A 428,079-nucleotide genomic window follows, 5' to 3' on the forward strand; every position below is an offset into this window, starting at 1 on the left:
ACAATAACTGGGGTCACCGGGGTGGCTCAGTTGGTTAAGCCTCCGACTTGGCTCAGATCATGATATTACGGTTCCTGCGTTGGAGCCCCACATAGGACTCTTGTGCTGACAGCTCAGAGCCTGGAGCCTGCTTGGGATTCTGTGTTTCCCTTTCTCTCTGCCCCTCCCCCGCTCGCACTTTCTCAAAAATAAATGAACATTAACAAAAATTTTTTAAAAAGTTAACAGTAACTGAATGGAGGGTACTTTCCTAAGAGCTCTACCTGCCGTATCTCATTGAAGCTTCACACTCCTTTGACGCACTTAGATTAACTCTATTTGAGAGGTAGAACCGAGTAACAGAGATCCTAAATCACTTGCCCAAAGTTTTGCGGCTATAAAGAGTAGGGTTCTCAACTCCAGAATCCGTGCTCTTAAGAACTAGGTTATCCTGATTGTACAATTTGTGTTTCTTCACTTATTGAACAAAATGGCACATAACTTGTTCTAATTTTAAAAGTGGGCGCATTAAGTTTTTCACGATACTTTATCCAAAAAACAAAATTGTATCCCTTTGATGGATCTACTCGATTCGTTGTTTTTGATCGCCACATCAGAGAGAAAGGAAATTAATTTTGAAGCCTACGCTGCGTTTTTCCAGTGAGCGGACTTCTTTTGTCCCATATCGGGTGGTCTTCAGGCGAAAATACAAAACAAATCGAGAAAACACACTGACCGCAGCCAGAAGACCCGGGGCGGCTCGGCGTCGGGTGCTGGATTTGCCGGGGATTCAGGGCTCCGGGCTCTGAGGCGCATTGACGGTGGGCGTGACGGGAAGGACCTCGGGCCATTCCCGGAGCGCTATGCAAATGACATGTAAATCAGCGCGTGTGAGCCGCTGCCGGCCGTCCGAGTCCGATCCCGAGCACCGAGCTCTCAGTTCTCGCACACACGCGCATTCGCTCTTCGCTCTCGCACTTGCTTTCTCGCCGGCCGCTCACCCCCTGTCCCATCCGGCCCGCCCAGGACGCGCCTCGTCGTCTCCCCGGCTGCCGGGTCGGCTGCCCGCGGCTGAGCGAGCTCGGGGCCCGCGCCGCGCGACTGCAGCGGGGCGCCCTCGCCAAGCGCGGTGCCTTGGCTACCCGGCCGCCTTCGCCGCGCGGGTGAGTGAGCCCGCCCCGTGCTTTTGTCCCGGCGCGGCCCCTGGGAGTCAGTCTCTGAGGGTGGAGTTCGGGGGTCGGGACCCTTGTTGGGAAGCCTGTCCCTGACTCCCCAGTTGTAGAGGGGCTCCTACGTGCAGCAAGGAGGATTTTTTTTTCGGGGCGAGGGGGAGCAGCGTAAGGGAACGACCGCAGTGATTCTGGACAGCCGGGAGTTTTCTTTTGCGGAGTGAGGTCCTGGGGAACAGTGATACGGTAGTCTGGACAGGCGTCTTTCGAAAGGGGGGTGCCTTTGCTTTTAGGTGTGCTAATCGCTGAAGCCCTCAAGGAAGAAGGGTGTGGGCTCATCTGCCAGTTCCCAGGGTGCCACGTGAAGGTCCTCCCAGCCCAAACGTGAGTCTGGGAAGGTGAGGCAGTAGAGGCAGCCGCGGGGTCCCAGGCAAAATTGGCGCTTCGGGCATTGCGGTCTTGCTTTCTCTCTCCCAGCTACTTACTCAAACTCCTCCCCTCCCTCTTCCTCGTTAGCTTCTCCTGGGGTTCTGTGGTTGAAGGACCCTTGTTTGCAGATCATTGCGGTTAGAGAGTTTTGGATAACTAATTCCCAGGACGCGTTAGATGTCAGTGGTTGAGGTAGAACTCTTCCTTGGAACTTGTGACTACTAGCACCCTTCAAGACCCAAAGGACTGTTTTTAGGGGTGATACTACAGATGGGAAGATGGACTGATGGGGAGAGGTTTACTAGGCCTTCTTTGGTTAGGGGACATGCCCTGTGTATCATAACCTGAAGGAGAAAGACCCAGGCCTTCGGGACCTAAAGAAGGGTAAAAGTAGCTATTTCAGTCCAGGGAATTGGGTCGGGGTGTGGAGTACAGTTGGGCAGTGGGCATGGTGCCAGGCCCCAGGCCACTGTTTTTCACTTTCCCTCCTCTCCCCAGGTGCCGAGAGCAGTATGTGAAATGTCCCCATCCCCCTCACCCTCCCCTCCCCCCTCCAGGCTTTAGGTGCTTGCCCTAGAACTGCATTCCTCTTCCAAGTGGGGGTATGGTTTCTTCCCAGACAAGGTAAAATCCTTTAGGTCAAAGTGAACAACTTGTTAATAAATTATCTCCAAATGGGGGGCTTGAGAGGACCATTGGGGAAGGCTTGGCACTTCAAAGCATCAGGTATCCACAATGCAAGTCTCTGGGGGAAGTGTAGGTGCTTGTTCTAACCTTATTGGGTCCCTAAAGGGCATTTCGGGTTCTAGTAAAATAAAGTTTTTGTTTTATCACTTTCTTTCCCTGTCTTTTCTTTTCCCTTAAATTCTTGACCTCCTTCCCTTCTCTCTTCTGTGAGCCTTTGTCTCTTCCCCACACTCCAGGGTCTGTGGAGTCTGATGCTGTGGCACCACAGTGCCCTAGGCCAGCTTGGAATGTTCCCTCCTGGTGAGGTTCCCCCTTTGTCTCCCACCCTCAGTGGACCAGGGTCTTTGAGCCAGAGCAGGTAGGGGTCTGGGGAGTTGGTTCTAGGTGGGGAGTGACTGGACAGTGGATGCTGGATTGGGTAGTGGGTACTCTGGAGGTGTCTTTTTCCTCATTCACTGATGATGCAAAATGATGCTCATTCTCACACACCAGTAGGCATGAGCCTGGAGAACGACCCCACAGTGGTGAAGGATTTGTGCTGGTCCAGCCTCCTTCATTTGGTTTCTTTTGTGCAATAGCTAGCTAACTGAGGAGGGGGCTAGCTGGGGGCTTATAATAGTTTTTCTTTGTGTGAGGTTTGCTGACCCCCTCAGCAAGAGACTGTTTTCCCAGGGGCCAACAAGATGTGGGAGGAGTCTTGATCCTGGCTAGGGGTCTTCACCAGTCTCAGAGGAATAGATCATGAACACTCTGGGGTCATCATGTACTCAGTGTCCACAAGAATGACTCCTAGATTTTTTTCCCCCAAAATATGAGTCAAGTCTTTGAAACTAGTTGGTTTTTTGGCTCTTGGCCTTTTAAGGGGCTCAGAAGGCAGCCCAGAATGTAGGTAGGGGTCCAGGTAACCCATGAACACGTGAAGTTTTATTTAGTATCTTTCTGGAAACAGCACTTCTTGGTATTCTGGAAGTACACACCAAGCCCACTTGGAAGCCTGACTGCCTTTACCCCAATTCAGACCAACACAAGCAGGTTGGAAAATTATTCATTCTCGAAAGCATCCCATCTATCCTTTCTGAAATGTAGAATTTAGAGAACAAACCTTAGAAAATAACTTTTCCCCACAGAAGATGTTGTCTTTGCCTATCTTGACTGTTGTGTCACTTTTCTCTGACCAACAGAAGGTGCACCCAGAGAAGCCTAGATAGGACCATTTGTGTGGGAAATGTACAGGTGGACACTTGGGTGGCATGTAGGCTCAGACTCAAGCAACCATCCAGCATTAATCCAGAGTGAGGACGTCAACATGTCACTGGGATAGGTTCCCATGCCATGTGACTTTTGCCCCCTTTCCCTTCACTCCTCCATCTTCTTGCCCCACAAGCACAGAAAGTGAATGTGCTGGGCTAGGGTCTGCTGAGCCAGCCACTCACCTCTCCCACCTGTGCCATTCTGCAGATGAATTCCTGTCTCCTTATTGAGTTTTGGCTTCGTATCTTTCCATGTGTTTTAAGTCATTGTATCAAGAAAATGCAATTCTTACAATCTCAAGGTCAGCAGACCTCAGTGTTTGTCACTACACTCGGGCAGATGCATCCATCCTGTCTTGTACGCACCTGCTGAGGCTCTTGTAAAATGGACAGTGACAGCCAGCGCAGTGGGGCTGGGGCAGGAAGAGGACCAGTAAGAATAGGTCTCTGTTTGCAGCTAATGGGGATAAGGCTGAATTTCCAGATGGTCACACCACCTTATTTTCATTGTCCTCCTGCCCACTGTCCCTTGGTGTCTGAGGGTGAATGCCCACAATGGGCACCTCGCTAGGAAGCTGTGGGCATGTTTATGTAGATCCAGCTTCTTAGATTTCCCACCATTGTCCCTATCCCCCCCACCGTTGGTACTTCTGTCCCCTTCCTCCCCTCCTCTCTTCGTCTCCTGGGCCCAGAGTGCAGAGCCCTCTGGAGACAAAAAGGATGATGAGAGATTCCTCTTTAGATCTCTTTACCCCCACCTCTACTCTGGGCCCCCAGATCTCATGCTAATTTGTTAATCTGGGATCTTATGAGTTATTTCTCATAATCTTGTGGGAACCAAACTCTTATGTTATGGATTTTCATAGTTGAGGATGCTTTTTATTTCTTTATTTTCAGGACTGAGATTTCTAGTACAGAGTAGCTCTCCTTCAGATTTCTGGCAGGAGGAAGCAGCACAAGGGTAGAATGTGAACTTTGGCTTTAAACTTGGGTTCAGAGCCATCCTGTTCCCTTACTGGCTCTGGTTCTTGACCATGGTATTTAACCTTGGTGAGTGACTTCAGTTTCCTCATCTGACAACGAGGGTAGTTATAAAAATTAAATGAATATATGAATATAAGAGGCACAAAAGAAGGAATAACTGTTACCATGCAAATTGAGTAGTGTTCTCTTTATAGAATGACCTATACCTCAGCCAACAAACATTAATTACTGGACCTGCCCTCCATCTGGCCCTGTAGAGGTTTATGAAACAAAGGTAGTATGCCCAAGAGACTTTGGGTCTATTTGGGGGAAAAGCTAACATTTACGGAGAAATTAGAAAACAGACAAGTTCTGTGGCACAGACTCAATCAGGGGAATTAAGGGTGGCCAAAAATTCAGGGCTGGAGTGGTCAGGAAAGGCCTCAAAGATGATGAGGTAGGAGGGTGGGCATGAGCAGACCCTGAAGGGAGGGTGGGTACTGACCAGGAGAGAGGAAGGTGGGATTACTTGGCTCTAGTGTCTAGTGTCTGAAAGCTCCAGCCTCTCCTTTGTGGGAAGCTGGTGCCACACCTTTGACCCTGCGGTGAGCTTTCAGCCATGCAGGCCTGCTTGTTCTGAGATGTCTTTGGGGGATGGTTTTCATTCCAGGCTTGTTTTCCCTCTGCTGCCCAGAATATTCCTGGAAAATTTTTGTTTTAATTTTATACTGAATCAAAAATGATGAGAGGCAAATCCACAGCCACAGTGAAAGCCCAGACCCATGAAAGACTTTTGGGTTCCCAGGGCTTTGTGTTATTTCCTTGTGATTCATTTATTGTAGCTCATTTCCTGGTTCTGGAATGGCAGGCATTGGGGTTGGGGAGACCAGTCCACCTGATCCCTGCATTATATTGAGGTGGAAACCCTGGCCTAAGAGGCCAAGCAATTGGGTGGCAGAACTGGAAGCAGCCAGTGTTCTTATCACCCCAATCTGATGGAGGATGGTGATGGGGTGAGAGGGCCTGATCTAGGCAGTGGATAGGAGTGGATGCAGTTTGGTTCCATCATCTCCACCTGGTTTTCCAGGGTCTAGAAGGCCACCTTCCTTGGTCTAAGACTTGGTAATGGGGTGAATTGAAGTGTTCAGCAAAAGATTCTAAGGGATTTCCCATCTGCTGCTCTATAAGAAGGCACTTTCCACTCATCTACCTATTTTTTGCAGTTATGTCTTTATGGTTAGGTATAACCATTCTAATTTTTCTCCTGAACTTTATGCATTTTTCAACGTTTTTTTTTTTTTTTATTTTTTTTATTTTTGGGACAGAGAGAGACAGAGCATGAACGGGGGAGGAGCAGAGAGAGAGGGAGACACAGAATCGGAAACAGGCTCCAGGCTCCGAGCCATCGGCCCAGAGCCTGACGCGGGGCTCGAACTCACGGACCGCGAGATCGTGACCTGGCTGAAGTCGGACGCTTAACCGACTGCGCCACCCAGGCGCCCCAGAACTTTATGCATTTTTCAAGCTGAGTGCTAAGCCTAGTCATAGAACATGCCTACAGTGGACCTATTCCTACCCTCCCCCATTAACCAGGTTAAATTACTATTTGATATTTTCATATTAGTGTCAACAGAGTGATCATTTCTGTAGCCACTTGGTTGCTAACCTTGTGGAAATGAATATGTAAATAAGGAGGCAACAGGTTGTTTCAGAGTGCCTGGAAGTTGCCTCTTACTACCAAAAGCTACTGTCTTCACAATAGGGCCTCATGGTGGGCATGATAAAATTAATGCAATTGCTACTTACTTTACCCCATGGCATTTCAACCAGTGGTGTTTTGGGGAGTTCTAAGGGTTTTTGTTGTGATTGGACAGCCACCTAGGGCCCCTTCTGATCATAGATGAACGCAGCCACTCAGGCCCTCCTCCTATGGGCCCTCTAGTTTTCCCAGACAGAGAATCCCTTGGTTTTATTTTCATATTGTTATTGCTGCTAACCAGACCTTCGCTAACTCACACTTGGAGTATTAACTACAGCCTCTCTGTGGCACAAATACATTTCACACTTGATAAAAAAGCCTGGCCTGACTGCCTCACTCCACCTTCAGAAACTTTCAGTGGCTCCCCACATCTTACAGTACAACCTTAACCTGAAGTTCAGCGGCTTCCATAATCTGATCTCAAAACCAGAGAGACTGATTCACTTATTGTCCTTGAAGCCAATGTATACGCTTTCTTCTCTGCTTTTGACTATGACTTAATCCTCTTCTGCAATATTCTTCACTTGCCTCTTTGAGTAACATGTCCTATCCTTAAATATTTGCTCAGGGAATTAATTAAGTTCCCAATACCTGTCAGGTGCTGCCAAGCTGACGTCTTTAGCTTCAAGTTCTTGTTTTTGTTCCAACTTCTGTTGCAGTTAGTCTCTGCAAAATTCTTTTGGTGGTGATACATCATTTATTATTATGGAATGTTTTTATCTTTTGTTTTCATTTTTTTTTCATGGTAAATTTTAGATCTATAACTATATTGAAAAAACTTCAAAGGGAGGACATGCCTAATGCCTTTATTTTCTCATGGTGGTTGTTCCAGAACTAGCTGATAACAAAATCCCTTTGGGAGCCTTGTTTGCAAAATAATGCATGCCTCCCCTGTGGAGTCAGGGAATCTTTGTTTTTCCAGAGCTTCCCAAGTGTTTCTTGTGTCAGCCAGATTTGGGAATCAGTTTAGGTCAATTTTTCATTGTATAATTATTTCTTTGATTTATATATTAGGAAGGATTCTTTAAAATTAATAGAAACCAACTCAGGCTAGCTGATGAGGAAAAGAAACGTAATAATAGTTGTGTGGTAAAAGGAGATGACATTGCATATTTTCTTGATTCCAAGTTACCATAGGCTGTAAGACACTTTATAGTTTCTTAGGAATAAAGCACGTCCTTTAATATACACAATTTTAGAAATTTTCTAAATTACAATATGCCTTCATTCATAAAACTGTCACTTTCTTCATCATTATCACGATGAAAATACTGACTGAGCTCCTTCTGAATTGTGTTGGTCTATTTCAGTTACACATGATTTCAAGATGAAATGCTGTTTTTCATAATCTGTGCTCATGAGTTTTCAATGTTCACTCCTTAAATCCTGGGTTAACTTCTTGGTCATGACATATACGTATAGTTTTTAAAAAATACCCTGTTGGCTTTGATTTGCTAATATTTTATTGGGTTTATTGCATTTATGGTCATAAGTGAGAAGCATAGCTATAGTCTTTTCTGTCCTTGGCCAGTTGCATATGTGACCACAATTTTAACATCTTAACCCCTTCAGGATTAACAGAATAATTCTGAGGAATGTTAAATTATACCAGAATTTTATCTACACTTTCTTTAGGTAAAACTCACAGGTTTTTCTATCTATACTTTCTTTAGGTCAAACTTACAGGTTTTATTAGAAGTAAATAATGTTGCTAAAAGTTACATATCTTCTGACAGTTAACCAGCAGCTTTGAAAAACTTATTGTTCAATACCCAAATGATCATGTGTTGCACATGATCAGTTCACATTTTCCTAGCTTTGAAAAATCTATACTTTATTCTGATAAATTTGGCAGTTCTTACTGCTGTTTGATTCCACTGCTTGACAGGTGGTAAGCATTATTTTAGGTATGCAGTAACTTTTCTTTTCAATGCTGCATCATGATGAAATCTCTTTAGAGACATCTTTTTTTCTTTTTCATTTAAAAAAATTTGAGGTATAATTTACATGCAATAAAATTCACTCATTCACTCATTGTGCAGTTCTGAATTTTGACACATATATAGTCATATAAGCACCATCACAGTCAAAGTGCAGGAAGTTCCATTTCCCAGAAAATTGCCTTTTGTATTTCTTAAAATTTTTTTTTTATTTTTCGAGAGAGGGAGAAAGCATGTGAGTTGGGAAGAGGGGCAGAGAAAGAGAGAGAGAGAGAGAGAGAGAGAGAGAGAGAGAGAGAGAATCTTAAGCAGGCTCCACACTCAGTGCAGAGCCCCACCTGGGGCTCGATCCCACCATCATCCTGGGATCATGACCTGAGCTGAAACCAAGAGTTGGATGCCCAACTGACTGAGCCACCCAGGCACCCCACCTTGTATACTTTTGTAGTCCAACTGGATGTTGAGTTGTTCTGAGGAGACTCAAGGAGCCACTGATCTTTTTTCTGTCCCTGTGGTTTTGCCTTCTTCAGAATGTCATTTAAATGGAGTCGCATGATATGTAGCCTTTTTAGTTTGCCTTCTTTTACTTAGCACAATGTGTTTGAGATTCATCCATGTTGTTGGGTGTATCAGTAGGTTGCTCCTTGTTGTTGCTGACTTTTATTTCATTGTGTGGATGTACCACAAGAGATTTATTCACCAACTGAAGGACATTGGGTTGTTTCCAGTTTGGGGTGATAATGAATAATTCACTATAAATATTGGTACACAGGTTTTTATGTGAACATAGATTTTCATTTCCCTTGGGTGTTTACCTAGGAGTGGGATTGCTGGTAGCATGGTAAGTGTATTCTAATAAAATGTCAAACTTTTTTCCAAAGTGGCTGTACCATTTTGCGTTCCCACTAACAATGTGCGAGGGTTATAGTTTCCACATCCTTGTCAGCACTTAGTATTTGTCAGATTTTAAACATTTTATTTATTTTTTTTTTTTTATTTTTTATTTTCAACGTTTTTTTATTTATTTTTGGGACAGAGAGAGACAGAGCATGAACGGGGGAGGGGCAGAGAGAGAGGGAGACACAGAATCGGAAACAGGCTCCAGGCTCCGAGCCATCAGCCCAGAGCCTGACGCGGGGCTCGAACTCACGGACGGCGAGATCGTGACCTGGATGAAGTCGGACGCTTAACCGACTGCGCCACCCAGGCGCCCCTAGATTTTAAACATTTTAGATATTCTAATAGGTATAGTTTTTTCATTGTGGTTTTAATTTGCATTTCCTTAATGATGTTGAATATCTTTGTTATTTGGCTTATTCTTTGTTATTTGTCTTTTTTGATGAAGTGTCTATTTAAATCTTTTGCCTACATTTTATTGGATTGTTTCCTTATGGTTGAGATTTGAGATATAATTCTTTTATATTCTGAACATGAGTCTTTTATCAGGTACATGTTGGGCAAATATTTTCTCATTGTGTATGGCTTGTCTCTTCATTCTCTTAACAATGTCTGCTATTGCTGAGTAGAAGATTTTAATTGTAATGAAGTCTAATTTATCAATTTTTAAAAATGTATTCTTTTGGCATTGTATCCAAGAACTATTTACCTAATTCAAGGTCATTAAGACTTCAATATTGTATTTGATTTTAAGTTTTTATTTTAATTCCAGTTAGTTAACATACAGTGTTATATTAGTTTCACATATACAGTATAGTGACTCAACAATTCCATACATCATTCAGTGCTCATTACAAGTACACTCTTTAATCACCATCACCTATTTCACTCAACCCCCCAACTCCCCTCAGGTAACCATCAGTTTATTCTTTATAGGTAAGAGTCTGTTTCCTGGTTTGTCTCTCTCTCTCTTTTTCCCTTTGCTTGTTTGTTTTGTTTCTTGAATTCCACATATGAGTGAAATCATATGGTATTTGTCTTTCTCTGACTGACTTATTTCCCATAGCATTATACTCTGTAGCTGTATCCATGTTGTTGCACATGGCAAGATTTTATTCTTTTTTATGGCTGAATAATATTCCACTGTGTCTGTATACCACATCTTCTTTATCCATTCATCAGTCAGTGAACACTGGGCTGCTTCCATATCTTGGCTATTGTAAATAATGCTGCTATAAACATAGGGGTGCATGTATCACTTTGAATTAGTGTTTTTGTATTCTTTGGGTGAATACCTACTATTTACTAGTAAATACCTAGTAGTGCAGTCGTGGGATCAGAAGGTAATTCTATTTTTAGCTTTTTGAGGAACCTCCATACTGTTTTCCACAGTGGCTGCACCAGTTTGCATTCCCACCAACTGTGCACAAGTGTTCCTTTTTCTTCACATCCTCGCCAACACCTGTTACTTCTTATGCTGTTGATTTTAACCATTCTGACAGGTGGAGGTGATACCTACTTGTAGTTTCATTTGCATTTCCTTGAGGATAAATGTTGATGAGCATATTTTCCTGTGTCTTTTGGCCATCTGGATGTCTCCTTTGGAGAAATGTCTTTTCATGTCTTCTCATTTTTTTAATTGGATTCTTTGTTTTCTGGATGTTGAGTTGTATAAGTTCTTCATACATTTTGGATGTTAGCCCTTCATTGGATATCTTATTTGCAAATATATTCTCCCATTCTGTAGGTTGCCTTTTAGTTTTGTTGATTTGTTTCCTTTGCTGTGCAGAAGCTTCTTATTTTGAAGTAGTCCCGATGGTTTATTTTTGCTTTTGTTTCCCTTGCCTCAGGCATCGTATCTAGAAAAAAATTGCTGTGGCTGATGTCAAAAAGGTTATTGCCTGTTTTCTAGGATTTTTGTGTCTTCAGGTCTAACATTTAGGTCTTTAATCCATTTTGTATTTATTTAGGTGTGTGGTGAAAGTGGTTCAGTTTCTTTCTTTTGCATGTTTCTGTCCAATTTTCCTAATACCATTTTTTGAAGAGAGTGTCCTTTTTCCATTGGCTTTCTTTCCTGCTTTGTTGAAGATTAATTGACCGTATAGTTATGGGTTTATTTCTGGGTTTTCTGTTCTGTTACATTGATCTATGTGTCTGTTTTTTGTGCCAGTAGCATACTGTTTTGATTACTACGGCTTTGTAATATAATTTGAAGTCCAAAATTATGGTGCCTCCAGTTTTGTTTTTCTTTTTTTAAGATTGCTTTTGCTATTTGGGGTCTTCTGTGGTTCCATACAAATATTAGGATTGTTTGTTATAGTTCCTTGAAAATGCTGGTGGTATTTTGATAGAGATTGAATTAAATGTGTAGATTGCTTTGGGGACTGTGGACATTTTGACAATATTTGTTCTTCCAATCCATGAACATCGAATATCTTTTTATTTCTTTGTGTCATCTTGAATTTCTTTCATCAGTGTTTTATAGTTTTCTGAGTACAAGTCTTTCACCTCTTTAAGTTTATTCCCAGATATTTTCTTGGTTTTGGTGCAGTTGAAGTGGGGTTGTTTTCTTAATTTTTCTTTCTGCTGCTTCAATATTGGTGTATAGAAATGCAACAGATTTCTGTACATTGATTTTGTATCCTGTGGCTTTACTGAATTTATTTATCAGTTCTAACAGTTTTTTGGTGGTCTTTAAGGTTTTCTGTTCTATATATGGCATCATGTAATCTGCAAATATTGAAAGTTTTACTTCTTCCTTACTGATTTGTATGTCTTTTATTTCTTTGGGTTGTCTGATTGCTGTCTAGGACTTCTGGTACTATGTTGAATAAAAGTGGTGAGAGTGGGCATCTTTGTCTTGTCCCTGATCTTAGGGGAACAGCTCTCAGTTTTTCCCCATTAGAGATGATGTTAGCTGTGGATTTTTAACATACGGCCTTTATTATGTTGAGATATGTTCCCTCTAAACCTACTTGTTGAGGACTTTTATTGTGAATGGATGTTGTACTTTGTCAAATGCTTTTTCTGTGCCTATTGAAATGATCATATGTTTCTTACTTTCTATTACTGGTGTGATCTATCACATTGATTGATTTGTGAATATTGAACCCCCCTTGCATCCCGTAAATCCCACTTGATTGTGGTGAATGATTTTTTTTTTTAATGTATTGTTGGATTCGATTTGCTAGTATTTTGATGAGGATTTTTGCATCTATGTTCATGAAGTTATTGGCCTGTAGTTCTCTTTTTTAGTGGTGTTTTTATTTGGTTTTGGTATCAGAGTAAGGCAGGCCTCATAGAATGAATTTGGAAGTTTTCCTTCCTTTTCTATTTTTGGAATAGTTTGAGAAGAATAGGTATTAACTCTTGTTTAGATGTTTGCTAGAATTTGCCTGTGGAACCATATGGCCCTAGACTTTTGTTTTTGGGGAATTTTTGACTACTGATTCAGTTTCTTTGCTGGTTCAATCTGTTCAATTTTTCTATTTCTTCCTATTTCAGTTTTGGTAGTTTATATGTGTCTAGGAATTTCCCATTTCTTCTAGCTTATCCAATTTATTGGCATATAGTTTTTCTTATAATTGTTTGTATTTCTGTGGTGTTGGTTGTTATTTCTCTTCTGTCACTTGTGATTTTATTTATTTGGGTTCTTTCTCTTTTTTTCATGTTAAGTCTGGCTAAATGTTTATCAATTTTATTGATTTAAAAAAACAGATCCTGGTTTCATTGATCTGTTCTTTTACTTTTTTTTTTTTTTTTTTGGTTTCTATATCATTTATATCTGCTCTAATCTTTATTATATCCTTTTTTTCTGCCGGTTTTAGGCATTGTTTGTTCTTTCTGTAGCTCCTTTAGGTGTAAGTTTAGGTTGTTTATTTGTGATTTTTCTTGCTTCTTGAGGTAGGCCTGTATTGCTGTATACTTCCCTCTTTGGACCACTTTTGCTACATTCCAAAGATTTTGGACCATTGTGTTTTCATTTTCGTCTGTTTTCATGTACTTTTTAATTTCTTCTTTTATTTTCTGGTTGACTCATTCATTATTTAGTAGAGTGTGTTTTAGCTTCCATGTATTTGTGGTTTTTCCAAACTTTTTCTTGTGGTTGACTTCAAGTTTCATTGCACTGTGGTCAGAAAAGATGCATGGTATGACTTCGATCTTCTTGAATTTGTTGAGGCTTGCTTTGTGAACTAATATGTGATCTACTCTGGAGATGTTCTGTGTGTACTTGAAAAGAATGTGTATTGTGCTGTTTTAGGATGGAATGTTCTGAATATATCTGTTAAATCCATGTGTTTCAGTGTGTCATTCCAAACTGCTGTTCCCGTTGATTTTCTGTTTAAATGGTCTGTCCATTGATGTAAGTGGGGTATTAAAGTCTGCTACTATTATTATATTATTATCAATTGACGAATTCCTTTTATATTTGTTATTAACTGTCTTATGTATTTGGGCGCTCCATGTTGAGTGCATAAATATTCACAATTTTTCTATCTTCTTGTTGGATTATCCCCTTTATTATTATGTAGTGTTCTTCTTTGTCTCTTGCTGCAGTCTTTGTTTTAAAGTCTATTTTGTCTATGGGGTACCTGGGTGACTCAGTTAGTTAAGCATTCTACTTCAGCTCAGGTCATGATCTCACGGTTTGTGGGTTCAAGCCACATGTCAGGCTTTTTGCTGACAGCTCAGAGCCTGGATCTTGCTTCAGATTCTGTGTCTCCCTCTCTCTCTGCCCCTCTCCCACTTGCATTCTGTCTCTGTCTCTCTCTCAAAAATAAATAAACATTAAAAAAAAAAACTTAAGTCTGTTTTGTCTGATGTAAGTATTGCTACTCTGACTTTTTTTTTGACATCCATTTGTACGATACATGTTTCTCCATCCCCTCACTTTCAATCTGCAGGTGCCTGTGGGTTTAAAATGAGTCTCTTGTAGGCAGCAAATGGATGAGTCTTCTTTTTTTATCCATTCTGTCACCCTATATTTTTTGATTAGAGCATTTAGTCCATTTACATTCAGAGTGATTATTGAAAGATATAAATTTATTGCCATGTTAGTATTTATTTTGTGATTATTTTTGAAGATTTTCTCTGATCCTTTCTTGTCTTTCTCTCTTTCATGTTTTACTGATTTCCTTTACTGATATACAGTAAAACCTTGGTTTGTGAGCATAATTCTTTCCAGAAACACGCTTGTAATCTAAAGCACTTGGATATCAAAGCGAATTTCCCCATAAGAAGTAATGGAGACTCACATGATTTGTTCCGCAACCCAAAAATATTCATATAAAAATGATTAAAATACTGCAATATAATACAAAATAATAAAGAAAAAATAAACAAATTAACCTGTACTTACCTTTGAAAACCTTCGTGGCTGGTGTGAGGGAGAAAAGAGAGAGGAAGGTTATTGTGTAGGATGACTTTCACTATCACTAATGGAATCACTGCTATCTGTTGGCTCAATGGAATCTTTTCCTTTTCGTGCAACTTTAACAAGGAACTTATCCAGTGACACTTGCTTTTGCCTCCTTTTGAGGATTTCACGGAAATGTGACATTGCATGGATGATCACCACAATCTTGCAGCGCACACAAGAGAGAACCATTGGCTCAGTTGTGATCATGTGATGTTGTTATCACGTACTACTCATATTTCAAGACATAACTCATTTATCAAGTTAAAATTTATTAGAAATGTTTGCTTGTCTTGCAGAACACTCACAGAACAAGTTACTTGCAATCCAAAGTTTTATTGTATTTGAATTTCTTTGTTTTTATTCTTTGCATATTTATTAGTGGTTCTTGATATATGGTTAACATTAGGTTTATATATAACCTCTTCTGCATATAGCAGTCTATGTTAAATTGATGTGTGTTTAAAGTTGAACCCATTCTTTACTCCTCTCCTCATATTTTAGGTATATGTTGTTATATCCTTTTATTTTGTGAATTCTTTGATCTTTTACAGAAATATTCACTTTTACTGGTTTTGTGTTTCCTATCTTTATACTGTCACTTTTGTTTTTCCCTTCCACTCAAAGAGCCCCCTTAATATTTCTTGCAAGGCTGGTTTAGTTCATGAACTCCTTTAGTATTTGTTTGGGAAACTCTTTATGTCTCCTATTTTGAATGATAGCCTTTTTGGGTGGAGTATTCTTGGCTGCAGATTTTTCTCATTCATCACATTGTATATATCATGCCACTCCCTTCTGGCTTGCAAAGTTTCTGCTGAAAAATCTACTAGACTTAGGAGTTTTCCCTTGTAAGTTATTGTTTCCTTTTGTGTTGTGGCTTAAAAATTTTTTTCTTTATCACTTTATTTTACCAATTTAATTACAATATGTCTTGCTGTGGGCCTGCTTTTGTTGATTTTGATGGGAGTTTTCTCTGCCTCCTGGATCTGGATATCTGTTTCCTTCCCAAAATTAGGGAAGTTTTCAGCTATTATTTCTCCAATAAATTTTATGCCCCCTTATCTCTCTTTCCTCCTTCTTGGACTCCTATAATATGAATGTTATTAATGTTTAATGGAGTAACTGATTTCCCTATGTCTATTCTTATTTTGCACAATTCTTTTCTCTGTCTTTTGTTCAGCTTGATTACTTTCCATTACTGTGTCTTCTAGGTCACTAATTCATTCCTCTGCTTCTTCCATACTGCTGTTCATTCCATCAAGTGTGTTTCTCATTTCATTTATTGAGCCCTTTATCTGTGCTGTTATCCCTTACTTCTGTGTTAAGGCTGTCACTCATGTCTTCCACTCTTTTCTTAAGTCCAGTGAATATCTTTATGATCATTACTTTATTACTTTATTTATTTGGAGAGCATGAATGGGGGAGAGGAGCAGAGGAAAAGAGAGAGAAAGAATCCCAAGCAGGCTCCACACTGGGCATGAAGCCCAAAGTAGGGCTCGATCCCACAACCCTTGGATGATGACCTGAGCTGAAATCAAGAGTTGGATGCTCAACTGATCTGAGCCACCCAGGCACCCCTATGATCATTACGTTAAGTTCTCTATCAAGCATATTACTTATACTTGTTTCCCTTAGATCTCTGGCTATGTTCTTGTCCTGTTCTTTCATTTGTGATCAACTTCTCTATCTTCTCATTTTGTCTAAGTCTCTGTGCCTAATTTATATTAGGAATATCAGCTATGTCTCCTGTTCATGAGGGTAATGGCCTTATGAAGAAGAGGTCCTATAGTGCCCTGCCATAAGGTGTCCCCTGTGCTCCAGGGCCTGGCACTTTTGGGAATATCGCTAGTTTGTGTGGTATGTGCTCTGTTTTGTCATGGCCACTTTATCCTTCAGGACAGTCATCTGCAGAAGCTATCTTTGCCTGTTATGGGCAATGTTTGGTCCCTGCCCTGAATGTGGCACATTTTAACTACGTGTGCTCTGGTCTGTGTTTGAAATGAGACACTGCCACTGCCACCAGAACCAAGCCTTTGTAGAATCCCTGTGTCAGGAGACACGGTGTGGGTAGGTGTTTGGGTAGGTCTTCTGGGGGAGGGTGCCCTCTGTGCTGGTACTGAGGCAAGAGTGACTGGGAAGGGCGGTTCACCTGGAGTTCAGAGGGAGGATACAGGGCCTGGTGTAAGCAACTTAGGTAGTATGTGTCAGTGCTGCACTGGTTCCTGCAGGTGGCTCTGTATTTATGCTGAGGGGCAGGACAGGGAAATGGTGCCAACTAGTTGCTTTGTTCCCAGGTAGGTTTCTCTGTGAACACTGCCTTTCTGGAACTATGCTCTGAAATGAGCGAATAACCTCCCCACTGTGTGCCCAAGGCGTTCTTCAGATTGCTGTTTCCATGCTGTATGTCCTCAGGTTGTTTGCCTGACTTTTCTCCAAAAGCAGCACAATGCCCTTCCGGCTCTATCCCAGCCATGCCCGCTGACCTTTAAAACTCTAGGCTTAAAACCTTGAAGCCCTGCTGGTTTCAAGAACTCACATTTGACCCCTCTCACTTTCCAAGCCAATTGCCATGGGGATTCATTTTCCCTGTGTACTCCCCTGTGTGCCAGTCTGTCTTTCACTCTTCTTTGTGAGTGTGACTCCCTCCCCACTGCAGCAGCCATGATCCATTTCTCTTCCAAACATGTCTCTGCACTTCCTACCCTTCTCAATGTGGCCTCTTCTCTACCTTTGGTTGTGGAGTTTGTTCTGCCAGTCTTCAGATCAATTTTTGGGGTATTTAAGATGATTTTATAATTATCTAGTTGTATTTGTGGGACGAGGTGAGCCTCGTGTCCTCCTACTCCGCTGCCATCTTCTGATCTCTCCCTCCAGTGGTTTCTTTACCACTGCCACCAGAACCGAGTCTTTGTAAAACTCCTGTGTCAGGAGACATGGTGTGGGTGGGTGTTTGGGTAGGTCTTCTGGGGGAGGATGCCCACTATGCTGGGACTGAGGCAAGAGTGACTGGGAAGGGTGGTTCTTCTGGAGTGCAGAGGAGGGTTACAGGGCCTGTGGAAGCAACTTAGGTAGTGTGTGTCAGTACTTCACTGGCTCCTGCAAGGGTGGGCGAACTTATTCTATAAATAGCTGACGGTAAATATTTTCAACTCTGCAGGCCATGACACCTCTGTCACAAGTATTGATTTATGCTATTGTAGCAGGAAAGCAGCCATAGATAATATGTAAATGAATGGTCATGGCTGTGTTTCAATAAAACTTTGTTTATAAAAAATAGACAGCAGGCTGGATTTGGCCATAGTTTGCCTACCCCTGCCTTAGTTAATGGTGAATTGCATTGACTGATTTTCAAATTTTGAACCAGCCTTGTGATCTCTAGATAAACTCCACTTAGTTTAGAGCATCTGGTCGGTACCTGGCCTGGTCTTTGTTTCTTAGCCTGTGTTGTCACTGAGCTGGGCACTTCTCAGGAAGAGGGCCTCAATAGGATCACCTCTCATCTCCCATAAAGCATATATTGGGTGGCTCTAAACCATTAATGGCTGGATAGAAACAACTATGCACGTCAGTGGTGCCTCTGCCAAACTCCCTTTACAGTTATGTCAGGGGCCCAGAGGAAATGGAAGTTGTGTGGAGGAGTAGGGCCCAAGTGCTGTCACTGCAGGTACAGACTCATCTCTCATTTTGGAGGAAACATGACCTAAGTTTGGTCTGTGGGGCAGTGCTTCCTAATTACTCTCCTTTTCCTGAGGGATGTGGTTGGCACAGTGGCTGCCAGACCCGGGAACTCAGGCATCCAGATGCCGGTCCATTGCTGTTGTTCCAAGAGGGCTTGACTAATCCCCTTTCCTGGGCCATGGTCTCCTGCAAAGGGGTGTTTCTATGTGTGTGAGAGGTGGAGTAGGAGGGTCTGGCCCACCTGGCTTCTGAATGTGAACACTCCAGACCTACATGCCTGTGGTCAGCTCTGTGTTGACCACATAGTGCTGTGGTGCGCAGGGTGCACCAGACAGATATTGTGCAGGCATATTGTAGAGTCCATCTCAGCTACTTTTATTTTTATTTTTTTTTTATTTAAAAAATTTTTTTTAATGTTTATTTATTTTTGAGACAGAGAGAGACAGAACATGAACGGGGGAGGGGCAGAGAGAGAGGGAGACACAGAATCGGAAGCAGGCTCCAGGCTCTGAGCCATCAGCCCAGAGCCCGACGCGGGGCTTGAACTCACAGAACGTGAGATCGTGACCTAAGCTGAAGTCGGATGCTTAACCGACTGAGCCACCCAGCCGCCCCATCAGCTACTTTTCTTAATTGGTCAGGAGAGCTGGATGTGTGCTGGATGGGAAGAGTCTGGGCTTTGCAACTAACAGACACGGATTTGAATCCCAGCTCAACAACTTATTAGACAGGTGGCCCCAGGAAATTATTTAGCTATGCTGAACTTTCATTTACTCATTTTTAACATGGAGATGCTCACAACATCCCAACATTGTGAGGTTTATAAGAGGCTCCTCACTCTCTCTCCTGTGCTGGGGTAGATATAAAGCAGGATATTCTTTAAAGGATATAAAGCAGGGAATGTGGGCAAGTCTATGGAGAAATGTAAAACAAATTGCAAACATGATGGGAAAATCCACCAGAAGACTAGAGTGTGGAGAGAGAGTGTCAGTCTCCCTCCTCAGATATTTCTGGACTGGAGGGTGGGTAGGGATGACTCAGGAGCCAAGTCTCCGATTTTGCTCTGGAGCAAGGAGGGGCTAACTGCCAGGTCTGGGTGATGCCCTGGATTATTTGGTTCTTCTGCCTTTCTTTATTCAGCCTAACTCACTGGCATGGCAGTGAGATAGTGGGACTGTGCCAGACTCTGGTCAATGGAACCAATTGCAAAATTGCCTGGGATCTGATGGTGCCAGGTCCCTAGGACCTGGTGACAATAGAAGCCCTCCTTTATACATGTATAGCCTCTCACTGCTGGCAGAACAGGTTCACACCATCCTTGCAACCACCCAGTGAGGGAAGGGTGAGGAGAGAGAGCCCTCTCCAAATGCCCTCAGAACCTTCCCACCTTTTTGTGTGCTCTGGGGTCTTTGCATTCTTCCTTTCTTGCAGAAAGTCAGTGAACTAAGAAAAATGCTGCTTCCAGGTCTAGTTTGCACACCTTCTGGAGGAATCATACCAGGGCATTTACTAAAGAGAGCTCATAAAACTTTTTTGGGTTTACAAATTAGATAAGGTTCCAAATTTGTTACTCTGAGATAACTTTATATTGTTGTGCCTGAAAACACCATTAAAACACAGATCTGCTTACAACACCCCTGTTTTAAAAAACAATGTTGCTTCTCTTCTACATAAAAGATACCATTTCTTTTTTAAAATTTATTTATATATATTTTTAATTTTATTTTTTTTAATTTACATCCAAATTAGTTAGCATGTAGTGCAACAATGATAAAAGATAACATTTCTAACTGTTCAGCCTGGCATGCAGAATAGGCTGCAGTTTAGACTCCTGCCACGTAAGATAGTTGGAGTTACCACTGAGTGGCTGTAAGTACTTTTCATTTGATAATGCTTTCAAGTTTGCCTAATGTTTTCGCACATTTTGCACTCAATCTTTGTCAATCATTTGGAATTATTCCTGTTCCCATTTTATGGCTGGTGAACGTTTAGGAGAATTAAAAACAACTTGCCCAATTTCACATGGCCAGCAAGAGTCATGACTCTAAGCAGAGGGCATAAAAGAACAGTCACTTGCCACTTTCTAGCTGTGTGACCTTTCAACAGGTTTCTTTATCTCTAAAGTGGGGATAAGACAGATACGTCATAATGTTTTTGTGAGGGTAAAACCAGACGATACAAGTGAAGTGCTTGACATAGTGCCTGCTGTATACTAAGGGCTCAGGAAATGTTAGGTGTTATTATGGTACTCTCTTTTAACTGTTATGCACTTAATGTTTCCAGTTTTTATCCCACAGTTGTAACATTGCTATAATTATCTTTGTGAAAATGGTTTATTTTTTTCTGTTGGGTCATTTCCTTGGATTATATTCCAAAAGCAGCATTACCGTGTCGAAAGGCATGATCCTCTTGGTTTGCCTTTGTTCCATGTTGCCCAATAGCCTTTTAGTGGGATGATTCCCATTTAACAGGCCATTACTAGACCCATGAGAGTGAGCTATCTCCCATGGGTGGTACTTCTCAGAGGGCCCATCAGTCAATCTTCACAAGGGTTGAAAACAGATCCTAGACTGGTTGGAGCCAAACCTTATAAAATAGGTTGCCCCTGCAAGACACAGCAAGACACAGACCAAGCTGGTCAGCAAACTGTGCTGAAAACCCTGGGTATGGCTGGCCTCTTACTGGCTTTCTTCCGGGATCTGTGGGAGGTCTTTGCATAAGCACTGCAGGTAGATATGAAGGAGTGGGGGAGGCAGGAGCTGCTTCTGAGCTGTGGGCCTGGAAATGCAGGGAGAAAGGCTGCGTATCTGTGGACCATGGGTGGCTCCAGACTTTTTATATAAGAGGGTATACAGTTTCTTAGTATTGCCATAACAAAAGTACCACAAACTGGGAGGCTTAAAACAACAAATTTATTCTTTCATAGCTATGGAGGCTAGAAGTCTGAAATAAAGTGTCAGCAGGGCCATGTTCCCTCTTAAGACTCTAGAAAAGAAGACTTCCTTGACTCTCTTAACTTCTGATGGTGTGCTGGCAATCCTTGTCATTCCTAGGCATTCTTTGGCTTGTGCATGCATCATCTAATTTCTGCCACCATCTTCATATGGCCTTCTCTCTGGGTCTGTATCCAATTTTACTCTTGAAAGATGCCAGGCATTGGATTAGGACACACCATCATCCAGTATGACTCACCTTAGCTTGATTACATCTGCAAAGACCCTGTTTCCAAATAAGGTCACAGGGAGGTGGTGGAGTTGAGTTCAACATGACTTTTTGGAGGTCACAGCGCAACCCACAACAGAGGAGTTAAGAAGAGAAAATGGAAAATACCCATATTCCATATCACAGACTGCACTGTGGAGGGGGTTCTGATGAGATGTTAAGGGAGTGGTAGTAACACTGGTGGGAATGCTGGCAGTTGTCCATGGCCAGTGCTGCTTCTGTTCTTGGATCCCTCCCCGCCTTCCCACTGAAGATTGGTTTCAGACTATGTCTGGTGACTGCTGTGGGGGATCAGGGGCATCTGGCTGGGGTGATGCAGCCAAGGGAGAAAGAACTTAGTTACTAAGTGAACATGGTTCTCAAGGAGCTGGTAGACAGAAGGACTAAGAGCACAGGACTGGGCAGAAATGGAATCATGTTAAGTCTTAGACCAGCTGGAACATCATGGCTTCAGCTTCCTCACTGAAAAATAAGGGGACTTGGAGGGTCCTTCTCCTTTGGCATCACATCATTTTTTTAATTAATTTTTTTTAATGTTTATTTGTTCTTAGACAGAGACAGAGCACAAGTGGGGAGGGGCAGAGAGGGAGACACAGAATCTGAAGCAGGCTCCAGGCTCTGAGCTGACAGCACAGAGCCCAACATGGAGCTCAAACCCACAAACTATGAGATCATGAACTGAGCGGAAGTCAGAAGCTCAAGCAACTGAGCCACCCAGGTGCCCTGGCATCACATCATTCTTACTTGAGAGTTGACATTTTAGAGAAGCCCAAGCTCCTTCACCCTGAGGATTGTTGTGAGATCTGTTTAGGCGATAGGGTGTGAACAGCTGACACGGGAGGGGTGCTTGGCTGGGGACAACCAGAGGAGGCCTGGTATTTCCCAGCCCAGGCCTCCAACAGGACTTTTTTCAAGTCACCTTCCCCATGGCCGCTTTCCTGGCCCCTCTCTCTAAAATTTCACCCCCACCCCTAATATTTCATGTCCCCTCCTGGCTTTTATTTTTCTCCTTGCACTTAACCCCTGTCCAGCATGATTTGTATTTTGCCTATTTGTCTCACTCATTGTTTTCTCTACTAGATGGCAAGCTCCTGGAGGGCAGGAATTTTTATGTAATGCCGTAACAGTGACCATCACACACTGGACACTCAACACATGTCTGTTGAATGTTGAATAAATGGAGATATTGTAAACTTGATAGATGGGATAAAATTGTAAAAGGGATATCATCTTGGAAGGGTGTCACTCTTTGTTGGCTCCAGGCCCCCAGCCTAGACTGCTCAGGGCCCTGCCATGAGTAGCTCCTGCTTTTGAATCCATTTACTGGTATCACAACATTTATCCATTACTGGTAGCAAAACACCCCCAATGTTAGCAGCATAAAATAGCATTCGTTTTATGGAGTTGTGTGGGTCAGGAATTTGACCAGGACACGGTGGGGATGGCTTGGGAAGATGTGAATGGCTCTGGTGCCTCAAATGGCTAGGAGCTGGTATCATCTGGAGGCGGTTTCACTTACAGTCTGGTGCCCAGGCTGAGGCACATGGAGCCAGAGCGCCCACCTGTGGCCTCTCCTTGTGGCTTGGGCTTCCTCACAGCACAGTGACTGGGTTTGAAGATGAGTGTCCCCAGAAGGAGATTTAGAAAATGAGCATTCCATGAGAGCCAGGTGGAAGCTGTCTGGTCTTTTATTACCCGACCTCAGAAGTCACATAGTGTCCCTTTCACCATATTCTTTTGGTGAAAGCAGTCACAAGCCTGCCCAAATTTGAAGGGGAGGGAACACAGATTCTGCCTACCTCAATGGGAGGAGTGTCAGAGATTTTGAGGCCATGTTTTAAAACTGCTACAGGGAGGGGCACGTGGGTGGCTCAGTCTGTTCAGTGTCTGACTCTAGATTCTGGCTCAGGTCATAATCTTGTGCTTTGTGGGATTGAGCCCCACGTGGGGCTCTGCGTTGACAGTGCGCAGCCTGCTTAGGATTCTCCCTCCCTCTGTCTCTGCCCCTCCCCTGCTTGCATTCTCTCTCTCAAAAATAAATAAATAAATAAATGTTTAAAACTTCTACAGATATTGTACTACAGTCTCATCGGCCTCAATCTGGAGTGAGCGTTGAGCAAAATTTCTGCCACCTTCGGACCAGAGCTTACTGTGAATTATGACTATTCTTCGATCTCACCCTTTCACTAATTGAGTTTCTTCAGGACTCTAATAGAGTCCTGTCGTTTTACCTTTTTTGCAGCCCATAGCAGATTATCTGGCACATTATAAGCACTTAGCAAGTGAGTTAGTGAATAATGAATGAACAAAGGGAGTAGGTGCTTTCTGTGCTGCATAGCTCTGTTGAGTATCTGCAGGAGCCTTGGATCTTGTGTCTTTCTGGGCCAAAGTTTTTTGTTTGTTTGTTTGTTTTTTAATTTTCTAGTTAAATTCCAGTTAGTCAACATACAGTGTAATATTAGTTTCAGTTATACAATTTAATGGCTCAACACCCGGCGCTCATCACAAGTGCACACCTTAATCCCCATCATCTATTTAACCCGTCTCTCCTGCCCACCTCTCTTCTGGGAGCCATCAGTTTGTTCTCTGTAGTTGAGAGTCTGTTTCTTGGTTTTCTCTCTCTTTTTTTTCCCCCATGATTGTTTTGCTTCTTAAATTCCACATATGAGTGAAGTCATGTGGTATTTGTCTTTCTCTGACTTATTTCACTTAGCACAATACTTTCTAGCTCCATCCGTGATGTTATGTTGCACGTGGCAAGATTTCATTCTTTTTTATAGCTGATGAATATTCCATTATATATACCACTTTTTCTTTATCCATTTGTCAATCCATGGACACTTGGGCTCTGTCCACAATTTGGTTATTGTTGATAATGCTGTCATAAACAGTGGGGTGCATGTGCCCCTTCAAATTACCATTTTTGTATTCTTTGGGTAAATACCTAGTAGTGCAATTATTGGATTGTAGAGTAGTTCTATTTTTAAGTTTTAGAGGAACTTCCATACTGTTTTCCATACTGGCTGTACCAGTTTGGTTCCCACCAACAATGTAAGAGGGTTCCCTTTCTCCTCACTCTTGCCAAACCTGTGGTTTTTTGTGTTGTTAATTTTAGGCATTCTGACAGGTGTGAGGTGATATCTCATTGTAGTTTTGGTTTGTATTTCCCTGATGATGAGTGATGTTGAGCATCTTTTCATGTGTCTGTTAAGGCCAAAAGTTTTCTGCAGCTTCTGGTCATCTGTGGAACTGCTCAGACCTGTGGCTTGGCCTCTGGCCACCCAGGAATAGATTTCTAGTGAGGAGGAAGGGGTGTGGAAATGAGAGGTGTCTGTTGTGTCAGGGGTTAAGCAGTAGTCTGATTTGACTGTAGGGCAGATTTGCATTTCTGTAGGACAATAGTAGAATAAAGCTAGAATGCCACCGCCTTGTTGCAGGCTGAGTGTTTAGAGGTCATAAGTTGATGGGGAGTAAGGCAGCACAGTTCACATACTAAAAACTGTGAACCAGGAATTTGATCTGGATGTGACATTCAGGATGGATTGGAGGTAGCAGATAGCAGTGCTAAGAAGGACGGTGAGTGTGCAATCCATGTATGAGACCACGGCCTGGCCCTGGCTAGAGATTGCAGGAGAGTGAGCAAGGGGAGGGACATGAGTGATTGCAAAGTTAGCAGGTATTGGAGACCATGTGAGTAGTGACAGAAAAGAGAGAGTAAGCAATGATACCACAATCTTATTTTATGGGTGCAGTTTTCTATACTTTTATTGCGAAAAATTTCAAGTGTCCAGCAAAGTTGAAACAAATTTATAGTGAATACCTATATCCCCTCCACATTTTGCTATAATATTTGCATTATCATCCACCTGTGTCTACCTATTTACATCTGCCCATCCCTCTACCATCCATCAGACCATCTTGTTTTTGTGACACATTTCAAAATTAGTTGCAGACATTAGTACATCTCCCTCTAAATATTTAAGCATGTATACCATCAATTCGCATTCAATAGTTGTTTACATTTTTCTTTTGAGGTGAAATTTACATATAGTAAAATGCACACTTCTTCAGCCCACCATTGTATGACTTTTGACAAAAGCATGCACCTATGCAACCCAGGTCCCTTCAAATATGGACATTACCAGCATCCCAGAAAGTTCCTTCATATCCCTTCCCAACCAGCCTCTGTCCCCACTCTCTAGAAGCAACTGCTGTTCTGATTTTTAAATCATATGTTTATTGTACCTTTCCTAGAACTTCATATAAATGGGATCATACAGTATGTACTCTTTGGTTTGCAGTTTCTTTCATGGCATAATGTTTATGAGATTTCATCCACATTGTCATGTGCATGAGTAGCTTGTTCCTTTGATTTCTGAGTGGTAGTCCATTATATGGCTATACCGTATTTTGTTTCTTCATTCATCTGTCAGTGAGCACTGAGCTGTTTCCAGTTTGGGCTATTCTGAATAAAGAAGCTATGAACATTCTTGTACAGGTCTTTTTTTTAGTGGACACGTGTTTTCATTTCTCTTGGGTAAATACCTAGAGGAGAGTATCTCTGGGCCATACAATAGGTCTAGGCTTAGTTTTATAAGAAATGGCTAAAGTGGTTGTACCATTTTTACACTTCATCAACAGCTTATAAGAGTCTGATTGCTCCAAATCCTCATCATTATTTGGTGTCGTCAGTCTTTTTAATTTTAGCCACTTATTTGGTAGAATGCAGTGTCCCAAACATGGTTGTAATTTACATTTTCCTAATACATAACTATATTAAGCACTTTTTCATGTGCTTATTGATAGTCCTTGTATCTTTCTTTCTGAAATGTTATTCCAATATTTTGCCCACTTAAAAACCGTGTTGTCTTTTTATTATTGGGTTGTAGAAGGTCCTTCTTTATTCTGAATACCAGTTCTTTGTCAGTTATGTGATTCATAAATCTTTTTCCTAATTGTGGCCTGCCTATTCATTTTCTTAATGGTGTCTTGATGAACAGAAGGTTTAAATTTTGATGAGGTCTGATTTGTCGTTGTTTTTGGTAAGGCTGTTTTTTTCTGTGTCCTCAGAAACTTTTGTTTACTCCCTTACCATATAGGCCATCTTACACAAGCTTTATAGCTTTAATTTTTAATGTGTAGATCTGTCACCCATCTCCAATTAATTTTTGGGTAAGATGTGAAATGGGGATCAGGATTCTTTTCCTCTTAAGGATATTCAGTTGCTTCTGCCCCATTTGTTGGAAAGTACTTTCTTTTTTGTTAGGTTCTGTGTTTATCCTCACTTTGCACATGAGGAAACTGAGAGGTAGATTAAGTAATTTGTTCATAGGCCCTAGGGTTGGTAGAGGCAGATTTAGGATTCACATCCAGAGCCTGTATTTTTAATCATGGTACTCTATATCTTCTCATACTGAAGACTCCAAGGCTTTCGATCCGAGGCAGTGCACTGGAAGGCAATGGCAGAAAACCGAGGAGGGGAGGCTCAGTTTGGGGCTGAGTTGGGGACCCTGTGGGATACCTGAGTGGGCACATGGGGGAGACAGCAGAAAAAGAAGGGAGGCATTTGCATTATCAAGCTGGGGAGGAGGGAGGCAGGTTGTGCTCAAAGGGGACATGATTAAGCCCAGCCTGAACTAAACCGCTTTTTGTTTGGTATCAGGGGATTGGTATCTCGTCACATCCACCCTGGTCTTGAAGATTCTTTGAAGCAGGCAAGATCCAGTTAGTAGATCTTTTGAATCTAGATGGTAAGGGTGACATGAGCAAGAGTTGTAAAGCTGGAGAAGAGAGAGAGATTAAGTGAGGCGGGGAGAATCCTCAAGCATCTTGATCAGAGTGCCTGCACCGGTCCAGACCAACCTGGTTGCAGGCCCTGCTGCTGCTCCCTCACTATGTGAGCTCACACATTTTGCTGAATTTCTGAGCCTCCTTGTCAGTACCAGGAATATAGTAGGCCCTTGGGGAAGCTTGCTGAATGAACAAGTGACCTCCAAAGACACAGAATTCTCCAACTTAAATTGCACAATTCAGTAGTTTTAGAACACGTGGCCCAAAAGTCAAAGCCAGAAGGAAGGATTGTGACCTGGAGCCGATCTCTAAATATTCAGGGTGGCACAAGAGGTCATCCACATAGCCGGCACTGAGCCAACATGGCCTTAAAGACTCTCCTGGGAAGGACCCCTACTGATGGTCCAGATTCTGCATGGGGTCCCCCGGGCCTGGAGCTCTGGCACAGGCAAAGGGGGGTGCTCTGGCTCAGGGCAGAGAGCTCCCCAGCAGTGAGAAAGAGCGCACCCCTGCCTGCAGGAAGGATGGCACCTTCCACTGTGTTGTTGCCCAGGGAATCACAGAAACCCATATCTGTCTCTGGTTTTGATGAACATGTCCTGCCAGATCTAGCTGCACTTCTAGAAAAGCCCGTTTAAATGAAGTTTGTATGATTAATGGTTTGAGTCCAGTCTACTCCACATATGAACAGGAAGCAGAGTCAATCAGGTATTCATTGAGTGCTTACTGGGGTCCAGACCCCATGTTTGGTAAGATCACTGCCCCTGTCTCCAGGAGCTTGTGATCTGGTTAGGGAGAAGACATGCTCACAAAGAGGTATGTGGTGAATGCCCATTGTAAATGGCCAAACACGTGGAATGGTGAGAAGCCAGCTTGGGCGGAGTATGAATAAATGCATTCTACCTGGGTTGCCAAACAGTGACAGACACTCAGGCCCTTCAGCACTTCCAACCCCACCGTCTCCTTCCTTCCAGTAGTGCTAACATTTGAGTGCCTGCAGGGAGGGCGGCACTTTAATGGCTGAACTCATTTGCCCCTTATGATGATCCTATGAGGTGAGCTCTGTTACGGTCCTATAGCTGGAAGCAGTGGTGCCAGGGTGTGAACCCAGCAGTCTTGCTCCAGAGCCTATAGTGTTAGGCCTGCAGGGCCCAGCTGGTTAGTATTTTATGGTGTTCCTCCTTCAAATATAGATCAAGAAGGAGGACATTTCTTTCATGATCTTAACATGTAATCACATCATATCCAACCAGTTTTTAACTAAATATGGCCTCCTGTACATTTTGCCCTGGCATCAGTTCAGCTAAAATATTATTAATTTCAGAAGCGGAGGCAGCAAGACTAAACCACTATGTTTATGGACCTATTTAGACTGTCTCAGGGCACAGCTTTGAGGACTGGAGCATGCTGTGAGTGAATATTTTAACAATCCATGGCAAGATTACAGCATCTTGGGCTCAGACACAAGAATTATTCTCAGACAGGGCTTTTTTCAGTGCCATAAATTTAACCAGCTGGAATTCTTTTCCATCCTATTCAACCTCCTGAAGTCAAGAATTTTGCCTTTTATTGGGAAATCTGCATTTCATTGTATAGATAGAACATTATGTCCTTGGCTCAGTGGGTCGCCAAGAGAAGCTGAGACTCGGTTTTATTGCAGGCGCTGAGTGTCCTAAGGGCTCACATACCAGCAAGTCTGTTTCAAGCATGAGAGGTCAGAGACATAGCAGTGCTCTGATCAAAGGATGTGAGAGGCATATTGTCCACCACAGGGCAGTCTAAGCCTCATGCACAAGGGTGTGGGAAGGGCCACGAGTTGAGAAGAGAGGGTACTGTTGCTCAGGGGCGTGGCTTCCACCACGCCTCTGGTTAGGATCCCCGTGCTAGGCCTGCCAGGGGATGGGTGCTGCCCCGCCCTCCACGACAGGACTGCAGAGCTGGAGGAGGGTGTGTTATCCAGTGTGCCGGAAGTCATCGTCCACACCACTAATGTCCTTCAAAATGGTCCTCTTTGGAGAGTCTGTATTACCACCTCTGACTCTAGTGATGCTGCCATTGTTCAAAATGTCTTTGGAGTTTCAGCTTTAGAATTGCGTTTAAGGCTTAGGATAGTACCTTCTTCCTTATGAGGGAGAGTTTTGCTTTTTATTGAGCTGCATCTGAAAATACTGAAAACCCCATCGCTTAATTTATATATGCGTATGAACTTATTGCTTCTATCACCTACAGGAAATGACTGGTAATAATTTGATGCATACACCTTACCAAAACCCAACAATATCCTTCACTTAAACTTTTGTCAAGCTATTAAGTAGTTAATTTAATTTTTACTTACCTCTAGTGAAATTGGGCATGCTTCTGTGGTTTTTGGCTATTTGTGAATTGTCTGTTTTTGTCCTTGGCTCATTTTTCCATTAAACTATTTGTCTTTTTCGTCTCAAGTTATAGAAGCTCTTTATATGATAGTGATATTTGGACAGTCCTTTTAATGTCTTGTATTATGGCATGGTTTCATCTTTTGAACCTGGATTAGATTTTTAGAAATGGCTGCCACGTGACATGATTGATTCAGGCTGAATTGACTTCAGCGATGTTATTTTAGTAACCATATGTTTGGAAGAATTTAAGGCTGTCATGGATTTGGAGTCTGAAGTAATCAGGAATAGACTGTGTTGGAGGTATGACGAGGATGAGTAATTGATCGACTGTTTGAAACAGCTGATGAAAACTTAAAGCATACACGCTTTAAACATTTTAACTTCAAAAGTAACATTAAACATTTCACTGTTGCCGAACTTTCACTATGGGGCAGTGAGCCCCCCAGTGGGAGTGTGTGTTACCTTTGTTGGATACACCGTGTCTGTAACACATTTTCTATACTTTCCAGTTGGAATCTTTTTAGAGCGGAATGGAGCTTAGATACTTTCAGAGCAATTGGAATGTAGAACCTTCTAGATTTTTATAATTTTTCTTTCAGATTTTTATAGTTGTTGCATCCACACCTAATTCAACAGTTTTATAAGCATTTCATCTCTCATTTTTCACAGAAACATCTTTTATATTCACATTTTAATTACTTTATATACTACTTAAATTATATATACATTTGGTTATATAATTTTAATAATGAATACAATTGGCACAAAGGGTCTTGGGGACAAACCAGCTCACTTTTGCAAACGGTTTCCCTGGAGGGGGCACAAGTGTGCAGGTAGATTAGAGAATTAGGGAATAAATAGACTACTAGCCCTGAGCATTTAGCATGATGTGGTATTAGTCAGTCTCTTATAGAGAGTAATGAAAAGTGTTGGCTACAAGGGTGATTCTGGTAAGCAGAAGTTATTTAAAAAGCCTTCTATTCTAGCTGACATTTATTGTCTACTATGCCCAGTTGGCTAAGTGCTCTGTACGCATTATTTCATTTAATCCTTACAGCATCTGATGAGGTGCAAGTACTATTATCTCTATTTTATAGATGAAAAAACCAAGGGAGAGAGAAATTTTACAATGTACACAAAGTTACACAGCTAGCAAATGGCAGAGCCAGGATTTGAAACTAAGCAGAAGCTGTACTCTAAACTGCTATAGAAATAACCTCATAGTAAAAACTGGGAAAGATAGATATAAAATCTGTGTGCGCACATGAATAATTAGTTATAGGATTTAGGATTAGTTATAGGATTAGTTATAGGGATTGAGGTTTAACAGGCCTGTCCCATGTTTTGACTGTTGAAAGGACTATGCTCTTTGACCTTTCCATACATTGTCTTCTAAGGGATGCCTGTTTAGTTGGAGGGGACAGAAGAGTTTGTGGCACACAGTGGGTGATCATGACATGTTAATTTAATCTGATTCTGGACTCTCCAGCCAGAATTTCCAGTAATTATGTTGCCAAGCCTATCAGAATGGCAAGCCTCTAATCAGTGGATTAGAGGTTGTGTTGGTTTTGTCTGAAGACCTGCATCAAATACCTGAAGGTTTTGGGAAAGGCAAATCTGAAGCTTCATATTTTCATAAGGAAGGACACATGAATTAACGTAAGGTTGAGTCTAGGCCTCAACCAGATGCCATTTATTCACCCACTGCTGTATAGTCTAGAGTTTCTTTTGCATTCTAGGGACCCAGATCAAAACAATATACAACCCTCAAGGAACTCATGGAGGTGATGGGCTCCAGGCTCCGAGCACAGAGCCCAATGCGGGGCTAGAACTCATGAACAGTGAGATCAGACCTGAGCTAAAGTCAGACGCTTAACCAACTGAGCCACCCAGGTGCCCCCATATGAGAATTTCTTAAACAAGATAGGCAGAGGGAACTCTGGGAGAACCACAAGATAGGTTACACAGACAACAAGTAAGGTTGTTTCTGGAGCTCAAGTGGGAAGAAGTTTGTCCAAGTTGGTGGAGCAGCAGGTACAGAGGGGAGGTGTGTGGTGTGTGGGTCACAGGGGATGTGTGAGGATGTGGGTGATACTAGGTGAAGCTATGCTGGGCTAAGGTCACATCACACCATTCTAGAGAAGTTGGGCCTCATCCTGAAAAACTGTAGAGAACCATGGAAAGATCTTACATGGGGAAGTGCCATGACCAGATTTGCTTTATAGAATGATCCTTTGGTTGAAGTGGAAAATGACTTGGGAAGTGGTGCCGGTGTGCTAGGTTTAAGGCAGAGAGACTAAGTAGGTTGTTGGAGTAATCCAAGTGAAAAGTGAGGCCCCAGTCAAAAGCAGTTGTAGAGGTGGGTGTTGTGGAGGATAGGCAATAAATAAAGTCCTGGTTTGAGCAACAAAAGCCCTGGATTTAGGTCAAGAGGACAGGGTTTTTAGCTAAGACTCTGCTGCTAATAAGCCAATATCTCAGCCTTTCTGAGTCTTAGTATTTGGATGGGACTGATATCCCCTGCCCAGCCCACCTCCTGGGATCCAATGAGGTCATTAGAAGAAGATTTAAAGGAAGCAGCTTGAAGCCAACTTGGCTGGAAAAGAAGTTTCAGTGGGGAGAAGCATTTTGGTGAACTGAGGGCTATGGCTATCTCAGGCTGTCCAGAGAATTACAAAAGAAGCCGAAGGAGTGGGTGAAAAGTTAGAGCCCGTCCACATTTCTGGGCAACCAGTTCCAGGTTTCTTTTCCTTAGTACTCAGTCCTCTCCTACTCTGGAGACCTCTTAGTTCTTCCAAGTTCCACTCTGCATTTTGCAGTTATGCCATCTTCAGGGCCAAGGCCAGTACCACAGGATCTGGGCACCATTGCAAGTGATAAAAATAAGCTTCACACAATTAGATCCCCAGAGCTCTAGCAGCCACAAGAAAACCACTGAGCCTCAGGGCACTGGCTGAGAAGGGCCCAGAATCCAACACCAGTAGGGACCCAAAAGTTCTTGGTGCCTCTGTCTGCATTCTGCCCATGGCTTAGAGTTGTCAGGCCATATGTCCCAGAAGCACAGATGACAGAATTGAGGTGGGAGGGGGAAATGAATATATACAGGCCAGGGTGACAGTCCCAGCATAGGCTGTTTTAGGCTGGTCTTGTCTCGGTGTTGAAAACTTGGGGCCATATCCCACAACACACAATTTCTGTACACCAAAGAACAGGCATCCTCATATTGCAATAATGAGAACAGTATGGGTTTTCGGAGGACTAGCCAAATTCACGCTGCAGCCTGTGTGACTTTGAGAAATCACTGACTTTCTCTAAGCCTGTTTCTGTTACTGAAAAATGAGAATAACATTGCCTGCTTTGCATGACTAGTTATTGTGAAGATTAAATGGGTGTGTACAATGTATTGTCATGCATACAGAAGGTCCCCATTAAGTAGGAGCTGTTATTGTTATTATCAGCAGGTGCTTGATAAATATTTGAATGGGTAGCATAGCTAAATGTAGCCAGGAAAACCGGCTGTGTTAGGATAGACTTGGCAGAAAGCAAAAACAAAAATAAGTACTCATACCAAGTAACCTCCTGGTGGTTATAGCACTGAGGTTGAAGTGCCTCATCTCCTCCTACCTGGTGTATTAGCGAGACCCATCCTGAGAAGATCCCAGAGGTTACACAGATGTGGGAGTCATAGTGGTATATTACAGAGGAAAACATTCCAATTGAAAGCTAAGTCTCTCCCGACATACACAGGCAAAGAAGAGTTCCCTTTTAGGTCAAAGGGAAGGAGAACTACTTCAGTGTGGTGGGTTCTTTATTTATTGGTTCCAGACTAAGTTATGTTTCTTTATTTGTCTACAACTGTATAAGGACAACATCATCGATACTGGAGATTCAGGTGTCCATGCCCCAGTGTACCAAGCTCTGTCCAAAAAGATGGGCTTATAGTTTTGAGATACAATACATCACAATATTTACTGCTTCCTCTTTCCATCTGATTTTTCTACCCGAAATTTTTACGTTTGAATGAATGAGAAAGGTTATATTCATCTCTTAAGTGCTTGCGAAAGTCTCTGAAAAGCTTAGATGTCAAAGGAGAAGTTCCCAAATCTCCAGGGTGGGTGGTGGCAGAGAGCAGGATTGGGTCTCTTTGCCTTTGTCACCATGCTTATCTTTTGAACAGAGAGCCTTTAGTGAGGTGACAGTGCCTCTGTAGCCCCAGAGAACAAAGATCGGCATTCACAAGTGCTCCCCTCCTCCTTTTTTAAAGTTTCATTTTGGGGACACATGCAACTTTGAGAAGGAGGGGCAGATTGATAATTTGCATTTGTTACATTTTGAAAACTATCTCTGCTCTAAACTCGTATCTCTATGGACAAAACAAAAGGAGAGAGAAAACAAAAAGTGGGCATAACCAGCCTCAGATATGAAGTCATCATCTCTGTGGACCATAAAAATGAGAAATGCAAAAAGGTGATCAGGGACTGAAGCTTGCTATGCTGTGGGTTGGAGGGAGGTGGTGGCTGAGATTTTGGCAGCTGTGAAATAGAGCGATCAAAAGTGTTCTGCAGGCATTGAGAAACCAGAGTCAAATGTGAAGGCAGGGGCTAAAGGAAAGCTCACCAAGTTATGAAAGAAGCCTGGGTATGGGAGGGAAGGAGGACTGTTAGTCTTCTGGTTGAGACTACAATAATCAGAAGTTCGGGGCTGAGGAAAGCAAGGAACAAGCACATGGGCTTGCTTCCAGGGACTGAGCCCCCTGTGTGTTGGCTCTATGACTGTGGCTGCCGTGTTCCGGTGGGGATGTAACACCTAACCTGCTTCTACATTGGAGCCCTGGAGGGTCAAGGAGAAATGGGTGAGGAGCAAGGGGGACAAAATGACAAAAGGAGAAGAACAAACTCAAAAGGAGCTTGCGACACCAAAATAGCAAATGACAAGTCAAGAAATACAGGTCATAGAATCAACTGTAAGAATAGAAAATTGTCCCAGATGCAATTCATTTTATAGAATAGTGTGAAAAAGACTTTGTAGTAAGTAGGATGTACCCCTCCAAAAAAGGCATTCTTTCTGTTGAAAAAAAAAAAAAAGGAATTATGGAAAACATAAACAAAACAAGACTGGATAGATATAAAAATTAAAATGTAGAAATAAAAAATGGAGTTATTGAAATAAAGATGTAATAGATAGGCATTACTGACGCCTACCTACCACTGAAGCATGAGTTACCAAATTGGAAAATAGCACAGAGAAACTTACCCTGCCTGTAGCACAGAAATGTAAATGTGTGAAAAATATGAAAGAACAGTTCAGAGATATGAAAGGTGAACTGACAGGCTTTAACATTTTTAAAAAAAAAAAATTTTTTTTTAACGTTTATTTACTTTTGAGACAGAGAGAGACACAGCATGAACGGGGGAGGGGCAGAGAGAGAGGGAAGCACAGAATCGGAAGCAGGCTCCAGGCTCTGAGCCATCAGCCCAGAGCCTGACGTGGGGCTCGAACTCGCGGACCGCGAGATCGTGACCTGAGCCGAAGTCGGACGCTCAACCGACTGAGCCACCCAGGCGCCCCTAACATTTTTTAATAAAAGTTATTGAGAGAACAGAGAGAATGAAAGAGAAGCAACATTTAAATACATGGCTAATAATTTTCTAGATTTGAGTAACAATATGAGTTCTTAGATCAAAGATGTCTCCTAATACACTGAAGGTTAAATAAAAGCGAATCCACAACTAGACGCATTGTAGTGAAAATGTAGAACATCAAGGGGGGCAGGAGGGAAGACCAACCAGTGTATGAGTCTGCTCAGGCTGCTATAACACAACACTATAGACCAGGTGGCCTAAACAACAGCAATTTATTTCTATTTCTTATACTTCTGGAGGCAGGGAAGCCTTAGCTCAAAACTGATTTGGTGTATGGTGAGAGCTCTCTTCCAGGCTGTCTTCTCACTTTGTCCTCACACAAGAGCAAGCTCTCCCCTGTTTCTTCTTTTAAGGACACAAACCCTACCCGATTGGGGCCCCATTCTTATGACCTCATTTAACCTCAGTTACCTCCATTAAAATCTGTGTCTCCAGATGCAGTCACATTGAGGGTTTGGGTTTCAACATATGAGTTTCAGAGAGACACAAACATGCAGTCCATAACAACTACAAATCAGAGTTAAGATATAAATTATGTATAAAGAAATGACACATTGTCACATTTCAGCAGCAGCATAAAATGTTAAGACAGTAGAAACAAATTCTTCCTAGCCTCAACAATCAGACAACAAAAATAAATAAAAGGTATCCACATTGGCAGAGAAGAAGACAAACTTTCAATCTTTGCAGATGACCTGATAGTCTACATGGAAAACCCAAAAGACTCCACCCAGAAACTACTAGAACTGATGCATGAATTCAGCAAAGTCACAGGATATAAAATCAATATACAGAAATCAGTTGCATTTTTATACACCAATAATGAAGCCATAGAAAGAGAAATCAAGGAATCGATCCCATTTACAATTGCACCAAAAACCACAAGATACTTCGGAATAAACCTAACCAAAGAGGTGAAAGATCTGTATGCTGAAAACTATAGAAAGCTTATGAAAGAAATTGAAGAGGACACAAAGAAATGGAAAAACATTCCATGCTGGGACACCTGGATGACTCAGTCAGTTAAGTGTTTGACTTCAGCTCCAGTCATGATCTCACAGCTCATGAGTTTGAGCCCCATGTTGGGCTCTGTGCTGACAGCTCGGAGCCTGGAGTCTGCTTCAGTTTCTGTATGTGTGTGTCTCTCCCTCTGCCCTTCCTCTGCTTGTGCTTTGTCTCTCTCTCTCTCTCTCTAAAATAAATAAACATTAAAAAAATTAAAAAGAAAAATATTCCATATTCATGGATTGGAAGAAAAAATATTGTTAAAATGTCTATACTACCCAAAGCTATCTACACATTAAAAGCAGTCTCTATCAAAATAACATTAGCATTCTTCACAGCGCTAGAACAAACAATCCTAAAATCAGTATGGAACCAGAAAAGACCCCAAACAGCCAAAGTAATGTTAAAAGAGAAAACCAAAGCTGGAGGCATCACAATTCTGGACTTCAAGCTGTATTACAAAGCTGTAATCATCCTGACAGTATGGTACTGCACAAAAACAGGCACACAGACCAATGGAGCAGAACAGAAAACACAGAAATGGACCCAAAACTGTACGGCCAACTAATCTTAAAGCAGGAAAGAGCATCCAATGGGAAAAAGACAGTCTCTTCAGCAAATGGTGTTGGGAAAACTGGACAGCGACATGCAGAAGAAAGAAACTGGACCACTTTCTTAGGCAATGCACAAAAGTAAATTCAAAATGGATAGAAGACCTAAATGTGAGACAGGAAGCCATCAAAATCCTAGAGGAGAAAACAGGCATCAACTTCTTTGACCTCAGCCGCAGCAGCTTCTTACTAGACATGTCTCCAGAGGCAAGGGAAATAAAAGCAAAAATGAACTATTGGGACTTCATCAAGATAAGAAGTTCTGTGATGGGTAGTTGGGTGACTAGGTTATTTAGGATAATTTCACTTGTATGTTTGGAAGTCAGTTTTCTGTCTCCTGGATGCCTTAGTTCTCTTTCAAGTTGCCTTTAATCTTCCACATTGTGTTCTAGTGCTGTTCACATGGTAGTCTAGGTTTCCAAATGGAGCCAGAGAGCAAGCCTCACTGTGCAAACACTTTTCAAGCATCTGCTTGTGATAAATTTACTAATGTCCCGTTGGCCAAAGTGAGTCACCTGGCCAAGCCCAGATTCAAAGGGTGGAGAAATAGACTCTACCCTTCGATAAGAGGAAAAGAATTTGTGGCTGCTTTTCGAATCTATCACAGTTCACTCCTTGGCCACAAATTATTCACATTTTCCCACATGCAAAATGTGCTAATCTTCATCCCAGGCTTTCTGTCTCATTCTACTTACAGCATCAGGCTGGAAGCCTGTGACCTCATGATTTTCTTACATCAGGATGTGAATGAGGCTCCTCAGATGTAGTTCTTTGGGTAAGGCTCCTCTTGATCCAGAGATCTGTGAATTTAAAATGACAAGTCATCTGCTTCCCACACACCTAACATACAATGGTGAGGCAGGTTAACTGAATAGACACTTCCCTTCAAAAATGGAAGAACAAGAGATACATAGAAATCACTAGTCTAGAATTCCCTTGGGCAGATATTGCCAGGTCACCCTACTCCAGGGCAATGAATAACTCTTGCTTAGGGCTCTGTTCTGCTTCCTGGGGTTATCCTCCTAGTCCGTTGTTCTCCTGAGGCTCTTGACCTCCATTCTCTAGCCCCTTGTTTTCCCCTCACCCCCAGAAGTCTTTCCTTTATTTCCATAAGAAATGACCATGGTAACAGTTCAGTAGCTTTCTCACTTGACTTCTTGCCCATAGATAGTTGAGAGTCCCGAGACCTCTTTGTTGTTCAGCCAACCTGAGTCCCCCTAGTCCGAGCTGATGGTACTTTAGCAAATATAGTTTTCTTTAAAACATTTTGGGCTTTCTGTTTAATAGACTATAGTCCACCTCACTCAACAAAAGCCACACTCACAATTATTTTTTTCTCTAGACTTATTCACTGAAATTTGGCTTTAGGTTTCTGTCATGCCCTTAAGATTCTTTTTAGTCTAGTTGAGAAAGTATACTAGGCATTTCCTTAAATCCATCAACGGTCTTAACAAATGGCTATGCCCTTGTTTTGCTCTTTGTCCTAAGGTTTCCTTTTACTATGAGAATCATTTACTTGAAGACTATTTAAATATGAGGAGACTGGAGACAGGAGACAATTTTATTTTCCAACACAGCAGGTCCTGGGCCTTCTGTATTCTATCTAAATTCTGGCTGCAAACTGAACATTTCCTTCTTTAGCTCATCTCTTGTCTTGCTATAATTTGTCATATGCAGTTAAGAGCACCTAACGCTTTCCAAATTCTATCTGGAGATATACTTAGCTGTAACTGGAAATCCAGTAAGTTCATTTTTTTTCCCCCTTTCAAGTTACTGTAGGCTTCAGTTTTACCAATTGTTCTGTCTCTATATAACATGAGTCATCATTTTCCAAGCCTGTTGTAGCAGTTTTCTTTCTTTCTTTCTTTCTTTCTTTCTTTCTTTCTTTCTTTCTTTCTTTCTTTCTTTCTTTCTTTCTTTCTTTCTTTCTTTCTTTCTTCAGCTTTGCAAACTATTTCCTTACTGGTCTTCTAGCTACTGCCCTGTTTCAAAGCCAGGGCACCCCTCTCTTACTTTCTATAAACTATTCCAAAACTTAGAGACTTAAAACATGGCCATTTTTGTTTATATCACTGTTCTCTAGGTTGGCTAGGTGGTCTTTCTGGTCTGGGCCAGCAGTTGATGTATCAGTTATAGACTGTAAAGCTATTCTTTAATGAAAATTTATGACCTTAAATGCATTATTGAAATTTTTAAATATGAAAAATAAGTTAAATATTGTGTCATTTAAAGTTGTATTTTGCTGTGTATAAAGGAGAACAAGAAGTAACAAGGAGTTTGGAGTTAAAGAGTCCAAGGCAGGTGTGGAGGTTCCATGATGCCATCAGGGCCTCTAGATCTTCTAAGTTCCCATTGATCTCAACTTAGCTTTCATACTCATACTGCTGCCTCATAGTGAAAAGATGACTGCTTTACTTTCAGCTTTGTATCTGCATTCCAAGCATGATGGAAAAAAGGACAGGTTGTAAAAGAGGCATGTATCAGCTGGGTCTGGTCTCTTGAATTAAAGAACTTTCCTGGAAGCCCTACCCTGTGACTTCCACTTAATATATCAGTGGTAAGAACTATGACATACACTAGTTCTTAGCTGCAGGGGAGTCTGGGAAGCATAATTTGTCTGTTTTTTTAGCTTGGCATGTTGCCTTCCTAAACTAAATGGGAGCTATGTTAGTAAGAAAAAATGGAGAATAAATATTGTGTAGGCAACTATTATTGTTCATACGTGCCCATCTTAAGAAGCTAGACAAGAAACTAAACCTTTAGGAAAATAGAAGGAAGGAAACAAATGAAGACACATGAAATGAAACAGAAAACAATTTTGAGAATAAAAAAAAGTTATAAAATAGATAAATCCCTAGTAAGACTCCCCCTCCCAAAAGCCACAGACAATATTTTGAATAAAAGGGAAATCTAACTGCAGATAAGAAATAAATAATAAAAATCAGAAGACAATACTCTGAAGAATTTTATGCCAAAATTTGGATTGGGAAAAGACATAGAGAGTTTTCTAGGTAAATATAATTTGTCATAACTACTTCAAAAGATATAGAAAACTCCAATAAAGGAAAAATCATTAAAGAACTTAAACTAATAACCCAAAAACTTCCTACCCACATAATACCAGGCTTAGATGGTTTTCATCTGTACTTTATTTAAAAAAATTTTTTAAATTTTTTTGAGAGAGAGAGAGAGAGAGAGAGAGAGAGAGAGAGAGTGTGAGCAGGGGAGGGGCAGAGAGAGAGAGGGAGACACAGAATCCGAAGCAGGCTCCAGGCTCTGAGCTGTCACCACAGAGCCTGATGTGGGGCTCAGACCCATGTACTGTGAGATCATAACCTGAGCCGAAGTCGGACACTTAACTGACTGAGCCACCCAGGCGCCCCTGTACTTTGTTCGACTTACAAGAAGTAGATAATCCTAATACTGAAAACTATTGAAGACAATAGAAAATTAAGACAAGTGATCTACTTTTACAATGATAATATGACCTAAATACCCAAACCAGACAAGAAGAATACAAGAAAGGAAAATAATAGACCAATCCCATTTATAAACATAGATGCTTATGTAATATTTTCCAATCTATTTCAAATATTACATTTTGACTGAGTAGAGTTTATGCAAGAAATTAAGGATGATCCAACATGAGAAGATATCTTAATGTAATAAAGCATATTAATGTAATAAAGCATATTAACAGGTCAGTAATACCTACAATTTATAAAATACAGATGAAGCAATTGTCAGAATTTAGTGTTTATTCATGATTAAAACAGACTTTTCAGGAAAGTAAGAATAGAAGAGATTTTTCCTTGACTTGATAAAAAGCAAGTATCAAAATATTATAGCAAAAACTATCCTTAACAATAAGACTATAGGCTGTCTTTCAGTAAAGACATGAAAAAGAGAAAGATGCCCTTTCTCATCATTTATATTCAGCATTTTGCGGGAAATTCTAACCAATCCAGTAAGATAAGGAGAATTATGTGAATGTTGGAAAGAAAGACAAAATGTTTTCATTTGCATACAATATGATTTTCCTGTTGTGTTTTTTTTTTATGTCTGTTTATTTTTGAGAGAGAGAGAGAGAGAGAGACAGAGCATGAGCAGGGGAGGAGTAGAGAGAGAGGGAGACACAGAATGCAAAGCAGGCTCCAGGCTTTGAGCTGTCAACACAGAGCCCAACGTGGGGCTAGAACTCATGACGTGGGTCATGAACCATGAGATAATGACCTGACCAAAGTTGGACACTTAACTGACTAAACCACCTAGGCACCCCTCCTGGGGTTTTTAAGTAGAAATTATACAATAAGAGTTTGCCAGTTTCCCTAGACACAAAATCAACATATCAAAAATTTATCCCTCAGTAATAACCAACTAGAAAAATCAATAAAGGAGCCCATTTTCAATAATAGTAAAAGCCTCAAGATATCTACAAGTACTCCTAACTAAAAAAATGTACCAGAATATTTTTGTAGAAAATTACAGTTACCGAGAGGACCAAAAAAAAAAAAAAAAAAAAAGCCTTAATAAATGGAGAAAATGGCTGTGTACATAAACTGAAAAACTTATTATAAAGATGCCAATTCTCCCCAAATTAATTTATAATATAAATGCACTTCCAAGTATGGATGAGGATATGGAGCAACAGACTCATTCACTGCTGAAGGGAATGTAAATCAGTACAACAGCTTTAGGAAACAATTTGGTTACATCTTTTAACCCAGAAATTCCAGCCCTAGATGGAGAATCTTTCTTATATGCAATCGGAGACCTGCATTAAAATGTTTATTGCAACCAAAAGAAGATAGGAAAACTGTCTAAATGTCCATCAGTAGGAGAATGATAACAGTGGTGTACTCATAGAATGAAATACTATACATATTATGTATAGCAACAAAAAGAACTATAGTTGTATCTCATAACAGATTAATCACAAGAACAATGTTGAATGAAAAAAGCAAGATATAGAAGGATATGAATAGAATAAAAATAGTATTTACATAAATTTTAGAGTCTGGAAAATAATAAAATACAGTGTTTATGCTTATATTGTCTTTTTTAATGAATCGATAGAAACATGCCTGGGAATGATAAACAGGGAGTTTATGATGGCGATTATCTCTGGGGAGAAAGGAAAGGGTGTGAAAATGGGAAGAGAGGGTTTGCAAAGAGCCTTAAGTGTATCTTATATTCTTTTTATTAAAGATCTGTTTGTCTCTATGTTAGAAATCTTTCACCATTAAATGATGTTTTATCCTAAATGAAATGAGGTGTTCTGGATTGAATCCTGGAACAGAAGAAGGACATTAGTGGAAAAACGGGTGATATCCAAATAAAGTCGGGCGTTTAGTAAATAGTAATGTACCAGTGTTGGTTTTATAGTTTTGACAAATGTACTCTGGTAATGTGAGATATTAACATTAGAGGAAATTGGTTAAAGGAACTCTCTGTATCATCTTAGCAATTTTTCTAAAAATCTGTTTCCAAATAGAACATTTATTTTTAAAAGTGGGGATGGATTTTATTTTTTTTAAATGACCCTCACAGCTATTTCCCCTGATTCCTTCCCTTCCCACTCTCTATCCTGACCTCTGTTTCTGTGAATTCACTCTTGATAAGGTCCCAGAGGTCATCCTGGGTTTAATGTTTCTGGCCTGCTTGTGTTCTGTACATCTATAGCTCTACTTAGAACACTCTGAGAGGGCAAAACTGGTCTCCTTGTGAAGTCTGCTTTATTTCCATTTAATGGGTTGTTTGGTAGTCACCCAAGGTTTAGAGATCTTGGAGCCAGAAGGGGCCCTGAAAGAATACTCTATCTAGCCTCTTTCTATGCAGAGGTAAGGCAGAAGAGTTATTTCAAAAGGAACACCTGGAGGCCAGAGAGGCTGAGGAACTCAGTAAGCAGGGATGATTGGAACCCAGAAGTTTTTCCCTCCTAGAATCATCTTTGTTTACACCTCATTGCCCCTCATAATAAAGACAAAGGATGTTGAACAGCCTCCTTATTTGCTTGTTTTGAAAACCAGAGGAAAAGAGTTATGTGTCACCCACAGATGATTTAGGTGACTGTAGACTCTGAAACAGAACAGGTCAAGGTCAGGTTGGCACAACTTTTTATCTCTTTGTTATGAACCTTCTTAGGATTAGAGAATTCCTACCCCTGAGGGCAGAGTGGGCTGGGTGGTGAGGGAACTAAGAGTTGTAGAATGCATCTGTGGCCTCCATCCTTATCGGAACCCTTTGGATAGATGTAATTGCCCCCATTTTATAGATGAGGTAAGGCTTAGAAAGGGTACAGGCTTAGAATAGCTAAGGGACTTTCTCAAAGTCACCAAACTAGTAAGAGGTAGGCCTATTGTGATATGAGTTTGTGCATGGTTTCTGGAAGTAACTTCTAAAACCTTTGTAATTTCTTAAGTGATAAGAGTTATAAGGGCATCCTTTGTTCTCATCTCCTGAAATAGCTCTAGACCATAAAGATGAAATGGGTGATTTTTTTTTTTTGTTATTACAACAAGCCCCTTTTAATCACACCCAAATTTATGTTAACAGAGTGATTTTTGGCAAGCCCTTAGATAACCATAGGAAGGGGGCTGGTTGCCAGAGGAACCAACCAGGTTATTAGAGGGTTAGAACTTTCAGTTGAACTTCCTGACCTCTGGGGAGGGGAGAAGAGCTGGAGATAGACTTAAATCATCAATGGCCAATGATATATTCAATCATGCCTATGTAATGAAAACTCATAAAAGGCTTTATGAAAATCCATAAAACCCCAAAAGGATGGGGTTTGGGGAGCTTCCAGGATGGTGAACATCCAAATGCCAGGAGGGTGATGCATCCCAGACTCCATGGGTACAGAAGCTCCTGTGCTTGGGACCCTTCCAGACCTCACCCTATGTATCTCTTCCTCTGGCTGTTCATTCATGTCCTTTAGTAACCCTTGTAATAAACCATTTATCCAGTAAGTAAAATGTTTCCTTGAGTTCTGTGAGCTTTCCTAGCCAATAATCAAACCCGAAGAGGGAGTTGTGGGGACCTCTGATTTATAGCCAGTCAGTCAGAAGTACAGGTAACAGCCTGGACTCGCAGTCAGCATCTGGAATGGTGGCAGTCTATGGGATCTGGTGCTATCTCCAGGCAGATAGTGTCAGAATCAAGTTAAATTGTAGGACACCCAGCTAGCATCTGAGAATTGATGACGAGGGAAAAACCTACATACATTTGGTGACCAGCAGTGAAATAGTGTTGTCATAAGGTACAGAAAAACTAAGGAGCATTCTCCCTTTACACTTATATTATAGGAAGCCAGGGCTGGCTCTAAGAACTCATAATTAAGGAAGACCCCTCTGAAGGCAGAGAGAATAAATTCCCCCGAGCTGACTGCTGCTCTTGGAACATCTGGGGCTAGGAATGATGTAGAACATGAGCCAAGGCATTACAACAGCTTGGAATAGGCTGAGAAGAACTTGCGGGGGGGCGGGGGGGGGGTGGTGTGCAGGGTGGGAGGGGGATGGGCATCAGGCCTGCCAGGGCTGCAAGCCACTGCAAACTCTTCCCTCTGGAAAAGAAGTCACAAGGGTCAGCTCACTCCTCCCACCCCTAATTCCACCATCCCATCCCAGCTGCAGGGCCCATGTCTGCTGGTCTGCCCAGGGAGGCCTCTCTGAAACCAAGAGCCTCACTCTGTGGTTGACGTAAAGAGGCTCATGTGACTGAAGAGGACTCCTCAGGGCTTGATTGAGGTGATGTGAGTGAAAGTAAACTGTAAATCACTACATAAATGTGGTTTTTGGCTGAACAGAGTGGAAACCTGGGAGGTTTGTGGGGGCAAGGGAGGAAAAGTGCCTCTTGAGAGAGGTCTCCTAGAAGAATATGAGATTAGTTGAGGTTCAGTGAATTCCTTTGTTGCTAACTCAGGAAGCATATTTGAAGGGATAAGCTCCCTCACTTAGAGCAGAGCATCCCAGACTTGTCGCCATAGTGACAGTGCTCATACAAGAGGCTTAAATCCCAGAAAACACCAGGTCATAAGGATTCCTTTGGAGCCATGATTCTCCAGTAGAGGACTCAGCTATTGTGTGCTATCAAGGCAAGAGGCAGTGAGTTTGAATAGCTTCCCTTCCTTCCTGTTTCTTGCTGTGGGGCTTTTGTTTTGGTCTTTTTCTCTGGATTGATGTGGCCTTTGGAAAGGGGTGCATCCCTGCAGATGGACCTGGTCTTCATTAAAACCTATGTCAGAAGCTGGAGGCACTAACAATGAACTGTCTAAAAAAGAAATTAAGAAAACAATCCCATTTACAATAACATCAAAAATAGTAAAATACTTAGGAATAAATTTAACCAAGGAGGTAAAAGCCCTGTATACTGAAAACTATAAGATATTGATGAAAGAAACTGAAGAGGACACAAATAAATGGAAAGATAGCCTGTGTTCATGGATTGGAAGAATTACTGCTGTTAAAATATCAGTACTACCCAAAGCAATCTACAGATTCAATGCAGTCTCTATCAAAATTCCAATGGCGTTTTTTCACAGAAATAGAAAAAAGCAGTTCTAAAATTTGTATGAAACCACAAAAGACCCCAACTAGCCAAAGGAATCTTGAGAAAGAAAAACAGAGCTGGAAGCATCACACTTCCTGATCTTGAAGTACGTTACAAAGGTAGAGCATTTAAAACAGTGTTGTTCTGGGGCACCTTGATGCTCCGTTGTTAAGCCTCTGACTTCGGCTCAGGTCATGACCTCACAGTTTGTGAGTTTGAGCCCCGCGTCGGGCTCTGTGCTGACAGCTGGGAGCCTGGAGACTGCTTCAGATTCTGTGTCTCGTTCTCTCTTTGCCCCTCCTCCATTCACACTCTGTCTCTCTCAAAAATAAATAAACATTAAAAAAATTTTAAAAAACAGTGTTGTTCTGGCATAAAAACAGACACATAGATCAACAGAACAGAATAGAGAGCCCAGAAATAAATCCAGGCACATAGGGACAACTAATCTTTGACAAGGGGTCCAACAGTATGCAATGAGGAACAGAAAGTCTCCTCAATAAATGGTTCTGGGAAAACTGGATATCCACATGTAAAACAATGAAATTGTGTTGTATCTTACACCATACACAAAAAGCAAATCAAAATGGATTAAAGACTTAAACTTAAGACCTGAAACTATAAAACTCCTAGAAGAAAACATAGGAAAAAGCTCCTTGACATTGGTTTTGGCAATGATTTTTGGATGTGACACCCAAAACTCAGGAAACAAAAGTAAAAATAAACCAGTGGGATTACATCAAATTAAAAAGTTTTGTACCGTAGGGGCGCCTGGGTGGCTCAGTCGGTTGAACGACTGACTTCAGCTCAGGTCATGATCTTGCAGTTTGTGAGTTTGAGCCCCATGTTGGGCTCTGTGCTGATGGCTTAGAGCCTGGAGCCTGCCTTGGATTCTGTATCTCCCTCTCTCTGCCCCTTCCCCACTCATGCTCTGTCTCTCTCTCTCAAAAGTGAATAAATGTTAAAAAAAAATTTTTTTTAAGTTTTGTACCATAAAGGAAGCCATCAACAAAATGTAAAGGCAACCTACTGAATGGGAGAAAATATTTTCAAACCATATATCTAATTAGGGACTAATTATCTTAAATATATATGGAACTCATACAACTCAGTAACACCCACCCCCAAATAATCCAATTAAAAGGTGAGCAAAGAACCTGAGTAGACATTTTTTCTTCTAATAGAAGACAGCCAAATGGTCAACAGTATATGAAGAGGTACTCAGCATCACTAATCATCAGAGAAATGCAAATCAAAACCACAATGAGGTATCACCTCATACCTGTTAGGATAGCTATTATAAAAAAATACAAGAAGTAACAAATGCTGGTGAGGGTATGGAGGAAGAGGAACCTGTGTACACTGTTGCTGGGAATGTAATTTGGTATAACCATTATGGAAAACAGTATGGCAATTCCTCAAAAAATTAAAAATAGAATTACCATATGATCTAGCAGGTCCACTTATGGGTATATATCTAAAGAAAATGGAATCAGTATCTGGAAGAGATACCTGCATTTCTATTTATTGCAGCATTATTCACAATAGCTAAGATATGGAAACAACCTAAGTGTTGGTTGATGGATGAATAGATAAAGCAAATGTAACGCACACACACACACACACACACACACATACACATACACATACGAATGTTAGCTATTAAAAAGAAAGAAATCCTGCCATTTGACAACATGGGTGAAACTGGAGGATAAATCAGCCAGACAGAAAAATACATGTACTGTATCATCTCACTTATATGTGGAATCTTAAAAAGCCAAACTCACAGAACCAGAGTGGAATGTCAGGGGCTAGAGGTAGGACCTAGGTGGGAAAATAGGAGATGTTGGTCAAAGCATACAAACTTTCAGTTATGAGATGAATAAGTTCTGGAGACCTAATATACTGCCTAATAATACTGCATTGTATACTTGAAATTTGCTAAGAGGGTACATCTGAAGTGTCCTCACCACACACACACACACACACACACACACACACACACACACTAATTACATGAAGTGATGGGATGTGTTCATTGATTGTGACAATTCTTTCACAACGTATACATATATAAAATCATCACATAGTACACACTAAGGAGGAGGAGGAGAATGAGGAGGAAGAGAAGGAACAGTTAGATGTGTCTGTTTTTCAGACCCTTTTCTTTCTTGGGAATACTGTGAACTTATCATTTTGGGACTGAACAGAGTTCTCTAAAAGCCAGTCACCTTGCCTTTTGCCTCTTAGAACATAGATTTATTTGCAGTAGGCTACAAATACTCTCCTTATCCCACTAGCTCAGAAAGTCCAGCTGTTACTACCTCACAGGGGAAGTATAACAGACCCTTACAACCAGGCTGACTTGTAGGCTATGGCTACTTGCCACTGGTTACTTGGCTTGTCTGGTCTCTTTAAACTACACCCCAATTTGCAAGGACTTATTAAGAGACATGATTGCTTTTTTTCTAATCTGTCTGGTTTCGTCTGTCTGGCTGATTGTTCCTTCCAAACTTAATGGCTCCCAGCCCCTTTGACATTGATCTGGCCTTCTGCAGCTCTGCTTTGATAATCTGGTTTCTAGACTTGGATCTGCTTTGACCCTTGGAACACTGAGACTTAAGCTATTGAGTTACTGGTAGAGGGGTGGTGAGGGGTGTCTAGATTCTGTCACTCATCCTGGTCTCAGGTCTCCCTGATGAGCCATGTTCCACTCCCACAGCAGTATAGCCAAAGACTGTACTTCAAGCCTCACCAAACTCTTTGTCTTCAGTGTCAGAGTCTGTAGGTCCTACACTTCCAGAACCAATGTAGTGTTTGGCCTAGCAGCACATTGGGAGCTAGCCAAATCTGTACTAGACGTGGTCCTACCTTAAGACACTTGTGGTCTGGTGATTGAGGTGACACAAGAATGTGAGCTCCTCAAAGGGAGGATATTTGCCTGTTTTGCTTTGTCTATTAGTGTATTCCCTGTGCTAAAAACAGTAACTGGTATTTAAGTGTTTGATAATAATGTGCTGAATAAATGAATGACTAGATAAAACTTCCACATACAATGTCAGAAGAGAGAAAGAAGTACAAGGGAGTTTCAGAAGGATGAGATGTTGATAGAGAAAGCCAACAGACAAGTTGGTCTTTTTTTAAAGTTTATTTGTTTATCTTGAGAGAGAGACAGAGAGTGCATGTGTACTGGGGAGGGTCAGAGAGAGAGGGAGAGAGAGAGAATCCCAAGCAAGCTCTGCACTGACAGTGCAGTGACAACGCAGGGCTCCAACTCGCAAACAGTGACATCATGAACTGAACTGAAATCAAGAGTTGGATGCTTAACCGACTGAACCACCCAGGTGCCCCCAAGTTGATCTTTTCTATTGATACTGACTGTATAGTTCTTTGGAATTCATTGAGATATATCTTATGGCCTCTTGAAGGTTAATTTTTGAAAATTTTTCCTATATGCTTGCAAAGAATATAGGCATACTTCCAAGATATTATAGGTTCAGTTCCAATCCACTGCAATAAAGCAAGTCAAATGAATTTTTAGGTTTCCCAGTGCATATAAATATTATGTTTACACTATACTATAGTCTGTTTAGGGTGTAATAGCATTATGTCTAAAGAAAACAATGTACATACCTTAACTAAAAAATGCTAACCATCATCTGAACTTTCAGTGCATTGTAATTTTTTTTGCTGGCCAAAGGTCTTGCCTCAATTATGATGGCTGCTGACCAGTAAGGGTAGTGGTTGCTGAAGGTTGGGGTGGCTGTGGCAATTTCTTAAAGTGAGACAACAATGAAGTTCGCTGCCTTGATTGACTTTTCTTTCACAATTTCTCTGTAGCATGCAATGCTATTTGATAACATTTTACCTACAGTAAAGCTTCTTTAAAATTGGAGTCAACCTAAAAAAAAAAATTGGAGTCAATCTTCTCAAACCCTGCTGCTGCTTCAACTAAATATTCTCATTCCTTTGTTGTCATTTCAACAAGTGTAGATTTCATCTCAAAAAACCCGCTTTATTTGCTCAAGCATAAGGAGCAGTTTATCACCTGTTAAAGTTTTATTGTGAGACTGCAGCAATTCAGCCTGAGCTCCACTTCTCATTCTAGTTCCCTTGCTATTTTCCACCACATCTGCAGTTACTTCCTACACTGGAGTCTTGAACCCTCAAAATCAACTGAGGACTGGAATCAACTTCTCCCGATCTCCTGTTAATATTGCTATTTTGGCCTCATTTTGTGAATCACAGATGTTCTTAATGGCACCTAGAAAGGTGAATCTTTCCATAAAAATTTTAACTTACTTTCCCCGGATGCATCCGAGTAATCACTATCTATGGCAGCTATAGCATTATAAAATGTATTTCTTAAATAATAAGACTTGAAAGTTGAAATTACTTCTTTTTAAAAATATTTGAAGATTGGCCACCATTCTTTTATTTTTTTAATTTTTAAATTTTTTCCATATGTGTTTTACTCACACCATGATAGCTCGTAATACAGTTTGATCTAAAATTTGGAGGTAGATTTTTTTCACCATGATAAGTGTACTCTTTAATCTCCATCATCTGTGTCACCCATCCCGGCCCCCCCTCCCCCGACTACCCTCTGGTAACCATCGGTTTGTTCTCTACAGTTAAGAGTCTGTTTCTTGGTTTGTCTCTCTCTCTCTCTTTTTCCTTTGCTCATTTGTTTTGTTTCTTAAATTACACATGTGAATGAGATCATATGGTATTTTTCTTTCTCTGATTTATTTCACTTAGCGTTACACTCTCTAGCTCTATTTATATTTTTGCAAATGGCAAAATTTCATTCTTTTTTATGGCTAAATAACATTCCATTATATATATATATATATATATATATATATATATATATATATATATATATATATTACACTCCACATCTTCTTTATCCATTCATCTATCGATGGACACTTGGGTTGCTTCTGTAGTTTGGCTATTTTTAAATAATGGGGCAATAAACATAGGGCATTTGTTCCTTTGATTTAGTGTTTTTGTATTTTTTTTAGGTAAATACCCAGTAGTGTCATTACTGGATTATAGGGTAGTTCTATTTTTAATTTTCTGAGGAACCTCCATACTATTTTCCACAATAGCTGCACCAGTTTGCATTTCCACCAGCAGTGCAAAAGGGTTCCTTATTCTCCACATCCTTGCCAATACCTGTTGTTTCTTGTGTTGATTTTAGGCATTCTGACAGGTGTGAGGTGCTATGTCATTGTAATTTTGACTTACAATTTCCCAATGTAAGTTTGATTTACATTGTAAATTTGATTTTCATTGATGATAAGTGATGATAAACATCTTTTCATGTGTTTGTTGGCCATCTGAATGTTTTTTTTGGAGAAATGTCTGTTCATGTCTTCTGCCCATTTTAAAATTGTATTATTGTTTTTGGGGTGTTGAGTTTTATAAGTTCTTTATACATTTTGGATAATAACCCTTTATCAGATATGTCATTTACAAATATCTTCTCCCAGTTCATAGATTGCCTTTTAGTTTTGTCTGTTTTCTATGCTGTGGAGAAACTTTATTTTGATGTAGTCCCAATAGTTTGTTTTTGCTTTTCCATCTCTTGCCTCAGGAGACATATCTAGAAAAGTGTTGCTATAGCCGATGTCAGAGAAATTACTGCCTATGCCCTATTCAAGGATTTTTATGGTTTCAGGTCTCACATTTAGGTTTTTAATCCAGTTTATTTTTGTGTATGGTGAAAGAAAGTGGTTCAATTTCATTCTTTTGCATGTACTGCCCAGTTTTCCCAGCACCATTTGTCGAACAGACTTTTCACCCCTCCTTTGTCAAAGATTAATTGACCATATAATTGTGAGTTTTTTTCTGGGTTTTCTGTTCTATTCCAGTGATCTATGTGTGTATTTTTATGCCAGTGTCATACTGTTTTAATTACTACCGCTTTGAATATAACTTGAAGTCTGGAATTGTGATACCTCTAGTTTTGTTTTTCTTTTTCAAGATTGCTTTAGCTATTTGGGGTCTTTTGTAATTCCATACCCATTTTAGGAGTGTTTTTTCTTTTTTTTTAAAGTTCATTTATTTTTGAGAGAGAGAGAGTGTGTGAGTGAGTGGGGGAGGGGCTGGGGAAGAAGGGGGACAGAGGATCAAAGCAGGCTCTGCGCTGACAACAGTGAGCCCATGCGGGGCCAAACTCACAAACTATGAAATCATGACCTGAGCCGAAGTTGGATACTCAACTGACTGAGCCATCCAGGTGCTCCAGTATTTGTGAAAAATACTGTTGTTATTTTGATAGGAATTGCACTGAATGTGTAGATATTTGTTCTCCCAATCCATGAGCGTTCAATGTTTTTCCATTTCATTGTATCATCTTCAATTTCTGTTATCAGTGTTTTATAGTTTTCAGAGTACAGACCTCTTTGGTTAAGTTTATTCCTAGATATTTTATTGTTTTGGGTGGAATTGTAAGTGGGGTTTACATAATTTCTCTTTCTGCTGCTTTATTATTAGTGTATAGGAATGCAACATATTTCTGTACATTGATTTTGTATCCTGCGACTTTACTGAATTCATTTATCAGTTCTAATAGTTTTTTTTGGTGGAGTTTTTAGGGTTTTCTGTATACAGTATCATGTCCCCCACAAATTCTGAGAGTTTTGCTTCTTCCTTACCAATTTAGATGCCTTTTCTTTATTTCTTTATGTTGTCTGATTGCTGTGGCTAGCACTTGCAGTACTATGCTGAATAAAAGTGGTGAGAGTGGACATCCTTGTCTTGCTCCTGACCTTGGGGGAAAAGCTTTCAGTTTTTCACCATTGAATATGATGTTGGCTGTGGATTCTTCCTCCTCCTCCTCCTCTTCTTCTTCTTCTTCTTCTTCTTCTTCTTCTTCTTCTTCTTCTTCTTCTTCATGTTTATTTTTGAGGGGAGAAGTGCAGAGAGAGAGGGAGAGAGAGAATCCTAAGCAGGCTCCATGCTGTCAGCGCAGAGCCTGATGTGGGGCTCGAACTCACAAACCGTGAGATCATGACCTGAGCCGAAATGAGGAGCCAGATGCTAAGCCACCCAGGAACCCCATCTGTGGGTTTTTCAAATAAGGCCTTTTTTATGTTATGGTATGTTCCCTCTAAACCTACTTTGTTGAGGGTTTTATATCATGAATGGATGTGGTACTTTGTCAAATGCTTTTTCTACATCTTTTGAAATAATCATATACTTTTATCCTTTCTCTTATTGATATGTATCATATTGATTATTTTGCAAATACTGAACCACCCTTGCATCACAGGAATAAATCCCAGTTGATCATGGGTATGATTTTTTAATGTATTTATTTATTTATTTTTTAAAATTCAAGTTAGTTAACATACAATGTAGTATTGGTTTTAGGAGTAGAACCCGGCGATTCATCACTTACACATAACACCCAGTGCTCATCCCAACAAGTGTCTCCTTAATGCCCATCACCCATTTGGCCCATCTCCCCACCTTACCTCCAGCAACCCTCAGTTTGTTCTCTGTATTTGTCTCTTGTGGTTTGCCCTCTCTCTGTCTTTATCTTATTTTTCCTTCCCTTCCCCTATGTTCATCTATTGTGTTTCTTAAATTTCACACGAGTGAAATTATATATTTGTTTTCTCTGGCTGACTTATTTCACTTAGCATAATATACTCTAGTTCCATCCATGTTGTTGTAAATGGCAAAAGTTCATTATTTTTGATTGCTGAGTAATATTCCATTGTGTATTTATACCACATCTTCTTCATTCATCAGTTGATGAACATTTGGGCTCTTTTCAAAATTTGACTATTGTTGATAGAGCTGCTATAAACTTTGGGGTGCATGTCCACTTTTGAATTAGTATCTTTGTATCCTTTGGATAAATACCTAATAGTGCAATTTTTGGGTCATAGGGTATCTCTATTAAAAAATTTTTTTTAATGTTTGTTTATTTTTGAGAGATAGAGCATGAGCAGGGGAGGGGGAGATACAGACAGGGAGACACAGAATCTGAAACAGGCTCTAGGCTCTGAGCTGTCAGCACAGAGCCCGACACGAGGCTTGAATCCACCAACCATGAGATCATGACCTGAGCCAAAGTCGGATGCTTACCCGACTGAGCCACCCAGGCACCCCTAGGGTAGCTCTATTTTTAATTTTTTGCAGAATCTCCATACTGTTTTCCAGAGTGGTTGTACCAGTTTGCATTCCCACCAGCAGTGCAAAAGAGATCCTCTTTCTCTGAATCCTTGCCAACATCTGTTGTTTCTTGAGTTGTTAATTTTAACCATTTTGACAGGTATGAGGTGGTATCTCATTGTGGTTTTGATTTGTATTTCCCTGATGATGAGTGATGTTGAGCATCTTTTCATGTGTCTATTAGCCATCTGGATGCCTTCTTTGGAAAAGTGTCTATTCATGCCTTCTGCCCATTTCTTCACTGGATTATTTGTTTTTTGGGTGTTGAGTTTGATAAATTTTTTATAGATTTTGGATACTAACCCTTTATTCAATATGTCATTTGCAAATATCTTCTCCCATTTTGTCAGTTGCCTTTTAGTTTTGTTGATTGTTTCCTTTGCCGTGCAGAAGCTTTTTATCTTGATGAGGTCCCAATAGTTCATTTTTGCTTTTATTTCCCTTGCCTTTGAAGACATGTTTAGTAAGAAGTTGCTGTGGCCGAGGTCAAAGAAGTTGATGCCTGTTTTCTCCTCTAGGATTTTGATGGCTTCCTGTCTCACATTTAGGTCTTCTATCCATTTTGAATTTACTTTTGTGCATTGCCTAAGAAGGTGGTCCAGTTTCTTTCTTCTGCATGTCGCTGTCCAGTTTTCCCAACACCATTTGCTGAAGAGACTGTCTTTTTCCCATTGGATGCTCTTTCCTGCTTTAAGATTAGTTGGCCGTACAGTTTTGGGTCCATTTCTGTGTTTTCTGTTCTGCTCCATTGGTCTGTGTGCCTGTTTTTGTGCAGTACCATACTGTCAGGATGATTACAGCTTTGTAATACAGCTTGAAGTCCAGAATTGTGATGCCTCCAGCTTTGGTTTTCTCTTTCAACATTACTTCGGCTGTTTGGGGTCTTTTCTGGTTCCATACCAATTTTAGGATTGTTTGTTCTAGTGCTGTGAAGAATGCTAATATTATTTGATAGAGACTGCTCTGAATGTATAGGTTGCTTTGGGTAGCATAGACATTTTAACAACATTTGTTCTTCCAATCCATGAGCATGGAATATCTTTCTATTTCTTTGTGTCCTCTTCAATTTCTTTCATAAGCTTTCTATAGTTTCCAGCACACAGATCTTTTACCTCTTCGGTTAGGATTATTTCTAGGCATCTTATGGTTTTTGGTACAATTGTAAATGGGATCAATTCCTTGATTTCTCTGTTGCTTCATTATTGGTATATAGAAATGCAACTGATTTCTGTGCATTGATTTTATATCCTGAGACTTTGCTGAATTCATGTATCAGTTCTAGTAGTTTTTGGGTGGAGTCTTTTGGGTTTTCCATGTAGACTATCATGTCATCTGCCAAGATTGAAGGTTTGACTTCTTCTTTGCCAATTTGGATGCCTTTATTTATTTTTGTTGTCTGATTGCTGAGGCTAGAATTTCCAATACTATGTCAGACAACTGTGGTGAGAATGTCTGGACATCCCTGTCATGTTCCTGACTTTAGGGGGAAAGCTCTCAGTTTTTCCCCATTTATGATGATATTAGCTGTGGGTCTTTTACATATGGCCTTTATGATGTTGAGGAATGTTTCTCCTGTCCCTACCTTCTTGAAGGTTTTTATCAAGAACATATGCTGTATTTTGCCAAATGCTTTTTCTGCATCTATTGAGAGATTCATTTGGTTCTTATCCTTTCTTTTATTAATATGGTGTATCATGTTGATTCACTAATATTGAACCAGCCCTGCAGCCCAGGAATAAATTCCACTTGATCATGGGAAATAATTATTTTAATGTACTGTTGAATTTGATTTGCTAGTATCTTTTTGAGAATTTGTGCATTTAGATACATCAGGGATATTAGCCTATAATTCTCCTTTTAAGTGGGGTCTTTGTCTAGTTTTGGAATCAAGGTAATTCTGGCTTCATAGAATGAGTTTGGAAGCTTTCCTTCCATTTCAGTTTTTGGGAACAATTTGAGAAGAATAGGTTTAACTCTTCTTTAAACATCTGGTAGAATTCTCCTGGGAAGCCATCTGGCCCAGGATTCTTGTTTTTTGGGAGATTTTGGAGAACTGATTCAATTTATTTGCTGGTTATAGGTCTGTTCAAATCTCCTATTTTTTCCCGTTTCATTTTGGTAGTATGTGAGTTTTTTAGGAATCTTCCCATTTCTTCTAGATTGCCCAGTTTGTTGGCAAAAAATTTTTCATAGTGTTCTCTTATAATTGTTTGTGTTTCTGTGGTGTTGGTTGTGATCTCTCCTCTTCTCATTCATGATTTTATCTATTTGGGTCCTCTCTCTTTTCTTTTTGAGAAGTCTGGCTAGGGGTTATTCAATATTGTTTATTCTTTCAAAAAAACAGCTTTAAATTTCATTGATGTGTTCCACTGGGTTCTTTTGTTTCTGTATTGTTAATTTCTGCTTTTTTTGTTATTTCCCTTCCTTTACTGGCTTTAGGCTTTATTTGCTGCTCCTATTCTAGCTCCTTTAGGTGTAAGGTGAGGTGGTGTACTTGGGACCTTTCTTACTTCTTGAAATAGGTCTGAATTGCAATGTGTTTTCCTCTTAGGACAGCCTTTGCTGCATCCCAAAGGGTTTGGACTGTTGTCTTTTCAGTTGCATTTGCTTCCACGTATTTTTTTATTTCTTCTTTTATTTCCTGGTTAACTCATTCATTCTTTACTAGGATGTTCTTTAACCTCCATGTATTTGAGGGCTTTCCAATTTTTTTCTTGTGGTTGATTTAAAATTTCATAGCATTGTGATCTAAAAATATGCATGGTATGATCTTGATATTTTTGTCTGTTGAGAGCTGATTTGTGACCCACTATGTGATCTGTTCTGGAGAATGTTCCATGTGCACTCAAGAAGAATGTGTATTTTTCTGCCTTAGGATGAAATGTTCTGAATAACCTGTTAAGGCCATCTGGTCCAGTATGTCACTCAAAGCCATTGTTTCCTTGTTGATTTTTCTGCTTAGATGATCTATTTCCTGTAAATGGGTATTAAAGTCTCCTACTATTATGGTATTATTATCAATGAGTTTCTTTATGTTTGTGATTAATTGATTTATATATTTGAGTTCTTTCAAGTTGGGGGCATAAATATTTACAATTGTTAGACCTTTGATGGGTAGACCCCTTAATTGTGATATAATGCCCTTCTTCATCTCTTGCTATAGTCTTTGTTTTAAAATCTAGTTTGTTTGATATAAGTATGGCTATTCCAGCTTTTTTTTTGTTTTGACTTCCATTAGCATGATAGGTAGTTCTCCATCCCCTCACTTTCAATATGCAGATGTCTTTAGGTCTAAAATGAGTCTGTTGTAGGCAGCATATAGATGGATCTTGGTTGTTGTTGTTTTTTTTTATCGATTCTGATACCTTGTGTTGTTTGATCTGAACATTTAGTCCATTTACATTCACGATAATAATTGAAAGATATAAATTTAATGTCATTGTGTTACCTGTAGAATTGGTGTTGCTGGTGATTTTCTCTGGTCCTTTGTAGTCTTTGTTGCTTTGGTCTTTTTTTTTCCCCCTTCACTTAGAATTCCCCCTTAAAATTTCTTGCAGGGCTGGTTTAGTGGTCACAAACTCCTTCAGTTTTTGTTTGTCTGGGAAATTTTTCATCTCTGCTTCTATTCTGAATGATAGCCTTGCTGCATAAAGGATTCTTGGCTGCATATTTTTCCTGTTCAGCATAGTGAAAATTTCCTGACACCCTCTTCTGGCCTGCCAAGTTTCAGTGGACAGGTCTGCTACAAACCTTACATATCTACCCTTATAAACCTTTTGTCCCTACCTGCTTTCAGAATTCTCTCTTTATTTTTATATTTTGCAAGTTTCACTATGATACATTGTGGTGTTGACCTGTTTTTGTTGATTTTAAAGGGACTTCTCTGTGCCTCTTGGACTTGAATGCCTGTTTTCTTCCCCAGATTAGGGAAGTTCTCAGCTATAATTTGTTCAAATAAACCTCCTGCCCCTTCGTCCCACTCTTCTTCTGGGACTCCTATAATATGGATATTGTTTCATATCATGAAATCACTTAGTTCTGTAAGCCTCCCTTCACGATTTAGTAATTTCCTTTCCCTCTTTTTTTTTTTTAGATTGGTTATTTTCCACGATTTTATCTTATATTTCACCTATTCTGTCCTCTGCTTCTTCAGTCCTCATTATCACTGTATCCAGTTTGTTTTACATCTCAGTTATAGCATTTTTTATTTCATCCTGGCTAGTTCTTAGGTCTTTGATCTCTGCAGCAAGGGTTTCTCTGGTGTCTTCTATCCTTTATTCAAGCCCAGCTAATAGTCTTATGACTGTTGTTCTAAATTCTTGTTCAGGCATATTGCTTATTTCTGTTTTGGGCAAGTCCCTGGCTGTGATGTCTTCTTGACCTTTCGTTTGGGGGAAATTCCTCCATCTTGTCATTTTGGCTACATTTCTGTCTTTTGCATGTTTTAAAAGCTTATTATGCTCCCTGCACCTGAGAGTACTGCTATATTAAGAAAGGGTCATACACTGTCCAGAGCTTGGCACTTCAGGAAGTGTTTTTGGTGTATGCTGTGTTCACTCTGCTGTTACGTTTTGGCTGCTCTTTCCCATGGTCAGCCCTCTGCAGAGCTCCTCCTTGCTTGCAGTGGTGGAATGTTTGGACCTTTCACTAGGTGTGCTTTGATTTCTTTGTTGAAGTGACCCTGGAAAAAAAGGAGGTGGAGCCTGATCCCAAAGCAAGAGAAAAGGAAAGGGGACCAAAAAAAAAAAAAATCAAACAGAGAATCAAAAAACTATAAGGCAGATTCTAAAGAAAAAGAAAGGAAAAAGAAGAAGAAAAAAGAACTGTAGGTGTCATTTTGAAGCCCTGGATTTTCAGTGCACTTGGTGGATGGGGGATGGTGGCTGTGCTGATCTGGAGGAGAGGTCCACTGCTTTGGCTCAGAGTCAGTCTTGCCCCAAAAAATAAACAGTTGCCAGGCATGGGGGTGCTGGGGTCTGGTGTTAAGTGGTTCCTACCTTCACTGGAGGCCACTGTGTTGCTCTCTGAAGTCCCACCATGTTGGTGTTGGGGGGAAAATGGCACCACTCCAATCTTTGATCCCCAGACTGGGGATCTCACATCCCCTTGCTGTTCAGGCAGCCCTCACAGAATAGTGAGACCAGTCAACTTGCCCTGTCCCACAACTCTCCTGAGGTTTTCTCTGGCGTGTGGCTGGGATTCAAAACCCACAGTCTTAAAGGACCCAGCACCATGTGGATCCACTCCCCTCCTTTGGAGTAGAGCCTCTCCATGCTGTGTAAAGTTCTCTGTCCCTGCGTAATAGTCCCATGCCTGCACAGTGCGTGGAATCTGTAGTGTGCCACCCTTAAAGGCAGCAAAGGTTTTATATTCACTCTAGGTACGCCTCTGTCCCCTGATGATGAAAGGCCTTTGGCTGGCACCTGCAGGGTATTTCGTCCTTGGGAGGCAATAAGCCCTCTTCCAAAAGTACTCTGGGATGGGGAATGTTCTCTCCCAGTGTGCCCTGGAGATGTCTACACCACCCTATACACTCCCGGCTAGCTGCCCCCTCCCTGCCCAGGAGTGCATGCCATAGCTCTGCTCCCAAGAAAGTCATGCACTTCCAAAACCTCAGAATTTGAGCTTCAAACACTATTTTCAAAAAAGAGCTGGGACACTCAGTACTCCTCACTACCCAGTCCATGGGCCAGAGAGGTTTTCTGCTTGTGCTAACTCAATGTTGTACTTTCTCAACCCCTCTCTCTTTCTCTTCCTTTTGTCTCTCCACGAAAAGGGTTCCCTCCTCTCTTTTTCTCTTCCCCAATTCATTTCTATGAACCTCGCACCTGCCAAGCTGTCTCCCTCCAACTGTGGAGATCCTTCTGCCAATCTACAGATTGATTTCCTGGGTGTTCCGAGTGATCTGACCTCAATACAGCTGTGTTTGAGGGACAAGGAAAGCCCAGGGTCCCCCTACTTCTCTGTCATCTTAACTCCTCCCCCTTTTAAATGGATTGTTGAATTCTGCTTGCTAGTATTTTGTTGAAGATTTTTGCTTCTGTGTTAATGAGAGGTAATTGGCCCTATAGTTCTCTTTATTTGTGGTGTCTTTATTTGGTTTTGGTATCAGGGTGATACTGACCTCACAGAATGAATTTGAAAGTTTTCCTTCTTCTTCTGTTTTTTGGAATAGTTTGAGAGAATAGGTATTAACTCTTCTTTAAATTTTTTTTTAATGTTTATTTATTTTTGAGAGAGAGAGAACCAGAGCATGAGTGGAGGAGGGAGGACAGAGAGGGAGACACAGAATCCGAAGTAGGCTCCAGGCTCCCAACTGTCAGAACAGAGCCGGACAGGGCTCAAACCCACAAGCAGTGAGGTCATGACCTGAGCCAAAGTCAGATGCTCAGCCGACCGGGCCACCCAGGTGCCCAGGTAGTAACTCTTCTTTAAATGTTTTGTAGAATTCATCTGTGAAGCCATGTCGTTCTGGACTTCACAGTTTTTTTTGGAGTTTATTGATTACTGATTCAATTTCATTGCTGATAATTGGTCTGTTCAAATTATCTATTTCTTCCTGATTTAGTTTTGGTAGTTTATATGTTTCTAGGAATTTATGTATTTCCTCTAAGTTGTGCCATTTGTTGGCATATAGGGGTTTTTTTGGCAAATAGGTTTTTATAACATTCTGTTACAGTTGTTTGTATTTTTATGGCATTGGTTGTTTGAAATTACTTCTTGATCCATGGGCTACAGAATGCATGTTGTGTTAACAGCCACGAAAACAACATTAACCTGATTGCACGTCTCCATCAGACCTTTTTTTCTGAGTAGTAGGTCTCAACAGTGGGCTTGAAATATTCAGTAAACCATGCACTAAACAGATGTTCTGTTATTCATGCTTTGTTGTTGCATTTGTAGAGAACAGGGAGAGTAGATTTAGCACAATTTTTGAGAACCCTAGTATTTTCAGAATGGTGAATGAGCATTGGCTTTAACTTCAGATTATCAGCTGCATTAGCCCCTAACAAGAGAGCCTAACCTTTGAGACTTTGAAGCCAGGCATTAACTTCTCTCTAGCTATGCCAGTCCTAGATGGCATCTTCTTCCTATAGGAGGTTGTTTAACGTATATTGAAAATCTCTTGTTTAGTGTAGCTGCCTTAATGAGCTATCTTAGCTAGGTCTTCAGGATAACTTGTTGCAGCTTCCATGTCAGTATTTGCTGCTTCACCTTGCACTTTTTTGTTATGGAGATGGCTTCTTTCCTTAAACTTCATGAACCTACCTCTGCTAGCTTCCAACTTTTCCTCTGCAGCTTTCTCACCTCTCTTAGCCTTCATAGAGTTGAAGAGAGTTAGAGCTTTGCTCTGGATTAGGCTTTGGCTTAAGGGAATGTTATGGCTGGTTTGATCTTCCATCCAGACCACTCAAACTTTATTATCAGCAATAGGCTGTTTTGCTTTCTTATCATTCTTGTGTTTACTGGAGTAGCACATTTAATTTCCTTCAAGAACTTTTCCTTTGCATTCATGATTTGGCTAACTGCTTGGTACAAGAGGCCTAGCTTTTGGCCTGTCTCAGCTTTCAACATGCCTTCCTCATTAGGCTTAATCATTTCTAGCTTTGATTTAAAGTGAGAGACATATGACTCTTCCTTTTCACTTAGACACTTAGAGGCCAGAGGAGGGTTATTAACTGGCCTCATTTCAATATTACTGTGTCTCAGGGAATAGAGAGGCCTGAAGAGAGGGGAAAGAAACAGGAGAATGGCTGGTCAATGGAGCGGTCAGAATATCCACAACATTTATCAGTTAAGTTTGCCATCTTATATGGATGTGGTTTGTGGCACCCCTTATACAATTACAACATCAAAACTTATACAGTAGTAACATCAAAGATAACCATAAGAAATAATAATAAAAGTTTGAAATATTGTGAGAATTACCAAATATGACACAGAGATGCAAGTGAGCAAATTCTGTTGGAAAAATGGTGTCCTCAGACTTGCTCAATGCAGGGTTGCTACAAACCTTCAATTGTGAAAAATACAGTATCTGTTAAGTGCAATAAAGCAAAGCACAATAAAATTAGCAGCCATGTGTATGCTTGCAATGCATGTTTTATAATTATTGGGTATAAAATTCTACATATGTCTTTTTAGATCAAGCTTTGTTGTTCATGGTAACAAACTTGAGAGCTTTTATGCAAATAATTGTGGGATTGAATTGAATTGTGTAGAATTCTAATTCTGAGCTGTTGTATTTACATTACATTTACTGGACTCTTCCTAAAACCAATGCTTGGGATATCTTCTATGTTTTTATCTCATTCCTCTTATCATTTTGAAATGGTTCTCTTGTCTAATTACATTAAAGTCTATTTTGTCTGGCATTAATTTTGCTATTTCAGCTCTCTTATGGTTAGTTTTTGCCTGGCATATTTTCTCATTATTTCCATTCATTTCTTTCAACTTCTTTGTGTGTTATATTCATCTGGTAAAAAGCCTATAATAGTTATGTGAGTGGGTGAGTGTATGTACCTTTTAACTGGTGAATTTGGTCCAGTTACATTTATTGTTATTTCTGGTACAATTCAAGTTGAAATGAAATAAGTGCACAGGAATGGAGAAATTGTTGATGGCTATGATGGGATACAATCTAACTCCACAGTGTAGTAGAAGATACCTAATAAATGTCAGCTTTCTTTTGCAGGTCCTTTCTCCAATCTCTCCCTAATGGTATTTGGAGAATTTATGTTGATTTTTTTCTCGGTACTCTTTGAATGAAAATGCTGTGTCTTCTTCATGATATTCTTAGCCTCCCTAAACTCCAGCATCTTGACCATCTACGTGATACATAAAAGAACTGGGCTGATTGCAGGGGGTAAAGAGGGAGTGGGTGGAAAGGAAATTGTGGCAGGTGTTGATGACTCACTGAAAACATTTAAGTGGAAAGGAAGTCTAGAAATAGGTTGGTAGCTAGGAGAGCAGTAGGTCTAATTGTGGGTCTTTTTCAAGAAAGGATGTCTGGAGGCAGAAAGAAGGGAACTGACAGAATGTGAATGGTTGAAGATATTAAGGGATCAAGGACTAATCTATCACTTAGTCTCTTTAGAACAAGTAGCAGGGGGAGAGAAATGTATAACAAGAAATGTTTTTACAGGGTGTACTATAAAAATATATATCTCTACTAAATTACTAGTGTAAAATGCATAAAGATAAGCAATATGATTTTTAAAATGTAGAGTCTCATACTCCCTTACCAACTCTTAACAAACATTAATTAAAAAATGAACAAACATTTAGTTAAGACAACTAAATTTTTTTTTCCCTACTCTGTCTCAGCACTAAAAAGAACTTTCAATGTCATTGAATCCATTTTCCCACCTAAAGTAGAAGACTTTACAGCATTCCTGACAGCTCTCTGGGAAATTTGGAACACTTGTGGTTTTAGGAAATCCCACCACCTCAAATGGGAAGCATCTGCCTTTGTGCAGAGGTGTGATGATAATGAAGCTCTTTCTTTATTCAGTAGCGATCTGCCTAAATGTAACCATCTCTCTCTTGACCAACTATATGATGAATGTAATTCCATTACATGTTGAAGACTCTACCGTGTATCTGTCCCCTCATACTCATCTTGTAACAACACCTGAGACCTTTCTCATGAGAGGACCTCTGGATCACTCAAAAGGCTTCTACCTTTTTTAGCAGGTTATCTCAGTTTTTTGCATTCTGATTACAGCAGTTGATCAGAACCATTAGTGGAAACTAAATTCTGTCAGGTGCTTCCCACCCCCCCTCCCCATCTAATGAAGTGATTATGTAGTTTTCCTTCTTCAATCAATTGATAAAATAAATTTATTTATTTTCAAATGTTGAACCAGCTGTACATTTCCATGGTAAACCCCACATTATAAGGATGTGTTATCTCATACTACTGAATTTATCAGCATTTTGTTGAGGATTTTTGGCCTGTAGTTTTCTTGTAATATCTTTGTCTAATTTTCATATCAAGTAATGTTGGCCTCATAAAATTTGTTTAATTCAGGTTATCTATTTCTTTTTAATTTTTTAAAATTTATTTATCCTTGAGAGAGAGAGAGAGAGAGAGAGAGAGAGAGAGGGAGAGAAAGAGTGCACATGTGAGCAGGGAAAGGGCAGAGAGAGAGGAAGATAGAGAATCCCAAGCAGGCTCCACACTGTCAGCATGGAACCCGATGCAGGACTCAAACCCACAAACCGTGAGATCATGACCTGAGCTGAAATCAAGAGTTGGACACTTAACCGATTGAGACACCCAAGAACCCCACTATTTCTTTTTGGTTAATTTCTAGTATTTGTGCCTTTCAAGGAATTTGTCTATTTAATCTAAGTTGTTGAATTTATGGGCATAGAATCATTCATAATGTTTACTTTCTTTTTAATGTCTGTAGGCTCTGTAGTAATATCCCCTCCTTCATTTCTGACAATTACAATTTTTCTTTCTTTTTTTTCCCCTGAAAACCTGGCTACAGGCTCAAATTTTATTGATATCTTCAAAAACTTTTTTTCTCAGGTTTTTCAAAAGCTTTATTACTTGTTTTCTTTTTAATTTCAATTATTTGTGCTTTTATATTTATTATTTCCTTCCTTCTGATCAGTTTGGATTTAAATTCCTCTTCTTTTTCTAGTTTTCTAAAGTGGAAGTTTGGATCATTGGTTTGAGGTTTTTCTCTTTTTCTAATATAAGTTTAATGGTATAAATTTCCTTGTACACTTAATCTGCTTTAGCTGCATCCCCCAAATTTTGGGACATTGTGTTTTCATATCATTCTATGTAAAATATTATCCAGTATCCCAGGACTTCGTCTTTTATCTATGGGTTATTTAGAAGTGTGTTGTTTAGTCTCCAGAAATTTACAGAATTTTCCAGGTATCTTTATGTTATTAACTTCTAGTTTGATTTTATTATGATTATAGAACATCTGTACATGATTTTACTTTTTAAATATTGATTCAGGTTTGTTTGGTGGCCCAGAATATAGTCTATCTTGGCGAATGTTTTATGTGCACTTGAAAATAATATATATCTTGCCTTGTTGGGTGTAGTGTCAATTCAGTTAAGTTAGTTGATAGTGGTGTTCAGACCTTCTATAACCTTACTTATTTCTGTATACTTGTTTTATCAATTACTGATGGAGTACAAGATATCTTACTGATGGTGCTGAAGGAAAGAGAACAAAAAGTAATTATAAAGGAAATGTTATAACTCAAACTGGTAGAAGGATAGAGATTATATATATTATTTACTCTGTGTTCAATATTTGATTATAAGTGTTGAAAACTGACTCTGTTAAGTGTTCTCATCTTGTTCCTGTCTTTATCCTTTCATGTATTTTGTTAATTCCTATAGATAAAATGTGATTTATGGTTATTAGTCTTACAGATAAAAATGTTCCAAGTCCTCTCATTGCTTTGAGCTCTCTCCTGGGTTCCAACCTCCCCTCCACTGTGTATTCTAGGATGCCTAACCCCCCCCCCCCCCCCCCCCGCAGTTGCTGGTATTGTCTGGTAGTGTTGCCATTGGACTTTAGTGACCTAGGAGTTTACAGGTCACATCCTTCTCACATAAAACAGAATATAAGTAGGACTTGTGGAGAGTTCTCCAAGCTGAGAATTTCAGGACAGTTTTCCTAGAGGCGGTTCACTAAGAAATCCACAAGAATCACATGATGGCCTTCGTCTTTGCAGGGAAGACACATGTGTCCCTGAGAGTGTTATATGTTTCCAGGCACTCAGAAGTCTTCTCAGTGGTTCTTAAAGTTTCTCACATGGAATAATCCCCAAAACATATTAAATGAAAAAAATCAAAGTATAGAATAATGTGTATAATATGCTATCATCTGTATTTAAGACAAAATGGGGATAAAAATAGATATGTATTTTTATAACATATCCCAAGAAGACATTGATGACATGCCTGACTCTGAGGAAGGGAAGCTGGAGCTTGGTACCTAGGAGAAGGAGCAAGTAGAGGACCTTTCGCTCTATACCCTTTTGTGTCTTCTGAGTTTTGAACCATATAATTGCATTGGCTATTCAAAGAGGAAAACAAGTTAAAAAAAATCCTTCTAGGATGGTTTATCAAACTTGATACTTAGATTGGCCCTGATAATTTACTCTTTTCCCTCATTTCTCCTTGCTTAAGTCTTCCTTCTTCATGCCCTCCATGTCTGATCATTTGCCTGCAAGAGACATGTTGCAACATGCTCCTCCTTCTCAGAGTGTACTAGAAACTACACAGGGATGAGGTAGTGTTACTTCTTGTGACTGATTGCCATTTTTAATCCCAAACTTTCTAGACCAGAGGTTCTCAAACTTGAGCCTGCATCAGATTCATCTCGAGTGCTTGTTAAAACATTGGTTCCTGGGCCAGAGTTTCTGATTCACCAAGTCTGAGGTGTTTCTAACAAGTTCCCAGGTGATGCTAATTGGAGACCACTCTTTGAGAACCAGTGCTCTGGACTAAAATTGTTTCTTCTGTGATGTGTTGTCCAGGTTTGGTGCCCCAGCTGTGTCCTAAGAAATAAAAAAACAGGAGAGGTTTGTCCCTTTCCAAAGGCATATGTGTAGCTCACCACTGTCCATCTGTCTGTCTAGCCAACAGTGCCTGTCAGGCTCTATCCCCTTCATAAGCTGATATGCATGTCACCACTAGCAGGACTGACCCTATCAGAAGCCTGCATCCCCCTTCATCTGGGCTCGCCAGAGAGGACATTCGTACAGTCATTGCTGTCATCTCCCCATGAAGACTTAACTGATATTCTTGTAATCAAGAGTCATGCTAATTTCTGATTCACCTTCCAGTGCTTCTCAACAGAGGCACTATTAGCATTTTTGATGAGACAGTTCTTCATAATGAGAATTCTGTTTAATGTGGGATATTCAGCATCCTTGGCTCCCTTCCCTGTCCTTGGTTATCATGGTGATCTGTAATCCCACCACACATCCCAGTGCACCCCTCCTCCAGCCTTCCCCTCCCCACTGTCCCTGGAGAACAGGATGAGAGCAGCACAGCTTTCTTCTGAAAAACACTGTCTTGTATTAAGCCATCAGTGAACCCCCTTATCAAACCACATTGCCTTAGCTCCCTGCAAAAATCCTGAGTCGTGTTTTAATATTTTCCTGGTTTTCATTAAATGTTGATATTAAAAAGTGACTGAATGGTGAATCCTTCTTTTGGAAAACTGTATGGGTGGAATTGTCTACCCGTGATGTGCAGTCCCCTCTCTATAGAGAAATGCACTGGAGGGTCCCTGTTTCCTGCTGAAGTGGCTTTGCACCCTCACCTGCCAAGGAGAAAAATGTGACCCATTCCATTTCCCTTTTTTTTTTTTTAACCATGAGTGTCAGGGAACTCTTTTGCACCTGTAATGCTTAATAGGGATGCAAAATTAGTGTAGAAAACCATTTTGCCTATATTATCAGCTTTTATACATTTTTAATTTTTAAACATTCAGTAGATTAATTTTGCATTTTCTTGTGGGTGACTTCAGAAGCAGACCTTGGTGCAGGTTGAGTTGTGAAGGATTATAGCCAAGGATTATAGTTGCCTAACTAGCTGGGCAGAAGAATCCTGTGGTGGAACATCCTGGCCTCACGTGGACACCAGCTAGGCCGTGGGCTTGAGACACAGGAGGAGCAGCAGGCAAGGGGGCTCTTCTTGCTGGCAGCATGTGAAGGTGTCGCTGGTGAGACTGAAATGCCAGGTGTGCTCAAGCTGGAAGTGAAGTAAGGGTCAAGGAACAGAGAGCCGCAGGTATCCCTGAGCCCTCACCAAGGTGGGAGAATCATTGAGGTGAGTAGTGGCAGAGGGACCAAACTTGCCAGGTCAAGAGAAATTCTGCCAGGACTGACTGGGTTAGCCCATGAGAGCTGCAGAAACCATCACTTACGGGAACACCATCCTGATTTGGCTCCCACTTGATCCTGTGGCCAAACAGGATACAGATGGGGTACAGACGGGGCTGGGTACAGATGGGGCTGGCACTCTGGGGTCAGCCTTCTGCCGAAGCTCCGTGTCCGGGTGGAAAAGAGCATCTATCTGGGGGACCGTAGCAGGGCAGAGATTCCACCTCATCCCGCCTCTCCTCTGAGGGTCCAGTTCCTTCCAGTTCCTCTTCAAAGTATGCCTCAAAGTGTCAGGGGACCACCACGCCAAACTGGGGTGTCCACCCTCTAGATCTCCTGTGTGAGTTGGGTGTATAAGGCCTTTCCGTCCAGAAGTCTCTTGGTTGAAATTCCGTCGTGAGAGCTTGATTCCCTTCGGGTTTACAAACTCTTCATTACAGATTAATACACCTTCTGGGAAGGCAGCAAATAATTTGCACATTTGAAAGAATGGATTTATTACTTTAAGTATTTGAGATGTGCTGCTGGAGGGAAACAAGCTTTTTTTTTTTTTTTTTTTGAAGTTTATTTTTGAGAGAGAGATAGAGAGCACAAGCAGGGGGAGGGCCAGAGAGAAGGAGAGACAGAACCCCAAGCAGGCTCCGCACCATCAGTGCAGAGCCTGATGTAGGGCTTGAACTCATGAACTGTGAGATCATGACGTGAGCTGAGATCAAGAGTCAGATGCTCAACTGACTGCACCACCCAGGCATCCCAAAACAGAAACTTCTAAAGGGAGGAGATGGGGTGAGGTTTAGGAACCCTTGCAGGCTAAGGGTGGGCCCCGTGGGCTGCTTTGGTGTGGGTTCTGGGGGAGCAGAGGTGTGGGCTGAGCTCTGGACAGTGAGGGGGAGTCACTGGTTTCTGAGAACAGTCCTCTCCCAGGTGTGAGTATTGTCTCCCTGTCCTGTGAGCTCCTCCTTACCCTGGCCTTGTCACCGAAGCCAGGCCCCTGATCGCCCACGTACCAGCTCTTTCCAGAGGGCCCAACAGCCACTACCTGCTCTGTGGCCTTCCTCCCTCACCCCTGCCAGGGCCTCTCCCCTGACCCTGTGACTTCACCCCAGCTCTGCCCTCCTCAGTTCTCCTGAATTCTGTCCTCTGTGGAGGAAGGAAGCACCCAGTTCTGGTTCTCCTTGTAACTATTCGTCCTGAACTTTCAACCCATAACCCCCCACACTTGGGAATAAAAGCACCTATTGTCCTTGGGACATTTCCACACAGCCTCTCTGAGTGATGTGCTCCTCCTCCCAGCTGCTCCTACTCCCTTGTGCACGTGTGTCCCTGACTTAGCTTGCCTTTCCTCCTTCCCACCAGGCACCGGCCAGGAGGCTTCCAGTGGGCTGCCCCTGCTGCCATCCGAAATACTTCAGGAGCTTCTTGGCTAAGGGCCCCACGAGCCCACAGGGAGGCAGATCTCCAGGACGTCTTGCCCTGTGCTCCCAGCCCAGTTGCCACAACAAACAGCAGAGGAGACATTGGTGAGTGGGCAGGGTTCAGACTGTGCCGTTGACCATTCCTCCCCAGCCTACCCTGAGGAGATGACAGAGAGGGGATCTGGGCAGCCAGGGCAGAATAGTGCCCGCAAGGTGAGATGACACCTGGTCAGGTGCCCAGACAGCTGGGGGTGAAGCCAGCATGCCTTACTGAGCATTATCTGTTGACCCTGGCTTAGCTGGTCAGAATTCTATCTAGAACTGGTGGAGTTGGTGGGAACTGTCATTGAAGCCAGCCAGGAAACAAGATTCGGTATCTGCTGGGTGCCCTGGTTTCTGCTAGAAACTGTTATGCTGCCAAACTGGTGCTCCGTCCTTCCAAATTGTCCACAGACTTCTTCCTCCTGCTACTCCAGGAAGGTGCTCTGGTTAACTGCATTTGGTTTCGATTTTCCCTTTGACTCTCTGGTTCCTTAGCAAGAAGCCATCATTGGGGGTGGAGCACAGCTCAGATTCTGTGTTAATTGTGGAACGCATCTGTTCCAGGTCCTGACCAAGAGCTCCCACTGGCCCTGCTTCACAGACATGATCATTGTCACTCTGGTCAGTGGGAAATCCCGTTGAGAGTAGGTGTAGAGTGAGTCTGCTCAACAAAAATGGTGCCTTTGTGGGCAGCTATACAATGGTCAGTATTATCAATAATATTTCAAAAGTCTGGGTGATCTTTTGGGATATCATATGTGAAAGTTAGGGGTCGGGGTCCATTGCTTTCGTAGCTTTAACTGGTGAGGAAGATGGGTTTCCTTCTGCTACCCTCTTCCCTCTTCTTGGGGTCTTGTGATTACAGTACTTGAGGGGTCCTCAGCCAGTGTCAGCCTGGGAAGTGGTCTGTTGACTCTCACTGTGAAGGAGGCTGATGGGGTCCTAACCAATTCGGTGAAGCAAAGCAAGTGAGAAGGAGGAGGGGGAAAGAGCAATCCGTGAAAAGAAGCATAGCCTGTGATTTTATAACACTGATTATTTCCCCCAAGGTTCTAAGGCTGCTTTGAAGTGTGGTTCCATCACTGAAGTGGGAGAATAGCTTCTTTCTTAAAAATTATTTTTACTTTATTTTTAAAAGATTTTTATTTTTTAAATGTTTATTTACTTATTTTTGAGAGAGAGAGAGACACACACAGAGCGAGAGCAAGCAGGGGACGGGCAGACAGAGAGAGAATCCCAAGCAGACTCCGTGTGAGTCTGCAGAGCCCAGTGTGGGGCTTGAACTCACAAATGGTGAGATCATGTCCTGAGCCAAAATCAAGAGTTGAACACTTAACCAACCGAGCCACCCAGGTGCTCCGACTTCAGCTCAGGTCACGATCTCATGGTTTGTGGGTTCCTGCCCCACGTCAGGCTCTGTGCTGACAACTCAAAGCCTGGAGCCTACTTCAGATTCTGTGTCTCCCTCTCTCTCTCTGCCCATCCCCCGTCATGCTCGCTCTCTCTCTCTCTCTCTCTCTCTCTAAAAAATAAACATTAAAAAGAGAGAGAGAGAGAGAGAATACTCATAGGCTGCTTTAGCAGACAAAACTAAATACATGGGTTCTGTCCTTTTGTTAAAAAAAAAAATCTTGTAATTTTAAAGCAATTTTTAAAAAGTGATTATGAGGTTGGACTCTAAAGTGGCTGATGAAGGGAGAAAGCAGTGTCTTACTACTGCCTGAAGGAAAGTACAGAATGTATGGCTGAGATGGGGGGCATTATTTTCGGATTCAGGGAAGGCTGGATCAAAGTGAGCACTGTGTATGCATGAGCATTGCTCCCTTGAGAGGCGAACCCTAAGGCACTCTGACATTGTGAAGCAGCAGAAGCAGAAGATCAAAGGATGGAAAAATTAATGCAAGTCCTTTATTTTGAAGGCAGGTTTGCCTTGGCTATAATCAGGATGAAGGTAGAGGCTCGGGTGCTGGGGAGAGGGCTGTGTAAGAAGCCCTTTCTGTGGAGTTACCCATTTTATGCTCAAGGCAGGGAAATTTGCAAGGAGAAAAAGAGGACAAATTTTCATTGGAAAAGCTAGAGCAGATGGGACTGTGGAAATCATCCAGTACTCTTTTCCTGGCACTGATGAGGAAAGGGGGCCCCTGAAGGAGAGCTGCAGCGACACACCTGGTTGGTGCAGAGTCAGGCTGGAACTTGGTGCTCTTCTCTGGAGTCCCTTCAAGTCTGAGCTGATGGGCTGCTCACAGATGATTCGGGCACCTTTAGCAAGATGCAAATGTTTCTTGACAGACTTCTTAGAAGGGCAAGTAACCTTTAGTTTCCTCTATACATTTTTTTCAGAGATGCCTGTGGAAAATCTCTTTTCTGAATTCCACACTCTTTTTTTTCCAACTTTTTTTTTTTTTTTTTAAATTTATTTTTGGGACAGAGAGAGACAGACAGAGCATGAACGGGGGAGGTGCAGAGACAGGGAGACACAGAATCGGAAACAGGCTCCAGGCTCCGAGCCATCAGCCCAGAGCCCGACGCGGGGCTCGAACTCACGGACTGCCAGATCATGACCTGGCTGAAGTCGGACGCTTAACCGACTGCGCCACCCAGGCGCCCCTGAATTCCACACTCTTTTTTTCAACATTTTTTTTTTTTATTTTTTTTTATTTTTTATTTTTTTGGGACAGAGAGAGACAGAGCATGAACGGGGGAGGGGCAGAGAGAGAGGGAGACACAGAATCGGAAACAGGCTCCAGGCTCCGAGCCATCGGCCCAGAGCCTGACGCGGGGCTCGAACTCACGGACCGCGAGATCGTGACCTGGCTGAAGTCGGACGCTTAACCGACTGCGCCACCCAGGCGCCCCTCCACACTCTTAATGAAGACATTCATTCTGCTTTTGATAAAATAAACTTTGAACAATGAACTATGGTGCTATATTACATCAAAATGTATTTACCTAGGCTTCATTGTAATTCTTCTTTTATACTGAAAGCACATGTAATTTAGAGAGCTTTATGTTGCTTGATATATAACTTGTAATTAAATGTAGGGTTTGGTCATATTTCTTTAAAAGTTGGGCATTAGGGTCTTGATTAATACTGTAACATCCCTTATACTATGGTTTCTATGAGAAAGTCAGCCTTCTTCCTAAGAAAAGGACGTAATCTATGTCAGTCTGGTTAACAATGATTTGATTAATGTATCAGACATACATTCATTCATTCATTCATTCATTCATCATATAGTCCTTGAGTGATGAAGCAGGCAAAGTGCTTGCTCTCGGGAGGTTTTCCTTCTAGTGAGAGAGGAAGACATTAATGTCTGTCGTTGATTTTAAAGTGCAGTGAAGAAAAGTAGTACAGGGTAAGGGGATGGGAGGATTGGGACAGGGTTATTTTTCATAGGATCATCGAGTGGTCAGGGAGGGTCTCTTTGCCAAGGTGAGATGTCAGCAGAGGACAGAGTGAAGTGAGCGAGTGAGTCCTGAGATCTGGAGGAAGAACTCTATTCAAGGCAGAGAGACTGGCCACTGCTAAGGCCTTGAGGCAAGAGTGAACTTGATGTGGCCAGAGGAGCAGCAGGCAGGCCAGCCAGCTATAGAGTGGAGGGTGAGGCCCAGTGTGATAGCAGGTGAGCTTGGAGCAATAGGCAGGGCCGGGTGAGGTAGGGCCTTACAGGCCGTGGTAGAAGTTTGGATTTTAGTCTGTAGGTAACGGGTGGTCATTGGAGCATGCTGAGTAGGGGAGTGACATGTCCAACTGCTGAATGGAGAACTGACTGGGGAAGCAGTGTGGAAACAGGGAGGCAGTTAGACCGCTGCAAGGGTCTAGGGTCATGATGCTGGTGGCTTGGATGGCTGGTGGCATGGGATTGGTGACATGTGATCAGAATGGAGGCAGAACCAGAACAAAGGTAGGCAGGTGGATGATGGAGCCTTTGGTCTGGGTGGGAAGTGCTGCAGGAGGAGCACATTTGATGGGAGAAAGTTGAGAGTTCTTGTTACATCTTGTTAGATAAACCAGTGGGGATGTGGAGTAGGCAATTGGATGTAAAATTTTGGAGATTGGCAGAGAGGTTAGAATGGGAGATGGGTTTGGCAATCTCTGGCCTCTCACCACATATAAAGCCATGGGACTGGAGTTGATCCCCCGGGGGGTGAGTAGGCCATCACTTAGAGACCAGGAAGAGAGGGGAGGGTAGGAGGAAAGAGAGGAGAGTGCAACACCCCATCCAGAGAGAAGAGTGTCTCTCCAGATGGACGAGGTGACTGTGCCAGTGCAGTCGAAAGCATTAAATATATTACCAGCCTGAGAATAGTGTCCTCTAGATGATTGCCTGGGTTTTTATGTGCTTGTGGGCCTTGTCTCCCCCATTAGACTGGGAACTCACCAAAGTCAGGGATTATTTCACTGTTCTCCTGCTTGCACTTGGAGCCACTTAAAGCTATGGCTAAACCACCTACTGAGTGGACACTTACTTGTAGAAGCTGCTTAGAGAGTCATCCATCAACGGGACTGTGGGAACAGTGTTGATGAGGAAGGGGCAGAACGAGTCCTGCTCTTGGCAAAGAGGCCAGTGATATCCCAATTCTGAGTACAAGGAGTTGGGTGGCAAAGAAGACAGATGGGAAGAGCAGGAAGGAAGCAGGACTGTCAGATTCCTGATTTGGGGAGCGATCCGCCCCTTAAATGTAGTCATATAGCTCCCTCATGAGGAAGGGGGCCCTGAAAAGTCAGGAACTCTTTGAATGGCTGTTGATTGATGCAGCAGTTGGATTCTTTACCTCTGTCTCTGCAAAATAGGTGCATCTATCTATCTATCTATCTATCTATCTATCTATCTATCTATCTATCTTTCTGTGGCTTAAGAAGGATGGAGGAGCCCGTAATGACTTCCCTTGGAGGTACCTGATTCAGAACCAGCAGTTCGGGTCCTGACAAAGAGCAGAGTCCCAATGGGACCTGAGTCTGGACAGGAGTTCTGTGGTGGTGCTCGGGGGCTGTCATGGCCTCTTCTGTTGACTGGGTTCCATCGATCTGTATCTGTGGGGAGTAACTGGGCCTGAAAGTCTGGCCATCTCTGACTGGGGGTAGTGTCTGGGGTAGACCAGCCTCAAAGATCCCTAAGGGCTGGGCACATTAGGAGTTAATCTGTATAAGGAGAGAGATGAGTTTCCCGGCCATCAGGAGTCTGGGATAATAACTGGATTCTGTCCTGTTTCTTGTTTCTTACATAGACATAATGAAACCAGAGGACTCATAGGATCATAGGAAAGCATAGGAATAGTTTCCGCTGGGACACCGTGAGAGCTTTGAAGAGATGGGAGGCCATCTTGATGAGACAGGACCAGAAGTTGAGAGTCCTCGACAGCATAAAGGAGACCCTGCTTGTGGAATGAGGGCAGATCCTTGGCCCTCCAGAGTTTAAGCTGGTAATAAGCCTGCAAGCCAAGGGTCCATCCCCTGGAGTTACCCTGGGAACCTAATAACTAAATTTTTCCAGGCGATCCTGATCATGGGGCTTGATAAAGCCCAAGCCTGCTGCTAAAACTACGTTAAGATAAAAGCTCTTTTTATTAATTTGATACCCATTAAAACCATCACAGATTAATTAATTTTCAAAAGAAAGAAAACTATGCCACAATTCTGCAAGTAACTTATGTCCAGATGTTGACATCTTGGGACAGCCTGTCATGCTTAAAAATATTGTAAGAAATCTTTAGACAGTAAAACCTAAAAATAAAACCCCCAAAATTAAAAAGAAGAATAAGGGAAAAGCATTGTAGTTCAAGAGATTTATTGGTTTATTTATTTTTGAAAAGAATATAAAGTTAACAACTTAATACCAGATTCCAAGACCTAGGTATCCCCACTTTTGTAGTGGGGAGGGAAGGTAATTATAAAATGCAAGAAAGCACCCAAGGGAGAAAACTATAAAAGTCACTGGAGGCTTAGCTGACTAGCCAGTGGTTTCTACAAGCTAGAGTTAGTGAAGCGCATGAACCCTTGATGTGAACAAGTGGTGCAGGGGGCATGGGGAAGAGATCGTGTTTGATTAATTCATGGTGCCTGAGGAAGATTTGGAACCACTGACAACTTCCATATCTACCAGCCTCCCATTAAGCCACCTGGGGTGAATTGAAATTGTAGTGGATGAGTTGAAATTGTATTCATAACATTATCCCTGACTGTGTTCTTTTCTCAGTGCCTGGGGTGAGTCTGGAGCACATTCATAGCAGTATTTCTGCCTTGTTGCCCCATTCATACAGCTGCCTGCTCAGATCTCAGCTTGCTCTGGGTTGCAGCTAGAGCGGTTCTGGGCCAGATTTCCAGGACGACATCCGCGGTGTTCTTACCTCTTCTTCTGAACTAGCCAGCTCGCGTCCCGCTGACCTCCAGCCGTGCCATATCCCTTGGGTCAGGCATCCCCCACCTTTTGTGGGGCGATATGGTTGTTATGGAGAGGCCCACCTAGTGCTCTCAGTGGAGGGTGAGGAGAGAGTGACAAGCATCCTGGGATGGTGGCAGGACTTGCAGTTTCCTTGCCCACAAATGGAATGCAGGTAGAAGCTTGTCCAAAAGTTTATACAACACAAGCCCAGGGTCTGATACTGCGGGCGAGCATCTGGATTTAGGAGGGCCTGCTTGGTCAGGTGGGAGAAGTGAGTGACATGGGAGGAGAAACCGTGGTCTGTGCATTCCAGACACGGGAACTCAAAAGGGAGGTCTTCCCGCTCAACAGATGTTTCCCCTCTTTCAAACCAAAGCCTTGGAAGGACCTCAAATGAAGGGAACTTTAGATGAAAATCAAGAAGATGAAAATCAATAAAAATAGATAAGGAAAAAGCAATAAAAATATTTTTCACTTACAATTTTTTTTATTTTTATTTTTATTTATTTATTTTTAAAAAAAAATTTTTTTTTCAACGTTTTTTATTTATTTTTGGGACAGAGAGAGACAGAGCATGAACGGGGGAGGGGCAGAGAGAGAGGGAGACACAGAATCGGAAACAGGCTCCAGGCTCCGAGCCATCGGCCCAGAGCCTGACGCGGGGCTCGAACTCACGGACCGCGAGATCGTGACCTGGCTGAAGTCGGACGCTCAACCGACTGCGCCACCTAGGCGCCCCTACAATTTTTTTTTGAAGCAACTAAACATGGACAGAATGTGATGGGGTTGATGAGAGTCTAAGATAAAGACTATAGGGAGAGTGTGTTTTGCTACCTTTTCTTTAGGTTATGGTTAATAACCATGGAGGGTCTGAGATTTCACCTGTGTGCAAACTAATGAGTTAGCTACGGTGTCATGGGACCTGTGGGTTAGGCATAAATGACTTTTTGATTCACAATGGTAACAGTGGCCTGGGTACCACCATTTTCTCACACTGGATCTTTGAGCTTCAGTCCCAACAGGGTGATGCAGAGGGCCACGTGGCACCTGTGCACATGGGAGAGAGAAATCTTGAGCTCAGGGAACTCAAATCTTGTATAATGGACAGTAAGTGTACGTATGCTTTGCTCCAAAGGCGTACACGATCTCGCTTGTTTACGACATAGGTATTCTTGAAAAGATAGTCTGGAACAAGGTCACTCCATGCTTCTACTTGGAAGATGTGCAGAACTGAGAAAGAACCATGGAGAATGGCTCCCACATGCTGCATCGATAGGAAAGGAAGCTGGTGTTACCACCTCCTTGTTACTCACCAGGCAGTGAGCAGGAGACCTCATTCTTTACCTCATCAGAGCTCAGAGGTGGTAGTGTTGTTATATCAGTAAGGAGCTGGTGAGTAATGGGACTGAGACATCCAGCTGCAGGACTTATGTAGGTATTACATACTTCTTATATGCGAAGCATCGTGTTAAAAAATAGCTAGAGCTTAGTCAGATGTTTATTGGCTCACAGTTCTACGGGCTGTCCATGCATTGTGTAATTCTCATAACTAAGATTATCAGGTGCTGCTGAGGAAACTGTGGGGGACACTGAGGCACAGTGAGTTGACGGGGCTAGGATTCAAACCTGCATGTTTAACCACTCTACTCCTCTGTTCTTTCTTCAGCCCTCAGGGTCACACAGGGAAGGTCATGGTGAAACTAGCATATGCACTGAAGATGTGGAAGGGTTTGGAAACCATGCCGCGTAGGAATAGTGGAAGGGCCAAGGGTGTTTCGTCTACAGAAGGATAAAGGATAAATGGTGACTGTCTTCAAATATTTGTAGGCATGTCTTGTAGCAGAGTAGAGTTTACTCTTCATGACCCCGGGGAGCAGAATGGGGTCCAGTTAGGAGGCATATCATCCCTCAGCCTGCAATGGAATAGGCTGCTTGTGAGTGTGGGAACTTCTCGAAGGATTTTCTGGGAGATTGCCTTTTGGGATGCCGTGGGTGGGATCTGTCAATGGCCCCTCAGTAAGCACCTCTGTTTCTATTCTTTACAGGAGCTAGGTGATGGAGGAGGAGGTTTCTAGTGAGATATTCTAGACCTTTCCTAAGAGAGCAGGCCCAGCTGAACACAGTGACCCAAACTCCCTCCCCTGCCATCCCTTTCTGTCCCCTTTCTAAGAATTCTCTACTGTCAGGCATGCCCAGAGGGAGTTCCTGCATGGATGAGGCTGTGTCCTAAATGGGGACTCCAGCCCACCGTAAGGGGCTGGAGAAGTCCATCTCAGCTGTAGGCCTGCTCTGTCTCATGAAAGGACCCACCAGGATCTTGGCTCAGTCCTGCCTCTAACTCTGATGGGTTTGGTTCCATCCCTCTCTGAGCCTGTAATCACCAGCCTCCCACCAGGCTCTAGCAAGTAGCCTCACACACACCAGACCCACTGTTGCCCAGTTTGGAACAGAACAGGATTCCTATACTGTATCTGTGGTTCTGTGATTCACCTTTTCTTTGTCAACAGCCCATGCTTTAAAAAGCAAGTGGGAACAAGTGGTTGGATCCAGTACTCCTCTGTAAGGACCTGGCTGTGACCCAGTGGTCACTCTCTGGTCTTGGGCAGCTCCGGTCCTGAGCGGAGCAGGTCTGGTTCAAGTGCAGGTCCAGGGAGGAACTTGGGGAGATGGTGAGGAATGAATGGTGGCAACTGCTTTAATGGCATCTGTTGCACTCAGCCAGAAATGTCTTCTTTTGGAAGCTAAAGACTCCCTCAATATGGTCTCAATTAGCCTGTGCATATCTTTAAAATAATTACATTTTCATCAAAGCGTTTTTGAGAGTGATGTTTAGCCCAGTGTAAAGGGCATGATCAGGATTTGATCCTGAAATAATGTCTCTGCTATCCCAGATGTCAGGAGTAACTAAAAATATACTCATAACTCAGAGGAATTCTTGGTTTATTGGACCCATCTCCTCTTCCTCTTAACCTCCCTCCAGAAAGTGAGAGGGTGATGAAGTGAGCCAAAATTCTTTAATTATCCAGTCTGCTGACATTATTTTATCTGCATCACTGATATTAAATTTGTACAGCATTCCATTTCAGTCACAGAGCTAGGAGCAGCCTCTGCAAATGCGGGCCTTTGTCCTTCTGCTGGTTGTGGCCAATGTTCTGCTTTCCAGTCCACCCCACCCTCCCTCAGACTTCCGAAATTCCAGAGCTTTCTGTGGCACCGGAAATTATCTGTCTGTGGAATGTCCATACTTCAGGAAAGTCCCTGAACTGTGTATCCCAATTCTGCTTCCCCCAACTCATCTTGGCCATTTGTGGTTAGGTTTTGGCATGCGCCTATCATTGGAGAAAGCTGGGTTTGGCGGGAGCATTTCATCGTGTTTCTATTATTGACATCAACGCAATTTCATCGCTTCCTATCATTGACATCCATGGAGAAGGAAGGGAAAGTGTGGCTCGTTTTTTTTTTTCTTCTTCTTCTTCTTCCTTCATGTACAAATTTAATTTTCCCTGTTATATCCTTAACTTCTCTGGCCAGTCAGATGCATCTTTGGTTTCAGTTTGGTTCCCTGGGCTGTGACCTTTCCATCTGACTTCATGGTAACACATTCAGCTGGTTTACTTAGCACCTGGTTGATGCTACTCTTACTGCTACAACCAGGTCACATTTATTGAGGGCTGCTGGATGCCAAGCACTCGCTGAGGGCTCCAGTCCTCACAGCCTCTTGAGGCAAGTACTATTACCATCCTCTCCATTGTACAAGTGAGGACACAGAGATTCAAGAATTGGCTGAAGATCCTGCAGCAGGGCTAGGGTTGGAAGCCAGGCAGCTGGCTGACTTCACCGCCCCTCCCCCGCACCCCGCCCCACTAACTGCCTCCAGGCCCTCCGCTGTGCACGAAACCAGTGTCCCCACTAACCCTCCAGGAAGTGTTCCTGTCTTTCTAAAACCCTGTCCTCAGCAAATGTTTAATGAGAACTGAGTGTGCGGGCCACTCTGCCATGGAGATGCAAAGATCTACAGACGTGATTCCCACCCTCCCCCCACAACCTCTCAGGCACTGTGGCCAGACAGAGCCTGAGCTCTGCTAAGCAGGGGCCATATTTTCTGTCAGCTTATCCCTGGTGCCGCCATCAGCAGAAATGCCTGGTAGCACTTACCTGGGCCCACACTGCTTGTGGTGAGCCCTCACAAACATTTCCCTGACCAGAGCCAGCACTGTGGCTGGACCAGACCTTGTGGTCCTTATTACAAGATAAGACCTTAGCAACAAGCATCAGGGAACTTGGAAAAGACAGGGGTTATTACTTATATATGAGTCCTAGAGGGTACATGGCATGCCTGGGGCCACACAGCGAGGTCATGGGGAGAGAGCAAGAGCTGTCTTGGGGTTCTGCTTTTCTGGGGCCAAAGGTGGGGGCCTAGGGTCTCCCAGGATCACTCTTTATTGGTAAATTTAAAACCTAAGAGTGGGAATTAAAGTGTGGGAAGGGAAAGGTCAAAGGACCAGTGGTTTAAGTCAACCACAGCTCTCTAAAAAGCGAACTTGGAGGGTGGGGCGACTTGGCTCTTCATCTAGCATGTAGCTGGCGGCGTGCTTGTTTGAGATGGATGTCTTTGAAGTGGATGCCTCAGTAACCAAAAGCTTAACGTCAGGACCTTACATTACAGTCAGAAAAGCTGTCGGGTGCTTTTGCCAACGGTGCCTTTGTGGCATTCACTGCTGTTTCCAGGGTCGGTTAAGTATCTGACTTCTGCTCAGGTCATGATCTCTTGGTCTGTGAGTTTGAGGCCCACGTCAGGCTCTGCACTAGCAGCTCAGAGCCTGGAGCCTGCTTCAGATTTTGTGTCTCCCTCTCTCTCTGCCCCTCCCCCACTTATGCTCTGTGTCTGTCTCTCTCTCTCAATAATAAGTAAACATTTAAAAAATAAATAAGTAAACATTTAAAAAAGTGATGAACAAACTACCAATTAAACAAAGCTGTGGACATTTTTACAAATGAGTGAGAGAATATTTTAATTACCAAAAAGGTAATTAGATTGAAGGATGGCCTGTTAAACTATATACATTGAGTGTATGCAAAACCATGCACCATCCTTGTTTTCATATTTTCACAGATTCGTGGGAACTTGGTCCTGGATAGGTGCCTGTGACCCCATGTTATAGATCCTGCTAGATCTAGGCCTCAGAGCAGTGGGACTTTGAGATTAGAGTAGGACTCAGCTGCATGGAAAAGACTGCCCATGCCATTCCAGAACTACCTGTACTGGCAACATTGTATAGGAGAGGGCGGAAGGCCTTTAGGTTTTGCTTGATAACAACAGTGGTCTTGAACTTCATGACTCCTTCCAGTTGGATCCTTTCCCGTCTTGTTCAACACTTGCCTCACTTCCCAAGCCTTGCCTAACTTGGTTGGATATCTAAGCGCACATCCCTCCAAACTGTGCAGGAATCCCTAGACCTGGCCCTTGCTTAAGGCCTGGCACTAGATCAAGGAGCTCAAGCTCAAACTGGAGCTGAAGAAGGAGAGAAAAATATTTAGGGGGCCATGAGCCAGCCCAGGTAGTAGGCTGACATGAATCAAGAGGACCCAGATGCAAAAGCCATAAAAATTTTTCATGCACTTTGACTCAGTAATTGAAATTCTTAAAATATATCTTGGGGAAATAATCTGGACTGAAGGAAAAGTTATATGCATGAAACTGTGACTTGTGAGGTCATCTGTTTTTAGTGAAATTGGAAGCAACCTAAATGGTAAATAACAGGGGCACGACTGAGTAAATTATGGTTCATCCACTTGGCAGAATATTGCAAAGTCATTAAAAATGAGACTTATAAAGAGTGTTCCATAACCAGGAAAAAGTTTGTGGCTTAGCCTGAAGAAAAGTATGAAAATGAAGGCATTGATACTATATAAATATAATTAAAAAAATTTTTTTTAAGGTTTATTCATTTCTCAGAGACAGTGTGAGTGGGGGAGGGGCAGACAGAGAGAGAGAGAGAGAGAGAGAGAGAGAGAGAGAGAATCTGAAACAGGCTTCAGGCTCCAAGCTGTCAGCACAAATCCTGATGCGGGGCTTGAACTCATGGGCCATGAGATCATGACCTGAGCCGAAGTCGGACGCTTAACTGACTGAGCCACCCAGGTGCCCCTATATGAATATAATTTTGATTTGAAAGGCACATATATAGAAAAAAACCCAGGAGAAATGTACATAAAAAATAGTTTTTGCGTCAGGAAAAAAGTCATCTGTAACCCTTTCCACAGCTAGACTTTAGCAGATACTGTTTATGAACAATGACAAAAGAGTCTGGAAGAGGGGGACTGGAGTGAGTTCAAAGTTCATGCAGGGAGTCAGCAATCAAGACACTGTCTAGAAGAGGGGGAAGGACACATATGAGAACATGTTCAAATATAACCCAGTGTGTGAAATAACATAACCGTTTCCTGAACTGAAGGCAGGTGAAGCATGAATAGGGTGAATGTGGCCAAGGAAGACGTCTGTGAAGTCACGTCTCACATGTAGACTAGGAAGACTGTGGAAGGATGGGAGTGGCCACACATTCATCCTGGTTCCCCTAGACAGTCCCGGCAAAAGGATTAATAGGATCCCTTTTCATTGTCAAAAGAGTCCTGGTTTGGATAATCTGTCACATGGTCACCTTAGATGTTGAAAAGGAAGGAGAAGGCCACTCTAGGTTGATGATAATTGTTCTGCTGGTCACCTCAAGCACTTAAGAGTGAATGGATTAAGATTCCCTGATGCTGAAGTGGGCCCAGCCTGATGGAGAGGTGGCTCAGGTGAATACTGCCCCACTTCCTGTTTAGTTGAAGGCTAATCAGGGTGGTTATTCCCAAGCTTCCCCACCTGTAGCTGGAATTTGTATTTCCCTCTGGCCAGGAACTCCTCTCTCCTTGATTCCTTCTTCACCCATCCCACAGATCTGGTGCATGACTATTAAAATTTTCAGTGAGCAGAAGCAGTACAAGTAGATAATTTGCCAGCCGAGCCTTCCCTTGTTTGTGTACCTGGGAGCATTTCTCCTCAGAGAAGTTCTTTACTTTTATTTTTTTTTATTTATTTTTTTTTTTAGAAGTTCTTTACTTTTAATAGAAAAGCTCATGTATGGCTAGTGCAGAAATAAGTTCAAATGGCAGAAGATGATAACTTTAAGCAGATCGGGGCTTGGCCTGGGGTGGGCTCTGTTTACCTCTTGGTGTCTACCCTCTGTTCTGTTGCCTCTGTCAAGGCAGGCTTATGGGGAAGCCCGTTGCTGTGCAGAGCACCAAGCTGACCAGCTGCGATTCAGCCTGGAAGCCAAGCCTAGGTTTGGGTTGCAGGAAAAATGGGGTTGGGTTGTGGAGGAGGCCTCCTCCCCTGTGCCCACAGGAGAACTAGTGTGACCCTGAGTGCCCCAAGATGCCTGCCTGCAACAGAAGAGGCAAAGGACCTTCTTTAGGCAGCATCTCTTACAGACAGTCTCAGCCCAGAGGTGTTCCAGACCACAGAGGAGCCAGACAGATGCCCTCACTTTGTACATAAACAAACAGATAAATGCTTTGGGGATTGCCTAAGTGAAGAAATAGCTGGGCCTTTTGTGAATCTTTTGTCCTGCTGTTTGGTTGAGGAATACAAGTGGTGAGTGTGGGGACAAGCTCCCTTTGACTGTTTTTGGACTTAAGCCCGAAGTTACCTTTTAGCACATGAATACTATTTTAACTCTCCGGTTAAGACATAAGGGGAAAGAAAAACATGGCCTCACTTGAGAGAGAGAGGTTTGCTTTGGAGGCCAGGATATATATACTTGACAGGAACCTTCCGAGGTCAGCTAAGAGAGGACCCCTGAGCAAGCAGGTGTTCATGCCAAATCCCAGCTCCCTGGAGTGGCCTGGTGGGAGAACCTGACCTTTCCGTGGGGGAGAAAGTACCATTGTGAAGACTTAAACTGAAACCGGTGTAAACAAGACGGCGCTGATCTTTCTCTCGTTTCATTTTATCTATGCCACAGGGAGCAGGTCCCATTAAAAGGAAAGTCCGATTTTTCTCTTGGGCCCAGAAACCAAGAGGGACAAGCCATTAGAGAGGTAGCACCCAGCCCTGACCGATAGCTGTGAGGCAGAGCAAAGTTGATGGCAAGGGTTCTTGAGTATCTCATGTCTTGAATCTCCCCACATCAGGTCCTGGGCTCTGGGAAGTCCTAGGGACTGCTTTCTCCAAGAAAAGTGACACGGCACACCGGGTAATGCTGAAACACCAGACTAAGAGCAAAAACTGATTCTCTGCATTACACGTTAATGGTAAGAGTTCCAGATGACAGCAGTTTGTTAAATGTTCTATAACTATGAGAAATGGAGGTTAGTAATTAGAAGTGCACTCGTAACTGAGTGGCTATATTTGGTATGGATAAGCACGCAGCAAGCTCTGTTTTGGGCCTAATCAGCCATGGCTGGAGAGGCCTAGCTGGTTGGTGGCTGTGCCCACTGGATAGAAGCTTACCTGAGGTGCTTAGAAGAAAATGCTCTAACAACTAGAATGGGTGTTTGCAGGGAGGCAGAGAGCATACTTCTCTTCAGAGTCCTGTGCCAATCTTGTTCCTGTGGGGCAGAGAACATTTAACACCCAGCAGATGTTGGGGCCATGTTCCCCTCTAGGCTGATGCTGAGAAACTGCTGCTTTTGTGTCGGCGGAGTGTCCCACACAGGGTGTAGATTGTTGGGTCCAGGAGTGGAAAGCCATGAAGGGTTTTAGGGCCTGTGAACAGGCCATTGCCTCACTAGCTATTTTGTTTCCAACCCCACTTTCCTAGTCCCTGTGGTTCTATTGTCTTTTGCTAATCTGGCCTCTTCAATAGGATTCCAGACCCTATGTCCTCGAGGTCCCCCAGCTAATACTTGGTGGTGGCCTGTTGATCTTCCTGTTGCCTTGCACTTCCTTCCCTGGTAGCTGATGTGGGGAAGGGCTTTCCCCCTGCATGTGAGTGTCCCTGTTCCTGAGAGAGGGTTGGCAGAGAGAGATGCTCTCTCCTCCCCACTGAGAGACAGTTGAGCTGAAACCTCTGAGCAGAGGTTCCTCTCTCCGGAAGGTCAGTTACAGTTTGCTATGTTCCTGCTGACACACTGCCAGTGCAAACCTGAGATTGGGGTTCAGAGAGGCCCAGGCCTGGCAAACACCAGTGCCAGACCCGAGGATGCCCCATCCACCTGTGTTGCTCAGACTACAGATTGAACTCTTCACCCAGAACTCTCCACCTCGATGGGGAAGGAAAGGCAGGGCAGGGGTGGGGAGGACAGCCAGGGTGTGAGGGAGGGAGATCATGGGAGCAAATGGAGGCCACTGGCAGTGAGTCAGAAGGAAGGCGTGTGTTCTCACTCTTCCCGCAGTGTTTATGTCACCATATTGGGAGGATGTAGTGTCTAACACGCTGTGTTGAACCTCTCATCTTATTTATGCTTGTGGTGGTCATTACAGGTGCTCAGAAACACACAGCGGTGTGTATGTGGACAGGCTATGTGCATTTTAACCCTTAAGTGGGGGTTCTTCTCTGTTGGGAGCACAAACTTGATGAACCTGGCTTGGTTGGCCCAGATGATCAACATGTGGCCCTGATAACATAAATGTTCTAAGTAGTCAAGAGGGAGTTGATTGTGTCAGTGTGTCTTTGTCCAGCCATGGAACAGGCTTTATAAGACAAACATCCGGGGCCTAAGAAGTTGGGATCTGGAAGAAGATTCTTATAGATGTGAACCACAGGAATGAATGAACTTCTGGAATTTCCTTGCTGAGAAGGGTGTGCATGCTTGTGGCTGTGGCTTTTGGCTACTGTATATACGTTCTGCTTCCTGGTGCACAAGACTTACCTAATTACTAGCAGACTAGCTCATCACTTCAGAACCAGAAGTGACTAGCTACTGTCACACAAGTTCCCTTAACACGCTCATCCAGGTCCCTGAGGAATAGTTAAGGGTAGCTTGTCTGAGCTGCTGTCCGCAGACCAAAGTATGTGAGGACCCCACAGGTGCTTGGCTCACAAGAGGCAGACAAGGTGTGAACATCATATTATAAATTATGTTCATCTGTATATACAGATAATACACATCCAGGAGAAATGTTAGAGGTCTTCTAACCCCAGAGAGGTTAGGACACTTTTCCAGGAGCCACTGTTAGCAGGTCCTGTCCCTGAAATTTGGTGGCTCTAGCCTTATGCCAGCCCTTCTCTCCGGATTTTGGTTTTCTTAACTATAAACTGAGAAGGTGACCAAATGTCCCCCTGTGTCTGGGACTGTGTGCAATCTAGTGGCAGAACCAGGACAAGACACGAGGACCTTGGACTCCAGCTACCTCCCAGGTCCTTCCCATGGCATCTTTAAACACTGTGTGACACTGTTACCAAGGGTCTGAACCTTGGTGCCAGAGACCTGGGTTCAAAGCCAACTGATAAGAAGTAGCTGTTATTGTTAGTTCTGCGACCTTGGATGTATTGCTCAACTCCTGAGTCTTCTCTTCAAAATGAAAATAATATCCATCTTACAGAGTTGCTTTGAAAATGGAAGTTAACTAGGTAAAACCCTCACTATGGTAGCTGGCCCCCAGGATGCATTCAATTAAATAGGTTATTTTTGTTTGTAACAGTAGATAGTGTGCATCACTTCATTTGTCCGGACCTGAGGTTTCCTTTCTGTGAAACAGTAGTTTTGGACTGGACCCGTGCTTCTCTGACTTTGCCGTCCCCAAGGGAAGTGGAGAAAGAACATGTGCTCAGCGATAGGGGCTTGGGGCGTAGTCTGAAGAAGCTTATGGAAAGCATCACATTTCTTTGAAGTCCTAGATTTATTTGTAAATCCACTTATCATTGTCATTTTATACAATAATGTGAATGCATTATTGCTTTTATTGTTTTAATATAAAAATGCTTTCCCCACATCTTTGAGTATAGTTGATGTTCTGGGATGAGATGGCCTTGAGCATCCCCAGAGGGCACAGAGCGATACGCCCGTGGGGTTGGAGGTGGGATTGTATCATTTCCAAGATCCCTCCCAGCTCCGGCATCCCATGTTCCTGGGGTAAGTGGTACCTAGGAATCCTGAAGGAACCTCAGATGGGCAGGCTCCCCTATACCCCTGCCCCTAGTGGGACAGGGCAGTGTGAGGTAGGGGTGGAAGCAGCAGAAGGGAGGGAGAAGATGCAGTCTCTGGAAGTGAAAGACGAAGAAGGCTGGAGGAGCAGGGCTGTGTCTGAGCCTGTGTTTTGGCCCGTGGGCTGATAAACCTGGCCGGTTTGCGTTGGCAGCCCTCCACCACCCCAGGTAAGTTGCAAGAAACACTAAGCCATTGTTTCTCATCTCCAGCTGGAAGCTGTCCAGGGCATGGGCCCTCATATCATGGAAGGGTGGGTGAGGGCAAGGGGTGAACTGCATGTGGAAACATAGGGCTTGCCACACTGTCAAAGCATCCTCCTGGCAGTGCTGATGTAGCATCCAAGGGCAAGGTCTGCGGTTGTGCCCAGCCAATGGGAGGAGAGTGGAGGCGAGCCTGGAAAAGAGCAGCAGGCTTTGGGGGAGAACACAGATTTCTGGCCTGTGAATGGGAAGAGAGAGCATCTGGGCAGGGGTGTGGAAGACAGATGTGCATGGACTCTCTCAGGCATGAGGGATTGAAATGAAGTCACCTATTTGTTTAGGACAAGTATAGGGGCTTTCCCTGGGCAAGGGATTGACTGCATTAGTCAAATTTGTACCCATCAGGTAGCATTCCAATAAATCTAAGAGAATATCACAAAAGTTGTTACACTGGAAATGTCCTGTTGGGCATGGTATTTATTATAATAATAAGATTTAACATATCTAGATGAATTCTTCCTGAGCACGTTACCAAATAGAGCTAGGATTTGGCGTTAAGAAGGATTGGATTCCGCTTCTGCTTTGTTATGACCTCAGGCAAGTCACTCTGTCTTAGAGCCTCAGATTTCCTATCAATAAATGGGGTTATAATATATTTCAATATATTGTGACGTTCTGGATTGGGAAATCATTTTGTAAGTTATCAATAGCATAATGTTAATTTGTGTAAGTTTATTTTTGAGAGTGAGAGAGTACATGCATGCTTGAGCAGGGGAGGGGCAGAGAGAGAGAAAGAGAGAGAGAGAGAGAGAGAGAGAGAGAGAGAGAGAGAGAATGAATCCCAAGCAGGCTCCTGGCTGTCAACGTGGAGCCCAGTGTGGGGCTTGATCTCATGAACCATGAGACCTGACCTGAGCTGAAATCAGGAGTTGGATGTTTAACCAACTGAGCCACCCAGGCGCCCCTAATGTTAATTTCAAATAAAAACCCTTTTGGCAGCATTAACAAAGAGGATTGCTATCTTCTAGGCCCTCCACAACCTTGTCTTAATGAGTTTAAAGATTGTGACTCTCTAAACTTCTCTTGATTCAAATCATCCTTTGTAACTCAAAAACATCCCTTTTTCAGATGACTTTCCTTGCTCTTAGACATGGATTATCATCTCCCCACTTTAGTTTAGCTCTGTACTGCAGGGCTCACCTGCCCAGATGGCCCTGGACTGTTCTCTGTGCCATGCAAACCTCAGAGATCCTTGTACCTGTCTTTGAAGATACATTGGTTCACTCTGGGACCCAGTTACTTCATCTGTAAAATAAGGGGAAAAGGTGGTTGGACTAGATGATTTAGGTCCTCTTCCAGCCCTCGTGTTCTGTGATCCAGCCATATTCCAGAGTGCTTACAGTAAGTCAGAATTTGGGAAGATGAGAGCAATGCATATTGCCTAGCCGATGACAACTGATAAAAATAAATCAATATTCAAATGTGCATTAGTAATCTCTTTGCAAGAGGGCAATATTTGCAGCAATATTTAAAATAAATTAGAACATCTAAATTAAGTGTGATCTCTTATTCTTCATAATAATTGTTTCATCAATTGATAAATAATTATCAATTATTTGATAATTATGAAATATTTATATTTGAGGGAGGGATTGCTGTGTGTGAGGCATTGTTAGAAGTACTTTGCATATTATAGTTACAAAGTATTGGGTATTCCAAGTATATACTCCGTGTTAGATACTTGAAGTCACTTCTAATCTCTTTAGAGCCCTACAAAACAGGTTTACAGAGAAATTGAGGTTTAGAGAGATTAAGTAAATTGCCCAAGGTCATTTAGCTACTAAGTGGCAGAGGCAGGTTCAAGTCCGGGCATTTTTGTCTGACTACACGTCCTGTGATGACCTGTGATGAGACCCCTCACTGGAGTCCATTGGCTGGCTGTCACTACCTAGCTTGCTCTTAAACTGCCCATCTGTTGTTACCCATGTCTTAGGACTGGTGGTTATGGCAGCTGTGTTTTTGATTCAGTGTGGGAATTGGTCCTTTCTGTCTAGCTGAGGCAGCCGGCCTAAAAACTGTGTGGGGAAAACCCCACTGGAATTAGCACACTCCCTCCTCTGGCGTGTTGGAGACACCCAGCCTTGGCTCCCTCCTCATTCTGCTTCCCTTGCACCTGCCCTCTGGTCTCCATGCTAGTCAAGGGTGGCAGGAACACTAGAAATCCCTAACAGTTTGCCAGGCCTTTGGCTTCAGCCAGAGGAGACACGATGTGTTGGTGGGAGTAATTGGAAAACAGCTGTACACTCGAATTTAGCGTTGGGGCCCATGGGAGCTGACGCATCAGGTTGGCTCGTGCCTCATTTTCCTATGCTGTGTCACAAGGGAGAGGATTTGCAAGAGAAGTGTCCCCAGGCCTCTAAGTAAGGAGAGCTTGCATGAAGCACGCACATGCTAGAACCAGATGCACTGCCCTGGGCCCCAGGAGGTCCAGCAGGGGCTGTGGACAGCTTGTGGCTAGAGATGAGCTTCAAACCCTGCCCTGGTTCTTAGCAGCATGCCACATCCCCACAGCCCCTCCTGCTGGTGGGGCTTCCTGCTGCTGCCCTTGTCCTTGGAAGACACTGTTCTAGCCCAATGCCTGAGGCTCTCGCACCAAAAGGCGGGGATCCCACAAAGTGGCCCTCCTCATTCTGTCTCCTCAGATCGGTCTGTCCTCAAATCAGCCTGACGTTAGTCCAACCACAGAGCTATTTTCCCAGGAGAAACAGGCCTGGGGATGCTGGCAGCTCCCCTAAACCGTGAGGAGAGGAGCAGGGACTGCGTTCAGCAGCCAGGCCTAGGCAGGCTATGCTCACCCTCATGTATATCTGTGTTCTTAGAATCTACAGGCCCTCCCAGCACAGCGTCCTCTAGGCCTGTCCCTTCAGATCTCTGTCACACCGCTGCTGCCTGCAGAAAGCAGAGAGGTAACGTGTGCTTTAGGCTGACTCAGAAAGAAGGGGTGGGGCATGCCAGTCTGGAGCTCAATCAGCTGTTCAGAGCCCCCTCTAGGGCAAGGAGCGGTCAGCAACATCATGAGGTTCACTTCCTTCCTGGGCCTTCTTTTTCAGAGCTTTTCTGGACTTCTCTGAAGATCAGGAGAGGAGGCGAGGGGCACACTCATGGCACAGAGTGGTGACCTCTCCTTTACTCCCTCCCCCTCTCCTTTCTAGATCTTCCTTCATCCCTCTGACACTAAGTTACTAAACGTTGGCTGAACTGGGGCAGGAGAGTGAGAGAAGAATAAAGCAATAGAAAGCAAAGTAATATGTTTCATTTACTTTATAAGTGAATGAAAATACTCTGCCCCATTGATTTTGCTGTTAATATATGCCACTCTAAGGGACTAAATGAGGTAAGTCATCTTAAGCACTCCAGTAGTACTCTTGACACATAGTAAGTGCTCACTAAATAGTAGCTATTATTGGTTCTCTCTTTTTCTCCTCTCCTCCCCACCTGGGGTTTCCTCCCAGCTTTTTCAACCCCAGTTTCTTTCTGGACAGACCTCCTAAAACCAGAGGCTCAACTTGGGAGCTGGCCAGAGGCCAGCAGAGCTGGAATAACCATAGAGTGCCCGTTCTTAGCACTGGCCCAGTCTCTGTCCTCCTCATGGCAGTGCTGATGTCTCATAGGTGTGCCTTGATGACTGGTGTGCCTGCCTGATTCAGCTGTCCAGCCTGTGAGGCCCTGTGTGGTGGGCTGGGAACAGAAGCTTCTTTCTTCCTCTCCTGGTATCCTGCATCATGTTCCTGCTCTGGGCTTGGCTCCCTCTGCTGTACCTTTTCCCACCTGTCCAGGTGCCCCGTGGAAGGCTGGCAGCAGTCCAGAAGACACAGGTGCACTAGGGCAGGAAGTGTCCAGAGAGGCCCATCAGGCCACACAGAGAGAAGACCACAGGGAGAGAAGGGAAGTGACTTTCTTAAGATGCTGGTTAAGGTGCAGCCACAGTGAGAACCAGAGTTGCTGACTGCCTCTTTGGTGCCGTTTTACCCTCCAGTGATGCCTCCTGGTTTCTCCTGTGGCCCCTTTCACGGCCGAGGCTGCTTCTATCCTCCGAGCTCCTGAAAGAAATCTTAAAACAACAACAATGATGTTAACCACAGCAGCTGCCATGGATTGAGCACTTCTTCTCTGTCAGAGACGGGGCTGGGGCTGCTTTTCAAACACACTGCCGATCCCCACGGCAGCCCTGCAGAGAATGGGGTCTTAGTAGGAACCTGTTTTACAGATAAGTAAACTAAGACTTTCAGAGGTTTTCACTTGGCTCGAAGCCACACAGTTTAGCGGTGGTGAATGCAACATCTGACTGTAGAGCACTCTGTTTTCCTCTGTGGGGCATCCTAGGGACAGAAGCCTGTGCCTGTTCCCTGAGGTGATTCTCTGGGCTCCCGTGGTCTTAGGGTGATAGGGCTGCCCCTACATGAGCATCACAACTCTCATCTCTTTAGGAAACTGGGCACAATTGGTATGGCTTAACAGAATGGAGGGAGGAGGCATGGTGTTTGAGAAGGGGGTGGTTGGATCAACACACTTGTGACCTCAGACTTACTTTTGTAGCAATAATACCTGATAATAGAATGAACACACATTGGGATTGTTGCTAGATTGTGACAGAAATGTGTCTTTTGCTAATTTAGTTATGATCAGGGTCTCTGGTTCTGGCTTTGATATATTTTTTGTTTTGCATGTGACTTCTATTGCAAAAAGTTTCTCTCAGCCTGTTCTCATTAAATCCCAAATTAAGCAAGAATCCCAACAGGAAGAGAACAGCTCCAGGAGACCAGGCCTCGCTCGTTCACACTGTGTATGTGGTTGGGTGTGTTTATTTGATTTGATCTGTGTGTGTGCATGTGTGTGTGTGCGTGTGTGTGTCTGTCCGCTTTTAAGAAAATTTAAAAATAACTTTCTGCCAAAGATGTGGGCACTCAGAGTAGTGTTGCTGAGCCGACATCCTCCTCCCGCCCGTGGTCTGCTGCTCTGCTGATGTGGCCAGGCTGACGTGGGCAGCTCATCTGCCTGTGGACACCCAGCCCTCCTTTAATGTGCTTTTCAAGAGGAAAGACCCAGGAAGCCCAAGGAAGGGGACAGACTGCCTGGTGGCTCAGGGAAGAACTCCGCCATGGGGGACACAGTGGGCTGGCTTTGAGTACTCTCACTTGGGAAGCTGAGGACCTGGATCCAAGTCACCTGGAAATGCCGGCAGGACACCCCAGCAGGAAACTCAGAAGGTCTATCCAAGACAGGACATCATCATGCCTGTTTCACACACTGGAAGACTGAGAAGCAGAGTAGGAAAGATACACGAGTTACATGCCTGGTTTAAAGACAGATTAGCACCCATGTGTCTGGAACCAAGTACCTGTGGGCTCCAGAGGGTAGATTTTTTTTTTTTTATTGTTGTGATCTGTTCACCCATTTCTTTTCCTACATCCTCTCTCTAATGTTCTCGAGATTCCATGCAATAAAGTTAAGTGCTGTCATAGCTTGGAGGAGATTTTTAAAATTCTTTTTTAGCTCAAATTTCTATTCATTCATATATTCCACAGGTATTTATTGAGAATGTATCATATTGTAGGCACTGGGGACATGGTAGTTAGTGAATCACGGGGCCTGTGACCTGGTGGAGTTTGTGTTCTAGTGGGGGAGACAGATGTTAGTCCTATACATGCACAACTACGTGACTGTTAACTATGGTCTGTGGGACAAAGAGGACATAAGGGATTTGATGCATGCTGCTCATGCTAACATGGGGCCCAACCTAATCATGGGGCCAGAGATCTGTGTCCAGTGTTTCCAATCAGCCCTTTTGCACTTGGACAGTTGTTTTGATTTTGCTTTCGAGCCTCAGTACTGGAATTTAACAGTTGTTCTTTTAAGTTTCCTCTCAAGCTCTGGTCCATTTTGCTGACTTTTCAGGGCTGTATTTAACAGCCAGCATGTCAGCTGTTCCTACTTGCTTAGTGTAACCCACAGGACTGATGGACACGCCTCCCATGTTTTTGTCCACACCATTGTCCTTGGTTCTGTCCAGTTCAAAACGAGTTTCCATTCTTGTTGCCACCACCAGAGACCTCCATCTAAGACTTAGAACCAGATTCACTCTGTTCCTCAGTGGTGAACAGCATTGTGTTTTGGATTTATTTCTTCCTTTATTAGCCATAAAGTATTAAGATATTTGCCATGTCTTCCAGAGGTCTGGGGTTTATTTATATTCAGTCTTGGCCAAGGACTTAATTGACTTAAGGGTATTCTCTTCATCAGTATCTGTCTCAACTTCAAATCTCTCTGGGGCACATTTGTTCAACCGTTGTCTTTGGAAGAAAAGGTAGAATCAAATTAGATATTGTTTCACCATCTTCCCACCCATTCTTCAAAGCCACACTCTACTATTCCTGTAAAACCACTTTTCCCTTTCCAGTTGTGCATTTTTAGGAGGGTAGACATGAGAGCACATGGTGATGGGCAGAACAAGGGGCTGGGTTAAAGCAACAGTTCTCAAGTGTGCCCGCGGGGGATCTTTGGGATCCCCAAGACTCCTTCAGGGGCCCAGAGGTCTAAATCATCTTTGTAATAAGATGGCATTTGCCTTTTTCACCCTCTTTCTCTCTCAAGTGGAGTTTTCCAGCAGCTTCAAATACTATGATATCATAGAAGGCTGGATGTGGAAGCAGATATGAAAATCTAGTGCTGTCTTCTGTTAGCCAGACATTAAAGAAATTTGCAAAAATGAACAATTCTTCTTACTAAACTTTTATTTTGGAAAGTAATTTATTTTTATTAAAAAAATTTTTTTAATGTTTATTTATTTTTGAAGGAGAGAGAGACAGAGCATGAGCAGGGGAGGGGCAGAGAGAGAGGGAGACACAGAATCTGAAGTAGGCTCCAGGCTCTGAGCTGTCAGCACAGAGCCTGATGTGGGGTTCGAACTCACCAACCATGAGATCATGACCTGAGCTGAAGTCAGATGCCCAACTGACTGAACCACTCAGGCGCCCCAATATATTATTTCTTTTAAAAGTGTTATTTATGTTAACGTATAATGGGCTTCTTATTGATGTTTTGAATGAATTAGTATTTATTAGTTTTGATTTTGAATGCTGTAAACACTGTCAACAATAACTCATAAACAAAAGCTCTTTGGGAACCTCACTAAGTTTTAAGGCTCTGAGACCAAAGAGTTTGAGAACTGCTGAGCTAGAGGGTAAGGGGTCACCTAAGTGTTACAGGAATCCCAGTTACTCAAGGATCGGACAGGGCCCAATGGAAAAGCTTAAAGTCATGTCATTGCTGATTGAGACATCTGCAGTTTGTCCCATGGCGTGAGTTGCATAGGATGAGAGATCCCTTTGGAACTATGGAAATCCTCTCCCCTGGAGGAGAAGGACTGGGTGCGGCATCACCTTGCTACCATGTATTAGAGGCATGCACCAAGGACCGGTCCTGCAGCTCCACAGGGGTCAGGATGCGCCTTGCTAGGTCCTGTGCACGACTTGAACCCTCGGAGTCTGGCTCACATCTCAGCCCAGATTCCTTAAGATAATTGCAGCACGGGGTTCCCCATCCATCTGTTCCCTGGGCTTGCCTCTCACTACAGGGACCGTATGCAGGGCTTCTCTAGCTTAAGGAGTAAAGAACTGGTCTCAGGAGGCACATGTCCCACGAGTCCTGTATGGTAATCCCATGCCAGATGTGCCAAGGGGTGAATGACAGTCCAGGCAGGTTGTGGATCTGGACAGTCCAGGCAGGTTGTGGATCGCCCCTCCAAGGGCTCAGCTCTCTGCTTGACAGCCTCCCCCCTTCCCTCCACACTGAGATTGGAATCGGCAGCTCTGAATGAGTAAAAACCTGTGAGCTTCCTCTCCTGGACTCCCTGGGACTCCACTGAGAGCCTCTACAGCTGGCGGCCAGGGGTTTCAAAGGTCACCCCAGCTGGGTGGATTAGAACAACAGATCTCCCTGACTGAGCGGAGTTGGCTGCCCCGGCGGAAGGCAAGTTGCAACATCTGTGAGCAGAGTCAGGCACACGCCCCTTAGCTTTTCAGTCTAGCCCTGGGCTCCACAGCGTCCCTGGCTCTCCGTCACCGCCTTCCTTCTCAGACGGACCTTGGACAGGAATCTCTGCAGTCCACTGGTAAAGCGTGGCTGCCCGTGCAGCCCGACTCATGGGAGAGCTGCCCGGGGAAGAGGCCACGGTAAGGCATGTCAGTTCTCTGGTGTATGGCCCTGCCCCACCGCTTGCTTCTGTGGGTCACAGCAAGTCCACCTGGCACAGCCTGCAGCCAAGGAGAAGCTCACTCCGGTATTAGAAGCGATTAGGGAATTGGTCAGGATTTGAGTGCACAGCAGAGAGAAGATTAAGGTTTGGGGGGGGGGGGGCAGGGCGGGGGAGGAAAGCTGTCGTTGCCTGGGGCCCTTGCACCTGGGTGGTTTGCTGCCCCCACTGCGTGCCAGGACTGGAGGGCGGGTTCACGGCCGGCTGCCAGGCTTCCAGTGCACAGCCTGCTGGGAGCCTGGCCCTATAGGGAAGGTATGGTATTTCCAGGATGCCTTGCTGCTAGCTCAGGTGCCTAGAGACCACAGTCATTTAAAATGTATGTACTTTGGGTAGAGAAGAGGACAGCTGGTTTCTCTAAACTTGTTCTGCTGTATCACTTGGTCCCTAATTTGTAAACTTTTCTTCGGAGTCTTTTTGCCTCAGAGTTCACTCTCTTTGGGCCATAGTTGAAAATGTTCTTTTCTGGGTTCAAGAGACAATTTAGAGTGCTTTTGATCAAATTGAAGTCAAGTTAACTTAGTGCTGCTTTGGATGATTAATTATGTTACTCGTAAAAACCTTATTTGGAGGTGAGCTTTGGCCCGAGCATTAGGGAGGCGGGGGGCTGTTCTCGCTCTCTTTGACCCCCCTCCTCCATTTTTTTCTCTTCTTAATTCTCTGTCCTTTGATCTGCATTTAACTGGTATTGAACGAATCTCTGAGCTGGGGTGTGTTTCCAGCAATTGAGCACTGCGTGCCAGTAGAGAAATTATTGCAGAGTTAGCCAGCTCCTCTGGTATTCTCAACTGGAACGTGGTCATCAGGCTGCAAGAGAGATTAGGAGGGAATAAGAATGGTATGGTTTGATTTATTATTATTATTATCATTTTAAAGGTTTTTTTTAAGTAATCTCTATACCCAATGGGGGGCTTGAACTCACAACCCCGAGATCAAGAGTCTCATGCTCCACTGACTGAGCCTGCCAGGCACCCTTGATTTATGATTATTTTTTGATAGAACATTCCAAATATGTCAGTACCCATTACTTCTCAATGTAGACAGATTCTGTTTATGCTGCTGATGCCAGTGGGTGGGGTGATGGGCTGAGCGAAGCTGTTTGGTGTGTCTGGCCAGCCTGGGACTGGACTCCAGTCCTGCTCCCCTAATAGTTAAGTAACCACCCCACCCCCTACCACCACCTTATGGGGGACTGGATGTCTCCTGGCTATATTGACTTGCCTGTTCCTTTTCTAACCATGAAGCCAGACCTCCCCTACATATAGATGACTTTTATCCTCTGTGCTCTTGGAGCCAAGCACTTTCCCAGTGATGATAGCATCCAGGGCCTTCAGGAGATTTAGAGGGATCTCAGAAGATCTTGGTTCAGGACAGTTTGTAGAGAGGGTCCTGAGCCTGATGTCACCACTCTTCGTTTCCAGCTGCCCAGAAAGCATAAGGGGGACAGTCTTGTGTCTTCCAAAGCCAGACCTAAGAGCAGAAGGGGAGGCACATTCCCTGTCCCCTGTCCTCTGTGTGGTTCCTAAGCTTCTGCTACTACATCTCCCTTTACTGGGGACAGTAGGAAACATCTCATCTGGGTCATGGGGCCCTCTAGGAGGCCTGCAAGGTATGACTGAGGTCAGACTTGGGTTTGGTTTCTACCTCTTAGCTCTATGACCTTGGACAAGCTTTATTGGCTTTCTGAGCTTGCCTCCTCCTTTGTGAAAGGAGCATAGTCAGAACTGCCTTGTAAGACTATGGGGACTGCCCATTCTGTGGCAGTGCTGGAACAGACGTGACGCTGCTGAGGGAGGCTGCGGTGGTCCTGGAGCCCTCCTTCCCTGCCTCCTCACAGAGTGCTGCCGTCTACTTCCTACTACCGGTCACAGTAATCCTGCTCAGATACTTTTGCCCTGAAGGTCACCGGGCTGGCCTGGGCTCCTTGCTGTTCTCAGTGGAGAGGGTTGGTGTCCTGCAGGGTCGGGAGAGTGGTTTCCCTTTGGGACCTGGATGATGGCAATGGTGATTAGCTACCACTGATTGAACCCCTTTCATGCTGTTCTGTGTGTTTTATATGTGCTCTCACTCAAATCCCATTCTCCCTGTGACACTCTGAGGCTGATGTTATCACAGCCATTTTACAGAAAAGGAAACTGAGGCCGAGAGACTTGAAGTACCTTACAGTTCACAGCTGGAAAGTAACAGTGCCCCTGGATTTGTGGCAGGGTCTGATCCTCATGAAACCTATGCCCTCCCCTACCACCTCCCCCTGCTGGCAACAGAGTGTATCTGTCCCCTCCTCAGTGGTATCAGAGGAGGGCACAGCGAGCAGTGTCCCCTCTAGGGGATGGTCCTAGGTAGCTGTGCAGGACTTAAGAACCCCATTCCTTCCCTACCACCGTGTAACCACACTTGCCACGCACATGTCATTGTTCATTGCTGTATCCCAAGCACCTCACTTGGCACATGGTTGATGTTCAAGAGATATATTTTACTTGACTGAATGAATATATCCTGACTTTTGCCATTAAAATATCACAATTACTTTGAAATTGTTGTGTGAACATATACAAACACGATGATATAAATATGGCAAAATGTTCTTTGTTGAATCTACATGATGGGTATTTGAGGTGCTTGTTTTCGCATTCTTTCAACTTTTGTGTATGTTTGAAATTTTCCATAGTAAAACTTATTTTGAGTTTAAAATTCCTATATCATTCAATTCCTATCATTATCTTCCTTGTAAATATACACTCACATAACCCCCTGATATTCCACTGTGTTTAACCAGTTCCCACTGTTGAATATTTAACTGGGTCTTTCTTTCTATTTCTACTCTACAGGATAATTTTTCTATTTCTTCTGCTATAAATAATGTGATTAGCCTTCTTAGATATAAATTTTGTGCTGTGTCTCTGATTCTTGCCTAATAATACATTTTCTAAATGGAGGCTTTCTGGGAGGAGAGATAGACTTTTTTTTTTTTTTTTTTCCCCAGAATCTCTCTGCCAAATTGCTTTCTGGAGAGATCACACCAATTTACATTCCCCCCAGGAGGGTGTGAGTGAAACACCTTACCACAGTCTTCCCGGCACTTCATGTTATCTTGTTTTTTAAATGCCTGTTTGGTCAGTTTTTGAAAAAGAAGATAGGTTGTTCTTAATTTGCACTCTTGCATTCTTACTGAGACCAGGCAGTATCCATTTGTTCAGTGGTCATTCGGTGTCTTCAGTGAGCCACCCACATCATAGCCTCTGCCCGTTTATCTGCTGGGCTGTTTTCTTCTCAGATGTAAAGTATTCCAGTCCTTTGTTTTTGTTGCAAACAATTGTTCCCAGACTATCATCCATCTTCTAATGTTGTTGATGGTATGTTTTTTGTTTGTTTTTAATTTATATTCAAGTCAGTTAATGTACAGTATAGTCTTGCCTTCAGGAGTAGAACCCAGTGATTCATCTCTTATGTATGACACCCAGTGCTCATCCTGAAAAGTGCCCTCCTTAATGCCCGTCACCCATTTAACCCATCCTCCCACCGACTTCCCCTCCAGCAACCCTCAGTTTATTCTCTGTACTTAAGAATCTCTTATGGTTTGCCTCCCTCTCTTTTTTTAATCTTATTTTTCCTTCCCTTCCCCTATGTTCATCTGTTGAGGTTCTCAAATTCCACATATGAGTGAAATCATATATCTGTCTTTCTCTGTTTCACTTAGCATACTACACTATAGTTCCATCCATGTTGTTGCAAACGGCAAGATTTCATTGTTTTTCATTGCTGAGTAATATTCCATTATATATATAAACCACACCTTCTTTACCCATTTATCAGTTGCTGGACATTTGTTTGACATGCAGAAAAATCTTAATTTTATGTGATATGCTAACGGCTGTCTGCTTTTTCACTTGTTACCCCAACCTCAGACCCTGTTTCCACCAGCCAACTGACTGCTTACAGGAGGCAAGAGAGCCAGTGGTTAAGAGTAGGAGCTCTGGCACCAGACTCCTGGGTTCAAATGCCAGTTCTGGCCCCTACTAAACGCCATGACCTTGGGCAAATTTCTTAATCTCATTGTGCCTCAGTTTCTAATCTATAAAATGGGGATGATAAGATTATCTGCCTCATAGTGTTGTGAGGAGCAAATGAGTTGTTATTTAAAAGTGATTAGCATAGTTCCTGATAGATAGTGCTACATAAGTTTTGCTTCTACTGTTATCTACTGCCGTGAGCCTGTGAATCTTACCATTTGGAAAGGATTTTGTTTACAAAGTTAATACCTTTTCAGCAAAAGAGAAAGCTAGGTTTGTCAAGCAGGGGATGTGCCCTGTCACAAACAAACCTAAGTCTTTGTTACTTTAACTTGAGCTTCAGAAGACACATGCCTACTTTATTGTTGTTAAATGTTGTCAAACTTACACTAACTAATTACATGCCCCAGATACCGCTGTTCCATGGCAAGTCAGATGTGGTCCCCAACCTTGAGTTGTTCCAGCCTGGTGAGGCTCCCACCTGGACTTGGAACCTTGAGCAGGGATACTTAAGACGTTATTCCACCTGGTGCCCTTGGGTATCCAGTGACTTTGACTGGGGTCTGACCGCCCAGCTTCTTCTCAGCTGCTGCTTGTTCTCCCAGCCTTGTCCTCCAGTCTTTCCTGTGCATTTGGGGAACTCCTCCTCCCCCATCTTTCCCACAAATCCCTTCTTTACTTATGAGAACCCCTGAGTCTCTTTCTGTTGCTTCCCACCACGATCTAAGATTCACACCTGTTACCAATTCCACTAAGGAAGTCCCTTTGTTCCTGCTAACATGCCAGTCCCCATCTACATCCTGTCCTGTCCCACCTGGGCCCTGTGCCAGGAGCCGGGAGCCTGAGGTATTCTTGCCAGTGATGCCATCATTTTGCTTTGTCTCTTTGGGCTAGTGACTTACCCTCTCTGGGCTCAGTTATAAACAGAAGAATTTGCCTGAATAATCTTAGAATGTTCCCTTCCCTAATGTTCTGTGACCTTCGAGGCTTTCCACGATCTAGTCCCTAGATGTGGGATGTCCTCCCTAGATGTGCTTCCTTCTCTCCATTCATCTGTTCACTTTCACCTCACTTCACCTCGGCCGGGATTCTTGCTGTTTTAACCCCAACTCTTTCCTTTCTGGGAATATGGATCCTGTTTTTCTTTAGCCTGTGAACTCTCATAGTTCACGCAAAAGCAGCTTTTACTTTCTGCCATGAGTGCCTGATGTACTTGTTGATCCTGAAGGCCAATGACTATTAACTACTGATTTTAGCTGTCAGTTGTAGAAATGCTGAGATCAGCTGGTCTCTCCATTCTTATCCTACCTGCCCCTTTCCTAGAAGTTCTCCATTGGGTTCTGAGGAGGCTAGCATGTGGTCCTGGTGCTGGTGTCTGGGCCAGGCTGGGACTTACCCTGGCAGCCTTGCGTGTGGAGCACACAGAGCTTCTCATTCCCAGAGAGGAGCTCTAACAGACCCTGATGTAACGGGGTGCCTGTTCCCCACAGAACCCACGACACAGGGGCCCCACCAGCACACTGGGAATGCTCGCCATGCATAGGGATGAGGGCTTATACTTTGTCTCATCTGACCTGGTCTTCCTTCCTGTTTGCAGACCATGGGGGATGTGAAGCTGGCTGCCTCAACACAGGTTTCCAAAACCTCCATCAGTGTGGATCACTCGAGAGTCGGTTCCATGCCCCTGACCGAGGCCCCTGCTTTCATTGTGCCCCCTCGGAACCTCTGCATCAGAGAAGGAGCCACCGCCAAGTTTGAAGGGAGGGTAAGAAGCATGGCTGGAGGGTAGGCTGGAGAAGAGATGGGCAAGGTCATCACTGCTTCTCGAGCCCTTTCCTCAGCAGGCTGGATCTGGCGGAAGGCCTGGTTTTCTTTGGACCCACACATAAAGTGAATATATTTCAGTTTGACCGACTTCTTTTGTTTATGATTGACTTTGGTCTGTGTCGGACAGCTCGAGGGTGGGAAGTGGCACTGAGGTGTTTTGCTGTTAATGTAGGTCATTACATTATGTGCTGCCTAATTATAGAAGATGACATGGGCTGGTGGCAGGAACCATACAGCTTGGGTTTAAATATGTGTCCTCAAATCTGGACAGTTGAGAACCGACTGTAGCTTTTCTTTCACTTTCTTCTTCAAAGGAGTATTTCATTAACTAGCCCTCTCATGTGTCATCTTGGCACATCCAGAATAGTGGGGTGGAAGATAAGACCCCTTATCAGTTTGGTCCCCTTGTGCTAATTAATATTGGTCTCTTGCTCTTCCTGGGCCTCCATTTCTTCTGCAAATGGGTGTGATAATTCCTTGCCCACCTTGTACTAGAAAGGAGAAGAAGATGAGGACATTGAAGAGTAGCTGTGAGAGTCCTGAGGTTATTATGCCTGAGTGAAGGGACCTGTGGTGAGCTGCTGGCTCAGGCCTCCAGGACGTCAAATTATCCACCTGACATGGAGATGCATGTGCAAGTCAGGAATGTTTGCAAGTAATATTTGTCCTGGGATTAAACGTGGGGAATCTACCCCAGGAAACACTTTAGAGGCTAGAAGGCTTTGATTGAGCAAAAGACAGCTGAGGTGATGAGAAATTCATAGGTTGCATTATAAATCTACAATTTAAGAGCAGGCTCCTATGTGCTTGTGGGAAGGATGGGGTCAAGTGCATCACCGTCCCAGATGACACCGGACCTTGCCTTTGTTTAAGCACTAGGTCTGGCTTTGTGCAGGATGGCCCTCACCATCTTTGTGCAGGGTGCCCTGGGATGGACGCTTTTCATGGGCCCTGTGGTTAAGACTGTTTGCCAGTGAATCTGACCTTCCCCCTGAAGAAGATCGTGGGGGAATGTTGGTGATGCTGCTGAGGGTTCTGTTTCTTCTTTCTGGGCCCCTGCTGGAATGAGAGATCTTTTCTGTTGCCCTGACTGTGGGCCCTGCATCCCCACAGCTGGCAGGAAAGAAACAACAGAAGAATCCCTGGGGATTTAGAAATGGCTTAAAGCCATGAAAAGGAGTGACATACTGATTCACGCTGCAATGTGGATGCACATTGAGAAGATTATGCTAAGTGAGACAAGCCAGGCACAAAAAAAGACCACATGGTGAATGTCCTCGTGGGTATGAGATGTCCAGAATAGGCAAACCTATCATAGATCTGTGGTCGTTGGGGGTCAGGGGGGAGTGGGGAGGGACTGCTAATAGGTAGAGGGTTTCTGTTGGAGATGATGGAGGTGTTCTAGAATTAGATCATGATGGTGGCTGTTCCACTTTGTGAATGTGTTCTAAAACACTGACTTTATACTTAAAAATCAAAACATAAAAAATGAACTTGAAAAATAGCTTAGCAAACTGATCTCACCTCCAGTACCTACACTCCTGCCCAACTGCCTCTGAGAGACGAACTCCTCCTCAAATTCAGGCAGACATGGAGAGGAAGAGAGGACTTAGCTTCCTTTATACGTGGTGGTGCTTCTGCTTCCTTTGCTGCCTTTGAAAGCCATGAAGGAACCGGGCCCTTGAGTTACTTGATTTGGAACCTTTGTGGAATGAGTGCTGACCCAGGAATCGGCACACTGAGTTCTTTGTTGCTTGGTCATCGTTCGGTTGGCTTTATACATTCTGTGGACCTGGTGGCTTTCCAGGTGGCTTTCATACATTCTGTGGACCAGATAGGTTTCCCTATCTGAGAAGAAACAACTAGCCTACATGAGTGTGAAGAAAATGAGTTGAGGAAGAAAATGGTAAAACCACTTCATAAAGTTAACAAGTGTAGGAATACAGTAGTATTTTTTTAAATGAGGTGAAATTCATGCATCATAAATTTAACCATCATAAAGTAAACAATTCAGTGGATTTAATGCATTCACATTGTAGACCTGCAGTATTCTTGTAGTATAGCATTCTCTATTTGAAATTTTTATTTTGCTAATGTTTATGAAACTTGACTTTCTTTTTATTAAAAAATTTTTTTTATGTTTATTTTTGAGAGAGAGAAAGAGAGTGAGTGTGAGCAGGGGAGGGGCGGAGAGAGAGGGAGACACAGAATCGGAAGCAGGCTCCAGGCTGTCAGCAGAAAGCCTGATGCAGGGCTTGAACCCACAAACTGTGAGATCATAACCTGAGCCGGAGCCACACACTTAACCGACTGAGCCACCCAGGCACCCCGAAAGTTGACTTTCTATATTACATGTGGATTATATGTCAAAATGAATGTATTCCTTAAAAGTCAGCCTGCACAGCTACTTTACCCCTTCCAACCTGCCTGGAATGAACACAGAACAACACCTTGCAGGCATGTGATGGATAGTGGACACAGAAGGAAGACAATTCCAGAGAGATCTTAGATGGAGTGTCTGGCTCCATCTGAGAGCTTGCATATGGAAAGGCAGAGGGAGAGGCTGTCATAGAAAGCACTCTGAAACTAACATGCTGCAAGTGTGTGTAATCTCCATAGCAAAGGGCACAGAGGGATGTTTTGCATCAAGGAAGAACCAACTCAAAAGATTACAGAATGAGGATGCTGGTTGTTTTGCTAGCAGAGATGGGAATAGGGAGTGTTACTGACCTGATGCTCTCAGAGAAGGAAGAGGTAAGGTGGTGTGGGCCTGGAGTGGCGTTGGGCTTTGAGCAGGAGTTGCTAGTTATAAAAGACTGAGCAGGGTTACCCACTGAGTGTAGTCAGTGGTTCTCTGCCTCCAGGGCATGTTACTCTGCTGCAGCCACTAGACCCTGCCTGCAGCGGACCTTTCCCTCCAGGAGCTAGGGTGCATCCTGTTCTAGGTGCCCATTCTGCACAAACCGGTCCTGGTGTCTGTCACAGCCGCCTCGGGAATCTCTGCTCTTCAGTATCTGGGCTCTGGCAGAATCTCTTATGAGTGAGTGACTTTTTAAAATTAAGCTTCTTCTCAGGTCCAGGCTGGTGCCCATCGCAGCAGGCATGAACCCCCCCTCTCGTAGTGGCAGTCCCTAAGAGCTCCATCCACTCCCCTCTTTAAAGTTGCCACCACCAGCTCGAGTCCTAAAGCCTGGCATGGAAAGTGCCACGATGTCCCAGCTTCTTCAGCTCAGGGCACAAGGACCCTCCCATCACTTCAGGGAAACACTGTGGACACCAGGATGTGAGAAAGTTATAAAGGTTTGCTTCCTGCTGCCTTCTGAAGCTGGTAATTAGAAGTTGGTTCAAGCTTGTACTTTTTGGTCGTATTCCTGAAAGAGAGAAATTTGTTGCTACCCTGCCCTCACTTCCTTATTATACCTATATTTAGGCCAAGGATTTAATGAATGCTTTCCTCCAATAAAGCCCCTCTTTCTATTAAGAAGATTTGGTTGACATGAAGGTAGGACCATAGGTGCTCCTGGGGCTTATATCTTTCTGAGAAGCTCCAAACTATGAGATGTTCAGCTCTGTAGGTCTCAGTACCTCCCATCCATCAGGGCTTTTGCTCTTTATTATGGCTGACCCATTACCAATTCCCTTTGCCCTTGATCTTTTCTACTCTAGAAGCTACTGTAGAGGCTTCCTTTGCAGATAGAGGTGGCTCAGTGACACATTCTGGCTGAAGTTGGCTAGGAAACTTCTGGGAAAGCTCTTGCTTTTCATTCTTTTTTTTTTTTAACAGGTTTATTTTATTATTATTCTTATTTTGAGAGAGAGGTGCATATGTCCACACCAGAGCAGGAGAGGGGCAGAGGAAGAGGGAGAGAGAATCCCAAGCAGGCTCCATGCCCAGTGCAGAACCCAAAGTGGGGCTTGATTTCATGACCATGAGATCATGACCTGAGCCAAAAATCAAGAATCGGATACTTAACCAACTGAGCCAGCCAGGTGCCCTATTATTATTATTATTATTATTATTATTATTATTATCATTATTAGTTTGCTTTTCTGATTAAAAAAAATCACTGGTGCTCTCATGTTCCACCCCTTCTCTGCCTCCTGCCTTGAATGCAAGTATGATGCCTGATGCTCAGCAGCCATATTGAAACCATGAGGCAACAAATCAGAACACTGAGGATTGGTTGGGTTGGGCATAGGATGGGGATACAGCGGTGGGGGAGCATAATGACCAGCAACTAAGAGACAAAATGTCCTAAGGCTTAAACACTTTATTAGATAGGATCTTTGACTGTGGTTATTCACACAAGAAATTTTACAGAAACATATTCCTAACTGATAAACACCCAATGATGCATGTGGAGATACTCTGTCTTTAACTGATGGGAATAAATAAGGAAGAAGACATAGCACAGAGAAGAACTAAAAAACTCCTTCAGATCAGACAGAGAAAGACAAATAGTGTATGATCTCTCTTACATGTGGAATCTAAAAAAAAGAAAAAAAAAACCCCAAACTCATAGATACAGAGAACAGATTGGTGGTTGCCAGAGGTGGGGGTGGGGTGTGGGCAAAATGGGTAAAGGCAGAAATGTACAAAGTTACAGTTATAAAATAAATAAGTCATGGAGATGTCACGTACAGCATGGTGACTATAGTTAACAGTACTGTATTGTATATTTAAAAGTTGCTAAGAGAGTAGATCTTAAAAGTTCTCATCACAAGAAAAAAAAATTATAACCGTGTGTCATGATGGATGTTAACTAGATTTACTGTGGTGATCATTTCACAGTATATACTTGTATCCAACCATTGGGTTGTATACCTGAAACTAACGTAATATTGTAGGTCAATTATATTGCAATAAAAAAGGGATAAAAAACTTCTTTAGATCCTTACCAAATCGACCAGTAGTGATGAGAGTACCTTATTCTGAGTTGAAGGTGGCCCTGCAGTTAACAGCATTCTAGAAGAATTCATTCTTTCCTGACTGTAGCCTTTGGCCTGAACTGACAGGGTCTAGGATCTATGAGAGGAAGTCAGTCATATGGATTTAGGAGGTAAGTTAATATCATTTAACTGTTAATGACATTTTCTATAATATCTAGAAAACCACTATTCAATCAGGGTCTATTGAGTAGGCCAAACCTGCCTACCTTTTAAAAAATTTTCTTGGCTCTGTCAACTGGAGACTATATTTTCAGAAACTCGTAAAGCTTTGGATCTCTATCTCTTCAGTACTACCTTTAGATCCAGGCAGTGAGCCCACATTCTAGAAACCCCGGCTCCTTCATCTGGCTGTACCCTCACCTCACAGCAGGGCATCTGTCTGCCCCAGGGATGTGCCCACTGGAGCCACACCATCCCCCATGTTCTGAGCACCCAGGCACCCAGGGTTCTCTACCCAATGACCCTGACCCCACTCCAATGCCTGTGTAGACCTCTTCCCGTGAGAAGGCCTGCTGGGCCTGAATGGGGTGGTCAAGGGGAAGCTGCTTGCTTGGGGGAACAAGTCCGTAGACAAAACTCAGATGTGGGGCTCTGTTGTCTGCCCACATGCATGGGGGACCCCCACAGCACAGGCTGCCGGGAGGGTGAGAACAGTAGTATCCTGGACTGTGCTGCTGGTGATGAACCTCTCCGGGACCCCAGGCGCGGGGGCCTCCTTGGGCAGATAGCCAGGGCCCCACCAGTGCCAGGGGCTGACGGGAACCCTTCCAGCTGTCCTGTTGCCCATACAGGCAGCTGAAGTGCCGATGGACTGCTTCCCCCAGCACAGAGTCACATATGAAAGGAGCAAGCTGGTGGGGAAATACACTGAAATTACTGGAGATTTCTTCCCCTTCGCCCTGGAATTCATTCTTACCAGAAAAAGCAAACATGGTGATAAGCCCTGGCTGTGCCGTGAATCAAATGAGCTGATACTTCAGTGCCTCTTGAGAAGTCCGGCCCAAGTGAGGCTTTTATCCAAACTGAGGGTCTCTGTGTTTACTGAAGTGGGCTTCCAAATGAAGAGCCAGCCTGGCCTCATCAAGGCATGTTTATATTTAAGTCATGGAGGGTGGAGGAAGGGAACGGAGAAGACCTGACCCACAAAAGCATGAATAATTCCTCAGTTTTCCACTTTAGCAATGGTAGTATCCAGCCCACATTAACTTCTTCCCAGTTTACTTCTTTTGGGTTTTTTTTTTAATTCATTTTTTTTGAATGTTTATTTTTGAGAGAGAGAGAGAGAGAGAGAGAGAGCATGCGCATGAGTGGGGGAGGGGCAGAGAGAGAGGGAGACACAGAATCTGAAGCAGACTCCAGGCTCCGAGCTGTCAGCACAGAGCCCGACACGGGGCTCGAACTCACGAGCTGTGAGATCATGACCTGAGCCGAAGTCGGACGCTCAATTGACTGAGCCACCCAGACGCCCCCCCTTTTTTTTTAATTTAAATTTTAGTTAACATACAGTGCAGTATTGGTTTCGGGAGTGTAATTCAGTGATTTATCACTTACATACAACACCAAGTGCCCTCCTTATACCCATCACCCATCTAGCCCATGCCCCACCCACATCCCTCCATCAATCCTGTTTCTTCTCTTTTTACGGTTAAGAGTCCCTTGTGGTTTGTTTCCCTCTTTTCTTCCCCCCCCCGCTTCCTATATGTTCAACTGCTTTGTTTTTAAATTCCACGTTTCCACATGTGAGTGAAATCGTGTAGTATTTGCTTTTCTCTGATTGACTTATTTCACTGGGCGTAATACCTTCTAGTTCCATCCACATCACTGCAAATGGCAAGGTTTCATTCTTTTTTTTTTTTTAATGTTTGTTTATTTTCGAAAGAGAGAGAGAGTGTGAGCAGGGGAGGGGCAGAGAGAGAGGGAGACACAGAAACCGAAGCAGGGTCCAGGCTCTGAGCTATCAGAACAGAGCCTGATGCGGGGCTCGAACTCACGAACTGTGAGATCATGACCTGAGCCAAAGTCAGATGCTTAACCGACTGAACCACCCAGGAACCCCAAGACTTCATTCTTTGTGATGGCTGAGTAATATTCTATTGTGTATGTGTACACACACACACACACACACGCACACTACATCTTCTTTATCCATTCATCAGTCAATGGACATTTGGGCTCTCTCCATAGTTTGGCTATTGTTGATAGTGCTGCTATAGACATCGGGGTGCATGTTCTCATGCGAATCTGTATCTTTGTATCCTTTGGGTAAATACCTGATAGAATCATTGCTGGATTGTAGTTCACTTCTAACTCAGAAGTGCTTAACCACTTTGAGAAATTTGAGGGAAGTACCTGATTTGTTCTGTGCTTTCTGTCCTTAGGAATCTTGATGTAGTTCTGGAGACAAATGTGTATATATAAAACAGTAGGATATGACAGTGTATAATTAGAGGCTTGAAATAGTTCAACAAATTGCCCGTACTGTAGGAATTGAGAGGAGATTAAGGCAAAGTTTGCAGTGGCTTGGAAACCTGTTTCCCACTTTCTGACCCCTGGGCTTCCAGTTTGTCCTTCCACAGTGCAGGTCTGACCGTGCACCCCCTGCTGTGTGTCCCTGAGCCTTGTGTACAGCTCTTCAGCACTGCCTTAAAGGCCTTTGCCACCAGCTCCTAGGTCTCCAGCACTGTCCTGCTCTCCTCCCTTCCTCCTCCTAACATAGCCAGCCCTAGCCCTGCTCACCCAGCCCACAGCACACATAACGGGGACTTCATTCTGCTTTCACTTTTATGGAGAAAGGATAAATAAGGAAAATATTTTATCTTCCCTGTCAATCTGGGGTTAGGAATGGGGCAGAGTGTGAAAGGAAGGGAGGTAGCATTTGTTGATACCCTGTGGGGCATGTAAAATGTCAGCCCCATTTTTTTTTTTATAGAGGAAGAACTGGGGCCTCAGAGCAATTATAAAACTTGTTACGGTGATGTCAGTAAGTTATGGAGGCAGTACTTTTGGGTCTAAATATGGCATTTCTCATACTATATGATGCCATCCCTGTCACACGTCTCATCTGGTTTTTTGAACTCAGTGACTGTTTCTTATTCATCTTTGTGCCCCAGGAGTAACACAGTGCCTGGCACATGATAGGTGCTCAGTAAATGTTTGGTTCCCCCAAGAACCAAGTTGGTGGGGCCTAAGACTCTAGACTTCTTGCCAACTCAAGTTCATAGGGATTTTGTCTTATGTTTCTTACAGGGTCTTATCTCCCCTTATCCCATCCCAGTCCCTGTCTGGCCCTTCTAGACCCCTCACTGTTCACCCACACCCCTGCGTCCCTGCTCCTTTCCTTTCCTCAGGCCGTGCCTCTATCAAGAATGCCCTTTCTTGGGGTACCTGGGTGGCTCAGCCAGTTAAGTGTCAGACTCTTGGTTTCAGCTCAGGTCAGAATTTCACAGTTTGTGGGTTCTAGCCCTGCTGTGTCAGACTCTGCCCTGACAATGTGGAGCCTGCTTGGGATTCTCTGTTTCCCTCTCTCTGCCCCTCCGCCACTCGCTCTCTCACTCTCTCTCAAAATAAATAAACATTAAAAAAAATACCCTTTCTTCTCTTCTCCATCTCATCCAGAATAGGAGTCCAAATTAAATTCTGCCTCCTTCAGGCTACTCTCCTTAAGTATGCTTTCTTTGTAAAGCATTTTATTAGAGTACAGAAGAACCATGGTCATAGGATGTGGAATATTCCCAATAATCACATAAAATCATTCGTGAGTAATAACCACAGGAAAGAGTTGTCTTCTTTGGCCTTTTAAAAATGTATTATTTGTTAATCATATTTCTGCTTATAACCTTGTTATAGAGAAAAAAAATTGTTTAATTGTTAAACTGTGAAAAATTCAAACAATGTAAGCAAGTTCCTTGCCTTGACCCTTACTTCTGTTCTCCAGAGGTAATCACTGTCAACAATTAGGGCATCCTTCCAGAAATGTTCTATGCACATAGAAGCGTGTATCTGCATTTGCTTTTATATTTACCAATGGGCCCATGTATGCATACCTATCTGCAACTTGGTCTTTTGACTTCACATCTTTTGGCATTTATTTTTCACATTAATACATAGATCTACCTCATAGATCTAAACATGAACTTTCTAATACTCACTTGCTCCCTCTCTGAATTTCTGTAATGCTCACATGTATGATTCATCTTTACCTTTATCAATTTACAGTTTTATCAGTTATTGTTTATTGTCTTTTGTTTCCTCAGTGAGAATGAGTTGCCCAAGGTCTAGAGCGATATTATCCAGTAGGGTGGCCACTAGCCACATGTGGCTATTTCAGTTTAGGTTAAGATTAATTAAAATTAAATAAAATTTAAAATTCAGTTCCTCAGCCACTGCAATCACATTTTAAGTGCTCAGTATGCACACAGAGCTACTAGCTACTTTGTTGGGCCACACAGATTATTGAACATTTCTGTCATTGCAGAAAGTGCTGTTCGACAGGGCTGGTCGAGACCACTCTTACATTTAATTCAGTTCCCATAAACCAGAGACCCAGAGCCAGAAGAGATCTTAAAAATAGTTGTTCCTAAATGAATAAATAAATAAAAATAGTTGTTCCATTTACATTAGAGATAAGACATTAAATTCTTGAGCATTTTTTTAGGGCATAAGATTCATTCGAAGAAAAATGTAATCTCTTCATGAAAGAATCTCTGTCTTCCATTTTCATTGAAGAAGGGTAATCTTACTATCCAGCAGACTTGAACATGCTCCCAAAGGTTCCCTGGCTGTCCATTTCAGGTGGCTCAGAAATTCTCAGGGCAAGGAGGCTGGCAGAGGGCTGCCTGGGTGTTACCGAGTTCCTGTAGTGTTCCACGGAAAGGCAGCAGAATGGGGCAAGTACGCTCAAACTACCGTTGTCAGCACATAGCCACTTCTGGTTCAAAATGTCAGAACTGAACAGACTTACTGACTTCTCCTCCCCCCAAATATGCCATTGAAATGAACAGGGTTAAAAAGAGAATGAATTCTGAGCCGTACTGAGAACAGGGGTGGGAATGTGAGTGGGTGAGGGATTTTCTTGGGATTGCATGGAAGGCTGTATCAGCACCTCCCGCCATAGCAGATGAGTGGTGAGGCTTCAGCAGTGAGAGCCACGCATGTGAAGTAAAACCATGCAGAGATTAGGAGTGGGCTGTAGGACAGAGGTCAGGGTGACTAAAGGATGTTTTACTTAATATCCATACAGAGAAAACTAAAGTTCTTAGTATGGATATTAGGATCTCAGAAGAATGTCTTTTTACTTTGCCTGCAGGTGAAATGGTTGGATGGGCTGTCTGTCTAGTTGCTCTGTGCCCGAACTTTCTAAGTAAAGCCTGCCAGTAGGTGTGCCCCACTCAGGAGCACTGAGCTCACAGGCCCCTCATCTGGGGAGACAGGACTATACCCAAGGAATGGAAAACCCACACCAGCTACCTACATTTGGAAACTAGTTCTTCAGTTATAGATTGTGAACAGTTCATTCATGGCCACCAGATGTTTGAAGAAAATATTTATACAATAGAATATTGTTATCAAAAAAAATTGCCCGGTTTTTAAAATCAACCCATAGACAAAGCTCAAAAGTGTTAGTTATAGTCACAGAATAGGAAGTAAACTCCGTGAGCTCTGCAAAGCCAAAAGTAAAGGGATCATGAGTGGTAAAATAGGGGCAGGAGAAGAGAGGAAGAGAAAACTCTAAGGACACTAATGTTCTCATCTGGCATTACTTCTTATCTGAGAAGTGAGGAGATACCATCTAAAGCAGATGGATCAAAAAATAAGTTTGAGGCGTGCCTAGGTAGCTCAGTCAGTTAAGCGACTGACTTTGGCTGAGGTCATGATCTCGTGGTTTGTGAGTTTGAGCCCCATGTCGGGCTCTGTGCTGACAGCTCAGAGCCTGGAGTCTGCTTCAGATTCTGTGTCTCCCTCTTTCTCTGCCCCTCCCCCACTTGTGCTCTGTCTCTCTTTCAAAAATAAATAAACATTAAAAAAAAACAAAAAAAATAAGTTTGAGTATATGACTTAAAACCATAATACCAGAGGTAAAAAGTGGTCAGCCAGTTGGCCATATTCGGCACACAGACCTTTTGTGTTTGGCCAGCTGTGTTCTCAAAAACTTTGAGCTAAGATTTACAAATGGAAAGCTTACACATCTAATTCATTTCTGAATGGCTTTGTTCAAAAAGTAAGCTTTGGCAATGCTTCCACGTAGCAGCATTTGGGCAGTGGGTGTTACCGCCTGCATCCAAGGGTGTCTTTGCCAGGTTGCTACAGTCCTCCCCATCCCTAGCCATGTCCTAGCACATGGACAAGAGTCTGTTGCCAGTTGTGACTTTGCCTTTTCCCTAGCCACATTCGTGTTAATAGTGGGAGAGCAAAAGGTAGGCAGGGAGGGGCCCTCATGACACTTCTTGTCCACCCACTCCCTGTGCTTGTGTGTTCTGACCAGACTCCATAGGCATTTGAGTTTGTGATCTTGTCATCAATGTCCAATAGAAGATCTAACAGTCAAAACAAGACTGGCAAGGGGGAGGCAGTGTAAGTCAGTGAAATTCCTCATCATTCAGAGTGGGAATTCACTAAATGCTACCTAAATTCCTTAATCAAGAAATAGACACAGGATACTATCTAGAATTACAGATAAGAATGATAATAGAAAGATGATTTCAGTGCTTATATCTGGAAAGTGATAGTATTGCAGGGAGGGGAAAGAGCGAAGGGGAAAGAAAACTTTTTGCCCTCAACTTTCACCTTTTATCTGTGTTCATATTGCTTGAATTTTTAAACAATAGATAGGAATTACTTCTGAAGTTTCTAAAAACTACAATGAAATTGCCTAGGTATATCTATCTGAGCTCAGTGTCCAGATTCCACTTAATAAATGGTCATAGATGAATACACAATTTATATCAAAAGAAACAGGTAGGGGTGTCTGGGTGGCTCAGTCAGTTAAGCATCTGACTTCAGCTTAGGTCCTCATCTCACAGCTTGTGGGTTCAAGCCCTGCATTGGGCTCTGTGCTGACAGTTCAGAACCTGGAGCCTGCTTCAGATTCTGTGTCTCCCTCTCTCTCTGCCCCTCTCCCACTCACACTCTGTCTCTCTCTCTCTCAAAAATAAGTAAACAGGGGCGCCTGGGTGGCGCAGTCGGTTGAGCGTCCGACTTCAGCCAGGTCACGATCTCGCGGTCCGTGAGTTCGAGCCCCGCGTCAGGCTCTGGGCTGATGGCTCGGAGCCTGGAGCCTGTTTTGGATTCTGTGTCTCCCTCTCTCTCTGCCCCTCCCCCGTTCATGCTCTGTCTCTCTCTGTCCCCAAAATAAATAAAAAACGTTGAAAAAAAATTAAAAAAAAAAAATAAGTAAACATTTTTTATTTATTAAAAAAATTTTTTAAATTTAATGTTTATTTTTTTGAAGTGGAGGGAGGGGCAGAGAGAGACAGAGACAACAGAATCTGAAGCAAGCTCCAGGGTCGGAGCTGTTAGCACAGAGCCTAACGCAGGGCTTGAAATCACGAGCCATGAGATCATGACCTGAGTCAAAGTCGGATGCTTAACTGATGGAGGCACCCAAGTGCCCCAAAAATAAATAAACATTTGAAAACAATTTAAAAAATCGTGTCTTTATTTTTTAAATTTCACAGTGGTAGTTTACCTATCAAGGAGAAATAGAGAAGGCTGGTGCTATCTGGATGCATCTGTCTCCTTACTAAGGAGGCTTTTAGACACCTATTATTTTAACATGTTTCCAATTATCTTGACTTGAAATGGAAGCAAGATTCTGTGGCAAAATGAGCCATGAGAGATGAAGAGACCAAATTAGGCTCTTCTTACTCTGTGTGCTCACGGTGGCCCAAAGGGCAAGGTATGAAGTGCCAGGTTTGGCATTCATCAGTGCAGAGGCATAGGAGACATCAGTGTGGCCTGGCATAGATAGTTTCTGCAGGACCCAAGATGTTCACATTCCTTATAACATGCAACTTCCTTCCAACTTTAAATTAATAACTGAGATGCTACTTTTTAAAAAGTTGGCAAACATGAGTTGAGTTTCTTCTGTGCCCTGGACACCAGGACTACACAGAAAAATAGAATGTGATCCCCATGATCAGCAGTCTTGCAACTAATGGATTATCAATTTTGGTTACAGAAAATTAGACTTCTCCTCTCTGAAGCCTCTTCCAGCTCACTGTGTTCTTTTCCATTGCCACGTTCTAAAAGGGCTATATTCTGCACTCTGCAATTTAGAATGTAATTAGATGATTAACATAACATGTTTGGAAAGAACACTGGACTTGGGTTCTCATTTCCATGAAGTTGCCTTAAAACTTTGAACAAACCACTCAACCTCCCTGAGTCTCAGATCCCTTCGTATCAGATCACAAGTTTGGTGTCCATTAGGCCCTTTGCGATCTGAAATTCAATTATTTATATACTGTCATGTGTGTTCCCTACTTCATATATCAATTTTTAAAAAACACACCTCAATCCCACCTCCTGGTAAGTGCCGAGTAAAGAAGGATTATTTGTTTGGCCTCTGGATTTTCTGAATTTTAATCACTTACATCATTAAAGTAATGTTCCACTTTTATTTATGGTAGACTTCAAGTGTTTGGAGTTGATTCATTTAACTAATGTTTATTGAGCACTTTACTATGAGTCAGGGACTGTGTTAGTTTAGAACAGGAAGGGTTTAAGGAGGCTAGACCCTCATTTGTGAAGATTATAGTGTTTGGGATCTACAAATCAGATTGGGAGTTGGACCAAATAATCTTGACAGTTGTTCCCATCTTTAACATTTTATTATTTTATTCCATTCCAACAACTTGGTTTGGAGTTTTCTTTATATTTTGTTTTGATCATGTCTTATTTTTTAGTTAAGATATAATGACATATAGCATATTAGTTTCAGGTACACAACATAATGATTCAATATTTGTGTATATTGCAAAATGATCACTACAGTAGGATTAGTTAACATCCATCACCATAAATAGTTACAACATTCCTTTTCTTGTGATGAGAACTTCTAAGATCCACTCTTCCTAACAACTTTCAAATATATAATATGGTATTATTAACTATGGTCACCATTCTATACATTACCTCCCATAACTTACTTATTTTATAACTGGAAGTTTGCCTTCACCCATTTCACCCACCTCCCACCCCCTGCCTCTGGCAACCACCAGTCTGTCCTCTGTACCTGTGAACTCGTTTTTAGATTCTACATATAAGTGAGATCAAATGGTATTTGTCTTTCTCTGCCTGACTTACTTCACTTAGCATAATGCCTTCAGGGTCTGTCTATGTTTTCACAAATGACAGGATTTCCTTTTTCATAGCTGGATGATATTCTCATATATGAGAATATATATATATATATATATATATATATATATATATATATATGTATGTGTATACACACACACACACACACACACACACACACATATAATATCTTCCCACTAGAGTCTGGACCCCACAAGAGTGCTGTCCAGATTCTACTCTGCTGCTACCAGGGAGCCCATCCTGCTTCTGGCCAGTTATTGTCTCCTCCCTTCTGAAGTCACCGGAGGTTTTCTCACATTGTCTATCTTTGGCTTTATGTGCTTGTCACTGGAATGAGAGCCCCTTGAGGGTGATTTCCTACTCGTTTTGGTGCTCTCCACAGGATCTAGGATGGTGCTCTGCCCATGGTAGGTTTTCAGGTTTCAGTAAGGCCTGAGTAGATTGTGGCTAACAAGGATGGATTTAAAATTTTTTTTTCAACATTTTTTATTTATTTTTGGGACAGAGAGAGACAGAGCATGAACGGGGGAGGGGCAGAGAGAGAGGGAGACACAGAATCAGAAGCAGGCTCCAGGCTCTGAGCCATCAGCCCAGAGCCCGACGCAGGGCTCAAACTCACGGACCGCGAGATCGTGACCTGGCTGAAGTCGGACGCTTAACCGACTGTGCCACCCAGGCGCCCCTAACAAGGATGGATTTAAATACACTGGGGCACTATAGTCACCTTGGTGATGCCCAGATGCCATCCTTTGCAACATCTTTGCTTGGCGATTTGCTGGTTATCATGGGGAGCTGGCTTCTCTTAGGACCAGGGTGACAGTAGGAGGGCTGGGCTGGCATTCAGGTGCCTGGGTCTTTACTTCTAAGTCTCTCTGGCCCCTGAGCTTTAGTTTCCTCATCTATGAATGAGGAGATAAGACCAAATGACTCTCATGCTTCTTCCTGCTGTAATAGTCCATGATTCCATCAAAATAAAATTTAAATGAGGTTTTAGGGTAGAGACCTAGTGGTTTCACTAGTGTGTCCGGTGTTCCATGAAGCTTTGACACTCAGGAAGGACGACTCCAATGGCTGGTATACAGATTAATTTAGTTCAGCAAACAGTAGTTATAGGTAGGATGTATACCTGGGATAAAAACATGACAGAGAGGACCAAGAGTCTTTCCCTACATTCAAGGGATTCACATTCTCAAATCGCTGAGGCTGTGAATCTGCCCCTCCATGCCCACTCCACACACACCAGCCTTGAATGCTGGGATGCTGTCTGGGAAGGTAAGAAGTGAATTCTGATGTTGCATGTCAGACCTGAGAGCTCCTTCAAGTTTGAGCTCTGTGCCCTGCCCCTGCTCAAGAGCACATTGAAATGAAAGGGAGGGTGTGGGGGCTCAGTGACAGTGATTAGACACCTGTATCCTCCTGACAGAGCTGTCTGAGTGGTGGTAAGGTTGATGCCTCATTTTTTTCTCATCTGGTGGCGCACTGAGTCCCTGAGTGACTCCTAAGAGGTGCAGGTCCATCCCTCTCAGAAGACTCCAGCAGGGTTTAGGGCAGGCCAAGGCAGCATGAGTAAGGTGGGGCCTGTTGGGTGCTGGTGTTTGAGATGGCAGGCACAGGCTTGGGAGGCAGGGCTGCCTGTGAAATGTGAAGGACTTGGCAAGCTCAGCCCCAAACCCTGGGAAGGCTGACAGGGGAGTAAAAAATGAGACTGGGAGAGTTGGAGCCAGGAAGGCAAGGAAAAGCAAATCAAATCTGGATCCTGATTTAAAAGGCATTAGGCTGAGCAGAGCCGGGCACCTGAACATACTTTCCACAGCCTGTCATGCAGGGCTTGCATCATCCGTGAGCAGCGAGGGGAGGTTGAGGCCGTGGGGACTGGTTCCCCCGGCTGCAGCCCCCACAAGCAGGCCACTCAGAGGCAGACGCCACTCCACGGAATACCAGAGGGCAGGGTGACCTGCCAAGGTTAAGTCCAGGAAGGAGGGGACACACTGGTCTCTGGAAGTGGTGAACATAATGGCCCAGTGCCGGTCAGCCACACACACATATAACCGGTGCTGGCACTTGACTAATGACTTACTTGGGGCAAAGCTCTTTTATAATGAAGTCAGGTCAGCCACCACTACACTTCTACCTGCTCATTTCCAGCAGCCAAGGTATGGCTATTGGAAGCTTGGGGTGAAATCTGGACATCTAGGTGCCTGAGTCATTGATGGAGACACTGTGTAGAGTGGTTTCTTACAAGAGGTCCATCAGAACCCACTGGGGCACTTGAAGTCTCCCACACCTTATCCCAAGGGGGTGAGACCAAGCAATTTTTATCTGAACACATTCACATCCCATACAGGTTATTCTTTAAGCCGCCAAAGGGAGACCATTGGAAGCAAAGGTCATGACCTCAGGCTTTGCTTCATGTTGGGGAGCATGTGGGAATGGCCAAAGCAGTGGAAAAGGAGGTACAGTCTTCCTTCTGGGAATGATGTATCTGACAATTGAGAAGGTGTTCTCTCTCTTTTTTTAAAAAAATGTTTATTTATTTTTGAGACAGAAAGAGCACAAGCTGGGGAGCTGCAAAGAGAGAAGGAGACATCCGAAAAGGCAGGCTCTGCGCTGACAGCAGAGGGCCTGATGTGGGCCTCGAACTCACGAACCATGAGATCATGATCTGAACTGAAGTCAGATAGATGCTCAACCAACTGAGCCACCCAGGCTCTCTGAGAAGATGTTCTCTTAATTGATGGGCTGCTCAAGCACATGGTTGACTCATATAGATCAGTGGTTCTCACTGTACCTGCTTATCCACATGTATATACATTTAGTACATAAGCAGATACAGAGCATATCTGTGCCTTATACATAAAAAGGAAGATTTTTGCCTCTCCTCCCTAAACCCGATTTCACCCCCCTGGGGTGTATCCTCATACAAGATTAAGTTTTATAATGGTTAGAATCTTCGACTGGGATGGAGTTAAGGGATCAGAAAAGAGCAAAGGGAAAATATGGGGTAAGAATAGCACACAGAAATGAGTGCTCTACAGTTTGTGTAGTTGCAAAAGATGGGCTACTAATATGACTATAAGCTTCCTAAAAATCATGGTCAGGCGCAAGAACCATTTTGTCCTCAAAAAGTAAACCAGTTTCAGGGTGCATGTGTGGCTTAGTCGGCTAAGCATCTGACTCTTGATTTCAGCTCAGGTCATGATCTCATGGTTCGTGAATTCAGGCCCCATGTTGAGCTCTGCACTGGCAATGCAGAGCCTGCTTGGGGTTCTCTTTCTCCCTCTCTCTTTGCCCCTCCCTCCCTCCCTCTCTCTTGCTCTCTCTCAAAATAAATAAATAAGCATTTTAAAAAAAAAGTAAACTGGTTGCTCAGGAGGTGCCATCACAGGACATAAGTAGTAGGGGGGTCTCAAGATGGTGTGTGCCTATGGATATGTACGTACTTATCCTTGTGCAAATAAGGGGATCGATCTAGATTTTTAAAGCAGTGAGAGATGCTATTTGGGCAGAAGAATAGAGGACCCTGGCTCTGTCACAGTCCTCTCTCCTGTGATTCTCTCCTAAAACTCACCATGGTCATCTGCCCTGCCTTTTCCCAAACTGGCTCACCTGTTTTTCTTCACCTCATCTCCTTTGTGGCCCTGAGATCTCTCTGTTCTACATTCCTTCATGCTCCCTGAACCTCTCAGTGCCCCCAGTCAGGTGAGAGGTGTGGCCTCCAGAGGTAGAAGTTGGGGGGGGGGTGCGGTAAGTAGACAGAACTCCCGCTGTGGCTGAAGGCCATCAGTGCCTCTGGGAGGCCTAGTTCACCTTGACTTCTTCTTCAGGAAGAAGTGGCCAGCCCTGTGCTCATAAGCATGTGCTTGCCAAGGCTCAAATGGTCATAAAATGTCAGGGCAGGACACAGAGACCTCTGTGCATACCTTGTGCAGTGGGGCCGTGGGAGGAGTAGAAAGACCATGGGCTTTGCAGCCAGGACATCTGGGTTTGAATTTCTTCTACTTAGTTCTCTAAGCTTCACAGATGAGCTGGGAATAATAATTCCCATTTCACAGCATGATTGGGAGGGAGGGTTGATACAATAGAAGTGTGCCAGCACATGGTAGTTGCCTAATAAAATGATAGGCATTATATCAGTAATATGATCAGGATCACTGGTCTGCCATAACACCACTCTAAAAGTCTTGTTCTAAGAATGTTTTAAAGTAAAAATATAATATGCTATTTAAGAACATTTAGAAAAGCAAAAGTAGAAAAAAGCTTAAAACTACTTACTCATCGTTCCACCTTGCTATATTATAATTTTGTTTGATGGTTCTTGTGTTCCTTTGTTAAGCTGGGGGTTTCTTTTGTTGTCAAGGTAGGGATAACTATAGGATTTATAGGGGCAGGTGCCAGACTTGATTTTGAATTCAGTCCCATCTTTTTGTAGCTGTAACCTTGGGTAATTTGCTTAGTTACTCTGGAAGTCACTTTCCTATCTGTAAATAGGAATACTACTACCCATATGGTGGCATTGTTTAAAGAAAGTATATTTGCTGCATATGTCATATAAATAAGTGCTTAATCACTGATAGTCATAATTAAAATCATTCATACTGTTTTGTATCCTGCTTTTTCAACCCAACACTTCGTTCTTCAAATCACTGTCAACATAATTTTAATGGTTAATATTCCATTAAATTCGACGTACTACCATTTACTGAGACATTTCTCTACTGGTGGTTATTTAGATTATTTTTAATATTTCCTTTTACAAATTAAATTCTGATGAACATCGTTATATGAGGCTTTCAATGCCATATCCTGGGTTAGCTTAGTTTATAGTAGGGGGATTCGTGGAAGAAAGGCTTTGGGCATTTTTAAGTTCAAATGCTTTCCATTAGGCTAGTCTTCAGCTGGCACTGGCATCAGTGAGGGATGAGACAGCCCCAGTCTTTAGGACCCATCTGCTCCTGCATCTGTGTTGTGCACACTCTGTCCTCGTGGCATGCCCTTCTACCAGCATCTTCCTGCCTCACCTCTCAGTCTGGTTCTTCCCCGTCTCTGCCACACTTCTCTCCGAGCCAGAATCCTTCATTGGGCCTCAGTCTGCAACTGTCCTCTGGCATCACCTCCTGGTGCTGGCTTCCCAGTCCTGGTTAATTTATCAATTTATTAATTTATATCGTTAATTTATTCAGTCACAAAAGAAGGACATGGTGCTCAATTATGCTCTCAAGAATACTCCTGTGGGAGTTGGGGAAGGGGCACTGGTGAAAAATCTTGTCAAAAGACTAGGTGGTATTGGAATAGCTTTTTGATATCTGGAACCTTCTTGCCTGTGATCCTATTACTCCCCTGAAAGGCTACAGTGGAAAAAGCATGAATTTAGAGACCTTGTACAAATAACTTACTTACCTGCTTTGACCTTCATTTTCCTTACCTGTAAAATTAGCATAGTAATGCGGACCTTCCAGGGCTATTGGGAGGATTAAGTGAAATGATGTGCACAGTGAGGTCAAATGTCCATGCCCTCCATCCTGTGTAGCAGGAGGAAGAGTGGAAGGCCTTGGAAGGCCTGTGCTGTGGTCTTTGTGACCCTGCAAAAGTGTTAGAACCCCAGCCTGACCTGCTTGTATGTTGCTTAGGAGAGGAGCTGAGAAGTGACAGGAAAAAGGTTTTGTGTGCAGTTCATGAGTTAAGAGAATATCACTTAATTGTGGGCTTGATGGAAAACATTATGTGAAGTTGGTTTAGATCTTTCCAGAGGTCTGCCAGCAACCTCAGAAGTGGAGCCTTATTGAAAACAGCTGGGGAGGAGGTTGGCGCCCAGCCTCTCCCTGCTTTTCCATGCCCCAGAGCTGTCTTGCTCTGTGGACAGAGCTCAGCCCCAGGACTCTGCCAAGGGCCCTGGCAGCCTCAGCTGGGGACAGGCGGTGGCTCTGCCCAGCTGCAGACTCCAGCTTAAAGGTTGAAACCAGTTAAACCACAGAGGATTTGGCTAGGACTGCCAGTTAGTATTTCTTTCAGGGCTTGGAGTTAACCACTGACTTGAGTCCTTGCAGGATGAGTTAACTATTGTGAGGTTCTCCAGGCAGAGGCGAGGGCTGCCTGCTGGGCGAGTGGCACATGGACTCCATTGTCCTTTGAAGTCCTCTGAGCTGTCCTGCTGGGCTCCAGCTAGGGAATGAGGACGCTGTTCCAGGCACCCATGTGGAAGCCACCCCGCCCACCGCTGTGAAGGGCCTTCCATGGAGCACGCTGCCTGCTCTGCTACAGCCAGAGCCCATTTGGTCTCATTCCAAATGGTCATCAGCCATGCTGACTTCAGCCAAATTTTCATAAAGGATGGTGTGTCATTCTCTCAGCCTTCCTTTCTGAGGGGACTCACAGCTAGTCTCTTTCTTTATTTAGTCTCATCAAAATGTGCTCCTAGCAAATTTGAACCTAAGTTGTTCAACTTTTTTGGTGCTTTGAAAGTAGAATATATTCATTGTAAAAGTAAAAATTGAAAATACGGAAAACATGGAAAAGCAAATAATCCCACCACTAGAGATAATAGCTTTTACATTTTTGTAGATTTCCTGCTAATTTTTTTCTTTTATAACAGGAAGAAAGTATGTGATTATTAAATGACATCTTATCCATATTAAAAAACTATAGTTTGTAAGCTCCCTTTTTACTTTTTAATGAACATTTTCGTACATGCCTCAAGATTATAATTTTTAGCAATGTATATAGTATTTTACCTTCTTGTTGTATTGTAATTATTTTATTTTGTTTTATTTTATTTTATTATTTTTTTAACATTTATTTATTTTTGGGACAGAGAGAGACAGAGCATGAACGGGGGAGGGGCAGAGAGAGAGGGAGACACAGAATCAGAAGCAGGCTCCAGGCTCTGAGCCATCAGCCCAGAGCCTGACGTGGGGCTCGATCTCACGGACCACGAGATCGTGACCTGAGCTGAAGTCGGACGCTTAACCGACTGAGCCACCCAGGCGCCCCATGTATTGTAATTATTTTAAATAGACTGTATTAGGCTTTGGATTTCTAGTATTTAATCTTTTAAATAACTTAAACTTACATCCATTTTCCAGGACATCTTTGATAATTCCTAAGGCAGATAATAGACTTAGTGAATCTTGTTAAGTCTTTTGATAGCTATTTCCAAACTGTTAAGGTAGCCATATGCAATCAGCATGACTATGCTAATCTTATAAGAAAGAAAAATGAAGATCAGATTATTACCCTCACATCAGTAACATTTAAAAATTTAACTTTCCCCGACTCTCATAAGTATTAGTAATCACTTTAATTATTAACACACTTTAATCAAAGATATTACATTTTATTTTACATTTGCTTGCTGCCTTTAAATTAAACATTTCTTTGTATATTTGGCTGCCTCATGAACTTCTTGGTAATATCCTTTACTTTTCCCATTATGTGTTCTTTTTATTTAGACATATAGACATTTTATATATGGAGGATCTCCACCTTTGTATTCTGTATATAATTTAGATATTTTTAGTTTGATTACCTTTTAATTCTGGTCATGGCTTTACTTTTGTACAAAGGTTTAAATTTATGTAGTGACATATCTTAAAATTTTTTTTCAATATATGAAGTTTATTGTCAAATTGGTTTCCATACAACACCCAGTGCTCATCCCAAAAGGTGCCCTCCTCAATACCCATCACCCACCCTCCCCTCCCTCCCACCCCCCCTCAACCCTCAGTTTGTTCTCAGTTTTTAAGAGTCTCTTATGCTTTGGCTCTCTTCCACTCTAACCTCTTTTTTTTTTTTTTCCTTCCCCTACCCCATGGGTTTCTGTTAAGTTTCTCAGGATCCACATAAGAGTGAAACCATATGGCATCTGCCTTTCTCTGTATGGCTTATTTCACTTAGCATCACACTCTCCAGTTCCATCCATGTTGCTACAAAGGGCCATATTTCATTCTTTCTCATTGCCACGTAGTACTCCATTGTGTATATAAACCACAATTTCTTTATCCATTCATCAGTTGATGGACATTTAGGCTCTTTCCATAATTTGGCTATTGTTGAGAGTGCTGCTATAAACATTGGGGTGCAAGTGCCCCTATGCATCAGTACTCCTGTATCCCTTGGGTAAATTCCTAGCAGTGCTATTGCTGGGTCATAGGGTAGGTCTATTTTTAATTTTTTGAGGAACCTCCACACTGTTTTCCAGAGTGGCTGCACCAATTTGCATTCCCACCAACAGTGCAAGAGGGTTCCCATTTCTCCACATCCTCTCCAGCATCTGTAGTCTCCTGACTTGTTCATTTTGGCCACTCTGACTGGCGTGAGGTGATATTTGAGTGTGGTTTTGATTTCTATTTCCCTGATGAGGAGTGATGTTGAGCATTCTTAAATTTTTTTTTAACGTTTATTCATTGTTTTGAGAGACAGAGAGAGCCAGAGCATGAGTGGAGGAGGGGCAGAGAGAGAGGGAGACACAGAATCTGAAGCAGGCTCCAGGCTCTGAGCTGTCAGCACAGAGCCCAACGCGGGGCTCGAACCCACAAACTGTGAGATCATGACCTGAGCTGAAGTCAGACGCTTAACTGACTGAGCCACCCAGGCACCCTTGTAGTTACATATCTTTATGGGTTCTGCCGTTAGTGTCAAGCTTGGGATCTCTAAGATTATATCTGCATTTCTTTTCTTTTTTTTTTACTTTTAATATTTTATTTCAACCAAAATGGATGTTTCTATGTATAGTGTGAGGCAGGGATCTGACTAAGATTTTTTTCAAGTGATCCATATTTAATAATCCAATTTTTCCCATTAATTTGAAGCCACTTTTATCATATACTAAAGTCTCATGTATAAACTTTGTTTTAGGATTTTCTGGACTATTTTACTAACCACTATGTATACTCTTGTATCAGAACCAAAATGGTTTTTATTATTATAGCTTTTTAACATTTCCATATCTAATAGCATAATCCCACTGAGTACTTTGAAACCAAGGGCAAAGTACTTTTCATTATTGATTCAAAACATACGTTGTTTAGAAAGTTTTGAAACTGTCATTATATGGGAACTTTGCACTTACTAAGTTTATTCCTAGATGAAGTGTGTGTGTGTGTGTGTGTGTGTGTGTGTGTGTGTGTGTACTTTTTCTAACTGGTAATAGTTACTACACATGAAAACAGTCTTACTTTTTGAGTAGTTAGTTTATAACAGAATAAAGCCAATATCAGAGATATATGTGTAGACTTTAATGCTTTTATTATTGAACAAAAAAATACTAAAAATTAATGAACCATGCTTTCAACTCATAAAATCAAAGAATAGAACAAACTGAAGAAAAACAGAAGCAAGATATTTATACAGAAGAAGTAAGTTCATTGTGAAGTAGGAAAATGATATTAATTAATAAATTTAAGGACTATTCTTGGCAATATGACATAGGTAAACCTAACCAGGCCAACCAAAGAAAAACACAAAATGTAGAAATGAGACTCTAACCACTGATCTGGAGTTGACAAAAAATGACATTTTCATGTTTAACTTTGATAATACACTTGAAAATCTTGAAAGAAACAGATTTTTCGAAGAAAATAGGAGCTGCCAAAATCGACTAAAAAAGAAATTGAAAACGTGAAAAGTTTTGTGGAAGAAACTGGAAAGGTTGAGGAAATACATCCTGAAAAGATGCTAGACCAGATAGTTTCGTGAGTGAGTTTATGAAACCCTTCAAGGAATGCGTCATTCTAAGCTCTGTATTTGTAGCACAAAGGTTATTTATGTTGCAAATGGAATATTTCTTTCATGTCCTCTCTCACCTTAATGCATTCAGTTCCATTAAATTCTTAGAAAACTGGGACTTGGGTTGGAAGGTATCCCTGACTGACAACATCCCAGCCAGATGGTTCTTTAGCCTCCTTATGGACGCTTGTGCAGGTGGGGATCTACCATGTTACATTTATGTTATCCCTCCTTGTATGAGCCTAAATCTGCCTGCCTACATGATGGACCCATATATCCCTGTTCTGTCCTCTGGAGCTGCACAACACAGAGAGTCTGTTAGATAAGAGCTCTTCATATATTAAAAACAGATACGCTCTTATTTGGTGTGTTTTATTTCAGGCTAAGTATATCTACTTCCATCAGTTAATCTCTATGTTCCTTCAGTAAATTTCTGTTGAACACCTGCAAGGTGCCAGCAGGGCAGTGACCACTTTGCAGATCATGAGCCCCTTCATCAGTGTCCCATTAATGTGTGGCACCTGTATCTGGTGGTCAGGCTGAATGGGACTGCCTTCTCCTTATTTGGACACTGTGCTTTGTTAGTGGCTTGAGAGTGAGTAACATTTAGGAGACTTTGGCCCAGCTCCTTTTACACGTGAGCTACCTCCACCTCAGATTTTGCCTAGTTGAGGATTTAGAACCTTCACATGACTTGTTCTCTTTTCATTTCTATTTATTTGGACCTTTGGTCCTTTAGAATGTTGATTCTGTTAGCTAACATGTTATGCTCTGCAGCTCTCTGGGGGCCAGTATTGATGCCAACTTCAGTTCTCCTGAGCAGACTTGTGTAATCTTCGTTCAAGTAATTAATAAAAATGTTGATGCAAGGGAGAAATATGGAGTCCTGGGACCTACCAAAGAGACTGTGTCATTAATTTAAAAATACATATTATTGATCACCTAGTGTGTGCCAAGCAGAGTGCTAGCAGTTGGTGATTCATCGGTGAACCAAACCATTATAGTTCTTTCTGGGGGCAGCAGATACAGCCTATTGCTGGGACAGATGAGAGTAACCATGCATAGAATGAATGATACAGTGTGATAAGACCCTGAAGGAAGAACACACAGTGCCATGAGAACATAACAGCATGACCTCATTTGGGAAATCAAGAAAGGTGTCTCTGAAATGACACTTGAGCTGGGAGAGAAGAGAGATCAGCCAACCATCCATCCACTCAGTAGTGGATTTAGTAGTCATGCTGGGTATGGAGAGAACTTCAAAAGAGGTGTAATGTCTAGTTCCCCCTCTTGAGTAACTCACAGTCTTACAAGGAGTGGTGCCAAATGTGCCTGGAATAAACAAAATCATAACCTGTGTTAGTGGTAAAGGTGCTGTCATCCCAGATTGTTATGAGCCATTCTGACTTAAAGTATTCTCACTTTTTCCAGTAAAGTCATCCAGCTATCCTTGGAGTTCCAATATTTTGATGTTGAAACTTTTATAACACCGACTCCTTCTTGCACCTGGAGGCTGCCCATAAATCACTTGTCAGATAATGCGTCCTGATTCTATGGAAAATATGGTCACCGTGCTTGCTGTGGGGCAGAAAGAAATATGAAAGGTGATGTAATGGCAATTGGTTGCCCCAGATTTTCTGAGATAGGCCTGATTTTAAACGGTCTGTTTTGAGATCAGATAAATGTCTGCTGGCTTTAAAAATGTAATCCCTTTAGATAATAGTGTAGGTGCAGGAAGTTGGGAGGTGGGGGAGATCAGAGGGGGCTGGATAGTTGGAGAGGCTTTCTAGAGAGGGAGGGAGTGGTCCTAGGGGAGTGGCAGAGGGGAGGGATGGAGCATCTTGGACTTTCTCCTCACTTGGTTCTACTAGCCGTGCACATTGCTAGGGTGTCTGTCGTATTCACCTAGCAGTGTATGGTGTGTGCTTTTGAAAGGGCAAAATTAGGAGGGTAAAGCTGATGTGTGACACATCCTATATGCAAATATAAAAACTATAGTTATCTCCTTTTGCAAATGGGAGATAACAGAGAATTGGTTGTATTAACATTTAGCTCTGACTTTGGGATATTTTTCTGGGCTTTATAAATAATTACTACCTACTGAGAGACGGAGTCTGTATCAGATTGGATACTGTCCCCAGTATCCAATCTGCAGGTGTGTTTGGAGAACTAGGCCCTCTTGTGGCCAGGGGTCAGGAGTAGCAGTGGTCTGAGCCCTGAGTGCTGTTAGGGGTCTTTGACTTAGAGCAGGCCTTGGTGAGTCGCGCAAGTCAGACTTCCCTGTGTTCCATGGGTCTTCCCCTCAGATGACCCAGCAGGGCAGTCAGAGCCGAGAATTCTCTCTGCCATGGCCCGCATTCGTGGCTTGCACCCTGGTGGCAGATCCTGCCAGGGGCAGCAAAATCAGTTCAAAAGAAGCTGAGTGAGGGCCAAAGCAACATTGGTTTTTTCCATTTCTCCTTGTCCAGCAAAAAGAAGGAAAAAAATACCGACTTTGGAAATGGGACCCTGGCCCTGGACCCAGCTGTGAGGCTCTTAAAACAGAAAACGGCTTTGGAATAAACAGTGCTCTCATGCTTGCATCCTGCAGCTCTCTGGGGGCCAGGAGTTCTGGGGCCCCAGGCGTGCCCATTCCTTCTAGGCTGTAGACTGGCCTGGCTCCCCTCTGTCTCCGGGGCAGGAACCCCCTGACTTGTTCAGGCTGCAGCAGGCTTGGTGGAGGGGGCAGGGAGTGTTACAGGAATTCCCAGAGTCTGGGGGCTCCCTGAGAAGGTGAGTGGTGTGGGTAGAAGGAGCTAAGCTTTTCTGGAATAACGTGGGCTCTCTAAGGACATAACAAGTTTACAGATCCTTTTCCCATACCCAACCTGAAGATGACCTTTTTTAACAAACAACAGAAAGTATGAACCAAGCAATTTCTCAGGAGCCCCCAGGACCACTCCCAACAGTCGGCTTCCCCCCAAAACATCCCATCAGCACATTCTTCCCTAGAACCTGCTTCTCCTGCCACTTCCTGCCACTCCCCAGGGGACCAACCCCACCCATCTTTACCTCTTCCCCACCCCTCTCGTCAGGCCTGGAGGTGACTATGGCTGACTTGCTTCATTCAGTAAAGGCCTTATGTAGGGTGACCCTGGTGCCTGCCAGCGTGTCTAACAGCTGCTTGGACTGCACCTGGAATTCTCTCAGCTGGTTTGCCTCAGCAGTTACCTACACTGAGGTGGGGGCAAGCCCAGCCTACAGACTCCTTAACCCATGTTAGTAACAAGAGCTTTTACGTAACGGTGGCACTGTTTTTATTTGTTCCAGTTCTCTGTGACAAGAAAAGGAGAGCAGATGCTCCAGCTTTCTGTAGATGTCTGTTCACCATCCTTCTTGGATTAGGGATGTTCTAGGGGTTGGGGAAAAAGGCCTATTTGGGCTGCAGCACCCCCTGCATAGCAAACCTTTGAGCTTCTCTTACAGTAATCTTGGAAATGGACTGGCTGTGAATCCCTCTCTAACAGCTGGGGGTTGTTTAGGCCAAAGCAGGATCCACTGACCCTGTTCACCGGCTCTGGGGGTGTAGGAGGCACCTAGACTTCTAGGCAATGACTATAGCTGCTATTTGCAGGGCTGGCCTCCTCTGGGGACGAACATACTTGGTACCAGCTCAGCTGGGCCCCAGTCCCTCTGGATCCCTGAGGATCACATAGGCGAAAGGGACATTGGCAGGTTGGGGGAGGGGGAGAAAGTTTGAATTTTGTTTTGACTAAATAACTGGGCAGCATTTCCCCTCCATTTTTTCTAGATGCTTCTTCAGAAATAAATTTCAGTGGCTTGGACTGGGAAGTCTAAATCTGCTGTAAATGAGTGTTTTGAACTAGGATTCAAACCCCTCTGATATTCCCCTGCCCCCAACACGCCCCCAACACACACCCAGTGAAGCACCACATGCACAGGCATGCTCACAGTAGGACCTCGTTTGAGGGTCTTGGCAGTTGTGTCTTCTCTCTTTCCTGTGTCCCCTGGAGTCCTGCCCTGAAATTCCTGAGCTTGTGTAAGAACTTCACCGCGGACTAGATCAAGCCAAAATAGCTGCCCTGGTTATACCGGAACTGTCTGTGGAGGGACATTCAGAGAACTGGAGGGAGCCCCAGGGCTCTGCTGGCCTGCACCTGCACTGCCCCGCCTGGGATCCTCCTTGGTTCAGGAGTCACCTCTGCTGGCCCATCCCAGCATGGGGTCCCTGAGGGGCTGCCAGAAGGATCAGCAGAGCTACTGGGGACCATCTGGCTTCTGGTAAAGCTTGAATGGCTTATTCTAGGGACCCAGCCCTTTCAGTCGCCTAGCCCAGCTCCCTTGGAGCACAGCACTGTGTTGAGAGGTGGCCTGGGATTCCTGCTGTAGTAACCACAATGATCCTCCCTCTCTACATGCTCCCACAGTCCTCCACACAAGCCTCTCTCAGGGCGCTGTCTATGCTCTGACAGGTTGCACACCCCTGTCATCCAGCACACCGGGAGCCACTCCTGGCTGGAGAACTTGCTGTATTCATCTTACTGCCTGGCCCAGAGAGAAAGCCTATGTGGGTAAGGACAGAGTGAGGCAGAACTAGGCAGGGACCAGGTCGTGCAGGGCCTTGTGAGCCATAGTGACTGGATTTTATTCTAGTGCAATAAGAAGCCATTGGAAAATTTTTAAATAGAGAAGTAACTTTGGTCTCAATTACATTTTTTAAACTTTTATTTCTTGATTTTAATACTTAAAGCTATTGTGTTACAGGCAATGTAGTGTTTGGCAAAGGGATACACCTATAGGTATTTGAAACAAAACAATTCAGAAATAAGTCTACATACATATGACTCATTGATTTTTTTTTTTTATTGTGTAAAATATACATAGCATAAAGTTGACCATTTTAACCATGCTTAAATGTCCCATTCAGCGGCATTAAGTGCATTCACACTGCTGTGCAACTGTCCCCACCACCCATTCTCCCAAACTTTTTTCATCTTAGAAACCTGAAACTCTATACCTATTAATAATAATTCCGCATGCCCCCTCCTCCTACCCCCAGCAACCACCGTTGTGTTTTCTGACTACTCTGGGTACCTCCTAAAAGTAGAATCAAGCAGTATTTGTTCTTTAGTGACTGGCTTACTTCATTCAGCCTGATGCCTTCAGGGTTCATTCATTGTATTGTGTATCAGAATTTCCTTCCTTTCTAGGGCTGAATAATATTCCATCCTATGTGTGTACCACCTTTTGTTTTATGCATTCATCTATTGATGGAAACCAGGGTTGCTGCCTTCTTTTGTCTATTGTGAATAATGCTGCTACGAACGTGGTTGTGCAAATAACCATTCAAGTCCTGGTTTTCAGTTCTTTAGGGTTTATACTCACAAGTGGAATTGCTGAATTATATGGTAGTTATATTTTTAATTTTTTGAGGACCCTCCATACTTTTTTTCCATAGCAGCTATGCCATTTTACATTCCCCCCAACAGTGCGCATCCCCCCACAATATTCCCCCCAACATTCCCCCCAACAGTGCACAGGGCTCCAGTTTCTCCTTGCCAACACTTGTTATTTTCTGTGTTTTTTTTTATAATGGCCATCCTTAAAATGTGCTTTTATAAAAAAGAAAATGGAAACTTGTAAAATTATGGCAACATAAACAAAAGCAGATGAGAGAAGTCAACAGGCTGATGGACAATGGAAAGTGAATAGATGACTGACTGGCTTTGGCTTCAGCATTTTGTGTTGTGCAGTGCCTGTGGTTAGGGGAATGGACAACAAGAAAAATAAGCTAGGTTGTGCCAGAAAATTCCTAAAGGGCTGAGGAATTGGAGGCATCAAGTACTTTCAAAGCCTGGGTTGTGCAGTGAAGCTGAAAACTGGAGGGTTGATTAAAAGTCTAATAAGAATCAATTAGGCCTGGATCCCCTCCCCTCCTGTGCTCTGTGCACCAGACCACTACTCCTTCTCTACACTCTGAAAGACCAAAGGTTCTCTATGGAGAGACTGAACCTGACCAACTCTCAACTCCTGGACACAAGGCCCAGCTGAAGCCAGAGGTCTATGGGCAAGTCAGTATACTAAATAAGAGCCTCATGGCCTTCCCTCATTCCCAGTGCTAAATGCTGGTAGACAGATGTAATTACCATGTCCCCATCACCACCATCAAAGCAGCAAATGGGAAGATTCTTCTTTGTGGAAACAGATCATCTCGAGAGAGAATTTCCACAAAAATTGACAGTTGAGGGTTTTTACCACTTTACTGGGAGGCCCAACAAGTTGCCAAGGCCCCACCTGTGTGCATGGAGCTTTTTAATTTCTTCACTTATACATATGAACATCAGTGGAGGATCATCAGATGTTCAAGGGAAGCCTCTGTTAGGAAAGAGACAAAAAGAACCAAGAAAGGAACCAGATAGAAATAGAGGCCACAAAAAACAGAAGACTTTGAAGAAATTTAATCTCACCTTAGAGATAAGATGTTGCTTCCATTAAACAAGAAGAGGCTATTATTCAAAACAGCTTTGAAAAACTGAAAAAGAAAGAGTTTTTTGAAGTTAATGATAGCCAAAATAATAACTTCAATAGACTGGAAAATAAAATTGAGCGTATCTCCTGGAGAAAACAAAAATAAGGAAGAAGGAAATAAGTGAGAAAAAAAAAAAAGAAATGTAGAGGGTCAACTAATTGGGCTAATATCCAACTCATAAGAGTTCTAGAAAAAGAACATTTAAAAAAAACACAGTGGAGCCAGAATTGTCAAAACACAAATTCCTAAAAATCGAAAGACAAAGTTTACCAATAATGAGGAGACTATTACCAAAGATCCAATATGAGTGAACAGAGAAGGCACCCACACAGGGCCGCCTGGGTGGCTGAGATTGTTAAGTGTCAGACTTAGGCTCAGCTCATGATCTCCCAGTTTGTGATTTTGAGCCCTGCATCAGGCTTTTTGCTGTCAGCACAGAGGGTGTTTGGGATCCTCTATCCCCCTCTCTCTTTGCTCCTCCTTCTCTCTCTCTCTCTCTCTCAAAAGTAAGTAAACATTTTTAAAAAGAGAGAAAGCACCCACACAAAGGCAAATCTTCATGACATTTTAGACTGTCAGAGATAAAAGGGAAGATTCTAAAAGTTTAGAAGTAAAACATGCACACGTGCGCGTGCACAGCACATCAGAGATGAGCGATCGGTGTGGCACCGTACCTGTCAGTAGCGACACTGAATGCCAGCGACATTGCTTTCAAATGCCATGAAATAATACCTTCAAAATGTTGAAGAAAAAATTTTTTTCCATTTAGAATTCCATTCCTAGATGAACTGTAAGTTGAGCATAAAGTTAGAATATTGACACTCAAAAATGCCAGCTTTAAAAATTGTAACCTTCTATGCATTCATTCTTAAGAAACCACTGGAAGAGGATATATTCAGTCAAAATGTTGATAGACACCAGGAAATGTCCAAGAGATGGGGAAGGACCACTATCCATCAGGCTTAGAAAGCATCCAGTTTAGATTGGAGGAGGACAAAATATTCCAGGAAGGATATCTCCAAAGGAGAACAAAATCAAAGCAAGTGGTGAATTAATTATCTGATGTGTTTGATCATTACTGAGAAGAAGTTTATAGTTCTCCTAAGAAGTTGAGGTTCTTAAAAAAGCTAAGAAAAACAAAAGTATGGCAGTTATTAACCCTAGAAAAAATGAAAAGTTCAAAACATTTAATTGTAATATACTCTGCAACTGGACAGTGAGCAAAGTTGAAATGAAAAAGTACTATACATTGACATAAAAAATGTGTGATGTTATTATTGGAGGTTAGGGGAGGTGTTTAAGGGGGAGGGGGATTTGAGAGCTAAAAGCTCAGATTCCATACAGAGAAGTTAGGAAATAATCCCTAAGATTAAAAAGAATAAAGTAGTAGTTATGTATGGCTGTTGTTTAGAAATATGGGAGAAAATACCAGAAGAAATGGCAGCAAGAGTTGAAGATGATTCTCTAAAGGAGGTAGAAATTGGGGGTGGGAGGGGTGGAGCAGAGGCTTGCTTTTTTGTTGTTGTTGTTGTTGTTATGACTTCTAGTACCAACCGATATTTTGGTCATGTACATGTATTGTCTTGGTAACAATAAAACCATTAAAAAAAAAACATGTTTGGGGAAAAAAAAAAAAAGCAAAACATGTTTGATCGTGTTTTTCTGCCCTACAGGCAGTCAGACACTGACATTGAACAAGGAGCAACTTTGGACTCCTTACCCGGCATGATTCTCTATGCAGATCAGGATACTTTGGGGCAACTGGGGCCTGGAGAGGACATTCTGCCATAAAGTAGCAAGCTCCTATGTCTGCTCTCTGCCCCTTGTACCGGGTGTTTTCTGACAGTATCGCAGAGACACTCTCCTGGCCATATTGATGCAGACAGCCTGAAAGGTCCACTTTCAAAACCCCACCTGCTCCCTCCCTTCCTCACAGCCTGCCAGCTGGGAGAATCCAGGCAGAATGCACGCTTTGTGTGGTAACGTGTATGTGGAGCAGGTGTTGGGTCACAGGGGCAGCCTGGAGAGACTAAAAATTGGAAATCAAGCCAAGGGGACCGAGTCAAGAGGTTTTGGGGTTGTTGGGACCCTCGGCTCGTTTTTGCCCACCTCTGCTTTTAAACGGAATACTTCATATTCTCAGAGGGTCCTCATCATACAGAACCTTTCCGGTATGACCTGTGGCCAGTTTTAGAGTCTTGTGGTATCTGGGCTCTGCTCTTTGAGGGGCAAGGAGGCATTGCCAAATGGTCTGCGTATTGTTTGGGGAGCAGTCCCGAGATGCATCTGTTCTGCCAGTGAGGTATGTCTGTCTCTCCTTCCAGGTCCAGCCACGACTGGCTAGAAACTCCAGATTTATTACCCCAGATTTATTTCCTTTCTGACACTCACCCATGCCCTTGAAATTCCAGGCCTGCATTAGTCAGTGAGGCAGAAATCAGGGGATAGTCTCTGTCTCCAGGGTCCACGTGGTGTTACAGGAGTGGAATGGTGGTGCAGTCAAAAGTACAGACTGCGTGTTTGTTGTGAGATGTGTTCTGTGATGCTACATAAGAACAGTGATCGCTTCTCAAGTAAATATAATAAGTCCATTCAACTAAAGCAGAAGCTGTTCTCAAAGTATTAGGTTTTTATCTAATTGAGAGTGTAACACCTTGAGGGTGTCTTTAAGGATGTGAGTTGTATAGGACGAAGCCCAGCAAGCCTGGAGGTTTACAAGTATGCATGTTTCTTAGGGCATTTTCACACTGTCAATAAAGCTGGGAGCTGAATGGGTTCTGGGGTACCTTACTATGAAGAATTATTTACTCTGAGGAGAAGAGAGAGATCTAACTTGTAGACTTTCTTAATGTGCTTATCTCATTTGATCATTAACTTTTCCATGCAAGTGGATACTGGTATCATCCCATCGTACAGCTGTGTAAACTGAGGGCCACATAAGTTAAATAACTTGGCCCAGGTTAGGCAGCTGGTAATCGGTGCAGGCAGCATTCATACACAGATGTGTCTGATTCCAGAGACTGTATGCCTTCCCAAATTAGGACTCTTGTTTGCAAGTGACAGAAACCACCTCTACCTGGGCTAAGCAAAAGAGATCAGTTGTCTTATACAACTGAGTGAATCCTGAGTCCAACACAGTTCAGTCAGGCAAGGTCTCCATCTCTTTTCTTCACTGTGCGTGTAATGTCTTATTCAGCAGGTGACTTCCTCTTCTTGGGTGGGGGCAAGAACACAGGGGCGGGGATGGGAGAAGAGGATAGCTGTAGATAGCTTCAGGCTTGCATCTTCCCAGCTTGAGATCTCTGTGAAAAGAGACAGCTTTGGTTTCCCTTTATTCTTACTTAAAACTGCAGTGAAGAGCTCTGATTGGCTGGCTTGGATCATCTGTCCATTTTTGGAGCCCAGGCACATTGGCCAGGAGGCAGCTGACTGACTGGTGTTCCCACCATGTGGTAGGCAGAGGGGCATGGGGTGTGCGGCTTACACTGGGGAAGGTGGGCAGGAGATCTTGAGCAAGTCAAACAAAACCAAGCCACAGCACATATTTGTTAAAATCTCTGCAATGCCACATGCCTCCTGTTAATATTTTAATATGTCTGAGAGCATATCTCAACCCAGTAGCAGAAATGGAGAGCTCCTGGGCCAGCCTCATCAGCTGGAGAGGCCATGTCCTTGAAAGTCATCATGAGAACGAGTAAACCGAGAACCCCAGGGCTTTGTGAAGAGAGGCTACTGGTAGGGCTTAATAATCCTGCAGCCACCCCGGAGCAACTGGGAGTTTAAACAGAAGGACACTTGCTGTCATAAGGAAACTATGAAGTTACGGGAACTAGGAGAGCAAATATGTAAGGAGTCCTGATTACACTTAGGATTTTGTTTCTTTGTTGGACTGCTTCAGGTGTTTTTAGGTGTTTGTATCATTAAAAGGGAATCAAATAAAAAAAAGTTGCATGCATTGGTAAGCTTGATTTAGATAAAGGAAAATAGATTTTTTTTTTTTGAAAGATTCTGAAGGGCCTGGGGTGTAACCCAAGGCTGCCAAGACATCGCCTGCCTTGTGCTCTGAGTGGGATGAAACATGAAGTTCTCAGACAAGGTGCCCATGTCTTGGGCCATGGAACTTGCCATAAAAAGTGGAAGTGGCTGATCACAGAGGGAGACTTTCGGCATCTGTCCCTGAAGACATATGTGGCATTTGCTGAGCCACTTTGAGGAATGGTTCTTTACATTCTGATTTTATTTCTCATGGAACCACTTTTGCCCTCACTGTGTCACCTTGGACTAGGGGCAGGGTGTGCCAGCAATTTCAGCTTTTCACTAACTGCTGTTTTTGGCTAGTCTGATCTCTTCCTGATGGATTCTGTGTGTTCAGTTAAGGCTTTTGACTTTTGGCAACGGGATTATTCAAAGTGTCTGCCTGTCTATAGGGCTGTGTGCCAGTTGCTAACACAGACACAGACCCCCAAGCTTGGTCATGCCATGCCCGTGGCTCACCCTTCACTCTTCACCCTCATAATACATCCATGATGTCAGTTTTATAGACATTTTTTGTGGTTGAATTTGTTTGGGGTGTTAATGTTTTCACTCTCCTTTCTGTGCATCATATGCATTTATTTATTATCTGAGTGAGCTTATACTTGGAGTTGGAACAGAGGATTCCTCTTCAACCAGTTCCTCGGCACCATTGGTTTATTTCCCGTTATTTTTTAGTTTTCAAATCACCAGCCCTGACCAAGTAATTTATCATAGGGGAACTTGTTTGTTATGTAAGAAACAGCCTTGAAATAGGGTAAGAAGTTCAGAATCTTGTGTTGCAGGCAGTCAGGGAATTATAAGCCGGTAGACAGTCATGTTGCAGAGTCTGTATTGTCCTGCTCAGGGGAGAAACTTCCGCCTAACAGGTTTCTGAAATGTCCATCTGCTGGGCTCAGCCATTCCCAGCATTGATTCAGTGACTCAATGAGATTCCAATGGATAGTCTTGGGTAACCCCTCGAGTCTACTGTTCCCAGCCCCGAAGTTTTTTAGCTCACGGCTCATGGTTTCTTTGTCTACCTACCTTCTCAGCTCTCTAGCATCCCACTGGATGGCCTGTTTTCACCCTGGCCTCAGTGCAATCCTGGTTTCTCTCCTCTTGGTCTCCCTCCGTCTCCAATAGGGGCGGACTCTCAGATACATCTCTTGCCCGACCTGGCTGATAACATCAGCCTTCAGTTGTGTGGGCTTGCAGTGTGCATGTGGAGACAGGCCTGACCAGAAACAAAGGACTTGCAGGAGATCATCAAAAACAGCAAAATCACCCTCTGTCTACCACTCCCCAAGCTAAGAAGACAGACATGTTGCCCCGAGTCTTGCCAGGGTTGTGGAGACAGGGAGCTTATCGCTCCTCTGGGCTTAGGCTGTGGTAGGCCATGGTAGCCTGTCCTGAGCACCTTGGAATAGACTGAAAGCCCTTCACACATGGCAGAGAAAAATCAAGTCTTAGTGCCTTTAAGAATGTTTCATTTTTGGTCATTAAGTAAATTTCAAAACAGCACCAGCTTTTGAAAAAATGTCTCTCGAGTATAACAGGTGGGTGTAACATAGCAGCTGAGCAACTGCCCGCTTTCTCCTCATCTCCCAACACTTACAGAACGAGCCCCCATTCCCTCTACAGGCCTTTTGAGGACATAAAGGTTCGTGAGGACGTTTTATGGAACTGGAGCACAGTTTTACTATTTTAAATTATTATAGGGGTTATGGTTATTCTATCTTTATTTTTATGACAAGTTGTTGGTTATGCTCTTGATTTATTTGATCCCAGGCTTTTGTTCAAGAACACAACCTCCAATTAAATGTGGTTACTGTGGCAAAAATATGATTCTCCTTAGAATGACCCTCTGTGGGGCTGTTTCCAAAAACTCATTATGGTAAAAAGGCAAGGCTAGCTGTTCATGTTCGTGAGCATGTCTCCTTGTGGTCACTTGGTTTTCCTGTATGGAGGATTAGAGGGTAGGAAGGCTGTGGGCTGGACCCAGAGGAGACTAGAGGGAGAGACAGGAAGCTAAGTGGGTCACTATTCAGAAACATACTATCTCACAAATGGCCTTAGGTATCAGGAGCTGTTTTCTCTTCTGTGAAAGAAGGAATACAACCTGAAGAGGCTAGGTAGCTAAACCAGTCCCAGGACTCAGGCCTCAGGTCTCAAGCTGCCCTCCCTGTATCACACTGAATGTCCTGGGGGGTGTCTTGGGCACACGTATGGCACTAATCCAGTCTGTCTTAGACTGTTCACATTGCCATAACAGAAATACCATAGACTTGGTGGCTTAAACAATAGAAATTTATTTCTTATAGTTCTAGTGGCTGGGAAGTTCAGGATCAAGGCACCACTAGATTCAGTGTCTGGTGAAAGCTTGCTTCCTTGCTCTTGCTGTGTCCTCACATGATGGAAGAGGTGAGGGAGCTTTTCACTATCCCTTTTCTAAGGGCACTAATCCCATTCATGAAGGCTTCAATTTCAGGACCTAATGACCTCCCAAGGGCCCTATCCTAATACTATCACATTGGCAGTTAAATTTCAACTTATGAATTTTGGAGGAACACAAGCATTTACTCTATAGCACTGCCTGATTGTTACTCTGGGGGGACACCCAAGACTTGTTTTTGGCCTGGCCATATCTTTTATGAACTCTTTGACTTTTTCTCAAAGTGGAGAGCAGATATTACTTTAATGAGAGATTCAGGGTCTATTCGAGAAAGAAAAGACACGTATCAGTGCTTTAGGTTCTACAGTATTTGTCCTACCAAAAACATGAATTTACAATGAGGAATAGAGAGATCTCCACTTAATGTGCCATTTACTGACTAATCATCTACTTCTTTGGGCCTCTTTCCTCAGCCCTTTGGACTTAATAATATGATTGGCTTTGTGTGCTGTGTCACTGATACTCTTGGAGCCCTACCCAGACCCCCTTCACCAGGCCAGTATACCCATTCCCAGCCACTGTGTTGGCTAAGGGTTCACAGATGGGATTCCCTAAGCCCTTATTTTGGGTTCTGCTTCTGGATACCCCAACCCAAGACACTTCGCTCTTAGTGTTGCAAGAATGAAATGAGATTCTGTATGTGAAGGCCTTCTAAAAACTGAAGTATCAGTGGGTGTTTAGTGTGACCTGGGACCAAACTGCAAAATTTCTAGCTGTGGGTTCTTGGCTGAAGGTTCATGATGAAGGCAGATAAGGCACCCAGGGAAGGCAGGGCTGTTGTCTTGTATCCCAAAGGTGTGAACCCAGGCTTCTCTCTTTTTCCTACCCAGGAGTCCAGGATAGTGGACAGACAGTAAAAATGGGTTTACATAAAGCTGATTGTCTTTAAGTAATGTTAGGTAGTGGTGGAAGGTTTTTCTCGTATTAGGAAGATAAGAATTGGAGTTGCAAATCATTTAGACCTTGGAACTGAGCAAGGTCCCAGAAATCCTTGTGTGTGCTTCAGGTGCAAGGTGCTACAAAAGTCCTACTGCAAACTGCAACTTTCTAAGAGGTGCCAGTTTCAGCATATTTAAAAATTCCTGGATATTTATTTCAACAGGACATTTCAGGGGTAAATTGGCAGAGGAGGAGAGGGTGGTGTAGAAAGCAAGAGGAACATTGAAAGAGGGAGCTGGGTCCCTGAGGTCTAGAATACTTGCAAAGTCCCAGTTAATCATTGATGCCCCAGGGCCTGATGGGCCACCAGAGGTGGCCTGGCTGCAGGGGGCCAGAGTACTTGCTAATGGAATGCTAGCGATGCCTTTGGTGCAGTTAATGATTTATCTCCTCCCATTACAGTATTCTGCACTCCCTTTCTGTGACACTGTCAGGAGGCTGTCTAATCATCTTCTGGAGGTTAGGCTGGCTGTGTCTAACAGAGTGGAGGAGAAGACCATGGTGGTTTGCAAAATCACTATAGTACTTCCAACGGGCTGGGCTTCCTTTTGTAGGAAAGAGTGTCTTTCATTAGTTGTTTCCTAAAAATATGTTTTAACAAAGTAATTGTTGTCTGATGTTCCTTTGTATGAACCTTTGTGCCAAGATAGCGTCACAGGATGATGCGATTTTATATGGGTACACAACACTTATCACCATCAAAGTTGCATAATGTTTATTTGCAGAGTGCTTTTATTTCCATTGCTAGATTTAAGTACCTTGAGGGCCTTGACAGATTAATGAATGTTTATGTATTCGTTATACATAGTAATATAAAAAGAATACATATATTCATTTAAAATTTTTTTTCTACTTCACAAAGGCCAGCTATGTTACTTGCAGAAATACCAGAAAATACTCAGTAAAGAAAAAGAGGAGAGACCCAGAGATAACCACTGTTAACACTTTGTTTCATATTATAATAGATGTCAGACCTTATCTGTCCAAGTGAATGTGGCCCCCTTCAGCACCATCAACCTTACAATAGGACTTGAGGGGCACCTGGGTGGCTCAGTTGGTTGAGAGTCTGACTGTTGTTTTTGGCTCTGGTCATGATCTCACTGTTTCTGGGTTTGAGCCCCAAGTCAGGCTTTGGGCTGGCAGTGCAAAGACTGCTTGAGATTCTCTCTCTCTCTTTCTCTGCCCCTCCCCTACTCTCATTCGCTGTCACTTTCAAAATAAATAAGCTTTAAAAAAAAGAAAAGGACAGGGGTGGCTCAGTCAGTTAAGCATCCAACTTTGGCTCAGGTCATGATCTCATGGTTCGTGAGTTCGAGCCCCGCGTCGGGCTCTGTGCTGACAGCTCAGAGCTCTGGAGCCTGCTTCGGATTCTCTGTCTCCCTCTCTCAGTGCCCCTCCCTTGCTCTCTCTCTCTCTCTCTCTCTTAAAATTAAAAACATTAAAAAAATTAAAAAACAAAAGATAGGACGTGTTTTGGTGAAGCTGCAGTGTCTTCAGACATTGTTTTCTGCTTCGGGGGGAAGTGACTTCAGAATCTGAGCATTCCCTCACAGATACTCAGTCTCCGTCATGAATATGGTTTAGATTTCAATGAGAGAGGGATTTTTTGTTTCCAGAAATTATAGATAAGATGGGTAGGATTGATTTGAAGTTTTGATTTTGTTTTTTTGTTTTTTTTGCGTTTTTCATGGAGGCCAGACTACATATTAGGGAGGATGGGGAGGCAAGCCTCGTGAGGTTCATAAAGTGGCATTGAAGGGATGACTATGGAATAACCAGAGAGGGGATTATTCACGTTGGGGCTTTTTTCTCTGTGATTCCAGGCTTCCTTTCCTAGGAAGACATTTGCATGCTGGCTGCTGAGAAATGGGTTTGAGGATGAATTGATGGCTGGATGCCTGGGAATGGAAACGAGCACAGTCCAAAGACAGCTCCTGAAGCTGTTAGCATGTTTGTTTCTGCATTGGCGTGCTTAGGGGAGTCGCTGTGTTTGGATGCCGATGTGCAATGCATGTACCTGCTTTCCCCCTCTCTCCTTTGTACCGATATAGCATCTCTCTGACCTTGCTGGGGATGTGAGGAGGATTATTGCTATAGGTCATTGAAAGCTCTCTTTGTAAATGCAGTTTGGGGTCATCCAGCAGATTGTGGTTTTGTCCCATCCATGTCCATTCTCTTTTGTCTTGCAGTGGATACATGGGTAGGGAAAAAAAAAAAAAAAGCTGTTGCTACCACCAGTTTATAATGCAAACATTTTCTTTCTCGGGAGATTTTTGTGATGTTTTCCATGCATTTTCCAGTGCTAAAATCCCTTAATTCTGGGTCCAAGGCTGTGCATCGATGGGCCGGTCTGAATCCTGTTCCTCCAAAGATGAGTCCATTCTGAAGAGCCTGTTGAGTTTCAGGGGTTGGAGGGCCCTTGGGGAAACTTCTTTCTCTGAAACTCAAGGTGATTTCTTTTCTTGGAATTTGTCCCTCTTAATCTTCCCATCTATGGGGAAACATCTCTCTCTGAACAAGTTACTATAAGGCTACAGGTACTTAGGAAAGTGCTTACCACTTGGCACTCAATAGATGTTGGCGGCTGTTATTAGAGACAGCCGTCTAGAGCTGCACAGCTCCATGAACACATCAAGCAGAAACACATGTGTTGTTGTAACTTTTCTAGTACCGCATTAAGAAAGTGAAAAGAAGCAAGTAACATTCATTTTAACAATGTATTTTACTTAACATGTCAAAAATACTATATTTTCTATGTGTAATCAACATTTTTAAATGATCAAGGTAATTTTCCATTCTTTTGTTCGCACTAAGTCTTCAAAACTGGAGTGTAATTCACACTTATGGTGTAGCTCAATTAGGACTAGCCCTGTTTGGAGTGCTCCGTTGCCATGTGTGGCTACCATGGCTTCCATCCCGGGTGACTCCAGTCTAGAACCTTGCCACTCAGGGTGAGTTCTGAAGACCAGAAGCATCAGCACCATCTGAGACCTTGTCTGAACTGAAGAATCTCTGGCTCCACCCCAGACCTAGAGAAGCAGAATCTGCATTTAACAAGTGATTTATTTGAATATCCAAATGGGAAGCCCTGGTCCAGAATGCCCAGGCTTAGTCCCCACCCCCTGAAATTTTGATTTAATCTATCCAAGGTAGGAGCTGGGCACTAGTATTTTTTTAAAGCTTCCCCTGGTGATTCTAATATGTAGCCAGGCTTGAGTCACTTGCATAGTGGGCTCTGGAGCCAGGATGCCTGGCTCTGCCCCTTTCTACCTTTGAGGCCTCGGAAAATCTACCGAAAGACTCTCTGTGTCTAAGTTTCTTCATGCCGTGAAAGTAGTATCTGCTCCAAGGGATGTTATGAGGATTAAGTGGTTAATACGTGCAAAAGCACCCAGAACAACACCAGGCACATAAGAAGCACTCCTTAAGTATAAGCTCTCACCCTTTCTTCTTTTCCTTGAAGGTCCGGGGTTACCCAGAGCCCCAGGTGACGTGGCACCGAAATGGGCAACCCATCACCGGTGGGGGCCGCTTCCTGCTAGATTGCGGTATCCGGGGGACTTTCAGCCTTGTGATTCATGCTGTCCGTGAGGACGACAAGGGAAAGTATACCTGTGAAGCCACCAATGATAGTGGTGCCCGCCAGGTGACAGTGGAGTTGACTGTAGAAGGTGAGTTTCAGGAAGCGAGAATCGTGGTGGAGATGAGCTGTCAGTCTCCCCAAGGCCTGCAGCTCCTGCTTCTGCCCTTCTCGGGCAGAAGAGAAACCCACAAGGGAAAGCGTGCTGAGCTCTGAACTCAGGACCTTTTAGTCTAATGGGGGAAATGTGGTTCCTGAGAACAAGGGAGGCATCCCAGGAGACACGGTCAACCTCACATCACCTCACTTGCCTGCTCTAGCCTTCCTATGGCTTCCCCTCACACTGTGACTGAGACCAGACTGGCCCCACCTCGCTCTCCAGACTCATCAACCACTCCTGGCCAGGCTCCCTCCACTGTGGTCAAGCTGTCACCTCCCTGCTCCCCACCACCCTTCCTTCAGCAAGCCTCAGAGCCTTCCCCTGCCGTTCCCTGTCCTCCTTCAGGTCTCTGTTTCCAGGTCCCCTCCTTAGAGGACCCTTTCTGACCACCCTAACCCCAGAACTCTCCGTCTTCCCACTCCCCCTGAACCTCTAACTAGAAATGCTAGGAAGAGAAGGACTTTATATTGTCTTTGCTGTATCTCTAGCATCTAGAAAACCTCCTGGCATAGGATAGGTACTGAAATATTTGGAGAATGAATGAGCAGTGTTTCTTATCATCATTATAAAGTAATACTTGCTCATTTATAAAAATTTTGTAAAACTCAGAAAAATATATAGGAGATAAACATACCAATATGTTAACACTAATTATTTTGTCTTCCTTTTCCCCTCTGTACTTAAAAAATTCTATCAACTTTATTAACTGTAAAACTTCCAGGAAAAGCATTGACCATAAGTAAAACTGTTTCTTTTGCTGCTAGTGTATCCCCCACATGCTGAAGCCCCTCCACTGAGGAGAACATTTCCAGTTCAGGCCACTGGCTGCTGCTTAAAGGCCTGATGTCTGAAAGGACATGGGGGTTTGTCAGACCCTCAGAGTTATGACGAGGCTCCCTTGACCTCAGCTTATAAGCCTTTCCAGGGCTTATAAACCAGAAGGTCAGACTCACTTTCTCCTCTCTCAGGAGACAGTCTTCCCAACCTGGTTTTGAGGGACACTGTATGAGAGGATTAAGGTAGCCAGGGAAGGTTCCAGAGGGGGTGAGGTGCACCCGGGCCAATGTTTTCCCTGCTTCCCTACATCATTGAAAGACAGGCTGTTTCACAGAACAGAATGTGCATAGTTTGGATGCTTTCCCCAAATTATTTAACTGAGTGACTCATTCCTTTTAATGACCTTCAAGTGCCTGTGGGCTGGAGCATTCCAAATGGAAAGTGGCACCTGATCAGAGTCTCTGAGTGGCCCTCATCTTGGACAGTTCTGGTGCTGTGCTTTCCCCTACATTATGCACTTTTTCAATATCCATAAATAAAAATTACTTTCCCCCCTTGTATTGGTCAACTCAAGCTGCCATAACAAAATACCATAGACTATCTGGCTTAAATAATAGAAATGTATTTTCTCACAGTTCTGGAGGGTGTGTTTGGTTTCTGATGAGAGCTCTCTTCCTAGCTTGCAGATGGCCATTGTGTCCTCATATGGCAGAGAGAGAGCACCAGTGTCTCTTCCTCTTCTTATAAGGGCAACAGCTCTACTGGATTAGGGCCCCACCCTTATGACCTCATTGAACCTTTATCACCTCTGTGGCCCTTTCTCCAAATACAGTCACACTGAGGGGTAGGACTTCAACATATGAATTTGGGTAGACACAAAAGTTCAGTCTATAATACTCCTTTTCTGACTTTCTGTTTATTGCCAGGGAAATGGGGATTTATGAGTCAGAGATCCAAGGTTCTGGTCCCAGCTTTCACCAATCATATGTGTGACTTTAAACCTCTGGACCTCTGTTCCTACAGAATAACGGGTTTAAATTCAGTGATCTCTATATCCTGGGCTAGCCTTTGTTTTCTGTGATCCATTTTAAAGGAATGGAGTTGGTTAGGCACGCAGAGGAGGTACCTAAAACCCAAGTAATATGAAACCTTTTTTTTCAACTCCCACTTTTGAGGAGGTTAGAGCTGATGATCTACTAAAATTTTTTCCTGCATAATTGAGATGTGGGCAACAGAAAGGAAACAAGACAGGAGAGCTACAGAGGAAGGAGAGAAGACTAAGGCTCTCAATCCTGTCCCCTCCCATTTGGTTTTAATTTGGGGAGACTTAGGCTCAGACCACTTGAGACGTTTTAGGTTCTAATCCTAGGAGAGAGAATGGCCTAAAAGCTGCAGTGTCTTTAAATGTGAATGGCCGTGTATGCATTCTGCTTCTGCATCAAAGGGCCATTTCAGCTGTGGCTTAGGACCACCCTATAGATCATGGGCCTGGTGGGGAATGGAAATTCTTACAAAGGGGATCTAGCAGCCACCTGCCTTCTCACCAACTCTGTGCTAGGCTTCTTACTTGGAAAGATCAGAGGTCCTGGAATTAAGAGTAGAATTCATATGTGAAGACTCTTGACCCCCTAGTGGTCAGACTCAGAAGGCAGCGTTGTTAAATGGTCTTGGAATTTAGTTCCACTCATTTCTAACTATGGGGAATTTCTCCTTTTGGAGCCTTATTTCCTTTTCTGTACACTGGAATTAACAGCTACCCCACAGAGCTGTGTAAGGATCAGTGTAGCATTGGAAAATAGTAGGTACTGGGTAAATGTAGCCTTGTGATATTTGAACCCAGTATCAACATCCTGAGCACTACTGCCAGAGAGAAATCCTTGCATGGAGAATAGATGAATATGCTCTCTCGTCTGATTGCCTGTTTGGTCACCAGGCCAGGAAACATACAACATCCTCCATGAGCACAGATGCCTTAACGATAGGACCATTCATACAATGACCTTATGTAGTGGAATGCAGCCCCAGTGTGAGCCCTGGAAAGGCTCTCCGCAGCCAGTCCTGACACGCACCCACCTCCAGGGGGTTGGTCACAGAGACTTGCCACAGAGCAAAGAAGAGACACAGTTCCTGCCCTCTGGGATCTTTCCTTCTAGTTGCGGGGCCACAGGCCTGTTCTCCAGCACAGCTGTCCATAGAAATATAATGCGAGCCATGTATAGAATCTTAAGTTTTCTAAGCCATGTATAGAATCTTAAGTAGCCACATTAAAAAAAAGAGGTGGATTCACGCCAGTCAGAGTGGCCAAAATGAACAAATCAGGAGACTATAGATGCTGGCGAGGATGTGGAGAAACAGGAACCCTCTTGCACTGTTGGTGGGAATGCAAATTGGTTCAGCCACTCTGGGAAACAGTGTGGAGGTTCCTCAGAAAATTAAAAATAGACCTACCCTGTGACCCAGCAATAGCACTGCTAGGAATTTACCCAAGGGATACAGGAGTACTGATGCATAGGGGCACTTGTACCCCAATGTTTATAGCAGCACTCTCAACAATAGCCAAATTATGGAAAGAGCCTAAATGTCCACCAACTGATGAATGGATAAAGAAATTGTGGTTTATATACACAATGGAGAACTACGTGGCAATGAGAAAGAATGAAATATGGCTGTTTGTAGCAATGTGGATGGAACTGGAGAGTGTGATGCTAAGTGAAATAAGCCATACAGAGAAAGACAGATACCATATGGTTTCACTCTTATGTGGATCCTGAGAAACTTAACAGAAACCCATGGGGGAGGGGAAGGAAAAAAAAAAAAAGAGGTTGGAGTGGAAGAGAGCCAAAGCATAAGAGACTCTTAAAAACTGAGAACAAACTGAGGGTTGATGGGGGGTGGGAGGGAGGTGAGGGTGGGGGATGGGTATTGAGGAGGGCACCTTTTGGGATGAGCACTGGGTGTTGTATGGAAACCAAGTTGACAATAAACTTCATATATTGAAAAAATAAAAATAAATAAATAAATAAATAAAAGAGGTGAAGATAATTTTCATAAAATATTTTCCTTAACCCAATATATCCAAGATACTAACATTTCAGCATATAACTAGTATAAAATTATTAATGAGATATTTTACAGTCTTCAGCCTTTGGGGTATATTTTACACTTACAGCACATCTTGATTCAGATTAATTGTATTTCAAGAGCTCAATAGCCACATATGGCTAATGCCTATCGTTGGACAGCACAGCTCCAGAAGCTCCCATTTAAATAGGGATAAACAAGGCTTAGCAGGAAAAAAAAAAAAAAAAAAAAAAGGAAAGAAAGCCCACCTTATATGAATAAGGTGGTGAGTAGTCCTGGGCAATGACATCCACAGAGTGAGTCTAGAACTTGGGGTGGAGTGAGGGGTTATGCTGAAATGACAGAGGTGCCCCATACTTGGTGGTTTGAGTTTTGTGTTCCAGGGACCAAGGATTCACTTAGCTCATTTCAAGTAATAAAGGGTTCATTTTAAGACTTGAGCTCAGGAGCCCAGGGTAAGCCAAACTGGCAGGCCCAGAGGAAATCCAGGCCTCAGGATGGCCTATACTCACCTTACAGGATTGTTTGGTGCAAATGCAGGGACACACGAATCCCCCTAGGAAACTTGTTAAAAATGCAGGTTCTGATTCCATGGGTCTGGAGTGGGAGCCTGAGTGTCTGCCGTTGTAACCAGTCCCAGAGGATGCCCATGCTGCTGGTCCGCGGATCACACTTTGAGTAGCAAAGAAGGATTCAATTACCGATGTGATATCTTTAGCCTAATACAGTAATTCTCAAATGTGAGCGTGTATCAGAATCACCTGAAGGATGTTTCTGAAACCACAAAATGCTAGGCCTGCCCCAGAGTTTCTGATTTAGGAGGTTGGGATGGGCTCAAGAATTTTCACTTATAACAGTTTTCTTAATTTTTTTTTTTTCAACGTTTTTTATTTATTTTTGGGACAGAGAGAGACAGAGCATGAACGGGGGAGGGGCAGAGAGAGAGGGAGACGCAGAATTGGAAACAGGCTCCAGGCTCCGAGCCATCAGCCCAGAGCCTGACGCGGGGCTCGAACTCACAGACCGCGAGATCGTGACCTGGCTGAAGTCGGACGCTTAACCGACTGCGCCACCCAGGCGCCCCGAACCACAAAATGCTAGGCCTGCCCCAGAGTTTCTGATTTAGGAGGTTGGGATGGGCTCAAGAATTTTCACTTATAACAGTTTTCTTGGTGATGCTGATGCTGCTGATACTGCTGCATACTGGGACCAATACTTTGAGAACCAGTGGGCTGCTGCTTATACCTATGGTTAGGGTACTCCAGAGAGACGGAATAGATTGTACATATATACGTGGAAAGAGATTCATTACAAGAAATTGGCTCACGTGATTGTGGAGGCTGACAAGTCCCAAGATGTGCAGTCAGCAAGCTGAAGACCCAGGGGAGCCAACCCTGTAGTTCCAATCCAAGTCCAAAGGCCTGAGAACCAGGGGAGTTGATGGTGTCATTTTAGTGCAAAGGCCAGCAGGCTCAAAACCCAGAAGAGTTGATATTTCAGATGGAGTCAACAACAGAGGAAGAACCCATGTCCCAGGTCAAAGGTAGTCAGGCAGGAGGAATGCCTCCTTATTTGAGGGAGGGTCAGCCTTGTCATTCTATTCAGATCTTCAACTGATTAGATGAGGCCCACCCACATTGGAGATGGCAACTGTTTTACTCAGGCTACTGATTTCAATGTTGATCTCATCCAAAAACACCCTCACACAAACATCCAGAATAGTGTTTGACCAAATATCTAGGCAAGCTTTGTCTCAGTAAATTGACAAACAAAATTAACCATCACACCTACTAAGTACTTTATTAGAATATTCCTGAATTATTTCATGGAATCTGATTAACATATTTCTCTTTTTTAAGCTATTCATTAGGAATATCAGCTAAGTAACACAAAGCTTCTATGAGAGTTAGCAGTGGTATATGATATGGTCTGGAAAGGCAGAATGGGAACATGTGCACATAGGTTGTGAGAAAGCAGCCACAAAGCCAAGAAAAGACATGCAGAGACCAGGTATAACATAACCAGAGCTAATTCTCAAACCATCCTTCCTCCATGTTGCTGGCAAGATTAGGATTGGTCATCCTTGGGACAGGTGCCACCATGTTCCAACCTGCACTGGTACAGGGCAGGTAATGGGTATAGAACATGGCTGCAGGTGGTTGTCACTTTTGCAGGCCTGTGGTCATGGCAGGTGTCACTAGGGTGTGGCTTATACTCTGCCAGTGTGATTACAAATGGAGCCTTCTTTGACTTTCGAAAGAGTCCCAGTGTAGATAATAAATTACATGGTTATCCTAGCCACGATTGACGTGTCCGGTGCAATGGGCAGTGAGAAAGCTATAAAGGTAATGTTGAGAAATAAAGGGTTATTTTAGGAGAAGAGGAGTAGCAAGAGCAGTAGTTTCAGAGGACATAGATAAAGTTTACTTTCGTCTCTGAAACATACATTCCAGTCCATTGACCACTCTGCATTAGAATGCAGTGAACAGTTTTGGGGCGCCTGGGTGGCTCAGTCAGCTAGCTAGGCATTCGACTCTTGATTTCGGCCCAGGTCGTGATCCCAGGATCGTGGGATCGAGCGCCGCGGAGCTCCTTGCTGAGCATTGAGCCTGTCTAGGATTCTCTCTCTCCCTCTGCCCCCCTCCCATGTGCATCTGCTCTCTCTCTAAAATAATTTTTTAAAAATGCAAGGAACAATTTTTTAAAGTAAATTTTAAAATAACGAATACGTGTTCACTGGGGAATAGATTTGGCCAGGAGCTCCCTCCTTTTGGGGAGTTTTCTTTGAAATAAATAGGAAGGTAAAAAACCTAGCTTCCCCCCTCTTTTTTGGACCCAGCCTTGGCCATCACTCTTTCTTCTCTCTCTGTTAGGTGCCCCATCCTTCGTGCAGATTCCTCCTCCTCTGCCTCCTTCCACTGCCCTGTGCACCACTCTGCTCCTGTCTGTGTTAGGCACTGGAGACAGAGCAGAGCAGTTCAGACAGAGTAGCTGCCTCCTTGGAGTTATTGGGAAAGAGAGACTATAACTAAGTAACAAATATAACTTTGGCAGTAGAATTAAGAGCTCCCTGACCATGTGTAAGAAAGAGGGCCAGGTAGCGGGCTGCCTGGAATGTGACGGCGGGACAAAGAGTGACCTCATGTCCTGGGATTTAAGGGAGAAGAGTGGCCCTGGGAACTCAGAGCTAACCGAAGGGTGCGGGAGCTCAAGTGTGTATTCCCATTTCCCCGTCTGTCGTTACTTGAGGGCTTCTTCCTGACGTGGACTCTCTATCCCTCTGGCTTGGCCTCTATGTGATCCAAATCTGGTCCTGAGACCATAAATAAAGCACCGAAAAATTGTGGGAGTATTTGCAGACATATTTTAGAGTGGGAAATAGTGAGACAGTTAGTGGGGTCAGCAGAGAGAGGATACGTCTGGAGAGGCAGGCAGGACTTAGACCCTGGTGACGGAAAGCCACTGGAGGGTATCAAGGAAGAAAATAACACGATTTGATTTGGGCAAAATATCTCACTGAAGGGTGTGTGGGGGTGGGGTGGGGGAGGGTGGGCGGGGTGCAGGATGCCATTGGTTTCCTGTCTTTAAGCATCGATTTTCTGGAAATTGAGAAAACAGTTGTTTCCATTTCCCCATAGAAAGCATCTTCCAGATCCAAACTGGAGAGATCAGTGTGCTGGATCTTTTAATGGCACGCCGGCCAATGAAATGATAGAAAGCCCCTCCCCTCTGCCCCTCACCTCCACTTTGCTTGTTTAGCACTTGTTCCTTTATCCCAGAAAGATACGGATTTTCCTCAGTTCCTCCCTAATCCACACCACTGGCTGGCTCAGTGGGTGCTAAGGGCTGTAGGGGTTTGCTTTGCCTTTTAGTTGCCCCTCTTCCAAACAAGGCTTGTGTTCCTGTGGTCTGCCCGGCTTTCCTCTTCCAGAAGGTCGGCCTCCTGCTCACCTCCTACCCAAGCACACTTCCCACTTGCCCCAGCCTCCCCGGCGCTGCAGCCTCCACTCTCTATACCCCCATGAAACCCCTGTCCCGCAAGCCAAGGCCCCCTGACAGTGTGGGAGAGAGAGGGTCAGGCGGCAAGCTGCTGGGAGTTTGGCAGCAGAGGGGACAGTGACCCCATGTCATGGGACCTAAGGGAGAAGAGTGGCCCTCGTGACTGCTACTCCAGCTATACTGGCACCACTGACACCCGCTTTCCTGGGGGATTTTGAATTTGTAGGAAATGCTCCTGTGCCACATTTTTTTTGCCACTACCCTTTTTTAGGGACAGATTTCTCAGATCCCCTTTATTTTCACATTGGATTAGATTGATGACATTATGGATTTTGAGCCCATGTCTGTTTACAGCAGCTGAGTCTTAAATCCTTGTATTCCTCAAGAATGCCTGTTGTGCCTCTCCTTGTGTGTGTGTTTGCCTGTGTGTGCTCTTATTTCTTTTGTACTATTTTTTTTATATCTACATTTCCCACCTACCTAAAGATCTGTAATCATATTTCCCATTGACATTCTGTATAAACTCAGTTTATAACACTCCCTGATGCCCCTTCCTTTTTTGTAGGAGCATATGCCCTATCTAGGGGTGCCTGGGTGGCTCAGTCGGTTAAGCGTTCAACTTTGGTTTACATCATGATCTCACAGTTCATGAATTGAAGCCCTGTGTCGGGCTCTGTGCTGACAGCTCAGAGCCTGGAGCCTGCTTGGGATTCTGTGTCTCCCTCTCTCTCTTCTCTTTCCCTGTTTGCTCTGTCTCTTTCTGTCTCTCAAAAATAAGTAAAAAACATTAAAATCCAGCAGCACTTGGGTGGCTCAGTCGGTTAAGCCTCCGACTTTGGCTCAGGTCATGATCGTGCCATTCCCAAGTTCGAGCCCCACATCAGACTGTGTGCTGACAGCTCAGAGCCTGGAGCCTGTTTCAGATTCTGTGTCTCCCTCTCTCTCTGCCCCTCCCCCATTCACGTTCTGTCTCTCTCTCTCAAAAATAAATAAACATTAAAAATTATTTTTTAAATTTCAGCCAGGATTTTAAAAGCTCTGAGTTTTTGTCCGTTTCTGTCTCATCAAAGTTAACAATAAAAATGTGTTAGAAATGAACATTGTTCTTTCTGCCCCACAGATCTCTTGGTAGTGAAACAGTTGTGTGTCAAGATGGCCTTGGCAGAAGCCTCACTTACTTGCTATATGGAAGAGCCACATGCAAATCATTTGGTCTCCTTTCTGCTCCTGAAGGGTGACCCCAAACCCCCTTCACCTTGACTCCCTTTCCTCCTTTATTTTCACCCTCCCCTCTCCTTTCCCCTCTTTCCCCCTCCACAGTATTGCTAGTGCCCCTGACTGGCCCGGCTTTGTCCCTGCTGACATTGCCCCCTTTCACGGGTCTCACTTCTCCCCATCTCCGACCTGTCCCCAGCCCTTAGCCAGCAGTCCACGGCTCTCATCAGACTGTATTGAATGTGCTGACTTTGTGCTGGGCTCTCAGGGCAGCAAGAGAGTTCGGTATTGCTCTCAAGAGACTGACTTTCTTGACCTCACATTTCATTATTATATTGCAGTTATGATTCAACATGTGGGTGTATTTATGAGGTGCTGACTTTGTGCGGTGCCATGTGGGAGACAGAGTACTTTGTCGGACCCTTTCTGCAGGAAGTTGGTTGGTCAGATAGGACCTAGGCTCATTAAAAGCTAAGTCAAAGCAGAACTCCAGCCAAGGCAGCACGGGTTTATTCGCCCAATAATCGGCACATGGGCTTTGTAAACTCAGAGGAGAATGAGACCCCTGGAGGCTGAAATAGTCTGCGGTGTCTTCTTGGAGGACAGACTTGGGCGAGTCCTGGAGGAACGAGTCAGATTTAGGCACAGATTGGGATTCCGAAGATGAGGACGGGAGGAAAGGGGAGAGAGTTAGTGACACCATACACACAAGCACGTACACCACACACACACACACACAAGCACATGCACACACACACATACACAGTCTTGTGTTTTTCATTTTCTCTACCCCAGTGCTCTGTAACCTGTCTTGCTTTATTATCTTCCTTTAAGGTCATTTCATGCCTTTTTTTTTTTTTTTTGTATATAACATGTCTGTTCTGCCATTTATCCTAACACTACCTTTCTTTAGGCTATATTAGCATTTTTCTTTTTATTTTTTTCTCTCTTTATTGAGAAATAATTCTTTCTTCAACTCTTTTATTTTTCAGTTGTCCACCTGTTTACCTGTGTCCTTTCATTTTCCTGGACTGCTCGTACAGTGCTTTTCTACATCATTTGCTTTTAAATCCAAATATGCCCATGAGTCGGTGTGACCTCATCGTGTCTTCTAGTGCACCTGAGCATTTACATACTGAAATAGTCATGGTTGGACATTTACATATTGAAATCGGTATCATTATAATTTATTTTCCCTTAATATTTTAGTTGGGGCTTTATATTTATTTTCTTCTTGAGATGAAATATGGGAGTTAGCAGTAAACTTTGATTCAGGATGGCACAGGGGGCATTACTAAATATCTGTTATAAAAAATGGGCATTTTTTTCTGATAAAAACCACTGTTTGAGGGCACTTGGGTGGCCGAGTCAGGTCAGCATCCGACTCTTGATTTTGGCTCAGGTCATGATCTCATGGTTTGTGAGTTGAGCCCAGTGTTGGGCTTTGCACTGACAGCGTGGAGCCTGCCTGGGATTCTCTCTCTCCCTCTCTCTCTGCCCCTCGCCTCGTCTGTAAGTGAATAAATAGATAACTTCAAAACAACAACAACAACACTGTTGTAAGCAGTCCTTAAAATCCACTCTGACGTTGCCTGCAAAGTAGGGCATCTACTCCCTGGTTTGCCTAGAACAATCCTGGTTTACTTTTGTTGTCCTGGCAGAATTATTACTTATGTCACTTCCAGTGCAGAGAGTCCCTGTCTGGGTGATAGTTAAATCATCACGTATTTTGGAAGCATCACTTCTCCTTGCCATCTTGATCACATTACTCCCCTTGTCGGTAGCATTCTCTGTCTCAACCCGGTCTTTATGTGTCCTTTAACAAAAAAACCCTCGTTCCCTCCACTGTTGAACTTTTCACTCCTAAAACCTGCCAGCGTTCTCTTTTACTCGTCCTTGAAAAATCTAAGAGAACTGGTTCAATATTTTCAGTGCCTTGGCCTTTTCTTCCCCCCTCACTAACTCGATCCTGTCTTCACCAGTTCTCTTAACCTACTCTTCTATTTTTGGCATTTCCATCCTAATCCCCTTTCCACTTATTTTCTTCCCTAGCCTTACTGTTCTGCCAGATTTTCATACTTTCACAAAATTAATTTTGCCTTATCTGACAACTTGCAACTTCAAATTTTTGCCTATAAATAGACCTTGTTGGTTATTTTAGCCCACATTCTCTTTTGGTTTTGATGTCCACTCTCCAGTGTTAACTCACATTAAAATAAGCACTCCGTTCCATTTCTAGCTGCCTGCTTGGTGTGTTACCTTTGGATCATACCATAAACTGCTCTCACCCTGATATAAAAGTTCCTCCAGACAGCATTCTTTTGCTGTTCTTTTAGGCAGTGCCATATTTTTGCTCTATTTTTTTAAAGTAATACAGGAATTTTAGCCTTTGGATTAAGATGTTTAGCTCCCGAGAGTCTTAAAAATGCTTAGTCTATTTTTTTTATTGTGGTTAAAATACACATCAATTTACCATTTTCATCATTTAAAGTGAATTCAGTGGCAGTAAGTACATTCACCATATTGTGCTACTATCACCACCATCTAGTTTTCATTTTTTTTAATGTTTATTTATTCTTGAGAGAGAGAGAGAGCAGGGGAGGAGCAGAGAGAGAGAGAGAGACAGATTCCAAAGCAGGCTCCAGGCTTTGAGCTGCAGCTCAGAGCACGACACGGGGCTGGAACTCATGAGCTGTGAGATCATGACCTGAGCCAAAGTCGGATGCTCAACCAACTGAGCCACCCAGGCACCCCACCACCATCTAGTTTTAAAACTATTCATCATCCTGAACAGAGACCCCCCCCCCCGGCATCCCCACTGAGCAGTTACTCCCATCTGCCTCCCCCAGGCCCTGGAGAGCCACTAATGTGCATTGTCCCCATCCATTTGCCTCTTCTGAACATTTCATATAAATGGAATCACATATATTTTTTTGAGTCTGGCTTTTTTCACTTGGCGAATTTCCCCAGAGTTCATCCGTGTAGTAACATGTAGCAGTACTTTAGTCCTCTGTATGGCTGAATAATATTCCATTATAGGAATAGACCACATTTTGCATATCCATTCATCAGATAATCAGTCTAATTTTTATCAAATCTTTGCTCCGAGATGAAATGAGTGATACAGTAGCCTGATGAGGGCAGTGAATGGTACATTGATATTTTTCAGAGGGCGTCTCAGCGATTGGGTATGTGGCTAATACCATGGTGCTTAGCCGATAGTAGTCTTCTGTTGGGGTAGCAGAATCTTTTTCCTTTTTTGTCTTTCTTTCTCCATCTGCCCCTTCTTTTTTTCCCCCCTTATTTTTGGTAACTAGATTACATTTTGTTTTTTCTTTACCATTATATTTATAGGTTTCAAAAAATACAGCTGAATAAATTACTCATAGTTCTCCCACCCAAAAATAATTACTATTAATAATATTTTGATGTATTTTCTTCTGGTTGTTTTCCTGTGCTTGGATGCTTTATTTTTTCCTAGTTAAGATCACATTGAGTTCATAATATTGTAGGATGCTCTCTCTCTCTCTCTCTCTTTTTTTTTTTCCATAAAGTTCATTTATTTTACAAGAATTTGAATCCTACAAGGATTTGGGCACTGTTCTGGATACTTCTGATGAATGAATAAGAAGTTCTGGTGGGGAGGGGCGCCTGGGTCACTCAGTTGGTTAAGTGTCTGACTTTGGCTCAGGTCATGACCTCACAGTCTATGGGTTCGAGCCCCACATGGGGCTCTGTGCTGACAGCTCAGAGCCTGGAGCCTCCTTCGGACTCTGTGTCTCCCTCTCTCTTTCCTTCCTCCACTCATACTCCGTCTCTCACTGTCTCAAAAATAAATAAACATTAAAAAAATTAAAAAAGAAGAAGTTCTGGTGGGGATATGGTTTGGGAGTCATCAGCTTATAAATGATATCTAAAACTTCCTGTGGTGGGGGGGGGGTAGGGAGGGAGAATCAGCAGTGCAGAACTAGGACCCACTCAGCCATGCGGGCCCTCCCACGTGCAAAGGTGGAACAGAGAAGGTGGTTGACGAAGAGTAGGCACCTGGCAAAAGCCAGAGGGTCTGGAGGAGCATGTACTTGGGAGTGGAATAGCCCCATGTCAAATGCTGTTGAGCACCTGAGTGATGGGGGACAGAATTATCCATTGCGTCTGGCAAGACAGTAGTCAGGATGAGTTCATTAGAGTACAGAGGATCACAGCCCACCCAAGTGAAGTATGCCGAAGAGCAAATGATAAAATACTGCAATGTATTTCTGCATGTTTCATATATTCTTAAACATAATTTTATGGCAGAATAAGATGTTCAGTTGTACACTTTACTTAACCACTTATTATCTTCCTACTGTGTGACATTTATAGTTTCTAATTTTTACTGTTACCAAGAAGACTGAAATGAAAAGCTTTGTAAACTTTCTTTTCTACTTTTAGCATCACTTCCTTTGATTTGGAGGCACAGAAAGGAAGGTGCTGGTCTAAGACCAGAGTCTCTTTAGAGCTTATGATTCTTATTCGCTCTAATACTTTCAAAAAGGACTGAATGGTTTGCCCTTCCTCCAAAGGTGTCTGAGGGGCCCCAGCATCTTGATTGCAATTGTCAGTTGGGTCCTCCCTGAACAAGTTTCTCCTTTTATCTGCTTAGAAGTTCTTTTAACCTTGAATAGACTATTGAATGGCAAGAACCAAACCGACATTATGGAATGAAAACTATACACAATTCACTGAATAGTTGTGTTAAACAGAAATACATGTACAATAATTGACAATCCACTGGAACCATAACTTACATGAGATACTGGTGTTAGCTGTTAATCCTTTTCCACGAAGGTTCATTCATCCGTAAACCTGATACGGCCAAGGGAAATACGCAGTCTCCATTCCCGTGTTCCTGTGCCTTCCTACAGATGTGATCGGTGCTAGAATTTAAGGAAGTTTACCCCTCTTCCAGTAAACATCCTACAGATTTCCCATTGCAGCTGCCTGCTGATATTCAGGGAATGACTTCCACACCTTCTATGTGTGCCTTGGGCAGGGTTTTATAAACATTCCCAGGTTGTGGCAAAAAGAGAACAACTTCCAGGCTGATCACTGTCTCAGAAATGTCCTCCTTTCCCAAATCTCCATATTCCTGAAAAACACCCCACCACTTTAAGGTCACTTCCTGGTCACATTAGGAGTTGTCCCTCCCCAGTAGCAGCTGCCTGACTGGGTTTGCTATTTAACTGCTTCCTCTCCACCTTACCCAGGACCTGTAGTATCCACGGTGCTGCTGATGCAGATTCTGGTGAGGTGCTGGCGGCAATGTTGATTGTATCAAATGTGAATAGATCTAGTGCGAGAGATGCGTGTGCATCTCCTTCCCTTCCACAGGCTCATCTTCTGGAGAGGCCTTGGATCGCCAAAGATAATCCCCTAAGTAGAAGGTCCAGTGGCATGGGATAGTTTAGCAGAATGGTTGAGTGTTCTACAACAGGCACACCCGGATGCATTTCTGCACTATTACTGGCTCTGTGACTTGGGCGAGCAACTTAACTTTTCTAAATCTCTTTTTTCTCGTCTGTTTAAAACATAGAAGGATAATGTAGTACCAGCCTCCTTAAATGATGTTATATCAAGTGCCCACCATAGTGCCTGGCCCAGGACAGGCTCAGTCGGGGTGAACTGTTTCTGTCAGTATCCCATCCCCACTCCTGTTGTTGACTCTTCTGACTTTCATTGCTCTGAGTTGGTGGCTCAGACCCGACTCTTCAAGCCTCTCTCTCTTTGTTTTCTACTTGCAGGGACCTTTGTGAAGAAGCACAGTCAGCCTGTTGTTTCCAAAACCTTGGGGTAAGTTGTGGAATATTCAAACCAAGGGAAGGGCCAGATTGGCTTTTCCTGCTGATCTGGCAGAACCAGGTCTAGGGTGTGAGTATTCTTAGACATCCTGGGCTATAATAACTTAACACAGGAGCCTACAGGGATGTGAGGTGGCCCTCACACAATGCCTGTGGATAGCCCCTTTGACTGGTTCAACTGCTAAATGCTGAGGAAGAAGTGGCCATAGTCTGCAGGGATCACTGACAATCAAGGCAATAGTCAGAAGATGTAAGTAAGCAGACCTAGAAGAGGCAATCAATATGTGACACCTCTTATGGAAAGTAAACCTGTATTGGTAAAGATAAGTAACAGTTGCTGCTATAACAGACAAGCCCCTAAACTTTAATGGTTTAATGCAGGGAAAGTTGATTTTTTTTTTTACTCAAGCAAAGTCCACTTAGATATTCTTGAACAGGTGGAAAACCTTGCCATCATCTTTCAGGGACCCAGGCTCCTCCCTTCTTATGGTTCCATCATCTCTTGGCCTTGGAGCTTCTCTTGGGTCTTCTGCATCCAGAGAGAGAGTGTGGAGAATCTCACAGGAGGTTTTTGTGGGTTGAGCTGAGAGGTGGCAAACGTCACTTCTGCTTGCAGTCTGTTGGCCAGAACCCAGGCTTTTGGCCAGAGCTCAGTAGAATTCAGGTATACCTTACTTCAAGGGAGGCTCTTATATGAAGTCTGGTTGGATGTTCAGGAGGTAGAAGACATAGGCTTTGGTGCCACAGACGTTTCCAGAGGGTACATGAGAAATGTGTTTGAGGCACGGAATTGGGAAGGTTGCCCTTTGCTGGTATCTGACCCAACTTAAGTGACGTGGGTGGAGGGCAGAGAGAATATCTGAATTGCTACTGCACTCTGCTGATTTCTTTCCAGGGACAGATTTGCAGCCCCTGCGGTGGAGACCCGTCCCAGCATCTGGGGAGAGTGCCCACCGAAGTTTGCTACCAAGCTGGGCCGAGCCGTAGTCAAAGAGGGACAGATGGGACGGTTCTCCTGCAAGATCACTGGCCGGCCTCAACCCCAGGTCACGTGGCTCAAGGTGAGGTTTTATCTGCCCCAACTCTGGCCCAGGCCTGGGGACCCTGAATGTGGAGGGTTAGACCCTTGGACCGACAGGAGTCTGTCTTTCCAATCAGTTCCTTCTGTTTCAACTCTAGTCATTCTCTAGGGTTCTCTGTAGGTCAGTAGTCATGCTTCTTCTTGCCCCTATTTGGACACTCTGCCTCTGTTACTCAGCCATCAATGTCCTATAATCCATATACTCCCCAAATAGCATTAAACTTCTGAGTCAGTGCAGACATGACCATGTCAAGAGAGTGGAATTTGAAGTCATGAGACTAGGTTTCAAGCCACAGCTCCGTCATTTGTGAAACATGTGATGCTGGGCAAGTCATTTGTCTCTTGGAACCCTGGTCTCCTTATCTGTGAGGCAGAGATGATCCCACCTATCTCAAAATACTGTCTGGAGTGTTTCATTCAGGGCTGGACAAGGTGAAGGCAGAGCAGAGGAGAGGGGGATCAGGGCCTTGAGGAGATGTGGGGAACATTTGGGGTCAAGACCTACGAGAGTCGCTTTCATAGATGGAACTCCTGGATGAAAATGAGTGATGGGATACTTTTAGCTATTTCCTAATTCTCCTGGACTGACCCTGGAAAAAGAATAAAGGAGAGGGAGGCAAAGCAGAACCAAAGTGAGGAATGTAGGATGTCCTAGGCTCCTTTGGAACTAGGGCTCCTTTGGAACAACTTCCATATGCCTGCTCTAAGCTGGACCTGATGCCGCACCACACACATAGACCTCAAGTCAGGGCCCTTGGATTGTCCAAGGACTCCTCTCTGAGCACGTTGACAGAGCCCAGAGCAAAGGGTTCTGCCTGTGCCTGGCATCTGTCCCCCCGGGATTGGCAGGAGGTAGGATAGTGCCAAAAGGTAAACAGGTTTCTCTGACCAAACTACCCTCTGCCCATCCACAGGGAGATGTTCCCCTGAAGCCAAGTGCCCGTGTATCTATGTCTGAGAAGAATGGGGTACAAGTTCTGGAAATCCATGAGGTCAGCCGAGATGATGTGGGAGTGTACACGTGCATGGTGGTGAATGGGTCGGGGAAGGCCTCCATGTCGGCCGAGCTTTCTATCCAAGGTATCGACTGGTGGGCGGGCCAGTGCAGAAGGCCCCTCCTAGAAGGAGCTGCTGTTCATTACAGATCTGTGTGACACTGACCCGCCCACATACCCATGCCTTCCCTAGGGGCGAGATCTTGAACTTAGTCACTGCACTGTGCCCCACGCCTGTGTCTGCAGCCTTTTCTTCTTGCTCAGACTCCTTTTTGTATCTCTAATTGCCACTGGAAAAGTCAACGTTGCTCATGTCTCACCATCACCTCAACTTTAACCTGCCTAAGATTTAACTTATCATCTACTCTGTCCTTCTCTTCAAGTCTTCCCTCAACTTAACTCTTTCTACCCCTGGATTCTGCTTTTCCTTCTTACCCGGGCTGGGCATTTCAGCATCTCCTTTGACTCTTGCCTCCTCCTTGCTTAGGCATCAGCCCCTATCAGTTCTCCCTAGGAAATCTCTTTGAATATGTCTCCTCTTTGCATTCCCTTTGCTCCACCACATCCAGCCTGTGGAAGCAGGAGTGTGGGCAGGGAAGGGGATTGGCATCACTCCGCAGAGTGGGAACCTTGAGCAAGGTGGGATTTGGGGGGATCAGGGAGAGAAATGACCTTCAATCTCCTCTTCCTGTCTCAGAAACGATTCCTCCTTGCTCTCTTCACCATTGATGTCTCAGGTGTTTTTCTCAACTCACAGAGAGTTCTACGTTGCAACCCAGGACGTAATATATATATATATATATATATATATATATATATATATATATATATATATATATATATATATATATATAAAAAACCGAAACAAGTTTCATAAAACAGTCCTGAGTTGTACTATGTACAGTATGTGCTGGTATTCTCTATTCCATCCTATACTATCAAAAGTCCTGGTCCTGAAGAAGTAGACTTTACAGCTCACCATGGGATGGAGACTCACTGTTGGACATTGAGAAGAGTGATTTAACCACTCCCTCTACCTGCCCTAGCACTGAATTAAAGAACTGCTCCCTTCTCAGATTCTTAATGGCAAAATGATATGTTGCCTGGGATATGTTTTAAGATACTCCCGGGGGAACCTGGGTGGCTCAGTCGGTTAAGCGTCCAACTTCGGCTCAAGTCATAATCTCATGGGTCATGAGTTTGAGCCCCATATCGGGCTCTCTGCTCTCAGAGCAGAACCCACTTCAGATCCTCTGTCCCCCTCTTTCTCTGCCCTTCCCCTCTGGTTCTCTCTCTGTCTCTCTCTCAAAATAAATAAATAAACTTATTAAAAAATACTCCCAGAAGAAATTCCTCTAAAAACCAAAACAAAAAGGGATAAGAAAGACTGGTAAAATGTCACTATTTTTTAAATCTGAGTGATGGCTTTCAGAGTTTGTTATATCTTCTCTACTAGTGTATGTTTTGAAATTTTCCATAGTAAAATTTTAAAAAAACAATGTGGCAGGAAAAAATATATGGTATTTTTTTCTCTTTGAAGAACTGACTGTATTTTTTTTTTCAATGTTTATTTTTGAGAGACAGAGACAGAGTATGAGCGGGGGAGGGGCAGAGAGAGAGGGAGACCCAGAATCCAAAGCAGGCTCCAAGCTCTTAGCTTGTCAGCACAGAGCTGGACGCAGAGCTCAAACTCACAGACCACAAGATCATGACCTGAGCTGTTGGATGCTTAACTGACTGAGCCACGCAGGTGCCCCATCCCTGTATATTTTTAAAGCAAGTATTTGTGAAAACTGGTCACTTTGGGAGGTTTGTTTTCTAGGGCCATATGTAAGTTAAACTGTTTGGGTTTGAACTTTTCAGATGTTTATTTTTGTTTGTCCCATAATTGGTTTCCTTCTGTGGCTAGTGAACAGGACAGGTCCCGTGGCGCAGAGTATGGCCACTGAGGCCACCGTAGATGGCCCAGGGAAGCCCTGGAAATGTTGACATTGTCTCAGGGGAGGGCTCAGAGGAGCTCATCAGATCCACCTGAGTAGTTCAGGACCAGGAAGCTGAGGGAGTGAGGGAGGTAGGAGTGGAGGTGAGGGGCAGAGTGGGAGCTGGGGACGTGAACACTCCATAAGAAATGAAAAACAGTGGGGCGCCTGGGTGGCGCAGTCGGTTAAGCGTCCGACTTCAGCCAGGTCACGATCTCGCGGTCTGTGGGTTCGAGCCCCGCGTCAGGCTCTGGGCTGATGGCTCGGAGCCTGGAGCCTGTTTCCGATTCTGTGTCTCCCTCTCTCTCTGCCCCTCCCCCGTTCATGCTCAGTCTCTCTCTGTCCCAAAAATAAATAAAAAACGTTGAAAAAAAAAAATTAAAAAAAAAAAAAAAAGAAATGAAAAACAGTGTTGTCTTATCACTTTCTCCTCTCGGTACCTGTAATATTCCACTAACAGTCTACCCCTCTCCCTTTTTCCAGGTTTGGACAATGCCAATAGGTATGTCTAGGCTTGTAGTCATTTCCGTCTTGGGATGCCCTGCAAGAAAAGAGGTTGTAATGGAGAAATGCCTCGAATTTCCGAGTCGTCATATAGGAGGGAGAACTGACTGTTGGGGGACATGGTTGTGTTTGGTCTCATTCTCCTGTTGCAGTAGGCCATACAGGTTCTGTAGTAGGCTTGCCATCGTGGTGAGACTCTTGAAGACGCAATGCTGTCATCTTTCCCAGAGTCTGGCCAATGCCTTTACCAGTTAGTAGTCATTAGGAAGGGCGCTGTGCCAGGCAGAATCTACTCGCCCATGTAGCACGTCTTCACCAGGAGCTTCCTTGCCCATGCGTGAGGCCTGGGGCTAGACGCTGGGTCTGCAGGGTGGGCAGACATCTGGTGGAGAGAAGGGGCTTTCAGCGGAGCTGCCATAGTTACCAGCTGCCATGCATCTGAGGAAGGGTAATGGGCAGCGCTAATTTAGATTAGAGGTTCAGAGAAGCCCATCCTGAACACTTGACATTGAGCTCAGGCCCTTGAAGGGTGGTATTAACCAGAAGAGGAAAAGCTCAGGGAGAGAGTATTCTCAGGAGAGGGGTGGCACTGAGGGGAGCTGCAAGAGCACGTGTGTGGCTGTAGCGTGGTAGGCGTCGAAGATAGTCTTGTGAGGTCCAGGAGGCAGCAGGAGCCGGCTCACATGGGCCATCTTGAGAAGCTCACTTTTATTCTCAGTGCACCAAAGATCAGCTGTGCTTCTCATGCAGAATCCAAAATGGATGCAGAGAACCAAATGGATCAGAGGGGGCCAGCGGGGACAAGGGGGAGCCAGTTGTGTGGTGGGAACTAGGGTGGCACTTGGGTGGAGGGGGAGAAAAAAGGCTGATTGGGTAAGTGCAGACAGGACATTCTGGATTGGGATGAGGGGCAGGGAAGTGTCAGGAATGACTGCTTGCCTTCTGGGTTGGGAAGCTGAGAAAGCTGCAGAGAGAGACCTTTGCCTGTACTCTGTCTTAATTGGTAGGCTTTCATGATCCCTGGAGTCTGTGCCGTGAAGAGTAGTGTTTGTGAGTAACCAGATGATCATTCTATTTCTCCTCCTCCCTCCCCGTTGCCCGCCCCTCCCCCTGCCAAACCACCACCACACAGGTCATTTGTGAGAGGAACAAAGGCAGCCAAATCAGATATCAGGAAGGAAGTGACCAATGGAGCGACGCAGGGGCCGAAACTGGGCAGCCTGGAGCCTGCAGCTGAAAGAAAAAACTGCTCCGGCACCCAGAGAGGTGGCTCCCTGACCTGGGCTACAGGTAGCCATCCTCAGCCCCTTCGGGAGTCCAAGCTGGAGCCATCTGGGGACCGACCTAGGAAAGCCCTGAGCAGCCCCATCCTGCAGAAGACTTCCAGCACCATCACCCTGCAGGCCGCAAAAGTCCAGCCGGAACCAAGAGCACTGGCCTCGGGCGCCCTCTCTCCTTCTGGAGAAGATGGGGAGAGGCCAGCTGCCCCTCCTCCGGCCACCCTCCCCACCAGGCATTCTGGCCTGGGAAGCCAGGAGGTTGTGAGCAAGGTTGCTACCAGGAAAATCCCCATGGAGAGCCGGAGGGATTACACATTCCCCAAATTTGAAAGCAAGCCCCAAAGCCAGGAAGTCAGTGAAGATCAAATAGTCAAGTTCAGATGTGAGGGTGAGTAGAGCCGAAGAGGGTCACCGCCCCACCCCACCTCACCAATGTAGCCCCTGGGTGGCTACTCCCTCCCACCTGGCCCAGAAACCACCTCACAGGGGTCTTCCCTCAGGAAGGACTCAGTCTAGTAATGTGCCTTGTTCTGGAGAAACACCCAGCAGTGGCCCGACGTTCATTGTTGGATAGGGCCTCGGCCCTGTGCCCTAATTCTTACCACTCTAGAGGGGAAAACCCATCATCAATATCACCATCAAAAAACAAGCCACAGGGGCTCCTCTTTTCTCCCTTCTGCTGGCTTTGGCTGATCTGGAGACCTGGCTCGTCTTCCTATGTCTGTCCTCCCCAAGGACCCTGCCTCCATCTTGAGATGTTTACTCCTGTACAGTGCAGGGTGAGGGGTAAGAGCCTCTTCAGTGGGAGGGCAGCTCACACCAGCCCTAGCTCCTCCCATGGGCCCAGCCTGCCGCCCGCCCCACTGGCACAGTACGCTTTCTGGGAGCCTCATGCCCTTTGCCTGGCCCTGTAGTTTCAGGGACCCCGAAGCCTGAAGTGACCTGGTTCCTGGAAGGTGCCCCCGTGAGAAGACGAGAAGGCATCGTTGAGGTTTATGAAGAAGGCGGATGCCATCACCTCTGCCTGCTCAGAGCGCGGGCCAGGGACAGTGGGAACTACAGCTGCATGGCCTCCAATGTCCAAGGCCAGGTGTCCTGTGGCTGGACTCTCTTGGTGAAACGTGAGTACACTCCTCCAGTCACCCTGGGTTTTCCGGGGTGGGGCCATCCATGGGGTGCTTCCTACACCACAGGAGTGTCGCCCCCTACCACCCCCACGCAGGGTGTACAACCCCACAGAAGCACCGTCCCCACCCACATGCCAAGGCCAAAGTCATTGCTCCAGGACCGTGACTCCTGATCAGGAGTTCACGCCACAGTCCCCTCAGAATAAGCATGCCCACAACCCATGCCCAGCCCTGCCCAGAGCTCCCTTTTCTGGGTTCCTCAGCTGTCCAAGGAGTGCCATGACTCATTCTTGTAACCACAGAGAACCAAATGTTCACTAAATATACACATTTAGAGTCATAGGAGACGATGTGGGATCCCGCATCTTTTATGTTTACTGAAATATCTGTTTATAAAAGTTATGCATGTTCACGGTGGGGGATTTAAACACAAGATGGTCTTATGACTCAGAAACATTAAAAGGTATTTTAATGTCTTTAAAACAAAATCGGCATTGTGCTGTTTGTATACTGCTTTCTATTCTAATTTGTTCATGTTACATAAGCATCTTTCTATACGATTTCTTTCTATATTACCTTAATATTCTTCAAAAACATGATTTTAAAAAAGTGTTTGCATACTTATTTTTAAGAAAGAGAGAGGGAGGGGCAGAGAGAGAGGGAGACACAGAATCCCAAACGTGGAGCTCAAACTCACGAACCATGAGATTGTGACCTGGGCCGAAACCAAGAGTCAGACACTTAACCGACTGAGCCATCCGGGCACACCTCAAAAACATGACTTGAACAGTCATATGATATTTCATAGAATAGCGTATCTGATTTAGGCTTGCTCTTATCATTGAATATTTATGTTGTTTCCATTTTTTCACTGTCGTAACAAAACTGTGATAAATATCCTTATACCCATCTATCTCTATAAAATTTCCTCCTTATTTTGAATGCTACTTAGGGACCCTCAGCCCATTGAGGAACATATTAAACCACAGGGATAGAGTCAGCAAATTTCAGGCTGTTGGAAGTTCTATGGGACAAATACCCTTTGCCTATTTTTTTTAACAAATAAATTGCAAGAAAAAGAGGAGGAAGGAAAATTTCCAATTGGAAACTTTGATGAAAAGATACATGAGATATCAACAGTTGTAATCCATGGACTTTCTGTGGATCCTGATTGAGACACCTTTAAAAATGTTTTTTTAAATGACAACACAAGGAAAATTTGAGCATCCATAAGATATTTGATATAAAGGAATTAGTGCTATTTTTAAGATACGATGGTCTTGTGGGGTTTTTTTTAAGTCTGTGCAGTTTAGAAATATGAATTGAGTTATTTACTGGTGAAATAATATGATTTCTGATATTTTCTTCAGAAATAATCCATGTGTAGTGGGAGCTGGTGGGCATAAAAATGATATGAGATTGGCCATGAGTTGATAATTATTAAATTTGAGAAACAGGTATATGATAATCCACTGTACTGCCCTCTTTACTAGAGTGTATGTTTGAAATTTGCCATAATAAATGTTTCCAGAAAAAGAAAGGAAAAGAAAAGAACTTAGTGCTTCATCCATACAGTAGGATTCCATGCAGCCAGTAAAACAAATATGGCGGATCTGTGGGCTCTGATGGTGAAGCATGTCCAAGATATACCAGTAAGGGAGAAGAGCCAAGTGCAGAGCTGTGTGTATCATATGCTATTTGCACAAAAGGAAAAGAATCTATTTAGATATGTGCACACAGATGCTTACGTGTGCATAAAACATTTCTGGAAGGGTCCACGACTTGTCTCAAGGAAGGGAAACTGGGGATTCTTAGGAAGAGGTGGGGGTAATCTTACTTCTCACTACATGAATACAGTTGATTTACTTCTCAATTGGGATTTTTCCTATGTTCATGAATTTCTTCATAAGAAATAGTATCCGTTCCATTTGGAGGTGGGAGTTCCTATAGAGTTCACAAGTGCAAGAGCCTGAGCCTCATCATCCCAGGCTCTATGCATGGGATGGACACATGGCATCATGTCCACCGAAAGTTAAAAAGCATCATTTTGCCAACCAACATTGTTGGAGTGTTAACTAGCATTATTATTAAATGGAAGCTGTGCATCAAGACTCTCCTTACAGTCAGGTGGGGATGAAAGAGAATGTGGTCTTCAGAGCTACCACAGACCCCGGGGCAAACGGGATGGGAATTAAGCCTGCCACAAAGCTGGCTCTTCTCACCAACAGTCAGCTGTTTGTTTTTGAATGAATGCTGCTCAGAATGTTGTAAGTCTTTGGTTAATGCCCAGAGTTCAGAAAAAGTTGAATTTGACTGTGTTTGCCAGTGTCCTTGTCACTTGTATGGAGGAGTGGATTTTAGAAGCCCTTATGCTGTCATTGCAAAAGTACTTCTCGACTCCCCCTCCTCCTGGAGACACTGGCTGGTCTAAAACCGTTCCTGATGACTTCACCAGCATGCAGGTCATCTGACACATGTCTTTTCACCTTCTCTTGCAATACCCTCTTTCTCCCTTTTGTCCCGTTGCTGCAGAAGAGCTGTCTGTCTCTCTTACCTGGACTTCCCTCTCCATCCCTTCCTCTCTCTACAAAGATCTTATTTAATGATGATTTACTCTCCCATCATTTCTTCAATCTGTCTCCCTCTCTTTATCCAGAGTCTTTCTCACTTCTCCCTAGAAGCGTGCTCTGGTCTTCCCTATGCTGAAAAAGGAAAGAAAGTCTCCCTTCTGCTCGACGGCCCCTGAAGCTCCTCCTTGATTTCTCCACTTTCACCCCAAACTTGCTGCAGCTGTAGTATTGATGCACAGCTTCCATTTGATAACAACAGCTCACACTCCGCAAAGGCCTGCTCAACGTGCCAGGCTTTGTGCTAGCATTTGTGCTAGCTTTGTGCTAAATGCTTTCTCTCTGGGGGCGCCTGGGTGGCTCAGTCGGTTGAGCGTCCGACTTCGGCTCAGGTCATGATCTCGTGGTTTGTGGGTTCGAGCCCCGCGTCGGGCTCTGTGCTGACAGCTTGGAGCCTGGAGCCTGCTTCGGATTCTGTGTCTCCCTCTCTTTCTGCCCCTCCCCCACTCGTTCTCTCTCTCTCTCTCTCTTTCATAAGTAAATCAGCATTAAAAAAATTTTTGTTTTAAATGACTTTGATTTGGGGTACCTGGGTGACTCAGTCAGTTAAGCGTCCGACTTCAGCTCAGGTCATGATCTCATGGTTCGTGGGTTCGAGCCCCGTGTCAGGCTCTGTACTAACAGCTCAGAGCCTGGAGCTTGCTTCAGTTTCTGTGTCTCCTTCTCTCTCTGCCCCTCCCCCACTTGTGCTCTGTCTCTGTTTCTCAAAAATAAATGTAAAATAAATAAATAAATAAATAAATAAATGCTTTATCTCTGTTATTCCATTCAGTTATCCCAACAGTCTCGTGAGATCATTGTAGTCACACCCATGTTCCAGATGAGAATACTAAGCTGTAATGAAGCTAAATGACTTGTTGGAGGTCACACACCTTGTGAAAGGTGGCATATTTCTTACCCATGTTGGTCTGACAAAGAAGTCCGTATTTTTTCAATGGCTGTCTACGGCATTTCCCTGGGAGGGAATTTGATGTTGGCTGGGAAAAGGGATAGAAGTGCCTTCCCACAGCTCTCGAGGTAGTCTGTTCATCCCTTCCCTCAGTGGCAGTGAAGATCACATGCACCATCATTCTGACTGTAGCTGCTCTCCTGCGGCCTTCTCTCCCCGTAGGGGAGCTCTGGTGTGGGGGTAGAAGGGCGGATGTAGCTGGGCAAAAAGCCTGTCTTCACCATTGGACTTAACCTGGTCTGTAAAGTGAGCTTAAGATAGCAACCTCATGGCACTGCCACAGTCACATCTAGAAAAGTACTTGGCACATAGTAAGCCCTCAAGTACCCGTGTTTGCCCTTAAACTCCTGCAGTATAATATGGCTTACCCCTCACCACTGCCTAGACTAGCTTCTCTTGAAAAGCACTGGTAAGGCTTTTTTTTAATGTTCATTTTAGAGAGAGAGAGAGAGAGAGAGAGAGGAAAGGGCAGAGAGAGAGGGAGACAGAGGATCCAAAGCAGGCTCTGCACTGATGGTGGATAGTCTGACACGGGGCTTACAAGCTGTGAGATCATGACCTGAGCCAAAGACAGACGCTGAACCGACTGAGCCACCCCACTGCTGAGGCCTCATCTAATCACCAAACCCATTTCCTCTTCTCAGCTGTCAGCCACCTTGACGTTTCTGCAGCATGTTCCAGTTGTAGAAGAGATTATCTATTCCTATTGCTCTTAGTTAAAGATCCCCAAACTACAAAATGCTCCCCAATTCACCAATGTAGAGGGCTTCTGGAAAGTTCAGCTCAGTCGTTCTTGAATATGCATCAGAATCATGAGGGAACTTAGTAATGCATAGTCCCAGGCCCCCAGTGGTCCTGAACCATCGGCTTAGGTTGGAAAACTACAACACACGTGAGTCTTTGTCCTGGAATTGGAAAAAATAGTAATTAAAACTGAAATGTCCTTACCAGTGGGCATGTTGTCTCTACAAGTACAAAGATATTCCCAAGATTGTGCAGGTCTGATAGAATATGTTAAAGGAGAGAAGGGGCAAGAGAAAGTGGGGAAGAAGTTTTGTGGATGCTCCAGGACGCAAAAGGAAGCCAACCTAGGAGGTGCCTGAGTCCCAGGTGCGGGGCGGGGTTTGGGGGAAGGGGTGCAGGCCCGTGTCCTGAGCACTCCCAGACCTGGGCTGTTCTGTGACTGTGAAATAGCCCCTGCCGCTTTCTCTGCCTCCCAGTCCAGGTCTCCACACCTGTGGTGCTGCCTGCCTCCAAGTGTGAAGATAGGTTAAGGTCCAGCCAGGCTCCTAAGGAAGCTCCGGGTGTTTGGGGCAGCGAGGTATCTGCCTATGAGGCTCAGGGTGACTGCAGTCTGTCACCAGAGCAGGCCAGGGTGGTCTGAGGTGGCCTGTCTGTTCTTTGCCCTTGCAGAGCTGGCCATGATGGAGGTGGCTCCCTCATTCTCCAGTGTCCTGAAGGACTGCACTGTCATTGAGGGCCAGGACTTTGTGCTGCAGTGCTCAGTGCAGGGGATCCCGGTCCCCCAAATCACTTGGCTGCTCAATGGTGAGTTCCCCCTGCTCCAGCCCTCTGGGCCCTTTGGCCCTGCCTGCATTCTCACTTGGCTTTCCCCCATTTATTACTCAGAACCATCTATGCATAAGTAGGAAATGCTGGGTACAGAGGTCACAGGGTGCAGGAAGATCACAGCCTACTATTGTCCGGCTGGGGACACTGGACAAGTTACTATTCCTATCTGAGCATTGAGCTCTGGAAACATGGGAATAACATCAACTACCTTCCAGAGTGGCAGATGTGAAAATTAAGTTAGTTCCGTAATACAAAAAAGTTAACGTACCTGGTACATGGGTGCACAGGCAATTTGGTTCATTTTTGTGGCCAGGCTCATAGTAGACCCTCAATAAACATTTGTTGAGTCAATAAATGAACAAATTAAATTAGTGAACCACACTAGAAGTTACTCATGGAACCTCACCTTTTATTTAGTGGCAGTTGGTTTGGGGATTCATAGACCAGTAATTTTTTTAATGGTATAGTCCTAGAGAGACATGCCAACTTTTTGTTTGTTTGTTTTTGCCTGGTAAGGTCTTTTGGAAAAAAATTGGTTATCTTGTATTATCACTCTTCTCTTTTTAAAAAAGCCTTTCAATTCCAAAATTATGGGAGGAATCTAATTTTAGAACTAACAACACTTCATAACATTGATGCCATTGAGCAGCGTCTGCTTTGGGGATCCACAAGGAGGGTGAAGGGGCCCCTGCCCATCAGGAGACAAAGGGCACTTCTCCTCTACTGTCGAGTGGTCGGATGACCTTGGACACCCCACTTTACGTCTCTGGGCATCAGCTTCTTTATGGGTGAGGAAATGGGCTGGAACAAAAGGTTTGGGACCTCAGCCAGTTTTCAGGGCTGATAGAATATGCCCCTCAAGGGACAGCGGCACCTGTCACCTATGCACCAAATAGCCCCTAGTTGTTTATCCCATTGACGTGTTACTTATAAACCTTTCTAGTTGGTATGGTTTGCTTAGGCTGTGGTAGAAATTATCTCTAGTGAGTGAGAGAAGGTTCCATGTAGTCTTTCTATGTGTCATCTTCTTGGACAAATAAGTGAAAATTGAGGTCGCCCTTCCCTCCACTCCTCACTATGGACAGAGCTTCTGTCGGATCCTGTGACTGACTACAAACAGGCAGCCTCCTTGCAGCTGGAACAGAACATGGGCATAAAAGACTAGTCAAGGATCTGAGTAAGAGAGTTTCACTTCCATCTGGCTCAGAATCCAGACCAGAGGTCCAGACACATTTTCTATAAAGGGCCAGATAGTAAATATTTTCAGCTTTGCTGGCCATACAGCCTCTGTCACAACTACTCAACTGTGCTACTGTGGCATAAAAGCAGCCAGAGGCAAGTTGTAAATGAATAAGTATGGCAGTGTTGCAATAAAACTTTATTTGTGGACACTGAAATGTGAATTTCATATGATTTTCACGATCACAAAATATTTTACCTTTGATTTTTTTTCAACGATTTAAAATATGTAAGAACTATTCTTAGCTTGCAGACCATACAAAGGCAGGCTGAAGATCAGATTGGGCCTATGAGCAATAGTTTGCTGACCCCTGGTCTGCACCCCTCAGGACTGGGAAAAGCAAACCCACCTTCTTATTCTTGGTGAATCTTGGCATTTCCACACCATTACCACTAGAGGGAGAGCGTGCTCAAGTTCCCTTGGCTGCTGACTCTGGTCTTCCCAGTCTTGGGGTCCGAGAGTTCTGGGTCTCCCAATTCTATAATTCTGAGTGCCCTGAGCCAACAGCTCCTTTCTGGGGGCCACCATTCCATCCCACGCTTGTAGGGCCAAAATGAGTTACCCCCCAGTAACAAAAGAGGTCTCAAACATTTTATTGGCACATTTCGACAGCAGAGGCCCTTTGATGGCAGTCATGGAATGTACTGGTATTCTCAAGGAAGATGGGTTTTAGGGCGTCATTTTCACAAAAAGCAAAGAGTAGTGTTCAGTCATCTCAGTAGCAGGATCCTGACCCCCTTCATGAAGTGCAGTAGGTAGGGCAGAATCTCTTCTCTCCTGCCCTGTGGCATGCTTGCTTGGCAGTCTCTGCAGACTGTCCCAGAGACACAAAGTGTTGCTATGTGCATAAGAAAACATTGCATTGCAGGGAGAGGACTTCTTTCTGCACTTTGTCCCTCCCCTACCGCCCATCCTCAATTTTATGAAATGCAAACCAGGACCCTGGGGCCTGACAAGGGAAGAAATTGACAGTTGCTTCCTATATGGTGAATGGACACATTCCTGTTCTAAGGCCAGAATATTCAGTAATGAGATTTTTTTTTCCCCCTGGAAATGAAAGCTGACATCCTGGAATGATAAAGTCCCAGGAACATATAGCATTAAGGAAACCAATGACGTTCATAGCATGTGCCTCTATCTCCATGAAGGACTTTATGTGACCGGAATAAAGGGCATCTTGTAGCGGGGACTCTGAGAAGAAGGGACTAGAGTCATTTGTAGTTTCCCATATTTATCTTTTCCATGGACCCTAAAATGTACTGAAATGGACCCAACTGCAACATCAGGTGGAGGTCACACAACTGCCTTCTGATGAATATCTGCAGTGGGAATGAAGTCATTATTTCTGGAGATGTCTAAAAGGAGCCAGGAGCCTCATGTTGTCTGGGTGAGGCCTGTTGTGCCTGAAGCTGGGCTGTGGGCCAGATGACCCTGTAAGATTCTTTCCAGGCTCAGAATTCTGTGAAGTCCAGGATGTGGATGTAAGGACTGTTTGTTTAAACAAAATGCACAGAACTATGTCCCTTTCCCTTCTGCATTCTCAATGCCTCCAGAATCTCCCCCCACAGTCCTGCCCACCCCAGCCTTGCTCCTGCACCTCCCTCCATGGCACCTGCAAGCCTCTGTCCAGCTGGCTAGGAGTGGGCCTGCCATGTCATCGGCCCCCGGTGGATCTGAGCAAGCGTGGTGACATGACAGCAGCAGCCCTGCAGAGGACAGGGCTCACATCCCCTCCACTGGAAACCCCTTGGCCTGAGCCCTCCTGTGCTTGCCTCCACAGAGCAGCCCATCCAGTACGCTCACTCCTCCTGTGAGGCCGGCGTGGCTGAGCTCCACATCCAGGACGCCCTGCCGGAGGACGATGGCATCTACACCTGTCTGGCCAAGAACACCTTGGGGCAGGTGTCCTGCAGCGCCCGGGTCACTGTCCATGGTAGGAGCCTCTGGGCACCTCTCTAGAAGCACCTTTGCTGCAGACATCTGCTTTGGAGAAAGAGCACTGCACCTGAAGGCAGGCAGGTGGAGGAAATAGCCTCTAGAATGGCCTCACAGTGACAGGGGTGTGCCAGGGCAGATGAATATTCAAAAGCCAATTCCCCACCTCCTCACCCGACCTGGGCTAAGGGAAGATTCAAGGGAAGGAGGCAAGGGCTCCCTTGGCTGAAGAAGCTCCCAGTGTGAAGACTTTGCACACTGAAAAATGACTTAGGAGGAGTACTCACATACTCCCTTAGGACTTAGGTGTCTCACAAATGCCACCTCCCGTGCTGGGGGCTACTGGGTAACAGAGTGCTGGTATTGAGGCTTTGAGAGGGTTGCAGGTTGTTCCCCTTTTCCTTCTGCCCCTGCTCCTCCCCACCAGCCTGGGCTCATTTTCATACATCACCAGCATGGTGTCCAGTAATCTGATTATCATGGTCATCCATTGATCCTCGCCAAGCCCTTAGTCCCAGGAAGTTTCAGGGGAGCCACAGCACTCAAGACACAGCTGACTGTGCTGTGGTGTCAGCAGGCATGGTGACAGTGCCTGGGGAATGCTTCCCAGGGCCAGGGTGTTCAGGTAAGCCTGCCTCCCCACCCTCACCCCAGCCTGGGCCCCCAGCTCCTGGGTGTGACTGGGGCCTGGGTGCTTGAACCGGGTGCGCTGTGCTCTGTTTTCCCAGCAGACTGGCAGGAGACCATGTCTCTTCTCTCCATCCCCCAGGGTTCAGGCCTCATGGGGAGAGTCTCCCTGTAACGTGAACAGCCACCTTCTGGGAGGCCACAGGACATGGTTTCATTGAAAAGAGCAAGAGGAAAATCATGTGCTGGTTACTACCTTAAATGCTTTCTTCTTTAGACCTCAGCAGCCCTGGGGAGGGCAGTGCTCTCCCTCTTTTACACAGAAGGGTCTGGAGGTCTCAAAAAGTTAATGCAACTTGCCTACGCACACAGGCTAACAAGTGGAGCTGGCCTTTCAGACCCACATCCTCATGACCCCAAGCCTGTGCTCATTCCCATGCCTGGCCCTTTTCTAGAGCATGCATCCTCTGGCCCAAAGGGAGAGTCTGGGCCCCGTGGGCTCAGCAGTGTCACCCCTTAGGGATTAAGGGACTCATGGTGAGGCTGGCTCTGTGAGGTGTCCTGCCAAGAAAGGGCACATGCCCTGGCCTCCCCAATATCTCTGAAGTTCTCTGGCATGGAGTCATCACTCGGGACCTGGCCTCTGCTTCCTTTCAGGAAGCTGTTCACACCCAGGTGGGAGCCTGAGTCTGACTCCTGGGAATTTGTCAGCCAGAATTCTGGCTGTCATTATCTATCCCCTTTATCCTCACAGATCTCATTTCATGGCTCTTTGAGGGGCCTCGGGAAATTGTAGTAATGAAACAAGAAGAGATCTGAGCCTCTTCTCCTTGGCAGCGGCCCTCACCTTCCCGACAGGGGACTCTCCTTAGAGGTCCACACGGCCTACCCCACAGTCTAGTAACAGGCGAGAGGGCCAGAATGACGTGTGATGAGTCTACTGTCTGAGACTCTCCTGGCTAGCTTCAGCCAGCGGCCCTGCTAATCCAGTGCCTGTCCCCACTTGCCTGGCTTTAGATTGGATTAAAGAGACCCAGCTGGGCTAATAGCCCTACTGGAGGTGGGGGTCCCCAGACAAAGGATCAAGGGGTCTTTGGGGCTGTCCTCCATGTCCCCAGGTCTGTGGGAGGAGTGAGGCTGGGGTGATTGCCTATCCAAACATGTTTTAAAGCAGAAACAGGTCCTCAGCAAGAACTCTGCCAGAGCCCTTTGGGTTTGCTCTGAGGACAGCCCTGCGTGGGTGAGAACTCCCTCCCGGTGTGGGGATTTACTGGCCTGTGAAGGCCAAACAGAGGCTGAGATACCATAAATGGTGAAGCAGGCTGAGAGACGCAGCCACACGCTCGAGCCACAGGGCTGGGCCATCTGCACAGGAGTGGGGTGGGCTGAGCCTGCCTGCCGCCGTGGCACCCCGGGCCCTGCCCCACGGCGGCTCGGCTCAGGGCTGGGGGCGGCTGCAGGCTCTACTCTACCGAGTGCTGTTCCAGCCTCCGCGTAGCTGCCCAGGGTCTGGCCTTTCTGCTACCCTCAACGTGCTGGGGGCCACAGTCTCATCGTGGCTGTGCAGCAGGCTGCCCAGTGACCTGAGTTCCATTCGACTCTCCGGGCCTCATCTTCCTCTTCTGTGCAGTGGGGACACTGATAGTCACAGTCCCCAGTACTGTGAGGATTAAGTTAATGAATGCATGTAATGTCTTCTGAACAGAGGACGTGCTCAGTGTATGCTGACCCCCACTTTTTTATTTATTTTTTTTTATTTTATTTTATTTTTAAAAAAAAATTTTTTTTTTTCAACGTTTATTTATTTTTGGGACAGAGAGAGACAGAGCATGAACGGGGGAGGGACAGAGAGAGAGGGAGACACAGAATCGGAAACAGGGTCCAGGCTCTGAGCCATCAGCCCAGAGCCTGACGCGGGGCTCGAACTCACAGACCGTGAGATCGTGACCTGGCTAAAGTCGGACGCTTAACCGACTGCGCCACCCAGGCGCCCCTGACCCCCACTTTTAAACAAGGTAAAATGCCAAGTCTAACCAGTTTTACCAAAGGACCAACTTTGCGACAGTGGATAGGTGATTGTGTGACGGTCTGTATACCTGTTCGTTGGTTTCTAGTGAAGGGAGAAAATCAGAATCAGAGAAGGGAGGCATTGGGCCAGACAGGAGAACCAGAGGAGCAAGCCATTCTAGGGACTCTGGCCACGAGAGGGCGCCCTTGAGCAGAGTGCCCTCTCTGGTTTCCAGGGAGAGGTGGTTTCCAGGGCGGCTCTGCCGTAGGCAAGATGAGTGGGAGAGTCCCACAGATGCTGAGGAAGGCCAGGCATGGATGTGCTCTTTGTCACCTCTTTAGCCAAGGTTTTGTAATCCAGAAATCGCTGGCCCAGCACTCTGACATGATTTCTGCAGCCAGCTTACCCGGCTTTCTCTGCCTCCTCTCCACGGCAACCCCTTTCTCCAAACTCTGTCTATCTCCCCCAACAGACGTCACTTCCTCTAGGAAGCCCTCCCTGGTATCCCCAGAATGAGTTATCTTACTGGCTGAAGCACCCTTATCACTGTGCTTATTTGTCAGTAAATCTGTACTGAACCCCTGCTTTGTGCCAGACATCATTCTGGGGAGGCTGCCATGGGCAGGATTGATAAGCTCTGCCTTCATGGTGTGTACATTCTGATGGGGAGACACCCAACAACCAGCACCTGGTTTAATCCAATACTGACATAGAAAGGTACAAGGGGTCCTTTTGGATGGTGGGTGGTGAAGGAAGGCTCTAGGCAGAGGTAACTTTTGAACAGAGACTTCAGTGAGCTGGAGAGAGTGCTCCAAAAGCAGGCAGTACAGTAAGTGCAAAGGCCCTAAAATTCAGAACAAGATCAGCCTGTTCAAGGAACAGTGAGATAAACCATGTGGCTGGAGCATGGTGAGTGGGTGGCCAGCGGTAGAGAGTGAGTTCAGGAAGAGACGCAGGGGCGCATCAAGCAGGGCCTCTATGGGTAAGGAGCTCGCAATTTTATTCTTACTGTGGAATTTTACTCTAATTGCTGTTTCGTTGTCTTCCCTGCCAGACTGTTGGCTCTCTGCAGGCAGGGACCGTGTCTTACTCATTACTGCGTGTAGAATGGGGCCTGCTCTGTGAGCATGTGTTCAGTGAATGGATAAAGGCACACGGAGGTCAGTGATCTCCCCAGGGTACCCCTCTGCCTCCCCACTTGCCTGGGTGCTCAGTACTCATTGGCATGTGCAAGAAATCCACAAACTAGCTCTCAAGAGACCCTCAACAAATATTCCTCCTTTCCTGCACCCTCCCTAGAAATAAAATCCCCAGTAGTTAACCAGACAATGAAAGCCCTCCCTCACCACCCCGACCCAGGATGGAGACTAAAGGGTGATTAATCTAAATTCCTGCAAAGTCCAGGAAGATCTGAGGGAGAGTAAATATTTCAGTGTATTTGGACTGAGTCATTGGGGTTAGGGAGACACTTCCTTAGGCTAGAATATTTTAGTTTATCTCCCCCTGAAGTATCTTTGTCAAGGCTAAAATTCTTAAGTGACTAGATTTGCTAACTTGCTAACTGTGCCCATTTTGACAGAGTGTCTCAGCCTAATGGTTGTTTATTTAACTGAAAGTTTACTGGGCCTCTTTTCTTTTCTTTTTTTAATGTTTTTATTTATATTTGAGAGAGAGAATGAGCACACAAGCAGAGAAAGGGCAAAGAGAGAGGGGGACAGAGGATCCAAAGTGGGCTCTCTGCTGTCAGCAGAGAGCCCAATATGGGGCTCAAACTCATGAAGCTTGAGATCATGACCTGAGCCGAGGTTGAACACAGCCGACTGAGCCACCCAGGTGCCCCCACTTGCTAGGCCTCTTAAAGGCATCTCAGGACATGAACTGTTGGTAAATTAAAAACAAACAAACACACTGATTTCTAGAGTAAAAAAAAAAAAAAGAAAAAGAAAAGAAGCATATTTATTAGAGTATTTGTTTTTGGTGAAGATACCCTAATGAAAACACTAGTGCCAGGGAGGTCAGCCATCGCTGGACAGTGAGAGCATCGGTAGAAGCCCAGATTGCTTTCAGGTGAATGGCAGGCACACTGTGGGGCAGCTCGGAGCCCGGACAGCCCCCTACCACCACCTCTCTCCCGTTCTATGCTCAGGTACTCTGGATGGTAGTGTCGGGCTCGGACCCTACCATCTGTAAGCTTACAAGCACTGAAAACATTTGTAATACTTACGTTAGCTCAAGAGAAACTTACTGAAGAAGAATAAACATGAGTTCTGATTTTTTTTGTCCTTTAAGAACCTTGGTCCACCCGCAACATCTGTTCAAAAGTCTTTTAAATGTTTTTTTAAAATTTATTTATTTATTCTTGAGAGAGAGAGAGAGAGCGTGGGGAAGAGAGGCAGAGCATCCCAAACAGCAGCCCAAGCTCAGCGAGGAGCCCAAGGCGGGGCTCAATCCCACGACCCTGGGATCATGGCCTGAGCCAAAAGCAAGAGTCGGACACTCCATCGACTCAGCCACCCGGGCGCCCCGCAGTATTCTAGTTTTATATAGGCTGACTGTAACAGAAATGGGGTTGTGCAACATGTGGGTTCTTCATGTCACAGAAAGACCTCTGAGTACACATGTGTACATATGTGTCCATATTATTGAACTGTGGCCTTATTTTACTAATTGGACAATTAAAGATGTAGAACTGTCTACTTCTCCAACCCACTGTTGGTCATATCTGTCATTTATTTGCTTGGAGTCCTTGGTCAAAATGCCATCCAGAATTACAGCTTTGTGTCCCTAACAGCAAAATGTGATCTGTGCTATGACAGTGTGGTGGAGAATGTGGTTCCCAGGCCCTCGTTTGGAGGGAAGATTGGGTGGTTTGGATGCTGTACCTTTACGTTTAGAGTTTGATTATAACCTCTGAGTCAGTAAGAAGGCTGTGGTTGCAATGATTCCTGCTTCCCATCCAGCAGCCCCGTCATTACTGGTCAGAGATCTTTTGGGGAGTGTCATATGTCATTGTTTCCTTTCATTCTTTTCCTTGCACACTTCTATTCCCACTTGTTTCTTAGGTTCTAGAGAAGTCAGTTGGGGGAAGAAAAGCCAACTGAGCAAGGCTCTGCAGGGAAGAATCTCTTTTTACGACACAGAAGTTTTGTTGAATCACCAAGTAGGTGTATGTGCTGAGGAGACAGACTTTTGTTGGAAGAGAATTCACATACCTTCCCGAGGATTCACACCTTGCATATAGGAAGGGGCTAGGTGAAGGTAAGCTTACTTTGATGAGTACTTTGATCAAAGTAAGCGTACTTTGATGAGTACTTTGATGAGTACTTACTTTGATGAGTAGAGTCAACAGTGATAGCATTTAGGGAAAGGAGGAGGCTAGTCTGTGATCCCTGGACCATGCTGGACTTTGAGCACCAAATAAAGAAAGAAGGGAAGACTGCTTCCAGAACTCCCCGTCAGTTGGTGATTTACTGAATTTCCATAGTATAACAGGGTTTGGAGTGAATCCGAGTTGCTGCTGGAATGGTATTGTGCCTTGTAGTGACTAAGCAGAACAGCTTGCCAGTCCTTTTCCCTCCAGCTGTGCAGTTGCAAGAGGTCTGTGTGTCTGTGCATGGAGGCATTAGGAGATGGGGTGTTAGGAAGTAGGGGAGGGCTATTCCACGTCCATTTTCATTGGGTGACCACCTGTGAATCCAGGGATGCGGGCAAGCTGCTGATGGATAAGCCCTGAGGCTCTGAGAGTGGGACTCAGTAAATGGCCACGACAGCAATAGTCGATGCTCCCTCCATAGGGGAGAGTCCTGGGGGCTCCTTAGATGGTAGGGTGTTTCCCACCAACACTGTCTGTGTTTTATATGTCTGTGTCATCTGTTTAAACACTTTACCACAGTTTTTTGTTGTAATCGGAAATAAGTTTTGAATGAGCTGGGAGCCTGCTGGGGACCATTTTCAAGACAAACGAGTGTAAACATGTGTATTTAATGCAAGTTTGGATCCATAAACATGGGCCTTTGAAGAGCATCAGGTGGGCTAATAAAAGACAGGTGGAGAAAATGCTTTTTTTTCCTCTTAAAGTTTATTTACTTATTTTGAGAGAGAGGGCAGGTGAGTATTGGGGGGTGGGGCAGAGAGAAAGAGAGAGAGAGACTGAGAATCTCAAGCAGGCTCCACACTCAGCGCAGAGCCTGATTTGGGGCTTGATCTCATGAACCATGAGACTACGACCCGAGCCGAAATCCAGAGTCAGACACTTAACCAACTGAGCCACGCCAAAAAATGCTTTGAGCCACCCCAGAAAATGCTCTCTAGAGAATTCTGAATTGTTTTTCCTGTTAAACCCATGGAAAGGAAAGGAAGGAGCCAAAGGGAAGAATAGGGGAATCATTGTAGTACAGAGGGAGGGCTGAGATCACAGCCAGCCACTGGGACTGAGGCCGCAGAGGTTTCTTAATTTCAAGCCCAAGAAAAGCTAACAGCCTTGCTCATGTCTCTAGGTTTGAGGAATGAGTTATACAGGCTATTGTATAAGAATTAGCGAGAACAGTAACAAAGTACACCTGCTATGTGGGTATTTAACTCTTCCTCTGAATAGGAGCTTCTCAAAATATAATATTGTATTAATACCAGTTCATGCGAGTGTTTTAAACTATCAATTAATGTTTTTAAGGAGGACCTTTTTTTTAAGTTTATTTATTTATTTTGAGCAGAGAGTGTATGCATGCAAGCGGAGGAGGGGCAGAGAGCAGGAGAGAGAGAATCCCAAGCAGACTCCATACTGTCAGCACAGAGCCCAACACCGGGCTTGACCTCATGAACTGTAAGATCATAACCTGAGTCGAAAACAAGAGTCTAACGCTTAACCAACTAAGCCACACAAGAGCCCCGAGGAACATTTTTTTAATAGACAAAGTCTAATCGGTTAGAAAAGCTGGCTCATCTTACTTAATTCCAGTAACAAGTCCACTTTCCACCTTTGAGTTAACTCCGTGTGACAGGTGGAGGAAGCCCTTGCTGGGAGGAGAGGCATTTGCCCACCAAACCTGGCTAGTTAGCTGCAGAACCAGGCCTGCGGCTGCTCAGCCCCCATGCCACCCCCTCTGGTTCTTGGGGACCTCGACAAGTTCTCTGCTGGATGCTTCTTCACTGGAGAAACAAGTTCATGTTCAAGTTCATGACACGATTCTGCAAAAACAGTTTCTGATGAGTCAAAACAGAGCATGGCCAAGGAGGAAAAACCCGGAGGGTCAGTAGGGCCCTTCCTTTTCCCTCCATCCATTTTTGCTCTGTCCTCTCTCCTGCTCCTCCCCCTTCCCCACTACCAGCTTTAATCGATATGGCATCATTTTGGCTTATCAACAAACTGCTTCTAAGTATTCCTGGTCTCAGTCCTTGTCTTTCCATGGAAGACAGGTTTGATTCATTCCCTTTCTCTCCAAATGGAATGGGGCACCCAGTAGCTAGCTACTCAGTTAAATGACAGAGTGAGTCCATGAGTGACTAGAGAGTCATCAGCCAAGTGACCAGGTACCAGAGCCATGGATGAGTTCATGTTCAATCTTTAATCCTGTGCCAGTAAATCAAAGGGGCTCGGCCCTTCCTGGAGCCCAGAGAGAAGGCCTTCTCTAGGCTTGGTCTCAGCAGAGCAGCAGGAAGCACAGATATGGGGGAAACCTGAGTGTATTTAGTCCAGCCCCATTTGAGCTGGGTAGCGCATCTGTCACTGGGTCCCCCGGACCTCTCTCTTGCCATCTGTGTGCCACAGCCAGTGTCTGCCCTCCCCAGATGAAGAAGGCTCAGGTTCCCTGGGCCACTGGGGGCCTTTCGTCTCAGACCCTGGCCCCTGTCCCCCTGCTTCAAAGCAGGACTGTGCCAGATGATAGCTAAAGGACGACCCCAGAGGCCCACCTCTCTCAGGTAACTGGTGAGTCTGGGCATGGACACAAACAACAGCAGAGAGCTCCCAGTGGAATCTAGGTGGCTGGCCTTTGTTCTCAGGGCAGCAGGACAGCATCCAGACCAGATCCCTGGTGGCCATGTCAGCCCCGGTATCTTATGACAGGCCACCTCCCTTCTCTGAGCTGACATAAAATGAGGACACCACCTGCCCTCCCTCTGAGGATGTTGAGGGTGACACTGAACCAGCTGCGATCATCTTTCTAAACCCCCAAGTGCTGGACTCTGCAAAGCATTGTTATGACGATGTCACAACAGAGAGGCGGCTGTTAATGCCCTTCCAGACATCTGTCTGGTTAAATGGGAGTGTCCTAGTTTGGAGGATGGTTCTCATTTTAGTTATGGTCAGATTGAGTGTACCCAACCAAAAAGATGGGTTAGGAAAGGCAAAAATTTTTTTAAAATTTATTTATTTTTATACTTATTATAAATATACTTATTATACATTTTGCATGTTGCTTCTTTTAATCATCTAAAAACCCAGCAGTGCTTATCATGCATTATACACTTATCAACACTGTATCATCATCAAGAACTGATGATAACTGGGGTGCCTGGGTGGCTCAGTCGATTAAGCATCCGACTTCAGCTCAGGTCATGATCTCACAGTTTGTGGGTCTGAGCCCTGTATTGGGCTCTGTGCTAACAGCTCGGAGCCTGGAGCTTGCTTCGGATTCTGTGTGTCCCTCTCTCTCTGCCCCTCCCCTGCTCACACTCTCTCTCTGACCCTCAAAAATAAATAAGCGTTAAAAAAAAATAAAAGAAAAAACTGATGATAACTGTGGGTCAGGGGGCTTGCTTCAGATCACACAGCTGGAGCTAGGAGTTCAGAGCACCAGTTTCCCTCCGTCTTCTTATTTTATCTAAATCTGTGCAAGAGTGAGAGCATAAACTGATGCACAGTGCACAGGCCACAGTGAGACAGAACAATTTGGCTTTGGAATTAAATGAAATACACACGCCTGGCTCTTTTTACCTGGCTGGCCCTTGCTTTGCTTTAGCTTTCCTCCCCTGGCCAGGGTCTAGGTCGTAGGTCAGCAGGTAAGACGTCTGTCCTTGTGGAGGGTTCACCACTGGAGAAGCCTGGCTCCCTTGGAAGAGATGGCCTCCAGAGCATCTGGTCTTACCACCAGAAGGCCTGGGTATGAGCTCTAGGTCGGCCTGTAACTGGCCCCGTGACCTTGAGCACGCCCTGGCCTCTCTATCAGTGAAGTGGGGTGGTGGTATTGGGACTGGGGCTTCAGGGTTCTAGTGAGGGCTGCTTTTCTTGGGCCGCGTACAGAAAACTACTTGCCCCAGAACTGAGATCCTCACTGGCTCCTTAGTCCCAGTGCGGAGTGTGTGTGTAGGGAGGCTTGGTTGGTTTCTCACCCTGAGAAGAACTTGGGGTGATTGAATGCTAGGGATGACTCAGCCATTCACTAGCCTAGATTCAGTCACACTGGTCCCATGTGAGCCCAGACTGCAGGTCTGAGGCCAGGTTCATTCTGCACACTTACTTCCAATCACTTCTGTCTGCCCTCCGTCCAGGCTCAGGGCCTGGGGAAGACAGAGCAGGTCTTCCTGGGACCATGGCGGCATGGGACTCAGTGTCTCCTAGGCCAGGCACCCACAAGATAGTCATCCACTCATGTCTCTCCTGGAGTGGGTGCAGCCAGGTTGTTCTCTAATTATTTTACCTCTATCCCAGGAGAGTTTTAAGCAATACATTTGTATTCCTAACAGTATTTGCCTCGGGTCATGTAAAAATGAGTCTGTGATCCTTGGGTGAGGGCCCCATCTGTGTTCCTTTGCAGCTGATAATCCACAAGTAGTGGAGCCCAGGTGAGGAAGTGTGAGTCAACACCCGTGTCAGCCTCACACAGAAGGTCTCATTGGTGTTGAATAGTCATACAAAGTATGTTCACATGTTATCTCTTTAAAACTCCCTAAGTCCCAGGATTATACTGTCATTACCTTAAATACAGGGGAGGACATTGAGCTTCAGAGAGAGGCCCCGGCCTCAGACCCTACATTTCCCATGGCTTTCAGAGCACCAGTAAGCTGCTGCGTGGAAGGCAGTGGCCAGGCTACCCTCACAGGAGAGGGAGGCACAGATCTACTTTTAGTCCCCACTGGCTGAGACCCATAAGGTGTGGGCCAGGAAACTTGGCAGGGGGAAGACCAGAGAGAGGGTGGGGGCCAAGGAAGAGCCACCACTGGCTCGAAGGAGTTTTTGATGTTCCCGCAGCCCATAGGAATGCCCATCTACATGGACCTCTGAAGCTGGGGGCTGGCTGAGGCAGCAGAGAAGCAGGAATGGGGGGAATCTGGACAGGCAAAAACATTTTGTCCTCAAGCCTCAGTCTGTGCAGGACAGGAAATTCCTCAACTCTCCCGAGGCAGGCTGCTTTCCTGGCCACTGTAGCCCAGCCAGTGAGACGAGATCTCTACACTTTCCATACTGGACCTCCCTGAGCCCAGTCCCGGGGCCTCATGTCAAAGGCAAGCCTACCTTGTCTGCCCCTCTGTCAAAGGCAGCAATGTTGGGGGCTGGAGTGAAGGAAGCAGTGGGGACCTGAGAGCACATCCTCTGGTCACAGAACATCGGGTTGCCCTGCCTCAACTGCCCCTGTGCTCTGGCTTCATAACCGTCACAATGCACCTGCCTTGGGGGAAGTTTTCCTCCAGCATCCTGAGCCTTCTCACCCTCTCCCCTCCTCATTCCCAGAGGCTGTGCCAGGAGAGCTCTGCAGTGGGCTGTATTCTGTTTTTAGTGCCAAAAGAGAAAAATTCGGTGGCAAATTTGGAGTTCGGCTTTTCTCAGGCATATAAGGCACCTTGGAGATGTATCCCTGTGGCTATGGGCTTCCTGAAAATCTGATGTAGGTGGCCCTTGCTAATAAGAACCCAAAATACCTCAGTCCCTTTCCCCCAAAACTTAGAGTTTAAGATAGAGATATCATAGCCCCTTCCCTCCTTCTCCCTGCCCCCACCAAAACACAAAAACAAAAAAGCTACAGAATTATTGAAGCCACCTGGTTCGCAAGGCAAAAGGCAAGATCAGAGACTGAGCAGCCGTGAGCTTGTCCTGCACCAGAACTATTCTGTGTGGGAAGCTGACACCAGCAGCCCAGCCACTTTGCTGCCCCTTCCCCTCCTGCTCACATGAGGCAGGTCAAAGCCCAGCCTGGGGAGTATTCCAAGAATAACAGAAAGCCTGTTTATTAACCCTTTTCCCCGGAGAACTGAACAGGAGTGAGTGGGCCAGCCCTGAACCCAGAGAGTTGTTCTAGTTTTTATCTTTGGCTAGCTGGTGTACTTCCTCCCTCCCTCAGAGACTTTCTTCCCCAGTTTTTACTAATATTGATGTGCAATGAATTGCATGTATTCATGGTGTTTAATTTGAAACCTTCACCCATGAAACCTTCACCACAATCTTAAGAAATGAACATCTCCATCAACCCCAAATGCTTCTTTGTGCCCCTTTACCATCTATCCCCATAAGCCCCAGGCAATCGCTGACCTGCTTGCTGTCACTATATTTTGCATTTGCTAGACTTTTATATAAATGGAATCATCCAGTATGTGCTCTTTCTTTGGCTTCCTTTATTCGATGTCATTTTTATGAGATTTGTCTCTGTTGTAGTGTCTATTGTTAGTCTGTTTCTTTTTTATTTTTTTAATGTTTATTTTGAGAGAGAGAGAGAGTTACAGAGCGTGAGTGGGGGAGGGGCAGAGAGAGAGGGAGACACAACCTGAAGCAGGTTCCAGGCTCTGAGCTATCAGCACAAAGCCTGAGGCAGGGCTTGAACCCACAAACCACGAGGTCATGACCTGAGCCAAAGTTGGATGCTTAACTGACCGAGCCACCTAGGTGCCCCTAGTCTGTTTCTTTTTATTGCTGAGTAGTATTCCACTGCATAAATATAGCACACTTTTTTATTCATTCACTTGTTGATGGACATTTGGGTTGTTTCTAGTTAGGGTCATTAGGAATAACCCTGCAATGAATATTTGTATACAAATCTTTGTCTGGATATGTGCTTTCATTTCTCCTGTGTAAATACCTGGGGGTAGAATGACCGGATGGTGTGGTAAATGCATGTTTCGCTTTTTAAGAAACTGCCAAGCTGCTTTCAGAAGGGTCTGTACCACGCGTGGTACAGCAGTGTGTGGGATGTCCCGGAGCTCCACACCCTTGCCAACACCAGTGCTTGAGATGGTCGGTCTTTTTTATTTGGGTCACTCTCATGAGCGGAGCATCTTTGGCTTTCTTGAGGTGTTTAAAATCTCCTGGGATGGCAGTAGAGCATCACACAGCCATAGAAAATGACAGGGAAGCTCTTTACTTCTGCTTTATGAGAGGCATCAAGGTGTATTGTTAAATGAAAAGCTGTCCATAGTGTGTATAGCGTGCTATCGTTTCCTTAAGAGAAGAAACTGGAAGAGTATACTTATTTGCTCCTTTGTGTTATATACATAGACTGTCTCTGGCAAGATGAACAAGAAACTGAAAATTGGCTGCCTCTGGGGAGAGGTGCCTGACAGCCAGAGGTCAGGGATAGAAGGGAGACCTCACATACTCTGGACTTTTTAAATTTTGTGCATGTAAGTGTATTACTTATTCAAAAAAGTGAGTGAAATTTAAGAAAAAAAAAACCCTCAAATGCCAGTTATTGAAGTTCTCAGGAACCAGAACCCACATGGGGCGTGGCCCTGTGGAGGCCCCGCCTTCCCCTTGCTCTCAGGCAAGAGCTCTGGCATGCCAGGTAGAGCAACAGGCTCTCATTGTTCCTACTGATCTCCAGCAACTCCCCATACTCCTTATCTGTTAGCAGTCTGCCTTTAGCTGGAGCCTGAGCCTCAACACAGTCATTTGCCCAGCAGCCATTTAGTCTGTGTTTGTTGAGTGAATAAATGACTGTTCACCCCACATTCTATTGTCTGCCACACAGAAAAGAAGAGCGACAGGAAGAGTGGATATCTTCTGCCCGCGGCTCCCAGCAAGCCCGTCGCACCCCTCTTCCTGCAGGGCCTCTCTGACCTCAAAGTCATGGATGGAAGCCAGGTCACCATGACAGTCCAGGTATCAGGTCTGTGTCTGCATCTCTCTCCTTGGGGTGTACGTGAGAACAGGTGTGGTTGCAGCATGGACATTGCTCCCCAACATCCCACCGAGATCTTTGACCCACCAGAAAGTCAGCATGGCACAGTCAGTCAGTGGACCCAGAGAAGTGGAGCCAGTTCTGCTTCCTCTGGGCAGGGTTTTCTGGATTCAAGGTTAATTCAGGGTGGCCCAGGGGAAGAAAATGACCACAGCCAGAAGGGTGGGGATTCGAGGGAAGACATAATGGGGCCAATGTAGCTGGAAGATTTTGAACACTGATTTTGAACACAGCTGATGTGAGAACTTCCCAGTTCTGGGAGATGGTCTTTGTTGCTGTATTTAAGTTTAAAGTGAGAAGATAGAGCAGAGGTCCTTCTAAAACCAGGGTAGGGTGACAAGAGCATGTGACCAGCAGCCCATTGTGAGCTGTCACAGTCCTTGCTAGAGGCCAGCAAGAGAAGCCTGGGGACTCTGCTGGCACAGGCTTTCTAAACAGACTTGTGCCCAAGTGCATCCAGAGTTTCCTGTTCATTGCTGACCACTGGTCAGTCCCTGTGACAGCCTAGAGGTCATCCTCCTGGGGTGTAGTTGCTCCTGAGCTGCAGAAGTAATAAAGATGAGCTGTGTAAGAACCAATGGGCTCCCCCTTTCAGGGATCCCCAATGAACCCCCTCCTGCTCCTGCAGGCCTGAGGCAGTCCCATGACAGTCCCAGGCCAAGGGCGGGCTGCCTCCCCTGTGTATACTCCTCGAGCTGACAGAAATCAGAGGTGTTCTGCACCTGGCCTCCATACCCGTGCTGGCTAACCCATCAGAGACAGATGGTGGCCTCCTCTGTCCTTGAGACAGACTGACACCACACAGCCTCCCTCGGCAGCCATTCCCAGGGGCCGTGCTCCTCGGGAAGCAGAGCATAATGCTACCGCAGGGGAAACCCCCACAGGTGGCCCTTGTTTTATGACCCACCAAACTGCTGGAACCTACCCAGGAAAGTAGGCTGGTAAAACTGAAAATGCTGTGCGCCCTGAGCTGTGCTTGGAAACTCGTACGAGCTGGTGCCCGTTTCCACTCTCAGACGACATTTGTATGGTAGCAAAATGGAATGCTAACTGACTTTTCCTTGTGGTGAGAATGGACAGAGGAGCTACTGCGAAGTCACCATCGTATCGTGTGTGCACTGGGGGTGGAGAGGGGGGGACAGGATATGCATTTGCTGCACACCCAGTGAGCCAGTTACTACTCAGTATTACCAAGCAATTTGAATTCTGATTTTTTTCACTTCTGATCCTTTCTAGTTTCTGCAAATCTGTTGTTAAATAATTATAATGAACATGCATTGAGCACTTTCCTTGTGCCAGATGCTATTCTCATCTGCTATTCTAGTGGGCTGCTCTGTGAGACCGTATTAATTTATTCAGTCCTCCCAACAAACCTTTAAGGAAGACATGGTTAGGATGTTTTGTAGATGGGAGACTGAGGCATAGAGAGGTTAGCATTTAGTACAGTGTCACAGGATTAAGTGCAAAGCTGCCACATGGCCCAGGGAAACACCTTCCTGACAAGTCCACCTGCCCTATCTGCCTATGCAGGGAATCCGCCCCCCGAGGTCATCTGGTTTCACAATGGGAATGAGATCCAGGAGTCCGAAGACTTCCACTTTGAACAGAGAGGGACTCGGCACAGCCTTTGTATACAGGAAGTGTTCCCGGAGGACACGGGCACTTACACCTGTGAAGCCTGGAACAGCGCTGGAGAGGTCCGCACCCAGGCAGTGCTCATGGTGCAAGGTGTGGCTGCTGGGCTGACCAGAGTGGAGGCAGGCAGGGGTGGGAAATAAGTGGGAAATAGGGAATAGACCATTGTGGTCTCTCCATAGGCAATTTGGAGGTGAGGAAACCACGTGAGCTTACTTTGTCTCCCCTGCAGTCCCTGTGCCCCTTTGGTCCCATTCCAGCCCCAGAGGCCAGCTTCCCACCTTTGTCTTGGGGTCTGGCTGAGGGGAGCCACTGTTCCCTGCCTTCTGAAGTCCCTTCCCTCTGAGTTACTGGTGACAAGCTGCATCGAGTGCCAGGAGAAAAATCTTGTGATACATTTAACAGCTGGATAGTGATAGCTTTTTCCCCCTTTACTGAAGTATAGTTAACACCCAATGCTACATTAGTGTAGTGATAGCTTTTGAGGTGACTTATGGCCTATTAGAGTCCTTGCCTTTAGAGAACCTTTATTTAAGAAGAGAGACAAGGTAAGGACACATAAAGCAAGAACAACTGTTAATTACACACATCTCATTGTAGATCATTAGCACCTAGCCCAGTGCACCTGTACCTTCTGGGCTACCTCCCCTTGCTTTGGATATACAAATTCATGTCAATATGATCCTTAGAGAACATAACCATGACAGATTTACCACGAGAAGGATGTGCTGTAAATGTACATCCAGTGAAAGTGATTTCTGGACATGCTGTTATTGGGGTAACGTGCAATTTTCGACCTTCACCACCACGGAAAGCTGAGTAGATGCTGTCTGCTGAAAGGCCTTCCTCTCTAATCCAAACCTTTGCCAACTTCCAGAGCCTCAGGATGGCACCCAGCCCTGGTTCATCAGCAAGCCCCGCTCAGTGACAGCCTCCCTGGGCCAAAGTGTCCTCATCTCCTGTGCCATAGCTGGAGACCCCTTCCCTACCGTGCACTGGCTCCGAGATGGCAAGGCCCTCTCCAAAGACACTGGCCACTTCGAGGTGCTGCAGAATGAGGACGTGTTCACGCTGGTTCTAAAGAATGTGCAGGCCTGGCATGCCGGCCAGTACGAGATCCTGCTCAAGTGAGTCTGCGTGTCCTGCCGACCTCCTTTAGCCCACTAACCCCCAGATCCCTACCTCCTGTCAAAGTCTCCACCCAGGACTGGGAATCCAGCAGAAACCTGAAATAATGTGGAGCTGGGCTTCCAGGTAAAGAGAAGCCTTGGTGCTGCCAACAAGCTTTCCTTTTTCCACTAAATGCAAAGGTGCTCATTGAGAACCTTCCCCACTGAGCTCAGTTGCCCAGAGTCCTCTGTCTTATTACATCCCAGCTTTTGTTCTCTCATTATGTGGTGTGCGGAGAATATGAAGGAGGAAAGAACTGATTAAAATCGTAAAGGCAGCAGGATAGAGGGAATGTATTAGTTGTCTATTGCTGTGTAACAAATTACCCCAAAATTGAGCAGCTTAAAACAAGTTATTGTCTCACACTTTCTGTGGGTTGGGAACTGGAAGCTGCTTTGTGGGATGATTTCTACATCATGTGCCTTGCACATCCCACATCATTTTGCAGTGAACATGTTGGCAGGGACTGTAGTGTCTGAAGGCTTGACTGAGGCTGGAGGATCCACTTCTAAAATGGCTCACTCACAGGACTGGGGGCCTGAGGCTTCTGCTCCTTGCCATGTGGACCTCTCCCTGGGACTGCTTGAGTGTCTTCATGACACGGAAGCTGGCTTCCACAAACCTAGGGATCCATGGAAGGGAACAAGTTGGAACCTGCAGTGTCTTTTGTGATCTACCCTTGGAGGTCACACACCGTTACCTCTGCCACATTCTGTTTGTTAGAAGTCACTAAGTGCAGCCCAAGAGGGTTCCATCTCTTGGAGAGAGGAATGTCAAAGAACCTGTAGACATTTAAAACCACTACAGGCAGGTTAACCATGCCTATTCCTTTTTTTCTCCTGTTTAAGGTCTTTCTAGGTTACAGGGGAAGGTAAAGCTCCATGAAGACACACTGCTTTGCTCCCAGTGCCTAGAACAGTGCTGCCCAGAGCCAGCAGTTAGTGTCTGTTAAATGAAAGTGATCCAAAAATGCTCTTTTACCTTTAAAGTGCTCTAACTCTTAAAATGCCATGCCAGCCGTGGGCTAATGGAGACCGAATGCCAGCCCCTAGGGTTGATGTGAGCAGAAGAAGAGTACTCGTCTGCACCTCAACCCTGAAAACAGAAGGTTATGCCACATGCCAAAGATGTTTGGTCCTGCCTTAGCTCGGGTGCCTGGCCACTTTGTAAGGAGCTTGCTCTCCTAAGTACTGAGTGTACCATGTCCAAGGCTCTGAGCTACAGAGAGACTCTGTAGCTACATGTCAGAGCTACTGGCATGACAGAGCATTATTCCTATAATAATAACAAAACCCAGTTTGTGCCTCACTTCTTAGGTCCTTTCTGGGCATGCGCTTTATGCTTGTATCAGTTAGCTTTTGCTGCATAATAAACTAGTCCAATATTGAGCGGCTTTATAAAAATAGTCATCTGTTATTTCTTTGGATTTTCTAGGAAGTTCAGCTTAGCTGGGCAAGGCTTAGCGAATCTCAGCTGAGTTAATGGAGTGTCTGTGGTCAGTTGCTGACATGGTTGTGGGCTGCCTGCTCATCCTGTTGCCATCAGCAGTATGCACAGAAGACACCAACAGCCTTTGCCTTGCACCCAAACCAGTTATCAGGAAGGCAAATCTGCTTCCAGAATAGGAAGAAGATACTGTCTTCCTCCCGCAGGCCAGTACAAATAATGGAAACTGATGACGTGTGAGACCAGAGCTTGTCTGCATGGAAGGAGTAGTGCTGCGGGACAATACTCACATTAATCAAGCCAAACATCCTAGAAGAGATGAGCTTTTTGTGGGATTCTGAGGACAGTAGGCTGAGATTTAGCAAATGAGTAAAGGCTTGGCTGTTAAGGGCATGTTGAAGAGGCTGAACAAGAAAGGGTAGGGAAGAGCAAAGCAAGGGCTGTGGGAAGTCTGCCAGGCCAGAGTGGAGGGTTGCACTGGGAGGTCGGCAAGCAGACTGTCTGGGCCCAGCTGGGGACAGTCATAAAACTTAGACTGTCCCAGCTGGAAGGGACTTCAGAAGTTATCTAGCCGACTCATCGTTTAATAATGGGGGAAACTGAGGTCTCAGGGTCACAGACTTGCTCACGGCCACCCAAAGACAAGTAGCAGAGCCCAGATTGGAACCCTCATCGCTGTCTTTTAATCAGATTCTCTTCCATTCCTTGTTTCTCTCAAGTGCACGAGAACTTAGGGAATCCGGGAGGTTGTGCTGGGGTCCACATCCACATAGCCCTTGTCCCATGCCCCTCCCCAAAGTCCAGCCTCTTCATTCCTTTGGGAAGCTGTTGCCCTGCCTTGGCTTTGTCCCTGGCTGGGGAGTATGTGCCAGGTCCACCAGGGGCCCCATCCCCTCCAGCTTTTCTCATGCTGGCAGAAATCAGACCTAGACCCAGGACAGAATGCCTTTCAAAGAGGGAGACCCGATGGCTGGGATGCAGGGGGGGTGGGTGACGTGACAGCTCCTATCTATCCCTGCTCATGCTGTGGGATAGGTGTGGCTAGATGGGTTCTGCCTCCCCTTCCTTAGCTCTTATCTCCTGAACTAAAAGAGGAAGTGTCAAAAAGTTCCAAATTTCAGCTGAAATTTTTGAAAGATTGAGACTTGCCAGGAAATTAGTTCTTTAAACTAATTTTGCCTATAAAATCCATTCCAGGCAAGGGTGATTCAGAGTGGGACAGGGTCCAGAGTGGGCTTCTTATTCAGGGTTTGGGAGGTTGGCAAAAAGAGTTTTGCTAGTTTGTGAAAGGTGCAGCCTGTGAGGTCATAGCCCCATACCTGCTGTGGCAGCAGCTGGGCTGGGCATAAGGCCTCATCCTCAGCCCCAGGCCTGACTTTATAACTGAGTATGTAGATGCAGACACCAAAGACGGCCTCAAGGGGCTGTTTGGCTGGTTATATTATCTGGTGTGTGGGTCCCAGGCCACAGGCCTTTCTGACCTTTGTAGACTCTGAACGAACACATGGCTTTCTTAAAGGCCTCGCAGAGATTTAAGTTTATGGCTGCAGAAATGGTGACCCCCAGGTCATCCCAAGGGATGAACCACTTAGTGGGGCAGCCATGGTATCCCACGTTTACCTCAGTCTGCCCCTCAGACTTCTCCAGGTGCTTCACGGTGAGGCCTGTGGACAGGTCTAACAATAGGCTACCTGTGCTCCCTTCTTAAGGGTGGGTAATGGAAAACAACAGAAGCCCTTACCAGTTTCCCCATGGGAGACAGAGCTTACTCCAGCTCTGGGGACTGGGAACCCCACCATATAAAGCCTCTGAAAGGTATGGCTGGGGTAAAGCATAGCCGTCTGGTCAGGGTCTACTCCTGATTTTTGCATCCGGGCTGTGTTGTGCCTGTGGCAAGAAGAAACTCAGCTGAGGCAATGTTGGAAAGTGCTACTGGGAAGACACGGTCCTTGGCCATCCTGTCCTGCTGCTCCTCACCAACGTTGTGCCCCACACCCTGCGCTTGAAAGAAAAGTGGGGGAAAGAACGGCCTAATACTGACCAGCAGCCTGGCAGAAGTGGGGTGCCAGGGGGCTGGGCCTCACCCACAAATGACCTCTCATGTTTATGCTACAGGTTGATCCAAAGCCCCATGAGCCCTTCTATGCTGAGTGCTCAGGATGTTCTGAGGGCCTCTTAGCCTTCCCAGGGCCAGGTACTAAGAAGGCACCTGATTGCTATTTGTTGAGCAAAGGAACAACCTTGAGCCTTCAAACTGTTTGGACAGGAGGCCCCCAGAACCTTGAATCTGGGCCCCCTGAGAGCCTGAGCATCGAGGAAGGTGACCAGGAGGGGACCCCAATAGATGAGAGGAGAGTTGGAGGACAGCACAGATCAACCGATCCTTGTTTCAAATGGGTCTTCGTGCCTGGGAGTGAGCAGCACCCCCCGTTTCCCCTGCATATCATCTGCCACGCCATGGGCCTCCCGAGTCTGATCAGGACCTGGCCCTCCACTGGGAGGGAGGCCAGGCAAAGCGAGGTAGATACCCACATACATCAGCAGAGCTGAATGAACACATGCTCAGATGTCTGTGCACGTGGGGATGACTGTGTTTGTACACCTGTTCCCAGACACAGACCTGCAGGTGCAGTGTCCACCAGGTAAGATCCCATGTATGTGTGTATCCATGCGTGTGGTCGATATGTACATACACACAGAGACATGAGTAGACTTGTACTGACAAGCACTGGGGCAGAGTGGGAAGGTTACAGATCCTGGATTCAGGTAGACACGGGTGTCCATCCCTTTTTCTGCTATTTTTAGGCAAATTATTTAATCTTTCTAAGCCTTATTGTTATTTTTTAAAATAAAAACAGTGGTGGCTTTACAGAGATGTCAAAAGATTAGGTGAGATAGATTATGTAAGGAACCTGTCACAGAACTTGGCACTCATCTGTGGTGGGATCTGAGGCACATGTCGGACCATGAAGTGCTAATAAGATGGCCATGCAGGGGGCATGAGTGGGAGACCATGGGAGTCCCAGCACTGCCTCATATAAACTCCTGAGCCTCCTTTCCTTACCTTTCAAATAGGCATACTAGTGCTCCATACCTCACTGGGATGCTATAGGCACAAGAAGATAATGGTTGTGAATGAAAGCCGGAGGTCACTATATAAAATGGGAGGTTATCACCTTGAAGAGTCACCCTTGGCTCTCAGTCCTGCCCACCCCCACCCTCGCCCCTTGCCCCCACCCCGCCTGAGCAACGTTGGCTGGTCAGAGCTCAGAACCGCCAGCAGATGGCAGCCTTGTGGGGTTGGAGAGCTGATGGGCTCCAAGTCCCTGCAGCACCCAAGCATGGTACAGCCCCTCCCTGAGCAGAGGAGCCTCAATTTAAAGGGATGCTAAAGTTCAAAAAACATTTTTAAAAAAATTTTTTTATGTTTATTTATTTCTGAGACTGAGAGAGACAGAGCATGAATGGGGGAGGGGCAGAGAGAGAGGGAGACACAGAATCAGAAGCAGGTTCCAGGCTCCGAGCTGTCAGCACAGAGCCTGATGCGGGGCTTGAACTCACAAACTGTGAGATCATGACCTGAGCCGAAGTTGGTCACTCAACTGACTGAGCTACCCAGGCACCCCTCAAAAACATTTTTTTAATGTTTATTTATTTTTCAGAGAGACAGACGTGAGCAGGGGAGGGACAGAGAGAGAGGGAGACACAGAATCTAAAGCAGGGTCCAGGCTCTGAGCTGTCAGCATAGAGCCTGAGGCAGGGCTCGAACTCACACGAACTGTGAGATCGTGACCTGAACCAATGGCAGAAACTTAACCAACTGAGCCACCCAGGCACCCCAGTAAAGTTTTCATTGTGGGTTGAGGAATCCAGAGCTCTCCCTACCGGAAGGAAGGAGAGAAAGGGCCATCCACAGAGGAAGACACCTGTTCGGTTTTTAATTCAGAGAGTTCTGATCTGAGGGCATTGGCTGATGCGTGGGGATTGGAAGGTGTTTTCATTTTGCGAGCAGGAGAGGGGAAGTAGCAGCTGGGGGACAGGGAGGAAGGACACTGCAGAGAGGACATAACCATCTCTGTATTGAGGGAGCGTGAAGTCAGACTCAGGGTCACTGCCCAGGGCTGCACAGTCTAGATCAAGCAGCTCCATCATACCCTAGCAGGTTTAGACTTTAGTTTTCTTTTATTTATTGAGTGATTGTATTATTTTTGTAATATACTTACAGAAAAGTATTCCTACTTCTGGATATCTGTCTAAGCTGTTGTTCAGATTTTTTTTTCCTTTTTATACAAGAGCTGGGGGGTGGAAAGGGTGACCAAAGAGAAGGTCCCTGCCCTAAATCTAGGCTTGTGTGGGCATGTGGGGTCACAGCTAAGCCCTTGACTCCCTGTTCCCTGGAGCAAGCCAGCCAGCCTTTGGCTAAGTTCCTGCTTACCCTGTCCTCCTCACAGCCCTCGGCTGAGCAGGCCCTTGGCTCAGAGAGCCTCTTGATCTGTATTGATCTCTCGAATTCTTCAGGAACCGGGTTGGCGAATGCAGTTGCCAGGTGTCACTGATGCTACAGAGCAGCCCTACCAGAGCCCCCCTGCGGTGAGTGCCCCCAGGAGGTGCCTGGCCAGGCCCCATGCCACCACCCACCCACCATTCTCCTGGCCCCTGCAGGCCCAGCCCAGCAGCCCCAGATTATTCGTATCCTCCAGCTGAGGCTGCTGAGCCAAGAGGGAGAGATTGGAAGGGGAATGAGGGAGGGAATGCAGGGGAGGAGGGGGGGGAGAATTATTATTTTTTTTTTTTGCACACACCCTTATAAGGCTACTGAAGTCATTACCGATGTAACAAACCAAGTAAGCAAGCAAGAGCCTCTCACCAATGTTCCCTTCTATAAACACAGCCTGGCCAGCCCCAACCTCCCCTTCTCCCTCCCCTTTACCCTCCCTCCCTCAGGGATTTGCTCTCCCCTGACGTTTTGTTCTTACCCGGCCCCTTTTCCTCTTGCTACTTTCCTTTTTTCCCTTCACTGGTTGCAGGGGGAGGGAGCCTGCCAGCTGTGAGGGCCTCTGTGGCCGGGGAGCCAGTGCTGATGGTGGTGGCGGTGACCGCTATGGGACCCTGAGGCCCGGCTGGCCAGCAAGAGGGCAGGGTTGGCCGGAGGAGGAAGACAGTGAGGACGTGCGGGGAGTGCTGAAGAGACGCGTGGAGACCCGGCAGCACACCGAGGAGGCCATCCGCCAGCAGGAGGTGGAACAGCTGGACTTCCGTGACCTCCTAGGGAAGAAGGTGAGCACCAAGAGCGTGTCAGAAGAGCACCTAAAGGAGATCCCAGCCGAGCAGATGGATTTCCGCGCCAACCTGCAACGGCAAGTGAAGCCAAAGACTGTGTCAGAGGAAGAAAGGAAGGTGCATAGCCCTCAGCAGGTAGACTTCCGCTCGGTTCTGGCCAAGAAGGGGACTCCTAAGACCCCGGTCCCTGAGAAGGCACCGCTTCCGAAACCCGCCACCCCAGATTTCCGCTCGGTGTTAGGCAGCAAGAAAAAATTACCAGCAGAGAATGGTAGCAACAATGCTGAGGCCTTGAATGCCAAGGCAGCAGAAAGTCCAAAGGCTGTGGGCAATGCCCAGGCTTTAGGGTCCCTGAAACCCTCAGGCAATGCCAAGCCTGCCGAGACCCTAAAACCTCTGGGCAACGTCAAGCCTGCCGAGTCCCCCAAACCCGTGGATAACGCCAAGCTTGCTGAGACGCTGAAACCCTTGAGTAATGCCAAGCCTGCTGAGACCCCAAAACCTGTGAGCAACACCAAGCCTGTCGAGACCCCGAAATCCGTGAGCACCACCAAGCCTGCTGAGACCCCAAAATCCATGGGCAACGCCAAGCCTGCTGAGACCCCAAAATCCGTGGTTAATGCCAAGCCTGCTGAGACTCCGAAATCCATTAGTGCCACCAAGCCTGCTGAGACCCCGAAATCCATGGGCAACGCCAAGCCTGCTGAGACCGGAAAAACAGCTGGGAAGGAAGAACTCAAGAAGGAGGTTAAGAATGATGTGAACTGCAAGAGGGGGCATGCAGGAGCCACAGATAATGAAAACAGATCAGAGAGCCATGGGACAGCCCCAACCTTCAAGGAGAAGCTACAAGATGTCCACGTGATGGAGGGCCAGAAGCTGCTACTCAAGTGTCAGGTGTCCTCTGACCCCCCGGCCACCATCACCTGGACGCTGAATGGAAAGACACTCAAGACCACCAAGTTTATCATCCTCTCCCAAGAAGGTAACAAGGGCGAAGGCTGGGAAGAAGGGGGCTCTGTACCAGGGCCACTGCCGGCTCATGGAGCCTTGGGCCTGTTGACTGCCATTTGCAGCCTAGAGCCTGGGCTGGAGTGCCCAGCGTCTGTGCCCCCTCGCTGACAAGACAGGCGCCCTGCTCAGGGCCCTCGGGCACACACTCCGTCTCTGGGCGGTGAGAGGTGGGTGGCTGGTCCTGTGGCACGTGCCCAAGTCCTGGCGTCTGTCTGGCAGAGCTGCCTCAGGGCAGCCCCAGCAGTGGCTCTTCAGAGCTGCCCTGGGCCTGAGCTCGTGCCCCACAGCTCTGGTGTGGAGAGGGCTGTGTGTGTGGACGTGACGGGACCCTGGGGCTGGAGCCCACCAGCGGCTCTGAGCTGAGAGCTGCTTTTGCAGCAGCAGTTTGGATTAGGAGAAGGGTGTGCACTGATGGGGTGGCACAGGACTATGGTTTGGGGTCAACAACAACTTAAGACTTGATAACATTGTGGGTTTGAAGGGCTCTGTCGGAGAAGCCAAAAACCCCAAACAGCCCCTACGCACACACTCCTGGGCGGACAGAGCCACTCGCTTCCTAATTTGGATGAGACTTTTGTTTGCTGGTATTTCACATTCTTGGGTTATGGGGAGAGGGGGGGCACTAAATCCTGACATCTGGGGCCTTTCAGGGTCTGGAATTCTGAGATGGGTCAGTTTATACCTAGAGAAGAGATGGGGGTGAGAGGGACATTTTCCCTGGACCCTCAATTTGGTTTGAAATGTTTCAGCCAAGCATCTCAAGGCTGTAGGGGAGCTCTGAGTCCAGCAGACTTCCCACACCCCACTCTGGTGGCCAGCGCTGGAACAGAGCCCGGCCCGAGCTTGAGGCTGATGCTGGTGGCTCGGGACAGAACAGGGCACAATGCTCCCCAGGAAATAGCATTTTACCCTTAAGAGGTAGAGGGCGGCAGCCAAGCAGAGGCCCAGGTGGACAGGTCCTATGAGTCCTGATCCACTGAGATGTCACAAACACCCCCAACTGCGCTGCTCCCCTTTCTGTCCTCTGACTGCACACCCCTCTCCCCTCCCCCACTGCCCCCTTCATCAGGCTTCTTCCTTCCTCATGAAAGGCAAATGGAGGAGCATTTGAAGAAAGCAGTATCCCTCTCAGCCCACAATAAAATTTCTCTCTTTATCCTGTAACTCAGTCAGCAAATCTGCAGCAGCTGAGCATTTTGAATCTAAGTGCTAAAAGAGTAAAGGGGAAGTTGACCAGGAGAGAGAAAGTGTTTTATTTTCTGCCGCTGTGTTGATAGGAGAATGTTTTTATGTGGTTATCTCCAGATTGGTAGGGTCCTCGGGAAGACATCTCATCCACACACACCCCCCCCCAACCTTGCCTCTGCTAGTCCAGCCTGCCTGTGGTCCACACACAGGTGGGCATGGGGGAATCACCACAGTGAGGTGAGATGTCCAGGGGAGTGGATGTCACAACTGTCCCTGTCACCCCTGTGGACCCCTCCCAGTTGGAAAGCCTTTGGTAGAACTGATCTGAAACCTTGACTGGGAACATTTCCCAGGCTACCTTGTGGTGATCTCTCCAGGAAGGATGGAAGGTGGGTAGCCGCCCGCCCTTGGGACATGTGCGGTCACACAGGCCCACACAATGTGAGGCCCATGGCCACACCGGCCTCAGGGAAGCCAGTGTTCAGATAGCTGAGGGCAGTGCCCAAAGGAGACCTGTGTGGAACCTGCAGGGTCCCTAATAGCAGCTTATATACAGCCCTCTCGACTGAGCAGAGTAAGCAGACCTCATCTCTGGTCTCAGAAACACGCCTGAGCCATTAGACCCTGGCTACTCGTGTCCAGAGGGTCTTGAGTATGTGGTATCGCCTGTCACTGAGCATTAAAGGGCATAGAGACCCAGCTACTCCGGTATCACCTCCCATAGAAACCACCTCAAAGGGACAGTTTAGGTCCAAATCAGAGGAAGAAGAAATGATTAAAAGAAGGCCAGCACAAGGAGTGGATAGAGAAGGTCTAAGGGAGGTGGATAGGAAGGGGTTGTAGAGACAGCCCCAAGTCCAACTTTTAAAAATATTCTAAATATTTGTAATTCTCCTTTGAAAACTTAAGAATAGCTTGCACACACTGAACAAACACCATGTGCCAGACACTGCTCTAGGCATCTTACGCTTTTCACTCTTTTAATCCTGCCCATTTCCAGAAGTGAGGTGTCCTGCCCGAGATTGTGCAACGGGTTAGTGACAGAGCTGGGATTTGAAGGTAGGCAGCTGAGTTCAGGCGCCTAGACCACTGTGCCGTCTTACCTCATAGTTAACTCTTGTTAGGAGTCAGCACACTGGTACAGCTGAGAAACCTTTCATGATGCGCTCACCCAGAGCGTTGTCCGTCAGGAGAAAATACTAATGGCTGTTTACTCCTCGACACTGTCAGTAGTTGTCAAGAGGCTGCAAGACTGGCAGTGCCCTCTAGGCTTGCCAGGTTTCTGGCATTTTCTCTGCAGTGGAGGAAGCAGACCTTGACGTGGGCCTATCTGCCTTGCCACGGTAGGGAGAGTGCCTGGTCTTTTTTTTTTTTTTTTAATTTTTTTTTTTTTAACGTTTATTTATTTTTGAGACAGAGAGAGACAGAGCATGAACAGGGGAGGGGCAGAGAGAGAGGGAGACACAGAATCGGAAGCAGGCTCCAGGCTCTGAGCCATCAGCCCAGAGCCCGACGTGGGGCTCGAACTCACGGACCTCGAGATCGTGACCTGAGCCGAAGTCGGACGCTTAACCGACTGAGCCACCCAGGCGCCCCAAGAGTGCCTGGTCTTAAAAATACCATCCCCGTTTTTCGGTCTGTCCCTTCTCTAGAGCTTCTCCCTCTACGTCTTCAAGAGCCTGGGTTGGACACAGACCCCAGGAAGAAAGCCTGTCTTCAAGCCTTATCAGTGACCACTTCAGCAGGCCCCACTGCAGGGAGCAGGGCACTCTGGGAGGTGTGAGTGGATCTGTTCCCCATAGATCTGGAAAGAGGGGGCACACACTCACAGTGATAAAGCTATTCCAGCCAAGTGCTGAAGTTGAGCTAGTAGGTGTAGAAGAAGGAGCTGAGTGCTGGGGCCACAGGAAAGGCTGGTGCTGAATGAGCTGGGCGAGGACCCATGGCAGGCAAAGGAGGGGAGGTATGGGCTTCTCAGGCAGGGGCTCTGGCAGCAGCAAAGGCAGGTCTACTCACAGCATGGGCTCGGCTGGAGAGGAAGGCATGTCCCATGCCATCCTATATCATGCTAAAGAGCTCAATCCTCAAGGCAATAGGGAGCCATGTAAGAATGTGGAATGAGGAGCAGCGCACACAAAGCTAGGGTAAGGGTTTAGGGGTTTTGATTGACTCCCTGCCCAAAGACAAGTAAGGAGCCTACTGAAGAGGTCAGGGAGAAAGATGGCAAGGCTTGGACTAATATAATAAGGCAGCCATGGCACAGACAGGAAACAACCAGTTCAAGAAGCAAGGACAGAGTTAATAGATCCTGTTGCCTGGCTTGGGAGCAGGGGGCAGATAAAGAAGAGGAAGGAGTGGAAGACCACTGTGTGCCAGTGTCCGGGTGACTGGGGTCACATTTCTACTGACATTGATGGAAATAGGGAAGCTGGTGGTTTGAGGTGGTCTGGGGGTGAAGGTGGAGGGAGTGGCTAAGGGGGTCTCCCTGTCCTTTCCACCCCATTCTGCATCCTCTCTGCCCCCCACCTCACTGGCTTGGAATCCTTCTTCCTTCACTGCTCTGAATCCTGTGCTGTTGTCATCTAAGATCAAAATTTGCTTCCTCTAGGTCTTGCCAGACCATTGTCACCAGCCTTTGGCCATGAGAAACTCCTCGTGGAGTACGGTCCGCACATACATCTACACCCTACTGCTGTGTTTACAGGTTTCAGGGGGCTTCTCTGAACCCCTGTGGCTTGGATAGGGCTCATAGCCTCCAGGCCCCCTAAAAACAGGGTTTTGTTCCCCCCATTTAGCACCAAGGAGAGCAGAAGAGGTGTGTAATGAGTCGGCTGGCATTGACTGCTAATTCTTGAAGGGACATGTAGAGGCACCCTTCCCCTCCCTGCATCCCCTCAGAGCTGCCAGGCAGATGGTGGCCACTTGTGGTGGCTGGGCCTGGCCTCCAGGCCTGTGGAGGGATGACACCAGGCCCTTTCAGGCCTGCAGCCATGCTCCTCAGGCTTTGGCCTTGGCTGAGGACTGGGAGGGATGGCCAGTGAGCCAAGGGGAGCCCTACACTCCTCCCGAGAAGTGTTTTCATCTTTATGCCCTGTTTCCTGTCCCCAGGCCAGGCTTCTTTCCCTGGCAAACATGTCTCCTAGCCTAATACGAGAATTTATTTTTGTTGCCGTTGTCAACCGATGGTTCGTTTTTAATCACCTTTAATGTGAGATCTTGAAAAGGCTTTTTTAAAAACCTATGTGAATTTATCGTACAAAACACTAGGATTTATGCATCCTAGTGCATAAATGCAATATGCAAGGCAATATTGTTATATGCATAATCCATTTGAAGAACTCTGACGTAGGAATTTTTTCCTTTCAGAAACTATCTTACCTTTTTCAATGGTAGGTTATATTTGACTAAATGTTCGTGACTTTCTCTTGCATAGATCCTCCCAGATCACCTGCTACAGAAATGTGCCTTGGTCATCTCAGATGGCAATTTTTTTTTTCTTTTTTATTGTGACTGCATTCCAGGCTCAGGAAAAAGATTCGTAATAGACACAGTCACTGCCCTCCAAGAATTAGTGTGGGAGACAGACATGTGTTTCAGCAACAGCCTTGGAAGACATGCTCTGATAAAGAGAAACTCGGGGCACAGAAGAGGTCTGTCTGTGGCTGGGGATGCTTATGGGTGATAGGGAAGGCGCTGTCCTCGAGGAGGTGATCTGGAGCTGAGTTGCACTGTCCAGACGTTCTAGGGGACCAGGGTGGGGAGGCACTGCCCACTGAGGGTATCCTCAGAGCACAGCCTCTAGGGCTTTGGGCCACCCCCTCTCACCCTGCACCCCCCCACCCCGGCCTCCCCTCTTGCCACACACTTGGAGCAAGATGGGAGACCTCAGACTCCATGGCCATGAGGGGCTCTCCCAGGGACAGTTCTAGCTGAGCCATTTATTGGATCTTTGGTTCTGTGGTGACTGCTACCATCCCCCTCACCTCCCTCAAAATTCCCCACCAGGCTGAGGCTTCTCGGAAAAAAAACTCTGGGAAACGGTTTTTCTTCTGGAGGTCAGGAATAAGCTGTCCCACAGGAAATACCAGATTCTTCAATCTGGGCTAGCCGGGCCTCCAGGCCTGCCTGGGGGCCCTCCCCCAGCCCACGCAAGCACAAGCACATGGCCAGGGGTCCAGGCTTTGGGAGGCTTGATGAGCTGCCTGCTCTGCTACTTTCCCTGGTGAGGGGGTGAGGGCTGTGGTCTAACCGCCCCGACTTCTCCTGGTGGTCTCACCATTGTCTTTGCAGTTTGTGCCATTTGGGCTTAAGGCTGAAAGCAGTGAGGGGACTGAAGCTGAAGCACAGTCAGGGATCCAAGCAGGATATGTACTGGGAGTGGGGTGTCTGCTCCCAGAGCCTTAGCCTCAGACTGAAGGGAAGTGACAAAAGGGGGTGTGTTTCCTCTAAGCCTCAAATCAGGATGCCAGAGGTCATCTTAGCAGCCCCCTGCCCTCTCGGATGAGTGCAAGGTCCTCTCTAGAGAGGACAGTCACCCTCAATCCCAGATTCCTGTGCCTCACGGTGTCACTCTCATGAGAGTGAGTCCAACCCTTTCTGTTGCAGTTTCTGCAAATTCTGTCTCCTAACTACAGTGAGAAGAGATCCTGATCCCTTGCCCTCCCCTGTGGGAGAATGTAGGGAGGCCTTTCCTGAGAGGTAAGGTCTATATGAATAGGAGGTAGGTGGTCCAGAGGACTAAGGTTTCCTTGTTCAGACATAAGCCAGGTGCCAAGAAGCAAAGAGAACTGTTAAATGCCTCTGCCTTCCTTCCTAGCCTTAGTGAGGTTCTCTGAATACCCTTGTATTCATTGCTCTCAAGTCTGTGCCTCTACCTAATGGGGGTGAGGGTACTTTTTGAGATCAAAGACCCTTTGGGAGCAGTGCCTGTTGACCTCCCTTCTGGCCATGTTGCCCCGCACATACGCCTGGGATGCACACAGTTCTGTCCACGTAGGGCTGGTGGCTTATACTGAACAATTGGCAGGGGGAGAGGAGTAGCTGGAGCCAGTGGCTCCAGGCAGCAGGATGCACGTGGCCCTGGCTCTGTCCTCCTCTTTTTTGTAATGACTGCCGCCCTGACAACAGGGCAGCTTTGGGCAGGACGCCATGCTGTTGACTTGTTTGTGTGTCTGAAGGCAGGAACTACAGTGCCACTGCCCTCCTGCCTGGCCCAGCAGTCCCAGCCCTCAGCTGGCCTCTCCCCACATCCTGAGGGAAATCCCCCAAGGGGGGAACTCCAGGGAAGTAGCCAGCTCTGGGGTGAGAGAGCTAGGGTGGGCAGGGACCAGACCCCCGATTCCTGTGTGTGCCCAGCGTGGCTTCTCCTTTCCCTAACCAGGCCAGAAGAGGTTGCTGGGGTGGAGAGACTCTACCCCTCTCTGAGGTCACCAAAAGACCTTGCACTGAAGGGAGATGCCCCAAAGTGCCCCTCTCCCAGCCCAGTGCCCCTCGTTGGCCGTGCTTCTCATCGCAGATACTATTCCTGAGAAGCTAGCTCCAGGGTCCCAGGCTATGGTTCCCTCCTTCTCCCAGCAGACCTTCCCACAGGTCAGCGTTCCTGCTCAACAGGGACCCCTGCCTCTCTCACCCACCTCTTTGTTCAGGACTCCCTTTTCTAAGATTCCCAGAATAAATAATTGCTATATGCTGGGCGGAGCCTCCTCACCTGCCACTGTTCCTAACATGGGTCTATAAACCTGTGCCTGGCTACTACTTATCTCTCTTGGTGACATGCCAGGGTGCAGGTCCAGGGTCCCTCTGCTCCTTCTATTGTATTGGATGCTCTCCAAAAGCTGATATTATTTTGCTCTCTTCTTCTGTGCCTTTCCATTATGTCCCTATAAGAGAGCTTGCTGGAATTTGGGAAGAGGGTACCAGGAGGAAATATACTTAGGGATCAGTTATTTTGGACCTGGCTTATCAGAAAAAACTACCCTGACCCTTGGTAGGGAGAGAGGGTTGGTTCCCACAGCACGTCTGACTTCTGGGCTCCCAGTGGCTATCCATATGAATAACATTCACCTGCCATGTCCCAGGTCCCAGGGCAGGTATTGGGCTTATACTGGGTCCACTCAATGGTTCTTCCTCTTCCTTCCTAGGCTCACTGTGCTCTGTCTCCATCGAGAAGGCATTGCCCGAAGACAGAGGCGTATACAAGTGCATAGCCAAGAATGGCGCCGGCCAGGCTGAGTGCTCCTGCCAAGTCACCGTGGATGGTAGGTCGTGCCCACCCATCACTGCCACACAAAGTAGTCCCCCTTCTCAGCCCTTCCCTGGCCAGCCATACCTAAACAGAACTGCATCCAAGACTGCCATCCCTACCTGAGGCATTTGTTTTGTGGGTATCAAGCCATCTTTTGCACAAAATGAGCCAGAAAGGAAAATGGCAGCTCTACTTGATGGCCCTATGTGACCTTGCAGCCCTGCCCCTGGCTGAGAGGAGGGGCCGCTCACCTTATTGTCCCCGCCCTGTCCCCAGTCCTGACCCCCAGATGCAGAAGCTTGCTGAGTGGGGAAACCAGGCACTGGGCTGGAGGAGAAAAGACACACCCACAGGAAAATGACTACATAGTATTTTACAAGCTGCAGCAGACAAGTGTCAGTGCTGGCAGGTCAGACCCGTGGTGAGGTGAGGACGGAGTAGAGCGGGGTCCACGTGGGGATACTTCCCTGAGGAGGTGAGTTGGGGCTGCATCTTTGGGTAGAGGGGAGAAGCCCTCTGCAAGAAGAGAAAGTAATTGTAATACAGCAGAGGGAGAGGAAGAAACGTGGGGGCAGAGGGCTGCCTGGTCTGAGTGGAGTTTCATTTTTTTTTTTAATGTTTATTTATTTTTGAAAAAGAGAGAGAAAGAGAGAGAGCACAAGCGGGGAGGGGCAGAGAGAGAGGGACACACAGAATCCGAAACAGTCTCCAGGTTCCAGGCCGTCAGCACAGAGCCCGACATGGGGCTGGAACCCATGAACCGTGAGATCATGACCTGAGCCGAAGTCGGACGCTTAACCTCCTGAGCCACTCCGCTCCCTCTGAATGGAGTTTCTGAGTGAGGAAAGGGGGAGGCCAGGCTGTGAGGGGTTGAGATTTATCCTAAAGAAGTGCAGGCTGTGTGTTTGTGACTCTTCTTTCTCTCTTCTTTGTGAAGTTTAGAATTAGAGCCTTAGAAGTAGAACAGACCTTGGGATGGTCTAGGCAACCACCCTCATTTTGAAGAGTAGAAAACCAAGGCCATTGAGAAGGAACATGTCCTACATGAGGTTTCCTGGTCTGTTGAGGGCCAAGCTAGAGCCAGAATGCTGTAGTGGGATTCACAATCCAGAGTGCTTTCTTCTTTTTTGATACTTGCCTGGAACTGTCTGAAAAGGTTGTGTGGGGGAAATAATTTCTTGCTCTTGAAATGCCTGGTTAGTAACTCTTAGTGACACGTGAAAAACTGGTGTCCAAATAAGGCAACTCAAAGACCAACTTTGTTGCTCTTCTGACTCCTGAATATGATCACTTGGGGTATAAAGTCCTGACCTGTTTCCCTGCCATTCCACAAGATGTAGAACCTTTGTCCCCATTCTCGGCTTTATAATCTGATTTCTTGATCATAAACACTGAGATCCGTGATATATTAGGAATGGAAGAAAAGAAAGTCTTGTCTTTTCTTTTTTTTTTTTTTTTTTTAAGAAAAAGAACGTTGAGGTGGCTCAGTCAGTCAGGCGTCTGACTTTAGCTCAGGTCATGATCTCACAGTTGTGGGTTCGAGCCCCACTTCAGGCTCTGTGCTGACGGCTCAGAGCCTGGAGCCTGCTTTGGACTCTGTCTCCCTCTCTCTCTGCCCCTCCCCTGCTCATGTCTCTGTCTCTCTCTCTCTTTCTCTTAAAAGTAAATAAACATTTAAAAAAAGGTTTTTTTTTAACTTTAAAAAAAATAACAAAAGAAAAAAGAGCGCTGAAAAGAAAAGTTAAAAAACATATACACACAATGGCAAAACAGCTTAAATTGTCAATAGCCAGCAGTAAAGCTGAAATGGAAGACTATTGTGTGTGTGTCTCCCTGGAGGAGTTCTGTGAATGTATCTGTCACTGGGGCTCTGGGTCCAAGGAGTGGATTTGATGGGTCAGTTCAGAGCCGGGCTTGAAACCCATGTTTTGAGGCTCTGGGTAGAGGCTGCTGCCGCCAGGTACTCTGTGGTGTGTGACCTGGGCTGTCACCTGCCCAGGTCACGTTTCCTGCTGCTTTTCCTACAGGTGCTGCAGTTTACAGAAAAAAAAAAAAAAAAAGTGTTTCTGGGAACTTGACTCCAAACAGCCCACACTTGAGAAGCATGCTAGACCCAACCAATCTAGAAGGAAGCCCCGCCTGCTAATAGCTGCTTTGAGGATCCCTGGATTCTTTGGGTCCTATTTACAGGGCTAGCTGAAGGCGGGACAGCAATTCATTCTCCTTATCTGCGAAATGTCAGCACCTTTTTGAGAAACAGCAAATGTTTTATTTTGAAAACCAAACTTAGTTTTCAAAATAAAAATTTCTTTTTCCCTATAGAATACATTTGGTTTTTTTTTTTTTTTCTTTTTTAAGGTTTGGGGAATTCATTCAGCAACATATGGGACTTTTTTACCCATAAGTTGGCTTCCTTCTACTAGATTCCCTTGTACTCTCTGCTAATCTTTTTTTTTTTTTTTTTTTTAATGTTTCATTCTTGGGAGAGAGAGAGAAAGAGAATGAGCAGGGAGGGGCAGAGTGAGAGAGGGACACAAAATCCGAAGCAGGCTCCAGGCTCTGAGTTGTCAGGAGCCACAGAGCCCGATGTGGGGCTCGAACTCACAAACTATGAGATCATGACCTGAGCCGAAGGAGGCATAACCGAAGGAGCCACCCAGGATCCCCACTCTCTACTAATCTTGATCACCATTACTTATCTCTAGTTTGGCCTTGGGGCTGCCGACTGAGATCTGGGTCTTAGAAGAGCTAGCAAAGAGGTCAAAGGGAGACCAGCTGAGATAACAGGACTGACTCTCAGTTAATTGGTTTTGTTTTTCAAAGAGAAAAAGGGCAGCCCCTTCACACCCACTCTTTTCCCTGTTGCTAGACTTGGAGATATATTAGTGTCCTGCGAGTGGGTGGCCTTCCTGCCACATGGAGTTTTATTTCTCAGTCATGAGCCACCTCTTCACAAAAAACTGCAGTTTCCCTAACTGCTCCCCTGCCACCTTGCCTTACCGTTTCCCCTCCTGTGCTCCCCTCAGCCCAGCTGCTTTCCTGTCCTCCTTCCATCCCCTGGTGCTCCCGGCTCTCCCCAAGGCAGTGGTACCTAACTGAAAGATCCCAGGGGGTCCATGGACTCTTTGAAATTATAGGCAGAATTTTGTGTGCTTTTAAATCAGAGCATTTTTCTGAAGAGAGCCCCCATAGTTTTTAATCAAACTTGCCCTAAGAAGGGACTGTTACTGAATTTGCAAGTTCGTTCATCGCATGGGGTCTCCTGATTTCTCTCTCCATCTGCAGCTGCCTGCTTAACCTCCCGATAGGACTGTGTCCCTCCTTCCCAAGGAGCAGTGAGGTTCCTCTCCACTATAGCTCATGCTGACATGAGCTGGCCCTACCCCCTGACAGTCACTAGCTATCAGTCACACAGCCTGTGCCAAACACCATGAAGACTATGTATCTGTGGCAAATATAAGGATATATTTCAGGACCTCATGAAAATGACTTTGGCTCATTGGCCACTCTGTATTAGCCACATTCCTGTTTTTCCCACTTAGAGTAAAGACAAAGGGAGGTAGCTTTTATAACTGAGCACATCTGGCCATTATCATCATGCTGTGTGTCTTTTCCCTAAGAAAAAGGGTGCTCTCGTGCACTTTCTTGATCCGGTCACACCCCTGTTCCTTCCAAGTGCAGCAGAAGGGCCAGTGTCAACCTTGTACCCCAGAAAGCACCTGAAGCCTGAACTCTTCCAGGGGGACAAAGCTGACCTTCAAGGTTTGCTCTGGCTAGAGGCTCTTGTGCATTTTTAGCTCATACAACAGTTGGGCAGGGTATCTCTTGGGGGAAAACTGAGGCTCGGCGAGGGTCAGCATCCTCCCCAGGTCATGCAGACAGTACACAGGAGATGCAGACTCTCTGAATGTCTCTGATCCCAAAGCTCTTGCCCTTGGAGCCACCCTGCACAGGGAGTTAGAACAGGATTTACCCTGACAGGGCTCACACCTGGGTGTGTCAGTTCTACAGCCTACCCTTTCCATGACTTGGTATGGCGTCTCTGTCTAGTGAATAGCATGGCAGTATCCACTGTCCAAGAGATCCAGGGCTGCCTTAGTAACAGCCCTTCCTACTGGGGAGTCCTCTGCTCACCTGGCCTGAGTGACCCATTCCCTCTCACTCCAGGTGAGAGGTAGGGAAACAAAACCCTTTGTAGGCCCAAATCCCAAGACAGGGCAGCTTAGGCCACCCTCCCCCAGCCACCCTGGCCACAGCTACCAGTGAGATCAAGGGCTTCATGGCCATGGAGGGTCGTACATTTGTGTGGTAAGAGGTGATGTTCCAGCGGGCATCCCGTGGTCATTCATCCCACTCTGTGCCAGGCACTGCTCTTGGGGCTGGGTTAAAAGCAGTGAAAAAACAGAAGGTCCTGTTATCGGGAACTTTACATTCTTGTGAGGGGGAAACAGTAACATAGATGAACAGACGTGTAATCTCAGGCAATACCAGGTGCTATGAAGGAAGCAAAGTAGGGTGTGGGGAAGATGTTACTTTTAGAGAAGGTGGCTGTGAGGCCTCTGTGAGGAAGTGACATTGGAACAGAGGCCTGAAGGAAGTGTGAAGGAGTCTCGAAGTAAGAAGGAAGAGGTACTGGTGAGAGCAAAGCCCGAGCAGAGGCTATACCTGAGGCATTCCCAGGAGTAGGAAGGCCAGGGTGGCTGAGCTGTGAGCCAGGACAGAGTGGTGGGAAACGAGGTGAGGAGTACCAGCAGCCAGATCTGTCTGAGTGTGGTGGGCCAGCTCTAGACATGGTGAAGGGTCACTCAGGTGACCCTGGTGACCAGAGTCTCCCAGTCCCTGTGTGGATGAGAGGGAGAGCAGGGAGACCTCCTGTGATGGCCCAGGCAGAAGGTGATGTCAGCTTAGGCTCCACAGAAGAGGTAAGAGGTGATGAGATTCATAATCTGTTCTCACAGTAGAGCTGATAGGATTTGCTGATGCATTAGAAATGGAGAGAGAGAGGGGCGCTTGGGTGGCTCAGTTAGTTAAGCGTCTGACTTCAGCTCAGGTCATGATCTCAGGGTTGTGGGTTCAGGTCCTGTGTCGGACTCTGTGCTGACAGCTTCAGATTCTGTGTCTCCTTCTCTCTCTGCCCCTCCCTCCCTGACTCATGCTCTGTCACTCTCTCTCTCTCTCTCTCTCAAAAATAAACAAACATTAAAAAAAAGAAGAAGAAGAGATGGAGAGAAAGGGGAAGTCAAAGTGACTTAGTTTTCATGGGGGAGCATGGATCAATGGTGGCACCACCTTCTGAGATAGGCATGTAAGGGGCAGGGGCCAATCAAGTGCCTGTGAAGTGTCAGATGTCCATTAGACGTCCAGGTGGGCACGTCACATAGGCAGGCATTTAGATGAATCTGGAGTTGAGTAAGGAGGTCAGGGTTGGAGGCAGGGTATGGGGAGCTGTCCACATAATAGGCCATTGAATGTTCTGGGACTGAATGAGGTCCCTAAAGTGGATGTGGATGGAGTAGGGAGGAGGAGGAGTAGGGCAGGACAGAGGTCTGGGAAGGAGACCAAGAGGGAATGGCCACAGTGGGACAGGAAGAAATCCAGGAGAGAGGGGTGCCCCAGAAGCCAAATGACAGCCATTTGAATAAGGAAGGAATGATGACATCAGTGTGTCAGATGCTGCCGCTGAGAACAGGATGAGCCTGAGACCATCAGCTTTAGCAATTCAAAGGGGTTTTGTGGCTGTGACAAGGGGGTTTAGTGGAGCGATAGTAAAAAAGCCCAAACTGTGGCATATAGAAACTGAGGGGCCTGCTGAAGTCCATGCAGCTAATAACTAACTGGGTGGGAATTTAAACACAAGCCTTGGCTCCTAACTACCATGCTTAACTGCCCCCATGGCCATCAGGAACCTCTGACTGTGCCTGAGCTGATAGCCATGCACCCTTCTTCCTGCCACATTCACAAGTCTGCTCCCACTTTCACGTTTGTCTGTCATGTCACCACAGGCAGCCAACATGCATTCAATTGAACTGAATAAAACTGCTTCCCCAGTAGGCCAAAGACAGTTGAATATTGGCAAATGATACGGTTCCACGTGAAACAAGTAGACAAAGCACTTAGCATCGTGCCAGGCATGGGCTAAGTAACCCAGTGAATGCCCACTGTTACTTTACATCTCATTTACTCTGTTGGGGTGTTACTCCTGTTTTCCTGGTGAAGGTCAGCTCAAAAAAGTTCAGGGAACTTGCCCAAGGACTCATAGGCCCCAAAGAGTAGAGCCAGCAAGGAGCTCTTTTCCTGACTAGAGCACCCGGTCTTCTGAAGGAGCCAGCTTGCTGCTTGCCCTCGGGCAGAGAGAGGCCACCCCCTCTGCCCCCTGGTGGAGCTCCTGGACGCTTGACCCCCTCCCACCCCCAGAAGCCTCCCAAGACCTCACTCCCCCTGCCTTAGGCTTGTAATTCAGGGAACCAACCTCCTGGGGAAGACAGAAGCAAAAACGCTGCCCTGAAGGGTCAGGTCCAGAGCTAGCCCAGGAGTGGATGGGGGTGAGGTATTGTCCATATAAGGACACATTTTCCTCCCTATGTAGAGGCCCCCCACCTCCCTATATTTCCATCTTCCCGTCCTTCTTTGGGGGCACAAACCGGCCAGCAATGGACTCCAGCCCTGGGGCCGAGATCTAGAAATGGAGTTCAATTTCATCACAAACTGATTAAAATAGAAAATACAAGCTGCTCTTAGTCTTGTATTACTATTATTTTTATCCCCTGGGCATCCATGTGAACACAGAGCTGGTTCTGATTAAGCACGTGGTCCTTCCAGCCCACCCCTTGCTGCAGCCCTCACAGAGGGCCGGTGGCTACTGGCGCAGGCACAGCCCCCATGGGGCAAGAGGACTGAGGGAAGTGGGGGCTCAGTCCCACCCCTGGGGGGCTCCAAGTCTGGAGGTGTGCCTGGTTTGAAAGGGAAACTTGAGCCCCTTTCCTCATGGTCAGATGGAAAGATAAAGTACACAGAACTTCTAAAAACAAAGCTCAACGCACATGACAGGGTAGTACACTCACATGTCAGTGTAAAAGCCAGCACCCAAAAGCTGAATACAGATGCGGAGGCGGGAAACATGCGGGTGGGGGCTGGTCAGGCAGGGCTTTTGAAAGTGGAGAATTTTAAAGCAGACTGGGAGGGAGCTGAGGAAATGTGGTGAGCAGGAGGAATGAATTAATAGGTACATGACCATTTTTCTCCTTTCCCGAGCACTACTGAATACAGTCTCTCCTTTGAGCATCTTAACACTACGGTAGAAGGAATAAGTGTACTTTCCTTTGCACGGGTGTGGAAATAGAGACCCAGGGCAGTTGACATGATTTGCTCATGATCCCAAGATTGCTAATGACAAAGCCAAAACTGGTACCCTCCTCCCTGGTCTCTACTCTAATGCCGCTTAGAAGCAAAGGCCCATGCGACCCCACGAGGAGAGAAGGAATCTCCGTCCTTGTTTCCCTTCCTTAGGAACCCAGGAAGACCAGCCTCTCATCCCTGGCTTGCTTATGCCTCAAGTTACACACCAGTTAAAAAAAAACAAAAAACAAAAAACCAAAGCAACCCCGTATTTCTCCTGCGATGTCCCCAGAACTCACCAGAAGAAAGATGGGCAAAGAGAGTATTCAAGCCAAGAAGCACAGAGCTCTGTACACTCTTGGCTGTCTCTTCTTCTTCTTTAAAAAAGGGGAAAACAAACACACTTTGGAGTGTACCTTCCTGTAAATTGTCATTGGTGCCTATCAGGTCTTGAAGGAAGGGAAGAAAGAAATATAGACTGCTACACCCTGGTTTATGGCACCCTAGTCCCCAGACATCAAGAGATACAACGATAGGTGTTCCTGTCTCTCAGAATAGTCCCTGAGACCCTCCATGAACCGCATGCCCACCTTTAGACACACAGGCACGTACACACATGTGCATACAAATACACACACACACGGCCTGTGTCACACACAGACTGGGAGTGACATATGAAAGTCATCTGTGGAGCTTCTGGATAATATGGACACCCAGGCCCTAACCAGACCAATTAAACCAGGATCTACAGGGTGAGACACCTATGTACAGCTGCTTCTAATGGGTAGCCAATGCTGAGAACCACACAAGTTGACAAATATTGAGGATTTTTCTGTAGCTGAGAATGACCATTAGGCCAGGGGAAAATACCCAGTGTGAGGAAGTGAAATCATCCCCTCCCCATAGGACTTTCTGTTTCTCCATCTGTATCCACATGGAACCTGGTGTGTGGGTGGCCACTGAGGAGACAGGACACAGGCAGTGTCAGCGATGGAAGGCACGGACCCCTGACTCACCATGTAGGATTCTGTTTGCTCTTATAGAATGTGGCAGAAGGAGAATAGTGGAGGCAGGGTAGGGCTTCCAGCTTGGTTCCCTCAGCACTGTTCCCTGCCATATACTGCTAGGAAACTCTTCATGAGGCCTACGCTCAACCATTCCTGTAGTTACATGTGTACAGCTTTGGCTGATTTCAGTAGGGAGTTGCCCCCATAGCCCCAGAGGCCTTGTGCCTCGGAGCTGCCGGTGAGCTTAGACGATGCCCACACCGGGCCTCCTTTCCTGAAATACCCAGCTAGAACTGAGAGTGGGCAGGCTTTAGGTTAGGAAGCTTGACTCTTTGTGGGAGGATTTATATGGGCCAATCCACCTTCTGAAGCAGAAATGAGACCCAAATGCCATCTAGAAGGAGCAGTGCATCCAGATGGGAGCATCAGGAGACCGTGTGCTAGGGAAGTGTTCATCCCTAGGCCCTAGTTCTGTGCAACCTGTGTCCACCACACAAAGCCCCAGGAACCAGTCTGGGAGAGGGCATGTGTTAGCAGCTAGGACTGCCCCATCCAGGAGGCAAGACAGCAAGATGGCCCTTCCTCCCTAGCCAAGCCACAGGAATGTGGTTCAAGCTTCAGCTGGAAAGTCCCACCCCCTCCTTCCTCCCTTTGAGTTTCCTGTCTTCAGGAGCCGGAAAATGAATGGCAGGAAGGGACTCTGACAGGGAGGCTCCCTCTCAGCACATCCCTGAGGAGAATTCCTTGTGGGGAAAATGCTGGAACACAGTGATAGCTGTTTAACCAGCTCCTTCTTATCCGAGTTCCTGGGTGGTTTCCCCAAAGCTTCCTGAAGTCTAGTCTCCTTGGGGCCCAGTAAGGCCCTTTCTGACCACCCAGCCCAGTGTGATGTTACTCTTCTGCCCCAACAAGGGAGAGAGTGTGGTGATGTCCACACTCGACGTTAAAATGGAATAGGGAACGTGGAAGAGAGGACCAAGGCATTGTGCACTCATCCACCTGCCATTTCAGGTCCACCCAGAAGGCTCGGTTTCATTGGACCCACTTTGAGGAGGAGTGCACAGCCTCCCATAATGGGTCCAAGGCTCAGTCCAGAGGGGGTGAAGCATGCCGGCTGCCTGCTCAGAGGCCTTCATCTGGTCTTAAAGTCTGTCAGTGACCAACTGTAGAAAGAAGTCTGGGAAATCAGAAGGTGCAGGCCCCTTCCAGACCATGAGCTGAGGCATGGACCCTGTCCCCTCTTTCTTCTGTCGGAGAGACCTCTCCATACAGAGCAGGCTTTTGGAAATACAGAGCAGTTAGCGCCAGCGAGTAAAGACCCAGTGAAGGGAAAAGATGGGAGAGAAGTGAGCACAGGGGTGCTGCCGCTCCTCCGACCCTGCCAGCGATGTGATTCCTGGCAGCCCGTGCCTACCATGCAGGGGAATGCATAATAGCTCCCAGCATAGCCTGTCCATCCATCTTGCCTGGGTGACTGCTCTCTCCACCTGATTTATAAGGCACAGTGGAGTGTGCGCACGCTCCTTCTTTGGTGCTCCGGTGGAGGAAGGTGCCCGAGGCAGGCGCCATCTGCTCAGCAGACACGGAGGGCCCCCAGAGTGGAAAGAGGAGACGGGGCGGGGGGGGGGGGGGGAGTGCTGTAATTTTGGTTGGGGTGGGATTTTTATTAAGACACCTCCTCTGTTCATTTCCTTGGGCAGCAGCCAACTAATATCCGTCATTACCTGTTCTGTTCCAGATGCTCCTGCCAGGGAGAATGCCAAGGCCCCGGAGATGAAAGCCCGGAGGCCCAAGAGCTCTCTTCCCCCAGTGCTAGGAACAGAGAGTAAGTACTTGCTCAGCTTTCCTAGGCAACCCCAGGACTGAGCCCCAGCTTCCTTGCCTGCACCCCAGCGAACCCCGTGAAGCCTTGGTGACTGGGCCAGTGGCCGTTTGGCACTGCCCACCTCTCCCAGCCTCTGCACAGCCTTAGTGGTGCATACCCACGTACACTCGCCACCTCACTCAGGCCCTCTGTGCTTCTCACCAAGACTCCTCCTCCTGATCTCTCCCAGGTGAGTCCTGCTGGGCAGAAGCTTTCCAAACCGTGGCTCTGCTCTCATCACTCCTGGTTGTGGTGCCCGGTGGTCCCCAGAGCCTACCAGTCCCATTCAAGTGGGCCTCACAGACATTGCACTTGTGCACACTTGTCCTGACGTGTGGTCTGGCCTTTCTTTCTGAGTCTGCCCCCAACTCCTGTATCCTTACTTTATGCTCAGGCCAGGCCGAGCTCCTCCATGTGCGATGGAAGTGCCCGTGCCGCTTCCATCATGCCTCTGCTCTGGGAGCACCTCTCTCCGTGAGACACCTCTTTCATGGGACAGACTCCCACTGAAAAGCCACGTCATCCCTGAGTTTGTCCTTGCCCCAGCTGCAAGTAACCCTTCCTTCCTGTGTGCTCCCGGAGCACTCAGCACCTCCCTGCTGCCACTGTCTTCTGCCCAGTGTCTGGTGATGTGTCTGTGGCTCACCCCTCCTCCACTGTGAGTCCCCTGAGGGCTGCCCCTGGGGCTTCCGGGATGCCGGGCCTTGCTCACAGAGGGACCTGGACTTGCTCATAGAGGGAGGTGCAAGAGTTGCAGCTGTGATATAAATAGCTGTGCAGGGAAGGACTTGTGTGACTCTACAAAGTGTCTCCCTCTCCCTGGTCTCACCTTCCCCCAGGGCCCACTGATGTATCAGGCACAACACCCCACAAAAATATCTCAATATCTTATAGAATTAGAAGAAAATAAACTTTTGGGTCAAAGAAAATGTTTTAATTCACAATATTAATATATTCATCTTTATACCAGTGCAGTTGTAAAATATAAGTTATGTGTGCATATACATATATATTTTTAAATTTTTATTTGTGTATTTTTAAGTTTATTTATTTTGAGAGAGAGAGAGAGAGGAGGAGGAGGAGGAGGGGCAAAGAGAGAGGGATAGAGAATCCTAAGCAGGCTCTGCACTGACAGCACGGAGCCCAGTGCAGGGCTTAGACTTGCAAACCGTGAGATCATGACCTGAGCCGAAATCCAGTCAGCGCTTAACTGACTGAGCCACCTGGGTGCCCCTTATTCTCCTCTTTTCAAAGCTCCATATTTATCCTCCTAATGATGAGCTTGGGTTCCTTGTGCATACTCCAGCCAGCTTCCAGGGGGATGCTCAGCCTTCAGTATGTTGGGGCAGCCAAATTGGAATTATAATGTCTAGTGGATATTTAACCAAAGTGGGGAGCTCAGAGTATCAGGAGTAGACCTTTAATAAGTTGCTGGAAATGCGTATATAACTGTAAGAAAAACCCAGCAAAAATGGGTTGGTGATTTTATTTTCCAAGATGATCACTTGGACCCATGCTCTGTTAGTTACGGCAAAATGGGAGCTTTGAAGAGCACCAGGTGGTTGTGACTTAGGGACCGATGCAGTCATTTGCCTCTCCTGAGGGCAGAGGCAGGAGTGCATGGACTTTGAGCCGGGCCATCAGCAGCCTGCTGCCCTCAGCTCTGGCACATCCATTACAGGCAGATCCTGGGGGCAGTGAGGTGGGGTCCAGGGGAAGGTTGTGAAGGAGAAAACAAGCTGGGGACAGTGAGCAGCCCGGGAGCTGAGCCTTTGCACTGGGGGAGAGAGGGCTGTGGGGCACACCGAACAAGTTGTCATCATCTGACTTGGGGTGGTGGCTCTCAACCCCTGCTGCATATTAGACACACCTGTGGAGCTTTTAAAACCTCTGCTGCTGGGGCAACCCAGCCTAGTTAGATCAGAATCTCCAGAGGTAGGATCCAGGCTTCAGTACTTGTTCAAGCCTCTAAGCTATTCCAGGGTGTGGTAGGTCAGCCTGGAAGCCTAGAAGCACCCTGTGCCCACACTGTTGGTCTTCAGAAACAGAGGGGGCCTCCCTTACTGCCTCTGTTCAGTGTGGCACTGCCTTAGGAGCCCTCATGCCCAGGTCCTCAGAGTATCTCTGGCACCAGCCCACAATCTCTACTCTTTAAGGAAGGAGCAAGATGCTGGAAGCAGAGCTGGAAGCCAAGGTTCTTACCCCTACAGAGTGAGTGGGGAGTGGGGCTCAGTCAGTGGCACTGCTTAGGGAGAGGGGCGGGCTGGCAGAAAGTGCTGGTTTCCCTTTCCATAGCAAACAAATACATCCATATCTAGATTAAGTCCAGAGGACGCTACTTGTCTGTGGAAGGGGAATTTTACTCTAGTCTTTGTCTTGCAGTTACAGACAGATGTCTTACCCCCCAAGGGGATGGAAATGTGTGTCTCCGTGTACAGTAATGACCACTTTGAATGGCCCATCCACCCAACCTCTCGTCACCCCAACACATCACCCGCTGGGCACTGAGGACATTAGCCGGGTGGTTCTGGTGGCCCCTCCACCTGCTTACATACCTGTGTTCGTGTCCTTCAGAAACCTGTAGAGTTCTCTGGGTGCCTCCTGAACACCATGGGGCTTCCTTCCCAGAGGCTCCTAAGAAGACAGCTGCTCAGAGATAGGAAATGAAGGAGGTGTCTTTTAGGCCTGTACCCCCAATCCTTTTCTCACTTGTTGGGCTAATTTGTATTATTTATTAATTGCATAAATTAAATATGCATGCATTCTTCTTTAAAACATTCTAAACAGTATAGAAATACACCAGGTGCAACATGAAAGCCCTCTTTCATCTACCCCCAGTTCCACTCACCTCCTCAAATATAGTCACAATTATTCTTTTTCTATGCACTTACATATACTTATGTAAATACAGCATGTAACCTGGACACCTCTGCAACTTGCCTTTTTCTCTTAGCATGGCCATCGGTCCCAGACATCTCTGATCCCATGAGAAAGCCCAATTGATTCTCTTGTCTCTGAGCTGTCTGGCTATAACATGTGTTCATTTTTTTCAAGGGCTGGGAAGTACCTAATCTAACCAGGAAGTCCATTTCTCCTGCCAGTAATCGAGGGAAGGCCAAGTGGTTTTCTTGCCAAACAGATCATAGCCAGATCCCTCCCTGGATGACCTCTTCCCACCCCCAGCTGTGTTGTTCAGTCCTGTGTGTGAGTTGTCAGGTATAAGAGTAGAGGGCACATGTCCACACAGTGGCCTGAGGGCCCTTGGGAGTGCTGCTGGGGACCATGAGGGAAAAGCCAGTTCCATCTGCCAAGCCAGGTAGCAGGGTGAGAGAAAACAGACAGAAGTACAAGCTAACCTGCTGACACTAACTCCCAAGTACAGGAATGAGGAGTGGTCGTTTGGGGTGACTTGGGACCAAGGAAACTCTGTGCCAGGTTATGAAGGAGAGAGGAGTGTGGTTTGAAGCGAAATGATGACATTGCTGGAGCACTGGAGGGAGGATCCCACTGGAAGGGATGCTGTGAGGCCCCCCACTCAGGTGCTCACTTAGTGTCTACTGAGCCCCCATGCAGCAGGCATCCTCTAAGGCGCTTAGTCACAGATCACTTCAGGCAGGTCTCATTCAACTGAGCTACAAGTAGTTCTCATCTTACAGATGGGCAAAACTGAGCCTCAGAGAGCTAGATCGTCCTGCCCAGGGTCTGACAGCTGGTAAGATCTGGAACTGTGAGGACAACCCTGATCCATGTTCCTGCTGCAGCACTGTGCCTTTGCCGGTCTCAGAGCTGTGCTTCGTGCAGTCCACACAAGCCTGGGCAAGTGCTGCCCCCAGGCCACGGCAGGGCAGGAGTCTGCTGCCCTGAGAGCTGGGGGGACAAGGAGAGTGACAGCTGGGTCCTGAGACCTGTCACGGTGTTTGCTGCATGCCTCTCAAGAGGCATTTTTTTTTTTTTCAACATTTTTTTTTTTAATTTATTTTTGGGACAGAGAGAGACAGAGCATGAACGGGGGAGGGGCAGAGAGAGAGGGAGACACAGAATCGGAAACAGGCTCCAGGCTCCGAGCCATCAGCCCAGAGCCTGACGCGGGGCTCGAACTCACGGACCGCGAGATCGTGACCTGGCTGAAGTCGGACGCTTAACCGACTGCGCCACCCAGGCGCCCCAAGAGGCATTTTTTTATAACTTTATTTTGATATAATTTCAAATTTATAGAAAAGTTGCAAGAATAGTATAAGGAACTCTTGTATGTACCCATTACTGAGATCCACCAATTATTTACATTTTTTCCCAGTGTCCTCGCATTCTCTATGTATGAATTCATATAGATATATTCACCGTTTATCAGATATTCATACATATGTATGCACACTATGTATATATTCATATATATTCACCATGCATCATGTAGGTATATAGATACCATTTATGAATAAATTAGAGACATCATGCCCTTGACCTCTAAATATGTCATTGTGTATCTCCTAAGAACATAACCACAATGCAGTTACTAAAATCAGGACAGTTAACATTGAACCAATAGTACTATTTAATGCAGGGTCTGCATTCAGTTTTTGTCAATTGTCCTGATATCCTTTAATGGTCCTTCCCCCCCCCCCCCCCCCAATGGGAACTTACTGTCAGCACTCTTGGAACACTTCATCCACTCCTCCAGTTCAGAATGGTCATCCCCTACCTTTGGAGAAAGAGCAAGAAAGAAGTGCACAGGCCCAGGGTGAAGCACCCAAGACTCCGCCTGATTTGAGTAGGCACAGGGAGGCAGCAGCGCCTTGTTGGATGTCCAGATGCGCATTTCTTGCGCCTGGCTCTGGGGCAGTGCTCCAGCACAAGACATAGCCAGAAAGCACTAGGCTGGAAAGCGAGGGACAAAAGTCTTGGTTCTGCCTCTCATTGAACATATGGCCTTGGTCAAAGCCATTTGTCTCCAGACCTGTCAGATGGGGACTCCAACTGAGCCCAGAATTTTTCCATCTCTGATAGCAGTTCGTTCAATGGAATGCTTTTGTGTGTGTGTGTGTGTGTGTGTGTGTGTGTGTGTGTGTGTGTGTCTGACATTGTTCAGGTAAGGTCAGCTAACTCCCCCTTATATCATCCAATATGTGATGGGTTGACACTACAGCAAGTGTGGCTTGGGTTGCACAGCAGCAGAAACATCCTTATAAGAAGGAGGCTTTAAGCAGAAGGTCCAGTTCTAGGGGATTCCAGCTGGAGGGTATCTGAATGGAATTTTTTGTGAAGGAGGCATTGATGGGGTTTAAGAAATGGTTTTAGAAAATACAGATGAAGGGGCACCTGGGTGGCTCTGGGTCATGATCTCCTAGTTCGTGAGTTGGAGCCCCACATCGGGCTCTGTGCTGACAATGTGGTGCCTGCTTGAGATTTTCTATTTCCCACTGTCTCTCTGTCTCTCTTTCAAAAATAAATAAATAAACTTAAAACAAAATACAGATGAGGCGATGCCAGGGATTCCTCTTTGTCAGTCTGTAGAGCTGATGTTGTTTTGAAAACGGGTAAATGAGCAGAAGTCACTTTTATAACTTGAGGACAGGAACCAGGGCCTGTTTGTCTGAGAAATGTCAGTGTCCAGCCCATAATGAGCATGTGATTTTTCACATTGACTCATGAGTTCCCATGCTTTAAGAGTCCCTGCCTCTCCTGCACTTGTGGGATTTGGGGACGATGCAGACAGAACACCCCTGTGTATTTCTTGCCTGGCGTTGGCCTGACATTGGTCACTTTGGCTTCAGTCACCACGATGGACCATTCCAGATTTTGCTTTTAGATGTCTTTGCCTTGGCCCTCCATATGGGTGTCTCTCTGAAACCAAAAGTCATATCATCTTGAAAGCATCTTTGGATGTCAAAAGTAGCATCCAGTTTTCCTGGAAGATTCCCTCAGGATCATATCTTTCTTTTAAATATTCTCTTGGAGGGGCGCCTGGGTGGCTCGGTCGGTTAAGCATCCGACTTCAGCTCAGGTCATGATCTCACGGTCCGTGAGTTCGAGCCCCGCGTCAGTCTCTGTGCTGACAGCTCAGAGCCTGGAGCCTGTTTCAGATTCTGTGTCTCCCTCTCTCTCTGCTCCTCCCCTGTTCATGCTCTGTCTCTCTCTGTCTCAAAAATAAATAAACGTTAAAAATAAATAAATAAATAAATAAATAAATATTCTCTTGGAGTCATGGGGGATGTTAAGTCACCGTAGTATTCAAAGAGCTGGAAGGAATTGCTGGACAGGTGGAGGTTTGGCATCAATACTTGCTTGACACTGGAAGATGTGGGACCCTGAAAGAGAAGCTGGGGTACTTCCATGAATTCCACGAATTTGAAAGCTGGTGCCAACTACTAGTTACTCTCAACCAAAATATTGTCCATGAGGAGTGATAGTACCCATTATCACCCCCCACCCTGCCGTGCATGTGACCCTGTGACCTCCATCCCTGAGCTGCTGCTTCCAGCTCCTTCCCCAGCTCTTCCGTTGTCTCCCATGATCCTGTTAAGTGGGAGGACGGGTCCTCCCCAGAGAGGACATTGGCACTGCCATCCTGGCCATGCTGGGCTGCCTCTTTCACAACCATCCCCACATTCTGTATCCTAGGGGCTTGGGGATAAGCGTTCCCAGTAACAAGAAGAGCAGTGTTCCTCTGGAATCTTCTCGTGTGACAGCCTTTGATAGGAGGAGATGAGTTCACGAAATTTGCCCAGAGATGTTAATTCTGGGAATATGACCAATATTTCTCCATAGGTCTGTCTATTAGACATACTGGAAGGGCCTGGTGTGTGCAAGGGGCAGGGAAGTGTTGGGGGCTTGTCAAGTCACCCAGAGCCCTGAGTCTACCTGAGTGCAGGGCGGTGGGATTCGACCTTTCATCCTCAAGTCCGCACAGCCGCCCTCCCTTCTCTGACACAGCCCTGTGCGTGAATGCTTCCTCCACACTTCGCCCAGCCTGAGTCACCTTCAGGAGCCTTTGGTAGAAAGTTAATGCTGATTTTGGGAATTGTGAAGGGTTTGATGTCTATTTTTAGTTAACTACCTAAAAAGGGAAATGTCCCCAGAGAAGCAGACATCCAGGGACCTCCCTGTACCCGAGGCTGTTCATGCTACCTCCCTAATTCTCCTTGGCTTTCCATTATCTCAGACCCTTTTGACACTAAGAGGCCTACCTTTAGTCTCGGCAAATATCTCCCAAAAGCTTGCTCAGGTCTTCTGCCCTGCTGATTCATGGGAGAGGCACTCCTGTGCTTTCAGACTGAGCAGTCTGGAAACTCCTGTGCCTACTGACCTCCTCCCCTCTAGCTCCCTCCCCCCACCACCACTCAGGGCAGCAGGAAGGTTCAGCAGGAGTAGGTCAGGACTTGGGCAGGCCTGGTGCAGAAGCAAAATGCTGGGTTGCCCAGACAGCCGGGAGGCTGGCCTCCCCATCGCTGCCCCAGGTTCCCCCAGCAGGCATCCAAGTTCAGGGCTTTGTTCATGATGTTTTCACTGGGCTGCTGCACCTCTTCCAGCCTGTCTCCTCTTTAGAGTGGAAGACGCAGTGCCCAACGGCTTTGATCTAGTTGGTGACAGAGCAAAGAGGATCTGCTTTTAATGGGAAGTTGCAGACGGATTCAAGCTCCAGGGCTTTATCTCTCAGCATCAGAGCCCCAGGGGTGGGGGTGGGGGAGGTGGACTGTTCTTAGAAACTCCCAGGTTAACAGAGATCCTCAGGGGCTCCACTCGTTCCTTTAATAGCTTTTCAAGCATATGTCAAGTACCACACTAGGCACTGGCAGTACAACAGGTGAACAAAATGGGCCCCTGTTCCTGTCTCCAGGGAGTGTGCTGTGAGGTATGCATGTTGGACAGGTGTTTCTGCATTGTAATGCGTTGTGAGGAGTGCTAAGAAAGAACCACCTCCAAGCAGCATGGAACCCAGCCTGACAGTAGTGATGGATGAGGTGAGGCCTACTGGAAGAAGGTACCCGAATCGGCAAAGAGCCGACGGCAATGGCCGGTACTGCAGAAATGGAAAGGCATTCAGTGTGGGGGATAGAGCAGCCCTCCTGAAGGGTGATGCAGGGCCCAACAGCATCAGCATGCCCTGGACAGCCAGGAACTGTGTTTCTAGCAAATTTCCCAGGTGTTCATAATGCACACTCCATTCTGCAAACCGCTGACATTGAGCGCCAAGGGCCTGGGTGACGGTATTCCCTAAGAGGGAAGAGTAAGAAAGAAGATGGGACAAAAGCTGGGGACACATCTCAGATGCCCTTGTAAGATGAGTTGGACTTTATGTTAAGTGGCAGTGGGTGGCCATTGGAGACATTTAAACAGTGGAGTGATGGCCTTGGAATGATGGCCGTATTAGGACAGGGACAGGGCTGAAGCGGTAGTAGTTTGGACTAGAATGGTGACAGTGGGGATGTGGAAGGTGGCAGACCGAGGAGGTATGGAGTGAATGGAATTGACCGATGCTAGTGACTGGGGATGGTAGGGAGGGGGCCTTGGGAGAAACAGGGGCAAACGGCAGGTTTGAGGAAAAGATCCTGGATTTACTTTTGGACATGCTGGGCTTGCAGTATGGGCCAGGAGAAGGGACGGTCAGGTAGTGGGATGTATAGATGGGCTGAGAAAGAGGTCTGGGCCCCAGGTAGAACAAAGCTGGCAGAGAGAGGGATAAGAAGAGAAACTGTAGAGACTCCTGGGTAGCTCAGTCAGTTAAGCATCTGACTTCATCTCAGGTCATAATTTCACAGTTCATGGTTTCAAGTCCAACATCGAGCTCTCTGCTGTCTCTGCTGCCAACGGGGAGCCTGCTAGGGATCCTCTGTCCCCTACTGTCTCTGCTTCTCCCCTGCTTGCTCTGTCTCTCTGTGTCTCTCTCAAAATAAATAAATAAGCTTTAAAAAGGAAGAAGAAGAAGAGGAACTCTAAGCAGTGAACAAAGTACCCTGACAGCAGTGCTATGCCAGGAGGGGGGTGCGTCCTGGGGCCGACTATCTGGGGGAGGGGACTGAGCTCCTCCCCTGAGAGACAGACCAAGTGGCAGGCTACGGGAGGATGTTTTGCCCTCCTAGCCTGACAGTGTGGTTTGTAGCTGCCATGGGATTCGCAAATATAGTTGGGTTTTATTTTCCTTCTAGAATATTCCTCTTTGACAATGGGTGGTGCAAAAGTTTAAGGTGTTGGAGAGGGAATGAGAGACAAAGGGCTGACATTAGTATAAGACAACAAGGTGGTAAGATGGATGAATCCAGAGAAGAGGAAACTAGTTAGTAACCCAAGGAGAGCTGAGAGTTTGAGCATCTGGACCAGCAAGAGGGTTACCTGAGGACTTGAACTGGGAGAAGGAACTTCAGGAGCAGCATGAGAGATATCATGTAGGTACAGAGCTCAGCTGATACAGGGTGGCATACTAAATAGGTGACAGAGTGGACAGAGAAGTCCTCTGGGGATCCATCTGGGGAAGAGGGGCGACTGGGGTGAGGGCCTGGTATTAGAGCATGCACCCTGTTCTCTACCTTCTTTACAACATAGCTTAATGCTTTACAACAAATTTTACTTATCCCCTTCACATTTTTTGAATGAGGAAACAAAAGCTCCAAAAGGCTAAGTAACCTACTTTTCTTTTAATGTTTATTTATGAGAGGGACAGAGTGCAAGTGGGAGAGGGGCAAAGAGAGAGAGAGAGAGAGAGAGAGACAGAATCGGAAGCAGGCTCCAGGCTCTGAGCTGTCAGCACATAGCCCAACACGGGGCTCAAACTCATGGAACTGCAAGACCATGAGCCGAGCTGAAGTCAGATGACTAACCCACTGAGCCACCCAGGCGCCCCATTAAGTAACATGCTTTAAATCAACAGCTTAGGGAGCAACAGGGCAGTATTTAAACCCAAGCCCAGCTCCAGAGCCTGTGCCCACTGCATTCCTGCAGGGGGACAGAGAAGGGTGTTGAGGGCTTGGATATGAGGATGGAACAGAGTGAGCTGCTACAGAGGCAGCCACACGGGACATCAGGAGGCGTGGTTCCTGTGTCTAACTTGGCCCCACCTGGTGTTATGAGCCTCACAAATCACCTGGCTTTTATGGGAATCTATCTCCTTTTTCATGGCATGGAAACAATGTGAGGTGCCCTGCTTGTATGTGGTTGGGGAAGGAACCCAGGGGGAAAAAGGACAATGAGATCGTGGGTTAGACACTGCATGCACTGAGCCCAGCTCACTGTGAGAAACCAGGTTTTAGGATCAGGGGATTCTGCTTTCCAACCTATTAAATATATTCTTCTAAGCCCCGAACACAGTTAATAGATTTCAGCAGAGGCTCGTATAAAATATGTATAGCATAGGATATAGAACATCATTAACATTTAAAATTGTCTTTACTAACAGGAACTAAACCAGCTTTAAATGCTAACGATGCAAATTTATAGAACAAACATGAAACTTTGGCCCTCAATCCATTTAACTGTGACAGAGGAAGACAGGTACTAGTTGGGACCCTACTTCTAGGTTTACTAGGGCCACATAGGTTTACTAGGGCTGCCAAGGTTAGTAAAGAGTGGGACATTGGAGTCATCAGATTTCATGGTATGCTAACTGCCATCCTCCTTACTAGCTCTTGGCCAGCCATTCCTGGGGCTATCAAGCTCCTTACTGGCCTCCAGAGCCCATCCACAGCTTCTCTAGTCCGCTGTGGCTGCACAACAAAGTATCATAGACTTGGTGGCTTAAACAACAGAAGTATGTTGTCTCACAGTTCTGGAGGCTGGAAGTCCAAGTTCAGCATGTTGGCAGGTTGGTTTCTTCTGAGGCCTCTCTCCTTTGTTTGCAGATGGGCACTTTCTCACTGTCCTCACGTGGCCTCGTCTCTGTGCATGTATCCCTGGTGTTTCTGTGTGTCCACATTTTCTCTTCTTATAAGGACACCAGGCGAGTTGAATTAGGACCCCCGCCCCATGGCTTCACCGTAATTTAATTACCTCTTTAAAGGCCCTATCTCCAAATATGGTCATATTCTGAGGTGCTGGGAAGCTCGAATTTCAACATATACATTTGGGGGGATAACGGCAGCTCCACAAAGCAACCCTGAACAGGTGGCTTTTGTTCTCCATGGGAGGTCAGACACTGGCTCTCGTAGAAGCCCTTATCTTCCCTTGCGGGCCTCTCCCAGTTGTGCCTCTCCCTTCCCAGCAGCCCTAGATGAAGAGGGGCAGGGGCTTCGTGGCTTGACCTGTCATGGCTGTTCCATAGCCCATCTGGTACTCACTTCCAAGAAGTTTGTCTTTCCCATGCTGTTCCATCTTGGGGCTCCCCCTCTCCACTGACTCCTAGCCTTCTGCTTTCAAACCTGTACTCTTCTCTCACCTGGGAAGAAACCTTGCTTGATTGACATTCCCTCTTCCATCACCCTGTTTGCCCTTGTCCCTTCAACTCCAGAATTCTTATCAGATTAGCTGACTCCCTACCTGTTTCCTTGAGAATTTCCTCTGGAGTGACTTCTGACCCCACTGTCTCATGGCACCTGTCCTCTCAAACCTTACCCATCACTCAGTGCTGATCATACCTGAAGTCTAGTTCCCAGTGCCTATTCTTCTCCACCCTTGCTTGCAGTGACAGTCCTTCCATCTGTCGGGGTCCATAGTCCTCTCCTAATTCCCAGCTCCTCACCATGGGCATCACCTGGGATCAGACCCTGGCCCCTTCTCATCTTTGACTGCATTCTTGCCCCCAAGGAACTGAACCATCCTCACAGTTTCCATTATGATTGCATGTTTGATTCTGGAGTCTTGCACTTCCAATCTCCACCAATCTCTCTCTAGAATTCTGATCCTGGGCATCTAGACTACAAGCGGGTTAAATTCTTTCGTCTGCCATATTCACTTGGACCAAACCAAATGCCTCATCTTTCCCTTCCAAATTTCGTATTCTGTCACTTTAATTTTCCCCATTTATCCAAGCCAGAAATCTCTAAGGAATCTTTGTACCTCCCTCTTTTTCAGCCCCTAAATTGTTTTAACTTTCTTCTGTCTCCTACTTGTATTTACTTTGCGACTGCCTTTACCAAGGCTGGACCTTGACCATTTCCTTCCCAAAGGATGGCAGTAGCTTCCTAATTGGATAGCCTTGTCCCCCAGGAGGTGGAGAGACCTCCAGGGGTCCCTGAGCCCAACCCAACTGCCGTTTGTGTGAGGACTTCCTGTTCAGTCAGGACAAAGACCTAACTCTCAAACTTGGGATTCTAGACCAGCACCGTGATGACAGTGATATTCCGTGTCTGTGCAATATGGTAGCCACGAACCATGTGTGGCTGTCGAACACTTGAAACGTGACTGCTGTGACTGAATTTTTTGTTTTCTTTAAATTGTCACACTACCTCCACACCACTGTTCTCTAATCCTAGTCTTACACTCTGGACAGCCTCCACCAAACACCCTGACCCTCAACTCTGAACCCCTCTCTGTTCCTGAGCCATGGGGCCCTTCTTTCTCCAGTTCAGATGTTCTCAGGCCCTCAGATCCATTCTGTGTCCCATCACTGAGTGCTTCCTGACCATCTCCTCAGCCCACAGTGCACTCCTTCATTTGAGAAACTGCATCATGTTGGAAGGATAAAACTTTTTTTCTTTTTTTTTAAGTAGGCTATACTCCCAGTGTGGGGCTTAACTCACCACTCCTAGATCAAGAGTTGCATGCTCTATGGACTGAGCCAGTTAGGTGCCCCCCTGGGTAAAACTTTTTTAAAAAAACTTTCTATTTAACTTTTATTTTGAAGTAATTTCTGACTTAAAGAAAAGTTACAAAAATAGTACAAATAATTCTTGTAAACCGTTCACTCTGATTCCTCAAATATTAGCATTTTACTATGATTGCTTTGTGTTATATTTTCTCTACCTCGCTTTTTCCCTCTCTCCCCCCTACCTCTCCACACACACATATACACATATGTACACCTGTGTATATATAATTTTTATGAGTAGTTTGAAAGTAAATTGTATATAGGATATCTTCTATATCTTCTATATCCAAATACTTCAGTGTATATTTCCTAAAAACAAGGACAGTCTCAGGGTGCGTGGGTGGCTCCATCAGTTGAGTGTCTAACTCTTAATTTCAGCTCAGGTCATGATCTCATGGTCGTGGGATTAGGCCTGCATTAAGCTCTGCACTGAAAGCATGGAGCCTGCTTGGGATTCTCTCTCTCCCTCTGTCTCTGCCCCTCTCCTGCTTGTCTCTCCCTCTCTCTCTGTCTTTCTCTCTCAAAAATAAATAAAATAAACATTATTTTAATAAAAAACCACAAGGACAGTCTCACCACAGCTTGATCATCAAACATGAAATTAACACTGATATAATACTATCATCTAATTTATTGAACTTATGTAAATTCTGCCAGTTGTCCCATCAATGTCCTTTATGATGGGGAAAAAAAAAAAAGGCTTTCCTGTGGATCACATGCCTTGACATTTAAACCTTTGAAGACAAGCTCTGATTTCTTACATTTGTTTGATTTTCTTCTTGGTACACACGTTAGTAGTGTGTACTGACTGGCCTTTGCCTGGCAAATAGCAGGCCCTCAATAAGTTTCTTGAGATGGACAGATGAATCAATAATGGTGACAAGCCAGGGTGAATTTGGTGGAAGCAGGCCTCACCCTGGGCTTAACCTCATAACGAGTAGCCATCAGCTCTGTGATCTGAGATCACCTGCTTACACAGTCCTTGTGCAGTTCTCAGCTTCTCAGGTAGCAGCCCTCTCCCCATTTTACAGAGGCACAGCTGATAATCCACACCGTTATATAATTTGCCTATGGGCAGACAGGAGTGCCCAAGCCAGGACATATTGCTTCTTCTCTGTAACCTTGCAAAGGTGAAGCTTTGTGGAGGAGTGATTGCTAACATTACTAACATTACCTCCACTCATTCACTCAATAAATAGTTACCAAGTGCCTACTATGTTCCAGGCACATTGGGTATACAGCAGTGAACAAAAAAGAAAAAATCCCTGCCTTCACAATCCTTATACTTAATGGATAGAGGAAGGGAGACAATAAATAAACAAGTAAATGGTTTGTTTTATGGTTGTTCAGTGCCATGGGTCGGCGGGTGGGGGGGATAATAAAGTGGGGTAATGGTGATGAGTGCTGAGGACAGGGGGTTGGTATTTGGTATAGAGTGGTTAGGGAAGATCTCATTGATTAAGTGACTCCCATTTTTGTATTAAGGTACAATTTCTATACAGTAAAATTCACCCTTTCTAGTGCACAGTTCTGTGAATCTTAACAAATGCACATAGTCATATAACTATTGCCATAATCAGGATATGGTTCCACCACCTTATAACATGTCTTTGTGCCCCTTAATGGTCAACCCCTGCCCCCACCCACCACTACTGATCTGTTCTCTGTCTCTATAGTTTTGCCTTGTCTAGAACAAGGCATATAAATAGAATTATATATTCGTAGCCTTTTGAGTCTGGCTTCTCTTAGTGAAAGAGAAAGACGAATCATTGAGACTCATCTGTGTATCAGTTGTTTGTTCCTTTTTTATTGATAAGTAGCATTTCATTGTATGAATATACCAAAGTTCATCCGTTCTACAGTTGAGGAGCAAGTGGATAAATTCTAGCTTTTGGCAATTACAAATAAAGCCACTGTAAACATTCACATGCAGATATTTGTGTGTGCATAGATTTTCATTCCACCTGGATAGATAGGTTTTGATTAAAGACTTCAGAAAAGATGAAAATAAGCCATGAAGATAGCTGAGGATATTTTTGCATATTCATCATATTGTTATTTAGCCAAATGAGTAAGTTTTTGCTGTGAAATTGGTCTGTTTGCGTCATTTTCCTTTTTTGAATTATTTGGAGAAAGTGGAAGGAATAGGGTAGGAATGGAAGAGACTGTTGGTTGGTTCATTCATTTGTTCATTCATTCATGGATCCATTCAACAAACATTAAAAAAAAAAAAAAATGAAAGCCACTAGTCCAAGTCTGTGATCCAAAGGAAGCCCGAGACCCTTGGATCCACACCAAAGGCTGATTTTAGGTGGTTTATCTGACATAATTTCCTTTCTGAGTTTCCTGACATTAGGGTAAGAGAATAGTTAGTGAGTGTGGGGTTATCATTGTTGAAATGGACGATGGAGAATCAAGCGTTTTTTAGTTTTTATCTCAATGGAGGCTCCAGAGACCCTCCAGAGGCCCCCTGAGAACTGATACTCATTCAGTCACAAGGTCATCTGTGTAGGAGTGCAAGATATCCTGAAAACCACACTCAGGTGAGAGCTCTGTCTGGCAGAGGACCAGTGGGCAAGGCTCCTAGGATTTAGGAGCTTTGTGAAAAGCCAGGATTAACAAAATAACCTGTGAACTTCTTTGTTTCAGGTGATGCAACTGTAAAAAAGAAACCTGCCCCCAAGACACCTCCGAAGGCAGGTAATTGGTCACCAGCAGCATTTGGGGGCAAGAGTCCTCTGCCATGAGGGGTTTTTCTTTTGTCCTGCTAGATTGACCACTGGTATGAGATCCCAAAAGACCACGGCCCTCCTTGATTCAAGCTCTGTGTTATTCAGGCCAAATTTTCCCCAAGAGCCTCTGCACAGCATCGTCCCCTACCCTTTTCCACTACTTGTCTTTTTTCCTACTCCCCTTATAGTGTCCCTCGCTGTAGGGACATCATGTGGCATCATGCAGTACTAGAGACTTTCCCATCCCTTCTGTGAAATTCTGCCTCGCTCTCTGCCCCCCACACTGCCCTTAAGGCGGTGATCCACTTTACGCTATCTTAATACTCTGTTCTGTATGTCCTTGTCACATAGAGCCCTTGTCTGTTTCCCAGTGAAAGATATTTGAGGACATGAACCATATTGAACCTGTCAGCCAGGGTAACCTGATGATTAGAAAGCAAGGTGCTGCTTAATTAATAAAGGAGTTAGGAGGTAGATTCAAATATTTAGGGTAAGATGCAAATTCCAGAGCAATTGACAGATGGAGAATTATGCCATGTAAATTGTGTGGGCCACTTCTGAAGAATCAAAATGAAGAAATGAAGAGAGCTAGCAGGGTCCATCAGCACAGACATTCTGGAGCAGCGGCCACTGTCCTCAGTGTTGCCCTGAAGGCTCTGGAAGATGAGAGGAACAGACCAGCGTGGACAGCAGCACTGAGTGAGGTCAGTCTGTCTGAAGCTCCCTCTTCATTGCTCACTTTGTCACTTGTCCCCTCCCAGCCATGCCCCCTCAGATCATCCAGTTTCCCGAAGACCAAAAGGTGCGCGCGGGAGAGTCTGTGGAGCTGTTTGGTAAAGTGGCAGGCACCCAGCCCATCACCTGTACTTGGATGAAGTTCCGAAAGCAGGTCAGTGATGGAGGGGAACAGCCCTCCCAACCCCTGGGTGGGAAGGGATGAAAAAATGCCGTCTAACAGAGGCCGCATGGCTCTTCATCGGTTAGGGCCTTAGAAATGGGAGGGTCCCTTCCCCCACCTGTCACCACCCACCAGTCTGAGTTCTTAATGATCATTTCTTTTTTTTTTTAATTTTTTTTTTTCAACGTTTTTTTATTTATTTTTGGGACAGAGAGAGACATAGCATGAACGGGGGAGGGGCAGAGAGAGACGGAGACACAGAGTCGGAAGCAGGCTCCAGGCTCCGAGCCATCAGCCCAGAGCCTGACGCGGGGCTCGAACTCACGGACCGCGAGATCGTGACCTGGCGAAAGTCGGACGCTTAACCGACTGCGCCACCCAGGCGCCCCCTTAATGATCATTTCTTATGAGTATGCCATTAATACTTGCTTTACTGATAGTTTGTGTATAGAGAAAAGTATGAAGGAAAAAATAGAAACCACCCATGCCCCCCATCTGATTTTGATATTTTAGTCCAGAATTCTACTCAGAGTCGGGAAAATTGAACCAGTGACCAAAAGGACCTCTCAGACTCTGTAGATTTCTGTGATTCTGTGCCAGCCCACTGAACCCTATCAGTGGCAACAGCTTAAACTTACCATGTGCTGAATAGATAAAAGTGAATCTGAGTATTTGGATAGATAAATTGTACATTAAATAGAACTTTGGCTTACTGGTCCAGAAATATACCATTTAAAAGAATGGTCCTATGAAAAAAATGTTTGAATTTCTGAACAACCAGCTTTTATAGGGAGATGGGGAACCCACCTGTTCCACTGAGCCCGTATTGGTAGTGTGTGCCCATGTATATCATCAGCAGAGGCCCCAAAACGTGGCTGGCACTGAATCGGGAAATTTGGAGAAGATGTGAAGGTTTCTTTTGAGTTCTCTGGTGCTCTATTTCCAAACCACTCAGACTGTCCTAAGGCCCAGAGGTGGGAGGCTAGTTAACCAGGAAGGAATGGAGGGTTGGTGTGAAAAGATGAAGGATCATCCCAAAGGATGCTGGCTCTCTGCTATATCTGGGCGTCATCTGAAGTAAGATGGAATCCCTCCCTTTTCAGAGACATTTGGCCAGGTCCCCATTCTGTCCAAAAGAACTTTCTATAGTGATGGATATGTTCTATTTCCATTGTCCAATATGGTAGCCACCACTATATGTGGCTGTTGAGCACTTGAAGTGTGACTAGTACAACTGAGGAACTGAATTTTAAATTGTAATTAATTAAAAATTATGATAACAGCTTTCTTTATAACAATAGCCATAAAATTCATACACCATAAAATTCGCCCTTTTGAAGTATCCAGTTCAGTGGTTTTCAGTATATTCACAAGTTGTGCAACCATAACAATGATCTAATTCTGGAACATTTCCATCACCCTCAAAAGAAACCCTGGACCCATTAGCAGCCATTCCTCCCTTTCCCCTAGGTCCTGGCGACCACTAACTTACTTTCTGTCTCTATGGATTTGCCTTTTCTGGGCATTTCATATCAGTGGGATCATACAGTATATATTCTTTTGTATCTGGCTTTTTTTTTTACTTAGCATAATGTTTTCTGGGCTTATCCACATTAAAGTATAAATCAGTATTTCATTCTTTTTATGGCTGAATAATATTCTATTGTCTGGATATGCCATATTTTGTTTATCTGTTCATCATTTGATGGACATTTGGGCTGTTTCCACTTAATTAAAATTTAAGTATCCACATGTGGCTAGTGGCTACAGTATTAGACAGGACAGAAGAGGTCAGAACCTTCTGTCAGACCATAAAGGTGGTCTTTGTAGGTAACTTTGCTCAGATGTGTTTTCCTGCCATCCCTCCCAAAGCCGTGGTGATACAGGACACTCCTTAATTCTGGTCTGGAGCAGAAAGCGCAGACATGGTTGGTCTGCTAGACCCTGCTCGGCACCCTCCCTGCTCACCCCAGATCTGAACCACCTCAGGGACACTTGGCTTTGGATGCAGGAGAGGAGGGGCCTTAAGGGGAAGCCGAGAGTTCAGATGAGACAGAGCCGCATACTGCTTGTCCAGTGACATTCTCTAGTGGTAGGGAGTGGAGGTCAGAGCCCTCTTCCTTTCTTGGCCCAAGTCTCTAGCACCTGCCCCACTCTCTGCCCCCAGATCCAGGAGAGCGAGCACATCAAGGTGGAGAACAGCGAGAATGGCAGCAGGCTCACCATCCTGGCCGCACGCCAGGAACACTGTGGCTGCTACACTCTGCTGGTGGAGAACAAGCTGGGCAGCAGACAGGCCCAGGTCAACCTCACTGTTGTGGGTGAGTCTGGGGACAGGGTGGCCTGGAGGTCAGAGGACAGGAAAGGCAGAGGCCCCCAGCAGGATGGTGGGCCTCAGGGCCTCACCTCCCCAGGACCTGCTCCTTCGGCACCCTGCCCACAGCCTCCCATGCTCCCACGTTCCCTGTTCCTGCTCTCACACACTTGCTGTGCTTCATACTCCTGGGGAAGCCCAGACCCACACACACACACTGCAGCATTTTCCTGTTGCCACGAATCTCCTCCTGGCTTCTCCCTCTCTAGGCTTTGCAAACCTTGAGCCACTCTGCTCCAGACCCACCTCTAGCACCCTTGCTCCCTCTCCTCCGGTCCACTGCCTTCCTGCTCCCCAGCTACTCAGTCTCCTTGCAGATCCTCAGCCTCAATCACTGTTGCCTTCCACTGTACTGCTCCTGCACCTGATTTGGGGGCACTTCGGGAAGATCACAACCCGCAGACTCAGTGCTGGGCTCGGGTGGGGTCCAGGTGGAGGCGTCAGTAGACTCAGTGTCCTCCCCCACTCTCTGTGATAGCTTGTCACCCTGTGGGGCCCCGCCTCCAGCTGCTCTGAGAAACAGGAGGCATCAGGCATGATCTTATATCACTTCATGCCCCACGCCTACGGGTGTCTCCATATCTGTGCCCCCTTCTTTCTTGTCTTCACCTTCTCCTCTACTTCTGTAAATGTTGCCAGGGCTCTCTCATCCCAGCCAAACACTGCAATATCCTGGCTCGCTCTGGCCACCCTACCATCTCTCTCTTGCTCGCTTTACAGCCTCGCCCTCTGAAAGGGGCCAGTCTCTGCTCTGATTCTGCTTCTTCACCTCCCTGCAGCCTCCCTTCACCCCCATTAATCTTCTGGGACCACCCTTCTGAGGTCACTGACTTCCCGATCCTAAATCCACTCATTTTCTCGCCTTCTGCCTCCCAGTATGGAGTTGAGTCTGTCTCCAGACTGATTTTCAAGTTCACTTTTTCCTTTCCATCCCAATCACAGTTTTTCATGTCCTGGTGAACTTCCTGAAATATCAAAATACCTTCCTAACTGGTCTTACATTGTGGGTTGTGCTCAGCAACTTGACCCCTGACATGGCAGGTGCTCAGGACAATGAAGCAACAGCAGATGAAGGAGTGGGCAGGTGGGTAGCAGGCTGTGTCCCGGTGCGTTTGTGGGCTTTCAGATACCATGCGTGTGAAGGACTTTGGCCTGACAGTTTCTGATCTGGTCCTCTTTTTCTCTTTCTTTCTTTTTTTTTTTTTTTTTTTTTTTTTTTTTTGCTTCTTTAGATCAGGATTTTTTTTATTTTTAATGTTCATTTATTGTTGAGAGAGAGCGTGAGTAGGGGAGGTTCGCGGGGGTCGGGCAGAGGATCCCTAGCATCCCTGATGCGGGGCTTGAACCCACAAACCGTGAGAGCGTGACCTGAACTGAAGTCACATACTCCACTGACAGAGCCACCCGGGCGCACCTAGATCAGGAGTTTTAAATCTGGGAAGGCCAAGTGTACTAAAGGGACAGGGAACAGGTTTCTTAGCCATAAATGACAGGACACACCTTTTTCTCACTCTTTCTCTTCGGTGACACCAGATATTTGTTTCAGGAATTTTCCCCCAGGAGTCAAGAACCTTTGGGGGTTTGGGGGACTGATGCTAATGATCCAGTTTGCTTATCCTTTTAGACCTGTACCCGCAGTATTGATTTGGCCCCACGCCCCAGCTGTCAGCAAGCATTGGTTTCCAGTTTTCCTCTTATCTGGGGAACCTGGGGGTCAGCTCCTTTGAACTGCTTTTCTGTGACCAGTGCCCCTGCCCCCACTCTGGCTGGCTCTGCAGTGCCACACGCTCCCTTCCCCCCAGCACCACCACGCAGCTGCAGTTCTGGCCTTTTATGGTTTCGTTTCTCATTCTCCCCGGCCGGCCAGTGCTGACAGGGCCGTTGGCGTGGCTGCCCGCCAGCTGGCAGGAGCAGCAAGTTAAATGCTGTCCTGGGAGGGGAATGGAATGGAGGGGAACGGGCTTTCTGTCTGCCTCCCCCTCGAAGAGCTAAGAATAGAATTGCCCAATAAAAGGAGCACTCACATTGATGGATCCAGCAAAGCAACATTCATTCAGAGCTCATGGATTTAGAATTAGTCAAAGTAAACCTGGATTAGGCCCAGATTTACCTGCGTGTCTCTAGGGACATCTGTGTATTATCTGATCAGGGCTTATTAAGTAGATGTCAAATATAAATGAGATGAAACAGGAATCATCCAGCCTACTCAGCGCAGTTTCAAGCACTTTGGAGGCATCCATTTGCGGGCCAGCTAAATCAGGCCTATTGAACACAACTGCTACTTGTTAGCGGTAAACTTCTGCAGGTCCCTTAAAATGCCATTTTCTTGGGGCACCTGGGTGGCTCAGTCGGTTAAGCGTCCGACTTTGGCTCAGGTCACGATCTCGCGGTCCGTGAGTTCGAGCCCCGCGTCAGGCTCTGGGCTGACAGCTCAGAGCCTGGAGCCTGCTTCAGATTCTGTGTCTCCCTCTCGTTCTGACCCTCCCCCATTCATGCTCTGTCTCTCTCTGTCTCAAAAATAAATAAAAAAACATTTAAAAAAAATTTAAAAAAAATGCCATTTTCTTTTCATATAGTCTATGACTCCTTTTTAAAAAAATTTTTTTTTCAATGTTTATTTATTTTTGAGAGAGTGGGTGGGGGGGAAGAGACAGAGAGAGAGGGAGACACAGAATCCGAAGCAGGCTTCAGGCTCTGAGCTGTCAGCACAGAGCTCAACGCTGGGCTCGAACTCACAAACTGTGAGATCATGACCTGAGCCGAAGTTGGATGCTTAACCGTCTGAGCCACCCAGGCGCCCCATGACTCCTATTTTTAAAATGATAATAAAAAGTAGCCTTACCCTCAGGTAGTTTCAATGAGTGATGTTTAACTAATTGAAAGGTTTATATTTTAAAAGGCAGCACCGGAGTGTGTGGAGCTGGGAGGGACTGTGCAGACATCTGCCCCTCCAGCTCTACCTCAGGGGGGTGAGAGAGGGGCCCCCGAGAGAGCCTTACCCAGATGCATTCCTTCCTGTAACTTGTCCGGCCTGAGAAAAACATCACTTTGCCTATCTTTAAAGGAGAAAAACAAAGTAGAGAGAGTCTCCAAATACTCGGTAATCCCCCAAAACTACCAGAGCTTGGAACTTGCAAGGTTTTTAAAGACAGGAGATTTCCCTTTGTAATGCTTGGCATGGGTTTAAGCAAGATGCTTCTTGATCATATGCTGCCTGATGGCCTGTAGAATAACAGGCCCCTGGAACAAGGGTCTGGAGATTTTTTTTTTTTTTTAATTTTTTTTTTTTCCAATGTTTTTTATTTATTTTTGGGACAGAGAGAGACAGAGCATGAACGGGGGAGGGGCAGAGAGAGAGGGAGACACAGAATCGGAAACAGGCTCCAGGCTCCGAGCCATCAGCCCAGAGCCTGACGCGGGGCTCGAACTCACGGACCGTGAGATCGTGACCTGGCTGAAGTCGGACGCCTAACCGACTACGCCACCCAGGCGCCCCGGGTCTGGAGATTTTTTTGGAGTCTCCTTTTGGCTCTGCCACTGGCTAGCTGGGTATTCTGGGTAAGCAAAGTACCTTGGCCTTCAAGGGCTGGATGATCCAGGTCGATGCCTCCGAGGGGTCACATCCCCTGCCTTTGTCTATAAGCTGCAGGCAGCTGCTGAGGTGCAGTGAAGGGAGGTCCAGGTGGGGTTAGGCCACAGAGCACCTTCAGACACACAGGTGCACGGAGACTGCCAGGGCACCTGCTCCCTTGAGAAGTAGTGGAGAGGAGATCCTCTATTTTCCCAGGACTGAACAGAAAATCCTGAAGCTGGTGCCATCTGAGACTCTTCCCTTAGACTCGGCATTTCCCATTCTGTTAGTCAAGTCTCCAGGGAGCCATGGGAGAATTCCAAGGCGGCATAGAGCTTAGGGTTCTAGACACTGAGCCCGCCTTGTCTTTACCAGGCCATGCCCAGGGTCCCCCTCCCAACCCGAGTGCGTCTGTGTGCTTAGTGTGGAAGAGAGGCTCACAGGCATTCTGTTCTGAGGACGTCTCTCTTGTCCCAAGCGTTTTCCTCCCTGGCTAGTCCAGCCTCTGTGTGAGGCTGTCAGTTGGAAAGAACAGAGGGCATCAGGCACAGCCCATGGCCCTAAGGGCAGGGGTGAGGGTGGGCGCTTCCATTCTCTGACCACTTCAGACTTGTGAGTCTTTTCTGAACCCCTCAATTTGGAATCAGATTCCTTGAAAGCATTGAAGTTTCACTCGGAATTAGAGCTCCCCCCACCAATTTCACATCTTCTCTTGTGCTGCAGGAGGTGAATGTATATCATTTGTCCATTTTTCTCATCCTTTCAGCCAAGAAACATCTGGAACAGGGTAGGGTACAAATAGTACCTCTTCTGCAATACCCATTTCTCAACATTTTCTTTCCTTAACCAAAGCAGAAGGGAGAAAAATCAGTCAGTGGAGTGTGTCTGCATTTGTTGTATAAACCTACATGACTCGAAACGTGTCCAATCAGATGTTTTCCAGGCAGGTTTCTTTGGGGGAAGCAGTGAGTCTGTCTTTCATCCCTCTTTGGGCTTTTTTACTTCCTTCACTGGGTCTTGAGAGGACTTGAACCACTTGCCTCTACAAGAGTTTAAAGTAATAAACATCTTAGCCAACACCAGAAATATTTCTAAAAAGGCCAATACATCTTTCAGAACAAATGGTTTTTCTAAGAGAACACTTTAAACAACCAGTGAAAGCGGCTCCATCACAGGAGGCCTCCAGAGGGACTGCCAACGGTGGAAAGTAGCCCTGTCACAATCCGAGTCCTTCCAGGCGAGGTCCAGGCTGGGGTTGCAAGGCAGTGAATGGCTTCCAGGCCATGGAAGCTGTGGGGCCTGCGGGGGGGGGGGGGGGGGTGAGAATGTACATGTACACACACACACATACACACATCAACAGGTTTTTTTCTTCGCTGTATGCATAGAGTCATTTGCAGAAATTCTCTTTGGCCTTCCTGCCTTGCTGAAGGGAGGGAGAGTAGGAGTCAAGGACTTTACCTGGGTTTGCTTGCTTGCTGTTTACAAAACCCCTAAAAGGTAGATACATATTAGCACCATCTTCCAAATAAAAAAGACCAACTAGGAGTTTGGAAACTTGGAAGTTAAGGAATCCGCTTGAGTTCACATAGCTTGTAAAATCACATAGCATGACAAGCATGGTTTTAATTGCTAGTTTGGGGAACTCTACACCTCAAGCTGCCTTGAGCGAGGTGGGGTGTGGAGGTTACTGAATACTCCTATCTGTAGCTAAATCAACCACCTGTAAAAACTAAATCTGGAAAATATAATTTTGTTCAGATGAGCAACTGACAAGATCAGCAAAACTCGAGAACCCCATCAAAATATTGGCTACCGTGATTTGCCTTGAAGCTGGCAGCATTACTGGTCTGAATGGGAAGGCAGCCAGCCAAAGGGACTGCTGCTAGCTTGTGTCCTCTGCTCTTTTCCCAGCCCGCAGTCAGGGATGGTTGTGATTTGCTACTGCGGTTTGGTTTTGAAATTCTTTACCTCATTTTATACTAGCCCTATGAGGATACAAGAGGTAGGGTGCGAGTAACTTTTTATGGATTATAAAATTAGAAATAAACTCCTACAATAATGATAGTGATGGCTCTTCAAGCCAGCCACTTTTCCAGGAACTCCTCACAACAACCTTGTGATCCAAGTGCTATTATTATCTACGTTGCTTACAGATAAGGAAACTGAGGCACAGAGAACTGAGCAAGTAGTGAATGTAGACAGGGCTGTGGTCAAACCCAGATCCGTCTGACTTCAGAGCTCACTGTGCTATACTGCCTGTCAGGGGGGCAGATGTTTCCCAAGTCCCAGAGAAAGTGGAGACTGACCCTAGTTATGTCGCAGGCCACTGGCCTAGGGCCTGACGGAGACACACACACACTCTGAATTCTCTCTCAAAACATATTTTTGATGGGAAGCAGTCCACGCCTTCTGGGCAGCTTCCTAGATCTGTTTACTCAAAGAAATATGTTTATGACTGAGGCAGAGTACAGGAAATCATGACTTGTAGACTGGAAAACTAGCCAAAAAAGGAGGGTTATTTTTCCAGCAAGTAGGTTTTTGTGTGGCTTTTCGTGTAGGTGTGTTTTTACATAGGTGTGACTGTGTAGATGAGGTCAGGAAAGCCAGGACCAGGGCTGGCAGCTGGGGATCTACGGGCTTCTCCCCCAAGACAAAGCTAATTCAGGAATGTTCTTTCTGTGCAATTCTTCTCCACCCCCCCACCCCCCCCCCCACCCCCCGTAATCCTGAAGGCTTGTGTGATGTTGTGCTTCTCTGTCCCCAGATAAGCCAGACCCCCCGGCCGGCACACCGTGCGCCTCCGACATCCGGAGCTCCTCGTTGACCCTGTCCTGGTATGGCTCCTCATATGATGGGGGCAGTGCCGTGCAGTCCTACAGCGTCGAAATCTGGGACTCAGTGGACAAAACGTGGAAGGAACTAGCCACATGCCGCAGCACCTCTTTTAACGTCCAGGACCTGCTGCCAGACCGAGAGTATAAGTTCCGTGTGCGTGCAGTCAACGTGTACGGAACCAGTGAGCCGAGCCAGGAGTCTGAACTCACAGCAGTGGGAGAGAAACCAGAGGGTAGGCTATCTTCTGCTTTATCACTGGCTTGAAGTAAGTTTGTGTGACTTACCTTGTGCCTGTAGAAACCTGTACTGAGAGGGGTACTGAGAACTGAAAGACATCAATGATGGCTGGCAGAGTCTTTGGGGATCTTGATTTCCAGGGTTGTGATGCTGATCCATCCTTTAGAAGTACCTTTGACCTTCAAAACACATTGAACCAGCAGTTTTGGTACACTGCCACCAGGGGGTAATAGTGTGTTAATCAGGAGCAAAGACCTGGAAGGCAGGAGTTCAGATGGGCCTGAAGTTTCAGCTTCCCCCTGCACCCGCCTCCCTCCTTCTCTTGCACTGTCTACTCAGTGCCAGGTTCTAGGGACACAAAGACAAATTAGACAAGGGGCCTAAAATCTTAACTAGGAACACAGCTGTGTAGACAGTAGCTATAATGAGAGGGGATACATGAGATTATAGTGATGTAAACAAAGGAGACACAGCAGAAAGCATGATTGAGTTTGCCATGCAGGTTGAATAAGGCTTCCTAGAAGAGTTGACACATATGCTGAGTCTTGGAAAAAGGAACGGGCTTCCAAAAGGCAGGGAAATAAGGAGAGGCATTCCTCCCAGAGAAAGCAGCATGTCCAAAGGTGCAAAGTGATGGAAATACATGGCATTTTGAGGAGCTTGTGTGTGGCCAGGGCATATGCTGTGCAAGACAGAACAGAAGAAGGCAACCCTGAAGGGGCAGTTCAGGTGAAATTGAGAAGTTGATCAAAGATTCCAGGCAGGGGATTGATATGATCACATCTGGTTTTATTTATTTATTTATTTTTTTAAGTTTATCTTGAGAGAGGGAGCACACATGCGCAGGGGAGGGGCAGAGAGAGAGGAGAGAGAGAATCCCAAGCAGACTGCATGCTATCAGTGCAGAGCCCAACGTGGGGCTCAACCTCACAAACTGCAAGATCGTGACCTGAGCCAAAGTCAAAGGTCAGACACTTAACCAACTGAGCCACCCAGGCGCCCCACATCTGTTTTTTTAAAAAGAGAATTGGAGAAAGAGTAGAGTTTTGCTACTCAAAGTGTGGTCTGGACCAGAGTCTTGGGATCCTGGGATTTGCTGGAAATGCAGACTCTTCGTCCCTCCATTCCTCTGGTCCCTTCTGAACCTTCATTTCAACATGATCCACCCCCATGGATTCAGATGTGTGTGACAGTTTGGGAAGTACCCAAGTGGAAGTGGGGGGGTGACATTGGAGTCAGCGAGCTACCAGTTGGGCTTCTGTGGTGCATTCCAGGTGAGGGATAGGTAAGGGCATGAACTAAACTCTCAACAGGTAGAACTGACTATTCTCAATGACTTTTTGGGTAGAATTGAAGGAAAAATGAGAAGAGTTCAGGATGACTTCCAGTTCCTAGCTTGGGTAACTGAATACAAATTTAAGAGGCATTTATTATCATAGTTCTTGGTGGCTAACATATATCAAGCACTTGCTATATGCTAACAGTGTGTTGAGCACTTTACATGCATCATTTTATGCATCTAACTCACTGAAGTAGATAATTACTACCCCCGTTTTATAGATAGGAGAAATGAGGTTTACAGGGATGAAGCAACTTGCCCAAGATCCCAAAGCATGTAATGTAAATGGTAAGCTGTCTGACCTAAAGCCTGTAGTCCTTTGGTTAAACTGAAGGAGGAGGTCAGGCTGCCTCCCAGGGACTTGGACGTTAGGCAGCCGGGAGTCCTGGAGAAGATGCAAGTTCTGGTCTCAGTCCCGTGCAGATGAGGTGTCTGAGGGATATCCAGGCGTCTTCAGACTGCTGACTGGCTGAATCTAGAGTTCAGGAGAAGGGTTTATGCCAGAACTACAGATTTGGGGGTTTCGCTATATATATTTAATTGATTATTGAAGCCATGGGCTCAATGAAGTCCCTGAGAGTGGTAGAGAAAGTCAATGTGGATACTGAGATGAAGAATCCTGCAAGGCCAGAAGCAAGGATGAGGCAGAGAGAAGCAGAAGCTGGAGCCGCGTTGAAGAAACACAGATTGCAGAGAAGGCTCCCTGAACAGCAGCAGTGCTAAATACAGAAAGAGATGAGGACTCAGGGATTTATCCCTTTGATATTCAGCGATCTTTGAGAGGAAAGTCCAAAGCGTTTCCACGGAGTGGAAAATGGGTGCCCTGGGGTTAAGGAATAAGTGGGAGAAGAGAGGCCAGGAGTGTGGAATATTATTTCAGGAAGTTCAATGTGAAAAGAAGAAAAGAGTGCCGTGAGTTTAAGGTGGAGAAGAGGTGGTGGGCGGGGAGGAGGGTAGAGGGACACCAAGGGAAAGGGCACTGGGAGAGGGAGAGCTTAAGGGTGTGAGGCTTAGAGAAGAGGGGAGAGTGAAGGACAGGGAGCTGGACAGGGCCAGTCTGAAGTCCCCACGCGACCAGAGGCATCACGAGTATGGAACTGTCATTATAGTTTGATCCCCCTCTTTAGTGAAAATATTAGATATAAAATAGACATGAACTCTACTTTTATATTATTATTTTTTAAATGTTTTATTTATTTTTTGAGAGACAGAGAGAGAGAGAGAATGAGTGGGGAAGGGGCAGAGAGAGAGGGAGACACAGAATCCACGAAACAGCCTCCAGGCTCTGAGCTGTCAGCACAGAGCCCAACGTGGGGCTCGAACCCATGAACCACGAGATCATGACCTGAGCTGAAGTTGAACACTCAACCGACTGAGCTACCCAGGTGCCCCATTTTACTTTCATATTAAAAGAGGACTCCAGAAAGAAATTTGGAGGATGCCAGTGGAAAACACTCCAAATTTACAAGATTGCCAGTGCAGCCCTATCTTGGGGGCCTTTACCCCTGAGCTCTGGGACATGGGAGCCACAGGGGCATGGATCCTGGCCCCCAGGATGGCCCTGCTGAGCCTCCGGGCAGCTGTCCTGGGGCTCCTGCCCACTAGCTGCTCACAAATGTCTGCTGAGGGAAACGGGGTAACAAAACTGCCATCTGCCGCCCTTTGACCTTCTTTGTGGGGAGCAGGCAGGTTAGCGTGGGGGTGCCAGGACATGCATTCAGTTTTATGTTTGTAGCATATTGCTTTGTTCAAGAACACTCCCTACCTCTTGAAAAGTGACAAGGGAAGAGACAGCATTGCAGTGAGATGTTCCCTAGATGGAAAGGAAAGTGTCCAGGGCCCCTATGGCAGACACCAGGAGAAATGGTAGAATCCCTAACGAAGCCCATGCAGAGGACAGAGGCCCTCGGAGCTGCAAGGTGTGGCTCCCAGGAGGCCAGGACAGCAGCTCCCAGGCCTGTAGGGAGAGTGTGTGGGGACAAGGGCGAGGACCACCAGGCTCTGGGCAGGTGGCCTTTCCCTTCTTCCCCTACAGCCAGCCAAATCCCACTGTGGTCCTCAGTTCTCCCCCTAGGGCCCCTCCTGGCTGAGAGCACACAAAAGGAAATGCAAAAATAGCCTGCAAGCCAGAGGAGGGGTCCAGGCCACCCAGGGCTTCCAGACTGGATGCTGCTCCCACCGCTCAGGGCCAGCTGGATGGCTGGGGGGAGTGATGGGAAGGTGGGGGGGGGGGCGCGGAGGACAGAACAGTTGGCAAGCATTAGGCCTGAGGGGCAGAGGGTGGAGGCGGTGGGAGGGTGGGGTGTAGGGATGTTCCGAGTGAAGACCTCTGTGCACTGGTCAGATGCTTTTAGTTATAACCTGGGTAGGTCATCTCTGTCCACCTTAAAAGGGAAATGGCTCTCAGAGAAGTGTGGTGTGTGTGCACACATGCGTGTGCGTGTAGAGGAGGGATGGGAGGGGTGGTCATGGCAGTTTCTCTCTAGGGAGCCTGTGGGGTACGATGGTCATCATAACGGCAGGGCTACTGAACCCTCCCTTCACTAAGTGCAGCTTATGAGGGCTCTCGCCTTCCCCACTGCCACCAGTACTCCTCCTGCCTCTGCCCTAGCAGCCTGGGTTTTCTGCTTCATCCTGACCTCTCCATTCTGTCCCTGCTAAGCGCCCGACCCTCATGCTACATTCACTCACACGGTGTTCTGCACTCCTCTGCACTCCTCCTGTGTTCTGGCACTATTCCAGGTGGTACAGGACAAAGCACAGGTGTCCCCACCCAGCTTCAGTGGCCTTCTTATGCCAGAGCCGCCCCTCAGACTAGAATCCCCAACCCAGCCAGCTCCCCTCCCTGTCTCCCCAAACCTGGGTAAGCAGAAGCACTGCCCCCAAGACAACATTCTCTCCCATCCCAACCAGGCCTTCATCTCTGCCCCACCCTATCTATCCATACTGTAAGTCTTAAATCCACTCTGTCCTTGCTCCTGATCCTAATTTGTTCTAGAATATATAGTTGTTAGCAAAACAGCTGTGAGAAGGGCTTCTTGCAGAGTTGGGGCTTCCTTGCAAGCCTGAGCGCAATTAGAGATGTAGAGCCCCTGAGGGTCAGAGATGAGCCAAATAGCGCTGCTCACCCGGTCCGGGGCTATAGACGCCTCTCTGGGGCTGGGGTGCCCTCTAGTGCTCACCAGGTGTGTGACAGCCCTCAGCCACGGACAGCTCAGTCCAAGGGACTCCCTAGAGGCCTGCCACGTGAGGGTCCCCAGTGCTCATCTGGTCTTGTCTCAGACACTACTCCAGGGAAATGAGACTCATCTATCTGCAGAAATATCTCAGAACCATCTTCCAAACAGTTCTTGTACTTAGCTCTTGGATCTCATAGCTCTTTCTGAATAGTTTCTAAATGTCTTGTTGAAGTTCCTCCAGCCGCAGCTCCTTCTGTGGTGAAGAGATGGAAACCGAGTGGCTCACCTCTGCTGTTACTACAGACCTTTATTACTGAACCTGGGTAATAGAACCGTGGCCTTTCCCCACCTCCTATCCTGCCCCTCTCCTTGTGGCCGCTTCCCCCTCCAAGCAGGATGGAGGCAGAGTGAGAAGGAAAAGGAAGAAGGGAAATATCTCAGCCAGGAGTCTTGGCCTGTTTCAAACAGAGGAAGATTTGTGTGGTAGCAGTGAGCCAGGAAATAAGGGCATGAATTCCCTGAGAATGGCCTAGGTCCCCACAACCATAGCATCAGGAGAACATTCTGCATCTTAATTGCCAAGGGAAAATAAGGCAGAGGTGAAGGGCAGGTGTGGTGTTTGTGGTGCGAGCAAGAAGGCCAGCTGTGTAATCTCTAACTGGTGTCTGAGACACTGGGAGAGGCCAGTTCTAGAACTGCATGCCCTCTCCAGGGCCATCTGGAAGATGCCCCTGGTGCCAGGCTGTTGGAAAGCCCCTTATGGGCTTACAGTACAGCTGATGCTCCTTCACTAGGGAAGTACAGACAGCTCCTCCTAAAGATGCCAGGCCAGGGGCACCTGGGTGGCTCAGTCGGTTGAGTGTCCGACTTTGGCTCAGGTCATGATCTCGCGGTCCGTGAGTTCGAGCCCCGCGTCAGACTCTGTGCTGACCGCTCAGAGCCTGGAACCTGTTTCAGATTCTGTGTCTCCCTCTCTCTCTGACCCTCCCCCGTTCATGCTCTGTCTCTCTCTGTCTCAAAAATAAATAAACGTTAAAAAAAAAATTAAAAAAAAAAAAAGATGCCAGGCCAGGGGCCAGGCCAGGTAAGTCTGCCTTCTCTTTCCTCTCTCGTCCTGCTGTCCATTGCACACCCCGGTGAGTGGCATGGGAACGGGTGAAGCCACTCTCTCAGACAGGAGCACCACGGACCAGTACGCTGGGCCTCCCTGACAGTAAATGTTGTTATCATTGTTAGTATTTTATCTCCAAGGCCCAGCCAGTGACAGCATCCTTTGTCATTGACTTGAACCCCTTGCTTCCCTTACAGCCCTGTCTGAAGTGCCGTTGTTGAACTGACCTAAACGTCTGTTAAACCTATTTATTATCCTTATGGTACATCTCGAGATGTGAGTTCCATATGCCTACCGCCTTCCTCCTATGTGAGGCATAACACTAAATTGTTCTCTCCAGTTATAGTACTTATTAGTTGGTAAAAGTCTATAACCTTAATCTTACCCTTGGCCATTGTGATTTTTTTAAAATCATAGCTGCTACAGACATTTTTCCCTAACCAGAGAGGCCTAACCATTTCTGACCATCTTCACACAGCAGCTCTTTCAGTGGCTTTCCATACCTCTCCAGCCCCAGGGTGACTTCCTAAGTGCCGAAAGCCCTGCTTCCAGGAGCAGATGGCCCCAGGCTCTGCTGAGAGCAGAGGAATAATACCTACTTGTGGCCAGTGCATTCCCCGCACCCCGATCCAGACCCCCGACCCGTGACAACATTCTGTTGGCCAGAGCAGTAAGTTGAGGGACGGGGCTCCCACACTTGGGTTCTCACTAGATGCCCTGGGGCTTGTCCGCCCCAGAAGGCTGAATGATTCCATTCTCTCTGAAATGTGACTCCATCATGCCTTCCAGGTGTTGTTCCCAGATGTTTTCTGATCATCTATGAACTGACGTGGTCATTCTCCACTCTCAAATATGTGAGTTAGAAGACTTGGCCAGTTAGACTCCTGTCCTGGCACTATCTGTGAAACCCCACCACGGATCTGAGGGTTCCCATCTATCTTATTACTAAATGTTTCCGGGGCATTTTCCTTCCTGCAACAGACTATTCTTCTCCATCTCACTTCTGTTTAGTTGTTTAAAGCTAAGCTTCATCAACAGCATTGTAAGGACCCTAAACAAATCACAGCTTCTGGGGGATTCACCCACATGCTGTCCCCTGTCACACACTCTGTCCCCCCAAGTCTTACTCTCTCTCTCTCTCTCTTCACACACACACACACACACACACACACACACACACACACACACACACACTTGCACTGGTAAAATCTCTGTCCTCCTTCTCCAACTTTTCTTAGGTGTTTGTTCTGTCTCAGGAAACCAACATTGGCTCCCTCTGCCAGTGGACCACAGCCCACATCATGACTGAGGAGCATAAAGCATGTCACAGAACATGGCATCCAGAGCTAGCCAAGGACCCTAGAAATCACCTATAAGTACAACTCCCTCCTTTTACAGATGAGGACACTGGGGCCCAGAAAGGGAAAGGTACTTGGCCAAGGTCAAGAAGCCATAGTGGCCTGATAGGGACAAACCTATGCCAAAGGAAAGCCTGCAGCTCTGAAGTGGATGTGTTTGGTGGGCACCTGCCTGTCCCCTCACGCCCCCCCCCCCACCCTGCCATTCTTGTCTGATACATCCATATGAGCAGCCAGTATGTGCTGCTTATGTCCCTTCTCGCCCTACCTCTTAACACCTGCTGGTTTCACTGTGTGACCTCACCCACCTCCCTGTTGTGTTCCAGCATTTCCTTTAAGACCCAACTCAAGGGCTCCTTCTTCCCAGAATAATTGCTCTGACTTTATAATTGCCTCATTTCATGTCAACTTCCTATGTATGTATATGTATATTTGTACTTTGATATCATGTGCTTGATTATAGAACACTTGTAACGGATATTTCTAGGATATGTGGTTTTGCCTCCCCCACTAAATTATGAGCCCCAAGAAAGGAGAGATCATGCCTTCTGTGTATTTTGGTTGTATGCCCACAATACCTGGCAAGATACCTGGTCCAGGGCTGGAATCCCACGTACCATTAACCATCAAATGGATAAATAGATTTGACACTAGGAGCAATTTATGTTGCTGACTTTCAAGCGAGAGCAGAAAGGGGCTGTCACAGTCATGTGTGGGTTCTGAAAGTTGGAGCCTGGAAGCTCTGTGAAGAAGGCTGTGTCCAGGGGACCACGAGGTCACAGAGGAAGGGATGGAAGCAAGAGCTGGGGGGGAAGCTGCTCAGTGGGGTGAGGAGGCCAGGGCCTGCTGGTGTGTCCATGTGTCCGTGGCCCGGCTGCAGAGCAGACTGACCCACTGCCTAGCCGTGCCCACAGCTCTGGGCTTGGTGGTCTTGGGCCTGGGAAGGCTGAGGCATGATGGAGGCCCCAGCATGTTTCACTCTCAGTGGGTCTTCAGTACTAATCACTGTGTCCTCTGTGTCTCTGCCCATCTCCTTCCACCCCCAGAGCCAAAGGACGAAGTGGAGGTGTCAGATGATGGTGAGTGCTGGCCACCTGTCCTCAGGTATACTCGAGGCGGGGAGGGGGGCGAGCAAGGAATTGGATGGCTCACACTCACCCCGCCCCACCCTGCAGATGAGAAGGAACCTGAGGTCGACTACCGGACGGTGATTGTCAATACTGAACACAAAGTGTCTGACTTCTACGACATCGAAGAGAGACTAGGCTCGTAAGTGGTGCAGGAAGTGCCTTTGGGGCCCCCAGAGTGGGGGTGGCACAGATCCCATCATTAAATTCCGTGCCTTGTCTTCCCATCTTTTCCTGGGTTCTGCCAGCTTCCCACGCTGAGGCCCCCTGCAGAAGCAGGAGGTGCTGACCTGGGTCAGCACCCCAAGAGGGCAACCTCAGCCAGGGTGCTCTTAGGAGCTTCTTGTGCAACCGACTCAACTCCATGAGAGGCTTGAGCAAGCCCTGCCTTTCCTGTGCATTATTCCAACCAGGCTGATAAGGTGACTGGGTCTGGGTCAGACTGTCCGAGGCTACCTTTCATGTCATCTGCAGGAGTCAGTCAAGCCTGATCAGTCTCACTGTTCAGCAACCATAGCTTTAATGCATCCGTAAAATGCACACCGCTGAAAGGCACAGCTGCTCACTCTATGAATCTGGCCCACACTATTAGCTCTGGCTCTCCGCTGGAGTTTGGAGACCCCAACCCTGAGCCCTCGTCACAGCCACACCGTCCCCTCCAGCAGCAGCACCCAGGGCCGACTGTCTCCTGCTAACTATCCCTATAGGAGCAGGATGGAAGAAAAGGGGACAGGGCTCAGGTTTGATTTCTAGCAAGTTCCTGGGGAAGAAAGGAGTGACACCAGCCTCAACAGTTCTGCACAAGGAGCCTGCTCTGTCGGGAGGAGCTGTGTCAGAGGAATACCTCACTCTCCTCCCCTGCAGTGGACGGCAGGGGCCTTCCTGGGCCATGTCCAGGGGACCAGTGCTGAGCAGTGGAGCAGAAGGAAAGCAGCCACTTGGAAGTTCTCTGTAGTTGGGGAGGACTTTCTCCACCCAGCTTCATGGGTCTGTCTTCGGGGAAGGGGAGAGAAGCCCACCAGCCAGGGTGGAAGCCTCAGCCCAAGGAAGTGATGGCCCTGAAAGAACAGCAAACCTGGGCAGTGTTTGGGCAGGGATGCGGGGCCAGGCACAGGCTGGGGTGACAGGTGAGGGAGAGGAGGTTTGTCTGTGTTAGAGGAACCCTTCATGATCCAGAGCAGGGACCGGCAGACTTTTCTATAAAGGGCCAGATAATGGGTAGCTTAGGTTTTGTGGGCCATATGCTCTCTGTCGCAGCTACCACTCTGCCATTGAAGCACAAAAGTGGCCGTAGACAGTGTGCGCACCAATGGGTGTGGCGGCATCCCAATAAAATTTTATTTCTAAAAAGAGGTGGGCTAGATTTGTCCCACAGGCCACCATTTGTCAGCCCCAATTTAGTGGAAAGCTTGGCTAAATTTGCCTTTCCTCTCCTCCTCCTTTCATTTCCAGTGGGAAATTTGGACAGGTCTTTCGACTTGTAGAAAAGAAAACTGGAAAAATCTGGGCAGGGAAATTCTTCAAGGCATATTCAGCAAAAGAGAAAGAGAATATCCGGCAGGAGATCAGCATTATGAACTGCCTCCACCACCCCAAGCTGGTCCAGTGTGTGGATGCCTTTGAAGAAAAGGCCAACATCGTCATGGTCCTGGAAATGTGAGTGGTTTGCTGGGGGCCCCTTGTGTGTGCCCACACCCAAACCCCTCTGCCTGGAAATGGAGAGCCCTGCAGGCGGGGCTATGACATGAAGGACACTCCCCAGCCCACGTGACCGGGTGTCGCCCACTCAGAACAGCAGATCTGTGTTCACCTGTGGCCCTAACCCATGACCAGCAGCCCACAGCAGCCCTGTTCACTGCCATAACAAATTGGCGGATCTCTGAGGACCCCTGCCCCCTTTTCACCCTCACCTCCCTGTGAAAGGGCCAAGGTTACCTGTAGGCTCCTTTCTTTCAGGGACATTCTCACCTAGAGGTAGCTTTGGAGTGGAAGGGGAGGGACACAGCAACTTCCTGATTGGCCTTCAAACGAAGAGGGGCCCAGGGCTGGGGGCTCAGGATACGGAAGCGTAACCCTTGCTCCTGTCCTCCTCCTGTGCCCTGCATGCCCCCCATACATGCCTGCTTGTGTTCTCCACTGCTCCCTCAGCAGAGAGTAGTGCTTCCTGGGCTGAGATGTACATGGGTGGAGGCATATATCACATGACCTCCCGCCAAGGCTTCCTGGGATCCATGGTTCCTCTAGTCCCCATCCTCCACTTGTCTCACCTCTGAGCCGCTGACCATGTGTGTGCACACACGCACACACGGGTGCACATGCGCGCACACACACACACAAACACAAATGCACATATTGTTCTCAGTAAGCCAGGTGTCCTCTGCAGAGGTGTCTGTGTTTTTCAGTTTCCTTTCCTTTTTCTTTGTAAGTTTATTTATTTATTTTAGGGAGAGAGTAAGAGTGAGCAGGTGAGGGGCAGAGAGAGAGGGAGAGAGAATCCCAAGCAGGCTCCCCACTGCCAGCACGGAGCCCTATAAGGGGCTTGAACTCTCAAACTGTGAGATCATGACCTAAGCATGACCTAAGCTGAAGTCAAGAGTCAGATGCTTAACCAACTGGGCCACCCAGCCGCCCCTCCTTTCCTTTATTTTTTAATCAGAATTTTTTAATGTTATACAATCACATTAAAAAAAATGTAAGAAAATACACAATGGAGAGTTCGTTCCAACCCCTGTCCCCCATAGCCCCCACCACTGCCACCAGTAACCATTTTTATTTATTTTATTTTTTGTATCCTTCCAAAGTTTCTTTATGAAAATATAACCATATATTTTTAAAAAATATTTCCCACCTTTTCACACAAAGCTAACTCATATCCACTATCCTGTGTCTTGCTTCTTTTCATTCAACAATTCACCTGGGTATGAACTGCTGTGAACATACCAGTAGCTGGTGGCCCTCCTCGTTCACCCTGCCCGTGGAATTTCCTTCCATGCATAAACCACAGTTTACTCGAGCAGTCTTCTTTTGAAAGGCGGTTTCACAGTTTCCAGGCCTTTGCTTTTACAAATAAGCAGCGTTTGTAACCTTGTATTTGCATCTTCTCACTCCTGTGTACGTCTGTAGGGTGAATTCCTGGAAGTGTGGGTGTGCTAGATCAAAGGGCATGTGCATCTGAAATCTTTAGAGCTATTGTGAAATAGCCTTCAGCATCCTTGAATTGCTCATCTTGAGCGTCAGGACTCTCTGTCCTTTGGGGGGGACTCTACCAACACTTTCCTCCCCAGGAAGGGTGAGGCCAGTGAGGCCTCCCCAGGCTTGAGGTGTGACCTCCTCTCCTCTCTCTGTGATGGCTTTGGTGTGTTTCCTTTCGGTTTATGTACATTTGGAAGCGCTATAGTGGGTTAAAAGCACAGAGTCCAAAGTGAGTCCGATAAATCTCCCGTCAATCCAGCTCTGCCTCTTACCTGTTGTGTGGCCTTGAATAAGTAACTCAGCTTTGCCTATCCTTAGTGTTATTATCTGTACACAGAGGATATAAGCTGCTTTATGAATGATGTGGGGATTAAATGGAATAATATATGTCAGGCATTGTGCTGTATAATTAGGACTTAATAGTATGATACATTGACTTTTCCTGTGTCATGGTCTTTTCTATTTTTTCACTTAAAATTATTTTGTGAGCATTTAACATACAACCAGGTGTTGTGGAACAAACCCTACAATTCAGGAGAGCTGGAGTCTGATCCTGTTACTGCCAAGCTGTGATTTTCTAATTATTAAGTCCTTCCAGCATCTAAACTTCAGCAATTCTGTGGAACTGTAAACGATCCAAAGAAAAGCTGCATTTGTGTCTTAGAATTTGTATCTTACAATCGGTTTTCAGCCCCCGTCTAAGCTTACCTCCCCACTTCCAGGCAAGAGTAGCCCGTGTCTGTGGCCTCACCGATCACAGCCTTACAATAGCCCTTTGGGCTGCAACGTTTCACATTTATTCTAGAACAAGTTGCTGGGTCCAGGCAGTGTGGGCATGCGTGGACATGCGGAGAAATGTCTTATGTTTAGATGTTAAGCCTTGGGCAAGTTTGTGCGAGGGTGCGGGAGTGGGGTAGGAGGCAGCCAAGCCTGGGAGAGGCCGGGCAGCAGCACCAGTGGGCAGAATACCATACTTAGCGTGGAAATGCGAGTTGGCAAGCTGGATGGAAAATGTTGAGAGAAAACGTAAGAAGGCCTCGGCTGGCCTGGCTTTCATCCCTCTTCCCCACGTCTCTCCCAGGGGCAGGAGCAATCTGACACGCACAGATGCCAGATGATTCTTCTGCACTTGGGGTAAAGAGCTTGTCCCTTGATAGGAGCTCAACCAAAGAAGTGGGAGCACATTCACACTCGGTCTGTACTTCTCTTCCAGCTTAAACAGACTCAGCCATGAGAGGGCAAAGGCTAGCTTGCAGAGGGTACCATTTGCTATTCTCCTTGTTTGATGGAGAAACTGAGATGAAGAGAAAGATAATGCCTGGTGATGTAGAAAAGTGAAAATGTATTCCAGGGGCTTCACTGTCGGTTCAGCTGCCTCAGACACAGTGAGAAATCAGAAGTAATGTGTGCCTTCAGCCTTTCTGACCTCTGATCACAGGACAAGCCCCCACCTTTATAGCAGTGTTGCCCAGACATGGAGATTCCCTCGGGCTCCTGGCCTGCAATCTGGGCTTGTCCTTTGGGTGTGCTCGGGACATTCCAAGGGGCGGTGGGACCCTCAGCACTGAAGCAGAAGTGCAATTTAGACCAAGTCATCCGCCGCCCACCTCACTTTTGTGCTACCATTGGCAAAATTTAGCAAAGAATATTCAGCAAGGAGTAGAAGGTCTGGGTATGGAGTCTGGAGTCCCCTGAAACTCCATACCTTCTGGCTGCCAATGAGGGCTGGCCAAGGTCTACAGTTTGGGGAATGAATTTGATCCCTTGGGATTAGGTAGCCTTGGTAGTAGGTATTCACTCACTGGCTCGCTGGCTCACTGTCCATTTACTAAGCGCACATTCCCTCTGGCCCAGCCTTGGCCCTTGGCGTCATCTCTGTGGGTGGCAGCTTCTTTCCACCCTAACCTTGAGTATTTTGAAGAGAAACCTACACAGAACCATTAATCCTATTTATGTAATCCCTTCCATCCTAGAAAATGGACCATGGAACAGTTTTCAAAATACATTAAGTATATTTGAATAGGTTTGGACCTATTTGAACTTACACTGAATAGGTTACCTCTAGAAACGCAGTAGTAATTACCTCCGTGGCTCAGATTTCCACTACACATTGCCTCAGACATTCCCAAAGGCACTGAAAATAATGGTTGCTTCCTTTTCCAGAATATTTTAAATTTAAAAGCACACATTTTGGGGTACCTTGTCGGTGCCAGATATGGCCAGGTGTAAATAAAGGTCTAGAGATGAGCCAGACCTTTTCCACGCATACTTGCAAACAAACATAAGCTAAGGCAGACTTGATACAAAAAGCTCAGAGACAAGACTGTGGAAAACCCAGGGAGGGAAAGATCATTTCAAATGGGGAAATCGGGAGTGCTTTCTCAAAGGAATTTCTTGGTGAATTGAATTTCAGCTGCCATCCCAAGGGCAGCTATTGGGTAAGCTGGAACCGGTATTTCCCAAGCTTGTGTCATCATAAGAATTATCTGGCTAACATCTGGATCCTCCCAAGATTTTCTAAATCAGAATCTACAGGGGAAGAGCTTGGGAGTCTGTATTTTCAATAAGGGTCCCAACTGGTTTAGGCAGGGGCGGGGGGGGGGGGGGTAATTAACATTATTGAGCACTTACTATGTGCCAGGCACTCTGCTAAGCACTTTACCTGTATTAATCCACTCAGTCTTCACAGCAACCCTGTGAGGTGGTGCTATTTTTATGTGCATCTTCCAGATGAGGACATTGAGGAACAGAGACAGTAAGGCTCCCAAGAGACCTGGGAATGTAGATTAGAATTTGACTTGGAGCCTTGGTAGAGAGCCATAGAAATCGAAGGCTTTGGTACAAAGGCGCCACCTGCTGGCCACCCAGGGACCTCCTGCTAGAGTGTCAGTTCTAGCGTCCCCAGTGGCCACTGGCTCAGCCCTCCCAGGAAGTGTTGGTGATGGAGGCGGTGGTGTGCTGGGCCCCATGCTGCATCCCTGTCTGTCCCTCCAGCAGGGGTCAGTGACAAGATCCACCTGACTCACTACAGGTTGTCAAATGGTAATTAATATGTGCTGAGCACCTACTGTGTGTCAGGAATGATGCTTTCCAGAAGTTCCTTCATTCCTAACAATTTTATGAGGTAGGGACAGGTAAGGAAACCAGGACTCAGAAAGGTTAAGTAATGTGCCCAAAGTCACACAGCTTATAAAAGGCAGGGACAGGATCCACACTCAGCTCTTTCCCTTCTTCATGATGGCTCCCCTTAGAAGAGGAAATGTCCCTTCCCCCTCCCCTGCAAAAAAGAAGAGGGAAGTCCCTTGGAAGAGGACAGGCCCAGAAGGAAGCCTACTCAGCCGTGTTCAGCTGGTGGACCTATAGGCCATTGCAGAACAGAGCTTACTGATATCTGGATGCTATAAAAGTCACTGGGGAGATGCTTTAAACTTTCTGAGCAGCAAGGAAGGAAGGTGGGTCAGAGGGCTGGGACAGGGGAACAGAAAGGACCCATGCAACTCAGGAGGCAAGGCCATGCCTTTGCCCTGAAGGGCGATGTGCTGGCTGGCTATAGCCTCTGGGCCAGTCCTTAGCAGAAGATGCCCACTGTGAGCTCCAGAAACACCACAGTCAGGATCCAAAGTCTATCCAGACAGGAGGGTATACTATACTTCCAGCCTGGGCAAGGGAACAGGTGTAACAGTTTTACCTGGAGGAAGTAACTGGAACTATAGGCCTGGCCAGAGGAGGCCAACTGATCACAACTGTGAGTGTAATGGGTTACAGCCAGTGAATTTTAGAAAATGTGCCAAGGCTCCTTATTATTGCAGATATTTTTCTGATCCTGGCTATGCAAAACAGATGCTCATGGGTGCCGTGAGTATTTCAAGCTTCAGCTCTTGTAAGAGCGATTCCTTACACACCTGTCTGTCGTCATTACACACCCTGGCTGGTGGTTACCCTTTGTGTCGAGGAGAAGATGTCTAGATCTCTCAGTTCATGACCACCTCTGAAACTGCCCAGCCCAGATGCTCCCCTGAATCCCCCAGCAGCTCAATGGGCACAAACAAGGTCCCCCGAGCAGGGAAACCAGGAGGTCCAGGGATTCCTCACACAATGGAAACTGGGACCAACATAACAAGGCAGGGGACTGGAATTCAGGAAGCTGCAGAAATGCCAGGCCCCTCTTAGCCTAGGCTTTCCTGCCAGTCCCCCTACCATCCTCCCCACCCCATTCCCAGCCTGCTCTTGGCCAGACCCCCTGCCAGCCCTGGGCCCCACAATCCTGTGATCTGACCATCCCTTTTGCTCCCGCAGTGTGTCAGGGGGTGAGCTGTTCGAGCGCATCATTGACGAGGACTTTGAGCTGACGGAGCGGGAATGCATCCAGTACATGAGGCAGATATCGGAGGGGGTGGAGTACATCCACAAGCAGGGCATCGTCCACCTGGACCTCAAGCCTGAGAACATCATGTGTGTCAATAAGACTGGCACCAGAATCAAGCTCATCGACTTTGGTCTGGCCAGAAAGCTGGGTAAGGCCATCCGCCTGTCCTGTTGTCACCCACATGCAGTGGCAGTGGCCGTTTGTGTTCCACACACTGGGCACGAGAGGGAATGCACTGTGTTGGAGTTGAAATCGGAAACCGTGGCAGCTGCTGAGGCTCAGATCCTGCCCCTGTCACTAAATAGACTTGACTGAGAGTCTCAAATTCCTTATCTGTAAAATGGGATAAGAGCCATACCCACCTCATAGAGCTATTATGGGGTCAAGTGAGTTAATATAGGTTAGGTGATGCAAGCAGTGCCTTGCACATAGTGAGCACTGTGTAGGTGTTAGCTCTTCGTTATTGTTGTGGCTGTTGTCATGGTCCCCTCTTGTAGCTTCCACTCTGGTGCAGCAGCACCTCATTTTGGCAATGGCGCCTGTTCCCATTTGCATCCTACCCTACAGTTTCCAGAGCACTTTCTCATACTTGCATTTGGTTCTCACAGCAACCCTGTGAGAGAAACAGGGCAGATTTTGAACCCTGGTTTATAGACTAGGAAACTGTAGCTTTGCCCAGCAGGTTCCACCTGGACCGGCCAGGAGAGGTGCTGGGGCTGGAACAAGGACCCCAGACCTAGTTTGGGGTTCTCTGAGGCCTCTCTGCTATTCCTGCCCTGGGAAGGTGGCTGGATGGGAGAAGGTGGTAGGGACCTTCGTACCCAGCCCTGAAGCCATTTCGGTCCGTAACCAGCTGCCTCATACCCTGCCCACATTCTCCCTGCCTGTGTAGCTGTTCATTGTCTCAGCAACAGCCTCCCCCTCTACCTCCTGACCACTTCCCTGTCAACAGGAACCTGAGAGCTGGCACAGACTGGCTTTTCACCACCCTGAGGGGAGTGAGTGCCAGGGCGCCCTGTTACAAAGAGGATACTGAGGGAGCCAGGTTCTGCCAGGCTGTGACTTGCATGGGAATCAGTGCCAATGCTGGGCACGCGAGCCTGCTCTGCTCCACCTGCTGAGGGGGCAACAGCTGGTGTACAGGGCCTGCCTTCAGGCAGGAAGCATTCCCAATTTGAATGAATAGGGCACCACTGGCCTCAGGAGCTGGCAGTCAGAGCCCAAGGGACACGATGTGCAGGCTCCCTTGGTGAGAGACGTGGGGATAGTCGTGTCTACCATGGCCTTGAGAACTGGGACGAGCTAAAATGAGGCAGGAAGGGTTCAGCTGGGAGCTGGAGCAGAGCTTTCAATCTGAAGGCCATTAAATGGTTTGTCTTAGAATATTTGCTGTGGGCTCTGTCGTGAACAAGGCCAGGTGTGGCCCACAGGCCAGAGGTGTGCCACCCACCCCTTTGTTGATAGATCCCCCAGGAGATGGTATCTATGTGCATCCTACTGGGCATCTCTGGTCCTTTAAGGGAGACCAAGGGGTTAAGGTCTTTCCTGGCTATCCTCCTGCCAGCTCTGGGAGGAGATAGGACGCTATGGGTTGAAAGGTGGGGGCAGGAGGGTGTGGCTCAGAGTGGGACCACCTGGGTTTAGGTCCTGACTGCCATGTGAAAAGTGCTAAATCACGCATCTTCCCTGGGTATCCTATTCTTCCTCAGGAACATGAGGGTCATACCTCCCTCAGGGCTGTCGAGAGTATTAAATAGGAAAGTCCTTATAAAACAGGTAGCAGGGTACATAGGACTTAGTGAATGTGAGAGATTATTGCCAAGCACAAGGCACAGTCCCTTCTTCAGGGAACTCATGGAAGAGACAGACACATGGAAACTCACTTGGGGGCAGGGACGAATAGGCCTCCTCTCCCCATCCCACCCCGGTGAGTGTGCAGTTTGTCAGTTTCACTGGTACATTGATGCCTCTGTTTACAAAGAGGCTGAGTGTCTCTGTCCCAGAAAGCAGCTGAGGGCCAGGCCTTGTCTGTGTCCCTCCCATGCACACAGATAGCACTTGCTTACCACTGGTTGGCTCCTGAATGTTCTGGCAGTTGATCCCTCTCCATCCTGGTTACAGAGAATGCAGGATCTCTGAAGGTCCTCTTTGGCACCCCAGAGTTTGTGGCACCTGAAGTGATCAACTATGAGCCCATCGGCTATGCCACGGACATGTGGAGCATCGGCGTCATCTGCTACATCCTGTGAGTCTCAGGGCACGTCGGGGAGGGGCAGAGAGCTCCACAGGAGGGCCCCCAGGGTGCCCTGACATTGAAGGGGCCAGGATGGGTCATGGTGGGTAGCCCACCCCAGAGTTAGGAGGGCGGCAGCTCCTATTCCCCTCCCACCAGCCTGTCCGACTCCTCTTTTCCCGAGGAAGTCAGCAGCCCACATCGCACTTCTGTAGAAGTGGCTAGCTCTGACACTGAGACCCCATTCTGGGCCCTTTACTGTCCCTAATGCTGGCCAGGCTGGGGCCTTTGGCCAAGAGGATGGAATGTGACTGGTGTAATTTACCCTCACTTGTGTAGGTGGGTCCATGGAGGCAGGGAGCCCGGGTGCACGTCTCCTGTGGGTGTCATCATTATCTTCAGAAGATAGCACCCCATCCTCATGGCAGGGGGACCCCAACTGCAAGCCTCATCCATGAGCCTATTGCATGGGCCAATTAATAAGCACTTTTGATGGTAGAGCCTTAAATGGGGTCAACAGACAACAGCCACACAGAAATTAGAACTGGGAAATCAGGTAGAAAATATGAAGCCATTTCAGTTAACAATGCTGGAGAAAAAGAGGGGAGGCCAGAGCGCCTGGGTGGCTCAGTAGGTTAAGTGTCCTGATTTCAGCTCAGGTCACTATCTCACGGTTCATTCCTGAGATCAAGCCTGCACTGGGCTCCACGCTGACAACCCAGAGCCTGCCTGGGATTCTCTCTCTCTCTCTCTCTCTCTCTCTCTCTCTCTCTCTCTCTCAAAATAAACTTAAAAAACAAAACAAAAAATGAAGAGGGGAGGCCAGTAATGTAGACCAGTGCTTTGTAAACAATAATATGCATGAATCACCTAGGCCTCTCCTTAGATTGCAGGTTCTGGTTCAGAAGGTCTGGGAGACCTACAAACCACATTTCTAACAGGTTCCAGGTCACCAGTGGTACTGATCCAAGGACCACACTTATAAGTAGCAGTCTCTGGAACACACCTTGGTGGGATCTTAGTGATTGAGTCTCTGAAAGCCCCGGCTGCCGATAGTCACCTGCCGCAGAGGCAGCCCCTGATCTTATGTAGCAACACGCAGTAATGGGATGGTCCCTCTGAAGATGCAGATACACATGCATTCATTTTGAAAATAATATTTTTCATTGTTGAGGCAAACAGAAATGTTTATGTTTTCATAGAAAACTGGAGGAAGGCCTAAGAATGCTTTTTTAGACCCCAGTATGATAAATGGCCCTAGGTTATTCTGCTGCACAGCCAGGGTTAGTTAGTAGCCACCGTTACAAAAGTTTTAGCAGAAATGGAGTGATCTTGTGTGTGTGCCCTGTGGTTTTTCCACATGCTCGGGAGTTTTAGTCTCACTGTGGTGTGTCAGGATAGCCTCCCTCAGTTAAACTTGTGTCATGGACTCCGTACCCCAGAGAGTCAGCTTCTTCCCGGCCCAGGGTTACCCCAGCACCACCACCACCACCTCCTCCCCCAGAGCCGCGGAGAAGAAACTCCCTGGCCAGTAGTGCATGTACCTGTGTCTTCCTACCCCAGCCTCACTCCAGGAGTAAGGGAGCAATGAGTAACAAAAACTGCATCCAATCTGTACTCCTAGCTCCCTTGGTAAATAAGAAACATCAGGGCAGTGGGCCCAGTCACCTCTTCTGGGGCTGCCCCAGGCTGCACGGTGCTCACACTGGATGTCTGGCCCCAGGGGAGACACCTGGCACTTGAGAAACAGTCTTCAGTCAGTTTATTATGTCCAGATCTAGTTGTCTCATATCCTGGCTCAGTCCCTGGGTCCCTCTGCAGCCATCAAGATTTGCATAACTGTCTCCATTGGTTTTCCCACTGCTGCACATTGGGATCATCTGCTCCCACAGATTTTCACCTGGGTTCCTGTCTGATCCTCAGAACAAACCTGGGAGTGAATCGGGGCAGGGATTTGATCTTTGTTTGGCTCGGAGGTGACTGGGGCCAAGGAAGTACACGTGACTGCCCATTTCCCACGGTCCTAGAGGGTGACCAGCCTTCCCAGTTCCCCCAGTGCCTTCCCAGTTCCTGATGAATTGCCCAGGATATAGGGCTTTCAGTGCTAAAGTAAGGATAGTCCAGGAAATTAGGACGGTTGGTCCAACTAGTCAGGGATGGGGCAGGGCCTGGACTGCCCTTTAATTTTCACAGTGAACACACCTGTGTAGCCTGTACCCAGATGAAGAACCCCCACACTAGTCAGGCCCCTGCAGCCCTCCCCGTGCCCCTCCCAGTCACTATCCCTCAGAGGTAACCATCATCATGTCTAATGTCACGTGCTAGTTTTGCCTGTTTTTGAACTTTACGTAAACAAAATCATACAGTGAGCCATATCTGGCTTCCTTTGCTCAACATTGTTTGTGAGACCCATTCATTTTATTGTATGTAGCTGTAGATTGTTCATTCTCGGTGCTATGTAGTGTTCCACTGTAGGAACATCATCCAGTTTATTTATCCATTTCACATTGATGGTTTTTTTTTTTAATTTTTTTTTTAACGTTTATTTATTTTTGGGACAGAGAGAGACAGAGCATGAACGGGGGAGGGGCAGAGAGAGAGGGAGACACAGAATCGGAAGCAGGCTCCAGGCTCTGAGCCATCAGCCCAGAGCCCGACGCGGGGCTCGAACTCACAAACTGCGAGATCGTGACCTGAGCTGAAGTCGGCCGCTTAACCGACTGAGCCACCCAGGCGCCCCTGATGGGTTTTTAATAGATGCCAGTTCGGGATATTTCAGGTATTCTGTTACATGTGTCTTAGTGAATGCATTTATGCGTTTCTGTTGGATGTATAATCTAGAACTAGAATTATTGAGTCATAAGAGTACTTTATTTTAAAATGCAGGGGCGCCTGGGTGGCTCAGTTGGTTAAGCGTCTGACTGCGGGTCAGGTCATGATCTCACGGTTTGTGAGTTCGAGTCCCACGTTGGGCTCTGTGCTGACAGCTCAGAGTCTAGAGCCTGCTTCTGATTCTGTGTCTCCCCCTCTCTCTGCCCCTCCCCTACTCATGCTCTGTCTCTGTCTCAGAAATAAATAAACATTTTTTTAAAAAGTTAAAAAAATAAATAAATAAAATGCAAATTATTTCAGGTGGAGAAACATAATAATTTAGATAATATGTTCTATTGCTTTACTAGATTACTTTTAAAGCTAAGACCAAGAAATAAGGGAGAGCTTTTTGAAATAGGGAGAAAATAATTTTGATGACTGGGGCACCATCCTAAGGGTGTTTGGGCAGCAGAGTGCAAGAAGAGGGGAGAGAGGCTCCTGGTGCTGCTTGTGTGCTCGTTCGGTGCGGACCTGGTACCTCTTTTGTGAAGCGGCAGCTGAGGAGACTCCGGCGCTCGCCATGGCCGACGAAAAGCCCAAGGAAGGAGTCAAGACTGAGAACAACGATCATATTAATTTGAAGGTGGCGGGGCAGGATGGTTCTGTGGTGCAGTTTAAGATTAAGAGGCATACACCACTTAGTAAACTAATGAAAGCCTATTGTGAACGACAGGGTTTGTCAATGAGGCAGATCAGATTCCGATTTGATGGGCAGCCAATCAATGAAACAGACACACCTGCACAGCACTGCCATAGGTACCAAGACCTTTCCACTCTAAACATGGTTGTTTTATGTACAATGGTTGGAAATGGAGGATGAAGATACAATTGATGTGTTCCAGCAGCAGACAGGAAGTGTCTACTAAAAAGGGAACCTGCTACTTTACTCCAGAACTCTGTTCCTCCAGACCAAGAAGACATTCTCAATTAGAAAACCGCAATTTGGTTCCACCACATCCTGACTACTACAGTATAGTTTTCTCTATTCTTTCATTTTCCCCTTCCCCATTCCTTTATTGTACATAAAGTAACTGTGTATGTGCGCAAGCATTTTGCATTTTTTTTTAACTAAATGGCCAATGGTATGTTTTGACCGACATCAAATGGAGATGGGATGGGGAAAAATACTGGTTCTGTGAAAATACCCCCTTTCTCCATTAGTGGCATGCTCATTCAGCTCTTATCTTTATATTCCAGTAAGTTATTTTGCTCTCACTGTTTAACAAAAAAAGAACAACATAAAAATCCTTGCATACCTTGTTCGATTGGAGAATTTTAATGTTTTTCATTTATCATTGTAAAACCAAGGACAATTTTATAACTTTTTTGTACGTAGCTGTTACATGTAGGGCAATCTGTCTTTAAGTAGGGATAAATTACTCTAAAAGAAATGAATCCTAGATAGTTTTCCCTTCAAGTCAAACGTCTCGTTGTTTAAATAAACTTCTTGTTTAAAATGAAAAAAAAAAAAAAAAAAAAAAAAAAAAAGAAGAGGGGAGAGATGTGTGTGACAGGGAGGCAGGTGAGGGCCAGACATGATGGACACAGGCCGGCCCTGCGAAGCCTCCTGCAACATCCTGGCTCCTGCGCACCCCACTGTGGGCTGCCCTGCCCTCTGGGACTTTTCCTGTTGGCTCTCACAGTGGGGATTGAGGACTGGGAGCTCCTCTCCTGAGTGAGGGCTCTCAGCAGAGCACATGGCACCCAAAACAAAATGTGGAGCCAGCCAAATGGCTTTTTGCAGACCCTGCTTTGCAAAATTCTGGAGCTGTTGCTGGAAGTCCCCAGAAGAGGTTCTGTCCTCTGTCCCTCTCTTTGGAGCTTGGTTGTCTGTCTGACAACCCTTGTCAGGGCCACCTTCCACATTTGTACCAGAGGAACCCCTCCATCTCATTTCTGGGGCCAGTGAGAGAGGCCAGGGAGTTGTGGAAATAAGTGATAACTCATTTACTATTCAATGCATATTTGGTGAGCGCTCCCTGAGCCATGAGCTCTGTCCCTGTAGGTTTTTCTGACTTTGTTGGAGGAGCTCCTGAAACCCCTCAGGGATATCAAGGCAGATCCTGTTCTGGCACTGGATCCTGTTCTGGCCTCGTGGCCTGCCCCAGGTTTTCCAGGCAGAGTATAAATGCTGTGGCTGGGGTTATGGGCCCCCCTACCCTCGCATCCCTGATTCTGGAGGGAGATGGTAGATTCTCTGAATTTCCTGGAGATTCTTCTGGTGTTAGTAATGTCCATTTGGTTTCTGGCAGGAGGAGAGAGGACAGGAGTGCTCTAGGCCACACTTCAACATGGAAGGTATTCTAAGCCTTGCCTCCTTTTCTAAGACCTCCTTTCCTTTCTTGCTTTTCTCTCCCCTATTTTCTGAGCATTTAGCATCCCCTTACTGCCTGTGGGGACACCAGAAACCTTCTGTGTGCCCTTCTCTCACCCCTACTCCAGAATTCCTTCTCTCCCTCTCCTGCTTCAAGCCAAGGTAGAGGGCAGTTACTCCTCTGCTTTCTTCCTACCGTCTTCCTATTGGGCTCAGCGACAGATTTCCTATTTCAGCTCATTTGTTGAGCACCTACTGTGGTCCAGAGAGCTGGGGCCATCCCCAACCAAAATCTAACTTCTGGGGACATGAGCCCAGTGAGCGAGGGAGAAGACCCAGTGCCCAAGCATCAGGTACATACTCAGACTTGGGGTTTGGTGCAGGGTTCTTCAGAGGGAACAGACAGCCCCACTAAATGCTGCCCCTGCCCTCCCAGACATGCCCTCTGATTCCAGCTTCTGCATCCTCCAGGTGCCCTGAGCCCACGCCAGTCCCAGCCACAACTGCAGGTTTTTCTCTCCAGAGACGTGGGCTTTGGTTAGTGTGACTAACCCAGGGTGTCTACTTTCTAGGCCACTGCACAAAAGGATACCCAGTTCTTCCTCTGGGACCTGCCCAGCCCTCTCGAATCTTCCCACCGCACCAGGGAATGAGTATCTGAAGGCTAAAATGGGACAAAAGACTAACACCTTCCCAAGCACTCAGTAGTTCTGCCGGCAGATGTGTGGTCTGTTTCAATGGGCCATTCGTGCAGTGGGGTCACCTGCTGCTTGAAAAACACCATGAAGAAAGTATAGTGCAAGAGGCATTTCTGTACCTTTCTCTGTTCTGATGTTCTGTCCTGCAAGCAGAACAGTCGTGGGCATCAGATTCCGTGGGTGACATTTTGCTTCAGTGAGAGAGTAAGAATTAAATGAGAACACCCTGCAGTCATGACCTTTGTGACTTCTCAGCGACCATTAAAAATGAATGTGAAGACTGTGCACACACTTGTGAACAGCAATGTCAAGTGACAAGAAAAGTGGAGCATCTAAAAACTTGCCCACTCTGACTATAGTTTTGTAAAAACTAGATGAATCCATTGGTTATGTTGGGGAGGAAGAAAAAACTTTCCTCCACCTTTTTAGGTTCTTTTCTTGGAGGCCTGCAAATCAAACTGACAAGAGACAGATTAACACGAGGGGGGAAAAAAGATGCATAGGAGTTCACCAAGAAATGTGATCCAAGAGCTGTTTAGATTTGGGGGCTTTCATACTATTTTAACAAAGAACAAGCGATTATTGTTGTTATTAGACAAAGGAAAGGGGTTTGGGGCTTCTGGAGGGGTAAGTTGTGAGAAGGTGACTAGGAAATGTGTAGTAAATAAAGGTTGTTTTGCAAGGTCTGTTAAGATGAGTCTGTTTCTGGTAAAGGAGAGAACATTTTTACAAATGGAAATTTATGTCACTTTTTTTTTAATGTTTATTTATTTTGAGAGAGAGAGAGAATGAGTGAAGGAGGGGCAGAGAGAGAGGGGACACAGAATCTGAAACAGGCTTGACCTGGGGCTCTAACTCACAGACTGCAAGATCATGCATGACCTTAGCTGAAATCAGACACTTAACTGACTGAGCCACTCAGGTGCCCCGGAAATTTTGTCACCTTAATAAAAAAGAAATCATTGTCCTGCTTTTAGACAGAAAGGGAGGGCAAAGAGCTAATGCCTTCAGCTCAAAACAATCTTTATGCCAAAGTGGCATATTTTGGAGTGGCATACTCTGATCCCCTTCAGTTAAAAAATGAGATAAAACTAGGAAGAGAGGTGGATAGTTGTATTTTGAATGCTAATGTTATTATGTTTGTTGATTGGGTTGATCAACCCAACCATACATGATCCTTATGCAAATTCTAGTAATAAATAAAAAGTCCAAAAAAAATTTGTTAAGATCCTGCCAAATTCCACCACCAAGAAACATGACTGAAATTCCAACACTCTCTTTGTCATCATGCTCTGCGTATATTGCAAGTTTTATTTTAGAGACATACTCTTTAACAGGAGGAATTCTGTGGGAGCTCTGCCGGCAAGGAGCCAGCCAGGGCTGGGGGTATTTCAGATGGATGGGCTGCTAGGAAGGAGGAGCGAGGAGGCTCTCCCCAGCTGTGAACTTTACAGAGATTAAGCCCTATCTTTGCAGGATTGCAGTCCCTAATTAGGAAAGGAAGTTTACAGAAGGGGACGTTTCAGCATTCCACAGCAGGATTGTCTGCCCTTCTTGTAGTGGTTGGAATGCTGCAGGACTTTACCCCTCTTCATTTCAAACGGAAAATGGAAAGACCGGAGGAGGCAGATAGCTGACAAGCAAGGGTCAGGCTGCTTCTCCATGGGACTAGCTGAAGTCACACAGGATCAGGATCACAGAGATGGGGACAGCTGGGAGCTCCTAGGAATTCTAGCCCAGTACCCTTGGTGTAAAAAGGGGAAACTGAGGCCCAGAGATGGGGGAGGGAGTAGCATATAACCCCACAGACTCGGGAGTGGTACACTCCCACCCTTTCTTCATTGTCATGCAATCGAGAATAATTAGCCCCGTGCCTTCTTCAAGCAGAACAGAAATAAGACATTTTAATGCCATCTGCAAAACTGTTATTCTAAAACACCAATATATTGACCAGGGCAAGATCACTCACATTGCAAAAGTTTTCTTTTTTTTTTTTTACAAAAGGTCTCACCAGAAGGTTCCCCCCATGGCAAGCTTGCCTCACAATATTTCAGTGGGTTTTGTTTTACAAAACTTAGTTTTCAGGTGCTATTACATTTCATAAGCTGAGGCCTTATGAATGTAGAGACAGTTCCAGAAGGGTTTGTGTTATTGTTTATGACGATGTATTCATATGGATTTGGGAGGCAGGGACATTAGTGAAGCCTTAGTTTGGAACACTGATGGCATGAGGGCCCTGGATCTATCTCATGGGACTCAGGTGGGATCAGGGCAGGACCAGCTACATAATTTGTGGGGCTCAGGGCAAAATAAAAAGGTGAAATGACTTGTTCAAATATTACTACAAGTTTCTGTATGACAGCAGAGTATTAAACCAACAGTGGGGCCTTCTAAGGGTGGGGCTCTGTGCATCCGCATAGGCCTGACTCCCATGCGGCCAGCCCCAGATCAAGGCGAATGGCAGGGGGATGGCTGGAATGAAGAGGAGGTACACAGGAGTAAGAGGCGAGGCCAGTAAGCTATAAATCTGTTCTCCTTGGCTTTGAGGTACTTTGTCTTACACATTTTATTTGGCTTACACTATTGGTAAATGTGTCACTCCCAAGGTCACAGATTAGTGAGCCCATGGGGGTGAACTGTACACAGAAGAAGCATGCAATATCCACAGTCACAGACAGAGCCCCTTCCTATGGACCAGGCCTTGTGCCAGAGCTGTAAACTATGGTTTACTTCACTGTCACAGGGGTGTTTATATAGAGGAGCAGTGAAGATTTAGGCTCTAGATGCCTGGGTTCAGAGCTCACTGACTGAATCCTTGGGCAAGTTACCTAACCCCAATCAATGCCCATTTCCTCATCTGTTAAAGTAATGAGTTACCTGTGTTATAGGGTGGTGTTAAGATTGAATGAGTTCAGGGCGCCTGGGTGGCTCAGTTGGTTGAGTGTCCAGCTCTTGATTTCAGCTCAGGTCATGATCTCACAGTCGTGGGATCAAGCCCCATGTCATGCTCTGTGCTGAGGGTGAATCCTGCTTGGGATTGTCTCTCTCTCTCTCTCCCTCTGCCCCTCCCCTCCGCTCATGCTTGCTCACTTTCTCTCTCTCTCTCAAATGAAAAAAAAAAGATTAAAAAATGGAATGAGTTCATCTACTTTAAGCTGTTTGCCTAGTGCCTGGCACATAGTAAATGTTTGGTTAATGTTTGCTGCCATGATGATGTTGATGGAGGAGGAGAAAGAGGAAGACGAGAAGGAGAATTCGTACAAGTGGTGACTACTGTATAGTTAAGTAGTAGGTTCTCCATCATACAGAGAAGGAAAATGTCCAAGGTCACCCACAAATGAAAACACTGTGCTCTTTCCTCAGCTTTGGTATCTCTTAACGCAAGCTTTCTGGTTTAGCCTAAGTGCCTCAGGCTTACTGGTGTAGACAGATCACCAAACCCATGTTGCTGATTCAAAGTCTACTGTTTGTCCGAGCTTGCCAAGTGTCCTGAGTGTGCTGGGCCCTCTCATTGGTGCTGACGGGTATGAAGATGAGAGGTAGAAGGGGGCAGGGACAGCGGGTGCAGTGGTGAGTGCTGTACCATGTGACCAGTCCCTGACGAGGGTGGCCACAGCACGGAGATAAAGGGAGCCGTGGAGAAGGTTCTGGGCCTTGGGGGAAAACAGAGGACAGGGAGAGGGGCCCTGCTGTATACTGTGGAAGCTGTAAACTGAAGTAAATTCGTTCCCCTTAGCCTCACAGGCAGGTGGTGACAAGAGGCAGGTGACACCCCAGAAGTACAGTGAGCACTGAGAAGAGGCTGGGCCACAGAAGCCTGTGAGCTACACCCTCTCTCCTTTCCTCAGGTGGGAGGAGAGGCAGGCACAGGGGTATTAGGGGTACAGGGCTTTGAGGGCCCTCACATTTGACCTCAATACTCACTTGGGGGGATCCTACCACCCTACCTTTCCTGCCATCAGCCACTCCCCATTCACCTCTTGTCCTGCTTTTATCTTCCAGGGTTAGTGGACTTTCCCCCTTCATGGGTGACAACGATAATGAAACCCTAGCCAACGTGACCTCAGCCACCTGGGATTTCGACGATGAAGCGTTCGATGAGATCTCTGATGATGCCAAAGATTTTATCAGCAATTTACTGAAGAAAGATATGAAGTAATGAGTTGAGATTTCCATCTTTACAGCTTCCCCACTCCCTGGACTGGTGTCCAGAAGCAGGGACCTCATTTGCCTGTCGTGGGCCCCTTCTCACTGAGGAGTGGAGGGCGGGCACTGTAAGAACGGGGGAGGCGAAGGGGGTCTTCCTAGGTCCCCCAGCTCCCTGGTTCCAGACACTCCACTGGTCTTTAGAAGCATAGAAACCCCACTTGAAAAGCAACACTTCATGGATGCTGCAGGGAGAGGGGCAGCTTGTGTTTGTGAATATTGACAACCTCTATTTTCTTGTGTGCTGTGGCTGGGGATGCCATGCTGAAACCTCAGCCCCTCTTCAGGGGTGACTCTGCAAGTACCCTATTGTGGACCTACTCATACCCCCAGGCTATTCTGGCTTGATGTCTTTTCCATATCTAAATTACTTAACAACTGACGGCCTGAACATGGTACCTTCTCCCGCTGGCCAGAGTGAGGCCGTGATTTCAGACCTCTGGCTCAGCTCTGTCCCAGCCTGTGCCCTTTCCCCCATTCACCACGCAGACTGTGCATTTCCCCACCTCCACCCTGGGGGCTGCTGGGAGCTGCCGTTGTGGTTGGTGGAGGAACACATAAAACAGTTGCATAAGGTGCTCGGTAAGTGTCCCCATGAGAGAAGAGTGCAGCTGGGAGGCTAGAGTGGAATCCATAGGTGAGCACTCTCCCCTTGAGGGAACGTGCGGGATTACAGCAGGTAGGCTGGAGGCTGTGCCAGTGTGGGGAAAGCTGGCCTGCCTGGGGGAAGGGAGCCGCAGGCTGTCAGGTGGGAGTAACTGGCCTATTGGGTGCCTGGCCCATTGTAAACTGGTGGCCAGATGAGGCAGGGTGTGGCTCCAGCCCCCACACCCCCCCACCCCACCTCCCAACCCAAGTAGCATTTGGCACCAGGGAGCAGTTCTACACTTTGCCCTAGAAGAAGGGTGGTGTTGAAATAGGTCAGACACCAGAGGATAAAAAGGGGAAGGGCTGCCCGACTCCACAGGTAGGTGACTGCATTCACCAGGTGACTTTATTATGGTGCAGGCTCTGCCCTGTCTGCCTGGCCCACAGACCCCTGGAGGCTACCAGTTATCTTGTTCCCCTCTGGGAGAAACCCTGTTTGGGACCAAGAGCACAGTTGCTAAAAAAACAGCGTTGGAAGGTCTCTCAGATGGCTCTGATTTTCTCGATATGTGTCCACCTCTCAGTCCTTTGTAACTACCTCAGGCCAAACTCCTCCAGAGGCTACATCCACAATCCTTCAGTGAGGCTGTCTTAGTGTTTTGCTCTCACAGCCTTTGTTAGAAATAGACATTACTCAGGTAGAATCTGGATGTTGTGGGGACCTAGGTTCCCTTCCAGTGTGAGCAATCCTTGCTCCCAAGATGCTTTGCAGAGATGCAGACCTCCTTCCTAATAACTCTGGTCCAGGATGGTTTTTGTCCACCAAGCTTCATTCACTGAAGATTTGGTAAATGGGGCAATATGGATATATCTGTTTTCTCATCTGACCTTGAATTAATTCAGTAATGAGCTGTACTAGACCCTCTGTGCTCATAAAATGGATTCACCAAAGAACTGATTTCAAATGTCAAGATACTCGATTCCTATAAACTCTTGAACTTAGCATCTCTTTAACCAGAAATCTCCACCTTTCAGCCCTTTGAAAAATATTCATCTAGTATAAAATTAATGATGTAAGTTGTAGAAAATTTGAATATAGGAAAATTAAAATAATCCATGATCCTTTTATCTAAAGATCACTACATTTTGTTATACTTAGCGAATTTACTCATACTCGTTTTTCTTTAAAAAAATTTTTTTTTAACGTTTATTTATTTTTGAGACAGAGAGAGACAGAGCATGAACAGGGGAGGGTCAGAGAGAGGGAGACACAGAATCTGAAACAGGCTCCAGGCTCTGAGCTGTCAGCACAGAGCCTGACGCGGGGCTCGAACTCACGGACGGCGAGATCATGACCTGAGCCGAAGTCGGCCGCTTAACCGACTGAGCTACCCAGGCACCCCTCATACTCTTTTTTCTATGTGTGTTAGCATCTGGTTCTTTGGACTTTATTAGTCCTATTATAACTAAGGTGATGGCCCTGAATTATTTCTAGATTCCCAGAGCTTTCAGAGAGATTAAATGAGTTTGAGTACAGTTTGGAAGGTTGTCATAATGCATAGATTGTATGCAGGACATACTTCTGAGTTTTAACAAGAAAAATCTGATACTCAACCACATCACAAGACATGAAAACTCAGTGATTCTCAGAGATTTAGGCTTCATGTTTTACCTTCCTTTCCACCAGATAGGAAGGCTAAAGGATTAGGCCTCTACAGCCCCTTCCCCACGTGACCAGTAGAATGACCCCACCCTAGAATATCTGCCCTCCAGCACTTAGACTTCTTTTTTTTTTTTTTTTAATTTTTTAACGTTTATTTATTATTGAGAGACAAAGCATGAGCAGGGGAGGGGCAGAGAGAGGAGGAGACACAGAATGGGAAGCAGGCTCCAGGCTCTGAGCTGTCAGCACAGAGCCTGATGAGGGGCTCTAACTCCCAAACTGTGAGATCATGACCTGAACCCAAGTCAGGCGCTTAGCTGACTGAGCCACCCAGGTGCCCGAGTATTAGACCCAAGGGCAGGTCATGAGACTCCACCTGCTTACTTGGTGGTTAGGCCTTAACACTAACCTATTCTGATCTAGTCAGTGTAACCCAGACCAAGAGAGGAAAAATGCCAGGAGCACAGTAACCCTGATCATGGTGGATGGACCGAGGACAGGTGACCTCCCATTTCTGATCTAACCAGCAGTCTCTGAGGTCCCCTCCTGTTCAGAAATCCTCTGATCTCTGCCTCCATCAGAAACCGCCTGAACTGCACCCAGTGCCTTCAGCATCCGTGGCTAATGAAAGACACCAAGAACATGGAGGCCAAGAAACTCTCAAAGGACCGGATGAAGAAGTACATGGCAAGGAGGAAATGGCAGGTAATGAGGGAGTCACTTTGGACTTGGATGTTGCCCTTTACATTTGCTTATTCAAGCTACCCTCAATCCAACAGTGTTTACGTCTATCTTAAAATAGTCTGGGACCAAGAGTGACATTTCATGTCTTCGTGGCTAGGGATGAGCAATGTCATCTTTAAGACTTTTTGGCAACCCTGGAGAATGTGATCTCCTTAAAGGTAGTGGGATAGGCTTATATTTCTTTATAGTGAAGGAGGAGGGCGTATGATCTACAAAGAGAGATACGGTCCCCACCCTTCTCCATAGGGAGATTATATGTTACTATGTGTCCTTGGGCGAGTGACAACCTTACTGTGCCTTCATTTTCCCACCTGTAAAGTGGGGAATAATAGTGGCACCAACATCACACAGCATTATTGTGGGAAATACGGGAGATAATCTTCATCTGGCTTTGAGCACTTTGCGTGGCACATAGTAAGTGATTGAAAATAACACCAGTAGCTAATATTATGGCTGGCTGGCCATATGTCAGGGAACATTCAAAGCACTTTCTATGCAGTGAGTCTTTTAATCCTAGGAGGCAGGTACTATTATTATCCCCACTTTTCAGACAAACTGAGGCAGAGAACAGTTAGGAATGTTACTGAAGATCATGTAGCTAGTAAATGGAAAAGGATTCAAACCCAGAGCCTGGTTCCAAAGTACAGTCTTAACAATGATGTAAAATTGCCTCTGATTTTTAACAGATGCATGAAATTGTCATCCAAAACCATAGAGAATTTGTCATTAGCTGTTTTATTTTTATTATCACTATTAGTATTACAAAATTCCTGGGCTACTGGAGGGTACATGGTTTCGGTACTCAAGGAATGTATAGTGTAGTAGGGTACTGAAGCAAATGGACATAAAAGGACACCATGCACACCAAGAATCATAAACGATCAGTATAGCCTACCATACCCATATATGTGAGTGTAGATGGGAGAATGGAGCCAGTCACACCAGAGGCTGGATGTGGTTGTGAGGAAATGCTGCCAGGGGCAGAACTTTGAAAGTGGTCATGGAAAATGGGCTGGAAGAAGAGAAGAGGGCATAACTGCACAGAGGAGAAAGCACAGAGGAACTCACCCTGACAGGAGCAGAGTCCTTTAGCTGGGCAGTCGGGGGAACTAGGGCATGTAAAACTTGTCAGTGTGGCAGAGAAAAAGGAGATCTCTGTTTTAGGGGCAACTGGGACGCTGGTAATTTACCATACGCGATGACTAAATCCTCAAAAAGTACAACTTCACATGGAGGGTGAGAGGAGCAGAGGCAAAGGGGCAGCTTTTGGGCATGTGGGTTTAAGGGACCACTTCCCCTGAGTGGCTCGGCCAGGACTCCCCCACGATGGGAGTCCGTTGTTGGTTAGTCCCCAGTGAAGGTTTAGGTGGACCTCCTGGCTCCCTCAAGTGCCAGGCGAGTTGGAACACCTGTGCCGCTTACCTTACCCTCTAGTGTCATTTGAATCCAGTGAAATCAGAGTAGCTGAGTTTCTTAAAAACAAAAAGGGGTCCACAAAACCTAAGTTGGCTTTATTAATGATCGAATGGCTGACAGATCTCAAAGAAATAGTGGTACTTCTGGCATGGATAGGGTGGCTGGTGTGGGGGTGGGGCTGTCCTCAGTGCAGTGAGTCTCTTTGGGGTTTGCTTGAATGATGAACCAAAGCCAGGGGGGGCCTAAACGCAGGGGACAGGAGCAGAGAAAAGGAAATGGGAGAGGAAATAAATGAAATTTTTTAATCTAATGGGTCAGGGAACAATAAATTGTGCTGATATTTTAAATTGCTTAAATTTTTTTCTTGTTGTTAACAGTGCTATTGGCCATAAGGTTTTCTGGAAGTGAGAAGGGAAAGAAAAGGATAGAATTCAGAGGAGAAACCTTAATTTCCTATCTTTTTGTTTTTAATGTTTATTCTTTTTTGGGAGAGACAGCACGAGTAGGGGAGGGGCAGAGAGAGGGGGACAGAGGATCTGAAGCAGGCTCTGCACTGACTGTAGACAGTCTTATGCAGGGCTCAAACTCACTGTGAGATCATGACCTGAGCCAAAGTTGGATGCTCAACTGACTGAGCCACTCAGGCACCCCTGATTTCATATCTTAACATAGGTAGGAGCATTTGGAAATGGTTTTTCCACAAAAATAGTGGTTAGGTTTCACAAAATTATACACAAAAGTAGTCTATAGAATCCCACATGGCACATGATGTCCCTGAAGTGTAATTTCACTGATAATGGTTCAGCAGCATCTGACCATCCACATTTTTTACCCCAGATATCAGGACCTTAGCACACCTGGACCAGGGGGTTCCCTCTCAGAGCAGCTGAGGTTCTGTGTGGTCGGGAGCAGAGTGCCATGGAATAAAATGGGGTAGACTGTGGTGGAGGGAGAGGGCCAGGCGAGATACGGGTGGCCCAGAGATCTCTACAGTTGCATAAGAGAAGGTTCCTTGCTATCATCCTGATGTGGTTTCCATAAAAGGCCCAGGAGGAAGGAACTAACATGAGAGCAAATCCCTACAAGTGGGGCAACATCTAGATGACTAATCATATTATTGATCTTAGAATGAAGTTATTCTGAAAGAGGGTATGTTTTTTATTTGTATGAAAAGAATTTTCAAAAGATGTGATGAGCAGTAGCACTGAGGGTGAGTTGAGCAGGATAACAGGGCTTCTGCTTGTAAAACTGGAAGCTGGGGGCGGGGGGGAGGGATGGGCTAAAAGGGTAAGGGGCATTAAGGAATCTACTCTTGAAATCATTGTTGCACTGTATGCTAACTAACTTGGATGTAAATTTAAAAATAATTAAAAAAAAAAAAACCTGGAAGCTAAGGACTAGGAAGTAGAGGCCTGTGGGCAGCCATCTTTATTTTCTGAGAACCACAAAGACTTCTGCAGTATGGACCACAGGGCCATAGAGAAGAAAGCTTTTGACTCAGGATAGCAGAGAGTACTCTTGGCCATCACATTTGGATATTATGCACTTCTCAGAGAAAACTGGAGTCTTGGAGCTGGTGATATATATGTACGGTCTAGGATGGTTGGCTGGCTCCAGGGTGACCAACTTGCTCCAGTGTGCCAAGGTCTGTCTTGGCTTTAACCCTGAAAGACTCTCATTCTGGGAAACCCCTCAGTCCTGGGCAAACCAGGCCGGTTAGTCACCCTGGCTGGCTTTTCCAGGGGAGGGAGTCTGAGTGGCATTAGGGAGGCCAGTACAGACACCGCCCGCCTGGAGCACAGGAACCCAGCCTTGGCAATGGCCTTCAGACAAGAAAAAGACTTCCTCCAAACAAGGATGGAACTTGGGGAACTGAAACTTTCTTTCTTGGTATTCTAAAAATTTCCAGAAGTCTTAATAAAGCAGCAACCAATTTTCAGCTCAGAGTCATGAAACTTAAAGACTAGAACATATAGATATATATTTCTTTTCTAGTTCTGACAATTTCCCTACTGATTTTTTTTTCATAAATTAGTTCCCAAAGATTGAATTCTGATGGAGATTATTTTTAAGATTTTCGTTACTAAGCACTTCTTACTTTTGTCCTTGTCTTAGAAATTATATGCTGTATCACTCCATCTGATGGAAAATTTCCTATGTATAGCCTATTTGTTAATGTGTATATGATCCCTTCTCTGAAATATTCTCTTTTATCTGCCTTGTTCTGGTAACGTCATGTTAGTCATTTTGTTAGTGGAAGAGGAAAGACTTCCTTATTCCACACCTAAAGACAGTCCTGATCAGTCACAATCTGGGCATTTGGAATTAGGGAGCCCGTGGGCTACACAGTCACATGTATGAATCCTAGTCTTTCTGCAAAAGACTAGAGCTATAGGGAGATTTGAATCTTCTGGTCCAAGAACATGAGATGCACAGAGGGGAACTGATTTGCCCAGAGTCACACAGTACCATACCTTTGTTGAGAATGAACCCTCTCATTTGACAGACTCCTGGCCCAGGCAAACCAATCTGTGTTGGATAAAGGGAATCAAGAGCCAGAAGGGCTGGATCTGAGAGTTTGGCTGACCAGGAAATAGTCTGGTCTGACGTCAGCTCCATAGGGAGGGCTGCCATGGCTGGCACCTCCTCTTACCCATTCCTGAGGTCAGGATAAGCTCCCAGGGGAAGAGCTGGGTCTCTCCAGCTAGCACAACAAACAGGTCAGTGATGTCACCAGTAACCTCTTCTCCCAGAAGAGCAGAAAAGACTGCCAAGTGGGCTCAGTCTGCAGGTATTTTGCCTGCAAGGCCACAGTGCCTGTGCACACAGTTAAGTTGGTCATTTGTCATCTCTCACCTTCTTCCCCCACCCACTGTATCACCTCCACTTGGGGCTTTCTGTGCTCTGTTCAGAGTGACCCAGCTTCACCATGGTGACAGAGGGCCATAAACATTACCACACTGCAGTGATGTATGTGTGCAAGAGGGTGGATGGCCAGAGGGCAGAGCAGGATTGAATGTCCAAAGTGCATGAAAATAGTCTGCAATAAGGATGGCATGTGACAAACAGAAAAGTGGCTGTGGTCATAGCAGATCTCCACTTAAATCTCACACACACACACACACACACACACACACACACACACACACCCCATTATGAGTCTCTAGTGCCCTGTAATCCTTTACTTTCAAAATAATCTTTTTTTCTGGAGATATACTGGTTTTCCTGATAGTCGAAAATTGTGAGACTTTACTGAAATACTTGAGCGCATGAAGTTAGTTCAGGAGGAGATGGCTTTGCAGGGACAGTTTACAGTCCAGTAGATGAGTGCTAGCCACTGGCCTATGTACAGGCTGTTTCTTTTCTCTCTGAGCAGCCAGCCTGTGGTAACGTCTACACTCTGGACATACAGTATCTGGGTGCCTAAAAAGATGTTTTGGGTGTAGGGGTGGAAAGAGTTGCTTATGCCTTAGTTTCTCACCTTGTCTTTCCACTGACCTTAGAAAAGGGGCAAGAAACTTCACTTGAAGGTGAGAAACATAGACACGATTGTGTATTATTGGGGATTTCCTGATCTAAATCCTGTGCTTGGTAGAATTTTCATAATACAAAGAAAATTTTCATCTCAAGTTCTGGCATCCTTTTCAGCAGAAATTCTCTCTTCTTCCAAGGTTCCTCATCTCAGAAAAGCAAAGCGCCGCTGCTTTTCATTTCTTCGGGCGCTTCTTTTTGATGGCTGGGTGTACGTCAGGGAAGAGCACCCCTCCAGAACTTCACTGTGCATTCACAGACTTGTGCTGGGGCCAGCCAGAGTGTTTCTGGAAATCTCTTAAGTATCTGAATCATAAACAGAACTAATGAGACCTTGGAGATCATCTTGTCCAACCCCCTTCTTATACAGAGAAGGAAACTGGAGCCCAGAGAGGTTAAGCGACTTGCCCAAGGTCAATGGAATGCTTTTTTTTTCCCTTTGCATCAGGACCTGTGGGATCCGTAGTAACTTTCTCTGGACCAATTAAAATCCTATTGCTAGTATTGTTTTACGAGAAACAGCCCCACTGGGCCTCGTCAGCAATAAGTCTTTGGAGCTGTCTCAGCCTGCAGTTGCTTTATATAAACTATCCCTTTTATGGGAGTTGAAGCACAGTATGAAAAGGGTTTTTGTCTCATGTTGACCTTGTTTAGTCACATTAACGCACACATTGGTTCCAGGCCCCATTCCATTCTCTGAACATCTTCTGACACGCTGATAGTGCTGAGCAGAGCAAGGTTGGGCTCACTCCTCTGGCAGAACTTCGGCACTGGGGAGGTCCTCATTTCAAGGACAGCTGCACCTCTGGGGCTAGGCTCTTTTCCCCGAGCCCCACTGCCCAACGGGAACCAGGGACACCGCCTGAGTCCAACGCCAGTGTCTATTTTCCAGAAAACGGGCAATGCTGTGAGAGCCATTGGAAGACTGTCCTCTATGGCAATGATCTCAGGGCTCAGTGGCAGGAAATCCTCAACAGGATCACCAACCAGCCCGCTCAATGCAGAAAAATTAGAATCTGAAGGTAAGGAGCTCCAGGAAGATTTGCTCTAGTTGGCAAGAAAGGAAGGGTTGAGGGATGGAGGGACATTTTGAGGTTTTAAGGGGGGTTGGGGTTTTTTTGATAATATAAACTATAAGGATAAAATTCAGAACTACTTTTAGGTTGCCCTAAAATTACTAAGTCTGCTAGTTATTCTTTAATTGTTCAACGATAAGTTTAGCTACTTTCAGAGGGAAAGTTATTGTCTCATAGGACCAGGTGACCTCCGCTGTTCTTTTCCCTATATTTTACATAAGAATTAGTGAAGACTTCATTAAAAGCTTCCTTTTTTCTCATTAGAAAAGTGAGATTTGTATACTGATAGGTAAACATAAAAATCACATATAGTAGTATCTTTTTAAAAAATATCCTTCCATATTCTTACTGCCTTTGTGTTTTTCTTTTTTTTTTTAAAAATGACCTTTAGTCCATATTCCTTTGGCACTTGTCACGATGCTGAAACATGCCGTTTGAATGGGGTAGACTGCGCGTGACGGGGCTCCTCCTGGAGACCAGTAGGGCTAGTTAGCTGTTTGCACACCGCCTTTGAGATGCTGCCCCGACCATCTCCTCAGTGAAGGCTCTGGCCTCTTCCAAGCTCCAGGTGCATGCAGGGTCTGGCCTTTACCTTCTTGAGGCGCCTCATTTGGCCAAAGACACCCCCCTAACTCCCGCTGCCTGGTGTTTTTGGCATCCAAAGGTGAGAAGCTAGATCTAGATCCCTCTTGTGCATAAAAGCAGGGTAATTGGCGAGGCTGCTTGCTGGGCTGCTCTGATGCAGCTGGGGGCAGAGTCTGCAACACGTGGGCCTGGTCCCTCCTGATCCGCACTCCCCAGATGACCCAGAAATAGCCTGAAGGGAAGGGAGAGTATATAGGAGCCCCTCCAAGTCACAGCTTTTCCCTGGACCAATCCCAGATCCTCGTCCGTAGTCATACATTGTGAAGGCAGGGTGAGTGTGGAGAACAGAACTACTGGTAAATCGAAGGCATGTCTAGGACCCCCTTTCCAAGGAGCAGGTGAAGGGCCTGCTGCTCTAGGAGGGAGGGCAAAGCAGGGACAGAGATCGGGACAGCTGGTGTGGTTTGTCCTTCTTCGATCCCTTCCACTGAATCCTGAGACAGCATGGAATGCAGCCAAAAATCCTTTTTAAAGATTATTTCCTTTTTCAGTGTGTCAGCATAAAGGAAGGAGGGAGTTCAAACATTTCCACAGTTTTGTCACGGTTCTCTCTTCTGCCAAAACCATGTGGCGGCAGGCCAACCTGTCCCCAGGAGAAAGGTGTACTTGACTCAGTCCCCTAAGCCACATTATTTGCTGAATTACAGCAACTTAAAAAAAAAAATCAACTTTTTTAAACCAGGGAAGAGAACAGGAAATGAAGAACTGACCGTGTTTCCTTCCCTGTCTCCTAGAAGATGTGTCCCAAGCTTTCCTTGAGGCTGTTGCTGAGGAAAAGCCCCATGTAAAACCCTATTTCTCTAAGACCATCCGTGATTTAGAAGTTGTGGAGGGAAGCGCTGCTAGATTTGACTGCAAGATTGAAGGTAAGTTGTAGCGGTTCTTCCCTTGACTTTGACCACACAAAAGTGTGGCGTGGTGGGCGGGTGGGCCCTGCTGTGTGCCCCAGGCAGAATGTCAGTTCTGGGCAGCCAGGACGCAAGCGAAGATAACTGGGTCAGGAGGAGTTGGCCCACTGCCCCCACTCCGCCTCCTGAAGGTTGGTGCCGTTCAGTGACTCACCTAGGGCGCCTCTGATATTCTACGTATTCATATCAACCACTGATGTGAGTGGCTCATCACAGACCTATTTGGCTATGGAAGAGGCTTAATGAAATGAGCTTTGCAGGCTTCTGGGAAGCCTGTGAACTGCCCACAAGAAGCTTCAAAGGAAGGCTGGCATGAAGAGGATGTGGAGTCGGAGGCCCTTCTGCTCAGCTGTGGGCTGTGTGAACTTGGGTGGTGATTTAACTCTTCTGAGCCTCTGGCCCTTACCTGATGATGTCTAATGCCTGAGTCATTCTGGGGATGCTGGGAGAGGACATAGGTGAAAGGAGGAAACCTTTTACGTCTGTTCAAGGTGTCATGGAGTCCAGGAAAAAGGTGTGGGATTGGCAAGTGCAGAGATTGAGCATGCAATGTGACTTCATTCACATTCAATGTGAGGGAAGCTGGGATCCAGACACCTATGCCATCTTCCCCATGCTGCTCCGCCTGCCAAGAATAATGTGGCAGCAGAATTGAGTTGCCAGTGCTCAAGAGAACTTAAGGGATCTTAGCATAGCACCTGAGAAATTAGCAATGTTGGTGACACAAAGCATTTCAGTTTCCACAGACTGCAACATTCTAGAAAGATAAGGGCAAAAAAAGACAGGTTCTTTGCTTCCAGTTTGTGACTACTGCATGCCAACTCAAGTGGAGGGTTATCTCCCATTTGAGTCTGACCAAATAAAGCACAGAAGTTCATTAAGCAACTTTACTAAGGCTGCATAGCACAGGACAGCAGTCAGAACAAATCGTGCCTCCTACAGTTTAAAATTCTCCAGCAGTATGCCTAGATAATGCCTTTTGGGTAAAGCAATCCAAAGTGAAGAATGGAAACAGTTTATTTCCTGCATCATTATATTCTCAAACTGCCTTGTAAATGCAGTGCCTATCATAATCTTTCTCTGTTCTCATTCAATTAAAAAAAAAAAAAGGTGGATGTGTTGCCTTTGCTAGTGTGGAAGTGTGCAGATTGGGGGGCGCTGCAAGAAGCTCCAAATTCTCTCCATCACCACACTGTTTTTGGTCTTCTGAAGTTCTTTTTCCTTTTTTTCCTTTTTAAACATTATTACAACATAATGATTATCATCTTTGTACTTTTCTGTCTGGGATTATTCCTTCATATTTGCATAACTTCCACTGGAACACTGAGAAGGAATTAAAGCATATGGAGGCAGTTTTGATAAAAACAAAATTCTACTTGAAAAGAATGTTAGAATTCTTCAATTCTTTTTTTTTTTTTTTTAAGTTTACTTTGAGAGAGAGAGAGAGAGTGAGCAGGGGAGGGGCAGAGAGAGAGAGGGAGAGAGAAAATCCCAAGCAGGCTCCGTGCTTTCAGCTTGGAGCCCAATGCGGGGCTCGAAATTATGTACCACAAGATCATGACCTGAGTCTAAACCAAGAGTCAGACGCTTAACCGACTCAGCCACCCAAGCGCCCCTAGAATTCTTAAGTCCTTATGTGTAATTTTTTTCCTATAAAAATATTTCTCCCAAATTTAAGAACAACTCAGATTGTATATATATATATATATATATATATATATATATATATGTATATGTGTGTGTGTGTGTGTGTGTGTATTTTAAGTTTATTTATTTTGAGAGAGAGAGAGCACAGAGGAGGGGTAAAGAGAGAGAGAGGGAGAAAGAGAATATCAAGCAGGCTTCTCACTGTCAGCACAGAGCTGGACATGGGGCTCAGTCTCATGAACCATGAGATCATGACCTGAGCTGAATGAAATCAAGCGTTGAATGCTTAACTGACTGAGCCATCCAGGCGCCCCTGTATATTTGTAAAGACCTATATGTGTGTGTGTATATATATCATATATAATACATACATATGATGTGTGTATGTGTGTGTATATATATATATATATAAATAATATTTTTTAAATGCTGAACTTTGCATAAACATGACTAATATATAAAATGAGGCTAACCCATGTGGCCAATTTCCAGTTATCCATAAGTAGTTTATCTGTCTTTGGATCAGACTAAAACAAATAATGGCTTTTCTTTTAAGCAATATTATCAGCTCCTCTAATTTATTATAGAGCTATTAGCTTTGAGTTATAATTTACATACCATAAAATTTACCTATTTTATGTGTACAGTTAAATTATCTTCTGTTAAATTTACAGAATTATGCAATCACACAACCAATTTTAGAATATTTCCATCATCTCTAAAGATCTCTCGTGCCTATTTGCTTTTTTTTTTTAATTTAAAAAATGTTTTTTAATAATTATTTATTTATTTTTTAGAGAGGGAGAGGGAGCATGCCCAAACTAGCAGGGGAGGGGCAGAGAGGGAGGGAGGCAGAGAATCCGAAGCAGGCTCTGCCCTATCAGCACAAAGCCCAAACTCATGAACCATGAGATCACGACCTAAGCCAAAGGTCGTGCTCAACCAACGGAGCCAGCCAGGCACCCCGAACTTAAACACATTTAAATAAAAAATAAGAGAACAGGGGCGCCTGGATGGCTCAGTCAGTTTAGTGTCTGCCTTCAGCTCCAGTCATGATCTCATGGTTTGTGAGTTCGAGCCTCTCTGCTGTCAGCACAGAGCCTACTTCAGATCCTGTCTCCCTCTCTCTCTGCCCCTCCTCCACTCGTGCTTTCTCGCCTTCTTTCTCAAAAATAACTAAACATTAAAAAAAATTATTTAACTATTATACAAGAAATTTTCTTTTCGTCCAAGGACCTATTTATTTAGCTCTAGGTGTGCAGTTGGAGTCAAGGCTGTGTTCCAGGTAGTACTCTAGATCTGTATAAAGGTGGGAGGCAGTACAAGCCCCACATGGATGGTAAGTGACATGACTATATGACACCTTTTTTTGCAGGGTTTTGGATATCAGTATTTACAATATATGCCCATATCCAAATGTAAATCTCAAAACAGATGCTAAAAGCCAACATCATGATACTTTCCCTGTACCCCACTAATCAATAGAGATTGCTTACGAATTGCTTGCATGAATTGATAAGAAACTTGTGTTCCCTCCCTGTGCTGCAGGATACCCAGACCCTGAAGTTGTCTGGTTCAAAGATGACCAGTCAATCCGGGAGTCCCGCCACTTCCAGATAGATTACGACGAGGATGGGAACTGCTCTTTAATCATTAGTGATGTTTGCGGGGATGACGATGCCAAGTATACCTGCAAGGCTGTCAACAGTCTCGGAGAAGCCACCTGCACAGCAGAGCTCATTGTGGAAACCATGGAGGAAGGGGAAGGGGAAGGAGAAGAGGAAGAAGAGGAAGAGTGAAAGCCAGAGAGAAGCAGTTTCTAAGTCGTCTTACAAAGACTATTTCTCTAAAGCTCAAAAAATCCAAGATAGTAAAAGCACCTAGTGTGATAGATTATTTAGTTAGGTCTTTTGGGGGTTGATTGTTCAGCAACAGCAGTTGACACCTAGCAGCAGTTATTGATGGGCATTAATTTGAATTAGCTGGCACCTTAAGATACTACCAGTAACTTGCCTGATCAGTTGATTTTAAAGAGAAAGTAACCAAAAGAAATCTTTATCTGGGTAAGGTCATAAATTCCCTAACTGAAAGCACTCATGAAAAATAAGGCCCTGTGGTCACAGCCCAGAAGGTCCCTGGAGACAGAGATCTCTCTCTCCCGGCTCCTAACTGCAGAGAACCGAGTCTCCTCCAGCCCTGCAGCATGCCATTCTGAGAGCAGTTGAGCCATTGGAACATATGAGGCACATTTTATTCCAAAGTATACTGTACACATTCAAACTTCATTTCTCTCCCCTGATGTATCTACCCGTTTTTCTGGATCTGAATTTGCCATGAGTTTAAGCACTAAGGACATTATGCTTCTTAGATTCTGAAGACAGGTCCCCTGCTCATGGGTGGCTGGCTTCTTTAGGAGAATAGAATCTCTTTTCTTCCAAAATCAGTAGGAAATCTAAACTTATCCCCTCTTTGCAGATGTCTAGCAGCTTCAGACATTTTTGTAAGAACCTGTGAAAAAAAAATCCTTGCTAATGTGCTTTTCTTCTGAAACCAGGATTCGTATTTGTGCTGTTATAGAAGATCAGCTCTGCATGTGTGGTAAAGATTTCTGTGTTTGAATGTATGAAAAACCAGTTTCCTAAAAAGTTAGTCTTAATTATTTATTGGCCGCTGTGAAACAGATTTCAACTGATGAAGGGCTGTAGAACTGCACATACTTTGGAATCTCCTTCAGGGTAGTCTGAGTTTAACACGCCTTCAATTCTAAACACTCTCCAGAGGACTCTACCTACCTTATGGGTTCCACGATGTTTTCTTCTTGAATGTGCATCAGTCATGCCTTGCCCCCCAGCCTTCAAATGTATTCTTAGACCTGATAAATGCACTCAGACTTGCATCTTTAGAAATTTTTCTTTCACTACATTGGCACTTAAATTTTTCTTTATAAACTTTTTGAAGGTCATAAACAAAGACTATAAACTAATATGCCTAATACATTTCCTCTGAGTGTGTGTGTGTAACATTCCAAATATTTTTTCTTTTCCACTGTTTGTAAAGTGCAGCAATTTAATATTTGAGGGGACTTTTTAATAGTTCCTCAAGAACCAATTTGAAATGACTTCAGTGCAACCCTACACAGGATCAACTTCAGAACTTTGATAGTAGTCTTATGTTACCTTCCATTCTATTTTTATCTGCTTTTTGCTGCTAGTTTCAAATTTGCCAGTATTTTTTTCTTTTTGCTTTTTTAGCAGTTACAATTTTTTCATAATAGCCACAGTATTGCCACGGTTTATAATAAAGGGTTTTAAAATTTGATTTAGAGCTTTTGAAGCTTTTCTTCACTTAACTGTGTTTAGAAGACTATAACCTTTGTGTGCATGTATGTTGTGTGTGTGTGTGTGCATGTGTGGTGTGTTTGTTACAGATTTTTAATGTCTTGAAATTGTGTTAATGTTCTCGCAGTTTATTATGCCATCAGAATGGTAAATGAGAACACTACAACTGTAGTTAGCTCACAATTTTTAAATAAAGGATACCACAGTGCATGCTGTTTGTTCAGTCTCTGCAGCCTCCTCTTTCTTGCCATGTCACCAGCTGTAGACTACCCTGATGGATCCTGGAAACAAACAAATGTTGTGCTGCATGAATGGCTTAGATGGTTGTGATTCACTAAGGAACAGGATGACTGACGTAGTTCTTGTTGCTAATAGGCAGCTTGATTTGCACATGTTCAAAATTTCTCTTGAGTGTCATTTGGTTCAATTACATTCTACAGGTATTTAATATCTATAGGATCCTCATAATGCTAAAACCTATATGACATTTTTGGCATGTGACAAAATCATTATCATCATTAATGTTATTTACCAGGGCTTGGTTTGCATTTGTAACATTGGTGCAGTTTCTTACTGGCAACCAAGTTCCATCTTTCCGTGTCTTGACATTGAAACATTTGTTAGGAGGAAATTCCTGATAATGCTCCCACTTTATAGGAAATCTGTTATCAGATGGTGAGCCTCTTATGTCTTGAGTGTTCAAACAATATTATAGATACTCTAGAAACAATCAAGACATGCTAATAAATATTGGACTAGATCATTCTATGATGCTATGGTATAGTCTGGAAGGAAACAATCCATTGGTCAGTTAATATTTAATTTTTTTCATTTTTTAAAGGCATTTACAATCCACAAATGTTCCTAGTGAGGAAATTACTAGTTTTAAAGACAAGGATTTTTTATTCCTTGCTAGGGAAAAATGTACCATACGTGTTCTGCACCAGGAAAAATAAATACATTTTCTCCCATTCCATTTTCATCCCAAACATATAAAAATCCATTGGTTGCTGCTTACATTGCAGAACTTCATATTAAATGATATTTCTGTGTGTAATTAAAAAGACATGCTATTGGGGCGCCTGGGTGGCTTGGTCGGTTAAGCGTCCGACTTCGGCTCAGGTCATGATCTCACGGTCCGTGAGTTCGAGCCCCGCGTCGGGCTCTGTGCTGACAGCTCAGAGCCTGGAGCCTGTTTCAGATTCTGTGTCTCCCTCTCTCTCTGCCCCTCCCCTGTTCATGCTCTGTCTCTGTCTCAAAAATAAATAAATGTTAAAAAAAATTTAAAAAAAAACATGCTATTGTCAGCTCTAACTTTATATAGTCTTTTTTTCTTTTTAAAAGCCATTTTCTTTTTTAAATTTTTTAAGTTATTTTTGAGAGAGAGAGAGACAGAGACAGAGCATGAGTGAGGGAGGGGCACAGAGAGAGGGAGACACAGAATCCAAAGCAGGCTCCAGGCTCTGAGCTGTCAGCACAGAGCCCAATGCAGTGCTCGAACTCATGAACCTGAAGATCGTGACCTGAGCCGAAGTCGGACGCTTAACCAACTGAGCCATCCAGGTGTCCTGAGTCTTTTTTTCTTTTTAATCAAAGTGTTTGAGTTTTTTACTTTTCACATTTTACCTGCTTTTAATAAATCTATGCTAATGAGTATCAAGGAGATAAAGGATAATTCTAAAGAAATTCAATTCTCCCACTTTTTAAGAAAACACAAGGTAATACTACTTTCTTTACCCCTTAGGAACTCCTCCGTATTTTGAAAGGGAGGCTAATATCTGTGTCAGTCACTACTGAGGCTCTTTGCCCCCTGGCACAGCTTTGCTGGCTCCCTGGCTAGATGGGGCTGTGACTAGTCCTGGTCAGTAAGCTGTGAGTAGAAAGTGATGTGCGTCCCTTCTGAGCCAGAGGATTTAAGTACTAGTGCAAGACTCTCCATGATGACTGGCAACATGTGAGATGGTGACTACTTTATCTGCCTGGGTCCCCAGCCAACCCCAAATGGGCAGATAACACAAGTAAGAAATAAATCTTTGTTCTTATAAATCAAGATTTTAGGGTTCTTTGTGGCTGCAGCATAACAGACTATCCTGTTACAAGGTCATCACTGTATTCTAGATCTGTTCTGACTAATAAGGTAGCCATGAGTCACAAGTGACTATTTAAACAATTTAAAAATTCCTCTGTTGCACTAGCCACATTTAAAGTACTAAATAGTCGGTGCATCTGGGTGGCTCAGTCAGTTAAGCGTCCGATATCAGCTCAGGTCATGATCTCATAGCTCGTGAGTTGGAGCCCCGCGTCGGGCTCTGTGCTGACAGCTCAGAGCCTGGAGCCTGCTTCAGATTCTGTGTCTCCCTCTCTCTCTCTGCCCCTCCCCTGCTTGCTCTCTCTCTCAAAAATAAATAAGCATTAAAAATGTTTAAAAAAATAAAGTACTCAATAATCAGGTATGACTAGTGGCTACCTTATTGGACAGCACAGATTAAAACTTTCTGTAAAGTTCCATCAGCACTGTTCTAGATGAATTAGGAATAAACAAGAACTCCAAATTTTACCCTAACTGTGCATATTACTTTTCAAATTACTGTGAAATGAAAACTTAAATGTTTGTATGAAATCAGTCTGGAGAGCATGGTCCATAGTTTCACCAATTATATTGAATAATCGACTTTATACCTAGGTTATAGTTTTTGATTCACTGCTTATATTCATATATTTTTTTTTTACTTTTTAAAACATTTTAAAAGTACCAATTCTGTGTTTCTCACCACAAAATCTAAATAGACCTGTAATTCACAAGCAATTACGAGACTACTTGGGATACCGAACAACCAGCTAGGACAAAAATCTCCAGTGTTTTTGGAACATGGAGCTACTTGAGATAGGGGAGCTTGCAATGGGGACATATGAGATAGATGCACAGGAGAGACAGGGTCGCTAACACAGGATTTCCTTGACAGTGGACCAAAAGGAAGGTGGGAGGGGCCATTGCAACAGCTGCAATCATTTAACTTCAGTGGCTTCGTTCATTGATATTGGAAATATCCAGGAGATCTGCAGTGTTTGGAGACATTAAATTTCTAACTGCTGCTTCCTTGAAATTTCAGCCCACAGGCCCCACTGTGTTCCAAAGGCTAACATTCTGCAGCAAGGGCTCCACGTCAGAGACCATAGCCCCAATGGCGACCACATGGAAATGTATGATAAATCTTCACAAGACATTATTAGACTCTCTGAGACTAGATTTCTTCTAGATGGAGATAACTAAGGAGAAGGAAATTATAAAGTAACCTGTCAATTTGGTCATTCACACTTATTAGCTTCTTTTGGGCAGACAGAAGTAGCCTCCAATAGTTAAGAGATAAGTTGAGCTACAGGGCTCCTCCACCATCTTATCTCAGATGGTGTGTTAAAGTGAAAGATGGCCTCGGTCCAAATTCGTCATTTATTAGCAAGTAGTCCTACAACCTATTCTGCAAGGTCTGTGAAGTCGCAGATCTCTCTCCAGAAAGTACCTGACCTGTTCACTGAAGACAGATGCTGCAGGATACTAGGGTAGGATTTACCTAATCTGGTTAATCAGCCAAGTAAAGTCAGTTCCAGCTGGACTTCTTATTGGAGCTGTATCTCGTGCCTCAGTTTCTTCATCTATAAAATGAGAGTAATAGCTCTTCTCTAGTAGTTGTTACAAAAATTAAATGAGGGGCGCCTAGGTGACTCAGTCGGTTAAGCATCCAACTCCTGACTTTGGCTCAGGTCATGATCTCACAGTTCGTGAGTTCGAGCCCCACATTGGGCTCTGTGCTGACAGTGCAGAGCCTGCTTGGGATTCTCTCTCTCTCCCTGCCCCTACCCTGCTCGCTCTCACCCTCTCTCAAAATAAATGTTTTTAAAAAAATTTTTTTTAATTAAATGAACTTATGCACATTACCTGATCCTGATGGTAAGCACCTATTTTTTCTGGCACTCAGAGATGCTAAGATGTGTCAGAAACATGCTCTACCCTCAAGAAATTGTACTCCTGCAGAAACAAAATACGTATGTGAAAAAGTTATATACTAATGAAAGATGAAAAGAACTATCTTGGGGCGCCTGGGTGGCGCAGTCGGTTGGGCGTCCGACTTCAGCCAGGTCACGATCTCGCGGTCCGTGAGCTCGAGCCCCGCGTTGGGCTCTGGGCTGATGGCTCAGAGCCTGGAGCCTGTTTCCGATTCTGTGTCTCCCTCTCTCTCTGCCCCTCCCCCGTTCATGCTCTGTCTCTGTCCCAAAAATAAATTTAAAAAGTTGAAAAAAAAATTAAAAAAAAAAGAACGATCTAAATTCACCTACCTCCCACAAAAAGGACCTTTGAATCCGAAAGTGCCCATGCAATTGTACAAAAAATAATTGCTGTGAGTTTAGGAAATGCTACAACTGCCCTTTTGTTCTTAAGGGGAAAGTTTTAACTCCCAGTCGCTACTCTCCTCTTCATAGTCAAAAGAGAAAAACTCATCTACCTTATGAGTCTTATTTCACAATTAAGAGGAAATTTCTCAGAGTTACTTCACTTGAATACCTTTATCCCAAAGAGTTCCCTAATTTTTTTCTTTATCTTTGATCTATCTGCCATTTAAATAACACCAACTCCCATGAAAAAAACTGTGAACGTCAATAGCTCTATACAGGCAGGACGGGGAGGGTGGGAAGCATGTGGCAAAATAACTACAGTCTGATTTGCTAAATGAGTATGTTATGGAGATAAACATAGATTGATAATTACTAAAAAAAATCTTAAGGTCACCTTTTTTTTTTTTTTTTTTTGATATAACAAGCATTATCTTTGGGTGGTACCTTCCAGTTTATAGAGTGCTCCTCTATAAAAATCAATAGCTCCTTTCATTTTTTTAAATCATTTAATCTTTTTTTTTATCATGATAACTGTCCCTTTTAATCCCCATCCCCTACTTCCCCTATCCTCCCACCCACATATCCTGTGGTAACCATCAGTTTTTTCTCTCTGGTTAAGAGTCTATTTCTTAGAGGGCCTGGCTGTCTCATTTGGTACAGCATGTGACTCGATCTCAAGGTCATGGGTTCAAGCCCCATACTGGGCATGGGGCCTACTTAAAAAAAAGATTTAGGGGCGCCTGGGTAGTTCAGTCGGTAAGCATCCGACTTTGACTCAGGTCGTTGTTTGTGAGTTCAAGCCCTGCATGAGGCTCTCTGCTGTTAGCACAGAGCTGCTTCAGATCCTCTGTCTCCCTCTCTGTCCCTCCCTTGGTCACTCTTTCTCTCTAAAAAATAAATCAACTTTTTTTTTTTAATTTTTAAAAATTGGTTAAGAGTCTGTTTCTTGGTTTCTCTCTTTCCTTTGCTCATTGGTTTTGTTTCTTAAATTTTACATATGAGTGACATCATATGGTATTGGTCTTTCTTTGACTTATTTTGCTTAGCATGATACTCTCCAGCTCTCTCCATGTTGTTGCGAATGGCAAGATTTCATTATTTTTTTATGGCTGAGTTATATTCCATTTTGTGTGTGTGTGTGTGTGTGTGTGTCACATCTTCTTTATCCACTCATCTATTAATGGGCTCTTGGGTTGCTTCCATAGTTTGGCCGTTGTAAATAATGCTACAATAAACAGAGGTGCATATATCCCTTTGAATTAGTGTTTTTTGTATTTTATGGGTCAATACCCAGTAGTGCAATTTCTAGATTGTAGGGTATTCTATTTTTAACTTTTTGAGGAACTCCACACTGTTTTCCACAATGGCTGCACCAATTTGTATTCTCACCAACAGTGCAAGAGAGTTCCTTTTTCTCCACATCCTTGCTAATACTTCCTTCTAGGAAGGATACTATATAATAATGAAGGGGACAACGCAACAAGAGGATATAACAATTGTAAATATTTATGCACCCAAAATGGTGGCACCCAAATATATAAAACAGTTAATAACAAACATAAACAACCAATAATAAGGGGCGCCTGGGTGGCTCGGTTGAGTGTCCGACTTCGGCTCAGGTCATGATCTCACAGTCCGTGAGTTCGAGCCCCGCGTCGGGCTCTGTGCTGACAGCTCAGAGCCTGGAGCCTGCTTTGGATTCTGTGTCTCCCTCTCTCTCTGCCCCTACCCCACTCATGCTCTGTCTCTCTCTCTCTCTCTCTCTCAAAAGTAAATAAACATTAAAAAAAAATCTTTAAAAAATAATCGATAATAATATAATAACAGGATATTTTAATACCCCACTAAATGATGGACAGATCATCCAAACAGAAAATCAACAAGAAAACAGTGGCTCTGAATGACACACTGGACCAGATGGATTTAACAGACATATTCAGAACATTCCATCCTAAAACAGCAGAATACACGTTCTTTTCAAGTACACGTGGAACATTCTCCAGAACAAATCACATATTAGCCACAAACAAGTCTCAACAAATTCATAAAAACTAAAGTCATACCATGCATCTTTTCTGATTACAACACTATGAAACTAGAAATTAACCACAAGAAAAAATCTGGAAAGGATATAAATACATGGATGTTAAATAACCTACTATTAAACAATGAATGGGTTAAACAAGAAATCAAAGAAGAAATCAAAAATTACATGAAAACAAATGAAAATGAAAATACAATGGTCCAAAATCTGGGATATGGCAAAAGTGGCTCTAAGAGGAAAGTGTACAGGAATACAGGCCTACCTCAAGAAGCAAGAACATTCTCAAATAACCTAACTTTATACCTAAATGGGCTAGAAAAAGAATAAACAAAACCAAAACCATCAGAAGGAAGGAAATAATAAAGATTAGAGCAGAAATAAGTGATATAGAAGCTAAAAAAAGAAACAACAACAACAACAAAAAAACCAGTATAACAGATCAATGAAACCAGGAGCTGGTTCTCTGAAAAGATCAACAAAATTGATAGACTTCTTAGCCAATTAAAAAAAGAGAGACAGAGGACCCAAATAAACAAAATTACTAAAGGAAGAGGAGAAATAACAAGCAATACCACAGAAATACAAACAATTGTAACGATATTATGAAAACCTATATGCCAACAAATTGGACAACTCAGAAGAAATGGATAAATTCCTAATTTTTTTTTTTTTGAGGAAGAAAGAGTGAGAGAGGGAGGGGGGCAGAGAGAGAGGGAGAAAGAGAATCCCAAGCAGGTTTCATGCTGTCGGCCCAGAGCCCAATACAGGGCTTGAACCCACAAACCATGAGATCATGACCTGAGCCAAATTCAAGAGCCCCACGCTTAACCAAATGAGCCACCCAGCACCCCAAATTCCTAACTTTTAATTGATGTTTACAAAAGTTAATTCACATTGACTTGTTTCTGACTGCAAATTAACTACAGAACAAATAGGGCTTTGCTAGGTAGTCCCAGGAAAAGGCTGGGTAGATATCTTTTTTAAAGTGTCTAGAAAGCTCAAAATGGAGGATCCTATTTTCTGGAGAATCAGAAGACCAAGGGCTTAGAAAATGAGAAGCCACCATAGTAGGAGTGAGGGCCAAACAGGACCTACTGAAAATAAGCAGTAGCTCTGCTCTCTTTGGAACCCACACTAAGCTGAGAGTAAAAGGATAGTAACTTTTTTTTAAAGCTCTAAACCCTTCACAGACAAATATGGGAGAAGACAAATGAAAATAACAGATTTTTGGAAGACAGAAAGCAAAAAGATAAATGGGCACCTGACTTAGAGCACAGAAGCTGAAACCTGACTTCCTACAGAGAAGGAAGCCATAGAAAGCAGGCCAGTTTTGTCCTCAAGAATTCCTAAAACGCTAAAGACTGGAGGAACCCGGTACCTATGAGGGGGTCCTTAAAGGGGATATAAGGTATCAACTCACAGATGGAAACCAAGGTCTTTTAGGTCAAAGAAGGTCAAAAGTCCAACTAGAAGACTAAGAGACAGGTGGGATGGAATAACTATGAATTAGGACAGACCAAGGTCGAGAGTCCAGGTCAGTCTGAACACATCCTTAATACCCAAAAAGTGCAGAAATGAGGCCGATCCTAGAAAGACATTTTCTTGCTCAAGCAGTTTTAAAGACAGATAAGCTTCTTCAAATTGTTTGTCCAAGAAGCCAAATCGTTTAGACTTTCCATAATGAACCTTCTTAACGGATGCCTTATATTCATTTATTTACAATAGAAGCTCAGTTAACTAATTTCCATTTAATCCAACTTGCCCAACTTAACCACAATTTTCATTCCTCTGTAAAATAAATTAGATGCCCACACACTTCTGAGTTGTACATTTACCAGCAGTCAATTGGGTTTGTTCTTAAACTTACTTAGCCAGTTCTACTTGCAACCGTAATCACATAATTTGATTATTATATAAACCAACAAAAATTGAGTGATAAAGGGAAAAGTAGTTTCTGCTATGGAAAGCAAATTAAGACTAGTGGCCATACATGGCAGACTGAACACTCAACATTTATTTCCTGCCTCCCCAAACCCCACTAAGATGAAAGGACAAAGGCATAAACCCACAAGGGCAAAGAAAAGAGGTGAGACGGTAGACATCAGTGTTGACAAAATTTGGGGATAGACTAATTGGTAATTATGTTTGCTCTTTTTCTTCTCTGCAATTGTCTGCAGGAGAGCAAGCCTCAAAGAGGAAGCTGAGTCCTACCACAGAACTAGGCAAAAGTAGAGGAATTAGATTGACTCCCTCTCATCTCTTCCTCTAGCCCATATGGCCCTCTGACAGCCCTGGCAGAAAAGAGGATTTTCTAAAGTTAGGCTAGAGAGGCCATGGACAACTGGCCCAAGTGAGATGGGGGTGAAGCAACTTGGAAAACACAGGGCTCAGGGGAAAGCTACACACTAAACCTTGAAACTCCAGCCCTCTCCCCCTGTGTGGCTGCCAGTACTCTGACTGCCAGGCAAGACCAGTTACATAATTTGCAGGGCCCAGTGCTAGAAAAAAGTATTAAGAATTTCAAGACAGTGACATCAGGGCATTTAAACAAGTGTGAGGTCCTTCTGAGCACGAGGCCCAGGTGACTACACAAGTGTGCACCCGTGAAGCCAGCCCTGCTGCAGGGTATTCCTGCACAGGCAAGAGGTTGGAACATTTTTCTTTGAAAATTGGGCAGCATGAAGAAATAACCCACACAAGCTGTCATACAGGAATTTCTCAATAAAACAGCCCAATTTTCATCCAACTATCAATGTGGGTATTTTATGCATTTGAGGGTGATTTCTGTGTGGAAAAAAAGATTCACTGGAAACCATTCTGGGTTTTTTTTTTAATGTTTATTCATTTTTGAGAGAGAGAGAGAGAGAGAGAGACAGAGCACGAGCAGCAGAGGGCCAGAGAGAGAGGGAGACACAGAATCAGAAACGGGCTCCAAGCGCTCAGCTGTCAGCACAGAGCCCAACGTGGGGCTAAAGCTCAAGAACTGTGAGATCATGACCTGAGCTGAAGTCGGATGGCCAACTGACTGAGCCACCCAGGTGCCCCTGGCTTTTTAAGTAAGCTCTATGCCCAATGTGGGACTCGAACTTATGACCCCAAGATCAAGAGTTACATGTTCCATCAACTGAACCAGCCAGGAGCCCCATTCTGTTTTGTTTTGTTTTTTTTTAATTAATATTTTACCTGTAAATGTTGCAAATTTTAAAACCCAGTTCTTCCCTAAACTATTAAATTCAATTTCCGGATCTGATTTGGTAGATTTGCAAATTTACCAAGATGTAATACTCACTTTTTTTTTTTTAAACTTTTGAACTTCTTTACCCATTTTTCCCATTCTCCACCCTCACCTCAGGCAACCACCAATCTGTATCTACGAGGCTGTTGTTTGTTTTTTCCAAGATTCTACATACAAGAGAGATCATAACAGTATTTCTTTCTCTGTCTGACTTATTTCACTTAGCATAATGTCCTGCAGGCCCATCCATTTGTTGCAAATAGCAAGAACTCATTCATTTTTATGAGTAAATAACATTCTGTTGTTTATCTGTGACATAATTTCTTGATCCATTCATAGATCAATGGACACTAGGTGGTTTTCACATCTTGGCTATCATAAATAGTGCTGCAATAAACATAGGGTGCATATATCTTTTCAAGTTAGTGTTTTCATTTTCTTCAGATAAATACCTAGAGGTTGAATTGCTAGATCATGTGGTTTTAAGTTTTAATTTTTTTTTTTTTTTTATGTTTTTTTTTTTTTTTTATTTTTTTATTTTTTATTTTTGGGACAGAGAGAGACAGAGCATGAACGGGGGAGGGGCAGAGAGAGAGGGAGACACAGAATCGGAAACAGGCTCCAGGCTCCGAGCCATCAGCCCAGAGCCTGACGCGGGGCTCGAACTCACGGACCGCGAGATCGTGACCTGGCTGAAGTCGGACGCTTAACCGACTGCGCCACCCAGGCGCCCCTAAGTTTTAATTTTTTGAGGAACTTCAAAAAATTTTTTCCATAGAGGCTGCACCAATTTCCATTCTACCAATTGTATACAAGGGTTCCCTCTTCTCCACATCCTTCCCAACACTTGTTATTTCTTGTCTTTTTAATACTGGCCATTCTAACAGGTGTGAGGTGATATCTCACTATGGTTTTGTTTTGCATTTCCCTGATGGTTAACAATGTTGAGTGTCTTTTCATGTACATATTGGCCATCTGTATATCTTTTTTGGAAAAATGTCTATTCAGATTTTCTGTCCATTTTCTAATCAGATTATTTTTTTGCTATTGAGTTATATGGGCTCCTTATATATTTTGGATATTAACCCCTACCCAGATATATGATTTGCAAATATGTTCTCTCATTCAATAGGTTCCTTTTTTTATTTCATTGATGTTTTCCTTTGCTGTGCAGGGGCTCTTGAGGTTAATGTAGTCCCATTTATTTATTTTTACATTTGTTTTGGTGTCAGATTAAAAAAAATACTGTTTTGGTAATACCTATGTCAAGGAGCTTACTGCCTATGTTTTCTTCTAGCTTTATGGCTTCAGATCTTGTGTTCAACAGCTTTTAACCCATTTTGGGTTGTGTGTATCATGTAAGACAGTGGTCTAATTTCATTCTTTGTATGTGTCTGTCCAGTTTCTCCAACCCCACTTATTGAATTTTATTTCTTTTTCTTGCCTAATTGCTCTGACAAGGAATTCCAATATCATGTTGAATAGAAGTGGAGAGAGTGGGCATCCTTGTTTTGTTCCCAATCTTAGATAAAAAGCTTTCAGCTTTTCACTGTTGAGAATGATTTTAGTTTTGGGCTTGCCTTTTTTGGCCTTTATTACTTTGAAGTAACTTCTATACCCACTTCATTGAGTTATCATAAATGGATGTTGAATTTTTTCAAATGCTTTTTCTGCATCCATTGAAATGATCATGATTTTTACCCTGCACTTTATTAATATGGTATATTACAGTGGCTGATTTATGGATGTTGAACCAGACTTCCATCCCTGATTATATATCAACCTAATGGTTACCACTAATCAAAAACCAGCAATATGCAAAAAAAAAAAAAAAAATAGAGAAAGGAATCTGAGTATATCACTAAAGAAAGCCAGCAAAACCATGAGATAAGAGAGCAAGAGAAGAACAAAACACAGAGAACTACAAAAACAACCAAAAATCAAATAACAAAATGACAATAAGTACATACCTATCAATAATTATTTTGAATATAAATGGACTAAAAGCTCCAATAAAAAGACCTAGGGTGATGTAATGGATTAAAAAAGCAAGACCCAGGGGCACCTGGGTGGCTGAGTTGGTTAAGTGTCCAACTTTGGCTCGGGTCATGATCTCATATTTCATGGGTTTGAACCCTGCATTGGGCTCTGTGCTGACAATGTGGTGCCTGCTAGGGATTCTCTCTCTCTTCCCCTCTCTTCCCCTCCCTTACTTGTGCTTTCTCTCTCTCTCATAATAAATATGATCATTTTTTTAAAAAAAATTTTATGTTCATTCTTGAGAGAAAGAGAGTGAGAGAGAGAGAGAGAGAGCATGAGTGGAGGAGGGGCAGAGAGAGAGGGAAACACAGAATCTGAAGCAGGTGCCAGGCTCTGAAATGTCAGCACAGAGCCTGATGTGGGACTTGAACTCATGAACCACGAGGTCATGACCTGAGTCAAAGTTGGACACTTAACTGACTGAACCACCCAGGTGCCCCGTAAATAAATAAACTTTAAAAAATAAAAATAAAAAAGTAAGACCCTCACATATGCTGCCTACAAGAGACTCACCTGAGACCTAAAGACACATGCAGGTTAAAAGTGAAGGGATGGAAAGGCATTTACCATGCAAATGGGAGTGAAAAGAAAGCCAGGGTAGTAACACTTATGTCAGACAAAATAGACTTTAAAACAAAGACTGTAACAAGAGACAAAGCAGGACATTATATTATCTAACAAGGGAACAATCCAACAAGAAGATATAATAATTGTAACTATTTAGACACCTAACATAGAAGCACCCAAATTCATAAAGCAGCTAATAACAAAAATGAAGTAATTGACAGTAACACAATAATAGTAGGGGTGTTTAAAACCTCCACTTACATCAATGGATAACTCACCTAAACAGAAAACCAACAAGAAAACAGTGGCTCTGAATGAGACACTGGACCAGATGGACTTAACAGATATATTCAGAACATTCCATCCTAAAACAGCAGAATACATTCTTTTCAAGTGTACATGGAACATTTTCTAGAATAGATCACATATTAGGCCACAAAGTTAGTCCCAACAAAATAAAAAAAACTGAAGTCATACCATGCATCTTTTCTAACCAAAACATTATGAAACTAGAAATCAGCTTCAAAAAAAAATCTGGAAAGACCACAAATTCATGGAGATTAAATAACATGCTACTAAACAATGAATGGGTCAACCAAGAAATAAAAGAGGAAATCAAAAAAAACCTGGAGACAAATTAAAATGAAAACACAACAGTCTAAAATCTTTGTGATGCAGGGGCGCCCGGGTGGCACAGTCATTTAAGCATCTGACTCTTGATATCAGCTTGGGTCATGATCTCACAGTATGTGAGTTCAAGCCCCGCATCGAGCTCTGCGCTGATGGCACAGAGACTGCTTAGGATTCTGTCTGTCCTCCTCTCTGCCCCTTCCCAGTTTGTGCTCTATAAATAAACAAATAAGCAAACAAACAAACAAACAAGCAAACAGGCTTACAAAATTTTTAAAAAATAAATAAAATCTTTGTGATGCAGCAATAGTGGTTCTAACAGGGAAGATTATAGCAACACAGGCCTACCTCAAGAAGCAAAAAACAATCTCAAATAAACAGCTTAATCTTACACCTAAAGGAGCTAGAGAAAGAACAAATAAAACACAAAACCAGTGTTAGGAAGGAAATAATAAAGATTAGAGCAGGAATAAACAAAATAGAAACTCAAAAAAAAAAACCCAAAAAACCCCAGTATAACAGATCAATGAAATCAGGAGCTTGTTCTTGAGAATGATCAACAACATTGATAAACCTTTAGCCAGACTCATCAAAAAAAAAAAAAAAAAAAAAAAAAGCATAAATTCCTAGAAACATATTACCCTCCCCAAACTGAATTACCAATGAAATTGAATCGGTAACCAAAAAATACTATGAAGCCAGCATTGCCCTGATATGAAAAGCAGATAAGTGTGCTTCAGAAAAACTGTACTCTTAATCCTTTTCACCTATTTCACCCAGAGCCCCCCTCCCCAGTAACATCAGTTTGTTCTCTAGAGTTAAGAGTCTATTTTTTTGTCTCTTATTTTTCTCTTTGTGCTTTTATTTTGTTACTTAAATTCCACATATTATTGAAATTATATGATATTTGTTTTTCTCTAACTTCTTTCACCTAGCATAATACTCTCTAGCTCCATCTACATTGTTGCAAATGACAACATTTCATTCTTTTTTATGGCTGAGTAATATTCCATGGTGTGTGTGTGTGTGTGTGTGTGTGTGTATACACCACATCTTCTTTATCCATAATTTGGCTATTGGAAATAATGCTGCAATAAACATAGGGTGCATATACCTTTTTGAACTAGTGTTTTCATATTCTTTGGATAAATACCCAGTAGTGGATAATGGATCATATGGTAATTCTATTTTTAATTTTTTTTAGATACCTCCATACTATTCCACAGTGGTTGCACCAGCTTGCCTTCTCACCATAAGAAGTGCATGAGAGTAAAGTACACTTACTATGATGAGCACTGAGTAATGCATAGAATTGTTGAATTACCATATTGTACACCTGAAACTAATATAACACTATATGTTAACTCTACTGGAATTAAAAAAAATTTTTTTAATGTTTATTTATTTTTGAGAGAGACAGACAAAGCGTGAACAGGGGAAGGGCAAAGAGAGAAGGAGACACAGAATCCAAAGCAGGCTCCAGGCTCCGAGCTGACAGCAGAAAGCCCAATATGAGGCTCAAACTCATGAACTGCAAGATCATTACCTAAGCTGAAGCAGGACACTTAACTGACTGAGCCACTCAGGCTCAATTTTTAATTTTTTTTTTTTTTCAACGTTTTTAATTTATTTTTGGGACAGAGAGAGACAGAGCATGAACGGGGGAGGGGCAGAGAGAGAGGGAGGCACAGAAGTGGAAACAGGCTCCAGGCTCTGAGCCATCAGCCCAGAGCCTGACGCGGGGCTCGAACTCACGGACCGCGAGATCGTGACCTGGCCGAAGTCGGACGCTTAACCGACTGCGCCACCCAGGCGCCCCTTTAATTTTTTTTTAAAAAAGAGAGAGAATGGTATACTGCAAAGCAGAAGGAAGAGAAAGTCTGGCTTCCTTTCAATTAAATGACTGTGCACAATGTCTTTCCCCCCAGTAAAAACATGTCCCAGTGAGTTTCACAGATCTTAACTAATTACATTTCTTTTTCCTCTTTCCAGAGGGGACCGGATGTGTTTATTTCTGATATTTCCTGTGGTAGGTGTTTTTCATTTCTGGCCATCCGGTTCTAAACACACTTCCTATTCAGAGAAAGAAGCTCAAATGTAGGCAAGTAGCCCCTTTCCCTAGAATTTGGGAATGTGACCTTCCAATCAGTGCAGGAGAACCTGACCTTCCAATCAGTGCAGTGCCGCAACCTAAAAATCTGACCCTGGAGTAACACAGGAAGCAAATGACAGTTTTGAATCTTTCAGGGGTAGTAGAAGAAACAGTAATGGCGGTGTTCAATGTCCATTTGTGGCCAGGCCAATGACAGAAGCTGCTGGATACTAACTAGATTCTTCCTGTGTATTGATCTGGTCTCTCTTTTTGGCTGCCTAATTTCCCATGGCTTCCTGTCCATATTCCAAACCTCATTCATTAGATTTTCCATCAATTTTGTGAGCTATCCATTGATCTTACCATACATTCTTTTCTCTCTAACTAACCTAAGTTGGTCTCCATTGTGTGGGAACCTGGAAATGATTAATACCTTCCCCTTTTGTGTGGAAGTTACCTTTTCTATGATAAAAAGATGAGGGAGAGAAGTGCTTCCTAAGCAATTGCTCCTAAGTCAGGTGGCCAGCTCTAATCCAAAAATATCCATTATTAAGATTTGGGTGCTAATCTCTTCTTTACTTTTCTTTATAGTTTTACTACCTGTGTATATATCCCAAATTATGCTGTATACGTTCTTTTGTGCCTTACTTTCACTCAGTATTTGTTTATGAGATTCATCCAAGTTTTCAAGTACAGCTCCAATTTGTTCATTTGCATGGCTATAAAGTAACCTATTGTAAGAACATATCAAGATTTATCTATTCATTCTACTGTGTATAAGACATGTATTCAGTGTGAAGCTAAAATAAACAAAACTGTTTTGAATATTCTGGTATATGTAGCCCAAGTGGCATTCAAGGGCATCTACTTGGCAGAATAACAATCATGGGTTATGTGTACCTTTGACTTTCCTAGATAATGCCAAACTATTTTCTGAATTGAATGCACCAACTCACCACATCAGCAGGCTTCAGGAGTTTCTCCTGCACTAAGCTGTGACTAACAACTGGTTTTATCAAATTGTTTCATTTTAGCCACCCTGGAGGATGACAAATAGCATCTCACTGCAGTTACAATTTTCATTTCCCTGATTAACAATGAACTTGAGGATATTTACATATGTTTATTCATCATATTTTTTATTTGGTAAAGTCCCTATACAAGTCTTTTGTTCACTTTTTCAATGTGATTATCCCTCACTGATTTGCAAGAGTTTTCATATGTTGTGAAGGCTAGTCCTTTATTAATTATGTGTGTGGCAAATATCTTCATCCACTCTGTACTTTGTGGGGGCTTTTGTTGGTTTTATGCTATCTTTTGATGAATAAAAGCTCTTTATTTTAATCTAGTCAAATCTAGTATCATTTATAGTTGGTACTTTCTTGTTTTAAAATTCTTCTTTACTTTTGAGGTCATAAGGATATTCTCCTATATTAATTTCTAAAAGCTTTAAATATTGTCTTTCACATTTAAGCCTATAAATGATTTTTGCTTCTGCTGTGAGAAAGGGATATCCCATGTGGATATCCAACTGTTCCAGCAGCACTTATTGAAAAGCCCATCTTCAAACCATATGAGACTCAACTACAGAGAACAACCTGAGGGTTACTGGAGGGGAGACAGGTGGGACATAGGCTAAATGGGTCATGGGCATTAAGGAGAGCACTTGTTGCATGAGCACTGGGTGTTGTATTTAAGTGATGAGTCCCTAAATTCTACTCCTGAAACCAATACTACACTATATGTTAACTAACTCGAATTTAAATAAAATGTTGAAAGAAAAACAAAAGAAAAACCCATCTTTTCCCTACAGCATCTCTGTCATACACAAAGTGTCTATGTATATTTGGGTCTGTTCGTAGGCTCTCTATTCCACTCCATCAGCCTATTTGCCATCCATTTGCCACTACCATACTATCTTATTTACTATAATTTATAATAAATCTTGATATAGATCAAATTCTCCCAATATCTTGACAGTTTTTCAACCTTCACATTTCTATGTAAAATTTTAATTTCCCTATCCAATTCCACAAAAACAAAAATTAACAAATAACAAAACCACCTGATGAAATTTTGATCTGAGATTGCATGCAACTTATAAATTAATTTAGGGAGAACTGTCATCTTTACCATATTGGGTCTTTCAATTTATGACTTATAACAGCATTCAAACCAGTCTTAAGGGTTAACTTGCTTCAAGCTTATGTACTTCTTGCTTGCTGACCTAAGTCCCTTGGTCTATAGCAGAACTAAATTACTTTCCTTGGGATTTGCAGACCACTGGCCTTGTGGAGTGAAGGACCAAATCTCCCAGAAGATAATGCCTGACTACACCTGAAAACAGCTGCTGATGATCCCAACAAGTCTGTTCAGTGTCATGTCAACATAGGACTAACGGCCTGGGCACTTGCTGCTCCTGCATATAGCCTCACTCCCTTTTCTCCTGCCTTCCCCCTTTAAAACCCTCCAACTTCATGTGGACAGTGATAATGGTCTTTGAGATGTTAGTCCACCATCTTCCCAAGTTGCTGGCTTCCTGAGTCAAGAAACCTTTCCTCTCCCACCATCACTTGTCTCAAGTATTGATTTTTGAGTGGCGAGCAGCTGAGTCTGAGTTCAGAACTAGTTCCCTGTCCAGTAACCAACTCAGAATGTCCCCACTTATTTTGGTTCTTCCTTAATGTCACCCAATGTTTTATTATTCTCTACATAGAATTGGAACATTAGCACAGAGGCCATGTAATTATGTACACATATTTTAAATTGTTATGTTTTCCTTATGAACTGAACCTTTATCATGATTATCTCTAGTAATGCCTTTTGACTAATATCAATATAGATATAATTGCTGTATTAGTTTCCAATTGCTGCTATTACAAATTTCCCCAAGCTTAGTGCCTTAACACAATACAAACATATGATTTTATAATTCTGTAGGTCAGAAGTCTAAAACAGATCTCATTGGGCTGAAGTCAGTTGTTGGCAGGACTATGTTTCTTGCTAGACAGAGAACCCATTTCCTTATGTTTTCTAGATGCTAGAAGCCCCCTTCCTCCATCTTCAAAGCCAGAAACATTACATCTCTCTTTGCCTTTCTTCTACAGTTACATCCCCATCTGACTCTGATTCTTTTTCTGCCTCCCTTGGTGATTACACTGAGCCCACTCAGATAACCCAGGCCAATCTCTACATCTCAAGGTCCTTGATTTAATCACACATGCAAAATCCCTTTTGCTAAGGAAAATAACACCTATATCTGAGCGTTTGTGTCCCCCCAAAATTCACATGTTGAAATCCTGATCTCCAACACACTGGTACTTTGAGGTGGGGCCTTTGGGGGTTATTAGGAGCGGTATTAGCACCCTTATAAGAGAGGCCCTAGAAAGTTCCCATCATTAGTCTCTCAATCTTAGCTCTGGTACTAGAGTTTACCCTCAGAGAAATCCTGGCTTTGGCTTTTGCTAACTGATCACTGTTATAATTTCAATGTCCTGTTCTTAACCACTACCAACAGAAGCTCGTTCCCCATTTCTAGCTCCCCCTTTGGAGATCCCTTACTTTCCTGCATATTTAGTAATGGTTTAAAAAGAATGTCATTTTTCTCCAGTCTTTGGGGGTTTTCTTGTCTTTTTTTTTTTTTTTTGGTAATGGAATGTAGTAGGCTGTATAATGGCCCCCCAAATAGGGCCCTACTCTTTTTTTTTTTTTTAATGTTTATTTTTGAAACAGAGACAGAGTGCAAGCAGGGAAAGGGCAGAGAGAGAGAGTGAGACATAGAATCTAAAGCAGGCTCCAGGCTCTGAGCTGTCAGCACAGAGTCCGATGCAGGGCTTGGACCCACGAACCGTGAGATCATGACATGAGCCCAAGTCTGACACTTAATGGACTGAGCCACCCAGGCACCCCAAATGGGTCCCTATTCTAATCCCCAGGATGTTACTTATATAGCAAAAGAAGCTGTGCAGGTATGACTACGTTAAGGATCTTGATATGGGGAAATTTTCCCAGATTATCCACTAGAGCCCAATGTAAAACCAAGGTTGTTTGTTATAAGACAGCAAGTGGAAATTGAGAGAGCGCAAATTCAGTAACAGAAGCACAGACTGAAGTGATGCAACTATCAGCCAAAGAATGCCAGCACTTCTAGAAGCTGGAGTAGGTAAGCAATGGATTCTCCCTTGGAACTTCCAAAAGGAACAGCTCTGCCTGCACCTATCTAAATCTAATTGATTAATTAACCTCTCCACTTGCATGTCTAATAAAAATTTCAAATTCAATGTATAAAAAACAAAATTCCTGATTTCTGCCTTCATAACAGTTTCCTTTGTAACTCAGTTCCTCCAAGGTGCTCACAACATCTCCTTCACTTTATATTCCACATATAATATATACACAAATCTTATCAGGTCTTTTAAAATATGTCCAGAATTCAATTCAGTTTTCATCATCTCAATCACGACCACTCCAGCCTAAACCATTATCACTATGACCCTGATTACTGCAATAACTTCCTGATAACACCTTTCACCAACTAATAAATATTTATTTTCCACTAGCTCCTTCTACATGGTCTCTGGGAGACAGAAGACTTTATCTCTTTCATTTAGTGCCATGAACCCTCAATGCAACCTCACTGACGCTCCACTTGCTAGAATGGAGCCACAGACACACCAATTCATTTAAGATGTTTGTGTGAAAATTAGCTGTAGGAGCCTTTTACAAATAAAAAAAGCCATGAATGAGCGAGTGGGATCAGATGGTTGAAGCAGTTTCCATAAGCCTTCCCTGTTTCCCTCAGCGGACAGGTTTTCTGTCTAAGCCAACACCCTTCTGTTCTTGACCACTGTGGGTGGAAAGTTTCTCGCTCCACTCCGCACCTCACCCTTAGCTGACCGCCTAATCACCTCGTCGTGGTCCCGCCTTGGCGACAGGTGAGCACACATGGCTTGGGTGGGAAGATGCACTTGAACCTTCCAGACCCTCACAAATGACACTGGATCCTTGGCCACACGTGCGACTTCAGTCGGATAGTAAAAAAGGGACACTTCTCGTTGACTTTCACTGTACCAGTAACTTGAAATTTAAAAGCCAGGGCAGAAACCTTCAGAGACTGAACCTTCAAGCTGGCTTCTGGGGAAAGAGCAGAGCGCACTCGCCATAAAGGCTCTTCTCTACTGGTCCCTGGGGTTGATGGGAAGCAATATTTGTATGTATTATCCTGACACAAAATGGCAGGTTATTAGATCACGTGCATAGCGGTGACGCTAGAGCCACTGGAAGAAGCAAGATGAGAAGGGAGAAAGAAAGCATCATTTTCTTGATCCACCATGGAGGCAGAGGTTATAGGTGAGAGAATAGGGACGAGGAAGCATCCAGATGGCAGAAACTGCGGGCTTGGCAAGGGAGGCCATAGGCGACACTGACCTAACCCAAAATGGCTCCAGAGGTTATAACCGGCAGCGCAAAAAGAGGCGGTGATTACGGTGATCAAAGATGGCGCTGGCGACTGAAGGGAGGTGACGGGCGGGGGGGTGCCAGGAGTGTCTTTGCCCTCTTCCAAGATGGCGGCCGTCGTGGGCGCTGTCTCTGGCTCCGCCCCACGGTCTCGGCCCCGCCCCTCCCTCGTCCCTCCCCCCGCCTCCTCTCAGTGCAGAGTCCGGGCGGTGGTGTTCTCGCAGGGAGAGCGTGCTCGGGGCCCTTGACATGGCGGCAGCGGCGGCTACTGCAGCGACAAAGGGGAATGGGGGTGGGGGGGGACGGGCCGGAGCCGGCGAAGCTGGCGGCGCGCGGAAAAAGAAGGGCCCAGGGCCTCTGGCCACGGCGTACCTGGTCATCTACAATGTGGTGATGACGGCGGGGTGAGGCCAGGGCTCGGGGAGGCGGGGAGCGAGCCTGGCCGGGGAGGGGGCTCTGCGGCCGGCGGGGCCTCCGGGCCCCCGCGAAGCGCAGCCCGGGCGGTGGGTGTCTGGGTCCGGGCTCCGGGGCACTGTGGGCAGCCGAGCGCTGAGCCGGCCCGGGTGCCTGCCCGGAACTCCCGTCTGGGCGAGGGGCCGAGCAAGTTCTCAGGGACTGGGTGTGCCCGAGCTGGAGTTCCCGGGCACCAAGGGGGTACGGGTTTGAAAGCCGCCCTGGGGCTGGTCCCCAGGGCCTTTGGAAGGACGGGTGGGCTGGCCAGGGGTCGGCCATCCTGCAGCGCGGAGGAGAGCTCTGGCGGCAAGTCACGAATGCGAGCCATTTCCCCCAAGGGGAGTGGAGGGAGCTGTGGCTGCAGAGTGACCATATATTTAGGCGGCTGTTTTCAAAATCCAGACTGAGCTTTAATCTGAAAGGCAGTGGAAAAGCGTTCAAAGTTTTTGACCAGTGACATGAGCAGAGCTGTGCTTTAGATGAGTTGAGACTTTTTAGGAGGGATTGGGGTAAGGAAGAAGGAATTGGGGAGGAGGGCAACAGACCCTCCAAACTGGTTTTACCTTCTCTTGTTTCTCCCTCATTTCAGCCTATCCCTTGCCTCAGCAGGTTTAGTTCTAGTTCTGACACTAACTAGCTATGTGACCTTGGATAAATCACTTTGCTTTTCTTGTCCTCTGTTTTTCATCTGTAAAACTAAAGAATTTGGGTTAGGTGGGCTCCAAGGTTCCTCCAATTCTTTGATCCCATAGTTTTGGTGTGGAAGATCACAGGATCAGACTATTTGTTGTTGTTGTTGTTTTTTAAGATTTTATTTTTAAGTGATCTGCACCCAACGTGGTGGGGCTCAAACTTAGAACCCTAAGATCAAGAGTCGCATGCTCTGCCAGCAGCCAGCCAGGCGCCCCTGTTACGTGTTTTTAATTCGTATTCATTTATAAAAGATTTTCCCTAACATTTTATTATGAAAATACTTAAAGATGCAGAAAAGTTTAAAGAACTCTATGGTGAACATCTAGTTTTATTTATTTTTAAAATAGGTACTACATTGGCAGGTGCGTAATTCAAAATATTACCTAAGAGCATACAGTGAAACTCTTCCCTCTCACCCTTCATTTCCACCCAGATCCCCTCCCTGGAGGCAGCTAATTTTGTGATGCTTTCACATCTTCACATGCTGATACAAGCAAATATGTACACACACACACACACACACACACCCTTTTTTAAAAATGCTAATGTCTTGTTAGCATTTCAGCACCTTGCATTTTTCACCCAAATATATATAGAGAGAGGTTTGTGGACTTGATTGTTTTATTAGAAATGGCTGGTGTTGAAATGTAATTTCAAAGAGATGGTGACTTGCTTGACTAGCTTGAGATCATGGAACTTGTTAGCCAGAGATCTATATCTAGAACCTATTTCTCTTGACTCACAGGCCAGTGAAGAAATACTACAGATGCAAGTTTTCTTTATCGCATAAATCGTCACAGAGTGACTTTTAAAAGAACATTCTGGAATGTGTGTGTATTTATATCTATATGTAAATTCTTATCAGCAAGGGCAATAATGAAAGCATTGGACTGGAAAGAGATTTTAAGGTTCATTGGGGAAAAAGGAAAGAAGCCTTTATTCCTAGGTGATAGAGAGTAGGGAGTGGTGTCTTAAGCCAAGAAGAGAAATTGGGATTTTGAGAATAAAGTAGGCTTTTTTTTTTTTTTTTTTTTTGTAGGCTGCTAATGTTGAGACAGTTACACCATTCAAGAATTCATTTCTTTTACAAATTCTTATTTGATGTCTTTGTATGATAGTTTCTGGAAATAACATAGATCATATATCCCACTGCCTGGTTGAGATTGTACATTATTTAGGTAAACCTATTGTTGCTTTCAAGGAGACATACCTTAATAATAAACGTCCATTTGTTTCACTATGGAGCTTAACAAAAAACTACAGGGCCTGAGAAATTCATTTTTGAGAAGGACACAACAGAAATGTAACATTCCCAGTGATAGGCCTAAGTGTTTCCCTGTTTTGTGTTTTGTATTGATCTGGATTAATTGATTTTGGGAAATTGAGCTAAAAATCCTTTTTTCTTTAAAAAACCCACCTTTTATTCTTATTTCATTTGCAATTTTAAAAGAATAGGGTATAGGTATGTTTCTGTGAGATACTTGTGACAATAGTTTAAAACCTCTTTTCTCCTCCCTATTATTATTACAGACCCTCTGACTGCACAGGCCATTTAAAATTTTCCTTTAACAGCTTTTTTTTTTCTCTTGTCTTAGACATTCTGGCACTTAATTTAGCTGCTCAAGGACCAATTTAGCTTATTCTCTTCATTTTGGCCTTGTTCTCAACAGGCAAGTTTGCCAGAAAGCTGAGCTCCAGATGGGTGAGGTGCCACTGTGCTTTTGCAGAGCGCTCTTGGTTGGGTGTTGGTGGTGGTGCATTACATCTTGGCATTTGAGGGCCATAGTTGATAAATCCAGGATGCTGATTCTTCAGGTCGCCTTTAGCAGTATCTGTTGTTGCCAAATTTTCAATTACCTCAGATCCCCACTTTTTTTTTTTTTTCTCTAATGGCTCTTTTTTTTCCCCTCTTTTTCACAGGTGGCTTGTTATAGCAGTTGGTCTGGTCAGAGCATACCTGGCTAAGGGTAGCTATCATAGCCTTTATTATTCCATTGAAAAGCCTTTGAAATTCTTCCAAACTGGAGCCTTATTGGAGGTAGGTACTCAGGTTTGTTGTTGTTACTGGTTTCTATCGTGATAAAATAAGAAACACGCTACTGAATTATATTGAAGGAGCCATAACTCTGTTGGATTTCCTTTAAATTTGAGAACTTGCCTCATAGCATACTATAATGTTGATGACCAGATTTATCTTTGTGACATTCTGGATAAGGCAAACTCTCATTGAATTTATATTACCTGGAATATATTTTACATCCAACTTCTATTGGAAATCAAATGAAACAAGCTTATAAGAGGATTGTTTTTAATTCTAGGGAAATCCTAGGGAAGTGTTAGCAAACTCAGATCCTCTCAGCAGCCAGCTTATGATGGAAACAGTAAAGCTGGTAAGTGTAGGATGTTAGGAATGGTAGATCTAAGAAACAGTAGAGCCTATATAAATGCATCAAAAAAATTTTTTTAAAATAAATGTTCATTAATTTCCCTGTATGAAGAATAACACGTATCTAGTCCTGTCTCCTGTGTTCAGTATATGTTAGAGTTTTTGAGTTGCGAGTGACAAAAACTCAATGCAAACTATTCTGAGCAAAAAAGGAATTTACTGGCTTTATAGTTGATAAAAATAAAGGGTTAACTTACAGAATCAAAGGGACCAGCTCAGTTATGAGACCCCAGGATTGGATTGGACTTTGTCAGACTCTTTCCACATCTCATCTGTGTTTATGTCTGTTTCTCTTTGAATGTTGGTCTAAGGCTCCCCTACTGTAGACTGCTTTCTCCACATGGAGAAGTTCTAGGGAAGGGTTCTGGTTGACCTTACTTAGACCAGTCACTCTTGCCTGTGATGTGAGTTAGTTGATTAGCCAGGTCTAGGATATAAGCCCATCCTTCTGGCCAAAGGGACTATAAGCTTTGTTCATGGAAAAGGAGGTATAGGGTAGCTTTGGGCGCATAATTAATTATGGTTGCAGCAAAGATCTGGTATTCCGTTTCATTTCACTTAGCCTCCAGGACAAGCCCATCATGTCATTTGGAAGGTTATTACCTTTCACCTCCAGGAAATGCCATGCAACACCTTAAGCTCCCACCTTCACATTTGAAAGCAGAAAGTTGTTTTCATTTTTTTTCCCTCTCAGCAGAGGTTTCAATACTGTCCATATGTACATGTTTTAGGCAGATGGTATGAAAAAGTGAGCTTTCCAGCTGTGAATCCAAGTACCCGTATTGTAACTCTGCTGGTTTTACCAACTAACTCTGTGATTTTGAGCAAGTCATTTACTTCTTGTCCACAGCTTCTTCTCATTTGAAATAACTAGGTTAAAGTCGATTTCCAAAGCCCCTTCCTGCCCTAACAGTTTGAGTCTGAGGAAACTTCAGCAAATCCTTGTGTGGGCCATTTGTTAAACTTCCAGTTTTGAATTTTTTTGGAAAGAGCCAAAGTAAGTATTACCTTGCCTCTCAGAGCTTTGGCCAGCACAATTCTCTCAAGCTGTAAAGAAGCAAGTTTGGAGCCAGGACCATGAGAAACTTGCCCCAGTGCTTGACACAGTATGCAGGTGTGCCCAATTAGAATATTTCATTAATTGGGGCGCCTGGGTGGCTCAGTCGGTTGGGCGTCCGACTTCGGCTCAGGTCACGATCTCGCAGTCCGTGAGTTGGAGCCCTGCGTCGGGCTCTGGGCTGATGGCTCAGAGCCTGGAGCCTGCTTCCGATTCCGTGTCTCCCTCTCCCTCTGCCCCTCCCCCGTTCATGCTCTGTCTCTCTCTGTCTCAAAAATAAATAAAACGTTAAAAAAAAAATTAAAAAAAAAAGAATATTTCATTAATTTAAAGGGGTTCTATCTCTGTAAGACTTTGTAATAATAGAGGTATAATTTTTAAAATTTCAGTATGTCTCAGGGAAGGTAGTGACATTAAATATGTTATACACAAAATCCACTCAGGAACCAAATCTTACATTTTGAAGGATTAGCTCATTTATCCCTATAGAATTTTGAACAGGGATTTAAGAAAACATTTTGGATTTTTGGTTTTATCTCTGTTATCCTCACTCAGAACCAATTAGGTGACAAATCCTGGATTTAATTTTGGGGAAAGGATTTTGCAAAATGAAGTGAGGGCTCCCAGGAATAGCAGGGAATTAGCTGTGTAGTTGTCAGTCACGGCAGTAGACCCCTCAGCCTGGGGCAAGAGAGCAGACTTATGAAAAGTGCATTTACTGAGTGGTTGGTGAAAGGCTATTTCATGTCTACTCCACTTGCATCCTAGAATAATTACGTGTGCACAGTGTTGTTGAATTACAGATTAGTTATCCTCATGGGAATTATTAGTGTTTGACAATATATCTTTTTTGCAAGGGGAGAAAAGGAGAAAATGATCCCAGGGAGGTTGCTCATTTACACCTCTGTATGCTGAATGTCATTATAATTTTGTTTTATTGAAGGATAATTAGCAGTGTTAATAGTTTCAGGTGTGAAATATAGTGATTCAGCAGTTCTATACATTACTCAGTACTTAGTGCAAGATAAGTGTACTCTTAATCTCCTTTATCTGTTTCACCCGTCTCCCCCCAACCTCCGGCAACCACCAGTTCTCTATATTCAAGAGTCTGTTGGCGGTTTTTTTATTTCCTAATATCCTGTGTCTTTGACTTTTATTTTCCTCTATCTCTTCTGCATTTTTTGCCTTATTTTAAATTATAATTCTAGTATATTAATACACAATGTTGTATTAGTTTCGGTGTACAATATAATAATTCAGCAATTCTGTGCATTACTTAGTGCTCATCGTGATAAGTATACTTTTAATACCCTTCACCTATTTCACCCTTCCCCCCCCCCCCCCCCACCTTCCCTTTGGTAACTATCAGTTTGTTCTCTCTAATTAAGAGTCCGTTTTTTGGGTTGTCTTTTTTTTCTTTGCTTGTTTTGTTTCTTAAATCCCACATATGAGTGAAATCATATGGTACTTGTCTTTCTCTACCTGACTTACTTCACTTAGCCTAATACTCTCTAAAATCATCCATGTTGTTGCAGATGGCAAGATCTCTTTCTTTTTTATGGCTGAGTAATGTAATATACGTAAATGTATATATGTATATAATATGTATATATAATATATCATTGTATATGTATACTACTATAAATGAGGTTACTTGTATATTTGCATGCTGAATGTTAGTAGATTTTGTGGGAGTTTGCTTAAAAAGCAAACGGAGATTACTTGTTGTTTGCAACAAACTTCAAATTTTTTTAGGAAAATGTAACACTATGCTTTTCAAAAGGTTTAAAAACATATGCCAGGCAAGTGCAAATGGGATGAAGTAGTATAATAAAGTAAACGATTTTGCTTCTGAAGAAATTAAATAATGTCTTGCAAAATGGGTGTATAGATATACTGAGTCAGTGATACAATAATGTATCTTTCTTATAAAATGAACACAAATCCTAATTTTTTTGCATGCTTGTTGGACAGTGTCTTGAGTGTATTTTATAGATACTTTTGCAAGTTATTCCACAGGTGATCATTTAAATAAGTATGTGTTTGAGTTGCTGTAATGTATGCCATGGAGGTTGAGCCCTTACTAATAGAGAGCTTAAAGTCTTGTTGGGTAGATGATTATATTAGGGCTCTTGGCTGGAGATTACAGAAACCTCCTTAACCAACTTGAACTGTAAGGGGACTTTTTTATAAGTTTGTAAGATGTCCTATGGAATCCAAGGACAAGGATGCACCCAGAGCCCTTCAGGGAACCCAGGGATTCTTGCTTCACTCTTATCTCTGCTGTTCTCACTTTAATTGTCTCTGATTCTTTCTTCCCATCTTGCACACTAATTTTCTTGGTTTCTTAATCTACATGGCAAATAATGGTAATAGCCAAAAGCTTCTGAGACTATTGCTCCTGCAAACAAGGGAGCAACTAATTGGAAATAGAATCCTACCTACTCCCAATTCCACATTCCCAGTGAAGGGCCTGAATTGTCCACCTTGAATCAGGTTCTCATTCCTGGTCACCTGGTAGACAGGAGCAATTAGTCATATTAACCATACAGAAGTTGGAGGGAAGGGCTAATTTCTAGAAAAAAGGGTACGAGGTGGAAAGCCCAGTAAGTATTTACCAAGGCACTGAAACACAGTACAACCAAAATTATAACGTTTGAAATGATTTATAAATTGACAGAAGATGAAATATACTGATAATCTTGTGAGCCAAGAGGTCAGTGAATGAATATAGTGTGTCTTGAACTGAATCTTGAGTAATCCTGAGAGCTAATTAACATATGTAGGAAAAATGTATTTTAAAAATGTCATTCGTGGGTAAACAAATTTCCATACCATAAAATTAATGAATTGGTGATACATGTTATGACATATATGAATCTTGAAAACATTATGCTATATGAAAGGAGCCAGACACAAAACACCACACATTATGTGATTCTATTTATATGAAATGTCCAGAGAGGCAAATCCATTGAGACAGAAAGTAGATTAGTGGTTGCCAGGGGCTGTGGGGAGGACAGAATAGGGAGTGACTGCTAATGGGTACAGGATTTCTTAAGGTGATGACAGTATTCTGGAATTAGTGGTGATGGTTGCACAACCTTGCAAATGTACTAAAAACTGCTGAATTGTACACTTTAAATGGTGAATTTTGTGGTATGTAAATTATGCATCAATTTTTTAAAAATTCATCTATAATAAGCTGTGGGTAAATTTTCTTCATTTCTGTTTTTGATCTGTGATATTTATTGATAAGGATAGACTGCCTTTCCACCTTTGTTAGAGTTGAGTTAAAGGTTAGAATTTAGTAGATTGATGTTATATTATGACAGTTTAAAATTATTTCTGAGAGAATTTGGATTCAGTTAACATAAGACTATAATTATAGCAAAGACACTTAAATACTCATGATTGGATATACTTCAGTGATTGGCAGTGCGATTCCAGTGGTTTAAGAATGGCTCTGCAAAGACATTAATTGTTGAGACTGAAATAGAGCATCATCAACATATGTACATCACTATATATATCACTTACCTACCACTGTCCAGCTGGGAATGCCTACTGGACCACAGGAATTCCTTTTCTTCCCATTCTCTTCCAGATCCTTCTATTGTTTGGAACCCCCTCACCTACAAAAAAAAAAAAAAAGAGAGAAAACACCCCAGTCTCACTTGTGATCTTTTCTTAGAGTTTGTCTAGGGCTGAGTCTGCAGTGCACAACTAGTTCCAGAGAAGCAGTGGAGGAGAGTGGATAGTTTTTGTTGTGTCTTCTTACCCTACTACCATTTTCCAAGCCCCATCTCTGTAATCTGTTCTGACTCATCGTGCTTCATCTTTCAACTGCCTTCAGACCCTTTAATGACATATTCAGGAAGCTGATTTTGATTATTTCTCTAAAATAAAGCAAAATGTTAAGAACTTGTAGTGTCCATAAGAAGGGGGCTCCCAGCTTGTCTTCCTGCTAGTTTTTCTGTCTGTTTACCTCAAATGGTAGATGACTTTTTTTTTTAATGTTTACTTATTTATCTTTGAGAGGGAGAAAGAGAGCACGTGCATGCCTGGGAAGAGGGTCAGAGAGAGAAGAGAGAGAGAATCCCAAGCAGGCTCCATGCTGCTCATATGGGGCTTGATCCCACAAACGGGAGATCATGACCTCAGCTGAAATCGGGAGTTGAATGCTTGACCAACTGAGCCACCAGGCTCCCCTAGATGACTTTTTTCCCATAGGGATGCTTGGAGGTTACGTTCTGTGGCATTATTTAAAAAAAAAAAAAAATGTTTTTAATGTTTATTTATTTTTGAGAGAGAGAGAGAGAGAGGGAGACACAGAATCCGAAGTAGGCTCCGGGCTCTGAGCTGTCAGCACAAAGCCTGACATGGGGCTTGAATTCATGGAACCGCGAGATGGTGACCTGAGCCAAAGTTGGCCACTTAACCGATTGAGCCACCCAGGTGCCCGCCCCTCTTTGGCATTATTAATATGGTAGTATTAATATGGTAGTATGCTTCAGGAACATCATTGGTTAAGTTTACTTTTGTGTACTTGTCTGGGGACATGACCACCATCTGTAATATTTTTCCTCCTCGTGAAAACATGCTAACTTCTCACAAATAATAATTTAAAAAGGAAATTTTGAAACACAAGCTAAATGTACATTTTAGACTACCTTTATTCTGAAGACTTGTTTTGAGAAAACAGACCTATAAAAGAGACCTCTGAAATGCTCACAGAGCAGTCATAGTGGGGATATTTCACAAAAACAGAAATGACAACAAACCTCAGACAAAGTAGCTTCAAAAACACTGAAAACCAGAGGTAAACTAGGGAACTTGGGTGTAATTAATGTCACAACATTAGAAGGGAAGAGGGATCCTGTGGGAAACAGGAGCCCACCCACACAGGCCTTCCTGCTTGATGACTCAAGCAAATAGAAGAAAATTGATACGACATTCAAACAGGTGAGACAGCTAATGGCTATAGAAAGGAATGGACAGAACATTTTTTTTAAGTGAACTAAAAATATAGGTGGTGTCAGTACAGGGCAGGAAGGAGGCCATAGTGCAGAGAAAGTAGGTGATACTAAAGATCAAGAAAAGGCAAGAATTCCCAGTTATAGGCTGAGATTAAATAGATTGCAGAGCAGAAGCCATTGAGAATGTTCAGAATTCACCATTTCAAATATAAAAAAGAACATTATAAAATATGTAGTGCCAAGCAGATCAGAAATACTACGTGTTGGTGGATTAGCTAATGTGTGAATGATTGAACAATAGGAAAGCGAAATATATGAGAAAGTAGTGAAATTCAACAGACAAATAATAATGCAATAGAACTGATGTATCTGGATTGAGGGTATACAACTTGTTCAAAAAGTAAGGTTGGAACAACAACAATAGAAAAGGTTGGAACATGTAACTCATAATCAGGAAAAATTCTAGAAAACTTTTCTGAAACTGAAAGACCAACTCAGTATGCTTATTGAGAGTATTTGGAGTTCCACATTGGAGCTGTTTTTCAAGAAAAAAAATCCTTTCCCTTTTTAGGCACCTATTTGTTAAATTTTTAAACTCAAAACAAAGATTAGCAATTTCCAGCAGAAAAGAGATCTTAAAATGTTACAGTAAAACAGCCTAAGGCCCTAGACTTTGAAAAATAAAAAAATTCACATGAAGCTAGGAGAAAGCATTAGGTTCCTGGGTAACCTTGCAATTTCCTACAGATGGAGACAATTTGAGAATACCTACAAAAAGGAATAAAACTTTGGAAAAGCCTTATCAAAGGGTATTTAGCTCTTATGTAAATAAAATTAACTAAGTCTTTAGAGTAGCAATGTTCTGAATCTGTGCAGTTTGATACAGCAGCCACTATCACATGTGGCTGTTGAGCCCTTGAAATGGGGCTGATGGGACTGAGAAACTTGAGTTTTAAGTTTTATTTATTTTTAGTTTAAATTTCAATAGGCACATGTGGGTAGTGGCCACTCCACTGGACAGCATAGCTTTAGAGCATGATCCGGATTGCAAGGTGTCCATTTGGCATTTGATAAGATAATTCATATCTGACCCAAGTAGAATGAAATAGGAAGGAGAGTAAAGAAGCAAAGGGAGACAAACTTAACAGTGTAAATTCTGTGTCACTCCAGAATTTAAATTCCTAATTTATAAGGTGAAAATAATAAGAACAATTATTAGACTATGTTGATGTGTTTAGATTAGGAAAAATAGGAAAAAAGCAAATTGCAGATAATGGGAGAGGTATGGGAGGGTATGTATGAAGCTGCTACTGGTGCTTATCCCCATGGAAGCGTGTGGTATTTGGGGGAGAATAAAAGGGAACTTCTCCTTTTTACTCTCTATACTTCAATGTGTGCTTATATATCACTTCTGTGACTCTTGAAATAAAAGGGAAGGTATAATAAACATAACATGTGGGACACTTGGGTAGCTCAGTCAGTTGAACATCTGACTCTTGATTTTGGCTCAGGTCATGACCCCAGCATCATGGGATTGAGCCCTACATGGGGCCCTGTGCTGAGCATGGAGCCTGCTTAAGGTTCCCTCTGCTCCTCTTCCCTGCTCATGCTCACTGTCTCTCTTTCAAAAATAAAAAAATAAATAAAAATAAAAAATAAATGTAACACGTAATACAATATAATAGGAAACAGAGAAAAATAAGATTAAAACATTTTGTGAAAAAAGAAGAAAATAGGCAGCTTAGATAGATTACCTTGTGACTTAAAATGATGTACAGAATTTTACATCTGCTGTTAAAAAAGAAAAAGGAAAGGGACACCTGGATGGGCTCAATTGATTGAGTGCCTGACTCTTGATTTCTGCTCAGGTCATGATCTCAAGGTTGTTAGGCTTCAAGCTGGGTGTGGAGCCTGCTTAAGATTCTTTCTCTCTCTCTCTCTCTCTCCCTCTCCCCCTACTCTCAAAAAAAAAAAAAGAACAAAAAATAAAAAAGGAACAATAACAGTAAACCTACAAGATAACCAAGTATAGCACAAATGTATCATTTCTACTATGTATACAAATAGATTCATTAATTTTATCAAAATAAAAAGGTATAGTGATGGTTAACATTTTAAAAAACAAAATTCAGCAACCTGTTGCCTATAAAAGACAAGCTTATTGAAGGACAAACCAGCCTGCCGTGACCAAGCATACAAGAAAAACAGGACCTCCCAGTTACAGCATAAGATAAAGTTGATAGCAGAGCAGAAGCCAAAGGGAAACTGGCAGAGTTCACAGTTTGTCATGCAGGAGGAACATGGCAGACATGTTGGTGGAATTAGTTGATGGGTAAATGATTATCATAGAAAAGCTGGCAGAAATGTTACAGAAGTAAAATTAGAATTGTACTTAAGAAGTGTCACGGTATATGTAAAAGAACACTGGAGACAAGAAATTTGGGTACTGAGACTTTACCTTAAGTGTTTTCCCAGTTTTAAGTTCAGTGAGGCTTCAGCATTTCATTATCAGATGACAAAAATAAAACAGATTGGGTGCCTGGGTAGTCCAGTTGGTTGAGCATCTGACTTTGGCTTAGGTCATGCTCTTGCGATTCATGAGTTTGAGCTCCACTCCACTTTCGATTCTCTGTCCCCCTCTCACTTTCTGTCCCCTGCTTCCATGCTCTTAAAAAAAAAAAAAAGAAAGCAAGTAACGAATTGATAAATTATAGAGGTTAGTATAGTAAGAAAGGTAAAATTAAGTGACAAAGAGAAGATAATGGTAATTAAGGAAATTTCACCTGTTTTCTCCTTTAAAAATGACATAAAAGGGTTTTGAAAACAAGTTTAGATTGGAGTCTTTTAGGGAGTCCAATAAATACCCCCTTTTTCTTGCTTATGTTCTGAACATCGGGAAATAACTCAAAGGAATTGAATCAGGATCCTAAAAACTTTATTAGCAATAAAGGCCTGATAGTAGCTGTAAGACAGGTAAACTTGTCTTACTGCATGTAGTGCATTTGTTTATTGTTGTAGTCAATTTTTGGCAAATTTCTAGTATTTGTAGTCAAGGATGTCCTATTTCAAACAGTGAAATGTGAACATACAATTGCTAAAATAAACATATACTGTAAGTGTATTAGAAAATCAATTCCCATAAGCAGATACTGAGGAAGCTGAGAGTCTCCGGGTCTCCTGCTGCACCTGTTGATACCAGAAAGCATTTAGCTTTTATAAGACCCTATCAGGATCATGTAGATCTATTGGGAAGAATATGGATTTTATGATGGAGGCTGTGTGTTAGTGTGCAAGCTAAATGATTTGCTAACTGAACTCCAGAATTAGATCACCACCCACCCTATCCTAGGCAGCAGCGGCCCTGGGTGGTGAGGAGTAAATAGAGAACTTGAAGTTCTTTGTGAAAACCCCAGGGTAGAGCTGAGTCGAGCATTCCCCGCCTATTCTTCCCAAATTTACTGCTCAGATGAGTCATTCTTCCTTTCCTGGGGTGAAGTGATTAGCAGGTGGAGAGAGAGCAGAAATATTTGGGGAGATAACCCTTCTCATAGAAGTCAGAAGAGATGAAAAGGTGTTTCCCTCTAGTCATAAGTTCTATATATTCATTTTAGAAAAAAAAAAAACAGGTAAGCATAAAGAAGAAAATGGATGGAATCAATGTTTTAAGAAAATGGAATCATACATACATATGGTATGATGATTTTCAAAACTAACCAGATACTGGTAAACATAACTCAGATTAGTTCTGGACCTCTCCACAGTAACATGAATGTGGTAGACATTTCTTGGGGAGCTGCCCTGCTCAGGAGATTTTGTCCTCACTGGAAATTCTCCCAGTTCTATGGCTATACCTCTGTTTCTTGATAGCAATGAAATCTCTACTGCCTCTCAGGCCATGACTGGCTGATCCAGGGGTATACACCTGGCCCACACTACACTCGCCAGATTTTTCTTCTCCCAAGAATTTGGAATTTTGAGTTGAAAGATATTGGGGCCCACTGTAGCCTAGTCCCATTAAATCTATGAGCTACAGCTGAGGTCTCCAAAGGTGCCTCAGTTCTGATTCCTCTTGAGATTTGCTAAACTTTATTGTGAGCAAATTTTGATTGCCATAGTCAGTAGAGTTGTGACTAGATGTTTTACAACACCTGAGGGAGTCCAACTCCATAAAGATTTTTCTTGCATTTATCCTGACTTTTGTATATCCCCCAGGCTAACCACTCTGTAAATATAAATTGATAGTTTTGTAGTACATATTGATACTAAAATATCCTCATGAGAAATTAAGCAAAAAGCTTATTAAGTTAGAAGAAGGTCGTTGTCTTAATTTTCTATTGCTGCTTCAAAGTCCAGATCTCATGGGCACCTGGGTGGCTCAGTTAGTTAAGTGTCTGTCTTTGGCTCAGGTCATGATCTCCCGGTTTATGAGTTTGAGCCCCACATCAAGCTCTCTGCTGTTAGCGCAGAGCCTGCTTCAGATCCTCTGCCTCCCTCTCTCTCTCTGCCCCTCCTCGTTTTCTCTCTCTCTCTCTCTTTCAAAAATAAACATTTAAAAAATAAAGAAAGATCTCATAAACTTAGCAGCTTGCTTTTAAAATAACACTCATTTATTAACTCATGGTTCTGTAAGCCAAAAGCTGGACTTGGCTGGGTTGTCCACACAGAGTCTCATAAGACTTAAATTAAGGTGTGGGTCAGGCTGGCTCTAATCTCTGGGATCTAGGGAAGAATCTGCTAATAAGCTCATTCAGCTTGTTGGCAGAATCCAGTTCTTGTGGTTGAAGGTCTGGCATCCAGCTTCCCTTGCTGTCAGCTGGAGGTCAGCTGGAGGTCACTTCCTGCTTCTGCCACCAGCTTTGCTTTTAAAGGGCTCACTTTGTTGGATCAGGTCTATCCATATAATCTCCATATTTTAGAATCAATGGATTTGGGACTTTAATTACATTTGTAAAAGTACCTAGATTAGTGTTTGGATAACCACCAAATAGGAATCATGGGGAATCATCTTTAGAATTTTGTCTACCACAGTTGATACAAAAAGTGAACCTGAGTGAAATAAAGCTATCATCACAAAATAATAGAGTAATTTGTTCACTCTGCCCATTGTACTCTGTAAGTATTAACACCATTTCCAACTTGCTTATTTAGTTGAAAAGGCTTTCAGTGCGATAGTGTTGTTATTGCAAAAGCAATGAAATGGACTGAAATTATGTAACAGGATTTGAGATTCCTGTTCAGACTTCAGTTATTAAGTTAGTGAAGGTACGTGAAATACAGGGATCTCCTTGGATTTTTAAAATATAACTATTTTAATATTTCTTATTAATTGTCTTTTGGGGATTACCATAGTTTTTCAGTTATATCCTCAAAGTATCCAATCTGTTATACAATTGCTTTATTGCCTTTTGCATTATTGGTTTATTTGTTTTTATCTAATCCATCTCTGCCTTGTTGCACCATTCAAAGAATGTGGACATAAGGATAGGCTTTCTGTGATACTTTCTTCCTACCTTATCTCATGACATAACCTAGAGGGTTATTTTGACACCACATTTACAAATGAATAAGACCTGGCTCATTTGTGATGATGCTGTACTTTCTTTTTTTTTCTTTTGATGTTTTTACTTTGGCTGTTATTTATCTTGGTGAATATTCTAACTTCAGTTAAGATTACTTCTCTATGTCCATTACTATATTAATACTATTTTTTATTCTAGTGTTGGTCTGTATCTCTGCTTTTTTATTGTTCTGTGCTAGTTCAAAGTGCTTTCTGATATTCTTACTTTTATTTTATTTTTTAAACACTTATTTATTTTGAGAGATAGAGAGAGACTGAGCATGAGCCGGGGAGGGGCAGAGAGAGAGGTAGACACAGAATCCGAAGCAGGCTCCACTCTGAGCCATCAGCACAGAGCCCAACGTGGGGCTTGAACCCACGAACTGGGAGATTATGACCTGAGCCAAAGTCAGATGCTTAACCGACTGAGCCACCCAGGTGCCCCTGATATTCTTATTTTTAAATCCAAACTTATTTATCATAAATTGTCTCATACATCTGACTGCTTCATTATGTACCCAAACATTTGTATACTGAAATACATTTTTTAAAAAGTAAATTACTTTCTATTTCATCTTTGCATATCAGTTAGAACATCGTACTTTTTAAAAATGTTTGGGTGGATAAATGATATCATCTGTGAATTTCATTTCAGGATAGAAGAGGTATTATAAAATATATGTGATTAAAAAGGGGAGATAGAGTCTACTAGGACTAAGACTTGTATTCTGTCACACAAAGAAAACGTGATAGCCCTTAAGCACTCTACAGTTGATGCTTACACAACACAGAGGTTGGGGCACCAACCTCCTATGCAGTTGAAAATCCATGTATAACTTTTGACTCCCCAAAAACTTAACTCCTAATAGCCTACTATTGGCCAGAAGCTTTACCAATAACATAAACAGTTGATAAATCATAAGGAAGAGAAAATGCAGTTATTGTACAGTACATTAGTAGAGTGAGGCACCACACCTCTCCTCATCCCCACCCAAAGTTAGCAAAGCTGGATCCTGGAGTCATACCCGTTCTGTGCTCCTCTTCCCAGGAATGTAGGAAACCTCATTCTAAGCACAGTTCAGGGGAAGTCCGAGAACTGGCAAAGGCAGAGCACTTTTAGACCTTCTCTGTAGGTCACTTGCTTCGCCTGACCCCCCTTTACATAGTTCTAATACAGTTTCTGCTTGTGGGAAATGCTGGCAAGCCAAGAGAGGCCAGTTCCCCTTGGGTATTGGTTCCCAGCCTTAGAGAGTTTTCAGCACCGTGGACAGCGCCCCTCCCTGCTTTTTCTCTCTGCAACCTAGGTTTCTGCCTGATGCTATCCTGCACCCAGAGTTCTTCTGGAACTCCAGGTTATCATTCTGTGGTCCTTGGACCACTCTGGCCAGTGACTGGCCCTGCCACTTTGTTGAGAATCCCTCCCCAGAGCTGGTTCCTTTGCGTCTCTCAGTTGAAGACTTCAATGAACCCAGCTTCCCCAACGTGGGCGGTATGGTAAGGAGTGCCAGGAGCAGGCGAGAGCCCTACTGTCCCAGCTTTCTCCATATGTTTCTTCCACCTTCTCTTCACTTCTAGATATTTGGCAACCTCTATCTTTTTAATCACTATATAAAATATGTGTTTATTGAAAAAAATCTGAGTGTAAGTGGACCCATGCAGTTCAAACTATTGTTGTGTAAGGATCAACTGTATATCCTTTGCTGTAATGTCCAATTGTTAATCAGCTGCCTGGATGGGTGCCTTACCACATACGTGGATAGGTTTTCTATTTATGCACTGTCATTTGTCTTGTCTCAGCATGCTCTTTATTCATGTCTTTCATTCCTCATTTAAATCTATAGACATCTTAGTTTTCCTCAACTTTGCAGCAGGAGGTCCAGTTTATCTTGTCATATTCACACATTTGAGATTCTTAGCAGTGTTTTCTTTTGAAAAAGATTATAAGATTTGCAGTGTAATAATGCTTTTCTTGTCAATTATCAACAAATTTGTGAAGCTTGATTTTTTTTAATCCAAGCCTCCTTCACTCCCCCCCACCCCAATTTAGTGAAATAACAGTTTTTGAGTATATGGTCTTATATTTTAGATGAGCTAAGTCTTGTCAAGTTATAACTTCAGCAGATATCTTCTAACTAATGTGCAATAAAATAATATGATAGAAAAATCAGTAGAGTAGAAATAGAGCCTAGATTCTGGACCCTGGTTACTACTTTGGGCAATTTGAACAGCTTTTCTTAGCCTTGATTTTCTCATCTGTAAGTAGAGATAACTGTCCTATCTGCCAGGGTTGTTGTTAGGACCAAATAATAAACTGCTACAGAAATGTGAATTCTAAAGTGTACTACAATAGCTGATAGGTCTTATCATCCAGAAAAGCTTTGATCATTAAATAATATTATGGATGGGTGCAGATTACATTTTTATTATTATATAAGTTTCAGGTATATAGCTTTACAATTCAATATCTGTATACACTACAAAGTGGTCACCATAAGTCTAGTTCCCAACCATACCATTGACCCCCTTCACACCTTTCACCCACCCCGTAGCCCCCTTCCCCTCTGGTAACCATTAGTCTGTTCTCTGTGAGCTGTTTTTGTTTTATTTTGTTCACTTGTTTTGTTGTTTTTTACATATGAGTGAAATCATATGATATTTGTCTTTCTCTATCTGACTTATTTTGTTGAGCATAATGCCCTCAAGGTCTATCCATGTTGTAGCAAATGGCAAGATTCATTCTTTTTTATGGCTGAGTAGTATGCCATTTTATAAATATGCCACATCTTCTTTATCCATTCAGCTGTTAATGGACACTTAGGTTGTTTTCATATCTTGGCTATTATAAATAATGCTACAGTGAACATAGGGGTGCATGTATCTTTTTGAATTAGTGTTTTTGTATTCTTCGCATAAATATGAAGTGGATTTATCCTTTTTTTTTTTTTTTTTTTTTTAATTTTTTTTTCAACGTTTTTTATTTATTTTTGGGACAGAGAGAGACAGAGCATGAACGGGGGAGGGTCAGAGAGAGAGGGAGACACAGAATCGGAAACAGGCTCCAGGCTCCGAGCCATCAGCCCAGAGCCTGACGCGGGGCTCGAACTCACGGACCGCGAGATCGTGACCTGGCTGAAGTCGGACGCTTAACCGACTGCGCCACCCAGGTGCCCCTATCCTTTTTTTTCTCATTTATTTCTTTATTTTGTGGGGGAGTGAGCATTCTTGTCTTTTTCCTGTTCTTAAGAGGAAAAGTTTTTGGGGTGCCTGGGTGGCTCAGTTGGTTAAGCATCCGACTTCAGCTCGGGTCATGATCTCGCAGTTCTTGAGTTTGAGCCCCACATCGGGCTCTGTGCTGACAGCTCAGAGTCTGGAGCCTGCTTCAGATTCTGTGTCTCCTTCTTTCTCTGCCCCTCCCCTGCTCGTGCTTGCTCTCTCTCTCTCAAAAAATAAATACACATTAAAAAAATTTAAGAGGAAAAGCTTTCAACTATTCACTCCTGAATACAAGAAAAAAAAATATGTTAGCTGTAGAATTGTCATTTATGCCCTTTATTATGTTGAGGTACATTCCCTCTGTACCTACTTTGTTGAGAGTTTTTATCATAAATGGATGTTGAATTTTGTTGAGTGCTCTTTTTTTTTTTTTTTGCATCTATTGAGATGATCATATGATTTTTATTTTTCACTGTGTTGATGTAATGTATCATATTGATTTGCAGCTGTTGAACCATCCTTGCATCCCAAGAATAAATCTCATTGGATCATGGTGTATGATCCTTTTAATGCATTGTTGGATTTAGCTTGCTAAAATTTGTTGAGGATTTTACATCTATTTTTATCAAGGATATTGGCCTGGTAATTTCTTTTGTGTGTGTGATGTCCTTGTCTGATTTTGGTGTTGGTGGTGCTGGCCTCATAAAATACATTTGGAAGCTTTTCTTTCTCCTGTTTTTTGGAAGAGTTTGAAAAGGACAGGTATTAAGTCTTCTTTGAATGGTAGAATTTGCCAGTGAGGCCACCTGGTCCTGGACTTTTGTTTGTTGGGAGGTTTTTGATTACTGTTTCAGTCTCCTTGCTAGTTATCAATCTATTCTGATTTTCTGTTTCTTCATGTTTCAGTCTTGGCAGATTACATGTTTCTAGGAATTTACCCATTTCTTCTAGGTTGTTATTTCTTGGTCTCAATTGTAACTTCTCTTTCATTTCTGATTTTATGTATTTGAGCCCTCTCTTCTGTTTTTCTTGCTTGGTTTAGCTAAGGGTTTGTTGATTTTCTCTTTTCAAAGAGCCAGCTCTTGCTTTCATTGTTTTTTTGTTTTGTTTTGTTTTTATTATGCTTTGAATCTCTATTTCATTTATTTCCACTCTGATCTTATTATTTTCTTCCTTCTAATTTGAGCCTTTGTTTGTTCTTCTTTTTCTAGTTCCTTTAGGTGCAAAGTTAGATTGCTTATTTGAGGTGTTTTGTTTCTTGACGTAGTCCTGTTTTGCTCTGAACTTCCCTCTTAGAACCACTTCTGCTGCATCCCGTAGATTTTGATGTGGTGGATTTTTGTGTTCATTTGTCTCTAGGTATTTTATTTCTCCTTCGGTTTCTTGGATGAACTATTGACTGCTCAGGAGCATGCTGCTTAATCTCCATATTTTTGTGGGTTTTTTTTCCCTTGTAATTAATTTCTAGTTTCATACCATTGTGGTCAGAAAAAATGGTTATAATATGATGTCAGTCTTTTTCATTTTATCGAGACTTGCTTTTTGGCCCAGCATGTGATCTGTCCTAGAGAATGTTCCATGTGCAATGGAGAAGAATGTGTTTTCTGCTGCTTTGGGATGGAATGTTCTGTATATATCTATTAAGTCCATCAGGTCTAATGTGTTGTTTAAGGCTAGTGTTTCCTAATTGATTTTTTGTCTGGATGATCTATCTATTGATGAAAGTAGGGTATTAAAATCTCCTACTGTTACTGTGTTTATGATTTCAGGTCCTCCCTTTAGGTCTGTTAATATTTGTTTTATATGTTTTGGCAGTCCTATGTTGGGTGCATATGTATTTATAAATGTTATATTTTCTTGCTGGATTGACTCCTGTGTCATTATATAATGCTCTTCTTTGTCTTTTATTATAGTCTTTGTATTGAAGTCCATTTTATCTGATAGGGGGATAGGTATTCCAGCTTTCTTTTCATTTCCATTTGCATGGCATATCTTTTTCTAACCCTTCCCTTTCACTCTGTTTCTTTATTTCTGAAGTGAGTCTCGTAGGCAGCATATAGATGGGTCTCATTTTTTTATATATTTAGCCATTCTGTGTCTTTAGATTGGTGAATTTAGTCCATTTATATTTAAAGTAATTATTAATAAGTAATAACTTATTGCCATTTTGTTAATTGTTTTCTGGCTATCTTTGTAATTCCTCTCTGTTCCTTCTCTTTTTCTCTTTTCTTGTGGTGTGATGGCTTTCTTTAGTGTTAGGTTTAAATTCCTTTCTCATTTTCTTTTGTATATTTACTCTAAATTTTTTCCTTGTTGTTACTTTGAGGTTCACACAAAATATTCTGTGTAAATAGCAGCCTGTTTTAATTTGATAGCAACTTAATTTTAAACACAATTCAAAGCTTTACCTTTTTACTCTTCTCCCCCACATTTATATTTTTGATGATACATTTTGTATCTTTTTCTTCTATGCGTCCCTTAATTCATTATTGTAACTTCAGTTAAGTTTACTACTTTGTCTTTTAACATTAATGCTTGCTTTATAAGTGATTGATTCACTACCTTGTTTATGTATTTACCTTTTCCAGTGAGAATTTTACTTTCATATGTTTTCTTACTAATTAGTGTCAATTTTCTTCAGCTTAAAGAAGTCCCTTTAGTATTTCTTGTAGGGCTGGTTTATTGGTGATGAATATTTTTAGCTGTTACTTACATGGAAAGCTCATAATCTGTTCTTCAATTCTGAATGAAAACTTTGCTAGGCAGAGAATTTGAGATGGAAGTTTTTAGCTTTCAGCACTTTATATATGCCTTCTGGCATGTAAAGTTTCTACCGAAAAATTTGATAATTGCCTTGTAGGGTTTCCCTTGTACATAACAAGTTGTTTTTCTCTTGTTGCTTTTAGGATTCTCTCTTAATCCTTAGCTTTTACCATTTTAACTATAATGTATCTTGGTGTGGATCTCTTTGGGGATACCTTATTTGAAACTCTGGGAATCCTGGACCTGGGTGTTCAGTTCCTTTCCCAGATTAGGGAAATTTTCAGCCATTATTTTTTCAAATAATTTTCTTGCCCTTTCTCTCTGTTCTCCTTCTGAGAGCCCTACAATGTGAATGTTATCCCACTTGATGTTGTCTTAAAGGTCCCTTAAGTGTCTTCACTTTTCTTAATTTTTTCCTTTTTTTTTTTAAACCACATTTGTAAAGGTGCTATGTAACCTGGAAAAAGTGTTAATTATTATAAGATATTTTGGAAGTAGCCAGATAAAGTGTCAGAGCATAGAGACATGTCTGCTAATGTTTTTTTTTTTCTTGAATTTACATTCTCAGAACTGTTTCTAAAATTAGAATTCTAATTAATTTCCTATCTTCTCTTCTTTTTTCAAAAGACTGTTTTCAGGTATGTTCTCCTTAATTTTTTGTTCCTTAAAAAATGATTGTGGGGACACCTGGGTGGCTCAGTTGGTTAAACATCCAACTTCACCCCAGGTCATGAGCTCATGGCTTGGGGGTTCGAGCCCCACATCAGGCTCTGTGCTGATAGCTCAGAGCCTGGAGCCTGCTACAGATTCTGTGTCTCTATTTCTCTCTGCCCCTCTCCTGTGCGTGCGCTTTCTCTCTCTTTCTCTCTCTCTCTCTCTCAAAAATAAACATTAAAAAAATTTTTTTTTAAATGATTGTGGTTGGGGCGCCTGGGTGGCTCAGTCGGTTAAGCGTCTGACTTCGGCTCAGGTCACGATCTCGCGGTCCGTGAGTTTGAGCCTCGCGTCAGGCTCTGGGCTGATGGCTCAGAGCCTGGAGCCTGTTTCCGATTCTGTGTCTCCCTCTCTCTCTGCCCCTCCCCCGTTCATGCTCTGTCTCTCTCTGTCTCAAAAATAAATAAACGTTAAAAAAAAAAAAATTTAAATGATTGTGGTAGTTTTTGGTATTTAGTTAAAAAATGGGCAGTTAACAAATTAAACAGCTATATCAATTCCCTCCCCTTTTAAAATTGTGGATATTTTTTTAGGCCTTGTGATTAAGGTGTCTGGGAGCCAATACATTATAATTCTTTGATTCAGATTGGAGTTTGGGGAATTTTTCTCCCTTCTACTGCCTACTCCCATTACCAAGCCCCACCACTTCTTTATCAGTAATTCGCAGCTACATTCTTTCTTTCCTGTGTTCTCAACTCTCATACTGTGCAGGTCATTATTATACCACACTTAAATAACTGCTGCAGCTCCTTTGCTATTCATTCTGCCCTTGATTCCTTTGTGCTCCAAACCTTCCAGAGCTTCTTAACATTTATCCATTGCATCACCTTTTTCTTTCAATGTTTACTATTGAAGTATAGTTGATATATACGATTATATTAACTTCAGGTGCATAAAATAGTTATTCAACAATTTTATGTATTATTTAGTTCTCACCTCAATGAATCTGGTTACCATCTCTTACCATACAACTTTTTTTTTTTTTTTTAAACCAACTAGGGAGATACCTTTGGGCTTTTCTTTCTTTCTTTCTCTAAAGTAGCTTTATTCAAGTATTGTTAACATACAATATTATATTAGTTTCAAGTGTACAACATAATATTTCAGCAGTTCTATTCATTACACTCATCATAAGTGTACTCTTAAATCCCCATCACCTATTTCACTCATCTCCCCTGGCCATCTTCCCCTCTGGTAACCACCAGTTTGTTTTCTATAGTTAACAGTCTGGTTTTTTGTTTTTGTCTCTTTTTTTCTTTGTTTTGTTTCTTAAATACCACATATGAGTGAAATCATATGGTATTTGTCTTTCTCTGACTGACTTCACTTAATATAATACTCTCTAGATCCGTCCATGTCATTGCAAATGGCAAGGTTTCATTCTTTTTTTATGGCTGGGTAATATTCTACTGTGTATATATAAAACGTCTTTATCCATTCATCTATCAACGGACACTTAAGTTGCTTCCATATCTTGGCTACTGTAAATAATGCAGAAATAAACACAGGGGGTACATATATTTTTTTGAATTAGTGTTTTCGTATCCTTTGGATAATTCCCAGTAGTGGAATTACTGGATCATATGGTGATTCTATTGTGTTTTTAACTTTTTGAGGAACCTCCATACTGTTTTCCACAGTGGCTGCATGAGCTTACCTTCATACCAACAGTGCACAAGGGGTTCTATTTGCTCAGTCTCCCCGCCAATACATGTTATTTCTTGTCCTTTTGATTCTAGCCATTCTGACAGATGTGAAGGGATATCTCACTGTGGTTTTGATTTGCATTTTCCTGATGATTAGTGATGTTGAGCATCTTATTCTGTGTGTTGGCCACCTGTGTATCTTCTCTGGAAAAACGTCTCTTCATCTCCTCTGCCCATTTTTAATTGAATCATTTGGGGTTTTTTGGTATTAAGTTGTATAAGCTTTTTATATATTTTGGATATTAACCCCTTATCAGATACATCATTTGCGAATAAATATCTTTTCCTAGTCAGTGGGTTGTCTTTTTATTTTGTTGACCATTTGCTTCTCAGGGCAAAAGATTTTTATTTTGGTGTAGTCCCAATAGTTTAATTTTGCTTTTGTTTTCCTTACCAAAGAAGGCATATCTAGAGAAATCTTTCTACCACACATGTCAGAGAGATTACAGCCTATGTTTTCTTCTAGGAATTTTATGGTTTCAGGTGTCACATTTAGGTCTTTAATCCATTTTGAATTTATTCTTGTGTATGGTGTAAGAAAGTGATGCAGTTTCATTCTTTTGTATGTAGATGTCCAGTTTTCCCAGCACCTGTTTTGAAGAGACTTTTTCACACTGTATATTCTTGCTTCTTTTGTCATCGGTTATACCATACAACATTATTACAGTATCACCTTGACTATGTTCCCTATGCTGTACTTTTCATCCCCATGACTTAATTTATTTTATAACTGGAAATTTATACTTCTTAATCTCCTTTATCTGTTTCACTTATCTTAATTTTTTTTTTTTTTTCATTTTGCTGTTGTCTGGGTAAGTTCCCTTGCTTTGTCTTCCAGCTTGCTGATTCATTCTTCTACTTCGTCCAGTCTTCTGTTGAATCTTTCTAGTGTATTTTTCAAACTTCTGTTTGATACTTTCTTATACCTTCTGTCTCTTTGTTGAACTTCTTACTCTGTTCAACCATTCTTCTGCTGAGTTCACTGAACATCTGTATGATAATTTCTTTGAACTTTTCATCAGGTTGATTGCTTATCTGTGTTTTGTTTAGTTCTTACCCTGAGATTTTGGCATGTTCTTTTTGGATACATAGTCTGTTTCCTCATTTTGCCTAACTCTTTGTGTTTGTTTCTATGTATTAGGAAAGTCACCTACCTCTCCCAGTCTTGAATGAGTGGCTTTACATAGAAGATGCACTATTGGGCCCAGAAACACAGTCTCCCAATCACTAGAACCAGGTGTTCAAGGAGTGTCCCCTGTGTGGGCTGTGTTGTCCTTCTGTTGTGGCAGGGCCCAGGGCTGTGGTATGTTGGTGGGCTGGGCTGGCACTTGGTTGGGCTGCAGGTTGTGTCCACAACTGCTGCAGTGTGTCTGTGGGCAGGGTTCTGTGCTGGCTGTGTTTACTGTCACTAGTATGTTAGAGGATTCCAAAATGGTGCCTACCAGTGCCCATATTAGTAAGGCAGACTTGAATCGCAAAAATTCCTCCTACCAGTGTTTGTTTCCAGGGAAAGTTCCTGCCGTTTTAGGTTAGCAAATGATTCTTCTTTACCTATGGTCCATGTACTATTCAAGTTGGTATTTTTGTGCTGGTTTCTGGGTTGAGTGAGTCTGCATATCAGCCCTTTAAGAGCAGATTTTCTATTCCCTGCAGTTTCATAGTCTTCCTGAAGGTGATCCCTGTTGATTTTCAGAGCCTAGTGTTTTGAGGGCTCATCACTCCTATTCAAGATCTAAGGATTTGGTGCCAGATATAGACCTCAGGTATTTTGATCCTCTGGGAAAAAGTCTGTTCCTTTAATGTCCCTCCCAGTTATGATCACCATAGCTAGGGTTTGTTTCATTCCCTAGCAAGTCTGTGTTTCTGCCCCCTCTTTCCCATCTTGATGCTATCCTTTTATCCTTTATTGTGGAGGCTCTGTTCATTGAACTTTCAGGTCCTTTTCAGAAGGAATTATTCCACATTTAGTTTTAGATTTGTTGTGTCCATGGAAGAGGTACATTTAGGATCTTGCTACACCACCATCTTGAACCCAGCTCCTCAGATTACTTCTTTACCACAACCATCACCAGGGTTAAAGCAATGCCACATACAGGATGAATAGGAAGGCAATTTAGAATGACCAAATTGGCCACTTGGATGGCCACTGAGATGGAAAAGAGATAGCAATCACACCCAAAGCACTGGAAATAAAAACCCTGAAGGCAGATGCCACAAGTATTAGCAGGACTTGGAAATCAATAGGACTTGTAGGTGAGGGAAAGGAAAATAGCTGAATTTGGGAGACTGAGAAGTTGATGATCAAGAGGCATAGCAGTCGTGAAGGAAGAAAAGCATGAGTTTCTTGAAGAGGCATGCCATGTTTGAGCCACTGCTGGTGCACCTAGATGGAGGGGTGCAAAGGCAGTTTGCAATGTGGGCTTGGAGCATAAAGAGATCAAGGGTAGCAGATTGGACTGGGAATATGCCTGTAATGAGGTCACCAAATGAGACAAGATGGAGTCTGAGTTTGGAGCTTTGTAGGTTGAATGAATGTCTGCAATGAAGGGCCTGCTGGATAAGAAGAGCCAAAAAAGGCTCTTCTAACCCTGTATTCTATAGTCTGACAGTTCTGTTCTGTAGAATGTGGGACATGGAAGATGTACATCTACTGTTTTTACAAGTTCATGTATTAAAAAAGAGATCCTTGACATCTGGTAGACTACTGGGTCAGATATACTCCTTACAAAATTTTCCACAGATACAGAAACTAAAAATGAACAAACAAAAATAAATAAGAATTTACATTTTGTTAAATAGCCAGGTTTAAAAATGGAATGTTTATTTTTCAAATTCAATACTGAAAGGCTAGTTTATATAAACTATATTGTTATTGATCTTTACTAATTCTTTTCTCTCCCTTTTTTGTCTCTAGATTTTACATTGTGCAGTAGGTAAGTATGGAATTTTTCCCCTACTATGCAGTGGATTTTGCTTTTTTTTTTTTTTTTGAAGTCATAAATAATAGGTCGGTTTGATTATTACTGAATATTGGAAAAACTAAACTATTTAATCATTGTATATAAAATTGCTTACACTGGTATGGCTCTTGGTTTCTGAAATGATAGGTACTATTTAGATGTTATCACTGAACAATTTACTAAATGTCACAAGTATTTCACTCTGTCAGTCTTGTTTCACGGGTGACAGAAACACTAGCATATTTATTAAAATGTGACTTGGAGTCCTGGTTCCGGACTATGTAGAAAGCCCTCTTTATGACCACTTAAATATTATATTTTCTTTCTTTATGTTTAAAATGGAGTACCAGGTATATTGCCTGTGTCCCAAATGAATATTGAATGTGTGTGAGAGAGATTGGAAAAATATAAATATAAAGTTATATAAATGTAAGGGATTTCTATGAAAAGCAGATACAGTGTGTTTTCTTTTGCGGGGGAGGAGAGGGTCATCAAATTCTGGTTTGGAACTGAGGTATAACTTCTTGTCTGGGGTGGATTACACCCCTCTAAATAGAAATGAATTTTGAGGGGCGCCTGGGTGGCGCAGTTGGTTAAGTGTCCGACTTCAGCCAGGTCACGATCTCGCGGTCTGTGAGTTCGAGCCCCGCGTCAGGCTCTGGGCTGATGGCTCGGAGCCTGGAGCCTGTTCCCGATTCTGTGTCTCCCTCTCTCTCTGCCCCTCCCCCGTTCATGCTCTGTCTCTCTCTGTCCCAAAAATAAATAAAAAACGTTGAAAAAAAAAAAATTAAAAAAAAAAAAAAAAAAGAAATGAATTTTGGAAAGTTGACAGATTCTGTAGAGTAAGCCCATAGTTGTTGCTGTGCATCTGGATTTGTCTCTGAAAGGGAGGGAGGATTTGCAGTTGACCTCGGAAAGTGCCACAGGTCTGAAAACTCAAGAACCATGGATCCAGATTCACAAATTAAGTGGGTACCTGCTATATTCTGGGCACTGCACTTGGCACTGTGGAGTTTAGAGATGAGGAGACTTGGTTCAAAAGGACACATAAGTGGAGGCCCCTGGGTGGCTCAGTCGATAAAGCATCTGACTTTGGCTCAGGTCATGATCTCACTGTCCATGAGTTTGAGCCCCATGTCGGGCTCTGTGCTGACAGCTCAGAGCCTGGAGCCTGCCTTGGATTCTGTGTCTCCCTCTCTCTGTTCCTCCCCAACTTGCTTGTGTGCGCTCTCTCTCTCTCAAAAATAAATAAAAATAAACTTTAAAAAATAAAAAGGACACACAAGTGGACACACAGCAAGCTATCTACCTTAGGTCTTGCACGGTGACTCTGATATCTGGCTCCATTACTTTTAAGGAAGACAAAGCATCTTCATTGTAAAGAGTTGCACCTCAGCTAATTTCCCGCTAGGACAGAGGTTTACAGTCAGGAGTTTGTCCCAATGATTTGCAGAATTTTGTGTGCATGTGTCTATATTTATTTTAGGGGCAGCTGGATAGAATATATAGCTTTCATTAGATTCCCACAGGAATGTGTGATCCCCAAAAAGTTAAGAAATACTGCTTTATCAAGTATTGCTTGCTAAACCTTTGAGCAAGAGATTTGAAAGGGGCTCTTTCAGGGGGGTCTCATCTGTCACATGATCTGCTTTCTCAGAAGTTGTAGGACCTGGGCCATGTCACATAGCCAGTAAATGGGTTTTAGCTGATATGTAATTTCACACACATTTCCTTTTTAATACTTTATCTACAATTTTGAGATGAAAAATTTTGCCCCTTCTTAGATGGTTGAATGAAGTTTAAGCATAAGCTTGTAGATGAGGGGCCACATTTGGCCCGAGAGAGTTCTGGAATCACTTTAGGCCTTTCCCACATGATTGAACCCTGTGCCCCATTCTCCCCATTCTCTTAACCTTCAGCTGCCCCTGTACAAAGCTCTTAGATGCATGTTTTCTAAGCATGTGTGCTACACTTTAATTATTATTATTTCACTGTATTTTAATGCCCCAGTTCCCTTTATCTTACAATGTATTTTCATACCTGTTTATAATAAAGTTCTATCCTTAGAAATAAAGTTTCTGACCAGTATATTTATTCGCACCAAGAACATTACTGAATGCCTGGCAGGTGGTGGGTGCCAGACAGTGGATTGGACAGTGAGAGTAGAATGTGAGCAGGCACCAGCTTGGGTTCAGGAAACCCACAGTCAGATGGGCAGCCTTCTGAGCTCCGCTGGTCGGATGCACTCTGCAGACTAGTGTTCACGCTACACTCTGTTCTGATGGTTTGTGGACAAGTGTCCCCAGGGCCTAGCGTGGTACTTGACACATCGTAGATACTTAAAAATACCTTCCTAATTCAGGGTGCTTGGGTGGTTCAGTCAGTCAAGTGCCCTACTTCACTCAGCTCAGGTCATGATCTCACGGTTTGTGGGTTCGAGCCCTGCATCAGGCTCTGTGCTGGCAGCTGAGAGCCTGGAGCCTGCTTTGGATTGATTCTGTGTCTCCCTCTCTGCCCCTCCGCCCCTCCCCCGCTCTGTATTTCTCTCTCTCAAAAATAAACATTAGGGGCGCCTGGGTGGCGCAGTCGGTTGAGTGTCCGACTTCAGCCAGGTCACGATCTCGCGGTCCGTGAGTTCGAGCCCCGCGTCGGGCTCTGGGCTGATGGCTCGGAGCCTGGAGCCTGTTTCCGATTCTGTGTCTCCCTCTCTCTCTGCCCCTCCCCCGTTCATGCTCTGTCTCTCTCTGTCCCAAAAATAAAAAATAAAAAAGTTGAAAAAAAAAAATAAAATAAACATTAAAAAAAATTAAAAAGAAAAAATTCCTTCTTCATTCCTCAAGGACCTTGCTCTGTCAGTGATTCTGTCTCCTGCATCCTCATTCTTTGTCATCTACCTTTTCCTTCTCAGCTCGCAAAATGCTCAGGGGTGCGCCATTCTAAAAATAAACTTAACCTTTGACCCTGCATTTCTCCCTTATCACTACTTAATTCCTCTCTGTCCCTTTTACCATATTTTTTTTAATGTTTATTTATTTATTTAGAGAGAGAGAACTAGAGCAAGCAAACAGGGGAGGTGCAGAGAGAGAGAGAGAGAGATTGAGAGCCCAAGCAGAGAGAGATTGAGAGAGCAGAGAGAGAGAGAGATTGAGAGAGCCCAAGCAGGCTCCACACTGTCAGTGCAGAGTGTGATGCAGGGCCGATCTCCGTAACCTGGTAGTCATCAGATTTTATCATTTCTGTTTCCTGAATATTTCTCAGATTGTCCTGTTTTTCATCACTGTTCAGGGCATCGGTGTGTCTCATCTGGACTCCCTTTTGGATCTCCCTGAACTTCTAGGCTTGCAATATTAACAGTAATAATAAGAGCTACCCTTCATTGAGCATTTACTATGTTCCAGTGCTTTAGACTCATTACCTCATTTACTTCCCTTTTTACAGGTGACAAGACTGAAGCTTAGAAGGTTTTCAATCTTGCCAAAGTTCACAGTTAATAAGCCCTAGAGCCAGAAGTTGAACCTTTGGCTGTGTGACTCTAAGCCCATGCACAGCCCTTGAGGGAATTAGTTAAAAGATAATTCTGAGCCTGTGGCTTCCTTGCTTAAAACTGTTCACTGGTTTAAACTTCTTCATGATTTGGAGCCTGCCCACCCAGCCTTCCCTGTGCCCTGCCTCTCACTCCATGCTTCAGCCACCCTGGCCTTTTTGTGGGTCTCCCCACTGCTTCTTGCCTCTGGTCTGTGGCCAGGCCTTGCTTTCTGGAATGAGCAGCCCACCCCCTCCGGCTGGCAGCTCTTCGCCGCTTTTCCTCCAGTAAACTTTCCTACCAGCCACTGGCTACATTAGGTACCTTTCCTCACTTCTCTGTAATAGCCGACACCTCGCTGTTGTTGTACCTTCTGTGTATTATGGTCTGTCACTGTACCTGTATCCCCCACCAGCACCACTGAGTCTTTGAGAAATGAGAACTGTTTCTTACTGATTTCTGTATCCCGCCACCTCACAATACAGGCCGTCTAGTGGAAGCTCAGTGAACATTTGATCATACTCTTACCAAATTCCGGTGACATTTTCCAAAAATGGTTTCAAAATGTGTTCAGTTCTTTTAGAAAATAAATAATAATAAATAAGCTGTTTCTGGCATTAATCTAAAGGCAGTCCTTTTTTTTCACTCCTACAATTTAAGTTTAGTTTTAGAATGCTGGTTCTTTTCTTGTGGCTTTGTAAAACTTTTCACTCTGAGAATTTCGTCTTTTACAACTTGTTTTGGAGCCTTGAGATATTTTTAGATTACATTTAGATACCTTTAGATACATGGAAAGTCTGGACCTGAGTCAGTCTTGGGTTGTTTATCGGCTGTGTGACTTCCAGGAAGTAACTCCATCTCTGCATCTTTATTTCCTCATCAGTTAAAGGGGGATGATACCCATCTTGTAGGGTTGTTGTGCAAACGAAAGGGGACATGCATGAGAAATACTTAGCATGATGTCTAAAACATGGTAATACTGAAAACTGCCCAGCCCCAAATGGGAGCTATTGTTATTAACTAAAACAACAGTAATGTCATAGAATGTTAGAAGTTTCTGTCCCTGATGTAAGGTTGAATATCTGTATAATTCTTCCATATTCCTAGTTTTCTTAAATTATAGTTTCTGTGTAAGTGAGTGCTTCAGGACTGTTTATTTTCAGTATGGGTTGGAGCTGCTTCTGATTCATGGTTGTGACAATGCAACGTGGCAAAAACAGCCTCCAGAAACAATAAACTAAAATTCTGTATGAGGGGCTTGTTTCTGAGAAGTCAAGCCTTCTATCTGTGCAGAAGTGTTCCCACGCCCCAGTTATTTCCAAGTAGGTTGTTTGTTCTCCATTGATAGTGTAAAGATAGGAGTTCTTTTTGAGGTTGGGGGGAATGATTTTGAACACGTATTGGGAATGTATTTCTTTTTTTAAGTAAAATATAATTGACATATAACGTATTTGTTTCAGGTGTACAACACAGCAATTCGATATATGTATGCATTGCAAAATGATGACCACAATAAGTTTATTAGTTAATGTCCCTCACCTCACATAGTTAAATTTTTTTTTCTTGTGATGGGAACTTTTCAGATTACTCTCTTAGTAACTTTGATAAAAAATATAGTGTTAATTATAGTCACCATGCTGTACATTACATTCCTGGGACTTCTTTATCTTAGAGCTGGAAGTTCATACCTTTTGACCTCTTTCACTGATTTCCCCCACCCCCAGCCTCTGGCACCCACCAATCTGTTCTCTGTATCTGTGAGTTTGGTTTTGTTTTTTGTTTTTTTTCCCTCAGATTCCATGTATGTGTGAAACAATGCAGTATTTGCTTTTCTCTGGGACAAGATGTAAATGCTGTGGTTGCAGCCCTCAACCCAAGATTTGTAGTGCTTTATGTTTATGCAATACTTTTCTTTTTGGAAATGAGAATTAAAAAAAACAAACAACCACTTTGAGACTTACCTTTCACAAGACTGCCAAGAAGGGTTCTGATTTCTTTATTCATGTGGTATATAGTTTGTACTGAAAGAAGGCATTACCTGTTTTCCTGTATTGTGTTGCAAATTAGGTTGTGGAAGAGTTATATGGGACATGGGTGGCTGTCAGCTAACTACGGAGTATGGTTCTCCCTCTTTGTTGGGATGGAAAGTAGAGGTAGAGGGACTGGAGCTGAAGATACTCTTGGTAAGATGCGGCATTGTGCATTTGGTGAACCTTCATGTTGAAAATTATACCGTCAATATAAATAGCTTTGGAAGTTCTCTTGATTGAAAAGTGTAGAACAGGAGCTCAATCATAGCCCAGAGGGTACTATGTCTAAAGTTTAGTATTAGCACTTTGATAGACAAGGACAGAACCCCTTTTCCTGAAATATTCTGTATTTCTGGTTTCAAATACTTGTTCTATGTGCCGGCTTGCCCTCTTCTTTCAAACTAATGGTACGTTTTCTTTACTTATTTTTAAAAAGTGAATTTTAAGAAATTTGCATTTGCCTTAATATTAGTAGGTAGCATGTGGCTTGAAAACCGATTCTACTAGGTAACAAATGGTGCCAGGGAGGAAGAGGAGCAGCTGTTAGGGAGATGAGCACCAGAAGACCACATCTCCTGCCAGAAATCTTTTCCCTTCCACCAATTAGAGTGAACTAGCTCCTCTCCAAACCGTTAACGCTATTGTCCCCCACTTTAAGCTAACAGTCATTTACAGTGCAGTATTGTGAAGGAACTGTCATCACATATTATTAAAACCAGGCCCAGGACCCTCCAAATTGTAGTGTAAGAGAACTCCGGAAGGAAGCATCCCGGAGGGAAGGGGTAATTCCTCTGGATTCACTTACCTGATTCTGTTTCCACCCCTGTACCTGCCCAGTCCTCAGGGGTATGGCTTTGGACAAAAACTGCTTTCTCTAGTTCCACTTAGGTTAGTTGACATTTTTTGAATGAACTTTACCAAATAGGAAGAGCAGAAAGGGAATGAGTATCAAACTACAAACAGTATAAAAATAGCCATATTTCCAAAGTACAAACTTTGGATTCTGAGACCTCCTCCTCCCCCGCCTTTGTTACTGGGAGCTGACACAGCTTCACATGGACCTCGTTGACTCTCTTCCACCCTGTTCCTAGTGTGCTCAACCCCCTCACAAAAATGAATAAAAAATGTTTCAGATTGAGATTCAGGTGTTTTTTTTGTTTGTTTTTTTGTTTGTTTTTTTTGTCTGGGGGGCCTGCTTAGTGGTGCTAATGGCTGAGGGAAGAAGGAGCCCTTTGAGGTGGGATAATGGACTTAACCTTTCCCATCAGGCTATCCTGTCTCCCCTGCCCAGAGGCTTCCAAGGCTCCCACTGGAGAGCGTGCAGGGGGAGGGTTAGAGACTTGGGCAGGAAGTTGCCAAAGTCAATCTTCACATTTTTGCAATTCTGCCTTTGTCATTTATTAAGTACAGTCATTTCCCAGTGTCTGACAACCAGAGCTCTGTGAAGACTGACCATGGTCAAACCGTAGTCTTTCCCAAATCAGTCAAGCCCTTCACACCAACCAGGCTCAGTCTCCTGCCTTGGCTCTTCGTTCATTGTGTTGCCTCCTGATCAAATTTTGCGTCCTCCCTTCAGACACGAAGCCAAGAGGAAGGACAGATAGTTTTAGCACCTGCATCTTCTGCTCCTGGCACCCAAAGCTAAAGCACTTGTTCTCTGAATAAACTTTGTGTTTTCACACCTCCATAATTTGTACGTACAGTCTCTTTTGCCTGGAACACCCAGCTCTGTCAGTTGTTTCTTGCTCCGTGTGAATGTACTGAGATGAAGGGAAGGGAGAAATAAATAGAGCATGCTCATTAGGAGCCCCAAGTGCCTGAGCAGGGAAGGTTGGAGACTTACCCAGAGCTCATGTGTACCGCCTGGCGCCTGGCCAGCAGTCAGTAAGCTGTAGCAGTATCTCCATTGGTGACTAGTGGGAAAACTTCAATTCTGAGAGTTTCTGTTTCCAGTCAGAATTCAGAAGGGAAAGCCATGAAGAGAGCCTAGATGGGGAATTTTACCCTCTGCCATCCTTGTAGGAGCAGCTAGGGGGTTGGTTTGCACGCAGAACTGTTACTGAGTTATTTAAAGTGTCTTCTCTATGAGATACTGTACCGTCCAGTCCCTTAGGAACCAAGCTAAGGCAAACCAGGTGTGTTGGAAACACAACTAGTTGTTGACAAGTCAGGCTTCCTCTCGCTAGGCCTTAGTTTTCACATCTGAAAAGCTAGAGGTTGGCCTAGCTAATAGATTAATGTTCTTGCACCTTGATGTTCTGACATTCTTTGAAATTAACTAAGGCAGCTTCAGAGATGAATTTTAGTTATCTGAGTAGTGATAGAAAAGGAGGATAGGATAGATCTTACAACATACCTATGTATTAGTATTAGGAAACTTGTTTCAAGTATGGTAGTTTCAGTAAATCTTTCCTCTCGATGCATTTTGAAATCCACATCACAAAGCAGAATTGAAATGGGAGATGCGCACTTGCACATTTTCTGTAGCATGCACTTACCCACAGTGACCACTAGGTGGCACCCTTGTATTAGTAAGGAGATTTTTATCTTGGAAGTTCCAGAACTTCTGGAAGACTTCTAATAAAAATAGATAGCAAAGAATCAATAGCTGAAACTGAGGAATGAGAAGGTTTTTTAGAAAAAAGAGAAATGGATGTTTTTCTGTGAAGTCTGATGATTTGATCATTAATATCGGAGGTAATGGAAAACTAGAACTTTCTACATTACCCTAAAGGAAATTATCTTATATTTCTTTTTATAAGGCACCAAAGTGTCTTTAAGGTTAAGAATAAAATTAATTTGCTTCATTAAAAAGCTGGGCAAAAAAAAAATCTATTTCCCAAATGTTCTCTGGTGAGATGGTTAGTAGCAACCTGAAGTCAATAAACCTGTTCTTTGCTTCAGAAGCAGGTTGGTCCAAGGAAGCTGGAAGCACCGTCTAGTGACTGAGTGGAGTAAATTCCATTGAGCCAAAAGGGGAAAGTTTGAGTTCTCTTTTAGCAAAAGAATTACTTGATTTATGACTCTGTGGGAGGAGTTGACTGGTTAAATAAATAATAAAGGGAGCAAAAATGCTTAGGAATATTTGTATGACACTGGTATGTCTTTTTTTTATAGCTTGTACAGCCTTCTTGGGAGAGGATTTTTTTACTCTCCGTTCATAGTGAACATTTTTCCGATAATTTTTTCCTTTCAATAACAGTTTCTGTCTCACTATGTTCTTTCAATTAGCAGTCTGCATTTAAGATTTATCCATGTCTTTGTATGGCTTGATAGCTCATTCCTTTTGATTTCTGAATAGTATTCCATTGCACGGATGCACTGGTGTGTTTATCCATTTACCTATCGAAGGACATCTTGGTTGTTTCCAACTTGGGATGACTATGAATAAAGATGCTGTAATTATTCTTGTGCTGTTTTCATGCAGACAAAAAAAATAATTTTGCATTTTTAAATCTATTGAGTATTTACCTAGTAGCACAATTGTTGGATTGTGTCATGGGACTGTGTTTAGCTTTGTAGGAATCTGCCATTGTCTTCCAAAGTGGCTGTACCACTTTGCATTCCCATCAGTAATGAATGAAAGTTCCTGTTGCTCTGCAACCTCACCAGCAATTAGAGTTTTGGATTTTAGCTATTCTAATGTGCGTAGTGGTATCTTTTGTTTTAATATTCATTTCTGGAATGACAAATGATGTTGCACATGTTTTCATACTCCTATTTGCCAGCTATGTATCTTCTTTTTATTTATTTATTTATTTATTTATTTATTTATTTATTTATTTTTTCAATATATGAAGTTTATTGTCAAATTGGTTTCCATACAACACCCAGTGCTCATCCCAAAAGGTGCCCTCCTCAATACCCATCACCCACCCTCCCCTCCCTCCCACCCCCCATCAACCCTCAGTTTGTTCTCAGTTTTTAAGAGTCTCTTATGCTTTGGCTCTATTCCACTCTAACCTCTTTTTTTTTTCCTTCCCCTCCCCCATGGGTTTCTGTTAAGTTTCTTAGGATCCACATAAGAGTGAAACCATATGATATCTGTCTTTCTCTGTATGGCTTATTTCATTTAGCATAACACTCTCCAGTTCCATCCATGTTGCTACAAAGGGCCATATTTCATCCTTTCTCATTGCCACATAGTACTCCATTGTGTATATAAACCACAATTTCTTTATCCATTCATCAGTTGATGGACATTTAGGCTCTTTCCATAATTTGGCTATTGTTGAGAGTGCTGCTATAAACATTGGGGTACAAGTGCCCCTATGCATCTATGATCCATTTTGAGTTAATTTTTGTAAAAAAAAAAAAAAAAAGTCCAGTATGTGTCTAGGTTTATTTTTTTGCATGTGTATGTCCAGTTGGTTTAGCACTATTTATGGAGAAGACTGTCCTTTCTTCATTGAATTACCTTTGTGCTCTTGTCGGATATTGGCCAATTATATTTGTGTTGGTCTGTTTCTGGGCTCTGTGTTCTATTCTGTTGATCTACGTCTTACTATTTTGCATATACCATGCTGTCTTGATTATAGTTAAGTCTTGAAACCCAGTAGTGCAATTCCTCCAAGTTTGTTCTTTTTTTTAGTATTGTATGGGTCTTTTGCCTTTCCATAAAAACTTTAGAACCAGTTTGTTAAGACCTACAAAATAGCTTCCTGGGGTCTCGAATGAGATTGTGTTGAATCTGCAGATCAACTTGGGAAGAACATCTTAACAATATTGAGTCTTTCAATTCACAAACATGGAAGAGCTCTCCGTTTGCTTAGAGCTTTGATTTTTCTCATCATTTTGCAGTTTTCTTCAAACAAAATGTTTTGTTAGATTTATATCTAAATATTTCCTTTTTTTTGGATGTTATTATAATTGGTCTTTTTAAATTCAAATTCTAATTGTTCACTGCTTGTATATAGGAAAGCAGTGGACTTCTATATATTTACCTTGTATCCTGCAACCTTGCTCTACTTGCCTCTTAGTTCTGGGAGTGACTTTGTAGTGATTTTGTAGATTTTGTACATAGACAGTCATGCCATCTGTGACTTCCTTTTCAACCTGTCTAACTTTCAAGGTTTTTTTTTCTTACTGCAGTGGCCAGGTTTCCGGTTTGACATTCCTAATGTTCATTACTTGATAAAATAAAGTGATTCCCAGATCAGTTTTTCTCCACAACCAGTTCTCTGAAGAGATATATACTTTCTGCTTCATATTTACTAACAAGGTATAAAACAATATTTATTTGTAAGGTCACTTGTCACTCAGGATTTTTTTTTTTTTTTTTTTTTTTTTTTGTAGATCTTTTCTACCCTTACCTTTGTATGGTCTGTTTTGCACTGAGATTGAGAATATTAAAGCCTCTAATTATTAATGTGTCTCTAATTCTCCTTCCTTCTCCCATAGTTTCTGCTTTAGCAAAGCAGATAATTATTTGTTTTTTGTTTTTTGTTTTTTAAATTTTTTTTAACATTTATTTATTTTTGAGACAGGGAGAGACAGAGCATGAACGGAGGAGGGTCAGAGAGAGAGGGAGACACAGAATCAGAAACAGGCTCCAGGCTCTGAGCTGTCAGCACAGAGCCTGACGCGGGGCTCGAACTCACGAACCGTGAGATCATGACCTGAGCCGAAGTCGGATGCTTAACCGACTGAGCCACCCAGGCACCCCTAAAGCAGATAATTATTTGTAACTGTTATACCTTCAGTATGAACTGTGACTTTTAGCACTAAAAAATGTCTTATTTGAAGCCTTTGTGAATCACTTTTGTATTAGCATAGAAGTGAGTCTTGTTTTGTGGGAGCCAGTTTGAAAATCTCTTTCCTTTAATAAGTGACTTAAGCCTATTCACAATTATTGATATGACAGATGTTTGACCTTACTCTGTCACATTTATGTTATAATTGCTACATATACTATGTAATATTTGCTATGTTTACCTACATGATGTGTTTGTTGTGTTGTTGGGGTTTTTTATATTTATTTTAGTATTTAGAAGGTTTTGTTCTAGTAGTTACCTTTGTATTTATACTTTTTTAAAGGCTCTTAGTTCTCTGTTTTCTTATTTAAACTTTTGTGACCTAGTTTGTCAATTTTTGAAGATCTCTTTTGAGCCCCACCCATGGCCTGTGTGGCAGTCCAGGAGCTTCTTCTACTTCTGTCTTTCCCACTCCCTTTTCTTCTCAGTTTTCTTACCTGCATTTTTTTCACTTTGTCCAAACGTGTAACGTCTCTGTTACTCTTCTGCCCTGGCCTCACCTTTGTCTGAATCTTAAGTCTACACTTAAATGTGTTAAATACTCATTGTCCTTTGCTGAGGTTTCCTGTCACCTTGTACTTGAGGGAAAGTCACCTCTAGCAGTGTCAGGGACTGTGAGGGCTGTCTGAGATTTTACCCCACGTGTAAGCTGGGAGGTTAGTCTGTGACTGGTGGGTGCGGACAGTGTGTGGTGGTTTGTGTCAGAAGGGAGAAACCTGGAGCTTGGGAGCCTACTGCTTTTACTGTGAGTGGAAGCAACTTGCCTTTTTTTGGGTAGATGCTACCTTACCCCTTAAAGCTACTCCATGCAGACACAAACATAAGAAATGACCTGGTTAGGCGGTCCGTGAGTTCGAGCCCCGCGTCAGGCTCTGGGCTGATGGCTCAGAGCCTGGAGCCTGTTTCCGATTCTGTGTCTCCCTCTCTCTCTGCCCCTCCCCCGTTCATGCTCTGTCTCTCTCTGTCCCAAAAATAAATAAAAAACGTTGAAAAAAAAAATTAAAAAAAAAAAAAAAAAAAAGAAATGACCTGGTTAGAACGCAGTCAGCACCTTGCCTTTCTGGCATGCCCAGCAGGAAAGTACAGAAATGCTCAGGGCCCGTGTCAGCTTGCCTTTCCCAGAAAGCAGCTTCTCAAGAAGTGCTTGTGGGCACAGTACTCCCCTAGTTCACACATGCTTTTAAGACTTTTTTCTGTAGCCTTGATATTTGAAGGACTGATTTAGAGGTAAAATCTTCAGTTTACAATTTCTTCCCCTGAATTTTTTGTTCATTTGCTCCATCATTGCCTTATATGTTTCTCTTGGGAAGTCTGATGCCAACCTAATTATTTTGCTCTTTTAAGATATTTGGTCTTTTACCCTGAAAGCGCTAAAGATTGTTTTCCCACCCTTATTAAAGTATAACTGACAAATAAAAATTATATACATTTACAGTGTATAGTGTGAAGTTTTAATATATTTATACATTCTGAAGTGTGATTACCACAATTAAGCTAATTAACATATTACTTGATATAGTTATTTTTTTTGGAGTGAGAACATTAAGATCTACTCAGATCTACTTAGAAAATTTCAATTGTACAATAGTATTATTAGCAGTGGGCACCATGCTGTACATTAGTTCTCCAGAACTTATTCATCCTGCATATCTGAAACTTTGTACCTTTTCACCAACATCTCCCCATCTCCCCAGCTCTTGGCAACTATCGTTCTATTATCTGCTTATGTGAGTTCCACCTTAAGTGAGATCATACAGTATTTTTGTTTCTTGCCTGGCTTACTTCACTTAGCATAATGACCTCCAGATTCACCCATGTTGTTTCTCAAATGACAGGATTTCCTTCTTCTCTAAGGCTGAATAATATCCCGTGTGTGTGTGTGTGTGTGTGTGTGTGTGTGTATACACATATATGTGTATATATATGTGTGTATATGTGTATACACACATATATACATATAGTGTGTGTGTGTGTGTGTGTGTGTGTGTGTGTGTGAAGGGAATGTTATTTTCTTTATCCATTCATCCATCAATAGACACTTAGGTTGAATCCCTATCTTGGCTGTTGTGAATGATGCTGCAGTGAATATGGGAGTGCAGACAATCTCTTCAAGATACTGATTTCATTTCCTTTGGATATATATCCAGAAGTGGGATTGCTGGATTATATGGCAGTTCTATTTAAAAATTTTAAAGAACCTCCATACTGTTTTCATAAGTGCTGTTCCAATTTACATTTCTACCAACAGTGTACGAGGGTTCCCTTTCTCTGTATCCTAACGCTTATCTTTTGGCTTTTTATAGTTCTCTTAAGTGTGAGATGATGTCTCATTATGGTTTTGATCTGCATTTTGCTGATGATAGTGATGTTGATTTTTTCATATACCTGTTGGCTGTATGTGTGTGTTCTTTCAAGAAAGGTCTCTTCAGGTCCTTGGCCCATTTTTTAATTAGGTATTTGTTTTCTTGCTATTTAGTTGTGTGAGTTCCTTATATATTCTGGATATTAACCCCTTATCAAATGTATGGTTTGCAAATATCTTGTGTCCTTGCATAGGTTATCTCTTCATTCTGATCATTGTTTTCTTTGCTGTATAGAAGCTTTTTAGTTCTACGCCATCCCATTTGTCTGTATTTTTTTTGTTGCCTGTACTTATGGAATTATGTCCAAAAATTAATTGCCCATATCGGTGTCAAGAAGCTTTTCCCCCATGTTTTCTTCCACCAGTTTTACAGTTTCAGATCTTACTTTTAAGTCTTTCATTCATTCTAAGTTGATAGTATGAGATAGGGGTCCATTTTCATTCTTCTGCATGTGGATATCCAGTTTTCTCAACACCATTATTGAATCCTTTCCACAGTATGAGTCCTTAGCACTTTTTTCAAAGATCACTTGACCATATCTGTGAGGCTTTATTTCGGGCTTTCTATTCTGTTACTTTGGTCTGTATGTCTGTTTTTATGACCATAACATGCTGTTTTGATTACAGCAGCTTTGAAGTATATTTTGAAACCAAATAATGTGTTGCCTCCATCTTTGTTCATTTTGCTCAAGATTGCTTTGGCTATTTGGGGTCTTTTGTGGTTTCATGTGAATTTTAGGATTTTTTTCTATTTCTGTGAAAAATGCCATTGGAATTTTGATAGGGATTGCATTGTATCTGTATATTGATCTGGGTAGTATGGAAATTTTAACACTATTAATTCTTCCAGTCCACAAACACAGGATACCTTTTCATTTATTTGTGTCTTTAATTTCTTTCATCAGTGTTTTATAGTTTCCAGTGTATAGAGCTTTCACCCCTGTGTTTAAAAATTATTCCTAAGTACTTTTTTATGCTGTTCTAAATGAGATTGTTTTCTTAATTTCTTTTTCAGATAGTTTGTTGTTAGTGTATATAAACACAACAGATTTTAATATGTTTAATTTGTATCTTGCATCTTTACTGAATTCATTTATTGGTTTTAACAGATCATTTTGTAAACAGAGACCATTTTACTTCTTCCTTTCTGTTTCGGATGCCTTTTAATTTATTTTTCTTTCCTAATTGCTCTGGCTAGGATTTCCAGCACTCTAGGGAATAGAAGTGGTAAGAGTGGGCATCTTTGTCTTCTTCCTCATATTAGAGAAAAGGCTTTTCAGCATTTTACAATTGAGTATGGTGTTAGCGTGGGTTTGTCATATATTTCCTTTATTATGTCGAGACACATTTCTTCTCTACCTAATTTGTTGAGAGTTTTTATCATGAAAAGGTTTTGAATTTTGTCAAATGCTTTTTCTACATCTATTGAGATGATCATATGATTTTTATCCTTAATTTTGCTAATGTGCTATATCACATTTATTGATTTGCATGTGTTGACCATTCTTTCATCCCAGAGATTAATCCCACTTGATCATGGTGTATGATTTTTGCTGTTGAATTTGGTTTGCTAATAGTGTTGTTCAAGTCCTTTGTTCTCTCATATTGATACCTGTCAGGATGATCTATCTATTGTTGAAAGTGGCATATTGAAGTCCCCTACTATTATTGTATTCCTGTCTATATCTCTCTTCAGTTCTATTAATACTTGCTTTATATATTTAGATGCTCCACTGTTGGGTGTGTATATATTTACAGTTATTATATCTTCTTGATTAATTGACTCCTTTATCATTACATAATGATCTTTATCTCTTGTGACAGTTTTTGACTTAAAGTCTGTTTGTCTGTTGTAATTTAACCACCTCTGCTCTGTTGATTCCATTTCATTGGAATATCTTTTTCCATCCCTTCGCTTTCAGGCTATGTGTCCTTAAAGCTAAAGTGAGTCTCTTGTAGGCAATATATAGTTGGGTCTTTAAGTGCATTCAGTCACTGTGTCTTTTCATTGTAGATTGTGATCCATTTATACTTAATGATTATTTTGAATTCTTTGCCAGGTAGTTTATAGATCTCCATTTCTTTAGAGTCAATTATTGGCACTTTATTTTGTTCTTTTTTGACAGTATCATGTTTTTCTGATTATCTGTGATCTTTGTGGCTTTGCATTAATGTCTGTGCACTTGAAGAAATAGTCATTCTTTCTGGTCTTTATAGACTGTCTTTGACAGGGAAAGCCCTCTACCAGTCAACCTGGCCAGAGATTCTAGGCAGGCTGTCCGGTGGATGTCTGCATGGCAGCTTGCTGCTGGAGTCAGGCAGGCTGGCCTGGTGCCTCGGTTAGTGAATGGGTATGCCTCGTACCTGGGTACACTAGGAGAGGTCTGAATCTGGGTCCACAGGATCCACCGTGGCATCTGGGTCCAGAGAGGTGGGCTTAGCACCTGGAACTGCTGTGTCGAGCCTGGAACGTGGGTCCATGGGGCCAGCTTGGAAACTGGGGCTGCAGGGGTCTGTCTGGCACTGGAATGGACCTAGGAATTGGCCTGGGTCCTACATCTGTGGAGGCTAGCCTAGTATTGGAGTAGTTCTAGAGCCTAGGTCAGTAGGGACTGGTCTCGTGCTGGGTTCTACAGGTGGGGCCACAGGTGCAGGCCTGGTGCTGAGATAAAGTTGGGTGTTTACTTCACTTGCCTTACCCCACAACAAAGAGTATCTCTCTCTGAGCTGTACTGGATGTTTTAAGTAATCTCTACACCCAGTGTGGGCCTCAGACTCATAATCCTGAGCAAGAGTCGAATGCTCCCTCAATTGAGCCAGCCAGGTGCCCCTATTAGACTTTAACTTGCTGGGAACACTGAGGATTTTTTCTCTGTAGTTGAAGTCTAATAGGGGCACCTGGCTGGCTCAATTGAGGGAGCATTTGACTCTTGCTCAGGATTGTGAGTTTGAGCCCCACACTGGGTGTAGAGATTACTTAAAAAATAAAATCTTTAAATAAATAAATAGGAGTACCTGGGTGGCTGTTGGTTAAGTGTCCTACTTCATTCAGCTCAGGTCATGATCTCACGGTTCATGAGTTCGAGCCTCATATTGGGCTCTGTGCTGACATGACAGCTCAGAGCCTGGAGCCTGCTTCAGATTCTGTCTGTCTCTCTTTCTCTCTGCCCCTCCCCAGCTCATGCTCTGTCTCTCTCTGTCTCTCAAAAAATAAATAAACATATAAAAAAATTAATAAATAAGTAAATTAAATAAGTAAAGTCTAACAGATTCACAAAGATATGCCTTAGAGTTGACCATTGCAAGGCAATTTCATAGGTAGTTAATATGCCCTTTTGATATGTAGATTCAGGCTTTCTTTTACTTCTGGAAAGCTTTATTGGATTCTAATTTTAAACTTTAGTTCTGTTTCTGTTTTTCTTTCTCAGGGACTCCAAATATATGTACACCCATACCTCAGGGGTATTGTGTTTGTTTCCACACTATAGCAATAAAGTAAATATCACAATTAAGAGAGTCAAATGAATTTTTTGGTTTCCCAGTGCATATAAAAGTTATGTTTACACTACACTGTAGTCTGTTAAGTGTGTGGTAGCATTATGTCTAAAAGAATAATGTATATACCTTAATTTAAAAATATGTCATTGCTAAAACATGCTAGCCATGATTTGGGCATTCAGTTGTAATCTGTTTTCCTGGTGGAGGGTCTTGCCTCGTGTTGATGACTGCTAACGGGTCAGGGTGGTCTGCCAAAGGTTGGGTGGCTGTGGCAATTTCTGACAATATGACACAAGTGAAATTTGCCACACTGGTTGGCTCTTCCTTTCACAGTCTCTCTGTAGCATGTGATGCTGTTTGATAGCATTTTACCCACAGAATCAAAAGGAGTCAATTTTCTCAAACCCTGCCAGTGCTTTATCAACTAAGTTTACATAATATTCTATATCCTGTGTTGTTCATTTCAATAGTCTTCACAGCATCTGCACCAGGAGTAGATTCCATCTCAAGAAACCCCTTTCTTTGTTCATCCATTGAAGTTTTACCATGAGACTGCAGCAATTCAGTCCCATCCTCAGGCTCCACTTCTGATTCAGGTTCTCTTGCTGTTTCTCCCACATCTGCAGTTACTTCCTCCACTAGAGTCTTGAGGGTTGGAATCAACTTCTTCCAAATTCCTGTTAACGTTGCTATGTTGACCTCTTCCCAGGAATCATGAATGTTCTTATGGCATCTAGAATGGTGAATCCTTTCCAGGATGTTTTTAATTTACTTTGCTCAGATCTATCAGTTGCAGATCTAGGGCAGCTACAGCCTTACAAAATGTGTTTCGTAAGTAATAAGACTTGAATGTCAAAATTACTCCCTGATCCGTGGGCTGCAAAATGGATGTTGTGTTAGCAGGCATGACATTAATCTTGTCGTACATCTCCTTCAGAGCTCTTGGATGACCAGGTGCATTGTCATTGAGCAGTTATATTTAGAAAAGAGTCTTTTTTCTGAGAAGTAGGTTTCAACAGTGGGCTTAAAATATTTAGTAAGCCATGTTGTAAACAGATGTGCTGTCATCCAGGCTTTGTCGTTCCATTTACAGAGTACAGGCAGAGCAGATTTAGCACAATTCCTAAGGGCCCTAGGATTTGCGGAATGGTAAATGAGCACTGGCTTCAGCTTCAGGTCACCAGCTGCATTAACCCTAACAAGAGCCAGTCTGTCCTTGGAGCATTGACTTCTCTCTAGCTGTGAAAGTCCTAGATGGGATCTTCTTCCAGTAGAAGGCTGTGTTGTCTACTTTGAAAATCTGTTGTTTAGTGTAGCCACCGTCCTTAATTACCTGAATTAGATCTTCTGGATAACTCGCTGCAGCTTCTACATCAGCACCTGCTGCTTATGCTTCTATGTTATGGAGACAGCTTCTTTCCTTAAGCCTTACGAACCAACCTCTGCTAGCTTCCAACTTTTCCTCTGCAGCGTCCTCACCTCTGTCAGCCTTCATAGAATTGAAGAGAGTCAGGGCCTTGCTCTGGATTAGGCTTTGGTTTAAGGGAATGTTGTGTCTGGTTTGACCTTCTGTCCAGACCACTCAGACTTTCTACATATCAGCAATAAGGTTGTTTCACTTTCTTATCATTAGTATGTTCACTGGAGTAGCACTTTTAATTTCCTTCAAGGACTTTTCCTTTGCATTCACAACTTGGCTAACTGTTTGACTCAAGAGTCCTAATTTTTGGCCTCTCTTGGCTTTTGACATGCCTTCCTCACAAACCTCAATCATTTCTACTTTTTGATTTTTTTTTTAAAATTGTTTTAATGTTTATTTAGTTTTGAGAGAGACAACGCAAGCAGAGGAGGGGCAGAGAGAGGGAGATACAAAATCCGAAGCAGGCTCCAGGCTCTGAGTTGTCAGCACAAGAGCCTGACGCAGGACTCGAACTCATGGACCACGAGATCATGATCTGAGCCAAAGTCTTAACCAACTGAGCCATCAAGGCGCCCCTCTAGCTTTTGATTTAAAGTGAGAGACGTGCAACTCTTCCTTTCACTTGAACACATAGTGGACATTGTGGGGTTATTAGTTGGCCTGATTTCAATATTACTGTGTCTCAGGGAATATGGAGGCCCAAGGAGAGGCAGAGAGATAGGGAAACAGCCCATCGGTGGAACAGTTGGAACCCGCACATTTACCAGTTAAATTTGCCATGTTCATGGGCACAGTTCGTGTTGCCCCAAAACAATTACAGTAGTAACAGCAAAGATGACTGATCACAAAATCTTCCTAATTGGGGCGCCTGGGTGGCTCAATCAGTTAAGCATCTGACTTCAACTCAGATCATGATCTCACAGTTCATGAATCCAAGCCCTGCATCGGGCTCTGCATTCACAGTGTTGAGCCTGCTTGGGATTCTCTCTGTGTGTGTCTCTCTCTCTGCTCCTCCCCAGCTAGCACTTTCTCTCTCTCTCTCTCTCTCTCTCTCTCTCTCTCTCTCTCTCTCTCTCAATAAATAAATAAATCTGTCCCTCTCTCTCTGCCCCTCCCCAACTAGCATTTTCTCTAAATAAATAAACAAACAGCTAAAATATATGACTGATTACAGATCACTGTAACCAATATAGCATAATGACAAAGTTTGAGATAGTGTGAGAATAACCAGAATGTGACAGAGACAAAATGAGCAAATGCTGTTGGAAAAATGGCACCAATAGACTTGCTCAACATAGGATTTGCCACAAACCTTTAATTTTGCAAAACCACAACATCTGTGAAGGACAGTAAAGTGAAACACAATAAAGTAAGGTATGTCTCTGTATTGGATCTTCTTTGCCTCTCTGCCAACCACTGTTTCTCTGATTCCTTTTACTTATCTCATTTTCATTCTCTTCATTGTTCTTCTTTTCTTCAGTGTCCTTTATTAAATTTTCATTTGATTCTAGTCTCCTTTGATCACCTTGAAATTAGTTTTCATTTCAGGTATGATTTTGTCTTTTTCTTTCATTTTGTCGTGCATCAATCAATTTTTGTTTTGCTTCTGCCTGCTTTTGTCCATTTCTGTTCTCTGAGTTTCTGAACTTCTTATTAAAAATAATTTTTCATATCCCCAAATGCTTATTTAAGCATATTTAATTCAGTTTGGAGTGTTGTGTTTAAGTTTCCTTGTGATTGATTTTGTGGAGTGCATTTTCATTAGCTGAAATGTTTTGATCTTTTTTTTGTTTGTTTTCTTCTGATAATAGCTTTGCATAGTTGTAAATTGCTTTCATCTATTCACTTTGTAGAAAGGGTTAGAAGTTTATGTTCATTTTTAAAGATTCTTAGTTTGAGAAAACTTTTATGTGTAAATGTAGTGATGTATAGCCCCTTCAGTTGAACTCCTTTATTTGAGGAGGTTATTGGGGGGAGATATTGTATGACCATCAACTATTTAAGCTTTACTTTGTGTTTTGGGAGTCTAAATATCCCCCTGTCTCTTCTCTTTCACCATCCAGTAATTAGAAAGTACCTGTCTTTTCCCTTTTTGCCTAGTTCTCCCCAGAAGCAATGCCTTTTTGGGGTTGCCCTTCAGGAGTCCCACAGACATGAGTCTCTTCTCTCTAGCTGGCTGTCACCGACAGGGTGATTTTTCAGTGTTTTCGTACGAAGAGTGGACTGCCTCTTTCTGGGGTGATTATTTATTTCAGATTTAGGCCCTCTGTTCCTCTCTTCTCTTTTCCATGCCTCTTGTCCAAACTCCTCACTTTCCACAAGGGTTTGCAGTGGCAGCTCAAAAGATTGCCCTGTTGGAATTTGGTGTTTGTTTTTCCACTTCCAGGTGAGTAGAGCCCGCAGTCATCTATATCTTTTGGTTGTAATGAGGCTAGACATTTTGTATTGATTGGTTATTGTTATCTGTATAGATATTTGGAGGATGCATAGTATTGTTATATAGATGTATTGTGATTGTTATTTAGTGTTTGTTGAATGTGTAGGTAGTTCTAAAATGTGCAAATTATAACTCTACCTGTAGCTAAATCTTTGCACTGCTGTGATAAATCCTTACAGATAAATTTCTAGAAATAGGTTAAGAGTAATATCTCCTTTTAAGACTTCTCCTAATGCATACTTTTCAGTTGCCCTTTAGAAAACCTCTAAGCATTTATCGCATCTCTGCCGGGTCACAGGCACTGCACTGACTAAGCATGGAGAATACAAATACCCCGTCGTATTCTTGAGCTAAGGACACAGACGTGAAGCACAATGGGACAAAAGTTTTGCCCAAAGGGTAACACCAAAGAGATAACATGAGCACAGGAGAGGCAAGAGTACTTTTTGGAACCTTTTTCCATTATAAACAAACTCCCCTCTATCTTCACAGAATTCTTCCTCAGCTTTCTTACCTTGATAGAACGCTGGCTCCCTCTGAGGACACGCTTCCCCTGCTGCCCCTCAAGGTGGAGCTGCTCACTCATCCACCTGCCCAGTCTCTCTCCAAGCTCTTTCTGTGCCTTAGGCCACAGACTGCCTCTGTCCTTCGACTCTTTCATGGGCTCTTCTCTTTCCTTGTGCCTCTCAGATGTTAGTGTTCCCTTGGTTTTGACCTTTAGCCTTCTTTTTCTTCCGTTATACAATCTCTCTGTTTGACTTCATCATATCTGTTCTGTGGCTTCAGTGGCTCCCACATATTCACTTCTGGGCCACATCTATCTTCTGAGTTTCTGTCCCAGCTGCCTGTTTTGGAATCTCTACTTGGTTACTCTGAAAAAACCTCAGACTCAACATGTGTAACGCTTAACTCATCACTGTATGCCAGGCCTGCCCTGCCTCCTTTTCTCTGGATCTGTTAGTAGCATTACCCGTTTCTACTAGTTACAGAATCAGAAACCTGGAGATAAGCCTTGACTTTTTGCCCTCTCAATCTCTCTCTCTCTCTCTCTCTTTCTCCCTTCAGGGAACATTATTTCTCTGCCTCTCTGTTTATCCTCTTTTTGCTCTCATGTCCTACCCTGAACTCTCTCTACCCTTCTTTCTCTTCCTTCTTGCTTTTTCTCCCTTCCATTTATTTTTCCTACCACTTCATTTTTAAAATTTTTTTTATAGTTTTTTTATTTTGAGAGAGAGAGAGTGAGCATGAGTAGAGGAGGGGCAGAGAGCGAGGGATAGAGAATCTCAAGCTGGCTCCATGCTGACAGCATGGAGCCAGTGTGGGGCTCATACTCACAAACCATGAGATCATGACCTGAGCCGAAGTTGGACACTGAGGTTAAGCCACCCGGGCGCCCCTCTACCACTTCATTTTTGCTCACTTTCTCCATTTCTCTTTTTCCACTTCCTTCCCCATTTGTTTCCTCTGTATTACCTGTTCTCAGACTCTCCTCAGCCTTCACTGCCAGGTATGAGCCTTACTCATGCCTCTGCTCTTCTTCCTTTGGAGAATTTGAGTTTGGTTGGGACATCTTGAGGCCAGAGTGCCATTTCTAAAGACTGGGGCAGAGGAGAATGGAGCTGGCAAAGTATCAAATACCTCTAGACTAGAAGCCAACTCGCTGTTTTCTCCCTTCCTCTTCCACCCTAAGAGATAGCCAATATTTATGTTCGGAGCATATACATATGTTCCCAAATGACAGCTCTGTGGTGAAAGCTGCTATTTGTAGCTATTTGAAAGCTACAAATAGTTAAAACTTGGGTGCAAAAATCACACCCAGAAAGCCTTCATCCTGATAAAAGAGACCTGAATGATCAGGAATGGGAACTTGAAAGGAATATCGATCAGTGAACAACAACTAGTCTTTGTGTGTTTAATGGTGGCTCTTTTCCACAGCCTTCTTGAGACCTGGTTCATCTTTAGCTTTTATCACAGTCATAGCCTTGAGGAACCTGACTAATAATTCCAGGAGGCAGTTGAGTTGAATAAAGGTGTTTTGAACTTCTAAGTTGTTCTGTTAGTGACAGCTGCTCAGAAAGGAATCAAGGGTCTATAAATAATGGCAGATTAGCACCTTGAATAGACTGTCAGGAATCAAATAGACAGCTTGCTCTTATAGATAGATTTTTCGAGCTGGAATATATTGTTTCTTTATTGACTTATAGGAAAATAGAAAAAGCAAAAGACCTGTGACAATCTAAGGCAGGAATAATCTTTTTATATGTATATATGTTTAACATATGTTGGTTAATTTTTGATAAAGTAAGTTGAGAAGAATCTCAGAAAATAATTAGCTCAGTTCATTATGCTTTTGAAGGGACCTGAGGGATATGTTGTTCCACCCTTCTGCAGGGATCAAAACGGTTATTGCTTCCAAAGAATGAACACTCAAAATCATTAAGTAGGGACGCCTGCCTGGCTCGGCCAGTAGAGCATGTGACTCTGGATCTCGGGGTTATAAGTTCAAGCCCCACGCTGGGTGTAGAGATTACTTAAAAATAAAACCTTTTAAAAATAAATATGTATGTAAATAAATAAATCATTAAGTAATTAAGTAATGGTATCGCTTACCTAAATAAAATTTATACTGAAAATGTGATTCTGCCAAAATGTTCTCTATTGATACCTTAAAAATTACCCCAAAACAGAGCGGCTTAGAATCACAGACATCTCCTGTCTCATAGTTTCTGTGGGTCTGCAATTCAGGAGCTGCTTGGGGGGTTTCTGGCTCAGTCTGTGTCATAATTGCAGTCAGGTGTCAGCCAGGACTGCAGTCAGTTGAAGACTTGACTGGAACTGGAGGGTCTGCTGCTGAGATGACTCACTCACATGACTGTTGGCTGGAGGCCTCGGCCTCACTGCTTGGTCCTCTCCATATAGGGCTGCGCCAGTGTCCCTCATTACAGGACAGCTAGATTCCTACAGAGTAGATGATCCTAGAGAGAAGGCAAGGAGGAAGCCACAGCGCCTTTTATGATCTAGTCCCTATTGTCAACCACCATTACTTCTATTTTTTCTGTTCGTTTGAAGCCAATCACTAAGTCCAGTGGGAAGGGGAAGAGACAGTCTCTACCTCTTGACGGGAGGAGTATCAAAGAATTTGTGGGCGTATCGAAAAACCATCACAGCCTTTTTTGGGGCGCCTGGATGGCGCAGTCGGTTAAGCGTCCGACTTCAGCCAGGTCACGATCTCGCGGTCCGTGAGTTCGAGCCCCGCGTCAGGCTCTGGGCTGATGGCTCGGAGCCTGGAGCCTGTTTCCGATTCTGTGTCTCCCTCTCTCTCTGCCCCTCCCCCGTTCATGCTCTGTCTCTCTCTGTCCCAAAAATAAATAAAAAACGTTGAAAAAAAAATTTAAAAAAAAAAAGAAAAACCATCACAGCCTTTTTTGCCTGATTTTTCTCCTTCCTGTGGTTGGAAGTAGTACAGCTTAGCAGTTAAGAGCAGGGACTCTGGAGCCAGACTGCCCAGGGCTGATTCTGGTTTTACCACTTACCCATCATGTAATTTCACATGACTTACTTTCTTCGTCTCTCAGTTCCCGCTTGTATGCAGTGGGGAAAATAATAGTCTCTACCTCATTAGACTATGTGAGAAGTAAATTAGTTAATATAAGAGGAGGATGTAGAACTAGGATGTGTAGATTACTCTCAAATAGTTGAATTTCGTATTATTGTTGCAGTTTCGGCAACAACATAGCCTTGTATTTTCCTCTCTTTATTTCCAAATAATCTAACATAATGCTTGGTCTAACCACAGCACATAATACAGAGTTTCTGGTTATCTTAGCAAGTCCTTTAGGAACGCATGGATACATCATAGGAGCAAAGTGAGCTGGGACCTCCCAGTGTAGAGTCCACCTGTAGAGCAGCCTGTGAGGGCCTTAGCTTTCTAATGACACAGCATGAAGAAAACGTATCCCTCCACGCTGAAATTCTGACATGTAAAGGGCTTTCTCCTAAACTTTGCAGCAACCTGCTCTGGGATATGGGATCCGTGTTCAATACTCTTAGGGTTCATTCACATATTCAGCTCATCAATATTTATTATGTTTCTTTGGAGTTCAAAGCAAAGTGAGTCTTCATAGTAGTTTATTTACTGTGAAGAATCAAGTAAAATACGTATTTTCTAGCTCTCTGGAGTTTACCTCTTTTCATATAACATTTCATCTTAGATCTGTGATTGATTTGTTTCGATAGAGACTATGGTGCTTATGCTGAAGTTTTTCCTTTATATAATCTGTGTAGGGGGAATGGGGTAGTCACATTTCCAACACGTTTAAAGAATGGTTTATTAAAGAGCAATCAACTATTTGTGATAGTTAAATACTTCAGTAAATACTCACTTATATCTGTTAGATCTTGACCTGGCATTGCATTGCCACATTCTTGGCTCCAGAAAGATGTTTTTAAAAGATGCTCATGAATACCACATGTCAAAATTGCAAAAGAAAGCAGTTTTGTTTTTGTTGTTGTTGTTGTTTATTTTTTTGCTTTTGTTTTTGGACATAAAATACTAGCAATTTTTTTTTAAGATATGCACTCTGTTTTATAGCTGATATGACTTTACCTATCTAGAAATAATTATTGTTACCTTTTTGATATACATTCCTATGTATATAAAGTATTTGCATTTTAGAATAATGCATTTTAGGTATTTAGATAATATAGTTTGGAATTACTGTGAACATAGTTCAGCACAAAGGAGTGTATTAACTGAGATATCTCTTGACATAAAAATTTGAGAAAACTTTGGATAAATAACTGTATTTCAACCTTAAAAAGGTAAGTAAAAGTTACTATTTAATTTTCATTCTTCATAGCTGAAAAATTTTAAACTAGTGTTGATGGAAAAGTTTGACATTAATAAATCATTACTGATTTTGATTTATCTTGTAACAAGAAATAAAAGGTTTTGCCCTGAGCCTAGGATTTCCTTATTCCTCCCTGAGGCCATTTATTTATTTTGGGGGCTTACAGTTGAAATATTTTCAGAATAATAGCAAATAATTGACAGGAAAATATAATTCTTTTTTTTAAACAGTGACCATTTAAAGGTCTGTGTAGGTTGGGTCCTTTTGTTACCTGCGCATTCATTTGCCTATCATTTTCAAGCTGCAGATATATTCCACCTCTCTAGTTAAATTTAGCTGAGGAATTGTTAGGTTCAGGTTATAATTGCTCTCTCTCTTCTCTTCACTTTCCCAGCCTCTGCAGTACTTTGACAAGCTTCACTCCTCCTGCAAGCAGTGTTTTCAGTGTGTGTCTTTTATGCACTGTCGACAGGCTCTTTCCATGTTCCGCTGGCCTCCTACTCAGTGAATGCCACCACTGCCTCCCACCTTAGTGCAGGGATGGGCAAACGGAGCTGGGCAGAGTCACTGTACTTTAACAGCCACTGTATGAACAGCCCTCAATAGACCTTTTCTTTTATCCTTCTTAGATCTCTTGCCTACAATAAGAGTCAAGTTACCTCCAAATGGTGCTTAGTTGCCTTGATTATGGGCTCAGGGTTCAAATAGCTAGGCTTTCCTGTAAGTATGGGTAAAACAGAGTGAGTGCAAATACTATGTTTTCCATTTAAATGCCACTTTAACATTATTTATTGGACAAATAACATTATAAATATAACATTGGAATTCATTTTAATCAAAAGGAAAAAATGCCCCTAAATTCTGCAGTTTTAGTCAACAATTTTTTTCTTTTTTTTAGAGGCCTAGTCTATATGCATATGCAGTTTTTACATTGTTATAGTTAAAGTGGCTATCATTTGATTTCAGAGTTTTTAATATAATCATTTTTCCATTTTGTTACATAATGTCTGTAGTAATACTTCAATGAGTTTGTTTTTCAAATGGTACAAAGTGATACAAAATTCAAAAAATATAAAAGGGTATACAATGGAAAATAAGTCCCTGTCCCACCTTGTTTCCTTGCTAGGCTCCCATCCCCTTTCCTAGAGGTAAAACTGCTTTCCCTGTTTTTTTTTTCATAACATAACTCGTGTGTGTGTGTGTGTGTGTGTGTCCACACACACACACACACACACACACACTTTTTTTTTTTTTTTAGCTTCTTTCCCTTTATATACCGGTTTTCAGAACACTGTATTGGTTTCCCAGAATCCTGTAAAGTATACCAGTAAAAGTTTTGGGGGCTTTTTCCCATGTATTTTATCGTTCTTTAAAAAGGTTCAGGGTTTGGTTTTAAATCAGGCAGCAACATTTCTCATCAATCTGACATCTCTCTCAGCACGTCAGACTGGCTTCAGCTAGCAATACCTTATTAAATCCAAAAGAAAAGCCATTTCAGTTTTGAGGGAAAAAATCCAGTTCTGAGAACAATTGATATTAGTCTGTAATTTAAAACAAAATGAAGGCTAGTATTTCATGTTGCTTTATACACCCTTCTCCTCATACAGAACCAGAGATGTAATTTTCCTAACTCAGGCAGACACTAATATTGATAGACACTGCGTACACACACACACACACACACACACACACACAACCCTTCTCCCAAACAACAAAAATCACATATGTCCAAGGGACATTGAAGGTTTTGCTTCTTATTTTATCATCATGAACTCGTGAACTTTAACATATTTGATGTGATTCAGTCCATAGCAACTTGCTTTTTAATGCTTAAATGGGCTGTCTTGGGCCTGTGGCAGCATTGTTAGGTTGTTTTCCAAGTCTTTTTTGACAGGACTCCCATCATCTTTGATCACTTCCTTGCTTTCTCCAAACAGTTAAGTCCGTTCCCTAGTACTAGCTACAACTTGGGTTTCGTATTCTACTTAACAATTTAAATAAAGACTGAAATATTTCATAAAAATAACTTCCTGCTTTCTGATATGAAAAGATATTTCAGGCTCATCTTTTTTTCATTGATACTTTTAAATTTTAATTTCACTACACAACATTGAATTAGATGTTTCATTATGCCTCCCCTAGTGGAAAATGTTTAGGTTGTTCCCATTAATAATTTTTCAGCCAGTATCTCTGTTGATATATAGACTTTTTTAGTCTTTGGGTTTTTGCCTTTGCATACATTTTCAGGTGTAATTATTAATTCGAAGAGTATGAATATTCTTTTAACTCTTAAAAATATTGCCAGATTGCTAAAGGAATCACTAAAGGCAGGGCGGGGTGCCTGGGTGGCTCAGTCAGTTAAGGAGTCACTAAAGGATTGTGCCCTATTGCAAAGTGAGTATGGTGGTTTTAGCACAATACCAACATTTAGGTATTACAATTACTTTTTTAAAAAAAATTTTAATGTTTATTTACTTTTGAGAGAGAGAGGGAAAGAAACACAGAATCCAAAGCAGGCTCCAGGCTCTGAGCTGTCAGCACAGAGCCTGATGCAGGGCTCAGACTCACAACCCATGAGATGGTGACCTGAGCTGAAGTTGGACACTCAACCAACTGAGCCACCTAGGCGCCCCTAATTACTTTTAATACTTACTGGGTTAATCATCTAAAATCAAAGGTACTCTCATTTACCCTTTTTTTCTAACTATGAAGTTAAATATAATTCCATATATTTATTATGTTTATTCTTACGTAGATTATCTATTTATGCCTTTTGCTTATTTGCCTTATAGGATCTTAATTTTTTTAAAGACAAAAGCAATTTCTATTCTGTATACTTTGAATGCTAACCTTTTGTCATATTGATGGTAAATATTTTAATTATATTCTAGTTACATATTGACCAATAATTATGTTGTGTTCAAAACTAGGTATGTAAGCTTGGCAAGTCACTGTATCTCTCCAGACCTCACTTTCCTCATCTGTCAGATGTTGGGTTGAACTTGCTCTCATACATAGATCCTTTCCAGTTCTAACAGCCAAGATTTTCTTAGCTACATATCACCATATTAAATGGCCCTTGTGGTTCCCTGCTCTCGTTAATAGAGCATCTGTCCCATGGAAGTCTTTTTTCACAACCACCGAGTACAGTTAAACTTCATCTTCTGCAGTCTTCCTTCACTGCCCATATGGTTTGGGAGAACTCCGAGAAAGAACATGGTTTGGAAGAAGTGTATTGCTTGATTTGCTTGAGTGAAATCCTGTGATTATTGGTTTTTTTCAAGTCATAAGGAAATGGTTCTACTTTTTCAACCTTGTCGTTAGATCTTGTGTTATTTCAAGTAAATGACCATTGGATCAGCTTCAGTCTTTTGAGAAAGCTTTACATAAAAAGAATTTTCAGAGTGTATTGAGACAAAATCTAATAAAATTTTAAGATAGAGATACAAGAAAATATTTTTTATCCCCAATATCCAGAGTACTTATGGGTTATTAGCGTAAGTAAGCAAAAAGTGACTATAAATCTAAGAGTTCAACTATCAATCTTAATTTGGTTTTGACAGTTTTATTAAATCTTTTTTTTTTTTTTAGTGAAAAGCTTATGATGTAGGTTCATCAAGGTTCTTGATGGTAAAATATATGTGAGCCATCCATAGTTCAAGGCTGCAATTAACAATCTGGCCTGAAACACCTGGAATGCTGTGGACCATAAAAATAACTAGATGGCAATTTGCTATTGAAATGCTAACTACAATACAGAGTTTGAAAGAGTTTCTGTGACTTATAATTGACTCATTGTGTTCTCTTAGAGAACAGTTTCTAGTATTTTTATGTTTTCATGTTTTTCAAAATGTGACACCCTTTTCTGTTATCTTTAGAAAGGTGGGAAATAGGTCTCATTTTTTTCAGGTCTGTATTTTGCTATCATTCAGAGATTTGACTTTCAGTAACCTTATTCTTAGAGAGGGGAGACCCCAAAAGTAAACAAATGAAAAGCCTCTGGATATTTGATAAAGCCCTCAAAAAGCTCATTTCCTTCAAAGACCTCTGAGTCCTCTCTTGGAGCCAATTTAGAATTACTTTTTACATGTGAGAACCTCAATTAAATGGAAGAGCAAGCTGCCAGTGGCAAACACTTTGACAGTTGGCCATCTAAAACAGTAGACTGTATGAAAGACATTCTAGTAAACTAGAAACTACTGTAGTCAAAGCCATTTAATATGTAGGGATATGGCTCAAAAACCGAGCACCTGGTTCTGTTTCTTTTGTGTACACTGAATTACAACTGGATTGTTTTCTCTCCTTGCATTGGCCATAAAGGAGCTCAGTGCCAAGTTTGTGGTCTGTCCCAAACTCAAGTACACAGGCTTTCTCCTCATCTATTTAGGTGTTAATTTCTTCCATTGTTTCAAGATATTTTCCCTACCCTTATTTCCTCTAAGCCTAGCTTCCTACCTTCTATTTTTATTATGTATTGTTGTGCTTTTCCAGCTCTTCTCAAGTTTCCCTAATGTCTGTAAAGGTGGGGGAGGGGAGAGTTGTATAGTTTTACTCCAGGGATTGGAGAGTAAAGGTGAAATAGCCTGCCATAAATGTGAAATACTTATGAAGTCCCCTTTTTTATGTTTTAATGTAAAAATGGATATCCCCCCCCGCCAAATTTTTTTTTTTTCAGGGAAAATGAGTGAACCAAGACAATGTAGTGTGTGTGTGTGTGTGTGTGTGTGTGTATATATATATATATATATATATGATATGTGCATGCATGCTATGGCTTTATCTCCTAAAGTAGAATTGCTTACGTAGGGGTAAAATTCCAATGAAAAATACTTTGACTTGTTCATGCAACACAATGCAACTTAGTATTGACTTTCAATAAGTCGAACAGAGCCACTTTTTCCTCCACTATTGAAAATGTTTACTCTTTCTTCATTTGAATACTAGATGAAATAGTTGGTTTGCATTTAGGGCCTGTGTTGGGTGACTCTTACATTATCTTTGAACAGTAAAATCACAGTCAGGGTGGTGAGTAGCCAGGAGACCTAAGACCACCACTCACTCTGGTGCCCACAGTCACACCGAAATACTGGGTGGAGTCATCTACACTAGTTTTGTATCTTATTTTCTTTGGGTTGAGTTCATACAGTTGAGTTGGAGTAAGTTAACTGCTAGTAGGATGTCCCTGGATTAGACCCTGCTGTACATCTTTGGCTTATACATGCCCCAGTTTGAGAAGCACTACAGTGCTTAAAATTTTGTCACATCAAGGGAAAAGATTTAATTCTAACTGTACATTTCTTTCCAATGTTAGACACATGACTTATCACTGATAGGTGATAGGATTTTCTCATGTCTCCCTCCCTTTTTATCCATTTCAGTTTAGTCAAAGGTAAGCAAGAATGCACTTAGTCCCACTATCCTTTTAGCACAAAGAAATATAATGCCCTCTTACAGTTTAGTACATCTTTTAGAAATGCTAACCTCAAATAAATCCAGAGCTTATCATATAAATACCATAATTTTGCTATTGATTACAGTGTAATACACAAATTTCTTTTGTCAGAGCTCAATAAAGTAAGTGTAGTTAAGTAAAATGTACTGAAAATTGCTTTGGGGGTGAGGGCGGTTAGGTACTGCAACCCCAAGAGGCATGGCCAGTTTTCTAGGTTCTGGGAAAATAGAAAAGAGAATTGCCCTTCTGTCAGTCCTTCTTTAAAAAAAAAAAAGCATTCATCTTCCTTGAGTACCATACTCTGACACTTTTCTTCATTTTGGCCAGAAATATTTTATTTCTCTGAGATTAGCTTGTACTGTAAGAGAAAATATTTAAGAAAATTCCTGTTTAAAATTGGAATTAGCTCAGTTTCAGAATTATCTTTTTGCTGGTGCCAGACGTTTAAATTCTTGTCAGAGTAATGATTTCATTAATTTTGAAATCAAATTCATGTATTTTACTGGTGCAAGCAATGTGGAAAAGTACAAAGAGCAAAGTTTAAAAATGACTCCAAATTCTACCATTAGAACTAATCTTCATTACTATTAGGTAAACACCATTCCAGAGAGGGTTTTCTTCACATATATATTAATATAAGGAAGAAAAAAATAGATGGATGGAAGAATCAAGATAAATAGCTCCTGCCTTACATGCTACTTTTCCTTAAAATTATTGAGTTTATTAAAAATAAGTATAAAATCCTCTTACCATGAGAGATATTTTATTAGAAGTCTCTTAAAGCTTAACAAAAAGATATAAAAACTTAGATTAGAATTACGTTTGGCTATATTTTAGTTTCAAGCAATATCTCTTAATTCTATTAAGGAAATAAGTATGGTCACTTCTCCTTTCATGTCTTATTCCCTGGCTCCCATTTTAAAATTATATTACCAACATATTATTGTGGCTTATAAACATTTACCCAATGTTCTGTGACCATAATTACCATAATTATTTAATCTTAGCTTTATATTTGAACGGATTCATTGCCTACTATGGGCCCTTTGACCATGACTTCTCCATTCCTGAATTCTTTATTTTGATTCATCTCTTTTTGGACTGAATTTCTGACAGCATGTGTTTCTTAAGAAGGTTGGTTGCATAGGCATTATGTGGCAAGTTCTTTCATATTTAGGGATGTTTACCTTTTGTCATTGTGCTAGAGTGACATCCTTGTCTGGGTATAATATTCTTGAACATTCTTTCCTTCAGACTATTGTAATGTTGCTTTATTGTCTTCTGACATTGGATGTTGCTGTTGAAGTCTGAAGCAGGCTGATTTTTTTTTTTACCAATTTGTAGGTAACTTGTTGGTTGGTTGGTTGGTTCGTTTATTCATTCATTTATTCATTCATGCATTTATTTTTGTCTGAATCCCTGAAGTATTTTTGTAACCAAGAAATGTCTCATTTTTTTTCATTCACTATGTTTTCTTCCCCCCCCCCCCCCCAGAACATAGTGTATTTTCTCAGAAATTTTGTTCTTATATTTCTTGGATTGTGCCTGAATACATTTTCTGTTCCATATATTGGGTTCTCTACTTTGGGGTAGCAATTATCCTTGTGTTGGATTGCCTTTGTTGTCCATAATGATTATCTTCTTTCCAGTTGCTCTAAGTTTTTACTTTCTCCCTAGATTCACTGCATGCTTTTTTTCCTTATATTATGTTTGTATGGGTGCCATGCCTCTCCATCTTTCTAAAGTATGAGCATCCCTGTCCAACCATTTTATTTGCTCTGATATGGATGTTACTGAATTCTTCCTGGCTGCCTTTCTACAGTATTTAATATTCAGTTATTTTCCCCTGTGAGCTACAGTTTAGAACCAGAGTTTTCCTGTTTTACATATTTTTCTACACACTGAGGGCATAGGGGTAGGGCTTAGGAGAGTGCATGGATATTAAGGCATAAAGTCTCAGTAATTAAAACAGTGTATATATGTACAGAAGAAGAAAGATTTTCAGGATAGTTTTTAAGGGGAGAAAAGCCGAGTATAGAACAATGTGTATAAAGTGCTGCCATTGTGTAAAAAGTTGGAAAAAAGGATCCATATAAATACATCTTAATACATTCACTTACATATTTGCTATTATATGCCTAAAATATATCTCTGGAGTGATAGATAAGGAATTAATATTTGGTTGCCTGTGAGAAAGGTACCTGAATGGTAGTAGGATAGGATTGGGAGGGAGACTTTTCTCTCTGTATCTTTTTATACTTTTTAAATTTTGAACAATGCATGAATGACTTATTTAAAAACATGAGCTCTTCCTTCCCTTCTGGGATATAACTGTTCCATGCTAGGATTCTGCCATTTCTTAAAAAGTGTATCCCATTCCCACAGGGAACTTTGTGCTAGTCCTCAAACTCAGTGTGGGGCCGGAAAGGCTTGGCATCCATGAGGTGGCTCCTGGTTAGTCACATCCTCCACTTTACCATCACCTTCCAGCCTCCACGTCTGTCATACTCTGCTCAGAAATTTGTTTCTCTCCAAATCTGATCCTGTTGGTAAAAATTCTCAAGATTGTGTTGATTCACCAATATCATTTTTGGGAGATGGGGATAGGGTAGGAGGTGTGCAATAATCTTTCCTTTTTTGGCTATAGCTTTTAAAAATATATGGCATACAGTTGTTACCCCATTCCTTTTTGGTTGCTACTGTTGAGTGTTGTTTTTGTTATTGAATATTACTATTTTTAGTTTAGTGGATACGGTATTTGGGTAGGGAGATCCTGGTTGCACTTGCCATCATTTAGTTTAATTTCTGGCACCAACTTTATGTCTCCTGCCTTGCTTTGGTCTGGCCTCCATTATGTATGTATTCCTTGATGATTGGCTCCTTTTCTGGTGGTGGGCTCCAGCTGAACACTGTTCTGCTCTGCTCCCAACTTACGTTGCCTTGCTATACTTGACTTTCAATCCAGTCTTGGTCTCCTAAGCCCATTAACCTGGTCCATCTGAGGGCTGTGCCAAGCAGGGTGGATTTCCAGTGCTGCCCACCTCTGCAGGGCTCACAGATTGTCCTCAAAGCACCCTGGTTCTGGAGAATCAAACTGATTGCCAGATTCCCTTTATACAGCTTTTGCTTAACACACCTCCCCCCCCCACACACACACACGCACACGCACACCCCACACATATAAACACTTGTGTTTCTTTTAATCTGCTGATGTTTTGCTTCAAAAGTTCATTGCCCTTTCAACATAAATTCCCATAATTATTTCTCAAGTTATAACCTCGCTTGCCAAAGATGTGCACTGCTGATAGAGATACTTTTCTGAAACAAGAAGCCATCATGCCATTCTGCTGTTTACAAATGTTTAGTTGCCTCACATCACCTTCAGGCAAAAGTCCTAAAATTAAGACATATCCCAAAACAAATCAATTACAGCCTGAGAGTGTAAATTCATGAGTGCAGGGACATTGTCTCATTTACCATTATATCCCCATCATGGAAAACAATATGTGGCACAGAGTAGGTACTCCAAAAATATTTGTTGAATTCAATTAATGAATAATAGATGCGTAGTCTTTTTTTTTTTTTTAATGAATTTGGCCTAGCGATGGCTTACTGATAAGATTGAAGAAACTCTCCTTGTCTGAAAACAGCCAATTTAAGTAATCAACAACCAAAAATCTGCAGTTTCGGTAGTTTTAACATGCTCTGTCATGTGTTCAAATAAGAGATAAGGGCATAGTAAATGCAGTCACATCGAAATTGACTTCAAGAAGTCTAGAAAAGAAAGAGGATCTGGTCTGTGTGCTTCATTCCACAAGAATTTGTGATAACTTCTACATAAAATATAATAATGTGGTATACTTCAGATTTGGCTTGAAACTTTGACTACCACATTAAAAAAGGGCAATTGAGAAGGGCACTTGGGTGACTCCGTTGAGCGTCTGACTTCAGCTCAGGTCATGATCTCACTGTTAGTGGGTTCATGCCCCACGTCGGACTTTGAGCTGACATCACGGAGCCTGCTTCAGATTCCCTGTCTCCCTCGCTCTCTGCCCCTCCCCGATTCGTGTGTGTGTGTGTGCGCGCGCGCGTGCATGTGCGCTGTCTCTCAAAAATAAACAAACATTTTGTAAAAAGGGCAACTGAGAATATAACCTTGTATGTTAACTATACTAAAATTAAACGAAAATAATAAAAGAAAAAGGGCAATTGAGTTATATAACTCCTATCAGTGGAGAAGAGTAAATATTTCTTAGCATTGATTTCTAAAATATATTTCCCACCTAGGGCTTTATGTAAGGGGCATGGAATGATAGAGTGTATATTGTGCTAATGCATACCATTCCTACAGCAAATAATGATTTTTTTTAACAGTTCCTCATGAAATCCAGCTAATAATAACATTAAACCCAACTCAGTGATATCAGTTCTGTTCAGAGCAAAGATGATATGGTCCATCTATGTGGCCTTCTGTTGTTGGTCTGGCTTCACTTCAAGGATAAACTTGGAGCCCCTGGCCCTAAAATGGTATTCCATCTGGTTCAGTAGAGCAGGCATTTTGAGATTGGGCTGTCAGGCTAGGACCAAAACTTCTGTTTGCTGGGTGACTGGTTGAGGTAGGTTCATATGCCATAGAAACCAAGTGAGAATTGGTGTGAATGACATCATTTGAGGGAAATTCAGGTGCCTAAATAGACAGTTTCCTGAATAGGGAATTTAGGAGCACCTGTTAGCAAAGCCATAAACATCTCTGCATCTGCATCAAATTAGAAAGCGTTAATCAGCTTTTTTATTCCCTAACTTATTAAGATTTAAATTTACTGGCTTTTTACCCCCTAACTTACTAAGATTTAAATTTGCCATTGAGGGTAGGCTAAAGCAGCCACACTTCTATGCTGCTGGTGGGAGTGTATATTGATACAAACGTTTTGGAAAGCAATTTGGCAATGTATTTCAAGAGCCTTAAAGGAATTCATAGCATTTGACCTAGTAGTTCTACTTCTGGGAACTATCCCAAGGAAATAATCCTTAAAAAAAAAAAAAAAAGTTCTAAACCTTAGAAATTTTTAAGTATTATTTGTAATACTTCATTACTTCATTTGTAATATCAAGAAATTAGAGCAATTTAAATGTCTTACAGAAGGAGAATAGATAAACAAATATATTCTATTCAAAGGAATCTTATGACTCAAGTTAAAATATTTTGGAGAATATGTTGTAAGAAATTTTCTTAAAATGTTAAGTGAGAAAGCAAATTACAGAGTACAAATAATAGAAGTTGAGCTGTATTTTATTTTTTATTTATTTATTTTTTTTTAATTTTTTTTTTCCAACGTTTTTTATTTATTTTTGGGACAGAGAGAGACAGAGCATGAACGGGGGAGGGGCAGAGAGAGAGGGAGACACAGAATCGGAAACAGGCTCCAGGCTCCCAGCCATCGGCCCAGAGCCCGACGCGGGGCTCGAACTCATGGACCGCGAGATCGTGACCTGGCTGAAGTCGGACGCTTAACCGACTGCGCCACCCAGGCGCCCCTGAACTGTATTTTAAAATACAGTTAAGGACACCTAAATGGTTCAGTTGGTTAAGCATCCTACTTCAGCTTGGGTCATGGTCTCATGGTTTATGAGTTTGAGCCCCGCATCAGGCTCTGCCTGACAGCTTAGAGCCTGGAGCCTGTTTCGGATTCTGTGTCTCCATCTCTCTCTGCCCCTCCCTCATTCGCACTCTGTTCTCTCTCTCTCTCTCAAAAATAAACATTAGGGGCTCCTGGGTGGCGCAGTCGGTTAAGCGTCTGACTTCAGCCAGGTCACGATCTCGCGGTCCGTGAGTTCGAGCCCCGCGTTGGGCTCTGGGCTGATGGCTCGGAGCCTGGAGCCTGTTTCCGATTCTGTGTCTCCCTCTCTCTGCCCCTCCCCCATTCATGCTCTGTCTGTCTCTCTCTGTCCCAAAAATAAATAAAAAACGTTGGAAAAAAAAATTTAAAAAAATAAAAAAATAAAAAAAATAAACATTAAATTTTTTAATAAAATAATAAAAATACACTTAGAAGTAAAGACTGTAGGAAATGTTTACCAGGAACATTTATTACCTAAGGAATAAATGTTTTTGGTTATTAAAACTTACTTTTAAGAAAAACAATCACAATTTTTGATTAGCATTTTCAAAGGGAAGACCTATATAACTATATAAATCTTTGTATTCTCTAGGAAAAAGAACTCTATAGTAAAGAAGGGGTAATTAATTATAGCCAGGCCCTACTGAATTTCAGTATTCACCCCTCACGGCAACCAGATCCCTCTGTTGAAGTTGCATTTACTAATAAGCATTCTGATTTCGACAGCAGGAAAAAAGTGCCCCCAGATGAGGGTCTCTGAAATCCCAACCATTCAGTTATTACAAAGGCTGTGCCTCTCTTATAAGTAAATAAAGTGACATTTTGGTTTATTAACTAGACTCTTATGAATTTGATTAGTCTTGAGTCAGTCTCCCAGAGCCTGATTTTTGCTCACGAATGGGATAAAATTGGGTTTTTGAACTTGGAAATCTGAGTTCCAGATCCCGAACTTCTTGATTCCCACTAAAATACAGCAACAACCCTGAAGCACTTTTCAGACCATTAGCAGTCTAGCCCCTTGTTTCATTGGCAAAAGAAGAAAGAGCAGAAATGAAAGAGAAAATAATATTTTTATGTGATGAGCTAGTCTTTGAGTTAAAAAAAAAAAAACTAGAAATACTGGTGGTCTTTCCTCAAGTAGTAAATGCTTAATAACTCACTTAGGAAAGCCTTTGATTATGGATCTTTAGTTTTTCTGGTAATGTAAACTATAATATAATCTGGCTAAGTATATTCACTTAATATTTGACTAACTTCTTTAGCAGTGTTACATATATCACCAGGCTTTGTAGTTAATTCACACATTAATTTTTTTATAAAAGCTTTACTCATATAACAATTCACATATACAATTTCCCCACTTAGAGTATACAATTCAGAATTCACACAGTTGTGCAAACTCTTACCACAGTCAATTTTAGAACATTTTCATTACCACCAAAAGAAATCCAATACCCATTAGCAGTCACTCCCAGTTCCCTTCCTAACCTTCTAGCCCCAGGTAACCACTAATTTACTTTCTGTCTCTATAGTTTGTCTGTTCTGGACTTTTCATATATACCGAATCATGTAACATGTGGTCTTTTATCCACTGGCTTTTTCATTCAGCATGTATTCACAGTTCATCAGTATTACAGTATGTATCAGTAGTTCATTTCTTTTTATTTATTATTCATTATGTTTTACTTTTATTTACTTTATTTCTAATGTTCCGTTGTATAACTCTACCACATTCTATTTATCCATTCATCTGTTGTTGGATATTTTTATTGTTTCCGATTTGAAGCCAGTATGAATACCACTATGAACATTCTTTGCAGGTGTTTGTGTGAGCAATTTTTTAATTTTTCTTGGGTATATACATACCTAGGAGTAGAACTGATGAGTCATATGGTAATTCCATATTTAACATTTTGAGGTACCGGCACACTGTTCATTCTCCAGAGTAGCTACACCAGCTTATAATCCTATCATCGATGTGTGAGGGTTCCAGTATCACCACATCCTTGTCAACATTTGCTATTCTCTGTAATAATGTATCTGATGATTATAACCAACCTAGCAAAGTATATCTCATTATGATTTTGATTTGCATTTCTCTGTTGAGTAATGATTTGAGCATCTTTTCATGTCTTTATTATCCACTTGCATATCTTCTTTGGAGAAATATCTATTCAAATTCTTTGCCCATTTTTTAACTGTGTTCTCTTTTATTGTTGAATTGTAAGAATTCTTTATTTTGGATATAAGTCCTTTATTATATACAATTCATGGATATTTTCTCCATTCTGTGGGTTCTCTTTTCACTTTCTTGTTGGTATCCTTTGAAGCACACATAATTTTGAGGAAATCTGATTTATTTTTTCTTGTGCTTTTAGTGTCATAGCTAATAAACCATTGTCTAATCCAAGATCACAAAGATTCACATTTCTTTTTTCCTCTAAGAGTTTTATAGTTTTAACTCCTACATTTAGGTCTTGATCCATTTTGAGTTAATTTCTTTCTATATGGTATAAGGAAGTGTTCTAACTTTATTTTTTGTTTTTATTTTTTATTTATATTTTTTATTTTTTGTCCAGTTGTCCCAGCACCATTTATTGAAAAGACAGTTATTTTTCCACTGAATTGTCTTGGCATACTTGTTGAAAATCAAGAATTATAAATGTGAGGGTTTATTACTAGACTATCTATTGGGCTACAAGTCCATACCTTTATTTTTTTTTTTTTTTCATTCATTCTACAAAGATTTATTGAGCATCTTTATATGGCAAGCATTATTGACATGTCCATGTTACTTGCTTTTGGAAACTAAATCATTCCTCTCCAAAGCCCAAATCTTCTCCAAGAAACTCATTCTAACAGGATATAGTATCTCTTTTTCTTAATGAGTTGTGAAGTGATTTCCTTTCATAGCTACACCCATAGAGACAATTTTATCTTCGATTTGTACACAGAGTTTTGGCAAGTTGTTGTTTGTTTTATAAATGTTCAGAAGTCTGAGTATGTTTTAGAAGGCTTAGAAGAATGAAAATTTGTCTGGGATGGTCCAGTGGATGTAATGAAGATGGGTTGGTTTTATTTTAATTTTTTAAATGTTTATTTATTTTTGAGACAGAGAAAGAGAGAGCATGCACATGAGTGGTGGAGGGGCAGAGAGAGAGAGAGAGAGAGAGAGAGAGAGAGAGAGAGAGAATCCCAAGCAGGCTCTGCACTATCAGCACAAAGCCTAATGTGGGACTCAAACACGAACTGTGAGATCATGACCTGAGCTGAAGTCGAACGCCCAACTGACTGAGCCACCCAGACGCCCCAAAGATGGGTTAGTTTTAGAGTGAAAGGAGGATCTGAAGCCATGATGAGAGTTCCTGTCAGGTGTAGGGTGGCCCACGTGTAACTTGAAAGGTGCAGAAAGTTGGTAAGTCTAGTTGTTGTTATCTGTAAGGCCAGAGAGAAATGGCAGAGGTGAGGGTAGTGGAGCCCATATACTTCTGTTTCCAATTTTATTTAAATTAAAAAACAATTTTTTTTAATCATTTATTTTTGAGAGAGAAACAGAGAGACAGAACACAAGTGGGGAAGGGGTAGAAAGAGAAGGAGACAGAGAAGGAGACACAGAATTCGAAGTAGGCTCCAGACTTTGAGCTATCAGCATAGAGCCTGACTCAGGACTCCAACTCATAAACCATGACATCATGACCTGAGCTGAAGTTGGATGCCCAACTGACTGAGCCACCCAGGCACCCCTCTGGATTTTATTTTAGAGGGGCAGTTCCTTGCCAGTATAAAGTTACAACAAGAAAATGAGGCTTACAGATACTGGCTTATTGCTGGGTCTAAGATGACCTAAAGGAGGCAAGGGTTTTTTTGTAATGGTGGTGGCTCATCTTTCTATAGGGGTTGTAGTTGTAAGAATTGAAGGGGAAAGCCAAAGAAATGTAAACTTAGCAGAATCTAATGATTATCTAAAATAACTCAGGATGATTCCAGTGTTACAACTTTCAGACTTTGGAAGGATAATTGTACCAATGCTTACTGTAATGAACAAGGTGAGGAGGAATGGCTTATATAGATTACAAACTTTGATTTTGGTATGCTTATTGGCAAAATATTTGAGTAAATTATAGAAGGTAACTATTAGATAGTTCGGTGTCTAATAATACAGTATAGACAGTATATATGATATCAGGAGTTGCTAACATTCATTAGATATAAATACAGTTGGTTTCCCTTCCATAGGTGCCTGTTCATTTTTGAAACCCATATTGTAAAATGACCTTTCAGTGTCTAATTTTAGAGGGTAAGCAATGGTTTTGCTTTCTCTATATGATAAGTGTAAAATATATTGCACTTGGTTAGGGATTTTGACAGGCTTGAGAAAGGTACCTAGATTCCATGGTATGCTATTGCCATTAACAATATTGTTTTGGAAAAAAAAAAAAAAGCGGTATTATTGTTTTGGAGGGAAAAAGTTTTTAATATTGAAAAACAGTTTATATGCCAATATAGATAAGTTTTAGTTGTTCAAGATGGTTTTATGTCTAAACATTAAAATTGAATGTTTCAGAAAATTTATGACATGTTGAAACTTGGTACAATATACGTTTATTTACCCATCCTAAAATATCTTTCAGGAATTGTTCCATCTTCTGTTGTCCTGACTTCCTTCCAGGTGATGTCAAGAGTTTTTCTAATATGGGCGGTAACACATAGCGTAAAAGAGGTAAGCATTTATGTAGACTAGAATAAAATCCGATCACCACTAACAAATGCTGGTCAACTTTTCTCTCTCACCATGTGTGTTATGGCTAAAGATGGAACTCTAGGTCACGTCAACATAGCCCAAATAAAATTTGTATTTGCTGTAGCAGTTGGGTTACTGGTGGGAAACAGAGTCCAGATATATACAGTGTTATTAAAGAGAAGACTGGCTAAATGATAAAGTCCTGCAGTCTTACTTCCCATAGAGATTTGGATGATGTGGATGTGGTCTGCAACTCAGTTATATTTTGGGGGTATCTTGTTTGTATCCAGCACACTAAACTCGACATCTGCACCCTTATAGTGGGACTATTAGGGGAGTAGGGGATATTAATTCAGTCCAGAGCACTGCTTTTTATAGGACCAGGAGAAACAAACTTGTTTCCACACTGCCCACTAGGACTCGTGGAATTCCCAGTGTGCCAAGTGGTTCTGGAAGGGGGGAGTGCTGTGCAGAGGGCTGGGGCCGTATGTACCCAGGCAGGCCCAGGGATGCTGAGAGAAAGCCAGCATTACCATTGGTGTGACTCCACAACTAAGCTTGCATTTTCTGGTTTTGGAGAAGGGGATTATTTCTCTGTATGTTTTTCTCTTTTTGAAAGACCATTATTTCTTGCTAACATCATCTTCAGGTAGAGTACCTGTAGCCACTAGGAGGATTCATTTTTCAGTTTTTCAGTCCCAATAACCTAGCACCAGCATTATTGGAATCTTTGGGGTTCATGAAATGTGCTTATCCATTAGCATTATTCTGATGTTTTCTTTGTCTTCTTCTATTCTTCTAAAATCCCTGTCAAAACATTTTGGTTTTCAGGATTTATTTTGACAGTTTCATTTGTATTTCAGCTAATGAGGGGTAATTTTTTTTTTTTTTTACTTTTTATTGGCATATGATATACATACAGAAAAATGCACATGGCTAATGAGTTTTTAATCAAAGCTGATTAAGCTAAGTTATTATTTTTGTTACATTCTATGAACTTTGCAGATCCAAAGGCTTTTTTTTAACCTCTCTCACTTCTTGAAGATGTCTAAACTTTATATGCAAGAAGAATGTAAGAACAATCACATACTTTTAAAAAATCCCAGTTAGTTAATATATACAGTGTTCTGTTAGTTTCAGGTACAATATAGTGATTCATCAATTCTATGCATTACTCAGTGTTCATCATGATGAATGTGCTCTTAATCCCCTTCACCTCTTTCACCCATCCCCTTCTCATAACCGTTGTTTGTTCTCTGTGGTTAAGAGTCTGGTTTTGAAAAAAAAAAAAAAAAAAGAGTCTGGTTTTGGGGGACACCTGGGTGGCTCAGTCCATTAAGTGGCAGACTTCGGCTCAGGTCATGATCTCATGGTTCGTGACTTCGAGCCCCCACATCAGGCTCTCTGCTGTTAGACCAGAATCTGCTTGGGATCCTCTTGTCTCCCTCTGTCTCTCAAAATTAAGTAAACATTTAAAAAAACATTTTTTTAAAGAGTCTGGGTTTTGGTTTGTCCCCTTTTTCTTTGTTTAATACTTTTAAAACGTGATCACAGGGGCACCTGGGTGGCTCAGTCGGTTAAACGTCCGACTTCAGCTCAGGTCACGATCTCGCGGTCCGTGAGTTTGAGCCCCGCGTCAGGCTCTTGGCTGATGGCTCAGAGCCTGGAGCCTGCTTCCGATTCTGTGTCTCCCTCTCTCTCTCTGCCCCTCCCTCGTTCATGCTCTGTCTCTCTCTGTCTCAAAAATAAATTTTAAAAAAAATTAAAAAAAAATAAAACGTGATCACATTTCCACATTTCTGTAAAAAAAACAACCACCAGCAAATAAATCCTAATGTAGCATATCACCCTTTGTTCTCAGTCTGATTTGTTTATAGAGTGAGGAAGTTACTTTATTTATAATACCATGTAACCTTTTCATTCATTTCAAATTCTTTCTACAAATCATTTTTAACCTGTATTCCTTCCTTCTTTATGTACTCACAATATTTGTTTTAATGAACAACTCATTAACTTTCCAAGAGTCTCAAGTGACCCAAAATTTCTTTCTGCTAGGAACTCATCTACATTCTTAAATAGGTAATTTTGTAGTTTAAGTAATTAAATGTTAGGTACATGAAGACAGAGTATTGTCAACTATGGGGTGTGTGATAGCTTTGCCCACCCAATCAGATAATAATTGTTTAGGTGCCAGTGCCCCAGCTGATAGATTATTTATGGCTTCTGCTTTTTCTCTCTTCTGCCTCGGTGATCACTCTTCTCCTTAATAGCCTCTGGCAAAGCGGGTTGTAGGTAAATCTAAAATGCTTTTAATTCAGGTCAAGCAGTTGTTAGCTATATCACTGTTAGCAATATTTGCCAGAATTCCCTGGGGGATCATTAAGACTACTTGGTTTAAAAACGTTTCTGTGGATTATAGGTGCTCAGGCCTGGCCATTGTCCTCAGTAACCATGTTGCTTGACTGATGCATAGATTTGACAGTTTCAGATGGTTTCACATACAGTGTCATACTTGAACTTTACAGTAAGTTATACAGTTGTTACATTTGCATATTCAAAATTGTTTCTCTGCAGCCACACTTACCCAGTTTCCACTGTCACTGACATATTAAGAACATGGTGTAATAAATTTTGTTGTCTTTCTGCCACCAGTTGGGTCCTCCTCTTTTCACATATATACCCTATTAGTTGACTTGCTCCTTTCTCACATAAATAGGATTCATTGTTTCTGCTATCCTGGGATCATAGTTCCTTTCTCCTTGTTCCCCTTTTCTTTGAACAAAACTCCATTATTTTGTTTACACAGTAGATGCCCTCTCGGCCCACCCCAGGTCATGGATAGCTAACTTGAAAGAGCCTGTTGCTGTGGCATTTCAGAGGCCAGTCTGCTGTCTGTCACCTGTTCCTCAGTCTCTGCTCTAGGCCAACGCTATTTTTCCTGCCTTAGACTTTTGTATTAGCGGTAATTCACTTTGTTCTGTACAACATTACTTATAGCTTCCCTGCTAAACTTCCATTCTTCTGTTTCTTGAAACATCTTTAAAATATACTTGGGGCGCCTCGGTGGCTTAGTCAGTTGGGTGTCCAACTTTGATTCAGGTCATGAGCTTACAAGTTGGTGAGCTCGAATCCCACATCAGGCTTGCTGCTGTCAGCGCAGAGCCTGCTTCAGATCCTCTGTCCCCCTCTCTCTCTGCCCCTCCTCTGCTCGCATTCTTGCTGTCTCAAAAATAAACAAACAGTTTTAAAAAAATATACTCTTATTTTCTTTACATTCAACTCTATTTACTTTGATGGTGGGAACCACATAACTAACACATAAGGAAACTGATACCAGAAATAACTGCTTAATGATATATATCTTGGGGCGCCTGGGTGACTCAGTTGGTTAAGCATCCAACTTCGGCTCAGGTCATGATCTCGCGGTTTTTGGGTTCAAGCCGTGCTGTAAGCACAGAGCCTGAAGCCTGCTTCGGATTTTGTGTCTCCCTCTTTCTCTGCCCTCCCCCCGTTTGTGCTCTGTCTCTCCATCTCTCTCAAAGATAAACATTTTTAAAAAAATTTTTTAAGTAGGGGCGCCTGGGTGGCGCAGTCGGTTAAGCGTCCGACTTCAGCCAGGTCACGATCTCGCTGTCCGTGAGTTCGAGCCCCGCGTCAGGCTCTGGGCTGATGGCTCAGAGCCTGGAGCCTGTTTCCGATTCTGTGTCTCCGTCTCTCTCTGCCCCTCCCCCGTTCATGCTATGTCTCTCTCTGTCCCAAAAATAAATAAAAAATGTTAAAAAAAAAAAAAAATTTTTTTAAGTAGTAATACATATCTCACTTTCTCATAGTCATGTTCAAATTCTTTTCATAGTACTATACTTTCTCTTTTTTTTCTTTTTTTTCAACGTTTTTTTTTTTTTTTAATTTATTTTTGGGACAGAGAGAGACAGAGCATGAACAGGGGAGGGGCAGAGAGAGAGGGAGCCACAGAATCAGAAACAGGCTCCAGGCTCCGAGCCATCAGCCCAGAGCCTGACGCGGGGCTCGAACTCACAGACCGCGAGATTGTGACCTGGCTGAAGTCGGACGCTTAACCGACTGCGCCACCCAGGCGCCCCATACTACTATACTTTCATTCTCAGTTTCTTTTTACATCCAATTCCCCTGTAAAGTGGACAAGAGAGGCGCCTTGAGGGCGCTTAGTCAGTTAAGTGTCCAGCTTCAGCTCAGGTCGTGATCTCACAGTTCGTGAGTTTGAACCTCATGTCAGACTCTGTGCTGGCAGTGCAGAGCCTGCTTGGGATTCTCTGTCTCCTTCTCTGTCTGTCCCTCCCTCCTCTCTGCCTCTCTCTTTCTCTCAAAAATACATAAACACACATTTTTTAAAAATAAAGTGGACAAGAATTCTTCTTGTTCCTAGCGTTATGTTTGCATTTGGACTCTTGCTACCCCCACCCACTCTGGCCTGCTTAGGTTTTCCATACTCATTCCCTTTGTTTTTCTGTAATTGTACATGGTGTACTAAGGTAATGGCTTTTAAGACTAGATGCTACTTTTTTAATATGTGGGATGTATTTCCTTTTAAGAGGCCTTCTAGCACACACATCTCACTTATCATTTTAATTCTCTGCCCATGCCATGCTAGTCACATAAATGTTGCCATGTATCCTATAGGACCAGAAGGTGACTAGATGGCTTTCTTTTATGATTGTAAGGACCCACCCACCAGTTGGTATGACATCTTAATTGGTAGGTCTCTTTATTCAGGTGTTTCTAAACTGAGCATAGCAAATAACCTTCCCACGTTTTTCCTTTTAAAGAGAGCACCTATATGGCATAGTAAAGCTTCTGACAAAAACAACAAGCTCAGGGTGGGAGGTAGACTATGGGAATCAGCACTTCTAGCTGACCTCTTTCCTTTCCAGTTTTCACCCTTGTCTCCCCAACTTGAACTGACTCCTTCGCCATCCCTTAGCCAGGCTGGCCACTGCTGCCTCCCCATCAGACCTCCCTGGGCTTTTCCCTTGCACTCTGTTTGAGTCTGTTCTTTGTCTCTTCATTGAACTGAAACAAGATTGGCATTTTTCAAAGTGAACTGCAACAGAAAATACCACCTTCTATCCCTCACTGTAACCCCCCTTCCAAAGGAGACAAGTTCATGGGGCACTTGTTATTGTCCAAAAGTAGCTAAGCTGAGCCTCACATTCCTAGATATGCAAACAGGTCACTGTCCCTTTTCATGACCCAGCCTTCTTTGAAGAAGCCACCCCAAATCCTCGTCTGAATTCTCAGTGTAAGATCACCGTGTTCTTGAAGCTGATCACTAACATGGACAGTAGTTGAGAAAGAAGTTGCTGGAGTCTCACTGTGGCTTTAGCCCAAATGTAATGAATACCCTCTATGGTCTGCTAGGGATAGTTTGCATAAAATAAAACTATACCCTGGAGTGCAGAGCCTTCTTTTCTTTCTTCCTTACCCTCTGCCACCATTGGAGAAAGGGATGTTTTCCTGCATTCTTCTGGAATGTTCTGTGAGTTCTCCTGATTTTACCAGTCAGCTGTTTCCCACCTCTTTTTGGCATGCTACTGGGCTTTGTGACACTTAAACTGCCATTATTGCCAACTTCTCAGTGAGATGCTTACAAGAAGCTTGTAGTCAGTGTTTAAGAAACTTAGTAACCTCCCGTTTTTTATCATCATACTGATCTTTGATGCATTACAGCTTACAGAAGGCCTTATTAAGGTATGTTGTGATCATTTACTCTTGACAGCTGTCCCTTGAGATAGGCTGTAGCCTCCAATTAGAGTTTGGAAGCTAGACAGGCAAAGTGACTGTCACATATCCAACATATGGCAGAGTTGGGGATGGACTTCTGATTCCAAAGTCTTCCCACTGTATTAGAGCTTCCTTCTCACTGTTTAAATTGTGGTGTGAACACAACCTTATTTTGTGTGCTGACTATGCTTTCTCTATCTCGTGTGGAATGGAAAAGCCCCATCTCGGACCCCAAAACACGTGCCTCTCCAGAAGCTCTGTCATGCCACATGCATATGCTGAGGTAGGATGCTCAGTCAGATCATCCGAATGGGAAGCGTCAGCGTGAGCTGTGGACCCTGGGCGCTCATCTGTGGCCCTTTGCCCACTTGCTCCTCTGTTATTTCAGTGCTGCAGTGGCTCTGTGATGAGTCCCTCTGATTAACTAGCCTTTCTCCTTGAGTTCCAAGACTGGGCACCTGGGTGGCTCAGTCGGTTAAGTGTCCGACTTAATTTCAGCTCAGGTCATGAAAGGCTAGTTTCATGGTTTGTGAGTTTGAGCCCCATGTCAGGCTGTGTGCTATCAGTGGTTGAGCTAATCAGCCTGGTTGAGATTCTCTCTCTCTGCCGCTCTCTCTCTCTTTCTCCCTCTCTTTCTCTCTCAAAAATAAATAAACTTTAAAAAAAGTTTCAAGACTGTATTTCTATTCGTGTTTATGGACTGTTTGGAACAGAATTACCCAGAAAGCTTATTAAAAGTGAGCACTCCATGGGACGCTTAGGTGGCTCACTCAGTTAAGCGTCCAACTCTTAATTTCAGCTCAGGTCATGATCTGATGGTCATGAGATTGAGCCCTGTGTCAGGCTCCACATTGACAGTGCAGAGCCTGCTTGGGATTCTCTCTCTCTCTCTCTCTGCTCCTCCCCTTTGCACATATGCATTCTTTTTTTCTCTCTCAAAATAAATAAACTTTTAAAAAAGTAAAAATGCACATTCCAAGTCCCACCCCACATTTGATACAGAATCTCTGGGAGTGAAGCCAGAGTATCATCATTGTTATTAAGCTCCTCAGATAATTTTACAAATTCTAAGATTGGAGAAACACTCCAAGATATTTTTTGTTGCACTGTAATGTTAATTGATTGGCTTTCTCTCTCTCTTTGTTTTATTTTATTTTTAAGTAATCTCTACATCCAACGTGGGGCTTGAACTCACAACCCCAAGATGAAGAGTTGCATGCTCCACCTACTGAGCCATCCAAACACCCCTGACCTTCTCTTTCCTTGATTTTCCTTCATATTTCTACTTAATGTACTTGAAGCCTAACCAGATCTTAAAGAATAAAAGCCATGGGGTGCTCTTACACTGCTAAGTAAAGGCACTGTGGAGTTTCTGGTGCCTTGTCCGAAATCCAGAGCTGCTGAACTGAAGTTCGTGTGCATGTAAGAAGAAACTTGAGAGGCCCAACTTGAAAGCAGAGGAAGATGAGAAGCCATAGCATTGAAGAAGCAAAACTAACTTCCATTGGTTTGTTTTTAAGAGAGAAGATAAGGAATCCAGCTGCTTCATTTTGGGGTGGGTTGTGGGAAGGGCTCTGTCCTGGGCATGTGCCTGTCATGTTGCCTTGCCAGAACCACCAGACATATCGTTTAAGAGGTCATTTGCAGGCCATTGCACGGAGGAAATGCTGTGCAAACACACTAAACACTCCTCTTCCTGGGATTTATCAAGAAATGTCACCTTCCTTGGACAGTTTTTTTTTATTTTCTAGGTAATTGGAACTCAATATTCTAGAACTTGGAGGCTTAGCAACCATAACTGTGTGAGGAGTTGTTAAGTGTTGACTTTGACACTTATCCTGTAGCTTATGACAAAATACTTCAACATTCTGGACCTCATTTTTCTCATCTGTAATACAAATATCTGCCCTGCTTATGTCAGAGTTTTGTGAAGATGAAGTGAGAAGGATTTGCAAAAACAAACAACGGTATTCAGAAACCAAGATCTCGAGCATGCAGCTTTTGCTGAACAGCTCCTGAAAGCCCTTAGAAAGCAGTTCCACCTCGGAAGGAATGCTCCTTGTTTCCTCGATGAACTGTTTTCTTTTTCTTCCTCTTATCTTCTCCTTCACTCTTGTGGAAGCTAAAATACTAAGTAAAGTACCACCCTAACTCCCACACTCCTTATCCTATTTTTGGTTGCATTACAGGTTTTTCTTTTCTGCCTGGTCCTCTGCTGGGTTCGCAGTGTGCGCATGCTCTTAGTCACCTCATGAGGTTGCTTCTCCTGTTAGTGTGTTTCTTGTGGCTGCACATGCTTCTTGTTGTCCCTAATGGCCATCTGTGCACACAGTGTTTCCGCGAGGTGGGAAGGGCGCCTTCTTACCCCATCAATCAGATCAGGACCTGAGGTGCTTTGTCTGGGGCACACTTGGTTCTCTACTTAGACCAGAAGCCATGCCACTCTGTCTTGTAGCACAGCGCCCTTTCCACAGTGACATTTCATCTTAGCAAAGGCCATTGGGATACATTCAGTATCTTTTGCCCCCTTGAATGCTGAATGTCTCAGATTCTCCACCTGATTCCATCTTCCCTTACTTTCTATTTTAAATATTTCTGTAGGTGGATTTGCATCACCTTCACTTTTAAAATTAGCACCTCTCTTAAAGGTAGGAACCATTATCATTTGATTGTTAATCAGACACTGTCAAACTTTAGACAACTCCTAGACAAATGCAGCCACACTATATTGCCACTTCCACGTCTGTTAATAATGGACACTTAAAGATAGTGTTACTTTTTTCATAGATGGTTCATTCTGCCACTGCCTGTACTTAGCATAGGTGATTTTGGCACAGATTGCCTATTTTTCTCTCCATGTTTTTATGCCTGTCTCTTTCCAACATTTTCTTGAGCTAAGTATAAAGATTTTTATTTCAAAATATTGAAAAATACTTAGATTTTTGTAGGTTCACTTCTGCCATCCCATGTTGCTTCTTTCTCCCATTGTCTTAGTGCTTTTGTAGCCCTTGAAAAACTTCGCTGGATTCATCTGTTCAAAATATAGTATAATTCTTCAGTAATTAAGTCAGTTGTGTTAAAAGGAGAAGCAAGCACACATGTTAAACCGTGCAAACCGGCATCACCAGTACTTCCTACAGAACATAGCCCCCTTTCTCAATTAGTTGTTGAATAGGTGCCAAGTAAAACAAAATCAGGAAATTGGTTTCATTCGTCTTTAATGTTAATCTTCGTCTCCTCTGGGCTCTCCTCCCCATGGTGACCCTGCTTCACAGACACCCCTGCACTTGAAGCTTCTCAGGACCTTTTCTTCTGCTCTCTCACCCTAAGGGCTAACTCTGACATCCACCATTCCCAGTTGTCAACTCCGGCCTGAGAGGGAACAGTTACATCAGACAAATGCCCTGGAAGGCTGCACAGTTTGTTATTTTCATTTGGGGGGATCTCTCTCAGGAGAGAAGGGGTGAGGGCCAGACCTGCGTCAGCCTACCCCATTGCAGACTGTCCTGGAGACACCCAGCCCTTTCAGGCTTGAGCAGTGTTGGCTTCTTCCTTTTCCTCTACCCCAGAGCTTCCAGATCTTAGGTTTTCCAGTATATTTTACAGTTAGTTAGTCTTTTTATATGTTATGCTAAAGTCCCCTGCTCCCTTGTAAGTGATGTTCTGGAAGCATCAGTAGGGTCACCTACATTGCTCCTATTTTTTCATAATGAAATTTCTGATAAAGCAACTTACTCTTGGAATTTGTCATCTTCAAGAATAAGACATTTCTATGCTATTGGGTAGTATCTTAATCTTTGTATTGCTGCTCTTTACAAATAGTAGGTAGCTTGTTTAGAGCCAAATCTGGTTACTTGCAGTCCTGAGATTAACAAAGATGCTTGACTTTTGACATTAGGGAACTTGTGGAGAAGGAATGAGAGTGAAGGAAGGAAAAATAGTTACCTTGGGTATAAAATAGTAGTTGCCCAAATAAGCCCACGAGATTGACGGGCTAGAGCTTACGTGGTTTCAGCTTTGGTTACACGGCATCAGTTTGAATTAAAGAATAACATGGGGAAGCAAAACTCTGTGTCACAGAAGTATGCTGCAGAGTTGTATTGTCAGTGGACAGTTACCAGGAAGTGAATTCTGGCATTCAAACTGTCAACCATGGTTTGAAAATGAAATGCGGTAAAGTGCTTATTTAGACTGTTTATTCCAAGCCAAAAAAGGTAACAGTTTGGTTACCAACATTTTTCTTTTGGGTATTTCCTCTTTCCCAGCACTGTCTAGTAGAACTTTCTACAGTAGTGGAAGTGTTCTGTATCTGCACTGTTCAATACAGTAGCTACTAGCTATATGTGAGCACATTGAACCCTTGAAACAAGGTAAGTGTGACTGAGAAATTGAATTTTAATTTAATTTAATTTAATTTTAAATAGCTACCTGTGATTGGAGGTTACTGTATTAGTGCAGCTGTAGATGTTCAGTGTAATATTATTTACCATTCTCTTGATTTCAGTCAATTAGGTTTTCATATATTTGATCTCCAATGCACATGACTGTGTGATTTTTACTTTATTTTATTTTATTTTATTTTATTTTATTTTATTTTATTTTATTTTATTTTATTTTTTAAGTAGGCTCCACACCCAACGTGGGTCTTGAACTCATGACTGAGGTCAAGAGTCACGAGCTCTCCCAACCAAGCCAGACCGAGCCAGGCAGGCAGTCCTAACTGTGTGATTTAAAAAAAAAAAAAAAAAAAAAATAGATGAAAGATACTTGGTATGCTATGTTATTTAGATCCAGGGATTTTTTTTTCAACACTTGGGATTAAATTGTTAACAAAAATCCTACTTGCAGATGTGGGATGTTGTGTGGCTGGTATTTCTGTTGCAGAGATAGCAGTAGATTAGCTGGTGAGGCGGAAGGCCATGCGAGCCCCACCTTTCAGAAGCCTGTAGCTTGGCCCCTGCAGTAGATTCACCCATGATAACACGTCCCAGGTTTGCCCTTTTTGAAACCATTTCACAAGCCTTTTCTATTCTATTTGAGGTAAAAGATGCCATAGAAGTACAGTCAACATTATTATCCCAATGAGCTCGAAGAGTCTCATTTCATACTATAAAAGTGAGATGATTGACATGCATCGTGAGCATTGCTAAAATATGTCAGCAAAGTCAAGGAAAGTTAAAAATTGTTACCTATAAATTGCTTTTAAACAGGTGTGTTCCACAGTACAATGAGTGGCACTTTTAAAGCATTGATTAATATTCATTTGAAAACTTTTAATATGTGGGAGTAGGAACTATCTCTTAAATTACCTTCTCCTTTGCCAAATCGGTCTTTTATATACTGTAGCTTTTGCAGTATAACTTTATTTTTAAGCATGAAAATGGAGGATGAGATAGTTTAATTAAAAATCTATAAATTAACAAGGATTTATTCAGTACATTCAGCCCTCTGACAGCTGGCCTGCACAGAGAATGCAGCAGGTAACTGGTCTTGTTGGGAATCTTGACAACTATGGGGCAGCCTGAAGAAATCACCTCTTTCCCCCCTATTCCTGTGAAATATATATAAAATATAGTTTAGTTTCTTCAGGGAAGAAGGATCAATAACATTTTATATTTATTCATATCAAGAAGCACTAGATAGGCCCCTCTCATTACAAGCTGTGATGCATCACGGATAAAATAAAGCATAAGTTGTCTGCATTTTCCAGAGAGAGGATCCTTTTCAAGTCTGAAGTGAAACCCTGGTGCACTGCGGGAATTTGTAAGATGTGACTTGATGTACATGTGCGGATGTGTGTGGGTGCATGCTGAGAGTATGCTTTGCATTTTAGAAGGAGGGGAGAACTAATTACCAGGCTTAATGCATTAAAGACTTAACTTTTTTCCTTCAGATTGCTGCCATAAATGTTTGATTTAACAAGAGGAGTTTTGGCATCTTCTCCCTTTTACCTTATTTTGCTCTGGCAAAAAAAAAAAAAAAAAAAGACCAGAATAACCAAAACCTTGAAAATTGTCCATCTCTTTTGCATTCTGCATTTGGTGCTGGATTGTTAGATCAACTTTAGGAAATCTTTTGTTGAGGTCATTGCCTCAGAGGAAACTGTGTTCAAAACCTCAAGTGTAAAAGCTAATCAAGCTAACCATTTTTTTAAATAATATTTTATAGTTTTTAAGACTTTAGCTTTTAAGAATGTTACATTTGTGTAGTGTTTTGTGACCTGTTTAGAGGTTATGAACTGGCAGCAGATGTCTGTCCCACAGGTGGGTTTAAAGAGAAAGTTCAAGAAGAACCTAGTGGCTGGAGGGCATATCGTCTCACAAGAGCAACAGTGTTCAGCTCAGCTAGTGATTGCCAAGTGGATCCAGTGTTATACAATATGGATTTTTTAAAGAAAAGGTAGAAATCTAGATTATTTTTTATGTGGAATCTCCCAGCTTTTAAAAACTAGCTCAAATATTTTTAAAGCACCATAAAAGGACAAACAGAACATCTGTGGTCCAGGACTGTGGACCAACCTTTTTAATATTTCTACTCCAGGAAATGGTATTCATAGCTTTTATTTTTATTTTCTGTCTTCTTGAAGATTTTGCAATTATTAAGCAGTTACAAAACAAAAAGAACCATGACATTTCATGATATTATATAGCCAAGTTCATGTTCTTTTGACCTGTCATTTAGGTTTCTGACAATGATAAGTCCTCTCCCGTCTCTCCTCTAGAGTGTTGAGTTAGGCACATTTCATGGAGGTTTGGGGGCAGACTGTGTGGAGTGAGTATGCCCCAGATCTCCCCATAGGATCACAGTCACCTTCTGCTGTGGTTCTAGTCTGGATTAGATATATGTGATCCAGGTTGGGACTGCCTATGACCCGTCTGATGAGATCCCCATGCTTGAGTTGGGGTGGAGGAAATAGTTGCATGAAAGATTTTCAGTTAATAACATTCTCTTTGGAGGTGAGAGAATCAAACAGAACTCAGGAGGAATCCTGGGAAAGCCTAGCAGCTGGTGAGGTCCTTAGACATCCCAGAGATGGTAGAAGCATATTACCACATCTCCTAAACAACACTGAAACAAACAACAAAAAGCAAAACAACAACAAAACAAAATATTACCTTGGTAATTAAGCCAAAGAGGGCAGCCATCATTGAGTCACAGCATTGGCTAGCATAGTAGTGGGAACTTAATAAGTATTTGTTGAATTGAATTTTCTTTTCATGGAATAGTAACAACTGCTATTTATTAAATCGCTAGCAGTTTACTAAGCATTTGCTATGTGTTTCTGACCCTACAATAACCATGCAAAAGCAAATGTTCTCCCAGTTTCTGCAGGAGGGAGCAGAGGCTCAGAGAGGGTAAGTAACTTGCCTTGATACATGCAGCCTGGAAGACTGAAAGTCTCTGGTTCCCAAGCAATAATGATTAGAGAAGAGGAAGCTATCACCCTCCCTTCATGTTTTCTAGGAAATGGGCTGACTACATAGTAACATTAAAGCTGGGCTCATGGGGACATTTTAGCATTCAGATCTGCATGTCTTTGTCCTAAGTGTGGAATTGATTGAGCATTGCTTGTTGACTGCATGCTTATACATTTTTTTCCATTGCATGTTCAGAAAAGTTGATTTCATGACTGAGAGTTGTTTTGGTAGGCCAAAATGTTTGACTAGCCATCATCCACATCAAAGAATAGCCCTTAGTTATTGTGTTGTAATAGAAAGAATCTTTAAACCAGTTTCCTTTGTCACTGTAAGTTTGAAGAAAATCTATTTGGATGCACTTTTTTCTCTCTTGTAAGGAGGAAATGTATTAATATTTCTTTATAACATAACTCACATTCTCCATAAAATAAGGAATAGTATTTTCTGGTTTGTTTACCATATTACCCTATTAAGGATTTTTAATAAATGCTTAATCATGAAAGACACTTGACACATGAATTGTCATGGGAAAAGACTAATACTGATTTAGACTTTTTAAACCACCATATTTAGTACATTTCAGGTTTTTTTCTTATCAAGCATGATATTTCTTTTAAGTAGATAACTAAATGTGTTATATTTTTGTTCAAAAACTTAATAAAGCTATGGAAAGGACCAGGATTGTCGTCAGAATTGTCCTACTGTCCTGCTCAAGCCCTCGGCTGACATCACCAACCAGGCACCAGCCCTGTGGCCCTTAGCCTCACTCTCATTAGGGAGCTGCCCTCCTCACCTGGGGCTGTTCCAACCAAGTCAGAGAACATGCAGGCTCAGGCTGCAGACGGGTCACCATATATTCATTCTTATTCACTCAAATATTTATTCAGTATTTTCTACGCTCTAGCCGTTGTGCGAAGCACTAGGATACATGAGAGAATGAAGAACATGGGTGCTGTCCTCACAGTGCTTCCCGCGTAGTCAAGGAGCAGAATTGAGCAGACAGCAGTACCATACAATGGGATAAATGAGAAGACAGAGGGAGGACAGGGTGCTGCTGGGACCAGGTGGTCACTTCAGCTGCCCCAGTTGAAGGCTGTGCTAGCCTGTTCGGTTGCTAAGGAGCTGTTCCAGTCTCCTCTGCCCAGTTGTTTCTCTTCATGGGGTGGTCCTGGGGACTCAGTGAATACATACACAGCACTTAGAATAGTGCCTGGCACTTAGGAAGTGCTCAGTAAGTGCTAGCTACATATTCACTGTAATGTAATCTAAACTTGTCAAAAAATTTTAGTGACCAAGTTCTGTGCAGCTGTTTTGAATTATTTTCCATGTCCTGAGGTCCAAGACAGAGATATAATTGATTTTTCACATAGAAATGAATGTTTTTTATACTTGAATAGTTTCACAGCTGTTGAAAATTTACACATAATTACTTTTATCATACTTAAGGAGTAATTAGCCCTGCAAATGGGAGTTATCATTATCTTAATCATCATTATTATCCTACTCTAAAGCATTTATTAAAAATTAGATTTTGCCTTATAATTAAAGCTAACCTCTTCAAAACAAGTTTGTGGACCTTCAGGGTATTTGCCATCTGAAACAATACAAATTGAGAGGTAGCATTAAGTCTATTACTCCTTTGCAACTTACCCTCTTTTAGTGTGCTCTTATTTATGTGCTGTGTTGTAGATGTTCTTGTATGTTTTTGTGGTTATACAGCCTGCCTCTTCCAGCTGATTCAGAGGCTTCCTATCAGGAACAGTATATCTAGAAACTAAATGATAGTTGTATTTGCTTCGAAAAGTACAAAAGCTCTTGATTCCCTCCATTCAGATTCCCCACCTGTTGGCATTTACTACATTTGTTCCATCACCTTTTCTTCTGTCTTTATATACCCATTATCATCTGTCCTTTTCTGAACCTTGAAGCAAGCTGCACTTTCTGTCCTGTCACCCCTCGACACTCAAGTTCATGTTTCAGACATTCTCCTACATCACCTGCAGTGGAGGTGATGGCTTCCTACAACCTTACAATCAAGAAGCCAATAATGATCGAACACTACCACCTCCTCTACAAGCCCCATTTGGATTTCACTAGCTGCCCAAACACTGTTGGGTTTTGCTCTGTTTTTTTTTTTTTTCTTTTCTTTTCTGGAATGGCAAATATTTACTAAGTATTTCTGTGCTCTGGGTATTGTGCTAAACACTAGGATACCCGGGGAAAGGAGTGGTTGTTACGGTATTCCTGGCACATACATGGCACATACATGTCAGGTCTCTTAAGACACATCAGTCTGAGAGAGCTTCTTAGTCTTGCTCTGTTTCTCATGTCCTTGACAGTTTTAAGGAGTACAGGCCTTAACTTCTGTAGAGTGACCCTTCACCCACATCCATTCCGTGTTCCCTCATAACCAGTTCAAGTCATACATTCTTGGCAAGAATACTAGAGAAATGGTGCTGTGATCTTCTCAGGGCATCACCTGAGGTGGCAGTGTGCCATGACTACCCATCCTGCTCCAGTGGTGTTGACTCCAGTCACATGCTCCTGTTGGTCTTTTCCCACCTTCAGGTAACGTCTTCCCCTTTTTATTGATGTGTATTTTGTGGGAATGACTCCTGCCTGTGTCAGCCACTCTGTGGTGGTTACTAGATGATGATCCTCTATTTCTGTCACCCCTTTTACATGTATTAGGTGGCTTCCTACTGTAAGGAATAGCTTTCCCTTTCTCCCATTTATTTATTCAATTTATTCATTTATTTCACTTACATCATTAGTTTGGACTCATGAATTCCTGTGCATTTCAGTGGATTGTAATCTGTTACTTACTTTGATGTTAAAATTGTCTGATTTGGCCAGTGGGAGCCCTTTCTCCTTGTCCTTTTGATTTATCTCTTCATTTGTTGAGCATTTTCTTACTTTCTGACAAAAAAGATTTCCAGACTTATCTTGTACTTCCCCTGGCCCAGCCTTGGAATCAGCCATTTTGCCAAGGAGCTCTGGTTCCTTTTAGTGGGAGATGGTATTTAAGGACCCAAGATCTGGGTAGCTGAGGTGCTTCATGCTACTGGAGTGTTAATGCTTCTAGGTCCTTTCAGTGGAGGAAGCTAGGAGATATACATGCACGCACACACGCGCGCGCGCGCGCGCACACACAGCCATGCATACTGTACATACATCTAAAAGTATATAGCTCTGTGTGGGTGTGTGTATATGTATCTGTGATTGATTATGAGTTCATACAGATTCCTTCAATTACAATCCAATACCTTAGTTTTCTCTCTGGCATCCTCCCTCCCTGTTTGTAAATACCTCTCAAACAATATGAAGCCCCCCCACCCTTTTTTAACATGTTGATTTCTTTGCTGAGCTTACTCTTTACTCCATGTAACTGATTTCCAAACCACACTGGCCATCTCTTCTACCCATCACCTCTTGTGTCTCCCTCCCCTCCCTATCCTCAGTTGCTAGGCCTCTGGCTCACACCTGTCTGCAGCCCCCCCAACCTTCCCTCTTCTGTCCTTGTCATTGGCCTCCAGACCCACTGGTCTTCCATGTCCATGTGGCTCCCTACCCCTCACCACATCGAGCTTTTATCCCCCATGCTGACTCCTCCATGAGGGGAAAGGAAAGAGACATTTAGGTGAATCTTAATGTCTACCCAGACACAAACTTGAAATGATTGGGAAGATCACTTCTCTGGAAAACTAGAGGCTTATCCCAAAAGGTGTTCTGTTCTTTTTTTCCTCATTTTCTTTTTTATCTTTATAAGTTTGTTTTCATCTTGAATTCAAATAATATTTTGCATTTTTATTTCTGCAGAGCAGAGATAGAAAAGAGAAACAAGCTTTTGAGATAGATTTTTAGGGGTGTTGGCAGTAAGTTAAACTCAGGAAGTAAAACAAGGCTAAAACAAAAAAGCATTGAAGATAATTAGCAAAAAGCAAGGCTCAGGGAAGAAGTTTCACACTAATTGTAGGGAATTCATTAGGGTTTGTTTCAACTTCTTATGTTGGTTTCTATCTCAAGTCAATTGATTCATGATTAAATTCATTTCATGGGTATATTCAAGATATCTCTGGACAGCAGTGACCTAGAATTTTTCATACTTTATCCAATCCGTTTCAGTGAGCCTATTCCGTTCAGTCCGCCCATTATCTCCTTTTGAGAAGTGGGCCACATTTTTTGAAGAAGTCATAGCTTTCTTGATATTCCTTATCTGTTCTCTAGGCTCTTGTATATGGATTCCTTTGAAGTTTTCTTGATTTCGTAAGAGAGGTGTTCTTCCCATAACAACAGGTGTGGGTGGGTGGGTGTGTGCGTGCACACGTTTGAGAGACAGACAGAGAACTGTTCAGAGTTTAGGGGCACATACCTGGGTTCAATTTCTGTAAGGCTCACTTGCCTCATCTGCAAAATGGAGATTTAATGAGGTAATATATATAAAAACATACTTTGTATATAGTAAGAGTTCAGTAACTATTGAGTACAATTATATTTACTCGCTGTAATTATTAAAAAGGGATTACTAAAACAATTAAAAATGGTCAAAGGACTTGACTAGACATTACTTAAAAGAAGATATACAAATGACCCAATAACCACATGCTTAACATCAATAATCATTAGAGACTGTGTGTCAAAACCACAATGAGATGCTACTTCATACTCACTAGGATGGCCACTATCAAAAAAAAGAAAGAAAATTACAAGTGTTGATGAAGATGTGAAGAATTGGAGCCCTTGTGCACTGGTGGTGGGAGTATACAATGGTGCAGCCATTGGTTTAGCAGTTCCTCAAAAAGTTAAATATAGAATTACCATATGATCCAACAGTTCCACTCCTAGATATGTGCACAAGAGAATTAAAAACAAGGTACTCAGATACTTGTATACCCATTTTCATAGCAACATTATTCACAGTAGCCAAAAAGTGGAAACAACGCAAATGTCCATCAACAGTTGAATTAACAAGCAAAATATAATGTATACAAACAATGGATTATTCACCCTTTAAAAGGAGAGGTTAGAGTGGGAGAGAGCCAAAGCATAAGAGACTGTTAAAAACTGAGAACAAACTGAGGGTTGATGGGGGGTGGGAGGGAGGGCAGGGTGGGTGATGGGTATTGAGGAGGGCACCTTTTGGGATGAGCACTGGGTGTTGTATGGAAACCAATTTGACAGTAAATTTCATATATTAAAAAATAAATAAATAAATAAATAAATAAATAAATAAATAAATAAAAGGAAAGAAATTCTGGTACATTCTACAACATAGAGGAACCGTGCAGGCATTCTGCTAAATTAAATAAGCCAGACACAGAAGGACATATATTGTATGAATCCCCTTAAGTGAGGTACCTAGAATAAGCAAAATCTTACAGACAGAAAGTAGAATTGTGCTTACCAGGGACTAGAGGGGTATACGGGGTTACTACTTACTGGGTACATAGTTTTTTTAGGGTGATGAAAAGTTTTTGAGATGGATAGTGGTGATGGTAGCACAACATGGTGAGTGTTGTGAATAAATGCCCCTGAATTATATACTTTAAAATGGTTAAATTTGTAAATTTTATGTTATGTATATTTTACCACACACAAACAATTGATCCCCTCCCTGAACACACACACACACACACACACACACACACACACACACACACACAGTCTGTCAAAGGAAGACTGAAGACTGATATCTGTACACAGGTCATATGAAGGGAAAATTTGGAGGGAGGGGTCATATGAACCTAGAATGGGGATTGACCTGTGGGCCAAATCTAGCCTGCAATTTATAATGGTTTTTACATTTTTAAAGGGTGTGAGAAACAACAAAGATGAATACATGACAAAGCCTAAAGTATTTGGAGGCAAAGCCTAAAATATTTGTTATTTAGCCATTTACAGAAAAAGCTTGCCAACACCTGGTCAGGAACATTGCTGTGGAGTGAATTGTGTTCTCCCCAAATGTGTGTGTGGAAGCCCTAACCCCCAGTATTGTGGTACTTGGAGGGCATATAAGAAGTACTTAGGTTTAGATGAGGTCATGAGGGTGGGATCCTCATGAGGAGGTTGGTGCCCTTATAAGAAGAGACCCTAGAAGGTTCTCCCTTTCCCTCCCTGCCACATGAAAACGTGATGATAAGGTGCTAGCTGCAAACCGGGAAGAGACCCCTTACCAGAAACCAAATATGCCAGCACCTTGATCTCAGCCTCTAGAACTGTGAGAAAACATATTTCTGTCGTTTAAGCCACCAGTCTGTGGTATTTTATTACAGCAGCCCCAGCAGACTAAGACAAACATACTCTTCAGAGCTCTGCCAAGAGACTCAAGTCCTTGCCTTCTAGATTTTACCAAAATCTCCTCTCTTCACAAATGAAGGGGGTATTAAGGAGAAGAAAGAACACTTATCATAAAGCATGATCTTGGGATTTCTTTAAAATAACCAGAGCGGGAAGCAGCAGGTTCCGAAATGCTAAGAAGAATAGGGTTTCTACAATAGTGATTTTCTTATGTGGCACCATCTGTTTTCCTTTGAATGTAATAAAAATGACAGCTTTTCATGTACTGATACTCCCTGAGCCTTTTAAAGTCAAACATATGATGCTATTTGTGTGTAAAGGTTTTTCTCTTGCACCCATTTGTTTCTCCAGCTTGAATTTCTATGTAAACTCCCTTGGCTAAATTACACAAGCCTCCCACACCCAAGCGCCTACACCCTCGCCATAGAGCAGGGGACGGAAACCTGCCGTCTGCAGCACGGAGGGTCCGGTACACAGCTCACTGACTGCACTGGGCAGAGGAAGGCTTCCAGACTGGCAGAGCCGCCCCACTCCCACTCCCATTTGTGCCACGATTGCAAACGTGCAACTTTGAAACATGGCTTTCGGACATTTTTGGCAACCAACCCTTTGTCCCCTGCTTTTCCTTTGTAAACCTTGATAAACCTCCTTTATCTCCCTTCTTCTCCCCCCCTCCCCCCCCCCACATACCTACTTTTCTCTTAAAAGGCAATAATATAATTTAAAGTAAACATCAGGGTGCCTGGTGGCTCAGTTGGTAGTGTGTGCGACTCTTGATCTCTGGGGTCATGACTTTCAGCCCCATGCTGGGCATAGAGATTACTTTAAAGAAAAAAAAACTTAAATGTCATATTCTTTTTTAAAAGACAGTTTTATGGAGGTATAATTTACCTACGATCAAATTCACCCATTTTAGGTGTACAGTTCAGTGCTGTTTAGTAAATTTACCAAGTTGTGTAACCGTCATCATAATCCAGTTTTAGAGCATTTCCATCACCTCACTGTGATCCTTCATGCCCTTTAAAGTTCATTCCTAACCCACTCCCAGCCCATGGCAACAAGTAATCTACTTTCGTTCTTTCTTTTTTTTTTAATGTTTCATTTTTGAGAGAGAGTGAGAGCACCAATGGGGTAAGAGCAGAGAGAGGGGGAGACAGAGGATCTGAAGCAGGCTCCAGGCTCTGAGCTGTCACCACAGAGCCTGACACAGGGCTCAAACTCATGAACCGTGAGATCATGACCTGAGCTGAAATCAGATGCTTAAGCAATTGAGCCACCAGGCGCCCCAGTAATCTACGTTCTGTCTCTAGATTTGCCTTTTCTGGACGTTTCATATAAATGAAATAGTTTGCATTTGGCGTCCTTCACTCAGCAGCATGTTTTTGAGGTTTATCTATATTGTAGCATGTATCGATATTTCTTTCTTTGTGTGGCCAAATAGTAGTCCATTGTATGGATTATATCACATTTTGTTTATCCATTTGCCAGTTGCTGGACATTTGGGTCGTTTTTACTTTCAGCTGTTCTGGGTAATGCTGTGTGACGATTGCCAGCACATCTTTGTGTAGGCATATTAAACCTCTTATTTGTGATAATGAATAAAATCATGTGTTTCTAGTTCCTAATTCAAAGAGTAGCTAAGTTGAACTTTTTATAATTGTAGGCCTTAGCCCTTCCAAAAACCCCTCCAAAGCTAAACTGGCTTTTTTTTTTTTTTTTTTTTACCTTAAGTGATCTTTTTCTCTGAGTCATTGGCCTTTGATAGAAAGGCTCCCCATGTGTTAGAAAAGTGTTCCCAACTCCTGCTTTAAAAACAAAAACAAAAACAAACCAGAAAGGAAGAAAATAGATGGTATCATTTGAGTTAAGGGGCACTGACCCCGCACATGCCTTGTGTGCAGACCTGTGTCAGGGCCCGAGAAAGCCACCTGAGAGGAGAAGCGGAGCCCTGAAGACCTTAGAGTCAGGGATAAAGAGCCAGAGAACTATTCCCATGGTATGCCCTCAGTAGTCAGCAATGAAGGGAGGTCTTTAAATCATTCTCTCCTCCCTCATCTTCTTTGATAAAGGAAAATTATTTTTAAGTACTCTTAAAAGACTCTACCCATTTTTTTTCCAGTTAAAAAAATTTCCATTTATGCAAAGAGGTTGGGGTTAGCCAGAGTCTTGTGCCTTTCCCATGTACAGGTTATATGCACACCCCACCCCTCTCTACAAAGAACAGCAGCTGGAAGCTTTCATTGGCTGCTTCTAAGTCAGCCTTCCACCCTGCTCAGGACTTTCTCCTGAGCAGTCTCAGTTTGACTATGTCCAGAGTCAGGAAGCACACGGCTTCATGGGGCGGCCTATTTAATTAGTCAACTGGTTTGTTACACACTTCTTATTTTAACTAGGCATTTTTACTCCCTGTTAACTTTGCCATTAGTCTTGTGTCCATATGCCAGTTGCACACAATATTCATTTACATATTCTGAAGTAGTTAACCTTCTCCTTTTCCAAAGTAAGCTTTGCTTGTTCAGGGGTTCTCATAACCTACTCAGACCTCTGGGTGGGATCTAATCTATTTGGAATGGAATCACTGGGATGAGACTATTAATGTGGCCAAATACTGGTTGGTTGCTTGGCTGATTGGTCGTTTGAACAACCACCTGCACCCTGTTGGCACATATGAAGTTTGTAGTTCACTAAAAACTGCTCATCTCCCAGATTCATAAGCTGAGTCTTCTCCATTCTGTGGTGGAGTCATTCTGTTGCTGCTGAATAGTTAGCCTGGTTAAATTTTATCTTACTGGGTTTTTTATTGTGGTAAAACATAACAAAATTGTCCATGTTAACCATTTTTAAGTGTATGGTTCAGGTGCAGTAAGTACATTCCTGTCGTTGTACAATCATTACCACCGTCCGTCTCCAAAACATTGTTCATCTTTCCAAACCAAAACTCTGTATTCATTAAACATTTATTTCCTATTTCCTCCCACCCCTCACCCCTGGCAGCCTTCTATTCCTACTTCCTGTCTGAATTTGACTTCTCTGGGTACCAGATGAGTGGGATATAGTTCTTGTCTTTTTGTGACTGGCTTATTTCACTTAGCAAATTGTGTTCAAGGTTCATCCACATTGTAGCATGGGTCAGAACTCCCTTTTTAAGGCTGACTAATATTCCACTGTATGTATATACCATTCAACTGTTGATGGACATTTGGGCTGTTTCTACCTTTAAGCTATTGTGAATCACACTCCTGTGAACACAGGTATACAAATAGCCATTTGAGTCTCATTGATCTTACTAGCTTCAACTCATTACATTCTGTCCCTGTTTTGTGTCATTGGATAATTGTTTACAAATCAGATAAGCTTGGATCACTGACTTTACCCAAGTACCTTGTTGTTAATCTGAAGGTACCATTTGTATAACATGGTCTTCACAGCTGGGTTCTGGGAGCACCTGCTTTCACATCCAGCCTGAGTGTGAGCTTGTTACCGTTCTTTTGGTTCAAATCTAACTTGGGCCTGGAGAGAATGAGTCCAGTAACCCCGAGGCTGGACCAGAGTGCAAGGGGGGTTGTTTGTTACCTGTCTTTTGGAAGGCCACTTAAGACTATACAGAAACTAATATCAGGTATCCAAAGCAGGAACTTAATCTTGGAGTGACCTGATTAGAATTGAATTTGTTTGCTCCACTTAGCAAAAAGCACAAAGTGCTTTTAGGAATCAGAAGATGAATAAAACACGTTCCCTGCTTTCAAGATGATTAGAATGCAAAATATTGGAAGGGCTCCCTATTGCAACCCAGAGATCTTTAGGCAAGCCTTCATCCCATAGCTGTAAAACAGATCTTCAGATGAGGAAGATTACAAAATACATCAAAAAGCAAAATGCTCTGAAATTATGTTTTAGTATAGGTAGATTTTAAGCAAGGATTTGGGGACAGACTGAAAAATGAAACGTAAAAGCTTCAGAGGTATTTAGGTTTTACTCGGGCTAATACAAGAGCACCAGGAAAACAAAAAGTACTCTTGCTCTTGACAGTGCAAAATTCTTATTATTTTTAGGGATTAGTAACTATGCATTTATGAAATTCTTTGTCAGAGCAATTTAGCTAATAGGTATGTAAATGACTAGTTATTTTATTGCGTAGGTGGATCGCTCCATGTACCCTCTCTGAGGAAGAATATAAGTGCGAAAAAGTATTCACATTGCAAATGCAAGGAAGAAAAGTTAAGGTTAGAATGCCATACCTTTGTTGTATTAGGTGTTAGGAATAAGGCAGAGAACATCCATCTTGTCCAAATCTGTCCTGTTTACTCAGTGGAATTTCTTAATCACATCCAGCTCTCTGACTGCCTGTATTAGATTCAAGAAACCATGAGTGAATTGGGTACAAGGTAGTTTCTTGTTACTGGTCTTCCAGCCTGGACCAGGATCATTATAAATGTGGCTGGGGGGATGGCGGAGGCACTGAAAGCAAATGCCAGTGTGGTAGAAATACATTCCACGTGAGATTTGCAGTCCAAGGCATCTAAAACCTAAAAACCACCTTCGGGGGGGGGGGGGGGGTGCTGTGTTCAAGTTTATCGTTATTTTCATCATGAAAATAATCCAGAAGAGGCTGGAAATTCCAGAGCCTCCTGTGGTCAGCATGGAAGTTTCTATAATTTTTAAGTTAAACCAGGCTTCTTCAGGGGAAGAAATCACCAATGGGAGAGAATAAATGGGCTATGCCTTTCAGACAGTCTCTGGCTCTTCTTCCTTCACTTGAATTCATCCTACCCAGTGAGTTAGCCTCATCTTCAGTTGTATTTCAGGCACTATGTTCCCCTCCTTTGAAGTTTCCTCAGATTCTTAGCTGTCATGCAGATCAAATTAAAATTCTTGTTAACGGACAGACCCCAAGCTTGCCACCAGTTTGCCCTGCTACCTTCTTATCTAACTAGTCTTGACTCCCACTAACATCAGTTCACATTCTCCGCAGCAGGCCAGCAGACAAAACACTCATCTGTGTTTGTTTTTTCCTGTGGGCTATAACTCGTGGGATTCCTGTTTCTGCCCCTCCTACTCATCAGTAAGCTGAGTTCTTCTCACTGGCCCTTAATCACTCGGCTCTACACAGCTGTTGTGATAGGCACGTGTTCCTATATATGGTAGGTAGGCTCTTCCTGTGCTGTGCTGTGGCCCCCAAGGATACACACCAGGGCTGTGTCCAGTTGTTCAGTCCCCTAGCTCGGCAAGAGGGTGGGGGTGGGGGAGGGGGCGTGGCTGGTGCTGCACACTGGTGCAGCTTCTTTGTTAAAATGTTTTATGTGTTTGCTTTTGCTTTTGTTCCTTTTCCTTCAGGTACAGAGTGAAGACAGTGTCCTCCTGTTTGTTATTGCCTGGACAATCACAGAAATTATCCGTTACTCCTTTTATACTTTCAGTCTATTAAACCATCTGCCTTACCTCATCAAATGGGCCAGGTAAAGTACATGGGATAAAGATTAACTTTTGAAGTGATCCATCACTGTATTTGTCCTTTTTTGCTAAATATTGTCTCCAAGCTCCTAAAAATAAATATATATACGATGTCAACTATACTTCAGAGTTTTTTTTAATTGTATGAGACAGGTGTTGGGATTGGTGATACGAGACTGGTCTTCGGATTTCATCAGGATAAGGGATGCTCCTTAACTCTGATTATTAGAAATACTGTTTTAAGTTGTATATATTTATTTTTATTGGATCAATTATTTTCATTTAAATTATTCGGTAGAGATTTGATGTAACATCTCTTTTTTTTCATACCAAATTTTACTGATGAGCTCCTGCCCTTATGTTTTTTGGACCAAGTCCAATTCTCCTAGTCTCAGTTTTGCCAAGAGGTTATGACTCAATTTTTAATTCATAACAAACGATACATGTGGTTTTAGAATGTTAGCAATTTTATTTTGCTTTGATAATTTTTGCCAGCAGTATTTGTTATGAATTGGGTAAAGGGCTGACAGTTCATCCATTTATCTGAACTAATTCAGGAGATGGTTGTGAGCAATGTTCTGAGTTGGAGAAGACTGTGGGGAGAGTGACAAAGCAAAAGGATCAAAACTGTCCTTGGGACCCAACTGCTCATTTCATAGAAGGAAAATGGTGCTTCCTAGACAATTTATGAGTTTGATGGTTAAATTAGAGACATCAATCAGTTGTTTCCAACGTTTCAAGTATGCAAACTTCCTTTTTCCCCCCAGTACACAATTTTATTAGGAAAAGGGAAGAATGGAAAAAGATAGCAATTAGTAACTAACCAGGCAAGCATCATGGAAGCTGTCTGGTCTGTTACAGGGAGAGTTGGCTGCCCAGCCCTGAACTTATCAGTGGAGAATGATTTTCTTGTCCATGGTTGTCCATGGCCTATGGAAGAATCTTCCTTTTCCACTGACCTCTTTAGCATGGCTGAAGCTGGCAGCGGGGAACACGGTGAACACGGCTTCCGTTCTTTGTCACAGATTCCTCAGCACAACTTCTGCACCTGGAAGTTTGGAACCCAGAGTGCTCGCTGTCAGCTACAAACACCAAAGCCTCTTTAAAATTTGAGCTGATGGTTTCCTTAGCAATACTAACACCTCCGAATGATTTCCAGTTAGTTCCACAGGATGAACTTCTCTCTGAATTCTTTTTGAAACATAATTCCTTTTTAAAGTGAAAAAAATTGTGTGGCTTCTCCTCTGTAATAGTAACTGTAGGGTTGGGTTGTTTGTTTTGTTTTGGTTTTGAAAAATTGCATAGTGACCAAAAGCTGTTAGGAACTTTTAAGGTTTTTGAAATTAGCATATATTTCATTTTTCACAATAACATGTACAGACATTTGGCTAATAGCGGCACTAAAAGCACACTGGATGCGCTATGTTTTTCAGTCCACAGACCAGTTTGGTATACATTGTAGGGATTCTAGCTACATGCTCTAACGTCTCCCCCACCAACTCCCTGCAAAGCCCCCAGCTCCACTTCTACCCCACAGGGCAGGATCCTTATATGAACCGTGACTCAGTGCCTCTACTTCACCAATGATTGGCATCATCCTTGTTATTTTAGGGAGTTGTATTGAATGTTGTTTATTGGGCCAAACTGAACAAATTGTAAGCTGACTGAACACATTTATTATGTTTTATTTTAGAACATTCAGAGACATACCTGCTATAGGCCCTTTCCAAAGACTGGCTTGTAAAGCATGAATTTAAATAGTGGGCAAACAGGAAAAAGTAGAAACAGTAGCTTCCTGGAAAACCTGTACGGATTAGAAGGGTGGGAATGTATCCTACTAGTGCTGGCTTCGAGCCTCAGTCATGAATATTCTGTTTTGTTTCAGGTATACACTCTTCATTGTGCTGTACCCAATGGGAGTGTCAGGAGAGCTGCTCACAATATATGCTGCTTTGCCCTTTGTCAGACAGGCGGGCCTGTACTCCATCAGTTTACCTAACAAGTACAATTTCTCCTTTGACTATTATGCATTCCTAATTCTGATAATGATCTCCTACATTCCAAGTAAGTAAACAGTTATACATATATTTATTTATGTTTTTAAAACTGGCTCTACAATAACTAGAGTTAAATGCCTTTGGATGTTTTTATACCATATCCAAATAAATGTAAATCTGATTTATTGGGAACGCTTTGGTTTTTATTGAATGCTGTTAGAGGGAATTTTCTCTGGTAGTAATTGAATAAAGATGAACCGTTCTCAAGATAGCTGCCAAAATGCAGCCCTTCTCAGTGTGTAGGTTTGGAACAGTGAATACCGAGAAAGGTTAACTACCTATTGAGGGAACGTGCTGAGTAGAAAACAAAAAAGGCCATTAAAGACTTACCGTGAGTTTTTCTGTCTCTTGAGAACTGCTTGTTACTGTATTTGGAAAACATTGTAAAGAGATTTTTGCATTTTTATTGTATCAAAATAGTTACTTCATTTTTAAGGAACCGATAGTTAACTAGAAACAAATAGCAAAATAAAAATATATTTTTTTTCTATATTTCTTATTTTCTTGTTTGGAAATAATCACTAAAATCATCTGAACAGGACATATGTTCTCTTCAGGATGGTTTCCAGTTATTTTAATAATCCTGCTAAAGGTTGAAATACAGGTAATCAGATGTGCCTATCAGCATATTCGGTAACAAAGAGAAATGGCCATGTTTGAGGCTTCTGTGAAGTGAATCCTGTTTGCTGAGGAAGAGTTGCTTAGTCCTTTGCTCAAATTCTGATATTCACTTGAAATCCTATGATTGATTTTCACATATCCAAAAAGATTTTGTTCTAGGCGAGGATATGTAAAGTTAATGTGTCTTCTCATTTAGCTATTTTTATAGCCATTGTGACTGTGAGTTTTATTTTAGTCTGTAAGATGCTATATTCTCCCCTAAACCTCAGGTTAAATTCAGACAGGAAGGTTGGATTTTTCTTCAGCCCACAGCGTGAACTGAATGAATCATCCTAACAATCGTAAGCGACATGTTTGTGTCCCTCTGTGGAAAATTGCATTTCATGCGTTGTGAGAAAAAAAACAAAAAAACAAAAACTACATCCAGATTTCATGTGAACGTTTATCTTGGAGAAATTCTTGGACTGTAATTCTGCTTCATGATTCATTTTCCACTCTTTATTAATTATCAAGTCCTCCTCTTTGGTACTGGAACCGTGGTGGCCAAAGGCCCTTTCTCTTCAAATTAAAAAGGTAGTTGATTTTCAAACAAAAAAGATAAATAGAGAAGAGTCTAAATTAGCTTATGGTTGTTCATCTTTTTAGTTTCGTTCCCTTCAAGTTTCATTTTCCAGTCTCTAAATATTTTTTATTTCATTTATATTTTTTAATGTTTGTTTTTAAAAGAGAGAGAGAGAGAGAGAGAGAGCATGAGCAAAGTAAGAGCAGAGAGAGAGGGAGACACAGAATCTGAAGCAGGCTCCAGGCTAAGTAACCTCCATACCCAACGAAGGGCTCGAACTCACAATCCCAAAATCAAGAGCCACACGCCCCACCGACTGAGCCAGCCAGGTGCCCCCCATTTTCCAATATCTAGAGCCACGGTTCCTAGTTGCAGTGTTGCCACCCCCAGAGTGGCACACGTTATCCCAGTGGGCACCACAGGATTTATTTAAAATCAGCAAAAGTTTTTGGGGCACCTGGGTGGCTCAGTCGGTTGAGCATCTGACTTTGGCTCAGGTCTTGATCTTGCAGTCCGTGAGTTCGAGCCCCGGTTTTGTCTCTGTGCTGACAGCTCAGAGCCTGGAGCCTGCTTTGCTTGTGTCTCCCTGTCTCTCTGCCCCTCCTCCCCACACAATCTCTCTTTCAAAAATAAACATTAAAAAAATTTTTTTTTAATTTTTAAATCAGCAAAAGGTTTTGAATGAATAAGAGATAGGTATCAGATTGGATAACTGGCAGAGGAGCAGGGATAGTATCATGAAATCAAATTATGGAGCCCCTACCTCAGAGATGCTATAAGATCTTAGTCTGCCAAAGAAGGAAGGTCTTCATTCCAGGACAGCCTGAGTCTCTCTGTACCTCCTAGTCTTTTTTGTGGTCTGGTGGCCAACCAGTGCCCAGACTTTTGCCTCTGCCTATACTGAACCCTTCATCTAGTTAAGGGGCCTGGTCAAGCACAGGTGATAGTGATTCCCAAGGGAAAACAAACCCCGTTCCGTGGGATTGTCCTTATGGGCCTTAAGACTGAGAGATAGGAGAGAACGCAAAGAGTATGTTGGGGTTCTCCACAGAAGTTGGCTTTCTTGACCTGGGTTCCTTCCCCTTCTTCCATTCTCAGCCTCGTTTTGCTAACAACTTAGCTTGGTTAAAGTCTATATTACTTCTTTCTTAAGGTGGCTTAACTCCTGTAGACCAAGAAAAAGGGCTGATTTCAAATAAAGATTAACAGATTTTCTCCAAATCCCTGACACACACGCCCCCCCCCCCCCCCGCCCCAATCCAGGGCCAAGATGACAGCCCAGGCCCTATCTTCAGATATAAATCATTTGTGTCTGCTGGCACTCATTATGGTTTTGGCCTGAGCCAGTTGCCCTGGATGTTTTTAGTTGTTTAGGTTGTTGAGACCAGTTTGTACAGTTCATTCCAGCCAACAGCACATTTCCAACTTTCCAAAACTTTGTATTTATAAGAAGAAAATGCAGTTAAGAGAGGTTGCTGTTGACATCCAGCCTTGACCAAATTTGGTGTTCTTTCTACAACTTCAGTTTCTTTTTATCTTCTCTAATGGGAAGTTGGTAATATGTGTGTATTATATAAAAAACACCCTTTCTTTATGGTCCTGACCTATTGTTGCATTGTTGCACATATAACCCAAATTGTAACCCCAGGAATTTTCTTGTCTTGGGGTGCTTTGGAAGCACCCTCACTCCCTTGCAAGGTGCCCCTCTCCCACCTTGCTGCAGCTGCACCGTGTATAGTATCTGTGGGACTTGTAGATGTTTAAGTCCTGTCTACATTTCCTAAGCCCCCTACATTGATAAAAGTTGGCTGTAGGGGTTGGGATTTACAAAACAAAAAAGGGGGGTGCTGAGAAATGAGAAACACCGATGTAGGGTGAGGACACTGAGAAGTTGGGCACCCTCCAGGTCATCAGTAAGCATAACCACACCTCCGATTTTCAGAGACACTGAGAAGACACTTTTCCCAGGCAGCGTACTTCCGTTTGCTCTCAGCCTCCAGTGTTCCTCTCCCGAGAGGAACCCCTACCCCCACCACAACCCTCGAGTGCACAGCAACCATCCCCATTCCGTGTGTGCTGAACTGGGAGAGAAGAAGGTAGAATGCAAAATAGCCTATTGTCAGGTCGAGATTGTCTTGGGGGGTTTCTTCTTTGGAGTCCATGGTTAAAAATAGTAGCCATGTGTCTGGAATTGTTTTGGCCGTTTATAGTTGGGTTCAGCCTAAACATGTGGGTAATTCAGATGGAGACAGCATCACCCAAGTTCTGATCACCAAGAAATCATTACTAGAACTGTAGAGAACCACCAGCCCTAGGGCCCCTATTCTCCTGGCCACCTCCACACACATTCCTTTGCTCGGGCACAGAGAAACCTCCGAAGTTGCAAAGAAATGAGACGGCCATATCCGCCCTCCCATCTCTGACCTCTGGCCCTCACCCATGGGGAGGAGGATACTCAGCCGGCTTGCTGCTGCCACTGAGGGTCTAACGAATGGCTTCCAGGTCATCCTCAGCCCCTCTGAACTAGTGCGGAAGCTTTAGCCAGCCCTGCAACCAGTGCAAAAGTCCTTAGTGTACTTTGCCACAAAGTTTCCCTTTACTAAAGTATATCTATAGAAAAATGACTGGCCCCACATTTTTAAATGATTGCAATTAGCATTCCTTATGGTTTAATTATATCTTTACTTCCAGTTTTTAGATTATAGAGCTTGTCAAATTTTCTGGCTTTCGTACCAGAATAGTTCTCTCCCTGTTGAATTCTGTGCACAAGCTGGGTCTTTTCTCCGAATAACTTCCTGCCTACAAGTAGCGAGTGGAGGGGATGGCAGTCCTGGTCGGTACCGGCGCCTCCTCTGCGGTTTCCCAGATCCATGTGCGCACACCCCCTGATGTCTTAGAGTGCTTCGGGAGGATCGTTTGAAATTTGGCCAATGTGGAACCCATTTAAAAAGGAAGAAACTGTCAGGGGAATAGTGGAAATTACCACCCCCCCCCACCCCCCACCCAGAAATACAGGTTACTGTCTACAAAGTAGAGATTGGAGCTGTTGAGAAGGGAAGAGGAGGAAGCATATTGTACATTTAAGACCATCCCACTGGAGTTATTACACAGTTGTTGAACCCCCAGTTCCCAGTAACCTTGTGAAGGCAGGTGGATTAGCTGGCATTTCCCAGCAGGAATCCTATAGGCATTTGGGGTGGGACAGTCCCCTCTTAGTTGTGGGGACTATCACACATTGCAGGTTTTGGCATTCCTGCTTCGTATGTTAAATGTCAGTAACCTTCCTCCTCCAAATATACACTCCCCTCCCCGCAATTTCCGAATACTCCTAAGGGAGGAGGGGCCACCCCATTTATTTGAGAACCAGTACTTTTTAAAGTAATCTATGAAGTGACCAAGAACAGAATCTCCAGTCCCTAAGATACTAGCTTACTTTTCATCAGGACTTTCTACATCCAAACCTGACTTCGTCACGTTCAGATGAAATGTCATAGCCCTCCTCCCCCTCCTCAGTCTTCCCATTCAAAGAACAACCATTCTCAGGAAGTACTTTTGGGAGATCCCCTCAGGTGACAGCAGTGACAGAAGGGGCTAGGCTGAGTGTCAGGAGCCCAGAGACTGGTCCTGATTGCCAGGAATTTGCCGTGAAACCAGACAAGTCACCTACCCCCTCTGGGGCCTGAATTCCTCTGTAAACAGGAATGGTAAGTCTGTCACTAAATGTCAATTCGGAGAATAAGTGTGAAGATAATATTAGAGGGGGTAGAATGTTATTTGGCAGCTCTGTGGCATCTTGATGGGTAATGGTAGTATGGTACTCTGTGTCACTCTGGTCCGCACCACCCTTTCCCTTCAGCTAAAGCCGGAAAAGGTAAGTCCCTCTGCATTTTTCTTCCCTTTCCCCAGGCGTACTTTGTTCCCTTCCTCGGGAAGGGATGAGAAAGTAGAGAGTCAGAGAGGACCTCAAGTCCACATGCTTTAGATTTTAAGTGATTTAGATTTAAGCAATTCTAAGTGATCTCTTTAACCAATACTCTCTTTTCTTTCAGTTTTTCCCCAGTTATACTTCCACATGATACACCAGAGAAGAAAGGTCCTTTCTCATACTGAAGAACACAAGAAATTTGAATAGTTCCTGCTTTCTGCACACCCCTAAAAAACAAACTTTTCAATGACAAAAAATGCTGCAGACTTTTTGAGTTCCCAATACGTTTCATAGAAAATAAGTAAGACCTATTTTTAAAGTATTAAAAAAATAAAAACAAGAACCAAAATCCAGTGTCACACAGGCCTGGGATTTTATTTAAAACAAAAAAAAAAAAAACAAAGAACAAAAACTGTTACATAAAACCTCCTGGCCGGTCCATTTCAGCATGCTTTTCAACCAGAAGTTCCCAATATTTATGATGGCTCTGGAAAGGGATTTGGCATTTTATATCCTCCTGTTTCCTTCTTGTATCTGATAAATAAAGATCTGTAACACTAAATACTTGAGAGTTACAGTCTGAGTAATGACGTTGTACCAGCTGAATGCCCAGCTTGCAGTAGAGTTCTGTTTCAGTCTGCAGTGTGTTTATTAGCATTCCCTTTTCAAAGCGCTTGACTGCATGCTGGAAACTCTGTATTTTTGAAGTGGCAAACTTTGTTCTCTGGAATGTTCTGAGATTATGGCTGGGACCTATCCCCTCATATCTGGTGAATTAATTATACAATGTATATGTCTGTGAAGCTTTGGGGTAGTACCTGTAATCTGAAAACAACTAGAACCCTTTTGTTTGTTTTCAGTTGAGTCATTACTGCCTGCCACTAAGAAACGTGCTTGAACTTAGTATGTGTACATCGTAGAGAACCTATCTTATCCAGGGCTCAGCCTCAATCATATTTTAACACAGTGACAGTTCTCAGAAAGGGAAAGCTCAGTCGCTAGTAAATGACAAGTACCTTTCACAGTATCATTCTCAGAACACCCCTGAGTAATGTATTTACCAATAGCTGTTCTCGTTTGTGGACCCAAAGCCGGTCAAGTCCCATAAGGAGTTAGAGAATCTGTTACTGAAAGCACATGGAAGGTGTAACTTTAGAAATGTAATCCCGAAGAACATTCAGGGACAGGTTTATACACCCTTATTATTTTATTTTTAAATTTCATTCAACTCTTCTGTTGGGATACTTTTCCCAATTATGGTCCTGTGTAAGTCCCACCAAGTGTAGGTCCAGAGGCAGCAATATGTTCCCGTTGGGCAGCCATGAGCTAAAAGCAGTGTCATCCCCATGTGTTGGAGCAGCCAAGAGATAGTGTCCTGTGGACAAGGGCTGATTACTGTCATATCTTCATGCCATTTAATTGCTCAGCTGTGCATTTAAGACTCTTCAAGAAAGGGTTGATGAAAATGTAAAGCCCAAGTTCAGATGTGCATTAGATTTTAAACACAGAATGTTCTTTGTGGATTCTTTCTTCCACCCCCCACCTTTCTTTTGTAATGGTTGATTTAAAAAATTTTAAAAGCCTAGCTTACTAGCTTACTGAGTAGTTATTTAAAATATAGTTGCTAATGTCAGAAGAATGTCATAATGGAAAACTAATTTTTTAAGTGTTATTTTCATAAAAGCTTGACAATTAAGATGAAAATGAGAAGAAAGTATGCAGCCTAAAATTTAATGCAGGCAGATGCGTAATAAAATTATTTTTGAATTGAACATTAAAATTCTGCTTCTTTAAGTCAGCACTCTTAACTTGGGCATGTTGAGATTAGAATCTGTTCTTGTACTTCATAAACTAAATATAGAGGAAAGACTATTTTTCATGCTTTTTCTTTTTCCAAAATGTACTTCTACTGTAAAACAGAAACAATTTGAGTTACATTAGTCTTATTACTTAGTTTGGGTAAGATTTTTTCAGTCTTTTCTGGAATAGTTCCACAAGATGGGATAAAAAAAAAATGTAGATTTTTGCAGGATCGCTGGACTGGGGTTTTATTCGGGCCTCTCTGTTATAATTTGTCGCTATTTACAAAGAACGGTCTGTCGCAAACAGTGGTATTGCACCAAATTAAACTTTGGCAGCAAGAACACAGCGCGCAACTCCCTCCTCAAAAAGGGTCTCCACCCCTGTGTGTGCTTCTGTCCATCAGCGTTCAAAAGGCTCATGGCAGATAAGTAAGGCGTGCGTTCGGCCATCACCTCCCTCCGTAACTGGTTTCTTTTATCTCCAACATGAATTAACTTCTCCTTTGAAGTGGCAGTGTTCTTTTATGAATTGAGAACATCTAACCCCACCAACTGTCACACCTTAACAACGTGTGAATGAGGAAGGTGGTGTTCGGTGGGTATTTTGTCAGACTTCCCGTTTTCATTTCAGGACACAGTCAAAGGCGTCACCTGCCCGGCTGCCCACCTGATTGGGTATCTCAGGTTACCCCCTTCAGGGACCACCTTCCAGCAGAGAATTCTTTGGGGTATGCAGTAGTGCTTTGTAGACACTGATCTGCATCCTGCTGTGCTCTGTTTGCTCAGGTTAGGATCACTCACTTAACACGTACTGACCGTTATCAAAGGCACCATGGAGAGTTAGTCATGGAATAAAAGCACTGTCCTTCCAGATGAAAGCTGTTCCTCTGGAGCAGACTTCCCACGGGAAGGGTTTAGAAGATGTAGAGGTAAATTACGAGGCATATGAAGATTGTGCCCTCATTTCTACTCGTTTGTTTCGGTTATTCATTTATAATAAAAGATTGGCGTTGACGTGGTACAACCTGCAAATTATTTTCAACTCTGAGTTTCTAGATAAAACATTGTAAAACTTCAAAACCAGTACATACTGCTCCTTTGAAATTTGGGTAAAAAATTATACAACCATATATATAGTCATTTTTGTATTTTTTCTATGTTGTGGAAACCAAAATTGTAATTTTATAAGTCTTTGATTCACTAAAATTATATAATTTAAATGTATTTTTTGTATATTTAGAAATAAGGAGTTCAAAGACTATATCTAACTTTCTATGCATGCATTTGGAAGCTGTTTTTACCTGATAATGTTAACGTAGTAATAAGTTGTATTCATAAAATATGGATCTGTATTGCATTTCAAAATAAACTGGTGTGTGCTCTGCCTGGATTTGAAATACTGACCAGTGAGTCTAGTGATTTTTCACATTAAGTTGGCCTAAACGTGGCATTGTAGGAATATGGAACAGTTTCCGTTCTGTCACGGCTTCCAGTTCTTTCTCTGAGAGGTTTAAAATCTATTTCTGCTATTCATAATGGTTCTGCACTTGACAGGAGAAATAGATTATATTAAGAGGTTTCCAAAAAGTCATTCTTCCTGCCAGGCCGTCTTCAAGCTTACCAAACCCCTCTCAGCCTGGCTGCAGAGGGACACGAGGGATTCCACATATAAGTGACCAGGAAGTCTAAGAAAATCGGTAAACAATCGAGGATCCTTGTCTTACAGTGTTTTGGGGTTTGGGGGTTCTTTTACAATATTTTTTTAATCTCACTTTTCTAATATAAGAGGGGAAATATTGTTGCCTACCAAAGTTCATCTTATATTAAAACAAGATGTGGGGGCGCCTGGGTGGCTCAGTTAAGCCTCCGACTCTTGATTTCAGCCCGGGTCATGATCTCATAGTTCGTGAGACTGAGCCCCACACTGGGCTCTGCACTGACAGCACAGAACCTGCTTCCTGCTTGGGATTCTTTCTCTCTCCCTCCCCGGCTCATGCTCAGTCTCTGTCTCTCAAAGTAAATAGATGAACATTAAAGACAAAGAAAGAAAAACAAGATGTGGTCAAGTACCTGCCTCATGAAAATGTCCCCAACTGCAGAGCCATCCGAGGAACCACTTCATGCACTCTCGAGTTCACAATAGGTAGTGGCGGAAGGGATGCTGACAGGATACGCCCTACCTGGCCACTTCTGGCCTGCTAGTTACAGACCCCAGACCTCTTCACCTCCGAGTGAAAGTGCTGATGTGCCCATGGGATGGGTATTTTCTAGAAGGCGATCTCTGAGTGACCTTTTCTTATGTGCCTCTAGCAGTAAGGTGGCCACTGCTGGGTCTGCCAGGTCCTTCTCAGACTTAACCATCACTGTTGGTCTGTTCCAAAGGGAACATTTTCTTCCTACCTGCTGTCACGGCTTAGACATTACCAGCACAGTGGTTACAGAATCACTCTTGTGTACAGTCTAGTCTGTTTCAGATAGGCTTTTCATTTATGAAAAGAATTATTTCCACTAACACTAAGGAACAGATGGTAAAGTTAATAGTAGAGGCTACCCAGAAAATCCAACCTTTACAATCTTAGTGTGGTAATGGGAAACCAGGGCTTTCTAATTTGTCATTGTCCTATTTTGTGGCAATTATGTGTACTATGTTAACATAATAAGCTCTAGCCTGAGGAATTACCACTGGTATAATTAAGAGACCTACTGTTACACACACTGTTCCAAAAATACCGCTGTGTTGTTCTGTTCCCTTTAACAAGAATGGAGACTAGCTTTGCGATTCCTCATATTATTTAAAAAAAAAAAAAAAAAAATCCCAGCCTTACAAATGGACTGGCTCATTGTCATACAATTTAGTGGTGAAGAAACTGTTCTAAGCAACTCTTACCAAAAATAGCCATACCTATTAACATTCCCCTGCCTGCAGCTGAGAACCAGAGTTACAAGAGAGCTGTATGAGTTTTTGACCAATGCTTTGTTTTTAAAGTGAGAGACTAATCTTTTTAGTTCTCAAAGTTAGAAGGATAGTCCTTAGTGTTACTGGGGCAGATCTCGCTACCAAAATAATCTTTTTCTCCCACAAAAGGCAGTTCACCCTAAAAGTATCACTTGATGAGCAAAAATAAAATACGAGAAAGGCTGTGTATATAAGTACCTAGTGCCATTTCATAGATCTTTTTATGTCGTTTGGAAATTGCGTTTTCTGCTCACTAGGTCCAGAGCATTACTCCCACAACAGCGCTTTTACATCTGTTTTTGACCTTTGTGGCTACAAGTGCAGATACTGCACTTGGTTGCAGGCCAAACTCCATTTCCGTACTGTTGTAGCCGGGCTGCCCCGCTGGGGGGCAGCACCTCACAAGCGATCGGGGCCTTGGCGTGAGGCGTTTGGAACTAAGCTTCAACCCGAGGACACCAGAGGACATCGCCGTTGGGCAGAAAGGCGCACTAATGAAAATTAGTCACGGATCTCTGTTGTCCGTACAGAGCAAAGACAGGCAGGTCTCAAAGCATATTCTGGAGGGGTACTTTTTCCAACGAAGAGACAGACCAGCTTGGATGTGTGTGCTGAGGATCCATCTATTTGTTCTCTTCCCACTGCAGAACCCTCCCCAGCATGGACTGTGCGGGGCTTTTGGAGCTGGTCGTAAGGCAGGTGTGAGCGCCCCTGTTTAGCCGGAGAGCCTGCTTGTTCATCTTTGAAACGTTCGGAGAGGTCAGTTCCCACTCTGCTTCTGTCTCCGGATATTTTTGGAGGGTGGCCTGGGCCATGAGAAAATGTCAGGCCACCTTATAAGGCGGCGTCTGGCCCCGAGAATGCTTGTCTGCAGCATGTCCTGTACACTCTGTGGGTGTGAGTTAACTTGACTCTTGGACTGGGTTTTCTCACAGATGCAAAATGCTTCTATTCATGCCGTGGGTTATTCTCACTCTTTAACGGGCTTCAAGTCTCCCTCGAGAGAGAGCTGTTTAAGTGACACCAATTTTGGACATACCAGATAGATAACCAAGGGTACGTGTAATCCTCAACAAACACACTAGTTGATTGTGCCGGGGCCCATAGAGATAGTCGACTGCAAGTGGTTTCTTTAACTAGCGTATGTCAAAGGGAATTGCACGGAATATTAGTTCTGAGTGATGACAGGAGGGGGAGTGTGTTGGGAGGGTGGGAGTCTGTGATTTAAAAAGTTGAAACAAAAAGTGTGTTCTCCTACTAAACTTTTCAGATCTTTTTGCATGTGAATGCAATTTGTGAATCTCCAAGAGAGGGGGTTGCTAATGTAGGATTTTCCGGAGCTATTTTCAGCATTCATCTTCGAACCATCTTCAGGGCTGACGCTCCTGGAACACCTTGAACAATACTAATCGGTTGGTGGCAGCTTTCCTGGTGGAGGAATGTTAACCCATCCACGGGGCAGGAGAAAAACAAAACAAAACAAGAGATGGGGGCTTAGCCACGGATCTAGGAAGATCTTCCTCGTTTTTTGTTTTAATAATCCACCATCATCAAGTAGCTAAATGACTTGTTTGAAAGCCCAGGTGTCAGCAGCTCTGGACAGGCTGCCGTTTGCTGCTTTCCGGTGAAGATCAAAGGTGCCAGTGGACGTGCACTCACGTGTCAGAGAAGACCTGGCTGGGACCAACAACCCTGAGAAGACCAGGGCCACATGGGCTTGGAACCCCAAGCTGGGAGCAGTCCAGCCACCACTCTTGCGCCTACACCCCGGTTTCTGAACGCAGACTCAAGTGCCTGCTGTCAGAGCCTCTCACTCAGGCTCGTGTCCTCCTTGAGACTCCTGGTGTCAGGAGACCGTCTTCCACACTTCCCCCACATTCCCGAATGTTGCCAGGGGGTGGCTGCTTTGTCCTTGTGTGCACTGTTACCTGACAAAGCCTTCCAGTTCCTTTTGTTTTGTGTTGCATCCTCCCATGTCAGCTCACCACGTAGACCCTTATGAGCAGCCCGAGAAGCCAGCACTCAACACTGTGCAGAGGAAACAGAAGCTGTACAGTGAGACACAGAGCTGGGACTAGCCCTCAGGCCCTCCCCTCCCACACACACCCACCAGGGCCCCTCCAGGTCTGTGTCCTGCCCTCTTCTGCCCACATCCTCCCGTGGCTTTGCTGAAGCTTCTAGCTCTTACTCTGCTCCTGGTCTCTCCCTGCTCCCTAAGCTTCCCCGCCCATGACGCCTCAACCTTCGTCATCAGCCCCTCCTGCCAGACTCCATCGTTCTCACCATCATCACAAACCTCCCTGCCCTCCCGCCCTCCCACTGCACCCTCATGGCCAAACCCCAAGCTGGGATCAGTCCAGCTGCTACCCTTGCCTGTGCCTCTCACGCCTGGGACTGCTTGCCTGGCACACTGTCCATGATTCCCTTCAAACTCCATCCTCCTTAAACCTCTGACTCACTCAACCCAGGATAGCACCCCCGATTTCACAGAGAAAACAGCCACCAGACAGCAACTCCTGTAACTTTCTGTCACCAAATTTATAAATGTGCCTGTACCAGAGGGCTTTTCGTGTCTTCCTGTTAGAATGGAAGGGGTGGCCCTCTAACCTCTTACCAAAGCTAACCGCTCCTCTGTGCTCTGGGTGTTTCCAATCTCTTCCTTGCCCCCTCTCCCCCCACACCCCCCCCCGCCCCCCCACTCAGGGACCTGACTCTGGCCATCTGGCCCTCTCTGTGCTCTTTGCCAAAAATTCCCATCAACTGCCTCCCCATCTTGACCTGGACCCCCATGCACCCCACTACTCCCCTCTCTCCTGTTCCCTGGAAGGCTTGGCTACAAGCACTTCTCTACTTCCCACCTCCCACTCTTTTCCCATCTCACTACCGCCTGGTGCTTCCTACCATGCCAATGACACAGCTCTGTTGGTGGCCACTGGTGACCTTGTTATGAAATCCAGTGTACATTTGTTAGTCCTTGTCTTTTGGCTGAAGTTGGGGGTGCCATCATTCTGGATGTTAGAAATGATGGTATGGTTTGGGAGTAGACTGGGGGACCCAGCAGTACCAAATCCTGGGCCCCTGAGTTTGAGCCCCACACCCACATCAGGCTCTGCACTGACAATGCAGAACCTACTTGGGATTCTCTCTCTCTCTCTCTCTCTCTCTGTCCTTCCCCAACTCGTGCTCTCTCTCAAAATAAATAAACATTTTTTAAAAAGTTAAACAAACAAACAAAAAAAAAACTAGCAAGAGGTAGTAAGGAGCTGGGCCTAAAGGAAATTGTGAGGCCTGCTCAACTCAGCTCCCACTCTGCCCACCTCACTTTTCTCCACCCCAGACTACCGTCTCCCCACTGTGACAAGGAGAGAGGCTGACCAAAGCCCGCACCAGCTCCAGTGAAGAAACACTCAGAGTTGAGTGCGTGTGCCATCACACTTGGCAGGAGGCTGGCTCCGGTGGGTGGAGGCCAAGTCCGGGAAGGACAGGAAAGCATCAGGGAGAACACAGATCCCGCCCTGCTTACCACTTACAGCTTGAGGAGCCGGAGGAGAGACCCACACCCCTGCATACCAACCCCTCCTGCCCCCTTACCCTTTTCATTCTCACTAGCAAACTCAGCTTCAGCAGAATCTCCAAATCGAACACTAAGCTCAGTGTTCCTCTTTCTCGGGGAGGAGCCAAATGTGCCGGGGGAGAATGAGGACAGACCTAGGAACCATTCCCAGGAAGCCACCATCATTCTTGAGACCGTCGCTGCTCTGGACAACCCACGCTTCTGGTTTTCTCCTGCTTCCATGGCCAGCCTTGCTCTGTCTCCTCTGCTGCCCCCAGCTCAGAGGCTCTCAAGCTTGAGTGCATCCAGAACCACACTGGGAGCTTGACAAGATCAGATTCCTGGGCTCCTTCAGACCTACCAAATCTGAATCGGCAGAGACAGAGGTTGGGGGTCCATTTTTACACAAGTCCCAAGGATGACTCAGGGCTTATTTTGCAGAATATTGCCTTAAGGGCTGATGGTCTTGAGGGTTCTGCCCTAACTCTCCTTCTCACTTCAGCCCAAGGCCCCTGGAGCAGATCTGGCCCTTGGACATGTTCTGGTTGGCCCATGTTGTTTTATAATTTTTTTTTTTAATATTTCTTTTGAGAGAGAGAACATGCACTAGTGCGGGTGTGCACTTGAGTGGGGGAGGGGCAGAGAGAGAGGGAGGGAGAGAGAGAAAATCCCAAGTAGGCTCCGTGCTCAGTGTGGAGCCCGATGTAGGGCTCGATCCTCTGACCTTGAGATCATGACCTGAGCCAAAGTCAAGACTCAGATGCTTAACTGACTGAGCCAACAGGTGGCCCCACTATTGTTTTTTTTTTAAATTGAATCAGTTGTCAACACTAAAATTGACAGATGTCATGTAAGCCATCTACAAGAAACCAGAAGATGAGGCAGCAGGAATCCACATTCCCATATGTTGGGCATCAGTGAGAAATAGGGAGTGTTGCCCCATTGGTTGGAGCTTAGGCCCCAGGGCCACCTGGCAGAGATTCCAGTTCACCCCCATCCAGCCATGCCCCCCTGGCATCTGAAGCAGGAGCTGGAGAGAAGGAGCTTGGCTGCCATGGTTTCAAGCTCCCTCCGATGGGAGCCTGTGCACCCCATGTTCCATGAAAGCCTACCAGGCCCTCAGTGCCCTTGGCTCCCACCTCCTGGCCTTTGTGTACCACATTTCCTCTGCCTGGGAGACTCATTCCCTCTCTACCTGGCTAATTCCTGCCGGTCCCCCAGGAAGCCCCTGCTCTGAGGTCCTAGGACAGCTCTGGTGCCTCTCCTGGACGCTCCCACAGTGCGGGGTGCCAGAAGAAAGCTCACCTAATTAAATTAGAATTTCAGATGACGGTGAAGCTCTTATTAGTATGTCTCAGGCGATATTTTATTTGCCAAATCACTGTGACGGGGTCTGTATTTCCCCCTCGCGGTCCTTATTGCCACCTTCTCTCACCTTCTCAAGACGGTAAGCTCCACGAGGCTAGGGACTCCTCCCAGCCTGTGTACCCCTGTAGTCTCAGTCCTCGCTTTCCACTGGGGTTTGGGACACTAGCGGGAAACTTAGAAACAAATGATGTTTTTTTAAGTAGGCTCCACGCCCAGTGTGGGGCTTGAACTCACAACCCTGAGATCAAGGGGCAGCTCAGTCAGTTAAGCATCTGACTCTTGATTTTGGTCCAGATCATGATCTCAGTTGATGAGATTGAGCCCTACATCAGGGTCTACACTGACAGCGCAGAACCTGCTTGGGATTCTCTCTCTCCCTCTCTCTTTACCCCTTCCCCACTCACGTGTGAACATCTGTGCACATGCAGGCTCTCTCTTTCTCTCAAAATACATAAATAAACTTAAAAAAAAAAAAAGAAAAAGGAGGGGCACCTAGATGGCTCAGTCAGTTAAAAGCGGTGGACTCTTGATTTCGGCTTAGGTCATGATCTCACAGTTCACAGGTTCGAGCACCACATCGGGCTCTGCACTCACAGGGCAGACCCCGCTTCAGATCCCGTGTTTCTCTCTCTCTGCCCCTCCCCCCACCTCAAAAATAAATAAATGTTAAAAAAGTTTTTTTGAGAGAAAAGACAATGTGTAGGAAGGGGCTGGACCCACGGCTGTGTACTCAGGCGTGGCCTGAGGAGCCATAGATGCAGGATTTGGTCCCGATCACACAGACACCCAAAGCCCACAGTTGGCTCCCTCCACAACACTGCCTCCCTAGTCCCTGGAACACAGGGGCATTGGCGGCGGGGGGGCGGGGTGCAGAGGATTCATTTAGGATGAATGTCATGTGGGGACCCTGCCCAGACAGCTTCTCAAAGGGCCCAGGTGCCAGCTCCTTAGAGACTTTTAGTTCTCTCTGTGCCCTCCGAGAAGCCCAGCAGGTGCAATGGCAGGTTGAGGTCCGAGGAGGGCTCCGCCTCCTCGTTCCAGACGGCACCACCCTGCACATGCTTCCAGTCAGAGCACCATTGGTCTGAGCTTGGAACTTTCCTGAAGCCTCAGCCTCTTCCCCGGGCACTTCTCATTAGCAAAGCTGCTGACAGCTGAGAGTCTGGGTACAAGGAATTCCCACAGGCCTGGTGGTTGCGTAAGTGTAGCAGCCCAGGACCCGAGCCCCTCCCCAGGCTGGGCCAGGCCGGGCCCGCATTCCCCAGGCATACAGATGTGTGCCCACGCGCCATGGTCGTCTCTGACCCCAGCCTACAGCCTGCATTTCCTTGACTGTCTCTGCCTCTTCCCCCAGCCTCAGGATGGCTGAACAAGCCCCAGCTCTGGCCAAAAGCTCAGGCACTGATCACAGCCTGCCAACAGCTTGGGGCTGCTTCACTCCATATGCAAAGTAAGAAGGTGAGCAACCCCACCTGCCTCCGGGCAGACTGTCACCAAATACCATCCCCCATACCTTCCCACATCTCCAGCCCACGTCATATACAAGGGAACTATGACTTGTCAGAGCCGGAAGGGACCCCAGACTGCCATTGTCTCCTCCAGCTTCCACTTGTCCAGAGTTGGAAACCGAAGCAGAGAAAGGGACACAGGTGGTCAGTGGCAGGGCTGAGCTACTCCTCATTCCCTATCCCCCAGCCCGAAGGACAGCTGTGCAGGGCACTTCTGAGAGTGCAATCAGACGACTTCATGCTCCTTCAGGAACCTGAGCTTCCTGCCAACTCTGCCCTCAGCTGCCCACACTGTGATTTCATGTGTACACTTCCAAAGAGATCAGAGAATCAGGGTCCTGGGGAGGGTGTCCTGGATACTGCCTATACCCGGAAGCCTGGAGGACACAACCAGGGGTCTCTGTGCCAGGCAGCCCTGTGAGCGGGGAGGGAAGTCTGCAGTGGGGTTCAAGTGCCTCCCCCCCCACCAGGCCATAGAAGCCCTGTACAGCTTGTCCTGGGCCTAGGAGGGTTTCCCAGAGTCCCTACAGGTAGTTCCCCAGCAATGGAAGTCCCAGCTCCCAGCATCAGCCCCTGTCCCCTCATTGGAGGAGCACAGCCTGGGATGCAGCCCGCACAAGTGGAATCCGAGGGCTCCCCCAGCCTCCTGTCAGGAATCTCAATCCAGAGCCAGGCGGCTGTTGGCTTGCAGGGTATATTTAGAAAAGTCAGGCTCCACTTGCTCCCTGTTCCCTTACAAAGTGTGAACTGCACCCATCACATGGAAATGTGATTCACTTCTCAGCAACCAGGCTGAGCTGCTTCCCACCGCCTCCAAGCAACCCTCCCTCTCTGCCCCACTCAGCCCTCCTGTGCCCATCTCCTGTGCCCCACGTGGAGCCAGAGGCTCCGGCAGCGCGGTGACCTGGTGGGACAGGCAGAAGGCGCCTCCACGGTCAGAGGCAGAATGTCTTTTGTGCATCTTTCGCAGCAATGCATTGATCTTAGTCTGTTTGCCTTCTTTCTGGAAACCTGGACACTTTCTTCCTCATGGCCTCACAGCCCTCAACCCTCAATCCCACCCCCACTCCATGCTGCTCCTCCTGTGGTCTTTAGAGGCCTGGGAGAAGCTCACAGTCTGTTGGTAAGTCCCTCATAGAAACAAGCGCCATCAGGCAGAGGTTGTACCCCAGCAGCCTGCAAGCTGAACACGGTTGGTTTTTTTTTTCTTTTTCTGAAATGATAGTCTAAATTGTTTTGGTTACTAACACTTTTAAATTAAGAGAGTTCACATTTTAAAAAACGAATCTCCTGCTTCTCTTGAAAAAAAGGGTCTGGAGTTCTGGTAACCCTGGGCCCTAGTCCTGTAGGGCACATGGTGAGAGAAAGGAGGGAGGCTGTTCCCTTTCCATGGATGGGTTCTCCAGGCCATGCTTTCCCCTCCTTCCTCCTAAATTACCGGCTCCGAGCCTGCCCCAGCCCAGGGCAGGCACATCCACCCCAGGCCTTCCAGCTGGAGCCCACCAGTCATGGGGTCCGAGGGGAACAAGCAGAGGAAGCCAGGGGTGATGGTCCCCACCTCTCCTCCTTCTGGGAGGCACCAGCATGGTGAAAGAGCACTGGGCTTGGTAAAGAACTAGGTCACAGAGTCCCTCTGTGTCACTGTATGCGCCCCTGCCCCCACTCGCTCGTTCCTCAGAACAATGAAGGGGTGAGTGCTGGAACCTCTCTGGCACCCCCTGGCCCCGATGCCATGTGACTTAGTTAGGCAGAGAGGAGGAATCTGATGTTTGAGGGGTGCTCATGTGATTTCAAATCCGCAGCACAGGAGTAAAAGCCGACACTATAGTACAACCAAGAAAGACTGACCTAAGGCTTCAAGGCAACAGAGAAAGGCTTCCGTCTGGGACGGAAGTGATTTGGTCCATTCCCAGCATCCCTAAGTCTCCCCAGGATGTCATCTGCCTTCAGGCAACACTATCCCAGGGTAAGTTTTTGATGGCATGCCAGGGGACCCAGGGATATGGAAACCCACAGGCACATCCTCTGAATGCACAGTGACACCCACGTGCAGCCTCTCATGCAAGAGTGACCCATGAAGAGCGGGAGTAACCAATACTGCATAGCACTCACTAGGTGCCAAGCACTACTTTATATTTTTTCACATATATTAACCCATGTATTTCTCCCAACGGTTCTATTAAGTCAGTATTGTTAGAATCCCATTATACAGATGATGAAACTGAGGCACAAAAAGCTTAAGTAATGGCCCAAGGTCACCTACCGGGTTGGTATAAGCTGGAGATACACCCAGAGGGCATTCCAGAACCCTCACTCTTTGTGACTATACTAATTATACTGCTTTTGCTTGAGCTCCAAGGCTGCAGGGTGCCCCTCGCTGAGCACCCACCCCCTTGCCATCTGAAATTATGTCCAGCTGCAGCCACCCAGCCTAATTTCTAAGCTGATTACCAGTGAGCACCATGTGATGGCGGGCCAAGCAACACCAACAGTAGGCAAGTGCCGTGAAGGACCCTCTTTCAAGTCAACCTCTGCACCACACAGAGAAAGTAAGGGCCCAACAAGGAAATCTCTTTCCTTTGTTGTCATGGTAAAACAAAACAACCCATTTAAGTGCCCACAAAATGACAACATCTCCATGACTCTCTTCCCCATTTTTGTCCTCCTGCTCCGTCCTAGCCAAAAGGATTTCACTCAAATGCCTGAGACAGCTCCTTCTGGCCTCCAAGAGCACTCATATGGCTCCTACACTCACATAAAGAACATTCACAGAAGCTGACCCAAAGGAGCCATGTTGTCTCCTTGCATAGACCATAGAGGAAGTTTGGTAGTCGCCCTACTAAGGTATCCCAGGCAGGAGCCAGTAGAGGGGGAATATAAATGAAGATAGGAGAAAATCTGCTAGGTGTTGACAGGCCTCCTGAGCCCTACAGAGCCCCTGAGCTGGCCTTCTACACACCAGGGAGTGATTCCCACCGGGGCCTTGGGGGTGCTGCTTGGCGAACCCAGGGTTGCCTGATCCGAGTGTGTCCCTGTGTTATTTCCCAAGCCCTCACCCTCAGGGGCCCAGAGACAAGCCTCCCAAAACCTTGCCACCCCCCATCCTGTGGGTTCCCCAGGCCTTGGTTACTGCTCCTGTGTCTCCTGAGAGTACCACAGTCCCTTTCCTGCTCCAGCAAGACCTGACTTCCCTCCAAGAAGCAAACCAGTCCCTCAGACCTCTCTGAGAATCAAGACACAGGCAGGAACAAAAACATGGTGGAGCCACAGAGGTCTGTCCCTTGCCAAACTCCCCAGAAGACTTGGCCTGCCCCACTAGAAGCTCAGTCCATCTGAATGGCCCAGGAGTCTCCTGACCGCTGATGTTAGGGCCAGGCAAGCCTGCCCAGTGAGTCTCCCTTCTTCCCAACAGGACCGGGCAGCCTGGTTTGCTGCTAGCAGCAGGAAAAGCGACCGAGATTCCTCGCCAAAGCAGGAGCCCAGACTCTCCACTTAGGGGCTCTGTAGGCCTGTAGGACTCCACGCAATGATCACAGGCCCTGCTCACTATCGAAGCTAGGCTGTGGCTGGTCAGCTGGGCATTTGCCAGAGGGGACCAGGTTCCCTGTGTTGGCTGATGGCCACCCCTTGGTGTGGATGTGACCTCTGGGGGTGGGGGGTGTCAGGGGGAAGAAAAAGAGATCAGCTGCCCTGACTGAAGCCAGTGGTTCTCCTCTTGTATTACAGGCTGAAATCAAGCTATGGCCAGGGTCATGCTCTCTCTGGAGGCTCTAGGGGAGAATCCTCACTTGCCTCTTCTAGCTTCTGGGGGCTCCGGGTTTCTCTGGCTTATGGCAGCATAGCTCCAACCTCTGCCTCTGTGTCCCTGCATCTCAAATCCTCTCTTTCCCTCTCTCAAAAGAACACCAGTCATGGATTTGGGGCCCATCCTAAATCCAAAATGATTTCATCTTGAGATGAGATTGTACTCTCATTGTAAGATCTTAACTGCTTTAATTTTATTTGCAGACCCTATTTCCAAATAAGGCCACATTCACAGGGGCCCAGGGTTAGGACTTGGACATATCTTTTTGGGGGACACCATCCAACCCACTACACTCAGTTCCCTCCTCTATAAAATAGGACAAGGCTGTAAGGATCGCATAGGTTAATACAAGCTCAGCACTCAGAGCAGGGCCCCCGGCACATCAGAACTGCTCAGTAAATGTTAGCTGTTACTATCCTTCCTCATTCTTCAAGACGCTACCCCCATGAACTTGCTCTGAGCCGTACCCTTGTCCTTCCCCTCACCCAGACAAAAGCCCTTGCCCACACAGCCGCTTCCACGGCCTCGGTAGACCTCTCCAGCTTTATCCCAGGGCTTGGTATGAGCGGGAGGAGGCTGGTTTCCTCTGCCAGCCCATTGGCTCTGTTTATAAAAAGCTGGATCTTATTCAGCTCTTTTAAAAAAAAAATAACCATTTTTGAGTCATACGAAAATAGCTTGATCACAAGCAATAATGTGTGTATAGAGACATCATAGAGAGAACATATCTTGCCATCCTAAACCCAAATGCTTCCCAGTTTCCCCCTGACCATTTGACTGGTCCCCTTCACCTCTGTCTTGCCAGCAGCCAGTACAGAGCCTGTTACCTGGGGCTGGGGCCCAGCTATCAGCTGATAAAGTGAAGGAGGGGGGCAGCCTGAAGTCAGAGCAGAAATGAAGGAGCAGCTGAATATACTGCCCAAGGACCCCCCGTATAAGGGGGACACGGGCGTCCCGAAGGGTGATGGGAGAACGGAAGGAAGGCCTGGACTCCAGGGTGCCTGAGGCACAGTGAGTGTCATCAGTTGAGTCTGATGGAATGGTGCCTGACCTCCAGGAAGCTCAGCCCGGTCCATGATACATCCCAGAGCACTAACCAAGCAAAAGGCTCACTATATCCACTGGCTCAGCTGTACAAAACGCACGGCAGTTACCTTTATTTTTGCAGACTGTTTACTATTTATGACTAATTACCATGTAACATAATAGCAGTTATGTATATAATTATGTGGCAGATTAATTTGTTATAAGCTTTATTTAATTATACTGCTAAACTCTGTTTGGTGAGTCTCCACTGCCTCCAAAGCAAAAACAAAACAAAGCAAACTTTGAAGGCCCGTTGCTCACCTCTGCTTTCACGATTGGAGAAGGTAGGTAGGACCTGGCCCCACCTCCACAATAGCCCGTTCTCTGGCCACAGTTGTCCTCATGGCTATTGTTAAAGGTACTGTCCTGTGCTGAGCCCTTGCTGTCCTGGGCTAAGGGTCTTGTGTCCAACATGCATACTGCATGGGTGTGACTAAAAGCCTAGGATGGGCTCAGTCTCCTCTACTTACCTGGGCTGGGAGAGGGGATCTGGCTCCATCCTGGGGATGGTTGGAATGGCCTCAGGGCTCCCACAGGGTGTGAGTTCACTCCAAGGGGGTCTGTCCTGCCCCTACCCTCACAGCCCTGCCTCTGGCAAGAGGCATGGACACTACTCCACTGGTTCTTCACCCCTGCCTTCCTCACATTGCCTTGTTCCTTTTCTTTTCTTTTTTTTAATGTTTATTTTTTTTATTTTTGAGAGAGAGAGAGAGCACAAGCGGGAAAGGGGCAGAGCGAGCAGGAGACACCGAATCCAAAGCAGCCTCCAGGCTCCGAGCTATTAGCACAGACCCTGATGTGGGGCCCGAACCCCCAGAACTGCGAGATCAAGACCTGAGCTGAAATCGGACACTCAACCGACTGAGCCACCCAGGTGCCCCGGTCTTATTCCTTTTCTATCTCTCCTGTACCTGAGTGATGAGTACCACAGAAATGCTCGTGGACTCCTCAGGTTCCAGCCTTAGAGCCAAGTTGGGAAGGGGCAGGAAGCCACTGAGAGAAAAGCCAGGCAAGCTATGCAGCAAACCTGTGATCTTGACCTTTCCAGGAGACATAGAAGATACCTGTGGGAGCCCCACCAGACCTCTGTGGGGTCCAGCCAGCCCTTCAATCCATTCCCACTGTAGAAGTTCTTTCTCTCATCTAGCTTCATCCTTCTTTTTTTTTTTTAATTTTTTAAATGTTTATTTACTTTTGAAAGAGAGAGAAAACATGAGTGGGGGAGGGGCAGAGAAAGAAAGGGAGACACAGAACCCGAACGAAGCTCCAGGCTCTGAACTGGCAGCACAGAGCCCGACGCGGGGCTCAAACCCACCAACCATGAGAGGTCATAACCTGAGCCGAAGTCAGCAGCTTACCTGAGATACCCAGGCGCCCCAAGCCTCATCCTTCTTTTATTTATTTATTTATTTATTTATTTAGAGCAGGGAAGGGGCAGAAAGAGAGGGGGATAGAGGATCCAAAAGGAGCTATGCATTGACATCAGAGAGCCTGATGCAGGACTCGAACTCATGAACTGTGAGATCATGACCCGAGCCGAAGTTGGACGTTCAACCAACTGAGTCACCCAGGTTCCCATAGCCTCATCTTTCTTATAGGGTGGTTTCCTTGGTCTCTCCTCACAACAGGTCAGCCTCCAGCCCTGACCCCAGTCACCGCACACCAAGACCGCATGTCCTCAGTCCCTGTAACCATATGAGCAGCTAATACTCACTGAGCACAGTGGCCATGGGCTAGGCTAACCCTTTCAGACCTAGTCTCACTTGCTCTTACAGGGGCCCCACAAAGTGGGTGTTGTCATCACCATCACGGTTGGACAGATAAAGAGAATGAGGCTCTGACACACAGCTGGTAGGGTCAGAGGTGGGATTTGACCAGGTTTGTCCTGCTCTAGATCCCATGTTCTTAACCACTGCATTATAGCACCTTCTGTCCTATTACTCATTCTACAAATATTCCGGAACATCCCATTAGGCCAGACCATGTTCTGGATACTGAGGATGAACCCACACACAGGGCAGAGATGGATGAACCTTTGTGGGGCTTACACCCAGGGCCCCCTGGCACCCGTGTGCAAGCTTTGTTCTCCTGGGACTTTGAGAGGCCTGCCAAGGGCCAAGGGTGGGGTCAGTGCAGTGGCACCGACTGCATTCCTAGCCAAGGAGGCACGTTATTTGGGATGAACTGCGTGCCACAGAGCAGACTTCAAGCAAGGTGCTGATGCTGGGTCTCAAGGCCTCCCTGGGGACTCTCTCATACCCTAAGCTTGAACACGTCCTGGGCCTTCCTCCTGCTGGGTTGGCCCTCCTGAGGGGCACCCTTCCCCCAGCATCCTTCTCTTTGGCTCCTTCAGCCAGACGTTGGACTAGCTAGAAAATGGGCCTGCAAACCTGACCACCCCCCCCCACTCGCTGTCATCCCACCTGATGGAAACTCACTAATCACCACGACTACATCTGTGAGCTAATGAAAGGCAAGCAGAAATGTGGGGGTTGGGGGGCTGGCCAGGCAGCCTGACCTCCATCCCTGCAGAGTTGCTGAGGGGACTCAGGTGGAAGGATGGGATGCCACTGCCCTCTGAGAACCACCTGGTACAGCCCAAAGGGCTCCCACGGAAAGGCAGGGGGCTCTCTCTGCTGACCCCATGGTTCTGCAGACCCAGCCTGAGGTTTCACTGGGAGGGGCGGGAGAGAGAAGCACCAGGCTGGACATCTTCCCCAGAGGGACCCTGACGCAGTCCTGGTGAGGACTTAGCTAGAAAGAACTACTTGTCCTAGAGTAACTACTGTGTATCAGGCCCCTGACTTACCCTGGGAGCAGAGATGTTTTCTTTTCATTCCACTGATGAGGAAATTGAATCTCAGAGAAGTGAAGTAATTTTATTGAGGTCACACAGAGAGCAAACAATAGTTGGGTCTAACAGGTCTCACTCCAAAGTTGACACCTTTTCCACCACATCAGATAGCCTCCTTTACAAATCGGGACTGGAGAACCCATCTTCTGGAGGCCTCTCTCCTGAGAGAAAAAGGAGAGAAGACCCCTTGCGAGACAGGCCCCAAAACGTAGCAGGTGGTGACTCATGTGTGGTCCACAGCCCCACCACGTCCCCATCCTGCGTGATAGGGGACAGCTCTGCTCTCAAGGCAATTCTTCCCCAAACCACAGTCCCAGGATCGCAGGGACCTCTGGCCCAGCCTCCCGGCCAGGCCGGAACCCCCCACCTCTCTGAAAGTGGAGATCCAGCCAGGCTCTGGCAGGGAGGTTACCCCTGAGCAGGCAGCGCTTCCCAAGTATGGTTGGAGGTGGCAGCATCCGCCTCACCAACACTGAATCTGGATGTGGCGGGGGCGCTAAGCCAGTCAGTGAGATTACCAAGAGAGCGAATTCATTAACTAGAACTTGGAAATGAGCTAAAAGCATACAGTCACCACGTGTGTGCATCGGAGGGAAAAGCCATCACCGTTGCTTCCTCCCTGGGGCAGGGGTCCTCACTTGCCACCAGGAGCATTCCCGCTCCATCTGGTTCCAGGCTTTCTCTGAAACATCACTTCCTAAGGAAGCCCACCCTGGTAACCCCTAGGTCCCAGGCCCCTGCGATTGTTCTTGCTCTGCACTTATCCTTCAGGGCCCTGGTACAGGTGTCACTATATGACTGCACGGTTTGTAGGTCACCTTCTGTCTCACCCTCTGCAGTGTCAGCTCTGAGAGGGCAGGGATTCTGGCCTTGTTTGTGCTGTACCCACAGCACATGCACTGTGTTCGGCATGTGGTAGGCACTCGTGGATATCTGCTGAACGTATAACTCCGGGTAGAAAGCTGGGAGGAGTAAGCTCAGGTAGGAGGAGAGAAATGTGAAAGATAGAATTTATTACCTTGTGGTTTGCAGGCCTTTCCCCATCCAGGAATTGCTCAGCCCACATAGGAATTTCACAGGGCCGTGGAATACTCCTGCTGTGGAATCATTTCATCTACCCCCCAGTCCTGGGGAGGACAGCTTCTGCCTGCATCCAAGCTCTCCCGCTGTTCTCAGAGATCCCTGCAATTGCAAGTTCCTTAGCTCTCCTCCCATGTTACTAGTGACAGTGATGTGTGCTCTTTGCTGTTAGAGAAGTTCTTCTCTGAATCTGACTCCTGTGTTTCCTATGCCATCTTTATCTTTTTTTTAATGTTTTATTATGAATTTTTGAGAAAGACAGAAAGAAAGAGAGAGTGTATGTGCATGAGTGGGGGCAGGGCAGAGAGAGAGGGAGACAGAGGATCTGAAGTGAGCTCTGTGCTGACAGCAGAGAGTCCAATGTGGGGCTCAAACCCATGAACTGTGAGATCATGACCTGTACCAAAGTCAGATGCTTAATTGACTGAGTCACCCTTTTTTGTCCTTTTTACAGAGAGAGAGCATGCGTGAGCAAGGAAGAGGGCCAGAGGGAAGGAGGGAGGGAGAGAGAGGGAGAGAGAAAGAGAGGAAAAGAGAGAGAGAGAGAGAGAGAGAGAGAGAATCTTAAGCAGGCTCCACGCTCAGCGTGGAGCCCGCTGTGGGGCTCAATCTCATAACTCTGGGATCATGATGCAAATCCAAATCAAGAGTCAGACGCTTGCTCAACTGACTGAGCCATCCAGGTGCCCCTCTTATGCCATCTTATCTGCCTGTTCTCTGTCCTCTTGAACACAGACTCTCACAATATCAGAACTAGACAGGAGCTTAGAGACGATCTAAGAAAGGAGCTTTGAAGTTCTTTTCTAACAGGAAAATCCCTTTTGCAAAAAATTCAGATCTGAAATCCTAAAATGTGAGGCCAACAAAAGGGGAGCGCTCTGATTGACATAGGGGTTAGGAACCCTCCCAGGGCACCCCAGGAGCTCCAAGGAATCCAGTTTGAAAACCAATGATAGATCCAAGCCTGACACTTTGTGGACAAGAAAATCCAAAAAAGAGACATAATCCATCCCAGCCAGGATCACAATGCAGGTCTTTCCTGCCTGAAGTCCACAGCCAACATTGTCAGACCTTAGTGGGAATGGCAACATTTGGGGTGCTCTGCATTTGTACTTTAAAAAAATTATTTTAAAAGTTTATTTATTTTGAGAGAGAGAGAGAGAGAGAGAGAGAGAGAGAGGACACAAGCAGGGGAGAGGCAGAGAGAGAGGGAGAGAGAGGATCCCAAGCAGGCTCCATGCTGTCAGTGCAGAGCCTGATGCAGGGCTGGATCCCACAACCCTGGGATCATGACCTGAGCTGAAATCAAGAGTTGGACACTTAACTGACTGAGCCACCCAGGCGCACCAACATTTGTACTTTTTAAAAGTATGTTCCAGGGTTGACTGGCTGGCTCAAGGGATCACGTGACTCTTGATCTCAGGGCAGTGAGTTTGAGCCCCATGTTGGGGATAGAGATTACTAAAATGAATAAATAAATAAATAAATAAATAAACTTCTAAAATTTAAAAATATAAAAAATAAAAGTATGTTCCAGTACCATTTGGGGGCTAATGCGTTTTGTGTTTTCTCCTCTATGATATCTGGCACTTAAATATGCCAAAAAAAAAAAAAAAAACTAACAAGAAATTGGCAAAGAAAGTTACACAAACATGTTTCACAAATCTCCAAATCTTTGAACAAAGATGGTCATCACATTTTCTCAAACATTTCCACATAGGGTTACGGAGTAAAGCCCATCTTTTTTGTATTATTTACTTATTTATTTCTTTTGGAGTGCCTTTTGAGCACAAACCATGCAATTACAAGAAAGATCCAGTTGGAACGAGAATGGTGGCGTCCTTTGTGCTGGGACTCATTAAGCCTCTCAGCCCCAGGGACCTGGGGATTTTCATGGAGCCAATTTCCTTCTTGGGATTGTTAACATAATCCCCTAATTGGAGCATTGAGGGTTCTATTAGTGGCCATCACAGTGCTCCAAGGGGGCACATTCCTAAGAACCAGGAGGAAGGTCTAGGCTTCCTCTTGGATTTCCTCCATGAACCGCATGCTCTCTATCCCGCACTCTCACCCTGCCCTCCCCCTTCAGCTGGCTCTCAGGCCCCAGAGCAAGGGAGTGTGACGTATCTCAGGTGAGTAGGACTAAAAACAGTTGGACCGCAACAGTGCTTACGGGTCAACCATCTTCCATGTGATGTGCTGCTCTTAGAATATTAGTCAATATAACCAAACTGTGGGTGACATTTTTATCTTATTTTATTTTTTTGACATTAAAAAAAAAGTTTATTTTGAGAGAGACAGAGGGAGCAGGGGAGGGGCAGGGAGAGGGAGAGAGAGAGAGAGAGAGAGAGAGAGAATCCCAAGCAGGCTGCGCACTGTCAGTACAGAGCCCAATGCAGGGCTCGATCTCACGATCCATGAGATCATGACCTGAGCCAAAATCAAGAGTTGGACACTCAACCAACTGAGCCACCCAGGTACCCCAACTGTGGGTGACATTTATTATGCATCTAGCATATTCCAGGCACTGTGCTAGTTCACCTAATTCTGACAACAAGTAATCATAATGTTGTTCTCTCCACTTTGCAAATGAGAACACTGATTTTTTTTCAGAGGAGCTTGGGCTGAGCCAAATATTATTTCATTTAATATTTACATGTGTTATTTACTCTAATACTAATAATGGTTAACTCTTAATGAGTGTTCCCTATGTTCTAAGAGCCTTACTTGTATAAACTTGTTTAATCTTCAAAACAACTCTCTGAAATTGGGTGTTATTATCATCCCCATTTTATATATGTGAGAACTGAGGCACAGAAAGTTTGAGAATCTTGCCCAAGGGTACTCAGCTCTCAGCCTCATCGTCAATTCCAGGAAGTCTCAGTTCAGCTCAAGCATTGTTTGTGCACCTCCCACGATTCAGGGGAAGCAGCTCAGGGAGTGGGTAAGGACATGGGGGCTGGACTCAGACACACCTGAGGGCAAACTCCAGTCCTATCACAGACAGTGAGTATGGGCAAGTGGATTAGCTATCTATTATTGCTGCATAACAAATTGCCCCAGCATTTGGCTGCTTAAAACAATACAATTTAGTATCTCACAGTTCTGTGCATCAGGGACCTGAGAGCTGCTTCGCTGAGCGGTTCTGGCTTGGGGCCTCTCATGAGGTTGCTGTCAAGATGTCATCCGAGGGCATGGTCATCTCAAGGCTGACCTGGGGTAGGAGCTGCTTGTAAGTTCACTCCCATGAACCTCTGCACACCTCCACATGTGAGGATTGCCTTGTGGCCAGAGGCTGGCTTCCCCAGGGTGAGTGATCCAAGACAGGGAGAGACAGCACCCAGGAGGGAGGCCACAGTCTTTCTGTAACTCAGTCTCAGAAGCAGCCTTCCATTACTTGTACCCTATTTTATGCATTAGAAATGGGCCGTAAGTGCAGCCACACTCACCTGGTAGGGAATTATGCAGGAGCATGCGTGTGAGGGGGAGGGGAAGAGTGGGCAAGTGTAGAGGGCATACCACACAGCTCCCTCACTTCTGACTCTCAGTCCCCTCATCTACAAAATGGGAATCATACAGTTCCTACCTCAAAGAATTTACTTTAGGCCTCAATGAGACAATGCCCATAAAGAGACCAGAACAGTGGCCAACAAACGACAAGTGCTCCATAACTATTAGCTGCTGTCACCACCAAGGCTGTAACTACTTGCAGGAAGAGACTTTGCATCTCTCTTGATCACATCTCTCAGAACTTGGCACTTCCTTTCACTCCACAGATGCCGGGCACTGACTGCCAGCGTGGGAGTGGGGAAGAATGAGACAGGGCCTGCCCTCAG

General features: G+C 44.0%; 3 protein-coding genes and 3 long non-coding RNA genes across 14 annotated transcripts; 3 read left to right on the plus strand and 3 right to left on the minus strand.

Annotated features, from left to right (window-relative positions):
- Positions 1–948: 948 nt before the first annotated feature.
- On the plus strand, positions 949–283,672 carry MYLK (myosin light chain kinase). Of its 8 annotated transcripts, XM_058731151.1 has the most exons (33): positions 949–1,142; positions 68,790–68,953; positions 100,525–100,692; positions 142,140–142,347; positions 157,269–157,317; positions 158,221–158,386; positions 159,321–159,486; positions 161,864–161,882; positions 163,017–163,552; positions 164,079–164,285; positions 169,281–169,415; positions 172,460–172,612; positions 186,142–186,279; positions 187,882–188,079; positions 188,864–189,113; positions 195,121–195,192; positions 195,630–196,867; positions 204,225–204,341; positions 214,409–214,495; positions 229,914–229,964; positions 230,758–230,885; positions 233,062–233,215; positions 239,607–239,909; positions 247,948–247,980; positions 248,077–248,170; positions 249,481–249,684; positions 255,517–255,734; positions 257,708–257,831; positions 267,705–267,857; positions 270,741–270,864; positions 276,743–276,872; positions 278,306–278,437; positions 281,675–283,672. In XM_058731151.1, the coding sequence occupies exons 3-33, from the start codon at positions 100,528–100,530 to the stop codon at positions 281,923–281,925; spliced, it is 6,003 nt and encodes a 2,000-aa protein (XP_058587134.1). In that variant the 5' UTR covers positions 949–1,142; positions 68,790–68,953; positions 100,525–100,527; the 3' UTR covers positions 281,926–283,672. The 8 variants fall into 8 exon arrangements, with proteins under 8 accessions (XP_058587134.1, XP_058587133.1, XP_058587136.1 ...); XM_058731150.1 differs by lacking the exons at positions 949–1,142; positions 68,790–68,953 and adding an exon at positions 83,449–83,568; XM_058731148.1 differs by lacking the exons at positions 949–1,142; positions 68,790–68,953 and adding an exon at positions 94,692–94,837.
- LOC131512436 (uncharacterized) lies at positions 125,853–132,054 on the minus strand. Its single transcript, XR_009262131.1, has 4 exons — positions 131,946–132,054; positions 131,210–131,274; positions 126,165–126,320; positions 125,853–126,074 (listed from the first exon to the last, which is right to left on the minus strand). It is a non-coding gene; the product is annotated as an uncharacterized LOC131512436 (long non-coding RNA).
- LOC131512435 (uncharacterized) lies at positions 134,293–143,984 on the minus strand. The gene is made up of 2 exons (XR_009262130.1): positions 143,827–143,984; positions 134,293–134,573 (listed from the first exon to the last, which is right to left on the minus strand). It is a non-coding gene; the product is annotated as an uncharacterized LOC131512435 (long non-coding RNA).
- On the plus strand, positions 261,127–261,952 carry LOC131512434 (small ubiquitin-related modifier 2-like). The gene is made up of 2 exons (XM_058731157.1): positions 261,127–261,434; positions 261,493–261,952. Exons 1-2 carry the CDS (start codon positions 261,211–261,213, stop codon positions 261,554–261,556), a joined length of 288 nt encoding a protein of 95 aa, XP_058587140.1. The 5' UTR covers positions 261,127–261,210; the 3' UTR covers positions 261,557–261,952.
- Positions 283,572–287,864, minus strand: LOC131512437 (uncharacterized). Its single transcript, XR_009262132.1, has 3 exons — positions 287,793–287,864; positions 287,399–287,559; positions 283,572–283,745 (listed from the first exon to the last, which is right to left on the minus strand). It is a non-coding gene; the product is annotated as an uncharacterized LOC131512437 (long non-coding RNA).
- Positions 287,865–304,107: 16,243 nt separating this feature from the next.
- HACD2 (3-hydroxyacyl-CoA dehydratase 2) lies at positions 304,108–407,436 on the plus strand. Of its 2 annotated transcripts, XM_058731158.1 has the most exons (7): positions 304,126–304,322; positions 306,985–307,102; positions 330,414–330,432; positions 372,034–372,122; positions 396,950–397,071; positions 398,952–399,130; positions 404,356–407,436. In XM_058731158.1, exons 1-7 carry the CDS (start codon positions 304,168–304,170, stop codon positions 404,436–404,438), a joined length of 765 nt encoding a protein of 254 aa, XP_058587141.1. In that variant the 5' UTR covers positions 304,126–304,167; the 3' UTR covers positions 404,439–407,436. The 2 variants fall into 2 exon arrangements, with proteins under 2 accessions (XP_058587142.1, XP_058587141.1); XM_058731159.1 differs by lacking the exons at positions 396,950–397,071; positions 398,952–399,130; positions 404,356–407,436 and adding an exon at positions 391,967–392,503 and having other exon boundaries at positions 304,108–304,322.
- Positions 407,437–428,079: the final 20,643 nt, after the last annotated feature.

The sequence above is a fragment of the Neofelis nebulosa genome, chromosome 5 (assembly GCF_028018385.1).
Source record: "Neofelis nebulosa isolate mNeoNeb1 chromosome 5, mNeoNeb1.pri, whole genome shotgun sequence".
NCBI classification, from domain to species: domain Eukaryota; kingdom Metazoa; phylum Chordata; class Mammalia; order Carnivora; family Felidae; genus Neofelis; species Neofelis nebulosa.

Coding starts and splice junctions, on each gene's coding strand:
- MYLK (XM_058731148.1), top strand. CDS start 94,808: ATGGGAGAGCTGCCCGGGGAAGAGGCCACG. Junction 164,286..169,280: donor CTGGACTCTCTTGGTGAAAC/GTGAGTACACTC, acceptor TTGCCCTTGCAG/AGCTGGCCATGATGGAGGTG. Junction 257,832..267,704: donor GGCGTCATCTGCTACATCCT/GTGAGTCTCAGG, acceptor TTTATCTTCCAG/GGTTAGTGGACTTTCCCCCT.
- LOC131512434 (XM_058731157.1), top strand. CDS start 261,211: ATGGCCGACGAAAAGCCCAAGGAAGGAGTCAAGACTGAGAACAACGAT. Junction 261,435..261,492: donor GAAACAGACACACCTGCACA/GCACTGCCATAG, acceptor TTATGTACAATG/GTTGGAAATGGAGGATGAAG.
- HACD2 (XM_058731158.1), top strand. CDS start 304,168: ATGGCGGCAGCGGCGGCTACTGCAGCGACAAAGGGGAATGGGGGTGGG. Junction 304,323..306,984: donor AATGTGGTGATGACGGCGGG/GTGAGGCCAGGG, acceptor TCTTTTTCACAG/GTGGCTTGTTATAGCAGTTG. Junction 372,123..396,949: donor TAACACATAGCGTAAAAGAG/GTAAGCATTTAT, acceptor CTTTTCCTTCAG/GTACAGAGTGAAGACAGTGT.